General features: G+C 41.4%; 6 protein-coding genes and 5 long non-coding RNA genes across 42 annotated transcripts in view; 7 read left to right on the forward strand and 4 right to left on the reverse strand.

The window, feature by feature from the left end:
* MARK1 (microtubule affinity regulating kinase 1) overlaps positions 1–56,626 on the reverse strand; it is a 116,138-nt gene extending 59,512 nt beyond the window's left edge. For all 7 annotated transcript variants that reach the window (XM_037895693.2, XM_037895691.2, XM_043543623.1 and 4 more), the window contains exons 1-3: positions 56,504–56,626; positions 6,652–6,855; positions 5,893–5,946 (exon numbers count right to left, since the gene is read on the reverse strand). In XM_037895693.2, the coding sequence (XP_037751621.1) occupies positions 5,893–5,946; positions 6,652–6,855; positions 56,504–56,554 (309 nt within the window). In that variant the 5' untranslated portion in view covers positions 56,555–56,626. The remainder of the gene's footprint in view (positions 1–5,892; positions 5,947–6,651; positions 6,856–56,503) is intronic.
* Positions 56,627–57,031: 405 nt separating this feature from the next.
* LOC114020587 lies at positions 57,032–65,860 on the forward strand. 4 transcript variants are annotated; one of them, XR_006289826.1, is made up of 4 exons: positions 57,032–57,353; positions 58,413–58,539; positions 61,652–62,694; positions 64,329–64,384. It is a non-coding gene; the product is annotated as an uncharacterized LOC114020587 (long non-coding RNA). The 4 variants fall into 4 exon arrangements; XR_006289823.1 differs by lacking the exon at positions 61,652–62,694 and having other exon boundaries at positions 62,843–65,860; XR_006289824.1 differs by lacking the exon at positions 61,652–62,694 and having other exon boundaries at positions 63,836–65,860.
* Positions 65,861–133,053: 67,193 nt separating this feature from the next.
* On the reverse strand, positions 133,054–140,420 carry LOC122465181. The gene is made up of 2 exons (XR_006289827.1): positions 140,073–140,420; positions 133,054–133,501 (listed from the first exon to the last, which is right to left on the reverse strand). It is a non-coding gene; the product is annotated as an uncharacterized LOC122465181 (long non-coding RNA).
* Positions 140,421–140,485: 65 nt separating this feature from the next.
* RAB3GAP2 (RAB3 GTPase activating non-catalytic protein subunit 2) lies at positions 140,486–214,016 on the forward strand. 9 transcript variants are annotated; one of them, XM_037895694.1, is made up of 36 exons: positions 140,586–140,783; positions 142,631–142,765; positions 161,510–161,577; positions 166,222–166,354; positions 167,798–167,879; positions 171,402–171,449; positions 171,592–171,667; positions 171,818–171,919; positions 173,128–173,227; positions 175,647–175,745; positions 176,853–177,001; positions 178,274–178,353; positions 178,457–178,546; positions 179,437–179,576; positions 181,629–181,845; positions 182,235–182,378; positions 182,775–182,857; positions 184,357–184,421; positions 184,783–184,873; positions 188,956–189,083; positions 191,694–191,907; positions 193,307–193,404; positions 196,169–196,274; positions 198,106–198,266; positions 199,038–199,254; positions 199,620–199,793; positions 199,924–200,030; positions 201,396–201,462; positions 202,527–202,597; positions 206,051–206,086; positions 206,778–206,852; positions 207,169–207,387; positions 208,699–208,788; positions 208,893–209,111; positions 210,397–210,555; positions 211,998–214,016. In XM_037895694.1, the coding sequence occupies exons 1-36, from the start codon at positions 140,597–140,599 to the stop codon at positions 212,142–212,144; spliced, it is 4,377 nt and encodes a 1,458-aa protein (XP_037751622.1). In that variant the 5' UTR covers positions 140,586–140,596; the 3' UTR covers positions 212,145–214,016. The 9 variants fall into 9 exon arrangements, with proteins under 9 accessions (XP_037751628.1, XP_037751622.1, XP_037751623.1 ...); XM_037895695.1 differs by having other exon boundaries at positions 161,513–161,577; XM_037895696.1 differs by having other exon boundaries at positions 142,631–142,756.
* A 340-nt stretch (positions 214,017–214,356) lies between these two features.
* On the reverse strand, positions 214,357–266,821 carry IARS2 (isoleucyl-tRNA synthetase 2, mitochondrial). Of its 2 annotated transcripts, XM_027827116.2 has the most exons (23): positions 266,597–266,821; positions 265,350–265,472; positions 264,418–264,574; positions 260,263–260,411; positions 260,123–260,172; positions 259,916–260,025; positions 259,737–259,827; positions 259,182–259,297; positions 255,937–256,106; positions 254,103–254,193; positions 253,725–253,876; positions 252,911–253,071; positions 236,983–237,085; positions 236,161–236,254; positions 225,808–225,916; positions 222,709–222,811; positions 220,856–220,981; positions 220,220–220,351; positions 218,563–218,669; positions 217,405–217,550; positions 216,950–217,140; positions 215,092–215,236; positions 214,357–214,779 (listed from the first exon to the last, which is right to left on the reverse strand). In XM_027827116.2, exons 1-23 carry the CDS (start codon positions 266,819–266,821, stop codon positions 214,637–214,639), a joined length of 2,994 nt encoding a protein of 997 aa, XP_027682917.2. In that variant the 3' UTR covers positions 214,357–214,636. The 2 variants fall into 2 exon arrangements, with proteins under 2 accessions (XP_027682917.2, XP_043399563.1); XM_043543628.1 differs by lacking the exons at positions 214,357–214,779; positions 215,092–215,236; positions 216,950–217,140 and having other exon boundaries at positions 217,468–217,585.
* Positions 266,822–267,081: 260 nt separating this feature from the next.
* Positions 267,082–286,750, forward strand: BPNT1 (3'(2'), 5'-bisphosphate nucleotidase 1). Of its 3 annotated transcripts, none has more exons than XM_007064765.4 (9): positions 267,082–267,220; positions 274,238–274,365; positions 278,764–278,868; positions 279,271–279,378; positions 280,186–280,234; positions 281,818–281,909; positions 283,276–283,473; positions 284,956–285,061; positions 286,067–286,750. In XM_007064765.4, the coding sequence occupies exons 2-9, from the start codon at positions 274,246–274,248 to the stop codon at positions 286,213–286,215; spliced, it is 927 nt and encodes a 308-aa protein (XP_007064827.2). In that variant the 5' UTR covers positions 267,082–267,220; positions 274,238–274,245; the 3' UTR covers positions 286,216–286,750. The 3 variants fall into 3 exon arrangements, with proteins under 3 accessions (XP_007064827.2, XP_037751632.1, XP_043399565.1); XM_037895704.2 differs by having other exon boundaries at positions 283,276–283,407; XM_043543630.1 differs by lacking the exon at positions 267,082–267,220 and adding an exon at positions 269,244–269,343.
* A 6,254-nt stretch (positions 286,751–293,004) lies between these two features.
* Positions 293,005–354,073, forward strand: EPRS1 (glutamyl-prolyl-tRNA synthetase 1). Of its 9 annotated transcripts, XM_043543631.1 has the most exons (35): positions 293,103–293,340; positions 297,184–297,268; positions 303,568–303,667; positions 307,044–307,200; positions 308,625–308,764; positions 309,437–309,531; positions 310,751–310,877; positions 312,677–312,869; positions 313,289–313,460; positions 314,583–314,816; positions 317,217–317,301; positions 317,732–317,791; positions 318,093–318,113; positions 320,781–320,891; positions 321,868–322,004; positions 323,776–323,983; positions 326,241–326,353; positions 327,412–327,529; positions 327,624–328,004; positions 329,055–329,264; positions 330,030–330,284; positions 331,931–332,164; positions 333,123–333,388; positions 334,390–334,441; positions 335,522–335,731; positions 336,173–336,245; positions 337,191–337,270; positions 337,803–337,904; positions 340,801–340,956; positions 341,090–341,287; positions 341,788–341,961; positions 347,051–347,211; positions 348,591–348,669; positions 352,882–352,946; positions 353,707–354,073. In XM_043543631.1, the coding sequence occupies exons 1-35, from the start codon at positions 293,298–293,300 to the stop codon at positions 353,855–353,857; spliced, it is 5,046 nt and encodes a 1,681-aa protein (XP_043399566.1). In that variant the 5' UTR covers positions 293,103–293,297; the 3' UTR covers positions 353,858–354,073. The 9 variants fall into 9 exon arrangements, with proteins under 9 accessions (XP_007064805.2, XP_043399566.1, XP_043399569.1 ...); XM_043543634.1 differs by lacking the exon at positions 330,030–330,284; XM_043543632.1 differs by lacking the exon at positions 329,055–329,264.
* An 8,011-nt stretch (positions 354,074–362,084) lies between these two features.
* Positions 362,085–393,651, forward strand: SLC30A10 (solute carrier family 30 member 10). Of its 3 annotated transcripts, none has more exons than XM_037895708.2 (4): positions 362,085–362,535; positions 383,851–383,934; positions 387,045–387,284; positions 388,115–393,651. In XM_037895708.2, exons 1-4 carry the CDS (start codon positions 362,085–362,087, stop codon positions 388,585–388,587), a joined length of 1,248 nt encoding a protein of 415 aa, XP_037751636.1. In that variant the 3' UTR covers positions 388,588–393,651. The 3 variants fall into 3 exon arrangements, with proteins under 3 accessions (XP_037751636.1, XP_043399572.1, XP_043399573.1); XM_043543637.1 differs by lacking the exon at positions 362,085–362,535 and adding an exon at positions 382,502–383,054; XM_043543638.1 differs by lacking the exon at positions 362,085–362,535 and adding an exon at positions 382,502–383,054 and having other exon boundaries at positions 388,118–393,651.
* LOC114020585 lies at positions 375,038–382,268 on the reverse strand. Its single transcript, XR_006289828.1, has 3 exons — positions 382,061–382,268; positions 377,127–377,256; positions 375,038–375,691 (listed from the first exon to the last, which is right to left on the reverse strand). It is a non-coding gene; the product is annotated as an uncharacterized LOC114020585 (long non-coding RNA).
* Positions 393,652–425,955: 32,304 nt separating the features above from the next.
* LOC122465182 lies at positions 425,956–432,065 on the forward strand. Its single transcript, XR_006289829.1, has 3 exons — positions 425,956–426,286; positions 427,688–427,838; positions 431,250–432,065. It is a non-coding gene; the product is annotated as an uncharacterized LOC122465182 (long non-coding RNA).
* Positions 432,066–466,135: 34,070 nt separating this feature from the next.
* Positions 466,136–472,599, forward strand: LOC122465183. 2 transcript variants are annotated; one of them, XR_006289831.1, is made up of 3 exons: positions 466,136–466,664; positions 470,128–470,245; positions 470,848–472,599. It is a non-coding gene; the product is annotated as an uncharacterized LOC122465183 (long non-coding RNA). The 2 variants fall into 2 exon arrangements; XR_006289830.1 differs by lacking the exon at positions 466,136–466,664 and adding an exon at positions 467,878–467,949.
* The last annotated feature ends 104,117 nt before the right edge of the window (positions 472,600–576,716 follow it).

Consider the following 576,716-nt stretch of genomic DNA (forward strand, 5'->3'; position numbering starts at 1 on the left):
GACATAGTAAGAGTTTTATTCGGAAACAGGCATTGGTAAATATCGGAAGTTTGACCTTTAGACCTTCTTTTAAACTTCTCCATCAGGTCTTACTGTACCAGTTGGTCTTACTAAGCGAAAAAGCAACAGAAGTGAAACCTTCTAAGGGCTTGATTCTGGAAAGTGCTGAGCACCCTCAACTGCCACAGATTTCAATGGGAATCAAGGGTATTCAGGACCTCTCAGGATTGAACTCCAAGAAAACAAGAGATTTCTTGGAATGCTGTGCTAAACAAATTCCAGAAACCAAAATAAATCAATGTGAGACTCTGTAATTTCTTTTGACAGAAGTCTCGTGACAATAGTGACTTCCTTCACTACAAATTGTTCTCTTCTTCAATTCTGCCATTTACCCAGCCAGTCAACTCTACTTCTTCTCCACCCTGACTGGCTCCCACAATCCCAGCCACCTATTTGCTATACGACCCCTTCCCCAAATCCTCTCCCTACTTCTTTCTGTAGAAAATTTTGCTGACTTTTTCAAAGAGAAAAATGACAAGATTGATGTGATCTTCCCACTCTCCTTCCCTTTCCCTCCTACCACTTTCTCCTCCTCCCCACATCACTGATGCGGAAGACCCTCATCTCCTCTCTTCCTCTAACTCCTCCACCTATCCCACTGACCCCATTCCATCTTGTCTCCTAATCTCTTACCCGACACTCATCCCTTCCTTAGCCTTAACCTCTCCCTCTCCTTAGGTTCCCTCCCATGACAATACAAGCATGATTTGGGGCATGTCTACACTAGAAACATAAATTCACATCTACACTACCTTCCTTCTGTTGGTGGTGCGTGGCCTCACTAGGAGTGCTTCTGTCAACTTAAGAGGGGCTGTGTGGGGGACTGAGAACCTGGGTATGACATTGCATTCCATATGATTCTATGAAAATATGCTAATAAGTGAGAATATAATGTAAGTGGAATATGCTTCATGCAAAAGGTCTCTCGTAAGGTATCATTACAAAGCTTATAATCTATTGTGTGTGGTCATCCTATTTGTATAAATATATCATTCTTGTATCCAAAACTAGAAATATGAAATATAACTCTGAGGTCCTATTGTAATTATGCAAAGTGTGGGCCATTAATGGTGGTTTGGAATCTTGATGGCTCCCACCAACTAGGACAATTGGTTGTAAATGGCTCTGTTTACTTGCAAGCCTTCCTGTGAGTCAGACCAGTAAGAATGAAGGCTTGGGGTCTCCCAGGACATGTGACGATGTCACCTGTACTGGAATCCATCTTAAACCTGGTGCTTTTCCATTTAGAAGGAGGGGTGGGGACCCAGAGACACAAAAGATTCCCGCCTTGTGCCAAAGCTATATAAGGGGGTGGAACAGAACAAAGGCTGCAGTCATGAGAAATCCCCTAGCTACCACCTGAGCTGGAACAAGGACTGTACCAGGGGAAAGGATTGGGCCCAGACTAGGAAGGAGTCTAGTCTGTGAAAGAAGCTTATTGGAACATCTCTGAGGGTGAAATTTACCTGTATTCAGTTTCTTAATTTATTAGGCTTAGACTTGCGCATTTAGCTTTATTTTGATTGGTAACTTACTTTGTTCTGTCTGTTATTACTTGGAACCACTTAAATCCTATTTTTTATATTTAATAAAATCACTTTTGTTTATTAATTGACCCAGAGTAAATAAGTAAGTAATACCTGGGGGAGCAAACAGCTGTGCATCTCTCTCTATCAGTGTTACAGAGTGCGGACAATTTATGAGTTTACCCTGTATAAGCTTTATACAGGGTACAACAGTTTTATTTGGCGTTTGGATCCCATTGGGAGTTGGGTGTCTGGGTGCCGGAGACAGGAGCACTTCTTAAGCTGTTTTCAGTTAAGTCTGCAGCTTTGGGGTTCAGACCCTGGGTCTGTGCGTGGTTCAGACCCTGGGTCTGTGCGTGGTTCAGACCCTGGGTCTGTGCGTGGTTCAGACCCTGGGTCTGTGCGTGGTTCAGACCCTGGGTCTGTGCGTGGTTCAGACCCTGGGTCTGTGCGTGGTTCAGACCCTGGGTCTGTGCGTGGTTCAGACCCTGGGTCTGTGCGTGGTTCAGACCCTGGGTCTGTGCGTGGTTCAGACCCTGGGTCTGTGCGTGGTTCAGACCCTGGGTCTGTGCGTGGTTCAGACCCTGGGTCTGTGCGTGGTTCAGACCCTGGGTCTGTGCGTGGTTCAGACCCTGGGTCTGTGCGTGGTTCAGACCCTGGGTCTGTGCGTGGTTCAGACTGGCGTGTCTGGCTCAACAAGGCAGTGTTCTGAAGGCCCAAACTGGCATGGAAAACTGGCTCAGAGGTAGCCTCAGCACATCAGGTAACAGTCCCAAGGGGTTCTCTGTGACCTAACCTGTCACACCGGGCTCTTAGCTCCACGTAGCTCCCCGTCACTGAGAGCCCAACTGCCCCACTGGGCTCTGGGGTCCCCGCCACCTGGAATGAGAAACCTCTGGGTAGCAGCCGGGCTGGGAGCGGGGTAGGAGCCAGGAGGGCTGGGAACCGCACGGGAGCAGCCAGACTGGGTTCAGGGAGCCCAGAAGCCCCACCAGCCCCAGTGACAGCGCAGCTTTCTTGTCAATTTCTTGGCTCTGTGCTGGAGCCATGAAATTGACAAGAATGACAGCAACAACAGATGTAAACACATTAACTACACCAACGTAAGCCCTACGCCTCTTGTGGAGGTGGAGTTATAATGTCAGTGTAGTATGGCACTTACATCAGTGGGAGCAACGCTATAGCGTGTATACTACCATAATGAGGTGGACTTAAGATGCCTTATCACAACCTAACATTGTAGTGTAGACCAAACTTTAGTCTCTTCCATCCCAAAAAATCCCACTCTTGATCCCACATGGACCACCCCACCTCCCTTTCATCTTGAATTTCATTGAACATGCTGTCTAAAACTGCCATCTGAAGTTTCTCCAAGACAATTCCATTTTAGATGCTCTGCAAACCATCTTCCACCCCTTGCGCTCTAGCTATCAAAGTATTTAACAACTTCTTCCCAGCCAAAATCCAGAACAAGTACTCTATTTGCATCTTTCTTGACCTGTTGGCTGCATCTGATGTCAACCACTATATTGTTCTTTTTAACATCTTGTCCTCCCTCTGCTTTAGTTACCGTCCTCTCCTGCCAGCATACATCACTTAAAACTTTAGTGTGGCATTAGGAGAGGGTCCTGCTCACTACCCCCTTCAACTTTGTGGAGCTCTCACAGGGCTCCATCCCTGGTCTCCTCTTCTTCCTCTACATATTATCTCTGGGCAATCTCATCCACAAACACAAATTCAGCTTTCATGTCTATACTGACTGGTAAATCTAACTCTCTACACCGGACCTGTCTCTGCCTGTCCCAACTAAAAATCTCAGCCTTCCTGCCACCTCCTCATGGATGTCCTGCTATCAGTTTAAAGTAATCATGACTAAAATAGAGTTCTTAAATTCTTAATCTTTTCTCCATAAGCCCTTCCCCATCCTTCCTTTCTCAGTCACTGTGGACATCACCAACTTCTCTGTCACTCAGACCTATAAACTAGGTTTCCCTCAACTCAGCCCTTTCTAGTTCTTCATATTCAGGTACTGTATAAATCATATCACTATGTCCTGCATAATATCTTGAAGACTGAGTATTTTCTCTGTCCACACAGCCAAAATCCACAAACTACAGTCTAACCACCATTTTCCAACAAGCACCTTTGCATATTCTCTGATGCTGCCCCAATGAATATCCACGCAGCCACCTGACTGTTCTCCTTCAAATCCTTCCTTTAAACTCTTCTTGATGTGATGACTTAAAAAAAGTGTCTCAAAAATGTACAGACAGCTGGTTTGTTGAGACCACTGTTTCATGCTGACCAGTATCATTTCATTGTTTCCTTGTGCTTCTCTGGTCTATTTCATCTACCTGCTGTCTGCAGTCTTACACTTAGATTGTGATTTCTTCAGGGCATGGACTATCTGTTATATGGTTTTACAGTGACTAGCAAAATGGGGCCCTAGCCTCTAGGCACTAGCATAATGGAAAAACAATTGTGGCAACAACCAACAGTTTCAAATTAAAACATCACCTTCTCATTCAAACCAGTTAGAGGTCAATCTCACATAGATAAACTGCATAGATTTTCATTATTTGTGTGTATGTCTCATCTATGTTAATATTAACATTAGACAGATTATTTACATCTCTTCACTATCTCTAGAAACCAAATAGCAGTTCCTGGAGTCTTTCGGCTATAACGTTAGATAAAATATTTGTTCACCAAGTACCTTGCAGGTCAAGGGCTGCAAAGCAGCCCTGTGAGTCTGACGATGGAATTATGGAGGCAAGGGTTACCACCCTGATCTTGAGGAAACTAAATGCCTTCATTCATTGCTTCAAGTCCAGGTGCCATCCCCCTTTTTTCCCTTTTGTCTGAAAATTTTTGGCCATGATATCAATAGCAAGTGCAGTCTTGAAATGTAGAACTAAGGTGAAGAACACAAATATTTCCTGCAAAATGACTGTTCAACAATTGGTTTAGTCAAAAAGGGTACCCTGTGCAAATGCTGTCATTTCAGAATGTAACAACAAACAAGCCATTGGGCAAATTTTCACATGCCTCAGCCACAAATTCTATTTAAAATGACAGGAAGAGAGGACAACCAGAAAAATTTTTGAGTAGGCTGGCATTTTTACAAAACACTAGCTAATCAGCATAAGTGTTTTCAGAGTGCATCTCTTGCTTTCTACTCATTTTTTATCCCTTCTCACTAAATTCATCCATCCCAACACAAAGGCTAAATAACTAAGCTTTATATGAGGAACTGAACAAAGATGAGAGAGCTGAATTCACCCCAGCAACAGGCAGGAGGTGCACCCCAAATGGTCCCTTCTTAGCTAGCGTAAGTGGCATTAGCATGAAGATTACCTTTGTGGGGTATAGAAGCTCCCCATATGGTTGTTCCAATCTGCTATGGAACTTAATTAGGAAGGATAGAGGGCTTTTGTATGGATTTTCCATATTTGGGTGAACTTAAACCTTAAAGAAACACTGGAAAACGGTCAAAATTTAGGACACATGATCTGTCATGCACATACTTTAAAAAAAAAAAAAAAAAAAATCAACTCTTCACTGAAAACCAGAAGCTCCGAGTTGGCCCATCATGGGCAAATACAGTTATCACAACAATATGGACGGCCTACAAGGGGTTTATGAATAGTTTGTACTAACCAGAGAAACAGGAAGCCAGACAAACAAACCAGCAGTTTCTGTAACCACTTAAGGAATTTCAGTAAGATTATATATAAGCAAAGTAATTGACAAGAATCCCTTGAGTAACAAATATTTTTTAATAAAACTGAAATATATACAAACAGAGCTTCAAGTCAATTAAGCCTTAGTAACTTTGACTCCTCAAAATGTGTTTCATTATTATGGAAAATCCAACAGGATAAGTTAAATTAGGGAAAACTACTGCTCCCTAGATTTTAAGTGAGGAGATAGACATTTTTATATAGAATTATTCTACGTTTGATTGGTAGCAAAACTTTAAATGACAGTTTTCAGACCCAGCAAAACAAAACCCGCTGGGGGGGGGGGGAGGGGAGGGGAGGGGAAGAGGGAGATGAGGATAGAAGTGAGCAACATTCAACTAAGAACCATGTACAAAAACTATTGTCAGCACAATTAGGACTCCAGATACAGGTAGGTATGTGAGGTAGCAGGATACCACTTTATCCCTCAGCAGCATACACACAATAATAGTCAGCACAACCAAAGATTTCTGATTTTTGATATAAAGGATCAAAAAATCATCTTTACTTTCCTTGGCAGCATAGTTCAATTGTTTACAAAATTACAAAGGTTCCATACTTACCTTTTGTAGACTGGTAGGATTTAGCTGGGTTTTATCTATTATTTTCACAGCAACCTAGGGGAAAAACAGGTATTACTAAACCTGTGAAAAGCTCTGACAACAATGTGCACGTTAGTAGCTAACCACACTGCGTATCTAATGTGCATACACATAGCTATAAAAGTGTGCGTACAATGAGCACATTTGCCAATCTATCTTCCACACCATCTAGCAGAATTTCTTAATAAGAATCCAACTGTGCTTTATCACTTTCCATTGCAGCTTCAGTAGCATACAGTCAGTTTTACACTCCTTCCAGCACTGTGGAAAATGCAACATTGCACAGAAACACTGGCGAGAGCCCAACAACAAGATATTTTCGTTTTCTTTTGGAGGTGCCTGAATTTTTTTCAACGGGGGAGAGAGGGAAGAGGAAGGGAGAGGGAGAGGCTGGGAGTGAGGCGGGAAGAGAAAAGGACAGAAAGAAAATTTTTTCCTGAAAGGAACAAATAATAATAAAAAACAACCTAATACCTGACTTAAAACTATACAGCCTCTCCAAAAAAAAGTTTTCAGAAAAGAGTTTTCAGTACAGAAATGAAAATTCTATCTTCACACATACAGCGACTGGTTCTATTTTCTTTGCATTACATTTTTCAATATTAAACAAGTCTTTCAATAATCAAGGATGCAGTTGGAAACAATGTTAGGAACATTTATTAGAAGACTACACATGAAGGCAATACAAAATACTTCACTAGCCATACTCAAAAAGCTTACTTCTCTTCCAGTAAGAACATGTCTTGCCAGCTTCACTTTGGCAAAATTTCCCTTTCCTATTGTTTTTAGTAAGCGATAATTTCCAATGTGAGGGTGTTCTTCATTTGTAGATGTAATTGAGTTTCTGCATCTGGGGATGTTTTGTCTGCTACTCGATTTGGTGGGCTGGACATGTGGTTCAGCGTATCCATCCACAGAGGTATGCTATAAGGAAACAAAACAAAACCACACAGGTTTTAAACAGTTACAAAATATTTTAAGAGTAAAAATCTGAGTCCGCAATTTTTAAAAAACTTGATCAATAATTTTCAACTGTAGCTTAAGCAAATTTGTTGCCACTAGGTGAAGTTTGATTTATGCATCAAGAAAGAAATTCAGAGGCGCACTAGAGCTGCTTCTAAATGTAATCAAGAGTGATATTTAGACTCATCAAAAACCATTAAAGCATATACAGTTTTTTCTTCAAATATGAGAGTGTGCTATTAAAACAGAACAAATTGTGATATAGTGTGTATTTGTTAATTATCAAATCTTGATGTAAGCATCTTTGAGCCCTTAAAAAACACAAAAGAACTTTCATCTTTAAACAGTCACCCTTATTTTCCTGGAAGTTATGAATAAAAAGTATATTTTTGCAAATTGCAAGAAAGATGGATTTATCATTTGTCTGAAAATGTTTCCATTAAAACAGTACTTGAGATGAAGGAGAATAAAATCTTAAAAGCCAGCTTTGCTCCAAGAATATTTTTATTTTCATAACTTGTACTTCCACACTTTCTCTAGAAAAAAAATTCTGACGTTATTAGGACCCTAGTTTTAATAAAATGGACTGTTTTCTATCAAAAAATATTCCCACATCTATTAAGTCCATTGCTAATAAGTCACCAAAACAAAGAAATAAAGAGGCTGTGCTGACCACCAGTAACAGTATCACAGTTCTACTGTGAAAGTCAGTAGCGTGATCCTGCAGGGCCTCCACATCTCAGCCTTCAAATGGCTACCTCTGCTTCCTGGGGTTGCACATATGACATCACTTCCTCCCTCCTCAAAGCGCAACAACCTGTCCCCCACAAAAAAAACAAAAACATGCAAGCGTTTATATCTGCACAAATTACATCTGGGCTGAGGGGGCACCAGCTTGAAAATATGGTCCCTTATGCCTTTTGTATTCCCTTCTTGAGTTATAAGCCAGAGTGCTAGCAAGCACTGAACTGGCACTTTACATAGAGGTATATAAAATGCATAGTACACCGGACCCTCGCTAGAACACGCATCTATATAGCACGAATTCACATATAACGCAGTCGTGCCCATGAATCCCAAATTTAATTACTTTAAGTGGAATTCATTTTAAAGCGGTCCCCACATTAACGCGGTACCGCGCATGGATCCCAAATCCCGCGTTCTAGCGAGGGTCCGGTGTACTTGTATCATTTTACTTTTTCCCTCCAAACCAGTCATTGTTATACTCTTCCCACCTCCACCCGCACACAAATTGTCCAACACCAACGGCAGCTGTACATATGTACTGGAAGGCAGAATTCTGCCTTTAGCCCTTTCCTTCACATTGTAGGAAAGCTCCTGCTTCCTTCAAGAGCATCCAAATTTACATTTGTACATTTAAGATGAGGACAAAGCTGAATGCAGTGGTCAAGGTAAGGAACACCATTACATTATTTCTATAGTCTCTGCCCGTATAGTAAGTTTAACCCAGAATGTGGGCCTGAATTCTGAAAAGCAGAGACTGAAGAGGACCTACAGGTCATGGTGCATAACCAACTGAAATGAGCTCACACTGTGATAGGTGAGTAACAGGGACAACAAGATTCTTGGATGTATGTGGGACAGATGTGAGACCTTGGAAGCATGGAAACTTCAAAAGACAGTTATGCACAAGACAATATGGTCCATAGGCTTATTCATCAACTTATGCATCTGAAAATGTTACATATGTTTACATTTGTGAGCTAGGGATTGTATTCTAGCTGTATGGGGGAGGATTACCGAGCTCCCTCCCGAGTCAAAATCAGTGGGAACAGTAAACAACTGCAGAGAAGTACCACCTCCTGGTCAGAATTGACATTCTCCGGTCAATTTGCCTTAATCTTCTCAGGGAGCTGGAGTACTGGAGTTGACCGGAGACTGCTCTGCTGTCTATTTAGCAGGTCTTCACTAGAGCAGCTAAATCGACACCTGCTGCATAGACTGCAGTGGCATCGATCTCCCGGGTAGTGCAGACAAGCCCTTACAGAGGTGACAGCTGGAGGCCTCAGACCTAACTGAGCGCTCTTGGGGAAACTAACAGAGGGGGGAGAGGTGCTGTTAATCCCAGAGAGGACAAGTCTGAACAAGGGAACACTAAGTGAAAGTAGGGAGTTGGTATTACCTCTGTATACTGCATTAGTGAGACTACTAGTGGAAACCTGTGTCCAGTTCTGCTGTCCACACTTTAAAACGGACTTTGAAAAATCTGAAATGACTAAAGAAAGACCTACAAAAATCATTCAAATTCTGGAAAAGATGCCTTACAAAGAGGGACTTTAAGAAGTTCAATCTGTGATTTGATCACAGTCTAAGCCCTACACAGGAAGAAAGGTATCTGACAGCAGTGGGCTCTTTAATCTAGCAAACAACAGCATAACAAAAAACAATGGCTGGAAGTTGACAAATTCAAAGTGAAAATAATGTGCACATTTTTAACAGTAAGAGTAATTAACCATGGAGCAATTTACCAATGAAAGCAGCAGATTATCCATCATTAAGTCTAAATCAAGACTGAATAGGTAAGAAACACGCCCTAGTTTCAATCAGAAGTTACTGTGCTTGATGCAAAAATTAAAGCAAGACGTTCTAAGGTGTATGTTATGGAGGAGAACAAAGCAGATCATAACATTCCCTTCTGGCCTTAAAATCTATGAAGGGTGAAAGTGCTGCATAATTTGCATTATTTAAATCTGCTTTTTGAGTAGTACTTCAAGCCCTTCATTAGTATAAGTAAACTGCAAAGAGCCTAATTGTGTGTGCCTCAGTCCCCTTGAAAAAGGAAAAGGACGCTGCCAGATCAATCAGTTAAAAGAAAAATAACTTATGTCACTACCACCACCATAAATTAGTAAAAATGATTGTGGGTGTAGCTTTAGAAGTATATCATTTAATTTTTGCACTGACCTGCATAGTGAAAATACACTAATTTCTTTCACTTTGTTTAGTTCATAGTCAATATTACTTTCAAATTCTTATACGTCAACACAATTCTGTAATGTTTAGGTTGCATATACAAGACAGAAGATGTTCATTTGTCTAATAAAATGATAGCATGGTATGTGCATTTTAAAAACATGTAATTAAATAAAAATGTTTCTATTAGACTTGGAAATAGACTCTCACGCTAGGCCAAAAACTTCAGAACGTTTCTTCTAGCACAGGAAGGTAAGCAGATCTTTCTTGATGTTTTTACATACAGTTAAATAAGAGCCAAAGTAAAAATTATGCATGCATCACGAAAAGGCTGCAGAAAGAGCATTTTAAGATTCTTCCTTATTATATTACAGTTGTACCCAAGTGCTAGATGCTGTACAAGCAAATTTTCAACTTTTCTGGGCTGGAATCATCTCTTATTAGATGCAAGTATAAACAGAGACTGGGGGAGAAAGGAAGAGCGTTAACAGCGATTTTAATGTACGGTTACATTCTACATTTAACATCTACAACTAGATGGTGTCAGATAAAAGTTTGTTATAGCTGTAATGTATAAACAGCTGTCAAATATGGAGAGGCCATCTAACTAGACATTATGAGTTAATTTCCATAGGCATCATGGGATAAGTGCACCTTGAGTAGGGATTTAAAGATTCCCTCTGGAGTAGCAGATGAACAGACAATATGCAGAGTGGAGAGATCTTCACGGGACATGTCATTTCATCCACATTTTGCGGGGAAAACAGTTATTAATCTTACATTAGCATCATACAAATGATGTAGGACCACAGTCTAAAACAGACAACACATCTCCCAATAAGGGTGATTCTAGAAACTTTCAAGGTGTGAAAGATAGATAGTGTTTGTTTTTTTTTGTTTAATCTGGTTATTAGGGTTTCCATATTTAAATAAATCAGACTACCTTCCTGGATTACAGCTGTTTTATTCTCTCTTTTGCTTTCCTTTGTTGGAGACTTTGCAGCAAAGTTTGAACACGAAACCTGAAGTGTTCACCAACCTCCTCTAAATGAACAGTATTAAACAAGTACAGAAAAGAAGAAAATCAGGATATGCCTAAAAAAGTTAGTCAAGTTAGACCCAAGTAAACGCTTAGACAGTGTAAGCATTACATATGCATTACTTGGAATTGCTGCATCTAAATCTGAATTTGGCATTCTGCAGGAGTTTGTTGTCTCTGTGCTTGTTATTTATGGTTCATTGTACATCAACTAGTTGTGTGATAATTAAAAAGTGCAATTTCAGGGGCACTAAATACATTTGCAAGCTCTAAATTCTAAAAGCTTGGTCAACCAACCAGGAAGGAAAGAGAAAAAAGGGCCAAGAAGTTACTTTCCGAGGACATTTCAAAACCTTCAGCAGTTTAACAGCACAATTTCTTGATTTTTAGAAGCCACATGATTCCCTTCCCTGCACCCCTGCCAAGGCATCAGGACAGGCCAGAGTTAAGCTTGTCAGGTGCCTTATTTGCATTTCTTACCTTAATACATTTGGATTTCTTTTGAAGTGTAACTTTAACTCTTAAGTTTCCTGGATTTTAGAATGCTGGTTTGGCGCTAATTACAAACAGCCTTTGGAATGATTTTTAACCTTTAATGTTACTGATATATACTCCCACTCTTTACTGCATTTTAATGTTGCTTTGTTTCTGGGAATTTTCTTACTTTTTAAAACGTGTGTAAAATGTCATACACAAATACTAAAGACACCCAAAGAGAATGCTACTATGCAATATTCCTAATGATTTGAAGATAGGCATTGTATTAACATTAATCCTAGTCAGATCTTATGAAAAGAAAGATCTGATATGCAAAACTCGGTTAAGGGATTCAGCATGCAGTGCACATTACGGGCACTATAAGGGAAAGGTGATGGCAGAAGAACAAGAGCAGAAAAAGGAGATCTTGGATGAACAATACAATGCCTTGGGTGGATCAGAAGGATTATTTATTCACAAAGTGATTAGCAGGGGATTGTACAAAATGGGCTACCATGGTTGCAAACCTCCAGTAATGGAAATGCCACATAAGAAGAATGTACTGAGTTTTTAAAATGAATTAAGGTTAACTTTTAAGGGCAGACAGAAAGGTTACTTACATTACAGTAACTGGAGTTCTTTGAGATGTGTGGGCCCTATGTGCGTTCCACCATGTGCCCGGAACTGGAAATTTTTTATTAGCAGTGTCTGTCAGTCCTTGAGTGCTCCTTGTGCCTCCTCATGCACTCAACCAAGGGCATAAGTGGAAGCGCAGATTGACCACCTCTGCAGTTCATTCTCTACCACAAATCACCTTAGGAAAGCATCTGAAGCAGAGCAGGTAGTGAAATACATATCCGGACTGCATATCTCAAAGAACTCCAATGATTAAGTAACCTTTCTTTCTTTTCCAAGTGATGGTCCCTATGCATATTTCCACTCTAGTCCTAAACAGTATTCATTGAGGAAGTGGGTGCAGTGAACCAAGCTGCACCACCAACTGCAGGATCGCTGTGCCAATGGATGCTTCTGCTAAAGAAGCTTGTACCAGGGTATAATGCCTAGTAAAGATATGCACAGAGCCCCAATGTTGCCGCTCTTCAGAGCTCCAGGAGGTGGAATACCCTGAAAAGAAGCCCTTGAGTCAGGCTGGGTTCTGGTCAAGTGGGCCCTCATACTCTGAAGTGAAAGTGTCTCCAAGATCTCACAGCAAAGCATAATGCAACCTGAAATCCATTCAGAAAGTCTGTGGGGAGACTGCTTGCTTCCCCTTTCCTCCATTCAGCAATAGAAACCAAGTCTCAGAGAGCTCCTGAAGGGTCTCATCCTTTTCAGATAGAAAGCTACGGCCCGACAGACATTCATAGAATGGAGGCTCCTGTTGTCTTCTCTGGTGGCATGAGGCTTTGGGTAGGTGTATGACCTGATTTAGGAGGAATTCAAAGGGAACCGTTGGAATTCATTTGGAGCACAGTATAACCTCAAAGAAACATTCTCTTTATGGAAGGCCACGTAGGAAGGGTCCAGCAAAAGGGCTCCGAATTCAATTAGTCTTCTGGCAAAGGTGACTACAACGAGGAAAATCACCTTCAGGACGAATGAGAAGGAAGCAGGGGGGCCAAGAGTTCAAAGGAGGATTCATGGGCTCTGACAAAACTAGATTTGAGTCCCAAGTTGGTGTCAGTTTCCGTTCCAAGGAAAAGGTTCTGGTAGGGCCTTTCAGAAACCTTACAGTCTCAGGGTGAGTGAAGACTGAACAGTTCTCTGCTGGCGGAAGGAAGGTGCTGGTCACTGCCAAATGCACACACAGTGAACTGAGAAGTGGCTTGACTTCTTTAGGGAGAGAAGTTAGTCAAAGAAGATAGGGCTCTCTGAATCCTCTGGAGGTACGAGACGATGTTGACACTACCTAGAAAAATCTCAGAGATTTTCCTACATGGAAGAGATTTTCTAATATTATTGAGGATGGATTTTCCCTTCTCTAAACATGACCTCTCTAAGCTCATCATCCATCCAAATACCAGAATGTCAGATGGCAGAGTGCTGAGTTGGGATGTTTGGTCTTGCCTTAGTCCTACATCAACAGGTTCAGAAATGGCAGGATTTGTATGCATGGTTGTGCTGACATCTGTAAGAAGCTGGGAACCAAAACTGCCTTGGCCAGCAGGGCACCACTAGAACAACAGACATACTGTCTTGCTTGATTTTTCTCAGGATTTTGGGTAAAAGATGGATGGGTGGGAAGTGATACATTACCAGCTCCCGCCACTGAACTAGGACCGCATCCCCATTGGAATCATGACTCCAAGGTGCTCAGGAACAGTAGACTGCCATAATTTGTCATCTTAGGACACAAAGAAGTCCCACAATGGGAAACTGCTAGAAAATCTTCTATACCACTGAATTACACAGTTCCACTTGTGGTCTCCGTCAAAGTCCCTTCTGAGGCTATCTGACAAGGTGTTCATTATTCCCAGGCAGTGCAATGCCAAGAGAGGGAATCTGGTGACAGATGCACCAATTTCAGAGCTTAATAGGTCTCCCTCCTCTTTGTGCAGAAGCTAACTGTGACACAGAGACCCCTTGGCAAGGAGCTCTCACCTTGGATCAGACAAACTCATCATACCAAATACATATCTTACAGGGTATTTATCCATGGGTGAGGTCCCAGAGGACTGAAGAAGGGCAGACATAGTACCTATCTTCAAATAGGGGAACAAAGAGTACCCACAAAATTATAGATCAGTCAGCCTAACTTCAATTCCTGGAAAGATACTGGAACCAATTATTTAAGAAGCAATTCATAAAGCACCTAGAGGATAATAGGATTATAAGGACTAGCCAGCACAGATTTGTCATGAACAAATCATGTCAAACCAACCCAATTTCTTTCTTTGACAAGGTTACCGGATCAGTGGATAGGGAAGAAGTGTAGACATTGTCAAAAGTCTTACTAAAACGTACCATTCCCCACATGACATTCTCATAAGAAAACTAATGAAATGCAATCTAGATGAATTTACTAGAAGGCCAGTGCAAAACTAGTTGAGAGAGTAGTTATCAATAGTCCATTGTCAAACTGGGAGGGTGTATCTACTGAGGTCCTTCAGGGGTCAGTCCTGGGTTCAATGCTATTCAGTATCTTCATTAAATGATTTGGATAATGGAGTCGAGAGTATACTTATAAAATTTGTAGATGACACCAAGCTGGGATGGGCTGCAAAAACTTTGGAGGACAAGATTAGAATTCAAAAGGACCTTGACAAATGAGAGAATTGGTCTGAATTCAACAAGATGTATTTCAATAAAGACAAATGCAAAGTACTTCACTTATGAAGGAAAAATCAAATGCACAACTACAAAATGGGGGATAATTGGTAGCAGTACTGCTGAAAAGAATGTGGTGGTATTCGTGGATCACAAATTGAATATGAGTCAACAATGTGATGCAGCTGTGAAAATGGCTATCATCATTCTGGGGTGTACTAATAGGAGTGTTATGTGTAAGACAAACAGGGCAATTGTCCCGCTCTACTTGGCACTGGTGAGGCCTCAGCTGTAGTACTGTGTCCAATTCTGGGCACCACACTTTAGGAATGATGTGGACAAATTGGAGAGAGTCCAGAGAAAATCAACAAAAATGAAATATGGTTTAGAAAACCTGACCTAGGATGAAATGTTGGGGGGAAAAAAACTGGGCATGTTTAGTCTTCAGAAAGACGACTGAAGGGGGACCTGATAACAGTCTTCAAATATGTCAAAGGCTGTTCTAACAAGGACTGTGATCGGCTGTTCTCCATGTTCACTGGTGACAGGACAAGTAGTAATGAATTAATCTGCAGCAAGGGATGTTTAGGTTAGTTATTTGGAAAAGCTTTCTAACTATAAGGATAGTTAAGCTCTGGAATAGACCTCCAAGGGAGGTTGTAGAATTCACATCGCTAGCGGTTTTTAATAACAGGTTGGTCTGCGATGGTCTAGGTTTACCTGGTCCCCCTCAGTATGGGGGGAGTGGGCTTGACTTCGTGAGGTCCCTTCCAATCGTACATTTCTATGATTCTATAAAGGGTGTCATGTAAAGTGTCTACAGAGAGCGCGTAACTTGTCAAGACTCAATCACTGCAACATGTATGCATAGGTAACATTTAAGGAACAATATATTTACATTTAAAGTATGCTTTATGGACTTGGAATAAAAAGTAAAAGATTAGTCACCAGGATATTTCAGTAATGGCCCACTAGGGTATGAGGAAGTTGCCACCACACCCCTTCTAGCCAGTGACGCAATGCAAGGTTAAATTGCTTAGCCTTGCACACTAGTAAGACTTAGAACAAAGAACAAGCAGAGGCCACGACAGAGTCGAAACCACTTAAACATAAAAAGGAAACTCTACAACAAGACAGGGGTTCACCCTGTCGGTGAATAGAAACAAAAAGACTGTTTTTAGTATGATCATGTGTGTGGAAAGACACTCTGCAACCGTCCACTGAGGAAACTCCTTAAGAAGCAGGCTGGGCATTCATGAACCCTTGGATCCTGGTTTGTCTGCAACCAGCCAGTTCTGCAAAAAACTGAACTTGTGGGGGAAATCTACTTTATAATATAGTAAAGGTAACTATTAATAAATGTAGACCCATGTTTTATGTTTTTTTATTGTAACCACTTGTTTCCATCACTCTCTTATCTCCAGTTATATCTTTATTCTTTCTTAATTACTACTTCTACTTTATCGTAAGTGCTCAAAAGTGCTATGTGCTTTCCAGGGGCAGCAGTTTAAGGTAAAACTGATAAACTGGGGTACACTGCACCTTTGGGTGCAGAGGATTTGGAAATTCTGTGAGTAGCCAGTGTCAGGGGCTAGATATCTTATAATTCAAGTACGCTTGGGGATTGGGGTGCACCAAGTGGCATAGTAAGAGAAGAGTACCTGAGTGGTTGAAAGGCTGGTGGTGCTAGGGAGCTGACACCCAACTACCATAAGAAAGACTCCCTCTCGCTGATGCAGAGAGCTAACAGGGTGACTCAGAGTTCGGGGGACCCAAGAACCATCACACTCACTCTTCCCTGCTTATGTAATGAAGTGTGGTCATGCTGTCGAACATGACCAGAACATTCTGAGCATGAATGAAGGTCAGAATTATTTTGCAAGCTTTGTGAACTGCAGTTTGAGGAGGCTGGTGCGCAGCCTGGACTCATGTTAGCACCGTGAGGCTTGATCCACATGATCGTCTAGGTGTGCTCCTCAACCCAGTAGGGAGGCATACCTGTGAGGCCAGGGCAGCCCAATATTTCCTCACCCCACCTCTTCATGGGTGGGTAGGTGGAAGAATGAAGGGAACCCCTATACATATGGGGTCTTTGTTCTTCCACCAGATGTATGAAGCCAGGAAACTGGGCAGGATCAAGACTCATTTGTCCAGTTTGTTTCTGCTCAGAGTATAGACTGTCCATAACCATACCTGGAAGCACCCGAGATGAAGTTTTGAAAAGTTACTGCATGGGTACAGGAGGCCATGTGGCCTAGAAAGACCAGGTAGGATCGACCTGTCATTTGAGGGCTCATTTTAAAATGGAGGTCCCTCAGAGCATGGAATCTGTCTTCGGGTAGATATGTACTAGTTGAAATCAAGTTTGGAGTCACTCCAAAAAAGTCTGCAATTTGCATTGGTACTAAAGTACATTTTTCTAGGTTCACTTAAGTCCTATGGCTTGAAGGAGGCTGTGAATTATACCGTGAGCAGCCCATCATAAAGGTAAGGAAATACTGGGCTGCCCTGGCAACACAGGTATGCCGCTACCAGGGACAGCACCTTTGTGAATGCTCTGGAGGCCACTAATAGACCAAAGGGAATTACTCTGTATTGATAATGATCTAGGTCCACCATAAAGCACAGGAGACTCCTGTGGGCTGGACCAATGTCTATATGGAAAACAGGCATCCAATCAAGAGCTACAACCAGTCACCTTCATTTACGGAGGAAATCATAAAGACCAGGATGGTCGTCCTGAATCTCAAATGCTGTGTGAAGACATTTAGTTGTCTGAGATCCAAGATGCGTCTTTCAAGACCCCCTTCTTTTTGGGAATGAGGAAATACCCGGAGTAAAAACCCTTCTCCTGTGTTGAGGTGGCATACCATTGGTTTAGAGCATGAGGCTGCACAGGCACAGACCAACAGATACCACTAGTAGAAATTCTCCATGGTCAGGTGCTTGGGGCACATGTTCACCCATCCTGGAAGAAACATGAACCACTGATGCCCCAAAGTATCAGAATAGCCCAAGCACACTATCTAGATCAGTTAGGATTGCAACTGCCTGATATCACCAGAGTGGCACAAAACAACTCAAGTGTGCTGGTGAATCTGGTCTTTAATTTGCAATTGACTATTAAGTTTAGAGGCCCGAGTTAGTTACTATGACTATGAGAAAGGGAGAGGAGAAAGCAGAGTCTCTGAGTCTCAACTTATTTGTGCTTTAAGGGCTTCCCTGCACTCCTACTTCAATTCTATTGGCAATGCTGCCTCAGTACATACGTAACAGAAGCTGTAATGCCATGGGGAGCCTATTTGAGCATAAGCTTTCGTGAGCTACAGCTCACTTCATGATGCATCCGATGAAGTGAGCTGTAGCTCATGAAAGCTTATGCTCAAATAAACTGGTTAGTCTCTAAGGTGCCACAAGTACTCCTTTTCTTTTTGTGAATACAGACTAACACGGCTGTTACTCTGAAACCTTTCAAGCACTGATGCCAAAGCCAGCACGCAGCCACTTAATCTGTAATTAGCAGTGACAACTGAGCCAAGTAATTTACCAATGAGAATTTGACATGTGTCTAGTCTCTGGTACGCTACTGAATCATTACAACCAACAGAAGGTTGAGTTCTGTTATAGAGTCTCAACCAGTGCCTCCATAACAAAGAAAACAGCAACTGACACTGTTCTATGTAGGGGACCTAAATTCTGGAATATGCTTTTATCCCTGATACACCAGAGCCCATATTTGTTAACCTCCCATGAACACTGCAAAGACTGCCTTTTCTCATGCTTTCAGAGAGACTGAGGTTCATAGGAAGAGAGGCTGAAGGAGGACAAAAACATTGGCAGGTGGGAAGAGGAGAAGAATTCCGTTTAGGTTTTTTTAAATTATTATTATTATTATTATTTGAACGTACAAATTATTAACCAACCTACTGGAAATACTGATGAACATTTTGTATTGAAGAGTTTGAGTTTGTAATTGGGTATTTAAAATTTTAGGCGGTGTGTAGTCTACTGGATATGTGCCAGAGTTTTTCAAATATTAAACTGGGTTGATACGGCAGGTGGGATAAAGAGGATGACTATACACATGGAACTATCCTCCTGATTTGCTGAAACAATCACACATTTGGGAAGGTTTCTCAAGCTGAATGGTTACAATTCCCCCTACACCAGCCACAAACAGCCACCTTCATGCTACCCTAAGCATTGGTCACCTTGAAGGTGTGTCCTGATCCCAACCCTTTTTGAAGGCAACAGTGAGTCACAAGCAACTGATACTTCTGACTAAAACATTCACTGACTTATTCAGTGGCAGAATCTCCCTTTTCTTCTTCAGAACACAGAACAATGTGACCAACCTTGAAGAAACCTACACTAGATGCATGGACTGTAGCCAGTTACTGCTCAGTTTCAAACCGCTCATTTCTGACCTAGCTTACAGAAGCTAGCCAAAGGATACCTACAAGCTCATTTAGTCAAAGCCAATAATCCTAGATTCAGCACCGTTTGGTTTTAAGCCAAAACATGTAATAGAAACAGCATTAGTAGTCTTACTGGATCATCACCCTGCTGTTCTTTGATAGAGGAGACATCCATTCTCACTCCACTGGTCCTCTCTACAGCATTTGACAGTCTATCATGAGATACAGTGTCTTGCTTGAGGGAGATAATGATTTAAAATTGTCTGAGTCCTTGCTGAAGGTACACAGAGTGGTGATGGGAAACTGCACCTCTGACACCAAACCCCTCATGAAGCCACTAGGAGAACTGGTGAGATATGGACTTAATGCCAACAGTATGTAATGACATACAGCACCACATATGAGAATACTGTGATGCTGGCAGACCATTTGCCAGCTCATGCCAAGGTCCCCCATGTCTCAGCTGGACACTGACAGACACATAGCTGGAATCTGTCTGGCTCACTTATAGGTTAATATTGATAAAATAGGTATGACAGTTATAAGTGTTTAGACTACTGAATTCTTGAGAGTTGCTGCATGCGTTAATCTTAATTGTAATATCTATGTTCCATATTACAGTGTAATATTGGAGTGATTATTATTGTGAGCCTCTATGACTGAATGAATTGCCATTCTGGAGAAGGATGTTAATTAGTGCGAACAGCTCCCAAAGAGGAGACCCACTGATATCAGACAGGCTGCGGGTCCATCATACAGCTGGACGCTCCCTACATCTGGACTGAGGAATTGTCAACAAAAGGGTTAAAGACTTGTTGTTCTGCTCTCCTCCCCATGAGTTGAGTCATGCGAGTGGACTCCTCCCATCAGCTGAGTTTGCAGATCAGAGCACATGGCAGGAAGGGAACAAAAACCCCAAACAAAAAGGAACTAGCTATCTCTATGCTGCCTGGACTCTGGGAAAGCAAGGTGTTTCTTGGCACAAACAAGAGATCCTCAGCTGCTTAGCCTGGGTAGCCCTAAAGGACAAATAGAGCTTGCTGATTATATCACCTTTTGAAACCAAAAACTAACTCATTCATGCGTCTATGTTTGCTTGCTTTAATCTGGTAAATAACTTTCTAATTTCCTTTTCAAGGAATCTTCATATAGTTTACTGTAGTATTGGTTACTGTAGTATTGGTGTGAAACCTGAAGTGCAACTGACCTGGTGTAAGTGACTGGTCCTTTGCGGAATACTGCTGGGATTCTTGGTGTAAGGGCCCCTCTATCACAGAGATACACTCACCCGGATAACAAGACAAAATGGAGTACCCAAGGGAACTATCTATGACTGTGTTAAGGCTGTTAAAGTGCCTGAGGAGTTTGCACTTTGTGCAGTCGGAGTTTGTGCTTTTTTTGGGGGGTGGGGGTGGGGGGGGTTGTTTTGTTTTTTAAACAGTCTGCCCTGAGGTTCATACACACAGTCTTGAGTCACCGTTGAGAGCATTACAAATACCACTATCACCAAGCTTCCCCAAAGGCTTGGACGAAATCAGCTCACAGATGTAGAGTAACTGGTTGAAACTGAACCCAGGCAAGAGGGAGGTTATGCCAGCCAGTGGAGAAAAAACACTTGGAGACTACGCAGTCACTCTGAAGTCTCCTTCCACCCATAAGTGATCATACTGATTTGTAGTTTAGAATTGCTCCTGGAATATTAACTAGCGATAAACTGTCACATAGCAATGTCTGCAAACAACGTATTCTATCACAGCTGCTTAGGAGACAATACCCAATCCTGACAACTCCAGCCCGAGTTATACATGCCTTTTTGCACTTCTTGGCTGGACTACAGCAATATTATCTACCTGTGCATGAAGCCATCGGCTTCCACCAACTCCAACTAGCACAGAACATGGCTGCACATCCCCTCAGCAACATGGGCTACCGTGAGCGCATTGAACCTATCCTCCATTCATTATGCTGGCTTTCCATATATTACTATTTAAAAATTCTTGGTCATAGTCCTTATCTTCAAGACGCTCAATAGTCTCAAAGATGCCTCTCAGAGGTGACATCTACACCACACTTCTTGTGGCAGTGTGAAGAGTCTGTGTAGCTACACACAGCAGTGTATAGTTACACATGTCAGTGAAAGACTCTGGTAGAGGGGAGGGGAGGGCAGCAGGGAAAGGCTCCAGCAGAGCTGGACAGTAGGAAACTACACTGCTAAAAGTAGCAGTGTAGACAGGAGAGGTGCGCTTGGGTGTGTAGAGAGATGAATAGGTAGGGCCCTATCAATTTCAGGGCCGTGAAAAATGTGTCACAGGCCTTGAAATAAGCCCTTCCCCATGAATCTGATCTCCCCCTTGCTGCTGGGAGCGCCCCAGCCAGGGGCTCCTACAGCGGCATATTAACGCCTAGGCCAACAAATTTGCAGGGGCGGCAAATTTATAATAGCAGCCAGAGGCCGCTTCCCCCAGCGCCAGTTCGCGCCCTCTGCCGCAATTCCACCCCTTCCCCACTCCTGTTCCCCACCCCCATTGGTCCCCTTCCCCAAATCCCCGCCCCAGCCCCGCCTCCTCTTTTGAGCATGCCGCGTTACCCCCCTTTGCGAAGCTGTTTCGAGCACAAACACTGGCAGGGAGTGGGGAGAAGCAGGAACCGGCGGCGCGCCCAGGGGAGGAGGCGGAGGTGAGCTGGGGCAGGGGAGAAGGGTGGCAATTATTTCAGGGCCTAGGGGGGCAAAATCTTTAATCCGCCACTGGGCTCCTAGCTGCAAGTGCCCGCTGGGCTGGTAAGGGAAAGGACTTGTCCTTCTCTTGCATGGCCACCGTCGCTCTCAGGCAGAGATCAGACCCACCTCTGAGTGCCTCCCTCTACTGCAGGAAACACTGGGAAGTTCCTGCAACTTAAGGAGACTTGTGGAGTTGGGTCCAATCTCCCCCGGCTCCTGGAAGTGCTCCAGCCAGGGGGCTCCTAGCTGCGAGTCTCTGCTGGGTTGGGGAGGGACAAGACTTATTCTTCCCTTGAATGGCAACTCTGGGGGGAGATGAGACCCACTTCGGACACCTTTTGGGTTGGGACCCCCACAGTTACAAAACCATAAAATTTCAAATGTAAACAACTGAAAACCTGAAACTGACCAATTTTAAAACCCTCTGGCCATGAAACTGATCAAAATGGACTGTGAATTTGGTAGGACCCTATGTACAGAGTACATTCCCACAGGGTCCAGGCATGTCCTTACTCACCATCTACCACACTGTTATTTATACCCGTTCTAGGGAGGCCTGTGATGTATATATTCTACACAACACCAAGAGAGGCATGCAACGTAGCTGTATGTGGAGAAAGAATGAACCCACATGCAACAGAAATTAAATCATGTAGTTTAATGCGCTTCTGGGAAGCGCTCTGATAACAGTAAAGGGGGTAGTACAAGCTGAACAGAATTTAAAGTATTGAAATCAATCATAATATTACAGAAAGGCTAAGATACAACAACAAAAGAATAGGTGAATGTGTATATAACCATTCCTAGTTTCTCTGCTTTGATGTGACTAAAACATTGCAAATTTGTTAATATTGCTTTGGTCTTCCTTTCATCTTTAACCCTTATATTGTGACAGTTAATTAAGAAATTTGACTGCACAGTACATATATTTGCATAGCTTGCACAAAGCACTACCTTGAAATGTTAATAGGTTTGGTTTGTCTGATGAGCTATATGGACAATAGTTAATGTGGTCCACTTACGGCTATTATAATATCTTATGTAAACTATGCCTTGAGCCAAAAAAGCGGGTTTTGACCGAAACATTCTACAAGGATACGTATAATTTATGGATATTTAAAGATGAAACATTTCTGATAAATCATGTACTTCTCCTTGAACACATTCCTGGAAAAACAGAAATTATTTTGCCTACTGCTTATTTCTTTCATATATTGTATTTTCAAATAGAGTTGTCTTTATTTTCCAGTTCCTTCAGCAAGAAAAGAAAAAATTCTGTTATCCTGGGGTTTCATTCCATGAATTGTACTCAGGTGTGACTCACGAACTCTAATACCCTTTGTCAACAGCTACAATGAAAGAGATTTAATTGAGTATTACTGTCTCTTATCCGACAAATGTCAGTATTCATATTTATATATACTTTGACACAAAATAAGCAGCAAAGCAGATTTAGTATTAGGTGTTTTATAACAAAAGAAAGAAAATAGGTTTTATCTGTCATAAAGGATTGTGGTTTGTTTTTATCATCACTGGTAGCCTCCTGAGTGTCTTGTTCTCCTATTTTAGTATATTTTGTATAACTGTTTCTTTGGTGCTAGTGAAGTTACTGTCAGCCATACAAGCAAAGATTTTTCTTTCACCAAGATAAAAATAAAACTGAAGCTAGCAGAGCAAAAGTTTAGAAGGGTCTTCATGATGCTCAGTCTAGAAATCAACAGCTGTGCCAATGCAACTCCATGAATCATCCACCTAGAGATGCTTGGAGCTCAAAGCCATCACGTGCTTCAAATGTCAGTACTCCTCCACGTCACCAAACGCAAACCCCAGTCCTTTCTTACTACATGGATACTGTAGAATACTGTACCATTTACATGGGGCCACATCAGACTTCAGTGAAAGCAAAGCAATAGTCGTTTCCCCCCTCCTTCCCACCATTTTTCACATTCACACTTAGCTTTTATTTGTAGGACTTTTTAATACAGTACTTTTGAGGCTGATATTTTAAAAATGTCTGGTGCATGATTCTTTTCATAAGTCTTTGGCTACAACTACTGTATATGGGGAACAGAACCTCAAGACTATTAGAGACTCAATAAATATTAATTTAATGTTTCCTTATTCATAACAACCAGCTCACTCAATTAAGTTTGATCGAAATGCTGAACTCAGTCCTCAAAAGCAGCAAAAGGACTAGCACATCTTAAATATGACACCACACTGACTGGGTCTAGGGTATTCTCAAATACTGAAGATTTTCATTTCTAGTTTGACTACAGCCTTAAGATTGTTCAAGTAACTGTTTTCTATAAGTCAGTCAGTCATATAGGCACAAGCTTTATGTTGACATAATATGTAAGCGCTTCAAGCTCCATCAAAAGATCATGACTTGAATTATCAGCAACAAAAATTATTCTGAGAACAGCAAATCTGATGCATGACTGAAAATACAAGAAGGGACAATATCATTAACTGATGCTTAAGCATTTAAAAAGCATAATTTATTAACTACAGAAGGATGAAGGAAAATTTAAATATTGAGTCCATATGTATTGGCCAGTTGGAGATTAACAAATAACCCTTCTACCTAACCTCTTTTGTACAGCCTTCTTTCCCTTTCATGACGGGTATGAGATTTTATTATACATGATGTTTCTGAAGAAAAAAAAAAACACACATTTCTGCTTCTAGACACAGTACAATCCATATTTTATATATTATACAATACAATTATACAATAATTCTTCCCCAGAAGAATACATATATGTTGGAGATAAGTCATTGCTCAACACTCAATGATAAGTTTTTATCCTGCACTTGTTAATATGATATCTAAGCTCCTCAAATTTCTAACATTTTTCATACTTTTCACAGGGCAATGCCCAGCATTTCCAGATCCCTGCAATTAACAGAATTGCTTTTCTAATCACAAGCTATTCAAGACAAGACATGTTTACAACTCAGCCCCAGGCACTCTGAGACAGAAGGCTGAATGTATCTTGTACACATCAATTATATTATAATATCAGGTCACCTGAACTGCATTAAGGCATTTATACATTTGAAACATAAAAACGAAAGTTATTTAGGACTGTGATTTTCATTTAAAGATATTAACTTAATAAAGAATGAGAGCCTTTTAATTTACATTTTAAGTTATGCTCAATTTCTTTTATTTTGACTGAATGGGATAACACACGACCGTGCCGTTCCACACCCTGACTTCCCATTGATTCAAAAGGATTTGAGAGACAGACTATAGGATCAGTGCCTGCAAGATTTTGGCTTTGCAACATCATAACCACATGACAGAAACCCAGTATGGATTAGTCCTGTTAAAAAACAGTGCCTCTCTTTCTTAGAGCTGGAAAAAAAAAGAATAAACTACTCTTACTACAGCATCACTGAAACATTTCAAAAATCCTTCCTCTGCAGAGTTGTGGGTGGGTGGGTTGGTTGGTTGGTGTTTTTTTGTTTGTTTTTTAAATACCCCATACCAACAATTGGTCATCTCTTCTCTGTCAGTTAGCAATTTAACCCAGTGAGTTTTGTCTGAATTAGTTTAATTCAAGAGAACTTTAAACATGTAGATACAGAGTACCAAGTTGAACACTAAGAGATAAACACAGTAAGAATACCGGAGATACTGAGTTCTTGCAAACATGATTTGCAACTGCTATGCAATCAAAATTTGCAAAGAGAAAGATTAAAAAGAATTAAAAATAAATTCATCTTAAACCAAAAATGTGTGTTAAGAGCAAGCTGAACCAGACAAAAGTAGGGAAGGCTGAAACTCAGGGAAACCATACCACACAAAGGAAATCAGCAGTAATTATTACTACCATAGATAGCTACAGAAAAATAAATTTAATCAAACTGCATTTTAAAAAAATTAAAGCGTTTCCAAAAATTCATTGGTAAGATTTGGGCAGATGAAGAGTCCCTGAGAGCTGACATTGGAAAGCCAATTCCAACAGGAAACACAGCCTGATGATGTCATCATAACAGGCAGATCAGAGGGCTAGCAGACATATGAAACAGCTGGCATTTCCTACACTTTTTAGAAAAGTTCACTATCTCTGTGCATGTATGTGTGTTGTGTATATTTTATCCTCAGTATGCAGTATATTTCTTTTCATGTCTAGTACTACCAGAAGAGCGTAGATTGCCCCCTCTAGTTCTGTAAGCCAGTGACAAAAAGCATGTTTGGGACTAGAAACACGCAGCTGTACAGTAATTGCCACCGTCACCTCCTCTCAACTGGTAAAACACTTCCTTTGGGTTTTAGGATAGACAACGACACAACCAACCTCTGATCAAAACACTCACCTTCCCACAGCATACACATCCTGACAATACCTCTGGGTTTTCCCAGACTTCTTCCAAGGGGTTGGCCTCCTGCATCTGCCCTTGACAGCTCTCCACCACCCTCAACTCTCTGGTTTCCCCACAAACCTCATCTCTCCCCTCACAAACACTGACCTTCTGTGGCTTCACCCCAATTTACACTACTCGACTACTTGCTCCTTCAGCTGGGTTGCAAATAAAAGGCCTTCAAAATAGTCAAGCAACATCCAATATAACTTTCACGACAACTGAACTGCCTGAGCTCATGATGGCAGAGCTCCTTGCCTCTCATTTTGTAAGTAGCTATTGTTTAAAAATTAGCATAGTTTTGAATGAAACCAACATTTCAGGATGGGCAGTGGTGTGATGGCTCCATTACTGAAGGTGAAAAGGGATTCTGGACAACTCACTTCTCCTCTGGTCTGATAAAAAGGTGGAGGGTGGGAGAGACAAAAAGGAATTAAGAAATAGCCTTCGCAAACTACTGAAAAGATCCATACATCTGACATGATCCTGAACCAGGAGTGCAAAACTCAGAAATTCTAATTCTCAGACTTCAATGAGGGAGTGGGGGGAAGTCAGAACTTTACCTTTACTGTAAGGTAAGACTCAAAGTTTGTATTTTAAAAAGGACTGCTGTTATAACTTGACTGGAGACCAACATATGGAAAAGTTAGGCTTGCCCCTATGGAATAAAGATGGCAATGAAGATGACGACTTACAGGAGTGCCTTGCTGGTGAAAGGACTTCATTCTAATCTTAAGATTTTGGAGAGAAAGAATATCCCCATACAGTCTCAGGTTCCCGAAAGGACAGGATAAGGAGCATGAGGAGTTTTGATAATTTGTGTGGGGCCCTACCAAATTCATGGTTCATGTTGGTCAATTTCACAGTCATAGGATTTTTAAAATTGTCAATTTCACGATTTCAGCTATTTATATCTGAAATTTCACAGTGTTATAACTATGGGGGCCCTGACCCAAATGAGGGTTGGGGGGGGGGGGGGGGAGAGACATAGTGTCAGAAGGCTATTGTAGGAGGTTGTGGTATTGCCACCCTTATTTCTGCACTGCTGCTGATGACAACGGCACTGCCTTCAGAGCTGGGGAGCCAGAGAGTAGCGGGCAACACAAACGTGAAGGTCAGATGGTATTGGGGGGGGGGGGGGAATTAATCACTTTTTGGGAGAGAAGGAACAGTCTTACAGGTGGGCGACCACCCAGGGCCCTGTGGTCAGGAGGGTGCTGTGGTTCCCCCACACACATACACAGCCATCCCAAGGCGCCTTTAGCCCCCAAGTGCCAGGTCCGGAGCCAGGGAGGGGGTAGAGTTGAAGGCCAAGGGCACAGGAACCTTCGTAGAAGTGGGGAGCCACTGGCACCAGAACCGGGAGTGCTGGGGGCCATGTCCCCCCACACACTTTTTAACATGGGCATAGTTTGGGAATGGGGCAGTGTTGACCTCCCTCCCTACCCCCAACTGCAAGTCTCCGCAGCTACTCCCTGTGCACTGACCCCTCCCCTCATGCTGGGAAGGAATGAGGGCAGGAAGTAGGCAGGAGTGTGGAGCTTCCTGCAGCAGGAGGAGGTTCCCAGTGGTGGGACTGACCCAGTCCTGGGAGAGGCCTCTCCCCAGCCCTCCCAGGACTAGCAGCTGGAACAGGGCGAAGAGTAGGAGCCCCAGCTGGGGCGCCCCCAGCCCTGCCCCTCTTTGGCAGATTTCATAGTCCAGGATATGTTTCTCATGGTGAATTTGGTAGGGCCCTAATTATGTGTCTTCTCCCACAAGAATGAAGACAAAAGGCATGGTCACTAGAACGAAAAAGTGACCTGAAGTTTGGCTTCTAGACAAAATGGAATCTAATTTATATCATTTATGCTGTGCACTTCCAGGAGACATCTGGAAAGATACATACATACCAGTTTTAGGAGTCTGGCACAGAGAGTCCTGTCTGAGCTTCAGTTAGCCATTGTGTGGTTACCCTAAAAGAATATGTGCAGAGAGCTATAGCAGAATATTCATTAGTTGAAATATCCACATTACAGAACCCTCCATCTTCCAGTCAATGGTCCCTGCATAGCGACAGCATTTCAGGAAAGGCCAGATTGTTTCTGGTGACCTATTTAATGTACTTTGGATTGTCACAGTTACAGATCTTGGAAAGCTACAATGAGTTTTTACACAGAAATCTGTAGAGAATCTAATGTAGAAGATGTGTATGGAAAACAGCAGATCACCTGCAGCTTCCGAGAGACAGATGATGGGAACAAACACCAAGGAGTCCCCTTGCATTAAAAAAAGAGGCTTTATATCCTCTTCTGGGCCTCCTGCTAAATTATAATCTTAAGGGTCCCAGATACATGAGACCAAATGGGCCCAGCTCCTCAGGGGCAATCTTCTAGGGTTTTCTACATAGCACATATGTACTAGGGAAGGAGAAAATACGGCTGATATCAGAGAGGACTAAGAATCCATTCCCTCTTCCTTGTGAATCTGAAGTAGAACTTTCTTTTTGCATGCCAGAGACCCAAACAAAACAACACAGATGACAATGGACCCTGTGCTTAGACAACTTTTTGGAAAATTCAGAGGCAAAGGGAGCAAACAGCAAAACCTCAACCACCAGACTCTTGCTCCCTTCCTGTAAGAAGACAGGAAACAACCGTGGAGCAAAGCCAGGAGGACTGGGCTCCAAAATTCTACCTTATCCGGACTGGCTCCCTGGCTGAATGACAAAAGGAGAAGGAACATGCAAGGTATGTACAGGTAGAAGCTACAGCTCAGAAATGTATTACGTGACTCGATAATTGTCTTAGCCATTAGCACAAAGGATACTTCAGTTATTCAACAGACAAACTGGAAAGTTTGCTGAAAGTCTTTTCAAGACTAAGGGATGAATCCCCATTTAAGTTTGCATATACAGTAACTCCTCGCTTAACATTGTAGTTATATTCCTGAAAAATGCGACTTTAAGCAAAACGATGTTAAGCGAATCTCATTTCCTGGTAAGAATTAATGTAAATGGGCGGGGGTTAGGTTCCAGGGAAATTTTTTTCACCAGACAAAAGACTATATATATATATATATATATACACACACACACACACACACACACACACACACACAGAGTATAAGTTTTAAACAAACCATTTAATACTGTACATAGCGATGATGATTGTGAAGCCTGGTTGAGGTGGTAAAGTCAGAGGGTGGGATATTTCCCGGGAATGCCTTACTGCGAAATGATGAACTAGCAACCAGCTGAGCCCTCAAGGATTAACCCATTGTCGTTAATGTAGCCTCACACTCTACAAGGCAGCACGAATGGAGGGAGGAAAGAAAGCATGGCAGACAGAGAGAGAGAGAGAGATGCGCATTGCCCCTTTAAGTACGCTGACCCCACTCTAAGTACACTGCCTTTTAAAGCAGATCAGCAAGTTGAGACAAGCTGCTGCCAGGAAGATCCCTCCGTCCTGAGCCCTGTTGTGTGTCGTCCCCCCCTCTCCCCGCTGCTCTATGGAAATGGGGTAAGCGGGGTGCAGGAGCAGGGGGACACCCTTACATTAGCCCCCCCATTCCTCCCCCGCACAGCAAGCAGGAGTCTCCAGCAAGCAGCTCCAAGGCAGACAGCAGGAGCAGCACATGGCAGTGGGGGGAGGGACAGCTGAACTGCTGGCAACTGATAGCCTGCAGGGCAGCTGCCGTACAGGGAACATAGGGGGGCTGCCTGTCCACCCTGGTTCCAAGGCCCCACCAGCTAGCTCCAATGGGCTGCTCTTTCTGCAAGCAGTGGACAAAGCAAGTGGCTGCCAAACAACTTTATAAGGGAGCCTTGCACAACTTTAAACGAGCATGTTCTCAAATTGACCAATAATGTAACCATGAAACAATGTTAACCAGAAAAGGAGTACTTGTGGCACCTGAGAGACTAACCAATTTATTTGAGCATAAGCTTTCGTGAGCTACAGCTCACTTCATCGGATGCATACTGTGGAAAATACAGAAGATGTTTTTATACACACAAAGCATGAAAAAATGGGTGTTTACCACTACAAAAGGTTTTCTCTCCCCCCACCCCACTCTCCTGCTGGTAATAGCTTATCTAAAGTGATCACTCTCCTTACAATGTGTATGATAATCAAGGTGGGCCATTTCCAGCACATTTCCAGGGTTTAACAAGAACGTCTGAGGAATGAAGGGGGGGGGGGGGGGGGGAGGGAGAAACAAGGGGAAATAGGTTACCTTGCATAATGACTTAGCCACTCACAGTCTCTATTCAAGCCTAAGTTAATTGTATCCAATTTGCAAATGAATTCCAATTCAGCAGTCTCGCTGGAGTCTGGTTTTGAAGTTTTTCTGTTGTAATATCGCAATTTTCATGTCTGTAATCACGTGACCAGAGAGACTGAAATGTTCTCCGACTGGTTTATGAATGTTATAATTCTTGACATCTGACTTGTGTACATTTATTCTTTTACGTAGAGACTGTCCAGTTTGACCAATGTTAACCAGGACGACGTTAAGTGAGGAGTTACTGTATTACTGTGCATCAAGATTTGATTACACTCTGAAATATTCAACATATGAAAAACCACTGTGCAAAAAACCCTGAAACATATTAAATGAGACTATAGAGTAAGAGGCCTACATAGTGTATACCTACTTTAACTCAAACATGCACTTTAATTACTAAGAAATAGTTTATTTCTTAGGAGGTCAAATATTTCAATTTGTTTAGCAGGTCAAATATTTCAATTGCTGAACATTATAAAACAGAACAGCAGTCGGGGTTAACTGAAGAAATATTGTCTAGCAACAGACCGCAGAGGACAGCGTTCCCTTTACTGGAGACAAACTAAAGGCCAAGAACTGGTTAGTCTCATATGTCAGGACAGGCCTTTACTATTTTGTCTCTATCTTCTCATTGAGAAAAACTATAATGCAAACATCTGGATTAGTATAGATCTATTTGCACAATCAAGTCTTTTAATCTTAACACTGAATTAGTGTAAGATGCATGTGTCATGGAGAAAAGGATCAATAAAAAACAGCAGTATTCCCTCATTTAAGAGTTGTTCTGTCCTTTTGACATATACATAAAGTTATTATAAATTAAATACAAAAGATCATTACAAGGTACTGAATGTTAAGATTAAGTCATTTTGATCTAATTTCTCATTTTTAGTGCCCAAAATAAAAAGAAGTTATTTAAGACGAAGTTAAACTCTCTCTCCATTATTTTCAAAACTCAATTTATATCAAACCTTCAATAGCATCTACAGTACTTTGATGGGTTACGGTATCCTGACCCAACAATAAAAAAAAATGTATTTCATAATCATAACAACCATTGTGAAACTGCATGACGTGCAAGGCTTATAGGCTAAAACTTGTCTCTAATATTGCCCCATGTATGACTATGAGGAAACCCCAACACTGACACTATTCCACCAAAATGGCCCATTGCAGCAGAACGATCAAAAGGATTTAAAAGCATTTTAACTTGTGCTCAAAGTTATTACAATCAGATTATAAATTATCCGAACTTCCCATAAATTTCAGTGTCTAAGTGTAAGTGAAATACAGTACTATGAATTTAAAAGAAACAAGACAGCTGAGAAACATAATTAGCACTTAAGAACATAATAAAGCAAAGACTTAAAACGGATCATTCACCATGGCAATGAACAACTCTAAATCCTAGAACTCCTTATTTTATTCTCCTATTCTCTCATCCACAACAAAAAAAATCACACTTAGAATTTCCTAATTTGGTAAAACCTATGACTCAGAAGTTTTCAGTGTATAAACTCCAATTGCTATTGTCAATTCCCATCCCACTAATATAGGACAAAATGTTTTTACTGCTTTCTTTATTTACAGAAGAAGTTCCACATATTAAAGGGCATGGGGGGGGGGGGGGTGAGGGGGGAGGAGGGCAGGAAGGAGTATTAAATGGGATCTCCCATTCACCAAGGGTAAAATACCAAAATTATGGGAGAATTATGTCATCTGAAGAAAACACGTATATTTGTATTAATTTTCATATTAAAGTTCATGAGTAACTGCTACACTAAAATCATAATAGGTAGAAAACAGGAACAGAAGCAGTCAGCAGGAGATCTCATCAAGGTTTTAAAAGACTGAGGTTTCCTTGTTTCTTACTTAAAGACTTAGTGCTTATTAAATTTTATTTCTCTCTCCAACCAGGACCCACATGAAAAACTTTAGTCTTAAAATGATGCCTGACTTTGCAGGATTTAAATTGTCTTTAACCAAAACACAAAAACTGTTTATATTTCATGAGATAAACGAATGCTTTGGCTGACTATTTTATCTAGCATACTTTTATCTATTACTAATTTATTTTTGCTACTTTTAATTTATTTTAAACTACTCTCTAAAGGCTTCAAAGTGCATACAAACATTGTGTCTGACAAGTTGAACAAGTACTATAAAACAACAGTTTATACTGTCAAATTTTAGTACTGACCTACAGTAATTCATAGCTATAAACCTGGAGTTACACAGGATGCATGATAGAGCAAGTTTCTTGTAGCTCTAGCTCCATCTCCAATTATCCCTCCCACATAATCTGTTTTTGCTTGGCATTAGAGTGCACAATTTGCTCTCTTTAAACCTTTTGCTGGTAAAGTAACTGGCCCAATATTTGGACCAACAGTAGTAGTACAATGCACAAGACTCCAAAATAAATGAAATAAGCTTTAATAAATAAATTGTGCCAAAAGGCCTAGAAGCTGCTGGAGATTCACTGCTTAATTTACAGATGGCCAGGGGAACTATAGCAGAAGTTCTTAATCTTACAAAATTTACCAAAAGCTGGAGAGAGAGTGGGAACAGGAGTACATGTTCCAGACCCAGAACAAAATTACCAAGTCTATTCCAGAGATACCAGGCCCTATAGTGCCCTTCCAGAGACACACCAGTTGAGAGAAGTAAAGCAGCAGCTCTCAAGGGAATAGGAGTGCACCCTCAGAGCCCCCTGGACAATGATGATATCAGACTGACTTCTTCAATTCTAACTCTGGACATTACTTTCTGCTTGCTGATGCTCATTTGCACCAAGCTCTCCCTTGCTTATTAGCAAGTGCACTTGTCTTCAGATGCAACAGAACATTTACAGGACACCTTCTATCAAGCAGAGTAGTATTGAGATCTAAACGAAATAAGAATTTATAGGATCCAGGGACTCAGACCTATCTCTAATAAATATAGATATTAAGATTCAGACTTAAATACAGTACAGACATCCAGAGAAGAGACGGTAATGCCTAAATTGGTGTCCTAAAACCAAATGGGCTTTATGAAAAGGAAGAAGCCCTTATGTAAGATGAGAAAACTTCTACACGTCATACAGCACTCAGCTCTCTGGATGCAGAAAAGGCTTTTGATTTGGCAGAATGCCAATTTTTATCTATATGTGGTTTTGGGGGATACTTTTAGAAGTGGATTAAAATAATCCATAAAAATCCTGCATGATGTATCTAGGGAACAAATCAGACTAGTTTCTGGAATTAATCTCTATTGGAACGAGTCCATCATGCATACAGACAGAACCGAATCTGGCAAGACAGTCACATTACAAAATTGTGTGCTAGACACATATTCCAAAATTCTGGCATCCATAAAACATCCTGTTACTTAAACGTGCTCTTACTAACTGAACATATGTGAGACACCTGATCAAGCAAAAAGAGCAGATTGTGGTGATATATGAAATAAACAATGGTGCTTTCACACTCTGGCTGAAGAAGAATATATTCACATGTTGAGGCAAATATAACTGGAAAAAAAGAGTTGTCCATCCCTGAAATTCAAACAAATTAATGTAGGCAAGATATTAAAAAAAGAAAAAGCACAATATGAGTTTATACAGATTGTTTGAGTCTTTTCTTTTATAGAAGATTTTTTATTAATAAAAGCAAGGCAAAGCTACCTGAATTAGAGATTTTCATACAAGGGTTTGAAGTTTCAGCAATCAAGATTGTCTAGAATGTATAGTTTCATTACTATGATTTAAAAAGACAAACTAGATTAAGCTATTAAGTTATGGAGTACAGACTGTAAATATTAAGCAACAGCAAAAGAACAGAATAATACAGACAATAATTATTGGGTTGTAATGCTAATGAGATAGTACTACACATGCATTGTGTGGTTCACAGAATGTATGTTTCTCCACCTCTATCTATAATATGTAATATTTTCCCACATGAGAGTATAAAATGTAAGACAGCCAGATCCTCTTTCATACACATGATATGGAAATGCTGGATAGTAAAAATATTTTGGAAATCTATACGGAAATAAAAAAGAAAAAAATACTTGAGCTAGAACTCAAACAGGACTTAAGGACATGTATTGGGAGATGGTCTATAAAAAGGATTTAAAGAGGGAACAAGGAAGCCACAGTTTTTCTTGCCCTTTACATCAAAAAAAGAAACCCTATAGCCATGGACCCAAGGCAACAGGAATAAACTATTAGTAGAATATCTACTAATGAAAAATTTATGAGAACAGGGAGAGACAAGCTCACAAAAGATGGATAAAAGTAATATTATAACTTTCACAAAAAACAACAGAGAAATTGAAATCACTGGGACACTTCAATATGGACATAATCTTGTACTTACAGTACAGATAGTCAAGAAGAGCCTACGTAGACAACAATCAAATTACATCCTTTTTTCCTTTAGCTTTCTCTACTTATCTTCTGAGACTTTCTCTCCCACCCCTAGAAAACTGTCAGCTTCCCAATAAAAGACTAGTTTAAAAGTTTATATATGTATATTTAACTATTCATATTAAGGTATGGTTGTGTTTAAATAATTTTTAAAAAGGAAAAGGCTAATGAAATAACAAATGTACAATTAAATACTGTTAATTTTGTAACAAGATAGGTACTTATGTGTCATGGCACCAACTGAAATCTTTTATTGTAAACTACCTGAAATATCAATAAAATGTTCTTCCCTTAGTTATTTATTATCCTCTGCCCCTCTCCATCTCAGTCCCCGCACTGTGTTTCCAGCCTTGTACTCCCTTGTCCTGCTTGCTCCTTTCCATCCTTCCTTTTCTCTCTTCACTCATTTTCCCATTTTTCTTTTTTTTTTCCCCCATCCTTCCAACCTGGCAGAAACAGCAATAATACCAGGGGTCATAAGAACATAAGAATGGCCATACTGGGTCAGATCAAAGGTCCATCGAGCCCAGTATCCTGTCTACCGACAGTCACCAATGCCAGGTGCCCCAGAGGGAGTGAACCTAACAGGTAATGATCAAGTGATCTCTCTCCCACCATTCATCTCCACCCTCTGACAAACAGAGACTACGGACACCATTCCTTACCCATCCTGGCTAATAGCCATTAATGGACTTAACCTCCATGAATTTATCCAGTTCTCTTTTAAACTCGGTTATAGTCCTAGCCTTCACAACCTCCTCAGGCAAGGAGTTCCACAGGTTGACTGTGCGCTGAGTGAAGAAGAACTTCCTTTTATTTGTGTTAAACCTGCTGCCCATTAATTTCATTTGGTGACCCCTAGTTCTTATATTATGGGAACAAGTAAATAACTTTTCCTTATTCACTTTCTCCACACCACTCATGATTTTATATACCTCTATCATATCTCCCCTTAGTCTCCTCTTTTCCAAGCTGAAAAGTCCTAGCCTGTTTAATCTCTCCTCATATGGGACCCATTCCAAACCCCGAATCATTTTAGTTGCCCTTTTCTGAACCTTTTCTAATGCCAGTATATCTTTTTTGAGATGAAGGGACCACATCTGTACGCAGTATTCAAGATGTGAGCGTACCATGGATTTATATAAATGCAATAAGATATTCTCCGTCTTATTCTCTATCCCTTTTTAAGTGATTCCTAACATCCCATTTGCTTTTTTGACTGCTGCTGCACACCGTGTGGACGTCTTCAGAGAACTATCCACGATGACTCCAAGCTGCATAGCCTCTTTCTCCTCTTCTTCTCATCCCCACAGAGGAAAAAAAGTGAAACAGACATTGTCCAGGGAATACCATCTGACAATATAGGGGAACACCACTCTACCATGTCTTCCCACTCCCAACCAATGAACACACAGGGCTGCAGCCAGTGCCCTGAGTGCGTGCGGGGACTAAACCAATAAAAGGAGGCAAGAGGTAGCAACAGTGGGAATGCATACATGCAGTGCCTCGGGAACCCAATAACATCACCAACCACTAACTGCATGTCTTTTTTCTGGGCTTGACAATTAACTTCAGATTAAATGGTGTCAACTGGGTATGGGCATGGACAGGGTCATATTGTTATTTCAATTGCGGGTTTTTGTTTTTTAATTTGAAAATTATAAAAACTCCCCTTTCCTTATGTTTTGTACAGATTATATTAAATCTCTCCTATTTCTATTTTAACCCAGGATAACTAGAAATTTGGAGAAGCAGAGAGTTTAAACACCGGCAGAGAATAAATATTTAAAATATTTTTATATAAATAAAATTAAACTTGTCTTGTCTTAAAATTAAGGTTGTAAACTCTTTGGGGTAAGGTCCATGTCTTACTAGATATCCGTAAAATACCTAGCACAAGGGGGCTGCAATCCTCTCAGAGCATTTAGACTTTATTGTACTGTAATGTAACCACCATCAACATAGACGAGATGAGCATTACAACAGCTGTTTCAGAAATGGAAGGACAAAGCTGTAAGTGGACAGTGAATTAATACCTATGGAAGAAATAGAGCTAATAAAGCAATTGGCTGACAAATTGGAAAACATTGAGACAGAATTAATGCAGAAAGTAACATTTAAGAAAGCTAATAAAGCAATTGGCTGACAAATTGGAAAACACTGAGACAAAATTAATGCAAAAAGTAACATCTAAGAATGTGTTTACTTCTACAAGGCACTGAAGAAACAATTTTGAACAATTTGTTTGAACAATTGATTCCTTGTGGGCAGAGACAAACAGATCACCATCTCCGGAAAGAACAGAAGACAGAGAACACGAGACACCATATTACCACCAAAGAATCCAACACTACACACACACAAAAAACCTACCAAAGATTTAAAGAGAAGGAAACAATAGCTAACATTCCATCTATGTTCAGTGAAAGTAGGAGGAATTCATGGAAGTCAGGAACATAAAACAATTAAGTTTGGTTTCTCATACGTAGTAGCTAAAAATGTTACACAACTTCTATATGTCCATCTTCACATCCCCAGAAGCAGCAAAGCATTTTCTCAGCAGACTCTTCAGATTCAGAATCAATTTGAACCTTGCAGTTAATCTAAAATAGAAATTATATACCACTCACGCTATACATTACAGCTTTCCTATACAGAACATTTGAACCAGCTACCTTCACAATAGGGATTTGAATATCACAAACACCAGTTTTAACAAATGAGAACTTGACTGAAAGTAAGTAAATGGATCCAAAGGTATCTATTCTCAGCCTACCAAAATTCATCAAATCACTGTTAGTAACCTCTCCCGCACACCAATAATCAGCAGGTCAAGTTAAGTTATGATAATCATAAAACAGAATTAATTGTTCTAGGACAGTAAGAGAGATAAGTTTTTTTTAAAGTTATATTTATAGGCAATAAGCCCTTATTCCAGAAAAACTAACCTTATAATAAAATGCTGGTCAGTATACTACTATATTTGATGCTACCATGTCATAGCTTGAAATTTTTAAATGGAAGAAAACCAAGATATTTTTGAAATAGAATTACTGGAATCTCCAGAAGTTACACTGTTATCTTAAAATCTGAATTATACACAATCTGTCAAACAACTGTGCTACGACTAAAACATGACACTCTGAAAACCCTTTTTAAACAGCTTTTTGGAGAAAGAGGTACAGTCAGAGACAGGACTGCTCTTAACCTGTAGTTAGCTCAATGTGAGCAAGAGATGTATTTTTGTACTGAATTCACTTTCCCAAAAGGTGGTTGTAGATTGGGGCAGACAACTGGGTGAATGATGTGGTAGAGAATTTAACTTTGGTAGTAACCAACTGAACTTTCCACATGAAGGCAGTCTGAGGGTGGGGCAGAGAGAACACTGGTGAATTCTATTCAACACACAAACCACCACTTGTAGGCATTAGATCTTAATACATACCATTGGGCCATCTTACCTCTGAAATGTCACCAGTGAGTTATGTGGATATTATCAGGATTGGCAAGTTCAAAATGACCTCTTTTCTCTTACCTATTTGTAAAATGATTAGTATTTCCCCTCCAAAGTACCCACACAAACTAAACACCAACTTTTCATTAAAAAATGCAAACATCTCAATTCTCATGAATATGATAGTAAAAACATTTTCACACATGATTAAGAAACTACATTCACACTGCTCTGAAAATAAGAACTTATTTTTTAAAGTTCTTATTATACCTGTCTATATCCCTCAAAGATGAAAAAAAGGTTAACAGGCAACAAAACATGATAAAGACATGAGAAAAAAATTTAGGTTCTTAATACTGAGCACCCAAATTAAGAGTTCTACAAGACTGTCTTTCTGTTCTTACAAAATATCACAGCAGAACCTTCCCCAGCCAACCTTCTCTACCAAGCAGCAGAAAGACCCGGGGCTCTCTGAAGAAATCCAAAAATGAAACGTGACACAAAAACTGTACCACCTCTTCACCAGGGTGCTTGTGCCCAGCCCAGATAGCCACGGTAGAGGTATGCTGGGGAGAACATGGAAGTGGGGTGGGGAAAGTCACTGAAAAGAGAGGATAAGAGACCAACTGGGATGTGAAGGAGGAAAGGAGGTATAATTGAAGGGCAAAAAAAATCAACAGAAAGCAAAAATGATGAAAAAAAAAAATTCTGAACAGAAATCAAAGACTTATAGGAAAAGGAGCAAGAAATAAGATAGGGTTTGGCGGAAGATAATGGGCTGTGAGAGTGCAAAAGACATGGGTAACATAGCTAAGACTAGAAAAAAAAATCAGTAAAGGAATGTGGAAAAAAGCATTTAACAACCATCCAGTCTTATTATTTAGCTGTTGTTTACAGTGCCACTGGGCAAGTGTGGCACTTCAGAGAACAAAAATGTAGTCGTTGCCCCAAGCAACTTGCAATCTAGGTCAGATATGACATGACACCACAAACCCTTACTTCTCAGTTGCCAAGCCTTCCTGTTTCTCACCCAGGTAACAGATGACAGATTTTCACTTGGAAAATCTGGTCACCCTCTGCATCCCCCAGGTCTTCAGGGTTAGGGAGTAAATCTCTGTGGTAATTAACAAGAAACAGTACCAGAAAGCTGTGCTTTAGCAACCAGCAGCAGAGGCAGAAGTCACCCTTAGACTTTGCTGGGAGAGGTTTTACACCCTGTAACGCTGAAGTGTTAGGACCATTTGGAAGCTGAAGCTACTGCAGAGAACTGCAACCCACCTAAGTGGAGTTGCAAACAGAGTACTTTAGACCACTTCTCTGTGATCTGCACTCATGTCTAGTAAGTTTCCAGGTGGAAAGCAAGTTGCTAGTTTTAACTTATAAAGCCCTAAATGGATGCTTACATGAGAGATCATCGCTTTTCCCATGATATATCATCACAGTTGTGATTAAAGACCAATATGTGGGATAGGCACCCACAGTAACAGATGAGCACCTAATGCTGTATTGCAATAAGCAAAAATTATATATAATCCCAAGAACAAAGAGGAACCCAAGTGGTTTTGTTGCTGCATCATTGTTCTCAGTGTGCCCTGAATGTTGGAGGCAGTCACTTGAAATGAAGCAGGCAACTGGGCATTAGATTATTATGCATGAAGGATCTGAAGTGGGCAATTACAGGTAACAAACAGTGTTGTGGGTGACAGAAGGAGTGTCCCTGTTAAGTGCATGGTTCTTGGTATCTAGCAGAATTATGAATTTTAGTTCCCAGGTTTGTCAATGTTTTTCCTGATGCAATCAACGTAATGAGCTACTGTATGGTTTTGTCCTCTGAAGGGTGTCCACTCAGACTATTCTTTCTTACGACAGTCAGTGGGGACATTGGGGTTGGTGTAGTCTTTGTTGTGAAAGAATTCCTTAATGCAGAGTCAGAAGAATTCTTCTAGTTCATGTTAGTATGTTATCATATTCTAAGTTGAGGCAGAAGTTCACTCCATTGGAGAGTACAGAAACCTCCATTCTGATTAGAAGTAGTCTTTGATGATATTGGGATGTCATGTAGTGTCCATATGATGGGTCACCTGTCTTGGTTTCTCCTGCAGGTGGCGTTCCATTGGCTGTGAAATGGTTATATTTGGTTCCATGTTTTGTTTTTGTGTTGGACGGCTATCAAGCTTTTTTTTTGGTTTGGGTTTCCTGCATGATCTTCTAAGTAGGTTTCCTGATGTGTTTCTGGAAACAACTAGTTAAAATTTGACAATTTTTATGTTTAAGTTTTCCAACTCTAAATATTTTTATAAGTTCCTTATGAACCATTATTATTAGCAGCATGAACCTTTTAGTAAGTCGTGTAAAACATAGGTTTTCTTAAACAAACATCATTTATAAAATTACACAGAGTGCTCTATGAAAAGTGTTTATGCTGGTTAGTTAGAATTTCTGTATCCTAATGGAATATGTTATGTCACAAAATTGGTTAATAATTAGACATGCACATCTCTCTCAAATAGTCATTTGGCTGACAGTCTGGAGAATGCAGTTTTGTTGAGAACGCCACTTGTAATTATTTTGGATAAAAATGTATATAGGCTAAAAATGAATTTCTAAATACCAAATAAGAACATAATCAATAGGAAGTGTGTGAAAAACCACTTTATTGTTCTTAATTTGGGCTCAGGATTTACATCACAGAGACTGTAGTCTTGCCACAGTAAGGGTGGAGCTAGCTTTTTGTTATAAGCCCATACGTGGCAACTTTTTCCTGTCCAACATTTTATAAGTAAGGGTAAGTGTAAGATACAGTCACCAATGAAACCACCACCATAGCTGGGGACTCAGTTACAACACAATAATTCCCTGATATTGTTTAAAAGTTTGGTCTTACCATAGGAATGAACTGCATTTAACTGTGCAACTTGCTGAAGTAAAAGGGTATTGCACTGTTCAGGAATGCTGTTACAATGCAGTCTGGTCCTTTTTATCTTGCAAGAGAAAACTGTGTTTTAACTGTGAAACAGGATAACTATGTTGTATCCAACTAGTCAGATATAGCAGTACTTACAGTGTAGATTTGAGCTAAAAGAAAAGGCATCTTCAGATAATATGGAAAACAATCTTTCCTTCTCCCAATAGGAGTGCACTCTGTCCCTATTTTAATACAGTTTTAAATAAGTGATTAAGTAACATGCAAACAGTTGAGACTACCCTAACTCCTTAGGAACAATTCACCTATGTGTCGAAATCGTTACATTGCCCTAGGATTTAGCAAACATGGCCCCAATCCCACAAAGATTTATGAATGTCCTTAACTTTATGCCCTCCAAGCACTTACAGGGCACATGGACTACTTCCAGGGGCACATGCCTAACTTGGTGCCAAGTCTTTTCAAGATCAGAGCTTAAGTTACAAATACCCCATGGTATTGCATTCCTGAGTTGATGTTCTCACCTAAATTAATCTTTGAGCTTTAATTTTCTCACAATCCATGAGCTCAGACCATCCTAAGTTTAACACTAAAATAATTGAGACTGAAAGTTAAATCTTTCTAAGACCCTATTTTCAGTCAAAAGAAAAGGAGTACTTGTGGCACCTTAGAGACTAACAAATTTGAGCATAAGCTTTCATGAGCTACAGCTCACTCCGATGAAGTGAGCTGTAGCTCACAAAAGCTTATGCTCAAATAAACTGGTTAGTCTAAGGTGCCACAAGTACTCCTTTTCTTTTTGCGAATACAGACTAACATGGCTGCTACTCTGAAATCAGTCAAAAGCAACATTCAGCAACTGAGAAATACATGATACACATCAAAAGTCTTTAAACAGTCAGAGTGGACTCATTCATTGATAACAGCAGCTTTTTTGGATACTGTCATTCATATCGAAGTATATTGCACAAAGTTTCACAGCCATTTAAAGTCAAACTATGTACAGTAAGCTATGTCAACTATATTCTTGTGACAGAGTATAGGGTGAAGAGAAGTGCCAAAGCCAAGGAATAAGAACAAATATAAGAATCAGAACTGGATAATTTTATTAGCAAGAGAAGATCAGAAAGAAAGTCTCAGGGCCATAGAAAAAAAAATTACAGATAGTGACACTGGGAATAGGACCTACTATCCAAGAAAGTGAGAAAGGAGGGTTGGGGGGAATCTCTTGAGAAAATTAAAGATGAAATTGAGATTGAAAGGGAGAAGTAGAGTAGTAAAGAAATTACAGTTACAAATGAGGAGAGGTCAAAACAAAATAAAACACTTATTCAAAGATATTAAAATTGCCATTAATTACTCTCTCTCTAGCTCTTGGAGGGCTAGGATAAACACAGCTTCCAAGTAGCAGCCTTCTAACAACAGTCCCATCCAGCAAATCATCAAGGTGGCTCACTGGATGGGACTCTCAGTATTACAAAATACAGATGTTTCACTGAATCCAAACTTATGGGGGACAATGAGGGCATGAGGGGGAAGCATTTTTGGAGCACTACAGGGGGAGGCTATTATCAAGGCACAGATCATTCCCCTGACCTTCCCTGTGTTCGTGAGGACATTGGGGAGGTGGGGGGGGAGAATGGACAAGATAAACCAATATTGATACAAAGGGCAGAAATGTGCCTCTTTCCCCTTCCCCTCACAATATCAACTAAACTCAGAAGTAGAAGCAGGGCCCTGGATGATAGTAGTGTTGCCAACTCCATGGCCGAGTCTCCCCACTGACAAAGAGCAGGATCTTGGCAAAGGGAGGAATAGGCTCAGCATCTGAGCCTGTAGCTTCACGCTAGCATCTACATCCACAGACCCACCTCTTTGTCAAGCATGTTTTGATGCAGACATGAACAACTAAACACATGTCATAATGCTTCCTTCACAATATGCTTCTACTAATTCCATATCTAATTAAAAATGAAGTTAGATATTAGATAGATAAGTGAAATTTCAGTGTTTTCATGTGAAACTGGTATTTTCTTTCATATACGTTTAGAGTCTTCATATCCTATACTCCTCAATTTATTGAGTGCTGTAAAAAAAGATGAGAATATTCTCTCAAAGATAAAATAGAAAAGATGTCCCCTATAATGTATATTTCCATATATTCTTCAACTTCTGAAACTACAATTATTTTTTCTAATATGCCTTCACTTTTATGAAGTAAACTTCCCAGATTTTTTTTGAGTGTCCATTTCCCCCAAATTGTTAGAATCCACTTACGCTTCTTAAAGGTGATGGTTAAGTGAATCTGCCAATCATGAACTGTTCCTGAAGAATAAGTGATTATTTTAAATAGAATGGAGGAAATTCAAAGGATGACTTTTCATCTTCTTGTGCAGAATATCCTCTAGAGTACACGGAGAATTGCTCACTATGAAAGGAATATATGAACTGTAAAATTTGTAATCCTTTGTAAATTGAACAGCTCTATGTTCTCTTAGGGGGGTGCCTGTTTTATTCAGTAATTCAGTGAAAAGTTTTTATCCTGAAATTTCTGATGAGACCTAAACTGCACATTTATTATCCATGGACATAGGTGGCAAATGTGGTTTCCAGAAAGTACCTATCTTGTAGCAAGTCTCAGAACTCATAGGTGAGAAACAACTGAAGACGCTAAAGGTCAAGTGTATATCCTTTATAGATGAGTTTTTGAAAAACTCACTAGTTCATGTATTTTTTTCCTAGAGCCATACATGTTGCTGTAATAGGTACTCTAAAATCTTCTGTTGCTTCATAATTCTTCCTCAAGATATTACCCACCTATCAGATAACTCTTTATATCAGAAGTTCCCTCTATGAAGATACTTTTAGCTAAGAAAGTTACAATTAATATACTGCCTTACAGTAACATAACAATATGCTCTCTCTCTCAACAGATGACTTCTGAAAATGTTTAATCTCAGTTCATATAGAGGAATTCTCATTATGTATTTATTATATCACCCAGTACAGAACAAAATGTGATACTTACTTGGGGGAAAAAAACACTGATTAAGGAAAAAACATTTTTGTCATCTGGCTGAGCATTTAAAATTGTAATAGTCTACAGTCTAATAGTCCCTTTTCACCAATAGGTTCAAAACATTCTGCGTTCTTTGGTCTCTTCATCAGAACTTTGAGTCAGATTATTTCCCTATTAAAATGCTATTCGGGATGTGCACACACACAGCTATCACTTGCCTGACAAGAAAAGATAATAACTATGTAACCCTGGTAAAGACAAAGACATTTGAGTATTGTGTACAATTTGGTTCACATCATTAACAAACAAAAAATCTGGAGATAGTACAGGGAAGGGTGGGAAACATAAGAAAGTTAGGATAAATGACCAAAGAGGAGAAAATAAAGGAGTTTAGAAAGTACAGTTTGAAGAGAGAGACACACACAGACAGACAAAGTACAGTATTACTTAACGGTTTGCAGGACTAGCATTTGGAAGAGGGCATAGACGCCGACTGTGCAGGGCTGGAGCACCCACAGGGAAAAATTAGTGGGTGCTCTGCATCCACTGCCAGCCAAGCTCCCCCACCCCACCCTCCTGGCGCCCAACCTACGCCTCCTCCCCTGAGCACACCATGTCCCCGCTCCTCGGCCTACCTTCCAGCACTTCCCACTCCCAAACAGCTGTTTGGCGGCGTGCTTGGAGGGAGGGGGAGAAGCGGGAACGTGGCGCGCTCAGGGTAGAAGGTGGAAAGAGGCGGGGCCGGGATTTGGGGAAGGAGTAGGAATAGGGGCAGGGAGGGGGCAGAGGTGGAGTTGGGGCGGGGCTGGGGGCAGAGGGGGCTCGAGCACCCACCAGCAAAAGCAGAAGTCAGTGTCTATGGAAGAGGGTAACTTACAGTAGCACCATAATGAGCAGAAGTAATGTGTGTCTCAAGATGACAGATATTAGAAAGCATGTAATAATAAATCTATTCAAATGAATCAGCTGAGGTGGTAGTTGAGATCCTATCACCATGTTTCAAATAGACTATATAAGCAAGGCCTGCTTAGTTTACCATTCAGTAAAACCACAGTTGCCTTATTTCCACTCTTTTTACAATGGAATAAGTGTTTTTTCTCTCACCTGTCTATAATCAGCCATCTTTAGCAGAGGCACAATGCTAAGCTCACAGTAAATATTACAAATGACGTTTTTTAGGATTTTACAGTGAGATAATCCTAATGTGCAAATTATCTCACTGTAAGAGAGATTTTGTTAACATTGTTTACTGAATAAACAACAGAAAGCAGAGAGAAGACCTTAGTATGAAGATCTGCACGCATATGCTTCTGGCACTATGAATAGGTGGTTCTAAGAGCACTACTTCTCCCTCTATCATCCATCGAAGAAGGAGAAAAGATCAAAGAGCATAGCAGAGCACCTGAGCCTCACGTAGAGAGCGCTTCCCAAAGAGACTACTGCCAAACAGACCAAAGCATGCATAATCACATTTTGAACATCTACACAATCTATTGTGAATGCTGGTTTATTTTAGCTTTTCAACTGGTCAGATTTGACATGAACAGAGCAGACTGATTTAAAACAAAGCAATATTCTCTCTCTGTCTGCAGAAGAGGCTACTGCTGTCAAAACCTGGCTTAGCACTTCAACAAACTCTGGTTCCAAGTACTCAGTCAACAGTTTAATGGCTTGACTTTCTTTAAAACTTTGCAGCAAACATATACTGCTTAATATTAATGTTTTTAATTTAAATGTTAATACATTACAGTAAGTTTAGACTTAACATAGGTTGTCATCCTTTTCAAATTTATTTTTAAATAGATTTTTTAAAACAAAAATAATTAAGAAAATTAATTTAAATACAAAAAGACCATTTTTTATTTTTAAAATATCATTGATTTTTATCCACTCTGCTTGGAAATACCACATTTTTTGTTTTATTTATTTGTTTTCCCCCTTTCCTAATTCAACCCCTGTAGTTACATGATGAATATTGAACCCTAGACCGCTGACAGTTTAAAGCTCAATACCTCAGGACCCAACAAGGCTAGAAACAGGAGACTGTTATTTTTGGACTGGATACAGCTCTTGCCCTTAATAGGTTCAGAGATATTGAATTTCACAAGTCCAACCTTAAATATGGAAAAAATATTTTGAATTATTAAAATTCTAAAATTAGTTACAATCTTTTCTCCCACTAAGCCTTGAAAAGTGGACTCCCTGGAACTAAGGCAGCACCATTTTACATGTGGGAAACGTAACATGCTGTAATACTGACAGAAGTGTTTAAAAAGACAAGAACATTTTTAAAACCTTTTCTCTGTATGACGTATAGCGAATACACAATGGTGTTGTGTGGTATAAAGTTTTTATCGGTGCCGGTATCGGCACTCATGAGTAACAAGTGTCACCCAAACTCAAGCCAATAAAACCACAATATTCACTGCCATGCAGTCATCATCATATTCTGTATGCACAAATATGTACATATTTGTGTGTGTTTTTTAGAAACAGTCCATTTCATTCACTACTAGCATGCAATCACTGTTGGGGGAGGAACAATGGAAGCTGTTCAAACAATGCAAGGACATACGAAGTAACAGTTTAAGTCACAAAATTAAGAACATGAGATAATTCAAACAGAAATGTAGGCTTACAGAATGAAATTACTCAACAGTATATTTAATGTATTCATCAGGGTTACAAAAAGAAGTAAATAGTTATTTTGCTATTAAAATACATCTGTTTCTTCAAATCCTTTGACATTTCTTATGCTAGCTTCAAGTTTTAAGTTCTTTTCTTCAATGATGGGGGTTTTTTTGTAGTTAAGATATTGGATGGGAACTCAGGAGATCTGGGTTTAATTTCCAGCTCTGCCACAGACCTCTTGTGTAACCCTGAGCAAGTCACAACCCCTCTATGCATGTGTTCCCTCTCAGTTGCTTGTATGTTGTATCCCTTTTTCACCCTTTGTCTGCCTGCTCTGTTTACATCTTGATTCTGTAAACACTTGTGCATGATCTCAGCTCTATGCATGAGTAGTCCGAATTAATTAAATGGGACTGCTCATGTGCTTAGAGTTCAGCTGTGTTAAGTGTTTCCAGGACTGGTGCTTAAACTGTAAGCTCTTCAGGACAGGGACATTATTACTATGTTTTTGTATGGTGCCTCACATAATGGCCCAGTCTCTGTTGGGCCTCTGTGTTTTACTGTAATAATAAATAAGAATTTGTCACCATTAATAACATCTCTTACTCTTGCAAAACAGAGCTACAAGATCTTAGGTGGTCACAGATGTTCCACTATATGTACTGCGTGAATGCTTAGTACCAAAATTGAACTAAGGTCCTTTCTTATAACAGAAGTTTCATATCTACAGTCTTATTAGTTTAAAAGACCAGTGTAGAATGAAATATTATTTTAGGTTCATTTCTATGGATTAACTGGAACATATTAAATTATTGTAATATGTTGTTTTAAGTTTGAATGCTACTTTCTCTTTTCATTAACATCCTTCATTTTGTAACTCTCACATATAGTATACAAAACAAATATAAAACAGAAGTGGATTCTGCAATACCACTCAACCACCTAAGCAGAAAATGCTGTTGACAGTTCTGTATTGATCAGTGTTGGTATTTGTCTGCACTTATGAGTAAATTAAATATGCTTGCGTAATAAGTTTTCCACAGTATTTCAATCAACATTAGCAATCTTCTTAAGATTTCCCATATGAAGTACTATGAAATCATTTATTATTCATTCATTTAGTGGGTTAAACAGATACTTGAAGATTTTTAGAGAGACTTCCCATACTATTCAGGCAGTTTTTTTTAATTCAAGTTGTATCTCATAACTTATACTACTTGTTTTTTTGAAAAAGTTTGTTTAGGTTTTGTATTCATCTTTACTGAAGACAGTGAAAATAACTAGAAATTTACCACAACAAACGTGAAACTTTTTGGTCCTCACACATTACCACAGCACTGCAAAGCTGGAGTTCTAAACGGTGCAGGGAACACTTGGATGTAAACATAAATGTTTCCACTTTCAAAACAATCAATTTTATTAAGTGTTTAAGTATTTATAAAATAACTCAAAAATCTAAACCATTCTGCACACAAAGCGTTTTGCTCCTGATTAGTACTGAAGAATTACAAAGCCTGTTGACTGCAGTAGGAGTTTCAAGTGGTCAACACTCTGGAACAGGGTGAAAGTTTTCAAAATGAACAAGAGCAAGCCATGACACTTGAAAGCTAGTAAAGAAAATGTATTTACTTCAACAAAAATATTAATCTGTTCTACTATCATCTACTGCTTCTCACAATCACAATGATACAAGTGCACATCAAAGTGAAGGAAAATCATCTGTCTTGGTAGGACAAATAATTTTAGAACAATGCATATCACTGTAGGATTTACAAGCTGATGCACAGAAAAATCTACTCAATATTTTACGTGTAAACAGCCTTCTATTGATTTACCACTATAGTATGAATCATGCCATTCCTACTTGATCGTGTCTGGTTCATTGCCTTAAAGGTTAATTGTAGCCCAGCTGAATTTAACTGGGCAGAAGCCTATTACAGTGAATGTGAACATATGTCCTTCGACAAAAGTAAACATTTTCTTTTAAAGTTCGCACACAAAAAACCCTAAGACTCATCTAAAAGAAAAAAAAATTCCGCAACTGTCCTCTATTTCACAAGGATGCAAAATTAACCTACATATGACATATACCTTTCAATGAAGCGACCTCAGAATTATTTTACAGATATAATTACTGCACACGTTTGGTCATATTTATGTAAATGAAGTTGAAAATAGCAGGACAGGAAACCTGCCTTGCAAAAAGTACTATTTTAACAATTTGTAGTTTCTTACCTTGGTTTCCCTGGGATACCTGCCAAAATTCTGCCTAATGTGCAATATCCTACCTGGTTACAAAACTCAAAATTGACTTTGAGACAGCCTCAGTATTTAGAAGACCTTTTTGCTAATTATCTAGCCTGAGAAGACATCACGCAGTATTATTCTTCACAGCATTTAATTACAAGAAAACCACCTACAGTTAAAATTGGAAGTTTTACTTTAACATTGGACTGAGAGACTACCAAAAAAGTTCATTTACGAACTGGGGAAGTGAAACCATCGCTATAAATTAACTATATATGGCAGTAAACTTTTTTGGGGAGAAGGAAGATATGGAGAAAAGAATCAAAATTGATTCTGTAGTTAAAATGGAAGAAAAACTATTAAGCTATTTTATAGCATGTACCTCAAACTTCCACTATAGGGAAGGTTATAAAATAGTTTCCATTTTAACTTCTTGTTTTCACATGCCCATAACATTCCAAAACATTCACCTTTTGCTCTGAATCTTTTCACGCTTTACCACTGCCCAAAGGGGTATATTATATAGGGCAGAAGACACCAGACCATTTTAAGAGAGTTTTAGCAAAATCCCTCCAGTGATTCTGAAATCGTGGAGAGAAGAAAAACAAAAAATCTGTACTGTTAAATTATAGCCACATATTTAAAAAAAAATAAAAACAATGGCTAAAGGATAAGGGCCAGAGTTTGAAACTTGGCACTGACTGCATTGAGCAGTGTTTTTTGGTGAAGGGAGGTGGAGGAAATACATGCTATGCAATTGAAAGATCACTTCTGAACACTGCCCACGAAACCAGTCTTTTTGGGACATCATGGCACATTCTACCAGCTTGCCCTGATCACCGAACTGATATTCTTAAATTACTGCTGGGACAATTTGCATGAAGGATATTTTGGGGCTTTGTTTGCACTTGGAAAATTGGTGGGGAGAGGGAGGAATTGTGCTTGCACCAGTGAAGCTCCTTCATTATTACCTGTGGTGGAAACTGTAGCGAAGACCAGGCTTACACATTTTCACTCTCATTGAACAGCTCTCAGAGATCAGTAGTAAAATCGCTTTTGCCCTGTCTACACAATAGCTTCTGCTTACAGACATCAACTAGTGCAAAACACAAAAAACAAAAGAAAAAAAACCACTTCTAACTTATTACAGCATAAACACTCCCTTAAGTTTTACTGAAACTTCAAACTCTTCAAAAAGACTCAACTTCCTTAACTTCAGGGTCAGAAAAAAATCATAAATGCAAATACAAACAGATCAGTCTAATTTTGCCAGATTTTACAATATTTTACAAATGCTGTATTTTCATTTAAAGGGAAAATTAAAGCTCAATCTTTTCTGTTGTTCTATCACCATTAAAAACGTATAGAAAACTGACTCCATATGAACAGCAGCAGCACAGGGAGGAACTTAACCCATTCACAACAAAGTGTTAACTTCTAATAATTTTACCATTTTAAGGCTCCCAATTTATTCTTTGAAAAGGCAAATTAGTTTTCCCCTTTTTAAAAAAGACAAAGGTATTAAATTCAAAAAGCTACATTAATGCAAATTAGGTCTGCACAATTAAAATCACAATGTAAAAAAAAAGTGAAGGTCTCAACAGCAATGATAATTTGACAACATTGCACATATTTAGTATTTTTCTTGCTTTTCTGGTTAAATGTGTAACCAATCAGTATTGGTTGTAAAATTACAATTTTCAGGATGTGGAACACAAGCAAATTCATGTTACAGTTACATATGAACCTTAAAACCCACAGAGTCAGGAAATAAAGTTAAAGTCATGTGTGGAGATTTTTTTCACTTGCTTTGCCGAAAACATTTTCTTTTACTTAATAAGAAATCAAAATGTCATTTGACAAAAGAATAGCCTGAAAAAGACACGAACTTAAGAACAGAAATATGAGATGAATTCCTTTAACAGAGAAGTCAGAAATTAAACCTTTATTCCATATGTCCCATTAGTAGCCGTATACATTTTAAATTAAAAGTTAAATTCAAACTGGTTGACATAGTTTTGTAAAAAACAAAGATGCTGACCTACATTTAAAAAGGTATCACACATTCCATCTATATTCTTCTTCCACAACACTGTGTCTCGACAACTGGTTTTTCCCTACAGCATGGAAACCCATTCTGTGGATGCAACAATACTGTACAACTTTGACAGAAGCAAAAATCATCTCCAACAGAAGGATAACACAACATTTTATGTTCCCACCACCTAAGCCATGTATGTAGTGGCACACTTACATACAGAGAAAAATAATCTGACATGGAGATGATATGGCCAATATTCACACCTCTCCATCAAATTGTGGAGAAAAAAGATGCAGCGTACTTTTGAACCGGCAAAGCTCAGAAACCAGGCCATGCTGTTGCTTAAGGCACTGGAGAAAAGAATTCTTGTCAGGATATTTTCTCCCACGCCCCCTCTCCCCAAACCAAAACCATATGTTCTTATCATGTAAAGCAAATCCAGACAATAAAAATATTCTAACTATAGCATAGTTAATATACCCAATTAACCCATCCCATGCTGTCCCCTTATCTTCCTCACCCCCACTTTCAGTTTTATCCTTCTCCTCAGGACAATTTCAGTTCCTTGGTGCAAAATAGCCAGACTTCATGTCAGTACTTTGTCTGGGTCGCTGCATTTAATTGACTAATCTGCTTATTCCCTGCTAGCCATTTGTACAAGGCTGTCCAATTAACCCCCAAAGAGAAATTAAAACTCAGGGCATTATTGGTATCTAATAAGTTAATATCCTTATCTTCATGAACCAGAAAATAGTAAATCATTGGGGGAGGAGGCGAGGTTCATGAGATTGTCACATTGCATGCACACTGTTGTACAGGTGACCTTTGAGTATACTTTTCCTGCTGCACAATTTTTTCCAATCCAATAACACAAATAATTTTTCCCATCATAGTACTTCAAGCTACACACACTATTCCTGAGGGCATTCTGCGCCAAAACATTTAAATTCTGCACACAATATTTTAAAATTCTGCAAATTGTATTTGTCAAATGAACGTGGAGGCTCCAGCATGGCACTGTGGAGTACAGGCTACTGATTGCACAGAGATTGGAGATCACTGTGCAGCTTCCCACCCCCTCACCCCCACCCCAGGGACACAGACTCAGCGGTGAGGCTGCACCCAACGCTCACACAGCGCAAGGACCCGGCCTGCCCCAGAAACACCCCAGGGTCCCGCCCCTCCATGTGGGCAGGCAGGCTCAGCAAGGCAGAATCCAACAGTGTAGGGGCTTAATGTTGGGGGATCCAGGTGTGGGTTGAGAAGGTTCTGTGTGGGGCAATCTGGGTGTAGGTGGCTCAGTGGGGGATCCAGATACGGGCAGAAATCTGGATGCACAGGGGCTTGTTGGGTGGTTCTGGGTGCAACGGTAATGGAACGCTGCAGGGGAGGCCAAGGGGAAGGTGGTTTGGACTCAGCAGCAGGGCGGGGGGGTTGAGTGTGGGGGGGGAGAGAGCTTGGCAGGGGGTTTTGGTTGTGGGGAGCTCAGTGGGGGAGGGTTCAGATGCTGGGGGAGTGGGGCTCAGTGGGGTGGGGATCCACTGTAGCTGGCTGGGGCTCAGTGGGGTGGGGATCCGGGTGCACAAGGCTCATCAGGGTGGTGCAGGGGGAGTGGGGTTCATCGGGGGAGGGTGAGACTCAGCGGGAGGGTCTGGATGCATGGGGGTTGGGCAGATGGGGGAGCAGCTCCCTGTACAGGAATCCGTCACCCTGCAGCTGAGGAGCAATGGGTGTAGGAAGTGGGGGCGGGGTGGTTTGCAGAGCTTCCTGCAGCAGGGAGAGAAATCTGGGGGTGGGTCTGACCTGGCCCTGGATGCTGTGCAGGGGAAGAGGAAGTCCCAGCCTCCCCAGCCCAGCCAGGACTAGCAACTGAGCCCGGCGCAGAGAAGGAGCCAACAGCCCGGTCTTCCCCAGTCCTGCCTCTTGTCCCACAGTAATTTACCTCTCTGCCATCTACCCTGGGAACTCAAAACATACTGCTGGGGAGGGTCACATGACTGTTCTTATGGCTTCCCTTTGCTTCCCTGCCAGAAAGTCATTTTTCTACAGGAAAGCAAAGAAATATGCGGGGGACATAAATTCTGTGCACGTGCAGTGGAGCAGCATTCCCCCAGGAGTAATACTCAAGCCTTCACCGTCATCAAAAAGGCATCCCACCTGCCTCTCCAACTACCGTGTTCTCTCATTCAACCTCCAAGCTTTAGGGGAAATCTATCAAAATTCATAAAGCCACCTTCTTATTCTCCTCTCTATCCCTTCTTAAAACACCTCTCTGCAATCAATCTACCATTAGGTCGCAATTTTTTCCACCCGGCATTAGTTAGACATGAGGCAAGCTGCAACTTCTATTTTTCTTCTCAACTCTGTTCATTTTGTTATCTCATCCTTCCACTCCACCCCATCCCCACACTATTTTATGCATTTGTTACACGCTGCATGACACCTACAGTGCAAGCTCTCTGGGGCAGCGACTGATATCTTTGTTATTTGTCTGTTTAGTACACTGCACAATGGGGCCCTGATCCTTGGTTGCATTTCCTACGTGCTACCATAACACAAACAACACTAAAAACATCCAAAAGAGTTCAGCTGAAGTTGACTATGGAATTCCAAAGAGTTCCCAGACTGGGAGGCTAAGTGGCCTTTACGTCAGGAAGATGACTAAAGCCATTACTAGCTTTACCAAAGCAAGCAAGAAAAGGCCAACCTCCACCATCACCCAACATTTTATCTTCTGCAAAATAAAAAAAACCAAACAGACCTGGAACTTTACAATAAATAAGGAATGGTATTTATAATTACAAACTTATTTGTCCTCTTTTACCTTTACCTCAACTAAATCATTTTCCAACTATACCACATGATGTGACATGACATGAAGGGGCTCACTTCTCTTTGACATGTGTTACAGATCAATTGTTCAACAGTAAGGGACAGATTAATTATATTCATGTATATTTTTTACACGTGGGCTATGGTTAGTATGGCTTGTTATGTCAGTTAAGTTTCACTGAATTATGTACATTAAAAAATTCAGATACAGAACAATTAAGTTATACTAATTAATGTAACCACATGATCTTATTTCTGTTACCTTTGTCCTCCCTTCCCTACCGCCTCTCTCTTATTTCGTATTAGCCTGTGAACTCTTTGGAATAGGCACTATATCTGCCTGTGTGTTTATAAAATGCAAAGCACAATGAGGCCCAAATCTTAGTTAGGGTCTTTGTGTACTACTGCAATATAAATAAAAATGTATCTTTTTCCCCACTCACTTCTCCCTCCAGTTTCCTAATAATCATATCTGCCTACTAGAAACTGTATGTGTAAACATAAGGCCAGATCTTGTATGTTGTCTCCATTCTTCCTCCTACCCCTTCCATTACTATCCTAATAGCTATTAATGATAGGCACTTTCTAGACATATTTGTTTTAGGTTTCTGTCCCTGTATTCTGTACCCCACACAAAAAAAGTTTCATATTTCGTATACCACCACTGTGTATATCTATAAAATGTCACCACTGGAAAGGAACATAAAAGATATTTATATACATAAAGTCAAATCTTTTAAAACTTTTCATTTACCCTGCCCTCCCACATAACAAGCTTAACATTGGAAATATCCACCCCGTTTATGGTGGCCAGTATTATTTTAGGCCTCTACTCTGTAAGTAGGATCCTACCAAATTCACAGTCCATTATGGTCAATTTCACATCCATGAGATTTGAAAATTGGTAAAGTTCACATTTTCAGATGTTCAAATCTGAAATTTCAGGGTGTTGTAACCGTGGGGGCCCTGACCCAAAAGGGGATTGTGAAGAGGGTCGCAAACCTGTTGTATGTGTGTGTGGGCGGGGTGTTCACGGGATTGGCACCCTCACTTCTGTGCTGCCTTCAGAGCTGGACTCTGAAGGCAGCAACTGCATAACTTCCTGTAGCCACAGGAGGTTCGTGGAGGTGGGTCTGAGCTCCCCCCAAGAGCAGCTGTGCAGGGGATGGACAAGTCCTCTCCCTCCCCAGCCCAGCTGGATCTAGGAGCCCCCTGGCTGGGGCGCTCCTAGCAGCAGGAGGAAATCAGACTTCACGGGGAAAGGCTTATTTCACAGTCTGTGATGCATTTTTCACGGTCGTAAAATTGTAGGGCCCTATTTATAAGGCACCACTTTGGCTGCGGAACAAGGAGGCAAGGGTCGAAGGATGTTTAAGAAGAGCACAAATGGAGACACAGCTAAGTTGCCCGATGGAGTACTAGTCAAGGGAGTACAGCCTCTTTCAGAGGAGCAAGATGCATCAGAGGAAGTACCGTAAGGGGAATGCAAAGGTCAACCCATCCCCAAAGGGCTACAAAGCGAGAGCAGCTCAACCTAGGGGAGGCAAGATGGGGTAGCGTGCCCAGCCCAGGCAGAAAGAGCATAAAAGGTTTCCTACCTCTGGTGTATGGAGGGGTTGGAGAATATAGAAAGGGCGCAAACCAGCCTCGAGAGGAAACATGTGCAGCTAGCCCAAGCCTGAGGACAGGTCTACACTAGAAGTCCTACATCAGCGCAGCTGTGCCGATGTAGTGCGTCCGGTGAAGACGCTCTATGCCAACAGGAAAGCGCTCTTCCATCAGCATAATTCCTCCACCTCCCCAAGAGGCGGAAGCCATGTTGGCGCAAGAGCGTCTCCCATCAACATAACGGCAGTGTGGACAGCGCTTCGGTCGCTGTAACTTGCGTCACTCGGGGGGGGGGGGGGGTCTTTTCCACACCCCAGAGTGCCCAAATTAGATTGACTTAGCGTAGACCTGCCCCGAGTGAAGGACATAACCAAACCTGATTGCTGGCATGGGGAGGTGCAGACTCTACCAGACTATCCTTGTGTTCAAGGATAGTCCTAACCAACCTGAACAGACAATGCATAAGAGTCACTGTCCAGCTTGGGTACGTCAGAGGGGGTTGCCTAGCCTAGGGGGTGGGGGTCGATGGGAGAGAGGAGCTCAGTCTGGCTCGGAGGAGTGGGCCGGGGCGGGGGAAGGGGGCACACGGGGGTGCCTGGCTCACACAGAGAATGCAGGAGGGAGGGAGAAGCCCAGGCAGAGAGGGGTGACCGGCCTAGGGGACGAGGCGGTGGGGGCGCTTGCCCAGAAGGAGGGGAGCCGGAGGACGAGGCGATCCGGGCCAGCACGGAAGGGAAGGGCTGAAGAAAGGTGCCTGGCCCGCCCGGAGCGTGCGTACGGGGGAGCGGCCCAGCTGGGTTTGGGGGGAGGCGGCGGCGGCGGCCTAACCGGGCGCTGGCTACCTGGGCTGGGGTGAGCCCGGAGAAGGAGGCCGGGGCGGGGGGCAGCGCGGGAGCGGGGAGGGAACCCAGCCCGCCGGAGGGCGGCGCGGCGCGGCGCCCGGACTCACGTTCTCGGTGTCCCGCTCGTTCACGGTGGGCAGCGGCGTCCGCGTGGACATCTTGCGGGCGGCGGGCGGGCCCCGCGCCGGGGACGGGCCGCCCGGGAGTCTAGGCCGCGGCGGTGCGGGGAGACCGGCTTCCCCAGCGAGGGGGGGACCCGGGGACTTGCCGCGGCGCCGGCCCCGCTAGGTTCCCGGGGCCATGGCCGCCGCCGCCTCCTCCTCGGCCTCCTCCTCCGCGCCCGGGCCGGGATCGGGGCAGCCCGACCGGCTGCGCCTCCTCCTCCTGCTGCTGCTGCCCACCCAGGTGAGTGGCCGGCAGCGCGGGGGAGCTGGAGCTGCCTCCTCACAGCATCCGGCGGCGGCGGCGGCTCCTCCCCACGCGGCTCTGCCCCTCCCAGCCCGCGCCGCCCGGCCCAAGGCACCGGCTTGCTCGATCCGGCCGCCGCTGCTTGTGGTGGGGGGAGAAGCCAGCGGCTGCTTCCAGTGCGGGCGGGCGCAGCAAACAGGGGCGCCTCAACAGCGCCGGGTGGGCGGGCGCAGAGCGGCGCTGACGGCAGGGCGGGGGCCGGCAAAGAATGAGGGGGCGCGGCCCCCTGCCCGCGCCGGCTGCCGGGGGTCCCGCCTGGGCCCGAGCCCTGGCAGCGCTTCGGCGGACGGGCCTTGCGCTCCCGGGCCAGCCGGGGGAGTTCGGGGTCCGGTGCGGGTCGGGAGCGGAGGGGTTAATTCCCCCCCCCACCCCTGATCCGAAGGGGGCAGTTCACACCCTGGGGCGGAGCCGAGGTTCGGGGGCTGGGGGAGCTGGCAAGGCCCCTGGGGTCGGATAAGCGCGGTTGGGAGTGACTCAGGGCCCGCACGGGTAATCGCTGGTTCGGATAACGGGGGTGAGGGGAAGACAGTAACTATTAAGAGGGTAAATTATGCCCTAGGGCACGACTGAGGTTCGGGTACCTAAGGGTTGGGGGAGCGATTTATGCCCGGGGTACAGACACTGGTGTGGGTAAACCGAGGTTCGGGTACCCCCTTCTGTGGGGGACACAACCAAGAGGGAATCTGCGGTCTTGGATGGGCTTCACCGCTGATAGGAGTCAACACTAAGCTGTGGCTACCTTGGCCTGTAGATAAGGAGGGAGGTTTCCCTGGGTCATAGCCACATGTGAAAAGAAAGAATTTTGGATTTAAGGGATCCAGATGAACACCCTGTTACTGCAGACTCATTAATGTTTCCCCAGGCAAGACTTGTAGCATAGGAGGTTTGCAGTGCATATTTCAGGTCCTGGTTCTTTGGGCATGATGGCATGCTGAAAGTTAAGCATGCACAGACATTTTAACCTTAATTTTTACCAATACTCATCATTAGCATTGAAGAGCAGGCAGATTTCCCTATTTCTTATGGAGTTTGTGCAGCTTGCACACCCAGACTTTATGGTGACTGGGAAATTCTGGATCAGCATCTTTGCAAATTAGGCTATTTATTTATGAGCCCAAATATGCCAGTCTAATTTAGGCACCTAAATGGAAGTCACTGAGACACTGTGCAGGCACAGGGGATGCCATGCAGCACACGTTGCTGGACAGAGGCCAGTTGTGTGGATTTTGAACCTGAAAGTGACAATGAATTTCATGTTGAAGTTAGATACATTTTATGTTGTTCTTTAAGAAATTATCAGCTTCTACGTAACATCAGTTTTTGATACAAAACCAAACCTTGTGGACCCAGTCTTCCTCCCTCCACAAATTCTAAAAATGAACATTCTAAACTGAAAAAAAAAAAAAACCTTCCCTGCCAGGAAACGTAACAATTACAACAACAAAAAACACCCTCAAAAACCCAGTATTCTATGACAATGTTTCACTAGATTTTTAAACCTGAATTTTAATAAATAAATAACATCTCTAAATACTGTTCTTCCTCTAGAGCAGCCTCCTATGAGCAAAGCTTGTGCTTCTGAAACGTGCCAGATAGACTGTGTCTGAGTGCCCTTCTCCTAGGTTTCCCCACAAAGCAGTCCTCATGCACTGTGATGCAATTAGTGGATTCACAGGTAGGTACCTCTTTGGTGCTTGTCACTTGTAGGTAGATGATACAGGAAGTATTGGAGGCATGCTCACCGCCTGCTAACTACTCACATGTCATTCCCAAATGCCATGGAATCTGCTGGGTGGGTCCAATGTTCTGTGTCTCTAAAAACAAAAGAATCTAAGACTGGGTTACATAGGGCAAACAACTGTGATCTAACCACTATGCCAAAATAAGTTCGTGGCCCGCCTGGGTTGTTAACCCATTTTGGTCGCTCAGCTCATGTCAGAATGCATTGTTTTATTCCAAATAAGAACCTTGTGGAGATAGACCCAGATATCTACATAGGGCCCTTACTTAAGCAAAACTCCTGCTGACTGCAAGATCAGGCCCATCACAGTATGGATTTGTGGTCACACAGCAGAAAGCAGCCTAAACTAAAATGTGTATAAATGTATTCAATGTCACCAGTGAGTCAGGATAGGCTGTCTGACTTCCTGTAATAGTATTTGAACATGAGCTGGCTAATAATACATAAGAGTCTTTGCCAGAAAAACATATAATACTGCCTTACAATTTGTGTCATTGAAAGTGCTATTTTGCATTTGTCTCATCCATGCTTGTTACCTATGGTTTTAGTAGCTCAAATATATTTTGTTACTGATTAATTAATACAGACACCTCTGCTGCCCCATGCCAAGTGGTATAGAGAGGCGCAATATCACAGAGAAAGCAACTGATGGGCTATGTGGAGCAGGAAAGTGATTACAGTGATGCTGCCCTATTCCCCCCAAAATGGCCCTGGACAATGGGTTGTGCAAAAAAAGGGCAGGGCCAGGATGGAGGGAGGAACTGAACCAAGCTGTATGCTCCTCCCTCCCTCCCAGAACTGTCAAAGATCTTCAGTAAAATATGTAGAAAGTTATTGCTGCTTCATGCAGTATTAACTCCCACCTTGTGCTCTGTAAGAGTCCCAGAGCACAACCACATCTCATAAGCGCAATGGCTGTTAGCTCAGTTGCTCTGCTGTAGCTGGGCGGAACTTGGAGAACAGCAGACAGTAAGAATAGTGGCTGGGTTTTGGGTCCTTTAAATCCCTATCCCTTCTATCTCTGACTAATCTTGGAGGCCAGTAGAGAGGATGCAGAGTACTAGGCTACAACTGTTAGACCCAGGAAGTTATTTATTTTTACATTTTTGTTCCCTCTGCATTTTTGCCAGAAATGTCACACACGTATTTGTTGTTTGCAATGTTATTGTAGCCCTGTTGGTCCCAAGATATGGGAGAGAGAAGGCTGATGAGGTAATATCTTTTATTGGACCCAACTTCTGTTGGTGGAAATGACAAGCTTTTGAGCTTTTCAGAGCTCTTCCTCAGATCTGGAGAATGTAACCAGAGTGTCCAAGCTAAATATAAGGTGGGACATATTGTTAAGCATAAGGGGTTCACACATGCTGTAGGAGACCACTTAAAATAAAGAGGGCAATTAAGGGTGAGCAGGCAGTAGGGTGTGTTACAAATAGTTCCAGTGAGCCATAAAACCAGGGTCTCTTTTAAGACCATGGTTTTTAGTCTCCAGCAGAGTTATGGATTTGAGATCCCAGGCTTGTCTTTTGAAGGTGTTATGCAGGTTTCCTTTGAGGTTGAGGACTGAGAGGTCAGATATGGAGTGATCGCTTTGTGAAAAGTGTTCGCCCACACTGATAGGGTATTTTTCTCTTTTATTATTTTTCTGAGTGAGTTCATTCAAGACTGTAGTGATTATCTGGTTTCACCCACATAATTGTTGGGGCATTTGGTGCACTGGATGAGGTACAACACATACTATGATAGGCATGCATAGGACCCCTGGATCTTGTATTTGTTAACAAGAAAAGGAGTACAAGTGGCACCTTAGAGACTAACCAATTTATTTGAGCATAAGCTTTCGTGAGCTACAGCTCACTTCATCGGATGTATTCTGGATTCATTCATGGAATGCATCCGATGAAGTGAGCTGTAGCTCACAAAAGCTTATGCTCAAATAAATTGGTTAGTCTCTAAGGTGCCACTCGTACTCCTTTTCTTTTTGCAAATGTAAACTAACACGGCTGCTACTCTGAAATCTGTATTTGTTAACAGATACCACAATACCCTGTTCCATGAAGAAACTATGGGCTCAGTTGTGCACTGGCCCCTCTACCCAAGGGGGAGCTCCAGGAGCAATTCTGCTTTAGCTTCTAGGCATGCAGGCAAAGTGGATTAACTGTTGTGCTTCTTGTGGAGTCCAGGACACTCTCTCCTGTACATAAAGCCAGCTGGCTGGTGCCTAGGCAGAGCCATGGGCTCTATTCTTCCCCTTCCCACTTGGAGGTACACTAGACAGAAGCAATCTCTGCAGTCAGGAGCAATGGGACTGCAATTGTGTCCAGTCACTGCATAGGGACTGCTTCTTGCAGCCACCTCTCCCTTTGCACGTAACTGGAGTAGCTAGGCACACTCTAGTTTTAATTAAAGAATCAGTTTTACCTTCAGTGACAGAAGGGTTGATAGTCCATTATTTTAATAGTGATCTACAAGTTAAACAGTTCCAGTGGCAAATTTCAAATGCTAACCTGAATGAAATCTCTTCCACAATTTTCAAATTTAATTCACAATAATGTAATAGTGACAGACACTAAAATTGCACAGAAAATATGATCATTTAAATGTGACCAAAATGTGACCAAAATCCTAGTCCCACTGGAATCAAAGTCAAAACTGTAGACTTCAGGAAGGCCACGATTTCACCCTTATTGTGGAAAATTAAATTTGAACTGTGTCACAGCTGGCAGAAACGTAAGGAATAATATATCTCCAGCTGTACATAATAAGACTGCAATACCATTAGGAGGTTCTCTGGGGTCATCATAAACCACAGAGACAGGGCTCAATTGGTTATTTAATTTATCAGAGTCCCAATTATAATTGTAGCTCTGAATTTATGTAGACGTTAGAAGTATACTATTGGCTACAACTAAGGTTGTGATTCTGACATGGCAACAATTAGGGAATGTAGTCAAGGTGAAATGGTCAAAAGTAAAAGACTAAACTAAAACACGTCACAGGGAGTTGTTTTATGTCTCAAATAACCTTTATTTTTTTTTCTTTTTAATAGGAACAGTGCATTGTTTGAGGAAATAGTGATCAAGTTTGGAGCATAAGTTTGCACATGTGTAACAAAGGCCAGAATTTGTCCCAATGTCTCCTTTACCAAACTGTAGCTAAAATGTTTCTCCAAATTTCCCAGATTACTGAGCATTCTTACAGCACGAAGGAACATTGTATAGGGTAGTAAAGAAGAATAACAACTTTTCAGTGGTCAATGTAGATCCCTAAAAGGAGTGTAAAAATGTATTTAATAACAATACTTTATTATATAAATACTTATATAGCTTTTTTTCTTTAGCAGCTCTCAAAGGGCTTTACAAAGGTGGTAAATATCATTATACCCATTTACAGAAATAGGGCTAGGTTCTGTGCTGCACCTTTCAGGAGTGACCCCAAAGGCTCCTCTAAATTATGCTGGTTGCCAATGGCTCCAAGAAGCTGATAGAGTAGCAGGAGATCACAAGGGATCTCTCTCTCCCTGGCTACACCACTTATGCCAGACCAGAAGGAAGAATGATGTAGGAACTACTATGCACTTCACCACCACAGGAGGATCCCCCTGTTGACCTTTATGTAATTCATAGCTAAAAATAACCAGTTTCAATTGACATTTCCCAGTCTGTATTTCGATATCTGGTTCTCCTTTCCATCTGCTCCCTCTCTTCACAGCCATATCCTCCTTCTCCCCACTTCTGAAAGTGTTTCAAAATGGGAACTGACAAGCCATCACAGGGCTGTGGTGGAGCCATACTGAAACTGGGGCAGTGGTAATGGCATGAATTTTAGCACCTGGTTTCCTTTGTTGCTGTCAGTGTTTGGGCTGCTGTGGCTTTCAGCAGTGGTTTCTCACCTGCATTTTGAAAGTTTCATTTTTACAATTCTTTCTTGTACATAATATAACTGGTACTGTTTCAAAGTACATAATATAACTTCAATTTACATTGATTATATTTCTGCAGTATGTAAGGTTCAATATCACTTTCATGCACCGACATTGCTGAAGAGGAACTGTTTATTCTGGAAACATGATCAACTTTAGAAAACATTATGGTACATATCAGAAATTAATGGAAATAAATTTTATGTTTAATATATAGAGATGAGATGTTTATGCATCAGTGGTGCGTTGTTGCTGTTTGTGTTTGTTTGGGGGATTGTTTGTTGTTGTGGTTTTTGGTGGTTGTCTCTTTTGTTTAAGAATATGGCTGAGCTGCAAACAACAAATTGATACTGAAATGGTACAAGTTTAATGCCTGATGAGGGCCCCTGACGTGGGAAAAGATTGTGGGAAAAGTGGGGGTGCTGACAAGAAATGGGGACTGTCCAAGGTAGCTAGGGAGAGGATGCACTGATTCAGCACATACCCTCATCAGCCTCTTTTGGTGTGGCTTCTGCAGAGAAGCTTCATACACTAACTCAAGCCATGTCTACTCTACAAACTTTGGCCCTGTCTACACTGGCAAGTTTGTGCACAGTAAAGCAGCTTTCGGCGCTATAACTCCCAAGGTGTACATACTGCCAAGCCACCTAGTGTGCAGAAACTGCTCAGTGGTAGCGCTTTTAAAAAAAACCCACCCCACCAAGAGGCGTACAGCTTTCTACACTGGGGCGCCAGTGTAGACACCGTGGCGATTACAGCGCTGCAATTGGTCTCCGGGAGGTGTCCCACAGTGCCTGTTTTCACCTCTCTGGTCATTGCTTTGAACTCTACTGCCGTGCCCTCAGGTGACCAACCATCATACCCACCCCATAAATTCCTTTAGAAATTTGAAAGTCCCCTTCCTGTTTGCTCGGTGATGCGTGCAGTGGTCTCAGCGCATCTTTCCAGGTGGCCAGGCCTGCTCCACGCACCAGGCGATCCCCCGCTTGGAGCAATGCTGAGCTGCTAGACCTCACCAGCATCTGGGGAGAGGAGGCTGTCCAGTCCCAACTGTGCTCCAGCTGTAGGAATTATAGTATCTACAGACAGATTTCACAATGCATGACAGAAAGGGGCATGACCGGGACACATTGTAGTGCAGGGTCAAAGTGAAGGAGCTACGGAATACCTACCACAAGGCCCGGGAGGCAAACCGCCACTCCGGTGCTGTGCCCACCAGCTGCCAGTTCTAGTATGGCTTCATAAGCCATGGCATTAAGGGGTAGGTGGGGTCTCCCAGGATCACAATGGGCATTTTGACTTCCCCTACAGTGATCTTCTGGTCCAGGAAGAAAGACCCTGCTGGCAGCTTCCTGAACAGGCCAGTGTTTTGAAAGATGTGTGCGTCATGCACCTTTCCCGACCAGCCTGCGTTAATGTCTGTGAAACGCCCACAGTGATATACAAGAGCCTGGAAAACCATTCAGAAATACCCCTTGCAATTAATGTATTTGGTGGCTAGGTGGTCTGGTGCCAGAATTGGAACATGTGTGCCATCTATCACCCCTCCGCAGTTAGGGAAGCCAATTTGTGCAAAGCCAGCCACAATGTCATGCACGTTGCCAAGAGTCATGGTCTTTTGGAGCAGGATGCGATTAATAGCCCTGTACACTTCCATTAACACGAGTCCAACAGTTGACTTTCCCACTCCAAACTGGTTAGCAACCGATCAGTAGCAGTCCGAAGTAGCCAGCTTCCACAGTGCAATCACCATGTGCTTCTCCAGTGACAGGGCAGCTCTCATTCTCGTGTCCTTGCGCTGCAGGGCTGGGGCGAGCTCATCACACAGTCCCAGGAATGTGGCTCTCCTCATCCGAAAGTTCTGCAGCCACTGCTCGTCATCCCAGATGTGCACAACAATGTGATCCCACCACTCAGTGCTTGTTTCCCGAGCCCAAAAGCGGCATTCCACTGTGGTCAGCACCTCCATGAATGCCACAAACAATCTCGTGTCAGAGCTACTACACGTGGCGAGATCAATGTCACATTCCTCTTTCCTTTGTAGTTTAAGGAATAACTCCACTGCCACTCGTGACATGCTGGTCAGAGCAAGCAGCATACTGATCAACAGTTTGGGATCCATTCCCTCAGTCCGAAGGAATGCGGCATGGCGCGCAATACGCAAACCGTTGAAAGATGGCATCAAATGCAGACAGAAGCACGGGGATTTCTGGGATGCGAAGCAATGCATCATGGGGCATTGGGACAGGACCCAGGATTCCCCGCGACCCCCCCTCCGCCTTCCCACAAGTCTTAGCGGCAGAAGAGAAAAAGGTGCTCTGTGGAATAGCTGCCCAGAGTGCACCGCTCCAAATACCGTTGCAGGTGCCGCAAGTGTGAACAAGCTATTGCACATTCAGCTGTCAGTGTGGACATACAACAGCAGTTTCCCTTCAGCGCTCTCTGAGTGGTGCTGTAACTGCCGGTGCTGTAACTTTGCCAGTGTAGACGTGCCCTTTGATTGAAGCAGGTATCCGTGTACAGCTGCTCTCCTCGGGGAATTTCTTTTTCTTATGGTGTATCCCACTGCAGCACAAAAGGCTTTGCCAGTGCTGGAAGATAAAAGTACAGTACATTTCTCTGAACTAACTTCAGCTATTCAGGCCCAAATTGCAACAGCTTTTAGCCTGTAGGTTAATTTCAGTTGTTTTGGTTAAGCCAGTATAAGGTTCTGTGACAGGGTGCATAGTGAGTCCTCAGTGTGCAAAGGGTTAATTCCAGCAACACTTTCCCTTCACCTTGCCTCAGGTGCTCAGGGGAAGGTATATAAAAGAGTTCCTGTTTGAAAGATAGAATATGGAGAATGCTTTTAGGAAAATTAAGCTCTGGGGCAAGGTCATTTAGGACTAAGTTAAACCCTAGCCTGGGACATTTTCTGTTTTTTTGGAGAGGTTAAAAATATTGTTAGCTCATTTTGATTTCTTGTTATAAACATTATTTTTACTGAAGATACTTTGCTGATTTGATTGTATTTGTTTCCCGCTGAGTCATTCCCCAGGCTTCTGTTGATATATTAGAAAGTTGTTGGTTTTTTTCCAATAAAAGTTATTTAAAAGAAAGAAAAAAAATTCCCCTTTTTGTCTCTGACTGTATCAGGTTGGCAGGATAATCTTAAAGGCGGTTGAAGAAATGACAGGATAGAGTAAAAAGTTGGAAGGAAAGATTTGGCAAACACATTCATGGGCTGTTCAAATGAATGAAGTAGTCCCACAAGCTAAGACCATGTCTACATTTACAAGCTTGCCAAGACATAGCTGTATCGGTACAGCTGTACCACTGTAAGATCACTCGTGTAGCCGTATTATGCTGATAGGAGAGAGCTCTCCCATCAACATAATAAAACCAGCGGTAGCTATGTCGGCGGGAAAGCATCTCCTGCCAACACAGCACTGAGCACACAAGGGCTTATGCCGGCAAAACTTATGTCGCTCAGGGGAGTGTTTTTTTCACTAAGTGCTAGTGTAGACATGACGTTGTTAGTGTTAGACTAAGTGCTAGTGCTAGACGTGGCCTTAAGTAAATTTGATCTCCTGCAGGGGATGTAAGTAGAAAAAGCAGGCAACCAACGGGTTACTGCTATGGATTGTACTATCTGTACCTTACAGGAGACTGAAGTCTAAACTAAAATTGGTACAGACTTCACTAAGGTTATCAGAGAGTAGGGAAAGGCTATCTGACTTCCTGTAATAGCAACTGAGCTAGTAACCTTGAGTATAATAGCCTAAATGAAGAATTTAAAAGAGGAAAGACTCAAAAGGGCTCCTCTAGAGAGCTTACCACATTGCAGACAAATACACTGCTGGAATTGAAACAGTCTTCCTAAGTATTTTTGCTACTAGATACTTATTGTAGGCCTGATCCTGCAAGGCCTTTGGGTAAGCAGAACTCCCATTAAAGTCAACAGGAAGCCTGCCTGTGAAGAGTTTGCTGGATCAGGCGCTATCTTAACAAGACAACTGCATCTTGTGTTTGCTTTCAAAAGTACCAAACTGGTATTTTCACTGAAGAATAAAGTATATACGAGGGGTTGGGTGGGCAAACTTCTTGGCCCGAGGGCCACATCTGGGTGGGGAAATTGCATGCAGGGCAGGGGGCTGGGGGGGGTGTGGGGGTGCAGTGTGCAGGAAGGGGCTCAGGGCAAGGGGTTGAGGCAGAGGAGAAGTGTGGGATGTATGAGCTCAGGAAAGGGGGTTGGGGTGTGGGGAGGGGTGTAGAGTGCAGCAGGGGGCTTAGGGCAGGAGGTTGGGGTGCAGGAGGGGTCTGGGCTCTGGCCCGGCGCCACTTACCTGAAGCAGCTCTGGGGTGGCAGCAGCATGCCCCAGTGCTAGGGCAGGCTCCCTCCCTGCCTGCCCTGAACCCTTGCTGTGCCACTCCCGGAAGCGGACAGCACCACATCCCTGCGGCCTCTGGGGGAGGGGAGGCAGAGGGCTCTGCACGCTCCCCTCACCTGCAGGTACCTCCTCCGATGCTCCCATTGGCCGCGGTTCCCTGTTCCTGGCCAATGGGAGCTGTGGAGGGCGGTGCCTGGAGGCGAGGGCAGCGCACGGAGCCCTCTGCCCCACCCCACCCCCCCCGGACCAGGGGCCGCAGGGACGTGGTGCTGGCCGCTTCTGGGAGCAGTACAGGGCCTGCAGCGCCACGGGGGTGGCAATCCCAAGGACCGAATCCAAAGCCCTGAGGGGACGGATCTGGTCCATGGGCCGTAGTTTGCCCACCCTGGTATATACTGTTTCAGTGCTGCTTTTAGCTCCAGAGGAGCGCAATGAGGCCAAGATCCAATGCTGCTTGCCTTATTGCTCACATCCAGCACTGACTTGACAGAAGGGCTGTGATAAATGATTGCCCTCCCCCATACCATCCCATTATGCCTCTGGTCTCCAGGGGAGGATACAGCAGACGACCAAGGGGCTGAGAGCTGTGGATCACCTTTACTAACACTTGGTCTAGATTCCTCACTGTTTTGTGTAGCTATTTACAACTGTGTAAAGTGAATGTAAAATACCCCAAGCTTGAAATGAAAGAAGCTTGCACCTATTTTGTGTATATGTAAATGACTACATAGGACTATTAAGAATCAGGCCCAGTGAGGGAAATGTGGGCCTGATGGTGTTCAGTGATCAGTCAGGGTAGGTCTACACTGCAATACAACACCTGCAGCTGGCCCAGGTCAGCTGAGTCAGGCGTATGGGGCTTGAGCAAAGGGGCTGTTTAATTGGAGTGTAGACATTTGGGCGCAGGGGTCCCAGATGTCTGTACTAGTTTTATAGCCCTGCAGCCTGAGCTCTGTGAGCCTGAGTCAGCTGATATGGGCCAGCCTCAAGTGTTTTATTGCACTGTAGAGGTATCCTCAGAGTCAAAGCTTATGGTGCTTACAAGAGATCTGCTTTATGTTCCAACTGGCTCTACTTAACAACAAGGGTTTCACAGCACCCCGCTCTCATACTCTAGGAAGCTCAGCCAGGATAGGGTATGTCTATACTATGGAGACTGCTCTGACATAACCCTGTAGTGTAAATGCAGCCTATACCAACAGAAGGCATTTTTCTGTCAGTGTAGGAAAGCACCCTCCCTATATGAAGTTAGCTATAGCCACAGAAGCATTCTGCCTCTACACTGGGGAGTAGGTGAATATAACCATGTCAGTCATGGGGTGTGTTTTTCACAGCTCTGACCAACCTAGCTATATCAGCCTAATTTTAAGTGTAGTCCAAACCACAGCCCCCAATACCACAGGCCTTCGCTATCAGAGAAAACATACTGGAACCAAACTTTAGAAGAAGGAAAAAAAGCACATTTTTTCTCCGTTGGATTCTTAGGCTAGCTTTTAAAAAAATAAAATCAGTTTCAAAATAATTTCCAGAATGAGCTAAAACTTTGTTTTCAGATGAACCAAACTGTCCAATAACAGCTCAGGTTGCTGGAATGTAAGAGCCAGATTTTGATCTTGGTTACAGTAATGTAAATACTCCATTGACTTTAGTGATAGTCTAGATTTACACCAGCGTACACATGATCACAGTCTGGCCATAGATCTGTTGCTTGAGGTGATGCACTTATGCATGAATATTAAAGGAAAAATAATGAAGAAAATGGGAATATATGTATGTACCTCACAGGCATATTGTGAAGATTAACTGATGTTAAGCACATTGAAGATGACAAGTGCTATATAAATGCTAAGTATTATTAAGTGTTACATAAATAAATATTAAGCATGCTGTTTTCATCCTTCCCTCTGCATGAAAGTGATGCATTTTTTAGAGTATGACCATGCAAAAAATATTTAACACAACTTTAGTTTTCTATTATTAATGACATTATTTCATATTGTTATGTGATATAGAGCTTTTCACCTCTAGGTCACTGTTCAAAATTATCTGAGGTTAGTAGTGAGCAAAAGTCATTACCATCTGATAGCTGGTTGACAGTCTATCTCCACTTCCTATAGGAAAGTTGTTCACATCGCAAAACCACTAACAGTTTGGTCCATCTTGGAAGTCTCTGCAGAGATGCCAATGACTGAATGGGCATGGGGACTGACTTCCAGTCTCAGCCCTAGAAGTACTTACTCAAAACAGAGCTGAGGCATTTTGGTGGTGAGGTGTAGAGAAACTTGTACTTTTACTACCCCTGCTATACACATGTTCAGTGAATAAAGGACATAAGTCTAAGATACTGACAAGTTCAGCACCTTTCGTGAGCACTAAAAATTCATAAAACCAACAAAACTAATAACCATAACAAAAACAGTTTTTACAAACTAATAGTTTATTAGAGTTAGGATTTTCATTTTTCAGGAGCACAACACACTTGTAGTGAAGTACATGAGACTACCTCATCAGAGAACTTTACAAAGCACTTTCTGGTAAGATTTGCCACACCAGCTTTGAGAAGGACAACAGTGCAAAAGTTTTTTAGTTGCTAAAAATGTATCAAACCCCTTAGATCAGACTAATTGCTCAAGGTAATCCTTGGTACTGTTTCTCAGCAATATCACATCGTCAACATAGGCTCTGCAGTGTAATACATTTAAAAAGCACAGGGCCAAATTTTGAAATCCCTAATCAGTTTTCGTTGAGGCCAGATCCTGAAAGGTATTCAGGCTCCTCATGTCATTTTAAAATCCATGGAAATATCTTTGTGGCTGTGGACCTCAGTCCTTACTAAAGACAAAACTCACTCTGGTCCAGATTCTGACAGGTGCTGAGCACTAAAGCGCCCATTGATTTCACTGGAGTTTTGCCTGAGTAATGACTGAAGATCTGCTTCTGCTCCCACTGAAATAAATGGTATTTCAGACATTAACTTAAGTGGGAGCAGGATCAAGCCATGGTAAGGCTGAACTTCAGGATTTGGCCCTTCGTTTCTGGATAGGAGTGGTCACAGCATATTTTCCTCCCTAATCAGCCTCAACAAGATCCTTGCACAACCTAATTATGCTGTTTTAAGCTTTTAACAAGCATGTAGGAGTTCAGAAAAACCTCCCTTCCCCTAAGAAAAATTTAATTGCAGAGATTCGTTTAGATGCAGCACCTATTGTAAATAGGAATCACTATGCGATCCCCACATTCATGCAAGTATTTCCCTCTCCTGCATTTTGTTTCATTATACATTTTAAGAAAAAATACATGTGGAAGCTGATTCTTCTCCCATTGGGCAAAATTCCCAGGCCCATATTCTCTGCTGTTGTAAACCAGGGCAGCTCAATCAATCACAGTGGATCTGTGCCAGTTTATACCAGCAGACCATTTGCCCCCCATTGTCTTCAATGGGAACAGGATCAGCCCCAGTGAGAGACCGTTTATGTTCAGAGGTTATACCTAATATCTAGCTACCATATCATAATCATCCCTGGAGCCAGATTTTGCTCTCGTTGACACTAATTACTATTATACTTATTAAAAAGAACAGGAGTACTTGTGGCACCTTAGCGACTAACAAATTTATTTGAGCATAAGCTTTCATGGGCTACAGCCCACTTCATCAAATGCATAGAATGGAACATATAGTAAGAAGATATATGTATATATACATACAGAGAACATGAAAAGGTGGAGTAAGAGGCTAATTAATTAAAATGAGCTATTATCAGCAGGGGAAAAAAACTTTTGTAGTGATAATCAAGATGGCCCATTTAGACAGTTGACAAGAAGGTGTGAGGATACTTAACATAGGGAAACAGATTCAATATGTGTAATGACCCAGCCACTCCCAATCTCTAGTCAAACCCAAGTTAATGGTATCTAGTTTGCATATTAATTCAAGCTCAGCTGTTTCTCATTGGAGTCTGTTTTTGAAGCTTTTCTGTTGCAAAATTGCCACCTTTACTGAGTGGCCGGAGAGTTTGAAGTGTTCTCCTACCGGTTTTTGAATGTTATGATTCCTGATGTCAGATTTGTGTCCATTTATTCTTTTGCGTAGAGACTGTCCAGTTTGGCCAATGTACATGGCAGAGGGGCATTGCTGGCACATGATAGCATACGTCACATTGGTAGATGTGCAGGTGAACGAGCCCCTGATGGTGTGACTAATGTGATTATGATGGTGTCACTTGAATAAATATGTGGACAGAGTTGGCATCGGGCTTTGTTGCAAGGATAGGTTCCTGGGTTAGTATTTTTGTTGTGTGGTGTGTGGTTGCTGGAGAGTATTTGCTTCAGGTTGGGGGACTGTCTGTAAGTGAGGACTGGTCTGTCTCCCAAGATCTGTGAGAGCGAGGGATCATTTTTCAGGATAGGTTGTAGATCTTTGATGATACGCTGGAGAGGTTTTAGTTGGGAGCTGAAGGTGACAGCTAGTGGCGTTCTATTTTCTTTGTTGGGCCTGTCCTGTAGTAGGTGACTTCTGGGTACTCTTCTGGCTCTGTCAATCTGTTTTTTCACTTCAGTGGGTGGGTATTGTAGTTTTAAGAATGCTTGATAGAGATCTTGTAGGTGTTTGTCTCTGTCTGAGGGGTTGGATGTAGAAGCCCTCTACACCAACATTCCACACAAAGATGGACTACAAGCTATCCGGAACAGTATCCCCAATAGTGTCACGGCAAACCTGGTGGCTGACCTTCGTGACTTTGTCCTCACCCACAACTGTTTCACATTTGGGGACAATATATATCTTCAAATCAGCGGCACTGCTATGGGTACCCTCATGGCCCCACAGTATGCCAACATTTTTATGGCTGACTTAGGACAACGCTTCCTTAGCTCTCGTCCCCTAACGCCCCTACTCTACTTGTGCTACATTGATGACATCTTCATCATCTGGACCCATCGAAAAGAAGCCCTTGAGGAATTCCACCATGATTTCAACAATTTCCATCCCACCATCAACCTCAGCCTAGACCAATCCACACAAGCGGTCCATTTCCTGAACACTACTGTGTTAATAAGCGATGGTCACATAAACACCACCCTATACCGGAAACCTACTGACCACTTGTCAAGGTTCCTTCCCCACTCTGAACTCTAGGGTACAGATGTGGGGACCTGCATGAAAACCCCTTAAGCTTATTTTTACCAGCTTAGGTTAAAACTTCCCCAAGGTACAAACTATTTTACCTTTTGCCCTTGGACTTTATTGCTGCCACCACCAAGCGTCTAACAAACATATAACAGGGAAAGAGCCCGCTTGGAAACGTCTTTCCCCCCAAAATCCTCCCAAACCCTATACCCCCTTTCCTGGGGAAGACTTGATAAAAATCCTCACCAATTTGCATAGGTGAACACAGACCCAAACTCTTGGATCTTACGAACAATGAAAAAGCAATCAGGTTCTTAAAAGAAGAATTTTAATTGAAGAAAAAGAAGTAAAAGAATCACCTCTGTAAAATCAGGATGGTAAATACCTTACAGGGTAATCAGATTCAAAACATAGAGAATCCCTCCAGGCAAAACCTTAAGTTACAAAAAGACACAAAAATAGGAATATACATTCCATTCAGCACACCTATTTTATCAGCCATTTAAACAAAACAGAATCTAACGCATATCTAGCTAGATTACTTACTAAGTTCTAAGACTCCATTCCTTTTCTGTTCCCAGCAAAAGCATCACATAGACAGAGAGAGCCTTTGTTTCTCCCCCCTCTCCAGCTTTGAAAATATCTTGTCTCCTCATTGGTCATTTTGGTCAGGTGCCAGCGAGGTTATCCTAGCTTCTTAACCCTTTACAGGTGAAAGGGTTTTTCCTCTGGCCAGGAGGGATTTTAAAGGTGTTTACCCTTCCCTTTATATTTATGACACCGCTATACTTACCTACATGCCTCCAGCTTCCACCCAGGACACACCACACAATCCATTGTCTACAGCCAAGCTCTAAGATACAACCACATTTGCTCCAATCCCTCAGACAGAGACAAACACCTACTACCTACCAATATATCATTAAATTGGGTTTGAATAGAGACTGGGAGTGGCTGCGTCATTACACATATCGAATCTATTTCCCCATGTAAAGTATCCTCACACCTTCTTGTCAACTGTCTAAATGGGCCATCTTGATTATCACTACAAAAGTTTTTTTTCTCCTGTTGATAATAGCTCATCTTAATTAATTAGCCTCTTACTCCACCTTTTCATGTTCTCTGTATGTGTGTATATGTATATATATACATATATCTTCTTACTATATGTTCCATTCTATGCATGCGATGAAGTGGGCTTTAGCCCATGAAAGCCTATGCTCAAATAAATTTGTTAGTCTCTAAGGTGCCACAAGTACTCCTGTTCTTTTTGCGGATACAGACTAACACGGCTGCTACTCTGAAACCTATTATACTTATTGTTTATCTTATAGTATTGCTTATGTGCCCTGAGTGAGATTTGATCCTACTGAACTAGGCACTGTACAAACATATGTCCTGGTCCTGCACTGAGGACTGGTCAGATGGAACCCTGCACCCAAGCAACTGTAGGACCACAGCCATAGATACTGGCACCATCCTTGTCTGAAATAACTTACTAAGGGAAACTCTGCTGAGGTCAATGGAGTGAGTTCAAATTTATACTTCTGTAAACGACATCAGAATATGGACCCTGATCATTAATATTATTATTAAGTTTATTGCTATTATTAAAGCACCAAAAACTGTGCTAAGCACTTTGCAGGACAAATAGATAGACAAAGCCTAGGCCCTAAAGGAAGCAGCAAACATTAGGGTCTCTTTAACATTATGAAAGTAGAGGGGAGCTTTGCTCTCTTTGTAGAACCCTGGAGTTTATAATCCATCCATGAGTTAAGGGACAGATGGATACAGAAAGACAGGTGGGGGAGTACAAAGAAACAATGAGATCATATTAGTCAGCATGGTAGGAGTGGTCTCAGCACAATAGCAGCCTAACTTGCCAAAGTGTTTGTGACATTCCCCTCTGGTGATATCTGGACCAGTGATCTGCTAGGTCACTCCAATCCTTGACTCTGAGAGCCAGCCTTACCCTGCTCTGCTGTGAGAACCCCCACTCCTGGGCTGTTCAGGCACAGCTTCTGGCATGTAAGCTGCTCCTTTGATTGTGCAACCAAATGACACTAGCCAATATCTCCGGTCCCAGACACAACCCTAGGAACCTCCATTTTGCAGTGTCCAGTTATGCCTGCTGGACGCTGCAAGCCTGTATGAGTTCATCAGTTTAACAAATAAATTGGTATGTACCAGGCTTGTTATCCCAAGGGGAGTCTCTGACACAGTTCAGACCAAATGCTCTGCTTCAGGTAGAATAAACAAACAGATTTATTAACTATAAAGATAGATTTTAAGTGATTATAAGTCAAAACATAACAAGTCGGATTTGGTCAAATGAAATAAAAGCAAAACGCATTCTAAGCTGATCTTAACACTTTCAATGCCCTTACAAACTTAGATGCTTCTTACCACAGGCTGGCTGGTTGCTCTTCAGCCAGGCTCTCCCCTTTGATCAGTGCTTCAGTCGCTTGGTGTGGTGGTGTTTGTAGATATAGGTGGAAGACAGAGAGCATGGCAAACATCTCTCCCTTTTATCATGTCCTTTCTTCCCTCTTGGCTTTGCCCCCCTCCCTTCAGAGTCAGGTGAGCATTACCTCATCACAGTCACATACTGACCAAAGAAACAGGGATGACTCACTCAAACAGATTATTTTGTTGCTGCCCAGGCCAGCGTCCTTTGTTCCTGTGAGGCTGGGTTGGGTTTGTTTCATACCTGCCCTGATGAGGTGTGAACTGCCTCTCTGCTCTTAGAGAGTTTTTGCCTGGGTTCATTTTAAGCCACAAGGATACATTTTCAGCCTCATAACTATATACATGAAATTATAACCTATAACATTACTGTAACATTTACTATAACATCACTATAACAACAATGCTCAGTGCATCATAAGCCTTCCGAAGACACCCGGCATGACAAACTTTGCATTGGATACCACACAATCATTTTACAAAGATGAACATGGGGGTGCTGGGTGTTCCCCCGAGGTACAGAGCATCACAGTGTTTCATTTCATTTTGTTTTTGTAGGCATCATGGCAAAGGAGTATTTTGAGGAGTGTTTTGCAGATGGATAATGAAGACGCTTTGTGGATGTTTACAGAGAGCTCCTCCCAAGTGTGAGGGGCAGCATGAAGGTTCTTGTTTGTAAATTTCATAAGTGGGACATAGAAGCTGGCATTTTGGGCTGATCAGAGGCAAGCATCAACAATGAAATAGTGAAAGAGAGATGTTAAGTACAGTGGGAATACATTGTGAAAGGCCTTGGAAGAAAAAGACAAGTAGCTTATATTTGATGTGCTAGAGAAGGGGGAGTCAGTGGAGGGATGCAAAGAAAGGGGTAACATGGCCAGAATGGTGGGCTAGGAGAATGATCTTTGCAGCAACGCTAAATGAATACGAGTAAGGCAGGACTGAATTTGTTAAGGTCAGCAAGAAGGATGTTACAGAAATCAAGATATGAAATGATGAGACCTGGGACAAGAGTTTCAGCTATGTGGAGGATAGGAAAGGCCATATCTTAGAGATGTTCTGTAGAAAGAATTAGTAAGATTTAGACATAGCCTGGATGTAAGGAACTAGCAAGAGGTCTAAGTCAAAGATGATGCCCAAGTTATGGGCCTCGGTGACAGGCAGAATGGTGGTTTGGTCCACAGTGATTGAGAACCTTGGTAGTAAGGAGGGCTTGTGGGGGAAGATTAGGAGCTTTGCTTTAGCCGTGTCAAGCTTGAACTGACAGCTAACATCCATGAGGAGATGGCAGAGAGACAGGTTGAGGTTTCAGTTTGGATAGAAGACAGGTCTGGAGCAAAGAGGCAGATCTATGATTTGTCAGCATAGACATGGTAGTTGAATTTGTGTTTGCAGATGAGATTACCCAGAGATAAGGTATAGAGGGAGTTTCTATATTGTTAGGTGCTAAAGGAATGTAATAATAATAATACACATTTATTGGTTTCATTGGGTCAAATCCTTCCCCTCCACAGATCTGAAAGACCTTAAATGCAAGGAAACCACCACAGTTCTGGTGCAAAGGGGGAGTCCATAGATAGTCTGTGCAGGGTATCTGCGTCTCACTGTGAAACACAATTTTGTGATCTCTGACACTGTAGAAATATGGAGTGGGGATTTGGGGGCAGACCAGTGAGTGACCATCAGTAGGTCTGTGGGTACACAGCTGTGTGCAGATCGACTAGCCAAAACCCTTGCATGGGTAGATAGCAGTGACAGTGGCCACTGTGTCAGGCCATTAACTGTTGCAACAGCTGCAGAGAAATGCAGGGACACCAGACTTAGCCCTATGTATTGTAGATTCTTCAAGGATCACTAAGATTGTGCTTCTTTGGCTAATTATTTGACAATGTCTTTCACATACTTACCAGTAAATTTTGCAAGATTCCTACAAAACACCTGATGCACACCACTTTCCCTTGGCCATGCTAATTCCCATTTAAACCATTAAAGATTGATTGCAAATTCAAAGTCATCACAGAGCAATTTAACTTTATTCTTCACACCACACAAAACTATATCCTGTTGTTTCATATTGCCGCTAGTGACAGTCACCAATCATAGACTGCAATTGTATAGTCCGTGCTTCTGTTAAAATAGCATCTACTTCAGACTCCCTAGGATTGAGTATTTACTGCCTCATAGCTGGCTGCTCCTTGACTCACCATGGGAAAATACACTTTCAATAATCCCCCTCGTTGCTGTTCACATACTGTGTGTTTTCCTGACACTTAAAGCCGTGTGCTATCCTCAATCAAAGTACATTGCTCCTATTCAAATCCAAAAGGCAAAAGTTTGCTGTTTTGTTAAAACCCCAAATGCCCCAAAACTTTTTCTTAAAATCTTCTCTCAGTGCAACTCCACTGTTGCCATCGATGACAGGAACATTAGAGTAGGTGGTCGCTGGGTTTTTACCACTATGTTGTCTAGACCTGTCTGTAATTTTAAATTTCTTACAATATTTGGAAAATACACAATGAAATTACACAGAATTTGGCTCATTCTCTGAACTGTACTCGTGTTGAAAATGACAGAGTATATGTACATAGTAACATTTATTTCATTTATATCATCCTTAAAAGGAATATTTTAATCTCTACTCCAAAGATGAACCCTGGTTGTCATGTGGCAACATATTAACCAGTAGTCAGGAAACATCTAGAGTATGATGGGAACAGAGAATCATCTAATGATTATGTCTTGCCTGATGATCAATAAAGCTGGAATTGATTCATTAGAAAGTTAGACAGTATCTAAGTTGCCATGGAAATGTGTATTGTATAACTGTGTCATTTTCAACTTGTGCAATTTTCAACTGGCTCCTTAAAGAGTTCTGCAGCTATCCAAACACTTATATTTCTAAATGATGCTGTTATTACCCACTTTTGACCTTCACGGTTAGCCAGTTTTCAGGATCTAGAGAACTGTTTCTGTTAGGAGGTGAAATCGATAATGGACCCAGGAATTTCTTTGATGCAATCCTGTGTATTTACAAAGAACGTACAAAATCCTGTTCCCCTGAACACTGTAGGAGTCAAACAACAGGAGACAGTTTCTTTGTTCACAGTTCCAAGCCTCTTTCAGCCAGTACTTAGCCCAAAAGTGCCCTCCCTCTCTTTTAGCTTTTTTCTCAGGATCACATTTCCAGAGATTCTATGTCTGCTCAGCTTCTTTAATCCTTCTATGTCTGTCTGTGTGTTTCTGTTGATTCTCTCTCACAAAGAGAGAGAGACACCGCTCTACTAATCAATGTCCCAGCCTCTGCATTTGCTACATCAGTATTCAAGAAAACCCCTTGGCCATATGGTTCATCTTAGGCTCAAGCTTTGCCCTATGTTTGTGTTTTGGGTGATGGTTCCCATTGTTTTAGCTTTTTGGTTCCATAAAGGAGCTTGATTGTTTCTTACATATATCCCAAATGAAAGTGGCAATTACACTGGACAACCTCAATGAGACTGTATCTAATTACGCCCTCTCCCCCACAGCATAACACTGTAATGCATAACAGGGGAAATCAGGATTGTTGCAAATAAACATGAGTAAAGATGAGCAATGTAACTCATAAAAAGTTCTGACTGACTTTGACCACATTTGGGGAACCTCAGATCCATATCTAAACTTTGTATCATTATAAAGGTTTAAGTTAAACCACAAATCAGAACTCTGCCAAATTTGAAGTAAGTTCAGTGGAAGATCTACATTTTGTGGAGCAGGTCCATCTCTAGTTATAAACTCCTTGCTCCTTTGTTTCTGTCTGAGACTCAAAGGCATCCTTTGCTTTTTGAAAATAAAAATTAACAAATTTATACAGTAAAGGAAAACAATGCTAGTTAACATTGACTTACTTGCAGATACCAAAACCTGAAGGGAGGTCAGTTCTTAAAATATGTATTTAAAATAATCACCTATGAATTTGTATTAGTAAAGGCAATTGATTTCCATTGCTAAAAAAAAGGTTAGTAGGCAGTTAAAGAAAAGAGCTGGGCAAATAATATATGTATTGCAATTCAACACACCCATACTTCCATATGATTTATTATGGAGGTTGGGACAAACTCATGTCACTTATTACACCTATGAAACCCTACTGAAGTCAATAAAGCAAATTCACCACTGTCATAAGCAAGCAAAAGTTCATTAGTTTCAAACATTCGTAGTACATTAGGCCCAATGAGGTTCCACCACCAGATGTAACAAAGGTCAGAATTAAGCCCATCAATTCTACCATGAAGCCAAAGAGGCTAATATTGTTGAGGTTTTCTTTTTTTGCAGGAACCTCGCCCCACCATCTGAAGTCATAGATTTAAGAGTATAGTGAGGTTCATTCCCTACAGTTGAATGTAGAAGAAAATATATATACTCCAAAGAATAACAGATTCTTAATGGAGGCACCAGAAAGGTGCTTTTAGATCCACAGGGGCATATTGTTACCTGGCCAGCTTTATAAGGGAGTCGGCCAAGCTAACTTTATATTCTACCTAATAGTGAATCTACAACATCATCTGGGTTTGTAATACACAGGATGATGTTAAGTTTCTGCTTTGTGTCTCACTCTACATCACCCGTGCCCTCAAGACTGGTATAATGGATTTGGTTCCATCAGTAAAGAGCAAATATCATCATGGGCATTGTCTGGCATGTCTAGCTTGAAAATAGGTGCACAACATTATCTACAGCATTAACTGTGACTAGTGGCCTGAGGGAACTAGAAATCCATTGGATTGATTTTAAAATAAGACCTATCATGCCAAATTTCATCAGCACTTCAAATAAATACTCTCACGTCCTATATATTCTCCTTTTGGGTGTATGAAATAGTAAAAAAGAACCTACATACATAAAGAGAGCGTCTTCCTTAAACAAAACCCATTTAAGCAGGCACTTGGGGATGGAATATTCAGTCTTCTTCACCATTTTTGTTTTATACATGAATAAAATACAGGAGCAGGTATAAATACATGAAAAGATGGGAGTTGCCATCTTTTCATGTATTTATACCTGCTCCTGTATTTTCCACTCCATGCATCTGATGAAGTGGGTTCTAGCCCACAAAAGCTTATGCCCAAATAAATTTGTTAGTCTCTAAGGTGCCACAAGGACTCCTCGTCATTTTTATTTACAAAGTTACAGTACCATGTTGACTGATGTTAGTAAGATAGCCTTTTTCAGTATGCTTTAATATGTCTGATAGTGAGAGTGCAATACAAGTTACTGTTTTATTTTACAGAACTCTGTGTTAAAGATAGCTCACAATGTTTACTTATGATATATGGAGGCCTGAAATGGTATCTCTTCCCCCACCCCCTCCTAGCCTCTCAAAAAGGCATTTTAAGGCTTGATTTTTGCATTAGAAATTCAGTCTTGTCTTCCTCAGAAGACACTATGATGGCTGCAGAATTAGGGAAATAAGGAAATTACAGGAGCAAAGCCAATAGACTGAAAGCTAAGCAACTGAGAGGGTAGCAAATTTATACTCAGACTATTTAAACTCTCTGTTGGATTGTTTGTATTTGTTTCTTTATTTTGTTACCACCTATATGACTTCAATGACTAAGTAACATTTTTGAGAAAGGAAGTCCTTGTTAAAATGCTCTCTCTCTCTCTCTCTCTCTCTCTCTCTCTCACACACACACACACACGCACAGAGAGAGAGAAACAGACACATCCCTCCTTCCTTCTGACACCTTCAATTAAAATGTGAAAACTAGCAATATGCATTCTCTCAGATTGCCAACAGGTCCTCCAGCTAAATCAGGGAAGACCAGAGCTGACATCCCTGATAGTCTGAGGTTGAATGAAAGCAAGCAAGCAAGCAGAATTTTCAGTTAAATCCTTTCAGGCCTCCTTTCAACATCATAAAGAGGCCAAAAAAAAATGTTTTAATTCTAAAAAAGTGACAGTGGCCCAATTAAAAAAATCCTTTGCTTCAAGAAACTCTCTTACTCCAAGGCTTGTGTAGTCTTCTACTTCTAGACTGGTTGCCTCATCTTGTTAGCTGCTCACTTCAGAAAGGTAGATCAATAGCATCCTGGAAATGCCTAATTTGATGCCCATTTTACACAGATGCACAAATGGAAACCTATTTGGTTTTATTCTGTGTCTTTAACTGCCAGGATAGAATGGTTTACATTTTGACCTTCAGTCATTCACATCAGAATTTTTTTTTAAACTCATTGACTTATTATTTTTAGCGGAAGACCTTTTAAAAGGGACATGGTCAAGCAGTTTTGGCTCAGAATTTAAGGGGTTTCTTTTTGTTTTGTTTGTTCATTAGATTTTGGCTTGATTTTTTCAAGAAGGGCTTGATCCAGCTTAAAATGAATATTGTCATCGATATTTTTTAATTTAAAGGGACATGAACAACTTAAAAATCACACTACTGTCTGAATTTTTTTACCTACTATTGTTACAGGTAACAACCGAGATTAATATAGTTGGAAGAGGTTGGAGGACAAAAAGACCTGTTTTCTCAACTTTTTTTTTTTTTGTACGTTTCACATGACTTTTTGTCTAGTCAATTTCACTGTCTTTCCTGTTGCATAGTTAGATCTTGATCCAGCAGCCTGATCCACTAGTATAGACCCCTGCTCTTGTGTGGTATTCTGCTGACTGAATCCTGTTCCCCACCCATCCTGAGTGCATTCACACGAGACAAAGCAGAATTAGCCTTAATATTTAACATTTTTTTAAGAATCAATTTTCTAATTACAAGCTGATACTGCAGACTGTGCAATTGTCCTGATGAATGTGCTGATTAACAATCACTTAAGGTACACCAGAGATGCAAAATGAATGCACAATAGGTGTGCATTAAACAACCTTGTTGCATGGTCTTTTATGTGCTATTGCTTAGAGTATCCTATGAAATATCTTTCAGTTTAGAAAAGAGAGTGGGACTGAGACCCTGGTGTTAAATACACAAAGAGAAGCTCTGGGGTGGCATATTAAAAAAGGAGGAAAAGTAAAAGACAAAATCAATGCTAGAAAATTCACGTGTAGTTAACAAATCCACAATGATCAATACAACCTACACTTCTCAGGAGGCAGGTAGGGCAACCACAAGAACATCTTAGAGGAAAGGTCAATAATCACAGATTAGGAAACTAACACACTTATTTATAACACTGTCATTACATGCAGGCTACTACTCAGTGATTTATTTGTGGCGGGAAGCCACACATATTCCATTCCTCTCCTATAAACTCTGTTCCTTGGCATTAAATGGTCAATAATTTCTCAGTCAGGAAATGGAATCTCTCCCATCAAACACCACATTTTTTTTGACATTTGCATTATCATTTGCTAAATATATGAGACACTTCACCTTGAATTTGTCTTTGAGATCTTTGGGTAACTTCCCCCTTAAAGAGGAAGGATGATCTTATTTTTAATGCACTGAATTGGGACTCCAGAGTGTGGGTTCTATTCCTGGCTACCACAGGCTGCATGTGTAACTATGGTCAAATCACCAAGGGCTGAATTTTTAAAAGTTGCCTTTGATTTTTGGTGTCTCCGTTTTTGGTTGCTCAACTAGACCCACATTGGGTCAACACGCATAACTCCAACTTGAAGTCAATGAGAGCTACAGGTAATTTTTTACCTGTACGAATCCAAACAAAAAGTCCCACCCAGAAATTGAGTCGCCCAAAATCAGAGGCCACTTTTGAAAAACTGGGCATTAAATGGCTATTTGTATCAGTGTTTCCAGTTGTAAAATGGGGATATTAATATTTTCTTATCTCACAGGGGTGTTGTGAGTCTGAATTCATTGACATTTCTAAGGTGCTCGGATACTGCAATGAGCATCATCGGGAAAAATATAAAATAAATTAAAGTTTGGGAGTTTAACAAATCTGTGGTACAGATGGCAATAGTACCCCATATCCAGAAATGTACTGTGGTGCCATACCCCAGAACTGAGCTTTGGGAAAAAGCTCCCCCATTTAACTGGGATTGATTCAGTATCCTACCCAAAAAAAACACACCAAATATAGTATCCTCATGGGGGAAAAAATGATGACAGCTAAGCAGAGGAACTGAATGTTTAATATTAGGGGCTTGATTCCAATTTTGTTTATATTAGTTTAAAACTAGAGTACCTCTTCTGAAGTTGATGGAGTACTCTACATTTACACTAGTGTAAATGAGACCAGAATCTATCTTAGGGAGAACAGTCTTCTCCATTTTAGATGCAAGTATGTAGGCAATAGATACTGACTGCTAGGAAAGAGCTTAAATTAGGTTTAATCCTCTTAATGACTTATAATGGGTTCTAGTGAGCCTGATGTCATTCTGGGATATCATCCAAGACTAATAATAATTATAATGCTATCCTATGTGCATAGGCTAAAACCTTGCCTCCCCTCTGCCTCAGCACACACAAAAGGCAGCAGAAAAGGGGGAGGTGTGGAGACAGAAAATGAAGACTATTTACAGGATCAATCACCCTTTACACACTGTGAAATGGTGTGCAGTGGGAGCTTCATCTGCTTTAATACAAAGGAAGTTTTGAAGATGAGTCAAGGGAGGAGTAGTGGCATGGCCAGTGGTTCCATGCAGTCAAATCAATTTGCCAAATTCCCTCCAACTGCAGCATCCACAGAGGCTATTGTAAGTGATGAGCTACAGGAGTGGCTAGAGAGGCAGTCAGGGAAATAAATCTCATTGAGCACCAGAAAACTCCTCTGAACAAAAGCCATATATATTCTGGGAAGGAAGAGTAGCAGTTGGATTGACAATAGGCCAAAACACACTGCACAATAATGAGGAGTGAAGAAAATTGGGCCAAGGGCACAAAGACAAATACTTGGGATATTTAGCATCCACACAAAGTTAACAGGAAACTGGAAACTGCTTTGAAAAGTTTCATGTGAAATTCCCACACATACTAAACTGCATAGACCTCAATTTGTCTGCCTCAGAAGGATGAAGAGATGAACTGACCCTGCCAAAATTTGGAATCTTTTCTTCCAAGAAGTGTGTGCTCTAAATTAAACACTCCTTTGAAAAGCTCAGCCTCGGTTTTCATTACATTCTCATTACTTCTCAAAATCAGGCCTCTCAGGAGCATCTCAAGCTGAACACCCCAATACTGAAACAGCCCAAATCATTAATCACTTCTGAAAATTTAGGTTTAAGTGTTTCAGATTATAAGGAGTTGCACTGTTTCAACAAAGGGCAGAATTCAGCCCCAGTGCTTAGGTCAGTAAGTCATCCTGTCCAGCAAGAGCAGTGGTGACCATTCAAGTTGAAAAGAACATTTTTATTCTCCTTTTATTTTTTCCTTCATTCATTTTTTCGAATTCACAGGTTTCTGGACCACCATGGCAGATAAACTCGAGTTATATACCTTTGCTTCTGACATTTTTTGTTGTTGCAGTTTGAAAACTTTGCTTAATAGCCTGCCAAAGTTTTTGTGGTTTGTAGATTGTGAAGGAATATTTAACTGCTTTATATTATTCAGCCACTATGTGGCACTGTGTGTAAAATACCTTATTTAAACTAACCGCTGCAGTACCTGGCAAAACATGAAAAGATCTTATGATGAACCCATCTGATATGTATCTTGTTCAGATGGAAGCTCTGTTACCAGTCCATATCTGGTACAAAAGTACATGACATAGTGTCAGGAGTAAACTAAGAACCGAGATAGAAGGAACAGCAACAAAGGTTGCAAACAGAAGCAACAAAGGTTGCAGGATCTCAGCGACATGCAACTCTTCAATACCCCAGAGAACTTCAGCTTTGACAAATTTTCAGAATGGACAGACTGGAAACAATATTTTGCAAGATTTCACATTGCTGCCAACCTCAGCAAAGAAATTGAAGATATTCATGTATCTTCTTTAATTTATGCTATGGGGAGGCAGGCAGAGCATATCTTTAAATCCTTTGACTTTACTGAAGACAGTCACAAAGATGACTATGAAAGGGTTCTGGGTGTTTGATGCATACTTTATACCTCAGAGAAATGTGGTTTATGAAAGAGCATGTTTCCACCAGAGAATTCAAGAACAAGGTAAAAATGCTGAACATTTTATAAGCAATGTGCATATATTGGCTGAAAACTGTGATTTGGGGAAGGCAAAACATAAAAATATCAGAGACAGGCTTGTTATTGGGTTAACCAATAAAACCTTTCACAACTGAAGAGAGATTTAACCTTAGCCACAGCTATTCAAATAGCAAAAGTCTGAAATGGTGAAACAGCAAAGCCTAGTGAAACTTAAAAAACCTGAAACTAGCTTAGAGAATGTAAACAGGCACTTGCATGTTTAGTCATTATCATAAAACCCCTGAGGCAAGGAGAAAGAACGCCCAGGCGGACAACTTGCAGCCTACATGCACGAAGTGTGGAAAAAGTCATATCCCAAGAGATGATGCATATTCAGTCAGAGGCATAAGATATAATAAATGCATGAAATATGAACATTTTGCAGTTGTTTGCCATATCACAGCAGTCAGGGAGTTAACTCAGATTAAAGACAATCAAGAGCCATTGTTTCTGGGATCTAACACTTGTGATGACATAAAGCCTGCATGGAGAGTGAAACTCAATATTCATGTCAAGGCTATTGACTTTAAAATTGATTTAGGAGCTGATGTCACTGTCATCTCAGAAGGGACTTACAACCTTCAACTCCGCCCAGAGCTGAAGTCACCTGACATAGCTGTGACTATCCCTGCAGGTATTCTGAACTACATGGGCCAGTTCACCACAGAAACAACTTGCAAAGAAAAAAGCTTTGCATTTAGAGCACATGTGATCGAAGGATCAAAGCTCAACAACATTCTCAGTTGCAATGTGGCAGCCATGATGGACCTAATAAGAAAGGTGGAAGAATTCGATGGAGTTTTGATGATATTGGAGTTTTGAAAGGAGATCCAGTACAAATAAACTTAAGAGACAATGCTGAACCACACAGTGTACAAACACCTCTACCAGAGAAACTTTGGAAGAGCTGCAGGTTTATGAAAATTCAGAAGACATCATTATCTGGTTGATGTGCATTATTTTTTCCAGGTATATAGAAATAATGTACTAGAAAGACATGACATAGGTCGCAGTTTTATGGAGAAACTGAAGTGCACTTTTGCTCACTTTGCTATTCCAGAACGACTAGCAATGGACAATGAACCACAATTTACTGAAGCAGAATTTAAGTAATTCTGAATAAAATATGATTTTGATCATATTACTAGCTTTCCACATTACCCATTAGCGAATGCAGAGGTTGAAAGAGCTGTACAGACAGCCAAGAAAATCTTACTGCAGGACAACCCATTCCTTGCTCTTCTGAGTTCCAGATCAACACCAAAAGCAGCCATTAGATATAGTCCAGCACAGCTCCTGATGGGAGGACAACTCAGAACTACTGTTCCAACTTGGGAAAAGAATCTATCCCCAAAGTGGCCCGACAAGGAGACAGTAGCCAAACTGGATAAAAAGCGGACTCAGAGAGCTGCTAACTCCAGAACCTGGTTACTGGGTTCATGTCAAATTGGATAGAGAAAAGGATAGAGAACTCCAACTGTCATAAAGAAAAATAATTCAGCACCCAGATCATAGAATCATAGGACTGGAAGGGACCTCGAGAGGTCATCTAGTTCAGTCCCTTGCACTCATGGCAGGACTAAGTATTATCTAGACCATCCCTGACAGGTGTTTGTCTAACCTGCTCTTAAAAATCTCCAATGATGCAGATTCCACAACCTCCCTAGGCAATTTATTCCAGTGCTTAACCACCCTGACTGTTAGGAAGTTTTTCCTAATGTTCAACCTAAACCTCCCTTGCTGCAATTTAAGCCCATTGCTTCATGTCCTATCTTCAGAGGTTAAGAAAAACAATTTTTCCTCCCTCATCCTTGTAACAACCTTTTATGTACTTGAAAACTGTTATCATGTCCCCCCTCAGTCTTCTTTTCCAGACTAAACAAACCCAATTTTTTCAGTCTTCCTTCATGGGTCATGTTTTCTTTAATCATTTTTGTTGCTCTTCTTTGGATTTTCTCCAATTTGTCCACATCCTTCCTGAAATGTGGCGCCCAGAACTGGACAGCGTGGAGTAGAACGGAAAAATTACTTCTCATGTCTTGCTTACAACACTCCTGCTAATACATCCCAGAATGATGTTCACTTTTTTTGCAACAGCGTTACATTGTGGACTCATATTTAGCTTGTGGTCCACTATGACCCCCATTTTCCTTTCCACAGTACTCCTTCATATGTGATTGAGACTGACAATGGACAGTTCAAGATAAATCTACAGTTTGTTCCTCAAAAAGAACAATCAACAGAGCAAGATGGCAGATGCAGAACAGGAAGAAGACACAAGGATTCCAAAACAACTATAGCCAGTCATTGCAACTAGTGGACAACTAGATGACGAAGTTGTTAAAATGTTAGTGTTGTGTAATTAGAAAATCAGTATGGTTCAGAGACACCTAACAGACTGATACTTACTGAGCTTCAAAGACAGTGTGATAGTGTATATATTGTAAATGGTAGGCATGTAAAACTTAAAGGGGAAGATGTAATGGAATGTTAAACTACATTATACTGTTCAGCCTGTAGGTGGCATTTTGTGTAAAATACCTTATTTAAACTAACCTCAGTCATACCTGGCAGAGCATTAAAGGATCTTATGATGAATACATCTGGTGTGTCTCTTGCTCAAAAGGAAGCCCTGTGACCAGTACATATCTGATACATAAGTACATGACATAGATAAAATTGTAAAGAAGGGTATGGGTCATGGATGCTGACTTTCTCAGATGTCACCAGGCAACAATCATTGGTGCAGCCATTCTATTTTGACTATTCATAGAATAGTTGGAAGGGACCTCAGGAGGTCATCTAGTCTAACCCCCTGTTCAAAGCAGGACCAATCCCCAATTTTACCCCAGATCCCTAAATGGCCCCCGCAAGGATTGAACTCACAACCCTGGGTTTAGCAGGCCAATGCTCAAACCACTGAGCTATCCCTCCCTCTATTCCCTTCTTTAATGCTGAGATAACTTTTTTCTGTAGCCACTATTAACTTTTCCTTTCACGCTTTCCATTATGTGAGGAAATATTTCTTCAGAGTATTGAATGTTCAGAAGAGTTGCCATCATTCTCAGGCTAAAGAAACATTCCCTCTGAATACAGATTGAAACCCTGACAGTGGCCACTGTCAGTCTTTATGCATGTCCCATCTATTAGCATAAATTCTTGATATCAGCAGGAGTTGCATACATGGATCAAAGCCAGGATATGGACTTGCGTGTGCATTTAAATCACTCTTTTCTCTTAATCCATTATTTGCACATGGAACCCAACCCTAACCCATTATTCATTTTTCAAACATGACCCTTGATCGATCAGTTAATTCGGACATGATCCTGCAAGGTGCTGAGCTCCCTCAACTGCTGCTGGCTTCAGTGGGAGTTCAGAACCCTCAACATCTCACAGCATCAAGCACAAAAGAAAGGGGGGGGAGAAATTCTCTTATAAACAGGGCTGAAATAGCAACATTAATAAGGGCGACTTGCCCTCACTTCTGTTCTTTGGTAGCTATTACAATTATTTATCCCCTTGTTTACTCAAGAAGAGGTCATTCTGCTCAGCTGGAGCCCTGTTCAGAAGAAGATGCACTTGTGGTTACACAACCTTAAAGAATGTCCTTTTAGTTTTTCTTAAATGGCAACATTTATTTAGAAGGGGAATAGCACTGCGGAATTCAGCCTGGGACAAATCATTCAGCGCCTTTTGGAATCACTTCTGAAACTGAACCCACAGTTTCAAGACTCTACTTGCACAGGATATGCCTGTAGCATTCTGCAGGGAATGTGGGCTAATTAAATGGGGACTGATTTAAATAGATCATTCCATCCATGAAGCAAGAGCTAATAATTATATGGAACAAGAAACAAGATGATGAGTGCTAATGTTCCTGTGTATTATGTGATGGGGGAGCACTGTATTAAAACAAGAATGAAATGCATTGCAGTTTATTGTCTAATAATACAAACATTAATACCACTGGTGCCATGGTTCAGAAACACACCTTGTTTAGTCCAGTGGCTTTCAACTGTTCCAGACTACTGTACCCCTTTCAAGAGTCTGATTTGTCTCTCATACCCCCAAGTTTCACCTCACTTAAAAATGACTCGCTTACAAAATCAGACATAAAAATACAAAACTATCACAGCACACTATTACTGAAAAATTGCTTACTTTCTCATTTTTACCTTATAATTATAAAATAAATCAATTGGAATATAAATATTGCACTTACATTTCAGTGTATAGTATATACAGCAGTATAAACAAGTCATTATCTGTATGAAATTTTGGTCTGTACTGCCTTCGCTAGTGCTTTTATGTAGCCTGTTGTAAAACTAGGCAAATCACTAGATGAGTTGATGTACCCCCTGGAAGACCTCTGTGTACCCCCAGGATACTCCCTGGTTGAGAACCTCTGGTTTAGTCTGTTGGGTTGAATTGACTCCTTTCAGTAGGATCATACACAGCTCTCTGAGCCATGTCCTGAACTTGTGCATGAGTAACTAAGCCAAGGAAGTAGAACTGGTATGTTTTCACTGCACAGGGTAGGGGGACTGGATGCAGGGAGCCCACTCAGGACCAATTTTCTCATCAGTGACCTAGAGGCGTGCTCCAGTAGTGCAGAGGTGCATTTTGGAGACAGGGCAAGCAGAAAACAATGGCTATGTGAATTCACTAGGCAAACTTCTTTGCAGAAAGAGGGTGGCTGGAGGCTGCAGGAGCAGTTGCAGACTGGTGCTGCTGATGTTCCTTGGTTTGGCAGGGCAGAATACTGTCTGATATTTACTCAGGCTTGGTGCAGGGCAGAGGGTGTGGCAATCTGTCCCTAAATGCAGGGGTCCCATTGAGGGGGAAAAGGTGGTGCTTCTATTTCAGGTTTTGCCCACAGAATCAGCTGCATCCATATGAATCATCAAAATAAGGTGCTGCTCGGAACAAATTGTGCAGCTGTTCAAAATATCATTGCACGCTCTCTGAGCTTTTCTGGGTTCCTCTTTAGTGAGACTTGAATATGCCCATGGACTCTACTAGGCATTTTAGACTTGGGCCCTTCTTGACCGGGGGAGTGGGAGAAGGAAATTATGGTACCTCCTACATGCCACCCACTTGTGGCACCAGAATGAGACATGACTCACAGTAAATTGTGCAGATCTGTGACCCTCCCTCTCCTTTCTTACATATGAAATTAAATAGCTGAAGTGTCAATATTTTATTTATCATCTCTGGGTGGCTGAATTAACACTTGACAGCTCTCAAAGCTATTGCTCAGGCTCAATTAGATGTCTCTCAATCAATTACACTCACTCCTTATTTTTGTGGGGGGGGGGGGTTGCAACTATGTCACCTTGAGACTTCTTATTTTATTTTTTGAAATGCAAGCTGAGATTGCGGAGAACAAAATAGCAGGTTAAGAGAAGTGCCAGTATGTCATAATGCTGTGAACCAGCTAAATCCAAGTCCTGTCTAGATTCAACCACAACGCTCTCTCTATTTTACTGGATGATCCCTCCGCAGAACATTAAATTACTGTTTGTTTCAAAACAACCCCCTTTCTCCTCCTCCAGAGTCTTCCAAGAAGCCTTTCACAATGATCTCTGCAAGATTTTCTGCAGCACCTCAAGCACATACTAGCACCTAAATGGGCCTGATCCTGTAGTCCAAACTCAAACAAGACTTTAGCACTAAGACCAAAGTCTCTATCGTTCTGATACAGCAACCACATTTACGCAGGTTCTTAGTTCCATAGACTTCAAAAGAGTTCTTATTCCTGTGCTCAGAATTAAGCATGTGGTTAAATGCTTTGCTGGATCAGGGCTTAGGGATTTTGCCTGAGAAGAGATTTCAGGATTGGGTCCTATGTTTCTAAACTGTTCTCTGTGAGTCTGTATTTAATCCTGTCTCTTGAAGTGTTTTTAAATAACTCAGCATATTCCGTGTCTCAAAAATAATCCTCAACAAATAAAAGTTCTGTTTTAATTGTCGTTTATTATTAATTGTTTTTGTCATACCTCAAGTTACTTGGCAGGGGGCTATTTTAGGAATTAAATTAAGATGACTTAATACTGGTATATTAATTAATATTGTAACATCCTTTGAAGGTTAAAAGAGATAATTAAGTGTTATTATTATTTCTGAGAAAGGGCCCAAGGGAGAAAGTCCACTGCATAATTAAGAAAGAACATGTTTTTTCTTGCTGTCCTAATATTTCCAAATTGCTAATGTCACCAAGGACTTTAGTTTGGCTTTCAGTACATATTAGGCTTGGCATAAGCATTTGTGACATCTATCACTATATCAGTTTATCCACCTAGATTTTTGATTATTTCTGACTTTTCCTGGCTATCACCTGGGATGTCACTTTTTGCAGATTTTAAACTCTCTGTTTTCACTGCCAATCCTGAAATGCTCCTAAAACAGTTTCTTACTGTGCATTCCATTTCTTCCAGTGAATATCAGATGACTGGGTTATTTAATCAGCATATATATATATTTAATCTGTATACATATATTAAGACTTGGCAGTCGGTCTGTTTCAGACCATATTACATTTTATTTGCCTTCCACTCTTTGGTAACAATCTTTGAGAAACAAGCAAACAAAGTGACAAATGACAAATGACTAACAGTAAAAAAATGAACAAAAAATGTGAATGTCTCTCAGAAATCCCAGATGTCCCTAAAGTACAGCTTTATAGTGAAGGGTCCCATTTTTGAGGCTCTGCTCATATATTTGCTAGGAACACAGACTGCCAGTGGGTTAGGGCCTTTCAAGTAAATATTGATTTAGGATGAAAAGTCATGGCATAATTTTTTTTCCACTGCTTCTACTCTTTGTATCCCAAGTTATCTGATACATCCACCAAATTCATCCTGGGGATGGAGCAAAGCACAAAGAAAGTACACTAAAATGGTCAAAATAAGCATAATGCAAAGTGAAAATAATCACAAAAATCATCACCACGGTCAGCACTAACTGGCACCTTTGTTGGCAGTCTCACCAGAGGGCACTGGCTAAATGGGCTTAGTGACTGGGCTATTTTCTCACACTAGAGGTATGTCTACATTAGAGCTTAATTTGGGTTAAGTGATGGTGCCCTGGAAAAAACATTTGTAGAGCATCTAGACAGCATTTACAAACATGTAAACTAACTCAAGTTAAGACCTTGTCTACACATACAAGATGTACGGCTTTAACTTTACTAGTATAATTAGTTACACTGGTATAGTTAAAACAGTACAACCTGCCATAGTGTGAATGGAGTTATACTGGTATAAAAGTGCTTATACTAGTACAGCTTATTCACTGGTAAAAGCACTTTTATACCACTATAACTATGTAGGTAGAAAAGCACACTTCTACTCAAAATAGTCAGACAAGTACAACATCTGTAAGTAGACCAGGCCTTATTTTAAAAAAGTGTCTATATAAACCCTTGAGGAGTTCCCGCTAGATCTCAGTGGAAGGCAGTTAGTATCACCTTCACTTCTGAGCCAGAAAGTTTTGGAGTCAAGTCCTATATAGAATCATAGGACTGGAAGGGATATCGAGAGGTCACCTAGTCCAGTCCCCTGCACTCAAGTCAGGACTAAGTATTATCTAGACCATCCCTGACAGGTGTTTGTCTAACCCTACTCTTAAAAATCTCCAATGACGGAGATTCCACACCCTCTCTAGACAATTTATTCCAGTGCTTAACCATCTTGACAGTTAGGAAGTTTTTATTAATGTCCAACCTAAACTGCCCTTGCTGCAATTTAAGCCCTTTGCTTCTTGTCCTATCCTCAGAGGTTAAGAAGAACAATTTTTCTCCCTCCTCCTTGTAACAACCTTTTATGTACTTGAAAACTGTTATCATGTCCCCTCTCAGTCTTCTCTTTTCCAGACTAAACAAACCCAATTTTTTCAATCTTCCCTCATAGGTCATGTTTTCCAAATTAATCATTTTTGTTTCTCTTCTCTGGACTTCCTCCCTTTAGTCCACATCTTTCCTGAAATGTGGCACCCAGAACTGGATGGACACAATACTCCAGTTAAGGCCTAATCAGCACAGAGCAGAGCAGAAGAATTACTTCTTGTGTCTTGCTCACAATACTCCTGCTAATAAATCCCAGAATGATGTTTGCTTTTTTTGCAACAGTGTTACACTGTTGACTCATATTTAGCTTGTGATCCATTATGACCCCCTTTCTGCAGTACTGCTTCGTAGGCAGTCATTTCCCAACTTGTATGTGTGCAATGTGTTGGTCCTTCCTAAGTGGAGTACTTTGCATTTGTCCTTATTGAATTTCATTCTATTTACTTCAGACCAGTCCTCGATTTTGTCCCAATCATTTTGAATTTTAATCCTGTCCTTCAAAACATTTGCAACCCCTCCCAGCTTGGTATTGTCCACAAACTTTATAAGTGTACTATCTATGCCATTATCTAAATCATTGATGAAGATATTGAACAGAACCGGACCCAGAACTGATCCCTGCAGGACGCCAGTTGATATGCTCTTCAAGCTTGACTGTGAACCACTAATAACTACTCTCTGGGAATGGTTTTCCAACCAGTTATGCACCCATCATATAGTAGCTTCATCTAGGTTGTATTTCCCTAGTTTGTTTATAAGAAGGTCATGTGAGACAGAGTCAAAAGCTTTACTAAAGTCAAGATATATGACATCTATCGCTTCCCTCCCATCCACAAGGTTTGTTACCCTGTCAAAGAAAACTATTAGGTTGGTTTGACATGTTTTGTTCTTGCCAAATCCATACTGATTGTTACTTATCACCTTATTATCTTCTAGGTGTTTGCAAATTGATTGTTTAATTATTTCAATGATTGATACTGCTGCATGGCATTACTAGCAAAGTACTGTATTGTTAGAGGTTCTATCCTTCAAATGAGAGGTTAAATCACGATCCCTAATTTCTATGTGAATAAATAGAATTTATGTTGTTGAGAAAATAGCTCATGAGGGTAGCCTAGTCATTAGAGACAAAACATGTCAAGACATGCACCCCTACAGATAGGAACTGGGAATCTGGTGTGAGGGGGAGAGAAATCAGATGGCCCAACCGTAAAGAGTAGCATTAGACTAATAATTATGCATGAAAAAGGGCACACTTTTAAAAAGTTATTGTCTAATAGTTTTAGACATGTTATACCTGCGTGTTTTGGGGCAAGAAGAAAGCCAAAGCCATGCCAACTGGACTAGTGATTTAGTTTTGCATGATGCAATGCAAAAATGCTAATAAACTTCCGATGAGCAGTCAACTCCCATGAACTATACCTACAGGCATAGAGTGACACAAAAAAACACACACAGTGTTATATTAATTTAGATGGATTATATAGGCCCAAAGAGTCAAAGGTGTTAATTTGACCCTGAAACTGTCCAACATTAAACAGTTTTAAACAAAGTTTGGGGTTTGGCATTCAGAGACTCAGCATGTTTGGTATCATGGCAAACATGCCTGTAAAAATCCTTGTTAACCTTTTATAAAAGATACAGAAAAAGAAGGAAAAATATAGTTACTGCAGTTGAAATATAAAGTATTAGGTAAGGCTTTCATTCTAACAACATTTCTTAATCTCTTTCCCTTTAGCTGTACAGAGTCTTTAGAAGGAAAAAAGACCCACACACCTTGCTTGAGAGTCTTTCAGATGGTATTAAAGATGGTGATAACTGTCTTTTTGGAGAAAAGAGAAGAAGTTAGTCGAGATAGGCTAGAGCTGTTATGGTTAAAGTCCGATCCCATTTACCAGAAGACAAAGCAAAACAAACACAAACTAAAGGGGAAAGAAAAGAACAACAAAGATAGAAAATGCAGCTTCTGTCTCTGGGGTTGACTTTCACTTACAACCTCACAGCTGGAAAAACATAGGCCCAGCACATGGTCTGATCAGCCATGCCAAGACCTGACCAACTTGTACCAGCGTCGGCCTGTTTTGGGCATTATTTTTAACAGCCTCTTTGGTCACAGGTTTATCATAGTGCTGCAGAATATGGCGTCTTGGCCAGCTAAGCCAGACTTTTATGAGACAGAAGGAAAAAGGAGACATGGCGGTGTGGGGGAAGAGACAAAGTCTCACATCCCAGGTGGTATTTGGGCTTTAACCAGAGCCAGTGGAAGCGGTGGTGTCATTTGGGTCCCTCTCTCTTGCCTGGTCTGGTCAAGACATCTCTCAGGATTAGGATGAAAAAGCCACAATGGTGTCATGATGGATTCTGGGGCCCCAGGAGATGGTGGGAGTGGTGGTGAAGCTTGGTCCTTCCAACCATGATGATGAAGCTTGGTCCTTCCTCTTCTTTCAGTCAGCCAGCATCACATTAGCCAGTTTTCTCCCTCCCCCCACCCCCCCATCCCCTTTTAAGGACTCCAAAAGGAAGAGATGGGCAGAATAGCCCATCTCTTCATTATTTAGTCCACCAATTAGGCCTAATTTCTGACACACCAATTTTGGTTCACTGGTTTCCGGTCTCTCCCTTCTCTTACCAGCCATTATCTTAATACAAAAAAGAAAAGGAGTACTTGTAGCACCTTAGAGACTAACAAATTTATTTGAGCATAAGATTTCATGAGCTACAGCTCACTTCATCTGAGCTGTAGCTCATGAAAGCTTATGCTCAAATAAATTTGTTAGTCTCTAAGGTGCCACAAGTACTCCTTTTCTTTTTGCGGATACAGACTAACACAGCTGCTACTCTGAAACCTATCTTAATACAGTCTTTGACTTATCTCGGTAGGCCTTTTCATTTGTACTAATTCACCCTTGCACTTCTTTCCATCAGCATTTATTGTTATAGATTATGAAACTTTATGGATTTTCACTCAAATTTCACAGTCAAACTCACAATTAGGGCAAATCTGTAGGCCCAATTTTCACACCACTACCTTTCTGGGCCATAAAGACTGACAGGCTGGTAGCAGCTGTCTGAGAAAAGAATGTCCTTATAGAAAGGGTTTTCATCTTGCATAACTAGCACAGTATTTTCTTTAACTAAACTTAGAGTTTAGCTAGCTGGACCTTTTGCTATTAGGCTAATTGGGCCAAATTTTGCTGTCAGCTATTATAGAAGTAGTTGGGAGTGATCCCTGTTAAATTGCCTAATACCTTGCATTGGAAAAGATTCTTGCAACCTCTTTTGACAAGCTCTAACATCCTCATTATTTGCATCGAGTCTTCGAAATTTGGCAGGGAAAAGCCATCAGGCTAGAGAAATGTCTTTCCTTGTTACATGAAATTCTGTTCAGATTTTTCTGAGAAACAAAAAATAATTTTCCCTCTGTTGATACTCACACCTTCTTGTCAAGTGTTGAGAATGGACCACATCTACCATGATTTAATTGACCTCCTTAGCACTACAAAAAGTAATTTTCCTTCTGTTGATATTCACCCTTTCTTGTCAACTGCTGGAATTGGGCCACATCCACCCTAATTGAATTGGCCTCATTAGCACTGACCCCCCCCTTGGTAAGGCAACTCCCATCTTTTCATGTGCTGTGTATTTATACCTGTGCTGTATTTTCCACTCTATGCATCTAATGAAGCTCACAAAAGTTTATGCCCAAATAAATCTGTTAGTTTCTAAGGTGCCACAAGGACTCCTCGTTGTTTTTGCTGATCCAGACTAACATGGCTACCCCTCTGAAAGTTGAAAGTCACTATTATCCTTCTGTAGGTTGAGTTGTTCAAGAAAATGTTGGCAGCATGCCAAAATAACAACTAAACAGAAGTATTCTTAAGAGTGGGGCTCATGCTACCATCAAAGCAGCAGCAGTAGATAACAATGAACTGGGAATTCCTGGGAGCTTCCAGACCAACAGGCTTGTGGAGAGTGTGCTAGTCCAGGCTTCTCCAACCATCCCGTGAAACCAGCACATGGCCCCAGTAACCCAGGGGCAACACATGGGGCAGGAGTCTCCCCAACTCCCACAGAGAAGACAGAGAAAGAGCAAGGCTAGGTTCCTCCTTATCACATCCAGTGCATGGCCCCAGAAGCCCATCTCGCCCAGGATAACAGCCTTTTCTTCCTACTAATCAAGGCAGAGAGGCTTGTAGCTCAAGTAATATATATCCGTGGCGCAATGCTGACAATCCAGGATTCAAATACTGCAACTGCATAATGGAGGGGTTGTTACAATTGCTTTAAGAATATGTGTTTTTACCTACTTCATTAAAAAAACCAGGAAATCAGTTTTTTAAAAAAGATGTGAAAAGAATATTACTTAGATTGCAAAGTCAAGTACTGAAAAGATAGGAAATGCCGGAATTAACATTGTTTTTGCAAGCTTAATTTGGCCCCCTTGTGTATCATTACTGACATGACTATATGGTATTTTTTCCATGGGACCCTTGCCTCATCCGGTGCGCAGGATGGTTGCAAAAGAAGCAGAATTAAGGGTGCAAAGGCAAACTTAAATCTGGCCTTTCCTAACTTTCAAGTGTTTGACTTTGCAACCTAAATAATGTTTTTTTAATGTAGGCTTTTATGTGCAATAAAATAAAGAACTCTAGGGTTCTGATATCCTGAGGTTCTGATTCCAATTTTACACTGTTTTCAGCAGAAATTTATCTGAGTAAGGGCCTCAGGACCTGATTCTTGCGCTTGTATAGGGCTGGATTATAGGATTACAATCTAGCCCAAATAAGGGGCAGTGCATAGCTGCATTACCTTGGGAGGAGGGCAGGAACCAGATTGTAACTGAATCATCATCTGGTTCCAGCTTCCTTTTTGCTCAGTAAGGGGTAGGGAGGTGGAAGTAGGCCATTTGCTGGTGCAGATTACTTCCCTCTCTGAGCCAGCTCTGAAGTGCAAGGCAGCACTGGGGGGTCAGGGGTGGAGTCAAGGTCCCTGGCTTCTGCCTACTACCTGTGCAGGAGGAGGAGCAACAATAATTCGTTATGATATTCACCATTCCAATTGTAATGTGGTTTTGATACCTAGCTCACGTGGTATATTTCTGTTCTCTGATGGGATGAGTAAACTCTTAGAATTAGTTTTGTAAATACTCATCATTGTAAACTAAAAAAAAATACACCTTTCAGGAATATTCTGCAATGTTTGCTTGCAATTTACTGTTTCCATATATAACTATAAATTCATTTTCTAGAGTATTTGTGGAAGGCAAACAAATAAGCATACCACAGTCAAAGCAAATTCATTTTAAAATTCAAAGAAATACTCATGGAAAGGTTTTTGGAATATTCATCTAGCTCTAGGGGGGAAAAATTAGGATCAATTTCCTATGTCCATTGCAAGTAATCACTTGAGTAGCTAGTTAATGCTGCAGATTCCATTAGAAAAGCAGAGCAGGGTAGCAAAGAAAAAAACAAAAGGAATGAAAACAGACTCCAGACCCTTTCCAACATTATTTGATAAACTTCCTGGTAACCATGACTGATTTTCTAAGTGTTCTTTATGAGCTCATTTTTCAATGGAATAAAACCATCAGTATACAAATAGTGTCACTCGTATCATATCCAGTACCTTTTAAAAAGAATGTTTGTATATTTTTATGAACCAAGTGAGGCAGATTGTCTTTCCTATTTCTGTTATATTTTTGAAGAATTCAAGCGATTCACAAGCAATATTAGATGTTTAACTACAGGAGCGAAGGACCAGGAAATAGTACCCACTGTGGGCTAAATCCTGAGGTGCTGATACTGCCCCCTCAGCACCCACTGATGTCAGGTGCTCAACAGCTATTCAGCATTTGGCTCTTTATGTGTAGCAACATCCATAAGATTTAAAATGTGTACTGTTCATGGCATATTGGAAACATATGTTCAAGGCTATGTGACCATGAGGTCATGCCTTCCTTTGTCATTCTTTCCATCAGTGATGGGTCTGAGCCACAGAGTTTACATCTGAATCCAGATCCAAACAGCCTCAAAGTGCATTGATGTTTGGAGCCTAGGTTTTCATATGCCTCTCATTAGGCATACTTTATGGCAATACGCATATCAAGTCTCACTATCTACAAGCACTGGGAGGGAAATGTACTTTATGTTTAAGCTACTATTTAATTATATATTGCTTCTTCCTGAAGTATTTCCTCCCATGCAGGGGGCAGAAAAAGATACAGAGGCAATTCACCAATGAAGTCATTATGCTCATACCATACATGAGCAAGAGAAACAGAATCCCCATGACGATATAGAATTCTCAGTCAGTCACATGTCTGTCTGAGCTCAACATCTTTTCACACTTACATATTTTCAACCTCAGAATGAAAGAGAGAGTATTGTCTAGATGACATCTGTGGAGCCACTGAATGTACAAGGGAAGAGGCACAGCAAGAAGGATTGTACACAGATAGAAATATAAAGATCTGAACAGAGTCCTCATGTATTAATATCTCATGCTCTTCAGATTAAATCATGCCTTCAGGAAAGCAGAATGTGTGAATTTGTGTCTGATGCTCAAGAGTCAATCTCCTATGGATATACAGGTAAACCAAGATTATCCGAACACTGGATCAATGGGAAACATTCTGGGCTTGTTCTGAACTGAGAGCTGCACATGAATAGTCCTGAAAGTGGAACAAGCTAATGTATATTGTATTTCCTCATACTGTAAGTATGCTGGCAACACTCTTGGGAGCCTGCAGCTTCCACTGAAGATTTAGTATTTGTTACACAGTGTGATCTCAGTTGATATTCTGGTCAATGTTATGTCTGATTAAGTAATGGCTAGAAACTCTCCCTGAACTGAAGATAGGACATAAAAATACATAACTAGAAATCTGTATGTGGGTATTTGGTAAATATAGACAAAATATTGGCCCATCTGTTAAATGGGTATAATAATCCTTACCTGCCTCACAGAGATGAAGGAGGTTTAATTAAACTTTGTAAAGTGCTTCAAGATCCTCAAATGAAAGGAACTAGAGAGATATATAGATTAGGGCTGTCAAGCGATTAAAAAAATTAATCACGATTAATCACACTGTTAAGCAATAATAGAATACCATTTATTTAAATATTTTTGGATGTTTTCTACATTTTCAAATATATTGATTTCAATCACAACACAGAATACAAAGTATACAGTGTTCACTTTATAATTATTTTTGATTGCAAGTATTTGCACTGTAAAAAAACAAAAGAAATAGTATTTTTCAATTCACCTAATATAAGTACTATAGTGCAATCTCTTTATCATGAAAGCTGAACTTACAAATGTAGAATTATGTACAAAAATGCATTAAAAATAAAACAATGTAAAATTTTAGAGCCTGCAAGCGCACTCAGTCCTACTTCTTGTTCAGCCAATCTCTCAAACAAGTTTGTTTACATTTGCAGGAGATAATGGTGCCTGCTTCTTGTTTACAATGTCACCTGAAAGTGAGAACAGGCATTCTCATGGCACTGCTGTAAGCCGGAGTTGCAAGATATTTACGTGTCAGATGCGCTAAAGACTCATATGTCCCTTCATGCTTCAATCACCATTCCAGGGGACATGCATCCATGCTGATGACAGGTTCTGCTCAATAACGATTCAAAGCAGTGCAGACCAACGTATGTTCATTTTCATTATCTGAGTCAGATGCCATCAACAGAAGGTTAATTTTTCTTTTATGGTGGTTCGTGTTTTGTAGTTTCCGTATCTGAGTGTTGCTCTTTTTAGACTTCTGAAAGCATGCTCCACATGTCGTCCAGATTTTGGAAGGCACTTCAGATTCTTAAACCTTCGGTCGAGTGCTGTAGCTATCTCTAGAAATCTCACATTGGTACCTTCTTTGCATTTTGTGAAATCTGCAGTGAAAGTGTTCTTAAAATGAACATGTGCTGGGTCATCATGCAAGACTGCTAGAACATGAAATATGTGGCAGAATGCAGGTAAAACAGAGCAGGGGTCATACAAGTCTCCCCCAAGGAGTTCAGTCATAAATTTAATTAACACATTCTTTTTTTAATGAGCTTCATCAGCATGGAAGCCTGTCCTCTGGAGTGGTGGCCGAAGCATGAAGCGGCATACGAATGTTTAGCATATCTGGCTTGTAAAGACCTTGCAGTGCCAGCTACAAAAGTGCCAAGCAAATGCCTGTTCTCACTTTCTGGTGACCCTGTAAATATGAAGAGGGCAGTATTATCTGCTATAAGTGTAAACAAACTTGTTTGTCTTAGCGATTGGCTGAACAAGAAATAGCACTGAGTGGATTTGTAGGCTCTGAAGTTTTACATTGTTTTGTTTTTGAGTGCAGTTATGTAACAAAAAATATATATAGATTTGTAAGTTGTACTTTCAGGACAAAGAGACTGCAGTACAGTACTTGTATAAGGTGAATTGAAAACTACTATTTCTTTTGTTTATCATTTTTACAGTGCAAATATTTATCAATAAAAATAATATACACTTTGATTTCAATTACAACACAGAAAACAATATATATGTATATATGAAAACAATATATATATGTAGAAAAACAACCAAAATATTTAATAAATTTCAATTGGTATTCTATTGTTTAACAGTGTGATTAAAACTGTGATTAATCGCAATTAATTTTTTTAATCACAATTAATTTTTTGAGTTAATCACGTGAGTTAACTGCGATTAATCGACAGGCCTAATATAAATGCTTTGACTGGACCAACTTCTGTTGGTGAAAGAGAGAAATTTTCAAGCTCCACAGACTTATTTGACACAGATCCCACCTAGAACCTTATCGCACACACTGACATGTCAAGGCAAAACAGTATGTTCTCTAAATTCTGTGGAACCTTTACACCACATAGGTCTTGGAGTGCAAAGAAGCTAACCTAGAGCCTTCAAGTAGCACAAAGAGCTATACCCACAGCCCACAACCTACTGGCAACAGCATGCAGATCTTCTGGAAATACAGAAAAATATTCCAACAGCACAGATTCCTCATACACAGTGATACACCAACAGCCAGGCAGAGAGAGGAAGATACTTATATGCCTTCCATTACAATGATATACACCTATTCTTATTCTTAAGATTACATGTTCTCAAATAGTGGCCAAAAACAAGTTCTGAAGTATGTGTACATGTCAACAGCTGTCTGTGTATGAATACTCCATTGTTAACAAAAATATACTATAAAATCTGCCGAGCTATACAAACAACATAGTTTTTATGTTTCCACTAGGAACCTGTAATAATAAAAGTACAGACCTAGCAATCAGTACTGGGATTCTTGGCTGGGATACATTTCTTCTCTGTGGGAGAGCATGGAAGGAAGCAAACACATGAGAAATGGAGCTGGAGGATAACTACACTTTGTATTGCTCCTTAGGGAGCCACAGCTCCTCCCTGTGAACAATACATGTTGGAGTGCAGCAGATTAGCAGGAGTGGAGCTGGAAAGCACAGATTCCACATGGCATATTCTCCTGGGAAAGGGGCTAAAACTGCATAGGAAATTGCCATCGGGTACAATACTGGTCTACTCTATGGACGGTGGCTGTGATGGGTTTGGTCACAGAGATGCCCTTGGGACTGTCACCTGATGTGCTGAATTTACCTCTGAGCCTTTTTTTCCCTGCCAGCTTGGCTCTCCAGAACCCTGCCTTGTTGAGCCAGACACGCTAGCCTGTTGCAACACAGACCCAGGTCTGGTCCACGCCCCTAAAGCTGTAGACTTTAACCAAAAACTGTTCAGCAGGTCATCTATCTCCAGCACCCGACAGCCAGTTCCCAATGGGAATCCAAACCCCAGATAAATCCGTTTTACTCTGTTTAAAGCTTATACAGGGTAAACTCATAAATTGTCCGCTCTCTATAACACTGATAGAGAGATATGCACAGCTGTTTGCTTCCCCAGGTAATAATCACTTACTCTGGGTTTATTAATAAACAAAAGTGATTTTATTAAGAATAAAAAGTAGAATTTAAGTGGTTCCAAGTAATAACAGACAGAACTAAGTAAGTTACCAAGCAAAATAAAACAAAACATGCACGTTCAAGCCTAATACATTAAGAAACTGATTACAGATAAAATCTCACCCTCAGAGATGTTCCAATAAGCTTCTTTCACAGACTAGACTCCTTCCTAGTCTGGGCCCAATCCTTTACCCTGATACAGTCCTTGTTAGTTTCAGCAGACATCTTAGGTGGAAAGCAGGGGTGTTCTCATGACTGCAGCCCCCTTTGTTCTGTTCCACTCCCTTTTATAGCTTTGGCACAAGGCGGGAATCTTTTGTCTCTCTGAGTCCCCACCCCTCCTTCTAAATGGTAAAGTACCAGATTTAAGATGGATTCCAGTATCATGTGACATGGTCACATGTCCTGTGAGACCCTCAGCCTCCATTCTTCCTGGGCTGGCCTACACATACACAGGAAAATTTGCAAGTAGACAGAGCCATTTACAGCCAATTGTCCTAGTCAATGGGAGCCATCAACATTGTCCTAGTCAATGGGAGCCATCTAAACCACCATTAATGGCCCACACTTTGCATAATTACAATAGGATCTCAGAGTTATACTTCATATTTCTAGCTTCAGATACAAGAATGATACATACTGTGACAGGGTCGGGCTAGATGGCTACAAGAGAGTGATAGAAGGCAGATATATTAGCCCCAGGTTAAGTAGGTCCCTTTCCCTGGGTAAGGTAACAGGGAAGGTTCCAGAACAATCAGGAACTTTCTGGAATCAATTAAAGCAGACAGGCTGATTAGAACACCTGCAGCCAATCAAGAAGCTGCCAGAATCAATTAAGACAGGCAGGCTAATCAGGGCACCTGGGTTTAAAAAGGAGCTCACTTCAGTTTGTGGTGCGTGCGAGGAGCTGGGAGCAAGAGGCGCAAGAAACTGAGAGTGAGAAGGTGTACTACTGGAAGACTGAGAAGTACAAGCATTATCAGACATCAGGAGGGAGGTCCTGTGGTGAGAATAAAGAAGGAGTTGGGAGGAGGCCATGGGGAAGTAGCCCAGGGAGTTGTAGCTGTCGGACAGCTGTTACAGGAGCCACTATAGACAGCTGCAATCCACAGGGCCCTGGGCTGGAACCTGGAGTAGAGGGCGGGCCCGGGTTCCCCCCATCCCTCCATCTTCCCAACTCCCTACTTGATACCAGAGGAATTGAACTGGACTGGGGGTTTCACCAGAGGAAAGGTCTCTGGCCTGTTCCCTGATCCACTAGGTGGATCAGCAGAGACTGCGGGGATTATTCTTCTTCCTTTCCCCAAGCTGGCCAGTGATGAGGCTAACTGAATGAATGGCAGATTTGAGCCACGAAAGTGGCCAAACTGAGGGCTGCCGTGAACCTCTGAGGCGAGAAAATCTGCCAATGAGCGCAGGACCCACCAAGGCAGAGGAGGAACTTTGTCACAATACATACAAATAGGAAGAATATATTCAGTAGATTATAACCTTTTGTAAGGTATCATAACAAAGACCTTTTTCATAAAGCATATTCCAGTTACATCATATTTACACTCATAAGCATATTTCCGTAAAACATATGGAGTGCAACGTCACAGGTGGTGAGTCAGTGGTAGCACCGCATATCAACTAGCTGCTAATGGGGAGGAATGGTCACGTTAGCCAGGCAAAGGGATCTCGGTCTCATTGGGACACATGGGGTTTTGGCCAGAGTTTCCACAAGACCTACCTTTCTCACGATTCATACAGGAAATGGCCAACAGCTAGCTAGAGGTCTGGCGGGGGATGCTACCTTCCTCCTACCACTGTCCTAATTATTTATTAGCTCACTTGTTGTGTTTTCTCTTCCATTTGATTATAAGACCTTTGGAGCAGGGACCTCATCTTTATATTTATGTAGCCGGCACAACACTCGATACACTGTGGCTCTGTCTTGACCGGGGTTCTGGTTGCTACCATAATATAAATGTTAACTTACAAAATAATAATGATAATCCCTGGCCTAACAACTCTGCTGCTCCCTCTTCCACCAGACCACGAGATGGAGGGGTGGATGCCCAAAGGATATGGCCTAAAAAAAACCTGACCTTTTTCAAAGTAACTTTTTCCCCTTTACAGGTTTTTCTGCAGAAGGGGAGGAGCTATGTAATTTACAGTTACTTAAAATAATTTATTCTATTCACCTTGATTATAGGTGGGGCTGACGGCGCCACCTATTATACAGATTGTCTGACACTTTCCATTATAAACCTCTGTTTTCAGTTGCTGATAACTTTGCCAAACTTGAACCTTTGGGGATAAAATTTTCCATGCCAGGTGTCTGCCTCAGGTTGAATTTTTGTTTTTTAAAACATTTCAGCCAGTATGGTTCATCCATTTCCAAGAACATGTTTTGCTCATATTAAAAAAGGCATGTAACTGCAGACTGTATAAGACATATACACAAGGGGGGCAAATTAAGGTTGCACTGACAACCTGAAGTCTGGTATCTCCTAACTTTTGAATATTAGACTTTGCAACCTCAAAATTGATATCTGTTTTCCATGTTAAATATTACGCAGCACATCCAGATTTGTTGTTATTTAGGATTATAGGTAGAATAAAATGCTGCAGGATTTGTTTTAATCTCCACAAATGGCTGTACGCATTTGGAAATGTCAGCATTTATGATATACCTGATCTACCACAAAGCCAAGATTTATTTATATGCTGGATTTTCTCCTGTGGAGGATGCAATATGTACGTGCACGGAACACTGTGGAACCAGGAAGATCCTTAAGGTGCTCTGCTGGGTGCACCTGAGCAGGGAGAATGGGCCATAAGTAGCTTTTTGCCACCTTCCTGCCTCTCCCCTCAGTCCTGAGGGCAGTCATAGTCCAGGCCAGCTGCCAATACAATTTAGAGTCTCACTTCACCTAGCCCAGAATTGCCAGAGCGCATTGCCTGCCCGCCATGCTCCGTTCCACCTCTGGTGTTCCCCCAGAATTTCAATGGGGGGCAGCAGTGGGTGATGTAGAACTGGCCATGCCAGCTTTATGCCATCCAGGAATTCCCCCAAACAAGGTTTAATCCAGCCATTCACCGGACTGGGAGAAAAGGGAGAAATGGGGACAAGGATCTGGCCCTGGGAGTTTAAAATTAATAGAATTCAAAATGACTGACATTTACAAAGTAAGTTAAAGTCATTCACGTCTTGTTTATTTCAAAGATGGGTCCACATCAACAGCTTGGATGGGAGCACTCTGGAACTGTGGGGAAATTCAGACCCAGATTTGAGGTTTGTCACTCAGACTCATCTCTTATACAGACAGTTCAATACACAGGAATGGTTTCATTCTGCCTGCATTTTTTTTTTTTTTGGAAACTGTCAAATATGGCTCATGACTGTTTCCCAGTGGCCAGTTAGACAAAATTAGTTGGCAAAACACTCCTTGGCCTAGATTGCGCCTCAGGCACAGCCATCAGGTTGCGCTAAATACAGATTACTTTGCTCCCTGCATTGGCCCATCTCTGCTGACTAGCATGTGGTGGTGCAGAATTGATGTTCCACCTGCACACTTTCAGAGGATTTTGTGGGAGGAGTTATAAGTCCAAAGAGCCCGTGTGTGCGCGCACCCCTGGGGTATGTTGTTGGGTGGAGAAGGTGGTAGTTTATTCCCCCATAGCTCCCTACACAGCTCACATAAGGCTGATCCATGGTTTGGCCCTTTGTTAGTAATGTTCATTATATGTTGAGAATTGATGACTGAGTCATTTGGCTGATGCAGGAAGGGCAATTTATTATGGGCCCTGCATGAAGAGTCAAGTGGAGGGTGTGGAGGAAGACTCCTTCCATCCTTACCTTTTGTGCATTCATACAAGGCCCATGCACATTCTAGCCTTCCCTATGTGATGTTATAATGGTTGGCAATAGAGACAGCATTCATCATGTGCTAGTTAAGCTGCCAACCGCTTTGCTCTGTTGTGTGGTATGTGCTTGTCAAATGTGTTTATAAAAAGAAAACACAGTTCATATCTTTATGGAAAGAGTGTAAAGTAGGTCTCCCTTACAGCTTGCATTTGATATCAGGAAGGAGAACTGTATATAAAAAGAGTAGAGCTTAAGACTGGTGAGTATCTTAGGCAGGAAATTGAAAATGAAATATTTCCATTTGACTTCAGTTTGTTGGGGAAGTAGGCCTCACTAGGTTATGTCAGTCTCCATTCCCACTGTAAGGTTTACTTTGATCTTTGTTTGTTTACATTAGCCTTTGCTACAGTACTCACAAAGAGCCTTCAGTGAATTCTCAAAGTCATGTACTATCCTGTGCTAAGCCAACATTCAAATCAGTAATGTGATAGTATACATTATCTGGAATAACTCTAATATCACCAGAATTAGTTGGTACTATAAGTATTCCATTAATGCACACTCATGAGAGTTAATACACCCCCAATGGTTAGTCAAGATATCAGGGATGGCTTTTATCCTAAACCCTAGAGCACACAGAAAAGGGGTGTAAATTCCATTCTGATCCAAACTATGCAGCTTAGTAAGGTGTGTACAATAATAAAAGTGTGTGCACATATGATGGTGGGAAATATGTGGACTACAGTCAATATTATAGTTATTCAGGGTTGAATACACAGTTATGTTGTTCTGGGAAACCAAAGAAGTCAGGTGCCCAGTCAATGACCCTACCAAACTGTGTATCCAAATGAGCTAGCAAAGAAAACTAAATAGACGTAATTCTGGTCACCTCTGCAAAATGGGTGTAAAATGCTGCTGTTCTGATATGGTAGGGATTTAGACCCAATTTGCGCAGGTAGAAATCTCTGAGGTGCAAAGCAGTGGAGAATCAGGACCTAAAAGCTGATGATCTACTACATCTCTTTCTCTGCCCCCATCCCTAGGGAGCTCTGCTATAAAAAGTCACTAATTCTGCTCCACGAATCTACAAACTTGATCATTTTCACCAAAACCAATACCAACAACATTCTAAACGAAAATCTAACTGTATAATATTGTAGCAAGGTCTCACAGTTCTAAGGCTTCATTACTTACAAAATATATTAGAGTACCTCTAGGAAGCATCGTAAATAACAACCACACTTATCAAAATAAATTAGGTGCAATTTGTAATGACAAATCCTTGATTTTCCCCCTGCCCCATAATGTTTCATAGAAATATAATGCTAGAAGGGACCTTGAAGGATCATCCAGTCCAGTGGTTCTCAGCCTTTCCAGACTACTGTACCCCTTTCAGGAGTCTGATTTGTCTTGTGTACCCCAAGTTTCACCTCACTAAAGAACTACTTACTTACAAAATCAGACATAAAAATACAAAAGTATCACTGCACATTATTACTGAAAAATTGCTTGCTTTCTCATGTTGACCATATTAAAATAAATCACTTGGAATATAAATATTATACTTACATTTCAGGGTATATAGAGCAGTATAAACAAGCCATTGTGTGTATGAAATTTCAGTTTGTACTGACTTCACTAGTGCTTTTTATGTAGCCTGTTGTAAAACTAGGCAAATAGCTAGATATACCCTCTGGAAGACCTCTGCGTACCCCCAGGAGTACCCCTACCATTGGTTGAGAACCACTGGTTTGGTAGATACCTCCATGGTGATGCAGGCCCAAGTATACCTAGCACAACCCTGACATGTGTTTGTCTAACCTGTTCTTAAAAACCTCCAGTGGCAGAGTTTCCACAACCTCTCTTGGTAAACTATTCCAGTCTTTAACTATCCCTTATAGTTAGACAGCCTTTCCTAATATCTAACCTAAAACTCGCTTACTGCGGATTAAGCCCAATACTTCGTGTCCTATCTTCAGTGGCTATGGAGAACAACTGATCATCATCTTCTTTATAAAAGCCCTTAACATATTTGAAATCAGATCCGTCCTGAGTCTTCTTTTCTCAAAGCTAAACACACCCCTTTTTTTAACCTTTTCTCATAGAGCTGGTTTTCTAAAACTTTTCTCATTTTTGTTGCTCTCCTCTGGACTCTCTCCAGTCTGTCCACATCCTTCTTTAAAGTACAGTGCTCAAAACTGGACACAGTACTCCAGCTGAAGCCTCATCGTTCTGAGTACAGCAGAACAATTATTTCCAGTGTTTCACACACAACGCTCCTGTTAGTACACCCCAGAATGAATTAACCCTTTTTTACAACTACAGCACACCGTTGGCTCATCTTCAACTTGTGATCCATATGATACTTTTCAGGAGTACTACTGCATAGCCAGTTATTCCTCATTTTGTAGTTGTGCATTTGATTTTTCCTTCCTAAGTGTATCACTTTGCGCTGAAGTACATCATATTTATTTCAGACCAATTCGCCAATATATCAAGATCCTTTTGAATTCTAATTCTCTCCTCCAAAGTGGTTGGAACCCCTCCCAGGTTGGCGTCCTCTGTACATTTTATAAGTATGCTCTCACTTCATTATCCAAGTTATTAATGAAAATATTGAATAGTACCTGACCTAGGACAGACCCCTTTGGGACACCACTATATACTTCCTCCCAATTTGACAGCCACACCATTGGTAATTACACTGAGTACAATTTTTCAACCAGTTGTGCACACACTTTACAGTAATTTCATCTAGACCACATTTCCCTAGTTTGCTTATGAAAATATCATGTGGAACTGTGCCAGAGCCTTACTAAAATCAAGATATATCACATCTACTGTTTCCCCCCCATCTGCTAGGCCAGTAACCAGTAAGTTTGTTTGCTCAGGGCCTGTTCTGGCTCCCACTTAGTTGAATCCAAAGGGAGTTTTAACATAGACTTCAATGGGAGCTGATTCTCATTTGCACTAAGGCCCTCTTACACTGCTCTGCCAGTATAAAGGAGCCTTAGGGTATGTCTACACTTCAAGCTGGAGGAGTAATTTCCAGTTCAAGTAGACAGACTCATACTCTCTGATCAAGCTAGTGCACTAAAAATAGCAGTATAGCTGCAGAGACACGAACGGCGGGAGGGGCTAGCCACCCCAAGAATTATCCTGTCCAAGACGCTAGGTATATATTCGGGCAGCTAGCCCCTTCTACCATTTGCACTGCGACAGCTATTTTTAGTGCATATGCCAACCTAAGTTGGAAATTGCACCTTCAGTTCGAAAAGCAGGTATACCTTAAAATTGGTGAAGTGGAACAGGTTCCAGAGTGGGGTGAAGGGGCCAAAGGCCACTGAGAATTCAAGCCTTACTGTCTAATCTACATGAATCAGTAGCCTGCAGTGGGTCTCCCAGTCAAAAGTGCAAATTAGCAATATTCTATTACATTTTCCAAAAACAAAACAATTACTATAGAAAACACATGCAAACCCCAGAAATTGTTTACCACCTTTGAGAAACTATTATAGTACAAGCAATACTACAAACTGTACATGCACAGGAAAATATAAAAGGCATTTTTCTTGATGCAGCCGATAATCACAAAAACTTCCATCTAGCCTTTAGGATAGCAATAGGAATCTGATGATGCATGCCCATCTGCAGCGACAAGGGGAAGAAAGCCATCTTTGCAGACTGCAGATAGTGTATGAAAGAATGCCCATGAAAATACAATCCTTAACATGACTGTGCCAATTCTTAAGAGCTAATGTACTTTTATTAGTATCAGTGTTTACTGTTAACCTAACTTTGCAAACAGCAGTATTTCACAAATTTTATCCTAACAGCCATTGCTTTTAATAACAGATTTGTTCAAATAGTAATGCCACATCTGTTAGTATGAAGAGACAAGTTAAAATTGAACCTATGATCAACATCCAGGAATAAGACACTAAAGCTGTGTAAACTTTCATTATTCCATCTTTCTCTGATAGATTAAAAATGTGTTGATTACATGTTGATTTAGAAATACTACTTTGGTGGGCGTATGAGGGGGTGTTTGTTTTTTAAAAGTTAATGTGGTATTAAACAAATCCCTGTAAATCTATAAGAGGGCAGTGTGTTCTAGTGTTTAGTTAAAGGAAAGGACTTGGAGTCAGGAGACATGGGTTTTATTCTTGCCACTAAACTTGCTGTGATTTTGGGCAATTTACTTAACCTTTTCATGTCCCAATTTCCCATCTGTGAAATGATATAATAACGTATTCTTGCTTAGTAAAACATTCTAAGATCATCACATAAATGTTTCTGCAGAAATGTAAACTGCTATTTTGTAAATATAAATATTTTTCAGTCTTTTTTTAATTCAGTGAAAACAAATAGCTTTTTAAAATGTAAATATTTCTCTTCAACAACACTGTGCGAGTGCATAAGAACCTTAAAGTCAATCTAACCAGACAAAAAAAGTCCGACTCACAAGTCTGTTTTCATCGTACGGCTAAAAGCCCAGCAAAACATAACCATGAAAAGAATGTTTCCAGTTTTGTTTTTTTTTTAAATCAAATATATTGATAATAGAGGTATAGAACTGAGGAAAGGAAAAAAATTAAGATTTACATTGACTCTTTAATGTATGCCAGTCTGAAGGTAGAAGGGGACCTGGAGATAATACTCAGGTTGCCACAGAAACCACTCACCTCGATCAGCAAGAAAAAAAAAACAAGTTGAGAGATGCAGCTGATGTTGCATGTTAGAAGATTATCCTCATACTGTATTGTTCAAGGCATAGTCACCAATTCTGGTTATCAGATCAGAAGAGCAGCTGGGAAAAAGAGTGTAGAAGGTGCAATATATAGAAAAGGAGACTACATATCAGAGGGAGTCATGAGACACCATGAAATCAAAGGGCCAAAATCTCAATAATATCTTGACCACAGTATCTGTTAAGAATCTCTCACATAGGCCCATACTCCATGGCCTGGTCTGAGGCACGAGGCCTAGTTAACAATGGACAATACATGGCTAATGAAAGGCTGGGATAAGCAGGAGACAACCTTGTTTGTTTCAACTATACATAAAATAAGCTGAGACAGCATAACTCCAGGTGGGGAGCAGTAATTGGGAGGCTTATCATGAGTTATAGACACGTAACTCACTGAGAGGAGCCTTAAAGTCTGCTCTCTGGTCCAGGAAGAGATAATGGTACATACTCCCCGAATGCCGACCAGGGTTCAGGGAGAGGCCTAACATGATAGCATGAGTTATGGCATCCTCCCTCAAAAATGCCAGTCCTAGTAAGCAGAAGCGCATTGGTAAACCATACATGATTGTCATTGCTGTGTACTGTTTACTGTTCTTTTTGCTTTAAAACCCTCCAGGTATGTACCTGTGGGCCAACCTGCCTGGAAAGAGCCACCGTCATTTCTATGAACCTGAAATCAGGATTTACCTTACACACTGCAAGAGGAGAATTTTGAGGGCTAACACCTGTGTATTAGCAAACATGTTAACCTGAGCTATGGGCAGAGCCATTTTGTAATCTTTTAGACTATTGGCTTATTGTGCTAATTTTGTCTTGCTGCTAGAACCTATACAGGGGCTCGGGATCTCCCACCCCGTCGCTTCTCTCCGCCCATTGGCACCTGTCAAGGTTCCTTCCCCACTCTGAACTCTAGGGTACAGATGTGGGGACCTGCATGAAAACCCCCTACACCTATTTTTTCCAGCTTAGGTTAAAACTTCTCCAAGGTACAAACTATTTTACCTTTTGCCCTTGGACTTTATTGCTGCCACCACCAAGCGTCTAACAAATATATAACAGGGAAAGAGCCCGCTTGGAAACGTCTTTCCCCCCAAAATCCTCCCAAACCCTATACCCCCTTTCCTGGGGAAGGCTTGATAAAAATCCTCACCAATTTGCGTAGGTGAACACAGACCCAAACCCTTGGATCTTAAGAACAATGAAAAAGCAATCAGGTTCTTAAAAGAAGAATTTTAATTGAAGAAAAAAGTAAAAGAATCACCTCTATAAAATCAGGATGGTAAATACCTTACAGGGTAATCAGATTCAAAACATAGAGAATCCCTCTAGGCAAAACCTTAAGTTACAGAAAGACACAAAAACAGGAATATACATTCTATTCAGCACAGCTTATTTTATCAGCCATTTAAACAAAACAGAATCTAATGCATATCTAGCTAGATTACTTACTAAATTCTGAGACTTCATTCCTTTTCTGTTCCTGGCAAAACAACACACAGACAGAGAGAGCCTTTGTTTCTCTCCCCGTCCAGCTTTGAAAGTATCTTGTCTTCTCATTGGTCATTTTGGTCAGGTGCCAGCGAGGTTATCCTAGCTTCTTAACCCTTTACAGGTGAAAGGGTTTTTCCTCTGGCCAGGAGGGATTTTAAAAGTGTTTATCCTTCCCTTTATATTTATGACACACACCCCAAATCACAGATAGGGTGAAACACTGGCTGTGATTTCTTCCTGGAGCTCTAGGAGAAAACAGAGTTAATAAGACACATGCACCTCTAAATATACTACCAAGTATATAAAGGCTAACAATATTTTCCACATCTCAAGGACGATTTTAACCAGTTGATTCTGGGAAAATTTCACGGGAGAGTGCATCAGCCACTTTGTTAGAAGCTCCTGAGATGTGTTGGATGTCAAAATCAAAATCTTGGAGAGCTAAACTCCACCGAATAAGTTTTTTGTTATTTCCCGTGGCGGTATGAAGCCACTGTAGTGCAGCATGGTCGGTTTGCAGGTGGAAACGCCGTCCCCAAACATATGGGCGTAGCTTTTCCAGAGTGTAGACAATGGCGTAACATTCTTTTTCACTGACTGACCAGTTGCTTTCCCTCTCAGACAGCTTCTTGCTGAGAAACACTACAGGGTGGAATTCTTGATCCGGTCCTTCCTGCATTAAAACTGCTCCCACACCACGCTCGGACGCATCTGTGGTTACTAGGAACGGTTTGTCAAAGTCTGGGGCCCTTAGCACAGGGTCAGACATGAGTGTTGCTTTAAGCTGGTTAAAGGCCTTCTGACTCTCTTCAGTCCACTGAACGGCATTTGGCTGTTTCTTTTTGGTTAGGTCTGTCAGTGGGGCAGCGATTTGGCTGTATTGCGGTACAAATCGCCTGTAATATCCGGTCAAGCCGAAGAAGGATTGGACCTGTTTCTTTGACTTTGGGACAGGCCACTTTTGGATAGCATCCACTTTGGCCTGTAGGGGGTTGATAGTTCCTTGACCCACCTGGTGTCCAAGGTAAGTCACTCTGTTTAGGCCTATTTGACACTTCTTAGCCTTAACAGTTAGTCCTGCCTCCCTTATGCACTCGAAGACTTTTTGTAGATGTTCCAGGTGTTCTGCCCAGGAATCCGAAAATATGGCCACATCGTCAAGGTAGGCGATGGCATATTCTCCTAATCCCGCTAGGAGACCATCTACAAGTCTTTGGAAGGTGGTGGGTGCATTCCGCAGCCCGAAAGGGAGTACATTAAATTCATACAGCCCGACTTGTGTGGTGAATGCTGACTTTTCCTTGGCGGATTCATCTAGCAGTACCTGCCAGTACCCCTTGGTTAAGTCCAAAGTAGAGATGAACTGGGCCTGTCCCAGTTTCTCTAATAGTTCATCTGTGCGTGGCATTGGATAGTTGTCTGGGTGAGTTACAGCATTTAGCTTACGGTAGTCCACGCAAAAACGTATCTCCCCATCTGGTTTGGGAACTAGAGCCACTGGAGATGCCCATGCACTGCCAGAGGGGCAGATTACCCCCATCTGTAGCATACCCTGGATCTCCCGTTCTATAGCAGTTTTAGCTTGAGAAGACACCCGGTAAGGTTGGACTTTAATTGGGTGAGCATTACCTGTCTTAATGGAGTGGTATGCCCGTGCAGTCAGTCCTGGGGTGGCTGAGAACATCGGCGCGTAGCTAGTGCACAGCTCCTTGATCTGTTGTCGCTGCATACGCCCAAGGGTCATGGAGAGGTTCACCTATTCCACGCCACCAGCACTTTTCCCTTCGTAGTAGACACCTTCAAGCCACTCAGCGTCATCTCCTCCCTGGGCTGTAAACTGACAAACCTTTAATTCTCTGGAATAAAAGGGCTTTAGAGAATTAATATGGTACACCTTAGGCTTTCGGTTGTAGGTGGGGAATGCTATCAGATAATTAACAGCTCCCAAGCACTCCTGGACCGTGAATGGCCCTTCCCATGACGCTTCCATTTTATGGGCCTGGAGCGCCTTTAAGACCATGACCTGGTCCCCTGCTTTGAAGGAACGCTCTCTGGCATGTTTATCATACCAGGCTTTTTGCTCTTTTTGAGCATCCTGTAGGTTTTCTTTAGCAAGGGCTAAAGAGGTTTGGAGGGTGTTTTGTAGGTTAGTTACAAAGTCCAGAATGTTAGTTCCTGGAGAAGGTGTAAACCCCTCCCATTGCTGCTTCACCAACTGTAATGGCCCCTTAACCTCGCGGCCATATACAAGTTCAAATGGTGAAAACCCTAAACTGGATGTGGTACAGCTCTGTAGGAAAAGAGCAACTGCTGCAACACTAGGTCCCAATCATTGGAGTGCTTATTTATGAATTTACATGTCATGGCCCCCAAAGTTCCATTAAACTTCTCCACCATGCCATTTGTTTGATGGTGGTAAGGAGTGACAACCAAGTGATTTACCCCATGAGCTTCCCAAAGGCTTTCCATAGTTCCTGCCAGGAAATTAGTTCCTGCATCTGTGAGGATGTCCGAGGGCCAACCTACCCTGGCAAAAATGTCTGCTAGTGCCTGGCACACACTTTTAGCCCTGGTGTTGCTTAGAGCTACTGCTTCCGGCCATCGGGTGGCAAAATCCATGGAAGTCAGTATGTATTGCTTCCCTCTGGGTGTCTTTTTCGGAAAAGGGCCCAGAATATCCACAGCTACTCGCTGAAATGGAACTTCAAAGATGGGGCATGGCTGGAGAGGGGCTTTGACATGGTCTTGGGGTTTTCCCACTCTTTGGCATACCTCACAAGACTGGACATAGGTAGAAACATCCTTGCCCATTCCCTCCCAGTGGAATGACCTCCCCAAACAGTCTTTGGTCCTGTTCACCCCAGCATAGCCACTAGGATGATCGTGGGCTAAGCTCGACCCGGTACTTAGTTGGAACTGCCAACTGTCTCTGAGGATGCCAGTCTTCCTGGTGTCCACCAGAAAGAGTTTCCTTGTACAAAAGTCCTCTTTCTACAACAAACCTGGATTGATTAGAAGAGCTGAGAGGCAATGGGTTGCTCCATGCCGCCGTCCAAGCTCTCTGGAGGCTTTCATCTGCTTCCTGTTTCGTCTGGAACTGTTCCCTTGATGCTGGAGACATCAGTTCCTCATTGGATTTTGTGGACCTAAGCTTGGTCCCTCTGGAAGCGATGTAGGGGATGGGGCTGTTTCCATTGACTGTGAACCGCTCTCCGCTGGTGCACTATGTTGGAGTTCAGGCTCCGGCTGAGCCTCTGGTGTAGGGTTATTGGCTGCTGCTGGTTCAGGTTTGGTGGGGCCCTCTGGTGTTGGGGTTGCAAGTACTGGATTCAGTGTTGGCAATGGGTCTGGTGCTGGTTGTTCTGCCGGTTCCGGTTCTGGGACTGGCTCTGTCTGGGTCTCTGGGACTGGATCCACTACTGCTGTTGCAGACATTGGCCTGGGGTCTGGGTCCATCACCTCTGACCAGGTCCTGGTAGAAGTTTCCAGAACAGAGTTAGACATGATGGTTTGTTTAGCCTGGCTGCGGGTGACCATTCCCACCCTCTCGGCTAGCTTCACATGATTTGCCAAGTCTTCCCCCAACAGCATGGGGATGGGATAATCATCATAGACTGCAAAAGTCCATGTTCCTGACCAGCCCTTGTACTGGACAGGCAACTTGGCTGCAGGCAAATTGAAAGAGTTGGACTTGAAGGGTGAATTGTCACTTGGATCCCTGGGTCAATTAAATTTGGGTCCACTAAGGAAGCATGGATAGCCAACACTTGTGCTCCAGTGTCCCTCCATGTGGTGACCTTCTTCCCACCCACACTCACAGTTTCCCTCTGCTCCAAGGGTATCTGGGAGGTATATGGGCCTGAGACCTCTGGTGTGATTCCAGTGCAATGAACTGTAATCTGTTGGGGTTCTTGGGGCAGTTGGCCTTCACATGGCCCAGTTCGTTACATTTAAAACATCGTCCAGCTGACGGATCACTGGGGCAAGGTGGGTTGCTGGAGAATGGTGTGGCGGGACGATAAGGTGTCCAGACGGTTCCTTGGGGGGTAGTTGGGGCCTTGGGCTGCCCCTGGTAGTAAGGTGTGATCTGAGGTTGTCCCTTCTGGTATCTGCTCCAACTGCGACCAGTTTTTTTCTTTTCTGCCACCTCCACCCATTTGGCTCCAATCTCCCCCGCCTCGATTACAGTTTCACCTGCCTTGTAGGTGGGGAACTTCCTGGGACATGAAGGTGAACCCTTGGATCTTAGGAACAATGAAAAAGCAATCAGGTTCTTAAAAGAAGAATTTTAATTGAAGAAAAAAGTAAAAGAATCACCTCTGTAAAATCAGGATGGTAAATACCTTACAGGGTAATCAGATTCAAAACATAGAGAATCCCTCTAGGCAAAACCTTAAGTTACAAAAAGACACAAAAACAGGAATATACATTCTATTCAGCACAGCTTATTTTATCAGCCATTTAAACAAAACAGAATCTAATGCATATCTAGCTAGATTACTTACTAAATTCTAAGACTCCATTCCTCTTCTGTTCCTGGCAAAACAACACACAGACAGAGAGACCCTTTGTTTCTCCCCCGCCCCTCCAGCTTTGAAAGTATCTTGTCTCCTCATTGGTCATTTTGGTCAGGTGCCAGCAAGGTTATCCTGGCTTCTTAACCTTTTATAGGTGAAAGGGTTTTTCCTCTGGCCAGGAGGGATTTTAAAGGTGTTTACCCTTCCCTTTATATTTATGAAAGCACCCTATATAATCTATTGTAATCAGTTGTTTAGCAGTGTCTCACTGAGCCTAATAAGCGAAGTGACACTCCGCCAGCGCTGTGCATAATAAACCCTCGTGCTTGACTCTACATGGTGTCAAACTTCTGTTCCTTCAGAATAAAGATGGGCCCTAATCCTAAAATTTTATATCTGGATGTGAATACTCCGGAAGTTTTCATGCAGCATGGTACTACTTTTTCCTTTTTTTATAACTATTTATTTAGGGCATTTTAATAGGTTTACAAAATGATTGCCATGTAACCATCAGAAATAAAAATTTAATCCTTTCAATACTGAGCTGATCGTTTTGTTTAGAGAAACATTATGCAGTAATGTACAGTAATCATCAAATCTCTCGATTTAGCAGGGTGTTATCATATTAGAGGGTGAGCCAGTTTACACCTCCCCAGAACATGTTGTTTCTAGTGATTTTATGAAACTGAGGGAAGGTCTACACTACAAATTTACACTACAAATTTAGAATTTCTAGTCAAGATGCTCTAAGCCAACGGGAGAGAGCTCTCCCACTGACATAGTGCCCAGGTCAGCATATCTACGTCACTCAGGGGTGCAGACTGTTCATACCCCTGAGCAATGTAATTATACTAAAGTGATTTTGTAGCGTAGACCAGGGCTTAGTGCAATTACACAGTACTTATTTCTAAGAACTTAACTGTCTCCTCTTCCAAAAATGAAAGGAGTTATCACAGCAAGCAGAATGACTTGTCAATTGTACAGTCATGTTATAATCAGAGAAGAAAGGTGGGTAGGCTATCCTTCAGGCTAGAAAATAATGTTCATTATTTGAACATCTTCACAATAAGGCCAAATATGTGCCGTCTTACATCCCACTGAATTTACTGGGGTTGCAAAAGATACAAATCAGTGCAGAGAATGTTTAAAGAACACTATAAAGCAGAAATTGAGCCATCTAAACAGGGTGAAATTCAACCCGGTGTAGCCAGTCAGCACGAGTTTGATGTACCACTCCAGCAGTCACACTTAAGCTTTAGTTTCAGGGCCACATGTTACTCCCTTGCACCTGCATGAATTTTCCCCCATCATAAACAGGAAGCTAACAATTTACAAACAACAGATTGAAAAGTTGCAAGGACCTGTGGCAGCTCAATGTCCAGCACCATCATTAATGAAACCAGTTCTCTTTCTTTCATTATATTGTCTTACTTCACAAAGATGGGTATTCTGAATTCATATTTCTCTCTTTTGGAGAGAGCTGATCAGGGATTTCTTGTAATAAGCAAGTTTGTCATTCTAATTCAGATGACACTTGACAAAAAGGATTTGTTCATCAAAGCGTAGTTCTTGCCATAGTTACATGATATAGTCATATACTACTTTTGGGTAAGTAATTTGTATTTACAAAAAATGCTACCATGCAGATTTACAGATAGAGGATTATGTTCTCACCAATGTAGAAATATTCACATACTTAGGCAGTGCCATTAGCCAGAACAGTGGAACAAGCCAGGCCATCCAGAACAAAATCAATAAAGCCAGTAATACCTCCAGGAGCTTAAATACAGTCTGGAAATCATCAAAATACAACACAAAACCAAACTCAAGATTTATCAGAGCTGCATACTTTCAAAACTACTTTATAGCACAGAATGTTGGGGAATAAGAAAGTATGACATGTCCAAACTGTCTTCATTCCACACAGCCTGCCTCAGAAAAATCCTCCATATCTTTTGGCGCAGAACCATCTCAAACCAATATCTATTGATGCAGTGCAGCCAAGAGGATCTGAGCACCATCATTGCCAGGATGCACTGGAGATGAATTGGCCATGTGCTTTGGATGGAAACTGATTCCATCACCAGAGTAGCAATAAGATGGACTCCTGAAGGCAAGCGAAAATGAGGCCACCTGGAAACAAGATGTCGAAGAGCTGTGGAAGCTGTGCTGAAAAACCTGGGGCACAGCTGGGTAACCACTGAAAGACTTACCAGAAACAGACAGGAGTGGAGGAGCTTCGTCACTGCCATAAACGCCAGAGGTGTAAAAGGAACATGATGATGAACTATAATCAATTAAGGGAATTAGGGAAGTGGACTGGAGTGAAGAACTCAAGGATGTGAATGTGGAGGAGGCCTGGAATTCCTTTAAGTCAAAGTTGCAGAAGCTATCTGAAGCCTGCACCCCAAGCAAGGAATAAACATTTGTAGGGAAGGGTTGCAGACCACGTTGGATGAGAAAGCATCTCGAACAGGTGATTAAGAGAAAGCAAAAACCTACAAGGAATGGAAGATGTGGGGATCAGCAAGAAAAGCTACCTCTTGGAGGTCAGAAAGTGTAGGGCTAAAATGAGAACTTCCAAAAGCCAAGCAGCGTTGGACCGTGCAAAGGGAATTAAAACCAATAGTAACAGGTTCTATAGCCATATAAATTTAAAAAAAAACAAGGAAAGAAGAAGTGGGACTACTAAGCACTAGGTGCAGATTAAAGATTATCTAGGCATAGCCCAACTCCTAAACAAATACTTTGCCTCCATTTTTAATGAGGCTAATGAAGAGCTTACGGGTAGTGGCAGGGTGGCTAAAGGCAACGAGAATATGGAGGTAGAAATTACCAGATCCAAAGTGGAAGTCAAATTCAAACAGCTTAATGGGACTAATTCGGGGGCCTGGATAATCTCCATCAAAGAATATTAAAGGAACTGGAACATGAAATTGCAAACCCCATAGCAAGGATTTTTAATGAATCTGTAAACTCAAGGGTCGTACTCTATGACTGGAAAATTACTAATATAGTTCCTATTTTTAAGAGGGAAAAAAGTGATCCAGGAAACTAGAGGTCTGTTAATTTGACCTCAATTGTATGCAAGTTCTTGGAACAAATTTTGAAAGAGAAAGTAGGACATAGAGATGAAAGGCAATTGGGATAAAATACAACATAGTTTTGCAAAAGGCAGATCATGCCAGACCAACCTGATCTCCTTCTTTGATATTTTAGACCAGGGGTCGGCAACCTTTCAGAAGTGGTGTGCCGAGTCTTCATTTATTCACTTTAATTTAAGGCTTTGTGTGCCAGTAATGCATTTTAACGTTTTTAGAAGGGGTCTCTCTGTAAGTCTATATATTATATAACTAAACTATTGTCATATGTAAAGTAAACAAGGTTTTCAAAATGTTTAAGAAGCTTCATTTAAAATTAAATTAAAATGCTGATCTTACGCCACCGGCCCACTCAGCCCGCTGCCAGCCTGGGGTTCCGTTCACCTAGGCCGGCAGCAGGCTGAGCGGGGCCTGCGGCTGGCACCCCGACTGGCAAGGGGCCGGTAGCCAGAACCCCAGACTGGCAGCGGGCTGAGTGGGGCCGGTGGCTGGGACCCCAGACCGGCAGTGGGCTGAGCGGCTCAGCCCGCTGCCCGTCTGGGGTTCCGTCCGCCAGCTCCTGCCAGCCAGGATCCCAGCTGCTGGCTCCTCTCAGCCCACTGCCGGTCTGGGGTCCTGGCCCTGTCCACACAGAGTGGGTACCTACCTTCTCCCTGGTTCTAGTCCATTCTCTTCCTCTCTCTCTGCACTGAGCTGAGGGTGGAAGTGCACTGAGCAGAGGGCTCGGGGTGAAGGAGCAGGCTGGGGGTTGGGGTGTAGGGTCTGGCCAGGAGCTAGAATGAGGGAGGGGGCTCAGGGTTGGGGCAGGAGGTTTGGGTGTGGAGTGCTTACCTGGGCAGCTCCCATTTGGTGCAAGGGGTGGGGGTGGGAATGTGGGGGGTGGAAGAGTCAGGGCAGAGGGCTGAGGGCATATGTGGGGGGTGCAGGGATCAGGGCTGGGATTGTGGGGAGGGGCTGCAGGGGTCAGGGCAGAGGGCTGGGGGTGTGGGCTAGGGTCCTGGGGGTGCTCCCAGACCCCTGCCTAGAGCACCTCACGGCAGGGGGCTGGAGGGGATATGCCCCGATTCCGCCCCCTGTCCCCAAGGCCCCGTCCCCACCTCTTCTCTGCCTCCTCCCTGGAGCAGCAAGCGTGCTCCAGCTCCACTTCTCCCCCTCCTTCGCAAGGGCCACCAGCTGATCGGCGGCAGGGAGGGAGAAGAGGAGGGGCAGGAACCCAGCACGGTGGGGGAGTGGGGAGCTTGCCTGCCCTGCAGCAGCAGCCGGCAGGACCAAGCTTCTTCAGCCTGCCCCCGTGGGGGGCTGGGGGGGGAGGCGGAGAAGAGCGGGCTGGGGCGGGCAGGATTTTTAATGGCACGCTGCTGCCTGCCGGGGTCCCGGCCTGGGTTCGGCAGTGGGCTGAGCGGGGCTGGCGCCTGGGACACAGCAGACAGCAGCCTGCCATTAAAAATTGGCTGTGTGCTGTCTTTGGCACACGTGCTGGTAGGTTGCCGACCCCTATTTTAGACAAAGAAAATGCAGTAGCTCTAATCTACCTGGATTTCATTAAGGCATTTGATACAGTTCTACTTGGGAAATTATTAGTTGAATTGGAGAAGGTGGGGATTAATATGAGAATTAAAAGGTGGATAAGGAACTGGTTAAAGGGGAAACTACAATAGGTCATACTGAAAGGCGAACTGTCAGGCTGGAGGGAGGTTACCAGGGGAGTTTCTCAGGGATCGGTCTTGGGACCAATCTTATTTTACGTTTTTATTACTTATGACATTTTATTACATTAGTTATGAATCTATCACAGGTGTGGGTGGATGAGGATCTGTGGCCTGCAATATGTAGGCGATCAGACTAGATGATCACGATGGTCCCTTCTAACCTTAAAGTCTATGAGTCTATGAATAACCAGGCTTTGGTTCTTGAAGAACTGACATACAGACAGGGCATACACTATTTAGACTGCTCTAATCTGGTTCACTGCTGATCATTGCTGGCCTAGGATTTGGGATTTGCAAAGGTAGTTTAGTGCCCATCTCAACCAGACTTGCACTGACTGCAGCTGCTCTGGAATATCTGGGCCTATATACTTAGTTAATAAACAGCACATAGCAGTGAGTTCTAACTAAACTCTTCATTGTTTGGGTTTAAATGATTTATTCACATAATTATTACCTTAGTTTTCCTATTCAATAAAATCTGTCATAGACCAAGTTAAACTCATAATTGCCATTTAAACTAGAACCCGTCAAGGTTCAGGAACAGTCGCCTACTTTGATTAAATGAATATCTGTGAATAAAAGAAGTTGACGTGATTTAAATGTATACAGACATCTTTTGAACAGAGCAAAGATGGTATGTACCATGTCTCCAACTTACAGCTTACTGGGATGTTTAAATTAGGCAAGGCTGCCAATTGCTAGTAAATGTGACTATGTAGTTATAACTATTCCACTGTATTTTTCAGTAAATCAGAATAGGATTAAATTTTAAATAAAAAACACTACAGCAGATGCATGTACACAGTCAATGATCAGCACAAGATAATTTAAAAAACAGAGCAATTGTGAGAGGTTCGTTTCTTTGCAAAAAGCAAATATAGCTGGAAATATTTATTAACCAGAAAGATACCAGGCAAGTTTTCCTTGGGCTTTTATAAAAATGGCTTTAGTAGCAGACGTCTGACTTCTATCAGAAGGGATTAAGGAGCAAATAGCAGATTTGTCCCTCAAACTGCAGCTTAGTGAATCCTCAGTAACATGTCAAACTTGATAGACTTCAATAAACTGACTTACAATGTAAGTTGTTTTTGCAAAATGTTTTTCCCAGTTGTCAGAATAAAGGCAAGTACAGTTATGTCAGCTACAGCATCAGAGTATCTTGAGGTGCACAGTGTGTGAACTAGTTGCGGTGAATTTTTAGCATGTTGATCTAGTGAAGGGGAATAGTTTGAACTGACCTAGGAAAGGAAAGTGTTGTGTTAACTAAGTATCACGGTTTAGATAGGACAGCTGTAAGAACTGATATACTAAACATATAAAACTGTAAATGAACATATGTCCTGCTAGTAATCTGACATAACAGGAAGGAAAAACTATTTTTAATATTAATCTATTAGTCAAAATGTAGGAATTTTTTTTAAAATATGGCAATACATTTAAAAGCACCGTGGAATATTTTGATGTTTTAAAAAAATCATGCTTTCACTCTCTGTTGCCTACTTGGAGACCTGAGAAATGAAATTTGTCTTTCTCCACTAGTTTGGTATTGGAGAGTTGCTGAGAACAAATTTATTTTTGTATAAACTGCTATTAAGCAGTTGGAGGTCTTTTTACTTAAAAGAAAATATATGCAAAAAATGATACTGACTTTGCAAACAAATTTCTGTAAAGCAACCCCACCATCTTTATTCAGCCCAGACACTGCTGAGGCCAAACAAAGGCAGGTTCAATTCTGTGACATAGCAACAAGGCCAGCTCTCTTGCAACAAACTATGAATGCACAGTTTGCATCGGACAATGAGGTTCCTCTGCTGTAAGCCGGAGCAATATTTGACCCACAGTATGTAACATTAATTTATAACAACAATTAACCAAGTGTATATGTGTCATTACATGTGAAACTTGGACAGTAAAGAGGGATTTAGCACTGAAAATCAGTTTGTGTTGTGTCTATCCAAAAACATAAAGAAGCTGAGTTTAATACTTAACCTTCTCTTCAGATATCCCGAGCAATGACCCACAGAAGACATAATAATAACCACAGAGGGTAGCAATTTAGGTTATGTATACATTATAGACACTACAGCTACAGCAGTGCAACTGTGCCACAGCTTAGACAGCTCCTGCATCAAAGGAAAGGGTTTTCTGACTATGTAGTTAATTCACCTCTCCGAGAAGCAGTAGCTGTCTTGACAGAAGAATTCTTCCATTGATCTAGCCACATCTACACTGGGGGTTAGGTCGACCTAACCACAGAACTCAGGGAGCAAAATTTTTCACGGCCCTGAGCGACATAGTTAGGTCAATCTAATTTTTTAAGTGTAGACCAGGCCTTAGTTTTGAATACTTGCCAAATAGAGATAGTTGAACTGCACCATATCCTAAATAAAGATGTTGATGACCAAAACCCACCCACTGAGTTTAAAATACTTGGATTGGAAGAATTAATAGCACTAATCACTGAAGTGAGATCAGTGCTATAGCCACTAAAAGTCCAACCCTGCTCCCATTGAAGTGATTGGCAAAGATCCCAGTCAGGCCCAAGATCATATACAACCTTACAACTCAGCCTTAATTGAAAAGTCATACATTCAGTTCCGATGACATTGAAAGAATTAACAATGGAGATTGAACCTAAAACCCCCTATTAATCCACTGGACAAGTATAATATCACTAGGAGCTCGGAAGGCTTATTTATGGTATTAGTCTGTTACTATTCATCCTCACTTCCTGTCATACACCACATTCAGATCAGTGACTGCAGTACTTGGCTTGTTCACATACCCACAGATGCCACCAGAGTAGAGGCAGATAGTGGCAAACTGCCCTCACCTGCTTTTTACTTCCATATACATTGATAAATTATGTCTATTTCCTTAACATATTTGAATACACATCAAGGAACCATACAGTTGGGTAGAACATCAAATTTTTGGTATATAGATACTACAGCAAGGGATCCATCAGAGAAAGGCAAACAGGGACTAGAAATTACTTCAATTCTCAGAGTTTAAAGCTAGAAGGAAACATTCGATCATCTAGTCTGGCCTCCTGTATACCACAGACCCTTACATTTCATTAAGTTATCTCTGTGTTGGGCTCAGTAACTTGTGTTGGACTAAAGCAGTGGTCACCAACCGGTTGATCACGATCGACTGGTCAATCCTAGAGGATCTCCCAGTCGATCGTGATCTCCGGCGGCGCAGCGTGACTGTCGCTAAGGAAGACTCCGTACCCCGGCCTCACGCCACTCCCAGAAGCAGCCAGTGCAGCCCTCTCAATTCGAGGGCAGGGATCTCCCTCTGCATGCTGCTCCTGCCTGCAAGCACTATCCCCGCAGCTCCTATTGACCGGGAGAGCTGTAGGGTCGGTGCATGCAGAGAGTGCCTCCGGTCCCCCTCCAGGGGCCGCAGGGGCGTGTTGGCCCCTTCTGGGAGTGATGTGGGGCCAGGGTGGGCAGGGAGCCTGCCTTAGCCTCGCTGTGCCCACCGCCAACCGGGAGCCACTGGAGGTAAGTGCTGCCTGGCAGAAGGCCGCACCCCAAGCCCCACCCCTGAGCTCCCTCCCAGAGCCAGCACCCCATACCCCCTTCTGCACACTGAACTCCCTCCTGTACCCCAACCCCTTGCCCCAGCCCTGATCCCGCTCCCAGAGCCAGCACCCTGTACCCCCTCCTGCACCCCAACACTCTGCCCCAGCCCAGAGTCCCCTCCTGCATCCAGGCTCCCTCCTAGAGCTTGCACCCCTCACCTCATCCTGCACCCCAGGCTCAGCCCAGAGCCCCCTCCCACACTGCGAACCCCGTGGCCCAACTCGGAGCCCGCACCCCCTCCCGAACCCCAACCCCCTACCCCAGCCAGGTGAAAGTGAGCGAGGGTAGGGGAGAGCGAGCAACGGGGTGGGGGGGATGGAGTGAGCAGGGTGGGGTTTTTGGGGAATGGGCAGGGCCTTGGGGAAGGGGTGGGGTAGATCCTGGGTTGCCCTTAGATTCAAAAAGTGATTTTGGGCATAAAAAAGTTTGAGACCACTGGACTAAAGCATAAGCTGTATTTGGCAAAAGCATCTCTCCCAGCAAGGCATCCAGTCTTGATCTGAAGACATCAAGTGATGGAGAATCCACCATTTCCCTTGGGAGTTTGTTCCAATGGCTAATCGCCCTCACTGTTAAAAAATTGTGCCTTTTTTCTCATTTGAATTTGTCTGGCTTCAGCTTCCAGACATTGGTACTTGTTCTGCCTTTTTTCACTATGTTAAAGAGCCCATTAGTGTTTCCTCCCCCTGAAGACACTTGTACACTGTACTCAAATTACCTCTCAAACTTCTTTTTGATAAACTAAACAGATTGAGCTGTTCAAGTCTTTCACTGTAAAGCTTTTTCTCCAGCCCTCCGATCTTTCTGGGGGCTCTTGACAACATCCTCTACAATTTTTCAACATCCTTTTAAAAATGTTGATTCTAAAACTGGACGCAATATTCCAGTATCCATCTCACCAATGCCATATACAGAGGGAAAATCACCTCCTACTCACTTCTCCCCGGTTCATCCATCCAAGGATTATATTAGCCCTGTCATGGGGTAAAGCCCATATAGAAACAGGAGTGATGGAAAGAGAGCTGACTTGCTAGACAAACTGTCAGTCATTCAGAGAGACAGTGGAGGAGCTTCCCTTCTCTGAAAATGGTTCAGGATAGGGAAGCCCTCCATTGAACTCCTGTATACTTTATATCCACTAGGGATAGATGGAGAGGAATTGACTGTAGCTCTTTCAGAGGTGACTAGAAATCACAAAGAAATAACTAGAGGAAAAACAGGGTACGGTCATCTTTAATGAAATAGGGACTAATTCACATAACCAATCAGCATAAGAGTGGGAAGGACCTGCTCTCAAGCCTCTTTGGTGCTGGCATCCTCTCACTATGTGAAGCTTCTTTTGTGTAGATCATCCACACGGCAGTGAATTTCATCCACATAGCAGTAAAGTCACACTTTTGCTCTTGCTTTGCCAAACTTAAGCAATGTCTTGAGTCCCCAGTGAAGCAGAGAGTTTTCATGGGATTGCTATGTCTGCTCTAGTGAGTCTTTTCCCTCTCCCCATCCCCCCCGCTCCCCTCCCCCGCCCCCGAGATCTAAGTCACCTTCCAGCAGGTTTTTCTGCTCTGGTTTTGTAATAGTGATTAATATCTAATAGTGATTAATCTGCTTTGTAAATTGCTGTGCTGGGATTTAGGACTATCTTTGCTGTGCTCACACTTTATGACATCCAGTTCTCGTTTCTGGAAACACAGGAGAAATTTGTGGTCACTATGCATGCAGCAATGGGATGTTCTTTCATCAAGTTCTTTAAGCAGAAAGAAGATGAGGCCTTTTGATCGAATGTCTTTGATCAACCTCACATGTTTTAGTAATGGATTTCCAGGAGAAACAGTCTGAAACTAGACAAAGGTTGAAGTTCCCTCCCTGGCACAATGCACTAATTGGTTGTATAGTGTTCTTTCCAAAGCAACAGTCGTCCCTGACGTGCAAAATCTCAGGTCTATCCAGTATGGAGGAGACACTTCTATATTTTAAATGCTTTCCTTGAAACACTCCCCTACCCCATCAAACATGCGCATTTGCATGCAAGAAACTTATAATGAAGCAGAGCTTGTAGAATTTAAAAGATTCAGTTTTGCTCAGAAAAAAAGATATAGGGCCAGATTCTGATCTTAGTTGCACAGGTGTAAATCTGGAGTAACTCACATGAAGTTGATGACTCAGATTCAGGTCCCCCTAGTCCAGCAGTTTTGCACTGCTTGTGCTGTACAAAGAATCTGGAAAGCCCACTTCATCAGCTACTGGAGAGTTACCCCTACACAGGGGGAATCCCTGGGTGGCACAAAGCTGGTGGAGCAACTCTATGCCATCCTCCTGATCTTAAAAGTAGGGAGGGTGCCTACCAGGGAAAAGGGGCATGGCTAGGGCACAGAGGCCCTCATTATTTCCAGCTGCTTAAATAGCCCTTTTGGGAAACTGACAGACGAGTGCTTGTCAGGAACTTGTCAGGAACTGATCCAATGTGGTGAACCTTTGTCCCAACCTCGGCATACCCAATACACCAAGGACATGGCTCAGAATCTGGGCCAATGGATCTATAAAAATGAATGGAATTGCTGATTTAAACCAGTGTAACTGAGATCAAAACCTGGCCATAGTCTCTTTGGCCTTGTCCACACTAGAAAAATCACCAGACATGTGGATCACCACAGCACAGCTCCGCTGGCAATCACAGTAACAGAAGCTGCAGTGAAGACAGGGCTCAGGCATTTTTATCACTGTGTTCTTTACTTCTAGTCATCTGTAATAGGGACACTTATGCAGTTCACCATCATGCTATGACCCTCATCCACTGCCATTTCCCATTGGACTGGACAGTCATTTTGTGATTTGGTGCTTTGACTTTTTGAGCAAAGCAAGAGAGGTCCTTTCCTTCCAGGGCAAAACAAGACAGTCCAAACAAAACAATCCTCCAGCCATTCCACAAGCCAATAATTCCTTCATCAGCTGTACCCCAGGCTGAACAATTCCTTTCCTCTCAATGCAGAGGTTTTCAATACCATCTCTACGTGGCACCATAAGGGAACTCATGCCCATCTTTTCTACAGGTGCTAGCCTTGGGAACCTGCCTTGTGAGCACTATTCTGTTCTAAACATATAATGGCCCTCTCCACTGCTTCCCTGGGCCACTTTGTAACAGTGCCTATTGCAGGTGAGGTCTTCTTCTCTGGCTTTCCCAGAGTTCAAATCACTCCCACATGACCTTCTGTAACCTGCCTCTAGGCCTCTATTTTAGCGATTTCTTAGCTTTTTCTACGCACCTTCCCGGGCTCCTTCACCAGTTCCCTCTCAGCAGGTATCCTCATCTTCCAACACAGAGCTACCTCTGACAGCTCCCTCTCCTACTGAGAACAGGCAGATCTTATATTTCCCAGGAGGCCTGCTCTATCACATGATTAGGAGGCAGGACAGATGTAAATCAAAGCTGAGCCATGACCCCTTAAAAATCCAACTCAGCATGCCAGAATCAGAAGTGATGTAAACAATGGTACGTTAGTCAGAAAATGTAAAAGTGGCAAATGACAGAAATATTTACTATAGCAAATCCTTTGTATTATTAACATAACAAAGAGTTGTTAAAATTATAACAGTGAGCTGTTTAATGATGGTTTTTAGAAGCATGGATTTTTAGATATGTTTCATATTTGATCCAATTATTGTTTCAAATGTTACTAATTATACTATTCATTTTGTGAGACATTTAAACTGGGATTGCTACTATATTTCCACCCAAAACTGGTCTATGACCTAGAGGAATACAGGATAATTTTCAGAGTTTTACAAGCTCTGGATTTTTTTTTTTTTTAAAGTCACCTCTCTGACTCCATACCTATTTCCCTACCCAATTTCAAATTTTTGCTCAAATCACTAGAGATGTTTGAAGCAATGGTTGGAAAAAACAAACAAACAAAAACATTTTTAACCAATGTAGAACTACCAATTTTTCATGAGACCCATTCCTGAAATGGCTGCACTGCTATTGCTGAATCTTTCAGAAAAACTTGAACTGAGGAAGAGATAAAGCATAGAAAATTTCAGCCTGCGCAATTCAAATTTAGCCAAGTTATAAGTAACTGAAAAATAGGGAGTTGAAGTGGGTGTTAGGCAATACATGCTTCACCCAAATATAAAACTTTCCACTGAATACTGAAACAGTAGCATGGAGGAACACAGTTCATGAAAGTTCCCAAATCCCTTCTCATGATATCTGCTGCCCCCTAACAGCTATAAGCAAGAATAACATATGCTTGCTCACTAGAATAAACTAGAAAAGACACAAGGACAAATCCTGCTCTTAGTTAAACAGTTATACATAAATCTGTTGTACTCTGTTGAGTTCACTGGCATTTCTCCTTGCATTTATACAAATATAAATCCAGAATATCTGGCCAACAGAATCTTTTATTAAGTACAGATTACTGTTAGTGAAAATAAAAACAGACAATATGACAGAATAGCAGCTTGTAGTTCCTTGCGGTAGCATGGCTGATCGAGTATCAATTCAATTGGTCTAGATTGTTAGGATTCCAAAAGGAACCTTAATTTTGGTTCAATTTCCAGTCTCCTACTTATGGCCCTCACCTAAAAAAATAATCACTTCGGGCAACAGAACTTTTGATTTGATTTTTATTCCATATATCACTTATGCATGAGTCTCTTGGTGGATAACATACAAAGTCTATTTGAATCACAGCTGCAGTTGCATTAGTAAAAAACAAAATTTAATCTCATAGGAGTTTACCCACTCCAGAATCAGTGAAATATTTAAAGAAAAAAATATGTATTGGCTTACATGCTGCAGAAACAAGATCATACTTCCTTCTAGAACCATTCGTATTCATAAGTATTCATAAAAAGGGTCATGAAAATTGCTGAAATTAGTTTGTGAATACTTTTTTGCTCTAGTTACCCACTTTGCTTCCACTTCACACGGATGTACAGTATTGTTCTACTAGGTTCCTGAAAGGATCATGTGGTAAAGAAAGGTACGTCTGCAATGCACTACTGGCAGCATGTGCCATGTAAAACATCAGTTCTCAAACTCTGGGTCAGGATAAAGGGGCCGCCAGGCCAGCATTAGACTTGCTGGTACCCAGGGCTGAAGCTGAAGCCCGAACTCCACCCCCATCCGGGGTGGCGCGGCTCAGGCTGCAGTCCCCTCTTCCCCTACCTGAGGCAGCGGGGCTCAGTCTCCACCCCCCTCCCAGGATCATGTAGTAACTTTGTTGTCAGAAGGGAGTCGTGATGCAATGAAGTTTGAGAACCCCTGATGTAAAGTATGTATAGCTACAGGCTGCACTGAAAAGTGAGCTACGTCCGCTCTCTAGTGTGCAGCTACACACATCTGTGAAAGGCTCGGGCAGGGGGAGGCAGTGGGACACTACACTGCTTAAAATAGCTGTGTAAATGGGGGAAGACACTGCTTGGCTGTGCAGAGAACAGTGTGGGGTACATAACCTAGGGATTCAGGCATGTCTTTACTCGACTCGCCAAAGCAATGCTTCAATCTCTATACTGCTATTTATACTCATGCTAGTGTATGTACTCTGCAGGCTGCCTTAAGGAGTGTAGATGTACCCAAAGAACGCAAGAAACCAACTCCTCCTCGTCCATCCCCCACTAAGCATATCACATGAAACAGGGGTTATACATTTCAAAGGACAAAGGAGACCAGTGATATACTAACAGCTATATATTGACGCCATCACCCGTCAGCTCTAGAAGCAAAGAAATGCTAATGATCTTGAGCCATTTATGAAAGTATTATAAACTCATTCAATGTGTAACTCAGATACAGTCACTCTTTGTTATTATGAATGCGCACACAGACACACACATACTCACACACACACAGACCTGAAAGTGAACAGAGGACCTTTTCCCTCTCCAACCTAACTGAGAATTTATTTCTCATAGTAAATATCATGTTATCTAAGACTTCAAGCCTGAGGAAGAACACTAGTTAATGAAGCTGAAAATTACGTTATCCAACATTTCAGTTCAATTTTAGAAACTGACGTTAACACTAATTGGATTAGCTACTAGCCCACTGAAACGCTTAAACTGTGTGACACACACCAATCCAATCAGCCTGTGGCTCTATAAAGTTTAATACCAAAGCTTACATTTGACAATTGGTCTGACTCTTTCCTATGCAAATGTGGCTCATTTCTCCCAGTAGGCACACATCATGCAATTTCCATTCTGCTGTACCTGATATCTAATCTTTAAACCTATAATCCAGATCCCCAATATACAGCTACTCTCTCTGGGCAAGCAATATGCCTGGAAGCATCAATAGATGCTCCCTTTCTTTTTCTGACAAAAAGACAGGCTCACTTTTGTCTTCAAAACCTCCTCTTTACTCCTCTGAAGTTATATTTAGACATAAGGAAGTCTGGTGAAATTCCACGGAATTTAAACCAAGGATGAATTTGGTCCCTTGTCTTAATAGAAATTTGTTCTTCATGTAATTGTGAAAAGACTCATCCATTATTCCCTATTCTTGTCATAGTCTGGTGTGCAATTCAGACTAGTGAGGGGCTGTGCCACCACCCATCCTGCAACCTTGGGTGCCTTACAACACTTTGCTGCTGCAGTTCCCAAGTTGGGCCGCTCACAAACAGCATACAGGTCACACGCTGAGTGTCTGTGTACAGCTACGGCTTGCCAGCAACACACCAGCCACATTCTGGCTTCCAGCAGCCTTGGTTACCACTTGCAGGGTGACCCCAATACACTCAGAGTCCTAAATTTTCCCAGAAATGTGTGTCCTGCATGTGCAGCCCTCTCCTGGACAGTTCAGATATTAGAGGTCTGTTGCCCTTGTAAGGGGTCAATAGTCAACAGTTTGCTACTTTAATTGGACTTACCCAAACAGTTCAGTTTAAACACAACACTGGATTAGTTCTGATTGAAAATAAAACAAGTTTATTTAATTACAACCAGAGAGATTTTAAGTGAGTACAAATATAAGGTATTAAAGTCAGAAATGGTTACACCAGAAAGATAAAATGCTTTCTAGTAACTAAAACTTAACAAACTAGACTTGGTTCAATGGTAAAATGCTTACCACATGTTCCGAGCAACATTGCTGACCAAATTCTCAAGTCAGGATGCTCCCAGCAAGTCAAAGGGCTAGTTTCTTTGTCTTCTTAAGTGGAAGAGAGAGAGACAGATAGGACAGGAGACCCTGGAATGTTTTTGCCGCTCACTTTTATCATCCAGTCACCCTTTGAAATTGTACAACTTTTTAAATTGTACTTAGTGTATAGTATACAGAGCAGTATAAACAAGTCATTGTCTCTATTAAATTTTAGTTTGTACGGACTTTGCTAGTGCTTTTTATGTAGCCTTTTTACTAGGCAAATATCTAGATGAGTTGATGTACCCCCTGGAAGATCTCTGTGTACCCCCAGGAGCATATGTACCCCTGGTTGAGAACCTCTGTTATAGTGGAAACTGCAAGCTATAGAAGTGGAAAGATGAAAGTTAAATTTTGGCTTGGTACTCCTCTCAGCATAGATAAGTCATCACTTATTCCTTCTTCTCCCTGTTAATGCTTCCATACAAAATAAAATAAGGTAAAAAATTAGTAGTTAGATGACTCCAGTTTTGTAGAAAGTTTAGATACTCATCTAGTCTGACTTCTCATAATTAAGGGGCTCCACTGCTTAAAAATAGCAATTATCATGGATTCTCAGAAGGCCCTAAACATCATCCCTGAGACCCGAAACTAAATGCTTCTGCTTTTAAACTGCATATGAAAAAAAAAAAGCAAGTCTCTGAAGTTTATTTTGGCTCTGATACGGTGAGATATTTGTGCAGAGGAAAGTTGTCCTATGGGAGACAGCTTTTGTCCGTCCACATGAGAAGCTTATACCAAAAAAGCTCAACACTCTGGATATTTTTTCTTGTTGTGGATGGCTTTCTATCTACAGCCAGTCCAGCCAACACAGCTCTATAAGAAGTATGAAGGGAATCTTGTGATCATCCCAGACATTGCTCTTCCTGCGATACCTGCTGATATCATCATCCAAGCTCCAGTGGAAGATGACTGGATTGAACTCTTTTTTTAGAGCTTGACAGTGTCAGCTGTTAAGTTGATGGACAAGACTGGGGCCGCTTGGCTCTTTATTAGAGCAAGAGGACTCTTCTAAGAAATGTAGTAATAAAAGAATAAGTATTTTCACACGCAGATTTCATATCATTTCAAAAAGGTGGGTAAACATTCTTATTCCCCTTTAACAAATGGGAAAACTGAGGCATAGATGTTATGGGACTTGCCCAAGGTAATATGATACTTCAATTGCAGACTCAGATACAGAACCTACCATGTGTCCCATCTCCTAGATCATGCTAAATCCTGACTATACCATGGATGCCAAAACTGAGAGTAGGACAAATTATATTTGAAATTTAAACATAAAAAGTTTGAGCCACCACTCAATTTTTCAGTATACATACATCCAAGGGGAGATGCTCCAATGTACACACTTACTATTACCCTTAGAGAGAGATATAATATGTTAACAAAACACCTGATGAAGACTAAAAAGAACCTGCTGTTTGATATAAGAAATTCTCTCCCTCCCCAGGAAATTAGAATTATAAATATAACCCTCATGGGTTAGATGGATCTGGCTCAATCCTGCAAAAACAGTCCTGTTACAATAGCCACTGCAGCCCCTGGCTACTGACCCATGTCATGTGACAGGGTATAACATTTAGTAACTCTGATCCATGTCAGATGACTGGGGTCAGAAAATAGAGACTTATCTCTTAATAGCCCTCCTGTGCATTACATCTTTATTACATTTACTTGTGAACAGTGGTTCAAACTCTGAATGGCTTTTCAGTTTGACAATATTTGCGTCACTATTCATAAACATTTGCACAACCAAGATTTTGTATATAAAAATGTTTAGGGTATAATTTCCCAAATGCTGGAAAGCTAAACTCCCCCTTCAGGAAGATGAAACCTGATATGGTGTTACAGGCCTACCCATCTTAATACCTTTTCAGTGCCCCTCTCCGATGAGTGCTTCATACTCACTCCTCCATGCACACTCCACACTTTGATAAATGCTTACTTAGTGAATGGTTATTGTGCATCCTTTGGCCACATTTGCAAATGAACATGGGTACTGTGTGTGATCAAGAGTATTCATTATTGTCATTCGCTAGTCATCATTTATTTTCTTCGTTAAAAGGATTTAGTCATCCAACCAGAAAGCAGAAGCACTACTATGTGAATGAGGTGACCAATCACACACCATAAATACATATAGCTGCAGTGAACAGTTTGTGAACAACACGTAAGGCTGAAAATTGTTCATCCAACCTACTCTGCAAGTACTTAGGAATAATGAATACATTATTTGCAAAGATCAGGACAGGCTCATGAATGATTTGCTCATGAATGGAAAAAAACTGGGCCAAATTCATTGGATAATGTATTTACAATGAATGATTCAACCAGCTCTACATAGATATCTGCCATGCTGACATAGGTTAAGTATCTCACCCAGATGTATCAATGCTGACTCCCCCAGAAGGCAGCCTGAACTCATCCTCAGAGACAGCTGAATTTGCTTTATTGACATTCAGATTTTCTCTGACAAAGATCATGAACAGCAGGCATCCTTTTCCCCATGATGTTTATATCTCCTGATCATATCCCTGATAGTTCTCTCAGATCTGTGATATCAAAGTCTTACTCTAATGAACACAGACATCGAAAAGGTGCATTTCAAAGACAGCAAGTGAATATTTTTACCTGCTTGATGGCACCTTAGCGAGCTAGTAACAGCACAGCATCTTGGGATGTGTCAAAGCTGCTCTTAATGAGGGTATACAAGACAGAAAATATGAGCAAAACTTTTAAACATCTCTCAGTAGGAGAATACCAAGACAGATGTGGTGAAAACTCACCTACTACTACAGAGATAAATCTTTAAATTATTAAACAGGATTGTTTATAGGTCTTCTGTTATGGACACTGCTAACAAAGTGGTGGGGAAAAGGTGCCCCCAACCCCAAACAGCAATGGATCAGTCAACAGACCCTAGACATGATAGAAAAATGATGTGGCTCACTTAAATGGGAACAACCAAGAATACCTATGCCTCATTGTTTTGCAGAACATAGCTTTAAAGCAGGACAGTGACATGTTTTGGGGAAATAAGGCTCAACTGTTCATGTTTTGCTTTATCCCCAGATGTCCAGAAAAAGATTCTTAGGGTAAAATCCTGGCCCCACTGAAGTCAGTTGGAAAACTCACACTGACTTCAATAGGGCCAGGATTTTACCACAGATTTTAAGGCCTGAAGGGACCATTATCACCACCTAGTCTGACTTTCTGCATAACATGGGACCACAGAATTTCACCAAGTAATTCTTGCATCAAGATTATAACTTCTGGTTGAATTAGCACATATAATTTAGAAAGACACCCAGTCTTGATTTAAATAATTTAAATGATGGAGACCCCAACACATCCCTATGTAAAAAAGGCAGAGAGGTTTTGCAGCATGTCTGAAAGATTAACAAATATGGAGTTTTGTAGATCAAGGAGGAGTGAGGAAAGTGTACTGAAGAGTCAAGGGTCTCCACAAAGAACCTGTTGCCATTTACTACCCCCTGGATCTTTCCAAATAATATGAATAGGAGGGAATTCACTCTAAGGTAGTTCTATTCACAGGGATAGATAATATCTTCCCCTCTTTTCAATATCTCCATGAGACCACTGGAAAAGATGGTGAGATGTCTTGGCTCAGCTGTCAACAATATGCTGATGACACTCAGCTACAGATCTCATTCATCATAAATGTAACCACTGCCACTACTAAAATGTCAGAATGCTTACAGATTAAGAGCTGCTGGCTCAAGCTGAACCCAGACAAGACTAAAGTGATCATGACTAGAAAGAGGAACTGCTTTGAAGAACTAGATGAAACACTGTCTCCACATTCTATTGAAAACATACAGCCCTCATTTGTCAGTGATGTGAAACCTCAAGGTGCTTTCTGACTCCTCAGTAAGCTTAGCTGACCAAGTAGCATCAGCATCTAAAAATGCATTCTTTGACTCCAGCTTGCTAGAAACATAGCCCCTTCTTCCCAGACAAGTGCTTGTAAGGTATCATTACAAAGCTTATAATCTACTGAGTGTGTACCTCCTATTTGTATGCATGTATCATTCTTGCATCTGAAGCTAGAAATATGAAGTGCAACTCTGAGGTCCTATTGTAATTATGCAAAGTGTGGGCCATTAATGGCAGTTTCTAAGCTTGACGGCTCCAATTGACTAGGACGGGGTGGCCAACCTGAGCCTGAGGAGCCAGAATTTACCAAAGTACATTGCCAAAGACCCAGAGTAATATGTCGGCAGCCCCCCTCATCAGCTCTGCTCCCCCAGCTCCCAGCGCCTCCCTATCCCTCCCAGCATCTCCTGATCAGCTGTTTCATGGCGTGCAGGAAGCTCTGGGGGGGTGGGGAGGAGGGCACGGCAGGCTCAAGGGAGAGGATGGGAAGGGGTGGAGTGGGGGCAGGGCCTGTGGCAGAGCCTGGGGTTGAGCAGTGAGCATCCCCTGGCACATTGGAAAGTTGGCCCCTGTAGCTCCAGCCCCAGAGTAGGTGCCTATACAAGGAGCCGCATATTAACTTCTGAAGAGCCGCATGTGGCTCCAGAGCCACAGGTTGGCCACCCCTGGACTAGGACAATTGGTTGTAACTGGTCTGTTTACTTGCAAACCTTCTTGGGTGCCTACGGGCCTGCCCTGGAAGAATGAAGGCTGGGGTCTCACAGGACATGTGACCATGTCACCTGGCAATGAAATCCATCTTAAAAGTGGTACTTTTCCATTTAGAAGGAGGGGTGGGGATCCAGAGAGACAAAAGAGTCCCACCTTGTGCGAAAGCTATAAAAGGGGGTGAAACAGAACAAAGAGGGTCCCAGTCATGAGAAAGCCCCTGCTTTTCACCTAAAACGCCTGCTGGAACTAACAAGGAATGTACCAGGGAAAAGGATTGGGCCCAGACTCGGAAGGAATCTTGTCTGTGAAAAACTTATTGGAACATCTCTGAGGGTGAGATTTTACCTGCAATCAGTTTCTTAATTTATTAGGCTTAAACTTGCATGTTTTTGCTTTATTTTGCTTGGTGACTTACTTTGTTCTGTATGTTATTACTTGAAACCACTTAGATCCTACTTTTTATATGCAATAAAATCACTTTTGTTAGTAAACCCAGAAGTGATTAATACCTGGGGGAGCAAACAGCTGTGCATATCTATCAATGTTATAGAGGGCAGACAATTTATGAGTTTCCCCTGTATAAGCTTTATACAGAGTAAAATGGATTTATTTGGGGTTTGGATCCCATTGGGAGCTGGGTGTCTGGGTGCTGGAGACAAGTAACCTGCTGAGCAGGTTTAAGCATGCAGCGTTGGGGTGGGGAGACCAGACATGGGTCTGTGTTGCAGCAGGCTAGCGTGTCTGGCTCAACAAGGCAGGGTTCTGGTGTCCCAAGCTCGCAGGGAAAAAGGGGTCAGAGGTAACTTCAGCACATCAAGTGGCAGTCCCAAGGGAGTCTCTGTGACCGAACCCATCACACCTTTTATGTACTTGAAAACTTTTTCATGTCTCCCCTCAGTCTTCTATTTTCCACACTAAACAAACTCAATTTTTTCAATCTTCCTTCATAGGTCATGTTTTCTAGACCTTTAATCATTTTTGTTGCTCTTCTCTGGACTTTCTCCAATTTGTCCATATGTTTCCTGAAATGTGGCACCCAGAACTGGACACAACACTCCAGTTGAGGCCTAATCAGTGTGGAGTAGAGCAGAAGAATTACTTCTCGTGTCTTGCTTACAATACTCCCGCTAATACATCCCAGAATGTTTGCTTTTTTTGCAACAGTGTTACGCTGTTGACTCATATTTAGCTTGTGATCCTCTATGACCCCCTTTCTACAGTGCTCCTTCCTAGGCAGTCATTTCCCATTTTGTATCTGTGTAACTGATTGTTCTTTCCTAAGTGGAGTACTTTGCATTTGTCCTTATTGAATTTCATCCTATTTACTTCAGACCATTTATCCAGTTTGTCCAGATCATTTTGAATTTTAATCCTATCCTCCAAAGCACTTGCAACCCCTCCCATCTTGGTATCATCCACTGCCTGTCACAGAGCAGCCCCACCTAGGAGCACCCTCTGCCAGCAGGCTGCAGCATGTCAAGAACACGTACCTCAATTTCCCTCCTGACCCCCCCACCCCCCAGAAACTGTCCAGCTGGTCCTTCTTAGTGAAAATGGCCCTGATGGGATTAGTTTATTACAGAAAAAAGCCCCATGCACACCAAGACCCAACACCGTAATCCATGCAAGTACAGCTCCAGCATCCCTCACCACACTCTGGCTCTCTAGCAGAGCTCTCTCTAGCCCTCTGGTTTCAGCTCTCCATCTCCAAGAGCCAATAGGCCTCTTCTGCTGCTGCTCTCATCCTTCAGCCTTCTCTAGACTTGGGATTTCACTGGCTCAGGAAGATCAGCAGACTAGCCCATCCACTGGCTTCCTGATAATTCTTTCCTCTTTCTCAGGAGCAGAAAGGCTCTCTCAAGCTTTCCCCAGACCCAGCCCCCACTTTCCTGACTCTCACCAAGGCTCTATCTCAGTGAGTCTTTCCTGACCTTAAAAAGAAAAGGAGTACTTGTGGCACCTTAGAGACTAACAAATTTATTTGAGCATAAGCTTTCGTGAGCTGAAGTGAGCTGTAGCTCATGAAAGCTTATGCTCAAATAAATTTGTTAGTCTCTAAGGTGCCACAAGTACTCCTTTTCTCGTTACAGTGTGTATGGTAACACCTATTGTTTCATGTTCTCTGTGTATATAAATCTCCCCACTGAATGCGTTTTCCACTGAATGCATCCGATGACGTGAGTTGTAGCTCATGAAAGGTTATGCTCACATAAATTTGTTAGTCTCTAAGGTGCCACAAGTACTCCTTTTCTTTTTGCGGATACAGACTAACACGGCTGCAACTCTGAAACCTTTCCTGACCATGTATTTTATAGCACCCTGGTGCTGCCCCACCCTCTTATTTGGTCAATCCAGGAGTACCAGTTTTGACACTGGGGCACTGGACCTGCTTCATTTACAAGGGCCAGCCATTCTGTGCCACTGCCCACCTCCTCCGTGATCCAGGCCACATTAGCCCGATCTTCAAGTCCTACTTCTTTCCAGTTAGCTTTAGATGCAAGTTTAAGGCCTCAGTCCTAATCATCAAGGTTCAAGGCCCAGCTACGATAAAGGAACCATGGAGACAGTTATGTTTCCCTGGGGCAACACAGACCATAAAGCACAGGGTGAAGAACCTGAGAGTTGAGGACAAAAAACATTTTCAGCTGAGGCTTCCCAGCTACTGAACTTACTTCCAGAGCAGCTTAGGACAACTCAGACCCTGACTGTACTTAAGAAATGCTGAAAAACCTTCCCCCCAAAAGTCTTTCCAGCACAAGGAGAAATGCCACTGACCGCCCTCCACCGCCCTGACCTCCACCTCACCAATGCCCCTCCCCCCCAGCAATACCTCTCCCTCCCAAAAATGCAAACAAAAACGTGGAAACCAACCCCCCTCCCCCACCCCCACCCACCGCAGCGCTCCTCTGCAAACAGCGAGAGGCTGGCGCAGGCAAACGCTCCACTGGGGATTTCGCCCTCGTGTGGGTGCGATCGACGCGGCGGGGCTCGGACCGCCGGTGCGCGGGGGGGACGAAGCCCGGCTCCGAGCGATCCCGTGACGGGGTAAAAACACACGCGCCGGGGGGGCTCAAACGCTTCAGTTCCCGGCGGGGGGCGGCGGCGGCAGAGCCCGGCCGGTGTCCGGCACCGAGCGGCGGCGGCAGCGGAACAGCTGCCGCCGCAGCGCCTGAGGACGGAGACGAAGGCAGCTAGGGGACACCGCGACGCCAGCGCCGAGGCGCAGCCCCAACGGTCTCCGACGAGCCCCCATGGCGGCGGGCAGTGACCCGTTACGGGGTCCCCCCGGTGGTGCTGCACGGGCCCTGCCGCCGCCAGCCCCTCTTAGGAAAGGACGGGGGCGGGGTCAACGCTGTCAACGCCACGGTGATCACGTGACGCGTCCCTCAGCCCGCCCCCTTCCAACGCATGCGCACAGCGCCGCCCTGCTCAGGCTGGTGGGCGAGGCGCCGAGCGTTTCCGGGCTGGGCGGTGGGCGCCGGCACCATGTCCTGCTCGCTGCTCCCCTTCTGCCACTTCCAGGACCTGGCGGCGGCTCGGGACTTCCTGTGCCCGCATCTCCGCCCGGGCGGCGCCGCGGCCGGCAGGGAGAGCGGTGAGTGGTCCCTGCCCGGCTCGGCCCCGCTCTGGCCGCCGCTTCCCTAGGCCCGCGGTGCGGGGCGACAGACCTTCCCCGTCCTCTGGGTCCCCTCGCCCAGGAGCCTGTCCCTGCCCCTAGCGCCCGGGCCCGCGCGTGGGGTGTTCACCTGTGCTGGGGGGCGGCCCCTGGCGTGGGGCAGGGTCCCTGCCTGTAGGGGCTGTGCCTGTCCCCCCCGTGACCTCCCATGTCAGGCGAGGATGTGTGCGCTGAAACCGGGGGAAGCTGTGGAGGGTTTGCCCCTCTGGGATTTTTTTAAAAATATATTTATAGTATAAAATTTTCCCTTTGCTTCATATTTAAACCGATTTAAAACCTTATGGCTTGTCCTTTCCCATGGAAAGCTGAAGGGAAAGGCACTCAGCGATGACCACAGTGAAGGAGCTGAATTGTACACGTCTACAGTGCGGTAGCAGTGCTTGGCTTAGCGTCACTACAGTTCCACAGCAAAGTGAAATACCGAGTGTCCTCTTAAAACACCACCATAATTTAATTGGTTTTAAACATACAGTGGAAAAGCAGAAACTGATGTTGGGAGAGGTGGTGTACTTCAGATAAAGACTTGAAGTCGGCCATTAGGCAATTAAGGTTGTTTGCTGTCCTTGCAAATATTTTTTCCGTTTGAACCACTGCTAAAGTTGTGCTTTAGATATCAGTTTATTTTTTAAGATTTCAAAAATACCATTTTGTACAGAATCCCATATACCTTCCAATTTACACTGAAAGAAATAAACATAACCAAATGTAAGAAGTTATAGTTTGGTACTGTGATAAAGTAAACTACTAAAAAAGAAAAGGAGTACTTGTGGCACCTTAGAGACTAACAAATGTATTTGAGCATAAGCTTTCGTGAGCTACAGCTCACTTCATCGGATGCATCCGATGAAGTGAGCTGTAGCTCACGAAAGCTTATGCTCAGATAAATTTGTTAGTCTCTAAGGTGCCACAAGTACTCCTTTTCTCATTACAGTGTGTATGGTAACACCCATTGTTTCATGTTCTCTGTGTATATAAATCTCCCCGCTGACTGCATTTTCCACTGAATGCATCCGATGAAGTGAGCTGTAGCTCAGGAAAGCTTATGCTCAAATAAATTTGTTAGTCTCTAAGGTGCCACAAGTACTCCTTTTCTTTTTGCGGATACAGACTAACACGGCTGCTACTCTGAAAAGTAAACTACTGTAATTCAAGCATTAACATCATTGCAAATTACAGCTCTTAGATGTTTCCCTGCTCCTTTCAAATTACTAAGACTTTCTTTCCAGAGAGCTTTAATTTCACATTCACCTAATTTCTAATTTAAATCCTGGTCCTGCAATTCTTTATGCATGGGTGGACTGCTATGCCCACACAGAGCCTTCAGTCGGGTTCTTAGTGATCACAACAGTCTCTTTACCTGCAACAAATTTTAATCTCAAAATCTTAACATTTAGAGCCTTGTCTATGCTGCCACTTTACATCGCTGCAACTTTCTCGCTTAGGGATGTGAAAAAGCACGCCTGGAGCGCTGCAAGTTTCAGCACTGTTAAAGTGGCAGTGTAGAGAGTGCACTAGCACTGGGAGCTACTCCTCTTGTGGGAGTGGGTTTTTTTTATAGCGCTGGGAGAGCGCTTTCCCATCGGTGCCATTAATAATGAAGACATGTCCTTTGTTTGTCTTTTGAGGAAGAGCTCCCATTAAAGTCAATGGGAGTTTCGTGCTTGGAGGATTTTCCTCACCTTTGGGAAAATGCCTTCAAGTAAGGTGACGTTTTAATTTGGTTGACTTCAGCTAAAAAATGTAACTTTATTACCCCATTATACTAGGTGCTTTACAATCAACTAAAAGATGGACCCTGCCCCAAACCGCTTACAGTCAAAGTAGAAGACAAGAGGCAACAGATGGCTACAGACAGACATGGGGGAATACAAGGAAACAACGAAGCAATATTGGTCAGCATGGTAGGCCGTGGTCTTAGTGCATCAGTGAACTCTTGTCAAGTTTTTTGTAATCATTCTGGCAAAGGAAAGTTTAAAGAAGGATGATGAGGTAGCTTTGCAGACGTTTGTGGGGTGCTCCTCTCAAGTATGAGGGGCAGCATGGGAGACAGCACATAGGTGCTTGTTTTAAAAATTAACAAGTGGTTGATGGAGGTTTGCCTCATTGGCCGATTGTGTTAGGAGTCAATATCTCACCAGTGAATAAGAAAAAGTATGATGAGTCCTTGAGAGCAGAGACAAGTAGCTTACATATGATGCACTAGAGAAGGGGCCAGTGGATGGATGTGAAGAAAGGGGTGGCATGGTCAAAGTGAGGGGCTAGAAAAATGATCTTTGTAACTTCATTATGAATGGATATGTATGAGGTAAGACTGCATTTGTTAGGGCTAGAGAAAAGGATTTTGCCATAATCAAGGTGGTGAAATCCTGGATGAGAGTTTGTGCTTTGTGGATGGATAAGAAAGATCTTATTTTAGAGATGTTATGCAGAAAGAATCTGCAAGACTTAAATCCAGCCTGCATGTAAGGACCTAGAGGGAGGTCTGAGTCAGAGATCATGCCCAGGGTATGGACCTGAGTGACAGGCAGGATGTTGGTATGGTCCATAGTGATTGAAAAAGGACGTGGGGGAGAAGGTGTATGTGGGGAAGATTAAGACCCCTGTTTTAGCCATGTTGAATCTGAGCTCATGGCTAAATATCCACAAGGAGATGTCAGAGAGAGAGACTGAGCCTTTAGTTTGCACAGGAGATAGCTCTGGAGTAGAGAGGTATATCTGTGAATTGTCAGTGTAGATGGTTTTTGAGTTTGTATTTGCAGATGAGTTTACCCAGAGGTAAGGTGTAGAGGAGGATGAAGAGTAGCCCTGTGGAATCTCCACAGAAAGTTGGAGGATTAGTGAGGAGCTAAATGAGCAATTAGAGAGCAGAGACATAGAATCCAAGAAAGGCCAAGATTTCAAGAAAAGGAGCATAGTTGACTGTGTTGAAGGTGGCTGACAGTCAAAGAGGATGAGGATGGAGTAGTGGTTCTGAGCTTTGGCTGTGAAGGGATCATTAGAGACTGATGAGAGTAGTTTCAATGGAGTGCAAAGGGTAGAAACTAGATTAAAGAGGGTCGAGAATGGAATTGGAGGAGAAGAATTTGAAACAGTGATTGTAAACAATGAGCTTAGAGATGAAAGCGAGAAGAAGGATGGGGGTGATAAAGACTGGGGCTTTTGAGAGACGAATGAATGCCCTTATTGTGAGGGGCAAGAGCCAGAGGATCAGCAGATTGTTGAAAACTATGGCTTGGCCAGTAGTTTTTAGTTTTGCTTTTTAAAGCTTTCGCTGAAAGCAGTTAAGGTGAGGGTGAGAGAGATTAAAGCTGAGGAGATTTGGAAAAAAAAGCTGGAAGCTTATATTTGTAACAGGAAAAACAATACTAAAATACAGAAATTGTGAAAGGGGTTTAAAGTACACTTTGTACTGGCATCACCAAACAGTGAGCTTTGTCCCACTACAATAATACTTTGTCACTAAACTGCTGTATCATAATTATTACAATAGATTTACTTTTGTGGTCTCTCAAATATCCTTTTACATAGAATAGATTTGATTACAAAAATTTGCTGTGGACTCTCACTATCAGGAAGATGAATTTAAAAGAGCTTTATTCAGCCAAGCTTCATGATATCACCCCTCAGCTGCTGCAGAACCTGGACTTGAAACACTTGTGCACTTCTTTTGCCCATAGTACTTGGCTTTACTCCTTGGGTTACATTTCCTGAACTACCATGAAAAATGTAGAGACATTCCATGTCAAGGGGCAGAACTATATGATCCAAATGTGAAAGAGGCATTCAGGAGCTGACTGATAAGAGTGTGTTATTTTCTAATTGTCAAAGATAGGCAACATACATCTCTTTATTTTTCTGTCTTTAAAAATTACTTACTAATAGAGATTAGAAAAAATATTTATCATTTTTCAAGTTTCTGTTGTACACCTGACAGCACTTCATATATAATCAGTTTCCATTAGATAGTCGGTTAGTTTCTTGTTTCTGTATGGGTTTATTAATGGCAGCTGCAAAGGAAAAAAAGACTTCATATATATATATTTGATTGTAAAACCACAAAAATTGACAGAAGGGCCCAGTGGAGCAGTGACTGAAATTATTTTTCTCAAAAAAACAACACCACTGTTTAAAATTGTTGTCCCTCTTCATTATGGTTGCCATCTGCTCTATTCTGCCTCTTATTGTGACTAACAGGCAATTTCTCCAACCATTGCCTTTTGCCTACATAATTTAGTTATGGATTAGAGTAACTTTTTTACTAGAGCAATTTGGGCAAAATCTTTTTGTATCTGGTCATGATGGACGATTAAGTAGTTGAGCTCCTGCCCATTAAGTTGTTTTCTCACTTCTCAGGGCAAGAGTATACTCTTTAGACTTGATTCTTCACTATTTTATACCTTGTGTGATTATTTATACTTGTGCAAAGAAAGTATAATTCCTCATTCACAATAGTTAACATAAGAATGGCCACACGGATTCAGACCAGTGGTCCATATAGCACAGTATACTGTCTTCCGATGGTGGCCAGTGCCAGATGTTTCAAAGGGAGTGAACAGAACAGGGCACTCAATCAAGTGATCCATCCCCTGTTATCCAGGCCTAGCTTCTACCAGGCAGAGGTTTAGGAACAGCCAGATCATGGAGCTATATCCCTGACCATCTTGGTTAATAGCCAGGTTCTTACCTAATTCTTTTTTTGAACCCAGTTATTCTTTTGGCCTTCACAATATCCCCTGGCAATGAGTTCCACAGGTTGACTGTGCATGGTGTGAAAAAGTACTTCCTTATGTTTGTTTTAAACCTTCTGCCTATTAATTTCATTTGGTGACCCCTCGTTTGTGTGTTGTGGGAAGGGGTAAGTAACACTTATTTACTCCCCACCATTCATTTATAGACCTCTATGATATCCCCTGTCATCTCTTTTCTAAGATGAACAGTCCCAGTCTTCGTAATCTCTCCTCAAATGGATGCTATTCCATACCCCTAATAATTTTCGTTGCCTTCTCTGTACTTTTTCCAGTTCTAATATACTTGTTTTGAGATGGGCAACCAGAACTGCATGCAGTGTTCAAGGACTGGGTATACAATGGATTTATATAGTGGCATTATGATATTATCTGTCGTCTTATCTATCCCTTTCCTAATGGTTCCTAATATTCTGTTAGCATTTCTGACTGCTGCTGCACACTGAAAAGAAGTTTTCAGAGAACTATCCACGGAGACTCTCCATGAGTGGAAACAGCTCATTTAGACCCCATCATTTTACTCATGGGTGAATTCTGCGCCACCGCACATGTGCAGAATTTATGTCCCCCGCAGATTTCTTTGCTTCCCTTCAGAAAAATGACTTTCTGACGGGGAAGCAAAGGAAAGCCACAAGCCTCACCAGCAGAATGTTTTCGATGCCTAGGGCAGCCGGCATAGAGGTAAATCACTGTGGGGTAGTGGGTGGTACTGGGGAAGACCCAGCTGGTGCCTCCTACCCTGTGCCTGGCTCAGCTGCTAGTCCTGGCTGGGCAGGGGAGGATGGGACTTCCTCTTCCCCCTACAAGGCATCCGGGTTGTGTCAGACCCACCCCGAGATTTCTCGCCTGGCTCTAGGAAGCTCTGCAAACTCCACACCCCCCTGTGCTTCCTGCACCCATTGCTCCTTAGGTGCAGTGGGAGGGATCACTGTACGGGGAGCTGCTCCCCCATCTGCCCAACACCTGTGAATCCAGAACCTTTCATACCCAGACCCTCCCATAGAGCCTCAACCCCCCACAACGAAAACCTCCCCCCGATGAGCCTCACTCCCCCTGCACCTGGACCACCCCGACGAGTCACCCGCACCCAGATCCCCATCCTATTGAGCCCCAGTCAGCTGCACCTGGATCCCCACCCCACTTAGCCCTACTCCACCAACATCTGGACCCCGCACTGAGCCCTCCACACCCAGCCCCCCCGCCAAGCTCTATCCACCACACCCAGGACCTGCCACACACACACACTGTGCCCCCGCTGAGCTTCAACCACCTTCACCTGGACCCCCCTGCAGAGTCCCATTGCCATTGCACCCAGAACCCCTCTAGCACCCTGCACCTGGATCCCCCACTGAGCCGCCCACACTCAGATTGCCCCAAACAGAACCCTCTGAACCCACATCTGGATCCCCCTCCCACGAAGCCCCTCCACACTTGGGTCCTGCCTTGCTGAGCCTGGCACAGAGGGGCAGGGCCCTGGGGTGTTTCTGGGGCAGATCCAGTCCTTGTGCTGTCAGGGTTGGGTGCAGCCTCACCACTGAGTCTGTGTCAGGGTGGAGCTGCACAGTGATCTCCCACCTCTGTGCAGCCAGTGGCCTGTGCTCCCCAATGCCATGCTGGAGCCTCCACATTTATTTCACAAATAAAGTTTGCAGAATTTTAAAATATTGTGCACAGAATTTTTATTTTTTTTGGTGCAGAATGTCCTCAGGAGTATTATATGTATAGTTGGTATTGTGTTTTCCAATGTACATTGCTTTGCATTTATCAACATTGAATTTCATCTGACATTTTGGTGCCCAGTCACCCAGTTTTCTGAGATCCCTTTGTAACTCTTTGCAGTCAGATTTGGATTTAACTATCGGGAGTAATTTTGTATCATCTGCAAATTTTGCCACCTCACTGTTTACCCCTTTTCTGTATTCATTTATGAATATGTTGACCTGGACTGGTCCCAATACAGATCCTTGGGGGACATCACTATTTACATATCTCCATTCCATTTATTCCTTCCCTTTGTTTCCTGTCTTTTAATCAATTACTCATTGGTGAGAAGACCTGGCCTCTTATCCCATGACTGCTTACTTTGACAAGGTCCCTCACCAAAGGCTCTTAAGCAAAGGCTTTCTAAAAGTCCAGGTACATTATATCCACTGGATCCCCTTTGTTCACATGTTTGTTGACCACATCAAAGAATTCTAATAGATTGGCGAGGCATGATTTCCCTTTACAAAAGCCATGTTGACTCTTTCCCAACATATCATGTTCATCTATGAGTCTGATAATTCTGCCCTTTACTCTCATTTCAGTCAATTTGACTGGTGCTGAAGTTAGGCTTACCGGCCTGCAATTGCCAGGATCACATATGGAGTCTTTTTTAAAATTTGGTGTCTTGTTACCTATCCTCCAGCATCTGGTACAGAGCCTGATGTAATCAAGCAGTTACAAACCACAGTTGGTAGTTCTGCATTTTCATATTTGAGTTCCTTCAGAACTCTTGGGTGAATACCATCTGGTCCTGGTGACTTATTACTGTTTAATGTATCCGTTTGTTCCAAAGCCTCCTTTACTGACACCTCAATCTGGGACAGTTCCTCAGATTTGTCACCTAAAAAGAATGGCTCAGGTGTTGGATTCTTCCTCACAGCCTCTGCAGTGAAGACTAACACACAGAATTAATTTAGCTTCACCGCAATGACCTTGTCTCCTTTGAGTGCTCCTTCAAGACCTCGATTGTCCAGTGGCTCCACTGATCGTTTGGCAGGCTTCCTGCTTCTGATGTACTTAAATATTTTGCTGTTCTTTTTTTTGTCTTTTGCTAGTTCTTCAAATTTGTTTTGGCCTACCTAATTATACTTTTACCCTTGAGTTGCCAGAGTTTATGCTCCTTTCTATTTTCCTCAGTAGGATTTGATTTCCAGTTCTTAAAGGATGTCTTTTTGACTCTAACCACCTCTTTTACTCTGTTTAGCCATGTTGGCAATTTTTTGGTCCTCTTACTGTTTTTGGGGTATACATTTAGTTTGAGCCTCTATTATGGTGTTTTTTAAATAGTTGCTGTACATCTTGCAGGCATTTTACTGTTGTGATTAATTTAATTTCCATTTAACTACTTTCCTCATTTTGTGTAGTCCCGCTTTTGGAAGTTAGATGCTATTGTTGTGGGTTTTTTTGGTATTTTCCCCCCTACATTTAATTACATTATGGTCGCTGTTACTCAGTGGTTCAGCTATAACATTATGGTCTTTATCACCGAGTGGTTCAGCTATAGTGTTATATCCTCATTTTGCAAATCATAAATAACTGCACAAGTTGCTGTGCAGTGAAAAGTCAGGTCCATTATGATTAGAGCCTAATTTCTTGAAGATTTATGCATAGTGTAGTCTGACATTGTTTCTCAATTGTAATAAGTTATACGTCGTATTCAAGGTATTCTGTTTGGCACCTGCATCTCAGCAGATTTATGTATAAAAATGCTTACTGCACTCTTGAGGTGGTGGTATCCACCGAAGAAGTATAACTCAAAAGATGCGCGGGTAGTCCAACTAATGTTTCTTGGATTGGTATGTGTATTCGTTGACCCTGCAGGCCAGGTTAGGATGGCATAAATGTAGATGAATAAAAGTGCCTACATAGATAATTTTGGGGTGAATTGCACATAGGAATATAAACTAGGTATGCTGGAACAGCTGTGCTTGGCTTCTACATCTTTGGCAAAGGGGAGATGTTATTACAAATGCTTCATGGAGATGGTTTATCTTTTAATTTAAAAAAAAAAAAGCCTTATCTGACAGCAGAAAATAATGCGACTTTCCACGTACTGTTGCTTCTCCAAGACTCTGCGTTATGTCTAAATTTCTACCTAATAAACTGAAAGGTTAAGCTGTGGGTTTCTTTGAGCAATTATTTTGAATTGGAGCCCATAGATACTGTAGTCATTGCTTGTCTCTCTCTCTTGGACTAATGCTATGATTTAGAGAAAACGTTGAATTGATATAGATGATTCTGGGAAATGCTTTCCTCCTGTTTCCAAAACTTTCTTGGAGTGGGGGAATGTGGGAAAAAGCTGACAGCTGATGGTCTGGTGAATTAAGAGGAGGCACTGCTCCACCAGGAGCTTATAAAATACAGCTTTTCATTCTTTCCTCCATTATCCCTTTTCCCCCTTATCTCTGGTAGGGTTATTTTTGTGCAAAATGGCAATGTTTAAAAAAGGGCATGAGTAAAGGGGCGTAGAAAAGACCTTTCTTTGCCACGCCTTAGATTCAGAAAAGTGCTCAAGCATGTGCTTAAGTCAAATTCTTCTTAAAATTAAACATATACTTAAGCACTTTTAAGTCAGTGACTCCACACGTGAAGTGAAGGTTTGATCTCTATTGCTAAACCTTCAGGACTCACCAGGCCTTCAATCAAATGTGCACTTTAGATATGTACAAAAGAAAAGAAAGGCAAAATATCCCATGAGGAGGAAGGGAATGATCCAAATGGTGTAATTCTTTCTGGAGGCCTGAGAAAACTGCCAGCAGAGGAAGAAGCAAGAGAAAAAAGACAGAAATAAGAGATCCGGAAACTAAGATTCTATTATTTAACCACAGAGTCCAGCACTTACTTATACATAGAGTACAGTATATTTTAAAACAGTGACAATTTGTTAAGGTTCTCAAGCTTACTTTCATTTTAGAAAAGTGAAACCTATGCAGGATCCTAGGAATATACACCTCTACCCCTGATATAACGTGACTTGATATAACACGAATTCAGATATAATGTGGTAAAGCAGCACTCTGGGGGGCGGGGCTGCGCTCTCCCGCGGATCAGCGTGTCAGCATGTCTGGCTCCGACATGCTGCTCTGAGTGGCATGTTAAGGGTGCCGGGCCGGGGCCAAGGGGTTGGATAAGGGGCAGAGGGTCTTGGGGGGCGGTCAGGGGACAGGGAGCAGGGGGTGTTGGATGGTTCGGAGGTTCTGGGGGCGGGGTGGTCAGGGGGCGGGAAACAGGGGTGTTGGATAGGGCCTGTCAGGGGGCAGGGGTGTGGATAGGGGTCGGGACAGTCAGGGGACAGGGAGCAGGGGGGTTTGGATGGGTCAGGGGTTCTGAGGGGTCAGTTGGGGGCGGGAAGTGACTATTAATAATGGAAATGCTCGAGGCCAAAGCAAGTTTGATATAACACAGTTTCACCTATTACGCGGTAAGTTTTTTTGGCTCCTGAGGACCGCGTTATATCGGGGTAGAGGTGTACTATGTAATATGTACATACACAAATGCAAAAAAAAAAACCCCAAAAAACAAAAACACCAGACTCTTTAACAGTACGTTGCAAAATAAATAATAATTTTGGTTGTCAACCCAAATGTATGAAATTATTCAAGGCATAGGAAGCTATGTATTGCATTGAATATAGCCTTCTTTATTGTGAATTTTGGGGCCTACACAGATTAATGCTATCACTTTCTTGTAAATATTCAGGTAGCCTGATATCCAAAAAGATGCACATCTGCAATGGAAAAATTCTTTAGCTCATCTGGATGTTTTGCTTGCTAACTGGTAGGCTGGCTATTGATATTCTTAATGAGTCATGGAGCTGGGTGGCTGCTGCCCATTTTGCAAAAATCTTTACTCCGATTCCCAAGTTTGTGTCTTTCTTTCATACATCTGAAACCCTTTCCTATTCTCTCTTTCATCGCAGTCCTTAACCAGCAGACAAAATTACTCGCTGTTATGGCATTTAAGGTATGAATATACCTAGTCGACAATCACATTTTGAAGCAGTGTGAGACAAATTCTATGTAGCAACACCATCTTGCAATCCTTTTTTCCTAAAACTTACCACACCAGGATGTCTGCCAAGAAAGTACTATAAAAATCTAGAAACTCTCCTACTGTTTACTAACTTAAAATTATGGGGTTCCTGTGTGGCGCTTTCTTTTACTTGTTTGTTCCATTTCCTCTCTTTACATTTATTTTTTTTGTTCCATTGTTTGCACCCTTCTGTTCTGATTCTCTTTATTTGAAATCATGCTATTTCTTGGCTCCCTCTCCTTCCACACTAGAACTGGAGTAGCTATGCCTTTTCCCATGTTTGTCTCTTCCCAATTTTTCCCTCACCCATTATGCTGTAGATTGGGAAAGCTGTGTGTAGCAACAGCAAATGCATTAGACCGGTCTTTATGTGTGCATGGGAAGACCTCATGAATGTGAACCAATACAGTGTTTTATTTGCAATAAAAAGGGATAGAAATTTAAAGTTTATATTCTGCAGTATTTGTTGGCTTATAAGTATGACGCTCCCAGGCTAAAGTTAACACTAATAATGAAACATAAATCCTTTCTAGACCTTGAGCATAGTGGTATTTAATTGGTTTTGAAAACTGCTGTGTATCATTTAACAAGTGTATGTATATTGGGAATAGCTATTTGTACTCTATTTAATCTGACAGCTAGCAGTGGTGATGTGGGATTGTGTTGGCTTGATCAGAAAATAATAGCTGCAATCATTGTCTTCTTTATACAACACAATATGAATCCAATAAATTTTTCATTTATGTGCAATTGTATATTATAAACTATCGTATAATGTGATAAAATGAGCCAGATATTGGTCACGGTAATAAAATCTGTGTTAAGAAATGTCATATAATTAACTGCAGAATTGAAGGATTAATATACAGCAGAATAAATGGCAGCTAAGTGTGTGTGTGTGTGTACATATACATACACACGCATGTATTTTTTTCCCCCTTTAATATTTTCTACAAAGATTGGAACCATCTAGCTATATTTTATCTTAAAGTCTCCTTCATCTGATTGCTCCTGTTTTTGTTATTATTTTGGGTAATTTTAGGTGTTACAAGTAAGTGGAGGAGATTTGAGAGGGATTTTTTTTTTGTGCATTTTGACACCACTTAGTAAACTAGCCAGTTCAATTGATTACTTCCCCCCCACATTTTTATGTGGGTGTTTCTCTCCTCTGCTGCTGTGTGAAACATTTTTTTTTTTTTAAAGTAACAGTATATGACTGTGAACTCCAAAATTTAGCAGAGTTTCAGAGGAAGATGTATCTGAAACTATTAACTGATTTGTTTTGTTTTTTTGGGCTGTTGAAGTTGGTGTCCTTTAAAGTGAGATTGGAGAAGTTTCTTCTGTTTAAGTTTCCTAAGTTTGTTTGCTACTAGTAAACTCTGTTCAGTTGCATTAGATATGGAGATCTGGAGTGATACAGAAAATAGGAGAAAGCAAATATCGTATTGGCCATAAAAAAGAAAAAGTGATTTTGGCAATTGCTATCTCGTAGACCTAGCATCAGTCCCTACTAAAATGTGTATGGAATCTGTTAGAACCCAGAGGATAATGTAGCCAATGATTTTAGCTTAGTATCCATTTATTGTGTGATGTTATGATTAATCAATATACCATCTATTCATTGTATGTTAATTAGAATTGATTTGTAGAGTTATAAAAGTGTAAGATTGATCAGTATTTAGGGGAACCAAGTAGTAGACATGAGTAAGACAAGCTGAAACGTAAGAAACTGTGGGCTGAGGCCTGCAAGACTTTAGCTCAGCTATTTTAGGCCTTGGAGACAAGAAATGATGGTGTAAGTCAGTGACCGAGAAATAACCCAAAAGATTTTGGAAAAAGAGATACCAACTGGTAATAGTGCGAAAGTGTAGCTCCGAAAATTAAATTTAAATTATAAAAAGCTGTAACAACAAATAATGTCTCCAACATATGCCTTAACCATAAGATAAAGGTGTCAGAGTAGCAGCCGAGTTTGTCTGTATCCGCAAAAAGAAAAGGAGTACTTGTGGCACCTTAGAGACTACCAAATTTATTTGAGCATAAGCCACTTCATTAGATGCAAGCAGTGGAAAAACTGCATGCATCCGATGAAGTGAGCTATAGCTCACAAAGGCTTATGCTCAAATAAATTTGTTAGTCTCTAAGGTGTCACAAGTACTCCTTTTCTTTTTGAAGATAAAGGTGGTACATCAATGTTAATGAGAACCTACACAGCCTATAGAATTCGGGGTCCCTTGTGTTTCTAGGGGACACAGACCAATAAGAAAGAGAGGGTTGACACTTTCATGTACTTACGCATAATGTAGGTATAGACAGAATCACAATATTAAAAATGGTTGCTCAGAGCAGGAAAATTGATCTTCCTATGGGAAACTCCAGCTGGGACCACTCCCATATTGATGATCAATCTATGAGAGGGCCAACAGACTCTTAACGCCATCTAGGACTATGTCAGTATGTCTGTAGGTTTAATTTGTACATGGTACTTAGATTTAGGAATTGTATATGCTGTGACATTTATAACTTCATTGATAACTTTAATAAAACTACTAAAAGATAGATGCTTTTGTAATTGTGTGTGTTTCACTTATTTGCCTAAGGTTTCATGTGTTCCTATGGGCTCTAGGTCCAGAACAAACAGAGATAGCTCTGTTGAACTAGAGACTGTAGCTGCCAGAGCTGAACCCACTGGAGTATAATTAACATTAAATAGAATAAAAGGCTACACTAATGACCTATGAATACTGAACAGCAATTATATTTTAAAGAAAAAACTGTATTTTTGGGTGGTGGGAATTGAATTATGTAATTTGTGGACAAAGGGAATGCCATAGAGATAATAGAGGTTGAGTTCAATAAAACTTTGATACAGTACCTCATACTCTTACTTGGATATGAACATCGTCACATGGATTGAAAACAGGCTGAAAGGGTAATAACAAACCACAGTATATGGAGTTAAGATACTACAGGGATTCGTGTAAGGCCTGGTTTTATTTAGCATCTTTATTAATAGATTTGGAGGAAAGTGTAAATCAAGTGTGTGTTAAACTTTCAGCTCGTATTGTTTGGAAAATACTCTTAATCCCAGTAAGGACTGAGAAATAACACAGAGTCCTAGAAAAAGTGCCAAGTGTGGGCAGGAATTGAAAGAAAATGCAAGATTAGATTAATGGGAAATTTCTTTTGTCTACTACAAAGTAGATTTGTCGTCAGTATTTTTCTCTCCTTTCTTTCTGAACTTTATAAAATACAAATAGACACCATATTTATCCAATATGAGAATTATTCCTGTAGATTTTATGTTTGATTTTATATTAAGTAAATAGTTCACATTCTGAAATATAACTAACTCCGTCAACATGATAGTAGGTATTAACCTCATAGAAATTATGATGTCATTGCACTAAAATATTATCAAGGTAATCCGATGAAGTGAGCTGTAGCTCACTAAAGTTTATGCTCAGATAAATTGGTTAGTCTCTAAGGTGCCACAAGTACTCCTTTTCTTTTTGCGAATACAGACTAACACGGCTGCTACTCTGAAACCTAGAATTATCAAGGTAGTAATTGGTTCTTCAAATGTTCTTCTAAAATATATGTTTAAGGTGAATCCTTATATTCTAAATTGCATCCCAAAGTAAATATTCCCTGTCAAGTTATAAACCCCTTTAAAATAGGCGTAGAAGATTGTAGTGGTGACAGATCTAATGCTTTTGAATTAGAAAATGAAATGGTTCATGTTGCTGCTGACTAGCAGAAGGAAATGCTATTTTTACTGGTTCTGCAGCAGACTACACACTAATTTTGATGAAAAAATTGTCTGTCTTGCTGCCACTCAGTTAAATTAATGGGGGAGAGGGAGAAGCTTTTGCCGGACATCTATTAGCCAGAAGCAGATCTGAAAGATGAGGAAACAGTGGCATTGAACAAGAAAACTCAGCTTTCTGAAGCAGCTGCAGCAGCAAAAGAGTGGAACTGATCTGGTTCTAGGGTTGCCATGTACTTTGTTCATAATATTGTAGGTCTGAGGGATACGGTACTAAAAGCGCTGGCAGCTAGTTTACACCCTTGTTTCCTCCATTGCTAGCTCTGATAAAGCTACATGGGTACTGCAGAAATGTGAGACTTCCCTAAAATTGACATTGTAGAGGAGGCCAGGGTTTTGTACAGCAGCAGTGAAAACTGACAAGACTGGTTAGCTTTCACTCTGCTGCAGCTAGGAAAGCTGTGAGTAGCAAAAGCGCTAGAGTGGTCTGCATGCATGTGTGGGAAGACTTCATGAATGTGAACCAATACAAGGTTTTGTTTTTGCAATAAAAAGGAATAGAAATTTAAAGCTTAGATTCTGCAGTATTTGTTGGCATTGTTTCCCCATCCCACACTTGCTTGTGAAACTGTTACATGATGATAACAGTAGCAGGTGCATGGGGTCTTCTTTGAGTTACGTCTCTATGGGTGCTCCCCTTCAGGTGTATATGCTCCCCCTCTGCCTTTGATTTTAGACTTTTGGTAGCTGTCTGTTCAGCCTGTGCCCTCCGCAGTGCAGTTCTGTATTTAGTATTAGACTCTGTTCCAAAGTTCCCTATTTGCTGTGGGATACTGCTTGGGAGTCACCTAAAATGGAGCACCCTTAGAGACACCACATGAAGGAGAGATTACTCACCTTGTGCAGTTACTGGAGTTGTTCAAGATGTGTCCCTGTGGGTGCTCCACGACCCACCTTCCTTCCCCTCTGCTTCGGAGATTCCTTTGTGAGACTTTGCGTTAGAGAAGGAACTGAGGCTGGTATGTTCGTGTGGCCCTATGTATTGGTGTGGGACATGAGGATGTGTAGGGCTCAGGGGCACATGTGCACCTGAAGTGAAGCACCCTTATGAACACATCTTTAAGAACTCCAGTGACTCTGCAAGGTGAGTAACCTCTCCTTTTTTTCAAGCCCTGAGCAAATCATTAACGTTCGAGGGCAGGCAGTCTTTGCAACTGTAGTAGCATATTCCTTAATCCCTAGTCACAGATGAGGGACCCCATGGCCCTGCCTTGACAAATTAACTGGAGGCACCATAATAGATCACCCAGTAGATCACTTCTGCATACTGATGCAAAAGCGGCCCAGTTCCCACATAAAGATTCTGGGGGCTATTCTGCAGGGAACACATTGGCCCCAACGAGGTGACTTTTCTACAGTGTGTTAGAGGTGTGGATCCCTGCTCCAGAGAGCACCAGGACTGTACAGTGGCATTTTAATGGGTTTTTTAAAAAACTTAAAAATTTTAAGTTGATGAAATGCAAATATAAATTGCATTTTGTTTAGATCTCTCCAAAAATTAGAAATTAAAATCTCATGTGTTAGTGTTTTTTCCTTCCTAAATCTCTTTTCTTCCTGTGGCAAAATGGTGGTCACAGTGTCAGATGGAAAACATTTTACTCCTTCTTTCTTATTAATTTAATTTATCCATATACTGGAAAATTCTCAAACTTGATTACAAACCAAGATGAGAAACTGACAGTTGGAAAACTGTCACTTATGAAAGAGTGCCTGAAAAATCAGAATTGTGCTGATTCACTAAAGCTGACTGAGTCACTTTCTTTTATAGATGGTAGAGACCTTTTGAATTCTAATAAAGGTGGTTCATCTGTGGGTGTGCTTTGTAGTTTACATTTGTTCTGGTCTAACCTGGTAAAATGCCTTTTCAGCAAAACTGTTGGCAAGTTTTGTCTTTTAAAAATATTTGTAGCCTAATACCAGAATTGAAAAACTGTGCATAAGCAAGCATGCTTTTCGTTTTGCTGTTGCCATAGTGGGTTCTAACCTGGTTTGGTTGACAGGCCAGTGTGAAAGGGGCCAAACAGAGCTACAGCAACTGGATGCAGAACATTGCCCATTCCAATCTGGCTAGTCAAACTGTTTCAGAGCGTTGTTTGATTACAGCCAAATTTAAACTCTGTTTTGGCATAGTCTTTAAACTTTGTGTTAGGGGCAGTATAGACATGGCCTTTGTGTTAATGAAAGGTAATGATAAAAGATCCTGGAGAACAGAAGCAGCACAGACAGCATCAATGTAGTTTACTGCTCTCTTGCAATATTCTTCTTTCCTGATCTGAAGAACTCTTAGGGAGAGTGAGTAGTTCAGTTGCTTTGCTGAGATTATTAGCAGTGGGTACTGATTTGATGATGATCCTTGTGATATGCATGTCTGTGTATTAAGAATTGTATTGACATAGTCTCACCTAGGCCAGTGGACAACTTTTGGTAATTACTTCTGATTACTGCTTACCTTGTCAATATTTGAACTAGTGATCTAAAGGTGAAAGTAGTCTTATTCCTCCTTTACCAGTCACATGAGACATTGCCCCTAATTTTTGTTTGCATATGTGTTAATCTGAAAGGAGGGGTTTTATTTCTAGTAAGTTTTGCATTTCACTGACACTTCAATACAGTCCAGGGTCACAAAGAACTTTATAAATACTAATTAACTCTTATAACACACTGAGATAGAAGTATTAATGTCCCCATTTTTCAGATGAGTAAACTGAGGTAGAGCAAATGACTTTCCAAGGTCACACTGAGTCAGTAACTGAGTCTGTGATTGAATTCAGGAGCCATAACTTCCAGGTCCCTGCTCTAACTACTACATGGCCTCCTGCCAAACATTTTCCCATGAGAAAACCCTAAAACTGTAGGTGGCAGTTTGTTTTCTGAATTTCTTTAAGCTACCAATCATCCTTTATAACCCCCCTCCTCCAAACTAACACCAAGAAATTACTCCTCCTCCTCTCTAATCTTCCTTTTTCTACCAGGGTACAAAATATATAGGAATGACACAGTAGGTCATACTGGTGGGGGAATGGCACTATATATGAAAGAAAGCATAGTCAAATACAGTAAAAAAAATCTTAAGTGAATCAAACTGTACCATAGAGTCTCTATGGATAGAATTCCCATGCTTGAATAATAAGAATATAGCAATAGGGTTATACTGACCAGGATGGTGATGGTGACTGTGAAATGCACCAGGAGATTAGAGAGAAAAATAGAAAATTTTCTAATAATAATTAATAAGGGATTTCAACTAGCCCCATATTGACTGGGTACATGTCACCTCAGGATGGGATGAAGAAATAAAGTTTCTTGACACCATAAATGGCTGCTTCTTGAAGCAGCTAGTCCTGGGACCCACAGTGGGAGAGGCAATTCCTGAGTTCCACATAGGACTAAATCAAGATCTGGTGCAAGAGGTGAATATAGTTAAAGCACCTGGGTAACATCAACCATAATATAATTAAATTTAACATCCTTGGGGGGTGACAGAGGACACACCAAAGAAGCCCACCAAGGTAGCATTTAACTTCAGAAAGGGGAACTATGCAAAAATGAGAGAGCTAGTTAAAGGGAAATTAAAAGGTACAGTCACAAAAGTGAAATTTCTGAAAGTTGCATGGAAAATACTTAAAAACAGCATAATAGAGGCTCAAATTAAATGTATACCCCCAAATTAAAAAACTTAGAGGATCAAAAAAGTGCCACCATGGCTGAACAGAGTAAAAGAAGCGGTTAGAGGCAAAAAGCATCCTATAAAAATTGTAAGTTAAATCCTACGGAGGAAAATAGAAAGGCGCATAAACTCTGGCAAGTCAAGTGTAAAAATATAATTAGGCTGGCCAAAAAAGAATTTGAAGAGCAACTAGTCAAAGACTAAAAAACTAACAGCAAAAAATATTTTAAGTACATCAGAAGCAGGAAGCCTGCCAAACAATCACTACATCCGCTCAATGTGCAGGGGCAGTCAAAAAAAAAACAAAAAAACAAAACCCTAACAGAATATTAGGAATCATTGGGAAAGGGCTAGATAGTAAGACAGAAAATACCATAATCACCTTTGTCTGGCTTGTCCTTGTCTGTCCGTCCATGAATACAAGTCGATGCCACACCATTCTGTTTTGTTGCAAGCACGTTCTTTCCATTTCTGACCAAAGAAATTTTGTCGTGGGATCTGCCCAGTGCGTTTTCGATCTGCCCAACTGTCGCTTGTGATCTCTGGGGATGCAGGTTGACTCTTTTTGACGACTCTTGGTAGGGATATGGTAGTTGTGAAAGAATTCCTTGAGGCTGATGAAAGGAAGAATTCTTCTAGTTCTCCACATGTATGGAGAATATATATACTCACGTATACTCTCTCTTAGTATGTTATTAGGTTCAGTGGTAGGGCAGAAGTTCAATCCCTTGCAGAGTAGATACGTCAGTTCAGATTAGGAACAGTCTTGATAAATTGATGACGTTGGTGTGTCCATGTGATGGGTCCTGGTGTTGTAGTTTCTCCAGGAGGTGGTGGTCTGTTGGTTGTGGAGTTGTTGTAGTTGGTTTCACTTTTTGTTTTTGCGTTGGATTGCTGTCATCAGGTTTTTTATAGTTGTTTCGAGTTTCCTGCATGTTCTCCAGATTTCCTGAGTTTTTTTTCTTCCAGTGTGTGGGAACAGGTGGTGATTTCTTGTTTTGAGGTAGTCTCTTCTGGAGTATGTAAGGTTCAGGAGAGATGGTTTCTCAGTTTTTCTGAGGTCCTTCTGCGGAGCTTCTGCAGGTCCTTCAGCACATTTGGAGTTGTATGAGTGGTCAGAGGGTTATAGATGGTGAATCCTCTGGGGATGGTGTTTGTTTCTTCCGTCTGCTTAGGCAGTGGATGTCGCTGTTTAGTCTGGGTTCCTTCTTCATGTTGTGAAGTTTCCATTTTAAACGGCAAAATGCAATATTATCCATTGTTGTCTGCAGTGTTGGTCCCAGGATATGAGGAGGAAAAACCCTCCCACTGACCTCACATGCCTATTTGTCACATATCACCCCACCCTGGAGCCGGTACAGGGGTATCATCAAACAATTACAACCCATACTTGGTGGGGACCAAATCCTGAAATAAATCTTTCCTGAACCCCCTCTTCTGGCCTTTAAAAAGCTCCCCAGTCTTGCTAAGCTCATAATTGGAAGCAAGGACTCCACGGACCAGGACACCAAAGCAGCACCAGAACAACAGATACAAAACCTAGACATATCTCTACTGTATGACGATCTGTGTTCTCCACAACACACCTTTCAAGATCCATGAGTCCCACACATACCTATCCCAACATGTGATGTACCTTGTCCAGTTCACCAAATGCCCCAATAACAACTATGTGAATGAAAACCGACAATCACTATGCTCTGAAATGAACTCAGACAGAAAAATTATAAAAGAAAAACACACTTTTCACAAAGCTCTCTCTCCATATTTGATCTCAGTCCTCATCCTCTAAGGAAGCCTGCAAACTTAAATTCATAACTCTTCTGGACCCTAAAAATCATGGACTTAGCAGAGACACTGGTTTTATGGCTCATAACAAAAATTCGTAATGCACCTTACTGCCTGCTACCCTTAATTGCCCCCTTTATTCTAAGTAGTCTCCTACAGCATGCCTGAGCTGTTTATGTTTCACAATCTGTCCCACCTTATATTTAGCTGGGACACTCTGGTTACCTTCTCCAGACCTGAGGAGGAGCTCTGTGTAGTTTGAAAACTTGTCCTTTCCACCAACAGAAGTTGGTCCAATAAAAGATATTACCACTTGTAATTTTTGTCAGCTTCAGGTTGTTTTACAGAAATTAGCAAATTACTCTTCACAATACGTTGGTGTTGCTCCTCATATGGCATATGTGGAAGCTGAGAAAAAATGAAGTTGCTTTGTCTATTATTTGTATTGCCATAGCACCAAGAGGCCCCATTGAGGGATTGATTTACTTGCTCAGAATTATAGGTGGAGTGAGTCTGAACTGGGATTTAGATTCTGATGTTCTCTGCTCCCAATCCTGTGCCTAGACCACATCTTTATCTTGTATTTAGAAATTATACTTATGAAGTGTTAAAAATAAATATAAATATCACTTTCATGAAAAATACAGCATGCTGCATCTTATGTTTCAGGATGCATGTGTTGATTGCCTTTATTCTTAGCTGTACCAAGCAGCTATAGGTCTGATATAAACTGTGATGCATAGGGGGAAAATGTCCTTCATAATTAATTATTTCCTTCTCGATGATGTAGTTTCATGATTTTTTATCTTTTTGTTTAAAGTAGATAAATCACAAAACTGGGAAGATGATGGCTGGGGAGCCTGGGATGAAGCAGAAACACAAGAACCTGTAAGTCTATATGTATTCACTTTTATCACTAAGATTTGTCTTCTCTCAAAGAATCTTTTCTGTTGGTTTAATTTGTTGAGTAGTTTTCATGTGGCCAAGATGGCACTTGACTAATGACACTGTAAATGGTGCTATTTGTCCATAATTTTCTTTAACTGAGTTTTCAAGTTAATTATACATTACTCACTGTGATAGTGACGTGCACCCTCAGGTATTTGGCTCTCGTGTGCCCACAAGTACTTCTGTTGCACTGCTCTGGGGGAAAATTGCAGATGTCTCTTTGCCCTAGACCTGTATGTAGACTGAAAGTTCCAGGTTAACCTTTCTCTGCCTCCCTTGAGAGAACAGACGAACAATCCATTTTAGAGGGTGAGATACTAGGGTCATGTCTACACTTACCAGAGATCGACGCTTCTGCGATTGATGGAGTGGGGGTCAATTTAGCAGGTCTAGTGAAGACCAGCTAAATCAACCGCAGAGTGCTCTCCAGTCAACTCTGGTACTCCACCGGAACAAGAGGAGTAAGGTAAGTTAACGAGAGTGTCTTTTGTTTGGTTTGTTTGATAGTTGGTTCATGGAAGATAATTTGCCACTTTTGGTTCACTCCTGCATGGGAGGCATCCACATCTGGGGGCTGCAGCTTCATCAGCTAATTCAGTTATTACGGAGGGTTATCTAGAGGGAAGCAGAGCAGACAAAGACTTCAGGGTAGGTCGGCTCCTAGAAGAACTCTGGAGCTGGGAGGGGATGGATGTTGCTGAGTAGGCCAGTGAAACCTAGGAAGGGGAAATGAACAGGGGGCAGTGGGAGAGGAAGGGAGCAGAGCTGGTCAGAGATGACTTGATGGGGTACATTACCATTCTCTTCCTCCCTGGTGTCCTCCTTGAAATATTCTTCCTCTCTCCACTCACCAACTTGCCCTCATGGCCTCATTGCTCTGCTAGTAGCTTCCACTCAAATCCTACCTAGCCCTCCATGATAAATGGGGGGCTGCTTACTCCAACATTAACTCTCCTTCTTTGGGCCTCATCCCTCTGCCCCCATAACTTCCTATTGGCTCACCAGCTTTGCCAGGGTCTTGATTTTCCTCATAAAGCAGGGGGAGTGAGGGTGTAATCAGGTATCAGATTGTCTCTTCAGCTGCTGCTGATCACACCTGTAGCTATTGGGCCGTAACCTCCAGGTAGTATCTCATATTTGGATATATCTACGCTGCAAAGAAAAACCACAGCACCGAGTCTCGGAGCCTGGGTCAGTTGACCCTCCCCACTCACTGGGTTTCAAAGCCTGGGCTCCAGCCCAAGCACGAATGTCTATACTGCTGTTTTTCACCCCACAGCACAAACCCCACGAGCATGAGTCAGTTGACCTGGGCTCTGAGACTCAGTGCTGTGGGTTTTTATTTGCAGTGAAAGAAACCCCTGTGTCATGCAGCTGCTGCCAGGGAGCAGCACTATCTAGGGGCAAAAGAGGGAAAGATTAAAAAAAAATACTTTCCAAAGGGTGGGTGGGTGTGTGTGTGTTTCTAAAGAGGGAGGGAGGGAGGGAAAACGGAAAACAACCTCCAACCCTAAAACTAGAATTCTCTTCTTCTGTTGTCCAGGGCTTGAATTTGAAAAGTTCTTTGGGATTGAAAATAGTCTTAACCACACTAATTATCTTTGGCTTTCTGTACAAAGGGTTTATTTTACACATGGTAAACTTTCCTTGTTGTTCAAACTGTGCTTTGTTCTAAGAGGAAGAATTAGTCAAAGTTCTTTGTTGGGTGTATTAAAAAGCTTTGTGGCGGTCTTGCAAGGGCTTGAAAAATGGCTGCAACTTGCTACTGTTTAGTCATTCTAATGGGGGGGGGGAGAGAGTAGGATACCTGGATAGATAGACTGGGCCCTAATTCTGCAACTAACTACAGGTGGCTCCTTATTGAAATTGATGACTCTTTGTAGCTGGACCCCTGCATGTGTCTGCAATGTAAGTTGCAAGATCAGAGCCTTTTTCTATAGTTCTAGAAATTGCTTTCTTACTGGAGCAATGAATCTGTTTCTCTTGTCTCATCAAGGACAAGGATAATCAGGTTGATGATGGGCAGCAAAGGGAGAAACCTCTTTCTCATCTTCAATTCCTTTTGTTCCACATTCTTCCTCGGTATAGATAAGTGTTAGAGGGCTTGCAGGTGTGCATATACAATACAGATCAAACAGGTAATTGATGGATAGGTACATATTTTGTATAAGTATACAGAGGAAGTGAAGTCATTCATATTTGTCAGCCTGTCCACTGTTACTCCCTAAACTGTAGAGGAATTTACTAGCACCATTACAGTATATGGGGACACATGCAATGACATTGATACATGGAAGCGTCAGATAATTGACATTTTACAACTGGCTAGGTGCAGAGGCTAACCATCAATAGGATGTGTAAGTTACTGCAGTCTACCATCTGCTGGACTGGCAAAGAATAAAGAGAGACAAAAATCTCCTATTGGAGTTGAAATCATAGGGATTTAGCTTGAAAAGTTGCATGGCACTCACGGCTGTAGAATTAAATTACTTTTCTTATATTCCTATTCGCCATTTACACAATACAGAGATTTTGTAAATTATCTCCATTCTTGTTGTCATTTAAATCATTTAACAAAAGTACCTATCTTCTGGTCACGTGAGTCCGTATTTGAGGATATCTGGGTTTGTTTTTCTGAAAATTTTGAAATAATGCTGTTTTCCACTGGTTACATTAGAAGTTAATAAAAACACAAATGTATTCTGGGAGATCTGAACATCCTAGGTAGATGTAAATACAGTGAGTGTGTGTGATTAAAAGAAATTGAACAAGTCTTAACATCTAAAGACTAATATTACAAAAATTGGGGAAAAGTATGAGATCTCATTCTAGACTGATCTTAATTTGACTGGGCTGGCTAACTTGAGGTGCGGGGGAACCTTTTCAAACAAATGTAAAACTCGATGCATTCAAAACATATGTTTCAACTGTTCAAAAGTATATGAATGAGTACTGGTACAGTGTGCGCACTATTGTTAACACTGATTTTTTTGCAGATGAGCAGTTTGTATGTAGCTCTTTGCATATCTGTATATTGCTATTTGCGTTCCATCCCTTTGTTCTTCTAAACCACTTCCTTCCCAGCAGTTCCAAAAATATTATGTAGAAACAGTAACTGATTTTAAGCTTAAGTTGGTAGAACAGCATATTTGTCTACACGGGAGTCCTAGGTCAAAAACTCAGTTTTAGGGAGAGACTGGGGGGAGCAGAGTGTATATGTGAACTGTCCTGCTTCTGTGAGGCAGGATGCAGAAGGAATTCATAGTAATCAGTGATAGCATTGTAACTGGAGGATCATATGCTTAATTTCTTCTGCAGGTCAAGCTCAATGCACATACCCAAGGCTCCATGTATTCCTTTGTTTGCCCCCACCCAACTCTTTGTATTCCATCCTCCCATCACCATCTGTTTCAGGGGCTCCCTGCAACCCCTCCCCAACCCTCTCTCATGCTAGGGATTCTGTGTATGCCATCATTCTCCCCCGATGCAATAGGCTCTTTCTATTCCCCCATTCTCTCTTCCCATGCCAGGGCTGCTGTGTGCTCCCCTTTCTCTATACCATTCTTGTTTTCTTTATCTTTCATGGTGTCAACATTTTAAAACTGTATTGGGAGTGTGGGCACAGCTAAAATCCCCCCCCCCCCCGATAACTTTGACAAAAACAAAACAATTTTAATCTCAATTTTCCACAGAAAATTTTGATTTGCACCAGAAATTTGAAAACTGAAAAATGTTGTCCAGAAACCAAAGACATTTGTTTTGGGGGCATTTGGTTTTTCAATTAAAAAAAAAAAAAACACCAAAATTTTCCTCTGAGAAAACACACTTTTTATGGAAAACTTTTAGTTGAAAACCTAGTTTTCTGTTAAAAACAGGTTGGATGGAAATTTTTTTTGACTAGGCCTAATTCCCAGTTCTTACTGCCATTGCTGTGTGAAGCAGTACCATGTGACTACGTTTCCTACTTTTTGCAGGGTTGTGATTTGGGAGCTGTTCTTCAACGATAACATTTTTGGGTACATGTGTGGGACACTTTTTGGTGTTTCTCACATCTGAGTTTGGTCTCTGAAGCCCCATAATCTGTAAAGGCACAGGGAGAGCAGGACTGTTGAGTGCAATAACCTGAATTTAGTTCTTTGTAAGTAAATATATTTTCCAAACAGTGGCGTTACCTTGGGGAAACTCCTTTCATGTTGAAAACTGACCACTTTATCCTCTCTGTCTCTCTCTCTCCCCCTCCCCCTCCCGGTTTCTAGTCCATGATAGTACTTTAACTCTCATTCCATGTCTGTTAGGGTCCTTAATTGTCTTTGGTGAGAGACATGGCTTTGAGAATCCAAATAGCCAACTAATTCTTCTTTATGTGCTATTTTGTTAATATGCTAAAAGAATTATTGTAAAGTAGATAAACCTGACTTGTGCTGTTCTGCAAGTTTATACCGTAGTTAAACTGGTGTCTGGGCATTGAGTACTAGATTAGTTTTGAGAGAGAGCAAGCAAGGCATATGTGTGGTTTTAAAAACAAACAAACCAACCAACACCTTTGAAAATCATTGCCTACACTAACTAAAACTGTACACACAGGAAGAAGAAGAAGAAGAAGAATCTGCTTGCAAGACACAGACAAGTTACTGGCTTCAAGACTGTGTGTTATCCTTATCACCAGCAAATGATCTGATGGTAATAGCTCGTGAGCAGAAAGCTGTTTTTTTAGTGCGTAAGTATGTAATGCACATTTTTTACTTATGGCCCAGTACTTAAATTAGTGAACAATTGCAGTTCTTATCATAAATCCCTATTTTCAGGGATTTTAGTATGGTGGACTATTTTATGTAATACATGTGATGTATTAACTAGGCACAAGCAGATATGGCAAATCTGAAGTTTCAACCTTCTCTCAGGTCCTTTGTTTTTTGTAGGTCTGAGTCATTTTAACAGGCATAATTTGATAATATATACACCATAACTATCTTATCTCCTGTAGTTTTGCTTGCAGATGTTACAATTAATTATGCTTTCTGGACAAAATCTCTGGGCTGTATTAATTTTATGTTACATTTGTTTTTTATGTTTAGTGTTAATTTTTGTGTTTTCTTGTGTTTAATTTTTCCCAGAGAAAAAGCTTTAGCTAAACTGACCTGAACTCTTGGTGTTGTTTTTACAGGCTTTTTACTTTGACTTAAAAACTATATCCATGCAGCAGAATGTGTCATTGCCAGTATGGTGGGATAATAACTTGTAACTAAATGCTGCAGAAACTGAGATTTCTGAAAATTGGAATGATTGCATTTTCTTAAAGCCATCAGCCCATATTTGTTGTTCCCCGCAGAATCATGCATGTCAAAAACTGATTAGCTACTAGTTTCACATAGTTAATGGAAGGACAGAAATGCACGATGCCTGTAAGAACACCTTCCAGCTAATTGAAGTTTAACAGAGCTCCTACTGGTTCATGCATAAGGAAGTTATCCTTTGGCTCACCTGGTGGATAGATAGCTGCTGCTTCTGAACCATTGGGTGGCATTTGTTCTAATTTGTCAGTTTTTAGGTGGCATATAGATAGCACATGATGTACTGTATTGTATCTAGTGCTGTGATTTTTACTCTTCGCTAACTCTGTTAGAAACAATTAAGTCTGTTGTGATTTCCAGTGTTACTATGAAGTGACTAAAGGAATTATGAAAATCCAATGTTTAGAACTAGTTAGATTTGGCCACTTTCCTCTGTGTTAACTCAGACTCTAGGGTTTTCATTTCATTGTGGATAACCATACCAGGTAATAGTGTTTTGTACTTTCATTGCACCTTTCATCTGAGGAGCTCACTGTTTGAAGTGAGCCTTATGGCTCCAGTAAAATAGATTGATGTTTTCATTTAAGAAAATATAAATTAGTCAACTGAGGAGCATGGAGAGGGGTGACATGATGTGCAAAAGGTCTCACTAAGTGGTAGAAGTGAGAAAAGAATCCATAAGTTGTGTTTCCCAGTCCCCTCCTCAGATCAGTAGAACATACTCCCTTCCTATGGTAAGAGGTTTTTTTTAAACTGGTTACTGACCTAAACGTGTTATATTGAGGAATATTAGGAAAGGAACTATGTTGCTTTTGCAGATTACCTTTTAACATCTTATTCTTTATGGACAATGCCTTTTTTAATGTCAGCAAAATGGAAATACAGCGACAAGGGGAAGGAGGAAATGCAATATGCTGTTGGTTGGAGTGGCTCTCTGAATGTTGAAGAAGGGTAGGTATTGAATTCTTAGTTTATCTGATTAAAATGTCACTATTACTAATTAGTTCTTTGCTCTTTTTATCTTAAATGTACTTTACAAATAGTTTGGAGAGAGGAAACTGACTAAATGATTTTAATCACCATTGGTTGTTTATACATTCCAACTTTAAGAATTCTGGGCTGGAGTAAGTTACATGGCTAAAAATGGTGCCCAAATGCAAAAGCCACTTGTTATTGGGAGTGAGATTCCAGGGTGTGATTATATGCAAATTACTGGGTGTACATATAATTATAATAAAAATATTTGTTCAAAGATCTGGACTGTCACAAAACTGTTGTAATTCCTTAACCTAGCAAGAAAATAAAACTGAACATCTACTGAGTAGAATTGAATTTTTCTTAGGGGTGTGGGAGAAACTTTTTTATTCTGATGTGCTGGGGCTGCAGTCAGAAGTAGTCTGTAAGGATCCCCTCCCCATTTTCATACCATCACACCACTACTTAAACACTTCAAGTCACAGGCATTAGAGCATCACTCATATGATGTAAAGACCTTCTTCCCCCAAGATGCTGTGGACATGTTGCATTTGTTGTCCTCCTACTTCTGATCTTGAAGGTCCATGGTAAGTGGCCTGAGTGCCTAAGCTACTTTTGAAAATGAGATTTGGGCTCCTAAGTTACTTTGGTGTGTTTGAAAATTTTACTTCAAGCCTAGCTTTTGGATTTGACTTCCAATTATATCTTGGCTTTGATTTCAATTAGTCATCCTAACCAAACTAGCCAGAGAGAATACAGAATTTCTTAATGCTTTCTCTGCTGCTGCCAAGAAATATTTCAGTTGCCCCCTTTCCTCACATGGTTCAGGTATTTCAGTAAATCATCTTAGGTTTACCTTTTTGAGTTGCTCTTTCCCCCTCAGTGCTCTTTCCAACACCTGCAGCTGTGTGTCACAGTAACAGTATGTGCAGTATGATGGTTAAACAGGGAGCTGGAGATGCTGATTTATCAAACCATGTGAAATTTTGGGTAGGAGGACGAACCTTGTTTAAAAACTTGCTACTGCCATGCATCTGAGCTATCTTTGATAAATATCACAATATGCATCTGGCTTTTCTTTGTTTCCTTCCCACTATTCAAATAACATGGCCTGTTTCACAGAGGCTATTCCTTTTTACATTAGTAGAATCCCTTTCAGTATGTTAGAGTCCCTTGAGGGAGGTATTTCTTTAGATGAGGTGTGATCACTGTCTTTACTGCTCCAGTTAAGGGTTTGCAGGTGTTTCAAATAGGAGAGACTCCAAATTCTATAGCAGTGTAACCTAGCCCTCTTATTGTAGCTACACATAGTGCTTAAAGACTGATTTCCCATCCCCCATCCCCCCCCCCCCCCCCCCCAATATTTTCCTCAACTGGCAATCCGCTCTGTTCACTAAGCTTTACTTTTACATATGTGGTTTCACTCAATTCCTTAATCTTATAAAATTTAATTCATTTAAACTTGTGTCAAACTTGTATTTAGAATATCTTCAGCTTTTTTTAATTGCCAGCCTTAGTCACTTTCCTGTTCTTGTGGGAATAGAGCTGACGTGTTATGCCTGCAGAAACTGTTGTTTCAGATGGAATTTACACTTTGAATGTCATTGGAAATGTCACCTAGGGCTGATATGCTATCTGTTTCATAGAACCTTTTCACTTGTATTAAATGTTTCCATAATAAATTTTAAAGCTTTATTTAATGGTGGAAATAAAATCTGTGTCCATATATTGGAAAATGAGTAACCAAAGTGTGTGTTTCTTGCCGTCTCTGATTTCTATTTGTCTCAAGGAAACCTTGACTGTCTGCTTTCTCCCACCCAAATTGTGTGTGCATGTCTTGGAAAACGCTCTTCTGTTTGTGGTGCTCATTATTCTTATACAGTAAATGCTTGCTAATTACACTGGTTGGGGAGACCCATTGCAGCCTAAGGAATTTTTGCAAATTACTAAATGAACGAACATCATGAAAACAGAGTTCTGCATCAGAGTGTACTTTCTTAATTTGTTTTGGACAACTGTAGTTTAGTTTTAATAATTTGATTCTACTTAGTATATTACTAAAAGTACCCTAGTAATTTTGCAAACAAAGTGAAGCCTTTGCCTCTCTAGAGAGGCACTGTACTGTTAAATCTTCACTAAGGAGCGAGGTGAAACCCAATGACTCTTTGTCAGATGGATCAGGCCTATGATGATCAAGGTGAAAATTAGCAAGGTTCTCCCGTATTTACTTTTCATTTAATTCCTATCAATTTTAGCAGCAGAGATCCTATGTGTTTTTATAATTGTATATTTCTCTTGAACATTTTTTTTACTTATTACATCATTATTCTTTATAGAGCATTTCATTTGTTCTTTAAAATGGGAAATGTGGTATATGAGCACAGCAGCTTGCTATTTTATTCTGCACTCTTTTTTTCCGATAGTCAAATTACTTTTCAAAACCTGTTTTGTATATCCTCAATCTGATTGTCTCAAAAATCCATTTATTCTTATTCAGAACCCTTGTCATAGCACTCACAATCATTTTAGATATAATCATGTAATTTCTGGATCCTAAATCCAGATTAGCTGATTGCTTACTATGAAAACTATATAAAACAGTTCTGTGCAACTTCCTCAACTGTGACAGTTAAGATCCTAGCTCTCATTTGTCTCTAAAATCTTTATGATCCTTAACCTATTTTTAGTGGTCAGTTGAAAACTAAAGATAGCATGTCCTTGTCTTCAATTTTCAGTAAACAGCGTCAGATTTCTTATTTATTGTTCAAGCTTATTTGAGCAATCATAGATGGATTTCCTGCATTCTGCGCTTAATGGATTGGTCTGCCTTTTCTGCAGTGTACATCATTGTTACCTTGACTGCAAAGTGACTTGTTAGTCTTTGCCTTTTAGTAGTGACGTACAGAAAGCATTTACTGCATTAGTTCATAGCCTCTTTTTTCCTTTCAAATTTCAACCCTATTGCCTTTTTTTACTATGACTCTTGTCTAGCATAAAATAGAACTCATTTTCAAACTTCTAAAACAGTTTCTGTTTCTGTTCCTGTGGCGTTCTATATTTCTAATATGTTTTTTACATGCATTGTTGTTCTATCTGCACCAATAGTATGTTAATCTTAAAAATCTTCCTGTGGACTGCTACATAGCATAAATAATACATAATTTTGAAAAAAAAAACAGAAATTAGGATTTTTTTCTTCAGGATCTTTGAATAGAAATTACAGTATACATGGTTTATAAAAAGCCCCAGCAACTCTCTTTTAACTCACAATATGAATTGTGTATAATTTTACAAATATGGTTGTATTAGTATTTTGCATAATATTTTACCTCATTATGTAATCATTTTTGAGTCTTAATACATTTTTAAAAATATATTTAAGTTATTAAAATATATTAATAAGACTGGCAAGATCTGATGGGTCGTATAGAACTATTGTGGTATGTAATTTTAAACTGGTTGGCATGAATGCTTCATATTTTTATTTTCTGTTTCCAGTGAATGTGTAAGTAGTGCATTGTGCATTCCACTGGCAAGCCAAAAGAGGTAAGAATAGACTTTTTAGCAATTCAAGCTTCTGCCTTCAGATAAATGCATGCTAATCCTTTTAAAGTCAATGGAATTTGTGTATATTTGAGAGCAAAATTAGTTTTTTCCCTTTAATATGTTTTGGTTTTTTATGGGACAGGAGCTCCACAGGCCGTCCTGACTGGACCTGCATCGTGGTAGGTTTTACCTCTGGCTACGTCCGTTTCTACACTGAGGTGAGTCTTCTTTCAAAGTTCAGTTGCAAAGTAATGATGTATTGCTGTAACTTGTAAACTTTTATTTCTGTAGAGCATACTGCAAGCCTTTCCTAAGCAAAGGTGAATTAGTGAATAAATATTCATGTTAATTATTTCTTTCTTTCTTAGACTGGAGTCCTACTTCTTGCACAGCTCTTAAATGAAGATCCTGTCCTGCAGCTTAAATGCAGAACCTATGAGGTTCCAAGACATCCTGGAGTCACTGAACAGGTGGTGTAGCAGGCTATTTCAAAAGTAAAATAGTATTGTTTCAGGATGTGGCATGTTTCTTTCCTACGTGAATCCACTAGTATGTGTTTAATAGTTTTTGACAGGTGGAAGATTGACCTGAGCAAGAGATTAGGGATATGTCATTGTAGAAGAATCCTCAAACCAGCTAAGTCATAAAGACATAGACAGGAAAGCAGCATTTCTTTCCACTTATTTATTTTATCCCCAAAGCTGAGAGAGACATTGAATTACTGTATCACTCATGTAAAAGAGGGCTTCATTTGTTGCCTGTGTTTTCCTTTTATGTGTGCAAAATATAGTAGTAGTATGCTTGTGGATTTTCAAGGGGAATATGCAGCTTGGCAGGTTCCAAGAATTGCACAGTGCTCTAGCAGATGACTTAATATTCTTTTATCTCTCAGTAAGATTACTCTGGAGACAGCTGAAAACTAAAAAAAAAAAAATACCTCCAAAGAAAAAAGTTAAGACTATTTTGGAGGTAGTCGTAGGAATCTGCATTCCATTATGCCGTTTCCTGTACAGGGATCTTTGTAGAACTTTGTTCAACTTTGTGGAAAAGCCCACCATTCTGCACTCTGCTGAATTCGAATTCAACATGAAAAAAACTAGGAAGTATTAGTTTATCTTTATACAAGTGTTCATCTATGATGACAATTTAGCATGACGTGGGCCCAATTTTGAAATATGGAGGTTTTAACAAGACATCTAAATCTTGCAGATGGACATTTGGGTGTATAAAATGGGCCCAGGTGCCAATTTAGACCCTACTATAGATATAGGATTTGGGTCATAAATCCTTTGATATTTGCACTCTAGATAAACCCATACCAAGGCGACCTTTACAAGTTGCAACAACTTGTATGTTCTCTGCTTAAACCCTTAAAATATAAATAGATGAGGGGCTTGAAGTTCAGTGAAAGCAGACAAAATGTAGACCGTAAATACAGAACTGCGTCTGTATTTGAATAATTGTTAATTGTATGCTGAGATGTCGGATAGTTCTTTAAACTTCTTTTCTTTGTTGCTGCATGATATTCCATTGTGCAGAGTCTGTTAGAAATGAACTGTTCAGACAAAACACTTGTTACCTTGCATTATTTACAAAGCTTTCCTTCAGAGAGGAGAAGTGCTAAGTTGACATGATGGTGAAAGTGATTGTCTCCTTTACCTCATTGTTTTTAATAAAGAATGAAGAACTGAGTATCCTGTATCCAGCAGCAGTTGTGACAATTGATGGTTTCAGCCTCTTTCAGTCCCTTCGTGCTTGTCGTAATCAGGTAGCAAGAGGTACGTCTCTGATAGAAGCTGTCTATTGCTGTGACCTACAGTAGTACTTGTACAGGCAGTCCTCGACTTTACGACGTTCGACTTAAGATGTTTCTGAATTGACACCCTGATTCGACTTACGACAATTGGTTTTGAATTTACGGCGCTCAGTCCTGCAATGAAGTGGATTGCGGTTCTGAGTTATGTTTCGACTTGTGACACAATTTTCAGGAACCAATTGTGTCATAAGTCCGAGGACTGCCTGTACTTACAGAAGTCTGTTTGTTACATTGTATGTTAATACAAAATTATTTAAAATTCATATTAATTGTATCAGACTGGAGTTGAAGCCAATATGGTTTGTCAGTTTTATACGGCTTATAGTTATGTGAAGGAAAATATTTTTGAGAAATGCACTTCCTCAGAACACAGCTTGCTTGAGGATGTTGACTGGAGAAGATTTGACTTGCTAGTATGCAGCCATCTTAGATGCACCTTATCAATGTCTAGAGGGGTCAGCACGGTGATCACTTAGTGATTTTTATTTTAGTTGAGTGTTTTTCTTTTTATGAAAGGTTTTGAAAAGTACTGCTGTCATAACAGTGATTCTGCTGTGGGCAGATGCTCTTCATATTTTAATGGTTGATATCCTTACACTTTTAAGGGTATGTCTTCACTACCCGCCGGATCGGCGGGCAGCGATTGGTCCAGCGGGGATCAATTTATCGAGTCTAGTCTAGATGCGATAAATCGACCCCCGAGCGCTCGCCCGTCGATTCCTATACACCAGCACCTCAAGAGGCACAAGCAGAGTTGACGGGGGAGCAGCAGCAGTCGACTCTGTGGTGGAGACACCACGGTAAGTCGATCTAAGTACGTCAACTTCGGCTACGTTATGCATGTAGCTGAACTTGCGTAACTTAGATCGATTTCCTCCCCCCCCCCCCCCCGCCCCAGTGTAGATCAGGGCTAAGATATGAAAAATCCTGAAGGCTGTTTTAGCTCTTTCTGTGAAGGAAAAATGCATACTCTTTTTCAATCTTTTTGACAACCTGCCCTGCTGCTTACCTTGATTTCTTTTCTTATATCCTTGGGATGCTGACTAATCCAAGTGTGCTGCACCTTGGAACTGGTCAGTTTCCTGGGGTTAAGGGAGAACCATCAAGTAATGGTGTGCTCGGTGAAGGGAGGGTTTCTCACTGCTGGGAGATGGGCTTAATCAAAAGCTTGCACTGAGTCCTGATTTTGCCTCTTACTGTGCTCCAACTCTCTGTTGCCTGTTCTCAATCTCTGCCAAGAACCAGTGACGCGGAATGGGCACATTGTTAGGCCAGGAATAGAGAGGAACCCTAATGGAGCTGCCAGCATGGGAGCATCAGGAATTGTGGGGCCAACAGTGCTGTTAGGTTAAGGCTGACACTGTGCAGGGAGAGGGCTGATTCCTCTGGGGGCCAGGAGAGGAGAGTATTTCCATGCAGGGCAAGGAAGAGTGAAGGCGCCCATCCCTTCAGCTAAGAACCAAGAGAGTCATTGAACAAGGGCAGGTGCCAATTCAGTCAGTTGCCCTAATGGCCCCACAGACACCCCTTGAGACCTTTGTGCAGAACTACACTGAGGACGAGTGTTCCTTTTTATACTGTGTCCCACCTGCCAAGGCATAGACCTTAATTCTAGCTATAGCCACTCCTACCACCAAAGCATAGCCTTTCTATTACTGTCTGAGGAATTATCACTCTTCACAAATGAGAGCAATTAGAACTAGCTGCACTTTAATGCTTGCAATAAAAGCACTCCAGTATCTTTCACGTGCTAATCCCTTGCATATGCGTTATCCTGAGTTTGCAGACAGGTTGAGATGGGAGCATTGCTAGCAACTCAAGTATAATAAAGCATACTGTCGCATATCCTGTGAATGTGGATCTTTGTAGGACCTGCTTACTTATGTCTGGCACAAGATTGTCTCCCGTAATAACACTCACTACCAGGAGAAGGACCAATATTGTTCTGGAACTGATACAGAAACCATTTATTCAACCATAAATAATTGATAAGATAAATTATCTCCATTAATTTATTTTGGACTTTACAAATATAGCTGGATGTTGTGAACAAAATTTTGCTCCCTAAATTTTATTAAGTGTCTTAATTTCAGCAAAATGGAAAAAATGATCATATTCTAATTTTGCACAGCATGTCCTTAAATGTATTGTACAAAAAAGTCTGACAATGCTTCTATGAAAACCTATAGGTAAAGTTATCGTATGTAATGTCTTATTAATCACAATACAAAATGATTTTCCACTGGCATTTCCCTCAGTGTTCATTGTGTTGTAACTGATTATATAAAGCATTGTACCATGAGCTGACATGATACAATATTTAAGCTGACATGAACGAATAGCTTTTTACTTATGTCTCAATTTTTATAACAAATTGGCAGCCGCAGCATCAGGCAATGAGAACATACAACCCCCACCATTAGCCTATAAGAAGTGGGGTTTGCAGGATGTGGACACCATAGTTGACCATGCCAGTGTGGGTAAGCATTACCATTTATCTTCAGACATTCAACTGGATGAGACCTCTTTTGTCAGTGCTGTGAGACTACTCGTGCATGTTGGAGTATTGATCTATGGTAACATTTGGATGGAAACGCATAGAGCTTAGCTGAAGAGGGTTAAAGGATGAGTTTAAGAGCATCAGAAGGCTTTGATTCTCCCATTAGAAGAAATGAGGAAATAGTGGCTGTGTATAGTCTCTGTTCTTCCTCTCTCTTTTGGAAGGGGGCAGCCTAATACTTAGTTTGAGTGAGACTGGGTCAGACTCCTATGTGGTGGATTAAAGGACTGTCTGGCAGGAAGGATAAAGACCTTGCCTGTAGCAGAGGGAGCAGGAAACTTAAAGGTTCAGATGACTTATTTCCAGAGGTGACGTAGCAGGCCTCTATTCTCTTTCCACACTATGGCTTTCTGGGGATATGAGGATGTTTGCTTGTCCCCAGGCCTCCATCACAGACAGGCAGATAGTTGAGGGAGGCAGACCAGGCCCTCTCTACTTGTCTTTGGAGAAAGGAAGGAGAGAAGTGGGCTGTGAGTGCCTGTGAGGAAGAAGGGCATGTGGGTATCTGGTGACATGTATGCCAGGTAAGACACATGGGGTGTATTATGCTGTTCTGGTTAGCCAAGTAACTTGTCAAATGCTGCCCTCTTTGATATTTGAGCTTCCTTCCCCTGCTGTTGTCACGGGGACAGGTCTCACTCCTCTGATCAGGAAGAGGAAATGGTCCCCATCATCCCACTCCCCCTTGAAAACAAAAAAATAAAAACGGAAACTTTTAAAATTAAAACAAATCACAAGTAGGTTTTTTTGTTGCATCTACTGGGTTTGTTTGGAATAAAAATGGTCAGTTGATTCCAAATCTTGATATGTGCCTTTCTTACTAAAATGTATAATCAGTTTTAGATATCCAATAATACAGCTATATATAGTGTGCAAGAACCAGATGTCAATGAAGTTGGGGCTTGTATTTTTCTAGAGTTATGACTGTTCGGCCAGGGATGCATGAGTAGACTTAGAATTCAAGAGCCTGAAATGCCCATTTGTATTGAGTTTACATGAATTTAAGTATTTTTTGTTTCTGTATTAGGTATCATGACTCTGTCTCCTTTTGATCAAATGAAGACTGCCTCCAATATAGGTGGTTATAATGCAGCTATAAAGAATAGTCCACCTACTATGTCTCAGTACATTACTGTAGGCTCCAATCCTTTCACTGGTTTCTTTTATGCCCTGGAGGTATGTATATATTATGAAATGGGCATGATAAAAGAATTAGTTTGTCCCAAGTGGCAAATGAGAGAATTAATATCCTTTTCTTTTCCATATATAAAAAAAGGCTATTTTTGAAGAATACTTCATTTACCCCAGTTTGTACAGGTTTTTTTCCTTCAGTCTTCAGAATTTACCTGTAATTGGGAAAAATCCCTTTGGGTTGGAATGGTTTCTTTGTGAAATGTGCTCCAGGCTCCTGCCATCCAAGACTTTAACTTTTTAAAAACCTTAAATAAAAAAAAATTAAATTCAATATAGAAACATTTTTTTTAATATTAATTTTGTTAATTGAGACTTTGTCTTCCACTAGCTACTCTTTCATGGTTAAGGAAATAAACTTAAAATAAGTTTTAGATCACATGTCATAATCCAATTTTCAAATTCTTTTGGATTCTGGAGGCACTTGGCCTTTGACCCTGTTATATGGAGGCACTGGGAGTGTTCTGTAGCGTGATGTCCTCTTGCCCCAGTTTGTGTTTTGTTTTATTTGTAACTATTGTAATAGAGAATTAAAATGATTTTGCTTGCCATGACCCTTTCACAAAATATATATGTACTCTTTATGTATTGGTAAAAAAGCATGGCTATATTTATGTTCCTGTTTACCTTCTGTATATTTGAACATACAAGACAGAGTGTAATATCTTTATCTAGGTCAACAAGGTAACAAAACCAAAGCAATATCAGAATGTTGTGCAGCTAAGTTTTTGCAAAACATTTGTGAGAAAATGTACTTATTTTGGTGTCAATAAGGAACCCCCATACCACAGAACCAACTAGCTCTCCATGAAGCATCATAGACTGTAGTTTTTAACCTCTGCTGTAGCACCACATACTGCTAAGCGACCAGAGGTTCTCAGCGGGCCTCTGAAACAGCAAGTTGGGACTTGGAGATGTGGAATAACATCCTATTAGGGACACTGAATTGAGATCTTGCTGAACCTCTAGCTCCTTTCCTAGTACCGGGCCTATGAGGTCTGCATAGCTGAGATCATCTGTAGTTTTTCTACCTGACTGAGAAACTATCACTTGCTTGTATTGAAAATTAATGTGGATGATGTCAAATTTGGCAACATCTCTTTCAAGACTTTAGCTGCAGTGCATTTTTTTCCCCTCATTGCTGGAGTTAGTCAGTGTTTAGTGTGTTTCAGCACTTAAGTTCTCATTATGTAGTGATAAGAGAAATTAAGGAATTATCTTGTTGCTTTCTAAGAATGGTTTTATTTTTTCCTTCAGGGTAGCACGCAGCCACTGTTGTCTCACGTTGCATTAGCAGTCGCTAGTAAACTGACTTCAGCATTCTTTAATGCTGCCAGGTAATGAAATGCAAAATAAAGTTTTGTTTTGATTTAGTTTTAACTTGCGTGTCTTAAGTTGTGCAGTCATTGGCATTCTGCTGATCACTTTTTCTGTTGCAAGTGGCTGGCTTGGTTGGAAGAGTAAACATGAAGAAGAGGCTGTCCAAAAGCAGAAACCAAAAGTTGAACCTGCTACCCCTTTAGCTGTGAGGCAAGTTTGACACCTACCCCTCAATTCCTCCGAAGTTCTGTTCCTTGATTGTCTTGAATAGTTTTTGAAAGTGGTAATCTTGTGCTGGGATTTTTTTAAATGTGAGTTTGGTTTCAATTGATTTAATTTATAAATGGAATTAATTTAATGATCTCTACTTAGCTCTCAGCACGCATTTGTTCTCCTCCTCCCTCCAAAACAAAAGAGAACAAAACCCTGCCTAGTTTAGCAGCAGGAGAATTACTGTTGAGTAGGTTAAGTGACTCAACAGAGCGGTATGAGCAATCTTGTAAATACTCTCATGGTACAAAATGCTTTGCATGCAAGGATGTAAAAGTTCCTTACAATAACTTACAGGCATCCTAATTTTACTGTTAGGGAAACAGGAGCACAGAGAGGGTGTGACTTGCCTAGTGGTTCAGAAAAAGACAGCGGCAAATTGAGAAATTAAATCCAGTTCTCCTGATTCCTAGCCTCTGCCCTAAACACTAAGGCCATGCTGTGTCTCCAGGTATGCCCGGCTCTGGTCAGCAATAGAAAAGAATCAACAAGATTACCTGTCGCAGAGACTCTTTGCATGCCAAGGCACTAGGGACATTAAACATACTTAGCCTGCTCTCTGAACTTTTACGGGACCTTTCATGTTTTATCAGTTTATAATATGATTATAATATGACTTCCATAAAGTTGCAAGGTCTCAAAGTAAATACAAGCACAAAACTTTTAATAGCAAAATGCTCCTTCTGTTTTTGTTAACAAAAACAAATCACCCATCCTTTTGGCATCCTAGAAAAAAGTATTTCTCTAATCCTGCAAAAGGTACTGTTCATAATTCTAAAGTAATTAACGTAGTGTCTTTTGATATTCGTTAACTGAGTGTTTGATTTCAGGTTTGGACTTCCAGATTCCCGGCGCCATGGTGAAAGCATATGTCTGTCTCCATGTAACACTTTGGCAGCAGTAACTGATGACTTTGGAAGAGTTCTTTTACTGGATGTTACACGAGGACTTGCCATTCGCATGTGGAAAGGTACATGTTGGTATATATCAATACAGCAATTAGTTTGCTTGGAAATGGTGTGGCTGTTCAATTTGGCTTAGAATTCTGAGTACTTTGGCCTTTATCATGGCACTTATTGTTCTAATCTCTCAAACAGATTTAATGTAAATTCAAGGGTGGCAGAATTATAGAACTGGACCTTAAAATATTATTGGTGGGATCTACAGTAAGGATTTAATCAACAGCCTCACATACTGAGGCTGAATTTCCCTTTCTAGACCTTACAACAGCATGCAGCAGCTGATCCAGTCATTCTCTTGAAGAGTTTTGAGCTCATTTATTCAAGATTTGTGCAGCTCTAGTTTCTTCTTTGTCTCAGTTGAGAGACGAAGCAACAGCATTTGGTTCCCCTACCTTAGGCATCACAAAAAGGCAGAGAAAATCATTCGGAAGGGCAGACAGTTCCACATGCGTACTGCTTTGTTGGGTCAGTTGGCATCTCTTGCTGGCTGTTCCAAGAGAGCGCGATCAGTTTCATCTCTCTGCCCCAGCTTTTCTGTGGGAAAGAGGAGATGCAGACGTTGTCATCTCCAAGACTCCAACAGCAAGCACAGCCAATATTACAACCCCCGGATAGGACTTGTAGAAGAACCTTTATTTGTAAAAACAAAAACAAAAAACAAAACAAACAAACAAAAACCCTTATTCCTGGACCCGCTTTCTGTGAAGCTACAAATATCTCTAGCAGCACTCTGTCCTCCCACTGCCCTCACAGTGCAAACACGAGTTTGGAAGATCCTTAGAGCACTAGTTACTTCAGAGGCAGTAAACTGTATTCCATATATGTCACTTCTCCCTTTCCCACTCAAGCTTACTTTAGCCCAGAGATACTGGCTTTCCTGAATTAAGTCTACAGGGAAAGCACGGTGGAGTCTCATTTCTCTCCAGACAGCCGTTGTAATTGGCTCAATGCTGTGGAGAGGTCTAAGAAGGGAAACCAAAACAGGAGTCAGTCAGGAACGACAGAAATCAAATTTGCAAGCAAACATTCTCATATTCTTGTTGATGCACTGAGCACAAGTACGTGGGCTATGTACAGGAAACTCCACTAGAACTCAGGAACCTTTATTTGCACATTTCCCCCAGGCTGCTTAGCTTCTGTTTCAGCTACCGTAGCATAATGGTTGGAGTCTCCTTGTATCTCCTGTGCATTCCTCTCCCCTAGAGTTGGGGTTTCTCTGGTGCTTCTCTATTGTTCAGTTATACACACTCACCATTTTTCTCTTCTGTGTTACTGATCTTTCATGTTACTTTAACACCTTTCCATGATCAAGTTTTTTTTGTTTGTTTGTTTTTGTTTGTTTCTTTACTATCTTTATTTTTTCAGTTGAATAAGCATTTACTAAACCAACAGTTTGGTCTGCCAAGTTTCCCAGCATTTACAGCAAGTTGCTTAAACCTGTTTATTAATAAAGTGTGATGTGAGCCACACGTGCTCAAGCTCACTCTCTCTCTTTCCCTCTCCAAGTCCTTTTAGTTGTAAACTGCTAACAAATGTTTAACAACTGAATGTTTTGCATGCATTTTCTAGTGAGGTAAGGAGATAGTAAACTGAAATCATACTTTACTTTTCTCTTCACTTATTCCACAAACACTTTAGAAAGTTCACAATTACATTTTATTTCAGTTTTAAAACTTGTTTTCTGTGCTAATTGTAATGTGGCTTGGGAGGGTTTGTTGATGTCACTTGTGTGTGCTGAATCGCACGTACTATCCTGGTGACTTGATCTGGGAAGGCATCCCTTTTTCTGTGTCAGAAGAGCTTGGTTGGGGGGAGAAAGAGCAATTGGCCCAATCAATGTGTTAGAGAAGTAAATGTGAGTAATGATATTTAGGTTGGGTAAGGGTGCTTATATTACTGTTAAATAGCATTTAGGTGGTCACAATAAAATTTTTGGGGAGGGCACAATAGCCTTCCACCCAACACTTATATAAATCTTGTTCCAGGAGCAGGCAATTTTCAGTTGTGTGTGTTTGTGTTTATGTAAACTAGTTGACTAATTCCTGTCCTTTCTTACAAAGGATATCGTGATGCACAAATTGGTTGGATTCAGACTGTGGAAGACCTTCATGAAAGAGAAGCTGAAAAAATGGTTTTTTCTCCTTTTGGAAGTACTCGAAGTCCAAGTAGAGTGGCTCAATTTCTTGTGATCTATGCTCCAAGAAGAGGAATCCTGGAAGTGTGGAGCACTCAGCAAGGACCCCGGGTTGGTGCCTTTAATGTGGGGAAACACTGCAGGTAAGAAATGCTTAGCATCTTGACATGATGACAAGTATGCTGTGCTAGTGTGTAATAGACATATTCCTGCCTCTCAGGCAGTCTTCTTCCAGTGCCCACAGTGATGAGTGCTAGTAGACTGGTTTTGAATTGCTGACGATGCCTCTGATCCTTGCTTGAATGCAGCGCACAGTGCTCTTATTTATGAATAAATGTTTCCTCTTCCCTCTCCACTGCTAACACCCCTGCTAATCTTTGCTGGCATAGATCACTAATTAGATATTCTGATGTTTTTCATTAGTTGTGCTGGGTCCTGGCTACATGAAATTCTTCATTGTGTCTTATACAAAAAATGCATGTTGGTAATTTCAGTCTTCATTGTCATGGCCATATCTGTGTGTTTGTTTCAGGTTGATGTATCCTGGCTATAAAATAATGGGTTTAAACAATATGATTAGTCAAGGTTGGCAGTCTCAGACTTACCAGATCTGTCTTGTTGATCCAGTGTCTGGAAGCATAAAAACTGTTCATGTACCTTTCCATTTAGCACTAAGGTAAGGTTAGCTCCATTTTATATAATAATCTACCTTAACTGTCTCCTCTTAACGGAAGCCTTTTGATAAGTGTTTGAAATTGTTTTTTAGTTCCAGAGGGCCAGAATTAGCTATTCTTTCTCATGCTGAGTAGTGCATTACTCCAAGAGTAGTCTCATGCACTTGTGTGGAGAAAGGTGTCCTCAGTGTGAGTAATGATGGTGGAATTTGGCCCTTGGGAAATGAAATGTCTGATTATTTTATGAGACTTAATACTTGAGTTTTAGAATAACTAGTAACTGTTTTAATTTTATGCCAGAGTGAACAAAAAATGTTTTCACCAATGATGTAATTCAAAAGTAACAAACATAAAATTTCAGTGTGTGTTTATATGAGATGTTTAAAAATCTTTTTCAGTGATAAAAAGAGTGAACGAGCAAAAGATATGCATCTAGTGAAGAAGTTAAGTGCTTTACTCAAAGCTAAAACCTCAAATCTGGGTAGGTTTCTCCTAAATGTTTGTTGTTTCTTAATGTCTCACCAACTGAAGCACACAATATGCACTGTATCCCTAGTGTACGTGTATATCATACATATACACCTGTCAGTTTTGCCATCTTTAATGTTCGTTAGGTGTAAGTGAATTTGTTTGCAAATTGAAAGAAGACCTGCAAACTTACTATTCAAATGTATATTAAAATCAGGTTAGAATTGTGCTGAGTGCTTCAAAAAACTAGATTAAGAAGAGCGTTCAGTTCATGTTCGTTTCTTTATACACATCTGCAAAGTCTAGATAAGTCTCAAATTATCTGCCATGTAGTCTGCTGGGGATGTTGTATTCACTACTGAGCTCCACAGCTGTCTGACCATGGGATTCAACTAATTCTTGCTTTTTTTAACTATGTTCAGTAGAATTATGGATTTCTTAATACTATTTTACCAAGAACAAACAAACAAACCAATGTTGGAGACATGCTGTATCTGGGGAGCGTTAGGGGGCAGGCAGTACTTTCTCCTGAAGGGTTCAGTAGTGTATGTGATGTGAGCGGCAGAATCTGACTAGCTCAGTTGATCTGGATTGTGCAGACGGGCAAAACAGCATAAAAAGGTAAATTCTCAGTGTGCTGTACAGTATGTCCTTCTCACCTTGGTTATTTGGAGATGTTCAGCACCTCATTTTAATTTTAGAGCAATTGTTCTCAACAGTAAAGACATCTGAAGAGTCCTCTTGAAATGAAATGGAATTATAATAATTTTTAGGTCTTCTACGGAGCAGTCCCAGCCCCACTAATGGTATCTTTGTTAGTACTTTTTGCACTCCCATCCTGATGTTGACTCAGGTCACCTGGTATGACACGGTTCAGTTGTATTAAAAGTGAGATTTTCTCACAGGGCAGGGTAAAATTAGTTTGTCAGGCTCCTAGTGCATATTGGCACAAATTATGTCATGACTTTTGCAAGTAGCCTGTAGATTTTTAAAAGGCTCCTTGGGTGAAATCCACTCTTGTACAAAGAGCCAGCACAAGCCCAGTCCACCACTTAAGTCCTAATTGAGCTCTATTTTTAGCGTTTAAATGGTGCGTAGCATCCATGCTTGCCATCTGCATGGGGTAGGAGGGATATCACCTTTTGCGCATAGATACCCTTGTTCCTATATGTAATTTTTTTCTTACAAAAGAGGCAAATTTGGAATGATACATGCCTCTCTGTTTCTGAGACACAAGGTGGTTGAGGTAATATCTGTTATTGGACCAACTTGTTACTTCTGATATTACCTCACCCACCTTGTGTCTCTAATGTCCTGGGACCAACACAGCTACAACACTGCAAACAGTCAGTGTGAGTTGTTTCCAAGTTAATGGTGGCAGTTCGTCCAATCATGTCAAACCAAACAATTAAAATGTAAATAAGTGTACAGCTTCACTTTGGTGCAGAATGACTTGCTTTTCAAGATCCGTGTTGCAAATATGAATTAATGACTTGATCATCTTTGTTGCAGACGTGGTTGAAGCTGAAGCAAAGGAATTAATTCTTGATATTAAATACCCTGCTACAAAAAAACAGGTGAATATTGAGAGGGGGAGTTTCAATCTGGGAAAGAATTTCACATGATGAGACTTGGGTGTAAAGCCATTGACCTTTCACAATTTTCTTAGTTCTTTCCATGGTTTCTCATTGACAAAGCTTAAGGACTTGCTTTACAGCATTGCTTATTTTATTTTTTCTATAACATAGTACATAGAATTCATGTTGATTTGTGATTTTGCTGCAGGATCCATTTGTGCTGTAAGTGCAAATATGTGTAGCAGAAATAGTAACTAAAAATACTCTGACTTGTATTGTTATGGGCTTCCTTAAACACTTCAACAATAACATGAAGGAAAATGAATGGAAATACTTCATTTTGTTAAATTTCTGCTAACAGGCTTTGGAAAGCATATTGGCAAGTGAACGTGTACCACTCTCCTCTCTCTCAAACATCACTCAGACATTGATGGACACCTTAAAAAAACAGGGTAAGCGGAAGCTGATTTTGTAATTATGCAGACACACACACACAATCTATCCGTGGTGTGGCTTGAAGCAAGACTACTGCTGTGAGGCCAGGAGAATATCTATCATGGGAATCCACTGCTTCATCAAGCTTGGCCTGCTTGGCTTTTCTGCCAGCTAGAGCAAGACATTCCTTTTGTATTTTTTTTTTCCCCTGCCTGCATCAGCTTGCTAGTGAGCACCTTCTCCAGCACTTGCCATGTATCTATAATGCAAGAATTACTTCAGTATATTTTTGAAATCTTTGACAGGTTGAATGAGTCCATGCATTATGTATATTTTGCAGATGCAAGAAACATAAATTGCTTTCATATAAATACACACAGATATATTCCTGTCTTATATGTTTATATACATTGACTTGCAAATAATTCTGTCAATATGTTTCAGCATCTTCACTAAACTTCTATTTTGTATATATTAGTAAAAATAAGCTGGGCTCAAATCTGTTGTATAGAACAGGAGCCTCCACAAGGTTCCACCTTATGGAGCTCCCTCTTCAGTCTTCCCCCTTCTTTAGGAAGAAAATGAGGGTCTGGCCCCTTAAACCCTTAAAATTTTTGGTTTCACTGAAGGCACTGAACCATGGGCACAGAGGTTTTATGCCACTGAAATGGTTGTAGATCTATCTGATGCTTCCCTTCTCCTTGTGGGCAGCATGGCTTCACTGGTCTTGCACTTCTAGGTCTTTCTAAACTGGGGGCTGTATCCACAGTTTCCCTTAAGGGTAGGTTTCTCAGGCCAAAGAAGTGCATTCGGTCAAAATTCTGACAGATGGAGGAGGGTGAAATAACCCAACATAACTCCTCCCTTGAAACTAATGAAATGCTTCTTGCATTTTGGATTCTGTTGTTTTGGGGGGGGCATGACTAGGTCTTGAGGGAGGGAGCAGGAGAAGAGTCTATCTCTGTGAAATCACCTTCAGATGCATAGCGACTTTCCAGCGTAAGATAATGTTCATCCTATTGTTGTTGTTTTGCATGGACTCCATTCCACACAGTGAGGAGGAACAGTTGAGCCATTGGCAGTGTAGTTCACAGAACCTGTATTACTGCAGGAGGTGCATGGAGGCCCTGAGTAAACAGAATTTGCCTGTGGATCCCAGAATGCTTGTGGGTTGGGAAGGCCTGTCCCTGACCATCTCTGTAGTGAGGGATCCCTCACTGATGATGTGTCAGTCTGTGTAACTTCAGAGCTGTGGAATGAAATAGGAGTTTTTCCATTGACTTTAATGGGGCCAGGATTTTACCCTTGGAGTGTTCTGCCCAACTTTGACCTGCCATGATCAGGACAAGATATGGCTTTAAATAGCTAGTGTATCCACTCATATGTGAAGTCCTAAAAATACAGATTCTTATGAGAAACTATTTTCACAATGAATTGGAAAATTTATGCCTCCATTTTCATTTTGTATTTATTGAGTCCTCTTTGTTAGCTTATGTGTGCTTTATGCACTGTCCTCTCTTTTTCCATCTGCACTGTATTACTGTATTCCCTGCCTGGTCACAGTAAAGAACAAATTTGGCTCAATTTCCTGCCTCCTAGTTTGGCTGCGTATCTGCCAGTAATATTGTGGCTAAATGGATATTCTGAAACAGATGTTGGCCTGTATGAATGCTGCTATTGTGAGGAAAAGGTCAATTGATTAGCTGTACCAAGCTGTTCGGATTTCCTTTTTGTTTCCAGGATTTTTAATAGTAGAGTATCTGAGAAATGGTGAGCTTCATAGAGAGAAAATTGTACACTGGGAAGTCATTTGAGCACACAGATGGTTTGTTCAGAGACAAATCTTTCTACAGAAAAATCAGTTTAGAATCTTTGTTTTATGTCCTTTAATGTCAGGTAAATTAAGACATTATTAAATATGATACTGGGTCTGTCACAGATAGTGCTTATCAAATGTTGTTCTTAAGAATTGGTTTCCCACATATGCAGATTAAGAAAGTAGAGAGACCAGGTAGGTGAAGTAATATCTTTTATTGCAGTGGTTTTCAAACTGTGGGTCGCACTGGGTCATGGCGGTTCTGATCAGCACCGCCGACCGGGCCATTAACAGTCCTGTTGGTGGTGCTGCCCAGCTAAGGCAGGCTAGTGCCTACCTGTTCTGACACCGCGCTGCGCCCCGGAAGCGGCCAGCAGCAGGTCCGGCTCCTAGGTGGGAGGGGGCGCAGGACTCCGCATGCTGCTCCCGAGCCGGTTCCCAGCCAGTGGGAGCTGGGGGGCTGTGCCTGCGGGTGAAAGCTGTGTGGAGCCGCTTGCGCGCCTCCACCTAGGAGCCAGACCTGCTGCTGGCCACTTCCGGGGCGCAGTGCGGTCCGCAGTGCCAGGACAGGCGGGAAGCCTGCCTCTGCACCCCTGGCTGCACCACTGACTGGGAACCACTGGAGGTAAGCACGCACCCCAACCCTGTGCCCCAATCCCCTGTCCCCCTCAAACCTAGAGCCCCCTCCTGCACCCCAAACCCCTCATCCTTGGCCCCCCCAGAGCCTGCACCCCTAGCCCAGAACCCTGACCCTCTCCCACACCCCAACCCCCTCCCCATCCCAGAGCCCTTTTCCCACACCCTTAATCCCTCATTCTCTGCCCTACCCCACAGCCCTCACCCCCAACCCTCTGTCCCGGCCCTGAGCCCCTCCCACACCCGAAACCGCTCATCCCCAGTTCCGTTGGATCGCGAGCATCAACTATTTTCTTCAACTGGGTCCCCAGAAAAAAAGTTTGAAAACCATTGTTTTATTGGACCAACTTCTGGTAGTGAGAGACACAAGCTTTCAAGCTCACACAGAACTCTTCTTCAGGTCTGGGAAATGTATGCTGTATGTCACAGCTAAATACAAGGTGGATGAGATTACTTAGCATAAGTAGTTAACACATTTCAAGGGGCTATTCAAGGTGAAGTAAGAAAGTAGACATACATCAAATGACACATTTTTTTGTTACCTGATCCCATTGTTTAGATTCAATATCTTGTTCTTCAGCTTAGGCCTTAGCAGGTAGAAGACAAACTGAGTGAGCGTGCATGCTGAGTAGCAACTCAACAGTTTAGAAAGACTCCTAATTGCAGATGTTGGTGTCTGTTTTGGGCATTCTTGTAACTGACTGCTTCTGCGCTTGTTTTGAAATTGCAGGAAGTGTTATGCAAATTATACTGAGGTGTTGAATTGTCTGTTGCATGTTTCTTCACAAATTTGAGTTACTATATAAACTGAAAAACAGCCTCCCTTAATCTTGGTGTTTCCATTGTGCCTTTCAACTTGCACAAGAAGTTGAGCTGTGAATAGGTTCTTTATTTAGTTTGATAAAGAAGAAGAAAACACTTAATTTTTTAGTCAAATTAACTATTACTGTATTGAGGTATTAGTGCTTTTTAAAATTCTAAACTCTGGGTTGATATCAATTGCATGTGTCTTCTCTGGCTGCCATAGTTATGCTAGTTGCTTTCCCAAATTCTGAAGAATTACAAATATCAGGGGATTTCTATTGATTTTTGTTAACATGGTTTCTGTTTTATCACTGAAAGACAATAATGCCCATTGTGCTTCCTCAATTTTAGTGTTGGAAACTTTATTTGCAGCTTTTTTATTTTATTTATTATTTGCAGATTTACCACATTCACATATTGGCAGCATAACAACTAAAATTCATGCAGCATTGTACTTTGCAAGGTACTTGCAACTTGTGTTTGTTTTTAAAAAAGTAATTACTTGATGAGTGCAATCTGTAGCATCCTGCATTTCCTTGATTTTTACATGCTGGTGCACAAAAGGTCCTCTACAGTAGCCTTGTGTTCGGTGTTCCATTGCAGCCTTTTTCTTGGCAAAAATAAGCCTGATACCCTATTTGCTTTTGGGCAAAAATCATCCTCTCTTTAATTTGCCATGGATTAAACATCATATCGTGAGCAACAGTGTGTCGAAAACATTACACTGGAGCATATGTCATCTAACTCCTTTATAAGAGTTTAATGAAACTACAAAGAACATTTCACAGCTCCAGTACACACATTCATTCCAACTAATGCACGTCTTTATTTCTCTCTCTCCAGAGTTTGTGTGTGTTGATGAAGGGTTGCTCCAGTTCTGTGCAAATAAGTTAAAGCTGCTGCATCTTTATGAGTCAGTCAGCAAACTGAATTCTTTGAGCATGCAACCAAGCACTCCGCTCTCTGATAATGTAAGTAACATGAAAACTTCTTTCTGTGAAAGAATTAACCATTTGGCAGGTAGATTAAATGGAAAATTACTAGAGCTGTCAAGCGATTAAAAAAATTAATCACGATTAATCCCGCTGTTAAACAATAATAAAATACCATTTATTTAAATATTTGTGGATGTTTTCCACTTTTTCAAATATATTGCTTTCAATTACAACACAGAATACAAAGTGTACAGTGCTTACTTTCTTTTTTACAGTGAAAATATTTGTAATAAAAATAATATAAACAAAAGAAGTAATATTTTTCAATTAACCTAATACAAGTACTGTAGTGCAATCTCTTTATCATGAAAGTTGAACTTATAAATGTAGAATTATGTACAAAAATAAAACTGCACTCAAAAATAAATAAAAATAAAACAATGTAAAAACTTTAGAGCCTACGAATCCACTCAGTCCAACTTCTTATTCAGCTAATCGCTAAGACAAACAAGCTTGTTTGCATTTGTGGGAGATAATGCTGCCCACCTTTTATTTACAGTGTCACTTGAAAGTGAGAACAGGCGTTCGCATGGCACTATTGTAGCTGGTGTCGCAAGATATTTACATGCCAGACGTGCTAAAGGTTCATATGTCCTTTCATGCTTTGACCACCATTACAGAGGACATGCGTCCACGCTGATGACAGGTTCTGCTTGATAATGATCCAAAGCTGTGCGGACGACACATGTTCATTTTCATCGTTTAAGTCAGATGCCACCAGCAGAAGGTTGATTTTCTTTTATGGTGGTTCGGGTTTTGTAGTTTCTGCATCGGAGTGTTGCTCTTTTAAGACTTCTGAAAGCATGCTCCACACCTCATCCCTCTTAGACTTTTTGAAGGCTCTTTAGATTCTTAAACCTTGAGTCGAATACTGTAGCTATCTTTGGAAATCTCACATTGGTACTGTCTTTGCGTTTTGTGAAATCTGCAGTGAAAATGTTCTTAAAATGAGCAATATGTGCTGCATCATCATCCGAGACTGCTATAACATGAATTATATGGCAGAATGCAGGTAAAATGAGAGCGCAAGAGACATATAGTTCTCCCCCAAGGAGTTCAGTCACAAATTTAATTAACTAATTATTTTTTTAATGAGCATCATCAGCATGGAAGCATGTCCTCTGGAATGGTGGCTGAAGTATGAAGGGGCATACAAATATTTAACATATCTGGCACATAAATATCTTGCAACTCCAGCTACAAAAGTGCCATGCAAATGCCTGTTCTCATTTTCAGGTGACATTGTAAATATGAAGAGGGCAGTATTATCTCCTATAAATGTAAACAAACTTATTTGTCTTAGCAATTGGCTGAACGAGGATTGAGTGGACTTGTAGGCTATGAAGTTTTACATTGTTTTGTTTTTGAATGCAATTATGTAACAAAAAAAAATCTACATTTGTCAGTTGTACTTTCACGATAAAGAGGTTGCACTAAAGTACTTGTATGAGATAAATTGAAAAATACTATTAGTTTTATCATTTTCACAATGGAAATATTTGTAATGACAGATAATATAAAGTGAGCACTGTACACTTGGTATTCTGTGTTGTAACTGAAATCAGTATATTTGAAAATGTACAAAAACATGCTAAAATATTTAATAAATTTCAATTGGTAGTCTTTTATTTAATAGTGTGATTAATATTGTGATTAATTGTGATTTTTTTAATCGTGATACATTTTTTGAATTAATCATGTGAGTTAACTGTGATTAAATTGATAGCCCTAAAAATTATACATTTTGGGGGGTTGGAGATCAAGACCATAGGATGGCAGAACTGGGGCAAAAATACTTAAAGAAATACCTAGTTATGGCACCTTCTGTTCAATGATCTCAGGTGCTGTACAAATGCTAATTAATTGAGCCTCCTAACAACATTGTGTTAGGCCTTGTCTACGCTTACTGGACGATCGATGCAGCGGCAATTGATGCAGCAGCGGTCGATTTAGCGGGTCTAGCGAAGACCCGCTAAATCAACCGCCGATCACTTGCCCATTGACTCCTGTAAGGAGTCGATGAGGGAACGTCGCCCATTGATGTCACGTAGTGTGGACCCCGCAGTAAGTAGATCTAAGCTACGTCGATTTGAGTTACGCTATTCATGTAACTCAAATTGCGTAGCTTAGATTGACTTTTCCCTTCAGTGTAGACATGGCCTTAGTCACTTAATATGTGAGACAGAGCCAGGACTCCTGTCTCCTGACTCCAATCATTTGTCCTAAGTGCAGAAGGCTTTCCTTTATCCTTTTTGGGAGGAGGAATTAATTCTGGAAACTAACTTGTGACCAAATCTGCCTTGTGTCTAGTATTTTAAATAGATGTACAAAATGTTCTACTTCATATTTTGGGTTACTTTTAGTGGCATTACAGAAGTCTCTGCATATAGGCATTACAGAACCTTGCAATAGGTCTGCCCAATTTGCAAGGTGGCTGCTTTCTCAAGGATTTTTGGCTAATTAAAAAAAACTGTAGTCGTGTACAGCAGAGAGAAATTGGGTGTGGGAAATAAGTATGTTATATCTCCAGATACAAACTTACATATGGTCATTATTTACAGTTGTTCTAATCTTTCTGCTTTTAAGGATTTGGCTAAACTACTCAGGCTGGATGAAAAAGAGTTTGCTAGGCTCCAGACGTTACTGGAAAACTACAAGCAAGAAAACATCCAAACCACCGTTCGATTTGCTGATGATAAAGATGGTATATTGCCTGTGAAAATGTTCTTGGAGTATTTAGAATATGAAAAGGACATGATTCTAGTGAAGAAACTAGATGAAGGAGAATATGTGGCTTTAGGTAAGAGCTCTTGAAGGACTAGTGTTTGTCAGATTAATGCTTCATTCTGTTTTAGTCTAACTTTAAAATCTGGGTAAGACGGGGCTCAAAATATTTACTGGATGGACATTTACTAGCCAGAGGACTACATTTATTAAGTAGACACTGAAATAAAAGAAGGCAGAGGCTCTCCAGTTAGATCAAGGGGCATTGCTAGGGCAAGAAACCCACACTTTCTCCTTAGCTTCAGGAAACAGGGTGCTGGAATTCCCATCAATGTGTTGCCTCTCAACCTCCCATACCAAGCTGCCTCCTTGGAGTGAGAAGGAAAGTATTTCTCAACTGTCCTCCTATCTCACTCCCCTACACCACTTCCCACCTGCAAAGGGCACCTCATATTAGCAGATATCAAGTTATGTCTTCTGCCCAACTATTTAACAGATACCAAATTTGTATATTTGTGAGGCAAATGGCGTCTAGTCATGGCCTCAACAAACTTTCCTCATGAGAGGAACTGGAGGTGAAGAATTCCTGGGGTGCCTACCTTTATGTCTGTGTGAACATCAAAGGCCCTTTCTAGGGTAGCCTAGAGTCTACTTCAGTGTACTTCTCCTATATCCCCTCCAAAATATTGTACTTGGGTTTTAAAACCAGGACAGAGTCACCAGGCCTCTTGCTGACCAGAACCACCAATAGACAAGCTGCCTCAATAATAGAACTACTGTAAGCTGGTGGTATAAATAATGACAACAAAACATAAATGCTAATGTAAACTTTCTCCTGAGTTCAGCTTTGTTTCCTAGAAGAGAGCCCCTATGCCTGTACTTCTCTCTGCCTCAGACACATCCAACCATTTGTATACTCCTGGGTTGGAGCTAATAGGACTCATGATCTGACACCAGAGTGAGTCAGCAAAAATAGCTCCGGTTCTCTATGCTGGATTCTAAAACACGCCACCGTGGCACACAGGCATGGATTACTTGGCAGCTAAATTTGCTCTCATACATATTCTACTTTTTAAACTCTTCTCTATATTTAATGATGATAATCTGAACTGGTGCAATCTCTTTTACATTGTTATATAGCCCTTTGTCCACACACTCTACTTGCCTTCCCTTCTTCCTTGTTTTTGGAAAAAAGAATTAAGAGTAAAATAGTCATTCCAAACAGTACTGCTCTGTGTATCCCACTTCCTGGCAGCTGTCCAGAAGTATCTCCTTGACCCTATCCTTGTCTATCTATGGATCCACAGGCTCCGCATCAGCCAAAGAAAGGCTGTGACCTAGGCATTAGGATATTACACTGTTTGCTCAAAGCTCCCTTGCCTCAAGCCCAGTAAGTCCTGATCTGTCTGGTGAACCAGTCATCTGCATGTTGAGTGTTGGATCATTGTAGATGAAGTTGATGTGTTTGTTTTTAGGCAGCTTTTTTTTCTGGAAATGTTTGTGTGGAGAGAGTTCCACAGAGGAAATGTGCCATACACTGGAGTCTGCAGGATTTAGCCCTCAGTTATTATTGGTAAGATACTGATTTAATTGTGTTCCTTGCTTTTTACCCAGAATATTCATGAATTTAAACATCTCAATGCCAGAAAAATTTCCCAATTTATAATATTGACCTTCAAGCACTGGGTATAACCATGTACACTTAGCATGTTAGTGTCTAGCCTTCTGCCCTTTTTGAGATCTGTAAATCCCTCTTTTGAGAGCATTGTCAATTACGTTATATAATAAAATGGGTACAACTCAGGAAAAAATAGAGAGAGGCATTTAAGTTCTAGCCCCAAATGTCTTCAGCCTAATTACTATATAATGTATATATTCAGCAATACACATGCCATCTTAAAGATATTTTCTTCACTGCTCTTTTGCTATGAGAAATAATATACTTCATGCCAGCAGATAAGCAATAAATCCAAGTGCAATACATATTTTTGTGGAATGAGACTTGGTGAGGAAACATTTTCATTTCAAACATAGAAAAAGTTGTTATAAACAAGTGAGAAATTATTTTAAAAAATGAATGTAATTTCAAAACTGTTTTTTAAAAATGCATTTTTACAGGCTAATCTTTTAAATTCCAGTGAAGGTAATCCTTTTTAAACTAAATATTCCCTGCAGTGCTTGAAACCCAAGCACCACAGCAATAAGAACCTGAAAGTGAAACTGAGTTACTGATTTTCTTCATTTAACCTGAGAGAGCTGCAAATAGTGAACACAGCATATGCAGTGGCAAATAGATTAGATTTAAAAAAAACCTTTTGATAATCTACATAGTACAGGTAGGCAGATTTGTATATAGGGTATGAGTTTCTTTAAGCTGACAATGTAGAGTAAAGGCAGTACATCAGGCTGTGTCCCACTTTAGGGTGCTGACAGACCCTCATGTTCCAAAAAAAAAAAAAATCATTGGCTTGTTATGAAATGCACAGAGCATTTTTTATAGCGTCGAGTAGATATTTTGCCTGTTTGTTCTCCTGTTTTTTTTCCCCCTCCTGTAACCTGCTCTGCTGCTAAGTTTTACCTCCAAAGCAGGTGTAATTAAAGACAGCTTGATAGTCGACTAAAATTTTAACAGATTACTAAGGCCTAACCTATAATAGCTATACTATACTGTATACTCCATACTGCTATACTATATAGCTATATAGCTATACTGGCAAAATGCTTGTAGTATAGATGCAACTTATACCTGCAAGGAAGTGCTTTTGTGTGTTACAGTTTATACCTGTTTGGCAAGTGGAATAAGACCTACAGTACAAGCACTTTTATGCTGGTATTAGTGTGTCTACAGTAGGGCTTTTGCTAGCATAGAAACATTGCAGAAAAAAATCACACATCTAACCAACATTGCTTTTCTGGCCAAAGCTTCTAGCATAGACCTGACCTCAGGGTTCTGTAGGATTTAATACCAGGTTACAATCTAAAGTGCTGCATTCTGCAAATTTAGTAATAGCAGGTTCGTTACTGATTAAATGTGTAATTATCTAGGCAAAGACATACTAAGATGGAAAATTGTTTAATATTCCTGATGTCTGATTGAGTCATTTTTCAGAGTTGAATCACTTTTATTTGCCATTTGTATTTTGCACGTTGCAAGTATTCCATTCATGCAACCTTTATGAAGGTAGACTAGCCTACTCTAATCTGTGTGTTCATGAAGTGAAAGTCTGCCAGACAGCTAGCACAGTTTGCCATAATCTCTGTAGTAGTTTTGGGGCTATTGTTAGAGGGAATCACTCAGTCAGCATCTTGTGTCCAAATAAACATGAATACCATTATTTGCAATTTTGGAAAGATCACAGGACTACCAAAGCCTAATGTAAAGTAGCTGCTGTCTGTAATTTATAAGTTTGTTCAGCTACACACACAAGAAATTTCTTAATTAGCATTGCACTATGATGATTAGAACATCTAAACTATCAGCTATTTCTCAACATTTCTATTGTTGTGCATGAGTATGAGGAATTGTGACTCTTGGTACCAAAGGGTTAATTGAATCCAAATATAATTAGGAGTCTATAGAGTAATTATCTGGGTTGAGAAGATGACGTACTAGTTAAACTGGTCTTTTAGTCACTGATATTAAATATAGCTCTTATGCATCAAATCCTTGTATTAACTTTTTAAAAAATCTTAATATACAGTCCTCTACAAATAACTACTTGTTTAGCTAACATTCATTACATGCCTTAATAGAACTACTTTAATTTTAGAAAACAATTTATTTGATCAGTGAATTAGCTCCCCCTCCCCCCAAAAAAACACCCCTAGTTTGGATTCTGTACTATATGTGCGCTTTTAACATCAACTGTGTATGCTCATTTCTTGCAACCTATGTTCATTGTCTCTTGTATGTTTCATCTTCTCCTAACTCTGGCACTTTCCTACCCCAGAGTTATGACTGAAGCACTGAACTTAATCTTTTCCGGTTTTAAGAAACTTCTGCTCCCTGCCTTTATTTTGCGATCTGTATAATAACATGATACTAATTTTGTCCAGGTTGAGATGGGCTGTTTTACTGCAATTGTCTGTCTGCTGGCTCATGAGAGGAGTTTGTCCCGGGGATCTTTTTTCTGTAATTGAAAGATTGCTGAAGTGTGGTACTGTTGCACTTAAAAGCATTGTCATGTGACGTATCATCTGCGGCACACCAGTGAACTCTTTGTGTTGATGTATTATTAAATGGTTCCAGGGATCATACATTTTCACTCCACCCTAAGAAGTTATGTTGGAGAAAATACAACCTTTGATGTAATAAATATTGCACTTTTTTCCCCCAGTCTCTGCTTCTCAGTGTGTGGCTTTCCAAGGAAAAAGATATTCTAGATGAACCACAGTCTGTCTGCTGTCTTCACACTATGCTGTCCCTTCTGAGCAAAATGAAAGGTGAAATACACATTCATAATCTTAAAATATCACAGTCAGCTAAAACTAGTATTCGTGGTTGTCGGAAACATACCATTCTGACCATCTGTACTGCTCTGTAAATAAAGCAAACCCAACTAAATATTACTTGATTGTATTTTATAATAAGCATTTTATAATAGGGTTATTTAAAATTACAATTCAAAACTGTTTCACCTTATAGTGACTGGAAGGTTTGAAATTTTGGTTTGGATCCATAGAAACGCTGAGATTTAAGGACCTTGGTTCCAGTGTCAGTTTGAAAAGATAGATGTCTCTGGAGGGATTTCCTTTTTAAAAAAATATTTTGTTTTTTTTCCTTTTAACAATGTCCCTTTTCAAACCATGTCCCATTCTCTCTACAGCCACCACCTTAGCTTCTGAGAACAATCATGTAGTGGAGTGCATTTGGGGTTCTTCCCCCTCAAAACTTCTTGATCCTGGGCCTGATGTGTGTTGTGGTTGTTTTTATCCATACTTGTTAATTATTCCCCTCCTATTCAAGCCTTCCAGAATGCCTTTGTTCAGCCCTATTACTACAACATCCATTTTGAGATTGTTGCTCCGGAGCATTTACTGACTGCACATCTCTGCAACTTCAGTACCGCATAGGGTTGCCAGGTGTCTGCACTCCTATTGGCCAAGTACCGCGGCCAATGGGAGCTGGGGTGGTGGTGCTTGCGGGTGAGAGCAGTGCGTGGAGCCTTCTCCCCTCCTCCCTCCCATCCCCCGCCTAGGAGCTGGACCTGCAGGCTGCTTCCGGGGTGCAGCATGATGCCAGGACAAGCAGGGAGCCTGCCGTAGCCCTGCTGTGCTGCTGACTGGGAGATACCCAAGAGAAGCATGCACCTCAACCCCGAGCCCCTTCCTGCACCCCAAACCGCCCATCCACGGCCCCGCCCCAGGGCCTGCACCCCACCCCCTGCCTCAACCCGCAGCCCCTTCCCACACTCCAAATCCCTTGGCCTCACCCCCCAGGCTGGAGCCCCTCCTGTGCCCCAAAACCCTCATCCCCGGCCCCAGCCCAGAGCCTGTACCCCCTCCCACATTCCATACTCCAGCCTCAACCTGCAGCCCCTCCCACATTCCAAAACCCTCAGCCCCATCTGCCAGCCTGGAACCGCCTCCTGCACCCCAAACCCCTCATCCACAGCCCCACCCCAGAGCCCGCACCTCCAGCCGGGGCCCGCACCCCAATTCCCTGCCCCAGCCTGGATCCCCCTCCAGCACCCTGAACCCCTCATTTCTGGCCCCACCCTGGAGCCCGCACCCCCTCCTGCACTCCAACCCCAGCCAAGTGAAAGTGAGTGAGAATGGGGGAGAGCAAGGCGCTGAGGGAGGGGGAATGTAGTGAGTGGGGGGCGGGGCCTCCAGGAAGGGGCAGGGCCAGGGTGTTCAGTTTTGTGGGATTAGAAAGTTGGCAACCCTAGTACAGCACTGCACTTCATAGTTATATGATCCACTGGATACATTAGAAATGTACAGCAGACTTCACTGCCTGGTGACTTCTATCATATTTTGCAAACCCTCAACGAGGACTTGGTGAAATCTCAGTAGTTCGTACTCTGCACTTCATTATAAAGGCTGGTTGAGACCTAGAAATTGTGGGTGAAAAGTTGAGAGAAAGATGACTTCGTGGCTCTTGCAGATTAAGTGAACTTGTTCAGTTACAGATGCTGTATTTAATCACCTTATGTTTTAACAGATAAAGGCAAATTCAGCTTCCAAAGTCAGGTTGTTACTCTGCTAGTTTCTCTCTCAACGCAGCCAGCTGATTTTTTTTTTTTTTTTCCCCCACCCTTTGTTTCTACAGTTGCGATCGATGAGTCCTGGGATTCTCAATCAGTTTCCCCCTGGTGGCAGCAAATGCGCACAGCTTGTATTCAGTCTGAAAATAATGGAGCCGCCTTATTATCTGCACACGTTGGGCATTCCGTAACTGCACAGATCACTGACAGTATGGCAGAGAAAAAAGTAAGTAAATCTGAGACTTCTCCCTCCCTACAGCAATAATTGTATCAGATTCATGCAAAGCTTCTGCCCTTATGAGGGAAGGAACGTCTTGCCATTCACTCAGTAACACTCAAAAACCAGCGCAAAACACACAGTTTTCTGGGATAGGATTCAAAGGAATAGAAACCTGGAAACTTGTGTTTGACCTTGCAGATTAATCTGCCCAGGTGTAAGGCATTGCAAGCCATTATGATATACAATTCAATCTGGAGATACCTACAGTATGTTTTACAGTGTGAATTATAGGGTGTCTCATGACAATGAATGAGTGGAAGTTTTGCAGGATCAAAAGAGACACTTTGAGGGACACCAGCTGGAAGCCTAGTTGATTTCAAAAACTAAACTTTTAAGTTGTTTTGGATACTCAGCCTGCCTCACTGCCAATTTCTGACTGTGTGAATATTTTTAAGTTGACTAATTAAAAAAAAAAAGTTCCTGATTATCTAAATCCCCCTTCCATAATAATGTTCTGATTTTTTTAAGTGTTAAAAGCTCTTGTTTATAGGTGTAAGAGGGCATCTGGTCTACAGGTTGATGTTTGGCCAGAGACAGACTGAGGTTTTTGGAATGTGTGGTGTTGCACTTTTATGTGTGTACTTTACATGCATACATGTATTTAAGAGATTGTAAGTCCTGTGTGTGAATTTAAATATTGATTAACTTTTGTATAACTGTTCATTCTCCATCTACAGCTGATCTGCAAAAAAGCTCACAAATAACCTGCTTTGTTAGTTTTCCCAAACCGTTGTAGGTGCTGACACAGATTCCTGGGAAGCACTTTCCCTTGATACTGAATATTGGAAACTTCTACTGAAACAATTAGAAGATTGTCTGATACTTCAGACACTATTGCACAGTAAAGTGAGAAAGAGGACAACCAGCGTATCATCTCTACAGGCTGAGCCACTCTGCAGACTCTCTGTAAAGAAGTTGCTTGAAGGAGGGAAAGGTATACTGTCGTGCAAAGCAGATTTGATTAACTTTCTCACCCAACTCAGGGCCAGATTCTATCACCCTTACTCCAGTGAATGGCACCTTATTTTGGGAGTAGTCCCACTGAGGATATGTTAATTATATGTAATTTTTACTATTTTAAAATTTTTCATTTCTTTTCTGGAGACTGCATTGTAGGCTTGTAACCAGTTACTTGATTGAGATTTTCTAATTGACATAAAAATTATACAATTAATGATTTCTGTTAACTGACAGATGAGTCTCTTCCCTTGTCATCTATGTTTCAGATCCAAGTTTACTACTTCTACAATGTCGCTGGCAAACTTTGACTGTGCCTTATACTTTCCTTTTGCATCTTAGGAGGCATTGCTGACAGTGTAGCAAAATGGATTTTCAAACAGGACTTCAGTCCCATGATACTGAAGCTGGCACAACGGAAAAAAGAGACAGAAAGTACAGAGGAATCTGTAGAAATTGACAGGAATGTTTCCCTTGAGAAACCAGGAGCAGAGACGGGCATGGAAACAATCCTAGGTAAAAATACAAAATAACCCTTTCAAACTTAAATTTCTTCCCAGGGGACTGAGTTGGCTGAATTGTTTTTAATTAGTAGAAATTGTGACTAGGATGAAAAAGTTGTCTAATTTCTTCAATTATGTTTTAGAGTTGCTGCATTTAGCATATCAGCAGTTTCCTTGTAGTCTTGAATTGGATATACTACACACACATTGTTGTTGGGAATATGTAGTGCAATGGAATAAAGATCCAGAGGTAATGTAATCTAAATTTTTTGGTATATTTATACTTGTGTATAATTTACTAATTGAAGCTAACCTTTTTTTCAAAGGAAATTAATCAGAATTAGACTGTGATAAATGGAGAGCACAAATTTAAGTAATGAAGAAAAGAAAGTCTTAGATTCTAGGAGTATGGGATACCATCTACCAAGACAGGAAGACCTGTTCATGCCAGACAGGAAGACACTGCCAGTCTTATTGGGAAAAGGGGGAAGTTCTTCAGCTTTCATATTTCTGATTTGAAATATGCACAGCTCACAAATACACAATGCTGATCTGGTTAGGGTTATTTTACTGCACTGTCAAGTATCAGGGGGTAGCCGTGTTAGTCTGTATCCACAAAAACAACAAGGAGTCTGGTGGCACTGTTTTTACTGCACTGTAAACATTATTTTTACTGCACTGTCTTTCTCTGAGTGGACTGAGTGGATTTGTAGGCTCGAAAGTTTTACATTGTTTCATTTTTGAATGCAGTTATTTTTGTATATAATTCTACATTTGTAAATTCAACTTTAATGATAGAGATTTCACTAAAGTACTTGTATTAGGTGAATTGAAAAATACTATTTTTTTATATTTTACAATGCAAATGTTTGTAATAAAAATAAATATAAAGTGCACTGTACACTTTGTATTCTGTGTTGTAATTGAAAGCAATATATTTGAAAATGTAGAAAACATCCACAAATATTTAAATAAATGGTATTCTATTATTGTTTAACAGTGGGATTAATCGCGATTAATTTTTTTTAATCGCTTGATAGCCCTACTTGTAACCGCTCCCTAAAATTCTGATCCTGAGAGGGTGCTGAACATCCAGAGTTCGTAACTGAGGTCAGCATCTCTCAGACTCAGTAAATCTGTGCTATCGGGCACCTCACTGCATAGTAAAGGTTTATCTTATTCTGGATTTTTTTAAAGATGGACTCTAAAACAGACTTATTTTTGGTAGACAATGATTTAGTTTTTTAAATCAAAAATAAAATTGTATTTGCAAGATAAACCGCCAACAGTCAAGGGAGGTGTTTTTCTGCAAGAAATGTGTCATCAGCATATAAACTAAAACTCTGGAAAATTACATCAGAATCGCAGTGTTCAGTGGTGATTAGCTTAGGTGGCACTGATATGTATGTGCATTTGCTTGATGGTAAGAGAGGAAATTAAAATAACAGGTCTTGTAATAAAAGAAATCCTAAAATTTTTTAACTGGAAAATGAGTTTCTTGAAAACCATCTGCATTAACATCTTTTTAAGAATTCACAATTTGTTTTTGAAACTGCCATTGAATAATGGAATAATGTGTTTTGGTTTTTTTATTCTTCTTCCCCCTTTATATAAGGAAGCACGTTTTCTCATTAGATCTATAGATCACCTCAGATGCATTGTTAATGCTCACATACAGCATGGTAAGTACAGAACTATTGTTAAAGAACATCCTTGATAAAATTTCAGGAGACCAAAATAAATCAATGTACATAGAGATTCATTTAAATCTGTACAGTTTGTTGTGCTGGCCAAGCATCTCTGCCTAAATCGGGAACTCTGATGCTGACATTCAAGCTCCCCCAGTTTTCCAGTCTTTTTCTTCCACAAAGATTGAGGTGTGTAGATAGGGCTAAACCATGTTAAAAAAACCCCAAAGTCCTTCCTTGTTATAACACGATTTGGTCACATCCACACATGCTTTTGCTAAATTATTGAAAACTACTTTAGTTGGAAGCATGGTCAAACACATTTCTGTAAAGCTGGGCTAACTTTTTTAATCTTTATGGGGGTTAGTTCTGGTCCAACTCCATTCATCACTCAAGGCCTGTTCTTCAATATTGCCTGTTTACACTGTGCATCATAGAGCATAGTCCTGTTCTAGGCCTCTTCACTGCTTTCAAGCACAATACAGTATATGACTAAAGCACTAGTGATGATCTATTATATGTGTGCGGTCTCAGACTCGCTACATATGTCTAACAGTTCCTTTAATCATAGTGCACAATATGATATTCTTAATGGATTAGCCATAGATGTAATTACTCTCTCTGGACACCAAAGCAGTCCTGTACTTCTGAAATTGAAACTGGGATCTTGTGCTTGTTGCTTTATAATTCGGCTGACTTGACATCTGCCTCCCTTTGCAATCTCCTTCTCTCCTGATTCCCCACTACTAAAGGAATGCTGGGCCCATGTACTTATGAGTTTTGAACTATTTGTGCTTTGGTGTCGGATGCTGTCTTAAGGGAATGCAAATCCCATGAGATCACTGCATGACTATATGGTAAAGTCTGACTTATCCTTTTGTTGGAGACAGATTAATCTATGTCCCAAAGTACTGTTTCATCTGTGTTGTACTGTACCATTAATTTTTAAATCAGTCCTCGCTCTCTTCTTCTGCAATAACTTTCATTGTATGGGTTTACATTAAACCTGTTTTGATGCGCCATTCAGATGAAGCTTATATTTCTGTAATTGTTTTTAGGTATTGCTCTAATGATGTGGAATACATTTATAGTAAAACGGCTCTCTGCTGCTACATACCTAATGGACAAGGTAAACATGCTATTGTGGCTGTTAGTTTTAAGTTCATTTCTTACTGATTAATTTTTTATTCACAGAGATATTAAGCTATCGAATATTTAAAACGTTGCTTTTTATGTTTTTGGAGCATCTTTGATTGTAGAGCTAAACTATGCTGCTTGGGTGGTTTCATTATATTGGGTAAGTCTTGTTGTTTTTGAAAAGCATATATTGGGAAATGCTTATTTTTGAAAAATTATCACATCTGTTTGTTCTTTTGGAATGACCAGGTATTGGACAGATCTTATTGTAAGTTTTAATAAGCAGCTGAAGTTGGCAGATATTTCCACACATCAATAATGAGCATACACTTAAATTTTTTTTCTCACCTGACACTAGCATAAAACTATACTGAACGGGTGAATTCCAAAAAGTTCTCCTTTGCAAAAAAAAAAAAAAAAAAAAGACTTAAAAATCTTTACCAATGATTTTATTTTAAGGAATGTGAGCTTTCCATTCCTGTATTATCTATCCTATACATTTTATTGACCTGGTAACCAATAAATTAGCTTAATAGATAACCCAAGAACTACATTTTTTCCTATGCATTGCTGTAACTGCACTCGATGGTTTTTACCATGAAACCTTTATTAAGATCATGCAGAAGTTGCTTTTTGGCTTGTGTACCATATTCCTTCTAGGCTTTGGGGTATTAAAGATGCAAAAACATGTCCTGGATGGTGCTGAACACTTTCAACTCCCCTGGCTTGCTGAATCTGTCTTGTATTACAGGACCTGTTTGCCATCTGTTCTGCCAGGCTATGTCCTTTCTAAATATGTCTGTTTGTGAGCTTTCATACATTTAGTACTGAATTAACTGGCTTGCTTAGGGAGGAAAGGGGGTGATTCCAAATTGTGTTTAAGTGCTATCAAATAATTGCTCTATTTAAACTGAAGGAATTTACCTCAAGTATATCAATTTGCAAGTTGTATAGGGGAGCTAATTGATCGCTAGCATACTAGTACAGAGAAGTCCAGATTTTTGTAATACAGTTTTTAGGGCAAAAGAGGGGAGTACCAAAGTAATATGCTGGTGATGACTTTAGAGATGCTGGGGTATCATTATTTCTGTCCCCTCTTCCTTTTTTTTTCCTTTTCATTTTTTCCTATTCTCCTTTCTGTGGCTTATCTTTTTTGTACTATTTATTCATTTTCCATGTGCCCTTCTGCAGCTAGAATCATGGCTGCAGAAGCATTCAGTTAGTCTCATCTCCTAAGCAAAAGTTCTTTACCTACTGGTACTGCTTGCATTTTTACAGCCCCCTGCTTCTGTAGTACGTTGGTACAGTAACATCTAAATAAGTACGGTTAAAAATTTTCTGCCTTATTTATTCAGTCTTTTCACATACTTTCTTACCTAACACTTTGAACACATCCATGTTCAATATCTGTTAAAAGTGAGCTACCTTTAGTTTATGTATTTAAATGTGTTTGAAAGCTCCAGTTCAGGGCTCCTTAGAAGCTTGTATGCATATTACAATATACCAACAAAAGGATAAATATCTGTAATAACTTATCCAGCCTTACCACAGCTCTCAAAATATAAACTGCCCCAAATAGTGTTGGATATATTAGCAGTTATTCAGTTCCCAAAGTGACTATGAAAAGTCCTCCAACTTACAGACTTTGGGTATAGCATGGTGGATGCTCTTAATTCAAGTTGCTATATGAATTCTGGGGCCATATATCTTCCTTCAGCTGTTGATTAGGGTACCACAGCACAGTCTAATCACAACAGAGTTTGGGTCAGTGAGATCTTTATACCGTGGGAATGAGTAACTTCCATCTACATGTGTTTTTCATCATCTGCAGAAGATTCATTGAGCTGTGGAAATTGGAGCTTAGCAGCACTATCGTAACTTTCCCAAACAGGCAATAGAGATCTGACTCTTGCTCAGAATTCAGACAGACAGGAAAGCGTGTGATGATTTACACTGTGTAATTTTCTTATTGTGGCTTCCCTATCTCAATTGCTATTCTGCAGTATCCATTTTTCCTCGCTGCTTTTTCATATTTGTCATGTATTTCATCTTCATTCTGATTTCATTCTTGATACTATTGCCCCAATCCTGCACCACTGAGGTCTTTGGGAGTCTCTGAGTTGCTGTCAGTGGGCTTTGGATCAGGTTTTATGTGCCTTTTAGTCCTCTCACATCAGTTTTACACCAACATAACTCCATTTGTTTCAGTGGAAATTTTTCCTTCGATCACCCTGATGTAAACTAGATCAGAATCAGGCCCAGTGTGATGGAACAGCTAGAAATGATGAACATAGAGAACTTTCAACTTACATTTCACATTTTTTTTCAAAACTGAACATACTCCACATGTAACAGGAAAGTATGATTGTCAGTTTTGAAACACAAATTCAGTGCAAACTAAAGAGATTGAGAAGCAGACTTTGCCATTAATTGCTAAGAGTGTTATTTTTTTCTCTGCCTTAATAGTCAAATGATTGAAAAGCCAGTGAAGTGGTTGTAGTGCTTCAGAGATTTATGAAGGATTGCTCTGAGAATTTCCTTACCTATATTTAGCATTCTTTGTATGTGATAACTTTGTGAATATTAAGTAAAAAGTCAAATGAAGATTACCCTCTTTTAAAGATGCACCCTGTGAAAAATCAGTTGAAACTTGAATTGGATCCCAAGAGGGTAGCTCTATCTTGCAATAACACAGATTTTCTCCTAACTGAGGGTAGCCTGTTTAACATCCTATTCCAAGAGTCAAGCCTTTGGCTGGGACAGATGGTCTTGTCTTCTTTTAACCTTGTATCTCATCAACCTCCAGTCTTGAAAGTCACCAGCTTGCATAATTCATTCATCATTTAATGCTTTGAAATACTAATTATAAAATTACTGCACTAGTAGTGAAATAAATAATACTGGCAAAGATGGAAAGTTAGGAAGGGTTATTGTCATGCCACAAGATTTTTGAATAGTGTTCACCATGGGTAAATGTTTCTAAGCTCTATAGAAAGGTACATATGCATGCTATTCAGATGAACATAAATAACAGGCTTCTTAGGTATGTTACAATCATTCTGCAACTATTTTTTTATTTCATAAGCCAGACTCTATAGAATGTTCAAACATCTTGAAAATGACTGTTGCACGTTCAGTCTGATTTTTCAGATGGCAGATAAATAAATCGCCCAGATGAGACACTGTGTGGGAAAACTTCAGCCTGCAAGGAATGTTTTTGCCAAAAGCTTTGCCTATTGAAAGTATTCAGCATAGAAACTGCTTCTCAGCTCTTATTTTGTATTATAGCCTGTATCCAATCACAGTTCTTTTAAGATATTCATTCAGTGTATCATATCTAGCTGTGTAGAAATTTTTTTTTTTCTATTGTATAAGGAAAATAAGTTACTTTAACAAATAGACTGCTTATGTGTCAGACTTATGCTGAAAATTTGTTCTATAATAGGTTGGAAAAGCTCCGAAGGACAGATTATGCAGAAGGGCAAGTAATACTTTATTTGTCTAAAGATGACAATATTTGATTATTTTGTTTCAATGGTCATTACATCTGTTTTTTGTGTTCTTAATGTGACCACGCATAAGGAGATCTGGGTGGGAAAGATTAAAATAAAAAATATTGGCTAAAATTCATCAGTCTTAAATTTCCAGTTTGACAAATCGAAGTTGAAAGGTGTAGACAAATCTAGTAAAAATGTTACGGAAAGTGAATTTGAGACCGAAGCTTGCCTAACGTTCTGTCCACATAAAATTTTATCAACTCCTGGAAGAGTTAGTTGAAACTATGTTCAGGCGATAGTGGGTTTGTTGTTTCTGATAAAATTCTTTGAGGAATATAGTTACTTAATAGAACAGTGTAGTAAGTGGATAGAATAAGCAACTTTTATAGTCAAGACTTTTCCAGATGTTGCAAAGCTTTATTGAAATTCTCAAATTCTACTTTTGTCTGTTATATCCAAATCTTTTGTTACAACTATTTGGCCTTAAACATAATGAGATAAAGGAACTGAAATTAGTGCTAGTGCTTTTTGTGTATTCTCTAGCAAAGCCTGCCCTCTCAGAAATGTAAACAGTGCTGCTAAAGACCCTCCTTTTTGTCAGTTGCAACTAAAATGTTTACTTGGATGCATTTTAAAAATCACATTGCAGAAATTTACTCTATCTTTATTTAATAGGATGTAGGTATGGGTGATACTGCAATGACATCTTTTCTTGGCTCATGTTCAGATCTTCTTCAAACCTTAATGGAGGTAAAAATATTCTTTTGATTAGAAAATATGTAAGAACATGCGTGGTTTTAGTAGTAAGTTTTTGCCATGAAAATTGAAGGCAACGTGAATAATATAGCTACAATTACTTTAATGACTTCATTTAACCAAAGTCTGTAAATTAGTTTCTAGTGAACATGGAACATTTCTATTATTCTTTAAAATATTTTGGCAGGAGAAATTGTGGCTTGTAATATAACTCCTGTTTGTTTTTAATAGAGATTCCCATAACCTTTCTGAACAGTATCTTAAAATAATAATGGTTTTGAATGCTGATTGCTCTGCATTGCTGTACTAGGCTGATGTTAGTAGTGATGAAATGCAACCTCCAGTATTGGACACAGAAGATGCCTGGCTGTCAGCTGAAGGACCAATCTCAATAGTAGAGCTAGCCCTGGAGCAGAAACACATCCACTACCCACTTGTCGACCACCAGTCGGTATTGTGCACTATATTATATGGAATCATGAGGTTTTCTCTGAAGAGTGTGAAACCTCTCTCACTATTTGATAGTAAGGTATGTCTTTTAAAGGTGTTAGGAGTACATGTTTTATAATATAATGCTGTCCTTGCTGCTGCTAGTTAACAGGCATGCATGGTTTATCAGTCATTTATAACTAGTTCTTTAAACACCGTATGTAGATTGATGTTATGTCAAAGACAATTGGTGCACTCTGTTCAGCTAAGGATTGTTACCAGAACAGCAGTCCACAAACATGGTAACTTTTTCTTCTGAATAGGATGTCTTGAGAGTGGTTTAGAGGTGTCAAAATCAGCTCCTTATTTTAGTCCATCCAATGACTGTTGTTGCATGGTGAAAATACAGGATGCACTCTGATTAGGTCATACTTTTGTTAGTCTGAGAGCTGTCAGATCAGAGAAATTACAAGGAATAAATCTTATATTTCATTATCGTAATCTGTCACACTCTGTATCAATTATTCCTGATGTTTTATGCCACACTGCTTTCTTGGGAAAGAACAAATAGCTAGTAGCCTTGAGAGCAAGAACACACTACATTTTAAATATAGGAACTATTTATTTTAAGTAATCTGTTGTTGCTCCCAAAGTCCTAAAACTGATGTAAAGAAAATGCTATGTATTGAGCTGCTTTCCTCCCAGCTGAGATGCACACACTGAGTGAATTTTAGAAATAAAGTGCTGATGTAGACTATTGTAAACCAATCCTACTGGAAAACAATTGGTTCTGTGAAGAAGTTCTGTGCAGATTTCTCCTTTAAAGATGTATTGAGATATTTTTATAAACACAAAGTACCATTTTTTGTTAGTATTTTGCTATTGATTCTTGTCTAGACATATTAAAACAAAACAAAACCCCTCAAATACTAGACTTTTTTAAAAGACCCCATGGTAGGATGTATTTCACACTGAATGTCATAGCTGGCATGTCAGTCTAGAATGATAATCCTCAGGGTCTGAAAGCAGTGCTCGTGGCTTAAAACAAAAGGTGATTCCTTTCCTTATGTAATGATAGCTCAGTTTGGTTAGATAACTATAGCAGATTGAGAACCCTCTGCTATTGAAATTAGTAGCCTAACTTTTAAGTTTGAATGCCCGGCGAAGTAATTAAAAAACACCTAGAAGCATTAGTAAAACATATGATTGCTTAAGCAAATGCGTTTCTTTTGTTTCATAGCCTTTCAGTAATTTAAAATACTGCATTTCTCTTCGGGATTGGAAACTTAAGATGCAATAGCATTTAAATGGGGAAAAAGTATTATCCCTTCAAGTGCTTGATCGAAATGGATCTACTTTTCTCTGTCTGTCTCGCTTAAAGGAATATGGGGTTTTTCTGTTCTCAATTTAGGGCAAAAATGCATTTTTCAAAGACCTGACTTCCATTCAGCTGCTGCCCAGTGGGGATATGGATCCAAATGTGTTATCCATACGCCAACAAGTGAGTTTAAATCCTTTACATGGCCACAAGAAAACTATAGACCTTTAAAGGAGTTTCAGGTAAAATTAAACTGCTGCTAACTCATTTTGGTGTTTGCTTCCAAGTTCTTAATGAAAGCTGTGAGTGCAGTGGTACAAGTACAGTGCTCAGCACAAAAGGCCAGAGGTCTCCCAGAAGAGGCACCACTTCCTTCTGAAAAAGACAAGGACTGGCCAGCTTTAGCTCTGGATTTGGCTCAGCACCTTCAACTCAGTGAGGATGTGATTAGAAGGCATTATGTGTGTGAACTGTATAATTACGGAATGGATCATCTCGGAGAAGAGGTAATGATTAAAAAGTGCCTTTGGCAGCTTGAGTATAGCTGAAATCACGAGGCACAGCTAAATTACTCAGATCTGTAACTGATTCATATTCTCCCTATATTTTACAAACAATTTTGACTTGGATTGTGCTCCCCCAGCAACAGAGAACATACCACATTCTAACACTTGATTCTGGCGCACACAGTTATCTGAGACAGCCATGTTTATTTATTTATTTGATGCAAAGAAGGAAAACATAGGACCAATTATTTGGGGAGAGTGGGGGGAAGAATTCACACCTTTCAATGATGGGATTCTACCACCAGTGCGGAACAAAACTAAACTAAGCAGGTACAGTCATTGTGTCTAGTTGAGCTAAGCACTGATGTCTGGGATAAGAATTCACTTTTATTTGTCAGTACGGTTAAGAAACAATGTGGGGATTCAAAGTGCTCTCCTTCCATTTTGAGCAGCTCCTTAACCCAAACTCTAGCATTTAACTTCAGTGTCAAACTTACTTAGACAAGTTGTCAAAGAAGAATAGTTTGAAAATTCATTACTGTGCATGTTCATGAAATCTTTGTGCTGTGTTCAGAATAGAGATATTTGCTGGTTTTGGTTCCGATATTCTGAGAGGTATTGGAACTTCTATTTAATGCTTCTTAAATAGTTGGTGCAGCATGTTAAAACAAAAATGCAACCTTTGAACTATCCATGTCTGGAATTCTCAAACTGCATGGTGCTTAGTTTCTGCCTTCATTAGAGGGAAGTAACAAATCTGCAAAGAGGTGATATTGAAAAAGTAAATTATTTTAGAGAGCTTGAAAAATAAGCAAAATTCAAGTGTCTGTAGTAATATGTCTGTGTGCAAATCACTGTAGTTCTCATCGGATGACTTTAGGGTAATGTGCAGGCTTGAGACAGAAAAAAGACTTTCAGTTCTCTTAGTCTGTCATCTTAGCAGGAGACAGTTTTTCAGACAGAGGGGATATGAACTCGCGTTTCAGGAATCTTAAGGTATAAGCTTGAGCCTTAAGACTCACTGCCATGCGGTCATTATACGAATTCCATTCTACGTGCAGGACTTGGCCAAAACTGGATTTGTTTCACAGTTTTCAGTAAGTCACTAACATGAATCCATACCATTGGCTGATAAATCAGTTTCAAATTTCTTGATTTGTTGGGTCATTTGTCCTTGTATTAATTGAAGGTTAGGGCTGAAGCAAGATAAAATAGTTTCCACATGGGTAATCTGTAGTCTTACACATTTTTACTATGAGTTTTGTTGGTATATTCCTATTCTCAGGCCATTCTTCAAGTGCATGACAAAGAAGTGCTTGCATCACAGCTACTTGTGCTCACAGGACAGAGACTGGCCTACGCTTTACTACACACACAGACAAAAGAAGGCATGGAGCTGCTGGCCAGACTTCCCCCAACACTATGTACCTGGCTTAAAGCTATGGTAAGTTCAGCCTAAATGAGAAAATAAATTTATAGAAAGCTTCCTCTTGACCAAAGACTCTTATTACTTTAAAATTTAACATTTTTAGTAATGCTCTAGTGTAAAGGATGAGTCCAAGCCTACCTGACTTCAGTTCTGGTTAATAGGAACAAGACAGTCCAGCATGATCAACTTACTCCATTATACATTTTCTAAAAAGCCACACAATTTCAGTATTACAAGTTGCGTGTACTCAGTCAATTCAGTGGATAGAGCTAATACCTTGGTTGGTTTAAAATATGACTATATTGCAGAAATGCCTCTCTTCACTGCTAGACTTTATTGGGAATAGTTTTACCAGCACTTAGAGGGGAGGAAATTGTTCTGGTGCATGTAAACAATTGCATATTTGCTGCTCTTGAGGACAAGATGTGTAGGAGCCAAGAATGTTTGTTTCCCAAAGATTAAATAATTTAATCTTCACTTTAAAATATAAGAGTTTCCCAGGGGAGGCAGGGGCACAGCCATTAAACAATGGGACTGCTTTACTTTGTAATTAGTGGCAATATGCTCAACAGCTTGTAGCTGATCTTTCCTTGGCCCAGGGGAAAGACTAACTTGTGCTAAATCTGTGAAACAATTCAAGAAGTTGTAGAATGAAGTTTCTTTCAGAGGAAACAAATTTAGTTTTTTGCTGTGCACTATAGTGAGTGTCATGGTTCTCTTGAGTGGTGCCAGAATTGATCCAAGAAGCATTCATAAAAAGTGTAGCATTATGTTGTATGTAAGACTCATGTCCTCCTGAAGAGTCTTCTATGTATGAGTGTTTCTGTAAGTTTAAAGACTATACTGAGGGTAAAGTTTATCCTCATGGAAGTCAGGATCCTGTACAGAACTCTTCAACTTTGATTCTGCTCAAAGGAATCTGACCATAGCAAAGGAGTTCTCTGAAGTCTGCTGATTCCCTGAATATAGAGTTCAAAGGAGTGTAATGATACAAGAATAGCTGTGTTGACTTCAACCTAGTACTAGGCTTACTTAACTCTGCTATGATCTAGAGTGGGGATCAGCAGCCTTTGGCATGCGGCCTGCCAGGGTAAACCCTCTGGCAGGCCGGGCTGGTTTGTTTACTTGCTGTGTCCGCAGCTCCCACTGGCCACGGTCCGCCACTCCAGGCCAATGGGGGCTGCGGGAAGCAGCGGCCAGCACATCCCTTGGCCTGTGCCAGGGGGAGCTGCTATCAGCTGAACCTGTGGATGCAGCAGGTAAACAAACTAGCCTGGCCTGCCAGGGGCCTTACCCTGGTGGGCCGCGGGTCAAAAGTTAATGATCCCTGATCTAGAGATAAGATGAGGAACACAATTACAAGCAAACTTCATTGTAGCAAAAGGAGTATCATGGTGTCTTTTGTAGCCTTTCCTTCCTACCACTGCTCTTAACACTTTTTAAAAATCCTTTTGCAGGACCCCCACGATCTTCAAAATCTCGAAGTGCCCATTGCAACAACAGCGAAACTAGTAAACAAAGTAATAGAGCACTTACCGGAAAACCATGGGCAATATAGCCTTGCCTTGAATCTGATAGAGGCTGTAGAAGCAATCTCTTCATGACAATTTATGTACTAGTTTTAAACACGTCTGCTGTAAGAGGAGGTGGGGCATGATTTTACACACTGAGGCTAACCTTTGTGAAGGGAAACATTCATGTGGCTTTTGTAAAATAAACTTAATTTAAAAAGCAAATACTTTTACAGTGGAGTCCATCTAAGTTCCACACTATTGTGCATCACATACTAGGAGCTAGTAATCTTTGTACATTTGTCAATAACTCAAGTGCTCCACTATTTATTTTTAACTCAAGCACTTGTGCTCTAGCTTAGATAGATGGTTACATTTAATAGCAGTTTTATTCCACTTATTTACAAATTATATTCTTACCCTAACATGTGAGATTCTATATTTCATACTCTGAAAAACCATTAAATGTATTTTGCATATATGCTTGGTTATTGGACAACAGTCAGTTGCATAAATCTGTTTCATGTAAGGAAAAATTTCAGGCTATCATGTTTTTCTGAAATAAAAAGGGTCTCTTTTTACTTCCATAAAAGAGAGTTACATTCTGAAGGGCCTCTAGTAGTAGTTCTTCAGAGGAGCAGCTCACTTCCTGTAACAGCAGTATAACAATGAGTGGAGTAGTAGCAGGACAAAACATCCTAAATGGGGATAAAATCAGAAAGAGGAACCCACCCCTCAAAGTTCAACTATTGGGGAAGAATACTCTTAAGACCAAAGTAGAAACAAACATCGCTTTACAAATAAGGCCTCACCCAAACAAGAGTGGAGTGTAAATTTCCTACTGCAGCTGTTACGGAAATCCTGATGAAGTTAGGACTGCAGGATCAAGCTCCTGGTCTTAATACTTCAGTTCCTTAAATGAGTTATTTAGAACACACTCTCTGGTGAGTAGAACTACACCATGGGATAATGCACCCTCTGGGGTGTGATTTCTAATGTGCACTAATGTATTGAACAGAATGCTATTGTAATGTATAAGTGTGCTAGGGAACTTCTAGTGTGCACCAGCAGGGTCTACACAGACCACTTAAAGTATAAGATGTTAGCATGCTTTATTGCCCACTGTGCTGAAGATCTGTAATACAGAATAGCTGAGTTTTACAAAGCCTTGTGTGTTCTTGATAGTACAGTGCTACAGGATACCTGTATTATGCAGCCAGAATCCCTAAGTTTTGGGTGGTATTTTTCAAGCCATCAGAAGCAGACCACCATTCTTAACTTCCAGCAGCTGAGTATCCCTGTTGTACTCTGATTTACGTGTTTTCTATGAACACCAGGACTGGAAGAATGATTCTCACCAATTCCTGGCTTGAGCCTGTATCAGTTGTTATGGAAAAAACATGGCATTCTAAAGAATGTAGCTAAAATTCATTTACACCTATTGTTATATGAGATTATGGTTACCATGAAAGGCATTGTGCTAGTGAAAGCAAATAATGGCCAGTACCTGCCAACTTTATAGACTGATTCAATATTATGTTTCATAACATTGACAAGTTAAATACTGGTAAGAGACACATGGCTGTCTGAGATGTTCTAGGTTAAGACTGTAGGACAGTTTCCTCTAAGGCTACTCTAGGCCTTACTATATGATGCCTTGTCTAGAGACAGTATTTTAACCCTCTGTAGAAATTAATGGATGTTTGAGAACCTACAATCTGTCATGAAACCTGCTTTAGCTAACCCATTTTGAGTTGTTTCTTGTTTACATTAAATCCCTTCCCACTACCAGAGCAGCATGAAGGAACTTAGTGTAATTGAGAATCAAGGCCTAAGAGGTTATGTGAAACACTTTACCCCAAACCTGTAATGTACTGTAAGTAATAAGATTATGTATATACTGCTATTTTCTGTGTCACTTGCTGTGGATTTGTGTAAATTAAATAAACTTGGGATTTGATTCTAGTTTTTTCCTTCTGTAGGCATGCAGACCTGAATTATGATGTATAGTTAAATGTTTTTCCTTACCAGTTATTCCAGCATACAGAAATGGTTTAGCTGAACTATGCAACTTTACAAAGTCAGTTTACACCACTAAAGTAATTTAGACTGCACTATCTATAGCTACTAGTATAATTTAGTGCTAGGCAATACCCTGCCATTTTAGTAGTTGATCCCTTCTTTACAATAGCCATCAAGAGAAGTTGCATCTGGTTTCAGAGAAAGGACTCTACTTACCTTAGACCACGTTAAATTTTGGGACCCACTTGTAGTACTAGTCTGTGTTCAAGGAACAGGACACTGCTTTGAAGAACAGCTTTTATTAAGCGTAAAGTTGATATCAACATAGGCATTTTTTAAGGTTTTTCCACTATTGTAGTTCTGCTCAGATTAAGGCATAAAATGCATTGGCCATGAACCGCTACAGCTTTCTTCAGCATATACTGAGTTTTCTTTAACTCTGCAGTTACTTTTGTAGCTCGGGGGTTCCATTTGGTTAATGAAACATTGAGTTTATCATCTTTTATATTTATATATTTTATAGTCTAAGTGGAAATATCTACAAAATAATTGTCCAGCTCACTTCATTTTCCAGCAATGACTTCTGTGCAGCGTGGACATAGTGAGAGTGGAGAATCAGCAGTGTACTTCCTACAACGAAGGCATTTTGCTTTAGCAGCTGGTAGGACTATAACTTTATAAGATGACTCTTCACGAATATCACCACCTGTCAAAGAAAATTTTACTGTACAGAGTATAGTCAGCATTGAAAACCCAGCTAACACTGCAGCCTCCCTCTAACTGTATTTAGGGGGGTTAATTTTTCTATTCCTTTCTATAAAGCTAAACTCCAAAAACCACCTTTGACCAATGTCCTAAATGCAAGTAAGAGAGACCAAGAAAAACAGTAGTACACAGAAAGAGGCTGATCCTGCTCTGCATCAGCTCTTGGTAATAGATTAGAAACTTATCTAAGAGATAGTCATGTTTGCTGGGTAGAAGCAGGTATTGATTAGTTCTGTTAGTCCCCTTTTCTTACCTTCTAAGTTAATCAGAAAGGTTCCTTTAATGATGTTTTCATCTGTGGCCATTTCTACAGGTAGTTCGGACAGTAACGTTGTCCGTGAAGCCATCATGATTTCATTTAGCTGTGATACACTGGAAGACTCCTCAGACTGCAGTGTCTGGAAAGAACAGTTTGCTTTCTGAACTTAAATAGCTTAAATAAATACACCTTACAATGCAGCATGGGGTTTGCACACATTCTTAGGGGTGTCTGCAAGCTGCCTGATTCAAGTCCAGCCCTCATGCTGGCAAAGGCTAGAGTTGTGCACTTGGCTGCTGGACATTTCAACAAATAAGAGCTTTTGTCTGAGCCACATCTCCAGTTGCTGGAGTATGTCCTCCTGCCAGCAGTATGACAACTATACTCTGACCTCGCAGCTCCTGCTGTCAGGGCATAAAACAAGGTTTCAGAATGACTGACAACACTGGAAAGATGTCTCCCCACTATAATTTCAAACTTCAGCATACACCTTCCTTAAATGCCTCAGGCCTTAGCACAAGTCAATCCCTTGCATTTTAAAGGATCAGAGTTTCAGACATGGTGGTAGTTTCTCTTAGGGACACATTCATTAGCAACTGGACTGAAACAACTACCAACTTATTTCCTGGAGGCTTGGCATTAACTTCAGTCATTTAGAGGACCTGGTTTGAACAGAGGACTAAGAAACCGAAGTGTCCAAATTCCCTTGTCTATTCCTTCTGTGTCAGTCCCACATCCAGTACTGAACTGCAACCCACTAGGGAAACCTGCATCAAACCGTAATCATTTAAGATATCAGGAAGTCTGGACCCTGTGTCTGTTTTCAGAACAGAAAATAGCCCTTTCACATTCTGACCCTGGCTCAGGAATCACGTGGATTAGCTAAGCGGAACACTGTCAGTGTTGTTAGCAGTCATCTTCTGAAAAATGCTGCAAAGGACTAGATCCAGGGATTTAGGCACCTAAGCCCCAAACTTAGATCAAAACTCCCAGTTGGCTACCACCTAAGCTTGTCAGTAGCATGCACAAAGCTGCTTATGTTCTGATGCTGTGGAGCCGTTTGGCACCTGAGTCCTAGAGAGATCCTCAACCTAGCTGTCCCCCGACCTAGTACCTGCAGGGCCCAATCCAGAAGGAACTCCGACGCTGCCTACCAGATCAGGCCCTGCACAAAACAGGAGGTCACCCTGTGCCAGGCAAGTGCTCTCACCACCAAGCTAGAGGGGAGCATGGGTGGGTCTCAATCTCTTCTGTTGAAGCTATTCCACTTTGTGTGAAATACCTGAATATTCACTGGGTGAGGCAAAAAGATGTTATAGCCTCGCTATTAGAGCACTCACTTGAGAGATGGGAGACTTGGGTTCACATCACTACTCCAAGGCAGAGGGAAGATTTGAACCCAGGTATCCCATCCCATCCTAGGTGAATGCACTAAGCAGGGAGGGAACGCAGGCACCGGTCTCCACTTTTTGCAAGAAAGGGTTGACCTGACACAGGTGCCTAATTCCAGAAGAGGGCTACTAACTGTGAATCCCAAGTGGTGTTTGGCATCTAACTCCCTTTGAGGGCAGGGCTCAGGTCACCCCTTCTCCTTAGTATTTCCTAAGGCTAGCTTAGTCTTGCTGTCTTCTAAGCCACCTAACTCTCCCCGTGCATTGAATAGAGCACTGGGCTCCTGATTTGGGGCTGTGGATTCCACTAGACCTCAGGACACCTCATTGTTAAGCACTGTAACCCTGACTCCAAGTCACCTACAGAGATCTAGCCCTAAGTGCTCAGGTAGATTAGCAGAAGTTATTTTTTCTAGAATGTTAACAGGTGGGGGAGGTAGGTGGGTGTTTTTTGTTTTTACCTCCATTAACTCAAAGAGCAGCCCCGGGTCAATTACAATGACGACTTCATACTCCAAAGCATTCTTGCCAGCAATGGATCCAAGGAAAGAGTCTCTCATCGCACATACAGCCTCCACCACTTCCTCTAGGCCAGGTTTCTTCCACATGGAGCTTGTGTTAATCCAGCCAGAACGGAAAACACTCTCTGACTCTTGAAATAAAAACAAACATGTTCAATGCATCGGAGTTCGTGCTGTCTACTGCTCCCTTTCCATAAAGCTGTCCTGCAGCTGATTTCTTTAAATACTTATTTTTATTTGATCTAAACAAAGGATGACGACGACCTTTTGATCGCAAAGTTAAAAAAATACAGATTTTTAAACAAATGCAAATTTTTGTCCATAGTTACTGTTCTAGTACAAGTTCTCTGAAATGTTAGTGTCTGGTTTTTGTGATGGAGTTATCCAAGCCTTACCTTTCTTGTATGGGAGGTCCTGGAAAACCTCCTCTGCCAGATGAGGAAGGATTGGTGCAAACGATCGCACCACTACATCCAAAGCCTCGGCCAAGGCTGTTTGACATGAACGACGTTTAGGATCTTTTTCTTCTTCACAGTAAAGCCTGTGATTCACAAGAGGGGAGAGTTTGCGAAGTTGCTTTCAGGAAGGAGAGAGAGAGTTCAGCCAGATAAAAGATTTGCACTAAAATCAGTCTTATTTAGGTGTTTCAGTATAGACTTAAGGGCCTAACTAAGCCATCATTTGTTTTTCAAAATCTGTAGATTACACTGTGTTCTGCCTTTACCACAGTTATGGGTTTCACATAATTGTTTAAAGAGGTTTCATATGACTGCTTTGCATTTTTAACTGGCTTTAGTAAGCCCAAAGTTCTTTGTGTAGGAGGGATGATACCTGGCAGAAAGCTTCAGTGTTTTGGGTCTCCAGCAGAGAGGACCCACACCCAGCCTCTGGACTGGCGTAAAAGGTCTTGAAGAAAGCAAAACTCATCCCTTAAAGGAAATTTTTTATTGGAAAAATTTGAGACGAAGAATCAGGAAATGAGAAACTCTGTCCTGGAAAACTTGGGACAGAGGTAGCAAAAGCTTCTACTGGAAAATCTATGACCTTCTAGTTCTTGCATAATAAATACCAGCTTGCACTCCAACAGCTTTCTTTACAAAGCCTGTTAAGTCTACTTCTGAACCTGTAAGTTCTCCAATTAATGAGAGTATTAGCAAAGAATGAGATGTGTATCCCCTCTAGAAAAACTAAGCAATTCAATTAAGAGCCAGTAACGCAAAAGGCCTATTGGGGCTAAATCTATACTATCTGGTATCCCTTCCAGTTACGTTCGAAAGAAAACAGGAATTGCTGAAATACAGATCTTGAGAAGATGGGTTCAATACTACTGGATACTATAAATCACCCTCTAGCTGCTAACCAAAATTCATTAAAAATAAATTCTATTTTGCCACCAGTATTTGTTTTCAGGGTAGCCTGGGAAGGAGATGTACTTCAATCACTATTTATATTCTCTCCTTATGAGAGTTCCACAGCCAGTCTCAAACCAGGTCCCTTAAAAACATAATAAAAAGCAAGGAGTTGCCTTAGTGAAGGCCGGAATGAATGCCTACCTGTCTTTGATTATGCTGAAGTAAAAGTTGGACAAATCTCTCGTGTGGAATGCTTGCAACAAACGAATAACTTTGCCATAATCGTATTCCTTGTACGCTTCTGTAACCTGGGGAACAGAGCGAGGAGAGAGATGACAGCAGCACATTCAGTTACTATCACACTGGACAGAAATGCAGGTCACGATGAGCCTGGGAACATTTTCTTTTGAAGAAAGTAGAGGAAAGTGCGGAGTATGAGAAAGGTAAGGAGCCTGGGAGAGCATCTTTCTGGGCTCTTCTGAGGAAAAAGCCTGATAATTCATCGTTCATATGAATTAGACACTGAATTTGCGACAACGGGAATAGAGAAATCATTCGAAAACACAGAATCAAACATCCCTCTCTAAGGGATGGCAAAGAGAAATAAGATCTGAAGAAATCCTGTTTCCATGCTAGTATATCTGGTAAAAAAGATTAAGTGAAGAGAAATCCAAAAAGCATGCTAGGTATAGCAACTACTGTTCAACCAGGTATTTCCAGTACTCCCCTCTCTGCTTAGCAGGTTTCAGGAGACAGCCTTCTGATTTCTTTCATAACTCGAGTCTGCAGAATGCATTTCTGGCTCAATTATCCTAGATGTGTTTGGTAAGCTAGGTCCTGAACTTGCTGAAATTCAGCCTGGTTCATCTAACCAGCTCTGCGAAGGTATGTCCACCCTCTCACCACTTGTACATTGCCGAAGCATCTTTGCTAATTAAAATAAAAAACATTAACCAATTTGTCTCAAGATTTTGAACAAAAAACTTGTATTTGATTCATATTTATAAAGTGAACATTTCATAACCTCCAGATTTCCTAGGTGACTGAAAGCCAAGTGATTCTGCGATAGCTACTCCAATCTTGAACACAAACACAGCATCTGGAGCTTCAAGAGGAAATGTTAGTTACACCGGTCACATACGCTAAAAGTGCTCTCAGTTGCACTCAAATATATTGACCAAAAGAAAGTATTAGAGGTGGCTGTATACCCGCCTCTAATTGGACCAATTTGAGGCCTCTGACAGTAGGTTCAAATAAAGCAAAGTTTAACATGAGCATTTAGGACTCATATTGACATTTATGAAACCTTTCAAAAAGCCATAAGTTGCCCAGAAGAGAGGCAGGCCCCATTAGCGATCACCTGAAGGGTCCCATTCTGCCCTCAGATACATAGCCTTTACTCTCATTGACTTTAGTGGAAGTTGCAGGCATGTGTCAGAGAGCAAATTTAGCCTTTAGTTTTTCAAAATAGACTATATGGCTACATGAAGATTAAAGCTCTTCTATATACAATGAAAACATTTTTACGAGCTATCTCGGTGTACTGTATAATACAGATGCATGCAAAGTGCAGTCTAGAATGAGTTTTCTTCTTGCCAAAAATTGGCATTTATAACGGAAAGCATTCAGTTTTATATACAGTATGCTACACAGTTATTTCCTTATCACAAATTTAAGGTAGATCTTCATTTTGCTCCATTATTGGAAAAGTTCACTGTTTAAGTTTTTCTCTTCAAAATAATGCAAACACACTTAGAAGCATTTTTCCCAGAGACATGATATTCCCAATTTAAATTAATCACTAACAACCCACCTTGTATAACAAAGTACACAGTAGATTAACATAATTCACCCTCACCTTGTTAGCATAATCCTGTAGTAAGTGTAGCATGTACTGGTCTATTACATACATCTCTGAACTGGGGATGGAGTCAGTTTCTGGATTGAAGTCAGCCATGTTTCCCAACATAAAGCGTAGCGTATTCCGAAGCTAGCAATAAACCATTCAGAAGTGTTAAATGAAACTGTTTCATCAGAATGAAGAATAAACAAGACACACGAGAGATTTCCATTCTGTCAATTTAAATTTAAATAAAATAAAAAGCTCAACCATTCTTCTAATTGATGATTCCAAATCATTACAAAATATAGTATCTGTACCACAAGGATCATAACAGAAGAGTTGTGAACAAACAGGTTATATACAAACAACAGTAGCTAAAGGCAGGCAAGCTAAAGAACACATTTTTATTTTCCCTAAAATATATTACTACTTGACCAGCACATCACAAGAGAGAGCAATAATAATTATGTGCTTGGGAAAAAACACCTTTCATTTTCAGCTAAAAGAAAAGCTCACATGCACTCCATTGCAACAAATTTCAAAGTCAGCGGTCATCTTTGGTTTCACAATGGATTCTACTCTGTAAATATAAAACCAAAGGTGAAGAGGATGTGTTCTCTTAAAATCAAATGCATTATATTCACTTCTCACCTTGTTTATATCGTCTTTTGCAGCACTAAGTACAGCTGGTCCAATCAGCACCTCAGTAAAAACATTTGATTCTGCCACCCACCAGCGAAGGACATCAGCACCATACGGAGGCTCCTTACTGTGGTCCTGTTCATGGACAAAAATGCAAAGCTCTTTTCAATGCTACTTATTTGCAATTTAAGAGACTACAAACACATTTTAAAACCAATGTAGTAAGATTCCAGGGACAACAACATCATGTTTGTATTTGTGCCCAAAAAATCTGTCTACAAATAATTCTAACTAAAATGTACACTCTGGAATTTAGATACCCATCCTTTGTTTTTACTCTATCTGTTGATATAGCAGTACTGTAATACAAGCTCACAGCAGTTACAGCCTCCCTCTACCTCTCCTTCCAAAATCTATTGGAGGCACAGAGCTAGCTTCAGCAGCAGCTAAGCTAGGCCTCCTCCTTCTGGAATCATACTGAGTGGGGTGTACCACCCCATCTAACCCCCCCCAAATCTTGGCATTTGGAGTGCGTAGTGAAAGAGACAAATTTTCTCTTCCCTCCCCATACCATCTGACAATCAGGGTGAACAGGGAACCAGTACACAAGTGTAGAAAGGTTTTTCTAAAAATTAATTTAACAGAGATGGGGCTCAAACTCTCCACTTGCTTATGTGCTGAATCCCCTGCCATTGTCAACTGACGGCACCACCGCAAACATCGCTAGCCATGCCCCTCCAGCAGGTCTCCCATTGAGCGAGAAATGGTCCCAGACTTAAAGCTAGCATCACAGCTGTACTGTGATTTTAATTATTTCCTTTCTTCAGTATAAGGAAGTGCCTATCGATCACCACACAACCTAATAAATAGCTGAAGAGCGGCTTTACTATATTACATTATTTAGAAAGCCACATTAATTCACTTGTTTCCCAACCAATTTGATATCTAGTTAGTAAACGATTACTTTGTGGCTCTATCCTGAGCACACCTCAAAGAACAACTCCCCACTGCCACCCGCTGTATGGATTACTCCAATATATTTGATGTCTAGAAAAACGGCATGGTTCTAACTAATAAAACAGAAGATACAGGATAAATATGAATGCCTTTAAATCATTTTTAGCTTCAGACTCTATACCACATTCTCTTTGAAGTTGGAAGATCATTTCCCCCCCCCCCCCCCGTCCTTGATTTTTTGACACAAAAAGAGAAAAGTGTTTATCAAATCATGTCAGGAAAGCCTACCAAGGACCTGTCATTCTATGCCAAAGTTTCACATAATTCTGAAGAGACTCCCCAAAAGAATCACCAGTAAAAGCAAGGACTAGCAAAACTCGGTTTCAGAGGATTTATTTTCAGTATAACCTCTCTGAATGTAGAATGAAACTAAAAGTTTCCAGATCAAGAAGCCTAGTCAATGGCCTCACACTACATGCCTATTAGTATGCAAATGATGCCATGACTGTTGTACTGCAAAGACATCTCTCTGCAGTACACATCCAGTTCAGCTTCTTTAAAAAAAAAAAAATTAGAACAACATCTCTCTAGACCTTAGAACTGAACTGTATCTTCAATATAATTGTTACAGCCTCTCTCCATTCCCTATCACCACAGAACAGTCATATTCAATAGAATTAATCTTAAATGTATTGCAGCTTGAACACTTCAAAGCTGAGAAACAATTCAAGGTTTTAATTTCAGCTCAACAGAGTTCAGTATACCCAAGTTTATTATACAGCAGCTTTCCCAATATTCTGCCATAAAGCAGTTGCACAAGGAAATGTTACACAACATGACTGCAATTCTCGGTCACGAAAAAATGTAACTAGAAATGCCATGACACAATGTGTATCGTTTCTTACTTGGCCTCCATTGATTACTACGTCAGGATCAACCACGTTGCCAATAGATTTAGACATCTTCTCTCCTTTTTCACCAAGAGTAAATCCATGAACTACTAGAGTCCTAAGGAAAACCAAACAAAACCCAAACAGGTCAATATTACTTAAAAATAAATTAAGTCTTAGGATGTGTATCTTTTTAGTGTGGCAGTCTTGTCTTTCCAGAAGTAAACTCTAACCAAAAAAATCTTCAATCCAAAATGAAATCTTTTTGAGTACTGAAACTTATTTCTATAGAAGAGCAGAAACACAATCTCCAACAGTCTTCCTAATTGTACAAAACCACTGATCTTAATAGACTAAATCAGTGGTGGGCAACCTGTGGCCCGTCAGGGTAATCCGCTGGTGGGCCGCCAGACAGTTTGTTTACATTTGCACTGCCGCCTGCAGCTCCCAGTGGTTCCCGGCCAATCGGAGCTGCAGGAAGTGGCGGCCAGCATGTCCCTGCAGCCCGCGCCGCTTCCCGCAGTTCCCATTGGCCGGGAACAGCGAACCACGGCCACTGGGAGCTGTGGGCAGCTGTGCAAATGTAAACAAACTGGCGGCCCACCAGCGGATTACCCTGACAGGCCGTGTACGGCCGTGAGCCACAGGTTGCCCACCACTGGACTAAATCTAACAGACTAAGGGTGAAATCTTGGTTTCACTGAAGTCAATGGCAGTTTTCCCAGATTATATCTATAGATACGTATTTTATATCTATCTGTATCTATCTACACACATACACACACACACAAATAAATAAAAAGGAACACGTGCACATGCGCAATATATGTTTTATAACATTCATTTTTCCATATGGCCAAAATAGACATTTATATTCAGTGCATACGCATTTGCTCATTTAAGTTGTTTATAAAAATCCAAGTAGTATTATGTATACTTCCTTACTGAAAAAGTAACATTCAATAAACTGAAGTGATTAACTCAAAACAAAATTAACTCAATTAAAAAAATTAATCGTGATTAATTGCAGTTTTAATCGCACTGTTAAACAACAATAGAATACCAATTTCAGTTTATCATAAATATTTTTGGATTTTTTTCTACATTGTCAAATATACTGATTTCAATTACAACAGAATACAAAGTGTACAGTGCTCACTTTATATTAACTTTTTATTACAAATATTTGGACTGAAAAAAAGAAAATAGAAATAGTATTTCTCAATTCACCTCATAAGTACTGTAGTGCACTCTTTATCGTGAAAGTGCAACTTACAAATGTTGATTTTTTTTTTTTTTTTAACATAACTGCACTCAAAACCAACAATGTAAAACTTCAGTGCCTACAAGTCCACTCAGTCCTACTTCTTGTTCAGCCAATCGCTAAGACAAACAAGTTTGCTTACATTGACGGGAGATAATTCTGTCTGCTTCTTATTTACAATGTCACCTGAAAGTGAGAACAGGTGTTCACATGGCACTTTTGTAGCCAGTGTTGCAAGGTATTTACGTACCAGATATGCTGAACATTTGTGTGCTGCTTCAGCCATTCCAGAGGACACGCTTCCATGCAGATGACACTCATTTAAAACATTTAATGAAATTTGTGACTGATCTCCTTGGGGGAGAATTGTATGTCTCCTGCTCTGTGATTTTACCTACATTCTACCATATATTTCATGTTATAGCAGTCTCGGATGCTGACTCAGCACGTTGTTCGATTTAAGAACACTTTCACTGCAGATCTGACAAAACACAAATAAGGTTCAAATGTGAGATTTCTAAAGATAGCTATGGCACTCGACCCAAGGTGTAAGAATCTGAAGTGCCTTCCATAATCTGAGAGGGACAAGATGTGGAGCATGCTTTCAGAAGTCTTAAAAAAGCAACACTCTGATGTGGAAACTATAGAACTCGAACCACCATAAAAGAAAATCAACTTTCTGCTGGTGGCATCTGACTCAGATGATGAAAATGAACACGTATCGGTCCACATTGCTTTAGATCGTCATCGAGCATGGACGCATGTCCTCTGCAATGGCGGTCGAAGCATGAAGGGGCATACAAATGTTTAGAATATCTGGCATGTAAATACCTTGCAATGCCAGCTACAACAGTGCCATGCAACTGCCTGTTCTCACTTTCAGGTGACATTATAAGAAGTGGGCAGGATTATCTCCCATCAATGTAAACAAACTTGTTTGTCTTAGCGATTGGTTGAACAAGAAGTAGGACTGAGTGGACTTGTAAGTGCTGAAGTTTTACATTGTTTTAGTTTTGAGTGCAGTTATGTAAAAAATATTGATATTTGTAAGTTGCACTTTCACGATAGAGATTGCACTACAGTACATGTATGAGGTGAACTGAGAAATACTATTTCTTTTGTTCATCTTTTTTTACAGTCTAAATATTTGTAATAAAAAGATTAATATAAAGTGAGCACTGTGCACTTTGTATTCTGTGTTGTAAATGAAATCAACATATTTGAAAATGTAGAAAGCATCCAAAAATATTTATAATAAATGCTATTCTATTATTGTTTAACAGTGCAATTAAAACTGCAATTAATTGCAATTTTTTAAATCGTTTGACAGCCCTAATTTTTACCCATAAGTAACAGCTTTGCCACTCATGTTAAATTCAAGATTCAAAAACACAGGGACACACTACTTAGTCATCACCCCCCGCTGTTCAATTTATAGTCAGTGTGAGCTGCCATATGTCCCATATTAAGGTAAGACACTGATCTAGGCAGTGTAAGGGGGTGGCAAGAATGGGTGATGCCAAGGGTAACTGGTGACACCTGAACACACAATGAGGTATAACCTGAGTGAATGAGATAGATGAACACAGAAAGCTGTGGGAACAATGAAGGAAAGCATCCATTTAAACTCAGAGTGGGAAAAACAAGTTCAACAGAAGATAACATGTACTGTGAAATAAACCTCTGAGGAAACCTTTAGAATAAAAAGTGTATGGCTGTCACCTGAAGATTCAGTAATGGCTTTCTTTCCTTTTTGTGGAGAAAGGGTTGTTCATATTCTCTATTCAAATTACCATACTCCCATTATATAAAAGCTCAATAAATGGCCACGTTGCAGACCAAGCACTTACTTATAAGGGGCTTTTTTTCTTGTTGCCACACTAGTTAAGAGAGAGGACTGAAACCAGCCTCCCAATTGGTCTTTTCCTTCCAAGTATAAATCCGCCCTTTGATCTGCACCTTAAAACAAAAATATGTCGTCAACTGATTTTTTTTAAAAAAAAAAATCTCAGTTTATATTAGATTCCTAAATACTTGTGGTAGGTTCATGGTAAAATGAAGTAATCGGAAGAAAAATATTAACGTGTTGTAGTAGACATATCTGTAAATGGTTATAGAACACTATGCTTTTGTTCTGTGAACCAAGAACTTGTTTATTTACTACTGTAAAAAAGTACACAATGAATTGTTGAAAACAATACAAGTTAACAGGCTAATATTCCCAATTACTCAAGCAGCTGACAGACAAAACAGGTGGTCATTAAATGCTGAGAATCGCTGAACTCTAAGAATTTGTCGGCAACAAACAAGCTTACTTTCCCATATAGACCTCTAACAAAGTAATACTGAATTATGAAAATACAGGCTATTATAATATTGCCTATTTTGCACTCGGTGCATTTCATATTAGGAGCTCAAGGCACTTTACAAATATTAATTAATGATAAAACTGTAGGTTTCAATATAAACAATGAACAAACTGATTCATAGCTTGGTACGCAATTGTGCTGCCAACCGTACAAGTCATCGGAACCCAGAAGTCTGTGAAGTTACACGGGTACTCAAAAGGGAGGGAGGTAAGAATTGGTGGTTATCCCACAGTTGGAAATTTTTCCTGATTTTTAGCCAAAATCTTCTTTTAATCAGTTTCATTCAATAGCTCCTTTTATCCTCGCCCTTGAACCACCTGAGACTATTCCTCTCTTTCTCCCTGGTGTTTACAGCCTTTATCTATTTGTTTAGCTTAATGGAAGTTTCGATATTCAGATCCATCCTGTAATAAAAAATAGTTCAACATTACAAAGGTCAAGGATATTCAGCCACTGCTAACTAAGGTGTGTGGGTGGAGGTTATGTTTTTCTATCTCATTAATTTATTCCTTCAAATAAATCAAAGATCTAGTTAGAAAGCACAATAAAAATATTAATCTTTGCAACAAGAGATGGCAAAATATGCATAAAGACAAAATAAGCACAATGATAATTGTAGTGAGTAAGCAGGCCAGAAAAAGGATGTTTTAACGCAAGAACAGCAATAACTTTGGCATCTATTACTGATTTACCGTACGTAAGGTATTTTTCTCTGGCAAATCAACTGCAAGAATTGAAATTTTCTAGCAAAGTAGGGCAAGTAAAGAAAAGAAATTTTCTTTTAATAAGGGGACTCAAATCTAGATGACTGAAGAATCTAAACAAACGGTCTATAAATATCCAAATTAATCTATTAGTGTTGGTCTTTGTTGTCTGGTAGAAAGCAGATATAATGGTACGTCTACAGGGACAGCGGGCCCTGGTAAATATAGTTTACATTGTTTATGAATTCTTGATTATGATGTGTCTGTAGAAATAGCAGTACTCTGAGCCTATATTTCAGATTAATTAAATAATTTATAATCTATTGTCTAAATCTATTGGGTAGTTCTCATCTCAATTGTAATGAAAAAAGCAAAGTAGTAGTGACTTTGTGTCAACTTTAATTAGAACAGCATGTAAATTTCTTAGCGATGTGCAAAATTATGTGACGGTCCTGAAGAGTTTTCAGTTGTTTTTGAAATTAATCAGTTATAGGGCACAGGTCATTAAGGAGTGTATTACAGTTTATGATCCATTTTGGTAGGGATTTCAAGATTCTATATCTTTGATCTTATAGACTTTAGCCTCTAGATTAAAATGCATTATACTTTAATGCCAACAACAATTAGCCAAGTTTTATTTTAAATCTTCTGGTCAGCACAAAAAGTTAAAAAGCATAGATAGGCATTCTGTAAAATAATCACATTCATTCAGTTAAACATTAACAAGGGAGATAGAGAAAGAATTATGGTGCTGAAAGTTAAATTCTTCTCTTGCACTGGGGGTTAGGGTTTGATCCAAAGCCTATGGAAGTCAATGAGAGCCTTTTCCATTGACTTCATCAGGCCCTATTCCATGATACCACAAAAACTCATGTGCTTAAGTAGTGCCACTGAATTCAACAAGTTTAAATAAATTATTCACTTAATCTGAAACACAGGTGCAAAGAGTCATGCTATTTTCAGAGGCAAAAATTCTCAGCATTAAAAATGAGCTAGTAGGTTAGCTATCTTTGCAGATATACACCATTTTCTCTATTCACTTGGATTAAATGTAAGTTTGTGCATGTGTCTTTGTGGAAACAGGACCTTACGATGTAAATGGTCTAAGTTTTGACACAAGAACATGTCCATTCTACAGTTAAAATATTAAGAGATGCCAAGTCCTTTTTCAATGCTATGATCATCAGTAGAGAAATGGAAAAATGTTCTCACATTAGATTTATAAAAATGGACTGTTAATTCAATGACCGATGCAGATGCTTGATCAGGAGTACTAAAAAAGAGACCAGACAATCAGACGGCTCTCAAACTGAATGAGATCTTGTAATACAACACCGCAGCAGAAAAAGGCAATGTAGTTCTCCAGTGCATGTGCAGGAGCATCACATCCCAAACCAAGAGGACAACAGTTCTGATCTGACATTGGTGGAATTGCATCCAAGATATCGCATAATTTTGGGCATATTTTTTTTACAAGATGTAGATTTTTTTTTTTGGTTACTCTTCTCTGTTTTGAATTTATAGGAATTAAATGGTGAGGAAAGATTAAGTCAAACTAGATGTTTATATCTTAACTAAATGACCTCCTAAACTTGTGTGTTTCTCAGACACATTACTACCCGTTCAGCATCTGAAAGATGAAACTCCCAAATTGGAAATTAATTATTCAACGCAACTCAAAGGGATATGACTAGGGAATAAAATGGATGAAATTGGGGAAAAAATTATGCTATGAGATTATGGGGTGGTGGAAAAACCAAACAAAAATACCCAGTGAAGTCTACTCAAGCCAAATAAAGCTAGATTGGGCAAAACAAGTTGTACCTTATAGTCCTGCAACAACAGTGGGGATGGACAAAATGATAATACATCTTTTCCTACTCTAATGTCTACGATGTAACTGGAACCAAGTCTGTTACTTCTAATGTGGTAGTTTAGAAATTTAAACAGTCAGGAAAACACATGCTTAACGCGTGACAGAAACGTACTTGGATACTATGGTGATGAGCATGATATACACAGCATAGAACAAACTGTACCAAAGCAAAGCCATTTCCATTACAATTCGTGCATGAATTAACCTGAATAGAATGCACAAGCCACCCTCTTCCTTGTTCCCACCCAAGTGGTTGCAGTAAATATGCGGAGGGGACTTAAACAAAACCCTGCAGACGGAGAAAAAATGGCTTTAAGCCATTTCCCAATAAACAACAAATAAATGACCTACAAGTATTTTTATTTCAATTTATTTATAGCACCTGCCCAAAAGCCACCATTTAATGCCAAGCTGTATATTATTTGTAACAACAATATTTATTATTTATCCAGTATAGCGTTTGGTAGCTGGTTTTACGAGAAACTGCTTCTCTCCCCTGAAATACATGTTACAGCTGTCAGCTGAGATGTTTCAGCTAACAGCCTCCTTAAATAGAAATGAGGCAACTGGTAAGTTGCACTCCATCAAGGGATCCTCTGATTTGGAATCTGCTGCTCTTAACCTGTCTGCTACAGGTGTTAATCTTCCCTCCCCCAAATGCACACTGCAGAGGATCAGCTACCGTATATCAATATGGTGAGCAGTTTAGTACTTATTTCTGTTGTGGAGGATTTTTATTTTTAGTGACTGTAAAGCAGAGGGTCAGAACAGCCTCTTGAGGGTGAAAGAATGAATTCTTTGATTGCTGTAAATAAAATATCACCTTCCCATCCCTCAATTCCAGAACAGGTACGTGTAGAAACTCTGTTTTAATTTGTTCGTTGGGAAGGAGTGGTGCCTTTGACTAATCTCGGGTTGGCAGAGGGAGCAAATAGCACTTACTGGTTTTAAGTGGCACAATTTATAAACTCTGCATGGGTCTGATGCAAATGGCCAAGACTGGAAGTGGGGGGGAGCCATCTTTGAAAAGCTAGTGTCCCTGTGCAGTTTGCTAGGGACTCCAGTCACTGAACAATTCTTTAAATACATTTAAAAACCTAAGGCTGCAAGACCTATTTTTTTCAAAACTCGACGAATCTCACTTCATCAGAGAACCATCACACACATCCCATACGTGTTGAATTTAAAATCTGAATATGTGCATATCAGGTAGAACAACATTATTTGCTCAGAAACAGCTAATCCAATCATATTAGAAGTGCAGTGAAAAGTCTTGTGTAAATAGGAACCCCAAACCTATCCACCATCACTGCCAAAACTAGCTGTTTAACTGGGATTCCTTGTTGCTCAGAAATTCTGATGGTTTAGTAATCAGTTGTATCATTTTTTGTTACATGTTTGCAGAAGCATCACTGGTTCATTTCCATTAACTGAGCTAACAGCAACAGAATGAAATGTTTGGGTCATTATCACATATTAAACCCTGCAGTGATCTTGAATTTTACCTGCATTTATTGTCCTTTGTTAGGACCTTAGCCATGTATATCTTTTAGGAATCACAAGACAATACAAACTGCAAGAACCTTTGTGAGAATTGTTGCGGTCGCTGAACTTTTGCAGGAAAAATAAACGGTACTTTTACATATATATGGCACACTATCTTTTGTAAGCCAGTATGCCATCATGAATTTGTCTACAGGAGGCTCCGCTCGCTGCTGTGATATTTCTAAAAAACAAAAAGGCTGCTCAAGAAATATCTTGGAAAAAGAAATCTCTGTGCATTACCTTTCACAGTAATTGCTTTGTGTAGAAACATGGGAAGTTAGTGACTGTTTCTGAAAGGGAAACCACATAAATGTAAATATTTACATTGCATTTTATAATATTCAAGATAAAGTTGTTTAATTTCTCCACTGCTGAAAGCCTTGTCCATAAAGACAGATGTTCCTTGCAATACATTAAACCATCCTTTACACATAAAGCCACTGATTCAATATTCTCTTTTTTTTTTGCAAAACATTTAGCTGCCGCAGAAGTCTGTAGCCTCAAATGATAACACATACAACAAAAAAGTAGTGTATTTTTAAATTTTTAAACTTGGTTTTCTTCCCTTATGTACAGAACAATTATAACTAATGTGCATCTTTTTTTTTTGGTCTTCAATGACTTACTCATAAGTTTAAATTTATGGACATGCTTAAGTACCTCGCTGAATTAGGCCCATGAGATTAACTGCTTTAAAAGGCAGATTTAAAAGTTTCTTCTTGCTTCAAGAGGACTTTTACATGACCTATTCTTGACCAGCCGTGCTATTCTTTTTTGTTTTCATAGAGAGGTGGTATGCTACTGCATAACCAAGGCTGCAACTGAGTTTCCATTATTATAAGCTTTATGTTAGCCACACACTAAAATTCACAAAAAAATGTTAGCCTCAAAGTTGGCTGGTTAGGGGCAAAGGTAGAATTTTTCTACCAAATAAAGTCAACTGGGCAGAGATCCTGAATTACAACACCCTAAATTAGAGGGGTTCAGAATTCAAAATATATTTCATTTTAATTTGAGATACTTTCTAGCCAAGAAAAAAAAATCAAAAACCACCTCCCCCTCCCCACATGGGGAGCAAGTAGAGAAATGGAGGTTGCTCACCTGTAATTGGAAATTCTTTGAGATATGTGGTCCTTATCTGTATTCCACATGTGGGTAAACATGTGCACCATGTGCCTGAAATGGGAGATTTTAGCAAGTAGTGTCCCTTGGTCCACAAACCATGCTATTTTTCCTCCTCGTGCTCCAGAACCAAGGGTACAAAAGGTGGTGCAGACCTACACCTCTTCAGTTCCTCTTCTTACCATGAATCAAATAAGATCTGAAGCAGTGGGGAAGGAGAGTGGAATATAGACAGGGAACCACACATCTCAAAGAACTTCCACTTACAGCTGAGTAACCTTCATTTGCCTTCAAGTGCTGGTTCCTGTATGTATTCTCCACATATGGGTGATGGGTAAGCAGTATTCAAACCGGAAGGAGGTGTGAAGATGCAGTTGGTGTGAATGTCTGTGATACAGCTGTTCCCAGAGCTGCATTTGCAGAAGAGACCTGGACTAAGGCATAATGCTTCGTGAAGGTGTGGATGGCTACGTGACAAAGTCCAGTATAGGTACTTTTCAAAGAGATGGTGTTGAGTTTGCTTGTGTTCTCGCAGAGTGGGTCCTCACCCTATCTGGGGGAGAAATACGTGCCAAGTGATAACAGAGAATGATGTATCCAGAGATTCCCTTAGAGACTCTCTGGGCAGATAACGCTTGTTCACTCAATCGCTCTGTTATAGCAGCAAACAGTCTCAGTTATTTCTTAATGGGATTCGTTCTTTGCAGATAAAAGGCCTGGGCCTGTCTGATGTCAAGGAAGTGCAATCTCTTTTGTTTGCTGGAAACATAATGTTTTGGGAAGAATACGTGTAAGTGAATAGGTTCGTTCAAGTAAAACTCTGAAATTATCTTGGGGATGAATTCTGGGTAGACATAAAGGGAAACTTTTTCCTTTATGAAATACATAGGCGCCAACTCTGTGGGTGCTCCAGGGCTAGAGCACCCACAAGGAAAAATTAGTGGGTGCTCTGCACCCACCGGCAGCCAAGCTCCCATCCAAATACCAGGGCATGAGATGAAGGCGGCCTGGGTTGGGACGTCTGATCCTGCCATTCTCCTAAGTTAATAGATTTGGAGAGAGATGGATACTGATGGGAGGATGGGATGACATTCACAGGAAATCCAGAAACCAAAACTGTCTTGGCCACTTGGATGCAATGAGGATGACCCTAGCCCTGTCGTGGCATATTTTCTGCAGAGGTAGCAGGGGGATCGGCAGGACTGAATGAGTAGAAGGAATGCATTGTGAGCTAGACAGACTGCTCTTTGTTCTAGTAAGTTTGTATGTTTCCTGGCCCGCTGAGGAGTCAAAATACCCTGTGCACTGTGACGGTCTATGTGGGTTCCTCATTATATGAGGGATGCATACATGATAATGGTCGCATCAGGTATGGGTGTAAGGAAGGGCACTCTCCCATGCACTTGTTCTGGGTTCATCCCACAAACAAGAGAAGCTGTTACCCTGGCAGAAACTGTTAGCCTTGTATTCCTGTTGTGTCTGTCTGGTGAATAAATAGACCAGAGCCAGGCCTGCAAGCAACAGAGGTGGAGCCTGGAAAATGGTTTTATGTAAGTAAATGAGGCCACGTGGCCCAGCAAGGAAAGACAGACCTTGACTGTAGCCCAAGGTCTGAGGGTAACTTGTCTTATCAAGTTGTTCATGGCTTCAAATCTTTCAATAAGGAGGTAGGCCTTTGCTGCAGTAGTGCCTAGGGCCGCTCCTATAAAGTTTATGGTCTTTGTGGGAGTCCAAGTGGACTTTTCTTTGTTGATGCAGATTCCCAAGGAAGACAGCAGACACAATAGGAACAGGGCTGTTGCCTGGACCGCCTTGCTGGATCTGCCCATCAGGAGCCAGTTGTCCAGATATGAAGAGATGATGTAGTTGTTTCATCTCATCCAGGCCGCCACTACTGAGATGACCTCTGTGAGGACCCTAGGCACTGTAGGTAGTCCAAATTGGAGCACTCTGCATTGGTGCTCTTGTCCTACCCAGGAATCTGAGGAACCTTCTGTGGGTGAATGTGCACGTGAAAGTACGCATAGAACCACAGGACTGCAAGGGACCCTGAGAGGACTTCTCATCCAGTCCCCTGCACTCAAGGCAAGACTAAGTATATCTAGACCATCCCTGACAGGTGTTTGTCTAACCTGCTCTTAAAAACCTCCAAAGACGGAGATTCCACAACCTCCCTTGGCAATTTATTCCAGTGCTTAACTACCCTGACAGTTAGGAATTTTTTCCGAATGTCCAATCTCAACTGCCCTTGCTGCAATTTAAGCCCACTGCTTCTTGTCCTATCCTCAGAGGTTAAAGAGAACAATTTTTCTTTCATGTAGAGAGATGCAAACCATGTGCCCTCCTCCAAAGAAAGCATTATTGATGCCAATGTGACCATGAGAAATTTTGATTTTCAAACAAAGAGAACTGAAATTTATTCAATTTACCAAACTCATTTCAATGACAGTGCACACAACCAAAGATTAACTGATGAATTTTTAAAAAGGTTATTAAGATTTTTAAATAGGAGTGCTAGAACACATCAGTTTTAACAGGATTGTCAGAAAATCGCGGGAGATCTATGCTTTATTTAAAAAAAAAAAAAAAGTTAGTTTACCAACCACACTGTATGTGGAAAGATAGCTCAAACCAGAAACTGCTTCCTCTAGAAGCAGAAAAAGGAGAATTTTTTCACCAAAACTGTAGTTTATTTACACACAGCTGTGTGATTAAGTGACATTAAGAAGTGATGTTCACTACAACTAGAAAGTCCTTCTGAACACTTATGGTCAACTCTAGCTTGAGAACGGAAAGCAGAAAAACAACATTAATTTACTAGATTTACCTATTCAACAGAAAAATTCCTCCCTGCTCTGCCAAATCCTCTGCTAGCTCCTACCCCATCCCACTCCCATCCCTACCCCCGACCTTTCAAGATATTCAAGGCAGAGCCCGTCTTCTGGTTTTGGAAGTTCCCGGCCTATTTTGGACACTACCCAAACTTCAGATTAAGAAGATGAAATTATAGCACCTGTGTGAAGAGACCAAATGATAGTGAGGCGACAGCACACCACATTTAGTCTCAGCAACATGAATGCATGGAACAGACTAAATCAACAGTCTGTGGGGTACATTTCTATACTGCACCCAGAAGAGGGCAAACGTAGGGCTAGCTCCTCTATGATGCTGAGTTAAGATAGTTCAGCTACCTTTACAGCAAGCTTCCTGACTTTTAAATTGTGGTACTTTTACTGACTGCTATGTCCCTGGAAGTTATACACCTTACGTTACCAATATGTACTCAACCTTACAGTTTTTTGACTGGGACAGCAGAAAAAGATGGCACACAGTGTCCTCCCTATTTGGGGTAAAGTTCCAATATATGCATGGTCACTACAGTCTTCCCATTTCTTTTGATAAATTATGGTATGGTCCAGCTAATGCTACTATGAGGACTATTAATGCAAGAAAATAAAAACAGCAAAACAAAGCATCCTGTAGATAATTTTATAGAACATACTGCAGTAACAATTGTGCCTTTAATTTATGGTCATTATTCAAGTATGTCTTTAGGGGGTTAGGAATGTAAATAGCTCTGGTACAGTCACTTTTTACAAATCAACTAGTTTAAAAATATGAACTTTAATGTATACAATTGTCCTTTAGAAAATATACTGTTTGCTGAGGATACCATTGCCTTACTGCGTTGCTAGGAAATAAAATCTCTAATGCCAACATGTTTTACAATTCAACAAGATTGCTATCATACAGTTGGATACTCCTGGTTTAAAGTTCAACAAACCTGATGTACTGCACCAGCTTCTTGCCCAGAAATGGCACCTAACTTTGAAGCCTCCTCTGGATATATCAAGTACTTCTAAAATTTGAAAAATATCACTCCTTTGTTTTCTTGAGGTTGCTTACATGTACAACTCAATTGTGACTTTATTGTATTATATTCCATGCATGGAATCTCAGGCACTAAACATTGCAGCTTTTGTAATGTGAAAAAGTAACTTTATTAAAAAACTACTCAACAGTAAGTGTCTGCACTAGGACACGCAGTACAAAGTCACAGCACAGGAAATTGCACTTGCTACACAAAATGATCAGAAGTGACAACTTCTGCATTGATGTATATTATTATAAGTGTGTAATTATGATTAACATTTTCAGTGGTAATTCTAGTCTTAGTTCTATATAACTCTGAAAGACAAAGTCAGTACACATCAGCACAAACTTTCAAATGCATTAATTCAAAATAAATTGAGGTCTGCACATTAGCAGTGAACTGCTTTCATAACAGGAACAGGAAATTTTAAATCTGTCCATCTTTAGTTTTTATTTTAAAAATTTGTATGGTACTTCACATGCCAGAATGATCAAGGATAACTCACTGAAAAACATGAACTTTCACGATATTGAAAATGAGTTTGCAAACATCAAATCCTGTTCTTAAAAAGCTTTGCAATCAACATCATCCCAAATTTGCCACTGACTTCCACCAACTCAACTCCACTGACTTCAGCAGTGTTGTGCACGACAGTAGTGCATCTGGCCCAGCAAGCATTTCAAAAGAATATTCAACATATACCAACTCCATACCTTCCAAAACATGAGCCCAGGAAGTTCCACTATCAAACCAGATATCCAGGACATCCTGTCCCTGTACATAATCCAGTACATCATGGCTACCAACCTAATAAAGTAACAGTTAAATAGCATTAATAAGAGTAAATAGAAAATCCTGTACCTTTAACTGGAAGAAGGTGAGTGTCCCCAAAGTAGAAATAACCACAGCAGAATTTGGTTTTGGTCCACCAGTTTTGCAGAAGATGTCAGGAAGCATGCACACTTTGCAAGTAGTTATTTACAAAATTAGATGTGATAGTTACTTTTCAGAAGACTAATGACCCTAGCTCCCCCCACAAAAAGTCAGAAGCCAACATGAACTGCACACTGGACACATACTTTATATGTGCACGGTGGCTGAAGAATTCGGCCATGAAAGCAATACAAACAGTAGCAAGTACTAAATACAAACATCAGAAAAACTAGACTTAGCCAGCAGAAACATTTTGAGCCCAACTGTGCATTAACTGTGCCCTCAGTTACCTGCTGAGAGTGCCCAGTAGAAATGCATCCTAAATTTCTGGCACCAATCTGACGTACAACACTGAGATATAGCACAGTACAATACACACCCTGGTTGTGCTCTCATTTGACATAAAAAAATCTTAAGGATCACAGAAATATCTGAGGGTTTAATATTGCTGCCCATCACTGTAGCCCTCAAGTGCCTTCAATATGAAATTAATAGTATTAGCTATATTGCACTTATTGTGTTATGAGAGATCTAGGTTGTCCCCCTCTCCCTCCCCGCCACACACCAATTTCCAACCCCTACATTTACAATCAGACAGTTACCTTTGCTGCAACCTTTCTTGGTAGAAGCTGCTCAACAGGAAGAGTCCACCATGCATCACTTCCTTGCTGCTCCACTATTTTAATAATATTCTCTATGATTTCGCTGTGTAAGAAGGAAACAGATTAGCACAGTTCAATCAAGGAGCTACTTTACATTCCTTAAAGTACCTGAGACCCTAAGTAATGATGTGTATTGAGATACAAACCAAACCAACTAAAGCAGCAGTTTTCAAGCCTGGGCCATGAACCACCAGTAATCTGCAGGGCCTTTTCAAGTGGTACACATGATGCAGTATTTTGAGAAATGTGCAGTGAAGGATTGGTGGGCTGGGAAGCAAGGTGGGTCCATGAGTGAGGTTCTCTTTCTTATGAGATCGCCTGAAGAAAGTATGCGATAGAGAACCATTGCACGAAACAAAATGTGTTGTGTTCTACCTTTATAGATTCTTGAAGAATTATGAACTGCAGACTCACTGAGATTGTGGTTAGTGCATCAGATCAGGACTATTTGAGCTCTTCCCTCCCCCACTCCTTCCCACTATGCTGTTGCATTAATCTTGATTTTTTTTTCCTACTGAATTAGCTGATCTCACTTTGAATAATAATTCGTTTACAAAGAGAAACGTTCTAAAAAGGAAAAATCTTTTACGATCATCTTGTTTGAAATAATCAAACATCTTTTGCTCACAGGCTAGGAATTAAAAAGACCCCATCCTTCCCCCACACAATCCTGTTTTGTATCTAATTTCTAAAATAACACTAACATGTACAATTTATTTTAATAAACCACAAAGTCATTTCAGCCTATGGAATGATTTCACACATACAGCAGCAATGTCATGCTCCTGCTGGCATTTTAATAAAGATTTTCTTCTTCTATTTTTTGCCTACCAAATCAAGTTTAAAGCTTTCTGTGAAATTCTACTGAAGTTAATGGGAGTTTTGTAGTTGACATCAGTGGAGCCAGGTTTTCAAGCTTCACATTTTTCCTTCAACAAGTCAGGTAATCTCTAGCAGCCTGAGCACACAACTAAATGGGAGCCTGGAACTCCCAAGTTCTACTGCCAATTTCCCCACTGACTTTTTGTGGCCCTGGGAGAGCCACTTTACCGCTTTGTTTCATTTTCTCTATTTTCTACACAACTTTGGCCTTGTCCACGCTAGAGTTTTTTCCTAAAATTGTCCACAGTTAGCAACTGTGAGTGCTTGTGTGTAGCCAAGACACCGGCAAATGCCAGCACTTCAACTTGTGTGTTGTTGTGATGCTGGGTCAGAAAGGGTTAAGCAACTAGCAGGCTAAATGACCCAAATTAAACCTTTAAAGACATATTAGAAAAAGTATATAAATGGTAATTAGGGCCATCCCTTACAAATAGCTAACAAAGCCATATTAGATAGACTAGAGCTTTGAAATGTAAACCTGTATTGTTAGAGAACTGGAAGAAGACAGTGATTGTATTGGTCTGTTTACACCTATATCTTGCTAGAGGTTAACAATGTAACTCAACAGTTCCTGTCTGTCACAAATTCTATTGATTCAGAGATCAAAAGGGGATGTTAACATTAAGTTGGGTGTAATTATATCGTCTATATTTATTGAAGTTTGTAGTAAACGGTCTATGAACTCCTTAGTTACCTTCACTGATGAACGCACCTAATTACCTGTGTATACATAGGAAATAGGAAGTTTTACTTCAAAGCCACTATTCTTCACACAAGGAACACCTGCTGTCAAGAGGCTCCCAATAGCCTGCCAGAAATCTACAAAAGAACTCTAGGGCCCCAATCCTGTATCTCAGATCTGCTTAAGCTTGGTCACAGGAAGCTTGAGTCACAAGACTGAGGTCTCCAGCTCCAGTCTGGATTACACTACTAATTGTCATGGAAGAATCTGAACAAACTCTCTACACGGACTGCCTATTTTGGACTATACCTGATCAACGGATTCTGAAATGAACTTTTTGCAACTCACCCTCTGTACTATGAAACTGACTTAAGAACTTTATTCATATCTGTATGTATACTGATCTTTTAACCAATACTCACTCTCTTTTCTTTTTTAAAAAATCTTAGTTTAGTTAATAAGAATTGGCTGTAAGCGTTTATTTGGGTAAAATCTGAAATATTCACTGTCCTGGTGGATAATGTGTCTGATCCTTTAGGACTGGTAGAACTTTATATATGATGAACAAGATTTTCAGTAATCCTCATGATATTTGACTTGGCTGTCTGGGTGGCAGCCCAAGGCTGGGTTGCTTTAAGGAAACTGTGGTTTTGGCTTCGGGGTAACCAGTAAGGTATTATAAAAGCTGTGTTGTTGCTGGCTTGGTGAATCTAATTATTAGAATAACCACCAGTTTTGGGGATTGTCTGCACCATTCTTTGCAGCTTGCCCTGATCGTGCAATCTCAGTGTGGCCCCTCCAGGCAACAACAGTCACAGTTGTGAAGACCTCTGAGCCCAGTTTAACACACCAGCAGCTGCCTGGCACCCTTTCTAAGTTAGTGGAGCTGGTTAAGTTACAACAGTAAGAACTTTTAGGAAACTAATCCATGTGAAAATGCATCCCAAGAAGGGTACATTGTGAAGATATTTTGTAAGACGACTTAAGATAAAATGCTCTAAATACTTGCCAATTATTACCACCACCCATAACACTGGAGAAAACGGCATTTCTTGCACTGACTTGAAGTTCAGTGAGAAGCAATGTGAGGAACCCTGCTATATACCCAGAGGGCAATGCACCACAAATCAATCAATCAATACAGCACAGTGCCTGCATGGACACAAGACCATTCCAAACATCAGAAGTTTTGGTCTAGAACAGAAGTAGACAACTAGTCAATATTCGACTGGATTCTTCTACGTTAGGAGAGGTAGGTCTCCTCTATGCATTCCCCCCCCCAACCCCCCCCCACAAATTCCTGTTCTCCAGAAAAACAAACAAGACCATGTCAAGCTTATTCAGACAATGTCTGAAGAATACTGGTGCTTGGAACTACTTCAACTATGACAAGGAGTCTGTGTGTCCCTCCGTCCAATTCTAGGGCTAATGACACAGCAGACAGTTTTCAGAGTAGCAGCCGTGTTAGTCTGTATCTGCAAAAAGAAAAGGAGTACTTGTGGCACCTTAGAGACTAACAAATTTATTTGAGCATAAGCTTTCGTGAGCTACAGCTCACTTCATTGGATGCATGCAGTGGAAAATACAGTGGGGCAATTTTATACACATAGAGAACATGAAACAATGAGTGTTACCATACACACTGTAACAAGAGTGATCAGGTAAGGTGAGCTATTACCAGTAGGAGAGGGGGAGGGGGAAAAAAACAAAACAAAACACCTTTTGTAGTGATGATCAAGGAGGGCCATTTCCAGCAGTTGACAAGAACGTGTGAGGAACAGTGTGTGTGTGTGTGTGTGTGGGGGGGGGGAATAGTTTTACTATTGTGTAATGTGTAATGACACATCCACTCCCAGTCTTTATTCAAGACTAAGTTAATTGCGTCCAGTTTGCAAATTAATTCCAATTCAGCAGTCTCTGGTTGGAGTCTGTTTTTGAAGTTTTTTTGTTGAAGAATTGCCGCTTTTAGGTCTGTAATCGAGTGACCAAAGAGATTGAAGTGTTCTCCGACTGGTTTTTGAATGTTATAATTCTTGACGTCTGATTTGCGTCCATTTATTCTTTTATGTAGACTGTCCAGTTTTGGCCAATGTACATGGCAGAGGGGCACTGCTGGCACATGATGGCATATATCACATTGGCAGATGTGCAGGTGAACGAGAGCCTCTGATAGTGTAGCTGATGTGATTAGGCCCTATGATGGTGTCCCCTGAATAGATATGTGCACTCGATTACAGACCTAAAAGTGGCAATTCTGCAACAAAAAGCTTCAAAAACAGAGTCCAATGAGAGACTGCTGAATTGGAATTAATTTGCAAACTGGACACAATTAACTTAGGCTTGAATAAAAACTGGGAGTGGATGTGTCATTACACAAAGTAAAACTATTTCCCCATGTTTATTCCCCCCCACCCCCACTGTTCTTCATATGTTCTTGTCAACTGCTGGAAATGGCCCACCTTGATTAACACTACAAAAGGTCTCCCCCCTCCCCGCTGGTAACAGCTCATCTTACCTGATCACTCTTGTTACAGTGTGTATGGTAACACCCATTGTTTCATGTTATCTGTGTATATAAAATCTCCCCACTGTATATTCTACTGCATGCACCCGATGAAGTGAGCTGTAGCTCAAGAAAGCTTATGCTCAAATACATTTGTTAGTCTCTAAGGTGCCACAAGTACTCCTTTTCTTTTAGCAGAGAGTTTGGATTTGCCATTGAGGGCCACATTCTCACCACGTGATGGCGTGAACTGCAAGACTTTGACAGATCTAGAACTGTCTTTTTTGAAGAAGAAAAAAAAAGTACAGGAGTTTCTATTAAACTCCAGGAAGCAGTCAGCTCGCCTAGTTATTATAGTAAGTGGAAAAGACTCTTTCTGTGGGTAGCCAACAACTGCATCAATGCAGCTTCAGCTCCTTTTCAATCCATACTGGAGCACTTCAACTTGCTTCATCTGAAATCCTTGGGACTCTTCAGATAATCAGTAAGAGTACATTAGGGTGACCAGATAGCAAGTGTAAAAAATTGGGACAGTGGGTGGGGGGGTTATAGGTGCCTATATAAGAAAAAGCACCCAAAACCGGGACTGCCCCTATAAAATTGGGACATCTGGTCACCCTACAGTACATCTTGCAGCCACCTCAACACATTATAGCTCAGCTGAACAAAAGAGACAGTATAAGCCACAGTAAAAAGGAAATATTCTTGGATGGGCTTAGTGTGTTTCCCCTCCAGTTAGAGAACCTGTGGTTACATGGGTCCTCTCGCTAGTACTTTTGTGGCAGTATCTCTCATTAGGCCTCTCTCCTTAGGGAAGCTTAGCAACACACTTTGAATGCCAGATTTATTTAAATAGGTCTAAGGAATACAGAAAATCACTAAGACTGTTTGTCTCTTATGCAGAAAAGAGTAAAGCTCAGGCAATCACATCCCAATATCTTTTTAAGTGAGTCAGACTCTATTAAAGACTGTTATAAACAGTTCCTCTTCCAGAAGGGCTTAAAGCACACTCTGTTAGAGTGAAGACTGCTTTTACAGCCTGCCTTCGAAGCATTTGCATAATAGAAAATTGTAGAGCTGCCACTTGGACCTTGATTCATGCTTCCCAAAACATTCCTTAAATCTGGCAACGAAATCAGATGCACAATTTGGCAACGGAGCATTACAATTACTTAAGTAGGCCTCCCTGTCCCACTGACCAGAGGCAGGAATGCTGCTCCCAAGAGTGAGAATGCGAAGAAGTCACTTAAAAAAAGAAATGAAGGTTACTCACTTGTAACCAGAGTTCTTCAGAATGACCTCTGCCCTTCCCGCTCATCTTTCCCTCTTCCTCAGAGTTACAAATTTGAACCCAAAGAGGCAGTGGAAAGAACTAAGGTGCTTGGTGTGCCATGTCTCCTTTTATAGCTGAGGAGACGGGACGGTGTGGGTGTGGCAACCAGAAGGTTCCATGAATCCAAGCTACAGTGCCTCTCAAGAGCATGAATGTGCAGAGGCCCTCATGAAGATCTTTGATTACAGGTGAGTCATCTTCATTTACTTAAAAAAGGATATTTCAAGAGCTCTGCTCTGATGAAATCTAAATTTCTGCTGATTATGGGCCCAAGCCCTATACACGAAGCCATTGGCAAAACTGCTATTGCTTTTTAAACAGGAGTTGTATCTTCGTAGCAATGGCTTAAGACACTCAAGAATTTGACACGTTATGGTCTCTCTGTATGTAAAACAATGGCAAATCAAAAATTCAAACCAAAACTGAACTACTAGCATTCAAGGTGGCCTCCCTCAGATTTCTGGGATGTGCATAAATCCGAAGAAAATAACTCAGTTTTGACCTTGCTAATGTCCCTACAGTATACTTATAACAAGGTAAACTCCAGTTCATGTCAAGTGGAATTGTTCTTGAAGTAAATCACAGAATAGAAATACTAATCAGTCTTGACTAATGGCTCTGGCATCAAGTTGGAAAAGTTTCACAGGCTCTGATCAAGGGGTCCTTAGCTGGTATGGATAAATAATAACCCCAAAGAAGCCAGCAAAATTGTTTCTAGTCTAGAGAATTGATACAGGGTTAGCTAATGGGCCAAACTCATCCCTTATGCAACTCCAACATGGCTAACAGCACTTCAACAGACTAGCATCACGGATAAAATTAGTCCATACATTTTTAAAACATCCATCACAACGTTTAAGTGATCATACTTTTGCAACATTTAGCACACAAATGTAACAACCTTTCCTCAATAAAGAGCAGACTGACGTAGAGTCTTAAGATGTTCTCGCAGTGGAGTTGAAGGTGATTTCTATTATTTGCAATTGGCCTATTTCTGGAACGCATCCTGCATCTTCTGCAAAAGGTTAGCAGCCTCAAACACTTATTCATAGATTCTAAAGCCAGAAGGGACCATTGTGATCTCCTGTATAACACAGGCCATAGGACTTCCCCCAAATAATTCCTAGAGCACAGCTTTTAGAAAAACATCCATTCTTGATTTAGAAGTTGTCAGTGATGGCGAATCTACCATGACACTTGGTGAATTATTCCAATGGTTAACTGCTCTATTAAAAATGTACACCAGTGTGAATTTGTCTAGCTTCGACTTCCAGCTATTGAATTAGGTTATGCCTTTCTCTGCTACACAGAAGAGCCTATTAGTAAATATTTGTTCCCTATGTAGATACTTATGGACTGTAATCAAGTCACCCCTTGACCCTCTCTTTGTTAAGCTAAACAGATTGAGCTCCTTGAGTCTATCACTACAAGGCATTTGATCTAATCATGTAATCAATTCTCATGGCTCTTCTCTATATCCTCCACAATTTATCAACATGCTTCTTGAATTCTGAACACCGGAACTGGACACAGTATTCTAGCAGCGGTCACACCAGTGCCAGATACAAAGGTAAAATAACCTCTCTACTCCTAGTGGAGATTCTCCTGTTTATGCATCCCAGGATCCCATTAGCTCTTTTGGTCACAGCATCACACTTGGAGATTGTGTTCAGCTGATTATCCACCACAACCCCCAGTCTTTTTCAAAGTCACTGCTTCCCAAGGCAGAGTTCACCATTCTGTAAGTATAGTCTACATTTTTTGTTCCCAGATGTATACATTTACATTTAGCTGTATTAAAACATATATTGTTTGTTTGGGCCCAGTTTGACAGGTTTCTAGCAGAAGCTAGTTCCAGAGCTAGGGACCTATCACAAACACTGCTCTTGGTGATATAGCTTTTGAGCATGTTTACTGAACGCAGAGGCTGCAACAGAGCACACACAGTCTCTGAGATCAAAGATTTTTGTCTAATGGAGGGCACTCATTCATCTTAGATACACAACTAGCCATGGTGATCCTATTTAGGCCTAAACATAGAAGCCACCTGGATAAGAATTAAGATGTCTGCCTTCTGCATATAAGAAATATGTTACACCTGTACTCAGTACTCTGCACTGGCAACAAATCCAGTCCCCAAGTGAAATTCAAGATGGTTGTCACCATCTATAATATTCTACAAAATCACCAACACTGTTACTTGAATGCCCATAAGCAGAGATGAGCCAGGTTAAAACTCCACAATTTCAAGTTACCTTGAAAAATTCTGTAGGAAGATTGTAAGGACCTTCAATTAAGGGTTCCCTGCCACCTAGCATCATTTTCATGTTCCAGATTCAATCTGATCCAACATGAAGGTCGCAATCTCTGTCATATACTGGGTGAGTAGGGATATTTCTCTGTCCAAGCTTGAAGAAAAGAAGATGATGTAGAGATAAGTGTCATCAACATATTGACACTGCAGCTAATCTATCCTACAGACTTCATGTGAACACTGAACAAGAGAGCTTGACAACATAGCAGAATGAGCCCTCCAAAGAAGCGTCATTGCACGTGAAAACCCTCTGGCCGTTGCTCTAGAAAGAGTGAACATAACCTCGGATCTCTGCTTACACCTATCAGTCCCTACAGTCAAATCAGCTGCCTCTCATGAGCAGTGCTGGAAGATTTTCTATAGAACTAGAAATACTGATACTGACAATACTCACAGGGAAGTCTGACTGCTGTTCATTGCCCCAAGATCACCTATTAAGATCAATGTTATTTCTGTGCCATGTCCACACTGTATGCCTTGTATAGACTGATGGATTGTAATAGTAATTTGTGGAGGGAAAAAACCTTAGTAGTCCATCAAATAAGAGCCACTAAGTAGGTCAACAAGCATTGGGTTTTGCAACCCCCAGGAGGGGCAAGTTCTATGAAAAATGGCAGATGAATAATAGATCTGTTTATCCCAATCAATAGGAATTAAATAACTGTTACAAAATACTAATGCTGCCTTCTTCTAACTAAAAAATATTAGTTCCTAACTTAAGCTTTTCAAAAAAAGGTTTAGAACAGACAGACTTCTAGTCTGCATCTGATTTTTAAAGCATATAGGAAGTGGTGACTGTACAGAAGAATGACAGAGAATGCTGTATTACACTTGCAGTAAGCTCCCTCCTACCTACCTCTTTTCCGAATGAACAGTGTTTGCTCCAGAATATTTTGCCAGACAGACAGCCTCAACAGAATTAGTGGCAAAAACATTCTCCCAAATTTCTACATGGTAGCCATAAGTAAAAAGGTAAGAAAATGAGAGGAAAACTCAGACACATATATGGAATGGCAAATTGTGTTATCTGTAATAAAGAATTTTGTTTACTTGTTGTTCCCTGTAGACCTCCAGAAGAAAATGCAACCATGCAATCAATCTTCCCTGTGTGTGTGTGTGTGAGAATGGTGTTAGAAAATGAACGTACCACAAAGGTTTCGCCAACCCCACTTCGCAATGGTTTTCTCTACTGTCTCCATGAATACTTCTACAGAGACATCATGGGTTGGACTATGCCTTTATCAAGCTTAATGTTATACAAAATAAAGCCCCATATGGTTAATTTACGAACATCAGTAGGAGTTTATTTTAGAGTGCAAATTCCCCTGAAGCTGATGTGAATTAACAGATAACTTTCTCTTCTACAATATAATAGCATCAGATAATTTGTCAGATACTCCTGGTTACATTATGCAATTAATTATATGAAATTAAAGTAGTCAAATATTGACAGGTTTACTAATCATTAACCAGTATTCTCAGGTTTTTATGGTAGTCTGAAATCAACTAATTGTAAAGATTCAGCAATCTGAAATTATTTACATCTCATTCAATTTCTGTAACAAAAACTCTGGGAGAATTTAAATATCATACAATAAAGTATTTTTAAAAAGCGGTTGTATATAATATTTAAGATTCCAAGAATGCAACTTCTGCCCCCATGAAAGATTTTAAAAGCCACTCCTCTGACCTCTCCCCAAGATTCTCATAAATAATAAGTGTTCTCCCTATTATTTTTGCAGTTATAGTACACGTACTGCATGTATATTTTAAAAACGAAGGTGAAATTCCCTCTATACATAAATGTATCATAAAGTGCCAGTGAAAAAACTTCTCTCAAATAATTACTCATCACTCTACAATCTATACATTTCTACGTGAGTACAATTATTCAGAGAGTAAGCAATAAACCCCATTGTAAAACTTTGCCTTATAGTCATAGATCATATCTAAAATAACTGGTATTACGTGTCACTTGCTAGGTCTCTAACAGTGAAAACCCATGAGGTAATTCATGCTACCATGACACCAGCCAATCATTTTGAACTCTGATATTGCTTGTACTGACTGCCTATTTAGGGCGTTATCAGAAATTAAGCAGCATTAAAATAATTCCCAGCAGAAGAAAAAAATAGTTCTCGGTGTTCTCTAGTCCTTTTTCTTTTTGTATAATAATGAGTGAAAGATAGATTTTCTTTTTACGTAGGTATCAGTACTTTGCCGGACGGTACTTTGCTGGACAGTACTTCGGAAGGGAAGGGGTAAGTTGCTAATGTTCTGAACTTATTGAAATATGTTTTAAATAAAGTAAATTTGATAAAAAGTTATTTACTTACAGTTTTAGATGTATTTATACAAAAAACATGCAACTTGATTTTCTAGGTAAAATTGAAGTGATCATATACCTAACTAATAATAAAATCACAGGAAAAGGGGAGAACACTTCTAGAAAATTTTATTAGTCCAATACAAGAATTAATACTAATATTCAGATAATGAATTAGTAAAGCTAAGTAGCAGTTATCTATAAAAGTTCGCACTTCGTATTTGTTACTTGAGGTGAGCCACCATTCTAAATCTTTGCTTTCAATTTCCTGACTTTCTTTTTAAAAAGTGATTTAGTCTGTAGGATATTGTTACTTTTTCCATAAATCTAAGAAAAAAAATGAATTAAAATATTTACTTGAAAACCTGATGTTGGAGAACAGCAATTGCATGAGTCAGATTGTATAAATTGTTGTCTTGTGCAGTTTTTAAAATTTTAACAAATTAAATAATCACACACAGAGACACTCCTACTACCCACATTCTCATAATAACTATTTGAAAACTGCAATTATTTAATGTATAACTTCTCTTCTCTCTCATATAGGAAGTAGAAATTTGCCATTTTACTGAAACTTTTGAACTCACGACTTAAATATGCTGAGGAGACAGAGGTACTTTTTTGTGGGATTTAATATTTATCTGCGTTAGAACACCATTTAGATCACTTTTTAATGCTGGAAAACTATGCTTGTTGCTGCATGCCCAAAATGTCGCAGTGCAATGCAATCTTAGAGAGATGAAGCATTAAATGTAACTTATGCAGGATTAGAATCTAGTTCTTGTTTTTAAAATTGAAAGTAACAGCAGAATTGCAAACTTTTTTACAGCTTACTGTCTTAGGGCATGCAACATACATCCAGCAAAATAGAATGCTGCTGACTTTAAAATGGCAAGTCCATGGGCATACCCATACTTGCACAGAAAAATACCACTGGTTTATTTTAACAGAGTTACTATTTTAAGATAAGTATGGGGAATCATTCAAGACTAACCAGCAGTATTATCAGATGTAACAGCAACTCCATGTGGACTACACTGACTTCCAGTGGAGATGCTGTTACTTTTGATATCTACTGACAGAATGTGGAGCAGCCACACACATTTATACAGCATTGGAGTTAAAAAAAATAAGTGCAATTTTCAATCAAAGTTCCTTGGAATATTTTGTTATAATTTTGTATCATTCATTTATATAAGTCTGAATATTTAAAAGACATTAGAAGCTTCATGTTCCATATCATGCTACATATTGTAATGTATGAGAACCAACCACAATAAAATATGAAGGACTGCTGTACATTTGATTAAGAACTGGTGTACAGGAAAATGACCTATGAATTGACAGACTGTGTCTTCTAAATTTGTCTGTCACTTCTGTAGGCCAATATTCTGCATGCCTTAACTACTTTGGAACCAGAAGTCTGCTATGGATAACTTAGAGAAAATGCATCTCCTGCTGTACTGTGAAATATTTAGAAGAACAAACTGTACAATACTTATTTTTAAGTCAATGCTCATTATTTATTTTTTTTAAAAAGAGCAACAGATGTGGCAGCCAAAGAGAATAAATCTAATTTTCAATCATACAATTTTACTCTTTCATCTCATGTGCTGTATTGTCCCTCGTCCACCCCCACATGCCACTTTTTGATATTCATGAATAATAGGCTTACACAAAAGGTGGAGTTGCTGATCTACTGCGATGTTTTCTCCGTAAAAATGCCCCAACAATGCCACTGTTCATACAACTCCAGCGACATGCCACAGCTCAAATGTTTACAAAGGCACACCTTTCGGGATATGTTCTTCACCTTTAAGAGAGCTATATAACTAAAGGAGAATTCCTATCCAGCACTACCTTCAAATACGTTCCCTGTTGCCCAGCTAAATGTATGCAATCAGTCCTATTTGTGCATATTATGGTGTTTAGCTATAATTTCAGAGGAAAATATTGCTTAAGGCACATTTTCATAGCTTGTTGACTGACTGCAAAGTTGTGCTACATAGGAGTTTTTTGTTTTTAACATAATACTAAACTGTCTTTATTTTTCACACAATTCGGGAATACTAAAAGCAAAAATATTTCTTTAAAAGGCTACTTTCCAGATGGACTATAATGGCTCCTGCAGAGAAGCCATACTTTATTTTGTAAATATATATTTGAAGCCTTTTTGTAAATGCTAGATGAATGACTTCCACATGTAAGAGATTATCTTAACCCAATATATAGAGCCTTTACACATTTCTGCCCAAGAGTACCTTGGCACTATTTGCATGCTGATAACAAATACCATAGACAGAGGAAGTGAACAAAGAGAATTGTGTGCACACACCACACACATTGACTAGCTTTGCATAGAATCGTAGGACTGGAAGAAACCTCAAGAGGTCATCTAATCCAGTCCCCCGCACTCATGGCAGGACTAAGTATTATCTAGACCGGGGTGGACAAACTACGGCCCGCGGGCCACATCCAGCCTGCGGGACCCTCCTGCCAAGCCCCTGAGCTCCTGGCCCAGGAGGCTCGCCCCTGGCCTCTCCCCCCCGCAGCCTCAGCGTGCCATGCTGCCGGAGTAGTATATTAAACCGCTCCACGTAGGAATGTGCTACTGGTAGCAGTTATAGAGAGCAATTTACTACACTACATCAGCACAACGCTCTGGGCGGCCAGGCAACACTCTGGGGGGGCGCGGCTGTAGTGCCACCAGCCACTGGTGCTCTGTGCTGCACGGTCGGGGGGGTTAGATAGATGGCAGGGAAGTTCGGGGTGGTGGTCAGGGAGCAGGGGTGTGGATGGGGTCGGGGTGGTCAGAGGGTGGGGAACGGGGGGGGGGAGGAGTTGAATGGGGGCAGGGGTCCCAGGGAGAGTAGTCAGGAAGGAGGGAGGGTTGGATGCGGCCGTGGGAGGCAGTCAGGGGCAGGGTTTCTGGGGACGGTCACGGGACAGGGAGTGTGTGTGTGTGTGTGTGTGTGTGTGTGTGTGTGCGCGCGCGCGCGGGGCGATTGGATGGGGCAGGGCTCCTGGGGGGGGGGGGGGCCGTCAGGGAACGGGGGAGGGGGGGAGGTTGGATGGGGCAGGAGTCCTGGGGGGAGGGGGGAGCAGTCAGAGCACGAGCAGCAAGAGGTAGGGGGGCGGAAGCACAGCCTGGCACAGCCTCCCCTAACCGGCCCTCCATACAATTTCCGACACCTGATGTGGCCCTCAGGCCAAAAAGTTTTCCCGCCCCGATCTAGACCATCTCTGACTTGTGGCTGTCTAACCTGCTCTTAAAAATCTCCAGTGATGGAGACTCCACAACCTCCCTGGGCAATTTATTCCAGTGCTTAACTACCCTGACAGTTAGGAAGTTTTTCCTAATGTCCAACCTAAATCACCCTTGCTGCAATTTAAGCCCATTGCTTCATGTCCTATCCTTAGAGGTTAAGGAGAACAATTTTTCTCCCTCTTCCTTGTAATAAACTTTCATGTACTTGAAAACTGTTTTCATGTCCCCTTTCAGTCTTCTCTTCCCCAGACTAAACAAACCCAATTTTTTTCAATCTTCCCTGGTAGGACATGTTTTCTAGAACTTTAATCATTTTTGTTGCTTTTCTCCAGACTCTAATTCATCCACATCTTTCCTGAAATGTGGCGCCCAGAATTGGACACAAAAGTCCAGTAGAGTGGAAGAATTACTTTGTGTTTTACTTACAACACTCCTGCTAATACATCCCAGAATGATGTTTGCTTTTTTTGCAACAGTGTTACACTGTTGACTCTCATTTAGCTTGTGATCCACTATGACCCCCAGATCCCTTTCTGCAGTACTCCTTCCGAGCCAGTCACTTCCTATTTTGTGTGTGCGCAATTTATTGTTCCTTCTTAAGTGGAGTACTTTGCATTTGTCCTTATTGAATTTCAATCTATTTACTTCAAACCACTTCTCCAGTTTGTCCAGATCATTTTGAATTTTAATCCTACCTCCAAAGCACTTGCAACCCTTGCCAACTTGGTATCGTCTGCAAACTTTATAAGTGTAATCTCTATGCCATTATCTAATTTATTGATGAAGATATTGAACAGAACCAGATCCAGAACTAATCTCTGCGGGACCCCACTTGATATGCCCTTCTGGCTTGACTGTGGCCACTAACAACTACTTTCTGGGAATGGTTTTCCAACCAGTTATGCACCCACCTTATAGTAGCTCCACCTAGGTTGTATTTCCCTATTTTGTTAATGAGAAATATCACACAAGACAGTATCAAAAGCCTTTATAAAGTCAAGACATACCACACATCTAACGCTTCCTCCCTATCCACCAGGATTGCCTACTAAATGTAAAGTGTATGCCACTTTAGAACCAAATTTGTAGAAATGGCATTATTAGGTTCCATACCAATTGCGTCTGACTGAATTTCCATAACAAATTTGTTCAGTCCTCAAAACTTGCCCTGAACTCTGGAAGTCAAGCTGGATTCTTTACAGAGCCAGCCAGAAGAGGCTCGGCAACCAATTTCCACTCCCCTTCACCTATGCAATCTTATTATCCTTAAATGGATTTGCACAGGAGTCACTGAGGGCATAACCTGAATACAACTGAGTTACACTTGTGTATCTGAAGGCAGGAATTGACTCCAAAAATCAAATATGGAAAGCAAGGACTCCACAAAATGCCATTTTTACGAAGTCATCTTATAGGGTAGACTCCTACTTTAAAACCTCTTCCCCCCAAAAAGCTAAAGGTAGTACCCTGATCATGAAAATAAACAGCTCAACAAAAGTTTCAGTTTAAAAATTAAAAGCAGTTTAGCTATCAGTGTAAGAGACAATCAGAAGAAAAACACTTTGGAAAAGGTTAATAAAATTATTTGGGGGATTTTTGTTATTTGCTTGATTTGTTTTGATCAGTGTACTAGGCTGAAATGTACTAATATTTTAAAACTCAGTTCAGATTTTTTTTTTTTTATTGTGAACTCATGAAAAGGAGAGTTTGCAATAGATATAAGAGTGTCATATATAAGACCCAAGAGGTAATTGTCCTGCTCTGCTCAGCACTGGTGAGGCCTCAGTTGGAGTACTACATTCTGTTTTGGGCACTACGCTTTAAGATGTGGAGAAATTTAAGACAATCCAGAGAAGAGCAACAAAAATGAGAAAAGATTTAGAGCAACCTGATCTTTAAGGAAAGGTTAAAAAACTGGGCATTTTTAGTCTCGAGAAAAGAAGACTGGGACGGGACCTGGTAACAGTCTCAAATGTGTTAATGGCTATTTTAAAAAGGATGGTGATCGGTTGTTCTTCATGGCCGTGAAGGTAGGACAAGAAGTAATGTGCTTAATCTGCAGCAAGGGAGATCTACATCATATATTAGGAAAAAAATTCTAACTGTAAGAATAGCATCTGTCAGCTCTTCAATTTCAGAAATTATTGTAACAAATAATTGCATAATTGAGGTCATAATGCTGAGATTATAGTCATAATCTGTTCTAGCTACAGGATGCAGTTCCTTACATTTAATACGGATGTCTAACATCAGCTCTCCTGAAAAAAATCTATTAAATCACAGACGACTGTCAAGAAGGTGGCTCAACTGATTGCGGGTTAGTGGAATGAGACAGACCTTGACTACTACCTTTAAACCACATTCAGTAATGAGACATTGGCTCCTCCTTTTCCATTTAAAATAGCTAAACAATATAAAATTAACTATGCCGAAAAACACACCTTTTACACAGTCATGAACCAAAATGAATTTGCTTGCACTTCAGTTGTTTGTAGTTTTAATATTTTCCATATCAGAGCAAGACAGGTCTCTTATTTTTTAATGTGAATAAAATAGATACCTGTTTATAAGGGATTCTCCTGTTGTCTTATGATAGAACACTGGAATCGGAACACCCCAACTCCTCTGTCTTGAGATGCACCAATATGTCCTTCTGTCCAGCATTTCTAGCATTCTATTCACTGCTGATGCAGGAATAAATTTCACTTTTTTTAACAATTCCTATGAAATAACCATAACTAAAATTATTCAGGGTTGGAGAGAATTCAGAATTTAACAAAAGGATACTACTTATTCTCTGAGGGCACAAAAAGCTACCGGCAGAAATCCTCACATATTGATATAATATGCTCCAAAGTGATATCTCATGGATATCACCACCACCACCACTCACTTTATTTTCTGCTTAAATCTACCTATCTGAACTACTTATATGACCCCTGATACCAAGCACCTTACAATCTTTAATGTATTTATCCTCACATGCCCCCTATTATCCCAGTTTTACAGATAGGGAACTGAGGCACAGAGAGGTTAAGTGATTGCAAAGGTCATACAGGAAATCTGGGCTTGAGTGGAGGTATTGAACCCAGCTCTCCCAACCACTGGAACCTTTCTTCTGAGTCTTAAATGGGAAAGGGCATAAGTGCACAATTAGTCTAAAGTTGGTGGCAAATAAATGAATATGTAACGGTTGGTAATTTCTAAAGTAACTATTAATAAGACTGATTACAAACACTTTGCAGCTGATAGCAAACACTTAGGGAGGAAAGCATACTTTTGAAGTGGAATGTACATGTTATGCAAAGACCCCATATGATAGTAATGTCCTTTACACTCCCTCAAATAGCAAACTATGTAACGAAGTGTGGTACCTGGGCTGTAACCTTGATATTTGCTGTGTTTACAAACCACTGTTTGCTTGCACGAATAATCACTGGTTTCTTAGTCCTCCAATCATATGGGTAGCTATGTACACATTTCTCCTCTTTTAATAAACTCTTTGCTGCTTGAAGCATCTGAATGACTAATGAGAGTGAGAATTAAGAGTTAGAGGTAATAAAAAAAATCAGATTAACCCAACACTACTACTGGTGCCACTAACTCCACTTCTTTCCTTTCCCCAAAATCCAATTCCCATCCTTGTGATAACAGGAAGTGCCAATATTTTGTTCACTGTAAAATTAGTTTGGTTTACATGAGCCTTCAAAATATTTGACAGAATATTGACTAACTGAACACAAGATACTAACCAGCTTCATTTCCTTCTTCCAGTACAGCCTTGTTTTGAAGCTCAGGACCTGCAGCTTCTGTAAAAAATCCACCTTCATCCACCAGGCAATCCTAAAAACAAGAATATTTTTTAGTAATGTCAAAATATCAAGGGACTATTGTATTCCTGTTATTTTACAAGAATCTGAAATTATGAACTAAGATTGCAGTATAATATACCATACATCTGAAGCAGGCTGAAAAATAAGGTGTCACTTTTAATATTTAAAGGTAATTATGATGTAACAACCCTGAAATTTGTCAACATGCCACTGAGCCTGAATCCTCAGCACAGGATGAACTCCACTGAGTTTGTGAAGATACAGCATTCATGTTATTACACCACATCAAAGAGTACTATTCCACTTAATTCCTAACAGATAGAATAACTACAAGCAAAACAGAAGTACACTTAGCCAGAAATAATGCCAAGGAAAAAATCTTAAGCACAAGTTAGATCATGTCAGGCTCAGCTTTAAAACAGTGTATTAATCCTTTCTGCCAGAGCTCCTAAAGCACACAGATATTGCAAATTGATTACACATATGGGGATCACTTCATCCATCACTGAAACAGCCACTTCTGAGGAGGAAGGTGTTAGCCTTTATACAGAGCAGAACACTAGCTCAATAGAGAAGGCAAAAATTACTTTATCCATTTGAAGCTACAGGGGAAGGCAGACAATTTCCTACATTGGAAATTTAGCCCCAGTCTTGCAAGAAGTGAGGTGAGACGTTTTTGGCAACAAGCTGCAAAAATCTCACTTTTACGTTTAATCCAAATGACTGACACCTTCCACAGAACAGTACCCCATAACATCATGCAGCAGCATTAGTTCAGCACTGATTAAGAGTGAACAGCACCACCTAATCAACTATCAACACTACTATAGACCGTATGGTCCAGGGGATAGGGTGCTAGACTGCAAAATACAAGAGCTGAGTTCTATTCCCAGTGCTGCCACTAGTTTGCTGCATGAGCAATGGCAAGTCACTTAGCCACTTTTTGTCTCAGTTTCCCCTCAGTATAACGTAAAGCACTTTGAGATGTATTTAAGCAAATACTCTTGTCACCATCTCCTAGATTTTCCTTGGACAGCTCTCCTCCAATTACTAATTCCTTTATTCATGCAAATTCCTTTATTCAAGAGCTGATCAGATTACACTCTGATGATCTCACAGCAAGGGGGAAAAAAAAAAAAGCCAAGCCAAAAGAAATCTAGAATATTACAAGGAAAAATTTACATGTTATAGAACTGTAGTAAATTATTTGACAGGTAAGCTCCTTTTTCTTTTAAGCAATTCCCATGAAAGAGGATTAATTTATTCCTTTTAGCTAACACTTGTTACATTTACAGAGCATTTTTGCTCCTCCCCAAGAATCTCTCAAAGACCTCAAAGCTCCTTGAGAGATACTAAAAACAACAATTACCTATATTACTGATGGGTTGGCAAACTGAGGCACAAAAAGTTGCAATTTGCAACTGATCTCTCTGTATTTATAATTTATCTTCTCCAAAAAGGAGTATTCCATTCCACTGCTACGTTACCAAGGTTAGGCAACACTTGGCTGAAAAGCAGAACCATTTTTCCTACTTATGTTTTTAGAATCCAAGCCTTTGCTCTTCCTCAGCCAATGCTGTTTACAGCAGGTCTCCAAGTTAATCAGGGACAGTGAGATGGTTACATACAGGTGTCAAAACAATTTTAAATGTCATGCAATATGTGTAAGTTATGTGACTCTTTACATTTTAGTGGTGTGTGACCAAAAATATACAGGTTAAAAACGAGGAAAAAAACAAACAAACAAAAGTACCATGGGCAGCTGGTGATGGGAAGCTACACTGTAATCCTCCATACCATGAGCTGGGGCTGTGTGAACTAAACCTGTTCCTTTTGCCATTGTCACATGATTTGCTGGCAAGAAAGGGGACTCTCTGCCAGGAATTGTGGGATGAGCACAAGAACCATTTTCCAAATCAACACCTGAAGCAAAAAGAAATGGGATATTCAACAATTTATGAGCCCAGCTTGTATTTTTCAAAGTCATAGAACAAAAAAATTACAATTCATAAACAAAAATGCAAGTATCCATACTCTGATACAGTTTTTCCTATCCACCCTCCAGAGTACTCGGCTTCCCTGTCTCCCCATTTGTGCCACTCCTACACAGACACACCCCATACATCCAGGAGAATATTGTTTTCTTCTGAGCCAGGCAACGCTACTCCAGCAGTAGTTGAGCTATATAAAGCACTCCTAGCCTAAAGGCACTAAGTGCATTCTTATCTGTTTCCGTTCTAGGTCTCAATGTACCAGGACCCAATATTGACCTCTAGTATCCAGGATGGCAGTGTAATATACTGTGATCTAGTGGTCTGAAGACGAGGCTGGAGACAATCGACCCAAAATCTATCCCCAGCTTTGCTTTAACTTCCCATTTGACCATATTTATTTATATATACTGTATCTTTAAGAAGTTATAAAACAAAGGCTCTCATCTCAAGCACTAGGCAACTAACCATTGTAAAGTACAGTGACATTAAATATCTAACATCTTCCCCCAAACCACGCAATAAAAATAAACCAGAGATCAAATTCAAACAATACTTCAACACCTTCCCAAATGCAAAACCTTACTGCATCTCTCCCTCCCCACAAGCCTGGATAAATAGATTCAGGACTAAGATGGACAACTGTAGGTCTTAAAGGTAAACAAATTTCAAACTGTGGAGGAAGGAGGCAAGAAATAGGTTCCAAAATTGAGACTTTTGTCATCAGTGCTCCATTTTAGCTCTCATTTCAGTTGCTGCAGGTCATCTGTAAACCACAGTGACTTGAGCAGATAAAGCCGGAGAAGAAGACATCTAGGGCCACTTTGTTGATCGCTGAGAATGAGATTATAAAGTCTGGCCAAAACATTCCTCCTATTGGAGAAATGGATAACTCACATCCCTCAGGAAATGGTCAGGTTCCATCAATCACTGAGAACAGGCCATACAAAAGAATTCCTCACTCCCTCAGGAAAGGCGCTCCGCCACCTCTAATCAGAGGCAGTAAGGATAGGTCCATAACATGGGTAAAATTTCCAACGGACACCCACAATTCCAACTCAAATTCCAAATCACAAGTGTGGACAACTGCGCAGCTAGCAATCACCTAGGATCGTTTAACGGTCCTCAGGTGATCATGAATTCCTGAACTAACTCAGAATAGACAACTACAGTACTTGGATGTTAACAACACAGAACACTATCAGCCTTCATACCTCTAATGCCTCCACAGTGAGGAATTTCAACAGCCCACATGAGGATTTTGCAGTGAAGCAGGCAATCAGTACACTAACACCAGACCCATGTTAACTTCATTTGGGACTCTCGTACAAGATACACACAGTACATATGAACCAACTTTGGGTTATGAATCCACCTGAATTTCAGGATAGATGCATTTTTCAGAGTAGCAGCCATGTTAGTCTGTATCCGCAAAAAGAAAAGGAGTACTTGTGGCACCTTAGAGACTAACAAATTTATGTGAGCATAAGCTTTCGTGAGCTACAGCTCACTTCATCGGATGCATGCAGTGGAAAATACAGTGGGGAGATTTATATACACGGAGAACATGAAACAATGGGTGTTACCATACACAGTGTAACAAGAGTGATCAGGTAAGGTGAGCTATTACCAGCAGGAGAGCAGGGGGAGAAAAAACCTTTTGTAGTGATAATCAAGGTGGGCCATTTCCAGCAGCTGACAAGAACGTGTGAGGAACAGTGTGTGTGTGTTGGGGGGCGGGGAATAAACATGGGGAAATAGTTTTACTTTGTTTAATGACAGATCCACACCCAGTCTTTATTCAAGACTAATTTAATGGTGTCCAGTTTGCAAATTAATTCCAATTCAGCAGTATTTCACTGAAGTCTGTTTTTAAAGTTTTTTTGTTGAAGAATTGCCACTTTTAGGTCTGTAATCGAGTGACCAAAGAGGTTGAAGTGTTCTCCGACTGGTTTCTGAATGTTATAATTCTTGACGTCTGATTTGTGTCCATTTATTCTTTTACGTAGAGACTATCCAGTTTGGCCAATGTACATGGCAAAGGGGCATTGATGGCACATGATGGCATATATCACATTGGTAGATGTGCAGGTGAACGAGCCTCTGATAGTGTGGCTGATGTGATTAGGCCCTATGATGGTGTCTCCTGAATAGATATGTGGCAATGGGCTTTGTTGCAAGGATAGGTTCCTGCGTTAGTGGTTTTGTTCAAAAACAGACTCCAACGAGAGACTGCTGAATTGGAATTAATTTGCAAACTGGACACAATTAACTTAGGTTTGAATAAAGACTGGGAGTGGATGTGTCATTACACAAACTATTTCCCCATGTTTATTTTCCCTCCGCGCCACTGTTCCTCACACGTTCTTGCCAACTGCTGGAAATGGCCCACCTTGATTATCACTACAAAAGGTCGTCCCCCCGCTCTCCTGCTGGTAATAGCTCACCTTACCTGATCACTCTTGTTACACTGTGTATGGTAACACCCATTGTTTCATGTTCTCTGTGTATATAAATCTCCCCACTGTATTTTCCACTGCATGCATCCGATGAAGTGAGCTGTAGCTCACGAAAGCTTATGCTCACATAAATTTGTTAGTCTCTAAGGTGCCACAAGTCCTCCTTTTCTTTTTGAGGATAGATGCAAAACAGCACCACCAAGGTAAACTGTATTCCTAGTCTACTCCTCATGTGCTATGCTCTATATTCTGTACATAATTATCCTCCAACTTCTTTTTCCATTTTACAAATGGGATAACTTCTGTAAAGCACTTTGAAGTATATGGTTGAAAAGTTACTACCACCACCACCAACTCACTATGCTGAATCTTTGATATATTTTGATTACTGTTCTTCAGATTATTTTTAGCTAAAACTACTATAAATACATGTGCAAAGTGTAGCTAATGAAACACAAAGATATTCTACTTTCACATCAACATTTTAAACAAACGCCTACAACATACTATCTTACAAATTAACATTCAGAGTATGTTTAAACTCTTACCTTTACATGTTGAAATAACTTCAAATTGTGTATCCAAGATGGCAGCTGTAGACTCAACTCTATTTGCAGCCAGAATGTAACATTCACCAGTATTTGCACATTTTACAATGGAATAGCTATAAGACAAATGTATTAAATACATTAAATTAGAAAAAAAATCAATATTAGCAAACTATATAGTTTACAGTACTAAAGTTTACTTTTTAAATTTTTTAGATGTTTGCTGCTTTTAAATCATCTGAAAATGTGATTTTAACTACAAAAATCCTACAAATGTTTCATGCTCAAAGCTTCAAATGATTTCAATAGAACGAATGCAAAAGCAGGACCTAAAGTAGCAATAACTTTAGAGAACTAAAAATAAAGAATAATTAACTTTTTAAAAAGGAGATGGGAAAAAGTCTGAAATTGAGTTACCTAAAAATTAAAAATGCCATTAAATAAACCTAAGATGCCTACTACTTCAGCCTTGCTATTAGGAGGACTACAACTCTGCTAATAGATATTGATACTGACGGAAGCAGATTCAGAAAGTTAAATAAGTTAAATACATACTCTGAATCTGGCATATAACAAATAGCTTGATTGGCAGGAATAGTCCAGGGCTGGGTGGTCCAGATTAGCAAACTAACAGTTGAAGATCCATCTACAGATGCAAATTAACAAATATGTTATTTGTCATAAAATCCAAAGATATCAGAGTCTTAACAAGAACAAAATGTTACAAATCATACCTATCACAGAAGTCAGTTTAGGAGGCGATTTCAACAAGGGGAATTTGATATATACAGAACGACTGACATGCTGCTGATTGTATTCAAGTTCAGCTTCAGCCAAGGCTGTACTGGGTGAAGATCAGATATGGGTTAACCACATTAACATGAAAATGTATTGCTCTCTCTGCTTCTATTTTAGAGATAAAATGGAAAGTTGATTCTTACTTTGCTGAAGGAGACCAAAATACCGGTTTATAGTCCTGATAAATGTAACCCTAAAGGGAAAAAACACAGAGTTAACTTGATTAAAACTACATTGTAACTTAAATAATTTAAGGATTTTGTTAAATGACACACTAGCATACCTTGTCATACATTTTGTGGAAGACACTCAGTTGTTTTGCCTCATACTTCCTATCAAATGTGTGGTAGCAATTAGTCCAATCTGCCATTATACCCCAGCGAACGAAGGCAGATTTCTGTTTCTCAATTGCCCTTTCTGCAAATTCTTTTGCTAAAAAGGAAGAATATTTTTTAAAAACAATGTACTTTTAAAATCTGCATGATCACTTTAGTTTTAGAAAATGCTAATGGCTTACTTGCTAGAGGAAGCTTAACCTCAGCTGGGAACAAAATAAATATAAAACTAAACTAAGTGATTTATATAACAGCAACTTTTGCAAGCCTCAAAATCCTTTATTCATATGAGTCGTCCCATCAAAGTGAATGGCAGGGTTTGAAAAAGCCAATCACCTACAGGAAGCTTTTTCAGGTAAGCCATTCATTTTAATAGAATGTAAACTTTAATTTTAAAAGGAAAAAAATTCTAATCCTTATGGTTATGAAGACAACCTGCCAAATATAAAATGAATGTAAACTGATCAACCGCTGTAGTGCCTCTTCTGCTTTTCCTAGCTTTCCAAATCAGCAAGCAGCTGCCTGAAATTAAAACCAAGTTGGTTTAAATTGCTGCTATTCAGAACTAGAACTGGTTAAACTGTAAATTGCAAATAATTTTTCAAATTAATTTTGATTTTTTTAATTGCATAAGTTTTCACATTCCTCCCCGCCCCCATTATTTTGCAAGCTCTATTCAGAACCCTGAAGGCAGCAGTGATGTGGTCTAGAATCATAAATGTCATGCTCCATCCGCCCTACTGTTATGTTCAGAAGTTATGAACTGTAGGAGGTGGAGTGGTGCTGGTGGGAGAGGAAGAGATTCAAGTAGGGAGAGATGACAACAACAAAATATAGGAGGGCTGGGGCAGAGAGCTGTTCCCTGGCAGCAATCAGGAAGTTCTGAAAAGGGTAGAAGAGCATCCTCTATTCCAGAAGCTACAATAGGATAAAGTTTAAAATGTATCAAACATCTACTAACCAGAGGCTAATAATAAAGATACAGGCTCCAGTACATTCCAGGAATTGTACCCTGGGTGAAAAGTCACTGCATTAATGGTTGGCTGAGGTTCTCAAATGAACACTGCTCCTGAACATCTACTATCACCTACTAGCCAAAGTATGATATGAACGGGGTTATATAAGGGGTTTTATGCTCTCCTCAATGGGAATAATCATGAACAATAAGCTCTACACACACACACAGGAATTTTATTCAACCCTAAAATGCAGCTCCATCTGGAGTAGGTATATGGTAGCTAACCAAGATGCAAGTCAAGTATATAATAGCACCATACAAAGACAGAGAAAAGGCATCTACTTTTCTAATATAGCTAAATCCAAAACGATCTCCCCATGTACCACATTATTTTAAAAGCATTACTTTAAACCACCACTACTATCAGAATAGCATAATCAACATGGGTTTGAATATTATGCCCTTTTAAAATTTAAACTACAAGCCAACTTAAAATGGAAAGAAATTTCATTGCATATGTGACTTAATCGTCTGAATGCTTATTATCCCAAAATCACCTAGCAATAACTAAAAAAAGTTATTGGAGAGAACAGTTAAGTTCAAAGCAAGTGAATGATGTATCATGTTTTCCATAACTGCTTTGCCAGTGCATACAGACTGCAGTTTGCAAACACAACCTTCTCAAGAGATGTGAAGTTACAACAGCACGTAAGCTACATAGTCTAAAGGGCACATGGACGATAATTGCCAGTCATTCCACTGCATGACAAAACCATTACCAATAAACCAGCTACAACACGTGATCAGAACACTTTCCATCTAATCCATCATGAACTCTCAGAAGGCACCACCTACACAGTTTCCCAATATTATACATGGTGTGGGGGGTAAAAAACAAATGTGTTTTCATAGATTCCAGAGCCAGAAGGGACCACTGTGATCTAATCTGACCTTCTGTATAGCACAGGCCATAGACTTTCCCCAAAATAATTTCTAGAGGATATATTTTAGAAAACAGCAAATCTTGATTTAAAAATTGTCAGTGATGGAGACTTCACTGCAATCCTTGGCATTCATTGTTAAAAATGTTTCCAATCTGAATTTGTCTAGCTTCAACTTCCAGCAACTGGATCACATTATTCCTTTCTCTGCTAAAGAGAACAGACAATTATTAAATATTTGTTTCCCATGCAGAAACTGGTAGACTATAATCAAGTCACCCGTTAACCTTCTCCTTGTTAAACAAAACAGATTGAGCAATTTGAGTCTATCACTAGAAGGCTTTTTTCCCCCAAATCCTTTAATCATTCTCATGGCTCTTCTCTGAACCCTCTCCAATTTATCAACATTCTTCTTGAATTGTGGGCACCAGAACTGGACAGCAGCAGTCCCACCAGTGACAAATACAGAGGTAAAATAATCTCTTTCCTTTATTGAAGATCTGCCCATTTATGTATCTGTAACGAAGCAGAATTTTTTTGTAATATTTTTATCAAGTCTATGTGTGTCTTTGTTTCCCCTATATACTGCATTGTTACCTAACAAAGGGACTGTTTGCTCTCAGGACAGGCTAAAACACAGGTGTGAATGGTGCTCAGTTGTCTGTGGCCTTAGGTCCCATATCAATGGAGCTCTTGAGAAAACAATGGCAGATCCAGACTGGACATGGACACCTAGCAACCAAGGACCCAAAGAGATACAGACTTCCCTGTCTCTCTGCATCTCCCTAGCTCAGGAACAAAGGACTGGGGGAAAGGGCTGGTGTGAAGTGGAAGTTAGATGTTGGCTGAGGAAAGCAGTTAAGGATACACCTGGGAGTCTAACAAAGAAGAATGGATAGATGGAGAGACAGAGCTTGAATAAACTGGGTTCACTACAGCTTGGCTGGGCTCCCCAGAAAAGACTATGCTTTAACCTTCATTTTTCTATGCTAACCTAAAGACTTTCTATGCTGTGCTCCATTTGACTAATAAACCCTTCTGTTTTGACAACACTGTATGAATGCCATTACAGATGCTTGCAGAGATGTATTGATCCACACAGAACGTACAAGTCTCCTTCAGGAGTCTGCCTCAGTGGGACTCACTGAATAGAGCTCATCATCTGAAGTGGGAGTGCTGATGGCGAAGAGGTCCAGCCTAAGAGGTGGTGAAACCGTGGGACTTACCCTGGAGGAAGAGTGAGACCCCTTGAGACCCAAGATTCCTAGAGACTGTTCTAAAACTGAGGCCGTAGAACCAATCCTGTGGATCTATGACAGCATCCCAGGATCACATTAGATCTTTTGGCCACTGCATCACAATGGGTGCTCTTGTGAAGCTGATTATCCATCACAACCCCCAAGTCTTTTCCAGAGTCACTGCTTCCCAGGTAGAGTCCCCCATCCTGCAGGTATGTTCTATATTCTTCTAGATGTATATACATTTAGCCATGTTAAATGCATATTGTTTGCTTGCTCCCAGTTTACCAAGCAATCCAGATTTCTCTGAATCAGCGACCAGGCCTCTTCATTATTTATCATTCCCCCAATTTTTGTGTCATCTGCAAACTTTATCAGTGACGATTTTATGTTTTCTTCTAGGTTATTAATAAAATGTTAGGGCCAAGAACCAATCTGCACTACCCCATTGGAAACACAACTATTCAATGACAATTACCCATGTTCCTGATCCCCATAATGATCCAGATTAGTTCAAAAACATTAGGGGAAAAAATAGTCTTCTTTTCAAAGATATTTTTCTTTTTAGGTTCAGCAACTCAGCATACAACCTCAATAAAAATTGGATACAATACTAATTTCATGTTACAGACCTGAACTACATTAAAATCCCAGATGTACATTACCTTTAATTCCCTCTCTCCATCTATGGTTATTACAGCTTACAATGTGTTCATACAAACTTGTACTTGATGAACCCACTTTACAAAGGTCACCCTCCTTGTAAGCTTACACTATGTATTTTGCAGATCAAGTATCATCTAATAACCAAGATGTTCCTCACAAATTTCAGTGTACTGAAACTAAAATGAAAACACACAGAAAGATAGCAAAATAATATTTCACTGAAGACTCAAAAACAACTTATAGAATACAATTATTTAAGTCAGAAATGTTTCTACGAAAATTTTGCAAAGGACAGTTTACCTCTCTGTCTAACCTCCATCGGTGAAAGATTTTGAGTTTCTTTGAGTTCTGACAATGCTTTCAATTCAATGGGCAACCCATGACAATCCCAGCCTGGTACAAAGTGCACTTTGTAACCTCTCATCATATGGAACCGATTAGTGATGTCTTTCAAAATCTGGAAAAATGTTAAACCCAAATGTTATTTTTGATATAATTGTTATTACCATCCTCATTCCCCTACATATTAGCATGATATATAAAGTAATATACAGATGTCCTATCCACAAAAACAACAAGGAGTCTGGTGGCACCTGAAGAAGTGTTTTTTTACCCACGAAAGCTTATGCCCAAATAAATCTGTTAGTCTTTAAGGTGCCACCAGACTCCTTGTTGTTTTTATACAGATGTCTTACTGATTTTGGTGAACTCTGCAAAATCCAAGCACAATCAGGAGTGTTAAAGATTAAGTTTCAGCCTTCACATTTATGTTTCTTATTGCATGTTACAGCACATCATAAGAACTTCTTGATCAACGGACAACCAAATTTTGCACAGCTGAAGGCCAAAGTTTGCAACTACACAGGAGCTTGAGGGTTACACGAAGTGGAATTATCATTTTATTATAGTAACATATTTCTGAAGTCACTATGCACATAATATTCAAACTATGCATCTAGCAGTTTGCCAGGACGAAGTAGAAACTGGATTTACTTTGACAGAATGAAAATAAGTTTATAATCTGAATACCAATGTGAAACTATAAGTACCACACAGAGCAATTTGTTATTTTCATTGTTACTGTATATGCTTAGCCATTAAAGAGAAATGAAGGGCCCTATCCTATAAAGTAGTGAATATTCTCAACTTGCATTTACTTCATTGTGAACCGAGAGTGCACTGCACCTTACAGAAAGCATATAATACCTTAAACATACTACTCTTATACTTACCTTATTTAACGCGTGACCAACATGAGGGTCTCCATTGGCATACGGCGGCCCATCATGAAGACAAAATTCATTCTTTGTGTTCCTTTGTCTTTGCCATGAATATAGTTCTGAAAAACCACATTTCTGTACAGACAATATGAAAACATTTAATTCATTATATGCTTGCATTTTAGTAGTTCAAAAAAACTTTTCATTTTAACATCATTCCAACAGTCAAAAAACTAAGAAGAAGAATTGCTCGAACTCCTCAAGTGAAGACTCTCCTCTCTGGGGATTTAATATCTTGTAAATTACTTGCCAACCTCCACTACTAAGCTAACAATATTATGCCTGTTTTCTTACATTAAACAGACCACTTATTTGGCCAGATTTGTTCTTGATATAACTCCTCTGAAATCGAAACAACACCTGGGACACATCTGGTTCATGTTTAATATTCATCAAGCTTTATGAACCAAAATCTTCTGTCTTTCTCTACCACTAACTCAAGATGGACTAAACTGATAGGGAGACAGGTTTGTAGGAAGCTCTTGTGACTGCACGTTTTAAGAAGGTTCTCAACCGTTTTTTTCCTGAGGCCCCAACATGCTATTAAAAACTCCAGGGCCCACCTGTGCCACAAAGACTGTTTTTCTGCATATAAAAGCCAGAGCCAGCATTCAGGGACACCAAGCAGGACAACTGCTGGGGCCCCACACCACAGAGGGCCCCGCAATGCTAAGTTGTTCAGGCTTCGGCTTCTGCCCTAGGTGGCGGGGCTCGGGGCCTCAATCTTCAGCCCTGCATGGCGGGGCTTTGGCTTTCTGCTTTGGGCCCCAGTGAGTCTAATGCCGGCCCTGCTTGGCGGACCCCCTAAAAACTGCTTGCGGCCTCCCCAGGTGGCCCCAAGTTGAGAACTGGTGCGTTAAACAACTGCATGTTGACCATTTGTTTTACCATTTCTCCCGTAAGCGTAGGGCTACACTAGTGAACAATCATAAACGCATCTTCTAGCAGGGATATTACTCGGGTCTTCTGTAGGGATGGGTTTTAACGTGTGCGTCAGATGTTATAGGGGTGGGCTTTGTGACACAGGTCACCCTCCAGGGCTACGCCAGACTCATCAGAAACCGCTCGCTGCGAGAAGAGGGAACAACATGAACCCCCCTGGCCGCACAGTCCAATGCTGGGGGGCTGCAGGCCACGCGGATGGACGGTGCCGAGCAGGACAGCTCCGCACGAACCCCGCGGGCTCCTGCGCGCGGTACCTGCTGTATCTCCACCTCGGCCTCGGGCTGCAGCCTGCCCGGCAGCTGGGCGGGGAAGCGGCTGCGAGGCAGCAGCACCGTCTCCCGGTACTTGGAGTCCGCGCGGCTCTCCGAGCTCGGCAGCCCGCTCTTGGCCCCGGAGGCTGCCGAGCGCGCCCAGCCCCACGCGGCCCCCGCCGGGGCCCCGCGCCTGGCTAAGGAGGGCGCCCTCCGCGCCCACAACATCCTCGCGGCCTCCCCCGGCTCTCGCCGCGCGCTCCGGCGGCGCTTCCGGCTCGGCTACGGACAGCGGCGAGGGCGGGACGGGCCGCGGGGAGGGACACGCCGCCTTGAAAGGCGTTTCTCTCTCTCTCTCTCTCTCCCTCTCTCTCTGCGGAAGGGGGAGGGCTGGAATGTTGGGCGCCGCCGGGGCGGCAGGGACTAATGAGCCCATGAAATCACCCATGCGCGTCCTCTGGGTGGCTCAGCTGCATGGCGCTGCTGCTGCCAAGCGTTGCAAAGCGTGAACGTTAGGACCCAGAAAGTTTTGGAGGAGTAGGCGGGTTACTGGGTGAAAAGCAAGGAGCAGGCAGGGTACTGCACGGAGGAAGTAGCCTGCTTTCGTTGCTGCCAGTTGAACCACAGGTATTTTATTCTTTATCCAGGGTCTGTGTTTCGTATATACCAGTTACATATGTGTCCGCGTGTGAAACTTATCAATGGGGGAGGAAAACTTCCAGGACGAGGAGGGATTTCTGATGGGAGAAAAAAGGAACAATTGTGCTTGAAAGACAGTTAAATGTTTTCATTAACCGCGTTGTTTCTTGTGTATCCACGCGTCTTGTGATTTTAAGGGGTTCTCTCTATTCTAATTCTGTTTGCTAAGACAATCATACAAGTGAGAATAGTCAATGCACACATGTATGAGATTTTTAAGCCCGGATCCCATCTGGGAAAGCACAAGACAGAAATAATTCGGTTGATTATTTCAATTGCTTTATTAGTATCTGCTTTAGTATGTGGGGGTAAAGGAATTATTTTAAGGGGGAAGTTCCTTGCTGTTTAAAAATAAAGGTACAACTATGTTAGATCAATTAAAAGTGATAAAAAACCTAAACTAAATCTTTTAAAAAGTTCAGCATAAGATATTTTTTCTCAATCGTCTTTTTGCACTGGTTTGTTGTTCTAGAACCGCTCATGAGTGGAAGGCTGTTGCAGATTTTTTTTCAGAAACAATCATTTTAAAGGGTTGGGGAGAAATTGAAGGAATTTATTTTGATAGTGGAGGAGCAAACCATCTGTACATTACATAGATTTTTGGAAGCATAAAAGGGAAAAAAAACTATGTTACGGGCTACTACCTTCAAGCAGTGTCTCTTTAAACAAGTGTAGGTTATTGCTCAATTGAAGCAAAACTGAAATGGATATTGCTGAGAACAAGGAAGAGGGTAAGAAAGTGAACCAGTCACACCAAACGAAGTAGGGTTTTTGTTCTCCCTTATAACGCAACCGATTACTTTAGTGGATACAACAAGAATGAGATACATCTGAGCATATGGTGGGTTTGCCACCCAAAAGCCATATCTACAGATTTTACAAATTTTTTACAAAATTTACAGTTTTACAAAATTAGGCCCTGATACTGCAGACATACCATTATTAGCCCAATGAGACTACCCACAGGAGTAAAGTTAAGCACGTGCGTAGGAGTGTCCAGGCTTTGGGCTTTATGCATATGCGTGCCACTACCAGTTCAGCTGAAGTGATGTTAACGCAGTGAGAGTCTTTGGCCTGGTCTGTGCAGGCAAAGAGACACATATAACTAAAAGTGTATTTTTTACATCAATTCCATCAAATCAGTGCAAAACTTAAAGTGATTTGAACATCCCTGTTAAACCTGGCATATGTTGGTTTATCTTGTGTCAGTAAATTTACGGGTGCAAGCTAAACTGATATAAATGGTTTTGTGTGTTGTTTCGGCAGTGTTGGTCCCAGGATATGTGAGACAAAGTGGATGAGGTAATATCTTTTACGGGACCAACTTCTTGTCCTTTCCACCACCAACTTTTAGGCTTCGCAGAGCTCTTCCTTGGATCTAGAAAAGGTAACCAAGGTGTCACAACTAAATACAAGGTGGGACAGATTGTTAAGCACAAGAAGTTAACAAGTATATCTGAGCATAAGCTTTCGTGAGCTACAGCTCACTTCATTGGCTGCATTCAGTGGAAAATGCAGTGGGGAGATTTTATATACACAGAGAACATGAAACAATGGGTGTTACCATAGACACTGTAACAAGAGTGATCAGATAAGGAGAGGAAAAAAAACCTTTTGTAGCGATAATCAAGGTGGGCCATTTCCAGCAGTTGACAAGAATGTGTGAGGAACAGTAGGAGGGAAAAATAAACATGGGGAAATAGTTTTACTTTGTGTAATGATACGTCCACTCCCAGTATTTATTCAAGCCTAATTTAATGGTGTCCGGTTTGCAAATTAATTCCAATTCAGCAGTCTCTCATTGGAGTCTATTTTTGAAGTTTTTCTGTTGAAGAATTGCCACTTTTAGGTCTGTAATCGAGTAACCAGAGAGATTGAAGTGTTCTCCGGCTGGTTTCTGAATGTTATAATTCCTGATGTCTGATTTGTGTCCATTTATTCTTTTACGTAGAGACTGTCCGGTTTGGCCAATGTACATGGCATGTTCTTGTCAACTGCTGGAAATGGCCCACCTTGATTATCACTACAAAAGGTTTTTTTCTCTCCTGCTGGTAATAGCTCACCTTTCCTGATCACTCTTGTTACAGTGTGTATGGTAACACCCATTGTTTCATGTTCTCTGTGTATATAAAATCTCCCCACTGTATTTTCCACTGCATGCATCTGATGAAGTGGGCTGTAGCTCACGAAAGCTTATGCTCAAATAAGTTCATTAGTCTCTAAGGTGCCACAAGTACTCCTTTTCTTTTTGCGGATACAGACTAACACGGCTGCTATTCTGAAAGAAGTTAACAGGTGTTGGGGGAGACCAATTAAAATGAAGTGGGCAATTAACTCCTTAGCAGTTGTAGGACAAAGTTGGGTTAGTAAGCTACAAAGGGCTAGTCTACTCTAGAAGTACTGCCTACAGTGCAGCCCGTTTGGTGAAGACACTTTATGCCGACAGAAGAGAACTCTCCCGTCAGCATGATAAAACAACCTCCATGAGAGGTGGTAGCTACATTGGCAGGATATAGTGCGATATAGTGCTGTCCACACTGGTGCTTAGGTTGGCGTAACTTATATCACTTGGGTGTGAATAAGCCACCCCCCAGAGCGACATAAGTTATATCAACATAAGTGGTAGTGTGTACAAGCCCAGAGTGTTGTAATGAGCCATAAAAGCAGTGTCTCTGTTAAGACCATGGTTTTTAGTGTCCAGCAGAGTTATGAATTTCAATTCCTAGGCTCATCTTTTGAAGGTGTTGTGAAGATCTTGTTTGAAGATGAGGGCTGAGAGTTTAGATATGGAGTGATCGTTCTGTGAAAAGTGTTTGCCTACGGTGATGGTGTTTTTTGTCTTTTATCATTTTTCTGTGTGAGTTCATTTGAGAGCACAGCGATTGTCTGGTTTCATCCATATAGTTGTTGCTGTACCACTACCACCACACATGGTCCTCCCACAACACACCTTTCAAGATCCATGGGTCCTACTAATGCCTGTCCCAACATGAGGTGTACCTCATCCAACTCATCAAATGCCCCAACAACAACTATGTGGGTGAATAAATAATCCATAGCCACAATTCATGATGCACCTAAGTCCTTTGATTCTGATGAACCTAACTATGTAAGACTGGTGCCATGGAGCAAAATTAATCCTGACCCCAGTTGCTGATCATTTTCTTTGTAAATTCATTTTAGCTAATCAACTGTAGCTGCTATTCTTAGTAATATAGATACCTAATCGGTGATGTAAATGTTACTGAGTGACAAATGACCTTATTAAAAAACAATACAAACTCATTAAGACACATTTCTTCCTAAAAGCTTTTCAGCAAGAATCCACTAGAGAGAGATTTAAAGAGAACGCACCTTCATTTTCACTATGTGGTGTATTTTATCTTTCAGATGTACTGTCTGTGTAACTTTAGGGCCCACTCCTGCAAGCTGCTACATGTGGGGAGACCCCTATGCCCACATAGAGCCTACTTAATTCAGTGGAACTCCAAGATCACGGCCTCAGACTCTGAGCTTCTTGCAATAGTCACTTTGTCTTCTTGTTTGTTTTCCATAGTACTAGATGCAGTAAGAGAGCTCAGTAAATAATAATATTTGCGTCAATAATATCCTGAGGCAGTGAGTGCTACATGTCACATATGTTAAAAATTGACATCTTAGCCATTTTATAGATATTAATTTTAGTTACCAAAGGCTTCAAGTCCTATAGACCTAATTCTCAAAAGCAGCTGCAGCGAGAGTCAGACTTTAGCCTCAGTCATTCTGACCACATCTTCCAGCTAAATACCCTCCAAAATCAAACTTATGTGGGATTAGTAATAATAGTCTAGTATTACATCTTTAACAAAAGAGGCAACCCAGTGGCTTAGTAGTCATGCTCTATGGTCCCATGTGAGATCTTTGTTAGACATGCCAAACTTGGTCTCTTGCTCTTGGGGCTGGCGGTGACTGGATATGCTGTGGAGGCTCTGGAAGGAAGCAGCTGATTAAGAAGTGACGATGACAGATTCTAAAGAGAGTCCCACCAAATCCTTCTCAACCTGAGGGGTGCCTGGGAAGGACGCAATCTAAACACTGTTTGTCACTTGGAACTCAAATTGAGAGAGAACTAGAAAAAAAGGCATTTAATTTAACAGGGTAGCTTGACTTAAATCAGTGTTTCCCAAACTTAGGACGCTGCTTATTCAGGGAAAGCCCCTGGCAGGCCGGGCTGGTTTGTTTACCTGCCATGTCCGCAGGTTCAGCCGATCGCGGCTCCCACTGGCCGCGGTTCGCCGCTCCAGGCCAATGGGGGCTGCGGGAAGCGGTGCTGGCCAAGGGACGTACCGGCCGCCACTTCCCGCAGCCCCCATGGGCCAGGCACAGCGAACCGCGGCCAGTGGGAGCCGCGATCGGCCGAACCTGCGGATGCGGCAGGTAAACAAAGCGGCCCGGCCTGTCAGGGGCTTTCCCTGAACAAGAGGCGTCCCAAGTTTGGGAAACACTGACTTAAATCAAAGTGATGTAGGTGCCGAACGTGACTCCATATTTGCGTTTGATTTCTGTTTGCACTAAAAGCAGGCAGTGAAACTTTTGTTATTTATGAAGATATGGCATATCATCCCTAAAGCTGCAACACTTACTCTCTGTGCACAGAATGAATGGAATGCAAATGAGAGAGAATTGGTAAAAAGGCACTTAAGTTGTTAACAGGGTGAATTTATTTAAATCAATTTTAATCATAATTTAAATCAGTAAGCAGGAAACTTTGTTTTGCATTTGTACTTTTTAGTTAGTTTCCTAAAGAAAGGTTGATTCTCATTTGTTGGTAATCATTAAAATATGCTGATTTGCAACTAAATACAGCCTTCATGCTAAATTTGCTAACCAAGGGCATATACACATACATGTGCTATACGCATACACTTTTATCTAAGCAATTATAAGTTGATTTTTACATTGTTTGTTAGAAAATGGTGAATGATGCATTTCTTATTTAACAGGTTATTAATATTTTTGCTAGTGATTTGTGTTAAGCTCTGTTTGGGTGGAAATTGGAATTCAATTAAAAATGCTCCAAAATAGCATTTTCAAATAGTTTATTAGGTAAATAAAATGATTTAATGTAGATGAATACATAAGGGGGGAGTTTAAAACTGATTTATTAAACAAAGGAAGGATTTATTATCTGTAGTTTGTGAAATTGAACTGATTGTTTCTGGTCACCATGTCCTTCAAGACTTCAGAACTCTCATCTTCTCACACCTACTTTTTATTCATAGATTGGAAGAGGAAAACACACTTTCTTGCTTTTCCAACTCCTATTGGTTTCTTAACTTTGAATGAACTAGTTGTTGAACTGAACTAGTTGAATAAATGGAAGTGAAGAAAATATTCTCTTTGCATTTGCAGAAAAGGCTACTGCTGGTTGAAAGCTGGTTTCACAATTCAACAGACTCTGGTTTCAAGTGCTTAGCCAGTGGCATCTACTAGTTCTGTGGTTCGACTTTTAAAAACTTGGCAGCAAACATGTACTGCTTAATATTTTTATTTAATTTAAAATATTTTAATAAATTATAATAAGTTTAGGCTTTAACATAGATGGTCATGTTCAAATTTAATTTTAAATAGATTTTGTTTTAAATGTATGTTTAATTTAAATAAAAAAATCTGATTTAAAAAAAAGTCAATTTTTATCCACCCTCTTTGACAAACCAAGGCAATTATTATAAATGTGCTTTCCATCAAAGGACCGCAAAGCACTTTGCTGATTAATTAAACCTCACAACACCCCTAAGACCCAGGAAAGTATTATTATTCATATGTTTCAGATAAGGAAAATGATGCATAGGCAAATTAAATGATTTAATCAGGTTTGTACAGGAAATCAATAAGTGATCCAGAAATAGAACTGAGGAATCCTAATTCCTACTCTTTCTGTGCTTTAACTACAAGAGCATGCCTGATAGTGTTCAAGTCAGAAGTGAAGGGCTATAATCTGATGTAATTTTGGCATTAATCTGGGTAATTTACATGACTCTAGGTTTCAAAACGAGAATTGCACATTTAGTATTATCAGTAAAGTTATCAGACTATACTGGGTTGTTTTGTTTCAGGGTTTTTTTCCCCCCATTTCTATATGGTATTTTATTGAAATTCATAAAACTCTATATACTAGACACTTAGCATTACTAGCCACTTCTGCTCAGGATACATCAAGATTTAGCCAGCTCAGAAAGTTAGAAGTATCCTTTTAGTGAAGTGCGGGGGTAGGAATGTGTGTGTAGTGTGAGAGATGGAGAGGAAAGAAAGAGAATAAGGGAGGGGAATGTGGAGAACATAGACGGGGAATAAAGAGCAGGGAAATAGGGGCAGTGAGAAGTTGAGGGCAAAGAGGGTGACTGGAGATAAGAGAAGTGGGAGGGAGAATGGGGAACAGGGTAACGGTGGAGAGGCCAGGAGAGAGAATGTGAAGGGAAATGTGAGGTTGCAGGAACAAGGAGGGAAGATAGAGAAACAATGCTAGTTCCTGCAACCAAGGAGCTAGGAGAGGGTAAATTCACCTACAAGAGTCATCTAGAGAAGGACTACCGCCTCTGCTTCATGATGCAATGCCTCTCATTATGCAACCCTTTTTTGCATCTGTGTCACATTGTAAACTACAATAATTACTGCCTTCTACTCTGTTAACACAGGACTACAGTCAGACCTTGGTTATCTGAACCTTTCGTTATTTGAAGTGACCGTCTATCCCCAAACTTGTAATAATTTAATTGAAAAGTCTCCTACTTACCCAGATTAGTTCAGTATCCCCTTTCCAATCAGCTACCACAAAAGGTTTTACCTTTATATAAATAACACTCCAAACTCTCCTCCTAGCATAACCTAACCTTCCCTTGAATGTTAATACATGAAATCCATGATGTGTAGTTCTCATTCACAAGATCGCTTTTTGATTCTCTTCAGCACTTGATATGGCTTCTTCTCCAACTGTGTTGATGCGCCTAATGGCCTCTGCGTATTCTGTTGCGCACAGAGCTGGAACAATCGTCAGAAATGTGGTAGCTGGCGGAGACCTGGGCATAGTGGAGAAGGTACTTATTTTCCTTCATACTGATCTCATGTCTGTTAAGAACACTGAGTTAAAAACAGCCCAAGGAGTTCTTTCTGAAGATCAGACAGCTCCCACACAACTGGGGGGAGGGAGTGCTGCGACAGACTGACAATATCCTGGCATACTTTATTGAATTAGGTTTAATACCTTTGGTGACCATTATATTCAAAATGCAGTTGTGTGTTATTGTGGAGTTGTATGTAACTCCTCTAGGAGGAGGGGGTTGTTAATGTCCATCCTTTGTTATCCATCCTTTGAAGCCACCTCCTGGAGAGGTTGGCATATATGAATTCAAACTGGATTCTCCAGGGACCAAGACAAAGAAAAGGATATTTGCATAAATAGCCTGGTTTTATCTGGCTCAGGTTGTTCTTCCTGATCCAGCAAATGGACAGGACCCCTGGGTCATGGGGGCCCCAATCCTGAGGGTAGGGTTGGAAGGACAGGGCCTACTGGAGCCCCATGGGGTTCCCAACTTGGCACAAAACTGAACACCCTAGCCCTGCCCCTGTCCCAAGCCCCGGCCCCCGCTCACTACATTCCCCCTCCCTTGGTGCGTCGCTCTCCCCCACCCTCACTGACTTTCACTGGGCTAGGGTGGGGGTTGGGGTGTGGGCTCTAACTGGGGATGTGGACTCTAGGGTGGAGCCAGAAATGAGGGACTTGGAGTGTGGGAGTGGGCTTCGGGTTGATGCAGGTGGTTGGGGTACAGGAAGGGGGTGAGGGCTCTGGGCTGGGGGTGCTGGCTCTGGGGTGGGGATGAGGAGTTTGGGGTTCAGGAGGGTGGTACCGATTTGGGGGGGGCTGAGGGTTGGGGCTTGGGGTTGGGGCGTGGGTTTACCTCAGACAGCAGCGTAGCATGGGGGCTAAGGCAGGCTGCCTGCCTGTCCTGGCACCCGTGCTGTGCGTGACCTGGAAACAGCCAGCAGGTCCGGGTCCTAGGCTTCACGCTCCACCCTTGCCTGCAGGTAATGCCCCCACCAGCTCCCATTGGCCGGAACCCCATCTTGGCCCTATCTCTAATCTTGTTGCAGCATTTTATATAAGGTACAATAATCAACTCTCTCCCCACAGAATCCTGGTCTCCTAGAGTGTTACCCAACTGACAGCAGTTGCCAGGCTGCTGTATCTTATTTCAGTGATTTCTCTAAATGTTCTTACAGCTTTTTCCTTTTCTGTTTTTCTTTTCCCCTAGCAGGCAATAGAGCATCCTCATTATAAAATATTTACACCTTTTTTTTTATTGGAGTGATTTTGATTTAATGGTTAGTCTTTGAATGTTTTGTTTATGCTTTTTTGGGTTTTTTTTTCATTTGAAAGAGAAAATATATCCTATTCAAGTCTAATTGCAAGTTATTTCAATGTTCTAGTAATGTGCTTAGTTATCGTAACCACAATAAGTCATAGATCCAGAGCTTGGTAATGCTATCACACGATCATCTTACTCCTGGTATCATGTAATAAATATGTGTGTTCTAATTCAATTACTATGAGTCTTAGTCTTAGCATGAAGTGCATTTGAAGCCTAAGAAATAGAATATGCACCAGAAGTAGGCCCTTGTTAACAGACTTTTTTTTCTTTTTGATCTTTTAATGTCATTGCCTCCCTTCTTGTTACTCTTCTATCTCACCTTTTTCTTTTTTAAACGTAAAAGTCCCCAAAGCTTTCTACCTCATGCCCCCCCTTACCCTTGTCTATGTCCCCTCCCCCACAACTCTGGGAGAGGGGGGATGCAGACAGGGCAAGGGAGCTGAGGCTGGGGCCACAGCTGGGGACATAGGAGCAGGAGTGGTGCCGGGTATCTCTCCCCTCCCTGCCCTCCATAGTGGCTGGCCCGGACTCCAGCTGCACACCCCTGAATGTTCTTCCGCTTCCAACAGTTTGGGGACCTCTGGTCTAACTTGATCCCAGCCTCTTCTCTCACTCCTTTGGTATATATGACTTTACAAAGAATCCTGTTTGACTCATTTTGTTGATAATGAAATATTTACTAGACACTTGCTAGTCAGAGAAATAAATCTACTAGCTAGAGGTCAGTAAAAAAGAAGAGGGCCTACGAATGACAACCAGGGATAATGCAGTGGAGAGCAGTCCATTGCATTATCCCTGGTTGTCATTGGTAGGCCATCTTCTTTTTTACTGACCTCTCCCATCCCTACCTCTTCCCTGCTGGATTTCCTGTCAGGATGCGGTTGCTGGATCATGCTAAGAGGTTCCAACTTTCATATTTGTTCTGGTCACTAGGTGTCACATAAACTTGAAGCTCCACCTGTTTCCACTTCAGGGTGTTGAAAGATGGCTTTTCTCTCCCCATCTTCTTTATCCCAGGATCCTCCTGCCTGCTGTGATGGGCTGGCGATCTTTGCTACTCTTCTCTTCTCCCAACCTCTGATTGGGACAGTCTTGGATAATTATTATTTATATTACAATAATGCCTAGAAGCTCCAGCCAAGACTAGGCTCCATTGTGCTAGGCACTGTATGTGCCTAATAAGGGATATCCATACCCTGAAGAGTATATAATCTAATAGACAAGAAGCAAAGGATGTGAGGTAGGGTTATTAGCGCCATTTTCCAGATGGGGGAACTGAGGCACAGAGAGATTAGTGACCTGTCCAAGGATCCACAGTAAATTCAGATCGCTTGTGTCCCAGTCCAGGGCCTCAGTCACAAAACCAACTTTCCTCTCTTCGCTGGCAGGGAGATGGACTGGATGGCCTAAAAGGTCTCTTCTGTCTCTAACTCTTGTGGTTCTATGAACCAAATCCTGAAATCCTTATTTTCACTGAAGTCTGTCAATGGGAGTTTTGCATGTGCAAGGATTACAGGCTTTAGACCTATATTGGAACAGCAATACTCGACAAAAAAACTGCCAAACCAATGAAGGTCTCCTCCCCGCCCCCCAATAATCATAGAAGGCCAACTACTACAAAATAATTAAGAACAATGTCCACGGAATTATCTTAGTAAATGTGATTATCATTGTAACTTTCCCCATCTTGTTTAATATTAGTTCAAAAACTATACAAAAAGACAATGCTGCTAACTTGCACTTTAGTAGCCTGGCCTTTGCTAGTCCACTATGTGAGTGATCCTTAGACTTCAGTGGTTTGTGGGATGTGGAAAATGTCTGCAGATTGTTTTAAAAAAAAAAAAGTTACACCCATTTTATCTATAAATTTCTTATAGATTAAAAAGAAAGCTTTTCCACAAAATATCATGGCCCCTATCCTGCGAAGTCTGTATCTATACATGAATAAGATTAATTATTTTTGGCTTTATGCAGTGAATCAAAATTTCATTGTATTATAACAATAAATGAATTTCATGTTATTATGCTTTAAGAAATTTGACGTACAGGAAAATGTAATGAAAATACATTTGAGAGTAGCATTCTCACCTTTTTGTGGTTGTAAAAAGTTATTTCTGAGTGAGCCATTTATCCAAGCAGTTGTAAGTAGCTGCATTTTCCTAAGTAGTCAGTTTTTATAGTGGAAATCTTGTGCTTCTGAATAATGCAAATTGACAACACTAACAGAAGTTATAGCACCTTCCTTCTCTTTTGGCCTTCCCAAGGAACAGCTCCCTAGACATCAACATGTGCAGAATGCCACTTGTCTCCTCATATGTATAAACATCTTCAAACAACTAATGCCTCCCTAATCTTTCCAAGATCCAGTCCAAAAAAATCGCCCTCTTGGGCCTGACCATCCCATAAGCTGCATACGTTCACTCCCATTGCCTTCTGTGTGAGTTGCATGCACGCAACCTGAAGAATGAAAGATCCCTCCTCTTTACTACCAAGCCCTTCTCCCTTTTTCTTTACATCCCTTTGCTTGTTTAGCACCTTTCCTCTCAGTGTCCTTCCATACGTGAGCTCACAGCTGGCATAACAGCCCTCTTCTCTGCAGCTCCTGCCTCTTCAACTTGTTGTCTTTTCAGTAGCATGCCAAAACATTTTTCCCCTTATTTATGTCTTTAAATTTCTCTCTCCTTCTCGTCTTATGTTTATTTAACTTGATAAATGTACTACTTGGCTCTGTGAAGTGTGGTATACTTGTATGAATGTTATCATAGAAATAAGGATGTTTTGTGCTGAATCCACAGAGAAGGTACAACACATGCAGCATTGGAACAAGCTTCCTCACACTGCCCTACCAATGTATTTCACTCCTGAGACAGATGATAAGAGAGAAAACTCAACTCAAGAATAGTCTCAATGACCTATTCAGTCCTTGGCTTCTCTCAAGTTGGTTAATTGGGATGGTGATTTCTGTGACATGGATCCTTCTCCACTGGGAACTGGATATCCATGATCAGTGCGATACAGGCCACTGTGTTGTTTTAAAGTAGAATTATTCCTTCCCGTCCTTTGCAGTGTGGACCCAACGACTTGCAGACCAAAGCCGACCGACTGGTACAGATGACCATTTGCTCTTCACTGGCACGGAAATTCCCCCGAGTGACAATCATTGGAGAAGAGGTGAGAACTCTGTTCATCTAACATCCTGAAAATGTAATTTGCCACTTATGATTTACATTTGTCATTTGCAGGCTTAAGAGAGCCACGTGTTCTCTTTAATTTTTATCTTCCTTCCCAATTCCCCTTCCCTCAGCGTTAGCCTCATCAGATGCATTGCCAGCAAATCCAGTGATTGGAAGGCAAATCCCAAATCCCACTCTCACGCCTGCAACCAGGCCAAGTTAACCTGGGATAAAGGAAAAGGCTGGCACATGGCTAAAACCTAGGGAGTGGCTGTATCACTTTGCTCCGCTGTATTTGCAGTGCTAGGAATGGAACCATATTTGGGAGCTGCAAAGGCTCACACACAGTGCTCTCTGGCTGTTGCCTGTTTCTGTTAGTGTCTTTGTGTCCTTTTGTCAGGACCTGCCCTCTCATGATGTAGATGAGGAGTTGATTGAGGAAGGTCAATGTGAGGAAATACTGAAGAAAGCTTTTCCACCAGAATACAGTTCCATTAAAGAGGAAGAGGTAATAAAAATGTTACACTTACTTTCTTATATCCCCATATAGCTTATTAGTCTTACCTAAGAAGGAGCCAAGAAATAAAACAGATAATTTTGATGTTGTCAGCTTATCTTTTGGTTTAAGTGAAAATACTTCCTTTTTAAATTGAAGGTGACAAAGTGACAGCCCTAAAAATGGAAGCCCTCGAAATATCCACAGAATGGGTGTGGCATGGGTAGCAGAACTGCAGGTTTCTCTGTAATGTCCCATGAATGTGTATCAGATCAATACTAAAGGGACCGCCTTTAGGAGTGAGGGGGTAGTTTAGTTTCCATGCCCATTGACTCCTTGTATGCAGTGTTGTTGTAGTCATGTTGGTCCCAGAATATTAGAGACACAAGGTGTGCAAGGTAATATCTTCAGTTGGTGAGAGAGACAAGTTTACAGCACTCTCATTCAATCCTTGACATCTCTACTGAGATTGCAAGCAGCATTGCTAAGTAGTGCAAGTGGTGGTGGGTTGATGTTAGGTTTTAAATGTGGACGTCTTTTTGTGCAAAATGGATTGAGCTCACCAAATCCACATTACATAGCCAGCTAAATAGCTGGTGAAAAGTCTAATATCTCTTTACAAATCCCTGGAGCTGTCCAGTCCTATATATAATAAACATTTATGAACATGAATTCTTTTTGCACGTTAAGTGTAAGATTTCTTAACCATTGTGAGGTTTATCCTCCTCTCACTGCTGCTAACTATTATACCAATAGTTTAATTTCCATGGTTTGTGTTTCCTCTTGTGTTGTGTGCATTTCATTTTATTTTTTTTTTAGCTTGTTGTGTGGGTTGATCCTCTGGATGGGACCAAAGAATACACGGAAGGTTGGCTTCTCTTTTGCATATTTGTACTGATTTGAAAAATTATTTCAGTTTAATAAAAGTAACATGAAAATTGCTAGAACATTCTAGAAGCTTATCAAACTGTAGTGTGCAGAGTCCATCAGAATAGGTAGAAAATGTTGAGAGGGAAAGGATTTTGTGAGCATTTTTTTTATGTTAGACTGGTCATAGCACTAGAAATATAGTGTAGGGAACCATCTTCACTGGCAGGGGAGGGACTAGGTGATATAATAGTTCTTTTCTATCTCTAATTTATATAACACAGTGATCTCCCACTTACAAAGCGGCCTGCAGAACAAGAGGCCTGGAGAACCACTGAACTAGAAAAGTGTGGGTAGTGAAGTCATTTAGAAGGGTCAGACTCAAAGTCGGAATTTTTTTGGTTAGATGGGCATTTAATACATACATTTGGATCCTGCTTACAAGTCAGGAATAAGCAGGATTTCTTAAATGCTTCGTATCTGAAAAAGAAAATGTCACTTAGCTTTGTCGGGCAAAGAAGAATTTGTCACCAAGTGGTTTTCCTGGCACTGTTTTGGAGTTCTCTTGTCCATATAAACAATTTGAGCTCTGTTTTCCTGACTCATGACATTTCCAGAAGGCCACACTGGAATTATGCTGTTTGTTCTACAGTGTATATTTTCTACTAAATGCTCTGTTGGTACTTGCCTGTAGACACCCAGGTACAGTTCCACATAAAGTTTTCAGCTAAGATCACTTGAGTCTCCAAAAGTGTCTTCCTTGACAAAAAGTTTGTATAAGATTTTTTTTTTTTAACAGTTGTTATGACTCCTGTAATCCCATTTCATAACTTGTATGAGATTTTATTCACATTAGGCACCAGCTCGAACCTAGCAACGTCCTGAGTGCCTTCCACTACCTTTGATTTCCATGGGAGTTGAGGGTATTCAACACTTCACAGGATTGGGGCCTTTTCTTTTCTTTTACATACGTTTGCTTTGGATATGCCTTAAATGGCTTTTATTAATAGTAATCTTTTAATATCTGATACATTGTCTCTCCGGCTTTTCTTTGCAAGGGGAAGGATCAATGAATTAGAGATAGGAAAGACCTAAACTTGTATGATCCTACAATATTTGTGTCCGCATCATTGAAAACACACAGATGTTACTACTGTATTTACATCATTCTTTTAAAACAACATAATTACTTTTATCATGGAAGTATAGTACTATGTAGTGATAGAATTTTTTTCTCACCAGAGTCTTCCTAATATTAAATATGCATGTTCGCTCAGATTGTCAAAAGTGACTAGTAATTTTTGGATGCCTCGAGTTTTGGGCATCCAATTTGAGACATCTTAACAGGGTCTTATTTTTCAGAACACAGATTGCTCAAGAGTATCAAATTGTCTCAAGTTGAGCAACTAAAAATGAAGGCATCCACAATAACTAGTGACTTTTGCCAATCTTGGCCATTATAAATATTTTCAAGTAATTGAACAAAGATAGAGGATTGTGGGTTTGCGTGAGGGCTGGGTTTTTTTTTTTCTTACTCCCATTTTCCAGCATTAAAGATTAATAATAATTATTACTTCTTCACAGGTCTCCTTGACCATGTAACAGTTCTTATTGGAATTGCTTATGAAGGTAAAGCAATAGCAGGAGTTATTAACCAGCCCTTCTACAACTATGAGGTAATAAATGCATTGATTTTGCTTGTGAGCACTAAATAATCTGTAACTGTCACTTCTAGGACACATTTCTAGTTCACACACTTTCTGCTCAACAGTGCTTGACCTACAATACGTACCACACTTCACTAGCTAGAGCTAATGGTCTAATATAAGGAACTATTGATCTGTGTGCTTGTTGATGATAGTTTCTTGGAACTGAATTCAAGGACATGCAAATAACTGCAACAGCTCTCCACCCTTTTTGGTAACAAGGCATTACGCATATTGTAGCTAGGCTGTCACATGAGTGTAAAACCCATGATATCTTGCTCCAGGCTGGTGGTTCTTGGATGCATTGCAAAAGTGACCTGTTTAGATTCACAGGGAGATGCCAACCATTCCACTCTGTTAGTGCCACTTGATGACTGAATCCTGGGACATCATTAAGCTGGGCCTTAGAAGGCACCAGGTGTTTCTCTGGCTTTGTCTACACTATGAGCTCTGGGTGTGATTCCCCGGCATGCGTACACATAGCCACAGTAGCATGGATAGCGGCAGCAGAGGCATGGCTTAGCTGTCCCAAGTACATACCTACTGGTTTCAGACGGGTTTGTACCCACCACGGCTCCCCTGTGACTCCACTCCCACTACCCTTTCTGTCGCAACAACACTGCTATTTATACTCATGCTTGCTTAATGAGAACTAGTGCAAGTACATGTATGCACCCACGGGAATCACACCCCCAGCCTGTATTATAGACCTAACCACAGTTAGTTGCAGCTGAGTTACAGAATGTTACCAAACCCAGTCCCATACGTCCCTCCCTCCAAAATGGGGGATGAAGAGGATTAACTATAACACCAGAATAGCAAAATTCAGGGACAATCCAAGGACACAGAATGGGAGCTGATTAGGATTGGGCAAAGCAAAGAAAAGCTCATAGTTGGTATATTACACTGAAATAATTATGAGGATACTTTTCAGTTCTGTAATATCTGATGCAAGGATTTCAAAGAGATTTACAAACTTAATCCATTATCACAAAGACCTCATAAGGTGGATAAGGAAGAATTATTATCCCCATTTTACAGTCGAGTGAACTAAAGCACAGAGACCTGCCCAAGCTAAATAACTTGCTCAAGGTCACACAATATGTCATTCAGTTAGCTGGGAATAGAACTTAGGAGTCCTGGCTTCCTGCCCTGTGTTTCTGTTACTAGAACTCACTTCTTTTCCATTGCCACAGTTTACACTTTTACCCTCTAAAATGAATCTAATAATGAAATAAAATGTCTACAGCTATTCCTTGGTGTTCATATTTTTTAAAAAATATGAAGTGGTATTTTGTGGTAACTGTAAGCCGTGTTTTTTGCATCTTCTGTGTAGGCAGGAGCAGATGCCGTGCTGGGTAGGACAATCTGGGGTGTCCTAGGTTTGGGTGCCTTTGGATTTCAGCTGAAAGAAGTGCCAGCTGGGAAACGCATCATCACTACTACCCGTTCACACAGCAATAAGCTGGTAAATGACTGCATTAGTGCAATGAACCCTGATAGTGTGGTGAGAGTTGGAGGTGCAGGAAATAAGGTATGACAATCCAATATTTTTCTTTGCTAGTTGTAAGATATGACATCTTTGTAAAGAGAGCAAAGAATTTAGGGCCAAATGTCATCCTTATCTCACTAGGTGCAAAGGGACGCCTGGCAGTGGAACTGGTGCCTGAAGAGGTGGGGCAGGATTTGGTGGAGATATAGATACAGGGAATGCTCCCCCGCTCCATATTGTGGAGTCCAGTGCTCTTGGGGCTCCTTGCCGAGCAACATGCAGGGGTTGTTTGGGGGAGAAGGAAGGGATGGAATATCTGTAACCACTTGGAGCCTCTGGTCCTCTTACCCAACCCATATGAAAGTGTGCAATAGGGCTAGAAAGGCCTTATAGCAGTGGTGGGCAAACTTTTTGGGCCAAGGGCCGCATCTGGTTGGGGAAATTGTATGCAGGGAAGGGGGTTGGGGGCGGGAGGGAGTGCGGGGTGTGGGAGAGGGTGGGGTGTGCAGGAACAGGCTCAGGGCAGGGTGTATGAGAGGGCTCAGGGAAGGGGGCTGAGGCGCAGGAGGGGTGTAGAATGCAGGAGGGGGCTCAGAGCAGGGGTGCAGGACGAGTCCGGACTGCGGGAGGGAGCTCAGGGCAGGGGGTTAGGGTGCAGGAGAGGTGCGGGGTGCGACAGGGAGTTGGGGGGTGGGGGTGCAGGAAGGGTTCAGGCTCCGGCCCAGCGCCACTTACCTAAAGCGGCTCCGGGGTGGCAGCGGTGCGCACCGGGGCCAGGGCAGTCTCCCTGCATGCCTGCCCTGGCCCTATGCCACGATGCTCCGGGAAGCAGCCGGCACCACGTCCCTGCACGGCCCCTGGGGGAGGGGGAGGCACAGGGCTCCGCACGCTGCCCTTTCCATGCCTCCGGGTACCTCCCCCAAAGCTCCCATTGGCCATGGTTCCCCGTTCCCGGCCAATGGAAGCTGCGGGGGGTTGCGCCTGGTGGCAAGGGCAATGCATGGAGCCCTCTGGCCCCACCCCCACCCCTCCAGGGCCCGAGGGATGTGGTGCCAGCCGCTTCTGAGAGTGGTGCGGGGCCTGCGGCACCATGGGGGGCAATCCCGCGGGCCGGATCCAAAGCCCTGAGGGGCCGGATCCGGCCCACGGGCCGTAGTTTGCCCACCTCTGCCTTATCGGCATGGGAGGATGGTTTCCTCTCCGTTCACCCAGGCAGATCTCCTCAGCATCCAGCCAAGATACATGAGTTGGATGCCAAGGACTAGATTTGCTTCCTATAGATTATATTTGAGACAATGAAAAATGGATCACTTTGGATGGTAACAGCTATGTTTTTCTGTAGACTTCTAAGATTATTAAATTTTTAAAACCTGAAGAGGAGCCTTTGAGACTCCTCTTTCTGGTGAGGCTATCAGAGTGTGTGCAGTATCAAACTGACCCAATTCTACTCCCATTGAACTCCTGTTCTATCTTTTGCATGCCTGGGGGTGATACGAAATGACTGACATTTTTCATCTGTAATAGATCATTCAGCTTATAGAAGGCAAGGCTTCTGCTTATGTGTTTGCTAGTCCTGGGTGCAAGAAGTGGGATACGTGTGCTCCCGAGGCTATTTTACATGCTGTGGGAGGTGAGTTAACAATAATGTTCATAACTCTTTTTTGAGAGAAGTTGAAGTTACAATAGATTTTTCTAATGTTTATGTGCACAAGGTAGATCATATGATATATTTTCATAGGACCAAGTTGAGTTCCATTATGCCCATTATTGGCAGAAAACTTCTTGACCTAAAAGCCTGTGTATATATTTAAGAACAAAACAAAGCACCACCCTTAAGCACTAAAGGCCTGATCCAAAGCCCTTTGAAATCAGTGGAACAATTCCCATTGACTACAGTGGGCTTTGGATCAGACCCTGGATTTGCCAGTAGAAGGCAGTATAATTTACCTTGTCTGCTTTTATTCAAGATCCAATACAGTTACTAATTTTGAGGTAATACAAAAAACATTCCTTTTAAAACACATCGGTTTTACTACTACTATTTTCCAACCGACAGCTTCCTTTGCTGCTTTATTGTTTTCCTATACAACGAGGCCTTTTCCCAATTACTGCAATTATTCATTTGTTTTCTGTATATGCTCACTGTGTGTACGGAGGGCATCTTATAATTCTTCAAAAACAACAAAACTGTTGGCCAAATCCTGTAGTCCTTGCTCGGAGCTGCAGGATTTGGCTCCAAATTTGAATTAATCCAATGTGTAACCCAGTAAAATCACTACCCTACAAATAGCATAAAGCCACTGTGCCTTAGTGAAAATATAAGTTATGAAAAGGCTTGTTTGAATAAATATGAATTAACTTTAGATCAGTGGTGGTGGTCGACCTTTTCTGCTGCCCATCTTAATATGTAAGAGGTTTCTTCTAGCCACTAAGATCAAGTATAGTATTGGTTTAATATCGTGTCAGGAGATTGTATCTTGGCATTGCAAATATAAAAGACTTGATCTTCTACATCTATCTGTAACAACTATGATTCAAAGGAAGAGAGAACCAGTAGGTGTTCTATTTCAGGAAAAATTCAGCTGCTGTGCTTAAATGAACTGGGACCAATAACACGTTCATATATTTCTTGCAGGCAAGTTGACTGATATCCATGGAAATCCTTTTCATTATAACAAGGAGGTGAAACACATGAATTCAGCAGGAGTCCTTGCCACTCTGAAAAACTTTGACTATTATGCGAGTCGTGTTCCAGAGAACGTTAAGCAAGCCCTCGTGCCTTAAAGGAGGAAGGCAACTTCCTCTGGGCTGTGAAAAAAACGTTAACATAATATTTCAAGCTAACTGCCAAATGAGCTTGAAAATTTGTTTTATGAAATCTGAGCCTAGATTCATTCTGATATTGTGCTGATCAGTGATTTGTTTTAGAAATTAGTGTACAGAATGTCTAGATACATTGCTAAATCTGATTGTTTAGGGGGGAAAAACCTACAGTAGTTTTACCAGGTAACAGGTGACAGTTTTTCAATATTCACAGTAGATGTTTTTCCTTCCCTTTGTAAGTAAGGAACCCAAGGAAAGTTCTGTTCTTGTGAATAGATTTTGTGCAATTATACTGTGTACATTTGTATCACATAATAATGTCACAGTCCAAATCTATTTCCTTAACTAATTTCAGGGCACGAAACCATAGCCTGAATTTGCTCAACATCTTTTGTTGTACATAGACAGTAATACTTAGTTCACTTTATATATTGACAATAAATAATTTGTTCTGGGTCCAACTGCTTATAATAAAGTTACTGTTATTGATTCTTAAGCATGACATGCTTCCTTTTGTAAATAGCAGTTTTTGACATTTTGTAACATTTTTCAGCATGTGAAAACCCCTTTTATTCTTGGTGTTTGGCTTATTTCTCTCTGCTTTCAATGAGGGTTTTTGTAGCGGATTAGGTTTGTGGGGGATAGTACTGAAGCAATTTCTTTTGCTACAGGAGTTAACTCTTCACACACAGGCAGCTCAATTTTGATTATATATTTAATAGTCCAAGGATTTTGCAGCTGTTTCTGTAGCTAGCAGAACTAAGGTCTTCGCATTTCATCCTAACTCTGGAGGGTTCATATGTGTATTCATTTCTAGTCATAATTCTGTATGCAGCTTTTAAAAGTACAGTTGCTACAGAGTCACTGACAGCCCCTGTCTCTGGCAAAGGCCCAGCACATCAACAGCAAGGCACTCTATTGGTGCCTCCACAAAACAGTGATGCACAGGAGGTCGCCCAGTCTTTGCAATGCAAGCATCACATTTCCTGCACCAGTTTTCTACATCCTGCTTTCATTTTACACAATACAATTTTTCTCTTAGCTTGGCTAAGTTTTTTGCAACCCCAAAATGTCCAGCAGTTTTTAAATTGACATAAATAACTTCAAACCTCCTTTTTCAATGTATCTGTTACAACCATCTGATACTTATACCTATCACCAATTGTTTTTCCCCCATCTCCTATATAAAATTAATTCTTTAAATTGATTTTAACAAATCAGGATATTTAATATTTTAATTACTGAAATTATTTTATTAAATCCTTATGTATTTAAGGGATGTTAAGAGGTAATTTCTTTGGGATTTGCTCTTAAAAATTACCTAGATATAAATTTCAGCTTGGTATATAAATGGAACAGAGACATTGGCACTTAAAACACAGGAAAAGACATACTTACTGTGCTCTATAAATGGTGGTAATAATGAAACTTTGTGACATTTCTAACCCTGTAGTCAGTATTCATTCATAACTAAGGGCTTTTCTATAGTTAATCCAGATAAACTAAAAATGAGAATTAAAAGTGAATTAGTTAAACTGCATTAAACCCCTGTGTGGACATTCTCATTTAGAATTAAAGGGGCCTTAATTCAGTTTAGTTTAATTCACTAATTTAAACTAAACTGATTTAAGGCCACTTTAATTTTGAATGAGACTGTCCATACAGATTTAACTAATGGACTTTAAATTCACACTTTTAGTTACTTTGGATTAATTTTCCTGAGTGTCCCCTTGTAGACAAACCCTAAAATACTCCATTAGATATGATACTTTGTGAGGCTATTTAATAAAACATTCTGCCATTGACCAACACTTTTTTCTGTTACTGGGATGCCTGCTAAGTTGCAGCTAATGCTAAATAACAATCTTAAAGGTTCTTGAAGGTTTCAGATGCATGATGCTGTATATAATGTACTCCTGAGACCTGAGGAATTCACCTGGTTCTGTTGGTGTCACATTGGATATTATGCACATTAATCCCTTGTGCACTGTGAGAAAATGGACCCTTCTATGACATAAATGAATTGGAAGTTTATTCTGAATATTTTAATGGAGGAAACAGATGGGGTTTGGAGATGGGAGATGAAAATATGAGATGTGGAAACACTTCTGTATGAAGCAGTTGTACAGTTTGGGGCTGTTTAGAGCCGGAAGGGCCAAACTGTGGCTTGTGAGCCACATGTGGCTCTATTACAGTTAAAGTGTGAGCCCCCCCAACATATCCTCCTATTCTCCGCCTACCGGACTGGGAGCTCAGGGCTTCCTGCCCTGCGGCAGATTAGGGTCTTCTGTCCTGCGGGGAGCGAGGGTCTAAAGGCTTTAACCGGGGGGTGGGGGTGGGGGTGGGGGTGGGGGTGGGGGTGGGGGGGGGGGGGAGATCAGGGCAGAACCCCCACACTCTAGCAGGTGCTGCCCTGCGGGACAGTTTGCATGTCTTGCGGTGCCCGAACTTCTGAAGATTATTGTATGCAGTTCGGAGGATCAGTAAGTTTAGCCACTCCTGGTTTACAGAGATGAATAAATGGGGACACAGTGATGATAATACCCAGCTCTTATATGGTGCTTTTCATCAGTAGATCTCAGAGCATTTTACAGAGGAGGTAAATATCATTATCCTCATTTTATCGATAGGGAAAATGAGGCATAGAGAGGCCTACAAAATAAGGAATGGAATGCAGACATGAGAGCAAGCACTTCCATTAACATTTTCTCATAAGAATTATATTATGTACAGCTGAAAGGAAAGTCGTTTACATAATGTAGGACTTATCTATGGAACTCGTTGCCACAATATATTGAGAACAAAGGTGTCATAGAATTCAAAAAAGGATTACACATTTATGACTGAAATTATCCACAATTATGGTGGATAGGATTTTATGCTTTAGGAATGAGCCAACTTCTAATTGACAAGGGGTAAGGAAGACACTTTCTCTAGTTGTAAGTTAAACCCTTATTAGACAATTAGGGACTGTTTGTTTTTTTCATCTTCTTTTGAAGTATCTGCCACTGGCCCCTGGCATATTGGTCTGATTTGGTATAGTAACTCATAAGTTCCTTTATGCAATTTAGTGAAGTGAGCACCCATTTTATTTCATATTTCTAGTACAGTCACAAGTAGTTCTCTGAATTGAAGAAGTCATGTTTAATGTAGTAAAGATTGATTTTAATTAACATGTTCATAAACCTGAAATCATAGATTTGTCTGTATTTTATCCAGTGTCCACTACACATGTAATAGGATCTTAAGTTAGAGACAGAAGCTATTTCTGAAAGCCCCATTAGGTTTTTTTCCCCCTGTATAATTGATTTTAATGTCATTAACTCTACATATATTAACAGAAGACAAATGTTCATCTGATTCACATCCTTATCCCCACATTTTTATACCCAGTACAAAATTTTCCATAAGAGATGTTGAACAGCCTACAACAGATCAGATGGTAGACCACTGCAAATATGCCAAAAGTGAATAGATATGATTTAAGAGTGTGTCCATTTTTTCATCACATTCAAGTGTTTCAAATGATCTGCAACATTAGTTTATTAGCAGGCAGGCTGTTTTCTACCTGAGAGATCTCCATGCAATCTAAGAGCAGCTTCTTACTGTTGTGCAATACCAGATATGCACGATAAACACAGTAGTGGGGGACACAGTCACACAGGTTTCCTGATATATTTGCTGCTCCCAAATGAGTCCAGCCAAGAAAACCAAATGTTTTATCTAAATATTCAGTAAGTAGGTAGCTTCCTATAATAAATTAAATAAATCTTAACAGCTTCTAGCCCATCAAGGGTACATTATCATAGAATATCAGGGTTGGAAGGGACCTCAGGAGGTCATCCAGTCCAACCCCCTGCTCAAAGCAGGACCAATCCCCAACTAAATCATCCCAGCCAGGGCTTTGTCAAGCCTGATCTTAAAAACTTCTAAGGAAGGAGATTCCACCACCTCCCTAGGTAACGCATTCCAGTGTTTCACCACCCTCCTAGTGAAAATTTTTTTCCTAATATCCAACCTAAATCTCCCCCACTGCAACTTGAGACCATTACTCCTTGTTCTGTCATCAGCTACCACTGAGAATAGTCTAGAGCCATCCTCTTTGGAACCCCCTTTCAGGTAGTTGAAAGCAGCTATCAAATCCCCCCTTGTTATTCTCTTCCGTAGACTAAACACCCCCAGTTCCCGCAGCCTCTCCTTATAACTCATGTGTTCCAGTCCCCTAATCATTTTTGTTGCTCTCCACTGGACTCTTTCCAATTTTTCCACATCCTTCTTGTAGTGTGGGGCCCAAAACTGGACACAGTACTCCAGATGAGACCTCACCAATGTCGAATAGAGCGGAACGATCACATCCCTCGATCTGCTGGCAATGCCCCTACTTATACATCCCAAAATGCCATTGGCCTTCTTGGCAACAAGGGCACACTGTTAACTCATATCTAGCTTCTCGTCTACTGTAACCCCTAGGTCCTTTTCTGCAGAACTGCTGCCTAGCCATTTGGTCCCTAGTCTGTAGCGGTGCATGGGATTCTTCTGTCCTAAGTGCAGGACTCTGCACTTGTCCTTGTTGAACCTCATCAGATTTCTTTTGGCCCAATCCTCTAATTTGTCTAGGTCCCTATGTATCCTATCCCTACCCTCCAGGATATCTACCTCTCCTCCCAGTTTAGTGTCATCTGCAAACTTGCTGAGGGTGCAATCCACACCATCCTCCAGATCATTTATGAAGATATTGAACAAAACCGGCCCCAGGACCGACCCTTGGGGCACTCCACTTGATACCAGCTGCCAACTAGACATGGAGCCATTGATCACTACCCGTTGAGCCCGACAATCTAGCCAGCTTTCTATCCACCTTATAGTCCATTCATCCAGCCCATACTTCTTTACCTTGCTGGCAAAAATACTGTGGGAGACAGTGTCAAAAGCTTTGCTAAAGTCAAGGAAAAACACGTCCACTGCTTTCCCTTTAAAGTGCTACAGGAGCGCAGCTGCTGTATCCTAGACCAGTTGGTTCTCAAACTTTTTTTTGTGGACCACTTGAAAATTGCTGAGGGTCTCGGCGGACCACTTAATGATCTTTCCAAATGTTGTTTGTACTGTTATCTAACTATTGTAAAGCGCTTTGGATAAAAGTTCTGTATAAAAAAACCTTAATAATGTTTTTTTTTCTACAAATAAAAGCACACAACTTATATTTTAATATCAGTAGTCTTAGCTTTCTAATGCGATGGATGTGCCCTCTTTCCCCCACAGTGGCAGCCCCCTGAGCTGGGGCTGGGAAGGAGGGCCGTCTCTCCCTGGAGCTGGTGAAAGTCACTTCTTTCTCTGGCTGCCGGAGCCCTGCAAATTCCCCCACCCCCTCTTCTCACCCCACTGCCCCCTATTCCCCCCAAAGCTACCACCTCACCTTACATGTGCATCTTCTCCAGGCACCTAATTAGTGGAGCCTTCATTCTCTTGTGTGCGGCCACCCAGGTGTGCACCTTAGAGGGAACTATCTGCGGACCACCTGAATGAAGCTCGTGGACCATCACAGTTTGAGAACCTCTGTACTAGACACTTACTGCAGCAACTGAAGTGTTTTTTCCCCCGCTGCAGTAAATCCACCTCCCTGAGAGAAGAATTCTTCCATTGACCTAGCTGTCTATCTTCTATGGTGTCCACAGTACGGGTTAAGTTGACCTAATAACTATGTTGCACAATGTGAAATTTTTCACAGTGCCAAGCAATGTAGGTAGGTTAACGTATGTTTTAAGTGTTGCCTAAGGATTAGAGGGGAATGTTAATATAAGTAGGGCTGGTGACACCTGCTCTGGTAGTGGATGCTGTTGCTCCCGCACAAGTCTACGTCCAGCACGAGACATCGTCTGCACATGTTCACCCCTCCCTATACCCAGCGGCTGGCTAGGGGTCAGTGGGAGGCTCTTTATGGCAGGGTTTCTCAAATGGGGTTGGGATCCCCTAGGGGGTCGCAAGGTTATTACATGGGGGGTGACAAGCTGTCAGCCTCCACCCCAAATCCCGCTTTGCCTCAAGCATTTATAATGGTGTTAAATATATTTAAAAGTGTTTTAAATGTATGGGGGGGGGGGGTGTTGCACTCAGAAGCTTGCTATGTGAAAGGGGTCACCAGTATTAAAGTTTGAGAACCCCTGCTTTATGGGCTTCAGCAGCAGCTCGAACAGGGGCAGTAGCAAGGAAAAATTTACTTTCATTTTTATATTTAAGCCAATGGCAGCAGCTCAGTCTCCCTATGGAGGCAAACTCCTGCCTGGGGACGAATCTCACACTACATTCCATAAAGCCCCAGCTCCTGGAGTCCCGTGTTGGCGACGCTCTCTCCTCCCACTTATTACACTGGACTGTGCTTGCCCAGAAAGTCTCAAAAATGCGTCCCCACCCCCCGAAAGGCTCCAGCCTTCTCCTTTCCCCGGCCCCCGTCAGCTCCAGGCCAGGTCACAGCTGTGGTGAGAGGCCGAGATGCCTCCCCTGGGCAGGGTCCCTGTATGCTGCGGCCTAGGCCCTGGCCTGCTCCCTGGGAACGTACATTGCCATAGCAACGGCTCTCGGGCCCTGAAAAATCCAGGCGTAGCGATGGCAACCTGACCTAGCCGTATTCTGCCCTGGGCCTAGCTGCCGCCTGGCGCAGAGCGCAGGACTAACTGCAGGGAAGGGGAACCCCGCCCGCCAGCGCTCCTCCGCATAGACACAGACTCTAGGACAAAGCTGGGCGAGCAGCGCCGCCCCCGGGGGCCTTGGAGGAGCGCAGAACCCCTCCCACCCTGTCAACCAGTTTCCGGGGGGGACTGTATGGAGGGAACACCAACCAGACGTGTGGGGGCCGGCTGGCTGCCCGTCGCCGGAAGTGACGAAGGGAGGCGGTGCCCAGCCCCGTGGCAGCAGCCCCCCCTCCGCGGGAATAGGGCGGCCCTGGAAGGGGGAGGAGCCGTTTCAGCCTAGCTGAGCCGCCGCGCGTCCTGTGCCTCCCCCTTCCTTTTCTGGCGGCCCAGGGAGCCGGTCGCGGTGGCCGCGCAGCGATGGCGCTGAGTCTGACAGTGAACTCGGAGGTTCCCCCGCTCGGTAAGCGCGGCCCGGCCCGGGACCCCCAGCCCGGCCCGGGACCCCCGGCCCGCTGCCCCCGGGGCCGCGTTGCTGCCAGGTTGCATCATGCGGCGCTGGGCGCCGGCTCCTCCATTCATCCCGGCGGGGGCGGGGAGACAGGCAGGCAGACGGGCGTGGGGGAGGCGGGCTTGACCCTTTCGGGTCTGCGGAGCCAGGCGGTTCCTGGGGCCCGGGGGACTCAGCCCCTCTCCCCCGGCCTGATTCATTCTGCCCGGGCTGAGCCCCTGTGCCCGGCTCCCCCGGCACTTGCGGTGCGTGGCTGCCTCGGGTGGGGCTGACCTGGGCGCCGGGCAGAGAGGGGGAAAAGGGGAGCGCCGCAGGCGGGGGGCTGTTGATGACTCCTTGGCACACGGGATCCTCCGGCCAAAGCTGCCCGCAGGGTGTCGTGTCCTGTCCCGTCCCCCCCCACACACCCTCCCTCCTTCCAGCGGCTCAGGTCTGCCCTGTTGGGGGCACGGCGCAGAAGAGGTTTGTGCTCTGTCACTGGGGGGCTCAGCACCTTAAGTGGGTCTTGCCTGCCTGCCTGCAGAGAAAGTGACAGAAATACCACCGGCTTTCTGAAACGACACGTCATCTGTATGGCTTGCCGTGGGTAACCTTCTAGTAATAGAAAGCTGGATGTAGTAAACAGCGACCTGAGAAAATAAACCGGGAGCAAGTTATAGATTGAATTATGGTCTTGTTCAAATGTGGTATTTTATTAATAATGGAGAAGGGCAGACACAATGCGTCCTTCTCCAGGATGCGCACACAACCATAATGAGCTAGGGAGATGCTCCCCCACTTTCGCTAATGTGTTTCAACCCTGACTTGCAACAACCTGGCTATTGCAGTGCTGAGCCTCCCTTGAGGTGGCTTCTCTCCAATAGACTGCTGGCTCTGTAGCTGTTTTTAATATTTAATGGAGAAGTTAGTGCATTTAGTGACTGACTTAGAGGTTCTCTTTATAATTGGGTTTCTTAAATTACTTCACATGTTGTAGACCAAATTTTTGAAGTGGCCTCAATCCAGCTTTTGACTGATTTTGCTAGTTTTTTCGTACACAGATGCCTTTTTTGTATACAAATAATTGTATGTGCAAAAGTAGAAAGTGCTTTTGCAAAATTCATTGCATGTCTAATGACTGTCTGTATACAGTGGTGGTGTAGCTGTGTTGGTCCTAGGATATTAGAGCAACAAGGTGGGTGAGGTAATCTTTTATTGGATCAGCTTCTGTTGGTGAGAGAGACAAGCTTTTGAGCTTACACAGAGCTCTTCTTCAGATCTGGTAGATGTACTCAGCAGTTCGTTTCATCTTGTATTTGGCTGTGACACTGAGAAGTTTTCCCAGACCTGAAGAAGAGCCTTGTATAAGCTTGTCTTTCTTGCCAACCGAAGTTTGTCCAGTAAAAGATCTTATCTCATCCACCTTCTCTCTCTAGTGGCTGTTCACTTCAAGATCTAGTTGCATGGCACATTCTCTTTGCTCTCTTTCCTGCTCCAGTTACTCATCTAGCCAAGGCTTCTCTTTGTCCCTATACAAAGTCTTATCATTGTGGGTGCAAGAACCTTCTCTGCAACTGCTGCTATCTGGAAACAGCATTTCAGCCTTCTTGCCTTGCCTCTGAACCTTAATTTTTTTTTCTTTATGCTTTTGTAAGTTGCATCGTTCGACTCTAGAAAGCATTTGGGGATGCAGTTTGTATGAGATGATGTAAAATTTACATGCTGTATATTTAAACAAAATTTTGCAGAATAAAATGTAAAGTTTAGGGACTTTCACTCTACTAAGCATTTTCTAATAACATTTGATAAGATAGGCAATGTGGTCTAGTAGCTAGAGTACTTGCACAGGAGAGCTGAGTTCTGTTCTTGGCTCTGCCTCAGGCCTGCTGGGTGACCTTGGGCATCACCTCACCTCTCTGCGCTTCAGTTCTGCATATGCAAAATGTGCTGATGAAAAGTGCTCTAAAGCAGTGGTTTTCAACATGTGGTCCATGGACCCCTCAGGGTCCACAGACATGTCTAATATTTCCAAAGGGGTCTGCACTGTCATTTGAAATTTTTTAGGGGTTCCTAAATGTAAAAAGGTTGAAAACCACTGTTGTGAAGAGTTTGGTGGTGGTATTATTATGATGGAAGACATCATACAAAATTGTAATTAGTTGAGGACTTGTTTTGTATTTGACAGCTGCTACTGAGTTGTAATTAGAGTATGGACTTCAGATTAAAGGATTCTTAGGCCTGGTCTACACTAGGATATTAGATCAGTGTAACTATGTCGTTCAGAGGTGTGAAAAATCCATACCCCAGAGCGATGAAGTTAAACTGACCTAACCCCTTGTGTGGACAGCGCTAGGTACCGCCTCTCAGGGAAGTGGATTACCTACATTGAAAAGAGAACCCCTCCCATTGGCATAGATATTGTGTATGCTGAAGTGCGACAGCGCCACTGCAGCATTTTAAGACTAGACAAGCCATTCTGGTGTGGATACTGTTGAAACACAGTGAACATTACAAATATAATATTTTTATTTAAGGAAAAATAATTGTTTGTTTTAAAAATCAAACACTCTTTTTGTCATAACTTTTTCCTAGTTCATATTAATAATGGTTCTTGTGAAGTATGGAAAAGAATGTATTAACTATGAATGTAATTTACGTTAATTACACAGTTCAGCACATAGGTAGTGCTTTTCATCTTCAAAGCAGTGTGCAAACATTAATTAATTCTTGCCTCTCTCACAAAGATACTGCAAGTAATACTACCTCATTCTTACAGATGGAGAACTGAGATGAGGGTCATTAAGTGTCAAGCTTAATGCCAGAGAGGGAATCTGACAACTGGGATTAGCGTTTTGGAGTTCCTTGCTCCTAGTGCTCTGTTGAGGCTAATTTATTAATCCTACCCTTTGTAACTTAAAATACAGACAAAGTGGAGTGAATAACAAAGAGCTGTAATGGGCTTTACATTGTAAGGCTCTGATCCTGTAATTGGATCTGCACAGGCTGCCCCTTGTGCATGTGTGGAGGCCTGTTGACTTCACACAAGGGTATCTTGGACAGAGGGCAAGGGCCTCGTCTCCAGATGGTCAGGGCCCACGTGCATTGACAGTACATTGTGTGGATGCTTTCTGTACTCCTCCTATGGATATAAAGATGATTTCAGTCTCTACTTTTAAAAAATGAACCTTGCCCTTTTGTGTCTCTCCTTTCTGTATGCCCCCAACGGTAGTAGCCGAGGTACACAGTAATGACAGACTAAAATGTTGGTGTGGTACAGCCTTACAGTGTGAAGGCATTCGTCCAAGGTGGTTTTTCTCCAGAGTGTAGTCTCTTTAGTGGCATTTGAGTACATGACTATTTTTAAGTGATGTGTTTAGATGCTGATGCTGCTTTAGGCCTCTTACCAAGAGCATGTGGCAGGCCTGTGCTGAAGAGTAGATGACTGCACTGCTCATGTCAAGCAATTTGAGCGAGTCTCTTCTCTAGCTTGGTGTGGGATTGGATGAATTCTCACAGTATCCTTGGGAAGCAAAATAACGTTAAAACCATCCCATTCTGAGATTGCTGCAGATTACTGTATGCCCGATTTTATCCCTTCCTCCTAGACCATAAGGACTGCCAGGAAAAAGCTGCCTGTTTATAGACTAAAACATTGATTCCTCCCCTTCACCCCCCCCCCCTCCCCCGCGCCTTTTAGTCTGAAGGCACCAGTTCAGACAAATGCTGTGTGTGAATAAAAAAATGTTATTGTAACCTATGAAATATTCTTTACTTAGGAGAAAGATCAGCCATATTTTATCTTTTCTCCCTTTTTAGGAGCTTTGCTAACTGTAGAGCATGTGAAAAATGATGTCAAAATTTTGGTCGAAGAAGGCAAAGAGACCATCCTTCGTGTATCTGAGTAAGTGACTTTGCATTTCTGCCATCAGCATTGGGTCAGCACTTTTTAAAATTGACGTAATGATGACAGTAATCTTTTGCAGGGGGAGAAATTATCATTGCACTGTATATTTTTTGCAAACAGTTGCAATTTTTACGTCTTGTAATAGTTTTCATCTTCTAATGGAAAGACTACAGGGTGGGAAAAATGTTTAAAGAAAGGTTGAGAGACCTGTGCTGCTTGTGATGTACACATACTTTAAATATTTAGTCTGTACTCTAGCTTCTTGTATGGTGCCCATCACTGTATTATTTAAAGCATTTACCTTCTCCATGTGCTGTGAATTCTCATAGTGGTAGCCATTTTGTGATAAACAAGTGTCTGTATAAATGTATATACAGCACAAGTGTGTGTGTATGTGCATGTGATGGTATGTAAAGGATTTATTGGTATAAGTTTGGGTTGACCACATCACTCATGAGAAGGGAAGCCACAGTGTCATCCCAAAAAAGTGCCAATTAACTCTATAGCATGTCATCCCATATTTTGTTTATGCCACATCTTCTAGAAAGAAGATATTTTAGAAAACGTCTTTTTATTGACACTGATTTTGCATCCTTCCCCTTCTAAACCATATGCTGTTTTTGTTTTCTTGGAATAACAGGAAAAAATACTACCAATAAGTTCTAAATATTTTCAAACTGGTTTCCTTTAAATTGTAAAGTTAAGGATTTTAAGACTTAATACCGCATGACCTGCCAAGGATAGAAACACAGGGCTACATGTCCTGTAGACGCTACTCCATTGACTTAAGTCGCGCTGCATCATCTTGTCCGACATCATAGACAATTGTACCTGTAGAAATCTGGGACATGCAGGTCTTCTGTGCGACAAGCATGCTTCTGGTTTTAAAACTTAACACGATATTGGACTCTAAAACTGTCACTAGTCCATTACTTACTACACTAAGTATAAATTTTCAGTCCCACTTTTATCTGATTGTGTTAGTGCAGCTGTGGAAAACTGCTGACAGACTGGAAGTTTGAGGTGCTTCAGTGGAGACTCTAGACCAGAGTGCATCTGAGGTCAAAGTTGCAGCATAAATGCAGGTTATCTGATAGTTGGAGAAATATCCCACACATAGGCATGAAATTATGGATGCACTAGAGTGGTACCATAGTTAAGTTTGTATCAGGCTTGTTGCCTTAAAGGATCTTTAAAAAGGGGCTGTTCATCAATACCAACCTCTACTAAGAGCAACTGAGACACACAGATGAGTGATAAAGCCTTCAGTTACAGTGATTGCATAGTATTCTATAGGATGGTCTTGTGCTTAAAGAACTGGCCTTGAACCCAGGAGTAGTGGGATCTTTCCGTACCTCTGGCATCCTGTGTCACACTGAACAAGTAATTTAAACCTAAAGCTTTAGAGGTGGCCACTAATTAAGCTTTTCAGTTTGCTGTATTTGTCTTCTAAAAATCAACTGTAAACTAAAATTATAAATAATTACACAATACACAGTAATTCTCATTTTGACTATTATACCGTAGTGCATCATGAAATTGGGTGGCAATTCTTTTCAGCTGTTTGCTGTGCATTTTGGAAGAGGCTAATTTTTTCAACCATATACGATACTTTTCCTTCTTACTATTTTTTCTCATTCGTACATAATTACAAAATAAATACATTAACTTGACCGTCTGCATGTATATGTCCTTCAGAATTACTCTCTTACATGCTATTGTGCATAACAATGTTATTGGGGAGGGATAAGGTGTAGTATTCTGTACAACTTTAAAAAACAACCCTTAACTGGATATTTCTTTTGTCCTAAGCATTTGTATGCATAGATGTTCCCCTTAAGCAACCATAACCAGCTATTAACTAACTTTTTTTGATTTTTGGGTAATGTATTTACACACACAATACATCCCATGTGGGAATAATAAACCTGAAATTGCCTGAATTTATTTCTGATCCCATGTAGTAACCTTATTTAATTTTTTACATAAAATCAGAAATAAAGTAACTTATTATTCCTCTGTCCACACCCAGCAAGGCCCTGCATTGCAGCAGGCCTTGCTTCAGCGGTGAAGGATTGGCTGGAGTGTGAAGCAAGGGGCTCTTCCTTTTTCCCCCTCTGCACTCCTGACACAGATCAGGACTCAAACTCTGATTTCTTCTTCCACCCACCCCCAGGAGAGATGGGGTGTTGCACAAATAGATTTTTAATTTGTACAAGCAAACAGGTTATGGTTAGGCTTGGAAGGATTAGATTTTTATCAGTAAGGTTGATTTCACTGTTCACACACACAATGAAAAAATATTTCCATCAGTAATCTAAATGTGCAGATAGGCAAAGTAAGAAAAATGCTGCTGGAGAACTTTAGTTTGATTTAAGGGTATTTACTTTGTATATTTAGACGCGGTTGACAATTATTAATGGGTATAAAGCGTTTGCTTTTAGAATGTGTCTGTCATTAAGTAACTATTGTCTGACCCTACAACTGTGAATATTTAAATTGATACAAATTTTAAAAAAATCTTAAAATAAATATCAATATTTGTTAAAATTATGTGAAAATACATTCTGCCAAGTCTTGTTATGGTTGCTATTTCCTATTATTCTTGCTTGAGGAGTCATTTCATCTGTCAAGATTGCATTAACCTTCATCTCTGTCCATCTGTATAGTCATCTTTACAATTTATTTCCTGTAACAGGGGTCTCTCTTAAAATGGTAATTGTAATCTGAGAAGCATCAGCTAAACTGGTCTTTGGGCTAATGCTCTTGGTAAATGGATTCCATTACATTGAGGAGCAGGAACTACTTTTATCTTAGCACAACTTGAAATTCACCTGGGACATCTCAGACTTTTGATTTTTAGGAAATTATTGGTAGTAACAACTTCCTTTCTTCAAGAACAGGGGGCATTTTAAGCTTGCTTTTTCTTAAGAGGAATGTTTTGAAATGCAGTTAAAATCTGATTATAACTAATTTTTCAACCAGTAATCTGAACAGTATCATGTAACTTAAGATGTAAAATAGTGTTTTGATGGGTAAGTTTACCAGCTGGATTCAGTTTGAAATTAAGATATTTATTTTATTAAACCTTGATGACTTTGCGTAATGTTTTAAGATCCCAGATTCTTTTCATAGGTAGCAAAATGTAGTCAGTCTAGCATGTGAATTTCTGTATGGTGATATTCATGGTGGGAGAGAGACTGATATTTGTTGTATTCCCGCTGCACAGAATGGTTTTGCAACTTCTTGTACAAATGACGTGTAATTTTTTATAACAGTGCCACAAATCTCCTCCTCCCCGTTCCTTCTCAAGGATTTTTGGCTTTGCTGCTGTGTCAGTTCATGACACTTTCCATAGAATTCCTTCTCATTGCTTTTGTTAATAACATCAGCATGGACGTGGTCTTCTGTATGCTATTGATAGGCTGACACTTTCAGAGCTACTTGCCAACCAGTTGGAAAGAACAATCTAAATTCATGGTTTCTTTCTCCAAAGGAAGGGAAATTGAAGAGGTCTGGTCCTAAAAGTATTAATTGTTTTCTAAAACAAAAATTTGTTGTTAATTGAAAATGTTACAACCATGGTCAGGACATGTCAGGATTCTTTCCCCATATGTGTTCAGAATTCTGTTCACTAGTCTTACTAATCAAAGTAAAATGTTAGTACAGACTGTTGCAAAGCAGTAGAAAACATTTTTACTGCTTTTATTTCAGGCAGTTGCTGTTGGAGAAAGCATACTGTAAGTTCATATGTACTTGGCAATCTCAGTTGAAAAGTTCTGTTTCAGAAACTGACCCCAGTATGACATAGCAACAGGATTTATTGCACATTCGTGGATGCTAAATTTGCTTTTGATCATGCACCAATTGAACTTCCATATCTTGGAGTCTAGAAGTTTTGGAGGGGAGGGTTACCAAACCTTGAATTCAGATATTTCATTGTCAGTTTTAATATTATAAATCTTATGAGACTGAACAGTGGAGTAACCTGTTTTAAAGACTGGTTACCATGGATAATAAATCAAGATCATCTCCAGATCAGAAATCAGGATTTGAATCTTCAGTTCTGATATGTGGGTGACTGATTAACTCCCTATAACAATCTGACCACTGCTATATTTTTCTTATAAATTATTTAAATAATCTGGGTCCAGTCTACAGTTTAGACAGGAAGATGTAAAATTGCAGTTCCCTGAAGCAGAAACCAAAATATCAAATCAGCAGTACTTTGCATGTCTTCTATGAACCTCTCTCATAGCAGGATGTATAAAGCTACTTCTCTGACATCCATCTCTGTTTGCAAGTACATATAGAAATATAAAGAAGTCTGAGACACTTAGTGTGCCTCTTTTCCTCTGTTGGTATTTGTCTCTGTGGGTTCAATCATATATTCTTTGGGCACTCAAAACTGTCACTGAAATGAGTGGGAGTTGGGAGTGTGCAAAGAATGAAGGTCAAGCTCACTAAGGCCTGGTCTACCCTACAGAGTCAGGTTGACATAAGGCTGCTTATGTTGACTTAATTATGTTAGTGTCTACACTACAGCCTTTTTCAAAAATAAAATTGGGCTCCCGCCGATGTAAGTGTCATACTACGTGGACGTAATGTGCTTAGGTTGGTGTAGTTAGGGTGATGCAGTGTCAGTGTAGATACTGTGGGTTATTTATGTGGGCTGTTGGCTGTCATTCTTGTCAATTTCGTGGCTCCATGCTGGAGCCATGAAATTGATATGAAAGCCAGGCTCCTAGCTCAGGCTGTCACCCTGGGGCAGATGGAGGGCTCCAGCTAGAGCCTGTCTGCCCCTTGGGCTCTGGGCTCCCCGCTCTGAGCTGGGGAAACATCTGGGCAGTAATCCAACATACATTTTTTGAAAGTCTTCATCTATACCAAACAGCAGTGTGCACGCAGTAGATAATTAAAGCACGGAAAACCAGTAAAATAAAACATTAAAAGTTTTCTCATGTATCATTTAATACACGTTTAGAAAAAATGGTAGCTTTGATAATGAAAATGACTAATTTACAAGATTGTGGAAATCAGGACTGTGGACTATAGGAAAAGACTGATAATTGTCATGCTTCTTAGGGGAGAATAATAACTTCCAGAGCTGCTCTGTGAATATTAATGAAAATGTTCTTTACAGTTAAAATCAAAATGCGTTAGTTTTGAAGTAAGAAGCCCTAAGATCTGGACAATGGGCAAGGTCCAATGATTGTGAGTGAAGAGGATAAACCATTGAAACAAATGTGCTTGTCAGATGGCCTCCTTGTATTGAAGTTTTACAATAGTCCCATCAGTAGAAGGAGAGAGGTATCATTATCTACACTGGGATCTCAAACAAGCTAGGGCCAACTGTGTTTAAAGGCAGCCACAAACCTGCTGCATGATCTCGGGCAATTCACATAATTGTTTTATGCCTCTTTGCTATTTAGATTGTAATTGTGGGAATGACTTTCTCAATCCATGTGTCCACAGCGCCTGGTGCTTTGGTACCATAATTCAGTTGGGATCTCTAGGCACTTTTGAAATAGAAATAAAAAATAAATAAACCCTAGGTTGTACAATTCTACTCCCATTATGGACCGCATGTAACAAATGTACGAATGGCAAAATATTGAGAGAAGTAAATTCTGTCTGAATTTGATGTAAGCTGATAGGAAAACTGAGTAGAAACAAAAATACAATCATAGGCAGTAAAGTCTGTTCAGCAGGAGTGAATCTTTATAAATGTAGTCACCTAACGGAAGCAAAATGAGTAACAGACAAGCCTGGGCAGGGACCACTGCATACCTCCAGAGGCTCTTCTTTTGTTTCTCCAGCAGCCCTTTTTAAAGTCCTCTTTGCACAGGTGTCCAAGGAAGGAACTTGGGAAAACAAAACTTGATTTAACTCCTTAGGTGCAGGAGGCTAGGCAGTACCTCTGCACTCTGATTATTTTGGGGGAGGGGGGACAGCTGGGAAGAATGTTACCTAGTATTTCATTGTGAGTTGAAGTAAATTCTTTTTTTCCCCTTTTCTCTCCCCCGTGCCCGCGCCGTGCCCCCTGCCCCCCCCCCCCCCCCCGCAAATGTTTGATCTATGTTAATGATTTCCTTAATGGTTTATAATGTGACCAGCTGGAAGGGGAGGATGACACATGCCCCACTGATAGGTGTCTTATTGTTCTGGTAGCTGTATGCCCACTGCTTCAGCTAGAAATGTGTTGAAGTTCATGTAGTCTCTTTAGAACTATTTGTGTAATGACACTCAAACTGCTAGGAATAAGTTACTTCATCTTGAATTTTCTGTTTTTATAGCCATGTTGTGTTCACTGATGTGAATTCCATAGTTCGCTATCTGGCTAGAGTTGCCACTTCCGCAGGGCTATATGGTTCTAATCTTCTGGAACACACTGAGGTGAGAAATAACCATTCATACTTGATTTTTTTTCATGTGGTTGCATTTTTGCTCATTTGGGGATTTACCTACATAGCCCTTGAATGATGCAGCATTTTTCTATATGAGAGTCCAACTACCTGGGCTGCTGAAGCTACATTTTTGTGAAACTGCCTATGACTACGCATATCCATGGATCCGTGGTAGAATTATTCACAATGGCTCCTAACCATGCTGGTCTCTGACAGGGTGTTCATTTCTTTCTTTCCATCTCTTCAGTTTTGGTACTATCACTTCCTCTGTGTACTATTTGTTTTTCTAACACAGCTGTTGCTTGTGGCCTCCATCAGAGCTGCTGGGTGAATTATGCACAATTATTTATGGAGATCTCACAAATTCTTATACCAACCAATCACCACATCGGGTTTTTTTTGCCTCATGGAGCTCTAGGCTAAAAATTGCTTATGATTCCCAGTCTCCATACTGTAGCCATGCAGGCTGCATTCTGGTCTGGGACCCTGGGTGGACATTTGCCAAGTTGGCAGGATTCCCTCCCCTGGAGTCCTAAATTTTCCAAAATTTCTTCAAAATTAAACCTGGAGATGAATCTAAAGTTTCCATAACCCAAAGAGATCCTTCTTAGTTATCTTTGTTGATTTATATTAACAAAATGAAGTTATTACAGTTATCAGGACTTGGTATGATGTGGAATTGAGGAGGAATTTTTCCTGGCTTCAGCCCAGAAGAGCCATATGTTGAATTTTAAACTAGGTGCCTGAGATTGATAGTGGTAACAGAATCATTTTGACTGAGTTAGTATAGGGCTGTTAGGGGTGTGACCACACCCACCCTACAATATTCTTTTAAGGCAATGGAGATCAGTCTTCAACCCTGGCAATTGCTTACCTTTTCATGTAAGTGAAAAGTGCTGCTTCATTATGTTGCTTATGAATTTTTAATTGTTTGTAATTTATTTAACCACAAAAAGCGAACTTCCTAACCCAAATTAGAACTTGAACTTTGAATATGTGCAAGGCTTAAGTGTTCAGAAACGCATTTGCAAGGTCAGTAACTTTGATACAATACATTTAATTCCCAGATATTGGTTTTTGGTTGTTTTTTTTTTTCAAAAATAAAATTGGGCTTTGAGAAATATTAAGACAGCTGCGTTTGTGGTGGGAATATTTTAGAACGTAACTGTCAATGAGAGAGTTGAATTTTATAGTCCTGTGACATCTGTGCCTGCCACGTCATCTTGGCTATTGGAAGAATTCCTACTGCCGTGTACATATGGAATGGATTTAGAAGGATTTTAAGAGATACTTTGCGACTGAGGTATCCAGTTTGTATGCTAGAGCCAGATCCTCAGCTGGTGTAAATGGGCATGGCTCCATTGAAATCAGTGGAGTTGTCTATTTACACCAATTGAGGATCTGGCCTTTACTGCTTGAAATAGATTTTAAAATGTGGACATCTTTATTTCTTTCTCAGAGTAAACTTTTTGTGGGGATGGGAGAGGAGGAGGAGGTTGGGAATACAGTGGAAAAACTGGTGTATTTTTGTTTTTTGTTTTTTTAAAGTGGAAAAACAGACAAGGGAGAGGGTGGTGCAGAATTTCACTAATATACAGCCAGGAAGAATGAATGGAATCAAATGGAACAGGAATACTGTCCCATAACGCTAAGGAATAACTCTAGATTCGTGACCGTATATGAAAATTTTGAATTCTCTTTATTAATCTTTTAAGTATTGTGGCTTTTTTTTTTGTAATGTGCAATCTAAAAGTATAGTCAAAAGCATGGAAGTCATTTCATGTTTTAGACCAAAGCAAAATCTCAGACTGCTGGAAATCAGTGGCCAGATTCTATCCATTGCACTTGTGCCAATATGAAGTAACTCCATAGTAGTAAATGGAGTTATACCAGTCTAAATCCAGTCTGACGGCAAACATTGTCTTTAAGCATATAATACACACAGAGTTCACAGAGAAGTGTATCCATATTGCTAAAATTGTGAATAATCCCTGAACCAGTATTGTGAGTTAGGAGCTTCTACATTTAGTGTTCTATATGGCCATTAGGAAAAACTTCTAACTGTCAGGGTAGTTAAGCACTGGAACAAATTGCTTTGGGAGACTGTAGAATCTTCATCATTGGAAGTTTTTAAGAACAAATAAACGCTGGTTAGGAATGGTCTTGTTGTAGTTCCTGGGGTAATTCTGTTCCAAAAAATTAAAAATTCTGTGCACAATATTTTAAAATTCTGCATATTTTACTTGCCAAGGTAACACAATATAATCACACCAGTTTGAATTATTTTGATGATTTATTTCAAAATACTTGTCAATGAGTATGTCTGTTACAATACAGACAACAAAAAAGATTCAGGAAATGGTTTTTGACAAATAGATTCCTTACTAGGCATATTAATACAGAACTTTGAGTAATAATTCATTTAAACTACAATACAGAAATATTTCTGGCACTCTTCAGAAGCAGTGCAACGGCTTGGGGGAGTAAGGGGTAATGGAGGAGTTGATGGAGAGGGAAGTAATTGCTTGGAAGGAGTGTGGGAGTGAACCTGGAGGGTTGTTGGGTGTGGGTGGAAGAAGTACGGAACAGGTATTTTGTGGGGGCAAGGGGGAAGGGATTGTTAGGGAGTTGAGGAACCTCCCCCATGCAGACCCTGGCTGATCACTAGCCTTTCCCAATCACTCAATCACTCCTCCTACACCATCCCCATGTGGCCCTACGCCATCACTCAGCCACCCATCCCACCGCATCCTCATGTGGCCCTGCACCCCCACTCCTATTCAGCCTCTGCTCCAGTCTATTCCCCCCCCCCCCCCCCACTGGCCGTTCTGAACCCCAGTCTGACCCCCCCCCCCCCCCAACAGTCTTGTGAGCCCTGCTCTCTGTTTTTCTCCCTCACCCCCTTCTACCCCCAATATCCCATGCCTCCTCACCTGGCCCTGTGAGGGACACAGCCTCTGCTCTCTCCCTGTTGGCTGCTGACTGCTACGGCCGGTAAGCCTGCTGCCTCTGTTCTGGTGCCACAGCACCCCTTCTAGGTGAAAGCTGTAACTGCAGAGCCTTTCTGGCAAATATCTTTTCCGCAACGGAAAAAAGAATCTGCAGGACGCATTAATGCTGTGTATGTACAGTGGCACAGAATTCCCTGAGGAGTATTTTATGCAGTCCTGCCTTTAGTGCAGGAGACTGGAGTAGATGACCTCTTGAGGTCCCTTCCAGTCCTACACTTCTGTGATTGTATGACTTTATATTCAAAGCCATGTGTTTAATACTACTACCCACTTTCTCATGCAAGAATTTCTATAACTTTAAAGGTTGTTTTGTATGTTAAATATGATGTTGACTTCTTTGCTCCTTAAAATTAGATTGACCATTGGCTGGAATTCAGTGCAACAAAGTTATCTACCCGTGCCCAGTTTGGTTCAGCAGTCCTTGAGCTTAATCACTGTCTGTCTCTGAGGACCTACTTGGTTGGAAACTCGCTGAGTCTGGCAGATTTGTGTGTCTGGGCTGTACTAAAAGGTATTATACAGTTGTTCTCACAGGTTTGCAATGTGATACAATGCTAAAATCTGTTTCCTTTCAGTCTCCAGTTTCTGCAATGATTTTTAATAAGGAGAATTTTGTAGGAGTAAGATCTTATAATCATGAGGGTTTGTTTCTTTTGATAACATAACTGATGTTTAAGAAATATAAAATTATGGTGTGATTTATAATTAAGAGTGTCTATCGGTTTTTCATGTTTTGTTTCTTCTCAGATATGAAAATATACTCTAGGCTAAAAGTTTGTATCTGACTCTAACCAGGGTGTAAATTATCACTCAACTCTTTTACAGCAGAGGTTCTCAAACTGTGGTCCGCGGACCACTCATTCAGCTGGTCTGCGGATAGTTCCCTCTGAGTTGCCCGCCTGAGCGGCTGCACACGACAGAATGAAGGGCCACGTGGCTCCACTAATTAGGGCCTGGACCTTGGAGAAAACGCACATGTAAGATGAGGTGGTGGCCTTAGGGAGAATAGGGGTAGGTCGGAGGGGGCAGTGGAGTGAAAAGAGGGGTTGGGGGGAATTTGGGACATGCAGGGCTGTGGCGGCCAGAGAAAGAGGCAACTTTCCCCAGCCCCAAGGCTGTGGCTGCTGGGGAGAGACCCCCCTCCTTCCCAGCCCCAGCTCGGGGGCTGCTGTGGCAGCGGAGAGAGGAAGAGACCCTCCTCCTTCCCAGCCCCAGCTCGGGGGCTGCTGCAGTGAGGGAGAGAGGGCATATCCATCACATTAGAAAGGTAAGACTACTGATATTAAAATGAGTTGTGTGCTTTTATTTGTAGAACAAAAAAACGTTAATTATTAAGGTTTTTTTGTATAGCACTTTTATCCCAAGTGCTTTACAATAGTTAACTAATGGTACAAACAACATTTGGAAAGATCATTAGGTGGTCCGCCAAGACCCTCAGCAGTTTTCAAGTGGTCCGTGGAAAAAAAAAGTTTGAGAACCACTGTTGTACAGAAATGTTTAATTAGACTGCATTATTATTAGAAGGAGCAATCTAATTTTGCTCGGTTTGTGTGCTTTCAATGCATACATTCAGCATCCAGTTGGAGAATGGATGCTGCTGTGTTTTTGACCATCTAACATTTTTTTAAACTACTGTATGCATGGGGGAGGCATGGCCATATCACCAATGGCTTTAGTTTCTATAATTATCTCTAATATGGAAGTGGGTGGTAAACAGAGAGGTTCCCAGATTGCAGAGTCTTCTAAAGTAAGTGCATTGTTGTTACCCAGTTTATGTATGGTAAAGAAGTATCATTTTTCACAACTGGTTGAGATGTAAAAATGGTGCAGCCTATTTTTAATCCACATTGTCATTTAAAAAGTGAATGTTACTAGAAGTCCAGCTATTGTAGTTATAAGGTTACAATTTTAAAACCAAAATTTGTTTCCCAACAGACAGTAGTGCATGGCAAGAACAGTTGCAGCAAAACAAGGCTCCAGTCCATACAAAGCGCTGGTACATCTTTCTTGAAGCACAGTGTGCCTTTCAATCAGTGGGTACCAAGTGGGCTGCAGCTGCACCAAAGACCAAAGTGGTAGGCTTTGTTCTGATTATATGGTGAAGGTGGCTGTTATGTTTGGGCACTATAGTAAAAGTTTGCATCTTCTTCTGATAGCTCACTTTAGAATTTATGCTAAAGGGAATTAGTTGTACTGTAAACTAAAGGTTTTAACTGTTTTATAAGGATTTTTTATCTTAGTAATTTCATCCCTAAATGTTTATGGATACTAATAAGGTGGGTCAGCTCTGGAAAAGTGACTGTGTAAAAATGGCATCTGTTACTCAGAGGTACTGTATATTTGTATTCAGAGTTCAGTCTGCCTGCTTTACTAAGTGTTTTTACAATTTCTGTTAGTACTGCAAAACCATCTATGGTAGAATGAGATCAACAGAGTTGTTAACCAAGTTCTATTTGAAAGCAGTGGGAGTCCACAGATAACTGAGCACAACACTTGGCTTGCAGAAATTTTCTTACTTGTAGTGAGGAACAGAAACAGAAAACCCATCTGGACTTTCCAATCCTAAGTCAAATTTGCAGATCTCACCTTCTAACTTTGAAACTGAGCGAGCATGATATGAAAGTCATCTGAGCAAGGGACCCCATGTTGCCATTTTTCAGTCTCCTTTCAGAGAAGAAACCTTCTTTAAGTGTTTGTATTGTACAGCTTGTGTAAGATATTTAATGATGTCATTGTTAATTTCTAAGGCTACAGAAAAGAAACAAGATGTTGGGAAATTTGTGGAACTCCCAGGTGCAGAGATGGGGAAGGTCATTGTTCGGTTTCCCCCTGAGGCCAGCGGGTAAGATGACCTGTTTTAAGAATGGTTTGTGTTTTTTACCCACATTCCTTTCAAAAACTCTAATACAGGAGAGGGATTGTGTTTGATCTTGGAAATAGTTACCAGATTAGTGTGTTTTAACAGTTGAATTCAAGGGCCTCTCCTGCCCTGATGATGGTCATGTGTATAGTTGGTTTAGTCAAAGATGAACAGTGTCTTAGGGGTGATTTCCATAACAAAAGAGAATTTTCAAAGTCACTTTTCTAAAATGTTTTCATTAGCAAAGGTTGACACTTACCAAGCTGTCCTTTACTTAGAACCTGACCGCATAAATAACAGTAAAAAGAGCACTAAAAGTACCATCACCAATTCCATAAAATGTTGTTTTCCAGTTACTTTCAAAGTCCTGTTTCCTCTTAAAAGGATTTGATAAAGTTTAAAATTGCTGTTTAATGCATTTTTTCTGTAGGCTGGTTAGCCAACATCTTATGACTTGTTTCAGACTTTGCAATACTGTTTCTCATTCTGTTAATCAGATATAAATCATGCTATTTAAGTACTACTGCTATATTGTATATGCATGTAATTTTACAAATGGTATGGATAAGAGAACCATAAACAAAATAGTTTGGTTTTTGGAATCTATACGGTAATCTGATGGGGAGAGATCCCCACTACCATGTGTAAACTTCTGGAAAAATGAAATAATTTGTAGAAGTAACAGTTTAGACACTTTTGTGGATTTGGGTTTGTCCAAGTTCTTGGATACCTCTGCTACCGTATGATGGAATTCACTAATGCATCTGAATTCCCCAGTGTTCTGACAGTTACTCAGTGCAAGTGTTTCAGAATGTTGTGAACTCTTTAAAATGCCAATAATTTTAATAAGATTAGTTTTTTATTATTCAAGTTCAATTCAAATTCAGTGTAGACTAATGCTAAAACAGTTTATAATGTCGCAAAAAGTAATTTTAGTCATATCTTCAGGTGTATTATGAAGTCCTAGCTTTGAGATATAAAATCTAACAGATTGTGTTATATACTATATATATATTAAATTGCTTTAATAAGTGTTCAGTATTTCAATAAATATAAAATAGCTTTTGGTGGTTGATTTGTTTTAAGTCTTAACCTATTCTCCATTTGCCCCTTATCCCTGAACAGACTGTATCCTACAAAAGAAATGTAAATGAATCTGCTGCTATGTTAACCTTGTTTTCTGAAATGTCTTTATTTTTAGGTACTTACATATTGGTCATGCAAAAGCTGCTCTGCTAAATCAGCATTATCAGGTTAACTTTAAAGGAAAACTCATCATGAGGTTTGATGACACAAATCCTGAAAAAGAAAAAGAAGACTTTGAAAAGGTACAGTAAGAGAACAGTGGAAGCCATTCATTGGAGAAATCAATTTAAAATTAGAATGATAGGCAGGCTTTCTATTTCAGGGGTGGCTCTGTAGAACAGTAGTGTTTAACTTTGCATGAAAACTCTTCCAAGCCATCCCATATTTGCCTTAAAAACCAAAGAGCTTTTAGTCCAGTAGCCTAATTATTCTATGACTTCCACATTCTTTCTTTCCCCTCCCCTAGTATTTATAATCTGTATTAAATCCATGTAAACCTGTTGACAGTCAGTTTATAGACTCTACTATGTTACTTGACCTAATCACAAATGGCAATCATGGTACTACTTTAAAAGCTTCTGTAATCTTAAATACAGCTGGTTTCAGTGACAATAACTTTTCTGTAACAAAAATCCACACTAGGAAATTTCCTAGGTGTTCAATACAATCGAAGCGGTTTAAACCTTTTTAATAATTTATTCTTGCTGCCACCTTTTCACTATTTGTGGCATCCATGAGGTGAAAGAAAGGGAGGAATCTGTATGATTTCCTGCCGCTTCCAGTCTCGGGATTCTTCATCACACAGGAGTGTTTTGAGGCTTGCACTATTGTCACTTTATTACAGGGGTGGGGAACCTATGGCCTGCGGGCTAGATCTGGCCCACTGCTTCATTTCATCCGGCCCGTGGGAAGTCTCCGCGCTGTGGCCAAAAGCCCCAAGCCTTGGCGTCGTGTCATCTCCTTCTCCCCCCCACCCCCGTGGGGCTGGAGCTGCGAGCTCTGGCTTGTCCCGCTGCAGGGGGAAGCTGGGGTTGCCAGGCCATTAAAAGTCCAGTCGGCTCCACGCAGCTCCCGGAAGCAACTGCCATGTCCCTCCAGCCCCTAGGAGCAGGGGTGATCAGGGAAGCTCTGTGCACTGCCCCCAGCACCAGCTCTGCAGCACCAATTGGCTGTGATTCCCAGCCAATAGGAACTGTTGGGGCAGCACCTGTGGGCACAGGCAGCACACACCATGCAGAGCCCCCTAGTCCCTCCTTTCTGGAAGCAGTGTGGAGCCCAGGGTAGGCAGGAAGCCTGCCTTAGCCCTGCTGCATTGCCACCTGAGGTGAGCGCCACCCGGCTGGAGCCCCCACCCCGAATTCCCTCCTGCACCCTAACTCCCTCCCAGACCCTGAACCCGCACCCCAGCCCCCTCCCGCACCCAAACTCCCTCCTGGAGCCCATACCCTGAACCACCTCTTGCACCCCAGCCCTGAGCCCGCTGTCACACGCCAAACCCTTTGGCCCCAGCCCAGAGCCCGCTCCGGCACCCCAAACCCCTCATCCCCAGCCCCACCCCAAAGCCCGCACCCCACCTCTTGCACCCTTACCCCAGCCTGGAGCCCCCTTCCACACCCTGAACCCCTCATTTCTGGCCCCACCCAGGAACCTAGGGGCTGGAGCCGTGAGCACTGGCTTGCCCTGCTGCAGGCGGAAGCCCTGAGCCTCCGCGCTCCACCACAGGGCTGTGTGTGGCCTGCGACTGTGGGTCAGTTGCCCTCCGATAGAAAAAGGGTTCCCCATCCCTGCTCTATTAAATGTACAAGAAAAAGAACTTGTTGCCAGTTTTTCTTGTCTGACCCTCCCCGGGAGGAGCTGATCTCATTCTCCTGCCCTATAGCAATCACTACCTATGGATCCCTTTGGTAACTTCAGTACCTTCATATGTTCCATTGTGTGTTAATGGTTTGGCAAATGGAGACATTTAAAATTCAAAAGAAGCTTGGCATAGAGTTAGAAAGCTTCTCTGCATGTATGAATATTACAGTATCGCTCTTTGCAGGTTATCCTGGATGACGTTGCCATGCTGCACATCAAACCAGATCAATTTACATATACCTCAGATCACTTTGAAACTATAATGAAATACGCTGAGAAGCTTATCCAAGAAGGGAAGGCGTATGTGGATGATACTCCTGCAGAACAAATGAAAATGGAGCGTGAGCAGAGAATAGAATCTAAACACAGAAATAACTGTAAGATGCTTTATGGCTCTTCTCCTGGCCCTGTTATCTTTGTCAATGGAATATAATCTTGTTTCATTCTATTGTTAATCATCCCACCTATCTTTAGTTTTAATTGTATACTGGGAGTACTTAACAAGCCAGTAGGAACACTGAGGTCCTCAGCGTCATGCCCTTCAATACTAAAAGACTCAAGAAGCTTGTTGTTACACACCAGTTTATTACATCTATATATGTTCATAATGCATATGTGCTGTATAATCTTACTCTCACCTACAAGTGTGTGAGGAAAGCTGGACTGTTTGATATTGGATCTAAACACATGCAGCAATACCTTTGATGTTTGACAATGTCAGTAACAAAATATGGTGCTGGAGACTACTCAGAAATACCTTAGGTAACTTAAAGTATTAACTTTTTTTGTTTGGTAGCTGTTGAGAAGAATCTACAAATGTGGGAAGAAATGAAAAAGGGAACAGAATGTGGACAAATGTGTTGTCTACGAGCAAAAATAGACATGAATAGTAACAATGGGTGTATGAGGGACCCAACCCTTTATCGTTGCAAAAACCAACCACACCCACGCACTGCAAGTAACTACAAGTACGTGCACTTTCTATTAATATTGGCCTTGATATGCTTTCTTTTCTACTCTTCAGCAGGTTTTTTTTAACTACCTGGGAGTTGCTTGCATTTTCTCAACCAGAATGTCTAGCTAATCTCCTTGTAGAAATGACAAAACTTCTTCAGAGGACTTTTAAAACCTGCGCTCTGGCCAGCATTTCATAACAGTACCGGCTGATGAAAATTCTATAACAGGTCCCTATTCTCATGTCTTTGTAAGCTGGGCCATTTTAAAAAGGAAAAATAAAAAAACCTCTCCACATGTGATGAGTACCATTTTTCTTAAGAAATCTTGGCAAACCATTTTCACTGCCTGCATTACAAGCAGCCAAACAATTGGATTTTGTTTTTACTTAATCTCTCAACTTTGAAGGTTAATCTTTAGTGTGAAGTGGTGTCAGTGACCTATTTAGCTGAGTGGCAACTGCGTGTTCATAGCAATTGTTCTTTTCATTCAGTATAAAAAGTTACTTCCTGTGCATTGAACTAAGACTATTTGCAGAACACTATAGTTTATTCCTTACTTGAAACACCTGTTTCCACCCACTCTTCCCACTGTTATAGCTTCAACAGATGGGAAATGTTGACTTGATATGGATGTTGAACTAAAATGGTGGCTTTGGCTCTTGGTAGAAATGCATTTAAAACAGAGGTATAATGTACTCACTTGTAATTGACAAATCACTGCCTCTGTTGTTGTAATCGCTGGCTGTTGAAGTTTAAACTATGGCCCGAACACTGATTTTTTTTTTTTTTTTAATGATACATATCGGTACAAGATGTAGGGAAAAATGTAGGTGTTGAAAATTTTTTCTCGGTTTTTGAAGTATTGAGGGATTGAATTATTCGATAGTTTTGCCTTTGCTTATAAAATGTCATTTAATATATTTTAATTTGTTTCTTCTTTTTTTATAGAAGAGCTCAGTATCAGATGTGCTGTTTTAACTAATTCTTGATGGAGTTCTAGTGACCATTTTAAGGATTTTTGAGTGATTATAAAGTATGGAGTAGTATTTAGTTTTATGGATATGGTTTTCAGATGCAGGTAAACTATGTATATTCTTTTCTGACTTTTTAATTTAAGCTCTTCTTTCTTTTTAGTGTTTATCCTACATATGACTTTGCCTGCCCCATTGTTGACAGTATTGAAGGTGTCACACACGCATTAAGAACAACAGAATACCATGACAGAGACGAGCAGTTCTACTGGATCATTGAAGCCTTGGGCATAAGGAAGCCATACATCTGGGAGTACAGTCGTCTAAACCTCAACAACACTGTGCTATCTAAAAGAAAGCTAACCTGGTTTGTCAATGAAGGGCTGGTAGATGGATGGTATGTTTTTATGCATTTCTGCTATAGCAGCAATTGTATGTAACCACACATGTATGCTATTCATAAAGGAAATTATAGAATGCATGCAGTCACTTTTCTTTAGTTAAAGAAATACTAACTTTTTTCACCTATAGCCTGTAAGTTCTCTTCTCTTAGTTTTCTTGGCACTTAAATGCCAGGTGTGTAGGTGTCTTATAAATGCCTACAGCAATTTCCTCTTTTTTTTTCAGTCTTCTCTGAAGCAAGCCAAATGGGGGGAGGAGGGGAATTTTGTTGGGATTTACAAGTTAACCATCATATTTGTGTTTCCAGGACAAGAAATATACTAGTATTGCCTTGCTCTGCTTCAGTTTTTACTGCTATAAAATGGGAACACATTTTTTCTACCCCTGTAAAGCACTCAGGTCAAAATTTTCAAAAATGGGTGCCTAAAGTTAGACCTCTTAATAGAGACTCAGGCATTAAAATGCCCTGAGTGAGAGAATGTTGAGCACCTTTTGACTTTAGTAGGAGGCGCTGAGTCTTCCAAAGTTGTTTATTTTAGAGAAGAGACAAATAAGAGAGCGGGACATCATAAATGCATAATGAATGGTACAAAGAAGGTAGATTGGGAACTTTTATTCCCCTTTCCCATAGAAGTACAGGTGAGCATTCAGTGGACTTGCAAAGTAGCAAAACTGATAGAAGAAAATACTGTCAGACAGCATACAATTAGACCGGATCTTGTTGCCACAAAATACCTATGAGCCTCAGAGGATAGCAGGGTTGAGAAAAAGGATTAACAAGTTATATGGATAACAAGTATATTTAAATGAATAGTAAATATTTAAAAAACAAACAAAAAAACCCCCTAGCTTTGGAAGGAATAAACCCTTCAGCTTAAATGCATAAACTGGTAGGAGGTAACTTACCTCCTAATGATGGAGGGAGGAAACTTTTTTTTTTCCCGGTGGGGGTGGCGCTCAGGTTATCCCATAACTGCCTACTGCAGGGTTAAGTCTTCTGAAGCATCTGATGCTAGCCACTGTTGGTGACTGGAGAGTGAACTACATAGACACTGGTTTGCTGCTCAAGTAGGGCAGTTTCTATGTTTGTATTAACTTACAGATAAAAAGTGATATAGGAGTGCAAAATATTACTATATTAATTAAGACTTTAGTACCAGTTGGGTTGGTTCCATTGTTTCTGGTGCCCTTCCAAGCCTAGCACTGTTCAGACCTATGTATTTGAACTTAGGAAAGTGGGTGACAACAACAAAAGGATCTTAAATAAATCAGGGCTCAGATTGAGCTGGTGCATGACAATGTACTAGCATCTCTTGGAATCTGGTGTCTTGTTCTCCAGAATCTGTGAAGAAACAGTTTACGTTTTTGATGTTAACTGATGCAGAGATGTTTGAGTCTGCAGAGAGCCTGAGCAGTATCTGAAATCTGAACTGCCCCATTCATCTTGATGAGTTATTAACTTAGATGCCTAGTAGGAATGATTTTAAATCTAAACATTGACTATTCCCTTCCTCATGTAAAAGAAGAGGAAGTGGAGTTGGGGGAGTGGGGAAAATCACAGATCTGCACAACTTACTATGAGTTAAGTTTTTACTTTTGATTCCATGAGTGGGTGACATTTAGGAGAGACCACCACTTTTTCCCCCTCCCATCAAGGAAGAGCCAAATCCAAAGAACTTAGTAGAGTCCATGGACGTATTTTAAGTCACATCGAGAGGGAGCCACACTCAAGGAAGCCCATTGGAGCTTAAAGGGAGCTCAGAGTATTTTGAACATCTACACAATATACTGTGAGCAGTCTCTCATCTTGGTGACTCAGACGGGCAGAATTTATTTTATGGGTGGAGCTTAGAGTACTACCACCTTTTTCCTCCCAGTTTGAAACTTAAATAAGATACAGGAAGAAAGCTGGAAGTTCCAAACTTCGGCATAGGAGGGGCAAAGAATGGTTTTAGAATAAAAGGGAAGGAGGGGGCAGGATAGCACATCTTAGTTCCCAGTACATAGTATTGACTTGTGATGGGGACATGTAATGGTACCTCTTCAATTCTTGACAGACACACCAAGGATTGAATTGGTGTGGAAAAGAGCTCCTGTCACTAAGAGGTGGTTTCCTATCCCAAGTTAGTGTTCAGGAATCTTGGCCCGCAGCGAGAGAGAATCTGTATTAGAACTGTCCATAGATAGAGAAGTTTAGTTTCCTGGGCTGTCAGGCTAGCCTCTTTCACCCAGCACTAAATTCTCACATGCAAAATAATACAAAAGTTTATTTTCTTGAAACTGTGATTTACACAAATATTAAAAAATCAGTATATTATCACCTGTTAATAAACATAATTTAGTGCATAATAGTAGATATTGAATGAACTCTCAACTTTTTTCCTCTTTCTGCCAGGGATGACCCAAGATTTCCCACAGTGCGAGGTGTGCTGAGAAGAGGCATGACTGTTGAAGGACTAAAACAGTTTATTGCTGCACAGGTGAGTGTTGTCTTTCCCTTCCCCATCTTATTCTTAGAGTCTGATTGTAAACTTGGAAACTACATATGGTGAGCTTTCAGTTGAAGCATTTATGTCACTTTGCCAAGATTTTCTCCTTTTGAAGACTCATGCCTGTCATGGCTTAGGTCCCAGTCCTGCTTACATTTATGCATGTGAGCAGCCCCTTGTGTAAAATTTTATGGGTCTGCGAGATTTTGAGCCTGTAGTGTGCTGAACTCCCATTGGTATCAATGGAAGTTTGGATTGAGATTATGGCAGCAATGGGCCCTTAATGTTTATTTTGTAAGATGAGGATTAAGCTGAAAAATACATTGTTATTTTTGGTAAACATGCTTAGCATTTCTGTTGTGATTCTACAGACATTAAGAATGATATTCAAGATTATTTGTTTGTTAATCTTGCCTTCCAGGGCTCCTCCCGATCTGTTGTGAACATGGAATGGGATAAAATTTGGTCATTTAACAAAAAGGTACATGCTTATATGAGTTTGATGCTGTTTCTTCTTGGTATCCTCGTCCCTGGGTTATGTAGTGAATCCACTGTTCACTGGAGTGCTCATCATAAAGAGTAGCAATTTTTTAAATATATTGCATCATCTGGCACATTTTCAGGAAAATGGAATGTCTCCTCTTTCTAACATGAGCTAGCACTAATCATATTGACTTGCTAAACCAATATTGAGTTGTTTTACTTAGAACTATGCAGAAAGGTAATGATACTTTTTGTGAATCTGATCTGAAAACTCTGCATTTCATTTTTCTGCTTTCAAGCTGCGAGCTATCTGTAAGAAGGTATTACTTAATGCTTCTTTTGCCTTAGCACATGGCTTACAGTACTGTAAGCATTCATAGCATAAGCCATCTTTATGCAGCTTCATAGCACAATCACATTTGCTTAGGTAATACGAGCTGCACAGATCCATTTAAAATGCATTATTCCTGTTTTTAAAATGCTGTCCAGTTCTGTTTTGACTTATTTGTCAAAGTAGATGGAAACACTATTCCAGTCAATTCATGTTGTCCAATTTTCCTTTCTGGAGTGGAAGTACTGAGGCCTTTTGTGTATTTCCTGTGCCCGAATGAATGAAAATATATATATCACTTTTTGATGTTCCTTAACTGAATGTCAAATAAGGAATACTGCATCTTAATATGGTTAGTTGCTTCTTGGCAGTGAATGCTTGGACACTATAATAAGGCGAATCATTAGAATGCTGACTGTATAACTTGTGTGAATGCCTGTAACTCTTGCACTGGGATTCCTGCTTGTTTTTGCTGAGGCCTTACTGCAGATCTGTTCATTTAAGTAGTATTTGCTTGTCTGGCATGTGTCTTGTATCCCTTCCTACCTTTTGTATTTGGTCCATTTGGTGTATAATAAGGATTATCAATTGGTTCTTTCTGTTGCTGCATAAATACTAATAACTTACTTGAGTAGTGGATTTTTAAAAATATGAGGCCGTTGATAGTATATTTAAAACTGTTTTAATTAAGTGTCTTGAAATTCCTGCTCCTTGGGTAGCACCATATTTATCAGCCAAATTCTGTCGTCCTCTACCTGTGCCGTTGCATTGGAGTCAATAATACAAACGAGGGCAGAAATTGTTCCTACACATTTCCCAGTCTGATATAAAAGATCTCTGCAGGCAGAGAGCTCTTATTATGGTGTTACACTGTAGAGACAGTTACCTCGGGGAGTATTGGCCTGAATTATTAAAACAAAGGGCATGGTTATAACAATAAAAACAAATCATAACCTTAATTGTAAAATTTAGGTATTTTAGTTACTAAATCATACAGGAGCATATGAGGCCTCTGGATGTTGAGGTACCTTAACAAGCCATTTCCTATTACCTCTGTCCAAAACACCTCAAGGGTATGGCTTCCACATATACTGAAATGGCCCACCTTGCTTATCATACACATTGTAAGGAGAGTGATCACTTTAGATAAGCTGTTACCAGCAGGAGAGTGGGGTGGGGGGAGAGAAAACCTTTTGTAGTGGTAAACACCCATTTTTTCATGGTTTGTGTGTATAAAAGGATCTTCTGTACTTTCCACAGTATGCATCCGATGAAGTGAGCTGTAGCTCACGAAAGCTTATGCTCAAATAAATTGGTTAGTCTCCAAGGTGCCACAAGTACTCCTTTTCTTTTTGCGAATACAGACTAACACTGCTGTTACTCTGAAACCTGTCACATATACTGACTCACTGATAAATGTATGACTTCTGAATCCAAAGCACACTCATACTTGCTAGTGCCAAGCAAGTTGGGTATAAAATAGATTGACAAACTGTTTACTTGTAAAGTTGCTGTTTACGTGTGCATTCCTGTTGCAGTGAAAGGATAAACATAAAAATATTTACTTGCACTCATTCAGTTTAGCACCCAACTCACCTGCCAGTTAGTCTACCACTGTTTCCTGCTAGCCCTTTAGTGCCCCTTGTGTGTACTGTATTATTCTAAGCGTCTCCAAATGTTTTATGAAAGTAAGTTGTAAGAGATTCAAGAGGCCCTGTGAAAGGTCGTGCTGGGAGGGAAAACAGACTTTATTAAAAAAAAATATATATATAGGGAGAGGTTGTGATGGTGACTAGTTTGGCAAGAAGAAAAGGAGTACTTGTGGCACCTTAGAGACTAACCAATTTATTTGAGCATAAGCTTTACTGAGCTACAGCTCACTTCATCGGATGCATGTAGCTGTAGCTCACGAAAGCTTATGCTCAAATAAATTGGTTAGTCTCTAAGGTGCCACAAGTACTCCTTTTCTTTTTGCGAATACAGACTAACACGGCTGTTACTCTGAAACCTGTAGTTTGGCAAGAAGACACAATGGTGGGAAACTCAAAAATGAGTTTAATACTATGGTATTGCCTTATTATAGTGATCTAATGCTGCTGTATTAAAATGGTGTTTCTTAATATGATAGACCCAACTGGTGCTCCTTGCGCAGGCAAAGCTATCTCTGAGTCTTTGAGAAATGAACGTAGGATCAGGGTCTGTGCTAGCAAAAGTATGGCATCCAACATGTTTTAAAATGGATTTATCTAGAAAGAAAATGGTCTAGCAGGCAGATTTAGTACAGTTACATACAGACTATAACTACACCAATATAGCTCTACTGTCGTCCTTCTCAGTGAAGCATTGATTTGAGATCTGGTTTACTGGTAGTATGATGGTACCTGTTTGCTATCAACAACTTTGCCTGTTTTAAATACAGACTTTTTTGTGGAAAGTCTGAAAAATTGCTTAAGGATTGCTCACTTTTGACTATATATTTTCTTGTTTGTCTTGCTTTTTATAACTTTTGGTGAAAGTAGCATTAAAAGGCCAACAAGTGCAGTAACACAAAGAATACCACTTAATAGTCCTATATTTTCACTTTACTTTGTTTCATGTAATCTTTTGCTCTGACACTGCCCAATAGTCATGATTATCTTCTTTTTGTTTCCCGTAGGTCATAGACCCAGTGGCACCTCGGTATACTGCTTTACTGAAGGATGAAGTGGTCACTGTGAATGTTCCTGAAGCCCTAGAGGAGATGAAAGAAGTGGCCAAACATCCAAAGGTTGTGCATGCATTTGTCGTCTTTAAAAACTACTGTATGGTACTGATCATTAAGACTGACGTTAGCCATAAGTTAGAGCAATCAACTGGGACCTGGGAGGGAGTGTCTAGTGTTACAATTTAGCACTTTAAGAATGAGATCAAGCTAGGGACTTGGACATCTCTGTGCTTTCATACATTATAAGGCTAGAGGGGACCATTGTGCTCTATTCTGACCTCCTGTATAATATTTCTCTGAATTAACTTTTGTTAGATTTTCTTTCTAGAAGATATGGTCTAATTCAAACGTAATTTAAAAATTGCTAATGTCATGTCCACCAGGGGATGAGCTAGACTCCTAAACCCATTTTGCTTGTGACCAGAGATGGAGCCAGATCTCAGGAGAAGAGAAATTGTGCACTACCACATTTCACCTCCTCCTTATCTCTGTCCTTGCAGACTGCATGTCTTGGGAAAGGAATGAATAAAACACTCTTGTTGACAGTACTACAAAACCCAAACTCTAAAAAATCATGACAGGCCCCAAACTATCGAGAGAGTGGCTTAAAAATCGGGTGACCTATTTTTTAAAGACTAGATTGCATTTGCGTTTTGTTGTTTGACTTCAGAGCTTTCAGGGTGCAATGTGTTCACTTTTTCAAGCTTTTCTCTGCAACCCCAAAGGTTAGAAACTCATTTTATTAATAAAAAGCCAAGATTCTCCTGCAATCACATGACTCTGGGAGCTGGGGATTTAAGAAAAACGTGAAATAGCATGACTTGTGTAAAAATGGCAACACTGCTCAGACCCATCCCTCCTTTTGTCCTGTGCAGAGAACTTTTCCCTGTTTTAGGTATGATTCTTTTTAAGTATGTGATATGTATTGTAATTCTTTTTCTGTGTACACTCATGTAAAGCAGTGTGTCAGGACTCAGCTCTGTTAGCTAAGCCAGTCAACTTGTATGATAACCAACTTTGTATTTTTCTTAATACACAGAATGCTGATGTTGGCTTGAAGCCTGTGTGGTACAGCTCCAAAGTGCTGATTGACGGCGCAGATGCAGAGACTTTGACTGAGGGAGAGACTGTTACATTCATAAATTGGGGCAACATTATCATCACTAAAATACACAGGTAACAAGTGTAAAGTAATTCCAAGTAAAGGTTTCTGCACCTCAGCTTGTCATTGACAAGAATAGCCTTCTTGCATCTTGAAATATTAAAAGATAGCATGGATAATCATTTTTAAATGAAAAGGAGTACTTGTGGCACCTTAGAGACTAACCAATTTATTTGAGCATAAGCTTTCGTGAGCTACAGCTACATGCATCCGATGAAGTGAGCTGTAGCTCAGTAAAGCTTATGCTCAAATAAATTGGTTAGTCTCTAAGGTGCCACAAGTACTCCTTTTCTTTTTGCGAATACAGACTAACACGGCTGTTACTCTGAAACCCATTTTTAAATGGATCACACAGCTGCCTGTTTAATAAATAGTACATCTTACTGTAGTTCTGGGTCTGAAATCACCAGTGAGGCCAGATATTGCATGAAAATTCTTCTTATTCAGTTTACTGACGCACTTCCGTAGTTGTTACTGTCTGTTAGTTCTTACAGTAAGAATTTTTTTTAAAAGAAAGCCCATGTCACCTTATAACAGCTTGCAAATCTGCTCTGTGACTGATACTTGGTATAAGAGCTCTCATCCTAAAAGTGAACATATGGTCTTGCAGATTGAAAAACAAAATCTGTTTTGCTGCAAGGTTGCAAAAAAAAGTGAAATTAAAATGTGATGTAACTAACTTCAAAATCATTGCACTGAAAGCTTAGAAAGATGGAAGGTTTATGGAAACGTGTAAGGCTTTTTTCTATGCCTTGCACAACATTTTGCTGCTACTTTTTAATAAATTAAAACAATGGAAATACTTCAGAAGTGCCTGCTGTGTGGTGATTTTTCCAAAACTTTGAATACTCCTACGTATAACCTCTTGATGATCTATAGTATAGAAAGGTATTAAAAAGCATCTCAAGACTCTGCTTGATGGCAACTGTATACCAATCACAGATGTAAATCTAAAGTACATCTATCTTAGTATAGAGGAAGACTTCATCTGCATATCCCCTTTGGTATCTCTTCATAGCAAAGTACTGCTTCAGAAGTTACCAGAATAATTAATTTGCTATGTTTTTCATGTAAATCCTAATCTGATCCAAAATATTTTACTTGGAATAAAAGTGAATTGGGTGGGGTGGGGAACAGATTAGCCTTTTGAATATGACCTGTAGTGATAAGAACATAAGAATGGCTGTACTGGGTCAGACCGAACGTCCATCCAGCCCAGTATCCTATCTACCGACAGTGGCCAATGCCAGGTGCCCCAGGGAGAGTGAACCTAACAGGTAAGGATCAAATGATCTCTCTCCTGATAAGAGAATGCTCTTTTCTAAATCATTAATGTGGTTCTCAGTTTTTTAATCAAGAGAGCCCTTCAGACTCATGTGAATAGTGCAGATTGATACCTAACAATGAGATTCTCTCCCTTTTCCTCTGAAACTAAATGGCATTTTAAAAATAAATTGAAATGCATGATGACTTTAAATTAATCAGTCACATACTTGACCACTAGTAGGGTTTTTTAAAACAAAAAGATCTTGTACAAAAATCTGTACTAGATCTTTTTGGTATCTGTCCCTGGAGAATTCTGATGGCCAGTGAGTTACAGAACTCTGTCCTAGAAAATATCATCTTTCTAGTCCATGCACAATGCATTCTAAGACTATTTTAGACATGAGCCTTTTTGATCAACAATTCCCATATTTTTGATATTGTCTTAAGAAATATTCAAATATATACCATAATTGTTGTGTAAAGATGTTGTTTCATCACATTTTTCTGTTTCTTCTGTAGAAACTCAAGCAGGAAAATTGTGTCCATTGATGCCAAGCTGAACATGGAGAACAAGGACTACAAAAAAACCACTAAGATCACTTGGCTTGCAGAGACCCCACATGCACCTCTCATTCCAGCCGTCTGTGTTAACTATGACCATCTGATCACCAAACCTGTCCTAGGTAAAGATGAAGATTTCAAGCAATATGTCAACCAAAATAGTAAGGTAACTCATGTATTCTCCTCTTAGTCAACACAGCTTTTGCTTACTTTTTCTCCTTACCATCAGCACCAGTTTTGGGGTTTTTTTTAAAAGGTATTAGGCTCTCTTTTCCCAAATGTTCAAGTTATATTTCAAAGCAGTCTGAGTAGTTCAAACTTAAGCTAGATTCCCCCAATCTATATTAAAAAATGTAGATATACTCTTCTGGGCTACAAAAATGTCTGTGGGGTCAGATCTTCAGTGAAGGTAAGTCCATTTATCTTATCTGAGGATCTGGCTCATGGTTGGCATTTTGATATTGGTGAAGAGTCTTTACACGTAGCACTGTTTTGAAATAGATAAGCTTTTTATGTTGCACAACAAATTGGAAGTCAATGGAAGCTGCAGCTTGGTAGGAGATCAGACTGTTTAGCAGAGTTTCATTATCTAGTACATTGGTTTTCAACCTCTTTTTTTCATTTGCAGACCTCAAAAACAATTTTGGCTGGAGGAACAGACCCTTTGGAAATCTTAGACATAGTCTGTGGACCCCCACGGGTCTGCAGACCACAGGTTGAAAACTACTGGTCTAGCAAATAGAATAAAACACTACAGTTGAAGTTGTATAGTTTTTAGGAAGACTTTGCTTCATTGGCTCTTTTGATAAAACTTGTTAAATTTACTTTTTGTCACAGAAAGGGTGTATAGTTGTTGCAATCACTTGGTTTTGTATCTCGCTATCTCAGTTTAAAGCAGGGGTCTCAAACTCAAATGACCACGAGGGCCACATGAGGACTAGTACATTGGCCTGAGGGCTGCACCACTTACCATGCCCCCCACCGCGGCCCCACCCCTGCCCCGCCTCTTCCCACCCCAACTCCACCCCCTCCCTGCCCCCAGGGGGTGCAGGAGGGGTGCAGGGTGCAGCAGGGGATCGGGGTGCAGGAGGGGTGCGGCAGGCGGCTCAGGGCAGGGGATCGGGGTGCAGGAGGGGTGCGGCAGGCGGCGCAGGGGATCGGGGTGCAGGAGGGGTGCGGCAGGCGGCTCAGGGCAGGGGATCGGGGTGCAGGAGGGGCGCGGCAGGCGGCTCAGGGCAGGGGATCGGGGTGCAGGAGGGGCGCGGCAGGCGGCTCAGGGCAGGGGATCGGGGTGCAGGAGGGGCGCGAGGTGCGGCAGGCGGCTCAGGGCAGGGGGGCGGGGTGCAGGAGGGGGTTCGGCTGCAGGAGGGGTTTGGGGGGCGGGTCCAGCCTGGTGCGCACCGGGGCCAGGGCAGGCTCCCTCCCTGCCTGCCCTGCCCCCATGCCGCTCCAGGAAGTGGCTGGGACCTAGGGGCAGGCACAGGGGTCTGTGTGTTGCCCTGCCCACTCCTCCAGGTACCTCCCCCAAAGCTCCCTGGCCAATGGGAGCTTTGGGGGAGGTACCTGGAGGAGAGACCAGGGCAACACACAGACCCCTGTGCACCCCCCCCCCTGCAGGTCCTGGCCGCTTCCCGGGGCGGCGCGGGGGCAGAGCAGGCAGGCGGGGAGCCTGCCCTGCCCCCAGTGGGCACCGGGCTGTAGTCGCTCTAGGTAAATGCTGCAGGGGGCTGCAGGGAGCTGGTGGGCCGCAGGTTTAAAGTGTCTTGTACAATGTGGCACTGTTCTGTGGAGTTTCTTCCAGTCATTGTCACTTTTTCTTCCAACCCTGTGTCCTCAGACGATATTATGGGATCTAAACTGAGGCTCTTCAGTAAGAGAGGGAATGCATAGACACTCTGAGCTGGGTCTGTTGATGACAGTAGCGGAAAAGTAATGTGTGAAGAAATGTTTTGTGATAGTACTTTGTTCACTTAGTAGTTTGAGTTGTACATTCTTATTGTATAGTTAACTGAATTTTTTTGTGTTCTCATGCTTTGGGGAGGGGAAAGATCTTTAAATGTATTCCAGTAATTGTTCCTATTTGTTTTTCTACCTCAAGAAGATTGAGGTTTTATTTTAAATCATAAGAACTAAATACTGTATTAACTTTTTTCGATATAATTTACACTGACTTCCTACCATATGTATGACGCTTTAGTCCTCAGGCACTGATGGTTTGGAAGCTCTCCTTCACCCTAGCATATTTTCAGGCTAGCACATCTCCTTGAGAGTATCTTATCTATTGTCATTGGGATTAATTGACACTTCAGCAGTTGTGAATTTGGCACATCTCTGGAATCCTTCAATGCAGCTACAATAATTCTTAGCATTATTTTAAACAGTGCTCATAAGAAATGGTCTTAATTTGCTTTTAACTGTTACAGCAAGAAGAACTGATGTTAGGTGATCCTTGCCTTAAGGAGTTGAAAAAAGGAGACATCATACAACTTCAGAGAAGAGGATTTTTTATTTGTGATCAACCCTATGAACCGGTTAGGTAAGCAGCTTTGTAAATAAACTCCATATATAGCCTGAGAATTGCCATTATAGATCTGTAACATCTGTTTTAATGCATTTCTGTTTTTAATATATTCACACACCAATACTGAAGTCCCTAAGGAAGAAATGTATTTTTTTTTCTTGTCCAGCAAAAATAAAAAACATTCTGATATATATATACACACACACACACACACACATCTATATCTTGCATTGTTCTAGGTATAATGTTTGCAATTAAACCAGTTGCACAACTGTGGCACTATATACAAACGTTAAATATAGTTTTAAAAAAATCTTAGTGTCATTTTAGGTCTGCGTTTATGTTAAGCCTTCATGTAGATGTACAGTGTCATCCAGGTGACATTTTCTATGAGAACAAGGAATCTCTGAAATAATGAGGGAGTCAGTTTTCCTTGTATTCATTATGAATATGTAAATCAAGAATCCCAGAGATGGAATAAAATAGGTGATTGCCTGATTAGAGAAAAGCATGTTTATATCAGGTATATACCTAATGATGAAAAACTATTCAGTGTTTCACTGTCAGTGTATGTAAGATTCCCTTACGATCCCATTCACTATCAAACACTTGATTTGTTTCCCATCTACAGAATATGTTGGATGCAAAGCCTAAAGGTCTTTAGAATGCGCTGTAAAAAAATCCAGATGGCCAAATCTGGATTTTTATGCAGAAGAGATGGGAAAGCTGCATTCAGCTGCTATTTCAACTAAATGAGATGAGAATTAGATCCCTGAAGAGAGGGAGCTGTGAGATGGAGAAATTATGTGAGCAATAAACATCCATTACAGTACACTGAGCAGTACAGAATGTGAACTGACAACATTAAGTAGTTGCAATCAGAAATGCCATTGCTTTTGCAATAGAGTATGTAATGAGAGTGTAGGGTAAGAAGTGGTTTTGAATATCTTTTCTCCTCCCCCCTCCCCCCCAAAAGTGTTTGGTAGGCATGCTGCTTGTATTCTTTCCTATTGGTGCAGTGGCCCTATAGTGATAGTGTATAAAACATTCGTTCTTTTAATCTCTTTCTGTAGCCCATATAGCTGTAAAGAAGCCCCATGCATTTTGATTTATATCCCTGATGGACACACAAAGGAAATGCCAACATCTGGCTCAAAAGAGAAGACTAGAGCAGAAACTGCAAAGAAAGAGGTAAATAAGGCTTTTAGGAAAGGCTTTCATAAATAACATTACTATTGACGTTTTTTTAAAAAGGAACACTGAGAACTTGCTTCTGTTTTCAAAGGCTAGTTCAGCTTCAAAGGAAAAGCCTGCTCCACTTGTTGCTGATACCTGTAGTCCAGCCTCTGCTGCATCTGAGGACCCCCTGGTCTTTTACAACAGAGTGTCTGCTCAGGGTGATGTGGTTCGTGACTTGAAAGGTAAAAAGGCTGCAAAGGAAGATATTGATGCAGCTGTGAAACAGCTATTGGCCTTGAAGGTGGAATACAAGGAGAAGACAGGCCAGGAGTATAAGCCTGGAAATCCTCCAGCAGCAGCTGTAGCGGTACCAAATGTTTCTTCCACACCTCAGACCTCCAGCAATCTGGACAGCAAATCTCTTTATGATAAAGTAGCTGAGCAAGGAGAGGTGGTCAGAAAATTGAAAGCTGAGAAAGCACCTAAGGTAAGTGTTTTAAGAAACTAGTTAAGGGAACATGAATATTTCATGAATATTTGTATAGTTTAATGTGCTTTCCCAGGATGTAAGTGAACCTATGTTTTCCTCCCTTGCTTTCATTAAGTTTATTTGGGTTTGGTTCCTCTAGGACCTCTCTTCTCAGGTGTTGTTCTCCAAGTAGCACTGGTATGATTAATTCTGTCCCAATAATATTTGAGGAATGTTAATTAGGTCCCTTAGATGTGAGCAGAACTGCTACATTTTCCATATTTTTGTTCTTCCCAGAAACTGGCCCAAACAAGTCTTACCACCCAAACCAAATACAGGACTGTCTGAAACTGGTCCCTGGCAAAAGTTCTCAGTCATAATCTGTTTCCCTCTTTCTCCACAACATTGTTCAAAAGAGGTGATTCCAAATGGTTGACTTAATTCAATCTAACACTTCAAGAAGAAGTTTCCCTGCCTAAAATTATTCATAAATAAATGTAAAAATTGTCAAGTACTTGCTGATTTTTCTCTTTTGACTGCAGTTTTTGGTGAGTATATGGAACTATTTTGAACAACAGCAAAGCAGATCGCAAAAAGAAGGAAAACTTGTTGCCATTTCCTGCCCAATGATTAAATATTCTGGCAATTAGACTTTCTTTGTGGCATTACAGAATCTGAATGAAAGCACATATCTATGTATTGTAGCTTTAGAGGTACTGTATTGTAGAGAACTGTTGCAAATGTACAAAACAAAGTATTTCTAATAGGCGTTTGTTTGCTTAGCACAGTGGAGGTCTGGTCCGTGACTGGGGTTCGTAAGTTCTACAACAGTACAAATAAATAATATCTGAGGGTTTACTTTAAAGGGTAAATGTTTTCTTTACCAGATCTACTCAAATTGTGGTGAACTAATAGTTATAAATAGCCTATGAATATACACTACTCAAGGTTTTGTAAACTTGGTGTGTTACTTTTTATATAAAAAAGGATCTGTTGTTGGGTGCAACTTATCTTATTCTTTCTGTCTTTCTACAACTTTCTTTTCCTCCCTTTCTCTTCCTGCTTTAGGATCAGATAGGTGCTGCTGTGAAAGTGCTTCTAACTCTAAAAGCAGACTATAAACAAGAGACAGGCCAGGAATACCAACCTGGAAACCCACCTGCTGTGTTCATTTCTTCTCCTGTTCCTCCTTGTCCAATAGACAGCAAATTTCTATACAGTAAAGTAGCTGAACAAGGCGAAGTGGTTCGCAGACTTAAATCAGAGAAAGCTTCAAAGGTATAATGACACTGAATACTAAAGGCTTCTTAATGGAAAGAGATATATTCAGCTTGGTTAAGCCCAAACTTTAGGTTTTGTGAAACTTGTTTCTGTTCCCAATAGGTTCTATATTTTCATTATTTTATTTTTTTAAAAATTTCAATTAGGTTTTCTTTAATTCTCCTAAATTGTTTTATTTGGCTTCACAACATTCTTGTGCTTGTAGTGCATGAGAACCACAAAGGGAAATTAACCAGTTCATTTTTATTGTGCTAGCTGAATGAACTTCGTAAGACATAAATGATGAAAAGCAAGCTGTAGTTTTAAAACTATTCTGGAGTGGGGTGAATAACAGAAATGTGGTGTTGGTTTTTTTGACAATCCCCATTTAATAATTTTCAATTCAAAGTCTTGTCTACTTGGCCCCCAATCCTGCAATGTACTGAACGTGGCTGGACTGCTGTGCCCGCTTGGGGCCAAGACTTCACTGGGGAGCCATGAATGTATGAATGCTGTATGATTTAATCCTTGGTGTGTGGCTTGTTGAAGTAGGTCTGACAAACAAAGTAAAATTACAAAGAGCTTACTTGTGGCCAAATCCTACTTCCCTTATTAGAGACTTGTTCATTCCTGGGATCTGCTTGTGTGAGTCAGGCAAACAGAATCTGGCCCTAAGGTAGTGTATTACAGCAGTTATTGTAGTGCTATTCTAGTTAAGATTGGTATCTTTTCCATTATTTTGTTTCTACCTTTATGTACATCTTAATTCTCTTCTTGCTTCAGGATCAAATAGATGCTGCTGTGAAAGTGCTTTTAACACTAAAGGCAGAATATAAACAAAAGACAGATCAAGAATACAAACCTGGAAATCCACCTGCAGCTCTTCCTTTTACATACTCTGTTGCTGCTGCTCTTCCTTCTCCTGTATCCTGCAATAATTTGACATCCTCTAGCTCAATAGACAGCAAAACTCTTTATGATAATGTAGCTGAACAAGGGGAGGTGGTTCGCAGATTCAAAGCAGAGAAAGCTTCAAAGGTATAATAGTGGTAAATATAGAGTTTCTTCAGTTTTAACTCTTCCACATTTTGCCACTAGGTGGAAGTCTTCCACCAAGTAACCCTGAACTGATTCTCCTGAATTGTTGTTCTGCCTCTGGCAGCTAAACCACCAATTCTGTATTCAATCCAGTAAAGTATTCCTGTATCTCAGAAGAGGTTTGGATTTCTTACTCCTGAGACATGCAGTTCTGAAATTCTTCTCTTACCAGCACAGTCCCACCATGTGTGAAAAGTCAGACTGGCAGGTAGATAGAGGAATCTGTACGACCAGGATGGAATTTGAGCACTGTTAATTTTAAAACCGTGTAATGTGGTGTGATGTGGGAGAACAAAAGTGCCTGTTAGTCCAAACTACCAAAGTAATGAGGCTTTCCCCAGCCACAGAATGAATTTAAAAGGAAAATCTGTTTCCTTGAATAATAGCACCAAGAAGGAGCAAGAGAAAAATGCATCTGCTCTCAGAAGCCACTGGTCTCTCTAAATGCCCTTGCTGATCTTATATTTCCTCCTGAATGAGGAAAGGCTTTTTCAGGTTCTTCAGTGTACTGCTATAACTCTTGTTAGTAGATTGCTGTTAACAAAACAATCAGAGAGCTCCATTCTGCTTCAATCCTGGTAGCACTCAACACTGTGGGATGGCTGTTCTTTTCATTCTCTAACCACCACACACATTCTGCTTGTGGCCAGATACAGATTGGACTCTGCTGTCTGCCCAGTTTTATTTGTTGCCTTTTCTTAGTAGAGAAAAAAGAATGTTCTTAACCTACCGTATATACTTGATTATAAGCTGACTCCCCCCCCCCCCCCCCATGGATAAGTAAAAATGGAAAATTTTTATGACCCATTCATAAGCCGACCCTATAATTCAGGGGTCAGCAAACTTTGGCCCCTTGGCCATCAGGATAAGCAACTGGTGGGCCAGGATGGTTTGTTTACCTCGAGCGTCCACAGGCACGGAGGTAAACGTAAGTAAACAAAGCGTCCTGGTACACCAGCTGCTTACCCTGATGGGCCAGGATAGCAACTGGTGGGGAAATCTTTTCTGGGGAGAAGCTGGGGGTCAGGGGAGTAACCCCTGTGACCACCCCCCACATGACCCCACCCCTAGCCTGGGACCCTCACACTCTCTCCATCCCATCCCTTCCCACTTTATCTGGGGAGGGCCGGGGAGGATGTCTCTGGCCTGGCCGGAGCTGCTGTGGTGGGCCAAACCAGGCAGTGCGACCACAGCATGTTCCAGCGGGCTGGGCGGCATGGCTGCAGCATGCTCCGGCAGGCCGGGTGGCACGGCCACAGCCGGCTCTGGGGGGTGGGGCCAAGCGGCACGGCTGCAGCGTGCCAGCCCCGGAGCTGCAGCTGTTTTGGAGGCTGGGGGGAGAGCAGCATGGCCAGAAGCGGGGAGACTCTGGCCCCGCCTCTTCCCTTCTGGCTCTGCTGGCTGTGCTGCTTCTGTTGGGGGGAAGGGATGTGTCCCACCTCTCCCTCTATACCCGTTCTTAAGCTGACCCCCATCTCTGGTGCTTCCCTTTTTTACTAAAAAAATTTGGCTTATGACCAAGTATATTCAGTACTTTGGAATCCTCTTCTGTGACCGTTGAATTTTTTTTTTTTTCTTCCACATAGGATAAAGTAGATGAAGCAGTGAAACTCCTCCTTTCTCTGAAAGCAGAGTATAAAGAAAAGACTGGGCAGGACTACAAGCCAGGACATCTGCCAGCAACTAAGATATCTGCTTCACCTCAAACAACAGGCACAGAAATCAGTGGCCCAGACACACCAGAAGCTAAAGCTCTGTTTAACAAGGTGGCCTGTCAAGGAGAAGAGGTCCGTAAACTAAAAGCAGGAAAAGCAGAAAAGGTAAACTTTTTAAAAACACAACTTAGTTAAAAATAATAACCTTAGAAGACATTTCAGTTGATGTTAGGGCAGGGCTAGTCATGTGTACGTGGGGAGATGTCAGTCACCGCCAGGGGCTAGCTGGGAGTGTGAGCAAATGAGACTCTGTCCCTCTTGCTTGCTATTAAGCACGCCTGGCGTGGAGGGGCAGGGCTTCGAGGTGTTTCTGAGGAGGTAGGTTTGTCCCCTAGGGCAGAGCAGAATGTAGTGGTCTGCCTGCTTAGTAGATGGTTCCCATTGTTCTTAGTGGATTTTCCCCCAAGAGTATAAAACAGGTGTAAAAGTTTTAGGGCTTATTTACATTGCCAGAGTGGTATAAAGGAGCCTTATTGTAAATGACAGTATGGCCTTACAAATATTTACGGTGCTTTAGTGATTAGAACTGGTCTAAATTTTGGACTGAAAAATTCTCCTATCAAAATGTGCTTCATGAACGGTTTAGTACTGACCTTTCTGGAGATGGTCAGTAGCCAAAAAAATTGAGTTTGATTCCCTAGCCCTCACTTGCTCTTCAGTTGCTTACGATGTAATACTGAGCATATGGATGCATATATTTGTTGACTAATAACTAGAAATAAAGGGTCAAACCTAGCTACATTACTATTAGACAAAGGAGGTTTGGAGATTTCTTCCAGTGCTCTCCACTCCCATTCTCCATCCATGGTATTGTAGTTTCAGTTATTTTGGTAATTTATTTAAACTGGTATGATTACGTTGCATTATTTTGACAAATAAAGTATGCAGAATTTTTAAAATACTGGGTGCGGAATTTAATTTTTTGGTGCAGAATTCCCCCAGGAGTAGAAGATGTAGCACGTATGTGTATATATAGAACATCTGTAGGTCCATTTACTCCTGTGATTCGTACTGATTTCTCTTTATTTGCTTGTTCTTCCATGGGAATCACTTCAAACCAAAGGATAAAATAGATACAGCAGTGCAGCAACTGCTTCAACTGAAGGCCCAGTACAAGTCTCTTGCAGGAGTAGACTATAAGCCTGTCTCTGCCATTGGTGTTGAGGATAAAGACAAGAAAAAAAAAGAGAAGGAGAACAAGACTGAAAAGCAGAATAAGCAACAGAAACAGAGTGATACTCAGAAGAAAGAATATCAGAAAGACCAAGATGGTAATGGCCTCTCCGCAGAAGGTTTAGGAGAAGGTCAGGGGCCTAAGAAACAGACCAGGTAAAGAAATTAGCAATCCAGCTACATGAAATCTAAATTGGGAGGGCTGAACAGAGCTAAATCTAGAGCAATATTTTTAAATTTTTAGTTTCAGTTGGTAGTGTGGGAATATACAAAAAAGAAATAATGCCATGTTCCATTAATAATTTTTTTTTATCATGTTCATTTCAAATTTATAGCTCATATAAGGAGGGAGTAAAATCCATGTACTGTAAATTACATGCTATAAAATAAGCATAATACATTTTTGTTTTCATTACAAATATTACATATTATTGACAGGGATGGTGGAGAATCAGAAAAACTATGCAAGAAAACTGGATTTTGCAGTCTTAAACCCTGATCTGAGCACCTAATACATGATCTATTGTCAATGACTTTGCTAGGAGTTGATGGAGCTCAGCTTCTTGCAAGCTCTTGCCATTATTGCTAGTATGGTTTATTTTGGTTGGTGGTGGTAGGATTAATCTTTCTTTTGAAATAAAACAAACTAATATTTTTTCTGAGGCAGAAAGCAAGCCAGTAAGCTACCTTAACAGCTTCACAAAACTCTCTAGCCAAACAATAGCATTAGTGGAGCTAAGAAACTTAGGGTTTAGAAAAAAAACAAACTTAGGTGAGCCTTATGCTCGAATCAGGCTTTTATTTGGAAGTTTTCGTTTCACAGCTTGATGCATCGAGGCATGTAACTGGTGCAGGAGGGATCTAAACAGGAAAAACTGAGATATTTGTATGAATGCTTCTCTTGAGTCCTGTTAGAGAGGGATCATCATGATCTGAAACAAGTTAAACTTCGGAGGGGCATGGTTTGGAGCGATAGGGTAAAAAGGTTGTTTGCAGATCACTGAAGTAAATATGCTTTAACATTTAACAAAAGATTTTTAATTACATTAAAAGGGACTTTTTCCCCCCAAAAAACATTCAAGCATGCAGCTTTAATGCTACCTTCACCACTTGGCAGTGACCTAACTATAGGGTTCTGTACTTTTCAAATTCCATAGGCTTGGTCTAGAAGCTAAAAAAGAAGAAAATCTTTCTGATTGGTTTTCTCAGGTAAGTGTGCATCACTTGAATTAAGGAGTTGTTTCACCTCACATTTCACAAAAATGATTTTTTGGCCACTCCTTTATTTTTTTTATTTTTTTTTTTTGTAATATAACTCTGTTCCTTAAATTGCTACCAGCATTTTTCTTTAATTTCTGGACATATGTTTCCAAGTGCTGTGTAAACTTGTGAAGCTAAATAAGTTAATAATGGCCACCTGCTTAAAAAAACAAGAACCCCCTTATTCATTAAATACATTCTGGCAGTGAAACACTAAGGATCTTGGTAAGTATTTGATGGATGTTAGTTAGCAGTCTTAGTTTAGCTCAGGATGGTTTGTAACCAAAAGTTACCACCATTTTTTATGGGTGGTCAGTGCGAAATGAGTTTTGACCTTAATACAGTGCCTCAGGTAGTCCGGGCAGGGCAGGGTTTGACACTGATAGGGCATGGAGGGAAGTTTACAGTACCGGATTTCTGCATGAATAGATTGTCTCCGCCACTATCAAACTGGCATGTTTCACCAACACGGACATTTGCCACGATTAATGCATAATGTGTTTGGTGACCTTTTGTAGTGAGTGAAGAACACTGGTAATTAAAATGGCCTATGCTTGTCTTTTCTTAGGGTGAGGGAGAGAGTGACCATTTGCTCTCCCTCTTTGAGATCTAAGGACCCCTTACATTTCCCACCTTATTACTCTCCTTCAAGGTCCTACATCCTCACTCTTTATCTTTTTGGATAAAGGAGCTGTAGCAAAATCCTTGCAGAACAATTCATTACCACTCCATAATTGGTCATAGAGGTGATCTGTAAGTGATACCAGAAAATATGCACTTTTTCCTGTAGTATCTGAGCCCCTCTATTTTGCACCAAACCCTCCATTTCTTGGGAGGAAATTGTTAAATATAATTATTAAATCTTTGCTTACAAACTCTCTTTGGCTTTTTTGGTTTTAAATTACAGCCATTTTAAACTGCTGATTGATCAACTTATTGTGAGCGGGGTGTCATTAGGCTTGAATTATTGTAGTGCTTTTTTGTGCATGCAAATAGAACCTTAATATCTTAAAAATATCTTCTTGATAGGTGATCACAAAATCGGAGATGATTGAATACTATGATGTGAGTGGCTGCTACATTCTTCGTCCATGGACTTTTTTCATTTGGGAAACCATCAAGGATTTTTTCGATGGTGAGATCAAGAAACTTGGTGTAGAAAACTGCTACTTTCCCATGTTTGTGTCCCAGGCTGCTCTGGAGAAAGAGAAAACTCATATTGCTGACTTTGCTCCTGAGGTACACATCAGAATTCTGTTTTCTGCACTCATGTACTACATTTAACTTTAGCTAAACTGTGTCTTTTTAAAAACTAAGGATAGTGCTCAGATAAATGATGTAGGCAGATATTTTTGTATTCTTACAACCAGAAGCTGTGCAAACAACTTCTGCTGCTTCTGCTGCTCCTAGTCCGGTAGGCAATGATGTCAAATATAAAACAGTTAAAAGTTTGTAAACCCTTCTTTGATAGTGTTTGTGGAGGTCTGCTTTCCATTATGAAGAAGGGGTGGAAAGGAATTTATGTAGGTGTCTGTCCGTCCTTGTTGAACGATTATTTCAGTAGTGCTTAAATATCATTATATTGTGTAATTAATGAAGGTGAAAGGGAACCTAGAACTTTAAGATCTTTTTTTTTATTTTAAATCAAGTTGGAGGAAACTTAATATTTTAAATGTTTAGGTGGCTTGGGTTACGAGATCTGGTAAAACAGAGCTGGCTGAACCAATTGCTGTACGTCCTACAAGTGAAACAGGTAAGAAACTAACTTGCAAGTAATCAACAGTTTCGGAATGAGTAACTGATACAGCAGAATCCTGTTGTGGTTTTGAGACCAGTTGGTGGTCTACTAGGTAGGACACTATGATTGAACACTGGAAAAATCTTACAGGAAAATTATTTTCCTGTTTCATCACAACTTGAAACATTTCTAAATTTTTCCCAATAAACTAGCTAAAGAAGTTTTATTTACACACACATTGCAAATTACTTAGTTTTCTTATTTAATACTTTAGAAAGCTCTTTGACTGGAATTTTCTTTAATATTTTGAAGTTTTGGGGATGAAAGGTTTTTATTCAATTTTGCTTTTACGAAAAGTCATTTTCATTGTTCATGTTGTATTTTACCTTATGCATTTTTTTCATTAATATTCAGATTTTAAAGTCATTAAATATAACTAAGATACAAAAGTGGAGCAACTCCTAGTTAAATCAGATACAATATACTAAATTGTAATATGATCGTGTGCTATCATGAAAATTTCTTAATTAGCTGATTGTGTATGTATGAATCTAGATGCATCTAAATGTTCTAGTCTTAATGAAAGATAGTGATTTAATAATATGAAAACTAACTGCATGTGTAAAGTAGCTAGGTTTCCCCTTCACTTTCATAAAGAGTCACTAAAGTAGATGTGTTTTGAGTTCTGAGGTGTGTGTGAAACCACTTCGCTTCAGACCAGCAGCAAGCCACGTCTTACCTGAGGAGTTGGAGCAAGGCAAAAATATTTCTTTCATCAAAGTCCTGTGTCCACTGCAGAATTTCACTTGAGTGGGACAGAAGATATGAAAAGTGAAATCCTCACAATGAAGCACAGGGTCTCTTATGCTTATGATGTTTAACAAATTATGTATATTATGGTTGAGACATGTTCGACATGTTTCTCAGATTATAAAAATATTGTTGGTTTTTCTTTTATAGTAATGTATCCTGCCTTTGCAAAGTGGGTGCAGTCACATAGAGATCTTCCTATCAAGCTTAATCAGTGGTGCAACGTAGTGGTAGGTGCATTTAGTCAACCATTTTTTAAAGTGAAGCACGTGGCAAGGAATTTGGTATGCTTAAAAATTGTTCTAAATTTATTAGGACAATCGTTCCATAAGAGATGGCATCATACCAATATTAATTAAAATATAAACAATTAATAGTTTCATTATGTAATGTGTTTTGGCATGTGGGCATAGGTATATGATTTAATAATAATTAAATAAAATATTAGTTTAAAAGGACCACATTGTGAAAGTATGTTCAACTCCTTTACTTAAAAAAAATTCAAACTTCTTTTTTAATCCCAAAATTTGGGATTTGCAGAGTAGTATAAAATGCCAAAGAAATAGCTTTTTAAAAAACTTAATCTAAGTAAAAAGAAAAGGAGTACTTGTGGCACCTTAGAGACTAATAAATTTATTTGAGCATAAGCTTTCGTGAGCGACAGCCCACTTCGTCAGATGCAGTCAGTGGAATCTAAGTAGTTCACAGTCATGCTACCGAATTTGAATGTTTTTAAAAAAAAAAAAATCCTTTTCTTGGCAGCGTTGGGAGTTCAAACATCCTCAGCCTTTCCTGCGCACTCGTGAGTTCCTTTGGCAGGAAGGACACACAGCATTTGCTACTTATGAAGAAGCAGCAGAGGAGGTACAAAGCACTGAATGTTTTTAACTATTACTGATCTTTGCCACCCATTTTTGCGCGTACGTGCGCGCCACCAGCTTTTTTTTTTTTTTTGGTTTTGAGTATTGGCAGCGTCAATGTGATGTGAACATTGACTCTCTTAAGGCCTTAAGTGTAACATCAAATTTAAATCTTTTATCTTAATTTCTTTAGGGCCAGATTTGTCCTGCTCTCTGGCTGTTTTGAGATGCTCTTGAGCAGTGCAAAGCAGGTAGGATTGGGTGGCCAGTTAAGTTGGTTTACAGCTGCTTTGCATAGCCTAAATGATGCAAAGGGGGTCAGGCAAAGTGAATGTGTGATTGATTGAGTGAGGGAGGAGAGCATAGAGAATCAATAAATGTGTTTGGAGAAGGTAGACTGGCGCTACATGAAAGGGGATCTTGAGGAGGGGGGCAGTCCCTGAACTGTAGCATCTTTTGTGCTTGTCTCAGCACCCCTGGTAGTGCTACCGCAGTGAACAGTGGCACCAATGCAGCACTGCCATAAGGAACCTTTCAAACAATGATGCCCAAGCTAGCATGCAGCCACAAAATCTTTAAAGCATGATGACAGCTAGGCCAACAAAGTGACCAATGAGCACTTTTGGCACATTTGTCCACACCTTGACTCATTTCAGTTACAGCTAGTAGAATTATAGCATGCAATTTCTCTGTAGAGGAAGAGTGATAATTTGAGTAGATACAATTGTTAACAACTTAGCCTTATTTCAAGGTGGGTAAAAATCTGGTTTTTTGTGTTTTGGTTTTGTTTTAATAAAATTTAAAAATTGGACTTTTTAATTCGGATTTTTTTATTTAAATTAAATAATTTTATTAAATTTGAAAATGACAACCTATGTTAAAGCCTAAACTCTGAGTAGAACCTTGGTGTTACGAACACCAGAGTTATAACCTGACCAGTCAACCAGACACCTCATTTGGAACCGGATGTACATAATCAGGCAACAGCAGCGACCAAAAAAAAAGCAAATATAGTACAATATTTATTATATTTAAATTATTTTTTAGTAGTTTACATTTTTCTTCTGCGTAGTAAAGTTTCAAAGCTATATTAAGTCAATGTTCAGTTGTAAACTTTTGAAAGAACAACCATAACGTTTTGTTCAGAGTTATGAACAACCTCTATTCCCCAGGTGTTCGTAACTCTGAGGTTCTACTTTATCTATTTGAAATAATTTATACTCAATACAAAACATGATATTAAGCTAGTAAAAATTTGCTGGCTAATCACCTACAACCAGTTTGTTGAAGCGCTAACCCAGCTTTTGACTGCAATAGCCGCCTCTTCAACTGTTCAGTTCAATGACTTGTTCATTCAAAGTTAAGAAATTGATTGGGAGTTGAAAAAGCAGAAAAGCTTGTTTTCCTCTTCCATTCTATGCATGAAAACTAGGTGTAGGAGGCTTAGATCTACTAGTTTATCGAATCTTGAAGGACTGGGTGACAAGCAATGTTCCCTCTAATTTTTGACAGGCTGTGTGTGCAAAAAATTTCTTCTGTGCAAATTTTTGGGCACGCGGGGTTTAGGATCTGTGTGTGCACGCATACAGCTTAGAGGGAACAGTGGTGATGAGATATAATAAGTTCAGATCACGAGCTACAGATAATGTATCTTCCTTTGTTTTAATAAATCAGTTATCCGTTAATAAACTTTTTTCTGATGCATTCAGCATATTTAAGGTAGTTTTATTTACTTTAAAAAAAACTTAAAATGCTGGTTTAATACATTTTAATTGAATTTGAATTTCTAGTCAAATTGGTCTTGACACAAATGACAATGAAATTTTAATCTAGTAAAAAGTTAGGCTATATAATTTCTTAAATATTATTGATATGGTGTATACTCCTGGTTAGCAAAAAGTAGTACTAAATTTAGTGTAAAGGCTATGTGTAGCTGCAAATCAACATGTTTTAATGGTTATCAATCTTCCTTTAGAAAAATAATTAAAAAGTACAAATCCAAAATAATTAAAATTGATGATTTTAATCAAGATTTCCTGCTTGCCGATTTAAGTAATTATTAAAATTGTTGATTTTTAAATCAATCCTTCCTGGCCTACACAACTTTATTTGTTCAAGTATATCATGTGCATGACATCTCAGTGAGGTTTAACTACCTGGAAATGTTCACATCACATCTTTTATCTTAATCTCTTTAGGGCCAGATTTGTCCTGCTCTCTGGCTGTTTTGAGATGCTCTTGAGCAGTGCAAAGCAGCTAGGATTGGGTGGCCAGTTAAGTTGGTTTACAGCTGCTTTGCATAGCCTAAATGATGCAAAAGGGGTCAGGCAAAGTGAATGTGTGACTGATTGAGTGAGGGAGGAGAGCATAGAGAATCATGGATATGAATAGGCTTGGAGTGGAATAAATGTGAAGTTAGTATATAAAGAAGAGTGACACAGGATTCTCAGTTTCTTAAAGGATCAACTTATAATTAATTATAACTCTCAAGCAAGTTAATATATTCAGTTTTCAATATACATTGCGTGCACAAACTGTAAGTGCTGCAGTTTTAGGGATGATATGCCATATCTTCAAATATAATAAGGTTTGAATCCCTGTTTTGACTTCTGTTTTGCACTTAATCACATATGGAGTCTGACACCTCTGTAATAATGACCCTTTTTGTTTAATGGTTTCTAGGCTTAAATATTTTGTTTTACAGAAAACATCTGCAAAACCTCGAAATGAGTAAAAAATAAAATTGATCTTTAGTTTTATTTGAAGAGAAGAGACAAGTAGGATGTTCAGGTTTTTATGCAGTTGTAGGCCAGTCACGCCATTCAGTAATATTTTGGATTTAGAAAATGTTTGAAGAGTAACTCCAAATCACTGAAGTAACTTAAAGGTTTTAATCACAGGTATTGCAGATTCTTGATCTGTATGCTCGGGTGTATGAAGAACTCCTGGCAATACCTATTGTGAAAGGAAGAAAGACTGAAAAAGAGAAGTTTGCAGGTGGAGACTATACAACCACTGTGGAAGCGTATGTATCTGCCAGTGGAAGAGCTATCCAGGTATATATTAATGCATACATTTTTTTCAGTATTTTTGAAAGAAAGGACAGCAAAAAGGAATGTTGCTGACCTTATACTTAGCAGTCATTGTAAATTTCTATTGAGCAGAGACTTCTATATGTGTCGGTTTCAGGGAGCAACATCGCACCATCTGGGGCAGAATTTTTCAAAGATGTTTGAGATTGTGTTTGAAGATCCCAAGATACCAGGAGAAAAACAGTTCGCCTATCAAAACTCCTGGGGAATTTCGACTCGGACCATTGGCGTGATGACATTGATCCATGGGGATAATATGGGCTTGGTGCTACCACCTCGGGTAGCTTGTGTTCAGGTGTGTAAAAATGACTTGTCTAATTGGTTCATATGGCAGAACTTTACTTCAAAGTACCTCACCTTTTTCCTTTCCTGTCTTGCAATGGGATTAATCAATATTTCCTATTGGGTGCCTGACGAAAAGAACTCTTTTTAATGTAGGGGTACTGAAAATAATACTTGTAGAGCATTCTGTATGCAGTCAGTAAGAGTTTATCAGGTTGGTTCTCAAGTTATATTCCTTGTGACAGACAAGCTATATCTTCTAAATTTTCTATCTACCCAAAATTAGATTATTTGTAATACTTGGCAAAAAAGTTTCTTAGATAGGGGGTTTCGAAAGATGTTAACCAGATTTAGCACCACAACACTGTCTCCTTAAACCTTCCACATCCTTAAACTCAACACTTTAAGGTTGATTGTCTTTTGGTATTTTTGGTATGGTACATTACAATAATTGGGAACAACTTTTTCCATTACTGTATGTATCTTTTTCTTTTAACTTGCATCATGTCACAGGTTGTAATTATTCCTTGTGGCATCACAAATACACTTTCCGAAGAGGACAAAGAGGCACTGATGAAGAAATGTAATGAATATCTTAAAAGGCTGCTCAGTGTCAATGTCCGCGTACGTGCTGACTTAAGAGACAACTATTCACCTGGTTGGAAGTTCAATCACTGGGAGCTTAAGGTAAATTTCTTTTCAGTAGATCTTAATGTATGTTCACGTGGACTTTTTTGTATTCTCTGCAGGCAAATATTTTCTGTCTAAAGTCGATTGAAAAATGGTTAATTTTTGATACAGCATGAATTGCTGCAATTATTGGTGACTTGTGTTTCTTGAAATTTCATAAAAGCTAATTGAAGAAAAAAGGCAGTTTCTGAGATGACAGATTCTCACCCAGAAAAAATAATTAACTTGGACAAGAGATGTCTTGAACTTGTGAATTTTGACTCTATGTGCAAACACAGAATGATCTATAAGCAATGTTAAGGAAGAGAGGTACATACCTAAATCAATTAAAAGGAAAAAAAAAGCTCATGCCAAACACATGTGTGATGAGTGAGAGCACACTATACTCCTGGGGGAATTCTGTGCCAAAAAACAAATTCTGCACAAATATTTTAAAATCTGCAGATTGTATTATCAAAATAACACCACAAAATCATGCCAGTTTCAATTATTTTGATCATTTATTTCAAAATACCTGTCAGGAAATGACACACAAATTCCCCCAGAAGTAGAGATCTAAAGAAACCCCTTCGACAACCTAGTTCCTGCTTCTCTGCCCCCTTCCCTCAAGAGCCCAGCTGGGGAGCCAGACACTCACACCCCCACCCTGCCCAGAGCCCAGCTGTGGGGGGCCCCCAGCCTATCCACCCAAACATTCCCCCCCCCCCCCAGCCAATACAGCCAAACATCCCTCTGCACCCACCCCCCCCGCTACAGGGCCACCCCTAGCCGAGACACCCAAATGTCCCCCCCACCACCACCCCAGGGCCTCCCCTAGCCCAGACATCTATCCCTTCCCAGAGCCCATCCATGGCCCCCACCAGCCCAGACACCTGCTCCCCTGCCCCTCAGAGCCCCGGGATCCAGAGGGAGAAACAGCCTGATGCTGGGTCCCAGGCTTGCACGGAGTTCCTTGTGCACTGCCGCCTCCGCCCTTAAGGGCGTGAGGGGGAGTGCAGCTGTCGAACCTCTAGCTCTCTCCTCCCTCTGGCAGTCTCTTCTGTGTGTGAGCTGGGCTCTGCTGCATTTGGCGGCCCCTAGTGGCGGCCAGCAGCACTGCAGCCCATTTCTGTGGGGGAACAGAAATGCTGTGCAAAAAACATTAATTTCTGTAAAATTCTGCATTGCACAGTTATGCAAAATTCCGCCAGGAGTAACACTAGCTTCTGATATCCTAGTTGAGCAGAATGGAAAATACAAGATGGTCTTGGATGGTATCACTAAATAAAGAATCCTTTTTATTTATCAGAAAAGCAACTACTTCATCACTCAAATACTATGGTTAAAAGTAGCTTCAGTCCTCCTTGTACAGGAAAACAGAGTAACTGCATATAAAACAAGATATCTGTAAAGTGAAGAGAATAAAGGAGACCAAGTTTCAAAACTGGGTTTAAATATAATGTATATTACAACATAACGAAAGGGATGAGAAATTAAAATAAGACAGAATGGGGCTCTGTGGCATCAGAGTTGGAAGTTTGTGTAAATGTTCAAATGCCAAACTTCAGTATAAGATGATGTAGAAGCCTCCTGTGCAATCCAATGGGCCTTGAAAAAAATCTCCCATTGCACCTAAAGAGTGAAAATGTCACACTTTATCCTAAAGCTCCATTTCTGAGTAGTGTGTTAAAGGTTAATAAGTTAAGGTTGTAATAAACAGTTAATTGTTACAGAGAGTCCAACAGAAGCAATAGGTTGATTATTACCTTGGCGTACAACCACCTTTTATAATACCTTCTGATATGCTTAAAAATCCATTTATAAAGGATTTATAAACAATTTATAAGTGCAACCAAAAATGTCATGAAAAATGTCAGTCTAAAATCCGACTCCAGAGCCATTTTGAGAAGTAAGAGACTTAACATTTGAGTGTTTGTGCTCCCAGTATGGAATCCATTTTCCCCTCCTCTTACAGTTGCAGTAATGGAACAAGACTCATAAATACTTCTACTTTAAAGTGTTTTAATTTTTTAAAATTAAAATTGACGGGAATTTGTGCTGACTTGAGCCTGGTGTGGTATGGGCAGGCACTGTGTGAGTTTTCACAAACAACTTTGTTCATAGACCTCCTTTGATGTCTGCAAAACTCATGCCATTCCAGTCTGACACCTCTTAAACAGATCTCTGCTACTTCTTCTACCAAATAGTTTGGTGATAGCCTCTCTTGCTTTTCCTTTGCAAAGTATGGTAGAATTTCAACCTGAGTATCCAGAGAAGACAGCCCAGTGCATTAGCTTGCTATTCTAGAGAACTTTTCTTTGTCAGAATATATTAGAATATGAAAATGGTATAATGTTAAGGCTGTGATTTACAGGAAAACAGCACTTATTTTGCTGAGCTCCACTAAGTTCACAAAGTAAGAAGTGCTTTTCACCATGAACAAACCAGGAAGGAAGTGTGTGTGTGTGTGTGTGTGTGTTTTTGGGGGCGGAGGGACAGGGTTATATCTAGTCTTAAATTCCAAGTGAGACTTCTGAGGTTCTGGAGGAAGCCAACCTGCTGACTTAATACTGTATAATTACACAGTGTCCAGAGGTGCTAAGTGTCTTTGCTGCTCTGTTGCCCTGCACACCATATAGACATTGGGAGAGAGAGTTCCTGCCTTAAAGACCTTACAGTCTAAAAAGTTTTTTGACAATAGCTGTGTGTGACTCCCGCAAAGAGACTTGAGTCTTTGCGAAGGTCGCAAGTAGCTTCTAAGGTGGCTTCTTCAATCGCTTTACAGTGTCCACTTGCTGAGCACTGCACTTCTGCATGTGACCACTTCCATGCCTCTTACTAATGAGGTGCATCAGCCTTAAGTCAGATCTACACTACAAATTTACATCAGCGCATCAGGTGAAGATGCTCTAAGCCAAAAGGAGAGAGCTCTCCCTTCAGCTTAATAACTCCACCTCTGTAAGAGGAAGTGGCTGTGTCGTTGGGAGAAGCTCTCCCACCAACATAGTGCTGTCCACATGCAGGTTTAATTTCGGTCTAATTACGTCACTCAAGAGTGTGGATTTTTCACACGCCTGAGAAACGTAGGTATATGGAAGTATGTATGTAGTGTAGACCAGGCCTGAGAACAAAGAGATGGAGATACTGGGTATTCTCCCAGAATCCCAAATGGCATTTTGTAAATGAAAAAACACTATTATTGTTACAAGTTTATTTGATGCCAGGTGCTGATAGGATTTCGGTACCTTTACATCTGGCTTGGAATAGAAGTAAACATTTCACTCTTAAAAATAGGTCACCCATCAGTATCAAACTACTAGCCCTAAGGCGTGAAACCTAGTCTGTAGATCAAATGCCAAGATCATCTAGAGTCTGCAGTGAGTGGAAGCCTGGACAAAGGTGTCTTACAAAATGTTTTAAAATGGTCAGGATCTAGACTCTCTTTGGCATTTCGCCTACTGATTGGATTTCCACGGGGAACAAGAAACTGAACAGCCTCTCCTAAATGAAAGGATATGTACAGCACGTTCCTGCAATAAAATATTGCTTTAGACTCCTAATTCCAGCAGTTACCAGTACACCCGTAAAAACTCACAAATGAGAACAAACAGTTGGGGGTCTGCCTGTGTGTATGAGAAGTCACGGGCCCTTTGTCATAAGGTTTAAGAAGCAAGGAAAATGTTACATAATGCAATTAACTTCTCTTAGGCCTTCAAGTATTCTACCAACATCAATATTAACATTTAGTGGAGCTGTTTTCAAGAACCTTTTAAAAAACCGTTTGTGGTAATACAGTTTGAACATGCTGTGCCAGGCCAAAATTATAATAAATCATTTATTGAAGAGTTATATTAGGTATAAATTAGTAAAGCTATATTCAATTGTAATTTTAACAGTCCTCTGTAATTAGGTCAATTGTGTTCTAGTTGTGTTAGAATAGTGTCTAAAACATGTTTTAAAACTGTCTAAATGTGGCTGATATACCAGTGTACATAACAAACACGTAAATCAACAACCACCTGAAAAAATAATCATTAGGTGCAGCACACTGGTAAGGAGTGTTGCATGTGAAAGAGGAACTTGGATAAACAAGTATATACAAAGTTCTTTTCCAGATTCTCTTTCCCACCACCATCACTCGTCACCCAGTCTGGGCACGGGTATGCAAAGGTTTTTCTAATCCTTTTCTTTCAGTTTCTTTTATCCTCAGGGAGGTCAAACTTCCAGCAATTGAAAACAAAGTGGTGATTACACTGCATTATTGATTGTGACAACATTGTTTGTCTGAACACAATAAAATTTTGTTTGCTGTGGGAGAATCTATATTTCTTTCAGAAAGGAAAAGGCCTAACACCTGTGCTAGTTAAGTAAACAGCCACATCCACAAAAATTATTCCCTCTTGACTGGCTGCTGAAAGTATAAATCTAAATAGATCGTTTTGGGAGGGATATTGTATTTATTTTAGCATACTGAAAGGCATTTTGTTTTTACTTTTTGTTTCAAGAAAGGACACTTAATTTGACGCTTTATTATACTACACTGTACGATACTTCAATTTGCTATAACGGGTCCTTTGTAGCTTCCATTTCAACAGTCCATAGAGAAACAGTGTACTAAACACATAAGTAAAAATAAATACCTTAAGTCCAGGAGCATGCAAAAGATTGGGAGCTTTTTCATGGAACTCCCCGTAGGTAGCCATCTTTAATTCACACGTATAGCATCATCTGGGAAGGAGTCATCCAAATGAAAGAAGGCTATTTCTGTTTCCTGTTTCAAACACTATCAGAAGAGTATAAAATGAGCATAATTTGAGTTCATAAAAACCTTGCAATAGCATTTTGATAAGGCGAAACTGAGAATCAATACAGCTTTAGGTTTGCCCCAATCCTGAATTTTTTCCAAGTACTGTATTAAGACAGCAAAACAGTTCTCTTGTTAATCACATGATTTGTCTGAGAGCAAGACAAAGAGAAATAAAAATCATGTGTCAAGTGGCTCCATACTGAACAAAGCATCTTAGTGGATGAAACCATACTCTCTTGAGAATGACTGACCGGTTCTGCAGTTTTCACTAATTTTGTATTGCATTATTTTTGCTTGTAGGGTGTTCCTATCAGGCTTGAAGTGGGACCACGAGATATGAAGAACGGTCAGTTTGTAGCTGTCAGAAGAGACACAGGACAGAAGTTGACCTTTGCAGAACATGAGGCAGAGGATAAACTCAGACACATTTTGGAGGAGATCCATGCTAACCTTTACAACAGGTTAGTCTAAAAGGGAATAAATCATATGGCATCTGTGACTGATACGACTTTATTTTAACTGTAGAAGAGATTTCTTCAACTCATTTAGATTTAACTGTGGAGAAAGTCATCAAGACAAGTCTTCTCTGTGCACTTTCATTTTTCAGTCTGAGAAGCTCATTCTGATTGTCACAAAAAGTTTCCCAAATGTGCCTGTGAAATAGAATTTTCAAATGTTAACAACACTTCAAGTTCAGATCTTCAAGTTAAGCCTCTGCCAATATCCATATGGTATTGACATCTAAAACTGAGCCCCCAGTACTTTTTTGATGTAGTGCTACTGTGCAGGCTTGTAGTGCTGGAAGGTTTTGAGAATCTGTTCAAAAGAACAAAATTCTTTGATAATAATATTGGAGTTTACATCTATCTCGAAGGTAAAATTTTCAAAAGCACCCAAGTTCCATTTTCAAAAATGAGTAACACTTTCATATTGACTTTCACTGCTACGTAGGCTCTTAAATCATTGAAGCCCTTTTGAAAATTTTATCTGAAGTTACTGCGTATGGCAAATCTCTGTAATAAGGTGATGCATAAGAATATGATTGTTTCATATTCTTGAGGCCTGTATGGGAGAGGTGCAGGGTTGTCAAGTATGGTAAAGGCAGTCCTGCTATTCTGATTTGAAGACCTTATAAGGTCATCCTTGATATAAACCTGTTTATATTTGGAGTTGCAGTTGACTAAGGTATTTGAATGTCAGAAAATGATCTAACCAAAAGAGGTAAATGAGATTTGATTTCCGCTATAGTTAGGTTTAGCTTTCAAGCATTATTATAGTACCCTCCACTCAGTTACAACAGTCTTAAGTTGATTTCCTGGTTAACTGGTGCATCTCTGAGGTGATCTGATGGTGATGCTTAACTTTTCTGTGACTTCATCTCCTGCTGATTCTGCCAAAGTTTTCAGTCCCTCCACACCGTGATACATGCTGAAAACATATGATATGCTTCCCTGCCTGTTCTTGGCTAGTATTTTGTTCTTTTCGCACCAGCTGTATAGGCTGAGTATATTGCAGATGCCCCTGCTGTACTCTCTCAGACAATATCCTCAGTCCTGTTGCAAACCAAATAGTAGTGCCATCTCCCAAACCTTTGGGCTTGTCTAATAGTGTGATGGAACTGCAACAGCCTGGAGAGAAATACCTTTTAATTCATCAGAATTTCTTCTTTTGGAAACACAAGCTGTAGAAGAATATCCTGATTAACAAGATTCTACAGTCTTTGTACTTTTTCTCTTGTAATTTGGTGTTTGGTGGCTCGGCACAATTGCTTCAGATGGTAACTTCATTTAGAAGATGAATACTCATGTCTGTCTTTACTAAATTTCTTTTCTTGTCTTAGAGCTTTTGAAGACCTAACAAATCATATGGTGGTGGCCAATACTATGGAAGATTTTCAAAAAGAACTTGAAGCGGGAAAGGTAAGGAGGTTCCGAATACACTGAAGTCTGAATAAGTGTCTTGCAACATTGTTAAAACAGGACACACATTTTCCTATCCATTACAGGCCAGTTGGAGATCAGATGCTTTCACAGCCTAAATAAATGCATTATTACTATTTGAAAGGGTGCTTGGTAGTTTAATCAAATTTGCTTACACACTGGGAACTTTTCATGGAGAGGTTGGCAACAAACTGTAACTTTCCCAAATGCTGCAGTAGTTGCGGTTGCCATCTGCTATACTAAAGCACAGTTTTGATTAAGATTTTCCACGCTACTAGTCTTTAAAATATTATGTTCAGGCATTAGAGGTGACAAGGCCACTGCGGGAAACTTTACATATCTGTTACAAACGGCATCATTTATTTAAAATGAGTGTACTGTTTTTTCAGCAGGAAGTGACCGTAGCAGATCTTAATGCAAATATCTTTTATTTGGATTAAGATAAGATACTATAATTATTCCCCTACAAATGGTGTTAAAAAAGACATTATAACTGCATTCCAGGAGTCCAAAGTACGTACTACTTGTGTCAAAGAAAACTGACCTTTCTAACCTCATCAGAAGCATTGAGTGCATTGACAGGTGCTGGGCATCAAGAAGTTAAGATTGATGATCAGAATAACTGATGATGTAACAGGACTGAGTTTTATATTAAATTCTGTGGTAAGGGCACTAGCAACTTATGAAAAAATTAAAGTTTTTGGTGGAGCAGTTGAAGTCTAAATCAGCAATTAAGACTGTATTTTTAATGTTTAAGAAGTGTGTTATTCTTCCCATGAGGTGCACATTGAACTACCATTGATTGACTTAAGGAAATCCTATCCCTGAAGTTCTATTACCCAGATCCCCCAGCATGTGAAAACATTTGAATAAATGTTCTTGAAGACTGCATCTCGTTAACAACTAAGAATCACTATTGGTGCAAGACTGCAACTAAGAAATAATGCAAAAGAAAAAAGTGTTTTAAAAAAAAAAAAAAAGTGGGATGCCAATTTGGCTCTGCTCTGAAAATAACCATACACTCTTGCTGAACATGTCCTTTAAGGGTTAGGTACAGGGCCAGTGGGATTTATGTTGAATAGAAAAAAATAAAATTATGAGCTAACTCATGCATTACTCTCACCGCCACCCACCCCCCTAATCTTTTTTCCTGTAACTTGTGTCACGCAATCTCATTTGCATATTGTCTTAAATTAGATTGTAAACTCTTCAGAGAGGAGACGGACTCTCTGTCAGTACAGCAACTAGCACAATAGGGACCCTGACCTTGATTGGGGTATATGTTTGCTCCCTAAATATGGTGGTTAAAAAAACAAAAAAAAACCACATCTGATTTGCCATCACCCCAGAAGCTAAATATATGTCAAGTTATTTTGGACCTTCTCAAAAAGATTTTTGCACTCAGCCTGCTGGTTCTGAAGTAACATTTCACTAATGCAAACCCTTTCCAAAAGCTGGCTTGGCTTACCTGATGTTAAGTATAAAGACCTCTTTGTCCCACAAATAATCACAATGATTTTATTATATATTGATGCAACATCAGTTTATGCTTTTAAAAACTACCCTTGGCCCCTGGTGGCCTACAGAACAAAGGAGAGACGTGAAAAACAGAGGCTTTCCCAAAATGTTGGGCAATGTGGTAAACTTAGGATATATCTATACATACAGCCCTGCAGTGGCACAGCTGTCCAATACAGCTGCAGTACATCTGGTGAAGACACTCTATGCTGACAGGAGAGAGCTCTCCCGTCAGCATAAAAAAAACCCACCTCCGCGAGTGGCAGAAGCGAGGTCTACAGGAGAAGCTCTCCTGCCGACACAGTACTGTGCACACGAACGCTTATGTTGGTGTAATTTATATTGCTCAGAGGAGTGGAATATTCACACCCTTGAGTGACATAAATTTTGACGACATAGGCTGTAGTGTAAACATAGCCTTAGTTACAAAATAAGCTAAGGAAAAAAATCCATAAAAAGCAAAAATATAAACATAATTGTATTGCGAGCAAATTATCATTATGGATTAATGGCTCTCCAGGATCCGCGGACATTTCCTCCCACCTCAAAGACCCAAATCACAATAGCTCTTACTTCTGTGAAGATGATCTGGGAAGGGAGCAATGTCCAACCTTGAACAGCCCACCTCCTTTCACTTATTCAGAAGCAGATGCTGGAGAGCACCATGAGAAATCAATAACCTAGCTAGCTCTGCATCTGGGATAGTACTAGATCATAGATTTCAAACTTGTAAATAAAACATCTAAAGTAGTTGCACTTTATGACATGGAAAAGAAGCAGTGTAGTGAACATCTTTGATTTAGAAAAGTAAATGTTCCACCTCTGAAGTTACAAGCGCTTATCTGAGTACCTAGATCTAAAGAATAAAAGTTTGAGGCACTTCATCGTGTGTGTATGTATGAATGTTTATGTCCGTTTTTATATATTATTGTACAAAGCAGGTAACATATATAAAAGTAGTAGTTTTTCACGGAAACCCTCTTATTCAAATCTCTCTTAATTAAAACCTCACTATGTTGCATTGACCACAGTCTAAAAGGAGATTTCCCAAGCTAATTTCCCATGTTTTCCTGTATTTAGTGTGATTAACCCCTTAGACCATAAAATCTTTGAGATGTGGACTTCTTTGCTTTTGTGTCTTCAGTAATAACTACATGCAAAGTTTAATAAAAGCTGCATGAACGATCTAAAACAGCTCTTAAGTAAAACCCACATTTAGTAAACCAGAAAGATTAATACAAGCACGGAATATTCGGCACTCACATTAGACGCTTACTAGTCCCTCCTCCAAATTGCAGAAAATGAAAGAAGCTAATAAAAATGTATATTGCACCGAAGTCTAAATGGGAGTTTTGTGTAAAGAAGAAGTTGTTTCTTGTAGCATAACACAGCACAACAATTTTATTTAGGCTTCTGGTGAGGAAAACCAAAATAACAGGAGTATGTGGAGCAAATGTGCACTTAAGACTTCTTGACATTTTAGCAACTGTCCCTTTCAGCTGTAGTCTTTGCCTCAGTTTTCCATAATCTTTTAAAAATAGTCTTCTTCGCTTTACAGTAACACTTCCTAACTGCTACTGTTAAAGTACATGAAGTGAAGAAATTGAGTGAAACATCCCTGGAAAACCTAGAACTGTTGGACCTCTGAAACAGAAATTTGCTGCCCTGTTAAGTTTAGAAATACTGAACAATTTAAATGGGCTGAAGTGGTTAAAAATAATTTAATGGTATGCTTACTGCATCTTGTACTGCCTCAGTGCTTAATATCTTGTCTTGTCTATCCAATGTTCCTTCTTACTGCTTATGTAAGAAGAAAATATGCTGGTGACAGTTCTCTTTACCTTAATGAAAATACTGAAATAAGTCCCTTCATAATGTTATTCCTCAGAAAATATGAATGTATAGCACTGATCCTAAAAATTATAATGGGAAACTTCATTGGGAAAGCATTTCTTTAAAGTATGTAAATAGGTGTTGCTCTATAATCCAGTAGAGATACGGGAATTGAGATTTATTTTTTTCTTTAAAAAAAAATAGCCTGGATATCCAGAGCTAGAAGGAGGAAATTTTTGGACACCTTTTCATAGATGTAAAAATATCGTGTTGGTAAATTTCTAATAAGCTAGCAACCATCACTCTTCAAATTCTGCTGTGAGCTTACACTAGAGTTCTACTGCATTTCACTACAAAGGGGCAACTGTCGCTGTATATTTTCAGGATGAAAAGGCTATAAAAACCCTTTTGAAGTGTGTTAATTTTACCTTTGATTGTGGTTAAGCTGAACCTTTCCTGTTTAGAATGTGGCAGGGGGCTGGACTAGATGCAGCCCTACATTTCTTTGATTCTATGAGCTAACTTTGTAAAATGAGTAGTTTACCTGCAGTCTAAAAATTCTGCTTGACAATAAAAGGATGTCAGACTTTCAGAACTGTCCACCTACCAGCTCATTTAGGCATGATTATGCAGCCAGATTGTCAAAAGTGCTTCGCATTCAACCACTCCCACTGTACTCTTTTGAAAATCTGATTCCTGTTGTGGGTGCTGAGCACTATCAAAAATCTGGTCTTCAATGTCTGAAGTGTTAGACCTATAATGGTAGGGTTTGGGAGTCGCTCCTAAAATAATGCCTGTTTGCTTTCACTGTATAAACTCTGCATCTTTCTTTCATTTCAGATTGTGCAGATTCCCTTTTGTGGGGAAATCGAGTGTGAGGACTGGATCAAGAAAACTACTGCCAGGTAAACTGTGTAACTGTTGAATTTAAGAGAATTTACATTTAACTTTCAAGTTGGGTATCTGAGTATAAAACAACATGAAAGTAACATTCATGTAGAGCAGTGATACTCAGACCTCAGTGGTTCAGGAGCAAAATTAGCGATCAACATTATCCAAAAGAGCCACAGAAGTGTGAATTCATAGTTTCATTTACTAATTACTATAAATTATTCTCACAGCAAAGTAGCTGACCAAGTATTGTTGTTTTATCAACTACAATTGGTTAGAATGTAAGAACAGCCACGCTGGGTCAGACTGAAGGTCCATCTAGCCCAGTATCCTGTCTTCCAAAAGTGGCCAATGCCAGGTGCTTCAGAGGGAATGAACAGAACAGATAATCATAAAGTGATCCATCCCCTGTCGTCCATTCCCAGCTTCTGGCAAACAGAGGCTAGGGACAGCCTGGTTAATAACGTAGTAAAAACATCCTGATTGGTTAATAATTAAATCACACAATGTTTTAATATCATGTGCTGCAAAGACCCACAGGAGGCGCATTAAAGAGCTACTTGCGGCTCACGAGCCTCGGTCTGAGTATCACTGCTTTAGAGAGACTCTCCACATAGGATTCTCACTCTTGGGTCTTATCTTGTACTACAAGACAGGGCATTATTACTCCCTTAGCCCCAAAGTTTTTACCCAATGAAGTAATCACTGTGTGTGAGATTTCTTTCTTGTAATTCTTTTGGGAATTAAGAATATTAAATTTGTTTTCTGTTTCAGGGATCAAGATCTTGAACCTGGTGCCCCATCGATGGGAGCAAAAAGTCTCTGCATCCCCTTCAAACCTCTCTGCGAGCTGCAGCAGGGAGCTAAATGTGTCTGTGGCAAGAACCCTGCCAAGTTCTACACCGTCTTTGGTCGTAGTTACTAAGTTACTAGCAAAAACACCTTGTTCCTTATTTCTGAACTCAACTTTTTTTAATAAGACTGAAATCTCCCCAGATCTTATCAGTTTTGTGACTTTTTAAATAATTCAAAAAACAAAGCCATAAGAAAGCATAAAAAAAACCCCAGTCAGTCTTAGATTAGCAGTATTGCTGAGACTTTTCTGTAAACATCTCTAATAATAAATACGTATTGTGAGCTATAAAGTGGTTCTATCTTTATTTTTGTGTTTTATTTTGTGTTAGTGGAAAGATTTGGGTTTTCGTTGCTTGGTTTCTCTTTTGGTTATGGAGAGTGAGTGTGCTTTCATGTATGCAAAACACAGATCTGTGAGGAAAAACCTGAAGTGTTGTAGATGATGTAACTAATCCAGGGTAATGGTTAAACTACTCTGCACCATGCGGAGTGTTTGTATATTGTAAAGTGATATGGTTTAGTTATAGCAAAGGACTGGGAGCTAGGAATTCGAAACCATACTTGCCACTAACTTGCTAGGTGCCTGGCTTTGAACAACACACTTAATTTCTGTTCCATAAGTCATTATGCAAGGTAGCCTATCTCCCCTTGTTTTTTTCCTACAAACCCCCCCCAAGACGTTCTGGTTAAACTTGGATTTATGCTGGAAATGGCCCACCTTGATTGCTGTGCACATTGTAAGATGAGCTATTGCCAGCAGGAGAGTGAGTTTGTGTGTGTGGTTTTTGGAGGGGGGTGTGGTGGGGGGGGGGGTGAGAAAACCTGGATTAGTGCTGGAAATGACCCACCTTGATTATCATGCGCATTATAAAGAGAGGTTTCAAAGAGGGATGGGCTATTACCAGCAGGAGAGTGAGTTTGTGTGTGGGGGGGGGGCGGGGGGAAGGGTGAGAGAACCTGGATTTGTGCTGGAAATGGCCCTACTTGATGATCACTTTAGATAAGCTGTTACCAGCAGGAGAGTGGGGTGGGAGGAAGTTTTGTTTCATGGTCTCTGTGTGTATATAATGTCTTCTGCAGTTTCCACGATATGCTATGCATCCGATGAAGTGAGCTGTAGCTCACGAAAGCTCATGCTCAAATAAACTGGTTAGTCTCTAAGGTGCCACAAGTACTCCTTTAGTCTTAAGTTGGTTGCAGTTCAGTCCTTTGGTGTGAAGAGTGGGTGGAGCCAGCGAGATGCTCCCTGCTCTGACACTTCTGAGTGAAAATCTGCTTCTTGCACCAGTTTCCCGTGCACCTTCCCTTCACGATAGGGCTCTGATATATCGGAGGGAGGGAGGAATTAGCCAGTGGTAACATGGCTCACAAAAACTAAGCTGCCAGGGTGGAGAAAGTGGCTAGGAGTGCAGTTCAGATGGCACAGGCTCAGTGGGCTTGTCCATTACATTCCTGTGAATCCTTGGCAGCCTTGGCTTCCAAACCCAGCATCCTGGAGGGAGAATCAGACAAAAACTCAGCAAACTTAAACTGGAGTTTTACCCTCCCACAGGCTTGTCTTCTGCATGTGTCTCCTATGTTCCAAATTGATTGGGGTTATTTCTCATGCATAAAAATGTGAACTCTGGCAATCTTAGATGCAAAACTCACTTAGAGCCTTATCCCCAAACTTTTATAGCCTTCTCAGCTTTTCAAAAGGGAGTGAAATGCTATTTCCACTTCATGCGGATCCGTGATTTGGTCTCTTATTCAAAATGACTGAGTACAATACAGTGGCTTTTTTTTATGGGAGACCAGCCAGATTTCTCACTGTATGGAGCCTCCTAGAAGTACATGTATGTACCAATTACTGTTTCTTCCATACTATTTCAAACAATGGGAAAATTCTCTTTCGAGTACATCTGACAAGTTCTCCGCTCAAGAGAAAATTATGCTGATAAAACTTTGAAATCAAGCCCCATGGTTTTGTTTTTTGCAGAATTATAGCAATCAGGAGATGGTGATGGCATGTGCTGCTTCATGCATCAGTGGGATATGGGGTACTATTTGTATTTAAACTTAAAAATGGATTGGCTAGAAATACATATACACTAAGTAGTTTTCACGTGAACATAGTAATTGCAATGTCAGATCAAATCAGTGGTACATCTAGTGTAGTATTGTCTCTGATAGTGGTCAGTACCAGGTTTCAGGGTAAGTTGTTTGTTTGTGGGGGTGTTTTATGTGGACAATTGTAAACTGCTCAGAACAAAGTATCTTCCTAATCCCTGTCGGTCAATGGTTGTCTTATGCTCTTGAAGTATTTGTATCTATCCCATTTCCAAAATCCCTTGCCCTCCACAAAAACCCCCTATCTGACGTAACTGTGGATGTTCTATGTTGAGTCATTTTTAAAGTTGCAGTTGATCTTGACATATGCAACAATTCATATCTATGTTGTCCTTGCAGGAATCTACCCAGTAAGATATAATATTTATTGCTGTAGTGCCCAGAGGCTCCAATTGGAATTGGGAGATCCACACTGTTATAGAATAGATGCATATGAGGACACAGTGCCTGCCACATTATAAAGTTCTAATTATATTTGTTGTAAAACTTGCCATTTGATTATGATTCTGGACTCAAACTAATGTATATGGAAACTGGATTTTAGATCAAATTCGAAATATTGTATTATAATCCATTAATAGCTTGTTTGGTTAGCACTGTTCCTGCTTTCAACTATCAGCCTCTGTGATGGAGCTTAGAAGACAGGCTGAGGGTCTGCCAATTTTTTGCACAGCTTGAAAATAAAGCGCCTGAGAGCAGAATATAGAATTGCTGTACATGGGATTAGTGGGGGAGAAGATACGGTCTTTTCAAATAGTGCAGAAAAGATGAGGATCAGGTATTGCGTCAGACTGCAATATATGACTGTACTTACTGGCAACTGAAACCTATTCACAAAGCATAGAATTTTTTTGGCTGAGATCAAATCAATTTTCTTTTGCGACTAGATCAGTGTGGCATAAAGATATAGAAGAATCATCCCTGGTAGCACCTTTTATTCCTCCTGGCACCAAAGATTTCTGGGGATAAATCCTCCGTATCTCCAACCTTTTCTGGTAAACTAGTTGTTGAACTTGTTAGACTGGTTGCTATGGAGACACTAGTAATGACGTTGAGGTTGAGTTTTTTGCACTATAGGTGTCCTTAGATGCCCTAATCCTCCCATCAATTTGATATTGGGGGTGAAATTCTTATCCCCACTCTGGCCCCTCTATGCTGGGTAAAGGTGCTGAAGAAGCATAAAGGGAGGGGCTCTAAAAGTCCTGGAGAATCCCCCCCACTGTAGGAACAGTGAAAAAAGCTGCAGTTTTTCTTCCAAGGACTTTCAGAAATCCCAGTATAGGTAGGGTTACCAGAGGTGGGAATCGGGATTGGAAGGGCAGGTTAGCAGTGGAACCAAAGTGCACAATCTTGCAGAGGTTGAGAAGCACAGCTGCCCATAACCATCAGGTGACGAGTGAGACAGAAGAACGACACGGAAGATCAAATAGAGCAAAAGTTACATTAGTAAGGATGCATACCAGCAAGTTGCTGAACATCCTCAAGCTCCTGCTGAAGTGCCCCAGGGTATCCGCTCTAAAGGTTGGTTCAAATGTTAGAAGACGTTCTAAAATATGGAAGCTGCATCCAGGTTGCCTTTCCTTGGTTCTGCCCATCGCTTTTAGTGATCTCATAGGTGTGACACCGATTATCAATTATTTTGATTAAAGGGGCAGCATGCATTCAGTTATTTTGATCAGAGATGAGAATAAACGAAATACGTTGAAGGCATTGTTCTTAGAAATGAGCTGCTCTCAATCTGCCATAGGTTTGCTATGAAAACATAATGAGTCCGAAAGACCCCGGTCTTTTTCACAAGAGTAGTTTTCCGTGCACTTTTCTTCCCAATTATAGCAGCATTGGAAGTGATGACTTCTCTGCAGTGCTCATTACTGGTGGAGGGGGGGAGAGTCTTTGTTTCTGCGGTGAGGAAAAAGTTGCACATCTGGAAGCACCACTTGAGCTGTTCTGTAACACTTTTATGGAGAGACCATTCCCATCCTGTTAGTATGAATTTGCCACTCTACTGGCATGCAAATCTGCAAACTCTTCTACCTTTTAAAAATGGTAAATCTGGACACATTGTAAAGAATAATCAGAAATGAGATTCCACTAAAGCTGATGAAATGACATTGTCTGCCATTATAATGGAATTTCCGATCCCTTAACTGCAGTAAGTGCAGGACAAGAAAACTGAAGCAGCCCTAACCATCTGACAATCTGAATAAAATAATGTTGTGGGTTGATGAGAGAAATATTGTAATGTTTGTGTATCACCCATCACTTACTGGACAGAATCAGAAAACTTGGCTGTCAGAGGATCTAATTTGCTATTTGCGGTTGGAGAAATGCCTTTAATTCAAGGGGCTGCTTCTGGGGTAGGTGGATCCGAGTCCTATCCTGACTTGTTGCTATAACATATTCTGTTGTGCAACATAGTGATGACTGTAAAATCAGTTCATTCCCTGAGAGAATCCTTAATGAAACATGGTAAATCAAACTAATTAAGCATGAAACATGGTCAATTAAACCAACATCCGATTTAGTTCAGGAAGCTGGGTCCCTGGTAAACTCTCTGTCCATAATGCACAGCTTGCTGCAATGATTCAAACTTCTGGAAGTGTTCCAGCTCCCTGCCACCTGAAGGCAAAACAAAAAGCATAGGGCCAGTTAAGACGTTAGCTAAAAGGTTTTTCATAGAACATGGTCGATCCTCACTCAAAGGAGTCTTCATCCTGTTGCAGGCTTTCCTTTTTGGTTCAGAGTAACTTAGCTTTTCTGGACTTGAATGGGAATACCACCTATTTTTGGAAAGGACATGGAGATTCATCATGAAAGAGGCTAGGAGGTAAACCCTTCAGCAATGTGGGGATCATGCTTGTGAATTCTACGTCACAAATAACCCCACGAAAGGAACAGATAATGGAAATGTGAGGCAAGTAGGTTATAGTTTCCTGGCAATGGGTCACTGATACAAAATCTTGAAATAGCACTTGGGTTGTGTTTGGAGTCCAACCTTCACTGGTTGATTAATGGTGTCCCCACTTCCCCCTTGCTGAGCTTGCTGTGTGTCTCCTGCAGCCACAGTGAGAACCCCTTAAGTTAAAGGGGAGCCTCCTGCAAGCGGAGTTGTGTTGTCTCTCTCTCTCCTGAAAGTTCTCTCAGAAACACCATGCCATTCTGAATTAAATACCTACCTCCTTCCTCTGCTCTGACTGTCCCAACCTGGATGCCCTGTGTCTGTCTTTATCCGTTCTGATGAATACCAAAGAAAATTAAATGTAAATTTATGAGATCTGTAGAACGAAAAACACTTTCACAGTGCCCAGCATCATATAATAATGAACCACAGGGAAAAGAGAACCATGGCAAAACCACAGGAGAAACAAATTTCAGTGTACAGAGTAGCAGCCGTGTTAGTCTGTATTTGCAAAAAGAAAAGGAGTACTAGTGGCACCTTAGAGACTTTATCTGAGCATAAGCTTTCGTGAGCTACAGCTCACTTCATCGGACGCAGTACATTGTACTCACTGGAATGAGCCAAAGCCTCTTGGACAGAGGATGGCTGGGACAGCAGCCAAGTTCAGAACTAGTTGTGGGTCAGCTATAAGCACTCCCTTATAACTTATCCACTTTGTATCCAACAACAATTGCTTATCCCAGTAAGAGAGTTAGCATATTAGGAGGGTGCTAGTTTTCCATCCCATAACTTTCCAACTTTCTTTGGGGCTCCAAACAACTTCAGCGTTTCTCTGCTCAGTTCAGGTATGTGGTATAGATTTCGTGTTTGTGTGTGTGTGTATATATATATTTTTTATTATATATATATTTTTAAATAAAGCTCTAGGACCTCTGCCTAATTCAGAAAGTGTCATCAAACCAGTATCTAGGCTCCTAGGAGAAGAGCAAGGAGATGCTGTGAACGTTGTAGCATGAATAGTCTCTCACTTTGTCTCACTGCTTGGAAACTTCACGTACAGTATTTTGCACAAGTTCCAGTACAGATTAAATCTACCAAAAACCAAGTAAAATAACTTTTAGGGTTTTTTCCGTACCCAACACTTTCTAGGTAAATACTTTTAAGATCAGCTGTCCCACAGTCTCTCACTGCTAAAGTGACAATGCCCAGTATTAGAAAAAGGAAGTAACTATTTTGATAGCGGGATCCATTATATTTAGAGATTTCAGGTGATCTGTTCAAAATCCAGGTCTTGCTTTAGGTCCATCACGAACTATTAACACCTCAGGGTGGGATTTTCTAAAGCACTCAGCTTTGGCCTAATTCTGCTCCCAAGGAAATCAGTCTGAGCCCTTTTTCAAAATCCCACTGATAATTTCTTGTGTAGTAAAGCATTATTGTGCTTTATGGGAAGAAACAGCACACTTCAAATACAGCTAGAACACTAGAAGTAATGTTTGGAAACATGATATAAAACAAACTTTAGCAGTAATAATCACAGGTATCAGTTTTGTAATTAGTTCAACCAAGTACTGAGCAGGGTACAGGGTAGTACTTGTAATAAACTGGCCCTAGATGAAAATGTACCAACTTGAATGTAAACATGAATTAAGCTTTGTAACTGAGGGAACTGAAATGTGAATGGATCAACCAATGAATAACAGCAATATAAACATTATTTTCAGGTCCACAGAACACCAGGGTAGCTGTCAAAAGGGTTGATGAGAAGTTTGGGAAGTGGAGGAAAATTAAATGCACCATAGCCCCTCGAACAGAGTGACAGGTGAACAGCAAAAGCCATAGGTTGATACAATGATTCAGTGGTGGAACAATCAGCAAACAAATGTTAATCCTGGTGGTGGGTTCTGATAAATACCTGCAAACGGGGTTAAACAAGATCGATATTTCACTTATCCCTTAACATGAGCAGAAAATGATAGATGGGAACTGGAGATGAACTTTCTGACTGCAAGATAATTCACCTCAGTCAAAATGTATGCCTGCAATGGCACACCCTGGTTATTAACCATCCAACATTATTGCTGTTTTATCCATATTTGACTGTACTTTATGCTGTTTTCTTCCTCCCTTATCTCATGACTAAACTCATATGTACACAAATGGCCAATTTAAGTTTTAAAAAAGGATTGTAAAATCTTCAGGGCAGGCATGTTGTCATCTTTTATGTCTATCACTTAGCATACTTCTGGCTGCTTTATTTTCTTTACAAGAATCATTGACCTGAGTGCACACACGGACACGCATTTGCCATGAGAATTCAAAAGGGCGACCCATTGAAAGGCTTCCCGTTCTCCTAGCTATGCAGGAGCAGGTTATTTTGATTTAGAACTGGGGTTAGCCCCAGGATTCCTACATTCCTTCTCTTCTAGTTGGTGAGAGGTTTATAAGCAGAAAATAACTCCCAGTGCATACAATTCTGGATTCTATTAATACTCAGCTTGCACATTTGGGGGCCAAACCTGTAGGAAATGGCCTCCAAGTACACAGTTTTTGAGGATTTAATACCTGTGCATGTAATTGTTAGAATTTCCCATCTGCACATGCAGGTGTTAATCCTTGAAATGGGTGTATGCAAAAATCGGGGCTCAACTAAGGCCTTTGTGAAAACTTGGCTCTTGGAGAATGTCTTCATCTCTAACAGCTCTCTGGCATGGCATTTTCACTCTGTTCATAACAAACTGTATTTAGCTGTCCCACACTACAGACCTCAAATTACCTGTATTCCACAGACACATGGATAATACTATAAATGGTTGCTAACAGGAATGGCTTAATAATAAACAAATTTTCTATCACCTTTCTCATATAGGTGCATCTCATCAGGTAAAGCTTTCTGCTCCACCAATGGTTCTTGTGATCCTATATTTGGGCCTCCCTCATGCTTGAAAGCTATGATACTGGTGGTGGCAGCTAACTAAAGATGCTCTTGGTATTGGGGTTCAGTCTGGTGTGTCTCTTCCCCTCATTTTATTTGTAATAAATGAAAACAATCTCCATAGAGTGGCATATTAGAAGAGTGGAGATAGAGCATTACAGCAGCTGTCACATGATCAGCTGTTGCTAAACTGCCCTTTAAACTGATTTTATTGTTTTAGTGCATCTTATAAAAGTGACTTCCAAATGTGAGTAGCACTGAGGTAAAAGGAGGAGTTGCAGAGCTGTAGCCGCGAACTCTTCTGCTGCTGCTTGTAGAGACCAGACTAACCACAGGATAAGAGAGAGTACAGAAATGGGACGTTACTCAGGAAGAAGCAGCCGGCTCATCTTAATGTGCGTTGTGAGCCTTGTGCTTTTTGTGGTGGAGATATCAGTAGCGTACATTGGTAATTCCCTGTCTCTAGCTTCTGATGCTTTTGCTGTCCTATCTCACTTCATCTCCACGGTTATCGGTTTACTCAGCGTCCGGTTCAGCCGCATCAGGTGGCACAAGAAGAGCACGTTTGGCTTCCCCCGGGCAGATGTGGTAGGTGCCTTTGGCAATTCCATCTTTGCCACTGCTCTGATGTTCAACATCCTCATTGAGGCAATTAAGAGGTATCTCAATCCACAGAAGACCGAAGAGGCACTGATTGTCCTCATTGTTGGACTTGTAGGTCTATTCTTCAATGTGCTAAACTATGTTGTCTTTATGGACTGCTGTTACTGTGAGGCATCTGTTGTCCAAGAAGACACTGAAACAGGTAAATAAGCTAATGAACTTTCTAGACTGTCCAAAACCTTCCAAAGCACTATTTGACAATTAGCTTGGTGACCACTTGCTATTTCTTTGTGATGAGCAAGTAAAATAATTTTTTCACAATAATTTTGGTAATGGTGGGGAGTAGATTGTGTGCCTGAGCTGATAGATATTCATGCTTATTTTACAAGGCTTCTATCGCCACATTTGCTTCCTAATACATGTCTGAAGTAAATGGTGTCCCAATGATGTAGCTGACCTTTGGTAAGCCATCAAGCAATGAGCAAGTGGGGAAAATTCTCTTTTTTCTGTGTTGCCAAATTGGAATCAGGGTCTATCATTGTCCTATTGAGAGATGAATTGTCCAGATTTATCAGAAAGTCAGTGCTTGAGAGATGCTGAGCACCCCTTGGCTTAATTGAGAACTGTGAATGCTCAGCATCTCTGAGGTTATCGCCAGTGAGCAAGCAGGGATAATTGTAAATACTGCAACAAAGCTGTAATAGTTTTTGTCCAAGGCACATCTGAGAAGTGTTTAGGGTTTGTAAGCCAAGATAAAGAACTGACTAATGGCAAGAGGAGAATTCTAAGCCTACCAATTTATTAAATCGTTTAAAGAAAGATGTTTTTAAAAAGTCTGCAATTTGTTTTACCAGAGCTTACTGCAGAGGTGCTGTTTGTTATAGCAGATGTAGTGGGTTTAGGAGACTCAAAAAGAGCTAGTAAGATGCGTGATTTACAGATTGACAAATTGGGAGAGAAATATGGATTTTCTATTTAAATCTCTCTCCTCCCAATGAACGTTCTGTTTACACTGTGATTACCAAGAGTAGTACCATGGAGTCCTAGGTGCTGCGCAAACACAGAACGAAACAACTGTTCTTGCTCCAAAGAGCTTACAGTCTTAGTACTGTATTAGAGAAGAGAAAACAGATGAATAGACAGAGTGAAAAGAAATAATGAGACAATGTTGGTCAGCATGATAGCACACCTGGCGCAAACCATTCACCACGCTCGGCAAAGAACTTACAGAAGGTGTTTTTGACAAAGTGGCACAGAGGAGCTACCGTATTTTCATTTATTTTCTTAAAAGATTTTTTTTAATGTTTAAAAGAGAATTTTCCCTCATTTGCTCTTAATTTTTTAGAGCAGCTAATCTATTCTATTTGACTAAAGGTGGCAAGATCCCCCCTTTAAAAATAAAATTATTAAAATGAGAGGGGGAACATACATTTGATAGAAATTCTGCATTGATCGATCATCATCTTGGGGAGAAAGCTGAAATACACAGTGGGATAAAGCAACTGGTTTTATAAACCATGTTCTAGATGAGGTAAGATGTTGGCTTTAAAGAAACAGACAAATGCTGTTGAAATCTTTATTATAAGGTCCCATCTACACTGTCACCTCTTACCCACTCCTACCCCCCAAAACCCTGTGAAAACAGTCGTGTAACACGGTTGTGGCTAAAATCATAGCTGACTCTATGGATTGGCATGGGGGGGGGATCCAAAAATCATGCAAGGGAGATATGTTTTAAACTTGTCTAAATATAGAGAAATCATGCTTTGGTTTCACACATTTGTTATTTCCGTCTACGAATGCAAGAATAAATCTTGTTTATAGCATGGTTTGTCCACAACTGTTAGTATCATGCTTATAGATTGGGACTCTAACACTTTCTTTCCTAGTGTAGACAAAGACTTATTATGCATCCCTCGCTGCATATAAATTGTCATCAGAGATACTCATCTAAAAGTGCAGGCACTAAACATTAAAGGGATAGACACAGACTGAATTTGGCCCAAAGGTTTCAGTTAACACTATTATTATTTCCCATTTCAGCTTTCTGTGCTAGAAACTGATGTTTTCTATTGTATATTTATTTGCATTCTTAATCTTTTGTGTGTTTCCAGTTGATGTGTAGGTTATTTCGGTTCATTGTTAAAGACCCACTGATGTCTCCTAGTCACTTTTGTAAAAGAATTCTGGCCCAACTCTCTCAAATTCTGCACACACTTACTGGTGCATATTATTCATTTGCATTCACAACTATGACAATTTGAGCCTCTGCTAGCCAGATAGTCTCCATACATGCTTAATTTGAATTCGCAGGGATATTTAACACCAGCTTTGTTACTTTAGGGCTCCATCAGATTCTGCTGCTTGTTCTGCACCAGAAATTTTAGTCCTAAATTTGTGATGGCATAATAGTTTGTTTCAGGAATGACTGTCATCCCAAGCAGAGCACAATGACTTCAGGTGAATAATGAGCAACAGATAAGTGATTAAAATTAAAGGCAGATATTTTCAAAAAGAAGTAGGGGACTTGGCTTCACATTAAAATTAAAGGGAGCTGTGTGGCTAAATCCCCCAGTAAACTTTTTTGAAATCTCAGTCAAAGGTACTGGTTTTTATAAAATGCTTAAGTTGGAAAAGACGATCCACTGCTCGCCATTCCTTCAAATAAAAACATAGGGCCAAATTCAACTCTGGGAAATACAGTGTAACTCCCATTGACTTCAATGGGATTTCAGTGGCTTAAGCTGGGTCTGAATTTGGTCAATGTACTGTAGGCAAAATTTGTAAATGGTCTGTTTTTGTTTTTCTGTTTTCTATAACATGGCAGTGGTTCTTGGAATAACACAGACGCAAATCTTTTTCAAAAACAAGATGATATGTTACAATTTATACTGAGAACCACTGCCTGTTTTAAGAAAAGGAGGACTTGTGGCACCTTAGAGACTAACAAATTTATTTGAGCATAAGCTTTCGTGAGCTACAGCTCACTTCATCGGATGCATTCAGTGGAAAATACAGTGGGGAGATTTATATACACAGAGAACGTGAAACAATGGATGTTACCATACACACTGTAAGGACAGTGATCAGGTAAGGTGAGCTATTACCAGCAGGAGGGAGGGGGGGGGAACCTTTTGCAGTGATAATCAAGGTGGGCCATTTCCAGCAGTTGACAAGAACAGCGTCTGAGGAACAGCGGGGGGAGGGGGGAATAAACATGGGGAAATAGTTTTACTTTGTGTAATGACCCATCCACTCCCAGTCTTTATTCAAGCCTAACTTAATTGAATCCAGTTTGCAAATTAATTCCAATTCAGCAGTCTCTCGTTGGAGTATGTTTTTGAAGTTTTTTTGTTGAAGAATTGCCACTTTTAGCTCTGTAATCGAGTGACCAAAGAGGTTGAAGTGTTCTCCGACTGGTTTTTGAATGTTATAATTCTCGACGTCTGATTTGTGTCCATTTATTCTTTTACGTAGAGACTGTCCAGTTTGGCCAATGTACATGGCAGAGGGGCATTGCTGGCACATGATGGCATATATCACATTGGTAGATGTGCAGGTGAATGAGCTTCTGATAGTGTGGCTGATGTGATTAGGCCCTATGATGGTGTCCCCTGAATAGATATGTGGACACAGTTGGCAACAGGCTTTGTTGCAAGGGTAGGTTCCTGGGTTTGTGGTTCTGTTGTGTGGTGTGTGCATGCTGGTGAGTATTTGCTTCAGGTTGGGGGGCTGTCTGTAAGCAAGGACTGGCCTGTCTCCCAAGATCTGTGAGAGTGATGGATCGTCCTTCAGGATAGGTTGTAGATCCTTGATGATGCGTTGGAGAGGTTTTAGTTGGGGGCTGAAGGTGCTGGCTAGTGGCGTTCTGTTATTTTCTTTGTTGGGCCCATCCTGTAGTAGGTAACTTCTGGGTACTCTTCTGGCTCTGTCAATCTGTTTCTTCACTTCAGCAGGTGGGTATTGTAGTTGTAAGAACGCTTGATAGAGCTCTTGTAGGTGTTTGTCTCTGTCTGAGGGGTTGGAGCAAATGCGGTTGTATCGTAGAGCTTGGCTGTAGATAATGGATCGTATGGTGTGGTCTGGTGAATTGGAATTAATTTGCAAACTGGTTACAATTAACTTAGGCTTGAATAAAGACTGGGAGTGGATGGGTCATTACACAAAGTAAAAATATTTCCCCATGAAAAAAAGGACTACTTGTGGCACCTTAGAGACTAACAAATTTATTTGAGCATAAGCTTTCGTGAGCTACAGCTCACTTCATCCGATGAAGTGAGCTGTAGCTCACGAAAGCTTACGGTCAAATAAATTTGTTAGTCTCTATGGTGCCACAAGTACTCCTTTTCTTTTTGCGAATACAGACGAACACGGCTGCTACTCTGAAACCTGTCATTATTTCCCCATGTTTACCCCCCACCAGGCTGTTCCTCAGACATTCTTGTCAATTGCTGGAAATGGCCCACCTTGATCATCACTACAAAAGGTTCTCCCCCCCGCACCCCCCTCAGCTCTCCTGCTGGTAATAGCTCACCTTACCTGATCACTCTCTTTTGATGGGAGGGGGCTACTTTTCTTTCTGCAGTGTGTATGGTAACACCCATTGTTTCATGTTCTCTGTGTATATAAATCTCCCCACTGTATCTTCCACTGAATGCATCCGATGAAGTGAGCTGTAGCTCACGAAAGCTTATGCTCAAATAAATTTGTTAGTCTCTAAGGTGCCACAAGTCCTCCTTTTCTTTTTGCGGATACAGACTAACACGGCTGCTACTCTGAAAACTGTCTGTTTTATCTTTCATCCCTTTTCTTCTGCCTTTTGCAGGTTCATAGCCTCGCTGAAAAATTCAAACGTATTTTCTCTAAGAATAAATACATAGGATCCTATTTTGATTAAACTAAAAGAATAAAAGATGCTTATTTTTAAATGGAGTTCTACTCTGAAAAGTGCCAGTGTATATGTATAAAATCTATCTATATCTATATATAATGAATACATGGGAGTTCCATATCTCTCTTGATAGTTTTCTATATTAAATGTGGTCATTTTATAAGTAGAAGATAGACTCTTTCTTGTGTAATAGAGGACAAATAAGGCTCTTGAGTTATGCTCATGCTACCCAAATGTCTTCATATTGTACCCTCTAACACCTTGGCAATCCATTTACGTCAATGAACATAGGTGCTGGGGGTGCTCCTGCACCCCCTGCTTTGAAGTGGTTTCCATCATATACAGGGCTTGCAGTTTGGTTCAATGGCTTTCAGTACCCCACTATACAAATTGTTCCAGCACCCATGTCTGAGTACTGACAAATCACAGAATGGAATTTCATGTATAATCCTGTTGAGGCACAAAAGGAATAGTATTCAGTTTTCTCTCTTAGCTGGCTTTGCTCTGCAGGCCTAACAAACATTTAAAAAAACATCACCAAATCTGATTCTGAATAGACAAAGGAACAACTCAGTTATGGAAAGGTGCCTTTGTTATATAGTCACTTTTCAGAGTAGAACTGCACTTTAAGAAGCCCAGGCTGTTCTCAGACATACAAAAATAGACTTGGTAGTTTCCTCAAACCCTTTTAGGGTATTTCTTGTATTTTAACATTGCTGATTACCCAGTCCTGCCATTGTTCCGCTTGCTGAACTCCCACCAAAGCACATGGGAGTTATGTTCATGGACCAGTCAGTATTGGAATAAGACCTATATTTCTGTGTTGTGTTGAATATAGTTGGCTCATTCCCAGTACTTGCTATATTCCATTTAGGTTTATTTATATTTGTAGCTCTGAAGGTGGACAGCAATATCATAATCTAGGGTTGTTGGGTTTCTTACAGCACAATGGTTTCTGTGGTGATGACGTATGGTGTTACTGAATGAGGCTGAACCACAAAATATGTTTCAGTTCATTTGGTTTTCATTTTTATCTTCCACCATCATCTCTTAATAAAAAATGAGCTGGGGGGAATCAGCTGGGGACCTTTTAAGACTCTTTATCTAGGAAGGGGGTACTCACCATTAGTTGCACTGACTAGTTGGCCTTTTTTCAATTAGTAACCATGCTGCTTTTAGTAAGAAATATAAATTTAGTGGTAGGTAAATCAGCTATGCACAAATATTTCAGAGATTCAGATGTCAAAATATATATATGTACTTTATATAATAAGCCTGATCCTTCAGTCCCTACTGGCAAAAATGCCACTGAAAGAGCTTACTTGCAAGATCAAGCCCATTGAGACTCAAAACAAGATAATATTGCTGGTAAATTCTCTCACAAGAACAATAGAAGAAGACACTTCTTAAGACAGGCCACCATCCTTCTGATCTCTTATCTTAAAAGTTCACACATAGCCTCTGCTTTCTGCTGTTCTAGGAGAGGCCTAAGCATGTAAAAAGGGTGCAATGGTTCTGAACTTCCAAAATTAACTTTCTTTGGTCAGTTGTGGGTCTGGTGGTGTTCGGGGAAGAGATTTATTTCTTACCTTGATAGACTTGGCTGAGGTACAAGTGATAGGGTTGCCAACTTTCTACTCGCACAAAACCAAACACCCTTTCCCTGCCCCTTCTCTGAGGCCCCATCCCTGCCCCACCCCTTCTCTGAGGCCCTGCCCCCGCTCACTCCATCCCCTCCTTCCTCTGTTGCTCGCTCTTCCCCCCCCCCACTCGCTCATTTTCACCAGGCTGGGGCAGGGGGTTGGAGGGCGGGAGGGCTTTGGCTGGGGGTGTTGGCTCTGAGGTGGGGCTGGGGATGAGGGGTTTGGAGTGCAGAAGGGGGCTCCGGGCTGGGAGGTGGAGCTGAGGGGTTCAAAGTATGGGAGGGAGCTCTGGGCTGAGACAGGGGGGTTGGGGTGTGGGAAGGGGTACGGGCTCTGGGATGGGGGTGCGGGTTCTAGGAAGGGAACAGAAATGAGGGGGTTAGGGTGCAGGAGGAGGCTCTGGGTTGGGGCAGGGGTTTGGGGTGTGGGGTGCGGGAGGGGGCTCAGAGCTGGGGCAGGGGTGTGGGGTGCAGGCTCTGGGAGGGAGCTGGGGTGTGGGAGGGGGTTCCAAGCTGGGGCAGAGTGTTGGGGTGTGGAAGGTGGTGTGGGGTGCGGGCTCTGGGAGGGAGATTGGGTGGAGAAAGGGGCTCAGGGCTGGGGCACTGGGTTGGGGTGCAGGAAGGAGTGCAGGGTGTGAGCTCTAGGAGGGAGTTTGGGTGTGGGAGGGGGCTCCGGGCTGCAGCCGAGGGTTGGGGAGTGGTCAGGTGGCGGCAGGGGCAGTGTGCGGAGCCTCCCTGGCTGCCCCTGTGCCTCAGAGACACAGGGACATGTCACCGCTTCCAGGAGCTGCACGGAGCCGAGTAGAGACCCTTCCAGCCCCGCTAATTGGACTTTTAACAGCCTGGTCAGTGGTACTGACTGGAACTGCCAGGGTCCCTTTTTGACCGGAACTGGGCGAAAACCGGACACCTGTTAACTCTAACAAGTGATCTAACATGAGAGGTCAAGCATGTTTGTTTGTTAAGCGCTGATAAGGAAATGTTGTTTGCATGGTTCCTGTGTATGTATGCTTCATTTTCTGTGATAAAACTGATATTGTGGCCTTGTTAAAGGAGTGAGAGGCATATTGTATAAACACCTATGGCTTCTATAATATATATTGTAAGAGTATGATGTGTTTTTAAGGAAAAAAAAAGTGTTGAGGCTAGTTTTGTAAACTGTTTTGTGCAGGACCAAGTCTCTGCATGTGTTTGAACGGTATGTTAAAGGAACATTAAGATTGTGAGGCCAAGCACTCAAAAGTTAGGGAATACCAATAGTACAGTTGCAGGGGAACCTTATTTTGGCCCCCTTGTGGAGATGTATCAGGATGGTCTTTAATTACATGGTCCACATTCCATTTTCTCCACAGGACCCCTGCCTCATTCAGTGCACAGTATGGACAGTGCTCAGTGCATGAGCAGCTATTTTATCCTCATTGTGTGGTCCCAAGCTTTATTTACTGCATACTATTCAAAGCATGCTTGAAAGCCAGAATTATTACTGTCCTCATGGGCATTCCTATGCGGTAAATCACTACAGTATCTGAGTGCTTCACAAACACTCCTGGGGGCTTCATGTCAGGGATGTCTTTTGCCATTCCCATGAAAATCTGCCCATATTTGGCCAAGTTATCAGCCTTTGAAAAATATATTTAATTTGGCAAAGTCATAAGCAACTGAAAACAGTAACTTATAGTGGGAAGTGTCAGGCAACCTTAATAGGCAGTATTATCTGACCCACCTATAATATTTAATAATATAGGAGCTTGCTTTATTGCACAATTTTTTCAGATTATTCTTGTATGTCTAGCAAGATATATGTAACTATTTACTTCTGTGTGACTAAGTAGCTTTCCCTGGAGAACCAGTGCACTGGAGCTGACTTGGTGGACTCACTGTGTTACAGGGAATTACTGTGTTCCACTATGTATGACTCAAGAAAAACAATAAATATTGAATTGGAGAAAGCATTTTTCCTGTCTTCCTTCATGTACTTCGACTGTTTTTTGTTTTGGTGGAAAAGACAACAAAATCTGATATAGAGCTGTTTATAAAATGTCTGGGACTGAAGGGGCAAATCTAATCAGTGGATGGACATTATGACCACCTTAGAATGAGCAACAATTCATTAACTAGAATATGAAAACATGCATTTTGTAGTTACAGCCATGTGGTGGAGGGTCCATACACTTCAGCGAGTACAGTTTTGGTGCTGTGTGTACACTTCTTAGATGATGGAGAACACTCACAATGCACTAGAAACCTCCATATGAGATAGGAGATGGCATGCGAGCCAGAGGCCAAATGGAATACATACTGTGCTTTTCCTTGGCCAACAGAACCTGACTTTGTTGAATTTAAGGCATACTGCAAGGCTTACCTATTTTTCCAGGCCTTTGCAGAGGAGGTTAGGCTGAGGGGTGTGCTAGTGGTAGTGCTCTAACAGGTTGGGTCGGTGGGAAGGTTTTATGATTGATACAAATAATTCAGAGCAGATTAATGTTTTTTTAATACACACATTGCTTCTGCCATGATTGGGGCATTTTTAAATAAAAAAGTAACTACATGGCTGACATACATTCCAATGCTGTGTGCTATCCCGTTTGAGATCACACATACACAACTTAACAGATGCAGAAAAACAATTGCCAGAGCAAGTGGACCTGCTGCTGAGTTTTATTTTTGGAAAACTCCCACTGACTTTCATGGAACCAGGATTTTCCATAAGGTTTGGTATTTGAGAAGAAAAATCTTTGAGGGAGACTAACTGAGTCAGGGAATTAAGTTATAATACCATGCACTTACAAAGCCATTTCATCCATAGAGCTCAAAGTACTTCACAAAACAGGTACTCATTTTCCCAATTTTTTCCAGATGGGGAAACTGGCCTAGGGAAATTGACTTGCCTGAAGTCACACAGCAAGTAGAGAACCTCCCACTTCCAGCTCAAAACTGAAGCCCAAATTGGTGGTGGTAATTAATTTGTTTTGTAGTAGTGCCTTAGAGAACCAAATTAGTCGTCGGGACTTATAATACTAGGCATGTTCCACACTTGTCATAAGAAGAAAAGGAGTACTTGTGGCACCTTAGCGACTAACCAATTTATTTGAGCATGAGCTTTCGTGAGCTACAGCTCACTTCATCGGATGCATACTGTGGAAACTGCAGAAGACATTATATACACACAGAGACCATGAAACAATACCTCCTCCCACCCCACTCTCCTGCTGGTAATAGCTTATCTAAAGTGATCATCAAGTTGGGCCATTTCCAGGTTCGTGCAGGAAATGGCCCACCTTGATTATCATACACATTGTGAAGAGAGTGGTCACTTTGGATGGGCTATTACCAGCAGGAGAGTGAGTTTGTGTGTGGGGGGGCGGAGGGTGAGAAAACCTGGATTTGTGCTGGAAATGGCCCAACTTGATGATCACTTTAGATAATACAGACTAACAGGGCTGTTACTCTGAAACTTGTCATAAGAACACACAAAACCTGCCCCAAAGAGCTTTCAGTGATGTAGTAGCTGTTTGGCATACATGACGTGAATTGGTGGTCTCACTCTGGTTCCTACCTGCCTGGTATCCACAACACAACTGGCACTAATTTGCATCCTTTGTGATGGTCTCAGCAGTGAGGCTGTTACTTTCCAGGTCAGAGTCGAAGCATATTAAGAAGACTGTGTGGAGAACTTGTACTGCCACTCTCTGTTTTTGTATCTGTTCAGTGAATAGGGAGGCTTTCAGGCTCTAGGATTGTTAATACAGAGATTTTCATGACTTCTAAATTAATCTACATTTAAAAAAGGGGGGGAAATGTTCATTGTGTGTACTCACTGGCTTACAAACACACTTGCACCAGCTTGATGGCTTGGAGAAATTTTTAGTGAGTGTAAAAGACCACCAGCTATAAGCTGTAGCAATCATGCATTATAGCAGCAATGGCCCGCCTTCTACAGATATTTCCCACTGTTACAAGCAAAACAGAACAACCGTGTGGGCCTGGAGAAACACTGTCTGCTCTCTTTCTTCTTCTTCTTTTTTTATTATTTGTATCATAGTTGCTCTCAGAAGACCCAATTAAAACCAAGGTGCTGTTTGTACTCTCAATTTGTTAAAATTGAGATTTGACAAAGAGAGAGTGAGACTTGATGATTAAAGTGTCTGTTCCTGGCTTTTGATATATATATGTAATATCTATTAACACTATTGGGTAGGGTGTTTACATATGCTTATCAAGGGGAGAACAGAGCATGCAGAGAATTTTTAAATAAGGTATTATGAAAGAAGGAAATTATAGAGGCCAAGGAAAGCCTCCGTGTCAATTTCTCTCAATTGCCTTGAGAGTATGATGAAAAAAAAACCTAAAGTCTGACCCAAATCCATATTACTAACACACAACAGCCAGTGTACCAATAAGTGACACACACAAGATAAATTGCACAGAGCTATTAGTAGTCACAAAGACTAATCAAGATGGACTGATAAACCAATACATTGTTTTCCTGTGGCAATTCACATCATTTTATAATTGTAATTGGGGATGGCCAAAAATGGCCTAGATTTTTTTTTTTTAAATGGGGACCCCAAACTTTCCTATTTCTAGGTTGCTGTATATGGACGAAGTAGTTTCCATTTCTTTCACATCATCTTTTCTTTCTGCATTCATCATCACATTTGTCATACTATCAGTGCTTCCAGTCTTTTTCTAGAGTCATTTGAGGGCTCCTCAGCCTTAACCTAGAGTCCAGAGTTCTTACAGTGAAATAGTTCCGGTTGTTCTCCTCAAAAAGTAGCTCTCCAATTCTGAAAAACAGAGCTGAAAAGCTTTGTATGCTTTCTGAAGGGAGCAAAAATCCTACCTTTCTCCTCAAAAGTTAGGGCCCATTTTTGGAGTGCATGGGCAAGACTGGCCCACCCACTTGATGTAGTCTCAATGTGTCATTGGCAGTGTTCCAAAATAAAGTTAACCAGAATTGTGTACATGAGACTGTGACAGCTATTTTTCTCACCCCCCACACAAACACACACTCTGAAGCAGAATAATAATCAATCATACTTACCTCTTATATAGTGCTTTTCATCCATAAGTCTTACAGAGCTTTATAAAGGAGGTCAGCGTCCTTATTCCCATTTTACAGATGTGCTCACCATGTGGATGGCTATTAACTGTTTTTTTTCTGAGAAGTGCTAACCACTTGAAAGATAGTAAATGATGCATATGCCAAGTGCTCTGGTTAAATTTCTCTATAGACAGATGGTTGTCAACAAGAAAGTGTCCATTGAGTTCACCAACCGCCTGACTCTCATGGATCCTTGTGCACTGTGCTAATGGATTTTGCATAATACTGTTCAGCCCCTAGCTACATGTTTACTAACAGACGTAATTATTAATGAAAGGCCATATTCAGCTCTCAATTGCTCCTATGCAATCATAGGGAAGTGTGCATGCATATAACAAAGAGTCAGCCCAATCTAGGCTAAAATGCACAGTTATATTCAGATTTGCTGTGGTAGATTTTTATTGGTTTAAGATAATTACAACAATAATAAAAAAAATTAAAGAGAGAAAAGATGAGTCTTGAAAGCAATGTTTGGTGCTTATCAGTTATCACCGCTGAATTTTATGTCTTTCAGAGGCACTTTAATCAGTCCCTTTATCTGAAATAATATGCTAAACAGTCCTCAGCAAATTCTTCCAAAGCCCATGAGTTGTGATGAGTTTTTCATGTAAACAGTTATCCAGAAACAAGGCCAGATCCTCAGTTGAGGTAAACTGGTGAAGCTCCAGTGATGGCAATGAAGCCATGCTCATTTACACTAACTGCAGATCTGACCCTGAATCTTAAGGCAGACAAGATGGATTTTGAAGAGCCTGTCAACCACTCATAAGTAAAGCTGGTCCAAAAAAGGTAAGCATACTTCATGAAAATGTTTAAAACAAAGGGTGTTTTTGTTTCATTTGAAATATTCTGTGAATTTTTTTGTTCTTTCTACAAAACATTTGAAAATGAAATTCTTCAAAATATTCAAAATTTCAAAAAGTGTAATTTTTGTGAGAGAAAACCCCACTTTCTCTCATTTACTTTTTTTCAAACTTTTCCACACTTCCTTCTTGTGGAAACTTCTATCTTAAAAAGGGTGGATGCCTTTTTCTCCCTCCACCAAAATCAAAATGAATTTTTTCCCCACAAATTTTCATTTTGATGAAAAAGGCATTTTCCTTTTTGTTTAAAAAAAAAGTTCCAATGCAAAACTTAAAACTTTACAAGCACAGAAAGTAAAGCATGCAGAGCACTGCATAGAGCAGTTTACAGTAGTAAAGTTAAAAAGAACTGTCTTGTGTCCTTTGATTCTAAAACTGTTTGTACAATTTAATTTTGGGTGACAGGGTTCATATTCAAGGTACAGGCAAACTTTCAGAATTACGTTACAGCATCTGCTGTCAACAGTAAGAAAATAAAAGGTCTTTAAGATAACTAGGTATATGATCATAAAAAACTTTAATATTGTAAGTATAGTCGATTTGAGAATTTCAATGTTGAGGTGCTGTTTAAACTCATCTCAGTTCTTTTCTTTTACTGGTCAAGTAATGCTGCATAGAAGCTCAATGTATGCACAGGTTTGTCATTGAACCTCAGTCTAGAAGTGCTGCTAAGTGACAACATTAAGTTCTGGTAATCTGATTTAGTATAATTTTCAGTGAAAAACTAAAAAATGACTAACTTCCCCTATATACTGCCGTCATTGAACCACATTGCATTACATAGTGGGCACCAACTTTAACTCAGGACAGACAGGGATAGTGTATGAGGAGAGGTTAGTGGGACCGACCATCTTTAACCTGAAAAAGAAGTGACTTCCTAAGTACCTGAAGTGATCAGAAAAGGATTGCTCAGATGTCAGAAGGGCAGATAACACATGGATGTGATTTAGATAAATTTAAGGGCATTTGTAGGCTGGATATTAGGCATAGGATGAGTTGATGGGAAGGGAGGACGTCCTGAAAGGTCTTTAAGGCTTCAGCGTCTTTTAAAAATAAAACCCACTCTAAGGCTATGAATCAAATCATTCCATGTGTCAGTTCAGGCTGACCCACCAACATTTCTCAGCCCAGTTCTGAAGGGGATGCTTCTAGGCTGAGAGAGTAATTAATCCTCTGTGTTCAATCAATCCTTGGCCGTCTTTCATGGCAGTCTCAGGGCGGCTACTAGGTGCATGTCTCCACTGCAGAGTTCGCCAGGGCTAGGCACAGCAAAGCATTACCCATGCCAGGCCTGTGTGTGTACACAAGAGTGTTGTAAGAGCTGGGATGGGTTTCTGGTGGGATATCCTATGGTTCTTAGCATTGCATTGAACTGAGCTGCTCTATGAATCCATTCGCAGGATGCTCTCTCTGTGTAGCCTAGCATGGAGCTACTGTTTGTGGCACTAACAGGAGAACAATATTTTATGTAAATAACTTCCAAATGGAGTGACTCATTAATGCAGACAGTTCTAAGGCAAAAGAAAACAGCATCTGGCAGCAAGAATTCTTAATATGAATGTCATTAAGGATGAAAATCAGTCTGCAAACTATAAAGGAATTGCAGTGCACTAACCCAACCCTCTGTTTCTTTCCTGTCCATTAAATATAAAGATGTCATTTTGGGTACATTTTCCCAAATTATGCATCTTATCGATATCACACCCTAGCTTAACCAGAAGGCTGGCGTCAGCCTCTGGAAAAAATGGCAGCACAGGAGGAAGGTTCCTTGGCTGGCATCTCTCTTCAAATGCTGTGGAAGCACAACAGAAATGGAGCAGGGAAATGTGGGGTTAAAATGCTAAGCCAGTATAGGTGACTTTCAGTGGAGAAAATGGGAGGAGTTAAAAAAGAAAGTACAGCTCAGGTGGATTTGTGGGATAGCACTGAAGGACTAACAACACCTGGGCTTGATTAGCCTGCTCTCTCACTGCAAAATAGGTGGGTTGCCAGCCTGGGCTGGAGCAAAGCCTGAGCTCAAGTTTATAACCTCCCTACGCCATGCCTGCTAGCCTGGTCTTAAAGCACCCTTAAACCCAGGTTACAAATTTTTCTGTGTGCATGGAAGGGGCAATGCCCAGGCTGGAGCCCAGCCTAACTCTGCAGTGAAGACATACCCCAAGGGCACCAAGAGTAGTGATGGTTTTTGTGAAGTGGGTCCTTGAAACGGTGAAACTGTGGGCTGTTACTGTACACATTTAATCAAAGCCACCGAGTAGCTGTTTGATGATAATGATTTTAGGCTACTACTAACCTGGTGATCTTAAATCTCTGTATCCTATTGCCAGTCCTCCAAGGCCTCCAAACCCTCAGCAGTCCCCTAGGATGTAGCTCTTTCTCCATCAATTTGACAGGTGTTATTTTGAGTAGTATTAAAGGTAGAGCTACAGTAGAGAACAGAACCAGAAACAAAAAGTTATGAACAGAATACTTTCATTCCAACACTCACCGGATAAAGGAATTATTCCATGGTAAGCACTTCTTATAAATGGATTGAAAATTGATCTCTCTGTATTGTCACATCTGTTATTACCTTTGAATCCCTCGCTACTTTGTAACTTCTCTGAGCCATGATACTCAAATCAACACACACAGCCCTATGCCTTTGATGGCAGTAATATACAAGTGAGCCTCTGTTATCTCTTCTGTTGAGTAGTGGAAGCACATCACTATTACAAAGTAATGCTAAATTTGGGACAGAGTTCCTACTTTTAAAGTGTTTAAAATTAGTGCTGGGCAAACCTTACAAGTTAGATACCCAAAAGTCTGGATACTTATCCAAGTATTTTTGGTATTCAGAACTGAATAGGAGAACAGTCTTGCTCATAAGACATCTAACAATTTTTGCTTCTGACTAGGATGGAGGAACTGCAACAGCAGCCTTTCTAACAGTATTTTAGCTGAAATCAAGAAGGACAAATAATTTAGAAAACCAAAAAGTAAGCTGAACTTTTCTGAACCTCTTAAAAAAGTTTGATTTGGTTCAAGTTTTGGGTGGAGGTTTGGGTTGGCTCTTGCTTTTAATGGAAATGGTTTGTTCAGTTATTCCAGATATTGGATAAGTAACTGGAACTAACATTAGCCAGTTAACTTATTACTCCATTGTTTAATTAAATATATACACAGTGTGCTAAGAATTTTACAAAGCAATTGAAAAGACATGGTTCCTGCCTGAAGGAACTTACAAGCGAAGGTTCTGATACTGCAACTGGATTGGTAGGGGCAGAACTGTATGTTCACGTGGGCAGAAACCAACTGAAGTCAATGGGACTCCCTGGTAGCAGAAGGGTTTGCCCGCACAGTCTCGATTGCAGGATTAGGACCTAAATTTGGATGCAAAGAGTGAAGCTAACAAAGAATACAGAGAGGACAGAATGGGACAAGGGTTACAGAACTATCACACAATTAGTCGGTTGAAGCATGTGCTTATCCTGAAGGTTCAATTAAATGAATAATTCTTGTTTGGTAAATTAAGTCACTTTGTGTAGGGAATAGGGAGAAGTGGGTTTTGAGGAGTGATTTAGCTGAGGAGAGTATGTGGCTTGGTGAGCAGCGATTGGGAAGGCTGGCATGGGAAAAAGCATGGAGGCAGAACAGGGAGAAAGAAACAAAAGAGGCATGAAGGTTACTTCCACTGACAAAGCTGGGAACGTGAAATTCAGAGAAGTGTAAAGTCTTGAAAGTTAGAACAAGAAGTCTGACCTTGACATGCAGGGCAAGTAAGAGCCAGTGGGCACTGGGTGGGGGAATTCGAAAAAAGTTCAGAACTGAGATAAAGAATACATATTTCTTCTGAGTTTTGTAGTGAGTCATTTTTAATTGTATTAAAACATAAGATGAGTTAGTCACAGGCTGCTGAGGTGTTTGTTTGAAAATATTTTTAGTGCTATTTCTTCAAAATAATTACTGTACTGTAGTGTTTTTATAAGATTTTTGAAGTGAGTTCAGAACTGTGATTTATGTCAATTTTTTTCCAAAGAGAATGAATGCATATTTTACCTAGCATTAGCAAGTTCCAAATACAATACTGTACATGTTACTAAAACAAAATCCTTTGAGCCTTCATGTTAACTTTAAACAGCTATGGCCCAGTCCTGCAAATTGTCAGGCTGCAATGAATTTGTTGATTGCAAACAGAGTGCCAGTGACTAACGGCAGCAATTGGTATTATGAATTTTATTATTTTACTAAAGATCCATTGTCTTGTTTTTTAGTTTTTTATCTAACTCTCTATGTGGGGAATCTGATGATTTAACTCTTATAAAAGGTATTTTGGTTTCCATTGCCTGGCCATTTTTTTTTTTAATTTTTAGAAAAGTTGCCCCGCATTTGATTTTATACCATTATTTAAGATTTTTTTATCATACATTTGTTAATTCTAGTTTAAAATTATTGAAGTGTGTGAATTATTTTTAACGATGTTATCCTCTCCCACTATTGCACTAGTCTTTATGGTGAGACTCCTTTGTAAAGTGTGCTTTCAATACAATTTTTTATCAAGTAATTTGTATGCATCTGTATATTTTTAATGGTTGGAGGGTGGTTTATTACATGAGGAGTGTGTGAGGGATATATACAAGAATACCCAAATAACATGGAAGTTGCATTTGTAAATTCCTGTGCATCAGTAGAAGATTATCCTCTCAATGGCTGCCTAGTTTGACTCAACCAGTTGAAATTAGACCTGTGAGAATAACTGATTTTTTGGTTGGCTGAAAATTCTGAAAAAAAATTCATTTTGGGTTGACCCAAAACCAAATTGTTTTGAAATTTCAGCAAATAAAAACAAAATTCCCCACAAAAATGTTTTGTTTGACCCAAAATGAAATGTTTTGTTTCAATTTTGAGTGGTTTAAGGGTTTTTAATTTTTTAAAATAGAATCGAAGGAAATTTCAAAAGAAAAAGCTGTTTTCAGTCAAAAAATTAAAATGTTTTGTTTCAAAAATGTCAAAATAAAACCGTTGGACGGTCAGAATTTTTTCAACAAGAAAAAAGAGCAGACCAACACTAATTTGCTGAAACTGCATTTTTCACCAACAAAAAAATGTTAGAGCGGAAATACTTTGCCTAGGTCTACCTGATATACACCTGGAACTCAACATCTTTCTAGCATGCTAGATCTCCCAGAACTTGCTTTAAATCTTATGGCTCTTAAAGATGAACTTGATGTGAAAAGATGAGGGACTTTTTAATAAAAACATATCTTGTATTGATTGAAAACTTTTTAGTGATTTCTAGGGAAATTCTTGTTGTTTTTGAGCTTAATAGAAGACTTTTGTCATTCCAATGCTACTTATTTTTCAGGCTTTAAGGAGGACTATGTAGAAGAATCAGTGTTGAATACAACAGAATTTGATTGGTTTAAGTTTGTCAACCTTTTGCCACTTTTGGCTCCACATTAGCTTGTGGAAGAATTTTAAAATCTTGTTACAAACATTGCCACATATTCTTTTCTTACATATATATTTTACTATTCACATAGGTTATTTGGACTCCATTACATATTTTAAGTCATAATACCACTGACTGTGATTTCATCAGATCTATCTAGCTCGATAGAGTTGGTGTTCTTTGAAAATTGGATGGGAAGACTTCTAGGAACAAACCTAGGTGCTCTAGGAAACTATGACAGACCTAACAAGTCTACTGTTTCCCATTGTAGCCTATATGCTTTGGTCTTTTTTAATAGGGAGATTCAGTCAATCCATTGGTTTTCTTGATGCCAGGCTCAGGGATAGGTGCCATGGGATTTAGGGTGAATCGTGTGTGGTAAGAAGTAGTCTGAACACTAAAATGTTTCTTTCAATTTAAAGGCTATCTTACAAGATATAATTCTAAAGAAATACTGTTCTTTCTTTTAACTGTCAACTATTCTCAGATTTCTAACTGCATCAAATTCAAGTTTGATGTTCTTCCAGGAGCTACCTCCGAATTTTTGATTTATTATTAGAGATCAGAGAACAAACATTTTGCAAAGGAAAAATGGAAGTTCAATTTTTGGATCCCTGGAATTCCTGTGTCATTGATACTTCTTGTAAGAACCTAGTAGAGAGTTTGAAAACAGCGTAATTTACTGCATCTCTTTTTGAAATTTTGCGGGCTATATGATCAGTTAAGGGTAGTATTAACAGACACATTCTCTCCTTTCCCCGCTTACACACATGCACACAATTCTTCTTAGGATTTATCACGAAGAAAAAGAGAATAGGAACAACAATGGATACATGGCATGGAAGTTTACTTATTTACTTTTTGTATTTACATGACACAGAACACTCTAGATGTGACATAAATTTACTTCATCTTGTTCAGGCTACTTGTGTCATTTTAATTACTCTTGCACCCCCACCCCAGAAACAGCTTTGTAGAGGGTGAAATCAAGAGGTCACAATCTATAACTTTTATTTCTGTAAAGGGGCTTCTGAAAGGGGCTATCTAGTAACAATTGCTTCACAGAGCCTATTTCAATTCCATCATGTGGCTTTTAAGAAGATTCTAGCAGCAAGCATTACTGGGCTAGCATAATCCTCCCAATATTGTTTTGCTTAATTAGATGACTACCTTAAGCATCCAGCAGAGGGAATAAGCGGCATAACCCTTCTCAAAGGTGTATTTCTTCAATGCACTCAGTCCTTTGCTGATGTGAGGAGGGAGGGGTTTATGCATTCGAGATTTTTCTGTCATAGATTGGCATTCCTTATGTACCTTATTTTAAACCAAAACAGATGGTGTGTGTGTCTGAGGGAAGAGCAAGAACTCTATTTCTGGATTGAGGTGAACACTGAGATCCTGCCTCTGGAGTTTAGTGATGGGCAAGCCTATGACAGTTCAGCTAACCAGCCACCTATTTATTTGCTTATTCTTTGGATGAACTCCCCTAATTATTTCTTCCAATACAGTCTGACTCCCCAAAACAGGCCTGGAAACCTCCCCTCCCCGCCCCAAACAGCCCCCTCCACCAACAGTCCTGGATTTCTCCTAGGGGGACCATATTTGGGCATGTACGGGCAGGGGGTAAGGGACATCTCAGTCGTGCTGTACTATCTCCAGTAGCTAAACCTCTCTCTCTGCCTCTTCACAAGGGCCCTTATGTGCCCTTCCGGGGCTGCCTCGGCTGTGAGGGGGAGAGACAAGGGGAAGGGGGCAGACAAGCTTTTGAGCCACACACAGGTGGGGGAGGAACTCACCGCTAGCACCGTGCTGGCGCTGAACCAAAGGCGAGGGTGCCATCGACTGCATCTCCACATCGTATACCCTCTCACCATCCTGCAATAAAAAACAGCCCCGTCAGACAGCACCCGCGTTTGCCCGGAGGATTGTGACCTGCATCTCTCACCCGCCCCACTCCGACCAGGGTCTGGAAACAGGCGATGGTTTTATCCAGAACAAAACCCTGGTCCCGACAGAGGATCTACAGGCGAGCCAGGGAGGGCGGGGAGCGGGTAACGCCCCGGCCCCCCCGCCACCCCGCGCTGGGCAGGTGCCACCCTCTGGCGCGGCGGGGGCGGGCTGCCTGGCGCCGCTGCATATAAGCTGGGCGCGGAGGCTCGGCCCGGGGCAGGGCGCAGGGCGCAGGGCGGGGCTTGTAGCCGGCGGGGCTCGGCGCTGGCTCAGGGGCGCGCCGGCCGCCTTCGCTCCGGGTCCGCGCCGGGATGGGGCGCTACTCGGGCAAGACCTGCCGCCTGATCTTCATGCTGGTGCTGACCGCCGGCTTCTTCGTGGCCGAGCTGGTCTCCGGCTACCTGGGCAACTCCATCGCGCTGGTGTCGGACTCGTTCAACATGCTCTCGGACCTCATCTCGCTGTGCGTGGGCATCGCCACCGGCCGCATCGCCCGCCGCGCCCGCCGGGGCCCCGCCGCCACCTACGGCTACGGCCGCGCCGAGGCGGTGGGGGCGCTGAGCAACGCCGTCTTCCTCACCGCCCTCTGCTTCACCATCCTGGTGCAGGCGGTGCTGCGCCTGGCCCGGCCCGAGCCCATCGACGGCCCCGCGCTGGTGCTCATCGTGGGGGCGCTGGGCCTGGCCGTCAACCTGGTGGGGCTGCTCATCTTCCAGGACTGGGGCTCCTGCTGCAGCCGCCTGCAGCCCAGCGCCGCCGCCCCAGAGCCGCTCCAGGTGGTGCCCGGCCCCGGGCGGGAGGAGGCGGCCGTGGTGGAGTGTCAGGAGGCTGCTGAAGCAGGTGCCTTTCAGTTGCATCCTAGCTCGCCCCGGCTCTTCTCGCCCCTCCTCCTTCCTTTCTTCCCTTTGCTCTCCCTTCTCCCGTTCTGCCACTCCCTTTCTCCTTTTGTCTCTCTCTTGCCCCCATTCCGGCCCTCCATCCTGCCCCCCCTTCCTCTCTTCTTCCACCCTCCCCCCCTTCCCGTTGTCATCTTTAAATCAAGACTGGATGCTTTTCTCAAAGCCTTGCTCTAGGAATTATTCCAGGGAAATTCTGTGGCCTTTCCTAGCCAGGTCAGACTAGATAATCATGGAGGTCCCTTCTGGCCTTGGAATCTATCAATCTTCCCTTTTCTATGTTCTTTCTGGCTGCATCCCCTCCTTCCTCTTCTGCTATTTCATGTTCCCCTTTTCTATAGCTTTGTTGCTATTGTGATACCCTAATGACCTCGTTAGTGGTTGTGGCTCTTCCTTTGGGGGCAGAGGGAGAGAGAACCTTAAAATAAAAGGAAACATCCTCTTGTCTATTGTTTGCGGTGGAATCTCCTCCAAAGATTGCTTTAGTGGTAACTGCAGTGTGAACAAACTCCATGCAAACATCCTACATATTTCACGCTTGTATGTATTCTGTACTGTATTGTTTGAAATAGGCAGGGGGAGAAGGGTCGTTGATTAAAGAGATGTTGGCCAGAGACTGACTTTTTCTCGAGTTTATGTTTGTTTCTCTTTAAAATAAGTTGGTGTTGAGAAGATTGGTGTGTTTTTTTTTTCTGTTTGTAGAATTTATACACAACACAGGGTTGTTTCTTTGAATGCAGGTGATTCCCTGAACACTCAGAAAAGGCCTGAAGAGCAGACAGTACAGAAAAAAGAGAAAAAGTCTGAAGCTTTGAACATCAGAGGTACGGGGTTTTTTTTGTTTTGTTTTTGTTTTTTTAAAAACTTTTGAAGTAGAGCTGGTCAAAATTTTCCAAATTTCAATTTTTATTTGTTTTCAGAATTCCAATGAAAATAAAAATGATGATAGTTTTCACAATTTTTGACTAACTCAGGGTTTTTTTACGTTCTTAGGCCAGGTCCGCAAATGGTTTGAAGTGGCAATGATTACTTCAGTGAAATCAATGGAGCATTTGAGTATCTGGCCTTTTGTATGTGTTCACATTTTTATTTTTGATTGCACCCTTTTAAACAGCTTTATCTTCAAAGTCTCTTCCTCTAATTTTAACCGATTGAAGTCCCCATGCTCTTCTTTTTGGTCTATTTCTTGAGCATCATTACCATAGTATTTCAGTATTTTTAGCTGAAGTGCTGGAGCACAGTTTTCTTTAAAGACTGGTATCAATGATGCCCCACAGTCAGTTGGGTAAGAGTGCTGAAGAACAGCATAGTGGTTCTGCAGCCCTGTTGTTCTGTGGACTGTTTCCTGACAGAGACCCTCTTATGGACCACCTCTCCTCCAAGCAGCCCATTCCTCACATTTATTTCTCAAAATATTTATTTCTGTCCAACACTAGAAAGGATCCACAGAGCTCTGAATATCTGCAGAATGAAATATGCTAATTAACCTATTCTTGAAGGTAACCTGCATGCCCTTAAAATAAACAAACAAAACTAACTAGATATGTGGATACATCCTGAATGCCCCAAATGCATCCAGAGCATAACTGATTTTAAATACACTTTTTCTTTAAAAACAACAGAAAAGTCCCACCAATAATACTTAGCATTTTATTTAATCAAAACACTATTAAAAATGTTAAGCAAAGATTTTTCTTGATCACAGATCACCATCTCTTGCACCAGTGTGATGTTCCCACATCCATTATGCAGGTAGTGCCAAGTGAATCCAATATAAGGGGGTGGTCCGGTCAGGTGAGTGTCTATTTTTAGTATATGGCAAAGATTTGCAAAGTTTTCATCATTATACCAATGTAAAAAAGTATTCTGCAAAACCACACCATATGCTAAAACAGTGGCACTTACTTGAACTTCTAGAGGTCAGGTTCAGCAGACTTTCATGGTGGATGTGATATCCTCAAAATACCACATGCTAGTGTATTTGGCACACTAAGGTGTGCATTTTAAGCACTGTATCTTCTAATTCTGCTCAGAGTAGATCTAATTGTCGTGGTGCTCAGCATATGAGCTGCACTGAGCAGCCCATCCTCATTAGGGCTCCCAATATTGCTAATACCAGTGGAGCTGAATCAATATTTGCAATGATGGGACATTTTAAGATTTCCCTCGTGTAGACATCCACAGTTAGCATCCGAGAATTATAGGGAAATTGCATCTTGTCCTTCCCCCTTGTCAGTGCAGAAGTAAACTCTGCAGTACATATTCCAGTCCAATTTAATTTTAAATGGAAAGCAGTGAGGCTTCCACCATTACTACAGCGAAAACTGAACTCAGGACCCTTGTGAACTCTAGGCAGCAGATTGCTCTGGAAAACCAAAAAGGAGAGTTCTCTTAACCCTACCAGGAAGAAACTTCTTTTAGCTGAAAGTTAGTACTTAATGACTACTTGGTTCTTAATGAGTGATGCAAGGCAGTCTAGTGATATATTACCTTCCCTTCCCATGTGGAGGATCAGCATTTGGGCCCCAAATTGGTAAGAAGTGGTAGCAAAGGCAGTGTTCTCAGCCTTAGGGAGTTTAGTGTCTTACATCATTGCAAAATGAAAACTCGCAGCTGAGCATTGATAGGCTTAAGAGGGAGCTATAAGCAGCTATCCTAGTTGAGAGAGATGTAGGAGTGAAGCTTATAAGAGTGGGTGAAAATGGAAGTTTTTAGAGGCGGCAACTCCGCTTATCCCCTTGCCACCCAAAAATAAAAAGTAATGGCAAGTTAGTCTTATAAAAGCAGAGTATTACAATCTAACATGGGTTACGTTAAAATGCAAGTTTGGATTGGGGAGATTGTTAGAAAGCACATCAAGGGAAAGATACTTCTTGCAAGAAGGAAACAGAAGATTCTAAAAAGAAAAGGAGTACTAGTGGCACCTTAGAGACTAACAAGGTGCTACAGTACTCCTTTTCTTTTTGCGAATACAGACTAACACAGCTGCTACTCTAAAAAAGATTCTAAGATTACTGTGAATGTGTAGCAAGCACATTATCTTACTCAATGTAATGCACAGGGCTGGCCTAGAGAGGTATTACAGGCATCTTTTAAAATGTGTACACTTTTCTCATTCTTTTTTTCCCTCCATGTCTGTGGAAGTAAGTAGAAGAGCTGTATGCGGTGTTTTCTGAACTTGCAATAGTACAAATACTTACACTAAAAGAGATGAAACCAAGCTGAAAAATTGGGACCCAAACTGAGTTATTCTCACAGTCTGAGCGCAAATGAAGTGTGTGATTGTGTGTTAATTTGGCCTGTATAAAGCTAGGTGAGTTATGAAGCTCAGATCAGGATCCAAACTTGTCCAGTGTTTGGATTTGTCGTTTTGGTTCAGGCCCATCTCTGTATCGTGTACTTAGAAGTTTTCCCCTCCCTCCAAAGTGAGTATTGTTTAGTTATATTACTGCTGTTATTTCAGAACTCAGCAAGGTCACAGAACTGCTATCAAACGAGAATAATTGATCTACTTAGGAGAGAAGTGGACTATGCCTCATTTAGCAGCTCGGTTATTTGATCATCCATAATCATGATACGAATTGATTGCCCTTTATAGGTGTGCCCAGCTCATAGTAAGCTCCAACAGTTTGATTAAAAACATTGTACGTTGGCATGCTGTTCAGTGCTAACTTCTATGGATCTGTTGTGTAGCCTAAATGTTTAATAACCCATCAAATTTATGCAACCATATAGTTGTTCAGGCTTGTCCCACCCACCCCACTTGTTCTATTCTCAGCTGTTGCAAGCTTTATATCTGATTATGGTACTGATTTCCTAAATGCTGCAATTTCATGTTGAACAAAATAAATTCCAAAGTCTGTAACAGTTCATCTGGATTTTTCCCCCTCCAAATGAAGGCTAATGCAAAATTGTATTATGTCATTTATTTCAGGTGTTCTTTTACATGTGATGGGAGATGCACTTGGATCTGTGGTTGTGGTAGTTGCTGCTGCAATATTCTATGCTCTTCCCCTGGATGCCAATGCCCCGTGTAACTGGCAGTGTTACATTGATCCAAGCCTGACAGTAGTTATGGTGGTCATCATTTTATCCTCTGCCTTCCCACTTATCAAAGAGACTGCAACCGTTTTGCTGCAGATGGTTCCCAAAGGTGTTAATATGCAAGTACTGAGTAAGTCAATTTTTTTGAGTTTTTATTAATTATAGTGACATACTTTAGTGCTCGTGTTATTTCTGGAATGACATGTTTGGATTATATACTCATAGCAGCTCTAAATTTTCAAGAACTGTGAGAAATGGAGTCACATGTTTGTGTCCTAGCAACATGACTCAAATCTCTGTGGATTAGTTAAAGCATGCATTTTGAGAATGTGGTACTCCAACAATACATAAAAATACCAGACCTTGAGCTTTTAACAAACAACCCACACAAAATATTATTAGTGGAACAACACTGAATTATAATAGTACTTCCTAGTACCTTCTGTCCAAGGATCTCAAAGCGCTTTAGAAATGTTAATTGACAGTAGCATTGTTTGGTTAATTTTGTAACTTTATAAATGCACGCTTAAGAGATTTCTTTGGTGGTTTTTTTTTTTTTGAATTCCATCAGGCTCTGAGCTGAGCAGCACAGGGAAGACATGATCTCTGCCCCAAGGAGATTACAGTCTAGCGTTGATCCTACAAAGTGCTGAGTGCCCTCAGCTTCGTTTGAAGCCAATAAGCGTTAAAGGCACGTCCAAAGGATTGGTCCCCAAGTTAAGCAACTTAGTTCAGACCCTGGATGACTAGGAGAAAGTTGAAGTTTGAAGCGGGTGTCGGTGTTACATTACATACAACTACTTTTAAAAAGTTACATGCTTATATCTTAAGTGGATGAGTATTGATAGGTGTCTTTCTTCATGGCTGTGGCTTTTAAACATTATTCCTCATAATAACCAGAAACTTGCAATTGGCCCCCCCGAACAACCCTCTTAAATTATTTTCTCTTATGTTTTCTAGCAGAAAGACTAACTGATGTGCCAGGGGTTAGCAGCCTTCATGAGGTGCATGTCTGGGAACTGGCAGGTGGGAAGAATATTGCTACCCTTCATGTCAAGTGCCAAACCACTTCTGATTACCAAGATGCCTCTTATAAAATGCGGGAGGTTTTCCACGAAGCAGGGATCCATTCTGTAACCATCCAACCAGAGTACATTGACCACAAGACCTCTGAGCTAATATGCAGCTCACCCTGTATCTCAAAAGCTTGTGCTTCTCAGTTGTGCTGCCCTCAGCAGGAAGTTGAACTTACTCATGATAATGGTTATCCTGAGAAAAATGGCCTTCCCGCAACACTGCATAAAGACAATAGTTTAAATAAAAATGGTGTTGAAATTCCTATTGAGCATATATCGGCAGGGGATGGAATAAAAAATACAGACAATTGTAAAAAATCAGATGACAAATCATATCCACACAGTACACATTTTTGAAACACTTAATTTTACACTTCATAATCTCTGTATAGAACAAGCCCTAATGGCCAAAAGGTCAGAGGCCATTGGTTGGAGCTGAAGTGCGCATTGGAAAAGCCATCTGTGTTGTAGCTATAAACCAAAACATATGTAAAAACCTGTTTATCTGAAATAAGGATTATCATCTTCATTTTTTGCATTCACCTAAAATAGTTGTAAGGCAATTTAACACAAATTTCTTGAACTAACTAGATGGGAATTATTATTTTGAGAGTGTAGCAGGTGTACTTCAGTGTAGACTGCTCGCAGTTTATGGCCAATGGCACTGGGAATAAAACTCTGGTCTTTTTACTGAAACGGACTGCTTAATGAAAGCCCTGTAGTGTGTTGATGATTCTACTGGATTGAACTATTGTATCATCATTAAGGAATTTAGTAGATATGGTTTTCACTAATCCTTAAACTCAGTTTACATAGTCAGGAATTTTCAGTTGTAACCATAACTCTTGTGCTTCTGAACTGTGAGCCTGTGAATGAAATCAAAGTGTCTGATAGCTGGAAAACACACACAGGAATGTTTGACTTTCATTATTTTCTGGACTGCCTCTTGTTTTGAGGGGACGGAGCAGAAACTGATTTCTTGCTTCTTTAATAGTAGTAATTTTTAAACCTTAGTATATTTTATTTCTGATTAGTGTAAAGAATACACTTGCCGACATTAAAGCATAGGGACATTTGATGATAATTAATTTCATATGAGGATTGTAGCTACTCTAGTAAATGGATATGCAGACACTCATCCAATTAATTCTATGCTTGTTCACCATTTTGATTTTAAAACTCAATTTGTTTTGCTGACCAAAGTAATTGTAATAACTACACTGGGTCTAATGTGTCAAGTTAGGTGGGAATTACTGTGATTTCTTTAACATACCATATCTTAGTTGTCATTCATAATGAATAAATAAGCTAGTGTTACCTATTCATGAATAACTTTGTTTCTGCAATTCCATTCTTTTCAGAAAGACACAGTTCAACCTTTTGTTTATTAAGAAAGTTCCTTAAAATTTGATATACAATTTTTATGCTTAAAGGGAGCTGTTTTAAAACAATGGGAGTTTATTGCCTTGATTTTATCACGGTAGCTTCTTTGGGTTCATTTTAAAGGGTTTAAGCTTCCCACCCTGTCCCACAGAGGTATATTTCAAAACGTTGTGTTATGTGCACAAATTACACTATCACTAGGAAATGTAGCCTCCTAGTTATGTTTTTAGAATCCATTCTCAGGTGCTTTGAGGAAAAACAAGACACCTCATCCTACCACTAGGGTTGGGCTTAGGCCTGGGGTGAGTATACTTTTCCAAGAGGGAACCCTAGAATCTACCTACCCTGGCTGAAAATGCCACTTGACCTCGCCATGTTAGGCAGCTCTACCAATGCTCACAATCAGAACCTTCAGCATGGGTTCATTGTCAAAAACAGCCTTTCAATATCCTACTCACCCAGGGTACGCTCCCTATTTATTTGATGGCCCATAATTCAGCATCACCTTGTGAGAATGGGCAAAGAGATTCTGTGCCTGGGCTGGTAAATTTCCAGGACCCGTAGGTTAGGCTGGTTTGAAAGTAGCACACCCATATTTAGTACAGCCAATTACTTCCTCTTAAAATAATCTTAAAGGCAAGACTTAAAGCATACAGCCCTGTTTCTCATTGCTTGAGAACTTCCATTTTCTGAAGGAGGCAACATGGCATCAACATGGCAAATAATACCCATTTAAGACCTATATTTATTCTCTTTAAGCAGGTTTTATCTCTTGGGTAAATAGATCCATTTTTATTATATAGATTAAATTGTATGTCGATATTGCAGTCTCTTTGACCCAGTCATCCGATTGATGTCAGTTGGAGGTTTGGATGTAAGGACTGCAGAGTCATGCTGTAAGGGTGTTGCACAAAATGACAAGTCAGTAAACAACGTCTTTTTATACTGCTCTGCCTTTTAAAAGAATATGGCGTGAGCTTAAGACTGCCTTTGCTTCTGTTGGGTTTGTATATAACTATGGTGTTATTTAAATGTAGTTTTCTCTGTATCTAATATTATTTATATTTCCTTTTGAGAATCAAAGAAGAAACGGCAAAATCTTTTCCCCCAAATCATAAGTATTAGTATGATGGAACTTAAAAAAAAAAAAATCACACCTTCATACTTGTGTACATACATCTTAAATCAAGTTACCATGTTTTGTATTAAGTTTGAAAGATTGGTTGTCAGTATTGTTTGACTGTGGAATTACAAAAAACTAGTAAGTGTGTAATGCCTTGATGTTTGCTTATATAGACCATCTTCTTTCTCTTTCCCCCCCTCCAATGTTTGATAAAGTGGTGGTTACCTACTTCTCAGGTTCTTTAAAGTATTGTAACCTGAATGTATAGTGAAGTAATTCTCTTCTACTTGTATGCTTACCTGTTAATATACTTTATCTGTGACCTTTGCATAGATAAGCAAATAGCGGGGACTATAGAAATCTTTAGGTACAGAAATCAAATAGCTTCCTTGTACTAAATCTGTTTAAATTACTTAAAAGCATTTAATTATGAAGATGGGCCTTGCCTCCCCTCTGTAGGGATGATGAGCACTTTCAGGATAGTAGCAGGACAGGAAACCTGGTAGGATGAAGTCTCTGCCTTTATTTAGGATTATGCTACACAACATTTTCTTCCTCAAAATGCTTTTCTTAAGTCCATTACAAAACAAGTTATACTGTTGTTCGTGGTGTTCCTCGTTCTGAGATACTCCATTCTATCCGTTAGCTATTGGACGTGAAGCGATTTCCCTTGAATTCCCATGGTGTCTCTTAATTCTCTTGAAATTTGTTTACCCCATTGTTTGTTTCAGTATTTTATTCATCCTTATCTACAGACCCTTGTTCTGAGTCATAGATTGTAGCTTAGCATATTTTGCCATACATTCCATTCTGGTTTCTTTAATTCTGTTACATTTTTCTGCATTCAGTTACCTAAAATCTCCTATCTGATTGTGGGTGCTATCCTCAGCCCTTCCTGATTTACTGCCCTCCATCCCACACCAAATTGGCGTCCTCAGAACCTCTCTCAACTTTCCTCCTTTCAGTTTGTCATAGTTGCCTATAGTGAATGAAATCTGTTTAAAATACGGATGACATTCAACTAGTCATCCATCTCCTTCCTCCTGAACTGCTTTCAACTTATAAGCACCCTCTTAATTTGCTAGATAAGATAGTTTTTTATCCCCTTACCCAGCTCACCCTGGTGCCATGTTTCAGAGTGGTAGCCGTGTTAGTTTGTATCAGCAAAAACAATGAGGAGTGGCTAGAACCCACTTCATTGAAAGCTTATGCCCAAATAAATTTGTTAGTCTCTAAGGTGCCACAAGGACTCCTCGTTGTTTTTCCTGGTGCCATATTTATGCATTGGATTTGCAGATCAGTCTTTTGGGACCTGATCTTCAACTGGAGTAAATTCGTATAACTCCATTGACTTCAGTGGAACTATGCTCAGATTTCCTAGCTGAGGATCTGGCCCAAACGTCTAAGTGAATTCAAGTTCTCAGTCTTCTTTGTTCTCTCTTTCTGATCATAGCCATACTGATTATATTTATATTTTTTTTCTTTTTCTCCCAATAATTTTGCTATACTTGTCATCTTGCCCCCATTTTTCTTTGTAAAGAGTAAGAGAGGGAATTCAGTTAACTTATTCTTAGCAGTGCCTCCCTCGTGTTACTGAATTTTCATCCGATCTCTTGCTCTTTATTTTCTGTAGGAAGATACTTGAGCTCTTGTGCAGCCATTTTTCATTCTCTTTGGCTTTGATAGTTCATTTTATTGTCTGCATTTCCTTACACACCACTTTTTTTTTTTTGGTAGCTGTCTAGTTCTTCTCCTGTACCTGTCTTACAACTTGCATGTGCCTCTTTCATTCCCTGATTTATCTTTTGCACTCCTCACTCAGTCAGATCGACCTTTTCTTGCCTCCTCCTCCTTTGTGTTTGTTGCTAGATGAGATACAAAACCATTACAAATTGATCTTTGAACATTTTAAATTCTCTCTGCTGTCAGGATCGTTTGTATTTCTGCCCTTTCCTATTTGATTACACCATTCCCTTTCTCAACATTCCAGTGTCTTCCAAACATTTTTTCCTGGGAATTCAGCCTTATTCACCCCCCCCCCCCCAATCTTTGAGTTTTCTGTAGTTCTAACTACAAGACTAAGCAACAGTGGTCTTTGTTGTTTTTTAGACTGCTAACATCTGATCGTCCACCATGTGGATGCTTGGGGCAGCCTTGTGCTGGCCCTCTACACAGGGATGAATTTCACACTGCTGTGAATAATTTGAGTTCTTCACAAATAGTCCAGCTTCTTTTTTTTTTTTTTTTTTTAAATGGCTGTCCTGTGACCATGAGAGGATAAAATGAAATCAGTAAGGTTCCACAGGGTTTAATTCAAGGAAGAGTTTGACCATTGATTTTTCACACGTGAAAGGAACAAGTTGCAGAAGAGTTTATCAAAATGTTACAAAGATTTCTATAGAACCTGCTTACTGTGCAGTCTGAATTATGTGTCCTGTATGGTGGATGCACCATAAATGCTTTATTTTGGACCGTGATGCCTTATATGAGGACGTCACTGTAAGGTTTTGTTACAAGGTTGGAGTTATGTTGCTTAAAAACTTGTGTTTTCTACCTTTTATACAGTATATGATTTGAATAATATGCCACAATATTATTTCCTTGCTCATTGAAATCCCTGAATTGTAAACTTCAGTCATTTTATTAACTGTTAATGAGAGATTTCTTAATGTGTTATGTACATTTATATTATTTTCAAAGTAAAGAAAGTTCAGAGGTGCTGTAAATAAAATGTATTTTTAAAGAAACTGGCAGTCCTGTGCTTGATGTGTATTAGAAACTGGAGACCTAAAGTCAATATATGAAATTGATTTAACATGTCCGTGATTGTTAAGGACCAATCCTGAGCCAAGGACTTGTTGACTACTTGACTTCATTGTGAATCTTGCCTCTGAAAGGAGAATGAGGTTTGGACTGAAAAAACAAACCATTTTTCAAGTGTGCTCAGCATCCCGCAGCTCTCATTAAGAAATGGGGGACCTGTTGGGTGTTGAAAACCTGGCCCTCTTTGTTTATCTTCAGCCACTCAAACTGTTTTTGTTACACTGTGGAGTGAATTTAGAGCTCTTGATGCTGAGGATCTAAGAAAGGGTAGTGGCTACAGCCAGGCACCGTACGTACAGAATGCAGATGCTGTGTTCAGTGTCACCACAAAGCTCTGCCAATTCATGTTTGCTATTCCAGTGCCAGTTTCTGAGCAATGCTTGTGACTTCTGCTGGGGTTTTGCAGTGTGGACCAGAGTCAACTAAGAGACTAAACATATTCTGGGCATGTGAACTAAACAGGATTTCAATCTAGATTTCCACCTGTGAAAGTTATCCTTAGAGCTTTAATCCTCTGTGCTATACAGCTCCCAGGATGAAGCTGTTGGTGTTTACCAGCTGGAAAATGCTACCAAAGGGCCAAATCTGTGTAACACAGATGCATTAGTGAGGAAAAGAGGGCAAAGGGAGCCTGCGTCCTGTGAACCCCAGCTTGTGAACTGGTGCAGGAGCAAGGCAGGATACCCTGCTAGTGCCCCCTGGGGCACGAACGTACTCATTCATGGGCCAGATCTCCAAAGCAGGCCCCTGGCACCCTCTGAGTGTGCTGCAGTGTGTAGGGAGGGTGCATACACTGCCGCTTTTTGAGAGAGTTGTAAGGCATGCTCGACCATACAGCCTCTTCCTACCTCCACCTAGCTAACCTGAGCCAGGCGCCACCAGGAGCCTACTGTATTCACTCTGCTTCCCTCCCTGCCCACGTGGCTACAAAGAGCAAGGGCAGATTTGCACAAATCTGTATTAGCAATGTTGAGCAAGACCAGTATTGACTGTGCATGCCTTTAGTATTACTATATAATAAAGATTATGGAAACACTCCGTAATAAAGGTCAACTTTTATATTGATTAATATGTCTAATAACTAAAGCATTAATGCGTGCTACATTTCCAGTGTTCATATAAAAAACATTTGTGGGAAATCGGTATATTCTATGGTAAGGGGAGTGAGGGAAGGATAGAAACCTGGAGCTTGTCACAGCTTTAGCTCTGACACATTTAACTTATCAACATTTGAAAGGCCTATAGTATTCTTCCAACAGCACATAGCAACATGCTTAGAGGGCTAACGTCAACCATTTGAAGGCCTTGGAGATATAGAGGCCATTGTTTAGCCTTTACGACTCATTGTTTTTCCTTACTAGAAAGGTTGTTACTGTCCAGGTATTTTCCTATTCCAAAGAAGCCACAGAAGAATTGGAAAGAATTTGGTCTGATGCAGGAGGTCACATTTTAAAAATGACTTCCAAAAAAAGCATCCACAAAATGTGTGGATTTGTGAATGTAAACCTCACTGCTTATACAGGCAAAATTAATTAGGCTCACAAATTCTAATTTGCATGTGCAAATACAGGTGTTTGTGCTTGCACATGTGGGAATTTTGTGAGTAAATTTCAGGAGGCTCTTATGAAATGTTGCCCAAGAATACCAGTGTATTTGTAAGGGGACTGTTGCCCCCTTACTAACATTCAGTGGCGGTGTTTTGGTTGGCTACTCCCAATACTAAAAGGGGAAGGGTCAATGTGAAATCAGGACCCTGAGACTGACAGTCCCCAGGAACAATTGGGAGAGGCCAATGCTCCAGGTCAGCCTGAATGACAGGGTGGGCAGGCTAATCAGGGAGTCAGGAGGCCAGGGGGTCCCATCCTCTGTATAAGCTGGAATTGCCTGGGTCAGATAGAGTGGGGCTGAGCTAAGGAGAAAGCAGGGGCCAAAGCTGAGCTGGGGAGCAGAGCTGTGCCAGATCCAGAGAGCAGACTTGCCCTGGGAGGAGAGTTGCAGCAACCAGAGCTAGAGGGGCCAGAAAAGCAGCCCAGGAAGGAGGTCAGTGCTAGGAGCAGAGTCACAGAAGCAGCCCACAGAGCAGCAGCAGCGCTGAGACAGAGTGGTGGAGCTGGGTTTGGAGCAGTCCAGAGCCAGGTGCGGTGAGCAGCTGGGGAGACCGAGGGGGACCCTGGGCAGCAGGCCCAGCACAGGGAGATGCCTCAGCCAAGAGGCTCTGCAGGCCAGGCTTGGAGAGGGATCATAACCCCGACAGGGTGGGGGCGACACTGGGATGAAGGGTCCTGGCACTTAGAGCCTGAGAGCATGTGGCCACCACCAGAGCAAGTGTCCAACCCACAGCATCCCTGCAGCACAGCCAGGGCCTGAGAAGGCAGCCTGGGACTTACAAGGAACAGACTGTGAACTGCCCTGACATTCCAGAGATACTGTTTGTGATGTTCCCTGCCACAGAGCGGGGTGATGTGTTTCCTTTAACCTTTCCCATTTTTCCTTATTCTTGTTAAAATTAATTGTTGATTAAATAACTTGTAATGGTCAGTGGGTCAGAGAAGTGCCCAGTGCAGAGAGAGTACCCCGGAGTGGGGACACCCTAGCCCCTGTCCTAGGTGACCACAGCAAGGTTGGGGGTCAAGCCCCCCAGGAAACCTGGGCCCAGCCTTGTCAGGGTTACGAGGACTCTGCCAGACAGGAGAGTGGAAGGGGAGTCCTTGAGGGCAGGGAGGCCTCTGGGTAAAGGAAGTGGGAGCGAGGACTCAGATCCTTCTGCTAGCCCATTTTACCAGGGTAGTGCAGAAGCCAGGAAAGTTCCCCACAATAGCAGGACCATTCCCCCACTTACATATTGATGAGACATTATTTGTGAGTTGTTGATGTTGTTCTGCATCAAGAATTGGCATGGGGTGTGGGGCTGGAAATCAGAATACCAGTGGTAGATTTTGAAGGACCACATGGAACATGCTGTTACAGCTATAACATAGAATCATAGAGTATTAGGGCTGGAAGAGACCTCAGGAGGTCATCTAGTCCAATCCCCTGCTTAAAGCAGGACCAACACCAACTAAATCATCCCAGGATTAGTCAAGCCGGGCCTTAAAAACCTCTAAGGATGGAGATTCCACCACCTCCCTAGGTAACCCATTCCAGTGCTTCACCACCCTCCTAGTGAAAGAGTGTTTCCTAATATCCAACCTAGACCTCCCCCACTGCAGCTTGAGACCATTGCTTCTTGTTCTGTCATCTGCCACCACTAAGAACAGCCAAGCTCCATCCTCTTTGGAACCTCCCTTCAGGTAGTTGAAGGCTACTATCAAATCCCCCCTCACTCTTCTCTTCTGCAGACTAAATAACCCCAGTTCCCTCAGCCTCTCCTCATAAGTCATGTGCCCCAGCCGCCTAATCATTTTTGTTGCCCTCCGCTGGATTCTCTCCAATTTGTCCACATCCATTCTGTAGTGGGGGGGACCAATACTGGACACAATACTCCAGATGTGGTCTCACCAGTGCCGAATAGAGGGGAATAATCACTTCCCTCAACCTGCTGACAATGCTCCTATTAATACAGCCCAATATGCCATTGGCCTTCTTGGCAACAAGGGCACACTGCTGACTTAATTCCAGCTTCTCATCCACTGTAATCTCCAGGTCCTTTTCTGCAGAACTGCTGCTTGCCAGTCGGTCCCCAGCCTGTAGCGGTGCATGGGATTCTTCCTTCCTAAGTGCAGGACTCTGCACTTGTCCTTGTTGAACCTCATCAGATTTCTTTTGGCCCAGTCCTCCAATTTGTTTAGGTCACTCTGGACCCTATCCCTACTCTCCAGCTTATCTACCTCTCCCCCCAGCTTAGTGTCATCTGCGAACTTGCTGAGGGTGCAATTCATCCCATCATCCAGATCAGGGACTGGCAACCTTTGGCATGTGGTGCGCCAGGGAAACCTCCTGGCAAGTTGGGCTGGTTTGTTTATCTGCCGCGTCTGCAGGTTTGGCTGATTGCAGCTCCACTGGCCGCGGTTCGCTGCTGCAGACCAATGGGGGCTGCGGGAAGTGGCGCAGGCCGAGGGACGTGCTGGCCGCCCTTCCCGCAGCCCCCATTGACCTGGGATGGCTAACCGCGGCCAGTAGGAGCTGTGATCAGCTGAACCTGCAGACGCAGCAGGTAAACAAACCGGCCTGGCCAGCCAGGGGGTTTCCCTGGCACACTACGTGCTAAAGGTTGCTGATCCCTGATCCAGATCTTTATTAAAGATGTTGAACAAAACTGGCCCCAGGATCAACCCATGGGGCACTCCACTTGATACCAGCTGCCAACTAGACATCGAGCTGTTGATCACTGCCCGTCGAGCCTGACAATCTAGCCAGCTTTCTATCCACCTTATAGTCCATTCATCCAATCCATACTTTAATTTGCTGGCAAGAATACTGTGGGAGACCATATCAAAAGCTTTGCTAAAGTCAAGATATATCACATCCACCACTTTCCCCATATCCACAGAGCCAGTTATCTCATCATAGAAGGCAATCAGGTTGGTCAGGCATGATTTGTCTTTGGTGAATCCATGTTGACTGTTCCTGATCACCTTCCTCTCCTCCAAGTGCTTCAAAATGTATTCCTTCAGGATCTGCTCCATGATTTTGCCGGGGACTGAAGTGAGGCTCACCGGTCTGTAGTTCCCCGGGTTCTCTTTCTTTCCTTTTTTAAATATGGGCACTATATTTGCCTTTTTCCAATTGGCCAGGACCTCCCCTGATCGCCATGAATTTTCAAAGATAATGGCCAATGGCTCTGCAATCACATCAGCCAACTCCCTCAGCACCCTTGGATGCATTAGAACTGGACCCATGGACCTGTGCATGTCCAGCTTTTCTAAATAGTCCTTAACCTGTTCTTTCACCTCTGAGGGCTGCTCACTTCCATCCCATACTGTGTTGCCCAGTGCAGCAGTCTGGGAGCTGGCCTTGTCTGTGAAGACCAAGGCAAAAAAAGTATTGAGTACTTCAGCTTTTTCTACATCGTGTGTCATTAGGTTGCCTCCCCCATTCAGTAAGGGTCCCACACTTTCCCTGACCTTCTTGTTGCTAACATATCTGTAGAAAGCCTTCTTGTTACCCTTCACATCCCTTGCTAGCTGCAACTCCGATTGTGCCTTGGCCTCCCTGATTACACTCCTGCATACTCGAGCAGTATTCTTATACTCCTCCCTAGTCATCTGTCCAAATTTCCACTTCTTATAGGCTTCCTTTTTGAATTTAAGCTCACCGAAGATTTCACTGTTAAGCCAAAGTGGTCACCTGCCATATTTGCTATTCTTTCTGCACATCGGGATGGTTGACATGACGTTAAAGTCCTGTGTTATCTAGGGCAGGATGCAGCCTGTGAATTTGCAGACATGGGAGCCATATGATTAATGGCTGCAGGAGACCAAGCCAGCCATCTTCTGGAATAAACCAGTAATGCTGACCTTTTCAGCTACATAGGGCTTTGTTTTCACTGACACAAAGGTGGTTTCCACTCATCCCCTAGCCCCCTCCTCTCAGCAAGGTAACAAACATGCAATAGTTCTAGCTTGTTGTAAAATCCTAAATTGAGACAAGGCACTTTTGTTTACTTCAAAGTAGCAAGGCGAGGTCAGCATTATCACCCCCCAGCCCTGCTGGTGGTTGACCTCACCTAGTTTATCTTGCACTAAAACTATAGGGCTTCATCTCCATTATGGTTTTACAGCAAGATAGCTAGCATGTGTTAGCTATTCTACTGTAAAAACACACCCTTCTTGTCAGTGAAGATCTAGCCATAGTCATCCCTCTAACCCCCCTCCCCCACCTTTGAGCTAAGGACAATGATTCTTAGCAGAATAGGCCCTGTGCCTCTCACTTCAAATGTTAAGATTGTATTCAGGAGTGTGCAGTGGTCAGGGTGACCCAACAGCAAGTGTGAAAAATCGGGTGGAGTAATAGGCGCCTATATAAGATAAAGCCCCAAATATCAGGATTGTCCCTATAAAATTGGGACATCTCGTCACCCTAGCAGTGGTGTGCACTCTCACTCAAATTAATTACAGCAACATGGATGCTCAGCAGTCTTCCTTGTGCGGGGCTTTGCCATGGTGCTGGCAGCTGTTCTGTGATTTCTCCTCATTTTTTATTACCTCCCCTCACAAGGTCAGCCTTGGTTGGCCAGACCAGGTATTACGTAGGAGTTCATGACTATGTACCACCTGAGCTCTGCTCTCTGCTGGATGGAATATCAGTTCTACTGAAGCATCTGTGTCATAGAAATGTAGGAGTGGAAGGGTCCTTGACAGTTCATCTAGTTCAGTCCCCTGCACTGAGGCAGGACTAAGTATTATCTATACCAGGGGTAGGCAACCTATGGCACTCGTGCCAAAGGCGGCACGCCAGCTGATTTTCAGTGGCACTCACACTGCCCAGGTCCTGGCCACCGGTCCCAGGGTCTCCGCTGCTGGCCTGGGGTCCCGGCCGCCAGCCTGTGGCTCTGCAGCCACCCCCAGCTGTGGCCCACTGGCCCCAGCCTGGGGCAGTGAGGGGTGCAGACAGGGGCAAGAAGGGGTGCAGCTAAGCACCCCCATCTTAAAAATTGTAAGAAGTGGAATCAGAATTTTCTGACAGATTTCAAGATTTCCAGCCATTTGGCCCAATGCTTTCTTTTCTAATTATACCTGAAAAGTTCAACGAAAGTGACTTAGATTTGTCTGTATTTCAGTGGATGGGTATTGAAAATTTCAAAATGCAGCTCATTCCAACTTCTTTATTGGAACCTTTCACATACGTGAAGACTGTTACGCCTCCCGCCCCCCCCCAGTTCTCCAGACTAAACAAACAATTGTTTCAGTCATTCCTTGCAGGTCATGTTTTTTAGATCTCTGATTATTTTTGTTGCTCTTTGCTAGACTCTCTCTAATTTGTCAACTTCCCAACGTGTGGTGCCCAGAACTGGGCACAATACTCCAACTGAGGCCTTATCTATGCTGAGTAGAGTGGAAGAATTACTCTTCACGTCTGGCTTACAACACTCCTGCTAATTCATCCCAGAATGATCGCTTTTTTGGCAGCATTACACTTTTGACTCATATGTAGTTTGTGATCCACTATAACCCCCAGATCCTTTCCTACAGTACTTCTTCCTAGGCAGTCATTTCCCATTCTGTATGTGTGCAATTGATTATTCTTCCAAACTATAGTACTTTGCATTTGTCCTTATTTGACTCTCATCCTATTTATTGGAGACCTTTTCTCCATTTTGTCAAGATCATTTTGAATTCTAACCCTGTCCTCCAAAGCACTTGCACCCCTCCCCAAATTGGTATCATCTGCAACCCTTGGAAAATGGCATAGAGAATACATTTATAATCATTTATGAAGATATTGAATAGAACCAGACCCAGATCCACAGGACCCCATTCACTATGCCCTTCCAGCTTGAATGTGAACCATTAATAACTACTCTGAGTATGATTTTCCAACCAGTTGTGCACACTTCTTATAGTAGGTTCATCGAGCCTGTATTTCCCTAGTTTATGAGAAGGTCATGTGAGACAGTATCAAAAGCCTTATGAAAGAAGAAGAATATTAGATTGTTGCAACATGATTTGTTCCCCTCTAGGGCCTGTTGTAAGCCCTAATACCACTTTAGCTAGTCGAGGTTCCCCTTTAGCACAAGCAGTAGGGGCTGAGTTTTTGGGGTAGAAGGCCTTACCTTATCTTCCTACTGACAACTGTGACGTCCTGTACAGCTATAGAGTGGATATGCCATTTCCCTGGTCATAAGGGCAGGATACAGCTCCTTCAAAGCCTGTCCATGAAAATTTTGGGTTAGCTGGAGAGGAGTCACGTGTGGGGAGGTTCCTTGGATAATTCTCAAACTAAACAGGCTCTCTCTTCAGTTCGTTCAGCCTTTACGAGCCCAGGAAGGAAGGAATTCAGGTCCTGAGTACAAGAATTTAGGGCTGAATCCCCTGCTGGTAGAACTATGTGATTGTCAGTTGAAGTCAGTGCACTTTTGTCCATTTTCACCAGCAGAGAATTTGGCTCTGAATTCTGATCTCCTCTGCGTGGCAGAGAATTGGGCTGCCACAAGGACAGCCAGCAACCCTGCTGGGGAGGCTATAGAGTAGTTCATCACTCACCCTTAGCCGGTGAAAATTTGTTGTCCTGGGCACAATGGGGAGACTGTAGCGCATTAAGGCAAAGTGCTGTCTCCCGCTGACAGAACTCAATGGCTCTAGTCCTCATGTTATGTTTGCGACCCACAAATAGCAGTTATGTTTGGTTTTGATACCAGAATAATGGAACTCTCAGGCACTCTGTACTGGCCAAAAAACTAATCGTATGAGACAGAATCCTTGTTGTTTCTCTTGGTCCCCTGCTGCTACTATCTGACAGAACTCTTTCAAAATAGTAGTTCACGTTCCTGTGTCTTCTTCCAAGCCAACTTCTCTTGCACATTTCCATGCTCATTACTGCATGGACAGAGGGAGCCTTCTCTGTATGCGACATACACATAAGGCAAAGAATAGCTAAGCTAAACGTGGCCTCTGGACAACACGCCATAAGAAAGGGAAGAATGGAAGCATGTTCCTTTTGCAAAGCGGAAGTAGTTTCCACTGTTATTGCCAACAGTAACTCCATTGATGGAAAGAGAGGCAGCAGAAGGGAGAAATGCCTTATGTTGCATTCAGCAGCTGAGAGCTGTTACTCCAGTCTTAATGAAAAATACAAATATTGGTCACTTTTCACTGTGGTGTCACATCCAGGTACACATCTTCCCAATCTCATACACCCCTCTAACTTGTCCCTTGAAAAGTGGGGTGTGTATAGGAGTTGGGTAGTATCCCTTTAAATAGTTTTTGGGCCCACTAGTGGGCCTCCTGATCTTCTGTTGCAGAAGCATCAGAATGCTGCCAGAGAAGTGTAGAGATTTATGTAGTTAGGCATTGTATGTTTATGCATAATTAATAAACATGGTTATTTGGAGTGCAATTGTGTCAATGTGATTTCCTCCGACTCTTAATATTGTAGAGAGAGCAAAGACACAACAGATGGTACATCTATCATCAGACCCACAAGACCCTGCTATACATCTATTTTTACTTGTCTGACTAAGCTGGGCAGAGGGGTGTCAGAGTGAAAACATATATTTCTATAAAGACCATAGCACATGCTCACTTTTCATTATTTTTGAATCAATGTTGCTTGTAATTGTTAAGGACTAAGAACATGAAATACAATGAGCATTAGCGCCAGCCTGGTAGTCTACTATCCATATAGAATCAGAAGCTCATTATTCAATCATCTCTGAGGTCTGTGGTCACACTGATACCTAAGCTCCAGTCCCATTAACTTGAATGGGAGGCACAGGTCCCCTTTGATGTGTGGGAACAGGGAATGTGGCCAGCTTTGATGGCTTTAGCACCTCCATGCCCATTTCACTTACATCCTCCTAAACTTGATCTGAACCTAGGTCTCCACAGGCGAGACTACAGAACTAACCCACTGCTAAAACAGCACCTCTGTTTTCTGTATTTTAACAGCTATCTAGACAGACTCTTGGGGAAAAAAGAAAAAAGAGCATTGAACAACATTGTTACTGCACTTCTGGCAAAATACCCACACAAAGTGGCTACTTATCCTTTTGGGAAAGTGATAAACTGCTGTTGAGTTCAATGGATAGCTGCTGCGATGTATTTCAAGTTCTTCAGCAGTGCCACAGCAAACATGATCTCCAAGCCTCTTATCTCCCCTTTGCAACCCATTAGGGCTACTGCCCAGCCCCAGGGGCTCTGAACTCCCAGCTACTTGCATCTTTTGGTTAGTTTACTCAGCCACTGTCCTCTGATTGCTGGTCTCCAGTCACCTTGGGTCTCGCTAATCTCCTCTTTTTCTCTGTCAGTTATCTCTAGGCTGCCAATCTATTCTCTGCAAGTACTCCAGGGCGTACCTGAATTCTTCCCCTTGGGGCCTCCTATCTCCCTTCTTCAGCTATTATGTGTCTTTTGTAGGACTCTTGTTTCGTATAATCTGTGAAAATCCAAAGAGCAGTGGATGAGCACACAGGAACGGAGAGGGAGTTGACTGGAAAGGCTACAAGTTAAGAGGCTAGGAGAAACCAATTTGAAAGCTCACTGACTTTACAAAGTTGCTACTCTGTGGCCTCCGATCTCCGGTTTCATGTCTAATCTTGAAAATATACAGCCTGCCGATTATTGGTTTTGTATCTTTTTACTGGAAGTCTCTGAAATTACACAATATAGCTTGAATGTAGATTGACATTTTGGCCTTTTGTTAATTATTCATTATTTGAATACATTTAAAGAGAAGAAAAATGGATGGTTTGTTTCAAAGCAGTTTTCAGAAGTGGATCACTGAAAAAACAGGCCATGCAACAGGGGATAGCTTATTATACCAACTGGAAATGCAGAAAGCCATTTGGCTAGCAGGTATTTGCAGACTCTGCAGATATTAATAGGGTCTTACTGAGTTCTTCTGAACAATTCCCCCCAACCTCATTCAGAGTCATTTGCTTTTTTCACTTTGACACCATTTCCCCAATTTTCTGAATACTCTCACTGGTTAGACTGGCAAAGCCTACAGTCCTCTCAAGGGTGTTCCCATTAAACAGATGGATACAGGAGATCATTGACAAAACCTTCTTCCTTAACTTCACTTCCACCTGCTTGAAGGCAAGCATGACGTATCATACGTAGATAAGGGGGGGAGCTGAGACTGACCCTTAATCTGGCTCACTTACATGCTGGAGACTTGCTCTGCCAAACTGGTCTACACAGTAGATGGGGGCAAGGCTAAATTAAGGCAATCTGGGCCAGGCAAATCCCCACAGGGAACCCCTTGGCCCCAATCCTGTGTTTTGGCCATATACCCCCACACTGTGGCTCTACTCCTCCTTGAGGCGGCAACAGTGGGCACTACCCACACAAAATTCAACTGCTGTGCTTGTGGAGAAGCTGCCTCCACTCCCCTTTGGGCAAGCTGGGCCTCCTCAGGCCACCATTCCTTGGCTGGGCTCTGTCATGTCAGGAGAAGGAATCTGCATCCCCTCACCAGAGGCTCTCAACGGTCAGCACCCTTTCCCCAATACCACCTCAACATGGTGAGCTGTCTGCAGCAAGGGCCACCACTACACAGAGAAGTGTCAGTGAGCTACCAGAGCAATGAATGTCTGAGTAAGATGCATGGAGCCGTTCACATTGCTCACATGTAGTGTTTCATGCTGTCTGCAGATTCAGGCAGACATCACTGCATTGGTTTATACTCTGTTCACATTTTGAAGGTTCTCTTTGCAATTATGAAGGCTAGAAACAATGTCTTTTTTACATGAAAGCTGAGACAGACATCATGTGACTCCAGGAGCTGGGGCACAGAACATATGCTCATAGTACCTCCATCTTAATCTAGGGGGGAAAATGAGGATGCTACATCAGCATGTGAGCAGCAAATAAAACATTGGCATTTATCTTTAATTTCCATTTAGATCTAGCTGGTGATTTATACAGCATTCTCTGTCCAGGGTGTAAGTTTCTAAGAGCAGGAGACTATTGACTTCTGTTAGGTTTTGAACATCACCATGCACCCTGTCAGAGGTTTTTAATGATAAGCCTTAAAATCTATGAAGTAGTATTAGCTTCTTCATGCTATTCATACTTTGGAATTGCTGTATGAAGCCCCTTTTATCCAAGGGTCTTAAAGAACAAAACACAAAAAAGAATTAAGCCCCACAACACATCTGTATAAAGGTTCAATGGTATCCTAATTTGCAGAGGAGTAAATTGAGTCTCAGAAAGGTTAAGTAACTTCCCCAAGGTTACACAGCAAATTAGAGACAGACCCACTAACAGAATTCTAGAGTTCTGTCTGCTCATCACCTGCTCCAAACTCCAAACCATACCACCCCCCAAACTGCAGAAACGCTGTAAGAAATGTAAAACGTCCTTCTAATTTGTATAATATTTCAAAGGCATTTTAGTTAGCCTGTGATGAATATAAAACTAAAAACAATCTGTGTGTAGGTGTCGCTTTTACCTTTGGTTGGCGGATGAAGGTAGGTGTTTTAGGTTCAAGTACTGTAGTGCTTGACACAAACTCTTTGGTATGTGTCATCTTTAAGGTACGTGTCACAGCTTGGTCTTGCAAACTTCCTGACTCGTGACAACAGCAAAAACACCTAATAAGTTAATGCTCATAACAGCATTTTATATGGTGAAAGATTTCCAGCTTTTACAACTTTGAACCCATTATCCCAGAACATATAATACAACTGTCTCAAGGTTATTTACCAAAGTGATTGCAAGAGCATTTGTGTTGAGATAGGAAACTTTTCTTTTATGAATGATTAAACCACCATGACTAATTCAATTGCGGCTATATTTCTGAAAGAGTGTATATATATATATATAACTAAAGTAGAAGGTTAATAGTATGGAATCTCTGAGATATATGATATATATACATATATATATCATATATCTCAGAGATTCCATACTATTAACCTTCTACTTTAGTTAACTAAAAAAGACATTTTGCTGATTTGACAATTGGATGGTGCTAAGATCACTCTTTCCCCTCTGAGGTATAGCCATGCACTGTGCCACTCCTGTTAACACTGCTGGGAGTTGCACACACGTCCTGATTGAATACTTTCCTATGTCATGTTAGAGCCTGAGTATTGAAAAAGGCTGAATTTGTTTTTGCGAAACTGAGTATTTTAGGGAAATTCTCTACATTGCTATCCAAATACTGAATGAAGAGTGAATGAACGAGACTTTCACACTTTAACGTAAGGCTATAGATTATGTAGATATTTGTTAACATTTTTACAAGATTGCCTAGGCACCTGCAAAGTAAGTGACTCATAGTGCTAGGCACTGTATAAACACAGAGTCAGACAGTCCTTACCCTGAAAAGCTTAAATTTAGACAGAAAAGACAGACAAAAGGGAGGGGAAGGGATACAACATGAGCAGAATGATGTTTACAAACCTCACGTTGGGTGCACGGTTTTTCATTTTTAACTGGTTTGGGTGGGCTTTTGTGGGAGTGGATCACGTTTAATCATTTCGTCTATGGTGAAAGGGCCTGATGAATCTTCCTAAGCCACTATGTAGCTGTCTATTAACTTGCAACAGTTTTCAAGTTAATAGACATCTGTTGCAAGGAATTTTTGACCTTTGATTACAGTTCAGTGGCCTATGAATTGGTGGTGTTGAATCCAGTGACTAACAAGCAGGTGTTTAATAAAAATTTCCCACTCACAAAAATGAATGAAATACTGGACCTATCGAATTTAGTGGGAGTTTTGACATTGACGGTGAAAACAAGAAGTCATTCTTGCCTTTAATTGATACCTCAGCAGAAATACTGAAGACTGAATAGGTCATAGAACTATCCTCTAACTCCCTAGGTCAGCTCGGAACACCAGAAGCTGAGTCCCAGGTCACCAGCCGTGCCGCACTTGGAGACAGGACTGCAAGAAGGACCTGATCCAAAAGCCTATTCAAGTGAATGGAAAGACTTGAGTGGGCTTTGGATCAGCTCCTCAATACAATATACATTGACTACAAGCATTTGATAGGATACCTAATACAGTCTTATGTAAAAAAATTCAGATCGGCCGGAATCACCACTTCTTTTGTGGAGATCATGCTGAATTAGAGTGCTGGGCAAGAACAGACTCCAAACTGTGAGAGACTCTGGAAATAAAAACCTGTTTCCATATCAGCTTATTACACTGTATAACCAGAAGTCTGCTATGTTCCTTGTACACCATTTTTGCAGTGAGATGTTGGTCCTAAACTTTTGCTTTGAGTCACTTATTATAGGAAGCTCCAATGTACTCTACTTTAAACATTCAGTGTTTTTACTGTTTATAAAGAGTCCCTGAGATTGATAGCCATAGGGAGAGAATCTCTCTTACCACAGACCTGAGAGGGTCATCTCTGGAGGTCAGAGTCATCCAGTCTGACAGTAAATCCTTTGCTGGTAAATGTAACATTAGTTACAAATGTGGTAGCTGTGTAATATAGTTCCTTATCTCCGCCCCTCCCCTGCCCACACCCATCTGTCTGTAGTCATCTCTTGTCTTCTTGCATTGTAAGCTCCTTGGAGCTGAGTCTTTTTGTTCTGTTTTGTACCAAACCTATCATAACAGAGTCTTGGTCCATGACTAGGGTTTCTAGGCACTATGATAATACAAATTATTATTAATTACTTCCACTGATAAAGATGGGCTCACACATCCACTAAGAGCTGGCTTGAAAACCATCAAGTTTTTGTACATAGAATGATGCTAAGCAGCTCTTATCTGGTAACAATGTTTGAACACTGTGTGCCTGGGTAGATATGTGACTGTGTGCTCTACTTGCCTCTGCCTGTTCTGGGGATTAGTGCTGCCAAGCCAACGCCCCCTCCTGTGGTTGTATAGCACAACTCTCTATCTGGGCCCTTCTCTTGTTCCAGGAGCTGGAGCTTCCTTTTCATGACTCAGCCCTCCAGCCAGGTCACTCAGCTGTTCCCCCTTCCTGGGTAGTCTTTCAAGATCTTTCTCCACAAGCAGCATCTGGCAGTCCTCGCCCATGCTGCCTGACTATGTCACTCCAACAGTGACTCTGGCAGTCTTCATAGCCACTACCCTCTAGCAATTACGGTTGCCACTCAGACAGTCCAATTTTTGGCTTCTCTGTCTGGGTGCTGTCAAGGTTCCTCCCCCACTCTGAACTCTAGGGTACAGATGTGGGGACCTGCATGAAAACCTCCTAAGCTTACTTTCACCAGCTTAGGTGAAAACTTCCCCAAGGTACAAATTAATTTTATCCTTTGTCCCTGGATCTCCACTGCCACCACCAAACTCTAACTAGGTTTACTGGGAAACGTAGTTTGAACACGTCTTTCCCCCCCAAAATCCTCCCAACCCTTGCACCCCACTTCCTGGGGAAGGTTTGGTAAAAATCCTCACCAATTTGCATAGATGACCACAGACCCAAACCCTTGGATCTGAGAACAATGAAAAAGCATTCAGTTTTCTTACAAGAAGACTTTTAATAGAAGTAAAGAAATCACCTCTGTAAAATCAGGATGGTAGATACCTTACAGGGTAATTAGATTCAAAACACAGAGAATCCCTCTAGGCAAAACCTTAAGTTACAAAAAGGACACACAGATAGGAATAGTCATTCTATTCAGCACAGTTCTTTTCTCAGCCATTTAAAGAAATCATAATCTAACGCATACCTAGCTAGATTACTTACTAAAGTTCTAAGACTCCATTCCTGGTCTATCCCCGGCAAAAGCAGCATACAGACAGACACAGACCCTTTGTTTTTCTCCCTCCTCCCAGCTTTTGAAAGTATCTTGTCTCCTCATTGGTCATTTTGGTCAGGTGCCAGCAAGGTTACCTTTAGCTTCTTAACCCTTTACAGGTGAGAGGATTTTTCCTCTGGCCAGGAGGGATTTTAAAGGGGTTTACCCTTCCCTTTATATTTATGACAGGTGCCATTTAGGGTTGCCAGGTGCCCTGTTTTTAACCAGAAAGTCCAGTCAAAAAAGGACCTGGCAACTCTAAATGGCACCTGAATCAAAAATCTGGTTACTGCAGGGCAGAGGGAGGCACTGGGTCATTAACCTGCACCAGCCCCTGCTCAGACAGGGGCAACTCCTATATGCAGGCAGGCTCCATGATACAATTCAGTGAGCAATGGGGGGAGAGAAGGAGAAGAGTGAACAATGGGGTGGGGTTTTAGGGGTCTGGTTACCAGCAATTAGAAAGGTGACAACCCTATTAGCAATACCACTCTGCAGTGGTTGGTGGGGGAACTCAGGCCCATCCTCTACTCTGGTTTCTAGTCCAGGCCCTGGAGTGAACAGTTAAGGTCTGCATCTACACCAGTATTACTCACCCCCAGACTCCTTTTTATCCTGCTTCTTCACCCCTTCCGTCTCCCTTACTTCAGGGAGAGGGACCACAGGCTTCTTCCCTGCTTTCCCCCACACTGTTGTTGTCCTCCTGGCTTTATAGAAGCCCTGCTTGTTCCCTCACAGGTGAGCTTCCTCTTAATTAGCTCTCTCCACATATCCTAAATCTCCCCCATTTGTAGCTTATTTGGCTGATTGGGCTCACTTGGCTTAATTCAGCTCCTGCAGAGCCCATGTGGGGAGTACACTCCATCACAGTGATCCAAAGATAAAAGCTTCTCAAAGGCCCTGAACCTTGTCATCATCGTGCAAACAATTTAAACGTGCAAGTCTATGAACAGTGTAACTATAGCAACATTATAGCACCCGAGTGAAAAAAATGAAGAGAAAGAATACAACAATTCGTGAGCTGTAGCTCACGAAAGCTTATGCTCTAATAAATTTGTTAGTTTCTAAGGTGCCACAAGTACTCCTTTTCTTTTTACGGATACAGACTAACATGGCTGCTACTCTGAAACAATTCTCTGGTTATGTCTTTCTCAGCTTGATCTTAGTCTTAGCTTGACTAAACAAGTTACAGTTCAGCCCTTTATTTGGCAGAGCGTAAGTCTCACTGGAAACATGCTTTACATATTTCAGGGTTTTTATGTATTGAAAACTATCTTTGCTTCTCTTTTCAGTTCAATAAGAAGTCAGTTTACTGTACTTGGTGCACAGCAGCTGATAGCCTGGCTTAGCAGAACTCTTCTCCTGTTGGCCAGCATCTCTGCCGCAAAGACAGAGCCAAACCACTTCACATGGTGAGACTGCACTGGTGTCTGTAGGATGCAGCAGGCTACCAGAGTTAGACTGCTCCTATTTGACTCACTTTCCTGATTGATCAGACCCTGAAACAGTTTGATGGTAAGAGAAAATTAACTTTTTCTCATTAATGTCTGGCAGTGGTGGGTTATGTTAGAGGTTCTAGAGTGGTCTCCACTCAGCTGCTATCCTGTGTAGCGTCCTAGTTACAGCTATGTCTGCTCTCCCAAGTGCTTTCATCAGTTGGTTAAATTTATAAATTGAGCCTATATAAAAATTATACACACAAAATCTAGAGTTGCAAAGTCAAGCACTCAAAAGTTAGGAAATACCAGAATTAAAGTTGCCTGAGGCAACCTTAATTCAGCCTTCTTGTATCTTTGTATTATGATACAATCTTTACCTACTACGCAAAGGAGGCCAAATTAAAGTTGCACAGGCTCTGACCATTCCACCTTCTCTCCAACCAGAGGGACAAGGGGGTGTGTGCCACCTGAGGATTCTCCTGCACTGGCAATGCCCAATCATCTAGTTAGGCCAGCTGTCCACCTCTTCTGTGCTGCTGGAGTGCCACAAAACAGGCAGAACCAGGGGCAAGGATTTAACCCAATATGTCACATTTTACACTAGGGTAAATCACTGACTTAAATAGACTTCTTGTACTCAACTTGAGTGATGTCAGTGGAATGACTTCACATTTAAACCATTGTAGCTGACAGCAGAATTTTTCCTGTTACACTTATCTCATTCCCATTTAAGAGTTATTTCTACTGTATCCACATTGGTGGTGCAGTTTGTGCCGAAGTGGCATACACTTATGCTTTACATATCCATTACTTCACCTCTGTTGCATTACTAATGAATTCCAGTAGCCTGTATAATGGAGAATTTACATTAGATGTCTTGACACTGACCTGCAATTGCCAGACCTACAGGTAGATCTAAAGCTTTTCCTTCTCAAAAACAAAAATTTCCATTTTCTACATACAACAGGACAAATTCTGCCCTGAGCTACAACTCCCAGAAGTTGCTGGAGCGCTCTCTTTCCTCCTACAGTTCAGCTTTTCACATATGAAAACAAATAAACACCTGTTCAAAGCACGTGCAGCCTTATGTAAACCTGAGTAACAGCACTCAAATGCATCCAATGCAAACAAACTCAATGAACCAAATATTCCAAGGTGGTAAGAGTCCTAGCAGCAAGGTGACTGCATCATCCCCAATAAACAGAAAAGTGAAACAAATTCTAGAATAAACTGAGTGAACTTGGGAACGCCTGTAGCTGAAGGACATAGCAATGCTAATCTTCGGATTTGTACACAATCTTGCAAGGACATGATTGTTCTTACCCCCTCATTTCTCGAATCATTTTAATGGTGTTTTAGTATTTGTTTTATAGACAGTTCTGGTGATGTTAAATACTATCTAGTTACCTAGCAGCATAAGCACAGACTAGTTTAAAAAATAGTTAGCTAGCATCATGATAAACTATAAACACTGAAAGCAGCTGATGTCCAAAATCATCTAGATTTATTAGAGTAATATATAGTCAAAAGAAAACAAAAGGTTGTTACTATCTGAACCTAATGCACCAGGATCTAGCCCTGAAGACCTCAAGATAATTGTCTAGCCAGATCACTAGCCACCAGAAAGGTGGGATGTAAACAGCTTCTCTAGCCGTTATATTTTCCTTGTGAGAGTCTGGTCACCACTGAATTCTTATAGGAGGTGGGTTCAGGAGCACTTCCCAGAATGCTCTTTAAATTTGGAAGGGAGAAGAACTTCAGCCATTTTGTATTTAATTGCTGAAGGTTACATTTTGATTCCTTTCAGTGGGTATCTAGATATTTAGTTCTTACTATGTTTATGCTCATTTTCTCTTTACTCTTATTTCTTAGAAGATATGATTCTCACACAGTCCCTAACCCAGAATGCTTCAGTCTACCAAAGACGAGACAAAGGACAAACAGTTCTGTAAAGAGAGTGTCCTGAGATTATAGGGGAGAAAACCAAAATACACAAAATTCTAAACCCTGTTCGAATTTTTACAGGGTTTTAAGGAGGAATTTCAAGGACAATAGAAGGCTGTTAGTGGATAGGAAGTAGGAGAATCTTCCAAGAATAGGGACCAGTATGATAGAAAGCATTGAGTAGAGATGAAGTAAGGATATGAGTTTGGGAACTATACAGGGAACAAGAGTTTGAATAGGAGGAAGTGAGGCTAGAGAAATATCTTGAACCCCGAATACTTACTTGAAGCTTATCCCACCTGGTTTGGTATGGAATCTCAGCTAAAAAAACATGAGGATTTCTGGTAATTTGTGGTGGTGGTGGGGAGGATGGAAATCGTTATGTTCATTGTATACACAAAGTTAGAAACAAAAACAGATACTCTTTCTGAAAGGTTGCAGTAACACATATCAAATACAGAGAGTGATAGAGCAGGCTGCTTCCTAAGGCCGAGGCGCAGAACTCAACCCACTTTGCTCCAGACTGGTTCTTTTGCAAGTGACTGTTAAAGACCCAGATCTCACCATTTTTTACAGAGTCCCCTAGGAAGATCAGGAAACCCCTTAAAATTATAAGCTATCACATTAAGTATCACACTTTTCAATACACCACAGAGATATTTTCCAGAGAGCTTTTTACACTGTATTTTGGTACCTCTGCATCTAGATAAAACCAAGGTGTTACAAGGGCCATGAATCAAATATCGAAAAAAATAACCTAACTTTTCTCAAACCTTTAACAAGTTTCAGGTACAATTAACATTTGGAGTGAAATTTTGGGCTGGTTTTTATTTTATCCAAACTAGTTCTCTTTGCCCTAATTCATGCTATTAGTAAGCAGACTAGCACCAAAAGGATCCAAATCGAAGATCTAAAGCCCTGGATCCCAATGCCATCCCTACACCCCCAACTTGGGAGCATTTGGAACATCTAGCCAGATCCAATTGTTGTGGCACAGTGGTCTTTCTAGAGTAAGTGTGCTCAAGACCTTACTGAGGCATGGTTTAGAATATCTTCTCTTGGTCTGTGAGGCCTATGAGTCAGTATTTAAAATTATTTGTATTATTTCTTTTCAAGTGTGTGTCTGTGATTGTGTTTGGATATTTATTCTTCTTCAGAAAATAGGTTAAGCTAACAGCTATTATGATAGCCCGAGTGAGCTCGAAGGTGGCAGAGTTTGTGACAGAGGCATCTACGTCGATTTCTGAAGCTTCAGGAGCATTTAAATAAAATGGAGAGATATTGGAAATCAAAGACCAAATCACAGGGGGTAATTAAAGATATTTAAACCTGATAACCCTCTGCAGGGAGTTGGACAAGATTTCCCCGTTGTAGTTTCTCCTCTATCATGAGGACGTTTGTTTTTCTTGGGTCCCAACTGAGGTGTTGTTGTCCTTATTTGACATTGTCCCCCTTCTTTGCAAGGGGAGGGTGCTGAATGCAGCGGAACCAATGGGTGCCTGTGGAGCAAGAAGTGGGCAAGCCACAGTAAGATTGCACCTGGAGATTCCACACAATGTACACTGGGGAGCTCTGTGGAACCATAAAGTAAGGGTTTGGGGAGGACAGGTAGTGTGGACACAATCAGTGATGGACTATATAGGTGTCTTGATTGATCTGAATATCAGTACTGAGCCTGATGTCTTCCCAACCATTTTTGACCATCTCTGCTTCATGCGATCGTTTATTTAGTTGGTGATTTAATACTGTTAATAAAACGTGTATTTCAATTCTAAGTCCTATTGCTTTGTCCATCTCTCTGCCAATGCAGAATTGTTCCCTATTTTCTAGTATTTTGCCCAGTCTAGTTTTCAGTTACTCAAGTGAGTGAGTTTCCACTACTTCTCTAGGAGTATTCCATAGATGACTAGCTATTAGTTGCTGGAAAGGATGGGGGTTCATTTTATAGCTACTAGGTCACTGGACTTGGATGTTCACAGGTAGAGTTTACATCACAAAGCCCTTCTCACACAACAGCAGAATTGACAATATTTGTAGAAAAATAGCTCTGAAATGGAGAGTGAAAACTGTCGCTAAGATTCCTTTCTGGGCAGCATGAGAAAATACGTACACAGGCAAAACACAATAACCTAACAATCTATCTGCTCAGCAACTTTCAGGTTTCACTGACATAAATCCCTGGCCCATTTGAGCTGGGTATCAGAGCAGTCTGGTGACACAGGTATGTGTTGCTCTGCTATCAGATTTGCATAGTAGTGTCAGGTTCACTTTACAGTTCGGGGTCAACATTTTGCAGCCCTTATGAGCTGACTAAACACTCTGAAATCTTGTTCTCTATATGTAATAAAAGATCAAGCACTCTTACATTGTAAAAAGGAGTTTTATACTCTGGACTTTTTTAACCTTTATGATCTGTAAGTGCTTACACATGCTCTATGAACTTATTGCACTTGGAAGCTAGGCCATTCCTGTCCTGAAAATGAGTTTGGCATCAATATCTGGGCCAACTGTGTCATTGGTTTTCCCCCCACACTCCTAAACCATCCAGCAGTATAGACCCAATTCTCTCATACATTTCAGCACCCACCTTTTGAGTGAAATCAGTATCCACTTCACATTACCATTATATGTATTCCAGGAGAGCTGAGCAAGTAATTGATAGTTTGGTCAGGTGGCAGAACTGAAACATTGGGGAAAAATGGGTTTGGGTCGATCCAAGATGTATATGTTTAGTGTCTTCTTCCCAGAATGAAAAATTGGAAAAAAAAATTTGTTTTCGGATTATGTTTTCAGGTAATTTACACCTTAGGAAAAAAAAAAAGAGTTAAATATAGCTAAAGTGTTTTTTGCACCAAAACATCAAATTGTCAAATGTTGAAATAAAAACATTTAGACTTTCTATATTTTTAATCCAAATTCAGGTTAAATTTGGTCAATAATTTATGTTAACCCAAACTGCCTTTTTCAGTGAATAAGCAGTCCAAAATTTTTTGCCCAGTTCTACATTCCAGTAGTACCTAAAGGCCCCAACTGAAACCCATTGTGTACATCCATACACTAAGACACAATCCCAGTCTATCTAAGTGTTTTTTTACCTCCACCCATCACTGCAGTATATGAGCACCTTCCACATAAAATTGGAAGTGATTGTGAAGTCCCCAGTGGACTTCCCAGTGTTGGTTGCACTTTCCCTTTTCAGGGTAAAACAAACACCTACAAGATCTCTATCAAGCATTCTTACAACTACAATACCCACCTGCGGAAGTGAAGAAACAGATTGATAGAGCCAGAAGAGTTCCCAGAAGTCACCTACTACAGGACAGGCCTAACAAAGAAAATAACAGAACGCCACTAGCCAGCACCTTCAGCCCCCAACTAAAACCCCTCCAATGCATTATTAAGGATCTACAACCTATCCTGAAGGATGACCCAACACTCTCACAAATCTTGGGAGACAGGCCAGTCCTTGCCTACAGACAGCCCCCCAACCTGAAGCAAATACTCACCAGCAACCACATACCACACAACAGAACCACTAACCCAGGAACCTATCCTTGCAACAAAGCCCGTTGCTAACTGTGCCCACATATCTATTCAGGGGACACCATCACAAGGCCTAATAACATCAGCCACACTATCAGAGGCTCGTTCACCTGCACATCCACCAATGTGATATATGCCATCATGTGCCATCAATGCCCCTCTGCCGTGTACATTGGTCAAACTGGACAGTCTCTATGTAAAAGAATAAATGGACACAAATCAGATGTCAAGAATTATAACATTCATAAACCAGTCGGAGAACACTTCAATCTCTCTGGTCACTGGATTTCTGATCTCAAAGTGACTATCCTTCAACAAAAAAACTTCGAAAACAGACTCCAAGGAGAGACTGCTGAATTGAAATTCATTTGCAAATTGGATACAATTAACTTAGGCTTGAATAGAGACTGGGAGTGGCTAAGTCACTATGCAAGGTAACCTATTTCCCCTTGTTTTTTCCTACCCCCCCTCCTCCTCAGACGTTCTTGTTAAATCCTGGATTTGTGCTGGAAATGGCCCACCTTGATTATCATACACATTGTAAGGAGAGTGATCACTTTAGATAAGCTATTACCAACAGGAGAGTGGGTTTGGGGGGGGGGGGGGGGGAGAAAACCTGGATTTGTGCTGGAAATGGCCCAACTTGATTATCATACACATTGTAAGGAGACTGATCACTTTAGATAAGCTATTACCAGCAGGAGAGTGGGGTGTGGGGGGAAAAGAAAACCTTTTGTAGTGGTAAACACCCATTTTTTTATGGTTTGTGTGTATAAAAAGATCTTCTGTACTTTCCACAGTATGCATCCGATGAAGTGAGCTGTAGCTCACGAAAGCTTATGCTCAAATAAATTGGTTAGTCTCTAAGGTGCCACAAGTACTCCTTTTCTTTTTGCTTGGGGCATGGTTTGCGTTTTAGATTTATTAATTTACTCTTGTTTGTTTGTGTGTTTTCAGATGATTTGTTTCATTTCTATTTTTTGTTTGGGTTGGTTGCTTGGGGCTATTTGGTTAGAAAGTGGATGTCAGTGTTGTGAGTATGATTCTTATGGTGGAATCGCCTATAATCTATATAAGTAGAATGGAGAAAGGGCGGGAGGAAGGAAGCCTTACTAGCCTCATTTTGCAGATGAATAAACAGGCATGGAGAGACTACAACTTGTCCAAGATCACATGGGCTGTCCGTGTCAGAGCCCAGATTTAAGCAGAGCTCCTGTGTCCCAGCCAATGCATTATTAATGAGACCATCATTTTTCTAAACACACACATGGCAGTTTTCCCTAGGAAAAGTAACGCAGGGAAAACTGAAGGCCTGCTCCTACTGATGTAAATGGAAGTTTTGCAACTGACTTCAATGAGAGCAGGTGCAAGCCCATACACAGAGTGAATGGAATTGCCCACACTGGAATATGGCTAGGATCCCCCAAGGATTAACACCCCTAGCCTTGGAAAAAGAGCCATGGAATCTCTAACAACCAGAAGTGTTCAGGACCTTGTTACATCTGATCCAAAAGACAGCCGACAAATCCTCAGCTAGTGTGAATAGATGTAGACCAGCTGGACGCAATGAAGCTATGTTGATTACAGTTTTACCAATCCCAACCATCCAACCCCACCCCCACCCCCCCAAAAAAAAATAAAAAACAAAAACCCCAACCCCAGACCCTCAAGAATCATGAGACTGGCTTAAAAAAATCATAAGATTAAAAAACAACTTGTGTTCTTTTTGCCTTCTGATTTCTGAGCCTTTAGGGTGCACTTGCTTCATGGTTTCCAGCTTTTCTCTACAATCATGAAACAAACTTTAAAGAAAGCGAAAGCTAAGATTCTCATACAATTGCACGATTCCAACACTGGTGATTTAAGGAATTCACCAAATATCATCAGGCTTGTGGTAAAAATCACAAGAGTTGCCAGCATTGTGACTTACACAATGCTGGGGTATTGGTTCTGCATTTGCTCAGGGGGAAGAGCGCCACCTGCTGCTGAAACACCAGCATCTCTTCCTGCTGTATTCTCTTTGGAAGGCTCCTAGCTAAGGTACTGCCCCGTCCCATCCAGATGACAAGTTAGAGATGACAAGATCAAAGCCTGAAGTATTATGGCTATAGGCTGGCCACACTCTTTAAGGAAAGCTCATCCTTTTGAAAATATCTGTGTTATAATGTATCTTTGCATGATTCTTGTATCAATATATTTTTAAGCTATATATTACACTTCTTATATGTCTATTGAAATGGAGTTTTAGAAAGTGAAGAATTACTGCCTGTTTAGTGCCACTCACTCTGGTTTTCCATTCATATCTCAAGGTCTGATCCAAAACCCACTGAAGTCACTGAAAGCCTCCCATCGTTTTCAATGGACTTTGGATAAGGCTCTCAGATATACATCTCTCTGTATCTTCTTATGGCTCTCTACAAGCTGTGGTTTACTGGATGATGAGTAATCTCATAACCTAATCTTTTTCTGCATGTAAATTTCAAATGTACATATAGTATGGTGTGAAAAATTCAGGCTACAATATAGAGCTTAAAAACAGAAGTAATAAAGTTTAGGAGGTTGCATCTGGTAATGCAGACACATAGCTGTTGCTAAGTGTAATCAACACTAAACAGTCCCACAAGGGTGTAATAGAAGGCATAATTAAATTTACAGAGACTTGGGTGCTGATAAAAGAGATATCTGGCTTCTTTTCTTACAATCTCAAGTATTATGGAAATGAGCCCTCTAGTGGACTGTAGAAAAAAAAAAATCACTCAGTGCGTCTGTTTCACAGTATATCTGAATGCTTAATGAGGGGACTCGATGGATTGTCCGATGTTGATTATTGGCAAATAAATAAAGCTGGTCAAAATTTTTCATAAGTAAAACTTCTGATGACAAATGGCTTTATTCAAAAAGTGGTTTTTTTTGGTGAGAAACTGAAATATTTTGGGTTATTTTGCACAAAAATTTCGGTACCATTTTTATTTATATTTTTAAATTAAAATCATATTTGAAATCAAACAATTATGAACACAATTTTGATTAAAGTTTGTTTAAATGTATCAATAAAATGTGACAGGAGCATTCATGAAAAATTGAATCATTTTGAATCCTACAAAACAGTTTAAAAATTGCCCTTGAAACTATATCAAAGGACAAATTAAGGCTGCCTGTTCAATAATGTACACCACATGCCTCCTGCTTACTTTCTTCTTCCAACACACCTTTGGGCCACATGCAGCATATGCTTTTCATTGCCAATAATTCTCTTTATGCTCCCACATCCTCAGGTGCATAGTGCATCCACCGGTTTCTATAATTTATTTTGTTCTTGCCCTGGTGTGTTCAGGCTCCTGAGTTTCATGTTAATGGATTTTACTTTTTCTATTGTTCTGCATAATGTTTCTCTAGGTCACAGGGAGATGATGTTTTAACAGGAAGTAATTATTTACAATGAAACATTCTGAGAAATATTGCAACTAATTACCGGCTGTTAAAACATCTTTTCCTTGTATCTCTGATGAAGCATCAAAGAGATGCATTGATGTACATCTATAAGAAAAAGCAGGAATTTGTTGAAGCTGCTATTTGCCCTGGTGGTGCAGGGCAGCACGTGATATTTAAACAACACCTGAGGCAGGTTTCAGGATGACTTATTTATTAACTACCATGAAATAATTTCTAAAGTAAATGCTTTGCTGATGCTGCTGCGATCTAGCCTAGCTGTATTCTCGGTCACAGGCTCTGCAACCAGTCCCTTAACCCAAGGACCTCTTAATGCCAGCTGGCTGAGGGCACAAAAGTGATACAAAGATCTGGAATCTATTTACTAGTCCACCAAAGAACGTAAGGTCTTTAATGAAAGCCTGCGTCACACAGGCCGTCATAATTAGTGTGATATGTATGTACAGAAAATGTGAAGAGTTATGTATAGATACTAAAAATAAGGCCTGTGAGTTAAGGCAAATCACCAAAAGGTGATCTACATACCCCTGGCTGGCAGGGATGAGGGATTGCTTATCTTACTCTGGCTGATCACATGCTAAAAAGGAGTATGTCACAGTCGCTCTACTAACCACACGGACAGCGCCACCTCCTGAGAGTTTTGGGGATTAGCTTGGTCAGGCCAATGCCCCTTCCAGTGGTTAGATCGGGCAGTTTCTCCTCTGCAGCCCTTCTCTTACTCTAGGAAGTGCAGTGTCCTCTTTATGACTCAGCCTTTCCATGGTGGGGGTGGGGAGTATATCAAGCAGTCTCAGGCAATCTGCTGCTCTAGGTTCCAGCTCAGGGACCCTCTACACAGCAGCTGAGGTCTATTCCCTGCACTTTGCTGCCTTTACCTGACCTGCTTCCATGCCTCTTGACCTTCTCTACACATCTGGATTTGCCAGTCTCTTCACTCCCTCCACCTCCCAGAGAGTGACTTTAGGCTACTCATTTCTTCAGCCCTTCTTTGCTTCCAATTTCCTGCCTTTTGTAGAAGGCCACCTTGTCGTTGACAGGTGAGCTTCTCTCCAATTAGCTTCCTCCAGCCTAAAGCTCCCCCTTTTGCAGCCTAATTAGCTGATTGAGCACTTTCCATCACAGAGTTTTTTGGATCCCAATGGATGCTCTTTTACAGTTTGAATAAATAGATTGTGGGGGCTAGAGGCAAAAACAGCAGGGGTTATCTTGTTTAGGAATAAGACAATAAACTTTTGAAACTATATCTGTGGTGCAAATGAACCTCCGGGGACTCCTTCAATCTGTGAGGACAAGCTGCTAGCAGGCTTGATCTCCTGAGAATGGATCTTAGCAAACCTGTTTGAAAATGCTGGGAAAAGGACTTGAGGTAAGCGATCAGGTAGGAGACAGGGGAGTGCCTTGTTAGTTAAGTTTAGGCACTAGAAAGCATGTTATGATTTTGTTTTATATGCATCCCTTTGTTCCCAGTATTCTCATTCTCTATCACTTGAATCTCTGTTCTTTGATAATAAACTTACCAAAAAAGGGAATGGTGATCCTGAGTTGAATCTTAAAAGTTGGGGTGTGCTATTTGTTTGAGAATAGCAAACCTGTGAGTTCTGTGAGCGTTCAGTTGAACAGGGGCTGAGTATTCAAGAGGGCAGCTCGGAGGACGCAGGGGTTGGTGTCTGCTTAACACTAATCCGTACAGAGAGTGTGAGGCCTATGGAGGCTTTGGACGGTAGTGCTTGTGTCACCAGAGGTTGCTGGTTTTAGGGAGCTGATCCATAGCAGGCACAGACAAGACTTCCTCATACGAAGGGCAGGTCGTGGTGAGGTGCTTTATGACCCCGGGAACCCCCAGAAAGCATCACAGCAGCTCCCCCAGCGTTTGGACTTCTGTGAATCTGATTCTCAGGTGCCTGTCTCATCTCAGGCATTGCATAGGGAACCTAGGGGCCAAACCCAGGTTTGTAGATTGCACTGGGTTGAGAGGCACCTAAAAGTTGGTATTGCAATGCTCAGCATTGCAATGCCTAAGTCTTTGAGGATTTGGGCCAATGTTTGCTACATACAGAGATCGTTGCCCCAGGATTTATAAATAATGAATAGGACAGGCCACAGATACAAACAATTTGCATTTCAACATGGCTAAATGTAAATGTATACATCTAGGAACAAAGAATGTAGGCCATACCTCCAGCATGGGGGACTCTATCCTGGAAAGCGGGGACTCCAGAAAAAGATTTGGGGGTTGTAGTGGATAATCGGCTGACCATGAGTGCCAAGTGCAATGCTGTGGCCAAAAGGGCTAACGCATCCCATAGATGTATAAATGGGAATTTCGATTAGGAGCAGAGAGGTTATTTTACCTCTGTATTTGTCACTGGTGCAACTGCTTCTGCAATAGTGTACCTAGTTCTGGTACCCACCATTCAAGAAGGATGTTGATAAATTGAAGAGGATTCAAAGAGCTACGAGAATGATTAAAGGATTAGAAAACATGCCTTATAGGCAGGGCCGTCCTTACCCATTCCCAAAGTACACAGCTGCATAGGGCACCAGGAAATTTGGGGTACCAAATTTCCTGGTGCCCTGTGCAGCTGCGTGGTGCTCTAGCCCTTGCTCCACCTCTTCCCCAGACCCCAGCCCCGCCTCTTCCGCCTCACCCCTTCCCTTCCCTGCCCCTGCTCCACCCCAGCCACACCCCCACTCCCCTGAGAACTGAAGAAGGCCGGGCCTGCACGCACTGGTGGTGGGAAGTGTAGTGACCCAGAACCCAGCCCTGCTGCCGGTGAGCGCTGGGGGGTGGTTCCCCACTGCCGCTGCGGAGGCCTGGGGCCAGCCCCCCCTCCCCCACGGAGGCCTGCCCCTCCCCCACCCCATGGGGGGCTGCATAGGGCTCCAGAATAGCTAGGGATGGCCCTACTTATAGGGACAGATTGAGCTCCTTGAGTCTATTTAGTTTAGCAAAGAGAAGGCTAAGGGGTGACTTGATTACAGGCTATAAGTACCTATATGGTGAGCAATATTTAATAATGGGCTCTTCAGTCTTGCAGAAGAAAGTATAACATGATCAATGGCTGGAAGTTGAAGCTAGACACATTCAGGCTGGAAATAAAGTGTAAATTTTTAACAGTGAGGGTAATAACCATTGGAACAACTTATCAAGGTTTGTGGATTCTCCATCACTGACTATTTTTAAATCAAGATTGGATGTTTTTCTAAAAGCCCTGCTCTAGGAGCTATTGGGTGAAGTTCTGTGGCCTATACTATACAGGAGGTCAGACTAGATGATCATAATAGTCCCTTCTTGCCTTGGAATTTGTGACTTTGCGATCTCTTGGCTTTGTTATTTACTATTGAGTAGGCTGCACCCCTGGAACATTGCAGATACCATCTCTGCAGGGGGGCCCTGTGCACCCCATGCAGCGTGAGGTGGGTGCAAGAGCAGAATTGGTGGATCTGTCATCGCACATTCCCACTGGCTTTTGCTCTCCTTGAAGCAGGGAAATGGAAGAGGCAGGGGCTTCTGCAGCCTCAGGCTCGCAGGAGTAGCGACAAAGACTCCGTATCCCAGACGCTCACATATTCCTCTGCGAAGACACCAGCTACTTGGGGTTAGTGCAAGGTTTCCACTTCTGGCTTTTGCAGCAAAGAAGGCTGAGTCCCTTTGAGCCCTTGTTTTCTGACATGCTCCCAGCTCCACAGACATGTCCTTGAGCATTTCTCTTCATTATTAGGTTTTGAAACTTATTGTCACAAGTTTCCCAGAGACAAAAAAGTAGCAAGGAGCATCCGAAGAGAAACACAGACATACCGGTCAAATGGATACTTTTGAAAAGTTGACGTATATTTTTATTGTATAAGAAATAAAGACAGAGAAAAATTTCTTGACAATCCAGTGGGCCAATTTCTGATCTGAGTATGAAGCTGGAGTGGCTCTTAACTTTAATGGAGTTACAACAGTTAAAATCTGGATTAACTGAAATCTGAATATGGCCCAGTGTTTCCCAGTGGTGGCAATGTGTCTCGCACGTTCACTCATATCAGTTCCAACCTTTTATTTTGGCTAAAACAATGTAAAAAAGACAGAGAATGGAGTTATTTGAAGCGCTGACAACAGTAATTTTCCTTGAAATGAAACGCCATGTTGTCATCTTTTGGCATGTTAATTTGGAACTAAATCATGATTGAACTGAGAGAGTTTGTCTGTCATATTCACATTTTATTTGATAAAAATATTAAACCACTGAAATGTAAGGAATTAGCTCATTCTGGACACTGCCCACAGAACAGCTGTTAGATCATTTATTCATGACACTCTTTATAACATCAAAGAGCCTGTGGCAACTTTGTTGTTGCAAAGAGCAATTAAAAATATGCGATCAAATTTCATTTCTTAGTATCTTTAAATCTCAGGAGAGGAAGTTCTATGAGTATCAGCTAGTGGCGTTTCCAACTCATTCTTCCCTTGAAGTGGGTGGCTTGCACCTCCCCCTACTGTAAAATAAGTTGGGATTCCACCCCATTAATGTGTGGATGCCCCCCAAGATCCACATGAAGCAAGGGACATTCACACAAGTGTTTTACAGTGCTGTCTGGGCCCACTATATTCTGTAGGAGCCACAGTTCTGGGGTTTTTTCCTAATTGAGCTACTGTCAGAAACTCCATTAAAGGACAGTCCACAGCATGGAGACCACAGCAATGGAGGCTGATGCAGCCCTGGGTCCTCCAGATTCTCAAGTCCCAAGCTGGCTCTCCCTTCCCCTCCAGTTCCATGGAATTCCAGCCTCATGGAGATCCTACAGAATGGCTTTCAGAGGATTAGGAGAACATGGCACAAAAGCGGAAGATCCTATTCTGTGTCTGAACAAGCAACCCCCTCCATGTGTGGAGAGGACCATAGGGCCTATAGTTTTATGTTTGTATTTGACATTACACAGTATCTCTGATTTTAAATGTTGTTTTTAATGTGTGACGTTAATGGGAGCCTTTCCATTCTCTTCACAGGTAATTGGATCAGATCCTTATTGAATAAGAGCTTGACATTTATGCTGAAGCTGCCTGTGGATGGCTCTACCTTATTCACTAGAGATGAGCTCAAGCTGCAGTATTTGGATCCTTATCAAAACTCCCAAATTTTGGGATTATTCAGATCCAAAGTTTTGTTTTGGGCCATTGCAGACAAAGGGCTCAGAAGTCAAATTCAAAAGGTGACTTCTGCCCATCTCCCTACTGCTTTTTATTTGACTTCCTCCTCTTGAATCTATTTTTGAAAGCTCGTGGAGTGATATTAATTGCCTCATTGAGTTATACAATTCTGAGTAGACAAACATTAATATGTTTATGACTCTAATTACATGGTTGCACGAAGGAATACAGTAAATTGGCTAACAATGCCCGATCACTGTGTTCTTTCAACATTTGCCTTGTGTACACTCTATATAGAAGGTGAAAGCAATTTATGCAATTATGTAGATATTTTAAACAATCAGACCTGACAAGCAGTGGGTTTCAGGGGGAGCATTATCACATGCCTCAAGCGTGCTCTTAGGCAGGAGGTTGACTTCAGCAGCCTGAGCCGTCCAGTAATCCCCCAGAAATGCACCACCCACAGGGTCTTATTGCTATTGTAAAATTATAGGTTATTCCTTTGCAACAAACTGGGAATTCAACACATCATCGGCAGCCAATCACAAAGCGATATCTGTGTCCTGCATTCTAAAGGCATGTCAAATTTCTAATCATCACACAATATGAAGGTTATTATAAAGTGAGTGTGCTTAAAGCATATATGAAGTACCTCATTTCTTCAAGCTGACTTTTCCAATGGCCCTTTCTGGTGTGAGCATCACATTCTTTCTCAGTGGAAATCCTTGTGTACTTGCATGAGGGCTCCACTGATTTGTGGCATATCTTTTGGTTTTAGGCACGCAAAGCAAGTCCAGCTCTGTACTCCATTGTGTTTATTCTTTTGGGGAACTGGGAAACTATTTACATTTAATGAGTAGTTGTTTGCCAGGTACCAGATTAAAAGGGCTGTAGTGTTTTTTGGGATACATGGTGCAAGCCCATTTCCTGAAGGTGTCCTAGCATCTGGACAGCCAGAATTGAAAATACTCATCTATGTTTTCCCTCCAAGTCTGGGCATGCACTGCCTGCCCACACTTGAACTATAGCAATGCTGCCTACTGTCCTGCTCAGACACACCAAAAGGACAGATCTCTTACACTTGGGATCAATGGTAAAGTTTAGTCCTTGCCCTGTGCCTGCATTGCACCTAGTAAGAGGCATATGGTGAGCACAGTGCACACCAGGACCTGGGCCTTTGTGTTCATTAAGGTAGAGGAAGTTTAGAATCTTTTGATTAGCAAGAGACATTGTGAAAAATGGGTAACACTTCATTTACAATGCAGTTTTGCTAACACCAAATGTTAAATCAGTCAGCCCCAACCCAAATCATGAAATTGGCTTAAAAATCATGAGATTGAAATAATCCCAGTACATACTGGGTTCTCTTTCTAGTTTTGAGCTTTTGTAGTGAACTCCGTTAATGTTTCAAGCTTTCCTCCACAAGCAGTGAAATTAGAAGTCCATTAAAGAAAGGAAAACTGTGATACTTATGTAGTCAAATGTCTCCAAAAGTTGGTACTCTAAAAAATCCTCTAAATGTTATGATACAATAAAATCCTGTGAGATGGCAACACTGTTATTTGATTGCATGATTCTTTGGATACATTTGGATACGTTAGGTTTACATTCAGAAAAGTGAATTGTATTTTTGTTGTAGAATCTTAGTTTCCACTACCTGTGTAACATGTTTGAGGTGAATAGAAGTTCTAAGATGAATTTTCTGGAAGTGTTGTTTCAAAGGTTTTTTTTTTTATTTCTTTTTTTGACAGTTGATAATTCTTATTGTGTTTGAAAACTTCATTTACTTTGGCCATCTTTTTAAATTTTCTGCAATGAAAATGCTTCCATCTATGAGGAAGGAGAAAGAACAGAGGAAGATGGAATATGAGACTGCAACAAGCAAGAGATGGTGGTAAATTAAGGTGCAGGGGGGATAAAAGTGTCAAACAGAAATTATTATCAGAGGCATATTAGTGCCATATTGAACAGTGCAAAACAAAGACATGCAGAAGAGAGAAGTTTCCACCGGAGTGTTAATACTGGTATAGTAATAATTGAATATAATGGAAGAAATGCTGCAGATTGCTGAGAGAATTAAAGGGTCATGTTTCTCAAGGTGTAAGTGTAATATTAATTACTCATGGGGTAAAATGAAAAAGAAACCACTTTTTTTTTTTTTACAGAGGTAGAGAGGAAGGCATGAATAGAAGTGTCAGTGGTGAGGAGGATTTTGAAGAAGAATAAGAGACAAATAGGAGTTATAGGAAATTAGTCAGTTTCTTAACAGCAAGTGAACAGACATTTGAACAGGTGCTTGTTTCATTTGGTGAAACAGGAGGTACAGAGATATTGTAAGTTTCTTTATCCTTTCTTTGAGAAATTAGTGCAAGTAAATTCCTTGCTGGTAACTTTTGTGACCTTTTTTGTGGAAAATGAATTCATAATACAACCAAAGAAGCATTCTTTTGGAAGAGATTTATTGTATAAGCTCTGTCTCACGTTTTTCAGTAGATAAACGTGGTGTTTCTTATTTGGGGAGAGAAGTAGGTAGAGGTGTAAATCATAGTAATTCAGATGTTAGAGATGAACAGGGTTTAGACTAGGTCAGGAGTGTTTATACAGCACAAGAGTGGTCTAAAACATCCAGAAGACTTTAAATGGGTATGCCTGTATAATTAATAATGAGCTGATGGAAAATGTCCTTCAAGATACTTGCGAAGTTGTAAAAGAATTTGTGGCTTTTTCTTTGCAAAAAGTAGGGTCATTGCAAATGGCAGACAGATGAAGTGTGAAGAAAAATAGTATGTTGAAAGACCACTCTTTGGCATGTGTAAGTGGAGGGCAGTGTAAGATCATTATTGCTCTATTATGTCGGTCTATCTCACCTGGGTGCATAAATTGGTTAGAAATTTTTATGGAGCTCAAATTCCAGCTAAGGATTTGGAGATTTCGATTCATATTTGATAGATGGAAATCAAACTATGATTTCAGGTTGCTGGAGTACTTCATAGAGAAGCTTTTTAGGGAAGTATTGATTTGATGTGTAGGTTTCTGAAGTGGTGACTGACCAGTATTGCTGCAATGTGGTTAATGTGAAAAAGTTTGGTTTAGAGCAGGCTCAGTTTGAAGTTGCCAAATGTGAGAAATTTTGTGTTTGCTGTGAGAGATTATTTTATATTAAGCAAGTGAAAATTATGGCAGAAATTGGGGTTGTAGAAAGAAATATGGCATTGTGTCAATTTTTGGCATATTATATTGTATGTTCAGAGAATGAATGGAATTCAGAGTTTATTATTGCGCTATTTTTTTCTAGTAAAGAAGATGCCTCCGAGAAGTGTGTTGAATGGAATGTTAGTGGATAAAGTTCCTGTTGTACTTAGAGATTCAAACATGCATGAAAAGAGGTTGATTCGAAACAATAAAGTCATTTCAGACATTTGTCCGTTTGCAGACAACAACGCGGGGTAAGTTACTTTCAAATAAGTTGGTTCGTGACACAGTGTAAAATGGTGCATCTCCCTTTGCCTCTTCAGGAAAATATTTCTAAGATACAATTTGATGACTCTGATGGAGAAAAAATGGTCTTTCTAGTTAATGGGGTGTCAAAATGTAAATCATTTGACAGCAATTAGTTGATGTTGGAAAAGAGATTTTTTTGAAGGAAAATAATAATTTGTATGCTGAGCTTGCTGTGGGTGTACATCATTTGACTCCATAGGAAGGGAGAGAAATGTATGGGGAAGGAGCATGTTAGAATCTATATTGCCTACAGATGTGGAGAATATCCATGAGCCATATATTGTGTGTTCTCAGAGTAGCACGGATGCAGTTGGGGGGAAATATTCGGTTATATAAGACACTAACTGGAGACTGTTTCACTTGGTGTATATGTGGGGGGCAAACTTTAGAGTATCCATGGTTCCCTGATCTCTTCACTTTTAGTTGTGGGGGTTTGCAGGACTGTTGTGAATTTGAGATTTCAAAGCTTGAATGCAGAAAGTCAAGAATTAATTCTTGGGTGATTAGATTTTGTTGAAACATCCAGTATCTGTTTAGTTTGGTCTGGGAAATCAAGCTTCATTCCTTAAATAGTAGTAACTTACCACACTTTAAGAAGTACAGGGTGTAGGAATTTAGACAATTTGACAGCACAGCAGTTGATAAAGAAGATTTTGGAGAACGATAATGACTTTAAAGCAATCTTCGAAGTATCTTAAGTAATGTGTGGTACCAAGGAATATTTTTTACAGATGCAGTTATGAGTTGTCATGTATGCTAAGGAGAAATTTTATTTTGAGGCTTCCACTTGGTTTCTGGCAAGGACAAGGATTTGTTTTGGGTGCTGTGGTATATAAAAAGGCACTCCCTCTCAAGAAGGTGTGGGGTAGCAAAGGGGAAGGTGTGGTACCCAGAGGAATAGGGAAAAAAGGAGAAGATGTCTGGGGACTGGAATATGCTGGGGACAGGCAGGAAGAGATGGTGGTGATGACAATGGCCTGGCAGGTGGCCAACCCACGCACCCAGTAGTGTGTAGTGAGGAGCTATCAGATAAAATGATTGGGACAGAGAGGGCCCAGACAAACATAGGTACAAACACAGAGGCAGAGCAGGCTACTGTGGGGCCTCAGACCCTGAATGAAAGGGTGCTGGGGGATCCTGTGGGACAAGTAAAGGGGCTACAGGAGAAATTAGTAGCTGCAGAGCAGGCCTTGCAAGAAGCTGCAGACGACATGTAATTCCAGAAGCAAAAATATCTGCTGAAACCAGTGATCTTTCATACTCATAATTTGCCCTCCTGAAAATGAGTGTATTGAAGTAGAGTGATTGGTGAGTGAGATTTGTTTAGTTTTTCCAGGACTTTTTCTTTCTTCTTAATGACACTATTTAGCACTTTGAAATTCAAAGATGTTACTTTAAAGGGAGAGAGTGTTTGATAACTTAAGTTCTTTGATAAGCTAAATAGTTACATCATGTTTTTGTTTTTGTCCACCCTGTTCATCAAAGGCATCAGCCAAGCTAGCCTTTTTTTCTACTTTAATGTGCAAGGGTTGCTTTGGAGAGACTGCCTGACTTGAACCTTTGTGTCACAAATGGACCTTATTTCTAATTGTTACTGTTATTAATTATAATCTTTTGTACTCAGTTGTGTGGCTGGATATGGCTTGATTTCTGTTTGTTAGTTTCCATAGCAATTGCCTTTAATTTCCCACTCCTACATTCTACTTCCTTTCATTCCAAATAGCACATAAATGATTGTGCCTTACTGAACCCTATACTCCCCCAATGGACACTTGGACTGCTTCTCTTGCAATCCCAGGGAGGTACATTCTCTGCCTGTGGGATCTCAACCCTCATCCTTTGGGACAGAGGAACATCTGTTCATTTGAGCTGCCTAGGGAGGATTTACACGGAACCCCTCAGGACTCCTGCTCACCCCCTCTCGATTTTTCTCCAAATCTCCTCCATCCCCGAGAACCCTGTCATACCTTAATATCCTTTAATTTTGTGGTCCCCAAACTTTTGAAGGTTATGCCCCACCCCTTACCCCAGTATGCACCTCCCGCTAGGGCTGGGAGCAGGGCCATTGGCTTGGGGTGCAGGGGGGACAGGGGGACGTGGACAGTATGGTGGTGAGGGCGGGAGCAGAGCCACAGGCAGGCCACGTGGGGCTCGGCAGCTGGGCCTGTGGCCAGGTGTGGAGCTGCACTGAGGCTGTGGATGGGGCAGGTGCAGGGCTGGGAGCCAAGGCTGCGGCTGGGGGTGGGGCTGAGTGGCACTCCCTCCCCGTCCCCCGTGGGGCTAGCTTAGGCCTGCCATGCCCCCTTGAATGTTCCTACATGCCCCCCTATGGGGGAACACCCACAGTTTGGGACCTCTGCTTCAATTTCTCTGATTTTAAGTACAGAACACAGATACCAGAGTGATGCCCCCCCCGAATTAAATCAAACTTCATACTATTTCCTTTACAATGTTAACATAATTACTGTTCAACTGTTTGTTTTTGATGACTCTCAATGAGTCCCTGCTAGTTATTCTTCAGGCCACTTGTGAGGTATCTGAGTCCCCTTTTTCCACTTCACTTCTGACATTGCCAGTACACTTTTAGTGTCTTTCCTCTTTTTTTTTTTCCTTCCTAGGCTCCTTTTCATGAGTTTCACAGTTGCATGGTTTTATCAGAAGTTTATCATTAGTTTCTGCATCGGGAGTATCTTGTGTGTCTGGGATATGGATCTCCACCCCAAAAGTGTAATTTTCCTTTCTTTAAAGTCTCCCACTGCGTAAGACTGATTCTGGAAGCTGAATGAGAGTTTCAGTTGGAATCCCTGACAGTCGTGGATTACTGCCCATCAGAGTGCTGCTGTAATTTTCCCCAGCTCTTTTCTCCCCACCCCCTGTTTTTTTTGGTTGTTTTTTTTTTTTTTAAGTTAGGACAGAAAGGTCTTGGGAAAAAACCTGCAGATTGTGGCCTTTGAGTATAAGCTCTGGGTGCTCTCTGGCTTATTCATAATTAAATCTTCCTGCTGCTGCTAAAGAAATTTCACAATCAGCTCTCTGGATCAGTTATGACGCCCAGGTGCAGGGAAAAATGCCCTATGCTCTCGGTCCACTTTCAACTCTTCCAGAGAGCTCAGATTTAACAACTCTGCAAACAAGGTTTTTACATACCAGGTTGGGTTTCTTTCTTCAGCATTTTCATCCAGTCCCCTTCAGATGTTTTCCCTTTCTCTGTTTTCTAGAACAGCCAGTTTAAACTGCATTTCTCTTTCTTCTCCAGCAAAGCTGTATGACTCTGCAGCTCTGTCTCTCTCACTTGTTTCTTCTCGACCAGTTGGTAGGATGACTCACTCTTCTGAATCACTAATTTTTCTTTACAGCTGGAATCTTGGACCACCAGATCATTCATCAGAGGCTTAAAAACAGACATCAACAGCCCTGCTGTTGTCATCCTAGAGGTATCATTATAAAATGACTTACCCCCAAAAGCCGACCTAAACTTGGTAGCTCCAGCTTCTGGCGATCCATCTGCATATAGGCTCAGTATCCTGCAGTGGTTCAGCCCAGAAGCAGTTCTCCCTGGCTTTCCATGAGGGAACTCTGGAAAGTTAATGCAGCCTATGTATAGCTATATTACATATCAGCCCTGAAGTTTTCACCACCTGGTCCCATTTCTGGCCAACTGCCTCCTGCCCTGGGCCACTCCAACTCAACACTATATCCTGTGCCTACTCACTGGATTAAGTTCAGATTCCCACTCAGGGCCCAGAGATGATGGCATAAATAGGCACTCAAAACCCTTTTCCTGAACAAAGGGCTCATGGAGGGGTCCTCAGTAAACAGATGTCAGTGGATATGTTCTTTATTATCCAAAGTTTATTTATGTAATTTATTATCCAAAGTTTACTGCAATTAAATAGAACCTCATGTATCTGCAAAATTTGTGGGTAGTCTTTCAAGGACAGGTATTTGCATGGTTTCTGTGCCTTCCTACTTGGGAATCAGGCTAGAAGTTTAGTAATACTGGCCTTTGTTGCATGTTGGTGCTTCTGTTTATAGTTCCAGGTTGAATCTGGAAATGTGAAAGGTGCCAGAAAATGGGGAGGGAGGAGGGGAGAGGAAAAATATCTAAAAACAAATCAGTTTAGGAAAACTTCCAGGCAATAAGGAATTTCCCTATTTAGCTCCCTAACAAATCATCCTTCTCCTCCCAGAGTGGTAATATGTTTTGCTTTTTCATTCCATTTTAAATGATTAATGTGAGACTTCACTATAGCATAATTAATGTCTCCAGAAATGTACAGGACTGCTCACAGGTATCAGTATGCCCTGAGCCATTATGGTACCAGGGACACTGCCGCACCAATATACCCTCAGCTCCTTTTGCAATTTTCTCAGTGATCACTCCGAGTAAGCGAGGGCGGGGGAAGACAGACCATGCAAAGAGCAATGAATTATATTTTCTGGGGAGAAAATGTTTCATTATCTAGTAAGTTGGAGACACAAGGGACTGGGCCTACCCCTGTGTTTGAACTGCACCTAGCATCATTCTGATTTGGGGATCCTAGGTGCTACCATAATATAGCATTTTAAATAACAATATTGAGTCGATCTTGCTATAAAAGTTTGCAACTTCAAATGGGTAAAACCAAATGGCCACATGAGGGCACTATGACATTAAGAATGAGGATATGCAGCTGTTTTCTCTAAAGATTAATTGTGAAAACCAGTTGCTCTCCATTCATATTAAAAGGGGGTCAGGCAATAACATTGGGTGCTCAAAGGAACAAACATGTCCCACAGCCATAAATACTCGATGGAGTTAACTACCACTATCTCTGCTCTCCGCCTTCATAGGTCATTCTGTAATTGTTTGTATTGTGTCCATCCAGATTAGATTGTAAGGCCCTTGGGGTAGGGAACCTGTCTAAACAATGTATTGCCATGCACACCTATGACTCTGTGTAAATAATTAACAGTAATTAATGTGCCCATAAAGCAGTATCATTCGACATTGCTCCTGGGTAATTGCTATCATACTCCACATTTTAAAGAGATGCTGTCAACTAGATTTAGACCCAAAATATAAAATGTGGGTTAATCCCCCTCCTCCCCGCACCTGTAAAAAAATTGTTTATGGAAACAGGGCTTTAAAATGTAAATAGTTCCCTGCAGTGTTACGGATCTAAAGAGCATGGGGCTATGTACATGACTTGGCTGGAAACACAAGGAAAAGTGAAAGCGACCCCGTGTATTTTCATCACCCAGGTCCGTATGAAATACAAACAGCATGAACAGTTGAAAAGGAAATTTGATTTTATAACTTTAGTTTTGTTCTTACATTTTTATTCTATTTTACCATTGTTTGCGGGTCATCAAGGTACTTGTCTCTATTTGAAACCCAAAGAAAAGGAGTGGTTACAATCTAAGGGCTCAGTCCTGTTCCCATTTGTACTCCAAGATAAAACTCCTATTGATGTCAATGGGCCCCAAATGAGACAGGCCTATTTAAACATCCCGTGTGCATGATCAAATTTCAAAGCAGTATGGATGTCATGTCTGTCTCATGGCTGTATGCCCTACTGATATGTATTTGACTTCACTCACTCTGGTAGCAATGCCTTAACAGCTCGAGCTAAAGGGCTAAGTTCCAGGGCTGGTAGCCATAGCAGATGCAGTCATCTCTTACGTTGACCAGCCAATAGATCCATGCTTTCCTAGAGAGGATTAAACCTACTACAGGAGGTTAATCGCTGCTAGACATTATAGAAGAAGAGTATATTAAAGAGGAATTTGATTGACCAAGGCAGCCATTAGATGTACAAACAAGTTCCCTTTGGAACAAGATGGTCATAGACTCCATGCCTTGCCTTCAGAATAGGGCCCTGCAGGAGTTAACGTGCATATGGGATCTTATCTCCTTATTTGGGTGTATAATTTTCCATTTGCCTAGCAAGGCCTCCTACACCTGTACAGCCCCAGCTGTACAGTGCTCATGGGGAGGAGTTTCCATGGGCTTGCAGGGAGGTGTGAGATAATGTCAAATTGTGAGTATGCAAGCTGCAGTTTTGCTAGTGGGTTACAACCACCACAACAGGAGTGGTTCAGCTGAGCCAGCCAAGATGCAGACCTGCTAAGCATCATTTTCCTATCATAGTCGTTTAGCAGACCAGATTCACTGTATGTTACGCTGATCCCTGCCTAGAATGTCATTTGTGAAAATGACTGACTTTAGCAATGCTGTTGTGTGGTTCTAGAAAAGGCTGTTGAGGCTAAAGAAATTATACCAATATCATTTAAAGCTTCTTTTAACTTCCCCCACATACTTCATTTGGGGTCTTTGCTCTAAACTGTGTCCTACATGAGATTTAGAAAAAATAATTAATACTTAGATGTCTTCAAGTCACCAGGACCTGATGAAATGGTCTAGAATACTCAAGGAGCTGACTGAGTCATTAACATTTATCTTTGAAAAGTCATGGAAGATGGGAGAGATTCCAGAAGACTGGAAAATGGTAAATATAGTGCCTATCTATAAAAAGGGAAATAAGGACAACCTAGGAAATTACAGACCAGTCAGCTTAACTTCTGTACCTGGAAAGATAATGGAGCAAATAATTAAGAAATCTATTTGCAAACACCTAGAAGATGATAAGGTGATAAGTAACAGTCAGCATGGATTTGTCAAGAACAAATCATGTCAAATCAACCTGACAGCTTTCTTTGGCAGGGTAACAAGACTTTTGTAGATAGGGGGTAAGGGGTAGATGTGGTATATCTGGACTTTATTAAAGCTTTTGATACTGTCTCGCATGACCTTCTCATAAATAAACTAGGGAAACGCAACCTAGATGGAACTACTATAAGGTGGGTGCAAAACTGGTTGGAAAACCGTTCCCAGAGCATAGTTATCAGTGGTGCACAGTCATGCTGGAAGGGCATAATGAGTGGGGTCCAGCAGGGATCAGTTCTGGGTCTGGTTCTGTTCAATATCTTTATCACTGATTTAGATAATGGTATAGAAAGTACACTTATAAAGTTTGGGTGCAATACCAAGCTGGGAGGGGTTGCAAGTGCTTTGGAGGCTAGGATTAAAATTCAAAATGATCTGGACAAACTGAAGAAATGATTTGAAGTAAATAGGATGAAATTCAACAAGGACAAATGCAAAGTACTCCGTTTAGAAAGGAACAATCAGTTGCACACATACAAAATGGGAAGTGACTGCCTAGGAAGGAGTACTGCGGAAAGGGATCTGGAGGTCACAGTGGATCACAAGCTAAATATGAGTCAACAGTGTAACACTCTTGCAAAAAAAGCGAACATCATTTTGGGATGTATTAGCAGGAGTGTTGTAAGCAAGAGACGAGAAGTAATTCTTCCACTCTATTCCATGCTGATTAGGCCTCAACTGGAGTATTGTGTCCAGTTCTGGGTGCCACATTTCAGGAAAGTTGTGGACAAATTGGAGAAAGTCCAGAGAAGAGCAACAAAAAAGATTAATGCTCTAGAAAACATGACCTATGAGGGAAGATTGAAAAAATTGGGTTTAGTCTGGAGAAGAGAAGACTGAGAAGGGACATAACAGTTTTCAAGTACATAAAAGGTTGTTACAAGGAGGAGGGAGAAAAATTGTTCTTCTTAACCTCTGAGGATAGGACAAGAAGCAATGGGCTTAAATTGCAGCAAGGGAGGTGTTGGTTGGACATTAGGAAAAACTTCTTAACTGTCAGGGTGGTTAAGCACTGGAATAAATTGCCTAGGGAGGTTGTGGAATCTCCATCACTGGAGATTTTTAAGAGCAGGTTAGACAAGCACCTGTCAGGAATGGTCTAGATAATACCTAGTCCTGCCATGAGTGTAGGGGACTGGACTTGATGACCTCTTGAGGTCCCTTCCAGTCCTATGATTCTGTGATTAATAACGAAATAACACTTTGGACTTCTATGACCTCTTATATCAATTAACTAAGCATCACAACGCTCATGTGAGCAAGTGCATATTATCATCATCCCCATTTTAGAGGCCCAGAAATTGCAGCACTAAAAGAATCAATGATGTCATGACCCATGGATTTCAAACCAAGGCCTCCAGGGTATGGGAGCAGCCACACTCCAGCCCTCCACCTTGCAACCTGCTGCCAATGGCTCATCAGGGATTCACGAAGCCCAGCCCCAGTGTGAGGCTCTGCACTTAAGTTCTAATTGGCGGCGTTCCAAAGTGGCTGGCTGTTGCACCTGCCCTGCATAAGCCAGCAGCAGGAACAGGAAGCTGTCTGAACAACTGGGCTCCACCATGCTCTGAACTGTGTACTTTGTGCTTCCTGCTCCCTGCCTTGATTTCCTGGCTTGACTCCTGACATCTGACTTGTAGTTCCTGACCTTCAGTTTGTCTCCTGCCTCTGACCCTCCTGGTATCCTGACTCATGGTTTTGATCTCTAGTTTGTCTCCCTCCCAGTATCCTGACCCAGCTGACTCTTGACTTCTGTCTTGACTGTGGACTCTGGCTCCAACTACTAGGTCAGGCTGCCCATGATCTGGCTATGACAAATGACTTGCTCAAAGTCACACAAGTACTTAAATGAGTTCCAGGTTCTATATTTTGTGGTGTGATCATATTAGTTTGCATCACTATAGCACACAGTTTACTGTCCAAGACATTATAGTGTGATTGCATAATAGTTGATAGAAAACGGGATACAAAACATTGCCTTTAGCAGGCTGCCTAGCTAGTTTGCAACATCAAGTTTGAAAATATTTTACAACATTTTGTACCTTAGAAAGACATGCAAAAGTGCACACAATTTTCTTTGTCTCATTGTGTCCTCGGTCCTCATCTTGGTGTCAGAGAATGGCAGATATTGTACTGGGTGGATTTCAAGGTCTGACAGTGCAAGCAGCAATACTTTTTAAGAACATAAGTGCCTTAGGAGAAGGCATTTTCATATTCATTTCTGCAGAAACCTAGTGGTTAATCTTACAGGTGCCAGATCTCATCAGTCATCTTGTGTGTACAGCTCTTTCTACTTATGAAATGGGATTGAAAAGTGCTTGATTAAAAAGGCCCATTAAGCCATTTGTTGTGAATTCACACAAACTATCTTCATCTTCCTTCCCAGCCTCAAGTATACACAGAGGTGAAAGTAAGCCGGGCCGGTCCGGCGTACCGGCAAGAGCCAGTATGCCATGCCAGACTGGACCGGTTTCCCCAGGCTGGCCCTTTAAAGGGCCCTGGGCTTCCGGCAGCGGCCCGAGCCCCAGGCCCTTTAAAGCGCCACCAGAGCCCTGCTGCAGTGATTGAAAGGGCCTAGAGCTCCGCTGCGGTAGCGGCAGCTGGAGCCCAGCGCCCTTTAAATTGCCCCTGAGCCCCGGGGTTCCCAGCTGCCTCTACAGCTGGTAGCTCTGGGGGGTGATTTAAAGGCCTGGGGACTCCCAGCTGCAGCTGGGGCCTTTAAATCTTGATTTAAAGGGCCTGGGTATTTAAAGGTCCCGTCTCTTCCTGTTGAGGTCATGCCTCTTCTGGCTGAGGCCACGCCTCCCTGCTCAGGACTCTGGAGTACTGGTAAGTCCTTTAAGTTACTTTCATCCCTGAATATATATATATACATATATATGTGATGCTTTAGCTTCACAACAACCCCTGTGAGGGAGGGTGGTGGTATTCCCATTAAAAAGTAAGGGTGAGTTGGCTTTTCCAAAGTCTCACAGCAGATCAGAGCCAGAGCTAGAGCTCAGGTCTCCTGGCTCCCCTGCCAATGCTGTATCCACTAAACTATATTGCCCCCATTCTAGACCACTGAGAGAAATTAATGTGCATCTTATATATAAAGGCCAAACTCTGCTCCCTTTGACATGTGTACAACTCTCCTGAACTCAACAGGATCAGATGTGTAACTGAGAACCGAATTTGGTCCTAACTATGCAAAAGCTTTTAAATGAATGATTGAGACCTAACGACAAGAGGGATTTCTGAAAAGTAACAAAGGTTGTGAAACTGCTAAGGGATTAAGCTGTTTGAATCATTGCTCCAGCTCTATTAAAGAAGGTATAAATTCATTTCAATTCTTAGTGGATTTCAAACTGCCAATTTCTGAGCTTTCATGCAGCTTTGATGTGATTCCAGCATTCTATGAGGCAAGTGGATTATTTTTTCCTTAATTCTGAAGAGGCCATTTCCCTCCCAGCCTCCTCCCAAAACATTATAGCAATTACACTGTAACTAGATACTAGTCTGGGCCCACTGTGCCTTTTAACCCATGGTGTGCTGTGGCCAATATTCTCTATACCTCTATAGAGAGTAGCTGTGAGGATGATGAAGATAACAAACTACTATTTTAGATAGCAAAGATCCTAAAACATTCAATGAAGTGTGTGTGTAGACACACACACACACACACACACAGTTTGGAACAGGACTAAAGAACACTTTATCCATCACTTAAATGCAGGTACATTTGGGGTGGAACATGGGAGCTTTTTAACAGTGCAGAGCAACAAAGCACAACTTAAGACAGAAAGTGAAGAATAGCCTGTCCAACTAAAACCAAAGGGGAAAGGGAGGCAGGAAACTTAGCAAAGACATCTGCATTTACACTCCATTTCTTGTTTAAAATGTCATATTAATGAAGTCCAAGTGGTCAAAATCTCAGTTGTCCATCTCATCCAATAGAGGTACCTCTAGCAGTAGAAGTTCTCCTAACGCTATGGTGGGTAACTGGTTCATTACTGACCCAGAAGAAGAGTGCCACCAACTGAATCATTGACCTTATTGCCTGCAGTTTCTAGCATATACTTGAAGGTCTCCCATCCAAGTACTTACGGGACCTGACATTGCTCAGCTGAAACCTGCCAAAATCACAGCTTTAGGGGTAGGGCAGCAGATAATGAACTTGGCTTTGTGGATAGGGTCAAGGAACATACAGCAGTGCTCAGGAGAGAGGTGCAAGGGTTACCTTTGTTTCCTCAGTTGTGGGTAGGTTTTGTGCCTGTCCTTTTCTTTTCAGGAAATTCCACTGACTACCAATGGTCCCAAAGTGCTGATACAGCATCCAGAATCAGTGGGGCATACAGCCCCCTAAATGGGCAGTAGGAGGGGGTTGCAGCTCTAGGCAGTCAGAAGTTCTGCCTACACCGGGGTGATCCTCCTGTGGTTGGCTATACTACCTTTAGATCGAGACTGCCCCAGAGATACATTACCATGCACTTGCACCATGATCCAGAATTTGGGCCATAATCTAGGTTAGATCTGATCTAGTTTACAAACAGAATAATCCCACAAACTTCCTGGAGCTGGAACCAGGTCTTCCTTTATGTCTTGTGGAGCATTGAGTGCACATGGTCAGTGCAGAGGTTCAGTGAATTCAGATAAGCATCCAGAATTTTGGTTCTTTACCCAAGCTGAACTTCCAGATTTCTTGAGGATCATCAGACACTAGATTTAATAGGACTTGTTTTAAGGGGGGGTGCTGTACTTTTACTTTTACTTGCATTTTCAGAAAATATATTAATTTAAAATATTGCTTTCACAACCAAAACAATTTTTAAAAATTTTGTAAACACTGTATTTGTGAGACGAGCGCTCAGTCAGAGCCTCTGACTATTCCTCCCTCAGCACCCAATCCACAAACAAGGATTGTTCAGATGACCTGCAGGGATAGCTATTTAATCTAACAGGAGAGCAGCAAGATGGTCTGTGCAACATTACCACTAGGCTGGGAATTCTACCTTGTGGTGTTAGATAGTCCAAGCACCCAGCCTGCTCTTGTCCCTGCCACAGACTTCCAGCCTGCTGACCTTGCACCTGCATCTGCCCAAGATGGCTACAACCCAGTGCAGTGAGTCATCCATCAACCCCCTGACAGTTTGCACAGACTGCTACACTAAGTTCTGGGTCCTATATGGAGCTCCTGGGCACTTCAGTGCCAGAGATGGTGACCTTCTCCAGAATCAAGTTGCCCAGCTGCAGCTGGAAAATGCCTCCCTTTTAAGCACAGGTTTGGGCCATTTCAGGCACTCTGGGACCATCTGCGGCAACAACCCTGGGGTGTGGTCTGAAAGTCCTGTTGCCAGAGCAGTTTGTGGGTGGCAGACGAGCTCCCTCCCATCTGCTCTTCAAGCCATTCAGTAGAGCATGGGTCCACCTCTCTATCTTGGCATTTACTTTTCCGCCATGCATCCTTCTCCACCAGAGAACTGGTGGGGATTTGGAGGGCAGGATGGGTGAGTAGCTGCAGAGATGGATAGGACTGCTCCGATGCCTCTCCCTGTGAGGGAGGGCACTGGTGCTGAACCAGCTGGTCCTGTCCATGCTCTGGCACCAGCTCAACAGCCTGAGCCCAGCCCAGGGTATCCTGGCCTGGCTCCAGAGGGTAGCTCTGGAGTTTCTCTGGCCAGGACCGCACTGGGTATCTGTGGGGTTTCTGGCCTTTGCACCCAGGTCCATGTCTTCTGCCTCCAGGCCCTGGAGAGACTCCTTTATGGTACAAGTAGTCCAGCATGGAGCATGTTTGTGCATGCCTTCCTCTGCCACCTCTGAGGGTCCCAATATGATGGGCAGCTCTTTTTTCCCTCCTCCATCTAGGGGGGTCTTCCGTGAGACCTCTCCAAGCTGCCGGTCTTCTACCAAGACCTCCTCCAGACCTGGAAGCTGCTATTGGCGACCAGGTCCGTGGAGCCACAGAGGGGGTGGACCTCCTTGCAGAGCCCCTGCTACCCAACCCCCATCTACGTGTGCAGATGGTGGAGTCCCCCTCAGTGTACCGGAGGCTGATCCTGGCAGAAACCATCAGGATTGGAGACCTCATTGACTATGATGTGGGGACTGGGTGGTTTCCCGAGCACTCGGCTGGCACGTGGGTGTCTCCACCCTTCAGACCCCCCCTGCATGTACTCCAGGAGGTGGGGGAAGCCTTATCGCTCACCTTTCGGGTTTTCCTTGAGTGGGTCCTGTGAGATGGTGCTCCCTGGCCACCCCTCATCCCAGGCCCTCCAGAACTTTTCATCGGGCCCCTGTCCCGTGAACCACCCTGGCCCCCTCCCTTCCACAATCTGAGCCGGCTGTGTGCCCTGCAGCCGGTTCGCTTCCGAACCATGCCAAGGGAACAACTCAACACACTTGTGCTCCATACCTTTCACTTCCTCACCCTCGTGTTCCACCCCCGATACCAAGTGGTGGGACTTTCTACCACCTATAGAGGGTGAGGAACCCCAGTGGGCCAGCCCGTACTCCACCCTGGTCTCACGGCCCATCAGGGATATTGGTTGGCGGATCCTTCATGGAGCTGGGAGCACGGGCATGTACCTGGCATGGTTCACTCCCATTCCCAAAGCCTGCCCCTTTTGTGGTGTGAGGAAGACCCTGGCGCATGCCTATCTAGAATGTACCAGGTTGCAGCCCCCTCTACCGGCTCCTCCAGAACCTTCTGTTCAGGTTCTGGCTGCACTTTTCCCCACACCTTTTCATGTATTCACACCCTGTCTCATGACTTCATGGGGCCACAGACCTCCTCATCAACCTCCTCCTGGCACTGGCCAAAGTGGCTATGCACAACACCAGGAGGAGGATGTTAGACGAGGGGGTGCTGTGTGACTGTGGGGCCTATTTACGTTCCTCCTTTGTCTCATGCATCCGGGCAGAGTTCCTCTAGGCGGCGTCCGCTGGCTCCCTAGATAGCTTTGAGGGAGCAGTGGGCGCTGTCCAGGGTTCTCTGCTTGGTGTCCCCTTCTGGATCCTTAGTTTTGAACCTGTGACCTCCACTCCCTGCCCTGTTATTTCTTAGTTGTCCCCCGTATTCAGTTGAGTCATGGGTCCAGTGACTACTCTCCAAAAGTTGCGGGAGGGGCCTTTAGATGCAGATGAGTGTGCACCTGCCCGCCTCCCGGAATTTCAATAAGGCAGAGCAGTTTGATGGGGACCGTCAGAGCTTTTGAGGAGTCATTAAGCAATGCAGGCTGCTGTTCATGATGCGACCAGCCATGTACCTAAATGAGCAGGCAGAGGTGGGGCTGATCATCAGTTTACTAACAGGAGAAGCCTTGGCCTGGGCTTCACCCCTTCTGGAATGGGCAGATCCAATTCATAGCCATTTTGAAGAATTCATCAAAATGTTCTTGCTCATATTTGATGACCCTAACTGGGCCCACACGACTGAAACCACCCTGCAGTTCTTTGCACCTGGTTCACAGCCTTAGCCTGCACAGCCCACTTCTGGTGCCTGGCCACTGACACTGCCTGGAATGAAGGGGTGCAAATCTACCACCTTCATTGAGGGCTGAATGACGCTATAAAGGATGAGCTGGCCTGGGTTGACAATCCCTGCCCTGCCAAGCTGTCATCTTACATTGAGCTCTCTATCCAAATTGAGAATGGACTAGATGAGCAGTACCTGGAGAAGGACTTACAGTGGACCCAAGCCTAGTACCGCAGCCTCCTGAGTGTGCATTCTGTCTAGCTCAGGAACCCCGGCCTCTTCAAAATGGCACCCATCGAAGATGCCTCACAGACTGAGAGAAAGCATGCCACCACGGAAATGGCCTCTGTCTGTACTGTGGAGGGTGGGACCATTTTGCTTCAGGATGCCCTGCCACCCAAGTTCAGCTCAGCCATGATGCTGGTCAATGACCTCATCCAGTCCCAGTAGAGAGGTCATGGCTGGACGTAACAAGGGGAATGGGTTCCCCAAATCAACTTTCTCTACTATCTTTGTGTGCCCCTACACCAGCAGACCCCTGTCTGCCACACTTGCAGGCTCAGTTGCAGGCCCAAGCCACACCCAAAATAAACTGCTCCTCACTCACATTGGTTGACTCAGGGTCATCTAGCAACCTCATGGATATGGCCTTCATCTGAACTGCCTGCTTGTATGTAAGAAGCTTGCTCCAGATCGGGTAGAGATGATTGATGGCAGTATGCTGTCTTCTGGGCTTGTCTCTTACAAGCCAGTATCTCCTTGGGTTGAGATTTGGGACCAGCATGAAACCCTGCAATTCAACCTGATCCTCTTACCCCACTTCCTGGTGATACTGGGGCTCCCCTGGCTCTCTTTCCATGATCCAAACATCTCCTGGGAACACCGGAGAGATGGTTCAACTCTGGGTTCTGCCAACTCTGTTTAACCAGAGCCAGTGTGATAGAGACAGAGCTGACCTCTGGGATAAAGGCTTCTGTACCTTGTCAGATTCAGGAGATACCAGTCTCCTAATTCCGGCAAAGTGTAGCGACCTTGCTGATGTATTTGATAAAAAGAATGTCAATGTCCTCCCGCCACACCAGCCCTACGACTTCCCCACAGATTTCCAGCCGGGGCTTAAAAATCCCTTTGGGTGTATTCATCCTCTGTTGGAACCTGAGCTCAAGGCCTTATGGGTATATCTTGATCAGAGCCTGCCCAGGAACTTCATCCAGCCTGCCAAATCCCCTGCTGGAACACTGATTCTGTTAATCAAGAAGGATGGAACACTGCACCTGTGTCAACTATATCAGACTTTGGACAAAATCATCAAACAAGCACCCTCTCCTGATGATCAATTAACTTCTGGCACAGGTTGGTGCAGCTAAAATTTTCACCAAGGTCAATTTGCATGGTACATACAACCTGGCCTGCATCTGGGAGAGCAATGAGAGGAAGACGACTTTCCACATCTGACATGGCCACTCTGAATATCTCATCATGCCCTTCACTCTCTCCAATGTCCCAAGACTCCTTGAATGACATTTACAAGGATATTCTAGACCAATTTGTCATAATATATTTGGAGGACATTCTCATCTTTTCTGAGAACCTGACTCTGTATGACCACCATGTCCGACAGGTACTGGAACACTTCCAGCTAAATGGCTTATACGCAAAACCTGAAAAGTGTGAGTTTGACTGCACCACCATTGACTTCCCGGGCTATGTTGTCTCACCTGATGGCTCAACATGAACCCGTGGAAGGTCTCCACCATCATGGATTGGGCCACACAAAACCCACCCATAATGTCCAGTGCTTTCTTGGGTTTGCTAATTTCTATTAGCAGCTCATCAAAGAGTTCCTCCACCCCGAGTGGTATCCCCAATTACCCAACTGCTCTGAAAGAATTTGACCTTTGTCTGGATACCAGAGGTGCAACTGGCTCTTCAACAACTGATGAAGGCCTTCACCTCAGCACCCACATTAATGCACCCAGACCTATCCAAGTCATTCATTGTCAAGGGCAACTCATCCAATTACACAATTGGGCCATATTATTCTATCAGCAGAGGTCACCTAGTGTTCTCCACCCCTGCACACTTTACTCCAGGTAACTAAAACTCGCAGAACAAAACAATGAGATCTATAGCTAGAAGCCACTGGACATCAAGGCTGCTTTTGAGGAGAGGCAACACTATCTGGAAGGTATGCACTTTCCTGTTCAAGTGTTCATAAGAATTTGGAGTATCTGCAGTCCGCGAAGCTCTTAATCAATGCCAGATCCGATAGTCTCTGTATTTCTCCTGTTTTGAGTTTACTCTATGCTCGCAGCCTTGGGGCTGCAACCACAAGCCTGATGTGCTCTCCCACAAAGGAGTGTGTCTTGACAGCAGGGAAAGGCTATTAGAACTCTCCATTATTTTGAAGCCCTGCCATTTTGCTAATGAGTTTGTGAACACAGATGTCTTAGCTCTTGTGAGATCCTTACCACCTAATGACACTCTTGCAGCTGAATGGATGTTGCTCAGTGTCTACCTCAACCTGACCTTCTGTATTTTAAAAATGGAATACATGTTTGTTCAAAGGCCATGTTTATATCCTAGAACAGTGGTTCTCAACCTGCAGCCCAGTCAGCACAGGGCTGCGGCCCATGTGACATCCTCAGGGCCATACAGGTAGTATGGAATGTGGCTCACAATGCTAAGTAGGTTCAGAACCACTGTTGTAGAAGGTCCACCTCACCTCATGACTCTCCGGTTCTACCATGACTCTCCTCTGGCTGGACGCTTCTGGGCAGTGGAAGATGATAAAACTGATTTTGTGACACTTCTGATGTTCAAGACTACATGCCTCGTTAAGTTATACACTGACTCTCTTGTGAGGTGTGTTGCCAGACAAACGTCCCCCACACTAAACCTCTGGGCACCTCTATCCCACTATGGACCCTGGAAGTTCATATTGATATACTTCACTCTAGACCTTCTCAGTTCCCAGGGCCATGCTGCCGTACATCTTAGACAGGAGATCCATAACTACCAGTCTCACTTTGTGCTCTGTCAAAGATCCCTGCAGAAATTACAGCCCGTTTTGTTCTTTGATCACGTCTTCAAGCTTCAGATTACCTCCACCATCATATCTGACCACAGATAGCAATTCATCTTCCATTTCAGCTGAGAGCTATTCTGCCTCTTGGATGTTGACCTGTGCCTCTCCACAGCATATCATCCCCAAACAGATGGACAGTTGGAATGGATGAATTAAAGTTTGGATCAGTACCTGCATTGTTTTATTAATTACCAGGTCCAACTTTTACCCTCCGTGGAACTTCCTTATAACAACTCCAATCACAAATCCACCTACCAGAGCCCTTTCTTTTCCAGCTATGGCTTTCACGCCAGTTCTGCATGCCCCCACAGCCTCTGACCTGTTTAAACACTTCCACCACATTCAGGAGGAACTGAAATCCCAGTTGGACATCACCAAGGAAACCTATAGCTCTTTGCCAACTGCCATCAGAAGGTTGACCCTCCAGTTACTGTTGAGGACAAGGTATGGCTTTCCAGATGACACTTTCCACCCCTCCCACAAACTCAACTACAAGTACCTTTGCTCCTTTCTAGTCATTCAACAAATTAATCCAGTCACCTCTTGTCTCCAGCTACTCCCTATGACGCAAGTGCACCATGTTTACCTTTGTGGAAAAAAACGCACACCCAACTCCTTTCCTGGACCAACACAGCCTCCTTCTCTCCGGTTATGGTGCAAGGAGAGGAGTAGCACCTCATCAGGCAAATCCTCAATTCCAAGATCCTTTTGGTGAAAGCACCTATACTTCGCTGACTGGGAATGGTATGGCTGAGAGGAACGCTCATGGGTACCAGTTAGCAATATCCATGCTCCCAACCTGCTTCATGAGTTCCATCGAACCTTTACACCCCCTCTTGAGAGCACCTCCTGTTGGGAATGTGAGGTAAGCCCTCAGCCAGAGCCTGTGGTGACTCATCTCTCGGGTGTGCTGCAGCAGCCAGTCCACAAGCAAGGACTGGGGCAGATGACCTCCAGGGACAGCTATTTAATCAAACAGGAAGAGCAGCAAGCCAATCTGTGCAATGTCCCCCCACTGGGCTGGGAACTCTCCCCCTACTTCATGGTGTTAGACTGCCCGGCACCCAGCCTGCTCCAGTTCCTGCCACAGGCTTCCAGCTTGATCTTGCCAGCTGACCTCGCACTGGCAGCAACCTGCACCTGCCCAAGTCAGCCCGGCCCCTGCCCCGGTGAGTTGCCCAGTGACCCTCTGACACTACTGGGAGGCTTTAACTGTTGGAGACCCAATTAGTGACATTATTCTAGGTTGCAGGGTCACAGAGCCTGGGCTCCATCATGAGCCTTAACGTTTACACTGCTGTTTTGTATCCCCACAGCCTGAGTCTCATGAGCCCTAGTCAGCTACCACAGGTCAGCCGTGGGTGTTTTATTGCAGTGTAGCTGTACCCATAATCATATAATATAAAATGACCTTTCATATAGGCACTCGTGTAGTCTAATACCCAGCATCCACTAGATGGCAGCATTTTCTTGCTCATACACTATGGTTTGCATTGGAGCTGAGCTTGCTGTACACAAGGGAACTTGGCACTCAAATAGTTGCTATGTTTAAAATACCGGATAACACAATCCATACCTTACCCAGTATCTGTCATTGACTCCAAGCAAAACACTGAATCTCAACCCTGAGTTGGGGATTTTGGCTCTGGGTTTAGATCCAAACTCCGAATCAGGCCTAAACCAGACCAACTAATGCAAAACTCTCCAAAATTTGGGGAAGTTTTATGTCTGACTTGGTGGTTTCACAATCCCCATCCATAAAACGAGGATGATAATCCTACCTTTTTCTCATCTAATTAGACAGTAAACTCTTCTGTCAGGAACTCTCTCTTATCTCTCATCTGCCCCGTCTGTTACTTTTGCAACAATAAAAATAGCTGTTCATAATGAGGGGCCAGTTATGAGACTATGAAGACAAGTGGTGAATAGTATTTAACATTAGCATCAAAAGATGGGCGTAAAACGGTACCATGGGGAATAAAGAATGTAAATATCAATTGGGATTCTCCAACCTTTCTCAGTCGTAGCATCCACCGTGGTTGTAACAATAACCACTCGTTGCATGGAAAAGCTGTGCTACAAGATAAACTGCAGTACAGTACAAACGGTCACTTGATCAGTTTTGTGAGTCCCAGCTGCAGTAATGTACAGGATACACCCCGTGAATTGAGTCATTAATTCACTGCACCCACACCAACCACAGGCAACAGAACCTGTTGGCTCTATGGCCGACCGTTTTCAAACGTGGGTGTTTAAAATTAGGCACTTAAATCCATATTTATGCACCTAAGCAAAAGTGAGCTGACTTTCTGAGTCGTTGAGCAGACATAACATCCATTGAAGTCAACGGGAGGGGCAAATGCTTAGCCACTCTGAAAAGCAGGCCACTTTTATCCAGGTGCTTTGTTAGTCGCCCAAGTTTGAACATTAGGCTCTGTCACCAGTTCAAATCCAGCCCCGTTTGGTAAAAACTTCATGTTACCTTCTCGTGGTGGTGGTTAGATGTCCCATGTGGTGGTCTCAGTGCAGTTCACAGTGGCCAACTGCCCACACTACAAAAGTGACTATGAGTGGCATGCATACGTGGGCAAGGCTGAAAGGACACAGAACATGAACTAGTCTCTCACCCCTAGAAGAGCTCCCTCCAGGTTGGTGTTAAGGTGCATTGGCAGGATGGAGTGAGGTAGCTTGCACTGCTATTGTCTGTGCTGCACTCTTTTTTTCTGTGGCTAAATAGAAAGCACTGAAGAATGAAGATGTTACTCATGCGCCTTTCACCCAGCACTACATATGCATACTAAAACAATCAATTCTACTGTCTTTATCCTTTGCTTTTTATGGCCTTCAGAAGCATCCGACAGTGTTTGTTTTGACAGGATTTGTGGTTCTCCTTTAGGGACCCAATCCAATGCAGAGTTTTGGAATGACTTCCATTGGAACCGAACTGGGCTTGTTACGTTCATTGTCCATCACACCAGGATAAGAACCTGGTTCTGTAGCAATGACGGACAAGAATCGTAACCCAGCATGCCACCCAACCACTCTCAAAAGCCTGCATTTTCAACCATGTTTTAGGAGGCAAAGAGTTTATTTTCCTCCCTGTGCCAAAATGATATTTCATTCTGTGTTCATTCACTAGGTGGCAGAAATGCATAAGGAACGGATTTGGGAGGGCTTTCTCTGCCGTTGACACGGTAACTGCGCCTTGGATCCTTCTGAGTGCATTTCAGCATGATCAGAGCTCCCAAGCCCATTTCTGAAGCAAGGCCTAAGCTGGCTGTGTTATGCACTCTCATTTGTAGACCAGCCCCCATCCTGAGCTTCCACTGCCCAGGCCCCAGTGCTTCTTGTCCCATTAACCTGGTGCTCTGCAGCAGCCATACATGCCTCTTGCTACAGTCTCATCAATGGAGTGTCTCACTGTTCTTGCTTGTTTTTATCCCACGTGTCCAGGCAGGGAGAAACTTCCTGTATCACCAGACCAATATGAGCACTGTGGAGATAATGCACAGATCTGTTAGCTGGGCAAGCAAAGTATTTGGAAATGATTTTAGGTTAAATCTGATCTCAGCCCTTATGTTCCCACCCTGGTTAGTTATTTAAATAAAGTAACAAACTAAATACACCCTGTTTGCCCAGGTATTCAGTTGTTAGGAGATACTTTCCCCATTAAAGTCAAAGAAATGGAGATGGTTGAAAAATAGAAAACTTTTCATGAAAAGTTTTAGTAATTTTCATTCCACAGGAAAAGGAACAAACATTTCATGTGTTCAATTTTCTGTGAAAATTTTTCATTTTACTCTTTTTTTTCCTTCTCCCACTATCATCCTCCTCCCTTTTTTATTTTGCCAAGGAAAAAGGGAGGAGAGGGAAAATGATAAATTGAAAATCCAAAAAGTAATCTTTCATTTTTTCCAGTTTTGCTATAAAAACAGAATATATCAGAAAGCCACATTTGTTTTGTGCAAAGTTCCAATTAGAAAAAGAGCATTTTTTTGGATTGGAAGAATGTTTTGTTTGAAAAACTTCAACCAGGTCTAGTGAGAAGGAAAAAAAATGAGGAAAACTCCTCTAATGCTGCAGGGGAGGTCTGAGCTGGACAATAGAAAAAAGGCATGGGGGGAAACAGGGAAAAGTCCTTCAATTCTTTAGCTGAAGGTTGCTCTGGGGAATACAGCATAAGGGAGGGCAGAAAAGCTGGGAATCTTTGTACTGCTGTAGTACAGGGGTGAGCAGTGCAGCTAGGTACTGGAGATGGAGGGGAAAATCACACTTCTTATGGGCTCCAGGGCAGATCTGAGCCAGAGAGCAAAACTTAGAGGCTTCTAAGGTGAGATAGGAAGGAGCACCGTTGATCAGGTTCATATTCTTTCTCCGTCGGCACACTTTAGTTTTCTCTGACTGCCATTCATTTTTTAGAGCCCTTTTTTATCTTCTAAGTGAAGTGGGAAATTATTTTTGATATTCTGGAGAAGGACCGATACTGTCATTGCTGGGGAATGAGGGTGAGAAGAGCAGGGGCTCAGCTCCGGTAATCACGGGCTCACTTTGCCCTGTTGCTTATCCATGTGAAAAGAGAATTCAGCTGCTGGTGGAATAAACCTTAAGTTTTCAGTACTCGGCAACCCATTTTTGCTTGAGAAATACTCTGGTTTGGATGCTTGCGTTTTAGGAACAGCTCTTTTACATCCTTAAAGATCGGTCTCCTCTAACCCTCCTTTTCTAAGGATCTGATCTCCTACTTGCCGACTACAATGTGGTTTTTATAGATATAATTTTTTTGGTGTCGCACTTTGGTTAAATTCTTTATTTCAGGGGAAAATAGACTATGATGGGTTTCTTTCCCCGCCTCCGCATGTCTAACTCAGGATGACAGAAGTCATGTGACTTCAAAGTCAAGGGTGAGCGCAAGATCTGCCAACTCATGAGGCTGCGCTCCTGTTAGGGAGGCAGCGGGTAGTGGCAAAAAGCCACTGCAACCATTGATATGCAAGTGGAACACCAAAGGTAGGGAGAGCTTTAAGAGCGTGTAACCCAAACATTTTCTTTCCAAACATCTGCAAATTGTTAGTCAGATTTATTTTGAATTAAAAAAAAATCTTTTTTAGCAGACTGACAGCTTACTTTAATTTATAGCTGTTAAACTTTTTCAGCTATTTGAAATAGGGGCTGTGCCATTGCCTTTGATGTGAGAGGAATGCACCTTTTCTATTTGGGTACACCTGGGCCCTTTACCAATAGGCAGTGGCTTTCTGCCACTATCAAGAGGGACTTTTAACAGCTTTATTTCCTTCTGTTTAAAGGCTTGAGGCTGTGCGGTCTCCCTGTTTGCAGTCAGACTTTTCGTCTTATTAAAAAAGCAAAATGGGCTCTGTTCCTATTTCAGTCAGATGAAGCAGAGTCCCCGTTCAAAGAACCATTGCCGAAAAAACTGGACTGAAAACTTGGGTTTTCTGTCTCTCCCTGTAGATGTCTTTTTCAACTTGAAATTGTAGCCACTGTAAAAAAAGTTTCAGGACCTACCTAAGAAATCTCTGCAGTTTTCCCCCTTCCACCTTTTGGCATTTTGCTTTAGGCAGTTTGGTTCCTTTGTTCAGTAGAGCTTCCTCTGCTCAAACTCTCCACCTAGGAAGCCCAAATGGAACTATTGGGCGAGGTAAATGGTATCAAATTAGCACTTTTCCACTGTCGATCTCAAAGAGCTTTACAAATGAAAGTAAATATCTTTCTATTTTACAGTTCGGGAAACAAAGGCCCAGAGGGTGGGACTCACAAGGGGTAACTTAGGTGCTGCAATATTCACAGTTATAGCCTATAGTTATTTAACTTCAGGTACCCTGCTGCTACATGGAATTCAAAACCCTAAGTTAAGCACCCAGCCTCTCCATACAGTGCATGGACAGAGTTAGCCATTTAAAAATGGGATTCACAGCTAAGCAGGGAGCTGCCTAAGTTAACCAAAGGTAAATGCTGGCCTAAGCGCTGCTCCTCAAAAGGGAGTGAAGTGCCTGAATGTGGGCTGCAGGAGGCACCTGTCTCTGCTCAGGATTCACAGCCATGAACCTTTTCCTGGGGTCAGCCACCTAAGCCAGGTCAGTCCTTTCTCAAGAAAAGCTGCAGACATAGTGGTGGTACTTCTCTTCCCCGCCCCTACACACTTTTAGCCTAATGATTAAGGCATTCATCTCCAATGCAGGAGAACTAGGTTTCGGTCTCACTGATCCAATTAATATGTAAGTATTTATAGGCAGTGGAACAGTCTCAACAGCAGAGATTGGGAGATTAGGTCAGGATATCCCTAGCCCAGCAGTTAGGGCACTCTGTGGCTAGTGGCGGTGAGAGACCCAACTTCAGATTCCTGCTCCAGATCAGGCAGAGGGGGAAATTGATCATGGGTCTCCCACAATGCAGGTGAGCGTGCTAATCAGTGGCCTAAAGATTACTGGGCAGGAGGAAGGGGAGATGCTTCTCCACTGTTTGCTGTTTTGTGTGGGTTTAACTGTGCTTTGAGCCTGCCTACTGGCCTGGGCTCCAAAGGCAAGACAGGTGGGGAAACAGCTAGTTTGTGAATCTTGCTCAGGTTTAGGCATGAGTTTAGGTGCCAACCTGCTGGGAGGTGTCAGGGCTGAGACTTCCATGTGCACGCCCAGCTGCTGAAATGTAGGTACCTAGCAGACTCTAACAGCAGACACTTAAGCACGCTGGGACTTCAGGGGCCTACAGCATTAAGTGGCAGCTGAGTGGGGGTTTTGTGATTGCCAGTGGTGCCAAAGTGTTGGATTTAGGTGCCTATATCACCTTTGTGTATCTCACCCAGAGAGGTTATAAATGTGCGGATGGCTACTCATCCAGATTCTGATGCAGCTCATTGAAAAACACTTTACTCCAGGAATAATCCTACTGGATCTATGTATGAAGAAAGGTGCTGCCCAAGACAAGTAAGGAAGGGTATCAGAATCTGCATGACCCTGAACAAGCTATTTTACTTCTCTGTAAATCTGGCTGATGGTAAGAGAATGGCCTAGAACCAAAGATTCCTGACTGGTAGCACCATGCTCAATCCACCAGACCTGCCCCAAAATTATAACACTCACCATAGTAAATTACACTGACCTAGCACAGGGCTCAACCCCATAGTCCCAAGGCTGAGTTTTGTGCTCTACCAACTGAAGTAGTCTGGATTTTCAAAACAGAGAAGTGAGCTGTAGCTCATGAAAGCTTATGCTCAAATAAATTTGTTAGTCTCTAAGGTGCCACAAGTACTCCTTTTCTTTTCACACTTTAGGGAAGTTCAGAACCAGCTCTAGAGGCCAACTTCTCTGACCTGCCCTCAGCTGTCTATTGGGTAAAACCCCAACCAACTGCCAAACTGTGAGGAAGTTCAGATAGTGAACTTCTGAGAGTTAGTTCCATCTCTAGTCAAAGCATGGGCAAATCTTTGATTCTAAAGGGAATTGACTATTGAAAGCCAGCACCAGCTAGTTGTAGGCAGCAGTGCTATTGAATCTCTGAGCCTTGGGTTTGGTGAATGACCAACCTTTTGCTGGCAAACAACTGACCACACCACAGAGACAAATGTGAAGGAGAGATCACTTAATTTTTGTAAAAATGGTAGGATGACATGTAAGCGGCTAAAGTGGAGACATGTTTAGGTAATAAGGGAGAACGGACTAGTGGGTAGAGACAGAAAAAAGGAGGGATCATAGTTAAGGTGACCATATTTTCAAACTTTAAAAAAATCACTTGTGGCAACACTTTTAGGGTGGTGTATTTTTTTTTTTTTAAAGCGTGTCATGCCATTTCTGCCAGCTTCTGATTCAACATCATATGCCTTTTTCTTGGAGTGGAGAACTTTTTTTCAGGGCTAGACAATCTCCAACAGGGGTACAGGGATGTAAGAACCTCTCTCTGGTATCCCTCCATGGGCAAGTCAGACGAAGGCCTGGGTGCAGAAGGGTAAGCATGTGCTGCTCACCTCTTACCCCAGCGGGAGCACATGGCTGGAGAGGGGGCAGAGTGCAGTGTGTGTGTGGTGGTTTGCTGCTGATACAGACTAGCAACAAATCACTACACCCCTTGTGCAAGAAGAAAACAAGGAGGGTGGTGTGGATCCTTGACCCACAGTGCTTTCCCTGGGGTGCTGCTGGAGTGATGCAGCAATGTCCCATCATTCATTATGGGCTGGGGCCTTGTGGTGCAATCTATATAGCCTATCGTGTTCTGAATGAATTCACCATGAAACACAGAACAAGAGACATTCACATTCACTTTGAGTAAAAACCACTTGGCTAGAGGCTGTACTTGGTTGACTTTTCTCATACTCCAAACATTGTCCATAACACTGAATGTTCATTCCACTGGACTTTTTTGACTGGTAAACAACTGAAAAATTCTGCTTCCTCCTGTAATTATAAAAAAACACAACCCAACACCCAAAATGTTTTGACAGATTTTAAAAAAGCTAATACATTCCAGAAGTCCCCCCCAAATTTCTCAGGATAGCAAATGAAAGCTGGGTTTGTCCCAGGAAACCTAGGACGCATTGTCTCTTAAATCCTTGAGAGCTGGAGTCTGAAGGCAGGAAGTGAAGAAACAGGTTGAACTGAGAGTAGAGTGCTAAGGAAGTCAGTGGGTTTGCTGCAGTTTCATAAACACTTTGTCTTGGTGTAGATTTCATTTTCTATCTCAAATGATCCCAACATCTTAAAACAACTCAGCTGAAACAACTGAGTTTCCCTGATTTCAGGTCAAAACAAAAAATCATGGGGTTTCATACAGTTTGTCAGAACCCCAAAATGCTTCTTCAGCACCTGAAAACCAGCCCACGTTCACCAAAACTTTGAGTGGACAAGTTGGATTTTGGGTCACTGTATTGTCTCTAATGAAGGCTTGACTCTGCTGCCATTGAGGCCAAGGTAGGACTTCAATAGGAGGAGGATTGGATTTTATAGTATTTTTCCAAGAAGTTCCTTACAATTGTCACTGATGATTAGACTTCATTGTCAAGTGTAGAATTTTCTATTTCTGCCTTCCCAAGGTGCTCTGTTTAAATGTGTCAAGTTCTCTCTGATATCAGGCTCAAATACTGTATCTTCACTTGCTCCCATATGCCATACTTTAAAAGCACATTCGAACATCTTGTTACTTCTAGTGGTTTCTCTTTTCAGTACCCCAAATTCTTAAGTGCTGAGATAAGATACTGAAAATAGTGAAAGTACATCAGTGTAAATGTTCAATAGATACATCTGTATTTAGTTGACCCGGCATCTGTGCATAGTTAACCTCAGACACTACCATAGTATGGATTAGTACTTCTAGATTTAGAACTCCCATTCTGACATTTTTTGGTGTAGACTTTCCTGAAAAGCTCCTCTTTAAACTTGGACACTAAAAGAGAAATATGATGGCTGCTGGCAATTCAGCAGAGACAGTATCTAATATATGCAGCATTATACTGGTTTATGGTTAATAATGTGTGTGCAAATAGGGCTGCCTGCTCCCTCCAGCTTTTTCAAAAAGTGTGATTTGTGCTGAATGAATTCTTGGCAGAATATTCTCTGACAAAGGCAGATCCAGCAAGATGAAGAGCAGGCTCAATTCTCATTAATTTCCTCACTCTCTTTAACTGTCCAGTGTGTAAGCTGGGCAGAACTAAGGCTCTAGTTTCCTGTATTTAATGCATGTACATATGGTAACTAATAAAGTATATCTTAATAGAACAGAGGAGACTTATGCATAGACCCTCAGTGGCAAAAATACCCAAACATGGATTTAACATCTGCACACCTATCTCAACTCTTAATTCTATAGCTTTGTAAAGTGCTTTTGATGCCCTCAGATTTAAGGCAATATGGAAGGGAAAGTTGTTGTGATAGAATGTTTAATGACTGATCACTATCGAAGACCAGCTTGTTACTATTGCTGGTCCAGCCTCAAAAGATTAGCTTTGGATAAGCATCTAAAATAAAAGCGTCAGATACTACTTTGGACTGAAACTTGCAAGACAAGCTTTCTTCTGTGATTTCTGGTATAGATAGTAATATTTAGAACTGAGTGAATTTTTTTTTTAACAAATAGTTTATTTGATGAGAAGTGCAGTTTTTGCTGACCCCAAAATTGTTTGTAAATTTGACACTAACAGTTGTGGCTAGTTACAAAGTGTCCTGAGGAAGGAGGAAGAAGTGGTATTATTGTTTTTTCCACCACTGTTTTTATCACCAGTGGTTAGGGCACTCTTTCCCAGGTTCAAATACCTGCTCTGGAGCATACCAGAAATGGACTTTTTTGTTTGGAATTTTTAGTCAAAGAATTTCATATTTGGTTTGACCCAAACCAAATTTATATTTGATTTTTCACAACTGCCTCTGAACCGAAAAAAATCAGTTATTCACTCGACTCTAGTATTTCAGCCAGTTTACTCTAGCAGCATTTCTTTCTCATGGTGGTTTAGCTTCTCCACTTCTAGTCTCAGCTGAAAAGAAAAGAGAAGTCAACTGACCTTTCTTGAACCTCAAAAAAGGGTTTGGGTTTGTTTGGTTTACGTTCAGTTTTGGATGAAGTATGATGTTGGTTCTAACCAACTAATCCGTCTGGTTAGGCTGCTATATATCTTACAAGGTTCAACTGACAAGTTATATCTTTGCAGTAAATTGTGAATGAAGAGCATCTCACCAAGTCATTTGGAATCCAAGAAGTTTAATTGGGGAGGGGTGTGTGTGTGTAAATGGCTTTTCCACAACCTAAGTAGCTGGCTGTTCCTTTCTATCAGTCTCCCAGCAGCAATTTCAGGCATAGTAGTCTCACTGACCTCTGATATGGTGACAGGATAGTAAGCTTAAGAGCTGCGGGAAACCCACAATAGTTGCTGTAATTTGTTCTTTCAGCTTAACTAATGACTTGTGAAGGTGGAAATCTATGCTGTGAATGTGATGGATTTTCCTTGGAAATTGACCATAGTGGATAATTCTTTTGAAAAAGTTCCTAGAGACCACACATGTTTGGGGAAATCTATTTAAAGCAAGACTCATCCTGATGTACAGGGCCAGGGCAGAGATGAGAGAGATTCCCAATGTGATAAAATGCCTCACATATACTTAGTATGCACACAATAATGCAAAGCTTTCTTCAATTTTTTTTTAAATGCCTGCATCAGGCTTTGAGCTCTCTTTGCACACTGTGTCTTTCCCATGGCTCTAGTCCAAGAAAGGAGATGCTGGGAATCCAGGAGGAAAAGGTCAGTCATTCTTATCCCACAAAAGAGAACTTATCAGTCAGTTATCAAGCCATGAAGCCAGAGCGTCAGATGCTAAAGAATGTATGAAATAGATCATCAATGAAATAGATCATCAATAAACACCTCACTGCTCTTCTGTATGGTGTGTGTGTGGGAGGGAAGGAACCTTGCTGGCCATTCCTTCAGCTCTAAAAGAAAGTGTCATCTTTCAAAACTCTTTTTGATAAACCATCTTCTAGCTCTAGCAAAAACACACAAAGACAATTGTCGGCAGTATGTCATCTCCCCATTCACTCTCTAGTTAAGAGTTTCAAATCGGAAAGGAGGAGGGATGGAGGGTGAGGAAAGCAACTACAAGGGATTTAGATGGGCTATTTCGGTTTGGTCTTTGCTGTTAGTTCAATTGTTTGGGTTGGTTTTTTAAAACTTTTTTATCAGTATGTGTTAAAATGGTCATTAGCATTATTTACAGATTAAAAATATAAAACCATGTCCCTGCCCTGAAAGGCTGATGTCCTGAAGACACAGATACAGGGCAAACAACATTAGTAGCAGCCAGTAATATTTCCTATGGATTTTAGTACACCAAGGCTCTGAAGAATAAGTGGGGCTTAGTACAGATTGGGTGAAACCAAAACTGAGCATGTGATCAATCTTTAATTTGGGGAAGATTCACATCTGTGTCTTAAATGTTCCAAGTGCCCCTCGATCTATATAATAGACAGAATCTTAACCCTGGATCTAGCCTGGGAAAATTCAGATCCAGGTGCAAATTTCACTACTACTCGCTATCTCTATAGTGGGACCAAAGAGAACTCAGATATGAACTCCCCCAGATTCTGAGGAAGTTTTTGGAGCTGGATCTGGACTGTGTGGTTATAGTCCATTTATCTCTTTTGAGTAGAGCTGTGAGAAATGTTAAACTTTAGCCACAGCGAGACTTTGAAATCCATCTTCACGCAATATGGTGAGCCCTCAGTTTTATTTGTGGCCATACACTGACTGTTGAAGAGTTTTGAGGGCTTCTTTGCTCTTTCTGGATTCCCATGAATTATTTGAGGCTGCTGCATTTAGAATGTGAACCACATCTGGTAGGAAGAACTCTAGTGGTAAAGTCATATGGTATCTGTCAGTTCTGGCCACTAGCCCTAATTTTGGCCTTAGCAAACTGGTGAATCCATGATGCTTCTTTAATGAAGTTTGAGGTTTCTGAAATTAGTATCTTCATCTCTTATATGAAATGCTGTAGTTTCCTTCCTACATTGTGAACTCTGTGTGTGTGTGTGTGTGTGTGTACATGCTTTAATCTATGGGCTTGATTCACACCATGGATACACATATGTGCAAATTACTAGTGGAATTATGTTGGCTCTGAGCTAACATGAGCGCTGACTAAGGGAAAACCAGGTTCAAATGAGCCTGAGACAGTTTCCAACTTCAGGGCCAGTGAACTTGCTCTGACAAAAATATATTTGCTCCCATTCTGAACTGAGCCTGGGGGGATTCACACAGCTCCAAGTTTCAGAAGATACGGGCAAATTAGGGGTAGTTTGGCTTTTGTAACATCTTATTGGTCTTGATTTTGGTAGCCAAAACCCAGGGTGGATCAGAATCCAGGTCCTATTTTGTCAAAATATCCAGAGTTGATGAGAGGAGAAGAGTTTGGGTTAATGCAGAGATGGACTCAAGCTGCCAACTTCAGATGTCGACCCAGATTTCAAATACCACCACCAGATCTGAATAGTGGAGTGAGTGTTTGTCCCATTATAAATAGCCCATCTTGAGCTAAATCATTCTGGTTTTGCTGATCACCAGTCTGTGTGGGAGTGATCTGAAGCAAGGTGGTTGGTAAATGAATACTTTTGCTACCCTCTCTGAAGATGATTTAATCCCTGGTTTAAAGAATATAAAACTAAGGAGCCATAAATAAATACAGGCATTCCAAGATGAATGAGTAAAGGATAGATATTTTGGTTTTGTTCCACTTCTGTTACCAGCTGCCAGTTCTTTAGTCACCACCCTGACTATAATGGTTAAAGCCAAACTGCAGAACCATTGTACACTTCCTCCAAGCATTGCCAGCTATGACAGTAATTACATTCAATAAACTAACATTGCTAAGCTACGTCTCCCTCTCTAGCTACAGCTAAAAACATGCACACAACCCTAAGCATATTCATACAGTGTTTCATATGCTCTTAATGCATGCAGCAACTATGGGGTCCTTAAGTCTGAAACACATTGTGGTGTATGTGAACTCACCTGATACAGAAAGGAATTCACTTGGAGTTCTGATTTGCTAGACCCCTGTGTGCTGAATTATGCCTCCTGGCTGGCATAGCTGCTGCTTTGGGACAACTAGCCCCAGATGACTCCTAACTGGAGACTTGTAGTTTGTTTCCTTTTAGTCCAGCTGCTAAAGTCACAAACCCGTCTGATTTTTGCCAGCATTTCTTGTTAATGAGCCATTCAGTTACACCCCACAAGAGGAAGTTTGGCTGCAGCTGAGACGTTGATGAACTAAATTAAAAAGGATGAAGTGTGTGTGGAGGTGAGGGGGACAAAGCCCACAAATATTTAACATTTTGGGTTTCTGAACTGTATATATTTGTGCTTGTATGAAATGCTGTCCATCTCTCTTGCGTGTGTCTGTGTACACATATGCATGTGTATCTATAGCTAGAGTACAGGCCTGATTCACCCTGTTAATGTAGAGGGCGCAAACTGTATTCCACTTGCACCAAAAGCACAGACCCCTTCCACTTGGCCTATAGGGCAATCTCCTTGACCTTTTAGCAGTATAGGGCTTATGACACACTGCTGACTGTATCCAGGAAAGGGATTTGGATCACACACATCCTCACCAAAAGCAAGAACTTGATATTCCATCCTCAGGTATGATTTACCCATCTATGTGGAAAAATAGCAGGATTGGCAAATTTCTTCCCTTTCAGATGCCATGAGAGGATGCATAATTGTTTTTCAAGAGCCTTAGAAAACATCCCATCAGTATGAGGGAAGGATAACTCACCACAGACTTCTCTCTCCTCAGGAGTATGGTTATTTTTCATATCTGGGAGGGTTCCATTTTTCAGTTCAGTGATGCACTCCTGTTTCAGGATACACTCAACCATTTTCTTTAACGTTATCTGATATTTTACTCATAGTATCCTGCTCTTCAGAGGAAATGAAAAGCACATTGTCTCCTTGGCAGCGAAGAAAAACAAACATGCTGCACAGAATAGTTAGATGTGAAAAAGGTGGCAACTTGCCTTCATGCCGACCCCGGTTAAAGACATTCCAAGGAACAGCAGGCTGCATAAAATAGCTACAGCAACTTGCTGCACCCTAGATTTCTAAGAGTGCTCTTCAGTGAAGACCATTTTATTTTCTCCAGATTCTCTTGTTGAGCTCCAAAAGTAGACCTGGCCAACAATTTTTCAGTGGAACATTTTTTTCCCATCAGAAATTGCCAATTAATTGAAATGTTTCACAGGAATGTGTGATTTTTTTTTTTCAATGAAATTTCATTTTGAAGAAATCAATTGAACTAAAGCATTTGGATAAGATCAGAATGTCTGCACTTTATTCGAATAGAACATGTTTTGATTTTTCATTGACTATAATTGAATTTTGATTTCATTTTGATGTAACATAAATTTTGAAGTTTCAACTAACCCGAAACATTGTTGGGGGTGGGGGGAATCTAAATTTTGACATTTTGTTCTGGTTTGGAGCAAAAAAACTTTGAAATGTGGGAATTTCCTGCAGAACAGAAATTCTGAATTTTGGTCAGTTCTGTGGTGAAGACTTTTTTTAAAATAGAATCACAAATGTAGGGCTGGAAGGGACTTAGAGATGTCTAGGCTAGCCCTCTGCACTGAGGCAGGAGTAAGTATACCTAGACTATCTCTGACAGCTGTTCAACCTGTTCTTAAAAACCTCCAATGATTCGGATACCACAACTTCCCCTGGAAACCTATTCTAGTTAGAATAGAATAGCTGACCATATAGATAGAAAGCTTTTCCAAATATCTAACTTAAATCTCTCTTGCTGCAGATTAAGCCCATTACTTTTATCTTATCTTCAGTTATTCTCCATTTTCTCCACTGATCATCTTCCTCTTTATAAGAGCCCTTACCACATTTGAAGACTGTTACCAAGTCCCCCCTCAGTCTTCTTTTCTCAGTTCTAAACACGCCCAGTTTTAACCTTTCCTTATAGGTGAGGTTTTCTAAACTTTTTTTTATCATTGTTATAGCTTTCCTCTGGACTGTCTCCAGTTTGGCCACATCTTTCTTAAACTGCGGTGCCTGCGACTGGACACAGTACTCCAGCTGAGGCTTCACCAGTGCTGAGTAGAGTGAGATAATTACCTCCCATGTCTTACATAAAACACTCCTGTTAATACAATCCAGAATACTAGCCTTTCACAATTGCATCACATTGATTTATAGTCAATTTGTGATCCACTATAATCCTCAGATCATTTTTACAGCACTGCCTTAGCCACTATTCCCCATTTTGTAATTGTGTATTGATTTTTCCTTCCTAAGTGTAGTAGTTTGCACTTGTCTTTGTTAAATTTCATCTTGTTGATTTTAGACAATTCTTCAATTTGACAAGGTCCTTTTGATGGTAATTCTGTTCTCCAAAGTGCTAGCAACCCCTGCAGCTTGGCATGAGCTACAGTTTTTCTAAGCATACATTCTACTCTATTATCAAAGTCATATAACAAATATTGACTAGTTCCAGACCCAGGACAGACTCCTGTGGAATCCCACTAGATAGCAAACCATTGCCCAAGCCTGTCTCTCTTTTCTGACCCTATTTAAATTTCCCACATGAACCATAGACCACCACTATCCCCACGTGCACTTTAACTTACTGACTGAACCACAAGTGGGTCAGAGTCTCAGCCCCTTTCCATTCCACTTTCCTACCATAAACCAGAGACAATAACATCTTGCATCTCACACTTCACATCTAGCCCACAGACAAATCTTCCTTTTCTTTCATCATACCATTATGCACCTGAGATTCCAGTCAACTTGGCCCTCCTTCCTACATTTCCCTGGAAACGCTATCATATGTACCTTGTTCACACTCCAAAGTCAAATTATGCTCTCCAGATACAATCCAGAGATTCATCTTTACCTCACTATTGCTATCCAAACTGAAAACAGGTACCAGGGACTGCATCCACCTAAGAAAGGGTTATACTTCTGACTAGGACTGGTCAACATTTCTCTGTCAAAACTTTTTTTTAATTAAAAATGGGTTTTTCAATTAAACAATATTTTTTAAAAATCTGCTTTTTGTGGATACAGTAAAACCTCAGAGGTGCGAACACCAGAGTTACAAACTGACCAGTCAACCACACACCTCATTTGGAACCAGAAATACACAATCATGCAGGAGCAGAAACAAATCCAAAAGAGCAAGTACAGTTCTGTTAAAAGTAAACTACTAAAAAAATAAAGGGAAAGCAGCATTTTTCTTCTGCATAGTAAAGTTTCAAAGCTGTATAAAGTCAATGTTCAGTTGTAAACTTTTGAAAGAGCAACCATAACGTTTTGTTCAGAGTTACGAACATTTCAGAGCTACCAACAGCCTCCTTTCCCAAGGTGTTCGTAACTCTGAGGTTCTACTGTACTTTCAATTTTTTATTAACACTCCCAATATATTTCAATTTGGATATCCTCCTAAAGTGCCTCCTGGGAGGTGTAGTTCATTTACGTCATCTCCGCATTCTCCTCCATGGGCAGGGCTCCCCAACCAGGCTATGTCTCCTGTGATGAACCATGGCCCGGGACTGATAAGAAGCACCACCTCCCCTCCAAGAGGAGACACCATGGTGAACCATAGGAGATGTAGTCCAATCAGGGAGCCTGGCCTACAGAGGAGGGAAGCATGAGATTCCCAAACTACCACTACTTTGAAGTACCAGGCAGCATTTCCAAGTTGGAATATTTTGGGTTTGGGTTAACATATTTCAGTATTTGAACCTTTGCCAAAAAAATTGAAATTTTCTATGGGAAATCTGCCCTCCCCCAGTTTCTGAGCAGTTCTACTTCTGACCCTCGCACCCTAGAGGGGAACCAGCTTGTAGGCCTTACATGGTAACGTCCTTGTACCTCAGTCTGTATACAACTGCAAGCTTCCCACCTTAGGCCAGTCAGGTGAGGTAACCTTGGACATGGAGACATGACCAGTGTATCTCCTGTTTCTCAGCTCACTTTCTAGATCTTGACTGGCAGAAGGAAGCGCACCACAAGCAGTTAGCTGTACAGGGCACTATAAGACTTCATCATTAGTCTGCTCTGGTGCTGTTCTGGGACAACAGAGAACCCCCTTGGGATGAAAGAGCGGGTGTGGGTTATATTAGCAAACAATGAGCAATTGTAGAGGTGAAAAAGCTATGCTTAATAGAGAAGATGTAAGTTTCTTGAGAGTTGGTTCTAGGAGTGCCTAACACATGGTTACATATGGCACCTCCTTCACTCCCATGGGGTGATGGCTATAGGGAAAAGCAAGAAAATGGTAGGGGCAGAGATAGCCCTAGACCATGACATACACCAGTCTAAGTTGGACAGTGAACTCTGGGGGACCAGCAGTCAGTCAAACAGTAGATTCATCCCAACACCAGGGACAGCTCTGGCATCTCTCACCATGCCTCAGCTCTCACATATGGCTCTGCCATCTCTTGTCACACTTTGCCCTAGCCAGAAGTCTTTTCTGCCCCGTTTCCTTCCCAGGTATGGTCCCAGCTCTTGCGTAGAGACATCAGTGGGCTCAACCCCTCCATCTTTCCCCAGGCTTCAGATTTCTTTGCCCCTCATGCTTCAGCTCTTTGGATCAGAGAGCCAGTAGGCAGCTCCCCCTGCTGCTTTCAGTCTTTGGTTCTCTCCAGCCATGGTTCTCTGATCTGGAGATGTTTGTAGGTGACTTCTCCACGCAAACTACCTTCCTGCCTTCAGCTGCCTACTCTAGCTCCATTGCTCACTAGGGAATTATCACTGCTGTCCCCTTCAGGGCCATCCCCGCCCTGAAACATCTGATCTGATTCAGAGCTCCTTGTCCAGATTCTGGACTCCTCTTCTTAGGCTTCTGAACTTACATTTATAACTCCCAGAGCCAGCCTCACCTACCTTCCTTCCTTCCACCAAACTAGGGCATACCTGGACTGGAACAGGAGCACTGGGCCCAATTTCATTTAAGGGGCCAGCTACCCTGTTATACAGTGGATTGGGACTTAGAACAATGGCTCTCAACCAGGGGTATGTGTACCCCTGGGAGTACACAGAGGTCTTCCGGGGGTAAATCAACTCATTGATATATTTGCCTAGTTTTATAACAGGCTACATAAAAAACATTAGCGAAGTCAGTACAAACTAAAATGTCATACAGCTAAAATGAGAAAGTAACCAATTTTTCAGTAATCCTGTGCTGTGACACTTTTTTGTATTTTTATGTCTGACTTGTGTAAGCAAGTAGTTTTTAAGTGAGGTGAAACTTGGGGCTACGCAAGACAAATGTGACTCCTGAAAGGGGTACAGTAGTCTGGAAAGGTTGAGAGCCACTCGTGTCCTGCTGTATAGGCAAGGCTCACCCTTCTTGCTACTGGTCACATTTAGGATCAGTTCTGGACAGCTGGTAAGGGTCTCTATAACCTGTAGGGGGAAACAGTGAAGGGATATGCAATGGAGAAAGAATTAACTGCAAATTATCAGAGTTTCCAGCATTTAGGATTTTAGCAGCTATAACTATTAATTTTGTTTTACAGGGTTGTAGATTCTCAGTCTTAATTGCTGCCTGAGCATTTTTTCTATGTGCATTTAAATCAATCTCACAAGAGACTTTTTAAAAGTAGTTCCTACTGTTCCATACAGCCCTCACCCTCCTACCAGCTCAAACCACAGCAATATATTCACACAGTTGCAGTTGGCATCTTGACACGTGTACACATCATTTTCATATGTTTCCTGGGGATGACTCCAATGCCTGAGGTTTCTTTTGACACTATGAAAAGCCCCTGGCTTTGTGTGAGGCTGCATTCCTAAATAATATACCAACACTGTGGTTCAGCCAATGTTTACTTAATTTGTGGGAGAACTTTTTAATATCAAAAGGAAAACATTTCTCCTGCATTCCACATAGGTATATGTGGTTTGCAGTTAGGGGAAAAAAAATCTATTTGCCATTTCAGTGGGAGAGTGTGAATTACAATTGACTGATGGTAGTGGGAGGATGAAAAGATAAACAGAATTTGGTTTACAAAGTCAGAGGGGTGATTAAGAATAGGTCTGCTTTCTTAGCCCCCTCTAAAAATAGACAAAAATGATTGGTGGTGGGAAGCAACTGGCTTTTGATTCTGATCAATCAATTAATATTATGGTTGACTGCTGAAGGAGACCTGCTTAGCCCATTGGTTATGATGGGCCAGATCTTCAACTGATGTAAATCCCAGGGAGCTCCATTGACTATCTAGCTTTGCTGATTTACACATGCTGAGGATCTGGCCTGATATATCCAACACATTAGATGTATAGTGTAGAGGATTTAGCTTCACAGGGAAATGTTTGCCATGTAATTAGACCTTGCTCCTGCTCCCATTGAAGTCAGTGGAAAAGCTCGCACTTCAGTGGGAGCAGGATTGGGCCATTATTGAGCAAATCTGGTGATGGTAAGGAGCAAATGCCACTGTCTGGGTATGAAGCATATACCATTGGGGTGAGGAGAACTAGTAATTGTATAAAAAGGGACCCTGGTGGCGCCGGTCAGCACCGCTGACCAGGCTGTTAAAAGTCCGGTAGGCGGTGCAGTGGGGCTAAGGCAGGCTCCATGCATCTCCCAGAAGCAGCCGGCATGTCTCTGCGGCCCCTAAGCACAGATGCAATCAGGGAAGCTCCGCACACTGCCCCCTGCCCTGAGCACCAGTTCCGCAGCTACCATTGGCTGGGAACCATGGCCAATTGGAGCTGTGGGGGTGGTGCCTGCAGGCACGGGCACAGAGCAGAGGTATCTGGCTGCGCCTCTGCCTAGGGACCAGACATGCCGGCCGCTTATGGGAGCAGGCAGGCAGGGAGTCTGCCTTAGCCCCGCTGTGCCACCGACCGGGAGTTGCCTGAGGTATGAGCCACCCTGCTGGAGCCTGAACCCCCTCCCACACCCAAATCTCCTGCCCCAGATCAGAACCCCCTCCTGCACCTTAACTCCCTCCCAGAGTCTGCACTCCAACCCCCTCCCCCAGCCCTGTGCCCCCTCCCGGAGCTGCACCCCCTGGTGTACCCCAACCCCTTACGCCAGCCCAGAGCCCCCTCCTGCACCCTGAACCCCTCATTTCTGGCCCCATCCCAGAACCTGCACCCCCCCCCAGCCAGAGCCCTCACTCTCTCCTGCATCCCAACCCCCGCCCCAGCCCAGTGAAAGTGAGTGAGGGTAGGGGAGAGCGAGTGACAGAGGGAGGGGGAGGGGGTGAGTGAGGGCAGGGCCTCAGAGAAGGGGCAGGGCAGGGGGTGGGGCAAGGGTGTTTGGTTTTGTGCAATTATAAAGTTGCAACCCTACTTCCAGTGCTGTAGAATTCAATTCATTGTAGGTGTAACAGGATGGCGGGAGCCTACAGCTAAGCTAACCTGATTACAAAATGAGCCCCAGCTGTGGGGAATCAGGCAGTTTCCCCATAAAGAGCCGAAGATGGCTACAGTGCAAGGGATAGGTAGCTTAAATGGTGATAATGCCCAGCTAGAGTGAGAGCGAGGCAGGAAGTACAGTACAACATGGAAAGCTCTTCAAACAGCGAGGCCTGGGAAAGACCCTGACTAGAGCAGGGAAGGGACAGGGGGAGCTGAAGAAGCTGGGTAGAAAGTGGCCCAGGGGAAACTTTAGCACAAGTAACGTTGCTGACCTAGTTGTTCAGTACAGTGTCCTGGGCTGGAACCTGGACTAGAGGTTGGGACTGAGTTCCCTACTAGCCCCAAGGAAGGGGGCCTACAAGCCCATTACAAGGGTTAATGAGCCTAGCGGGGGGCTGCAGGCTAAGTCCTGAAGATGGGCTATTCCTCAACCTTAGAGAGGGCAGGAGGATTTTGTTTGTGTTAAAGACATTTTGGGACTCTTAGTTTGGACAGTTGTGGACCGCAGAAGGGGTGGACTTAAAATGGTGACCTGGCCAGAGGGCTGAGTCAGTGGAAGAGAAGCCACCACAGTGCTGGAGGGCTTGTTGGCAGGGCAGTGCTAAAAAAGTGAGAGATACTACACCATGCACCTAGGGGGTGCCTAGCTGTGAGTAGCCTACAGTGAGCAACATATGTACTGGAAATGAAAGCGTTCAGCGTTCAGAATCTGTGGAATGCCTGCATGTGTGCACATAACAAACAGGATGGTGACTGGTTTTTTGCAGGCTTTCCCATGTGTATGGGAATTTCTGTCAGTAAACAAATTAATTATTGTGAGTGGGGTGATCTGACAGGAGCAGTAGTTGCTAGAAAAGGGGAATCATCGCAGATGCATTGTAGTTCAGGGTTTGATATGTCTTTTGTTTAACCTCAGGAATATGCTTTGAATGATCACATGCATGGCCCGGAGACAGTACACTTCAGGAACTACTAAGCCATCTATTCAAAGACAGATAAGGAGGAATAGTAGAGTAAATTTTATAATGATGATCTCTTACACAGGGTGAATAACATGACCCAATAGCACCCTTTTCTGTAATGATGCTTTTTAACTTTTCAACTTGTCTCCTCCTCAGCAGCTTATTCATTTCCATAGGGTGACCATATTTCCCAAAGGGAAAACGGGGACTGTGCTTGGCACTGGCCCGAGGCACCCCCTCACCCTTCTGCATGGAGCTGGCAGCAACGCACATATTAGGTAGGGTGACCATATTTCCATAAGGCTGGGGCTGGCTGCTCACCTGAGCCCTGCCTGCCTCTCTCCCCACTCACGAGGCTGAGGCTGGCATCACTGCTTGCTCGAGCCCTGACTGCCCCCACGGGAGCCCTGCCTCCCCTCTGTGCAGGGCTGGCATTGCCACTTGTCCCCCTGTACATTCCTCTGCACCCCCCTTTTTTGACCAGACCAATGGGAAAAATGCCCACTTTGCCCCCCCCCCACAAAAGTTGTGATGGCTGGGACCAAAATGGAGGTGTATGGCCACCCTGTCCATAGTGATTCAAAATGGACTGAAAGGGTGGGTGATGCATTTGGTTCCTCCCCCCCCACCCCCAAGATGCGTTTCAATTGCTTTATGCTTTTGCAGGTATTGTGCAATCCAGTGTCATTAAAACAGTACAGCGCAGACCACTGAGCGATGACAACAGTGCACACATGAAAAAGGAGGGTACTGTTTTGTTGTTCTGACTCCTTTAATGAAGCTTAGCCAACCCAAGCAGCCTTTTATTTAGGTGCAGGGATTTTTTGTGGTTGCCAAGAGAGCTTCACAAGCAATTAAAAACAAAACATGCTAAAATTCTGAACTTTTATATCAATTCCAAATCTGCTAATGATCCCAAACTGGAGAGACCTACATGAAGGAGACGTTTACTGCAGAGGCATCCAGCAGAGAGTAAGGCTGGTCATGTGGCTAAGGCATATGCTGGGATTCAGGAGATCTAGATTCAGTTATCAGCTCTGCCACACAATTTCTGCACGACTTTGCGGAAGTCACTTAGACCCAGATTTTTAACGCATTCAGGCATTGTGGCACTCAGCGTTGCAACACCTACCTGATTGAGGAGCCTAAATTGCATTTTCAAAGGGGAGCTAGGCTCCTAAATCAGTTAGGTGTTACAATGCTGAGTGCAGCAACACCTAAATACCTTTTAAAAATCTGGGCTTTAACCTCTGAGTTCTCTATATTTTAAATGGGAATAATATACGTTTTTTCCTCTCCCAACCATTGTCTGTTTGCCTCTTTAGACTGTAAGTTCTTTGGGGCAGAGATTGTCTTACTATGTTTATATTCAGTGTCTAGCAAAATACTGCATTCTGTTGAATACGCTGATTCGTATGCCGTGTCATATCCCTTAACACTGTTAAGTAGCCCTTCATTTTCCACCATACGTTAAATCCTAAACAATCCTTTGAGACAGGCGGGCAAGTATCACTTCCATTTTACAGGTGTGGGGAGCAAAGCAGAACAGTTTGGATCATGAGACATTTGAAAAGTAATTTTTCTAGACTGGCAATGCATTGGATTGTGCATGACTCCTTGATATCCTGGTACTTAGGGCATTCTTCATACACCCATCCTTTGGATGGGTTATCTCTTAAACAAACAAACACAGATTGTAATACAGTACAGGGAGCTGACAGTGGTTAGCCTTTGTTTTGCAGTTTAGACAGTAGTTTTACTTTCGGTCTTATACATAGGTAAGATTTCACCCCAGATGAAATGCAAGGTGACTGAAGCTTTAAGGAAGCTGCATTCTTGTATTCAATGTAGAATAAATAAGCAAGACCAACCAAAAAGGTAGATTATAAACAGTTTTGTGAAGCCTTCCATTTCTTTTTCTAATGCTAAGGTCCCTTTCATTTAGGCAATTCAAAGTGAAAGCTGTAAAAGTGAAGTTCTCAGTTGCCCCATTTTAAATCTAAAAGCAAGATTCAAAATCTGTCACTTTTTGGTATTTAATAACAATCTCTGATGGCCATAACTGCATTTTTCATGCCATTACAAGTCAACCAATTACCATATAATGGCCTACAGGGTGGGAAGGAGAGATGAGTTGATTGCAATAACCAAAGTGAGGAACAAGGATAGTTTGGGTCTTTTCTGACTCCCTCAGGTCACAGTAAGGAGTATGGCTCCTACTTTATTTCACCTTTTAAAAATAACTAACTGTCTCAGTGGCATGTCTCTCAATAGCCGGGACTTTGCTGCTGATCCGTTGACTGTAGCATTCTAGACACACCAACAATACTTGTGGGTTTTTTCTTTTTTTTTTAAAGCAGAGAACCTGCCTAGCAATGTGCGTTTCATTTTTCCACGTGGTAAAAGAGATGGTAAAAACAAAACAAACCTTTTGACATTTGTGTGTGTGTGTGTGTGTGTGTGAAAATTTGAAAAAATGTCCACTTGCTCAATACATTCGTTTTTTCCCCCTAAGTCTCTTTTTTTGAAGGCAAAACTAAAGACAAAGGGTAAGATTTTTCTAAAGCTCCAAGCCTCATTGACTTTCAACTTTTGAAAATGGGGTGCGAGCTCCTATGTCACTTTGGCACTCTTGAAACTCTTACTCCATGTCAGCTCACTCCAGCATAACAATCAACTGAAACACAAGGCCACTCTGAGCAGGACCTCACTTACGATGTTAAATTCAGTAAGATTTCTTTAAAAATGGGAAAAAAAAATATTCACATTCCTCTGCACTTTCCTGACTGTGGCTGAAGTAGAAATGCCATGTACAAATTTACACTCATGGTATTCCTGATCTGGCTGAGGTCAGGAGGCATAAGAAATTTTACAAGACCGCCTCTTGTGAAACTTTCCTATCATTTCCCAAGGAGGGAAAAGAGCAGAAATGTAAGATAATAGCAGGGAAACTGCTCTTTTCTGAAGCCTATTTTATCCTGAAGCCAATATACTTGATATATGCACTTCTCATGTTGAGTAGCAACTTAATCCGTAGGTAGCCCTACTGAAAGCCATGGAACTACTTGCTGACCAAAGTGCTTTTCTGTGGGAGTGGGAGAACCTTACACTCAAAGAAGAGAATAGCAAGTTAGCTTTTATTTTTTTCAGATCAGCTCTCTGTTGATGGCATCTCCTCATTTGTGTTTTGACTGGTTACAAAGAAAGATGACAAATGTTGGACCTCTTTATAACATTGATAGAAGAGACCTGCACCTGCCTACAGAAGGTATACATTCTATTTTGCAGGAATTGATAAAGGAGCATTTTTATACAAATGAACGCTGTTGTTGTGTTTTTTTTTTTTTTTTTTGTGGAAGATTATAGGTCACAAACCAAAGGTGTTCAAATAAGATTTGGATAGATTGTGAATTCACTCACCAGGAGTGCTATTGTGGCCAAATGGAATGGATTAGGATTCTCTTCTATTGTTTATGTAGTTATGGCTTGATTTTTTTGGAGAAGGCAACAGGGTAGCTCAGGGGATTTGGGAAAAGGCAACAGGGTAGTTCAGGGGATTTGTAGTGAGATGCAGAACCTTTCACTCCAAATCATTGATTGGAAATTAAACTAAGTTGACAGTGACTGAAAGCTGATACCATCTGATGACTGTTCAGTGGCCTTTGTGAAATGAGTTTGGCCTCTTTTTGCTTCCCAATGTTTAAGTAATTGAAATCACCTCTGCATTTGGCATTAATGGCCACGCTTGTTAGCAATACCGTAGACAGGCCATGGACAGGTGATCCCTCAAAGTCCTGGTCAGGAAGTGTTAGCTGGGCAAGTTGGGGAAGATTGCACTGCCCCTGTTGTAACAGCACTATTTGGTTACAGGAAGGATTTCACACTGCAGGGCTCTGAATCCGACAACTTTCATGAGCATCCTGGGATTTTTCCAAGGAGTCTAGGAGAACTAGGTGCCCAACTCCCATTGTATTTCAATGGGATTTGAGTGCTTAACTTCTTTGAAAATACTATCTTAAACATACACACACAGTCTCCAGTTGTTGACAGAACTCAAAGACCAACTATGGTGTGAGCAAATGAACTAAAGAAAACAAGACATCAAATGCATTTTCTTCCGTTAAGTCAGTGCATTAGTTACCAGTTCTGCTCCACTGCCTGCAAAAAAAAAAAAAAAAAAAAATTGCAACAGTTAATGTGGGTCATAGGATGAGAGAGAGAGAGAGGTGAACCTATTGGCACATGGTGGGGAAGGGAATTGGATGCAAAATAGGAATGTGTTTGGACAAGAAATGTTGCTGTACTGAGCCAAGGGAAAAGGCTCAAGATCAATCAGTCAGAAAACGAAAAGCTTTAAAGGCAGAAGAAATGCTAAAGTTAGCATGTGTGGTTTACTATAAATTGGGGTAATCTGAAACAGATATTCTCTGAAGAATACTTCCAATGTTTCCTGGCTCTGCTCCAGTGACTTCAAAGCCCTGTTATCAGTGAATTGTGGTCCCAGTCTGAGGAAATGTCAGCTTCAGATCACAGTTTCCTCTCATTTCTGTGAAAAGAGGTCAAATTAGCAAAAGTGCTGCCCACACACTGCCTCTGTCACAGCCCTAACTGGCCTATTTTGTTAATGCTTCAGCTAATCTTCAGGTTAAAGAACAAATTTGCTTTGAAAGGGTAGGTTATTTGATTTAGGAAGCAGAGTTTAAAATAATAGCCCAGCTACACGTGTTGCCAAAAATCCATTTTGCTCTAATGTTCATTTTGGGGTGTGCAGAACAATTCAGGGAAGCATTTACTGCCCTTCTTCCACCTTAGTTTCCTTCCCACCCTTTGCAATTTCCTATTAGACTGAACAAATCAGACCCTTTATAAGAAGGTTCTGATTAGTACTTCTAGAGCTTGAAATACAGTTGGAATGGCAAGGAGTACAATTTCTGCTGTGTCATCATCTAAAGGCCCTTGCACATGAAATTTCTCTGAGAGCGAGCCTCTATCCATGGTTCAACTCTCTACTTGGCTCCCCTGTAGCTTGAAGGACAGAGCTAGTTTTGCTTGTGGTTTTCTCCCTCCCCTTATTTTATTTAGTGTCTACTGCACAAATCTGAAAGTGCCACTTACATTAAACTGAAAATGCATAGTCTGCCGAGACTCAGTCTTGGTAACTTCAGAAGTAGCCCTAATGGTAAAGTCGTACATAAACAACCGTGAGGCATTAGATGTTGCAATCCAGTATCTCTCAGCATAGGGGAGATCACTGTCAAATTTGAGGCTTTAGCCCTGCTGGTTGAATCCCACTAGAAGATGCTCGATCCAAAACATACAATGAAGTTACTTCAAGTTTTAAAAACCTTATTTAGTGATTTAAAATTAAACCAGAGTAGCCTGGTATTCGATCAGTCCAGGTAAGGATTTAAGCAAAACCTGTGTACTGACACTCTCTGCAACTCAGTCTGTATTCTTCAGTCTGTGAGCTAGGGAGAGCTACAATATCTGTATATTTCCAGCATCCTACACACAGAATCCGCTTTGCATTCACAGCTGAGGCCAGTCTTTCCTCTACTGTGGGAGACACTGCAAACCCTATAGTTCTGTATGGGTAAAGGGCAGGAAATTGGCAGTGATACTGCAGGGTTGAACCAAAGTGAGGTTGGCAGAGCTGGGTCTATAGAATGTCTCATAGACTTCAAGGTCAGAAGGGACTATATTGTGATCATCTAGTGTGACCTCCTGCACATCGCAGCCACGTAACTTCAGTAACTCAGCCATGCCTGTAATAGACCCATAACCTCTGGCTGAGTTACTGAAGGCCTCAAATCATGGTTTAAAGACTTCAAGTTACAGAGAATTCACCATTTACACTAGTTTAAACCTGCAAGTGCCCCATGCTGCAGCGGAAGGCAAAAAATCCCTAGGCTCTCTGCTAATCTGACCTTGGGGGGAAATTCCTTCCCAATCCACAATATGGCAGTCAGTTAGACCCTGAACATGTGGGGTTCAAAGAAGTGACACAAATGAGGGTCATTCTTGTCAGTTGCCAGCTTGTGCAGATCAAGGAGTGACTGGTTCACATTCTTTTCCAGGTGCAAGGCACACTCCATTGCTGTCAGTGCATTCTCCCAATCATCACGATCTGGTTTCTTGATGTCCTGCAAAAAGATGCGACCGCCCCTCTGGTTCTGCAGCTTCATGAGTTTTTCAGCATGCTCACGCTCCTCGTGGGACTGATGCAGGAAATACTTGGCAAAGTTCTTTAGAGCCACATCATCCCGGTCAAAATAGAAAGACATGCTGAGGTACACGTGAGGCAGATAGCTGGCAAAGAATTCAAAAATACAAAATAGCTAATATGCCATACAGCTAATGTACACAGAGCTCTGAGTAGACAGTGGGGGTGCTCACAATTTTGTAGTCCTCACAGAGAGAGTAAATAGTATCATGCTCCTGTCTGAATTTGAATTCTCCAGGCCAGTGAGTTGTCCTTTCTGAAGGGACAATATAGTTCAGTTACCATAATGTGTTGCAAGGGCTCAGTGGTATCTGTATGTCTCATATATCCTCTCACTCTGTGTGATGCAGAACCACAGTAGAAGATAGGCAGGACTACAACCAGCCAGTAACAAGCCCTCTGATAAGAAATAGAAGCATGACAGGTATTTAACCTGCTCCCAGATGATGCTACAGTGGAGATGAAAATCTCCCAAGGTTCCCACCATAGATGACCTGTGCCTCCTGACAGTGTAGGGGGACACAACCGTGGAACAGCTCCAGTCCTGATCCCCTCCCCCCCGGCAGCTCCTCCTCTCCCGGAAAGCAGCAGCTCTCCATGCAGCTCCCAGCTGTTCCTTTGCTAATGCAGTGGCCCCTCCTACAGCTCTGCCTCTCTGTGCTTGGTGCAGCTCGTGGACTCGGCTACTGTGCAGGGAGGGGGCCTGACCACACCATGTGACCGAGCAATCTGCGGGGGGGGGGGGGGGGCATGTGACCCCACATATGCCCCCACGCATTGCCTCGGCTTCCTGCCAATAAGCCATGGTCACAGTCAGTTCAGCCCTATGCATGTGAGCAAGAATCACTACTGTCAAGCACCAATTCCACTTATACCCCATGAGGCCACAGGTAACTGTCCAAGATCCTAGTAGCTGTCTGTTATTTTCCACTTAGATCCAAATACTATGCAGCAGCAGTAGAGTCTATGTAACTTCACATTTTCAAAATATAAAACAGATGGTACAGTTAATATACACAGAGGCCTAAATTGAGATTGGTGACCCTCACTCCTGCATATACAACACTGCATTCGCTCACCGGTGTCATTCTGCCAGTATTTCCTGGGACTTAGGATATATTGATTAACTTCTGAAGTGAGCGGGATAAAAATTCCTATGGGTAGGGTTGCCAACTCTGACTGAAGCTATTCCGGGAGATTTTTTTTCCAACATGACATAATGTCATTTTCTTAAAATATCCTATTAACATCTCCCGGATTTCTTTCAGTAGTCACCGGGAGATCAATGCTGATTCCAGGAGGCTCCAGGCCAATCCAGGAGGGTTGGCAACCCTTCCTCTGAGTGTGTTTTAATATAAAACTTTGCTAAGCTTCTTTAAGTATCCTGCTGCCCGGTTGTTTTCCTGTTACTGCTTCTCAAAAAACAGAGACAGACCCCAAGTGGGAGGAAATTATATATTTTAAAAATATCTTCTTTTTGCAAGTCTGAAAATGGCACCTGAGACTCAAAAAATTCTGAGTCCCTTGATGAAAAGAAATCCAAAGATGACAGTGCTTCTGAATGTTTATTTCTGCTCTTAATATCTGGCAGGCAGAATCATTTGCTTCATGGATCACAGCTGTATTTCCAGTAAGACAGGTGGCCCTTACAACCAGTGAACACTCACACCCATTTTTCCCATTTACTCTCCAGATTAGGTGCATACATTCTCTTTCCACACCCACACATGTACACACAAACACTCAGTGATCATGCATAACATTCTACAGCTTCAAAGTGTCTTGCAAACATTCTGTAGTAAATCCTAACAACTCCTGTGAAATAGGTCTTGGTTATTGGATCATTATTTATCAAATCCTTGGGGGATTGCCACCTAGTTTCAAGGCACGATATGAAAGGGGTGGTGTGGTAACAAAACAGCAGTGACAGGACAGGGTAACAGCAGTCAGATGACACACTTGCTCAACAAAAGCTGGTGCACAGCATGATGATAAATAAAACCGAAACCACTCCACTGCACACAGAATACTTGCCCTGGGGAGAGAATGACATGTGACAGATGTTAGCCACGTGGCTTAATGTGCAGCTGGGAAGGCGTTCAGGTACTGTGGTGACAAGGGCAGCGTAAGAACCTATTACAGAGTAGAATAGAAAGGTGAAGTGACTTGTCAAGTCCCCCCAAAGAACTAAGAGCTAGAAGGTGAACTCAGGAGTTCCTAGCTCCCAGTCCTGTGCTTGGATCCCTAGAGCAACCTCTTTAGTTTACATCCTTAATAAGTCTTTGCATTCTGCTATCAGGTTGGTGCTGGTTCTCCCTCATCTTCCTCAGGTATTTTCCAAACACCATACATTAGCCCACCTTGCCTCTCTCTTGGTGGATAGTTCTACCAAGGAATAGTTATTTGGATTCAACACTGGTGTTTCAAGCATATCCTCAAGACTCATCTTTTAAAATAATTAGTTTATTTTTAAGGTTTGTTCTGAATTTTATTAATCAATTCTAGTAGGGCAATGATTAGATCAGGGCTGACTCTTTGTAGCAAATAACTTTGCAAACGTTACCCTTTCCCCCCCGTCCCTAAATTATTTAGGAATATACACTTAATTATTTTCAGTAGTTGTTGTTCATTTCATATTGTGTTATTCATGAACTCTGTGTGTTCAATTCTGTGGAATTTGATTCTTTGCTTATGCTCATGCTGTATGTTCCTGTTCCCTGATTTACTGACTGAAATGTTAATGAATGGAGGAAAGGAATTCTAAAAGATTTCAAGATAACTGCCTTAACACTTCCAGTGCAAAACCCTTTGTAAAGATACATCCACATGAATATTCACAAGACTGTTTTTAGAAAGTGAAAATCTAGTGAATCCAAAATCACTTATTTGTGGTCATAGAAAACTAATAAAATGGTCTCTGAATCCTTTCATAGTGAATTCATGGTTTTTATTTGAATGTTCATAAATATTGTTGACAGTTTTATATTGATAAGAATGAACCATCATCACATTCCATCGGTGGCAGGCGATGCCCATTCCGTTTACTGTGGTGAGCCTGCGATCTCAAGAATTTCTGATCCCTAAGGATTTGAGCTTCTCAGAAACAAAATTTCCTCCAAATCCATGCTCTCCTAGTCTCAGAAACTCATCCAAATAAGTAGAGCTCATGTAATTGAATAAATGATTGTCTCTATGGAACGGATTCATCTAAGGCCAGGTTTCAAATTTATCATAACATTCCTCCCCTGAGGTTGAGCAAAAAGATATTCAGGACTCCACTGATGGAAACATTTTTCAAAGGGGAGGAATCCCACTTCCATAAAGAGGGAGGGCAGACTGGTTATTGTATTTTAATCATATGGATAGGGGTAGCCTATTAATTTTTCTTCTTTGCTGGTTCTTTTCCATTTAGCCTTCAGCAAAAGCATAACTATTAAGAGAACTCTGAGTGGACAAGATACAGTACATTTTTCTGGGTCTGACACACAAATGAATATGCCAGAAAGAAGGAAAATGCCTTTATAACTATTTATTTTTTTAAAAAGTACTATAAAGCTAATTTAAAAGTTAACAGACCGCTTTAGTTTCTTTGCAAAACCTACACTTAATTGAGATACATGTGGGTTATTATCTATTAATTACTTAAGTCTTTTGAAAGGACTTTCATGGATCCTGTAGTATTTAAATCCTGAGACTGGCAAAGTCCTATCCCCTCACTGGTGGCTACAGTTTTGGATTTGCTCCTCTCCAGAGCAAGCCCTCTGCGGCCCTGTTTGAAGCTTCAAAGCTTCCATTTTTTAAAAAAATGCTGCTTCCAAACAAAGGCTAGGGGATTAACCCCACCATTCAGGAGGGAGGAGGTGGCCTGTGGTGTATCCCAGCGGTTATGACAAAATCCTGTGTGTGATTGCCACACAAAGTAATGGTATTAGAAATAGGTTTGGGAACGAATACTAGAACTATTCTCTTATGACCAGACTGTGAACCCCTTACTCACGCTCCATAGCAGTCACTCACGCTTGACTACTTGTGTAACTGGTCACCAATTTGCGTAAAGGTTCACAATTAGGTGTTTCAGAATAAACACTCTATTTGATATCTCTCTGCTGAATGTGGGCCTGTGTATAATAATGCTGCTTCAGGGTCAAATATATATATTTTAATGCATAAGAAACAATCTAGTGAGGATGCTTTCATAATCTCCTTCATATGGTGAGGTATCTTTCTCTTCCATCCCTCAAATTGGACTTCCTGCTTTGAAACTGTCTTTAGTATTACTTACTGATGGTAGCAAGGTATTCTAGTGCTGTAAGTGTCTTGTTAGTAATGCCTGCCATTGATCAGAGATGGATATTCTAGACCACCAGTTCAAAGATCCTTGACTTCCTCTCTAATCTCTTGAAAAGCTCTCTCTGTGTATGTGGTGGGTTATTCAAAGAGAAGTATTCAGTAAATGCAGTTCTCTGTGATAAACTGATGTGGTATTCTAATATCTACCTACTGATTAGATAGAGCCACACACATGCACTGAATAGCATTGGTAGTACAGTTAAGGTTAAATTCCCCCTGCTTTCTTAGTTGCTCTTAACTTTTTTTTTTTTTCAATATCTTAGTCTTCTATTCCCCTCCTCCCCTTCTCTTGATGTCTAGGAAAGTTTGAACAAAGTCGGTTTAATCTTAATCTAACCATTTTAAAAAGTAGCATTAATGCAAAGTTAAAGTTGAGACCAGTGACTGGAAATTAGAAAATTCTGTAAATTGATGTTGCTCTAGGCAACTGCATATTTCATTGCTTACATCATTAACAAGAAGTATTATATTTAGGTTCAGATTTAGTAAGAGAGATGTGGATTAAAAAATACAAGGGCCCAATCCTGACTTTATTGAAATGAACAGAAGTTTTGGCATTGATTGCAGTAGGCACAGGCTTGGGTCCCATATGTGTCAAAGTGAATGTAAGGACAAAACTTCCTGACTTGTTTTGCCAATGAACAAGCTGACTGTGCCTTATTTTACATGGGAGGTTACGTCTACCATTGGGTGCTACCACTGATGTGTGTTGTTTTTTCCGATTTCTGCCATGTTCGTTCTGGGCTGTAACTTGAATGGAAAGTGGCAGGGAGTGATATTTTATGGAATTAAACAAATGGTTTGGCTAACAAATAACTAACTAAAATAGTGCATGTGGACTTAGAACCAGATTTAGCTAGGTATTCAGATGCCTAAAGGTGCAGATAGGTGCCTAGTGAGATTTACAGTAGTGCCTACGCAGGTTTAGTGCCTAACTCCCATTGAAGTCAGTGGGTGTAGTGCCATTGACTTCAATAGGATCAGGATTTAGCCTGCAGACTTCTTAATTCAGAGGAAATTTAGGGGTAAGAGGGCAGTTGGGCCTTTAGGCCCTGCAGTTTTTGGCATCTCTTCTGTGACTGCTAATAAATGTTCTGATCAATGCCACTTGTGGTGGTGGCTTTTTGTGAAACCCTGTCCAGTGGCACTTGCTAAGATTTCCAAACGCATTTCACGTACTGTAGATAGGCCAACAATCAGCAGAAGGAAACAATTTTCAGTTCCTATCAGTCTGGGTTTGAACTAGTAACACCTAGAGATGGTTCCCCTCTCTTTTAATACTTATCACAACTATCTGAAACTGCTGAGTCTGCAAAACTGGCTGAAGATCAAGAATAAGCTTGGTTATGAGCTCTCCAGTTCTACTGTAATTATTAATTGAGAATACTTGGCCCTTTACTAGCAAATAAGAAAAAACAGTCCCTACTCCAAGGAGCCAGTCAAAAGATGAGGAATGTTATTTGTGAAATTTTTTCACTAACATTTTAGAAAAATCTTCACCATTCTATAAATTGGCCAAAAAAAGTAACTTTTTTTTTTTCAGAAATATTTTTTTAAAAACAATCTTTGTTGAAATTTTGGAAACTTTCCCCTAGTTCTCGTTCAGAGGAAATGGGACGCCAGTGTGAACTGCAGGTTATGTGAGAAGCTTAGGGTCATTTTTGTAATGCTTAGCAGAAAAGATGTGTTTTGTGGCTGATCTGAGAAGGAAAAGACAAAGGAAAAGTTTGATGTACAAGAAAGGAGGAACTGTTCCAGTATAAGGTATGGTATGCGAAGAGACATGAGTGGGAGAAAAATACAAAAGGGGCAGATATAAGAGAGGCTAAGGCTGAGTAAAGGGAGTAAGAGAAAGCTAGTATGAAATGAGAACAGAATTAAAAAATAAAGGGTGAAATCCTGTACCCACTGAAGTCGATAGGAGTTTTGCCATTGATTTCAGTGAGGCCAGGATTTCACCTGTACTTTGTGCTTTTGGTCAGACTGGAAGTATTCTGTAAACAGCCTCTTTCATGGTATCTTCTCTTTTACTTCCAGTTTGAGCTAAAGCCAAGAACTTCATGGAGGAAGAAATATGCAAAATAATAATTAGGGTGAAGGTGAGGGAAGGGGTAAATGATATCCAGAACCACTATGGCTCAAGTTCAGTTCAAATGTCTGGGTGAGTTTAATCTTGAGTTCTGTTTCCTCCACCCTGATTCAGTCATCCTTTGAGTCATTCTCAAGCAGTCTCTGGTTTAAAAATAGGAAGTAGAATTGGATGCTGAAAGGGGTGAGGCCTCCATGACAATTTAGACTTGTAGATGGTGTAAGCTAGGATATCTATAAATAGTTCAGATGCGTAGAAAATAAGCAAATATATGGCATGAATTCAACTTGTAACAAAGCCCACCATTGGCATTTAACCCTTTGTGAATACTGTGGAGTTTCACTCACAGCATAGCTCCATTTCCATAGTCAGATTCTGGAAAAAAACTTTCAACAATAGACCATCTTCATGAGCTCTCGGAGGATAAGCAAACATTAGCTGTCACTAGCAATGATATGTGTTAAGCATATAGACTCTTTAAGTCAGAGAGAAACACTCTCTTGTAAGAAGTTTCTGGCATCCCCATGTAAACAAAAGGTTACAAATAAGACTTTCACCTGATGCTTTCACAAGGAGAGTCAAAACACTTTTTCTTTAAATATACAGAAATGACAGAATAAAGCAGTCTCTCTCTAGAGCTCTTCATAGCATTTTCTCAAGAGTCCCATTCAGACACCAGGCTAGGAAAAAGGTTTATTATAAACCAGATCATTTATAAGACCCAATAGCCACCTACTTCCTTTGAGGTGTAAAACCATGCTTACAATCAACAGTCATTTGGAATAAAACTGATGTTACCATATGCATAAGTTTTAAGTTTTTTATTTTTAAAAAGCACCCATTCCATCAAGATATCTAAAAATCCAGTTGGAAAGCATCAGGAAAACGGATTCTGATACTTCTGTTTTTACACTGGTGTGTGTAACTCCATTGATTTCTGTCTGAGGATCTGGCCCAAGGTGTCCGCCCAGTGCGTTTTTCTAATGATGTTGCAGGACTCAGACATAAACAGCCCTTAAGAGAATAAATCAGAACACTTCCATTAGCCATTGAAATACAGAAATAGACAACATAGCATCTTCCTTTCATGGTAGCGAGCATGGAATTTGGATTCAGCAGCTCCTGAGCTGAGCCTTTCTTTTCCCACTTACTAGCTCTGTAGTTCTGAGCAAATTATTTAGGTCAAAAATTTCAAATGTGAGTGCCTAAAGTTAGGCACCTAAAATCCATATTTAATCACTTTGTCATGGGGAGAACTCCCTACACAAGAGCTGAATTGGGCCAGGTGGGCTCAATCAGCTAATTAGGCTACAAGCAGAGGCTGGAGACAGCTAATTAAGGACAGGCTTACCTCTGCAGGAACAGGCATGGCCTGTATAAAGCAAGGTAGCTGGTTGTAGGGGGAAGAGCTGCTGTATAAGGCTGCAGGCTTCACCCAGTCCCTGAGTGGAGGGAGTTGGAGGTTGGCAAATTCAGGGAGGGGGAAGCCAGGTATGTAGGAAGAAGCCCAGGGAAACAGTAGTAGGAGGTAGGACTGTAAGTGACTGTGGCAGCTTGTTGATAGGGTCTCTGGGCTGGAACCCAGCATAGGGGGTGGGCCTGGGTTTCCCCTATTAGCCACTGGGGAGTGGCAAGAGCATTGGATGTACTAGCCAGACAGCGGATCTGGAAAGACTGTGAATTCCCCAGAAGGGGAGGACTTTAGTGACATGGCTGGAGGGCCAAGCCCCAGAGAGGAAGCTGCAGACCCAGGAGTGAGGGAGCAGCAGAGTGTGACAAGATGGGTGAAGACTCCACTGAAGAGAGAGCATAAACTGGCAGAGCTAATCCCTAGGATAGCCAGAAGGAGGCACTGCAAGCAGTGAGTGGACCCCATGACCCCTATATTGTTAACACCTTTGAAAATCCGGCCACTGACAGTTGACATTCATGGACATTCTTTTCATGCGGTAAAATATGAGCAGGATTAGTGGCATTAGTGGTAAGTATAGTGAATGTTGTATATATTTAGACAGAATATAGGGACCCCAAAAGTCAAAGGTGTTAAGACATATCAGCCTTACAACACTAAACATTGTTAAACAAGGTTTGGGGGTTGGAATGGAGAGACCTCTGCCTGTTCACACTGTGGCAAACACACCATTAACATCCTTTTACCCTTTTATTTAAAGAAGGAAAAACAATTAAAGCATTTGAAATATAAAGTATTAAAATGAGAATCTTATTTAATAACATCAGTTCCCTTTCCCTTTAGCTGGAAATTTCTTTTTTAGAAAGACCCCCACCCCCGCCCAACCCCTTTGTCTGACAGGCTTTTAAATGGTATTAAAGATGGTAGTAACTCTCCTCTAGAGGAGAGAGAAGTTAGCTGAGATGGGCTGGAGCTGGTGGTGGTGGTAGTCTGATCTTGCTTCCTAGAAGACAAGACAAAACAAACGCACACAAGAGGAGAGAGAAAAGAGCAGAAAAAATAGAAAATGCACCTCCTGTCTCTGGTGTTGACTCTCACTTGCAACCTCACAGCTGGACAAACACAAGCCCAGCACGTGGTCTGAGCAGCCGGCCAATGGGGGCTGCAGGCAGCGGTGGCCAGTACGTCCCTCGGCCCACGCCGCTTTCCGCAGCCCCCATTGGCCTGGAGCAGCGAACCGCGGCCAGTGGGAGCCGCGATCGGCCGAACCTGAGGATGCGTCAGGTAAACAAACCGGCCCGGCCCACCAGGGGCTTTCCCTGAACAAGCGGCGTCCCAAGTTTGGGAAACACTGCTCTAGGGAAATAGTTATAAAATGCTCTATAAGGGCTAAATATTAGGGTAAGAGTTATGGTCTATGATAGGAAAGGGAACTGATGCAGTTCCAATATCAAGTGGAAATAACAAACATCATTGCAAAGATGCAGAGCAGAATGGCAACACTCACCCAAGGACAGATAACATGGATGTGATTGTCTGGTAAAATGGAGTATTGCATTTACTTTCAATCAATCCAGAGACCTGGTCTCGAAAGCAATTTGAATACTTTTGAGAGGGAGGGTGTAAAAGACACTTAAGATCCGCCTCTGCTCTCGTCATGCCCCTATAACCATTATTAACTGATGGGGTTTTGTATCATCAGCTATATGAGTGGGCCCTTAGTTTATTAGAAATGGGACATCCACAAAAAGGTTTGGAGTTTGGATAATAACCCTCTCAAATTAAGGATGACTGCCTGAAACCTTATCCGAGCTGTCTAAACGTCCTACACCTGAAAAATTAGATTGTGATAATGTGCTAGGAATTTAAAATTCTGCCCCGAATTGCTTATTGAATTAGCCTGGACCATGCCAAATTGATAAGCTGATAATCTTCATGAGGAATAATGCTGCTCTGAAGGATGTAGCCTTTCCATTTTTGCTTAGAAATAGAAATTAAAGCCCTTTATTCCATACAGTTTTCTTCTTTGTGTAGCCTTGTGCATAGCCAAATGCTATATTGGATGTTTTCTGATTAAGTGAACCATCAGTAGAACTAGGTGGTCCTGTGGGAAAGCTATACCCTTGAGAACTAAGGGAATGTCGACACTTAAAATACTACAGGGGTGCCACTGTAGCACTTTGGTGTAGACACTTGCTGCACTGATGGGAAGGGTTTCCCCATTGCTGTAGTTAATCCACCTCTCCGAGAATTCTTCCGTCAGCCTAGCACTGTCTATACCCAGGGTTAGGTTGGCATAGCTAGGTCTCTCAGAGTTGTAGATTTTTCACACCCATGAGAGATGTAGCTAATCTGATGTGAGTTTTCAGCATAGACCTGTCCTATGCCTTCTTACTTGCTTTGAAAACCTAAGCAGCTGAGTAATACGATACCTGGGAACATTTTGACAGCAAGAATTGATTGGGTTAGAAGGCTACGTTTTAGTACAAAGTAATGGTGAACTAGGTCATTATAACTTCACATTTTCTTTCAAAAGCAGCAGCTGGTTTATTCACCATGAGGATGGACTACCTGGAAGGAACAACATTTCCTATCACAATAGCACTTACTCAAATGCCTCACATGCTCAAAAATACCATCATGCCCTTGTCTCTCAGGATGGTTACTACAATTTTGTGTTAAATAAGACATAGGATTGGTGTAAAACAAGAAGCATTCAAGTCATAATATTTCCTTTAAATAGTCTTGGGCTGGAATTGAGTTTCAAAGTACAAATATTTTGGTGTCCTGACATAAGTTTTGATCTCTTTTTGATCAAGCTGTGTGTCTGTTATTTCAATTAACAGAAATACCATACAAAAGGAAAGAAAAATCCATTAAAGTAACTACAAAGTCTTGCTAATTGCTAAATAGATTCTGCTTCCGAAAACCACATACTCCAAGGTATTCAGATGCTATGGTGATGAGCATGATACAATAATCTAGGTAAGTAGATTCTAGAATATAGATAACTTTTATTCCTGGAAAGTGTTCTAAAAATTGCATAGTTGTAAGGACTGCTGCAGCAATATTTGCTGACTTTATGAATTGGCATGGGTTAGATCTCACCGTCGCGATCTTTGTATACAGCATAGTAATAAATAACTAATTAAGCTTTTAAACACCCCTAAGAGGCAGGAACTTCTATACAGTGGTCACTTCCCACAAATTCTGAAATCTAGCCATCTCTGTGGTAAATCGAAACAGCAGCTTCACCGTGAAGAGCAATGTTTGCTAACCTTTTAGAAGAGAAAGTGAAGCAAAATAAGATGTCCAATTGAGGGTTCATTGGAAGGCAGAATTATCTGGGTTGGAATGTCTAGATATTAGAATTAATACCCCATCACCTTTATGGAAAATATCTAGTATCTTTTAATGGCTACAGGGATGTCTATTTTGCATCTCATCTGAAGCCCCCCCCCGCTTCAGTAGTACAATGTCCTTGACACTATGCCATTGCTGAGTCATTGGTTCAATAGACACTCCTATGGAAGAGTGCCACTGATGTAATTAACAGCACGACTTCCTGAAGTACTTAGGTGTTCCTTGGAGGTCTCTCGTCCAAGTACAGAACTAGCCTGACCCTGCCTATTTTGTGTGATGTGGTAGTGAGATCTTTAAAAAGTACAAAATGAGATTTGTAATGGTATCCACCACCAAAACCGTGCAAGCAGCTGGGAGGCCACAGGAAAAGGAACACCCATATAATTACATTGTGGGGGGGGCGGGGAGGCAGGAAGTGCATGCTTTGACACTGGCCTAATTTGACACTCAGTTGGCTCATAGCCTGTTTGTAACAGTCCTAATGTGCAGTGAGGCTGTCCTATAGGATAGCTAGGTCCTGTACCAGGCAGTGTGGGACTCCCTGGGATCAAGTGACCCTGCCTTTGAGTGGTGTGCAACTAGGCTTAGGGGCCTTGCAAGATGCCTGAAGGGAAGAGATTTGGACTGGATGTGACAAAGGCTGCTTACCTTTCCATTGCACATGGAACACAACACTGCTAGGGTTGGTGCAGCAGTTTTTTTTATCAGTCAAGCATGTCCAACTTTTTGTTAGTCAGCATTTGGCTGTAAAGTTTTCTGGAAATCGGTGTCTTTATGTTTGGTATATCTTGTTGCGCACAAGTTGCAACGTAGACTTGACATTCAGCCAGAAGTTAAGATTTTATAGAGTTTTAAGATTTTTCTTATAGTCCAAAATTCATTGCACCTAGCTATCCTGTACCTTAAGGAACTCAAGCCTTCTGTTTTATTTGCCTTTATATAGTTAATACATTAGATAAGGTAATTATTCTGTTTGTTGCTGCTCTAATATTAATCTTAAGTACGTGCAATTATTATGCTTAGCTATTTGCCTTGATGTCTATTTTATATGCTGCTTACTATGTAAGTTTTTGGTATATCCCAAGGTAGGAATAGTGAATAGGTGGACCGTGGGCCAAATCCAGACCACCAGAGGTTTTTCAACAGACTGAAAAATGTTTTTATTTACTTATTTTTGTTTTTTGTATTTTCTCTAGAGTTTGGACCTTGACTATACCTTGACCAATTATTTTTTTGTCTAGGTCCAAATTTCTTGATTACCCCTTTCCCAAGGCATTACCTTAGATAGTCTTGGCCAGCATATTAACTTTTCTAGATATTACCTCCCCAACCTTGTGTCTCTAACTCCCCCCCCCCCCCCAAGTTAGTTTAAGCTTTAACATAGGACCATAGGAGTTGTTATTACCAGATTAGACCAAGGCTCCTTCTTGTTCAGTATTCTGTCTCTGGCCTTTTCTTTGCTGGAGAAAAAAGGTGTGTTCTTACAATATGTTAGTTACCTGGTGTTTGTTAACATGATGTAAAAAGCTAATGAAGACAAGGCAAAGTAGTGTGACCAGACAGCAAATGTGAAAAATCGAGACGTGGGTGGGGGGTAATAGGAACCTATATAAGAAAAAGACCCAAAAATCAGGACTGTCCCTATAAAATTGGGACATCTGATCACCCTAAGGCTGAATGAGTTATCAGGTTGAGATAGACCCTAGCTGCCTCATAGTCTTTACCTTAACCTGCTAACACGTATAAAAACTACACACTGCTCTAGCTTCACTATGACATGTTAGCTAACACCAGGTCTGAACACACCATTTTTCTGAGTGAAGATGTACTCTTTGACAGTGGCACATGTGGTGCTTCAAAGGAAGGTTCAAGAAATGCCATCACGGACAATTATGGACTAACCAGCCCGTAGGGGTAGCTTCTTCCTAACCCCTGTCAGGTCAAGGTTGATTTATGCTGTGGAACATATAGGTTTAGATTCCTTCTATTTTTATCTATATGATGCAACCGTGGATTTTCTCACTATTCATATAGACCAGGGATCGGCAACCTTTGGCCTGCGGCCCGCCAGGGTAAGCCCCCTGGCGGGCCGGGCCGGTTTCTTTACCTGCTGTGTCCACAGGTTCGGCCAATCGCAGCTCCCACTGGCTGCGGTTTACTGCTCCAAGCCAGTGGGGGCTGCAGGAAGTGGTGCAGGCCAAGGGATGTGCTGGCTGCTGCTTCCCGCAGCCCCCATTGGCCTGAGCGGCGAACCGCAGCCAGTGGTAGCTGCGATTGGCCAAACCTGTGGATGTGGCTGGCAAACAAACCGGCCCCGCTGCCAGGGGGCTTACCCTGGCAGGCCATGTGCCAAAGGTTGCCGATCCCTGATATAGACCTAATTTAGATCTGAACAAATCTAGTGTTGGATCAAATTCAGTGTATCAAAAATTGGCTTAACTGAAATTAGTTGATACCAACTCCAGAAAAAAAAAAATCTGGTTGATCTTCTATCCTCATGGCAAAACTCTTTTTTTTCTTGGACAAGTGCATTTCTATTGATTAGTCTGCAATCACTTCCCGTGTGGAATTACGAGTGATGTCTCACTCTCACTGTATATTGTACCTAAGTATTGAGGGTAGTGTGTCCTGTATTATGTGTTTACCTACAACATGTCAATTTCCAAGCATCAGCTTTCACTCTGACTTTCATCATCTTTTAAAAAAATATAAAAATAAAAACTGAAGAAATATAAATACTTTTTTTGCCAAAAGTAAAAAATCTCTTTAAAATTTTTCAAAAAAATACTTATTTAGCTGTTTAAGTCTGTAGGGTATCTAGGGTCCTTAAAAGATGGACTTTTGAAAAATGAGACACACAAAGTGGGTGAGGTAGTATCTTTTACTGGACCAACTTCTGCTGGTGAAAGAGACAAGCTTTTGAGCTCACACAAAGCTGCTCTTCATTTAAAAAAAATCACTGACCTGTCGTCAAATATAGAGAGGACAGAGCTAGAAAAGACCGCTTGCTTCATCTGGCCCAGTTCCATAAAAATAGTGAGGGATACACGTCAATATAAATGGGTATAATTTAGCTGCCTAGATTTTTGTTCTAATTTGTTTCTTTCTAGTATATCAATGCAGTTGCTGGATAGCTTTCTTTAATTAACACTATTTCTCAAGGTTTTCCGTCCCCACGGTAGAACCATGCAGTGCAGATGTGCATCTGCCGAGCTGGTACAGTATCTGCTGCCAACTCAGCAGCTTAAGGTCACTCAAGTACTTTCCAAGAGGAAGAAACCATTCTTTAGAATGATCTGCTGGACGGGTTCCTTCAGATCTGAAAACTGTTTCCTTTTTCACCACCTCTACTGACTGCAGTGTTTGACAGTTTTAACTTGCTTTTTTATAAGCTGTGTTCTACCATGAACAATCTGCATAAGCCTGATATACTGGCAGAATATGAGCATAAGTTGTGGCTTGTTTAAGATAGTTACAAGAAGCCATTAAATGATGGACACCCCTCCCTCTCACCCTTAATTTCAATGAGATTTAACTGAACCCAGAACAGTACATATGCTCCTACTTCCTCATACTCCCTTTGTCATCCCCATCACGGTTTTTACACCGTGCTTATGAGAGGGGCCTCTCAGGGCCACTTACAGCAGCTGTACACTGCGCCTGCACCAGGGTTATTTTCCCCCAGCCAATTGCAACACATTAATGAATATGTTGGAAGGGTGTATTAGGACTGGAGCAAGAGACAAAACCTGTCCGTTGGGATTTATTTTGTTTGGAAGACAGAGGAATCAGAAAGAACTTGATTTAGGGATTCAAAGAGTGTGTGGAGACAACTGATTAATCATCCCTCTTTAATTTGTTACATGATACAATAATAAGAACGCACTTGTATTTAAAGGGCAGTACATTTTGGATCAACTATTTTATGTAGCATATACCAGAGTCATTTTGTGGAATCACAGCCAAAAGAAGTCACCCAGTCAGACAATGATTGGACTTTTATGAAGGGCTGGCTAATGTCATGACCACAAACATTTGTTGTTATGCAAGCTAGGCTATAAAAAGCTTATGTTCTAGAGCATAAGCTGATTGCCTGTGGGGGTTAAAGAAGGAAATTCTTCACCATGTACAACATTTCACAATTGTTTCTCCCACACACTTTCCTCTGAAAACTTGGTCAGTGGTGCAGACAGTATGGTGGATTAGACTGATCAATGGTTTGATCAGTTAGATGTGTGTTTCTTCCTAATTAGACTTGTTAACTAGATTTCCTACAAAAATGTTAGCACATAAATATTACCACATAATAGTAATATCTCTTATCTTGATAGACCCCCCCCCATCTCAAGTCGAAGAGACAGGTATCTTAGGGCTGTCCACTTATTCAGATCCAAGATAATAAATATTTATAATTCAGTTTGGTTTGCTATTGGTCAAAATCTTAAACTGACATCTGTAATAGTAAGAAGCATAAGATGTGAACAACCTAGTTATGCAAAATTAATACAGCACACATGAAATGGATTAAAAACTGGCTAACTGATAAGTCTCAAAATACAACTGTAAACGGGGAATCATCATTCTATGGCTGTATTTCTAGTGGGATCCTGCAGGGATTGGTTCTTGGCCCTACACTAACATTTTAATCAATGATGTTCAAGAGAACAAAAATCATCACAAAGACTGCAGATGACCAAAAGATTGAAGAGGACAGGTCTTTGACAGAGCAATCTGAATTGCTTGGTAAATTGGGTACAAGCAAACAATATGTGCTTTAATACTTACAATTATAAGTGTATTTACATCTAAGAATGTAGGCCATACTTGATAGATGGGGAAAATCTATCCTGGGAAGCTGTGACTGTAAAATAGATAGGTGGGTCATGGTAGATAATCAGGTGAACAGGAGTTTCCAGTGCAACTCTGTAGCCAAAAGGGCTAATGCATGAATGCATAAACAGGGGAGTCTCAAGTAGCAGTAGAGTTAATCTTACCACGGTATTTGGCATTGGTGTGACTGCTACTGGAATATTGTGTCCAGTTCTGGTGTCAACAATGCAAGAAGGATTCTGATAAATGGGGGAGTTCAGAAAAGAGCCCAGAGAATGATTAAAGGATTAGGGTACATTCCTTACAGGGATAGACTCAAGGAGCTCCATCTCTTTAGCTTAACAAAAAGAAGGTTAAGGGGTGACTTGATCAGTCTATAAGTACCTACCTGGGAAATAAATATTTGATAATGGACTCTTCAATCTAGCAGACAAAAGTGCAAAGGCATAACAAGATCCAAAGTCTGGAAGTTGAAGCTAGATAAATTCAGACTGTAAATAAATTGTAATTTTTTCAGTGAAGGTAATTAACCATTGGAGTAACTTGCCAAGGGTCATGGTGTATTCTGTATCACTAGCAATTTTTAAATCAAGATTGGAATATATATTTAAAAAAAATTTCAAAAGGAATTATTTTGGGGAAGTTCTATAGCCTGTTATGCATGAGGTCAGACTAGATTTCAGTGGTTTCTTCAGGACTGCGAATCTATGAATCAGATTTTCTGACACATCCTAGTGGCAAGCACAGAGAACAGCCGTTCTGTGCTCATTGATATACTGGCTATTGTAAAGTAGTTGAGCCCCACTGCACTGGCTCTGCTGCTTTTTGTACCTTAGGGAAGCTTTGGTTCTTCATGAATAGTAGTAGTCTTCTTCCAGTTGTGTACTGTCCTGCTTGCTACACACACACACACACACACACACACACACACACACACACACACTGGAGAGCTGAGCTTTGTTAATTCTGAGGTCTTTGAAATGTGAATCACTTAGGCCAACCTCTCCCAGGCTAGTCTAGGAAAGCTTATTATCACTGATTTACAAGCCTTTAGAGATCAGAATGGGCCAAACCAACATTTCCTCACCTCTTTAAAACCACAATAGAGCCTCTGTCTGCTTTTGAAAGTAAAAATTCTTTCCATAATGATTTTACTCTTTTTTCCACTTCTCCTGACAAATACTTTACTAACTTCCCCACTGTGTTTTCAATGGCGCTTGAAATGAACATGGATTTTAATTTTTTTAATTTACTTCCTTGTTTTAGGTAGAAGCATCCTTACTGTTTCAACACAACTCTAGGAATAATGGGGCTGATCCTATGGCCATTCTGTAATACATCCACATGATGAAGGCAACTGACATGATTACTGTATAAATCTCACACCCAGTAGGGATTAGAACAGTGGACTATTAATTCTCCCAAACATAAGGCCACTTAAGGCAAAAAGTTTTTGTAATAGAAAGTCTCATATCCCCTCTGTAGCCCAGCCGCTAGAGGATAAAATCACTCACTTGAAGTCACAAAGCCAGAACATTACTATTGCTCCTGTGAAATTCCCATTGAAGTCACTGGGGAATTCCACAGGGGAAACACATGCAACAGCTGCATCAAGCTAACTTTGGCTTCAGACACAGCAGAGGAAACACAAAACATTTCTCTTTAGATTTGCTCCTACTTAGGAAAACAATAGTCACTTTTGAGCAAAGGGGTCAGGGTTTGAAAAAAGTGAACATAACCAGGATTCTCAGAGCTGCTGAATTACAATATTTTTAAGGTACATCACTTCACTGCATCTCTCTAAAAAATTAATTAGAATAAATGTTGCGATGATGGAGAGGTTTTATATGGCATGTTTCTGCTGAGAAGCAGTTTAAAAAGTGATAGCATGGTGCAGTGGCTCCAGTACTGGACTAATAGGACAAGTTGGTAATATTCACAGCTATGCCATTGCCATCTTGTCTCACTTTGGGCAAGTCACTTCGGGTCTCTGTGCTCTAGCTCCTCCAGTACCATAATGGAGGTGACAATACTTGTCCGCTGTAAAGTGCATTGAGATTTTCAGATTAAACCCCCAATATAAGAGCTAATTATGATTGATGGCTGAGTTATAAAGCTTTATAAATAGAGTTAATTATGTAAATATTGACTCTCTAAACTCTGGAAAGCTTAGCTGGAATGTCTATAATAAGATGCATGTAAATATGATGGGGCTGGGAGGGAAGGAAAAAAAGAGGGCTCCTGATATAATACAGTCCAGGACAGAAGTCACTTATAGTTAATAACTTGCATGCAGCTTCTTACGCTGCTATTTTCTTAAAAGCATGGGAGTTCTCCAAACCACTATCAAATGAGGTATTATGCTGTTTTTGAGACGCTGATGCCACCACTCCACTCTGTAAGGGATGTAGGTCAGGAGCCATTGTGCCATTTCTATGCCTGCCCTGAGACAGTAAATCATTCAATACTGTTAGATCCTCCCCTTATGAGATGGTTCTGGGAATAGCCTTGATTCTCAACTAAAGCAATTTATATTCTCTCTGAGTACGCTTGTTGTATACGTTAATAGCCCCTCTTGATATTTGAAATCTAATACTAGAGATGGCTCTGGACTGGAACCTTAAATCAGGACTTCTATGGATTTTAGGTGTGTTGGGGGTTGGAGTCAAATCCCTATACTCAAACCTGACCCTACAGTTTTGTTGCAAAACTATAAGGGGATTATTTTACAAATCCTTTTGGGATGAGGCCTAAAATGGTGAAAATATCGTGGGAAGAGCTAATCTTGAGAGATTTTTCTATTTTCGGCAGAAATCAAGCGAGAACAGTTTGTCCATCTCAATCTGGCAGATGTTGACCTGGCCTCAGTTATTCATGCCTTCATATCTTGGCTTGACTATGGCAATGTGATATACCTGGGCATCAAGCCGTCAGCACTCAGAAAACTCCAACTAGTGCGGAACATTTCAAGACATCTCCCTAATCAACACTGGCTATTGCAAGCACATCAAACCTGTGGTCAGCTCCCTGTGCTTGCTTCCCACTGAATATCAAATCACATTTAAGGTCTTGGTTCTTATCTTGAAAGACACTTAATGACATGGGCCTAGGATACCCAAAAGATCAACTAAAGCTCCAGGATGAAGATTGTGGTTGACACCTTCACTCCTCTGGCACAATGGAACTTTCTACAATAAAGGTGAAGCTTGTCTTTGCAGGAAAAGGATCTCTTGGGAGCTAGACTATGAAATGAACTCCCACAGGAACTAAGGACCATCATAAACCTCACCGCTTTCAGCATAAGTGCAAGATGCGTTTCTTTGACCTTGCCTTCTCTAACATAAACACATAGCAAATCGGGGAGAGAATTAGACAACTAACATGACAGATGTTAGTTACATTGCTTAATGCACTGCTGGAAGTCGCTCAGATACTAGAGCAAAAAGCACTGTATAAGAAACTATGTAGAAGTGAATAATCTTTAGTATGAAACTCTAATCTAGGTTTGGCCTTGAGCTCCAACTGTAGTTTAAATGTAATCCTGATGTGAGTGGCACTGTCATGGTTCACTTCTAATACTGCATAGACAGGACACTGTCCCATGCTGCATACGCTCCATGTACGTATGAACTATTTTCTGGCCGGTTGTCCAGTTATTCTGGAGAATCAAAGAGTCCATTTTGGCATTCTTAACCATTCTTCCCCTCCTCCTAACCACATCAATAGCATTCCTAGCATTTTCCCTAGGAGGTTACAATCATTTCAATCATAACTTGAACCAAAGAATGTTGGCACTTGTCAACACATTTATAAAATCTTCACCTGGAATCTTTCTGTTCTTGTTAATGAAAAGCACTTGACTTCAGAAAGCATTAATTGACATAAAAAGTACTGGTGGTGAGGAGTGCAAATAGCAGACTTGGTCCTTAGAACTCTTTCTTTACGTAGGGTTTTTCACTTCACCTTTTGTACATTAAAAATTTAAACATTTCATTATCACTGCCCCTTCTGCAAACGTGCTGGGCAAGGGAGAGGGCACAGGGAGCCATGCCAATACCACCCCACTGGGACCACAAGGAAGGGTGAGATGTGACTAATGCTACCAGCCCTCTGTGGAGTTATGTCCCAACCCCCTGATTTGCACATGTCAGTACAGCTGGCTACATCTATGTGAAGAGAAGCACTGGCTACATTGGTTGAATAGGTGTAGTCAGTGCAGATGGTCCATATGGCTAGTTTTACTGGAACAGGCTTGGTTGTCTGTGATTTGTCTAGAGTCTGGGGAATTTCTTTGGGACACCTGAAATGTCCCTGTTTTTCATTTCATCAGTCAAAATATTCCCCCCCCCCGCTGTAATTACAAATGTTTATTCAAGATGCATTGCTATACACAGTTGAATTTGTTCTGCTTGTGTCAGGAATGAATAAATCCAGTGGAATGAGCGTCTAGGGTTCTGAGCAGTGTTTGGAGTTGAGAAAAGTCATGTGTAGACACTATTACAGCACATAGTGAAAGTTATTATCCATATTCAGTATTTCATGACACTTATTAGAAATGCTAAGTTATTAGAAAATCCCTCATTCCAAGAAAAACATCACTGTTGTATCAGAAGTTGACAGTAGCACTTAACCACACAATATTTTATTTTTTTATCCCATGATCCCAAAAATGTCACCAGAGAAGTGTGGTGTTTGATTTGGAAATCAATGTGTTTTTTACCTACTCTTTCCCTCACCCTCCCACCTTGCCTTTAAGTGCCAAAGACATAATGCTTTATCTCCTGCAACACAGATTGTGCACAACCTCCCCTTTCCGGTAAAGATCAACCTCATAAGAGGCATAATTAAGTCCTTTAGTTCAAGACAATCGTGCAGTTACAAACTGACAGCAATGTTCCTTAGAAGCAAGAACAGGGAATCTGTAGGCTAGTGGAATGATATCATACCTCGTTATTCCAAAAACATCTGTAAAGATGTCAAAGGGGAGGTGCAGAGTTATTCTGCTGACTCATATTAACAGCTGGATCAGGCAAGCTTCATTAACTTCTGTTCAGGCATATAAAAGTTTAAGGTTGAAATATTCAAAGCTGATGAGGAGGGTGAGTCCCAGAATTCCATTCCTTCCACTACCTTGAAACTCTCAGCCATGCTCACTATCTAATGTGTTGAAGAGCTAGAGGGTGGAACAGCAGGAAACACAGGCTAAGGTTAATATGTTTCTAAACTTAAAGGAAACCCCCAGGAGGCACAAAGTGAGTTTTGGACAATACCCACTTGTGTTGAAAGCAGGATGGAGACCCTGCCTATGGTGACCTGCTCTATTCTTCCCCTTCCTTTCCTGACCAAACTGTTCCATAGTCAAGAAGAGCTGAATAAAGGAAAGCATGTTTCTTTAAAGCATTTGCAGCAGCAAGTGCAATCTCTTGTGCACATTTAATTCTATCCAAAGCAATCTCCGCCACCAATGTAATTTCCAAGTTGTGGAAGATTAGAGAATCCAACAGAGAGTTAGGGTTGGGAATGTAAATAGAGGATCTTCCTAGAAAGCTAGCTCTGTTAGGAAGGTTTGTGGTGACAGTGGAGTATAAGTTTCTTCCATGTAATATGTGCCCCACCCGATCCCCTGAAAGGAAAAAAAACCAACATCAGTTGGGCCACCTGTACCTAGCAACACAAAAATCAAACACCTGTATGCCAGACACAGCTGGATGCATGCCAGTGCTGATCCATGTGCAGAGCAAGTCCCATGCTGATTGTTTGATCTAAGGTGGTTTGGGAGGAGAGAACATTAGAGAATAATTTATAGCAAAATTAAGTAGCTGTATTTTTCCTGGCTGCCTTCATTTCCCCCCTCACTTTAAAATTCTCCCTACTTTTTATGCCACTTGTGTTTGGCACATGATCATGGTGAACTTGGAAAATTCCTTTTCTGAAAGGAAGGGCTGCTCACATGCCATACAGATTTTTCCCAAGTATACCCAATTCCACCTTGCATAAGATTCAGTTGTACAGTATCTCTTTGATAAAGAGGGAAGCCTTGAAAGTGAAGATGAGTTGACTAGAGTGACTAAAGAGAGAAGGAACTTGTTACTACACACAACTTAGCTCCTCCTCAGGCCAGTCACAAAAATTACACATAGGGATGGACGGATACAGAAAATGGCATGGAAGGTGGGGGTTCAGGGAGATGAGAATGTAAGGGGAGAAGGTGATTGAACTGGAGAAGGTGAACGAGGGTGAAGACTTGATGCAACATAGAACACAGTAAGGATGAGAAATCGGAGGCAATGGGACCCTGCTTCTGAAAGAGAGTGAGACTAACAGAAATGAGTAAAAGGGGAATTCTCTAGCCCCTGGGCTAAAAGTTAGAAGGTGGGCACTGCCACTTGCTGCTCCTCCTCAGGCCTTTTCTATGTGGAGTGAGGCAGACACCTAACTTATTCTCACAAGGAATGACTGAGCTACCTGTCTCCAAGAGGGATTCTCTGGGTTGTGGATTGCTAGCATCCCTGCTGCTCAGATGCAGGGATGTTTCTCTGTGTGAGAGAAGTGGGGCTTTGGATGCACCCCTCTTGTTAGCATCTTCCATTGACTAGCTTAGGCTCATCTTTATACGTTTTTTTAAAAAAAGTATACTGGCTTTAGCAGATCACCTTATTTGTTACCTTTCTCTCGCTGTTTGTCATATAGGGAGCCTAGACATCTAACTTAGGCTTTGTGGACTGCATTGTTCCTATGATTTTTCTAGGCACCCAAAAATTAGTTATTGCAATGCTAAGGGACACAGCACAAGAATTTGCTATGTGGATCTGGGTCTGAAGTCCCATAAATAGACATTGAAAAAGGATATCAGGAGTTTTGAAGTGCCTAGGACTCTAGCTTTCCCAGGGATCATAGGCTATTACTCTCTTCCTCACTGCAGATCTAATATCTGTCCTTTTGCCCCAAAGAAAGAGCTTTTGTTCAGGCCCTTGTCACGTCTCATTTGTCCACTGCACACTGCTCCTTTCTGGCTTCCCAGACACCCACACTAGTCCATACAAATTAGAGCCACAAAAATCATTTTCCGTGCCCTCTATTTGAATCCTTCCATTGGCTTCCTCTCTTCTCTAGCATCAAGTTCCAACTTCTTGTTACCACCTTCAAATCCCTGCATAACTTTGCCTCTTTCTGCCCTACTTATCTGCCCGTGTCTCATTCTTCATCACCTGCACCAACTCTCTCCATGGATGGCAGCATCTTCGTGTGCTTGTTTATCAGTTTCTCGCACAGTCTCCATGCCTTCATTCTATGCCACCCTACCTGTGTGTGGAATTCCCTTCTGGAGCTCTTCTGCAAGGCTACTCTTTCTCTCTGTTCAAGTTCCTCTTGAAGATCCACTTCTCACTTTCTTGTATTGACATGCTTGAGGATTCTTTTAATTCATAAATTGTATTGTGATAGATAGTGGTGGGGAGGGAAATGCTGTTAAGTTAACTTTTTATTACCAAGTTATGGCCAAGTGACACCTCGATAACAGATATGATACTAATATGCCTTCATCTTTTCACAATTTTTTTGTCTGTCTTTAGATTGTGAACTTCTTGGGACAGAGGCTGTGCCTTCTTTTTTGTTTAGAGAGTGCCTGGAGTATTGTGGTGCAACTGTAATGAATAATAGGGTGTTTTTGTTAAAAGTTCCCCATCTCGCTCTCTCCATATGAGTTCAACATATAGCTGATATGTGTTAGGTTGTTCTTTGATGTAGCAAACATTCATCCTAAGCTTTTCTGGAGCTTCCTTCAGGAGCATAATAAGTAGCAAGTATGTTACTACTCCCACTTATCACCTGAAAAAAAGGGGACCTGGGAATTTTCTTACTGTCATTTGTACATTGCACTATGGGCAGAGAATGTATGTTTGTTCTAACTAATGAGAACAAAGTAATACTATTTTCTGGTTGTTAGGGAACTTGCGACTTATTCCTTGGTAACATATATCTATCTAAATCTTGAAACCTTTCTCTCTACTTGTAGGAACATTTTTAGTCTGTTTTGCTCTTGACATTAGGCCTTTAAAATGGCTTGTGGTTTCATTCAGCCAGGGAGCTCAATAAACGACTCTCTTCAGAAAACAAACTAAGTGTGGGTGTCTGAGCTCATACACTACAGAGTTCAAAAGTTCACAGCACAAAATCCCATCTCTCAGTTCATTATAGTAGATACTATCAACAACTTTTACTCAGAGGGGCCTAGGACATGAACATGTTTAAAGATTCAATTACACTCTCATCTCTGGAGCCGCCTTTGAGGAGAAAAGTGAATGTTTATGTCCCTCATGTCTCTCACACCTGTGTTTGGACTTGGGAGGAAGCCACTCCCAAAGGAAACAAACACACACACGCGAACGAGGGACATCCAAATGTTTTCTCTGCTGCTTTAATTAAAACAACATTTGTTTATTATATGGGTCTGTTTTCTTTCTTTCAACACCTCTGATTTTAGGTTATATTTCCTTTATATCTTCTTTGTTTTTAATAATTGGACAAAGTGTTTCCCGGCTTAACTTTTTAGAGAATGGCAGGAATCCCAGCAACTATGTCACTGGGCCAGAATTTCAGTATTTCCAGAGCTACACATTTGTCCAGGATATTTATGTCATATTTAGCTTGGTTAGTAGAAGCAGAATTTTAAGAGTGGAAACTTTTCTTTTTTAACACAGATTTACTTCTATAAATCTGGGATTAGTACCTTAGCAGCTATGTGTTTGACTTTGTCTCTGAATACTTAGGCCAAGAATGTGGGCCGAGCTCTGACTGCTTTGTGGCTCTCTGGTGGCACAAAGCTGTAGTAAAGCTGGTGGGTTCGGCTCCCTGAAGAATCTTCCTGTAGAGTGGAATAGTGTCTCCTATTTCACTCCCCCATCTCCCAGCCCCTGGAATAAGAGGCATGCATGGTTGAGAGGGGACGTAGCTGGGGAAGAACCTGAAGCAAGCCCACAGGAGCGACAGCAAAAAGTTACCTTTGCCTTCCCCTTTCTTCTCCCCTGGCCCCTTCTTGTCCTGGGCTGAGTGTAGTGAAGCCAGAACTGGGATATGGCCCTTGTAGTCCATGGGACAGAACCCCAGCTGGCAAAAATTGGTGTAGCTTCATCAACTTGAGTGGAGTGCTGCCAGTTAATGTGAGCTGGGAATCTGGCCTAATGTTCTGAGCCAAGGTTTTAAAAAAACAAACAAAACATTGTAAAAGATGGGGGGTTTTTTTTGTTTGTTTTTTAAATCGCTTTGTTTAAGAGAGAGTAAATGGTTCATGGCATGTAATTGCTTCCAATAAGCATTTAGGCTGAGATTTTCAGCCACCTTAAAATTAATGGGTGGGGTTCAAATCCTTTAGGTATCTTTGAAAATCTCAGCCACCCAGACTAAGGAGCCGGTTCTACAAGATCCTGAAGATCTTCAATTCCCATTAAGTTCAATAGGAGTTGAGGGTACTTGGTACCTGACAGGATCAGGCCTCAGGCTTTTCAGCCCAGTCATCTTAGTTACAACCCATGAAATATGTACATGCAAAGCACTCATTTGTCCATGCGAAACACCCAGTAAGTGAATGCTTGCGTTGCACGCCAGGATGTTTATCTTGCAAGTGTTACTTCTGAGCCTATCTAATAGAGCAGTGGGGGTCTCCAAATTTTTTGAATCGCGCACCCCCAGGGCCAGCTCTGGGGAAGCAAAAAAAAAAAAAAGAAGAGCTGCTGCCGTGTGCCGAAAAAGAAGAGCTGTGTACCGCCGAAGAATCAAAGGTCAGCGGCGGCGCTCCTTCGGCGGCGCTCCTCCTGCCGCGCACCCCCATGGATGGCCTTGCGCACCCTTTGGGGTGCGCTCACCCCACTTTGGAGACCACTGTAATAGAGCCTTCACTCCTTGTGCATCCAGCACCCCCATTGATTTCATAACGGTCTTCAATGAATCCCAAATAAAGGGTCTTGAGTGCTCCAGGAATACAGAATAGGGCCAGATTTTCAAACCTAGGATTCAAAGTCATATAAATATAGGTATGATACCTAGTTCATGTAGTCCTATAAACAGCAGGTCATAAGAGTAAATATTATAAGTGTATTGAAAACAGCTATCAATGTACAGCTTGTCTTCTGTATTTTCAGGAGACGTTCTTCTATTGCCTGAAGACCCTTTAAGGCTTTGTCAGATAATAATAGAGACTTCCTAATAAAGTTCCAGCTTCTTTGGAGTCTGTCAGCATCACTTGATTAGGAAGGGTGCAGCCTGATTGTTTGTATCCTGTGGAGACTGAGGAGGTCAATCATAAACCTGGTCTAGAATTTCCTGGCAATAGAGCTAGATCACTCTGGGGTTTTTCCTTTTTATTTTATTGCCTTTTAAAAATAGAGATATAATAAGCAAATACATCCTCTAATCCTCTTGGCTTCTCGGTTGCTTTCATTTAGTAGGCATGAAAGGTGATGGAACGAGTGTATCCAGAGTAGGTTTGGAATAAAGATGGAAGAGGAAGGCACGTGGCATAATGCGTCATCTGCAATATTGCAATTGAGTGACATGTGGCTTTTAATATCATGTTTAAGTGTAGAAAACAAATAAACCCCAAAAATCTTCCACTTGCTAACATTGCATAGTCAAAATGTAAAAGGTTATAGACATGGTAAAGTTGCATCAACAAAGTTAGCTCAGCCACATTGTATATATTTTTAAAAGTTTAGTCTGAAATATAAGACTCTATTCATTACATATACCTATTCAGATTGGTTTTATTTATTATTTTAATTAGGATCATCCATCATGACAATTAAAAATATTTGTGCTTTGCCAATAACCATCTGAGGCACATTTGAACTCCACTTGCAAAACATCTATTGAAATGAATGGGAGGAGTCTGTCAAGTACCTGCAGAATTGGACTCTAACTGTATATCCAGACTTGCACGTGTAGTCTCTTTATACAATGAACATACACCTCTGCCCCGAAATAACGTGACCCGATATAACACAATTCGGATATAACATGGTAGAGCAGCGCTCTGGGGGCGGAGCTTCCTGAGATCAGGATGATATCTAATGTGGGGGGAAGACTATCCCAGACATGCCTACTGTGGGGTTCTTCCACCTAACTTTTGAAGCATTTGTTATTGGCCACTCTCAGAGACAGGATACTGGACTAGAGGAGCCTCAGGTCTGATCCATTTTTGGCAATTCCAATGTTCCTGTTAGTCTTTGTAAAGTGTTCTGAGATCCTTGGATAGAAGAGATTATAAAAATATTTCTAAAATGTTAAATACACTGAACAGCAGTGGTTCTTGATCCTTTTGGGTCAACAGTCTGAAAAATGTTACGAGAAAAATCATTCCATGATCTGACTTATCTTGCATTTCTTGTGCTTGCAAAGGGTTGTGGGCTTTGAATCAGTGTAACTGTAACAGGGTGGCTGGTCCTGTGGGATGGAGAGCCTGGGGTTAAGCCAGCCTGATTACAGAATGGGCCCCACCTGAGAGGAAGCAGAGGTCAGGCTTAAGTAATGGTAAAGCCTAGCCGGGGAAGAAAAGTGGGAGGGAGGTTCCTATGAAGGCAGGAAGCAGCAATGGAAGCGGGAGGGGAAGCCCAGGAAACTACCCCTATATCTGTAGAGACTGTCAGGAGGAAAAAGGCGCCTGTAGGGCCCTGAAACACAGCAGGGAGGCCTGGGAGAGATGCTGCTTGAACAGTGAAGAGGCTGAGGAATAGCCTCAGGGAGGGCAGAAGTTTCTGGTTTTGTATTAAGACATTTTTGTACTCTTAGTTTGGACGTCTGGGATCCTGGAAGGGGTAGACTAAAGACTGTGATCTACCTGGAGGGCTGAGTTACTGACCATGAAACTACCACAGTGCTGGAGTGACCGTGGGCAGGGGGCACTTAGCCTGGTGAGACAGCTGTGATGCCACGTCTGGCCATGAGGCGGTGTACAGTGGTGTGTGGACTTGGTTGCAAACACACCAGAATGAACATTTTGTTGAGACTGTGGGTGCTGGTAGGCCTCTCGCTGGGGTCCTAGATTGAGTGGGAGGGGTGTCAGTAGTTGGCGCTGGCTGCTGGAATGGGGGCTTTGCAGTACAATCAGTTTATTCAGTTCCATGATAAAATGCCTGCATAATCCAAACGATTTGTCCATTTCCAGTTTGGGGTGCATTGCATCTGTTTTTTGGCAAAGGCATAGACATACAGTGTTGTCTTAAAGGTATGAACTGATGCTTTACTGGATTAAATTCCTTGTCCTGTGGCCTTTGATTTAACTCATCTTTCTTCCTTGTTCTGCTACAGAGGCTAAACAACTAATCTTCCTTCAATTTGCTTTTTTGTTTTTAACCTTTTGTCTTTTTAGAGCAATTGAGTCACTCCCAGTACACTGTATTCCAACTAGTTTCCTATAATCATTATCTTGTAATTAGCACAGGCCTGACTGAGAATAAATACACTAATTAAGAAGACTGCTGTACTTCAGACAGCTGGCGGCAGTGAAAATTTAACAAAAGATTACTACACAATCAGTTATATTGAAGTAATAGGAAAATGGCTTTCCAAAAATACAGCCTTCTTGATGGCCTGGTAAACAGAGTGCACAAATTCAGAATTGCATATACACCATGTATTCTTTCTAGTTACATTATTTGCTCTTCCCAGTTATGTGGCACTCTCCTTGTACTAGACTACTAAAGGATGTGTTTAACCAGTTATTGCCATGTGAACTCAAACACAATACCTGAGTGACTGCATTTTTATATTGCGACATCTAGTTTATTTTGTCTCTCTCTCTCTCTCTCTCTCTCTCTCTCTCCACACTCTGGTAGAAGACCTTTAATGAGAACAGTTTGTTGGTCATGAAAATGCTGCATCTACTTACATGTTCTATTAAGAAGGCATTATCATGTACAGAAATAGTTGGAACCACCTGCATTTCTTTTGAACCCAAGCCTTTCGTTCAGCTGAGAATCCCAATGTTGTAATGAAAACAAACCGTCACTCCCTCCATATGCATGTGATGAACATTGCCAGGCACGGAATCATGTGTCATTAGAAGAGAGCTAAAAGGTATTTTAGTGTTGCTATTTATTTGTAAACAGAGTGTTCTGAACGGAGGGGAGGGCCTGGGCAAGGGGCAAACAGCTCATGGTTTCCCACAGGTTACAAAATCACCATAAGGGCCCCACCTCAGGAACTTCCCTGTTGTAGGGAGCTCCCCCATCACATGTGGAGTCAGAATAGCTAGTTCCATGGCACTACCCTCCCCTAGCCCAAATTTGCCACTTGATCACATGTTAGTGACTAATGCTGTTCAGAATGAGATCCAGAAGTCTGGGAGTAGATTGGATAATCTAAATATGACAGGCCTTTAGAAATCTGTATAGTAATAACAAATGATGTTTAACAAAAAGTTTCCCATCTCATCTCCTAGGGCAGAAAGAGAGGCTAAGCAATACATGTCTCATGAAAAGCAATCCAAGAGAAATATATTAACATTTTTATACATTTTTTTGATTATTCAGACAATAAATATTTGTATCCTAAGTACCTGTAAACAGTTCTTACTGGCAATGGAAGAGCATTACAGGACAAGGCTGACCTGAAACTGAGTGGTGAAATTCTAAACTTAAACTGCATCAGATTAAACATTTTCTGTTAAAAAAGGGCCTGATTTTGATCTCATACCAGTTTTACTCTGGTGTATCACCATTAGCTGGAAGACTTACTCATGATTTACACTTGCACAATAAGCCAGTATGGATGTATTTTTCGTTTGTGCAGGTGCCCAAAACCAAATGTTGCGTAATTTGGTGTCAAATACACCAGGGAGCAATTTAATTTTTAAAGAGACATTTCAGTGAAAATTAAAAAAAAAAATCAATTAGGTTTTGTAAAAAAAAAAAATTTAAAAATGGGCCTAAGCTACCTGACTCATCTCTTTATGCTTCAGAGATTACAGATGTTTGTACTGAATTGAGAATAATAATAAATACAAAAGCCACTGATGGATTTTTTCAGCATCTAACTATGGTCCTTATTCCTGTGTCTACATGTGTCTAGGGCCTATTTGTCCACTACTTTGCACAATCATTTAACACTGGTGCAAGGAGGATGTAAAGTGTTACTGCCACGTTTATAAGTGACTGGAGACTTGGCCCTGTGCTATGCTTCCTTTGTACAGGTGTAAGTGACTGAGGTGCAAGGTAGTGGAGAATCAGCCTCTTACAGTTAAGAATTTCTCCTTGGTCAATCTCTACTTATCAGTCTGTCTCTGACAGGATTCTAAAGTTTTGAATTTCTTCTGTTCCTCATTTTCAGCTGTGTTGTCATGAGGTCAGGATTTCAGGGACCCCTGCCTCTTCCTGGCTGCATTGACAACTATGGGTGGTGGTGATAGTAGTGTCATTTGATTAACTGCAGGCTTCTCTGCCCTGAACTCAGTGAATAAGAATCTCATGATTTCAGCAGATGTTTCTGCTTCTTTGCCAAATGTAAAGTTTATGGACCAGCGAGGTGAAAGTCTAGAAACCTGCCGCTCAACACGTCACCTGGGGAGCTTCTCCGACTTTATAAAAACACTTCATAAATACACAGTCTTAATGAACACAGTATTTGTGCTGCCCACACCCTCTTGTTTGTTCAGAGGGAACCTACAACTATTTTTAAGCACACTTTTAATGAATGAGCAGTCGTACAAATACTGGCTACAGAGATTTCATTTTTTTGCGCATGTTCACATGATCCTTTCTCACAGAGAAGCACATGATATGGGGGCAGGCTAGAGAGGCCGGATGACCTTGCAGTTTCTTTCCAGTCTTCCATCTCAGGGAAATTAGATATCCCAACATGGCTGAAGGCCAGTGGGGAATAATGATTCTTAAGCATCAGAAGAGATACCAAAGGACTTTTTTTAGTGTCCGAATGGTGTAGGGGGGTGAGGAAGGACACTGTTGGATTCTTAGGAGCAGGACATGGAGACAAGGAACCTGCTGGTGAAATGACGAACACTGGTGTATTTCAGCTGGAATTGTGATGGTGCAATTGCTTCCATGAAGCTTTGTCCAAATCTGTTCAAGGAGGACAGGATTCATATGCACACAGTGAATAAAATAGATGAGGAATATCCTAAATCTATAGTAAACTATGGCCACATACATACAAATGCCACAGTTGTCAGCAGGGCCAGACCCAGGGCCTTCAGCACCAAAGACACAGGCCTCAATCACTTGATAAAGGAAATTTCCTTTAACTGTGTGAAAGCAGTAGACCATTGTCTGACCCCAGCAACTTTTAGAAGGAGATGTGGGACCATGCACTAAAGGCCCAATCCTGTGAAATGCTGAATGCTCCCTGAGAGTTGAGTAAGCTCAGCACCTCGCAGGATCTGGCTCTAAGGCAATTTATTACATGCACATCACTTATTTACCTTCCATCATTGAAAGGACCCTCTCTAAAGACCTATCCTTTACTGAAGTCTGTTTGGTAGATGGGACAATATGGGTGTATAAATCTGTGTGACTCCAGAGGTGGTGTTTTCCATATAACATACATATATAGTAAGATTACTCATAGATATTTCTGAACCTACACACAAGCAGAAAAAGAGAACATGTGGTACATATGTCAAGGTACAGTAGGAAGGTTATTTGCTTCCTTCTTAAATACTATTCCAGGCAATAATAGGCAACATGAAGAAAATATTGCCTGACATGAACCTTCCCCTTTACAAGCCAATTTAAAGTTTCTGGTTTTATGGCTTACTTCAGGGAAGAGTAGAAATCTTAATCCCTGAAATCTTGACCTCAAATCACATTTTAGTGTTTTTCCCACAGTAGAAGGCATGTAATGCAGATGGTATTACCTTATGTAACTCATGAAAGCAAATTATGTTCTATCATTAAAAGCAGGGCATTACTGCATGCTAACTCTGGAAAATCCATGCTGTCTCTTCTAGTGACCATTTTCTTTCAAAACGTAATACTTATAGAGGTGATAATTGAAGATGGAGCACAAACCATAACTGAGAATCCAACAAATCCAACTTTTTGCAAAGTCTGTATTCAGAGATGGACTTTGCAGCTAATCAATTTCTGCTAAGTCTCTGTGCAAATATATAATGAAACCTATTTTTAATTTACCAAAACAGATCCCCAGCAGTGTAAACTGATGTACCTCAGTTTACTCCAGCTGAGGATCTGGCTCACTGTCTTTAACCACTGACAAAAGTAAAAGCACTGGATTGGTACTTAAGAGATCTGGATTCAATTTCTGGTTCTGCTACAGTCTTGGACCTTGTGCAACTAAATTTCATTGTGCCTCAGTTCCCTATCTGTCAAATGGGGATACTAATTCTGTCCTGCCTCAAAGGGATGTTGAGATTAAACATGCATTAATGTATGTGAGGAGTTTAGGTTCTACAGTGATGAGATCTCTATAATATCTAATAGATCACACGGACATCTGTTAGGGGTTTATTTTATCTTTCGACACTTTTATGATCCTTGCTTTGGAAAGAGTGCATTTGTAGGAAAGCCTCGAAACTCTGTTATCTGGACGGAAACAAACCTCTTATAACCTTTATAATTTTTTTTTCTGAGAGGAAAAAAGTCTAATGATGGAAAACACCAAACTTTGGTCAAATAAGAAAAATAAACCTCTTTGAGGCGAGCCTCTTTCCCATAAATTGAAACCTCTGAATGAAGTGTCTGCCAAAGAATGCTCTTTTCCTGGAACACAGGGAATAGAAAGCCAGCAACTTGCTTTGAATACTTTCAACCAAATTTTACAGCTACATCTGACATCAAGAGTGACCTCAAGCCTCCCTTTTTTTCCCTTTTTGTTCACAAATACTATTCCTGTTTCTTCCAGTTCATTGATATTTTCTTTGAGGATGTAACATACACTTTCAGAATTCTGAGAAGTATCTTGAATATGAAAAAAGCTGCTAATAAAGCTTCCAAAGACCTAACAATACTGGCTGTCTGTTCTTGTGGTATAAAATCAAAATTTTCTTCAGTGATCAATAAGACTCTGGAGGACTTTTGGGAAGGCTGTTTTGGCTATAATGTCACCTTGGCCTGTTGAACTTTGTAAGCTACTGTAATTGGCAGTAAGTGACCACATTTTTGCTTATGTTAACTAATATATTTATTTAAACATTACCAAAGAACTGGTAAGTAAGGTCCTATGGGAAGAAAATCTAAGGGAAAAAGGAGTTCAGGACAGCTGACAGTTTCTCAAGGAGACAGTTTGTGGTTGTGCCTTTAATATTTATCTCAATGTGATGGAAAGATAGAGCCAGGTTGGCCTCTTCCTATCAGGACCCCTTTGATGACCTGAAAATCAAAAAGGAATCCTACCAAAAAGTGGAAATGTGGACAAGTTGCTAAGGAGGATACAGAAGAATAGCGGAAGCATGTAGGGACACAATCAGAAAGGCTAAGCCCTGGTCTACACTACAAGTTTAGGTCGAATTTAGCAGTGTTAGATCGATTTAACCCTGCACCCATCCACACGATGAAGCCATTTTTGTCGACTTAAAGGGTTCTTAAAATCAATTTCTGTACTCCTCCCTGACGAGGGGATTAGCGCTGAAATCAACATCGCTGGGTCGAAATTGGGGTAGTGTGGACGCAATTCGACGGTATTGGCCTTCGGGAGCTATCCCACAGTGCTCCATTGTGACCGCTCTGGACAGCACTTTCAACTCAGATGCACTAGCCAGGTACACAGGAAAAGCACCGGGAACTTTTGAATTTCATTTCCTGTTTGGCCATCATGGTGAACTCATCAGCAGAGGTGACCATGCAGAGCTCATCAGCACAGGTGACCGTGCAGTCCCAGAATTGCAAAAGAGCTCCAGCATGGACTGAACGGGAGGCACTGGATCTGATTGCTGTATGGGGAGATGAATCCATGCCATCAGAACTCCATTCCAAAAGACGAAATGCCAAAATATTGAAAAAATCACCAAGGGCATGATGGACAGAGGCTATAACAGGGACCCGCAGCAGTGCTGCATGAAAATTAAGGAGCTCAGGCAAGCCTACCAAAAAACCAAAGAGGCAAACGGCTGCTCCGGGTCAGAGCCCCAGACATGCCGCTTCTGTGATGAGCTGCATGCAATTCTAGGGGGTGCCCCTACCACTACCCCACCCCGTCCATGGACATCTGCAAGGGGGGAGTCTCATGCAACAGGGATGAGGATTTTGGGGACGAGGAAGATGAGGAGGAGAAGGAGGATAGCGGACAACAGGCAAGTGGAGAAACCATTCTCCCCGACAGCCAGGAACTGTTTATCACCCTGGAGCCAATACCCTCCCAAGGTGGGCTCCTGGACCATGAAGCCGGAGAAGGCACCTCTGGTGAGTGTACCTTTGTAAATATAATACATGGTTTAAAAGCAAGCGTTTTTTAATGATTAATTTTCCCTGAAGACTTGGGATGCATTCGCAGCCAGTACAGCTACTGGAAAAGTCTGTCCGGGGATGGAGCGGAAATCCACCAGGGACATTATTAAGGGGACATTCAGAGGTGGCCGTTCCTGCTGGGCTGTTTGCCTGTGGCTGAAAAGAAATCATCCCCGCTTTTAGCCACACGGTGGGGGAGGGCCCGTTCACACTGGGCTGTTTGCATTTGGCTGGCAGGGATCTTCCCTGATACTAGTCACGTGGTGGAAGGAGGGGTGAAGCGATCATCCCAGAGAATTGGGTGGGGGGAGGTTAGTTGGGTTTGTGCTGCACGTTAACCCAAAAACCACAGCCCCTCCTTTTAAATGGCCAACCCAACGGGTGCTTGGTATGGGAAATGAGAGTGCTGCTGTTTGAAACCATTCCCACATGTTATGAAGGTTGAAGAAACCGAAAGACTGTGGCTTACCATGGCTGCCTGCAAGCCGAATTCTGTTGCCCAGCCCTGCGTGTGTGATCTCTCACACCAAACTGGCAGGCCCTCAATATAAGAGGCAAAATGCGACCTTGTACCGAAAGCACATGTGCTGTGTAATGTTAACAGCTTAGTTCACCGTGAAAGGGTCTACCCATTGTTCTCTAAAATGTGTTTTTTAAATACTACTCTCCCTTTTTTTCCTCCCGCAGCTGCAAATGTTTCAACGCTCCCCCTATCATCTCCATCCCAGAGGCTAGCGCAGATAAGAAGGCGAAAAAAACGCACTGGCAATGAAATGTTCTCTGAGCTCATGCAGTCCTTCTGCACTGAAAGAGCTCAGCAGAATGTGTGGAGGCAAACAATGGCAGAATCCAGGAAAGCAGAAAATGAATGCGAGGACAGGAGGGACGAGCAAGATGAGAGGCTGCGGGAGCAAGAGGAGATGTGGTGGCAGCACGATGAGAGGAGGCAGGATGCAATGCTGAGGCTACTGGGGGATCAAACTGATATGCTCCGGGATCTGATGGAGCTGCAGGAAAGGCAGCAGGAGCACAGACCGCCGCTGCAGCCTCTGTGTAACTGCCCGCCCTCCTCCCCACGTTCCATAGCCGCCTCATCCAGATGCCCAAGAACATGGTGGGGGACTCTGGGCACCCAACCGCTCCATCCCAGAGGACTGCCCAAGCAACAGAAGGCTGGCATTCAGTAAGTTTTGAAGTGCAGTGTGGCCTTGTCCTTCCCTCCTCCACCACCCCTCCCAGTGCTTCCCTCCTCCACCACCCCTCCTCCCAGTGCTTCCCTCCTCCACCACCTCTCCCAGGCTACCTTGGCAGTTATCCCCCTATTTGTGTGATGAATTAATAAAGAATGCATGATTTTGAAACAACAATGACTTTATTGCCTCTGCAAGCAGTGATTGAAGGGGGGAGGGCAGTTTGCTTACAGGGAAGTAGAGTGAACAAAGGGGGCGGGTTTTCATCAAGGAGAAATAAACAGAACTGTCACACCGTAGCCTGGCCAGTCATGAAACTGGTTTTCAAAGCTTCTCTGATGCGCAGCGCGCTCTGCTGTGCTCTTGTAACCGCCCTGGTGTCTGGCTGCATGTAATCAGCGGCCAGGAGATTTGTCTCAACCTCCCACCCCGCCATAAACGTCTCCCCCTTACTCTCACAGAGACTGTGGAGCACACAGCAAGCAGCAATAACAATGGGAATATTGGTTTCGCTGAGGTCTAACTGAGTCAGTAAACTGCATCAGTGTGCTTTTAAATGTCCAAATGCACATTCTACCACCATTCTGCACTTGCTCAGCCTATAGTTGAACAGCTCCTTACTACTGTCCAGGGTGCCTGTGTATGGCTTCCATGGCATTAAGGGGTAGCCTGGCTCCCCAAGGATAACTATAAGCATTTCAACATCCCCAACAATTATTTTCTGGTCTGGGAAGTAAGTCCCTTCCTGCAGCTGTTCAAACAGACCAGAGTTCCTGCAGATGCGAGCGTCGTGTACCTTTCCCGGCCATCCCACGTTGATGTCGGTGAAACGTCCCTTGTGATCCACCGATGCTTGCAGCACCATTGAAAAGTACCCCTTGCGGTTTACGTACTGGCTGCCAAGGTGGTCCGGTCCCAAGATAGGGATATGCGTTCCGTCCGTCGCCCCACCACAGTTAGGGAATCCCACTGCAGCAAAACCATCCACTGTGACCTGCACATTTCCCAGAGTCACTACCCTTGATAGCAGCAGCTCAGTGATTGCGTTGGCTGCTTGGATCACAGCAGCCCCCACAGTAGATTTGCCCACTCCAAATTGATTCCCGACTGACCGGTAGCTGTCTGGCATTGCAAGCTTCAGGAGGGCTATTGCCACTCACTTGTGAACTGTGAGGGCTGCTCTCATCTTGGTATTCTTGTGCTTCAGGGCAGGGGAAAGCAAGTCACAAAGTTCCATGAAAGTGCCCTTACACATGCGAAAGTTTCGCAGCCACTGGGAATCATCCCAGACCTGCAACACTATGCGGTCCCACCAGTCTGTGCTTGTTTCCTGGGCCCAGAATCGGCATTCCACGGCATGAGCCTTCCCCATTGCCACCAGGATGTCCAAATTGCCGGGGCCCGTACTTTGAGAGAAGTCTGTGTCCATGTCCTCATCACACTCGTCACTGTGCTGCCGTTGCCTCCTTGCCTGCTTTTGCAGGTTCTGGTTCTGTGCATACTGCAGGATAATGCACAAGGTGTTTACAATTCTCATAACTGCCACAGTGATCTGAGCGAGCTCCATGCTTGCTGTGGTATGGCGTCTGCAGGAGAGCAGAGTTGCAGCGGAAGCAGTGGCTGACGACGGATGCCACGAGAATAAATATTTATAGAGAACGACGAGAGGACCTGCGAGGTGGATTCATGAGAGCAGGAGAGCAGAGTTGCAGCAGAAGTGGTGGAGGACGATGGTTAGCACCATGCACATTTCCCGAGGAAGAACACACGTACCCGGGAGCCCATGACAGACAACACGGAGAAATTCACTATTGAGACCATAGCAGCAGAGCAGAGTTGCAGTGGAAGTGGTGGATAACGATGGTTAGTAGCACCGTCTGCTGAAAGCAGTATGGCGTCCGCACAGAAAAAATGCGCGAAACGATTGTCTGCCATTGCTTTCACAGGGGGAGGGTCAATTGATAACGTACCCAAAACCACCCACGACAATGTTTTTGCCCCATCAGGCATTGGGAGCTTAACCCAGAATTCCAGTGGGCGGCGGAGACTGCGGGAACTGTGGGATAGCTACCCACAGTGCACCGCTCCATAAGTCGATGCTAGCCACAGTAGTGAGGACGCACTCCTCCGACTTAATGCACTTAGTGTGGACATATGCAATCGACAGTATAAAATCAATTTCTAAAAATTGACTTCTATAATATCGACCTAATTTTGTAGTGTAGACATACCCCTAAGGCACAAATGAGTTACACCTAGCAAGAGACATAAAAAGGGAGTAAAAGGAAGTTCTTGAAGTACATTAGGAGAAAGATGATAGACATTGTAGGGCTTCTACTTGGTGGGGAAGGAGAGGTAATAACTGGCGACATCAAGGAGGCTGAGGTGTCTAATGCCTATTTTGCTTCAGTCTTCATTAAAAAGGTTAATGGTGACCAGATATTTAACACAATTAATATTAACAACAAGGGGGAAGGAACACAAGCCAAAACAGGGAAAGAGCAGATTAAAAAATATGTTTATAGGTTTGATGTATTCAAGTTGGCAAGGGCTGAAGAAATTCACCCTATGGTACTTAAGGAACTAGCTGAAGCAATCTCTGAACTGTTAGCAATTATCTTTGAGAACTCATGGAAGATGGGTGAGGTCTCAGGGGACTGGAGAATGTCAAATATAGTACCTATCTTCAAAAAAGGGGAACAAGGAGACCAGGGGAATTGTAGACCATTCTGACTGACTTTGATATCTGGAAGGATACTGGAACAAACTATTAAACAATGAATTTGAAAGAAATTAGAGAATAACAGAATTATAAGGTATAGCCAGCATAGATTTGTCAAGAACACATCATGCCAAATCAACCTAATTTTCTTCTTTGACAATTACTGGCCTTGTGGAGGAGTGGGGGTGGGGGAAGACATTTGATATACCTTGATTTTGACAGTCCCACATGACATTTTCATAAGCAAACTAGGGAAATGTTGTTTAGATGAAATTATTATAAGGTGAGTGCACAACTGGTTGAAAGACCATACTGAGAGTAGTTATCAATGGTTCAAACAGGGAGGGCATATCTAGTTGGGTCCCACAGGTGTCAATTGGGTCCAGTACTTCATTAATGACTTGGATAATGGAGTGCAGAGTATGCTTATAAAATCTGTAAATGATACCAAGCTGGGAAGGGTTGCAAGCACTTTGGAGAACGGGATTAGAATTCAAAAGGGCCTTAACAAATTGGAGAATTGGTCTGAATTCAGCAGGATTAAGTTCAATAAAGAAAAGTGCAAAGTGGTACACTAAGGAAGGAAAATCAAATGCACAGCTACAAAATGGAGAATAACTGGCTAGGTGGTAGTACTGCTGGAAAGGATCTGGGGGTTGTAGTGCATCACAAATTGAATGAGTATTCAATGCGATTCAGCTGCGAAAAAGGCTAATACCATTCTGGGGTGTATTAACAGGAGTGTCATATGTAAGCAATGGGAGGGAACAGTCCCACTCTACTCAGTACTAATAAGGCCGGTGGTGAGCTGGAGCCGGTTCGCACCAGTTTGCTGGAACCGGTTGTTAAATTTAGAAGCCCTTTTAGAACCGGTTGTCCCGCGAGGGAGAACCGGTTCTAAAAGGGCTTCTAAATTTAACAACCGGCCAAAAGTGGTGCCTTAGGCGCTGACTCCGTGGGTGCTCTAGGGCTGGAGCACCCACGGGAAAAATTTGGTGGGTGCAGAGCACCCACCGGCAGCTCCCCACCCTGCGCCCGGCCCCAGCTCACCTCCGCTCTGCCTCCGCCTCCTCCCCTGAACGCGCCGCCCCACTCTGTTTCTCCGCCCCCCCACCCATTTCCCACGAATCAGCTGTTTGCGCGGGAAGCCTGGGAGGGCTGAGAAGCAAGCGGTGGCTTCGCGCTTAGGCCCAAGGAGGCAGAGCAGAAGTGAGCTGGGGCAAGGGGATGTGAGGAGGGCCGCCTGCGCCGCAGCAGGTAACCTGGGGGAAGCCGCGCAGGTGAACTGCTCCCTGCCCCAGCTCACCTCCGCCTCCCTGGGCCTGAGCGCGAAGCCGCCGCTTGCATCTCAGCCCTCCCAGGTTTCCCGCGCGAACAGCTGATTCGTGGGAAACAGGGAGCCGGGGGGGGGGGGGGGAGAAGCAGAGTGGGGCGGAGTGTTCAGGGGCGGAGGTGAGCTGGGGCCGGGCACAGGGCGGGGAGCTGCCAGTGAGTGCTCTGCACCCACCAAATTCTCCCCATGGGTGCTCCAGCCCTGGAGCACCCATGGAGTTGGCGCCTAAGGCGCCACTTTTGATGTGATCCATGGGGGAGCGGCCGCTGCCCCTGCTCCCCCCCCAGCTATGCTATCCCTCCCCTAGGAGCCAGAGGGACCTGCTGGATGCTTCCTGGGAGGCGCCTCAGGTAAGCACCACCGGGACTCTCCACCTCGCCACCCAGCAGGTCCCTCTGGCTCTTAGGGGTGGGGCAGGGTGGGCACCCACTATGGTGGCCCACAAGACCCTCCTGCCCAGTTCTGGGGGCAGTCAGGGGACAGGGGAGGGGGGTGGATGGGGCAGGGGTTCCCGGGGGAGGCATCAAGGAGCACGGGGGGTTGGATGGGGCAGGAGTCCCGGGGGTGAGGGCGTGGCAGCAGTCCCAGGGGGTGGGGGCAGGCCACGACCCCTCCGTGGGGTGAGGAGGGAACCGGTTGTTAAGATTTTGGCAGCTCATCACTGGGGGTAGGAGGGGGGAAGGCCTCAGCTCCAGTACTGTGTCCAATTCTGGGCTCTACACTTTAGGAAAGATGTGAACAAAATGGAGAAAGGTTAGAGGAGAGAAATAAAAATGATAAAAGTTTTAGAAAACCTGACCTACGAGGAAAGGTTAAAAACAACAACAGGGCCTATTTAGTACTGAGAAAAGAAGACTGAGGGGTAGGGTGACCAGATGTCCTGTTTTTAAAGGGACAGTCCCTTTTGAAGCCCTCCTGCAGATGTCCTGACCTTTTCTTAAAAATGGGCAAATTGTCCTGTATTTTCTGTATCCCCCCGAATGCCCCCATCAGTACTGGCCAGTCCTGCTGCTGGCTGGATCCCTGCTTGCCAGCCCCCACCCACCAGCAGTGAGTGGGGGTCCAGTGGCCGACAGTGGGGGTGGGTGTGCAAGGCTGGTGGCAGCAGCGCACGGGGCCAGCCGCTCCCCCTGCTGGTTCGTCAGCACAGTCCCCACTGCGTGCCAGCTCTTTGCCAGCAGGCCCCCGTCCCGTTTCCGGATGGTGCTGGCTGCGAGCTGCAGAGGCTGGTGTGTGCGGGCAGGCGACAGGCAGCGCTGGCTGGAAACTCAAAATTAAAAAGGTCGGAGAGCAGTTTTTAAACTCAGGGCTGTTGTAAAGCTGACAGGTGCGGAGGAGCATGTGGTTTGGGCGGAGACATTCCTTAGGGGAGGATCTATTAATGGAGATTCTCTATGTCCTAGTAAGGAGAAGAGGGTGGAAGATATTAAAATATGGGTAGGATCTGATGAGAAACAGTCAAATGAAAGAGAGTCCCATTAATTACATCATGAAATGGCAGACAGCTAAAACGCGACAAGTTTTTAAAGTGCTTATATACAAATGTTAGAAGTCTAAATACTAAGTGAACTAGAGTGCCTCATATTAAATGAGGATATTGATATAACTGGAGTCACAGAAACTTGGTGGAATGAGGATAATCAATGGGACTCAGTAATATCAGGGTACCAAATATATTGGAAGGATGGAACAGGTTGTGCTGGTGGGGGAGTGGCACTGTATGTGAATGAAAGCGTAGAATCAAATGTCTTAATGCTCACCTAGCCATTACTTAGAGCACAAGTATCCAGCCTATGGCTCTTGAGGGTGATGGTTAAGAAGATTATAAATTGATTATAACTTGAAAATCTGTTCCCTGAATCACACCTTGCAACTTTTAAGTGCTGGAATCAGGCTCTTTGCTGTGGGGAGATATTAGGGGCATTGCCTCCCAGACCTTCCACAACCCCGTGAACAACTCTGATGTGAGCTAGAAGTACAGCTGCTGTTCCTTCTTTCCTGAAGTTGATCAGTACTTCCTCCCCTAAAATGCAGCAGTCCAGTGAGAGAAGAGTAGTTCTAACTGTGGGAGCCCCAGGAAGAGCAGGGTAGGAATCTGACAGACATTTCCCAAGCTTAGAGCACCTAGCAAAGGATGATTCCCCTCTCTCACTCAGCCATCTGGAGAAGCAAAAGAGAGGGTGGGAAATGGGAGAAGCTGAGAACTAACACTAAATTACAACTTTCTAATTCTCAGACCCTGCGCTGGACCAGGCCAAAGAAATCAAGGGGTCGTGCATCAGCTGAATATAGCTTGAGCCCTGCATACTCTTCCTCCATAATAGGTTGAGCCACTCTTTTCCAATATATATTCACGGAAATTTCTTATCTGTGTTCTGACTGGGCATGTTGTGCACTGGTAGCTAAAATGATAGATTAGAAATGAACACTTTGCAAATGATACAAAACTACTCAAGATAGTTAAGCCCAAGCAGACTGCGAAGAGCTACAAAAGGATCTCATAAAACTGGGTGACTGGGCAACAAAATGAAATTCAATTGTTGATAAATGCAAAGTAATGCACATTGGAAAACATAATCCCAACTATACATATAAAATAATCATTATCATATTCCCATTATGCCTCTGCCTTAGGGCAGCGACGAAGCTCCTTCACTCCTGTCTTTTTGACAAGTCTTTCAGTGGTTCCCCAGCTGTGCCCCAGGTTTTTCAGTTCAACTTCCACAGCTCTTCACCATGTTGTTTTTGGGAGGCCTCATTTTTGCATGCCTTTGGGAGTCCATCTTATTGCTACTCTGGTGATGGAATCAGTTTCCATCCGAAGCACATTGCCAATCCATCTCCAATGCATCCTGGCAATGATGGTGCTCATATCTTCTTAGCTGCACTGTGTGAATAGATCTTGGTTTAAGACTGTTCTGGGTCAAAAGATATGGAGGATTTTTCTGAGGCAGGTGGTATGGAATGAAGACAGTTTGGACATGTCATACTTTCTTATTCCCAGCATTCTGCACTATAAAGTAATGTTGAAAGTACACAGCTCTGATAAATCTTGAGTTTGGTTTTGTTGTTGTATTTTGATGATTTCCAGACTGTATTTAAGCTCCTGAAGGTGTTCCTGGCTTTACTGATTTTGTTCCGGATGTCCTGGCTTGTTCCACCGTCCTGGCTGATGGTGCTGCTCAAGTATGTGAATGTTTCTACATTGGTGAGATCATAATTCTCTATCCGTACTTGTGGTGATGCAGCAATATTAAAGGTCATGATATCTGTCTTATTGTGGTTGATTTTCAATCCAATTTGCTGGCTGAATGCATTGAGTCAAGTTGTTTTTTCTTGTATATGGTTTTGGGTATGTGATGGGAGAGTGAGATCATCTGCGAAGTCCAGGTCTTCAAGGGATGAGAAGACATATAAAATGATGGGGTCTAAACTGGCTGTTACAACTCAAGAAAGATCTTGGAGTCATTGTGATAGTTCTCTGAAAACATCCACTCAATGTGCAGCGGCAGTCAAAAAAAGTGAACAGAATATTGGGAATCATTAAGAAAGTGATAGATAAGACAGAAAATATCATATTGCCTCTATATAAATCCATGGCATGCCCACATCTTGAATACTATGTGCAGGTGTGGGCACCCCATCTCAAAAAAGCTATACTGGCATTGGAAAAGGTCCAGAAAATGGCAACAAAAATGATTAGGGGTATGGAACAGCTTCCATATGAGGAGAGGTTAATAAAACTGGAACTTTTCATCTTGGAAAAGAGATGACTAAGCGGGGATATGATAGAGGTCTATAAAATCATGACTGGTTTGGAGTAAGTAAATAAGGAAATGTTATTTACTCCTCATAACACAAGAACTAGGAGTCACCAAAAGAAATTAAGAGGCAGCAGGTTTAAAACAAACAAAAGGAAGTATTTTTTCACACAACCACAGCTTTAGAGTGTGAACTCTTTGCCAGAGGATGTCGTGAAGGCCAAGATTATAACAGAAGGAGGCACTTACCGGTACGGGGCTGGCCCCTGGACGGGGCAGGGCCTCAGGCAGAAGGGGCAGGGCTGGGGGAGGTCAGAGCCAGCTCCGGCCCACTTTGTACCGGTAAGTGCCTCCTTCCCCCTCCCCAGGGTTACAGCGTCAGCCGGGGGCTCTGGCAGTGGTTTAAAGGGCCCGGGGCGGTAGCGGTGGCCGAGCCCTGGGCCCTTTAAATCGTCCCCGGAGCACCGCCGCCGCTTCCCCAGGGCTCCGGCAGCAGGGCTCCGGGGACGGGGCTCCGGCCACCACTACTGTGCCGGGCCCTTTAAATTGTCCCCGGAGCCTGCTGGAGCCCTGGGGAAGCGGCAGTGCAGCTCCAGGGATGATTTAAAGGGCCCAGAGCTCGGCTGCTGCTACAGCCCCGGGCCCTTTAAATCGCCGCCCCAGCTCCGCCGCCACTACCCCTGGGCTCCGGCAGCAATTTAAAGGGCCAGGGGCTCCAGCCACTGCTGGGAGCTGCAGGCCCTTTAAATTGCACCTGGGGAAGCTGATCCACCCCGGTACGGCACACCGGCTCTTGCCGGTACGCCGTATCGGGGCATACCGGCTTACTTTCACCTCTGCCTTCCCCTGATAAGCCATCTCTCTGGCCGGATGAAGTTCCTGCAGTCAGGTTCCCTGGGCCCTGGTGCACAATGCATCCTTAGGGCTTAACCCCTTCCTGCTCGTGCTGTAGCCTGGGGCCCGAAGGCAGCTGGGTTATGTCAGTGGCCAGCAGCAGCCTTGGAGGTGTTAGCTGCCTTTCGACACTGTGCGGGCCGGAAGAAAGAAGTTGCTTCCAGCCACCTGAGGGAAGGCAGGGGGGAGAAGAGATGAGCTCTGCAAAGACATGGTCCAGGTCATCCCTTCCCCCCTCATCCTCCCCTGCGACTGGAAGCAGCTCCCATCCCTTCCCTCCCACACAGTGCAGAAAGGCTGCTGCTGGCCACATTCTGGTGTGAACCCTGGCAGAAATCTGTGAGGGGGGAGCATGTGACCCTGCGTTCCCCCCCCCCCCAAGTGTTGTCTCAGGAAGACAGCACCAGCTACCAGGAGAAGTGGGTCCATCCTGGGGGCCCAGCTAAGCATGGAGGGCGGAGAGCACTGGGCAGGGAGGCGCCAGTCGGTTGGTTATCCCCCCTGTGTGGGAGAGGAGTGTGTGTGTATCACCTCTCCCTGTGTATGGGGTGGAGTAGGGGTGTGTGTGTCACCCCTCCCTGTGTGAACCCTAAAGCCTTAAAGATAAGAAGGTAAATAAAAAGAATCCAACTGCACAGTATTTGTTTTTAATGGGGGCTAGTCAGCTTGATGTTAATTTGAGTGGTTGTACTGCATAGTTCTGATTGATTGCCATTGAACTTGCTTGAAGACAAGTAATTTTACCAGGTATCCCCATATTCAGCACAGGGAAATATGGTCACCCTACTGAGGGGGGACCTGGTAACAGTCTTCAGATACGTTAAGGGCTGTTCTAAAGATGACTGTGATCAACTGTTTCCCATGTCCAGTGTAGAGAGGATATTAAGAAATGTGCTTAATCTGCAGCAAGGGAGGTATTGGCTGGATTATAGGAATTCCTTTCTAATTGTAAAGTTAGTTAAGCACTGGAATAGGCTTCTAAGGGAGATTGTGGAATCCCTACTATTGAATGTTTTTAAGAACAGGTTGGACAAACACCTGTTAGCAATGGTCTAGGTCTACTTGGTCCTGCTTCAGTGCAGGGTGCTTAACTTGGTGACTCCTTGAGGTTCCTTTGAGCCCTACATTTCTATTATTCTGTAATGTGGACAGTGTGGTTTCTTTTGTTTCCAGTAAGATAAAATTCAAACTTCAAGGTGTGCTTAAAAAAATGTACATACAGATCAGTTCATGCCACCCAGCACTGAAATGTAGCCATTTCTAAGCAGGTCTGTGGTAGCAGGACTGGGTTCTTGCTCTACAAACCCACAGGCTTAACTCAGGGAAACGATTTGAAGTGTTTGAAAGTTCTTGACTCATTGTTTTGTATTTATACTGCCCATTCCTCTGGAATAAGAAAAATTAATAATAAATGAATGAAAAAATGCATTTTTCTTGGATATTGCATCTTCCATTCAAAGCTTGTAAGCAAGCCATAATGACCCTGATCTTGCTCTCATTGGTCTCAAGGGGGCAGAATTACATCCCGTGTGCATTTATTTACACATTTTGGGGAAAAAACAAATAAAACCCAAACAACAAAACAAAAAAAGGGAAGTTTAGAGAAGTTTTCTGGAAAAGTTTTCTTTTAATTTGTTCATCCTAAGCAAACTTATCCTAATAACCATGTTTAATAACAATCAATTGTCCAAAATTCTTTAGGGACTGTACCAGCTGATGGCGGCCGTTTCCATTAAAACCGTATTAAATCAGGCCCCTATATTGCAAACAGTTATGCACATGCTTATCTTTATGGAGTCCGGTTGAAATCAGTGCAAGTACTTCTGTTGGTAGTTACAAATATGCTTAAGCATTTCTGGAATCTGTTGCTCAGTGAATTTTGTTTTATGAGTTATTTTAGGAAACAAGTAAGATTTTCAGGAGGATTCACCATTTCTGATAGTGAACACCGAATTGCTTAATTTTCAGTTTTTGAAAATCACTACCCCCAAAATTTTCCAGTTTTTTAATGAAATGGAAAATTGCCGTGAAAGGTTTCAAATTCAATTTTTTTCTTTTGAAAAATTTCACAGAAAGTAATCACCATCTTCCAATCAGCCCTGTGAGCTTTACTGTTTTCATGCTTCCTTTCCCGCATATCCCCAAAGTGGCTAAACCTGTGATGATTTTTTTCCCCTGAAGCTTGGGAGGAATTTGAATCTTGTCTGATATGGAAAGCATACAGGGTGCCAAAGGGACAAAACTGAAAGTGAGACCATCTGGAAACTAAAGCTGAATTTTATGGCCTGGGCTGAAATTCTGGGCTTTGCTTCTTAAAAATATTGTTAATTGTTTCCATCATGTAAATATGAACATGAAAAATATCCAGGGCTTGATGAGATGTCATAACAAAAGGTGTTTTCAGCTCTGATTTCAGCCTTTCATAATGAAATCAGCAGTAAAGGAAGTTCATTTGTTTTGTTTATCACAATGGATTAACTCTGAAGATCATTTTCCACTAGGTTCAAGGGGAAAGCAGTGATAAGTTTGACTGCCAAATACATCAGATAAAACAAACTACAGGATCACTTTTCGATATAAAAACTAAAATACAAAGAGAATTTAAAATAATGTAAGAAACTGGTCCCATGGAAGTGTGACAGCTGCCATCTTGGCTGACACACCAGGAATGGAACAGGAGACCTCCAGAGCTAAAATGAGCTGCTACAGTTTAAGTTAAAGACCTAAGGCTGCCTAGCTGCTGCTGTAACACGCTTATGTTTCTGTGGATTGTGCACACAGTGGGACCTGTAACACACACTCACCAGTGGCTTACCGAAGGAATGCTGGAAAACTGTTCTGGTTTAGCTAACCAATGCTACAGAGGCCTGTAGCAAACTATTTCTAATTTGAATCTGGTGACTTTTTTGAACGTACAGTAATAGCTGATAGCCTTGGCCATGGATGAAATTAAAGAGCAAGAAGGTGATAACGTTGTACAGACAGATCTTTTATATTAAGTGGCTCTTCAAGGTCTGTGAATGACATTCACCCAGCATCAGAGATGCTATGACGCCTCTCCATGCAGCAAAACCTCCTCAGTTCCACTACATAGGATGGGTTACAGCAGAGTGGGAGCACAGAGGATTTGGTATATCTTTTGAGCAGTGGAGATTGGTTATTTGCCTGCTGTGCATAGGCCACCACAGGAGAGGGAAAGGGGAGAGCTTAGGGGTCCATGAGTATGTAGATCCAGTGACTATGACTCCTTGAAAAGTGGGTACCAAGAGGTCATGCGTCCTATTCTAGCTCAGGTCCTGGAAAAGCAGTGGTACAAGGACAACAGGGCTGTGCTGTGCTCCAGTGGAGGGTGGATCCCATTCTCCCTACTCCTACAGGCTGCTCATCCAGCTCCTGCAAGTTCACCTCCTTTTGATATGCCACCTGCTCCGCCACTCCAGTCCTAAGCACCTGTGGAGCAAAGCCTGCCTGCCTAGCAGTGAATGACTTTATGATACAGAGATGGCCAAGCTATATTTGAGACAGTTGATAATGGGGTGCTTAACTACAATGCAGTAGCTGGCAGGAAAAGTTACCACAAGGGTGTCAAACATACGGTCTGTGGGCTGGATCTGGCTCCTATGATATTGTTATATGACCCATATAACACATTCAGATTCTCCAGAATGTAAGCTTTAATTGAAACATAAAGGAAAGTATACTTCTCGCTCTTGTGGCTGCAGAAATAACTTTCCAAATGTGAACTGAGAGTAACCAGTTCAGTGATGACTGCCTGAATATGCAGAGAGCCCAAAACAATGACTCAGAGGGATGAACTCCCTGTCCCTCATTAATCTGATTGGAGTATGCACTCTGAAGCCCAGTGATGACACTTAGTGTCAACACAAATTATTTAATTTCTGATCATTGTGATGGAGGAATATGAGTAGAGGATGGGAATGAAGCTCACTGGCATGGGAACTGGGAATTGTTGTAGGTAAGAAAATGCAGAGAAAAGAATGGAGGAGACTCACAAAAACTTGAAAGGACAAAAAATGAGTAAGGAGGAGAAACAAAGGGCAGAGATAGTGGTGGCCTAAAAGGGAGCACGTTTTAGCCACTGAATGCGACAAGAAGTCCTGGAATGCTTAGTTACTACATAAAGGCCCTCCCTTCATCCCTATGCAAATGCCTACGTTAAGTGGGCATTCGCTGTGTATTGTAGGAAGTATGTAACATCCTTTCCTACCCAGTGTGTGAGGGGCTAGTCAAACTTACCTCACCTGTGAAATTAGCCAGTTAAGATTCTAGCGACATAGAAGAAAAATTGCAATAGCACTACAATGCAGGCCTAGAATCTCTTAAATTGTTCACTCTCCTCTGTGTGGCACTGCACTCTAGGGCAGTTATTCTACGTGTCTTTAATCCAGTATGCAGACTGCTACTTTCGCTTCACTCTGCCTTTGAGGTCATTCCCTTTAAAAAATATAGCCCAGGAAACACCCTAGATTGAACAGCCAAAGAACCCAATTCAGGGTATTCTAGAAGTTGCCTCTGGGTCCAATTCTGTGTTCCCGTGCTTGGATATTTGGCCCCCAGCAAAAGTTAGGGCCTTTACGATCCCCTTTTGGCCACCAAACCAGTGCAAAGAGGCTGGGGTGGAATGGAGAATCGGCTGCTCTCTCTTTCAGGCTTATTTCTTTAACGCCATGGACAAAGTGACAAGTCTGTATGTTCATAGAGAGCCCTTCTTGCTATAGGACCTTTCGCTTTTGTGGACTGATCCTGTTCCAGCTGAAATGTCTACTGACTTTGCTGAGTGCAGAATCATGCCCCCATGGTCAGCTGTCCGTTACCTTGGATGGATTTTATTTCCCTAGAGCTTTATTAGAAACTGGTTTGTTCTTTGTCTATTAAATCCTCACTTAACTATACACAGTGTAATTTTCTCCTTCTCTTGTGACTGCCCTAGACTGAGACTTTAATTAAAATCTGAACTTTTTGTTTAACTAACGTTGTCCCTCTTCCACCTGTATAAACACAGCACTAGGGAATTTCCAGTCTTTTAAGCAAAATCGTTTGCATAAATATTGTCTGTTTACCCCTTCCTTTGTCTTCCGATGGTTTGTGTTCTATTCTGTATAGCTAAGGCACCAATGCTTTGGTCTAAGTGGTGCTCAGCACCTTTCTGGCCAGGTACCTGCATTAGTATGTCACTCAAAGGGGTTAGCCCTGCATGGAACTGCAGAGTCTTGGAATATTCATTAACAGTATGAATCAAATTTTACAAATTCATCTGTGTAACTGGTGGGTAAAATTGAACTTGGACAAGTTGATCCTTGTCACATATCCATTAAATCTTCGCATTCCTACTCTCACCCAAAACTATTCTGATGCGAACCTGTTATGACAGGCTAAAATTATATTTCATGGCAGGTTAGTTACATGTAGTCCTGCAAATAAATATCAAGGGGTATGGCTGCAGGATTACACCATCGAGTTTCACTACTTTAAGGTATTATCAACTATTTGTAATAGCCAAGTACTCTTATATAACTGTGAGTTTTATTATTCGTTATTAGTGTCACATACTCACAGCACTTTCCAGAAAAGTTTCTAATGTATGTACGTAACACTTCCCTCATGGGCACTCTAGCCATGTACTTCTGGGCTAGACCACAAACTTCTGGGCTGTAGTCCTTAAGCAGGCGATACAGGTCTATTAAAATCTCTTTGGTCTCTTCAGGAGGAAATCCAGGGCCAGATGAAAGGATGGGCAATGTCTCCACCTGAGGAAACACATCCACTCTTCCCCCTCTCCCTGCAGGAAACGCACAAACCTGGACAGTGAACACATGCAAGATGGGCAGTCCATCCTGGATGTCTTTATTTAAATTAAAAAAGGGGCAAGAAACTGAAAAGAGAACTCCAGAGTCTGGATGGACAATTGTATTGCAAATTAACTGTCTAACCTCACAGTCCACACTTTCCACCCCATTTACCAAATCACTGTTGAATGGATCCTCTTATGCAAAGACTAACTCCCAATACATATTATGGGTCAGCTGGGACTATTAGGAATTCAGCTACAACGCCCCTCTGTCTTAAGTTCACAAATGTTGACCAATTTTCAGGCATGGGGAAGGGACTCCAGTGATGAGATGGGATAGAGGGTGTATTCGCAAGGAGGTGAGATCTCTCTGGAACACTGAGTCTCTGTAGGTATGAACTTGTGGTGCCTATTCTAAAGTACCTAGAGCTATTCATACTTGCTATTCTTCTGTCTGGGGGTAGTTACGCAGGGACTTTTGAGACAATTCCTGTTTCCTGATAAAGATCTCTTTTGGGCTGGTGTTCGCCAGAGTGCACACAGAAACTAGGGCTGGAGCTTGAAGATAAGATGAAAACTCTGTATAAGCCTTCATTCCCATACTCACCCAACTCTTAGTGCTTCCTCTCCTCAGTTTTTACTCCCATGCCTGTTGAGGAAAGATCCACAGCTTTTGATCTGTTCAAAGGCTTCTGGTGACACTCCCAGCCCTCATTGGCTACATTTTGAAGCCCAAATCTGTGCACTAATCAGAAGGTAGTTTTGTTCTGGAGTCACTATTGCAAGTCTATTTATGTAAGTCCCTTTGGCTTACAGTGGGGAGTGAGTGCCGGGGATCACAAACAAAAGCCTGCCCGATGAGGCTTCCTCACCTGAATCCCAAGTATTCTCTGACCGTGTCTGACATTCCAGAGGAAAAGGAATGTTGTGCATCTAAGGATACTGAGCTCAGTGGGGTGTGAAAAGTCATTGTTCATGGCTCAGCTACCCATTTGACTGGCTATTTGAATTAGCCACGTCTCTTCTACAGCATCTGTACAACGCTTTTTATGTGACCGGTGCTCTGTTTTTAAAATAGCCTTATTAGGAATGTTTTTAAAAATTAAATGTTTGGGTGAATTCCATGGTGGTAAAAGGAACCTGAATGACTGCCCTGGAGACCAAAATACTCTGCTTTACTACCGAGCAGACAGTGGCAGTGCCCGCTCCCCCTCGCTGCCCTGCAGAGGCGCTGCAATCCTAAACTGGAGGGGACATTACTGGAGGGGAAAGAACAGTTTAGTCCCCACGTCTATTGAATCCTCATTAGCCTCTCTACTGAGACTGCCAACAAAGAAGCTAATTACTGCCAACTGTGATGATTTTGTTCTGTTTATACAGTTGCCCACTGAACAGGAGATGAGACCCCCCCACACTCCCGCCCTCCAAACACATTGCACTTGGACCATCCAGCAGCCATCCCATGATAACCACTAGAAGTCCCATTCAGCCATCTCTTAAAGTTAATCCTGTAACATGACAAGAAGCTGTTACGGGGGTGGGAAATACTGATTTTGCTTCCAGTCAGGAATCATGTGTCTGCATGGCTGCTGTATAAAGAACAGGTCCTTCTAAGGCACATCACTGCTGCTGTCTTTTACTATGCTGGGGAAGGGAGGAAACGTCTGAATTTGTCTGTGTGTGTGTGTGTGTTCAAAGTGATCTAGTACTTTGTTTTGTATCATGCCTCCATTAAAACAAACATGCTGGTCTTCAGACGCTACGTATACCTAGATGGGTGATAGACAAATGTGTTTCAGTGGCAAGTGAACAGGAAGTCAGGACCAGGTTTCATTCCTAGCTTTCTTCACTGTCACTGATTGGTTGCATGACATTGAGCAAATCATGTAACCTCTGTGCTTTCCTTCCCTCAGCTATAAAATGTTGTTATTTCTCTAGCCCCTAAAAGTTTTGTGGGAATTCAGTGTTTGTAAAGTACTTTGTCTTCGCTGGAGGAAAGTTACTGTCCAACCACAAAGCATTTTTGCTCTATATTCTCTGTGAAAGCTTTTGGCTCCTTCCCGCTCTCACAGCCAGGCTCTTCCTCCTTTAGTCTGCAGTATCCTTTGCTTATAATTATATAAATTTGTTCCTGTGGGAATTAAATGGAATGACATAAATCTGGCATGAGGTCTTCATTGTGCCATCAAGTAGTAAGAAAATATGAGGTGGGAGAGCAAACAATTATGTAACGCACATTATTAAGGTAATTAGAAATCACAGTAAGAATAAATGTGAGAAACAGCTGAATAGGATTTCGGACGGCAAATTTTGCCTCAAGTGAAAATCCCTGTCTAAGAATATAAGTACAAAAGCTGCTAGGTAATGGTTTTACTGTTTGTGATATCTCTTATAATAATACCATTATAGTATAGAAAACAGAGGGGGAAACGATTTGTTAATGTTTTAATTATTTATTGGTGCTGTACAAAACAAGCAGATATGGATCCTGGTCCTTACTTGGGGGAGTAGTTCCACTGAAGTCTATGGGTCTGATTCGTGTCTCATTTCCACCTGTGGAATTCTGGTTTCCTAATTTTTTGCTGGTGTGAGGGGAGAATTAGGCCCAGTGGGTAGCCTTATGTAGGGAACGGTTACTTGGAATAGATCAACAGAAAAACAATTTAGCCATATAATGCACAAGCGGCCCAATCTAACATCCATGGAAATCAGAGGCTTTCTGTTGAATCATAGAATATCAGGGTTGGAAGGGACCTCAGGAGGTCATCTAGTCCAACCCCCTGCTCAAAGCAGGACCAATCCCCAATTTTTGTCTCATATCCCTAAATAGCCCCCTCAAGGATTGAACTCACAACGCTGGGTTTAGCAGGCCAAAGCTCAAACCACTGAACTATCCCTCCCCCCCGACTTCAGTGGGATTTGGATTGGGCTCCAGGTGATCAGAAGATGGATTTATTACAAAGCAGTGTAGTTTTAAATAAATAGATTTTTATGTATCTATTTATTTAACTGCAGTTTGTTGGCCAATTAGTGGTAAATCAGCTGCATCAAATATGTGTTTCAAGGAGGAATCTGAACAAAGAGGGTGGATGTTTGGATGGTATTTTTTTTAATTGTACAAAGCCTCTGAAAGGTTTCTGTAAATGGAGGGTGAATAAGCAAGGCTAATATCTGTATATCTTACTAAGAATGTAATGGACTTGTTTGATTTGGTACATATGCACATTAGAAGTGTAGTTGTGCTTTTTTAAAAAAATGTAGCTTAACAAATCCAATAGAATAATCTTTGTACCAGTGTCTCATTTAAGTACTTACATACCAAATGAATAGGAGATGACTGTTTCTATCATTAGTGATTTATCGCAAGGGCTTTTCAGCAAGAGAGTAAAGTCCATTTATGCTACAAGCCTTTCTATCCTATTGTCATCGACCTCACTCCTGCACATGTCTGACCATCTCACTTTTATCTCTGTCAATTATTAAAAGTACAAACAGCAGCTCATGAAACTGGTTATAGAAAACAGTACGTTCAAGGAACAAATGTGTCCTCACTTTAATTTGCCTGCGTTATTGGGTTTTTGTTTTAAACCTTCTCTCTCTCCATTGAGAACATCTGGCTCTTGACAGGTTGATAGCTTTACCTGTTGTCTTCTCTTTCTAACCTGCATCTGCTCTTTGAATCTGTTGCTGGATTTGGGTCTGATCCTGCAAACCCTAACTTGCATGGCTAGGGAGAATTACTTATGTGAGTAGTCCCATTGACTTCATTATATTCACTGCCAGTGGGAGTACCCGTGTAAGTAAGGGTTTTCAGGATCAGGCCCTACTTAATGTTCAGCTTTTCAATGTATAAAGAGGAAATGGGTAAAAAAGCTTGGATAAAATAACTGACTGAAAATGTTATGTAAAACTCCACCATTTCAGCCAGATTTAAAAATACAAGTATTTGGAAAGGCATAAGAGCACATTTCCCTGAGAAGAACAAAGTCTATCATTTTAAATAATTTGACAATGTTATTCAGCTTATCCAGAATGTATGCCATGATCTATCGTTATACACTTGAATTTAAAGTTCCTCCCTTAAAACTTACCTCTTGAAGGCCTAAAACCCTAGTCCTCCCCTCCAAAGAAATGTTTACACTGACCTTTCACCTGCTCTTTGAGACATTCCATCCCTTGTCTGTATCTTGCCCATTTAGATTGCAAGTTCTCTGGGGACAAAGACCTTGTCTGGAAAGCACCTAACATGCTTTTGGTGCTGTGTAAATAAAAATAAGGATAAGAATTTGATACATCTGAGCCCTTCCGATGCATAAAGTGTGCTCTTACTTTGTAGTATTCAGAGAAGGTCTCTAACCACATACACTCCTAATATATTTAGAAGTTTATCACACTTGAATTTCCCATTATAGCTAAGAAATAAAACGCTGTTTGTTAAAAATGGGGATCTAGTGCATTTAATGTTTCTCACACGTGTATTTCTTGCACAGTTACAGAAGTAACAAATATGTAGCTAGTTAAATATGTCCTGCATGAAATAAAATGGTAAGGTGACAAATTCAAATGTGATAAAGGGAAATACTTTGTAAGATTCAGTGAGGCATTGGTCATTTATAAGAATAGCAAGACTACTCAGAGTTATCACTGTGAATACTAAAAAAAAAAAAAAGTTTTGGAAGGGATATAAAACCTTATGGTTCAGTGCTTATACTAATTTCTTAGTATTAGCGGTTAGGGAGGAAACTCCCCAGGTGGGCAGATTATCCCGTATCTGCCTACTACATCAGTGGTTCTCAAAGCTGGTCCACCGCTTGTTCAGGGAAAGCCCCTGGTGGGCCTGGCCGGTTTGTTTACCTGCCATGTCCGCCGGTTCGGCCGATCGCAGCTCCCAGTGGCCGCGGTTCGCTGCTCCAAGCCAATGGGGGCTACGGGAAGCGGTGCGGGCTGAGGGATGTGCTGGCCGCTCTTCCTGCAGCCCCCATTGGCCTGGAGTGGCGAACCACGGCTAGTGGGAGCTGCAATCGGCTGAATCTGCGGATGTGGCAGGTAAACAAACCAGCCTGGCCCACCAGGGGCTTTCCCTGAACAAGTGGCGAACTGGCTTTGAGAACCACTGTACTACAGGGTTTCTTGTACCTTCCTCTGAACCATCTGGTGCAGGCTACTGTTGAAGACAGGTTATTGGACTAGATGGACCATAGGTTTGATCAAGTATGGCAGTTCCTATGTTCCTGTTTCCTACAGTGTGTGAGTGAGTGAAGGATTTTTATCCTTTTGTATTTTATTCTGTTTACGGTCTGTTTATTGCGGGATGTGAAATGAGAGTTGCCTCCATCTTCTCTTTTACTTTAGTCTTGCAGAGCTGTTTCCCAGGACACCTCTTTGCATCTGAGGAACGGGGAGTCAACATTTCTTCTGCAGTCACATTGCAAGAGCATATCTCTGTAAAGTGTGCAAAGTCTCCCATCTGTATTCTCAGGTTTCACCTCATACACTGGTCTTCTGTCCTTTGATCCTCATCATTAAATCTCCTAGAAACATCAACTCCTCTAACCTGTACTCTAGACAATGGCTATGAGATCACCTATTAGTGACAACTGGGAGATAGAAAAGAACCATAAGAAATCGTACAGTTAAGTTGTATTGTACAATCATGTAGGTGACACTCTTCCTGCTTGCGTCAGTATAGGAACAATGCTTGGCACTAAGGGGCAATGAGCTGCTAAAGATGCAATATTTGCAAGTCCAATATTTTTGGTTTCATTAGGAAAACTGAAATCCTGATCACTCCCCAAAATTCCATGACCCCCTTTCAAGAGTAGGATATTCAACATGGTATCCTGGGAAAATTCCAATATTGGTAATTACATTCAGGCTATGAAGATACCCCCTGCAGTTCTCTAAATTCAGTTGGAGCTGCTATTCCTCTTCATTTCCTCTTCAAAAGTACACAGCATTGCTGTGTGCTGTTAAATATCTGCCAAGTTCCTTTCCAGAACTGGCTGCATGTTAATAGTATAGAAGTGATTCATTTGTTTACAGTACATAGCACATAAAGTTCTTTGAGACCCTTCAGAATGACCAGTGCTTTAAAAATGTAATAACTATTAATTGAAGGCTCATTCATCAAAGTAAATGGCAAACTCCCTTTGACTTCAATGGGAGCAGGACTGAGCTTTACATATTTCTCAAAATGAAGCACAAGTACAAAACAATACTCCTAAATCATACTGTTGTTCTGAGATGCTGAAAAAATAATCTGACAATCTGACATTTTTTCTTATTTTTCCAGTATACAGTTCTTCAGTTGTATTGTATCAATTTACAGCAAGAACACCCTGATCAAAAGCTACACAACACTTGGAACCGTGTATTAAAGCAACCGAGATGCCAGAATAATATAGGAATGGACTCCTGCCAGAGTTTTTTGCTTTTTCATTGTCTGCCATAACTTGCTTAAAAAAGCAGCTTGTAGGGACTTCGGAGTTTCTTGTATGTGGCATATTTACCCTTGGTGCCCTAAACAGTACTTTGTATCAATAAATGCACAAGATTGTCAAGGCTTAACTATCTGCAACAGATACTGAATGTTTGAGCTAGCTCTTTGGATTTATGAACTGGGCCACAGAGGGCAATGAAGCTCTTTGAAGCATAGCAATCTTATTGTACATTGTATCTATACTGACTTCACAAGCAACGAATGCCTCTGACTTTCCTGTAAATATACAGTAACGGTTAAGCAAACCACCAGGCTGACCCTATTTTAAATAATATCAAAATGGCCATTACTATTTTTTTCCCTTTTGTATGTGGGCTATTTGTTTTCATGGCCCTGCATTTGAATATGTGTTACTCAGAGGCATAAACTGGCTTATCCTGAGCTGAGTTCATTCTTCCCCACTGATGGATGGAGCACTTTTGTGCTGCTCTCATTGGAGCAGAAATGGGGTTCACCTTTCAGTGTGAATGTTTCAGGTGAAAAAAACAATACCACTCTCATGCCAAAGTATGTTTAAGATTAAGGTTCTGTTTAATTACATTGGTGAATTGCATTCCTTCTGAATTAGGAGGCAGCTCCCCAGGAAACTTTATAAACTTTACTTTGCAATACCCATGCGCTCTCTTGCTAAGACGTGTGTGTATTCCAGTACACATATTTACCTCTATAAATTCTCTATAGGTACTTTGTGTAAATATACACCCACACACAATGGAAAAGTCCTTCACTTGCCACCCCTCCCCAAATAGGCAACCCTGTAAGGTTCATTGTGCTGCACTCTCCGCTCAGACGGAAGAAGCTGTGGCCTCCTTGGGGGAGCACAACCTATAAGCTCTGGAGCCTGAGGATTCAACAGCAGAACATTCCCATCTTAAACCTTGCACTGCACTCTTGAGGTTCCTACCCCTGCCACTTGGTGTTTGAGGAGCCATGTTGCCACTGGTTGCTCATTCCATGGTTGCACACTAATCCCTTCTCCAAGGTATGAGGCATAGAAGTGGTCAGAATTTTTTTATCTGAACAGTTTTCTGCTGGAACATACTGGTTCAGCAAAAACTTTTTGTGTATGTGTGAAACTGCATTTTTTCAGAATGTTCATTTCTTGGAAAATTTTGAAAATATTTTTTTGTTCTAACATATGTCTAAATTTCCCACAAAACAGAATTTCCAACGTTTGCCCAGCTCTAATGAGGGATAGAAGTGCCAGGCAGAGGAATTAATCTAGTGTCTAGCAATCTGTTAGGTTAAGAGGGGATTGGGCTGGTACATTTTTTACTACCCAGTGTTTTCAAATATGAAACAGCCCATCCCTTAAACTAAACGTCTATTTTGAAGGTTGATGCTTCATGCCCATATTATGTTGAAGTTTTTTGATGCTTCATATTTGGCATCTGGCAGTAGGGGGAGACCTAAGACCGGCAGCAGCTGCTGAGTGACTGGCAAGGAATCTGAAAGAAGTGGCCACACAATGTGAGAGAGACGTGGCTGGAAAAGTTTAAGAAAGTTTCTTTTAAAAAAATGTGTGGATGCATAGAGAGGCTGGGTAGCCAAAAAACAAAAGCAGCCAAAAAGCTAAATACATGCAGCTGAAGAACTTAAAAAATTCAAGAGGAAGACAAGAGAGGTGGCCAGAATAGTATTAACAGAACAGACTCTCCCTTTCCCTTCCCTGATCATCTTTCATCCTGCTACATCCTTCTCCTCAAGTCTTGGCTTTCCTTTCTTTCCTCCTCCCATTGTCAAGAATGGCTGCTCAGAATTGTCAGTTCAGCCTAGTGCAGCAGAGGCAGAGAGTAGTGACTGCAGAGAGAAGAGTAAGGGAATTGGGGGGAAAACAGACACCCCCAAATCAAGCTAGAGAGCTTTATAAATATGAATATGTAATAACTATCTCTTTTCAAGAAAGTGGTGCTTCCATGTGTAACTATGAATGAATAATGCAGATGCCTTGTCTAGAGAGAGATCATAGCCTCTGCACAGTCATGACTCAATACTTATTTTACACATGCAGCTCAGCCCTGCAGTCCTTTTGCACATATTACTCCCAGCAAAGCCAGTTGGAATTGTGCACTCTGTGACTGCAGAATCAGAGTAATATGCCACCTCTGTGGCTTTGTGCAGAATGAACTTTGTTTACCTTTAATATTATGGGATGGCATTTCAAATCTGCCTCTGTCAAACAACAAGCAAGCAAAAAATTAGACCACCACCACCATCCACTTACTTGCTAAAAAGGGAATTGTTTTGCTGAACGGCAGCTGGTGTGTTCTTGTTTAAACACCCACGTTTCCAACAGCAGGAGGTTCTTGCAGATGAAACCTATGTTTTTCTGGATTGTGTCAGATAAAAGGAAATAAAGGAAAACAGCCAGTGTCGGTCCACTTCCAAAGAAACCCATTTGAGATACAACTAAATAGATCTTGGGAGGTCAGAGGAATTGTTGGCTGTGGGTGAATGCTGCTGGAGGCACCACTGAAGATACTGATTTAAATTGAAAAGAAATCACCATATTAATATTTATTTCACTTATATTACAGTAGTGCTCAGAGGCCCCACCTACGATCAGGCCTTGTTGTACCAGGCATTCTACACTTACACAGTCTCTGTCACAAAGATTATGACATATAAACAAAGTAGATGGGAGTAAGAAAGTAGTATTTTCCACCATTTTTGAGGTGGGGTCCTGAGATTAAGGGTGAGATTTTCAAAAGTCCTCACTGTGGAACTTTTACCATTGACTTCAATGGGAGCACCCTAACAATGTGTCTACACAGCACAAAAAAACAACCCACATCAGTGAGTCTCTGAGCCTGGGTTGGCTGACTTCAGTTTGTAGGGTCTGAGGGAGGCCCAAGCTCTGAGACTCTACCCCTTAACCGGGTTTCAGAGCCTGGGTGCCAGCCTGAGCTTGAATATCTACACTGCTATTTTTAGCCCTGGAACATGAACCTGAGTTAGTTGACCGGGTCTCTGAGACTCTTTGCCATGGGTCTTTTTTTGCTGTGTAGGCATACCCTAAGGGTACGTCTACACTGCAATTAGATGCCCGCAGGTGGCCTGTGCTAGCTAACTCAGGCTAAGGGGTTGTTCAATTATGGTGTAGACATTTGGGGCTGGACTGGAGCCTGGGCTCTGGGACCCTCACAGGTGTCTGCTCTGATAATGTATTTTTATTTTGCTTTGTGTTTGTGTTAGGTTTTGATTTTGCAGCTGTACCATGAGGACCCAGTGAGGGACCAGGACCTCGCTGTGCTAGTGGCAGTCATACCTGGCCCTTAGGGTGAGAATGTGGAGCAGTGGCATTGCTACACTGCGAATGCTTTGAATATTTTGTGGTCATGAATTTCATAGTGGGGTATAAAACTGCAGCTGCCCACCTGGCTGGTAAAATTTCGTCCTGTAAGCACAGTCTGATGCAGACTATGAACAAAGTACATGCAGAAATCAAGCTAATACGTCAGTCATATTTTGATCTAAAGCAGTCGGTGAATACTTAGACATTCTGTTCTTGTAGCAGAAATCAAGAAGAGAAGGAATTGACGCAATAATATGAAGTTGTTTTGCAATAGTCTGGAAGACTTTGAAATTGCTGCTATGATAAATTATATCCTCCATAACCCAGACTAGCCTGCACCTACAAACCCTATAATGGGGCAAGTTATCCAAAAACAGATTGCAAAATTCTCACATTGACTTATTGGTCAGGTATTTTTAGCAAATACTTCCTAGTCTCTAGATTGTTTTGAATTCACAATTCAAGCTACGTAGTTTAATTACATAAATCCCATGATATTCTTTATGGGCCTGATCCAATGCCACTGAAGTCAATGGAAAGACTTTCATTGATTTTAATGAGCTTCGGATGAAGTCTCGATTGAGTGACTTATGTAAGTAAGCAACATGAACTTGGCATGAATTTGGAATAATATAATGAAATATACAATTCAAAATTTGCTTTTGGTGAATATTTATGCAATCAAGCTGAATATTTGCTTTTTGTTAAAGTTTGCACTAGATGGAGAACTCATATCTGATAGTGAGTAGAAAAGGTCACAAACATAGCTGAATTGAAATGATCTTTTGAATATGATATTAATGGAAAATGCTTTCTTCCATTCACTCATCTCTAGTTGTGTAAAAGGTTCTGCCTGACTTGCTAAGATTGCAGGGCTAACCATCTGATTTTTCAGGTGATGGCAAGAATGAAAGTGAACATCTCAAGGCTTCAATTTAGATTCAGCCTTGCAGAGAACCGAGGTCTAAACGCTCTGAAGGACAAAGGCACATTTTGACCTGTTCTGCAGAGTATTTGGATAAAAACAGAAGAAAGGCCATAGTGAGTCAAACCAATGGGCCATCTAGCCCAGTATCCTATTTTCAGGCAGTGGCCAATGCCAGGTGCTTCAAAGGGAATGAACAGAACAGGACAATCAAGTGATTCATCCCTTATCTCCCAGTCCTGGCATCTGGCATTCAGAGACTTAGGGACACAAAGAGCATGGGGTTGCATCCCTGACCACCTTACTAGTAGTCATTGATGAACCTGTCCTCCATGAATTTATCAAACATTTTTAATTCAGTTATAGTTTTGGCCTTCACAACATCCCCTGGCAATGAGTTCAATAAGTCGTCTGTGTGTTGTATGATGAAGTACTTCCTTTTGTTGGTTTTAGACCTGCTGCCTAATAATTTCATTGGGTGACCCTGGTTTGTGTGTTATGTGAAGGGGTAAATAACACTCCCTTATTCACTTTCTCCACACCATTCATGTTTTTATAAACCTCTCTCATATCCCACCTTAGTTGTCTCTTTTCCAAGCTGAATAGTCTGTCTTTTTAGTCTCTCGGATGTTTTCAAAGGCCTACCATGATGACTCCAAGATCTCTTTCTTGAGTGGTAACAGCTAATTTAGATCCCGTTATTTTGTAGGCGTAGTTGGGATTTTGTTTTCCAATACGCATTACTTTGCATTTATCAACATTGAATTTCATCTGACATTTTGTTGCCCAGTTTGAGAGATTCCTTTGTAACTGTTCATGGTCTACTTTGGACTTAACTGTCTTGAGTAATTTTGTATTGTCTGCAAACTTTGCCAACTCGCCATTTACCCCTTATTCTGATCATTTATGAATATGTTGAAAAGCACTGGTCCCAGTACAGATATCTGGGGACACCACTATTTTACCTCTCTCCATTCTGAAAACCGATCATTTATTCCTACTCTTTGTTTCCTATCTTTTAACCCATTACTGATCCATGAGAGAACCTTCCCTCTTATCTCATGACTGCTTAGTTTGCTTAAGAGCCTTTTGTTGGGGGAACCTTGTCAAAGGGTTTCTGAAAGTCCAAGTACAGTGTATCCACTGGATCACCTTTCTCCACATGTTTGATCCTTTCAAAGAATTCTAATAGACTGGTGAGGCATGACTTCCCTTTACAAAAGTTGCATTGCCTCTTTCCCGACAAATCGTATTCAGATATGTGCTGATAATTCTGTTCTTTACTATAGTTTCAAATGGTACTGAAGTTAGGCTTACTGGCCTGTAATTGCCAGAATCACCTCTGGAGCCTGTTTAAAAAATTGATGTCATGTTAGCACCAGATGACTAGAGGATAGCTGAGTCTGATTTAAGAGAGAGGTTATATACCACAGTTCTGCAACTTCATACTTCAGAACTCTTGGGTGAATACCATCTGCTCCTGGTGATTTATTACTGCTTAATTTATCAATTTGTTCTATTAATAATCTCAACCTGGGACAGTTCCTCAGATGTGTCACCTGAAGGGAATGGCTCAGGTGTGGAGTCTCCCTCACATTCTCTGCAGTAAAGACTGATGCAGAGAATTCATTTAACTTCTCCACAATGTTATTGTTCTCCTTTAGCACCTTGATCTTCCAGGGGCCCCACTGATTATTTGGCAGGCTTCCTGCTTCTGATGTCCTTACATTTTATTTTTTGCTATTAGTTTTTGAGTCTTTTGCTAATTACTCTTCAAATTCTGCATTGACCTGCAAATTTGCCACATCACCGTTTACACTTGACTTGCCAGAGTTTATGCTCCTTTCTATTTTCCTCAATAAGATTTTACTTCCAATTTTTAAAGGATGCCTTTGTGCCTTTAGCTGCTTCTTTTACTGTATTTAATCATGTATTTAATCATGGTAGAATTTTTTTTTGGTTTTCTTACTATTTTAATTTGGAGTGTACATTTAATTTGAGCCTCAATTATAGTGCTTTTAAAAGTTTCCATGCAGCTTGAAGGCATTTCACTCTTGTGACTGTTCCTTTTGATTGCTATTTAAGTAGCTTCCTCATTTTTGTATAGTTCCCATTTCTGAAGTTAAATGCGACTGTGGTGGGTTTCTTTTGGTATTCACTTCCCCACAAGGATGTTAAATTTAATTATATTATAGTTGCTATTACCAAGCGGTTCAGCTATAGACACCTCTTGGACCAGATCCTGTGCTCCATTTAAGATTAAATTAAGAATTGCCTCTCCCCTCATGGGTTCCAGGACTAGCTGCTCCAAGAAGCAGTCATTAATGGTATCTAGAAACTTTATTTCAGCATCCCATCCTGAGATGACATGTACTCAGTCAATATGGGGAAAGGGGAAATCCCCCATTATTATTGTTTTCTATTTTTATAGTCTCTCTAATCTCCTGGAGAATTTCACCATCACAATCCTGGTCAGGTGGTTGGTAGTATATTCTTACTGCTGTAGTCTTATTGTTCAAGCATGGAATTTCTATCCATAGAGATTCTATGGTACAATTTGATTAATTTAATAATTTTAATATATCAACTCTATGCTTTCTTTCACATATAGGCCCACTCCCCCACCAGTACGACCTATTCTGTCATTCCTATATATTTTGTACCCTGATATTGTAGTGTCCCATTGATCTGTCGTCATTCCACTGGGTTTCTGTGATGCTGATTATATCAATCCTCACTTAATATCAGGCACTCAAGTTCACTCATCTTAATATTTAGACTTCTAGCATTTGTATACAAGCATTTATAAAATTAATCACTTTTTAGTTGTCTGCCTTCACGTGATATAATTGAATGGGACTCTTTTTTTCACTTGTCTGGTTATCTTCAGTTTCTACCTGTACTTTATCTACTTCTATCCTCTCTTCTTTACTAGGACACAGAGAATCCCTGTTAATAGATACTTCCTTATGGGATGTCTCTGTCCAAATAGCGTGCTCCTCTATACCTGCTGGCATTCTCTAGCCCTTCATTTAAAAACTCCTCTATGACCTTTTTAATTTTACATGCCAGCAATCTGGTTCCATTTTGGTTTAGGTGGAGCACATCCTTCCTGTATATGCTCCTCCTTTACCAAAAGGTTCCTTTGTTCCTAATAAACCTAAGACCCTCCTCCCTCCATGCAATGAGACCCTGCAGTTCTGCCTGTCTAACTGGCCATGCATGTGGAATGGGAAGCATTTCAGAGAATGCTATCATGGAGGTTCTGGACTTTAATCTCTTACCTAGCAGCCTAAATTTGGCCTCCAGGACCTCCCTTACTTTTCCTTATGTCATTGGTACCTACATGCACCATGACCACCAGCTCCTTCCCAGCACTGCACACAGATCTGCGTAGATGTCTCGAGAGAACTGCAGCCTTTGCCCCATCAAGGTTCCTTCCCCACTCTGAACTCTAGGATACAGATGTGGGGACCTTCATGAAAACCTCCTAAGCTTACTTTTACCAGCTTAGGTTAAAACTTCCCCAAGGTACAAATTAATTTTACCCTTTGCACTTGGATTTCCACTGCCACCACCAAACTTTATCTGGGTTCCTGAAAAAAACGGAGTTTGGACACATCTTTCTATTTCCTCAGGAACACCCTCTAAGAATTGTTCCATTTGCATTAGGAAGGGCAAATTTACTGGAGATTCAACACTTGCTCCTGATATCCAGGCATCCCAATGTTTCACAATGTGATAGGCATGTCGGGTAAATGACACGTCTGGTTTCCACCTTAGGGCTCTGAACCTCTGATGAGAATGCTCGGGTATTATCCCCATTCTGACTCTCGCCTTGGATTTAAACAGTTCATACTTGTTCATGTGTTCTTTAGGCATTTCAGCCACCACCTCAGCTAAGGGTCCACTGAGATGCGGCCTCAGCTGTACCATGTATTGGTCGATAGAGATGCTGTACCCAAGGCAGGCCCTTTCGAAGTTTTCTAAGAAGGCCTCAGTATCATCGCCTGCCTTGTAGGTGGGGAACTTTCTGGGATAGGAAGTGGTACCTGGAGAAGGATTGCTAGGGTTTGTTGGTATACTCTGCTGAGCCTTTATCTTCTCAGTCTCCTCCACATGCTTCCTCTCTTTTTCCTTCTCCTCCAGTTCTTTGTCCCTTGCTTCCATTTCTTTGTCCCTTGCTTCCATAGCTCTCCTGTGAGCAGCCGCTTGGTGTTGTTCTGCCTCTTTTACTGACTCCCTTTCTTTGTCCTTTGCCTCCATTTCTTTGTCCCTTGCCTCCATCTCTTTGTCCTTTGCCTCCATTGCTCTCCTGTGAGCAGCTTCTAGAGCTTTTTCGGCTTCTTTCATTGTCTCCAATTTGGCTAACTCCAATTTGTGTAGTGCCTTGGTGTCTGTCATCTTTACCTCTCTGTTTTTAATTAACTTTACACCCAAGGGTTAGAAATAAAACAAACAAAACTTGGCTTGTAAAATTTTGCTGTGCTGGAATAGGATACCTATTCTCTGATAGTGATTGTCAGCCTACAGAAAAAGACAATTCCCTTTGTTTCTGCTCTGGCCCCAAATCAAAGCAAAAAACCTCCACTACTTGGAAACCTCCTTTCCAGCAGCCCCAAAGGAAAAAAAATCCTTTTCAAATCTGTGCTCCTTGTAAAAAAAATCAAAATCCTAAAAAAAAAAACCCTACCACTTTTGTCTCCAGGCAAATGGGTATAGAACACCCCCGTATTTACTTTTAGGGGAAAAAAACCTCAGGTTTGTGAAGACTGTGAATTTCCCTGCAGGAAGTTAACTACTCTGCCTCCAGGAAAAGAAAACCTGCAATTCACAAAGATAATCCCCTTTTTAAAATCTGTATTTCTGGCTCAAAAAAATCTCAAAATGATTTCAGGTTAATCCCACCACTCTGCCACCATGTCAAGGTTCCTTCCCCACTCTGAACTCTAGGGTACAGATGTGGGGACCTGCATGAAAACCTCCTAAGCTTACTTTTACCAGCTTAGGTTAAAACTTCCCCAAGGTACAAATTAATTTTACCCTTTGCCCTTGGATTTCCACTGCCACCACCAAACTTTATCTGGGTTCCTGAAAAAAAAAACGGAGTTTGCACACGTCTTTCCCCCCAGAATCCTCCCAATCCTTGCAACCCACTTCCTGGGGAAGGTTTGGTAAAAATCCTCACCAATTTGCATAGGTGACCACAGACCCAAACTCTTGGATCTGAGAACAATGAAAAAGCATTCAGTTTTCTTACAAGAAGACTTTTAATAGAAGTAAAGGAATCACCTCTGTAAAATCAGGATGGTAGATACCTTACAGGGTAATTAGATTCAAAACATAGACAATCCCTCTAGGCAAAACCTTAAGTTAGAAAAAAAGACACACAGACAGGAATAGTCATTCTATTCAGCACAGCTCTTTTCTCAGCCATTTAAAGAAATCATAATCTAACACATACCTAGCTAGATTACTTACTAAAAGTTCTAAGACTCCATTCCTGTTCTGTCCCCGGCAAAAGCAGCATACAGACAGACACAGACCCTTTGTTTCTCTCCCTCCTCCCAGCTTTTGAAAGTATCTTGTCTCCTCATTGGTCATTTTGGTCAGGTGCCAGCGAGGTTACCTTTAGCTTCTTAACCCTTTACAGGTAAGAGGATTTTTCCTCTGGCCAGGAGGGATTTTAAAGGGGTTTACCCTTCCCTTTATATTTATAACAGCCTCCAGAAGGCAATTTGCTGTGCAGTTCTCTTGGCCATCACGTATCCAGCTATCTATATTTCTAATGATTTGAATCCCCCAGTACTATTACCTGTCTCTTCCTAATAACTGGGATTCCCTCCCCCAGAGAGGTATCCTTAGTGTGAGAGCATACCATGACATCATTTGGAAGGAGGATCCCATCTATAGGATCATTTCTCTCCTCTCCAGTTTGATGTTCTTCTTCCCTGAGACTTTTCAGTAGCACAGAGCCTGTCAGACTGGGGCTGGGACTGCTCTACTATGTCCCAGAATGTTTCATCTGTATACCTCTCCATCTCCCTTAGCTCCTCCAGTTCAGCCACTGTGCTCTCAGAGCCCATACTTGGTGTCTGAGGGCCATGAGCTCCTTGCACCGAATGTATGCATACACCACCTGCCCACAAGGCAGGTAATCGTACATGCTGCATTCAGTGCAATAAACTGAATAGCCCCCACTCTGCTACTGGGTGTCTGCCTGCATTCTGTTTACTCTTTGTGTGTGTGTGTGTGGGGGGGTGGGGGCGGGTAGGCGGTGTTTATTGGCCTAAATTTGGAGAATATTTGGTGTATCTGCTGTAAACTCTGTTGCAAAACTCCCCTGTTTGCTGCTTCTGGTCACATAAGAGCTGGCTTTTTAAACTCCTGTTGTCCCTGAGTAGCTCACCTCCTGCTTAATGATTAAGGATCCTAAAGAGATTAGGAATCAGAGCTAGGCTCTGCACACGACCCCCCCCCCCCCCCCGTCCTTGAAATGGACAACACGATATACTACAGTCAAGCACCCAGCACACTACAGACACTCACCCCAAGGTCACATTGTCACTCCTTCACTTGCAGAACTCTCTTGCAAAACTCCCCTGTTCCTGCTGCTCTTGTTCACTCATGTGACTGATGTTAATGGGTAAGGTACTAGGGCAAGGCCATAGTGGACACGCCAGTTTCAGAAAACTTGTTTCAGCTACATTCTCTTTTGGTGTTACTCAGGCTTGGTTTCTCATCTGCACACAGTACTTGCTGTATCTTTTTCATGATCTTCTAGGGCTAGGAAAAATAAACCTGGATGGACTTGGACAGAGGCGGGTGCTGAAAGGCTAAGGATTTATTACTGGTTTGGAGTTGTTAATGCAATTTGATCCTGACTTGCATGTAGTTGGCATGCAATGAATCTCCATTATGTGTGTTTGTGTATGGGAGTGGTCATTTCTCGGATTATGTCAGCTGGAGAGGAGAAATCAATCACCTTAGCTTGAAAGATGCTTAAAAAAAATCAGAAAGTTAACTATATATAAGCTGAACTGGAAACTGATTTAGGAACATCTGTAAATGTCTAGCTAATGCCTTACTGAAACACAGCCCATGCCCCTAGAAAGGAGTTTCCAGCACTTCTAATGGTTGGACAACAGTTGTCAGCCTTGATGGTTTCAGAATGTTGAAACAGATACGCAAGTGATATAAGAACAGGCATAGATAGATTGTTTTTGCCTCACATATCCCAGCAGAGATTGAAAAGAAACTAACCATGTTCCAGTTCTGCAACAATAGTTCTTGCTGTAGTCATCACCAGATCAGGGCAAGCGCTGAACACCTAGTGGTCTCACATGTCGATCTGTGTTTACTAGGAGCTACAGCAGTTGGCGCTGGTGAATTAGCACATAGCATTTTTTCCTCTGGGGCAGTATGGAACCTGTGTCCCCAGCATGATATTCAGAGGCAATATGTTGCTGGCATTACTGTCTTATGAATAAGATGTAAAACAAGATACAGAACATTTATGATGGTAAAGGTCACATGGGACCTCTTGCAAGAGGAGGGATTATGGTCTTGGAATGCCAGCCAAAGCCCAACTCAGGCAAAATGTAACTACCAATCTAAATTTTATTGCAGTTTAATTTGGAAGTCTTCACTTCCCCTTCTACACACACAGCTGTGTGGTGTTGCTGGTGCAGCATCTACTGGGTTTCTACCTGAGAGGATGTTACAGCAGTGTTCAAACTGATCTTTAAAGCACTTTAAGAATATTTGGAATTAAATTTTGTATGTATAGGTGTGTAAGATATTGGGTCAAAATGTTTTCAACTTCAAGGCGGGTTTTTAAAACTAACATAGTAAAAGAAAGAAACGTACCACAAATTAATTTTTAGTTTCGTTTCTCACAATAAACATTATGGGGAAGAGCCCCAGTTATAGTGTTAATTTCTCATCTTTCTACTTGTACCCCAGTGCTGCAAGCAATATCAAGGAATTGAACAATAATAAGTCAGAGTAACAGGTGTCTTATTACAAGCTATTACTTTATTCCAAAGGTCACTATTGGTGGCTTAGAAAAATGTGGGATCTTAAATACAACGTGAACTACTGTACAATCCCCAGGCCTCGTGGAGTGAGTCAAGAACAAGACTTTAAACTATAACTGAATTGACTAGTCTTTTGTGGGTTTAAGGGTGGTCTGGAAATAATATTTAGAGTCATTTATGTGTGCAAATTATCATTACAATTTGCACATAAGTAGCAGTTTTTCATAGTGTTCCACAGACAATGCAGTGCAATTGAAACACAGCCATCTCTGAAGTAGATGGTGACAAATGAACAACAAACAGCACAGAAGTGGGTGAAGGTAGAATTTTGGCCAAAAACATTGTGACAAATGATGTTCTTAAAAAAGTACTGTTGCAGTCTTTATTTTCAGACAGGCCTGTGGTTTTAATGTCACATCTGAAAGACCCCTACAGCTGCACAGTGGTAAAATCTAACTACCACAGAAGGATGAAGAACTGAATCTACCCTGCCAATATTTGAACCTATGGTTCCAAGAAGTCTGTTCAGACCTGAGGTTTAGACCACTAAGCCATCCTCTCAGGCAGTAACCATACTGGGCTTTAACAGATGACTTAGGGGCCAAATAACTAAACATTGATGTTCCGGTCTTTGTTTAGGAAACCTCAGTTCTAGGAAAACACACTTATATCAGCACACATCTTTATTCCAGTGGCTCACCATTCTAAAGGCAACAGGAACAGTCAATGGGCAAACATTCTAGAATAGCAGGGCTCAAAGCATTGTGGGATACAATTAAGATTCAAATTTTTTTTCTCCAAATCCAGAAACACAAAAGTTAACTGTTTCCTGTAGTCTGGGCAATCTAGCAAGGTGATGCATTGTAATAAACCCACTTTTTTTTAAGTGAGCTTGTCATGAGTAAAACTTTTGAAATGAGTTAGCAATAATTTAATACAAACAAATCCTGTTTCTTGAAGCAAACTGGAGCACACAATTTAGATTAGGGATTATCTGTGGGATTTTACTTATGATGCCATAAATGCACATTAAACTGCATAGCACTTTACAAAACAACATATAGTTAGACAAGGCGTCTGCCCCCACACACCCTGTAATCTGTCCAATTCAGAGTCTGATTTTTGTAAACCTTTACTCATATGAGAAGCCTTATTGAACAACTAGATACTAAAATAAACAATTAAAAGATAGGGCCTGAGCAGGCAGAGTTTCAGCGGAAGAAGTGAAAAATTCGAAGGAGAGGAAGTTTGACTGGGGCCACAGGAAAATGAAGGCTGTTCTCTCTTTAGGGAATGGCAGCATGGGAAAATGACAATGGGAGCACCCAGGGGAGAGAAATGAGGGGAAAAACACTCAACACAAAATTGGGTCCGTGGAATTTCCTGCACGGACAGCGCTGGTGAATTCATAAATTCACAGCTCCATCAGCTAAACCAGGCCCCACAAAGGTGAGGCTGAAACCCTGTAACATGAGACTTGATGATAGTCATTATCTTAATGCAGGGTTGCAAGTGTTATGAGTATGTTACAAATAATGAACCCACTCTGCGGGAATCAAGGATGTTTTGCTGAGGAATTACAACCCCTGCTCCCCCAGAAAGGCCAAAATGCATTCATTTTTCATCCCACAATTACCATTTGAGTGGTTTTATGCAGCTAGCTATTTTCAGCTCCCCAACAGAAAATGTGTTGGATGAAGCTGACTTCTGAGTTATATTCTTCCTTGCAGAGCTTTATTCTCTAATAAGTACTAAAGAATCAGGTTAGTGTATGGCATGAACAAAAGGAAAACCTTATGTGCTTAACTGTTCAGTATTGGCTGAGAAAACAAATCCAAGCATCCTGAGCCCTCTAGCAAAGTTATTGGAAACTTCCTTTGCTGTTTCAAATGTTGGCAGGTCCAGCAGATGTGCATGGTTCTGAAGTAGAAAAATAGCACCTGTGTATCTCTCTCTCTCTCTCTCGCTCTCCAAATACCTGGGCGTCAATTTTAAATTCTCACATAGCCTGTTAATATTAAAGATGGCTTTGCCCCAACACCTGACAGCTCTTAATGAATATTATCCACATACACCAGGGACTTGTAAATGAAAAAGTATCCTATTAAAAAATACCTTAAGACTCCCTACCTCAGTCTCTGCCATCTTTTATCTCTTTGAAGCTTGAACTGTTCAGATTTTATATCCCTTGCCCAGGACTTTGCTTATCACTGCCTCCAAGTCTGCATTCTAAACATATCAGTGACTTCATCTTTCCTCACATCTACTTCTCTTCAGTCACTTTTGCAGTTTACATCTTCCAATAGCCCATCCCATTTATACCATGGCAATCCTTTCTGCGATTGATTCTGTGGAATTTCTTTTTATTGTTCTTTCCTTAGAACCATAGAAATTTGAGATGGAAAAGGCCGATTAGGTCATCTTGTCCATTTTCCTCTGCCAATGCTGAATTGTTTCCTAGAGTCTAACTTAAAAATTACTCATGCAATGGGGCTTCCACTACTTCTCATACAAGACTATTCCACAGTATAATACTGTTGATCTCATCATTACAAAGTTTTTCATAATAGTTATCCTATGTTTTTATTCTATATCCCATTGGCCCACTCTGAACGAACTCTCTCCAGCACCTCTTTTGGTGTTGACGTCCTGCAAAACTCAGACACCATCTAATCTTCTAATTTATTCAGATGCTGTTTAGTCACCTTTCCCCTTCCCACAATAACACACAATGTGCCTCATTTTCTCAAGATAAATAACAACAACAACAAAAAAGTAGGCCATACTGTGAGTGTTCCCTTAATAGTTATATTTACTACTGCAAACCCTGGCACTCTCCTTTTTTATTACTGATCAATAATGTACTTAATTTCCTTGTAGCATTGTTTGTATTGCACAACTGATTTCTAACGCTCCCAGCACTTCACTGATCAATATATGTTAGACTGTGCTATTTAGGAACTGCCTTGAGTTGGGATTGGTGTGAAGTTCTATCCTATAGGGAGCCAAGGAAGGCACAAACCTTCCCCAAACTTCCTGGTATAAAGGGTGTGTGTGTACAGACTATGCTGTCACTTGATGGGATGCAGCCTGTTCTACTAGTTAGAGCACACATGGAGAGAGAACAGAGTAGAGTAATGGCCCAGCTTCCTCAGAGATCTGTCAGGAGCGATGTTCATGGAGGGAGCAATCTCTGTGCTCGTAGAAGTATAGTGACTTTGGCATTTGCATAGGACAGGCACGGGGGAGATATTTTGCACAATCATCCATTGTGTATACCTGTGCTGTAGCCTGGGACAACCTCACCCTGTGTGAGTTGGTCCCTATGAACTTTTGCATGTAGTTATCACAGATTTTAATAAGAGAGAATGAAAAGAGGACAAGGAGGGAAATGCTCACTTTAAAGGATCTGATTAAGATAAAAAAACAAACCAGCCCAGCTTCACTGTATGTTGATACTGATCAATGCAAGTGTTTGAGTAGAGAAACTGATCCATTTATTTCCACTGTCACTGTGCGAAATAGAAAAATGTAAAATAAATAGTACAGAACAGTTTTCTACAAAATTCATACAAGTGCTTACTCTCTTGTGAGAAGTGTTTCTTTACTTGTGTAGTTCCAATGCTGTATTACAGCACAAGCTCCAGCAGTTGCTATAGTTAAGGTTGTATAACAGTTTCCATTCTAACCCCCTGTTTTTAGTGACTCAGAACAACAGGGAACACAGTTCACAAAAAATTGTCTTTTTCTCCCTTCTTTCCCCATGGAAGCTCAATATTTGAATGAAAATTTGCATCTGAATTCTGACAATATAAACCAGCTCTACTTATACTTCCATTTTCTGAAAATGCCATGATTAGTCTCTGCTAAAAGATGAACTTTTAGAGAAAGTTTGAACACAGACAGATATATATATATATTAGGGAATCAGAGGAGATTGGGGGATTGGTGGGAAAAGCCTCCTGCAGACCACATAACAGGGGAAGGGGCTGGCGGAGGGTGGGGGGGCTCCTGCATACTTGGGTCACATTTAAAAAATGCTAAGCACACACAATTGAGGCCAGATTTTCAGAAGAACTTGTTGCCTATTCAGGCACCAAAATACATGGCCACATTTTCAAATAAGCTCAGCACACTGTGAAAATCTGATTGCTTATATAGGTACCTTTTGAAAATTTGGTCTCAGAGGAAGTTGAGTACTTGAAAATCTGACCCTGAGGGTTTATGAAAATTTGCCCCCCCCCCCCCAATTGTGTGTGCTAAGCATTTCTGGCTATTAATGAACTTGGTTGCTACTTCTAAATATTTCTAGTTCACCTAAGTTCATCTGCCTGCCTTACTTTTGTCAATTTGAAATGAATTGAGCCATGAATGGTCTCAGCAAGATTTATCTGGTGCCTATTGTATAACAAATTTCATAAGAATTAAAGGAACATGCTTGGCAAAAACAGACACCTGCTGTTCAGAAGAACTTGAGAATCTCTTGGTTTCCTTTAACAAAATAAATATTGTCGGGAAGAGCTTTTCTTAACTTGTTCCAAATCTGACAATTATCTCAGTAGGGTTGGCTCCATAGAGTCCTGTGGGGCATCAGTGATCTGGTCAGGCGAGAAATAGAGGTGACATGAATAGTTTCCGTAGGAGGGAAATGAGAGGGGTGATTTAAATGAGCTCACCACTTAAGGAGTGCATAGCCAGGCAGAAAAGTACAGTAAGGGCCATGGTTCATTGGGACACCATTTACAATAGTGTATAAGATGTGGCAAATGGATTGGTGGTCACAGTGGTTCAGAGTGGAAATGACTAAAGTATGGTTATACCAGAATTAAGGGCTAGTAGGTTTTTTTTCTCCACAAAATGCTCTGCACTCTTGAAGTCAACACTTGCTGCTCTGTTTGAGATTCATTCAACCCTTGTGGCTTTATGTGTGGTGCCTTTGTTCTGCTTTCTCAATTGCTGCCACAGCAGCTCACTGAGGGTTATTGTTGGCAACTGCCTCCTGGCCCCTTTCATTGCCTTTGTCTCTCTTCCCGCTACACTATAACACATTTCACTATGACTGTTGTTATGCTCCCACGATATATGGGGAGAGTGCAGGGGAAGAAAAATCAGTGAATTGTGCAGCCAGTAATAAGTTGTACTGCAGCCATTTCCAGCCATGTCTCTTGCTATTTTCCCCTTCACAAGTGAAACTTCACAAGCTTTGGCTTTTGGTCTGGATCGTTGCCTGTTTTTGCCCTGTTTTAATTCCTAGTAATCCATTTCTTCTGTGCATACCAAGACTGCCCCTCACAGGACCTGATCCTGCTCAAACAGAAGTCAACAGAAGCTGGCTTAGGTCCGCACAGTCTGAGCCTTGTTTAGTAACCCCATTAATTGCCACCACCTCTTTGTGCTGCTGATGTTTTTCCTCATGTTCCCTGTATACATTAGACAGTATCTTCCCAGGACAGGGATTTTGCCTTATTTTATAACTGCAGCTTTGTGCACATGCATGGTTCTATATAAATGCTATACATTATTTAATACAGTGCCTTCATGCTCTCTGTTGGCACGAGGGAATCTTGTTCAGAATTAGTGTTCCTTCCACCGCAAAATGAGGCATGCTTCAAAGTTGTCTTGGGGTGCCTGTGCAGCTCAGAGCCCTGGGCTCTTTAGGAAAGAATAATTAAATTCATAGAGGTAAAGAGTATGTAATGCGACATGGGTTTGCTAAAGGTAGATCATGCCAGACTAACCCTTATTTCCTTCTTTGAGAAAGTAACTGATCTTTTTTAGATAAAGGGAGTGCAGTATCTAATGTACTTGGTCTTTGTTAAAGCATTTGACATAGTATCACATGGAAAATTATTAGTTAAATTTAAGGAAGATGGGTATCGGTACAAGCACTGTAAGGTGGATAGAGAACTGGCTAAAGGGGAGAGGGCAATGGGTTGTGCTGAAAGGTGAATTTTTGGACTGGAGGGAGGTTACTAGTGGAGTTGTTCAAGGATTGGTTTCAGGACCAATCTTAGTCAATATTTTTATTAATGAGGCTTGCACAAAATATAGAAGTGTGCAAATGAAATTTGCTTATGATACAAAGCAGGGAGGCCTTGTCAATAGAGAGGGGGATCAGGATATTATACTGGAAGAACTTGAAGGCCAGAGTGACAGAAATAGGATGAAATTCAATAGTACAAAGTGCAAGGTCATGAACATAGACTCTAATAATAATTTCTACCACAAGCTGGAGGCTCATCAGCTGGGAGAGATCTGGGTATGTGGGTTGATCACAGGAATGAGTGTGAACCATTAATGTGATTCAGCTGTGAAAAAGGAAAATGTAATCCTAAGATGTTGTAGGCAAGTCATTTCCAGTAGAGATAGAAAAGTAGGACCTCATCTGGAATACTGTGTACAGTTCTGGTCACCCGTGGTCAAGATAGATGAATTTGAACTGGAGGGCCTATTATATAAGAGGAGACTGGAACAGCTTGGCTTGTTAAGTCTAGCAAAAAGAAGTCTGGGGGAGATATGACTACTGTCTATAAATGCGCTAGGGGGGTAAAAACTAGGGAGGGTAAAGAGCTACTTAAGCTAAAGGACAATGCTGGCACAAGAACAAATGGATATAAACTGGCCATCAACAAATTCAGGCTGGAAACTAGAAGGCTTCTAACCATCAGATGGGTGAGGTTCTGGAACAATCCCCTAATAGGATTTGTGGGGGCACACAACTTAATTAGTTTTGAGGGAGAAATGGATAAATTGATGAGTGTATGGTGGGGCTGGTATGAGTGTGATGGTAGGGGATAGGGTTCCCCAGATCTGGGGCTCACTTCTGATTTATGTTGTATCTTCCTAAAGCTCATGCTTCAGGGTTTCAGCCAGCTACTGGTCGGGATCAAGATTTCACACACACCCCACCCCCACACACAGTGTATTCTGGGAGTTTGTTTTATCTCCTTCCTCTGAAGCATCAGAGATGGCCAGGGCTGGAGATGGGACAACGGATGGGGAGGACCAGGCTCTGAGGTGGCACCGAGCATTCTCTCTCTCAGGAGCTTGGCTGGCTGGTTCTTGTTCACATGCTCAGGGTCTAACTGATCACCATATGTGGGGTCAGGAAGGAATTTTCCCCTAGGTCAGATTGGCAGAGACCCTCGGGGTAGGGATGGGGGGGTTGTCTTCTGCTGCAGTCTGGGGATGCGGGTCACTTGCCAGGATTGCCTGGGTATACTTCACTTATTTTCCCTGCCATTGCCTGGCTCTCGTGCACCTCAGCCCTTGTATTCTCTGCCTGTGGCACGTAATGGTCTAGTCTCCTGTAGGCTATAATACTTTGGTTTAATCTCGGTTGTAGGGTGTGGGTGCTGGGTGGAGTTGGTGGCATGTGATCTACTGGATGTGAGACTGGATGATCTGGTGCGGAGAATGTTACCTTGTGAAATGTACCCAGTGCCCAACTACTGATTTCCCATGCTTTTGTTTCCAGATTTACTCCCCCCACTTATTTTACAAAGTAGGCAAGGTTTGGCTCATCCCTCATAATGCTATCTACGTCAATGCAGTTGCAACACTTTTTCAAGGTGCGAGGATACTTTTGAACTCTTGTAGCCTATTATTATATTATTTATAGGACATGCTTTCTGTACTATAACCCACTCCCCTTGTTCATTCCTTTTTCATTTGAACGTTTAGTACTCAGCATCTGGGTGTGCTTTAGGTGCATAGCCTAAACTAAGGGAGCTCTTGAGTTCAAGATTCATCGTGATCAGTGCAAGATAACTGAGTTTAAAGATGTGAACAAAAATGGCCTACTAATTGGTATCAGCAGGAATTCTTGCTTCTATATAGGAGATGTGGGCTCAAAAGTGATGATACCCAGGGTAGATACCCAAAAGTAGATACCCAGGGTATCCCAACTAACAGAGGCAGGTAAATACCAAACAAAGCATTTGTCAGCATTCTCTAGTGATTGTTTAATGCGTTTACCACTCAGTGGAAACTACTTTCTATAAGTATGTAGGCTCTGCCGCAAGAAAGAGATGCATGGACAGAGACTATTATGTGGTGGTGTCCATGGTAGGAAGGCAGGGCTGTAAATGAAGTGGTGGGCTTTGCATGCATGAGTAAGAAGAGGCCCAGGCTCCAACATAAAGATGTCAATAATGACCTCTGGGCTTAACTTGATGCCTTAGTTTATGTAACACTGTGGTGTTGATAGTTTAGTTGTAATGATCAGAGGTCTCAGGAGACTCTGAAACCTTTTTTGTTTTCGTTTTTTTTTTGACCCAAAAAAATTGAAAATGGAATTAAAATTTTCCATTTTAAACACTTTTGTCCCCTCTTCCTCCACTGTTTTACCTCCCACTCCTTTTTTCCTCCCCACTGGAAAATTGAAAGACATGTAAGAAGTGAGAGTGTTGTTTTTCTCTCATGCTGCCTTGCTGGGGTCTTCTGCAGCTGCCTTTTGTTACAGCAATGGCCTGTGATATGACTAGGTCCATGCTATATAGCCATAATGATCCCTTCTGGTCTTAAAATCTATGAGTGAAATCCTGGCCCCATTGAAGTCAGTGAGTTTAACAATTTACTTCAATGGGGTCAGGATTTCACCCTCTGAATCTTTGAAACTTATTTTTACAGCATCTTTCATACAAACTGTATCCCAAAACACTTGACAAAGTTAAAAATGCTCCTTGCAGCATTGTTTTTCTCCCTAAATGTGTTAAATTGTGGACAAGGGAGAACATATCTTTTCCAGTGAGATTCATCTTTGTAATGAGATGGAGACTCAATGAGACAGAGATTATGGGTGGAGTTTTAAAAGCTGCTTAAGTGAATTAAGTTCCTAACACTGCTTGGTCACATTGCTTTCCTCTCTGATTGTTCTCCAGTGGATAACCCTTTCCAATTTGTTCTCCTGCACCTGCCAGCTTGGAAAGTTGATCAAGAAAGTACAACTCTTAAAGAACTCCCTGGACTATAGGCGATACATTGATTGCTGGTTTGATGGTATATTATAGTTTTAAAGGAACTATTTTAAAATTATGTATTTGATAAATGTATAATTTATTGGGTGCTAGGACCATTTGTCTTGTGACCAGAACAAGGGGCTGGGCATTAGGAATTTTTGATTGCCATGCTGGGCTAGAGCAAGGGACTGGAAGATGGGAGAGCTGGATTCTATATTTCTGGATTGTTGTCACATGGGGAAATCATTTAGGGTCAGATGCTGCTACCCTTTCTCATGATATGTACTCTCTTACTTCAAAAGTTGATCCACTGATGTTAATGGGATGATTTATGGAGTAAGGTACTACTTGACATGAATAAATGAGGAACAATCTGGCCCACTGTTCTTTACATTTACACCTTATACTATCTCAAGGCCCTTTATAAACATTAATTTTCACAGAACTGCTGTGGAGTACAGTACCACAGGGCATGCTGAATAATTCTATATTTATTCTGTAGATGAGGGTACCAGAGGCGCAGATAGGTTAATGGTTAAATTTTCAAAGGTGTCCACTAATTGTGGGCTAATGGTAGGCAGCCCAACTTGAATCAAAAAGGCCTGAATTGTCAGAAGTACTGAATACATTTAAAACAAACTGTCACTATAAAATGAAATGGGTGGGGTACGTAAATGATATGAGATTTGTTTTCTGTTTATAAGGTAATAATTGTATCTTGAATGAAATAATCTTGGAGGCCAAAGACTTCCTCTTATAGATTCATGGTGAAATCCTGGCTCCTCTGATGTCAGTGGTAAAAATACCATTGAGTTCAAGAGGGCCAGGATTTCACCCTAACAGTTTAATAGAGAGCACCCACAGTAGTTAATATGCTGATGAGGCCCAGCACCAACCTGAAAATCCCCAGTTAATGTTACTTCAAGTAACTGTTTTCCTAGTGGCAAGATACATGGGATTCCTTCGGGGGTGATTTGTGCCACTGAGGGTGGGGAGGGTTTCTGACTGAGTCAGGATACTGAGATGGTGCCAACTCAAGACACTGAAATGGACTTAGTCTTGTCTTACTGGATTCCACATATGGAACCTGGGCGTTCACTTGGGACATCAACGGAGTTGATTTATGGTAATGTGGAGGAAGTGGAGCCTAGTGGTTGGAGATTGGGACTTCGGAATTCTGGGTTCTGTTCCCAACTCACCACTTAATCACTCTGTAGCAATATTTTCTCCATTTTTGAAGTGGGGATAATAATATCGACCTCACAGGGATGCAAATAATTAATATTTGTAAAAAACTTTGAGTTATTTGGATACAAGGTACTATATGAATGTGAAATGTTAATTAGAAAAATATAAGCCTGTGCTTACTCTTCACACATCATTCCCTTGGTTCAGAAAATTAAACAGGGGGAAAAAAAGAGGATTGTGGAGTTAGGAAGCAATAAAACCACAAAATGTATAATAAACCCACATGGAAAAGGAATATAGTTGATTGCCTGGATCTCTCTGAGTTATGTTTCAGAAAATGTATAACATGCAGTATTGTGTTTAAAATGGATTTGACAACATATAAAACATTAAAATATTATGACATTGGCCAATATCTAGGATGTATATTTCCACACATAAAATATATTGTCATGTGATTGATATTAAATAGCATAGAAATTGGCCATGTCATTATATTTTAGAGCTTTTAAAAAATACGTTGTCAGAGCTATTTTAAATATATGTGCTCAGCATTTTATGAAACTTCTAACACATGGACATAAGGAACATATAAACAGGATCCAATGGGACCAACGTTTTAAAAGTAAGGTGTAGCTTATACATATTGGCTAAAGTGAGAACTTTTTTGGTTTGCTCCTAAATCTACAACATGTCTGCCTCCTTCTACTGTGTATAGATTTACATCCATGGCACTCCACCTTTAACAAGCAGAGAGTTGCTCATGCAGAATAATCATGCAGTCCTAATGCAGGCAAAACTCCCAAGGAAGTTTTGTAGAATTGGATCCTTTTTCTGAGTTCTCTGTAATTTTGTGCATAGACAAAGAACCTAGGTAGAGTACAAGTATGCAAAACTATTATTATTAAGTTGCATGTCCATCTGTCACCTTTTAGCTTGTAACGTGCTTTGAAATCCCAAACGTAATGGACTGAGATTCAGAACAACCAGTGAGGTAAATTAGTATTATCATATCCCTTTTTATAGATTTGGAAACTGAGGCACTGAAAAGTTTAAGGTACTTGTTCAAGGTCACAAGGAATTTGTAGCAAAGCTGGACATAGAATCTGTACTTCCTGTTCTGTGACTTAGCAATGAGGCCACATGTGAGTGTAACAAACTTGTTGGAAAGTAAGACTTTATCAAAACAACCGTCTTATTAGAGCAATTTAGAGCTGTATTACTAAAGCCGTAGTTTTCAATACCTCAGATGACAACATCACAAATATGGGTTTTAATTCATTTTTTCTTTTTTTGTTTTAACTGTAATTGTTTTCCTGGGCGCACACCACATTGTTTTCAGGGACTTCACATGGCACCTTCAGGAAATCCACATAAGGCAGCACAATGTGCCGATTGTGTCTTAATAGTCGTGTTGAATTTTCTTTCTTTTGGCAGGCTGATTTGTTAAGAAACTGCTATACTAGGAATAGATCTTACTGATGATGATGATAAGACCTTTTAATCAGTAGATTTTCATCAGTAGCTCTCAAAGAGCTTTACAAAGTACATCTGTGTCATTACCCCTGTTTTACTGATGGGGAAACTGAAGTTGAGGAAGGGAAGTGACTTGCTGAAGGTTGCCCAGCAGGCAAGTGCTAGAGCTTGGAGTTGAACCAAGGCACTCTAGTGCCTTATGTATGAAGCTATGCTGCCTTTGTTTTCATTACACCCTGTTTCAAAATCACCAGCATTCCATGACTCTCATCTTGAAACCAACGTGTAGTGTCCACAGGGCACCTGCACCCACTGAAGTCCATGGTCAGGCTTTTCTGACTGCTATCAAGTCCAGGGGGTCAAATGCAATTTACATTTTATTTCTTACATGACACTTTTTTTTTAAACGTTGGCCAGTTCCTATCAGCATAGAGTAAGCAGTACTTGATTGATCATGTGGTCCCCTGCTCTTTGAGGGGTTCCACATATGGGCGGCCAGCTGCAGCATTGGGCTGATGAAGGCTCTGGGGTTGTTCACTTTTTTTACCTCATTTATGAGCATAAAATGGTTGTGGTTAGACTATTATTTGCCAGGATACTGTAAAACATCTCTCTCAAAGGCGCTAGGGAGTTAGGAACCTGGGCAGGGGCAGATGGGCCACTTTCAGTGATGTTTGGCCATGACATTTAAATCCATTTACAAGATATAATTATGGGCATCTAAATCACCCATTCCAACCTAGGGCAGGCAGGCAGGGAGGCCTGAATCCTCCCATTTCTTTAGCCATAATAGAGCCGTATCTACACTAATGCTGAGCCTTGTGACACTGCTCTAATTGGCATGCTTGAATGTAGCTTCTTTTTGGCTCCTGCCTGTTGGTATGGCTATTCCCTCAGCTAAATGTGTGCCTAATTGAAACTGCAGTAGTGCTTTAGAAATAAAGGTCAGCATGGAGACTATTTTAAAATCAGTTACCTTCTGTAAATAGGGCTCCCCCCCTTAAATTAGATTTGGCATTTTGTTTTATTTTTCTGGCTGATGAGACTGTTTCAGCATTTCCAGGAACATAGGGCTTCCAGAGCTTGTCCAACTGCTTTAGTTTAGATTTCCACTATTTGTTTGATTTATCTGCAATATTTTAAAGTGTAGCATAAAGACATGGATTTCTCCAGAGCAAATTATTGCTTTTTCACATTTTCCATGTATAGCTTTTTATTTTTAATCCAGTATATGGCCCTATTTTCTTCTTTTTTTTGGTTGCTTTTTTGTCATTCTTTCCCATACCTTTCCTGTTAGAATTTTACATATTTGATTGGAAAAGACTGACTACTGCCAAAATCCTCATCTTCAGATCTAGGGAGATGCAGAAAAACAAAGGAGCTAGGAGTACCACTTGGTAAGTTGGTCCCCTGGAGAGAAAAGAGAGCAAAGGGAAACTATCTGAACTGTATAGCTTACTGCCAAATAAGGAAAGTACTTTAAAGAGCAGTGTGTAATTGAACTACAAACAGAGGTCCCTATTTTCCTTTGTGGAGGGAGGGGAGAGAAATCTTGCTAAGGGGGACAGGTATTTAAAACAACAGAATAGACTTATTCCTCATTGAGGCACATCCAAAATGTTGGCAAACTGGCAATGAGTTGTAAAATGGGAATTTCACATTTCCTGGTGTGCAGGAGTTCCTGGAAGTTGTCGGTCTGACTACCATGCTGCTAAAGCAATGGAACTGTAGGTGAATCTCAATTCTAAGCAAAGCATGGTGAATTTCAAAATTAGTTCAACTCTCTAAATATACTTTTTTGTTTTTGTTTTGGTGAGAAATTAAAAAAAAAAAAAAAGAGTCTGTTTTGGTTCAAACCAAACAGGAAACTCTTCAGATGTTTTGGTTTAGCTCCCAAGCCCATTATTTCACTCAGCTCTAACAGGGGCCCAAAGACTTTCAGTGAAAAGCAAGTATGAGTTGTACTGTTCGGGTGGCGGGACAACATAGTGGCCATATGTCTTGAAATTTTCAGAGCAGAAGTGAATTTGAGACCAATGCTTGGGCTCATACTACTTAGTTGTGCCTTACGAGAGAACCAAATGTGTCTTTATCCTACAGTGTAGTAGCTTATCTTACTGTGAATTGTTGGTATCAGAAACACTGAATCATGAAGCTGAGGTTATAGACAGGTGGGAAGGTACAATACAAAACATAGAAACATTGGTACAGTCTGGGAGCCATAACATAGAATCAGGACTTGACATGCAAAATGACACACAATTTATTGATAATACCTTGACATATGACAGGCTCTCTGCTGCAGTGATTAAACTAAAATCAAGTGAGAATTTTATTGTTAACTGAACAGAAATAGAAGGCTATCAAACAAATATCTTAAAGCACTATATATATCTATATATCCAGAACTTCAGTGTGCTTTTCCATCAGCATCTCAAAGGAGAACAAAACTGTTACATGCAATATGTAATGTCTAAGTTGTAAGTGAGTCTGAGTTTGAGTCCTCCCTGTTCTTCCCCTTCTTTCATGGCTCTCAGGGAGAACAGCATTGCCCTCAGTACGCTCATAACACTTGCACATCTGCATTAAGATAACGACTATAATCAAATCTCATGATTCAGTGCTTCAGCTGGTCACCTGCTGGGGTCAGGAAGGAGTTTCCCCCCCACTGCACAATTGACTAGATATGTTCAGTTTACTTATTCTGAAACATCAGAGATTGGTCACAGCTGGACACAGGACACCAGATGTACAGAAAATTCTCTTTCTAGATGCCTAGCTGGTTGGTGTATCTTGCTCACATGTTCAGGGTTATACTGATCATCAGTTTTGGGATTGGGAAGGAGTTTTCCTAACAGTCAGACTGATAGGGACCTGAGGGTCCATTATAACCCTCCATAATAACATGTGGTGTGATTTGCTTCCTGGGATCATCTGGGCGTAGCTCACAGAAGCAATTCCGTGCTACTGCAGGGGCTGTGGTGTCACCTGATCTATCCCATTCTCTGCATGTGACATAGAGTTTAGCCTCCTGAGGACTGAAATGCTTTAGCCTAACTCAGATGTTTGGTCTGAACGTAGGGGTATCTGAGTGAAGATTAATGGCCTGTGATACAGGAGGTCAGACTAGATGATCTAAGGGTCCCTTCTGACCTTAAATGCTATGAAGGACTTCCCCACCGCCAGTATGGTCATGCATAGCATTTGAAGAGAATCAGAGAAATAACAATTTTGTTTCAAAGCCCCCAGTCTTGCAACTTAGCCCATGCAGATGGACCCCATTGGCTCCATTGGGTTTCCATGTGAGTGCAATGGTAGAAACATAGATCTCCTGGCAGGATTGTGGCTAAAGTGTTGTATTTAAAAGGCAGAATACTGAATCTCTGTAGGGACCAAAATCTTGACCAAAGGCCAGTGGATCAAGCAGTGACTTTCTGACCTAATGAGTGACCCAATAAGAAAAACTTATTTCTAAAGAGACGAGGCAGCGTAAGCATAGACTGTATGTGAAATGACCTCAACTCAAGGAAAGTGCTGCATTTGCTGTTGTGATTGCTCTTATTCTAAAACAATTCAAATCTTGACTAACTGGTCATGTTACATTTTTGTAAATGGCCAGAGCGAAGACCAGATCCTGTCCCCAGCAGTAACTGGAACCTTTCTTTGCTGGCCCTCCCCCGCAACTGTTGCACTCCCCATATCAATTAACGCGCTATTGAAATCAGTTGAATGGTAGTGCTTACATGGTGCAGTCAGTAGGTTTAGGCCTGGAAACTTGTACTTAGAAACTAGTTGGAATATTCAGCAGCACCACAAATAGACATGAACCATTTGGTGCTATCCCAGGTTCAGCCTGGAACATTTCATAGCAGTTAAGGGATAAAATTACCAATCTGTGAAAAAGGGTTTAAATAACTGCACTTTTGAGCATACCTTTACCTTTCTTTGTTTCTTAACTTGTAACTCCCTGGGGCCCAACTGGGGAAAAAATCATTCTGTACCATTTATTGAAGTTTTTGGCAGGATTTTTCTTGGTAGGAGCATGAAACGTGCTGTTTCTAAGAATGTGGATTTGCCCACAGGTCAACCTTTCTGTAAGACATGCGGTGCAGGGGAGAGAGTACAAGGCATACTGACTGAAAGAAACCCTCCAGGATTTCCAGTTTATTCACTGTAAGCAAACTATTCTCTCTCACATAAACACGCTGAAGAATCCTATACTGGGACATTTCTAATATATCATAATGACAGGTTTCAGAGTAGCAGCCGTGTTAGTCTGTATTCGCAAAAAGAAAAGGAGTACTTGTGGCACCTTAGAGACTAACCAATTTATTTGAGCATAAGTTTTCGTGAGCTACAGCTCACTTCATCGGATGCATTCAGTGGAAAATACAATGAGGAGATTTATATACACACAGAACATGAAAAAATGGGTGTTTATCATGCACACTGTAAGGAGAGTGATCACTTAAGATGAGCTATTACCAGCAGGAGAGTGGGGGGCGGGGGGAAGAAAACCTTTTGTAGTGATAATCAGGGTGGGCCATTTCCAGCAGTTAACAAGAACGTCTGAGGAACAGTGCCGGGGGGGGGGGGGAATAAACAAGGGGAAATACTTTTACTTTGTGTAATAATAATAATAATCATAAGGACAGTTATTGAGGAGGTGCCCATCAATGCAGGGGCTGTATGCACTTTGCAAAGTTTAGATTAGTAGCAAACATCTTGATCCCAAATGGGAGTGGACATCTTGCCATTTCTCCCAGCAACAAGCTATGCTGGTGTAGTGGGGAAATATACCCAGTAAGTAGAGTGGGAAGGATATTGTCTTTAGGCCCATTTGTAGGCATGGTTGGCACTAGGGAAGCTATACATTGGGATGATGACTATGAATGAGAAGCAAGGTAATATTTTTCTTCTTCAACATCAATGTGTTCAGGTTCAGATATATTTCCATCAATATTTCCACCAGAGGTGGGGCCCCATCCCTGAGAATTTGTGCCCTATGGAGCATGATGCACAAGTCTGATGTAAATAAACTAGTCTAATAACCTATGTGTTGGCCACTTACATAGATTTTACAATTAGTCTAAAATTCTGCACAAGATCAGCACTTTACCATGGCAACAGGAACAACACTTCTGTATATAGTCCTTTTGGATTGGCTTGTTGACACCAAGCCCTTAAAAGTTGATCGGATATAAAGATTGATGTGTTTCATACTACTATAGGTACTGGAACAAGGGTGGGGGTTAGATTTAATAAGAAAAACATTTCTCATAGTCTTCGTTACCATGTTCTTGTCCCTTTTTTTGTTCTCTATTCATAATTTTTGTCCTTTTTTCGTTTGAGCTTGCATTAAGGGAGGGACTGCTATAAACGGAAAATTGCGGCTGGAGTGTATGTGATGTGTGGTTACTACCTTATTGCCTACGATCCATATAAGCTTTGTGTGCAAGAAGGTGGCTGTTTCTTTGGGGTTAGAGGGAAAAATGTCCTATGCTTGCAATTGACTTTTCTGTAGTGCTATTGAACTCCTCAGTTCTATTGGCTTGCTAGGCTATAACTTTGCTATGCCACCTTTAAATACATTTACTTTTTTAAAAGAAAACACTGTAAAAGTAGATTAGGCCCAACATTAGTCTGTGTGCATGTGTGTGGACAAAATTTGTGAAGATGTAGTGTGTATAAAGTTGTTTTTATCAGCTTGAGTCTGGGGCAGTGGTGTCATTTACCAGTGCTAAAGGTACAGCAGTGTTTTGCAGATCAGTCCAAATGAATACTGTTAAAAACTTTGCAGCAGCCCACACCATGAGTTGTTCTGCATATGCCATGCACTGTAAAATTTCCATTTTAGGGAATGTTTGAAAGTGTTTGAAGTCATTTTGGGAGACTGCTTTTCATATCACTCTGCCTGTAAAGCTTTTAGTTATCATCAGTCCAACTGAAAGAACCATTAAAAACTGCAAAAATTAATTAAAAGGATTTTCTAATGTCACAGCTTTAAAGTCTGTTATTCTGGAGGCAAGGATTGAAGAAAGTGCTGTGCATCCCATTGGTAAAATGGGAATCTTCTCTTTTCAATGACACAAAACTTTTGTTTCTAGCCAGGAGATACCGCGCTTTAAAGCTATGATACTTTTATACAGAGAAAAGTTGTTACAGGTCCAGGACTGTATATTGTCCATCCTAAGCTTCAGACTTGGGTATTTTGGGTGCAGAGAAGGAAACTGACAAGTTTTGATTTTACTGAGATTATGCCTGGTGTAGGGAACTGTACTATTGGATTGAATTGCAGGATCAGGGCCAAATTTGGCAGAGCCATTCCCAAAGAAGCTCCACAATCTGTCTTACTGCATCAGTTTCTCTGACCATACTTGTGCACAAATAGGGTCTCATCCAAAACACACTGAAGTCACTGGAAAGTCTTCAATGGCCTTTGGGTCAGATACAGAGGAGGGTAGCAGCAAAGGTAAGGAATGAAGGGCAATGTCTACCCACATGTCCTTTTATGCCTGCAAGCTTCTAGTTCCCAAAGAGCAGCATAATTGTGCCATAGAAAGGAGCTTTAAGAACAAAACCAAACAAAAACTCTTGCTAGAGCTCTTGCTGGGGACTGCTCATGAAGCGCACAATTCAGAACAGGTTTGTTCCATAGTTTAAAAGGAGCATTTATAAAAATAGATCAAATGGTTTAAATATGATACCACTCCCTACTGTGGGGAAAGCTAAATCTTTCCTCTGGAGTATAAAGTGTTTCCAATACTGAGCACTGTAAAAAAAATTTTTTTTAAAGTAGTTTATAAAAAGCATGCTGACACTGTAAAAAAAAATTAATAGTACGCTTGGAACCTGTTTGAGTTCTTAAAATGGTCAGTTCAATAGGAAAAAAGGCACTTCCCCCCCTTATAAAATTAATTGAGCTGCCTGTCTTAGGTTTTCCCAAATGAAACATTTTGGAGGGAATAAAGCTCATATTGAGTGTTCAGAACCCATCTGCCCCTCAGAGTGTAATTTAACCACTAACCCTGTGGCCTGGAACACTTTAGGTTAAAACTTTCATGGTTATTTTGGAAAAAAAAAGGTAGCCAAATATTCAACCTTTAGAACATTATGTATGAGAGCTTTTCTTCTCTTAAATGTCATTGGAAATTTTGTGTGTGTGTGTGTGTGTGTGCGCGTGTGTTTGTGCATGCGTGCACGCCTAAGCAAAATAAATTTGCTATTTCATGCCACTGGATTCCATTACTAGAAACCTTTACAGCTACAGTGCTGGGAGGGGCAATGAAATTAGGCCAAATTCTCAGTCATTCTAAAATGGGCCATATTAGTGCTGCTATAAAGATCAGCCCTATAAATAGCCAAGCTAATCGCAGGCAGTATTGGACTAGTCCTGGCCTGGGTTCCATTATTCCAAGCAAAGAAGACCTATTTATGTAGCAGAAATGCCCTTAAGCATCTGTTTGTTTTATTTTTTTTTTTTAAAGGCAGCTGTTGGTATTACACAGAAGTCATTTATTTCTATGCCGCTCGCAGTTAAACTGAGCCGAAATCACTGACAAAACAAGAACCATATATTAGCTTTCAGAAACTGAGATTGTTCACAACTTGGTTTAATGTGTTATTATTTCCTCAAATTAACAACAAAATTTCTAGTTGCAGAAAACATAGAATTTCTCATTATTTAAGGGCCTCATTCTTCACCCAGTTAAAGTCAACAGGAGTTTCACCAAAGACTTTCAAAGAGACTTTGAGGGATCAGACTTTTGGAGGGTTTAAAAAACACCTGCCTGTCTCATTTTTTTTTGTTTTTGTTTCTATCTTCAGTAAAAAAAAAGTCATGGATGTTAGTCAACACTGTCTATCTGCCCAGCTTACACATTCAATGTTGCAGAATTTTACTGGTTTATATCTCCCCCCTCCGCCACCCCCCGCAAATCCCATGTAAAATTAAAGGTATATTTTAAATTAACTTCAGTGGTTGGAAGCTTTGGAAAAGCGATCAGCTGCTAGTCATTAGAATTCAAATTTTGTGACTTGCTGAATATCTCCTGTAAGGACTTGAATGGAGCTGCAGTTGCTTAGCACAATACAAGGGTTGAACCCTTGATCTGGGGGAAAGGGGAGAGGGAGAAAGGAAGCCACTTTATGTCAGTGAGCAATGCGACTTTGTTTGAAGCCAGAATATTCCCCATTGCTGTCTCTCAACTCCTGTGCCCTGCGCCCTCCCAGCCCCCGCCCTGCTCTCCAGTGTGGACACATTAGTTTTGGCATGAAGAATATTAAAGGGGAAATAAAAATCAATTAACGACAATTATACAAGCCTATGACATGTCATAGATTGGAAATACAATGCTCAAAATATTTATTCACTAAAGTGGTGTTTATAAAATTAGATTGGTGTAGGTGCTAAATGAATTCAGAGCCCCTTCCGGGACCATGTAAGGCCGGAAATGCAGGGAGTATTGTAGGTGGATCAGGGAGTAAAGTGGATCCGGGCAAGAGTGAAAGAGTGCAAATGGCCTTGTACATGGTAACTGCACCATTGAAGTCAATGTCAAACCCATTCCAAATGTATGGGTTTCCCGCATCCTTCCACTGCGTGGGACAAAGGATTCTATCCCTCGAATACTGCATAATTCTCACAGACTAAGGTTATTTGCTTGCTAGACAAGAGGTTTGCTCTAAATAGGTGAGAGTTTACAGTACGTCTCACTCCATCACAATTACTTAGAACAGAAATGTGTAAGACTATGTTGAAATAATTCAGTGGTTCACTTTTTATGGAAAAAGCTTAAACTAAAGGGTCAAAGGAGTGGAGTTTACAATCGTTTCCATTATTTTAACTGTCCTTTACATCTGCGCTTCCACATCTTGTCAGGTACTGGCAGCACTGAAACAAAACAAGTCCATTTTCATAATAATTGTATGTGAGGAGGCAGAATAATCAGAAATTAGGACACAGGACTGAAAGTCAAGAGGCCTGGGTTCCATTCCCCACTCTTGCTCTGCCTTGCTGTGTGAACTTGAGCAAGATATTGCTCCTATGTGTCTCAGTTTCCCTAGCTGTAAAATGGAAATGATACTTGTATAAAACACTGTTTGATCTGCGGATGAAGAGCACTATATAAATGCTAAGTATTATTTCTATCCCCACCAGAAGAAGGAGGTACCAGAAATCTTATGAAAGGGATTCATTTCTTTTCATAGAGATTCTGTTTTGCCAACCTCTGAAGCTTTTAAGGTTAACCAATCATTGCAATTTACTTAGCCACACTTTTTTCACCAGGGAAGAATACTGTGTTCAGTTAACATGAGCAAATGTTACTTAAAGTGGTGATTTATCTGCACTGTTCATGAAAAACCCTCATTGCCCTAGGAGAGAGATCTCAAAACTAGTCATCCAGGAACTTTATGATGGAAAATGTGACCAACTGGGCTTTGGAGAGTACAAAAATGAGTGGATGTTTTAAAACATTTCCCCCTCCGTACTTAAATAAGTAAAAAAGCCTTTGTTTAAAATGAAGTTTTGCAGTGACTAAAAGCCCCTACTATTGACAATTAAAATGGTAGGCACTGTGTTGTAAAACATGAATCACATATGGTATTAAAAATGTTTTTTTAGTTTTGATATACATTTTTGATGGCAAAATTTAAATCCATGGACAATTACTTTCTTCACCATTATCTGTCTGTAAAATTCCTGGTATTTGTGTAAAAATCAGGGCTATTCACATATACAAAAATAAATGAATAATCATTATGCTTATAAAATACACCAGAAAATAAATGTGGAGAAAAGATACAGGGTGAAATCCTGGCTGCATTTAAGTCAATGTCAAAACTCCGATAGAGCTCAATGAGGCCAATATTTCACCTATCGTTGTATAGATACTTTGATAACTATATCGAGTAAGAGGGTATGAACTGTGATTGTGCAGTCTTAGCACAGACAAAACTCCCACTGACTTTAGTGGGAGATTTTCCTTCATAGAGACTTGCAGCATCAAGCCCTAATTCTTTTATATCTGTTATATAAGAATTCCTTCTTCCACCCTGATATGTAATTGCCTATGGGGTGAAGACAGGACAGTGCATTAAGTATTCACAGACCAAAAACAGCATTGAAATAATGTTAGTTATGGCAGGAAACATTAAATACAAGGAAAACAATGAGGTTTACTGTGTATGCCATAAACATGCTATTAAGAAAATTCAGTAAATGCTAAGGTTGGGTTAAATCTTGCTGAGTAGTCCTAGTGAGGATTTTTTCATAAGCAAAGTGAACAGGGTTGGCCCATAATGAAACTTTCTTTATAATCCAGTCAAGGAAAAGGGCACTGTGATTCAGGGATTTGTTACTTTAAATGCACGGTTACGCTGGAGTTATAGCGAAGTTCTGTAGCAAAAAGGACTTCACTGTACCAGTCAGTGGAATATGTACAGAACAAATGCAAGTGACAGCCACTGATGGGCAGTTAGCTGCCGCTACTAGAGAACTTCCGATAACTGAACTTAAAGTGAGCATCTCAAATCATGTACTCATTAACCCGAACCTGTAACACAGCATGCACAAAGAAACAAGATGCCCATGGGATAGGGGTGGAATTTAGCAGTGAGGGCTGGTTCAACATTTGGGGGAAAACTGCAGGCTGGCTGAAGGTGTGAAAACAGAGCTATTCTATTGGCTCTTGGAAAGTAATGGTACATTAGTGTAATCGTTGCTGCTGCTTTGACTCTATTCATCCAACCTTCTTCCAAGATAACACATAAGGACTGTGGGCCTCTGTGCTGCACCTTTAAAGCCAATGAGAGCTTTGCCATTGACTTCAGTGGGATCAGGATTGGGGTTGAAATGCACATTATAAATGAAGACAGATTAAGAAAGCCTATCCTGAGTCTATGTCCATTCATTGCTCTCCCAAGAAAGAAAGCCACTGCTGGCAACTGATTCTGGCCTCACACCAATGCAACTCCACTCCTGAATCCCACCAGCATAAGGACTGATCCATGGAAGAGGATAAAAAAAGAAAATTGTCATATAGCGTATTTCACTGGTAAATTGGTTTAGAATATATAATATCTTTGGGGTGCTCTTTGAGAGAGGGAGAGGTTTTACTTACATTCTCACCAGTTTAATAAGTACATCTAAGTCCACCTGTACATATCTGACTGTTTTTAAAAGCCTCATCCCATAATGCTCAAGTTCTGTGACCTTTACTGTGGAGCGAAAGTGTTTCTGAGCCCAAAATGCTGACAAATATATTTCAAAAATAGTTTTGGATGATTTCAGAACAGAGAGTTCAACACCATGTTCTAAAAATTGACATAACAACTGGAGGACTTATTCCCATTCTGAGAGGTTACTGTGGTCTGTGGGTTTCTTTGTGTAGGAGTTGGCATTTTCATACACGCATGTATAGGAAAGCAACCTTCAACAATACATAAAAATAACAGAAGATGTACTGTGGGAGTGTTATGAAATCTGGGGAATTCTTGGCAAAATTCATCAGCAATAGCATGGAAGTTAAATATTTAAAGAGCTCTGAAATATCAAGCCCTAAGAGTTTCAAATTGGGCACCCAAACTTAGTGACACTTTTTGTGCCTCAGGCTTCAGAGTGGTAGCCATGTTAGTCTGTATCAGCAAAAAACAACGAGGAGTCCTTGTGGCACCTTAGAGACTAACAAATTTATTTGGGCATAAGCTTTCGTGGGCTAAAACCCACTTCATCAGATGCATGGAGTGGAAAATACAGTAGAGAGGAAAGACAACTCCCATCTTTTCATATGCTGTGTATTTATACCTCTCTACTGTATTTTCCACTCCAAGCATCTGTTGAAGTGTGTTTTAGCCCACGAAAGCTTATGCCCAAATAAATTTGTTAGTTTCTAAGGTGCCACAAGGACTCCTCATTGGGTTTTTGTGCCTCAGTTTCCCATCTGTAAAATGGGGCTAATACCCCCGACTTCATAGCAACTTTGTGAAAAATAAATGCATTAATGTTTTGAAGCAAATATTAAACCTGGGATACTATAGACACGAGCACCATAGTAAAGAACATGAGGAAATTAATAACTGTTTACAGAGCAGGATTTGAATAGTGTGCAGTAAATAAGGCATGGGGGCCACACATTGAATAATGAGGATAAAAAAAATATTGAATAGCTGCTCATTAATTGAGCACCATCAGTTCTTTGCACTGAATGAGACAGGAGTCCTCTGGGGAAAAATAGTATGTGATCAGGTAATTAAAGGCTATCATAATGTGTATGCATAAGGGTGTCGAATTAAAGTTGCACATGCAACTTTTGATTGACTGATTTTACAATCTTAATGTTCTTAACATAATTTTTGTGTGTAATTTCCTTGGTTTTTATAAAATAAAACTGGGGGAAAAAACAAAATTCCATCTTTTGATGTGCTATATTGATACTCATGTGGGTCATCATCAGGGTTGAAACTTTAGATCCATCACACGGACCTCAGCCACTATAGCTAATGGAGTAACGGTAGTAGCTTGTCATCCTCTGTGTGGACCAGCACTAGAGAGGGATAACACATATTGCCAGTTGGTCTCACAGATATGTGCTGAGGGCAGAGGAATGGTGAGACTCGGGATTCTTGAGTTCCATACCAGGTTCTGGAGGGGAGTGTGGTCTAGTCATCACAGACCCTTCTGTCTCTGATACACAAAGCTTGACCTGATCTACTTCTGCCTATCCCTGTCTTGCCTCATGCCCCCCCTGCCCAGTCTTTGTCCAGTCTCTCTCTCCCTGCAACCTCCAGTTTCCCCTGCCTCCTCCCCTAGGTCAGGCTCTTGTCCCTGCTGTATTTGAGTCAGGCATCTTCTTCCAGGCCATTGTGAGCACAGGAAAGACAGGCTCCCTAGGCTGAGTTCCTGTGCCTGGTGCCATAGCAGCACTTGCAGGGAAAGTCCTGCCCAACCCATACAGGGTAGTTCTGGAGCGTGCTTGCTATGGACAGAACCTTCGGAGAATGTACAGTAGAACCTCAGAGTTACGAACACTTCGGGAAAGGAGGTTGTTCATAACTCTGAAATGTTCGCAACTCTGAACAAAATGCTATGGTTGTTCTTTCAAAAGTTTACAACTGAACATTGACTTAATACAGCTTTGAAACTTTACTGTGCAGAAGAAAAATGCTGCTTTTAACCATCTTAATTTAAATGAAACAAACACAGAAACAGTTTCCTTACCTTGTCAAATCTTTAAAGCTTTCCTTTTATTTTTTTCGTAAGTTTACATTTTTAACACAGTACTGTACTGTATTTGCTGTTTTTTGTCTCTGCTGCTGCCTGATTGCATACTTCCACTTTCAAATGAGGTGTGTGGTTGACTGGTTAGTTCGTAATTCTGGTATTCGTAACTCTGGGATTCTACTGTAGCTGCCAAACTCAAACAAGTCTCTACTGAGCATGTGCAACAGATTCCTCAAGGGCTTATTGTGTGGCCAATTTTGGGCTGTTTTTTCACAGAATAAGAGTGCTTCCTCCCCCCACCCCCCCCACCCCGATTCAGCTTAATCCACTTTGGAATGGGCGTAGTACAGTATGCCTATTCAGTCTTTAACTTCTCTGAGACTACTGGCATGATTAGTGCTCATTGTAGTGGTGACTTTTTTTGTGGGGTAGACAACTGCCTGGGAACTGGAATAAGGCCACCAGTTCCAGGCCACTCACTATGGCATAGTAACAATTTTCAGACATGTGTGATTTAAACGGGATTCATAGCAGAAATCTGAGGTGGGAAGCTCCATATCCAGAATCGGAGATGGGTCAGAACCAATCCCCAGATCTAAATTAGCCCCTGAATTTCTCAGGGGGCCTCTCTCTCTTCTTCAACCTCCAATTAAATCAATGAGGATCTTTCCATGTATTTCAATGGGAATTGGCTCAGGCTCTAAATAGTGAAAAAACAGCATTATCACATCCTACATTGTCACTGCATTCAGTCCCATCTTCCAGAACAGCACTGATCTTTGTCAGGTGTGGAACAGCTGGGTTTGCAATAGTCCAACCTAAATTGTACTGATTTTTCCTTCTATGACTCCAGCCACTTGTTGCAGAACATCCACTCTAACATCTCAGACAGTGAGATGGCGGAGAGCCATGATGGTTGCATGCCCTAGTTGCTCATATGTTTGCTTTTTCTTCCATTTTATACCAGAGCAGGATTGTACTACTTGGCTTTTTATTCTCATGCATCACAATGTAAGGCTCCTACTCAGAATATGGTTGAATCTGCATATAAATGAATGTGTTACTGTTGCATTCAGCTACGGTAACTTTTAAGCTGCCCATCTTGAACAACATCTCCTGAGAAAGTCAGGAGAAACTTTAGCTTGATGCTTCACACATTTTCCATTGTCAGACCAAGACATGAAGTACTCTCCAAGCCCATCTTGAATTGATTTACAAAGTGAATTGTTATGTGCCAACTTGCTCTTTCAATCATGAAATCACGCCAGAAATTTATCATCCTGTCAATTCCAGTTTTAGTAAATTCTTGTCAGAGAAATTCAAAGAACAAAAAGATTATTTTTCCATTGATACCCTCCACTGAAATATTTTAACAATGTTTGGTGTATCCACTCCAATAATAATAATAATCCACTCTGAATAATGCAGAACAAGCCTTTGTTGCTAAATGGAGAGCTGTCTAGGAATTACCATGAAAGCAGGGAGCTCTTGTACTAGATACAAAAGCACTGCTATGCTTTTATTTTTCCATTCCTTTTTTCTGTACAAAAGTTTTCCCTTTATTGATTATTTTTCAAAAAATTTAAAATTATTATAATCAGTATTACTGAGAACAGGACAAAGGAACGCAAACCATTCAAATCTATTTCTTTATGCTTTTGGCTTTTCTTTTCGTTTCCGTGTTCAGCTATAAGAACCTTAAAAACAGAGATTTCACTGTTGGGTATTTATTATTTGACTGACTGTGTAGAGATGAAAACTAGTGTGAATCCCAGAGATGAGCCAGAGCCCCAAAATTCTGATATGGATTTTGAATTTCTGAAAATTGAGGGGTGTTCAGATCCAGAGTTTAGTTCAGGCTACACAGGCCCTAGTTCAGCAATGTACACGCTCAACTTTAAGAACAAGTAGTCCCATAGGCTTCTCTGAGACTATTAATTTGCTGAAAGATAAGTGTCATGCATGTGCTTTGCAGGACTGGGGCCTAAGTCAGAGAGTAGGAATAGCTGTCAGTCTCATTTTGAGGTAGGAGAGGTCATTGCTGAGAGGTCTTCATTGATAGCAGGGGAAGGCAACATTTATCTTGAAAGTTTGTCTGTGGACTACTTATTTGCAATGTGAATATTTCAAAGATTTTACCACCAATGAATGGCAATCTTCTCCCTTCGCTATGATGGAAGCAGGATCAGGCTTCTTTATATTTAATGGTTAAAATAAAACACTTAGCAATCATATAAAACTTTACATCAACCTGTATTACAAATATGAGCAGTTAATTCTCACAACACTCCTGTGAGGTAGGTAATTAGGGTTTATTATCACAATTTTACAGGTTGTGAAACTGAGCTAGAGAGTTTTGTCTTGCCCAAGATTAGAGTAAATCACAATTAGAATCTGGGGTGAAATCTTAGCTCCATTAAAGTTAATGGGAGTTTTGCCATTGACTTTGATGGGGCCAGGATTTCACTCCAGGTCTATAAACTCCACCCTCCTATACTTTTACCTGTAGGTCACATGGGATTTCAGCCTCCCCATTACTTTCTTTCTTAAGAATGATATGTTTTGTAAATTGTCTCCTTTCCCATACTTTACATACCCAGAAATGGAACACTGCATGTTCTCATGACTCCTCTGGGGAAAAGAGGATCAATTTTTTCTTTCTTATCTGTAATGAGATTTAAGTTTTGAATATATTAAAAAAAACACCCTCTGTTTCTGTACAGAGAGATGTGGGGTGTGTGCCTAGGAGTGGGGAGGTGGCAACATTTGAAGATGTGGTTTAAAGAACTGTTTGATATTGGAAAATGTCATGTTTTACATAATTACTTTAGCTGCATGCCATGAGTAGATAGTTTATGTTCTGTTGATATATTTGAAACAGTATAACTATTTCTTTCCCCCGACTCCCTTTTCCCACAGGGAAGCGGGCAGCTTCCCCTCAACTTTGTAATTCTCCTTCTTTGCCATCAAGTGAGAAATCTGTTAAAGAACTATGGCTGGACTTTCCCAATTTGTCTATTATAGATTTCTCAGCATTCTCACGTTCTGCTCAGATGATGCTAAGATTAATCCCACCGTGATCCACGGCAGGAAGAGATCAGATGAGGATTGTCAAATATTCAGATTATTCAACAGCCAGTAGTTTTCAATGTTTGAAAGACTTTTTATATGGAACATAATTCTTGTATATAAAGGGCTAGTGTCCTATAGTTTAGACCCAGGCTACCTATGAGGGGCTAGATTGTGCCCTTATGCACAGCCCTTAACTGGTGTGTAAGTGGGCACTGCCCCAGGAGTAGCCCCAAGATGCATTTTCCTTCTTGTTCCAGGAGATGTCCTACACCAGCAGCAAATTACTAACAGCAATATACTGCAGTCTCCTATGCCTGCTCAGTCAAGACTCTGCTCATCCTCTGCCCTTTCCTGTCCAGGGGGTGGGGGAGGTGCACTCACTGACCCCTGTGTGCCTGGCTGCATCGTCCAGTTAGTTCACACACAGCTGCAAAGAGGGGTGTGGGGTTATGGTACTTAAATATGTATCTAGAAATAAAAAAAAAACTGTTTGAATTGGTCTAGATGACACAATAGATAAAGTGTGTCAGGCCACTGGACTTGCACCACTGAAAACAAGGAAGTCTAGCGTAGCCAAGGCCTCAGATAGAGCTTGTTGGAAAATGAAGGTTTTTTCCATAGAAAACTCTGACTTTTTGTAGAAAATCAAAGTTTCTGAAAGGGTTCATTTTGACATTTTCTAAATGAACCACATTGACATTTCCAAAATTTGTGTGTTCAGGTTTCTTGGGGAAGTGGGGTCGAAGTGATTTGCCAAACTTCACCTGAATTTGCAAATTTCTATTTGCCAAAAAATGTCATTCAGCTCTGTTAAGCAGTTTTCAAATCACACTTTTAATGAAAGGATAAAGAAAGTCTTTTCAATTACTCCAGAAAGAATACCCACGGAGCAGTGAAATGTAATGTTTTTACCCATCCCCACTGGCAGTTATATGGTATGCGCCAGAAGACGCTCCCTGATCCCCCTCTATCTGACTGGGCCACGGTGCAAGAGCCCTATGTGAGATACACAAACAATGTGCAAAGAAGAGACTGATTTTTCTTTTCAATTAACTTGGCATCAAAACAATCAAGCCCTCGCCCATATACTCCCAATTATTACTGCAAAGGTAACTTGGGTTTTGTTGATTATGTATCATTGCCTCTTGTTGTTCAAACTAAAGGTTTTAGGCAACTTCAGATGAATGCCTGAGTCGCACATATGTCAAGAGCACTGAAGGAGCATTACAACATTAGGAAGAGAGAAGTCTGGTTTTGATTACTGATAATTATAGATAAGCTGTAGCTGACAGTCATTTGCTGACCGCAAACTCAAATCAATCAATTAAAGACTGCATGCAGCAGCACCCATGTTTAATCATTTCCAGGCTCTTTAAACTGATCCACTCAGTCCTCATCTGTTGCTGCTGTGGATCAAATGTGCAGCTACTTTCAGGCTAATTTCAAGAACACTGTTTAAAAATACCCTCTACATTTATGGAGGAAGATTTGCTGGAACAGTTAGATCATTGGCTTCATTAAATTAAATGAGCTTCAGAAATCATGATTTAAGCATCTTTTGGTCTCACGTACCCAGGTGAATTCACTTTTTTTAAAATTTACACATTTGCCAGTTAAAAAGGGATGAATCATAGAATCATAGAATATCAGGGTTGGAAGGGACCTCAGGAGGTCATCTAGTCCAACCCCCTGCTCAAAGCAGGACCAATCCCCAATCAAATCATCCCAGCCAGGGCTTTGTCAAGCCTGACCTTAAAAACCTCTAAGGAAGGAGATTCTACCACCTCGGTAGGTAACGCATTTCAGTGTTTCACCACCCTCTTAGTGAAAAAGTTTTTCCTAATATCCAATCTAAACCTCCCCCACTGCAACTTGAGACCATTACTCCTCGTTCTGTCATCTGCTACCATTGAGAACAGTCTAGAGCCATCCTCTTTGGAACCCCCTTTCAGGTAGTTGAAAGCAGCTATCAAATCCCCCCTCATTCTTCTCTTCTGTAGACTAAACAATCCCAGCTCCCTCAGCCTCTCCTCATAAGTCATGTGTTCTAGACCCCTAATCATTTTTGTTGCCCTTCGCTGGACTCTCTCCAATTTATCCACATCCTTCTTGTAGTGTGGGGCCCAAAACTGGACACAGTACTCCAGATGAGGCCTCACCAATGTCGAATAGAGGGGAATGATCACGTCCCTCGATCTGCTTGCTATGCCCTTACTTATACATCCCAAAATGCCATTGGCCTTCTTGGCAACAAGGGCACACTGCTGAATCATATCCAGCTTGTCGTCCACTGTCACCCCTAGGTCCTTTTCCGCAGAACTGCTGCCTAGCCATTCGGTCCCTAGTCTGTAGCGGTGCATTGGATTCTTCCGTCCTAAGTGCAGGACCCTGCACTTATCCTTATTGAACCTCATCAGATTTCTTTTGGCCCAATCCTCCAATTTGTCTAGGTCCTTCTGTATCCTATCCCTCCCCTCCAGCGTATCTACAACTCCTCCCAGTTTAGTATCATCCGCAAATTTGCTGAGAGTGTAATCCACACCATCCTCCAGATCATTTATGAAGATATTGAACAAAACCGGCCCCAGGACCGACCCCTGGGGCACTCCACTTGACACTGGCTGCCAACTAGACATGGAGCCATTGATCACTACCCGTTGAGCCCGACAATCTAGCCAACTTTCTACCCACCTTATAGTGCATTCATCCAGCCCATACTTCCTTAACTTGCTGACAAGAATACTGTGGGAGACCGTGTCAAAAGCTTTGCTAAAGTCAAGAAACAATACATCCACTGCTTTCCCTTCATCCACAGAACCAGTAATCTCATCATAAAAGGCGATTAGATTAGTCAGGCATGACCTTCCCTTGGTGAATCCATGCTGGCTGTTCCTGATCACTTTCCTCTCATGCAAGTGCTTCAGGATTGATTCTTTGAGGACCTGCTCCATGATTTTTCCAGGGACTGAGGTGAGGCTGACTGGCCTGTAGTTCCCAGGATCCTCCTTCTTCCCTTTTTTAAAGATTGGCACTACATTAGCCTTTTTCCAGTCATCCGGGACTTCCCCCGTTCGCCACGAGTTTTCAAAGATAATGGCCAATGGCTCTGCAATCACAGCCGCCAATTCCTTCAGCACTCTCGGATGCAACTCATCCGGCCCCATGGACTTGTGCACGTCCAGCTTTTCTAAATAGTCCCTAACCACCTCTATCTCCACAGAGGGCTGGCCATCTCTTCCCCATTTTGTGATGCCCAGCGCAGCAGTCTGGGAGCTGACCTTGTTAGTGAAGACAGAGGCAAAAAAAGCATTGAGTACATTAGCTTTTTCCACATCCTCTGTCACTAGGTTGCCTCTCTCATTCAGTAAGGGGCCCACACTTTCCTTGGCTTTCTTCTTGTTGCCAACATACCTGAAGAAACCCTTCTTGTTACTCTTGACATCTCTTGCTAGCTGCAGGTCCAGGTGCGATTTGGCCCTCCTGATGGAATATTCAGACTCCCCCCATTCTGATACTCCAAAGGTTTTCAATCTGCTGCTTGCAAAAAGGTATCGGGATCACATCTAAAGATGCTCAAAATTGAAACATTTGGGAAATCAGGTTAATTTGGCTGGAAATTTGTATTGGTAGAAAATCAGGGGGGAAAAACTTCCAATGATATAAAACTTTTTTTGGCATTTTCATAATGCCAAATGATTGTTTTCATTTTGAAACAGCTTTTCATCAACAGTCAAAACTGGGGGGAAGAACAAGATTTTTCCTTGACCTGAAATGAAAGTTCTTCAGAATTTTCCTTCCTGGAGAACTTTTGGGTTTCGTTCCCATTTGGAACAAAGCCAGATTTCAAACCCACATAATCCTTTGTGAAACAGAATGGTCACCCACGCAGCTCTAGTTGTAGCCTCCTGCCCTTCCCATATTGCTAAATGGGAGGATGATCTAGGTGAGAAGTATAGATGAGAAGGAGTTTCCGGGGGATCCCAGTATGGAAAAGGTGGTCCTGGAAATGAATCACTGCCATACTCCAGCCAGAAGAAGAGAGAAGTAGGAGTGATACTGACTATATGGAGCAGTACTTCTCTGTAACAAGGTGCTTTCCCTTAATGGCTGGAGGGTCTGGGTCCAGCCAATCCTGATTAGTGAAGGAGTTGCACCTGAGAGGAATTGGGTGATTTCCTCCCTAAAAAGGGCAGTAAGAAGCTTCAGAAGGGGTATTGAGGATAAACTCAGGAAGTTATGGCACAGTTAGCAGAGTGAGGAAAGGCTCCTGCAGGGAAGATACTGAGATCTGGGGAATTTCCCAGGCCTCCCTGCCTGGTGCCCGACTGTGGCCAGCAGGGAGGAGACTGCAAAGGCCCCAGGTAAGAAGGCTTGGGAGCAGGAAGAGAAACCTTTTGTGTTGCATGGACTTCTGAATGGACTCTTTGAGCTTTTCAGTTGTACTTAAAGTTTATTTTGGTGTAATTATTGGGGTTACTTGTACCACAAGCCCCTAGGGTGCCAGGAGTGTGCCCAGTATACCAAGTCCCAGAGGCAAGCCCTGTAGGCGCCTCAGGAGCTAGGCCTTGTAGGCGCTAGCCCTGGTGGGTGTCAGTAACTACTCAGGGTATGTCTACACTGAGGTAAAACCCCTGCAGCACTGAGCCTCAGAGTCTGGGTCAACTGACTGAAAATTGCAATGTAGATGTTTGAGCTCAGGCTGGAGCCCGGGCTCTGAAATCCCATGAGGGGGATGGGTCTCAGAGCCCAGGCTCCGATCTGAGACCAAGTGTCTACGCTGCAACTTTTAGCCCTGCAGCCTGAGTCCCAGTCAGTTGACCCAGAGCCAGCTGTGGCCATGCTGCAGTCTTTTATTGCAGTGTAGATGTACCCTCAGGTACATGGCTAAAGGGAAGGTTTTTATTCGGGCTGGCAAGGAAAGGGAAAGGTTGTCAGTATCCTAGGTGTAGAGGCTAAAACAATTACAGTTCAAGTGATCAATAGCAGTTCTTGTTTGGGCCCCTGGGACAGTCCAAGTGAGAGTCAGGGCGATGCAGGCCTAGTGCCTAGGGTACCCTCTCCATATGGTTGCCAACCCTCCAGGATTATCAGCATCGATCTACCAGTGATTATTGAAAGCAATCTGGAAGATTTTTAATAGGATATTTTAAGAAAATGACATTATGTCATGTTGTGGGGAGGGGGAAATTCTCCCAGAATAGTTTCACTAAGCATTGGCAACCCTACCTCTCCAGTCCAGTCTCTGTTCAAGCAAATAAGCATTCATGGGTTTCCAAGCCAGGCCTCAGTTAGGGCCTTTCATTGGGGCCCCTTTGCAGGTTCCCTGCCCAGCTGGTGTTGCTCTTCCAGAAGTCCCACACAGACCTGCATCCGTGATGTCCAGCACTCTCGGCCTGTTCCACATGGAGCTGTGCCCATGATTCCTGGGGCTTCTCTGCTGGCGTGAGGCTCCCACTCTCAAACTGACTGGGTCACTTCCTAGTTCAGCACCTTTGCACTTCCCCTTCCCTATGCCAGGTAAGGGGAAGTGCAATGGGGAGGGGACTGATGGGGAAACAGTCTCTGCTTAGCCAGGAGGAAGGAGATGTGAGTTACAGTTCCCTGCTTTGCAGTTCCATCACAATATGTGAAGAAACCCAGTCCCCAAAAGGGGTATTTTTGACCAAGAAAAAGCAGGGGTACAGTTTATTTGAATAGTCCATTGATTTGAAATGGAGACAGGGTGCTGCACAGTGACCTCTGACCATGAGGGGGTATTCGTGAGGCAGCCCACTGTTACAATCCCTAATTCAAGCATGACGCTCTATTGATTTTGAGTCTCAGTAATAAGCAAAATACACATGACAACTAATCTCATTAAAGATTTTAGGGGATATCCAACATTTTCATAAAATTAAAGTTTTGCTACAAAAATTCTCATTAGTTATGAATTTCAGATGGCATGGAGATATAACTGAATATTCAGAAAATAAGAATTTATCTGTATGCACTGTGATATACAGTAGAGATAGTTACTGCAAAAAGTAATAACAAAGCCAACAAAAATATTAGTGGTAGATCTTAATACTAGTGATTAAAACTAAAGCTGTGTGGGAGTCTTTTTTGGGGGGGAATGAAACAAAAATTGAAAAAATTGAAAAATTTCCTGCAAACCAAAACTTAAAGTTTGATCAAAATGTTTAGTTTTAAAAAAATTGAAAATTTTATTCTGATTTTGACTTTTTTGTTTTCTTCGTCTTGTATTTGGGTTGATCTGAAACATTTCCCCCTATGTTTTGGTTTGGCTAACAAGCCAAAAATAGATTATTTGCATAGCTCTAAAAATGATCAAACAGACTTGCATTTCTTTTCTTCCTCCAGAGCGCACTGTAATCTGATGGTAGCAGTTCTTAACCATTTTACTAACTGAACCCTATTTAACCCAATTTTCAAACAACTTGGGCCCACAAAATACATGCTGAGGTCACTCCAGCTAGAAAACCTATACGTGTGAACAGAAGGTGGGTGGTTATGTATAAGCACATTCTCTGGAGATGCAGCTGTACCGTGATAACATCTACAATTACCTGTGCAGGCACAACTTGTGGGAGCCTCTTTTATTCCAGATTAGACTTTTGATGCACTAAAATACGTTTCCTGTACCTTATTCACTGCTCCTTACTTATGCGACGCTCCTGT

This window comes from Chelonia mydas, chromosome 3 (assembly GCF_015237465.2).
Source record: "Chelonia mydas isolate rCheMyd1 chromosome 3, rCheMyd1.pri.v2, whole genome shotgun sequence".
NCBI lineage: Eukaryota > Metazoa > Chordata > Testudines > Cheloniidae > Chelonia > Chelonia mydas.

Bases quoted from the DNA above. Each gene is read 5' to 3' on its own strand.
- RAB3GAP2 (XM_037895694.1), top strand. From the start codon at position 140,597: ATGCGCACAGCGCCGCCCTGCTCAGGCTGGTGGGCGAGGCGCCGAGCG. The intron at 182,858-184,356 runs GTAGGTTTCTCC...TCTTTGTTGCAG, and splicing joins AGCTAAAACCTCAAATCTGG to ACGTGGTTGAAGCTGAAGCA. The intron at 210,556-211,997 runs GTAAGTTCAGCC...ATCCTTTTGCAG, and splicing joins GTACCTGGCTTAAAGCTATG to GACCCCCACGATCTTCAAAA.
- IARS2 (XM_027827116.2), bottom strand. From the start codon at position 266,821: ATGTTGTGGGCGCGGAGGGCGCCCTCCTTAGCCAGGCGCGGGGCCCCG. The intron at 260,173-260,262 runs GTATGCTAGTGT...TTTTCCCTTTAG, and splicing joins TCCACAAAATGTATGACAAG to GGTTACATTTATCAGGACTA. The intron at 217,141-217,404 runs GTAAGGCTTGGA...TTTTATTTCAAG, and splicing joins GGACCTCCCATACAAGAAAG to AGTCAGAGAGTGTTTTCCGT.
- BPNT1 (XM_007064765.4), top strand. From the start codon at position 274,246: ATGGCTTCTTCTCCAACTGTGTTGATGCGCCTAATGGCCTCTGCGTAT. The intron at 278,869-279,270 runs GTGAGAACTCTG...TCCTTTTGTCAG, and splicing joins TGACAATCATTGGAGAAGAG to GACCTGCCCTCTCATGATGT. The intron at 279,379-280,185 runs GTAATAAAAATG...TTTTTTTTTTAG, and splicing joins GTTCCATTAAAGAGGAAGAG to CTTGTTGTGTGGGTTGATCC.
- EPRS1 (XM_043543631.1), top strand. From the start codon at position 293,298: ATGGCGCTGAGTCTGACAGTGAACTCGGAGGTTCCCCCGCTCG. The intron at 309,532-310,750 runs GTAAGATGACCT...CTTTATTTTTAG, and splicing joins TTTCCCCCTGAGGCCAGCGG to GTACTTACATATTGGTCATG. The intron at 341,962-347,050 runs GTAAATTTCTTT...TTTTGCTTGTAG, and splicing joins TCAATCACTGGGAGCTTAAG to GGTGTTCCTATCAGGCTTGA.
- SLC30A10 (XM_043543637.1), top strand. From the start codon at position 382,526: ATGGGGCGCTACTCGGGCAAGACCTGCCGCCTGATCTTCATGCTGGTG. The intron at 383,055-383,850 runs GTGCCTTTCAGT...CTTTGAATGCAG, and splicing joins TCAGGAGGCTGCTGAAGCAG to GTGATTCCCTGAACACTCAG. The intron at 383,935-387,044 runs GTACGGGGTTTT...CATTTATTTCAG, and splicing joins TGAAGCTTTGAACATCAGAG to GTGTTCTTTTACATGTGATG.